Source organism: Sciurus carolinensis, chromosome 15 (genome assembly GCF_902686445.1).
Source record: "Sciurus carolinensis chromosome 15, mSciCar1.2, whole genome shotgun sequence".
In the NCBI taxonomy this organism is placed as follows: domain Eukaryota; kingdom Metazoa; phylum Chordata; class Mammalia; order Rodentia; family Sciuridae; genus Sciurus; species Sciurus carolinensis.
In genome coordinates this window covers 57,115,246-57,691,961 of record NC_062227.1, presented here as the reverse complement: position 1 = coordinate 57,691,961, position 576,716 = coordinate 57,115,246, and the positions used below count along the sequence as shown (strand labels likewise).

The 576,716-nt window shown below is 44.1% G+C and overlaps 7 protein-coding genes and 3 non-coding genes across 28 annotated transcripts in view; 6 read left to right on the top strand and 4 right to left on the bottom strand.

Annotated features, from left to right (window-relative positions):
• Ska1 (spindle and kinetochore associated complex subunit 1) overlaps window positions 1–10,246 on the bottom strand; it is a 15,202-nt gene extending 4,956 nt beyond the window's left edge. For 2 of the 3 annotated variants that reach the window (XM_047526734.1, XM_047526736.1), the window contains exons 1-5: window positions 10,084–10,219; window positions 9,268–9,366; window positions 5,477–5,601; window positions 3,678–3,775; window positions 695–832 (exon numbers count right to left, since the gene is read on the bottom strand). In XM_047526734.1, coding sequence (XP_047382690.1) covers window positions 695–832; window positions 3,678–3,775; window positions 5,477–5,601; window positions 9,268–9,355 — 449 coding nt within the window. In that variant the 5' untranslated portion in view covers window positions 9,356–9,366; window positions 10,084–10,219. Of the gene's footprint in view, window positions 1–694; window positions 833–3,677; window positions 3,776–5,476; window positions 5,602–9,267; window positions 9,367–10,083 lie in introns of all 3 variants that reach the window. The other variant, XM_047526735.1, reaches the window with a different exon arrangement.
• Window positions 10,247–46,928: 36,682 nt separating this feature from the next.
• Window positions 46,929–47,495, top strand: Leutx (leucine twenty homeobox). The gene has a single exon (XM_047526231.1). It carries the CDS (start codon window positions 46,929–46,931, stop codon window positions 47,493–47,495), a length of 567 nt encoding a protein of 188 aa, XP_047382187.1.
• A 22,445-nt stretch (window positions 47,496–69,940) lies between these two features.
• Window positions 69,941–75,394, top strand: Cxxc1 (CXXC finger protein 1). Of its 3 annotated transcripts, none has more exons than XM_047526885.1 (15): window positions 69,946–70,269; window positions 70,982–71,100; window positions 71,195–71,295; window positions 71,589–71,824; window positions 71,902–72,078; window positions 72,466–72,492; window positions 72,570–72,815; window positions 72,981–73,100; window positions 73,253–73,437; window positions 73,709–73,916; window positions 73,996–74,106; window positions 74,247–74,296; window positions 74,462–74,558; window positions 74,752–74,904; window positions 74,990–75,394. In XM_047526885.1, exons 1-15 carry the CDS (start codon window positions 70,267–70,269, stop codon window positions 75,134–75,136), a joined length of 1,980 nt encoding a protein of 659 aa, XP_047382841.1. In that variant the 5' UTR covers window positions 69,946–70,266; the 3' UTR covers window positions 75,137–75,394. The 3 variants fall into 3 exon arrangements, with proteins under 3 accessions (XP_047382843.1, XP_047382841.1, XP_047382842.1); XM_047526886.1 differs by having other exon boundaries at window positions 69,953–70,269; window positions 72,981–73,088; XM_047526887.1 differs by lacking the exon at window positions 72,466–72,492 and having other exon boundaries at window positions 69,941–70,269.
• A 952-nt stretch (window positions 75,395–76,346) lies between these two features.
• Mbd1 (methyl-CpG binding domain protein 1) lies at window positions 76,347–90,554 on the top strand. 11 transcript variants are annotated; one of them, XM_047525990.1, is made up of 16 exons: window positions 76,347–76,531; window positions 77,892–78,026; window positions 81,617–81,731; window positions 81,824–82,026; window positions 82,111–82,193; window positions 82,421–82,461; window positions 82,831–82,977; window positions 83,072–83,200; window positions 83,569–83,694; window positions 83,778–83,846; window positions 84,423–84,587; window positions 84,904–85,203; window positions 85,297–85,434; window positions 85,736–85,870; window positions 85,957–86,018; window positions 88,850–90,554. In XM_047525990.1, exons 2-16 carry the CDS (start codon window positions 77,917–77,919, stop codon window positions 88,989–88,991), a joined length of 1,965 nt encoding a protein of 654 aa, XP_047381946.1. In that variant the 5' UTR covers window positions 76,347–76,531; window positions 77,892–77,916; the 3' UTR covers window positions 88,992–90,554. The 11 variants fall into 11 exon arrangements, with proteins under 11 accessions (XP_047381946.1, XP_047381947.1, XP_047381950.1 ...); XM_047525989.1 differs by having other exon boundaries at window positions 76,348–76,531; window positions 84,420–84,587; XM_047525993.1 differs by having other exon boundaries at window positions 76,348–76,531; window positions 87,171–88,991.
• A 1,328-nt stretch (window positions 90,555–91,882) lies between these two features.
• On the top strand, window positions 91,883–128,371 carry Cfap53 (cilia and flagella associated protein 53). The gene is made up of 8 exons (XM_047526001.1): window positions 91,883–92,004; window positions 96,376–96,605; window positions 96,907–97,080; window positions 105,054–105,357; window positions 105,920–106,138; window positions 111,548–111,764; window positions 120,572–120,674; window positions 128,028–128,371. Exons 1-8 carry the CDS (start codon window positions 91,936–91,938, stop codon window positions 128,254–128,256), a joined length of 1,545 nt encoding a protein of 514 aa, XP_047381957.1. The 5' UTR covers window positions 91,883–91,935; the 3' UTR covers window positions 128,257–128,371.
• A 52,755-nt stretch (window positions 128,372–181,126) lies between these two features.
• Myo5b (myosin VB) lies at window positions 181,127–504,241 on the top strand. Of its 4 annotated transcripts, none has more exons than XM_047526328.1 (40): window positions 181,127–181,553; window positions 301,846–301,956; window positions 313,667–313,838; window positions 316,380–316,524; window positions 352,782–352,938; window positions 359,963–360,106; window positions 361,536–361,617; window positions 367,689–367,796; window positions 371,377–371,486; window positions 376,818–377,083; window positions 388,264–388,345; window positions 388,872–389,012; window positions 396,443–396,565; window positions 397,384–397,467; window positions 410,282–410,437; window positions 411,297–411,394; window positions 417,770–417,856; window positions 430,416–430,527; window positions 434,172–434,383; window positions 436,406–436,562; window positions 437,809–438,048; window positions 444,108–444,341; window positions 457,325–457,409; window positions 458,393–458,541; window positions 459,542–459,661; window positions 461,410–461,547; window positions 465,060–465,125; window positions 470,733–470,972; window positions 471,783–471,883; window positions 477,419–477,496; window positions 481,734–481,932; window positions 483,175–483,268; window positions 485,467–485,610; window positions 489,160–489,311; window positions 490,930–491,019; window positions 493,276–493,426; window positions 494,680–494,965; window positions 495,545–495,719; window positions 497,632–497,712; window positions 500,186–504,241. In XM_047526328.1, exons 1-40 carry the CDS (start codon window positions 181,527–181,529, stop codon window positions 500,336–500,338), a joined length of 5,550 nt encoding a protein of 1,849 aa, XP_047382284.1. In that variant the 5' UTR covers window positions 181,127–181,526; the 3' UTR covers window positions 500,339–504,241. The 4 variants fall into 4 exon arrangements, with proteins under 4 accessions (XP_047382284.1, XP_047382285.1, XP_047382286.1 ...); XM_047526329.1 differs by having other exon boundaries at window positions 181,128–181,553; window positions 458,393–458,526; window positions 500,186–504,240; XM_047526330.1 differs by lacking the exon at window positions 477,419–477,496 and having other exon boundaries at window positions 181,129–181,553; window positions 500,186–504,240.
• LOC124965883 (U6 spliceosomal RNA) lies at window positions 455,786–455,888 on the bottom strand. The gene has a single exon (XR_007105266.1). It is a non-coding gene; the product is annotated as a U6 spliceosomal RNA (small nuclear RNA).
• Window positions 504,242–506,321: 2,080 nt separating the features above from the next.
• Window positions 506,322–506,404, bottom strand: LOC124965915 (small Cajal body-specific RNA 18). Its single transcript, XR_007105294.1, has one exon. It is a non-coding gene; the product is annotated as a small Cajal body-specific RNA 18 (non-coding RNA).
• An 82-nt stretch (window positions 506,405–506,486) lies between these two features.
• LOC124965923 (small Cajal body-specific RNA 17) lies at window positions 506,487–506,630 on the bottom strand. Its single transcript, XR_007105302.1, has one exon. It is a non-coding gene; the product is annotated as a small Cajal body-specific RNA 17 (non-coding RNA).
• Window positions 506,631–506,917: 287 nt separating this feature from the next.
• Acaa2 (acetyl-CoA acyltransferase 2) lies at window positions 506,918–532,121 on the top strand. 2 transcript variants are annotated; one of them, XM_047526937.1, is made up of 10 exons: window positions 506,918–506,993; window positions 513,369–513,535; window positions 517,029–517,157; window positions 518,871–518,987; window positions 520,348–520,495; window positions 522,078–522,253; window positions 522,752–522,881; window positions 527,552–527,622; window positions 529,805–529,959; window positions 531,708–532,121. In XM_047526937.1, the coding sequence occupies exons 1-10, from the start codon at window positions 506,933–506,935 to the stop codon at window positions 531,790–531,792; spliced, it is 1,239 nt and encodes a 412-aa protein (XP_047382893.1). In that variant the 5' UTR covers window positions 506,918–506,932; the 3' UTR covers window positions 531,793–532,121. The 2 variants fall into 2 exon arrangements, with proteins under 2 accessions (XP_047382893.1, XP_047382894.1); XM_047526938.1 differs by lacking the exon at window positions 506,918–506,993 and adding an exon at window positions 507,078–507,231.
• The last annotated feature ends 44,595 nt before the right edge of the window (window positions 532,122–576,716 follow it).

Here is a 576,716-nt window from a genome sequence, read left to right as displayed (position 1 = left end):
TTATCTGAGTGGTAGAATTACAAATGAGTTTTATTTTCTGACAATAAATATTTTATAATAATACACATTATTTGTAATAAAAGGAACAAGAAATGTAACATAATATAAAACTTAGAAGTTACACAAAGCCTGGAATCAGAAGAGTTTCAGAGCATAGATTTCCATAATTATTTCCCCATCACGACCATTTGTAAAAAGCAGAGGAACCCTCCCTCTAGGGGAGGCATCTTGTCTTATTCATTCCTGTATTTTCCTCAGTGACACAGTGCTTAGAACACAGCACAGACTCAACAAGCATGTGATACAAGAGACAAATGGGAACCACAGTCGTACTCTAATTCTCAAATCTACACCTCACACTCAATTTCCTTAAAACTACTACAAAACTGAGGTTATTTCAAAATGTACTTGGGTAAAACTGTATCACAGAATGGTCTTACAGAGGACATAAGCAACAGATTGATCCATCTCTAGATTTCTATGAAAAGAGGTTTTTACAACTAAACAAACTGATTTTGAGCATTTTCAATAAAATATCTCCTGTCTTTTCATAACACAATGCAAAAAAAATTTTAGATAAGATTAGGATTTGAACTCTGCGTATTACAATTAATATAATCAAGCCTTATGATTAAACAATCATGTATGTTGATTACCCAAGAGTTAAACATTAAAATCCATCTTAAATACTTACGCAGGAATACCATTGAACTCATCAATAGTTATAAACAGCATTTCTTTAACACTTCTTTGTTCTTTGGGGGGCTTCTTTGTGGGTACAGATTCCTCAACTTTGACTGGTTCTTCAGGATCCAGATCTGACCCTTTAACCCTAGGAAACAGAAATGTACATATGAACAGGTAATGGTCAGAACTGAGTAGCATCCTGGAAAAATTTCCCAACTGAAAATACAATATTAAACACATGACTCATCCTGTTTTAATAATTTTAGAGTCAACATTTTCCCTATCCTTTCACTAGTAAGATCTAAATAGCGAAGGACATGTTAAAAAATGAAGTCTCCAAATCTTAAAAAATGCAGCTGTATTTACTCACATACCTGAAACGGAGGCTATGTAGGATATTTGCTAGACATCTCTTCCCAACTGCCATGGTTCTGATTTGCCAACTTTACTTATCTTAGACCTCCCCTTATTCTAATTTATCCTGTCACTTGTGTTAGTTGTTGCCTATTATGGACTTTTTTAGTTGCCAGCAATGAGCATGGGTCACTCACTATATTCAGTCTGCCTAATTTTATCCAATAAAAAGCCTGATGTAGCTCAAGAAATAGGCTGTAGCTTCTAGGTTGTTTAACTGCCCGGAAAAGAACAAAACTGTGGCTATAGTGGCTTGACCAATACAAGAAAGAAAACACCAGGACACAGATCCAACACAGAAGCAAGCATAGGGAATCCCCAAGATGACATCTGAGCACCAGACAGAGAGCAACCAGGCCTGAATGGTTGTCATGGGCTATTCAGACAAAGATGCCCAATGTGAAGATGTCATCATCCTAATGTGAACGCTAATGTGAGACTCTACTGAGAAACGGCCTGATTCCTTCCTATACTTGCTTATCTTCACCATATGCTAAGTAAGCACCAGATCTCCTGCACACCCTGCTTTCAACCTACAGAAAGGTTCTGCGTGACCTACCCCTGAGAACTTCAGCTCTCAGTGAGCTCCTATTCCCCTGTTCTATACCTACCAGATGTCTAATGTCTGGTCCACACTTCAACCTTGAAGATATCCTGTTAGGACTCTGTTCCCTAGTATTCAGTCACGACCTTGTCCACCAGTCCTCTCTCCTTACAGGGAAATTCCCAGGCACGCTGACCATGACCAGGGACACTGAAGAGCTTCCACTCCTGAAGACCTTCAACCAACACCAATACTACACTCCTTCCCTACATGGCAAGATTCACTGTTTGCCTTTCAGTGTTTCAAGTTTAAACAATATACCATTTATGGAAACACAACACAAAGGCAGGATCATCAAGGACAGGACAGTGAGTGCCTGTGACAGAGGGAAGGTCTGCATCAGGAATGTTTTAAGCTACTGGTAATGATCTGTTTCTGAAGTTGGTTGGTAGACACGTGGATGTTTGCATCATTATTCTTCAATTTGTAAAAGTAATACTTTAATCATTTTCTGTACATATGACACATTTCAAAAGTTTTTTGTTCTGTTTTTGTTTTTGTTTTTAATTGAGCCATGGAATGCTTTTAGAAGTAAAATTTTGGTGGTATAAAACTGGAGATGAGAAAGAAGAAATAGTGGAAGACAAAACACAGGACCTCACAAATCATAAAGACAAAAGATGATGGAAGATCTTATATAGTCAGGCAGTAAGAACGAGGAACAGGAGAGACAGACAAAATCCCAGAGAGGCAGAATGGACTGTGATGGTTAGGAGACAGTGAGGCAGAGTAAGGATGCCAAGTCCTTGCTAGGTGACAGGAGGACAGGAGCAGCAGGCTGGGTGATGAGTAACAAGAGAACCGGTGAGTACAACCCTAGACTTGCAAAGTTTGAAGAGAAAATACTTCCTTCATCAGATTCCCAGTAGGCCACAAAATCACTAGAACTAAGATGTGCCAAGGCTGGAGCTGAACATTTGTGAGCATTAACAATGGGGTTAGGTAAGCAAGAGTAAATAGCTTCAGTAATTTATGGAAGGGCAAAGGGAAAGCAAGCAGCCAGGAGAGAGATGTGGGATTACAGCTAAGGAAGGCAGTCACAGTGCAGAAGCAGCACCTCTAAAGAGGTAGACAATGCAGGACCTGCAAAGCAGAACCAGGGCTAGAGGGACTTCTGACCTCTATGACCTGCAAGCAATCAGTTTCACGGAATGGTGGTAATGATAGCCAAGAGCTAGGCACTAGGACCTCTGGGAGAAAGGACAGACAGAACAAGATAGAAGTTAGAGAAGGGAAAAGAGCAAAGATGAGTATTTCTTTGGCTATTTTTTTTAGAAGTTTATCGAGTTTATTCTTATACTAAAGCAGAGGTTCTCAAGAATCCAGGGAGAATTTGCCTGCAGAGGACACTTGGCAACATCTGAAGACCTTCACTGTCACAGAATGTGGAGGAGGGCTGCACACCTAGCGTCTGGAGGGTAGAGATCGGGGATGCCACTGAACGCCCTGATCTCACAATAAGGAACTATCTGCCTAGAACAGCAATGGGGCTGAGGCTGAGAACTTGCTCTAAGAGAAAGAACGAGTGAAGAGAGCCTCCGGGGCCTTCCCTCGAGCCTGCCTCACTGTCTCTCAGCCATCACTGTCCACTCTGCCTCTCTGGGGTTGTCTGTCCCTCCTTCCCTTGTTCTCATTGCCTGACTGAGTAGATCTTCCATCAGCTTTTGTCTTTAAGATTTGTGAGGTCCTGTGTTTTGTCTTCCACTATTTCTCCTTTCCCATCTCTCCAGTTCTTGGGCCATCAAAATTTTACTTCTAAAAGCCACTTCAAGTAGGGAAAAACATTCCATGGCCTCGAGATGCAGGGTAAGAAAACTAGTGAAATAGAACAGTCGTTTCTACTGCACATGACAAAAAAACTGGATGACAACCAAAGAAACAGCAAGTACATGATAGAGAAATGGCTCTGAGGTATTTGTTTTCATGGTATTTGTTAAATCCAGACAGCAAGAATAATTATAAATATACTTACGAGTTCTGGGGTACGGTTACTTGAGGCAAATGGGAAGGAATATTTTCTTTGAAATGTACGACATCTTTATGATCTTCTTCAAGAGATTCATAGAGTTCCTAAAATTTTAAAATGCTCATGAATTTCCTCCCTGTGTGTGCTGTAAGACATTATAAAGACAGGAAAAACCACAAACCATAATCACAGTGATTGCGAGGTTTGAGGATGCAGAATGAGGCAAAAAAAAAATCACTGTGTATAGCAATATTAAAAAAAAAAAAAAACTTTAGGTGCTGAGGTTATAGCTCAGTGATGAACCACTGAGCTTGTACAGGTATGAGACCCTGGATTTCATGCCCAACACCAGGGGAAAAAATAAAAAACAAGAGTTTTGGCTTCTACAGCATTTTGGACAGTGATATTATATTTTTCTCTGCTGGACTCTATCAAAGAATAATCACTATGACTACATTACAAGGCAAGATAGAGGTTTAAGTCTTTCCAACACTTTAACCTTGGCAAACAACTAAGAAATAGATGAAAGATTGATCTTTTTTTTCATTCTGGTAAACTGCTTTTGCTGACCTAGTACACATTCCCCAGTGTTACCTATATGACAGCACCAGAGTGACAATGCCCAGATGACAAGCAAGAAGTGCTGCTTGGAATAATTTCCATGCAGTCATGCACACATTCCAGCTTAGCAAAAATCTCTACTAGATCATAACTAGTTTAAAAAAAATCTTTATTTAACTGCCGCTAGAATTTGAGGCAATGAAATTATGCAAACTTTAATGAGGATACTCTGTACCTTTTGGATTCCTATTAACTGGCTCCCAATCACAATGTAAACAGAAATTCCAAATACCCTTCAGTTCTCAGTTGAACATTCTATAGGCAGACCCCAACCCTGGGTGTTCTTGGATAGGATAGAGTTGAAATATCAGTACTGCTTTCAGTTTTGAACTTATGATAGCTTTTCTTTTGAAGAGCTAAATGATGCTCACAAACACTTATTTCATTTTGACTAATATATATATATATATATATATATATATGTATGTACAGTGTGTGTGTGTGTGTATACATATAAATGTAGATATGATTATAACCATTCATATAACTGAAAAATCTTTACAGACCTAAGGATTACATGGTTGACAGGGACCAGAGGCCAGGTTGTTCAGCCCCATCAAACTCTTCAGTGGTCCTAACAACAGCAAGACATAATTACAGTACAGACTGATTATTTTTTCATTAGGAAATATATAGCACTTTTACTAGCTGAAGTTAATTAGAAGTCTTATTTAGAACAAAATGTGCACATACGTGAAGCTCAAGTTTTTCTTTACTGAAGAATCCTTTTATTACATTTTACAAAAATGTAGAAATGCAGAAATAAAAGAGAGACAAGAAATAATCCAGTATTATTTTTCAAATAAGGATACTGAGACCTCAAAAGGTAAAGTGGCTTTCTCAGGGTGGCAGAGGGTGCCAAATGCAGCCACTATGAGAACCCACATCTCCTCACCTGAGGAAGGTGTTCTTCACACATCACTCTCGCAGGGGACCATTTGTTTACATTAAACTTATCAAGAATTATTCCTTTTTAGTAAAGTTCAATTCCACTAACATGAAGAAATAGCTGTGCTCAGAATTCTTTATACTAGGATCATAAAACACAAACTGTACTCTATACCGTTAGTAATTTAGAAAGCTAAGAACATTATAAACTTAAAAAATGCTTACAGATTAGCTGGTAAATACAGAGTTTGTATTTGTTGCCATTTTACTCTGTTTCTTCATTAGGAAAACATTACCTTGAGTGAAGTGTTGATTTGCTCCTGATACTGAATTTCCAATTCAAATTTATTTAGAAGTTCATTTACGACAATGATCTCATCTCCTATTTTATTTAATATTGACTTCAAGGTAGGTTCCTGGCCTGTTATAAACAAAGGTAAAGTAGAAAATAAAGTATATATTTAAAAAATAGCATACAATAACCATGCAAACTCTTGGGGCAGATAACTATGCCTTAGAGGGCATTGGAGGTGGAAAAAGAACTGTTGCTTCAGTCCTGGGACCTGTTTCCTAGATACTGTATAGATCATTTCTAAGTAACATGGAAGAGAAGGAGGGGACAGCAAAGCATCCCCTGAGGCTTTTGTTCCTAGCAAATTCCTTCATTATAATAAAACACCTACAAATACTAGATAAAATATACACCCTTCTACCTGCCTCACTGAGCCTTATTGAGAATAAGGTAAATTCCCAAAGGTTCCAATATGAAGAGGGACCCACAGACCCTCTGCATAGCAGGGGTGAGCTGATGTTACAGCAGCTCTGAGCTAGGGACTGTGGAGGGATGCTGGAGGAGACTGTCAGCATCAGCAACTGGATGCATTTCACTTTAACAGGGTACACGATCCAAGGCTTTGTGGCTTCAAAATATAGGTTGTCAGAAATGAGTATCTCAAATGAGGTCAAGACCCCTCTTCAAAGAATATATCTTCAGTGAAAGTTCAACTCCAAAATTCTAATCACAGGCTCACATTTTGAACTGGTCCTCTGGTATGTGTGTGGAGAGGTGGGGTGAGGTTGATAGGAGTTCTCTATGGGAATTTGTAATATAGGTCTGGGATTCATATTTACACTGTCCAAACAATTCAAAAGTCCTAAAAGAGACAGTAACAGAAAAAGTCATGGGCTAGGGATAACTCCGGGGTGCACGGAAGAAATAAACACAAGAAATGCATAAAGCAGTAAGTTCTCATATTCCCAGTCCCATCTCCTAATGCCTCTCTCTAACTTCATAAATTTGAGAATGGGAAAACCAGAATCCCTTCCTCCTTAGAAATAGAAGTAATTTAAAAAAAAAAAATTAAGGGCGAAACAAAAGCACAAAAGAAAATCTATAGTCATAATTAAACCTCTCTATCTACATTTCCAGCAACCAAGCAATGAAAAACATATAAATAAAAGCATACTTTGGCCATACCTATAGATTATGGAGGCAGTAGAGTGAAAAGGCTAGATGCTCCAAACGAGCAGACACAGTACCTACTGCCTATGGTCACTGCAAATACATGAAATTATATATAAGACAGACCTAGTACTGTGTCTGGAACCTAGTACAACACTCAGTGAATGCTAACTACCATTCATCATCATATTGAGGAGCAATATATTGTTCCATCTAATTGAGCAATGCTAATTGGCTTTAATACTCAGCTCTTAACAAACTAAAACAGTAAGAGTTCTGCAGTATTGAGAGTCCGCCATTCTTGCAATCTGTTTCTAGACTCCCTTTCCTATGCTCAGAAGCCCTTGGTTTCTGTGTTACACAGTGCTAAAAGAAACATAGGGAGAACACTGTGCAACCTCAAAGCCAGGAAATGATACCCCTTTGTTCCAGCAGTTTTTTAAAAAAAAGATGTCATTTTTCTACTTCTCAGTAATTTATCATTGTCAATTGGTAAGTGTCTTTTTAAAGATTCTCTCTTTAGTTCCACAGGTCTGTTTATTCATAACATTATGAAGTGTACACTGATTTCTCTAAATTTATAACACAGAGCAATGTGTGGCATAAAGATCTTCATATATAATGATAGCTACAACATATAACCTACGCACATAGTAATATACAATCTAAAAGTGTCAGTACACAATATGACGTTCGCAAAAATGACAAAAATCACTTTTGAGTGCATTTCTTGGATGTATGCCCATCATTTAATAAGGTTACCTTTGTACACATACATATATATATTACAAGTATAGATATAATTAATCTATGAGTATTACATCTCAAATTTACCAGAACTCTTTCAATTTCATTTGTCTTATTAAAGCACCAGCATTTGACATTACTGACATACTGGGCATTATTAGTTCATTTTAAATATCTTTTAATTTTGTTCTTTTACTTAGAATTTTCTATACTCTCCTTTTTATAAAATTTGCCTGTCCCAAACTATGGAAATTTTGATGATTAGCTAATGAATTTTAGACACTTTACCATAACCAACTTAATTAATAAATCCATTATGCTAAAATGTTTTCTAGTACCCATTTAAAATTCTTTTCTGCTCTTCTCTATAATATTTTTAAATAAATTTTCATCTTTTTTAAGTTTAAAAAGAGTTCTGATGTATCCATTGAGAACAATTTCAGAGAGCTGAATAACTCATTGGATACAATATCTCTTCCCTGTGCACTGGTATCTCAAATAACTTTCAGTCATCTAAATTTTAGGGTCTGTTTTACTGATTGTAGCTATAATCAATTGAGCAAATTCACTCTTTTTGATAGTAGTCAGCTAGTAGGTTTTAGTAGCCAGAATGGCAGACAAACAACCTGGTTTTAATAAATAGTCTATGAAAACAAAGTATTCTCCCTATCTACACAATGACAATTGCCCAGGGCATAGTAATCTTACAAGCCTGACAGCTTCAGCCAGGCCTCTGCTTTGATGGAGTCTGCTGAATCTAGTTTTACAGATCTCAAAATTATATCTGTTAATCTAAAAGTAATCATGCCTACAGAAAAAGAATCAAAACAAGACTACTTATCAAAAATTCGCCCCCAATCTGGCATAGAAGTAGAAAGAATACTACACTGGAAATCAAGATTCAAACTGTCATTCCAACTGAGTACTCATGAGCTGAGGACTGGGCAGGCCACTGAACTTCTGAGAGTCTCTGTTTCCTCAGGTGTGGAGGGGTTGACACACTGAGTACACAGTGCCCCTGGCCTTACTAGAGTATGTGAACCATAAACTAAGAGGAGGAGGGGCCTTTATTAGAAGTTCTCAATAACGACTGAGAATATAAAGTTCTTGGGAGGGTAGGTATAAGTCAAAAGGGCATATTCAACATGATAATTTCATATTTGAAAATAGCTCTAAAGTATCAATTCATAATACAAACTACAGCAAAAGTTCATCACAGTCTTCCCAGTAGATGGAATTCCATCTATCAATAAATCTTTAACTCTTCTAAACAGGGCTGGGGAGCACAACTTTTTCTTTCTTTTCCTTTTCTTTTTAACATTTTACATTTGACAAAAATCATCTGTTTCTTTGAACTTTCATTGTATCCTCCTTTCTCAGTATATGAAGATATTTTCAAAGATGGTTATAACCTCCAATTTATGGATGTTTAAGAACATAATTTCATTTTCATTAGCTGTTTTTCTGATATATAGGAATAAGCTTTCTACAAAGCAGGCAGGGAGAAGGCTCATGGACCAATTTCATTTCTGAATCTTTTCCACTTCAGTTCCACCCCCTCCATCCCTTATCTTTTAGTATATCCACTAAACTCAAGAACCATAGATGCCACATACATTTCAAATCTTACACACACACACACACACACACACACACATACACATCAAAAAATATAAGTAAATGAAGTTAATGAATATTAAGCTCATCAGCCCAAGTATCCCCTGCAATATTCAACAAAGTGATGCAGTAGTGTTTTAAAAACCACTATTCAAAATTTAATTACCTAAGATATATTCACTTAACCAGACATAAGATATCAATTGGAACAATAATCACAATGCATTTTGTATATACTAAGTAAGTCAATCTTTTACTTACCAAGGTTTCTTAATGACAGAGTTTTTTTAATATTGCCAATCTTTTCATTGACATGAGAGCATAACTGTTCCAGCTCTGAGAAAGCCATCCTCTAAGACTCTGAATAAAAAATACATAAACACATTTGTTAAAAAAAGAAAAGCCAGACAATTTTGTTCACTTTCAGAATCTAAGAATGGTAAACATGAATAATCACTGTTCCTTGAAAGTATAAAATTCAAAAGCAATTTCTTTCAATTCTACAAAATTCAGTTTCTAACCAAAGCACAGTACTGACATTTCTTAGAGCCAGCCTTCGGCAGTCAACGAATTCCAAAGCAGGGTACAGGGAATAACCGGGGTCATTTCCTTAAGAATTCAGTAAGAGCCGGGCAAAGTGGCGCATGCCTGTAATCCTAGCGGCTCGGTAGGCTAGGGCAGGATTGTGAGTTCAAAGCCAGCTTCAGCAATTTAGCGAGGACCTAAGCAACTCAACAAGACCCTGTCTCTAAATTAAAAAAAAAAAAAAAAAAAATTCAATAAGATGAAAGCATTATTTCCACATAAGACAACACTGGTACTTTCTTGCAAAATGCATATGCATTTTAAAGAACCAATGTGATTTCAAAACGGGCCCTGAGAAGCACTGGGGTGGGGCGTGGGGGCTTTCGCAGTTTGAGGTTGGCAACGAGGCGGAGAGAGGGTTAAGAACTCAGGTCCTAGTCATTCCCGGGGTAAGTGAGAAGGGGTCGCTCCAAAGCAACCACTCCAACTAAGCCGAGCCCAGGAATAGCCAACTGGATGCTCCGCCCCGCCCGGCGCCGCCCGCGCCCCCACCTGCCTAGCGGTGCTTCCGAGGTCAGAGACCCCAACACCAGACTCCAACCTCGCGCGGTTAGTGGAGCAAAGAGCCCACTGACCGTTGCGTAGCGAGCTGTAGACACTCCAGTCTCGGTGGGAAACCCGGGTTCGCTGGAATCAGGTACAGGAAGGAAATTCAAACAGCCCGCCGGGGCCAGCACCGCGCAGGCGCACATGCGCGCTCTCAGAGAGAGGGTTCGGCGGCTGCGCGCGTTTTGGAGTCTTCGGAGGCCGCGGGTGGGCGGGGCCGCGGGTGGGCGGGGCAGGGGCGGGGCCTAGGCGGCTCGGATGTGGATCCGCGGCGCCACTAACGACTCAGAATATCCAGCCAGCCAGGATACAGCGCTCGGGAGAAAATGGCAAGCTGAAACCGTGGTTCTCGAAATCTGCTGAGCAGAGGGGATTCACCAGGGAGAACTTTCACAAATGTCAGTGCTTAGGGAACGAATCAGTGAAATCAGACACTTGGGAGGTGAGGCCCAGACCTTAGTATGTTTTAAAATACCCCCACATTATTCCAAAAACTGCCAAGATTGCGAGCCAAAAGGCAGAGATTTTTTTGTGGTACTTACGACTTCTGTAAGAAGAAGCACAAATTTTAAAAAAGAAAAGTTCAGTTTTCCCATCTGAAAAAAATGGGAAAGTGTCCCAGGACTGAAGTGGTAGCTTCAGTGATCACATACGCAGGTTCTTTCATCCTTTGTCTCCGCCATCCGCCATCAGTAGCACTATGCCTTCTGGCCTTCCATTGCCTGAGGTCCAAGAGGGTCTTTCCAGTCCCTGCCATCAAGTCTTTGTCCCAGGCAGCAGAAGGAGAAAGAGGTAAGGGTGATAGTCTCACATACCAGCAGAGCCAGCACCTTTAAAGACTTTTCCTGCAAGCTGCACCCAATGACTTCTATCTGCTTTTCACTAGTCACTCACATCTATGAGGAAAACTGGAAGAAAAATTCTTTTTTTTTATTTTTTAAAAATTATTTTTTAATTTTTTACAGACTTCATTTTGATTCGTTGTACACAAATGGGGTACATCATTGCGTTTCTCTGGTCGTACATGATGTAGATTCAGACCATTCGTGTACATGTACACAGGGTAATGATGTCTGTCTCATTCCACCATTTTTCTTTTTTTAAATTTATTTTTATTGTAAACAAATGGGATACATGTTGTTTCTGTTTGTACGTGGAGTAAAAGCATACCATTTGTGTAATCATACATTTACATAGGGTAATGGTGTTTGAGTCATTGTTATTTTTTCCTTCCCCCCACCCTTCCCACCCCTCTTTTCCCTCTGTACAGTCCCTCCTTCCTCCATTCTTGCCCCCCTCCCACCCCCCATTATGTGTCATCATCCGCTTATCAGTGAGATCATTCATCCTTTGGTTTTTGAGATTGGCTTATCTCATATAGCATATTCTCCAATTTCATCTATTTACCTGCAAATGCCATAATTTTACTATTCTTTATAGCTGAGTAATATTCCATGGTATGTATGTGTGTGTATATATATATATATATATATATATATATACATATATATATATACCACAGTTTCTTTATCCATTCATCAATTGAAGGACATCTAGGTTGGTTCCACAATCTGGCTATTGTCATTCCACCATTTTTCATACCCTGTCCCTTTCATTTCCATCTACATAATCTAGAGTTCCTCCATTCTTCTCTCACTCCCCATCCCCACCCCCACTCCAATTATATATCATTCTCCACTTATCAGGGAAAACATTCAGCCTTTGGTTTTTGGGGATTGGCTTATTTCACATAGCATGATATTCTCCAATTCCATCCATTTGTTTGCAAATGCCATATTATTCTTCTTTATGACTGAATAATATTCCATTGTGTATATATACCACAGTTTCTTTATCCATTCATCTGTTGAAAGGCATTTAGGTTGATTCTACAATCTAGCTATTGTGAATTGAGCTGCTATAAACATTGATGTTGCTAAGTTACTGTAGTATGTTGATTTGAAGTCCTTTGGGTATAAACCGAGGAGTAGGATAACTGGGTCAAAAGGTGGGTCCATTCCAAATTTTCTGAGGATTCTCCACACTGCTTTCCAAAGTGGCACTAATTTGCAACACCACCAGCAATGTAAAAGTGTGCCTTTTTCCCCACATCCATGCCAACATCTATTATTGTTTGTGTTCTTGATAATAGCCATTCTAATTGGAGTAAGATGAAATCCTAGAGTTGTTTTAATTTGCATTTCTCTAATTACTAGAGATGTTGAACACTTTTTCATATATTTTTTAATTGCCCGCATGTCTTCTGTAAAGTGTCTGTCCAGTTCCTTGGCCCATTTATTGATTGGGTTCTTTGTATTTTTGGTGTAAAGTTTTGTAAGTTCTTTATAAATTTTGGAGATAAGTGCTCTATCTGAAGTATACATGGAAAAGATTTTCTCCCACTCTATGGGCTCTCTTTTCACATTATTGATTGTATCCTTTGCTGAGAAAAAGATTTTTAGTTTGAGTCCATTCCATTTATTGATTCTTGCTTAGATTTCTTGTGCTTTGAGGGTCTTGTTGAGGAAGTCTGATCCTAAGCCAACATGATGAAGATTAAGGCCTACTTTGTCTTCTATTAGGTTCAGGGTCTTTGGTCTAATTCCTAAGTCCTTGATCCATTTTGAGTTGAGTTTTGTGCAGGCTGAGAACGGGCTATCTTTTCTCCATTGTATGTTTTTAGCTCCTGTGTCTAAAATGAGATGACTGCATTTATGTGGGTTTGTCTCTGTGTCTTCTATTCTGTATCATTTTGGTGCCAATACCATGCCATTTTTGTTAGTATTGCTCTGTAATACAGTTTAAGGTCTGGTATTGTGATATCTCCTGCTTCACTTTTTTTTGCTGAGGATTGCTTTGGCTATTCGAGGTCTCTTGTTCTTCCAGATGAAGTTCATGATTGCTTTCTCTATTTCTATGAGGAATGTCATTGGGATTTTAATTGGAATTGCATTGAATCTGTATAGTGCCTTTGGTAGAATGACCATTTTGACAATGTTAATTCTGCCTATCCAAGAACATGGGAGATCTTTCCATCTTCTAAGATTTTCTTCAATTTCTTTCTTTAGTTTTCTGTAGTTTTCATTGTAGAGGTCTTTCACCTCTTTTATTAGATTGTTTCCCAAGTATTTTATTTTATTTTTTGAGGCTATTGTGAATGGAGTGGTTTTCCTAATTTCTCTTTCAGAGGATTCATCACTTATGAATAGAAATGCATTAGATTTACATGTATTGATTTTATATCCTGCTACTTTGCTAAATTCACTTATTAGTTCTAAATTTCTAATGGAGTTTTTTGGATCCTCTAAATATAGAATCATGTCATCAGCAAATAGTGACAGCTTTAGTTCTTCTTTTCCTATTTGTATCCCTTTAATTTCTTTGGTCTGTCTAATTGCTCTGGCTAGTGTTTCAAGGACGATGTTGAATAGAAGTGGTGAAAGAGGGCATCCCTGTCTTGTTCCAGTTTTTAGAGGGAATGCTTTCAATTTTTCTCCATTAAGAATGATGTTGGAACATGTATCCCATTTGTTTACAATAAAAAAAATTTAAAAAAAGAATGATGTTGACTGTGGGCTTAGCATAGATAGCCTTTACAATGTTGAGGTATGTTCCTACTATTCCTATTTTTTCTAGTGTTTTAAGCATGAAGGGGTGCTGTATTTTATCAAATGCTTTCTCAGCATCTATTGAAATAATCATATGGTTCTTAACTTTAAGTCTATTGATGTGATGAATTACATTTATATTGAACCAACCTTGCATCCCAGGGATAAACCCCACTTGATCATGGTGCACTATCTTTTTAATATATTTTTGTATGCAATTTGCCAGTATTTTGTTAATGATTTTGGCATCTGTGTTCATCAGTGATATTGGTCTAAAGTTTTCTTTCCTTGATGAGTCTTTGTCTGGTTTGGGTATCAGAGCGATACTAGCCTCATAGGATGCATTTGGAAGGGTTCCCTCCTTTTCTATTTCCTGGAATACTTTGAGGACTATTGGTACTAGTTCTTCTTTAAAGGTCTTGTAGAATTCGGCTGAGAATCCATCTGGTCCTGGACTTTTCTTGGTCAGTAAACTTTTGAAGTCTTCTTCTATTTCAGTGCTTGAAATTAATCTGTTTAAATTGTGCACATCTTCCTGATTAATTTTGGACGATCATATGTCTCTAAAAATTTGTCAATGTCTTTGATATTTTCTATTTTGTCATAGTATAGATTTTCAAAGTAGCTTCTAATTATGTATGTATTTCAATGGTGTCTGTCGTGATTTTTCCTTTTTCATCACCAATTCTAATTTGAGTTTTCTCTCTCCTTCTCTTCATAAGTGTGGCTAAGGGTTTATCAATTTTGTTTACTTTTTCAAAGAACCAACTTTTTGTTTTGTCAATTTTTTGAATTTTTTCTCTTATTTCAATTCCATTGATTTCAGCTCTGATTTTAATTATTTCTTGTCTTCTACTATTTTTGGTGTTGATCTGTTCTTCCTTTTCTAGGGCTTTGAGATGTAATGTTAGGTCATTCAGTTATTGACTTTTTTATTTCTTTGATGTATGAGCTCAATGTTATAAACTTTCCTCTTAGTACTGCCTTCAGAGTGTCCCCAAGATTTTGATATGTTGTGTTGCTATTTTCATTTACCTCTAAGAATTTTTTTATTTCTTCCCTGATGTCTTTTGTTATCACTGCATCATTAAGTAGCATATTATGTAGTCTCCAGGTATATGAATAGTTTTTGTTTGTTATTTTATCATTGATTTTTAATTGCATTCCATTATTGTCTGATAGGATACAAGGTAGTATCTCTATTTTTTTGTATTTCCTAGTGGTTTCTTTGTGGCATAGCACATGGTCTATTTTGAAGAAGGATCCTTGAGCTGCTGAGAAGAAAGTATATTCACTTAATGATGGATGAGGTACTCTGTAAATGTCCATTAAGTCTATATCATTGATTGTTTTATTTAGTTCTATAGTTTCTTTGTTTAGTTTTTGTTTGGAAGATCTATCCAGTAGTGAGAGCAGTGTATTAAAGTCCCCCACTTTATTATTGTTATTGTGTTTTGGCCTATTTGATTCTTAAAATTGAGAAGGGTTTGTTTGATGTACATAGATGCTCCATTGTTTGGGGCATAAATATTTTAAATCGTTATGTCTTGTTGTTTTATGCTTCCCTTAAGCAGTATGAAATGTTCTTCTTTATCCCTTCTAACTAACTTTGACTTGAAGTCCATTTCATCTGATATGAGGATAGAGACACCTGCTTTTTACTGAGTCCGTGTGCATGGTATGTTTTTTCCCATCCTTTCACCTTTAGTCTGTGGATGTCTTTTTCTATGAGATGAGTCTCTTGAAGATAGCATATTGTTGGATCTTGTATGTGAGGTGTTTTCATTATAATGTGCCTTGGTGTGGATCTGTTGTAATTTTGTGCACCTGGTGTTCTGTAAGTCTCTTATATTTTATTTTCCATTTCATTTTTCAGGTTTGGGGAATTTCCTGATATTATTTCATTGAACAGGTTGTTCATTCCTTTTGTTTGTATCTTTGTGCCTTCCTCAATCCCAATAATTCTTAAATTTGGTCTCTTCATGATATATCATAATTCTTGGAGGTTCTGTTAATGACTTCTTAATATCTTCTCAGTTTATTCAACTTTATTTTCAAGATTAAATATTTTGTCTTCATTGTCTGAGATTCTGTCTTCCACAAGATCCATTCTGTTGGTGATGCTTTCTGTTACATTTTTGATTTGGTTTATCATTTCTTTCAAGTATTTCTGTTTGGTTTTTTTTCCAGAATATCTATCTCTTTACTGAAGTGTTCTTTTGCTTCCTGCATTTGCTCTTTTAACTGTTTACTGGAATGATCATGCATTGCCTGCATTTGCTCTCTTTTCTCATCTTTTGCTTCACACATCATTTTAATTATGCAGATTCTAAACTCTTTTTCTGTCATTTCTACTGCCATGCTGTCATTGGAATTCTATCAAAAGAGCATCTTGGTTTGTTGGGGACACTTTCTTCCCCTGTTTTTTCATATTGTTTCTGTATATTCCTCTCTAGCAGTGAAGATCTGAGGTACTGAAGTTTCCCCCCGCAGGCTTATTATGACCCTGCAGTTTTCCAGTACCTCTGCTTTGAAGGGGAGATCAATATTAGTAGCACCCAATACAGAGAAAATGCAGCCCTGAACCAGATAGCCCCTATAAAGACTTCAACAATTTTGTAATGAACAGGAGGAGTTTGATTACTATTTACAGTGTTTCTAGTTATGAACAAGAGGATGGGGAAGGGTGTAGTATGTGAGTGAGTAAATAGAGGTACCTGTCAAAGGGCCTCCATTCTCCTGTAGGTGTCTCAGGAAGGGAGCCACCCCTCCAATGATGATGGCCATGCCCTCAGGAATAATTCAGAATGTCTGCACCAGCCTCCAAAGAAGCTGGGGAGCCCCAATGAGGGCTAGCCAAGTCAGCATGGGGGGCAGGAGTGGTATCTGGTGTCCCTCTGTGGGGGGGGCCGGTGGGCTCAGTGAAAGGAATCTGTCTGTGGTGGGGGGGGGGGCGGGCTCCAAAAAATTATTTAAAAAATTAAAACATTTGCCTTCAAAACATTAAAGGACTTACAAGTGAGAACAAGAACACATGTACTGGGTAGATGAAGGACTTCTAAACATCACCCCAAAATAAGCCACTCTGACATATGGATTATTTTGTTAAAGGCACTTAAAACCATTAAATACAAGAAAGGCACACTGACTTTTTTTCTCCTTGAAGGCAGAAAATGAAATTCTCATATGAAAGACAACTTTACTGTACCTAGAGGAAAGAGACATTTTTATCACCAGAGATGGGAAGTTAAGGCTGAGAGAAATTGTGAAACCTACACAAACCTTTTTAAACCTTATCTTCCTGATCACTTCTCCACAACTCACTAGCCCTAGCCCAACCTTTTGACTTGTCACATGTTTACAATTTACTATTCTTTGTCCAATCTAGTATATAAGCATTCAGCTCTAACTACTTCTTTGGGTTTTCATTTTCCTGTGGGGTCTCCTGTGTACTTGTAAAAAATGTATGAAAATGTGTATATTTTTCTTTAGTTAATCTGTGCCAACAAGAGACCCTAGGATGGTGGAAGAAAATACTACCTCCCTTACATAGGCAAATAGGCCATTTATGATTATTGTTTTCAAAAACACTTATTAGGACCCTGGGAAGATGATGGAGTAGAAAACACCGGAATCTGTCTCCCAGCCTAGACTACAGATACATTGTAGAATCTGACTTATGTAACAGTTTTGGAACTCTGGAGCCTACAGAAAGCTTGCAACTTCTAAGGGAAGGCTTAGGTGATAAATTGTGGCTAATTTTTTTTTTTATCAATTAAAGCTATTATCACAGTAGCAGCTACCCATTTTCCACCCTCAGCCCCATGATAGGCAGTTGTTCATGTGTTCCTGGAGAACCCTGCACAAAGCTAGCTGGAACCAGAGTGGACAAAAATGACCCTGCCCTCCAAATATCTAGGATCTGGACTCTAATCACTGATTTCTGCTTTAAACCAGTTTAAAACTACTATATTAAAGATACTCAAAGAATTAAAGGAAAATATGGATAAAGCAAAAAATCATGTATGACTACAGTGGAAACATCAATAAAGAGATAGGGAACCTAAAAAGAAACCAAAGAGAAAATCTGGAACTAAAAAGGACAATAATTTAAATTTTAAAAATTCACTAGCGAGATCAAAGGCAGATTTAATCAGACTGAAGAGAGAATCAGTAGCCTCAAAAGCAGGATAATGGAAAATTGAGTCTGAGAAACAGAAAGGAAAAAAGATGGAAGAAAAGTGAGCAGAGTCTAAGGAGCTTGTGGTGCCTTATCAAGTCAAACAACTTATGCATTGTGGGAGTCCAGAAAGAACAGAGAGAGGAAGGGGCACAGAGAATATTGAAAGAAATAATGGCTACAGACTTCCCCAGATTTATGAAAGGCATAAACACCCAAAAAGCTCAGTGAACTCTAAGTTAGGTAAAGTCAAAGATACCCACACCAAAACACAAAATAATCAAACTTTCAAAAGATAGGGAATCTTGAAAGCAGTAATAGAGAAGAGACTTGTCATATACAAGTAATCCTCAATAAGGCTGACAGCAGATTTCATCAATGCAACAGTGTTGGGAACCGGGGTCTAGCAGAAGGTGTTTGGATCATGTGAGCACAGCCTTTATAAATAGATGAACACCTTTCACAAGATCAAGCTCTGACTCTTGGGAGACTGAATTAGTTAAGGTGAGAGTGGATTGTTACAAAGGAAAGGTACCCCTCCTGCTTTGTCTCTTTCTCATGGACCAGCTTGCCCTTTGGTTTTCTGCTTTCTGCCATTAGTTAACACAGCATGAGTCTATCATGGACACCATACTCTTGGAATTTCCAACCTCCAGAACCATGAGCCAAAACAAACCGCTTTTCTTCATAAATTTTCCAGTCACAGGTATTTTGTTACAGCAACAGGAAACAGACAAAGACATGAAGTATCCATAAAAATCCCTGAGTCACAAGGTTCAGAGACTTCTACATTGCTGAATATATGGAGGTCCTTGGAGGATTGTGAAGAAGCATAAACATTTCATGCCCTTTCCTCCATACTTTGCCTTATGCCTCTTTCATTTGTCTGTGTATCTATATCCCTTGCAATGTACTTTAAAATTAAATGGCAAGTATTTCCCTGAGTTCTGTGAGCCTTACTTCACATCAAATACAAAAATTAAATCAAAATGGATCAAAGACCTACACTTAAGATCTAAAACTATAAAATTCTTTGGAGAAAATGTAGGGCAAAAGTTTCATGACATTGAATTTTGCAATGATTAATTGAATATGACATCAAAGGCACAAGCAACAAAAGAAAAAATAGGCAAATTGGACTTCATGAAAAATATTTAAAGTTGTAAAGATAATATCAGCATAGTAAAAAAGGCAACCCATAGAATGGGAGAAAATGTTTATAAGTTGTCTCTCTGATCAAGTATTAATATCCAGAATACATAGAGAACTCTAAAACTCAACAACAAAAACTCAAACAACCTGATTTAGAAATGGCCAAAAGTGGCCAATAAGGAAGTGAAAAGACTCATGACTTATCATTAGGGAAATCATATCAAACCCACAAAAAGAGCTGGGCTTGGTAGCATGACCCAGCTATTCAGGATGCTGAACTGGTGGATCACTTGAAGCCAGGAGTTCAAGACCAACTTGAGCAATGTTACAAGACCACATCTCACAAACAATCACAATGAGACACCATCTCACACCCATTTGTATGGCTACTATTGAAAAAGAAAAAAAAGAGCAAGTGTTGGCAAGAATGTGGAAAAATTGTAAGTTTTGTGCAACCATTGTGGAAAATAGCATGGTGGTTCTTCAAAAAAAATTAAAAATAGAGTTACCATATGTCCATCAATTCCACTTCTGATTATATACAAAAGAAGAGAAAACAAGGGGCTTTTTAGGTTTTTTTTTTAACCTTATTTTATTTGGTTTTGTATGTGGTGCTGAGGATCAAACCCAGTGCCTCATGCATGCTTGGCAAGTGCTCTACTACTAAGCTACAACTGCAGCCCCAAGATAACAAGGTTTTGAAGAGATATGTATATACTCATAACAGCATTATTCATAGTAAATATGGAAGCAACCCAAGTGTCCATGAACAGATGAATGAATAAACAAAATATATACACACCATAGGAAATTATTCAACTTCTTAAAAGGAAGGTAATTCTGACATGTGCTACAACATGGATGAACCTTGGGTACATTATAAGTGGAGTAAGTTGGTCACACACTCACAAAATACTGTATGATTCTACTCATATGAGGTATTTAGGATAGTCAAAATCATAGAGACAGAATATTGAATGGTGATTGCCAAAGCTGGGGAAAGGGAGGAATGGGAAGTTATTGTTTAGTGGAAATAGAATTTCAGTTTTACAAGATGAAAATAATTATGGAGATGAATGGTGATAATGGATGTACAACATTATGAATGCATTATGAACTGCATACTTAAAATGGTTAAGATAGTAAATTGTATGTGCTTTATATTTAACATGACAAAAAGGTGGAAAAGCCTTATATTATGAAAACTCTCAAACACAACAAAGAAGAAATATAAGCCCCATGCTCAAAACATTACCTAACTTCAACCATTACTAACTTATTGCAAAGTTTGTTTCATTCATATTCCCTCCCCTCCTGCCCCTTATCTACCAGACTATTTTGAAACAAATCTCAAACATTGTATCTTTTTATTCAGAAACATATTCATATTTATATCTAAAGATAAAAACCCTTTTAAAATTACTGTTTGTATTATCATGAATATTTTAAAAATTATTACTGAATTAAAAATATCCAATGTTCAATCTTCTCTTGTGCTATCATAAAAGTAGATTTTTAAAATAATTGCTTTGCATCAGAAACCAACCAAGGTTTACACATGGTTGATACATTTTAAGTCTTTTTAAAATCTATAGGTACCTGCTTATTTTGAACTAAATTCCTCTAGCAGGACAAAGCCTATCTTTGTAGGACAAAATATGAGACTACAAAGGTCACCATTCTAGGAAAAGTAACACAGTAACAGAAACTTACCCTGCCACCTCAAGGACAGACATCAGATTATTTCCCATGAGAAAACAAAGGAGAGCACGTAAGACACTAAATACCAAAGGGAAAAAAATGTGGAAGAGATATGGAAATGAGCAATTGGATCACACAGCCTATGTCGTATTTCTTTCTAGTTCTGGTTTGTCAGGACTCTTTCAATTACAATGACAGAAATTCAATCCAAGTTGATATAAGATTTTCACTGATTTTTAGAACTGTGGTTGTTGAAAGCACCCAGAAACCACTCTGGACACAGGAACTCACACAGAAACTTTATTAGCAGACAAAGTGTCTGCTCTTAAGGGCAAAAGAGAGAGAAAGAGAGAGTGAGAGAGTTGAGTTAGAGTGAGAGTGAAAGCGAGAGAGAATAGAGAGCGGATAGCAGGGAAATTACCCTTAAATAGTGAAAGCCTGCAGGCCAACTGGACCAATGACTAACAAGAAAGTTAACAATCTAAATTAAAAAATGGTGTGTGGGGCGGGGCAGAGTCAGGGGAGAAATGACTGCAACCTTGTTCCTTACAGTTGTGTGTGTGTGTGTGTGTGTGTGTGTGTGTGTGTGTGTACGCTCAGTTATAACTGGTATCAGATACTCAAATATAGTATTAGCCCTCTCCATCTCTCAGTTTTGCATTCCTCCATATTGACTCCATTGTCAGAAAGGTTTCTCCCTCAGGGTGCCCTCTGGTCCCTCCCAACTTGTATTCTTATAGGTTAGCAATTCTCACTTTCCTAAATGATCCATCAAAAGTCCCAGAACTGCATTTCATTGGCCTGATGTGGGTCATTGGCTTACTCCTCAGCCAATCAATCCATCTAGAGGGGTGGGATGATTTCACTGGACAGATGCCCTGGAGCTGGAAGCCAAGTCAGGTATACCAAAAACAAACCTTTTTGGCTGAGGTAGTTTCTCAAATGAAAATTTAGGTGATTTCATGAGGTCACAGGGGCAGAGGAAGGGATAGGTTGGAGATGTATTGGAGGCAGGTAAAAACAAAACAAAAACAAAACCCTGTACCTTTCATTGGTTATGATTGCATGTATACAAAAGTTATGAATGAAAACAAGATGGTAAGAAACTGCTGAACTGTTCCTTGCAGAAATATGAACAAGAGCAAAAGTCATGAAAACTTTAGTATTCAGGGAAAAGAATCAACAATAACATCAGATAACCCTTTCAGGGCTTATTCTACACCAGGCCTTCCAAAACCTTGATTTCAGCCTTCTGGCCTCCACAATGGTGAAGCAATTTCTATTAAGTCACTCAGTTTTTGGAACTTTGTTATGGCATTCCCTGGATTCACTTGTATTACCAATTAGCTCTGCCTGGTAATGGATGGAATTTTTCTATGCATTGAGGAGATAAATGATCATGATTTCTGTGTGGGTGTGGGTGTGGGTATGGGTGTGTGTGTTGCTAGGGATTGAACCCAGGGCCTTGTGCATGTCAGGCACACACTTTACCAACTGAGCTATATGAGCTATATCCTCAATCTGTACGATCATGATCTCTAAAGGAAAGTTTTTTGTGTTCAATACATTCTGTTTAAGAAATGGGGGACACTAAAAAAGAAGGCAGGCCAACAGAGTAAAGGAAAGGAATTGAGGGGGGGGAGGAAGAGAGAGTATGGAGAAGTACTGGGGAACAAATTATGCTATGTCTGCATATAAATACACCAAAATGAATCCAATACACACACACACACACACACACACACACACACACTCATACATACATCATACACCTGTATAAATAATGTACTAATTAAAACAATAATAGTAGATCAGTGGGGTAGAGCAAGTGGATCAGGAAGAAGGAGGAGGGAAGGGAAAGGGAAGATATTGGGGGATGAAACTGATAAAACTATGTGCATAGGCAAATATGGCACAATAAGTGCCACTATTAGATATAATTACAATGCACCAATAAAAAAATAAAAGAATGGATGAGGATGTTCACTTAATCTCTTTGTAGTTCCTTAAGCTGAGTGGAGAAGCTGTGTTCTAGATGATGTCAAAGAATAAGATAATACTTTAAAATTGGATACTTTATCTATATTCAGTATCAGTAAGGCTTCAACCAAATCATAATCTACCTTAAACACTGTAGATTTGCTGACCTCTTCGAACTTGATAAAACAGATTTTTGCTGCTTTGCGATGCTGGCTAGAAGGCTCACTTGCCAGCCACCACGAGATGGCAGGGCAGCATCTTTCTTCTCAATGATGCCGGCAAAACAAAATGCAGGCCGGAACTCTGCCACATGCTCCAAAAGTTTATGAAGCTAAACTTCACTTTCTTCTTTTTCTTCTTCTTCTTCTCCTTCTCCTTCCCTATGATTTTTCTGATATAAAAGTAGCACACATCTTTAATAGAAAGCTTAAACAGCACAGATAAGTATCAGAATAAAATCAAAACTCATAATTCTACCATCAGAAACACCCTGGTCCTGCTCCTGTGGATAAAATGGCATTGTGTGGACCAGTCCCAGGATTCTCTGTCAGCATCAGCTCTCTCATCTCCTCAGTGACCTACCTCTTGCACAAGTTGACACAGAACATTCACCAACAGCAGTTATACTCTGGACCATAAAGCACATCTCACAAATTTAATAGAATAGGAATTATGCGAAGTATGCTGTCAACCTGCAATATAATTAAACTGAAACTCAATAACAGAAAAGCGCAAAATCTTTAAATACTTGGAGATTGAACAACACATTTCTAAATAACATTTGAGTCAAAGAGCAGGTATCAACAGAAAATAAAACATATTTTGAACTAAAGTCATGGATTAAAATGCTCAATTGAGTAAAACAGAGGGGGAAACTATTAGTAATGATTCTCACCTTCCTGGGTGTGGTTGCACATGCCTCCTATCCCAATTTAAGAGGATGAGGCAGGAGATTGCAAGTTGGAGGCCAGTCAGGGAAATTTTATAAAATTTTGTGAGAATCTCAAAATAAAAAATAAAAAGGACTGGGATATAGCTTAGTGGTAGAGTGTCCCTGGGTTCAATCCCCAATACAGCAAATAACAACAACAACAAAAAATCAGCAACAAAAACTCTCATCTCTATATGTAGAGCAAATTTCTTTCTTTCCTTTTTTTTTTTTTTTTTTTTTTTTTTTTTTTTTTTTGCGGTGCTGGGGATTGAACCGAGAGCCTTGTGCTTCCAAGGCAAGCACTCTACCAACTGAGCTATATCCCCAGCCCCCAAATTTCTTTGTAATATACACCAACACGCAATAAGCAGAGAAATAGTGGAATCTAGAGCTTCCACTATTATAGGAAACATATTCAAAGTTAATTTAGTGCGCATGTTTGTCAGTGAAGGGTCATAGACTTTTACAGCTGTAAAGAGGGTTTTCAGTACCATTTCAATGTGAGCATTGCTTATCCAGTGTATACTGTGTGAAAAGGGCCAAATGAACACAAATGAACTGGTGTGAGGGAGGGTAAGAAAGAAGATCATATTTAGAAGAGAGCTGGGGACAAGAAGGGAAGAGATTTGCCCATCTCACAGAAAGTAGCAGCAAAAAAGAGTGTGGGGTGTCTGTGAGGTACCAGAAGTAACCCTGCAAGGAGAGGAGCAAGAAAAGTAAGGTTCATGGAGTTCTCATCAGTCTGGCTGGCATTTTCAAACATAACCTCACTAGGTGTTAGGGGAGAGAGAGCATAAAATAAATAATCAGTAAAGGACTAAAGAAAGGTTTAAAGTGTCTAGCTCACAACACACAGGTGGTTATATTTCACGAACCTATTTAGGATGGTCAGCTTTTGCAAACAGATTTTCTTACTTCCTATACCCCCACTTCCCAGTCTGTTCCTTAAAAAGGTGGGTTTCCCCGGTTCTTCTTGGAGACATGGAACATTATTCCCATTTTCAGACAGAGGAAACACCCAAGGTGAATTACTAATGTGAATTACTATGTGCTTAATGACAAGTGCACATTTAATATTGAGCACATCTAGGGTCATTCTCATGACCATTGGGTAAAGTCCTCCAGGTTTGCTATTCTTATTTGTCTGTATTTATACTAGGCAAAAAAAAAAAAAAAAAAAAAAAAAGAGCTTTCTATGATGTTTCTTTGGTTGCTTCTGGTCTAGAATCTGATAAACAGCAAAACTGTTGACATGTCTGAATGGAGAAGTTGGCAAAATCCTGCCAAGAGGACCTTGCCTTCTTCTAATGGACCAAGTTCCCTCCCTTTTCAGAGATGGAGATCAAAATCAGTTTTCTTATTTATGACAGTATTTTAAGTAGACATAAGTGGTTGCAGGAACAGTTAAAAAAAAAATAACCTCACTTGCCACTCTTTCTAATTTTACAGGAAGAAAAAATATTCAAAGAAAAATGATCACTTTAAACCAGGTATGGTGGTGCATGCCTCTAATTGGTGGGAGGATCACAAATTCAAGACCATCCTAGACAAATAAGTAAGAAGAACTTGTCTTAAAACAAAATAAAAACGGCTAGGGAAATAACCCAAGGGTAAAGCATTTGTCAAACATATGTAAGGTCCTGGGCTCAATCTCCACCAATATGAAAAAAAGAAGAAAAAACACTCTATTTTCATCTGTTTATAATATTGTGGTTACACATATGTATGTATATATGTGGACACATAATTTAAATTATATAATTAACATATTATATAATTATATAAATTTTTCTAAAATGTACATAAGTATATAACTTAAATGATACACAATTTAACATATATGAAACTATATACAATTTTATATCTATACACATGTGTATAGATATGAAATGTAAAAGCTGGAAGAATCACCCATTTTAAAGAGCACAAATAAAGCAAGATGATATGTGGCACCTTACATATAAACTGTTTTGACAGTGGCAATGTCCAAGTAAGGAGACACTTGATACCATGCCAGAAAAGAATTGCCGCGTGGTGATAAAAACGTCTGTGGTGTGACTGGTGGTACCTGGCATAAAATAGGGACAATCAAACAGCAGCCTTGAGTAACAGCTCAGATCCGGTGGACAGGATCTCCCCTCGGTTCCTTGTCCTCGAGGCCCACAGCACAATGCGGACTACAGGAGGTACAGCAGGCAGAAGCTTCCTCAGGCATTCGGGGGCCTCGGGTTGCCTGCGCCAGGGGGCGGTGGGTTTTACCCGGGACCCTGCGGGCTCTGACTGGGCCACGCTGGGTGGGTTTTCTCAGCCTGGTGCTGCGGGTTGTGTCCAAATCTCCAAGGCCGTCCCTGCCTTCGGTGAGGTCACCTCGTTGCCACTCGGGGGCACTCCTGGTCCCGCCTGAGCCCAGGACCCTAGAGCTCCGGGTGTGCGCTGGCCGCGGGGGATGCGGGACGCCCAGGTGGCGCTGGACCTCCGGAGGCGGGTCCAGGGGTTGGCTGCGCTCCACTGGTCCGCCGCCCCCAGGCGGGACCAGACTCCTAGGCCCTAGCAGGAGCCGAGCTCTGGTGGCAGCCGCCCGTGTTAGGTTCCAAGGGGAATCAGGGATGGACCGAGGAAGAGGGGTGCGGCTGCTGCCGGACCTGGGGACCTTGGTGGCCATCGCTCCCAGAAGGGCGCTCGTGCCTGGCCGCCTTTCGAATTTTAAACCCTCACAGGAAAGAGCACAGAAGCAAAAGTTTTCACAACGTCCTATGAAAACCCTGACTGGCTCTCTCGGGGTGAAAGGACCTCTTCTCTTTAGCACCTATTGTAAGATACAAATCGCTGCCCAAGCTGGGGTTGTGCCGGACCTTGAGCGTTCCCTCTCCTCATTAAGCAGCTCTTTGGACATCTCCAGCTGAAACCCCAAGAGAGCCCCAGGATGCGACTCCCGGAGCAAGGGAGTCGAAGGCAAAAGTGGCACTGGGGCTATTTAGACGGGAGAAAAATCACAGATTCACACCCAACTTCTGACCGGTTTTCACACCCCGACAGTCACTCTTCATCTGCAGGAGGTTGCCATGACAACAAAACAGTTGGGTCCCTGAAGGACCAGAAAAGTGTCCATCCAGCCATTTGCCATGGAACAACCAGAGGGGAAAGATCTACTGCCAACGCTGTTTGTCATCGTGAACTCGGCCTTGGGCAAACACATGGCACCCCAGGTTCAGCCTAACCAGATGGACCCACAGTTGGAGCTCTGTATGAGAGAAGGTGACCAGGTGTGACTTGTTATTTAAAAAATAAGGAGCACCTCTTACCATCTATCACAACATCAGGGATCGGTTTTATCTATTGGCTCTTTGTATAGTTGGAGAAACATTATTTAGTTGATTTTGTTACTTCATTATCACCTCAATGATGACAGCTGCTGGGCAAGAAAAATGGGCACTTGTATGGGCTATGGTGGCAGAGGGCCACTGGGATGATTCTCCTGCAGAAGGTCAACATCCAGAGATGTGACATAAATAATTGACCCAGGGACCAGGATTCATTTGTTACTGCAAAGCAGTTTCACCAAGCCAGATTCCTCCATCCACACTTGGGCAATCGCAAAATTACTGACCAAGTGTCCGCTGAGTGCAGGGCTCAGTGAAGACAGAACAACCAGTACAATTTTACCCTGTACTGTACCCAGCAGTTTTACCCTGTACTTCTTGGGAGCCTGATCCCTGTTGTCAAATATATAATCTAAAGTGAAAACAGCTCATTCATGCATTAAATCATGATTGATTAATGCAATAGATAATGAAGTGCTATATTGTCTGTAATGGTAGTTTTGGAAACAGAACAGAAGGACATGGCATTGGTAAAGGATTTCATGCTTCACTTTACATAGGGCACACCTTAATCAACAAAAAAACTGGCTCCCTCTTTTCTACATGCAAGGATGTGGCTCTGAAGCTTGCCAGCCTCGGACAGAGAGGCTCCTACATACTGGAGAACCAAAGATGGTATTTGAACAGATAGGGTTCATGAGAGACAAAGAGAGCTGGTTTGATCATATTCTCTATTCACTCTTATGGATCAGCTTTCAGTTCAGAAACTGGGCTCTAGGACTTGCAGCTGAAATTTTAAAAAAGCAGAAAAATCTCCCAACGAATCAGAGGTGTAGATCAATTCAAAACTTCGGGTCTCTAAGGAAATATGGTCAGAATAGAAAATGGCATATCTGCTCCTCTCCAGAAGTCAGAGTGTGGTAAGAAGTGTGGTAGGAATGCAGGTTTGGGTGAAAAACTTGGGGAGGGGAGGTGGATTTGAAATCAGGAAAAGAACCCAACTAATTAATTCTCATAAATGATTTAAATGAATAATTGATGGGAATTGGCAGTGATTCTAAACATTTCCTCAGTGAGACAGCAATTTAAAATGCCACATCTGAAGTGTAAGGAAACTACTGTTTGATAAGTTCCTTTTCTTGACTCTGTTTATTTAACCCCTACAACAGTCTTGACAGGAGAACACTGATTTAACTCAATTTCACAGTTGAGGAAACTGACATTCAAAAGACCAATTACGTTTTATACTGTCAAAACAGCTAGGATTGGTATATCCTAAAACCAAACCCAAGATATAAAGCCCTTGATCTTTAAGTCACTGAATTGTAAATTGTTAATTCAATATTAGAAACTACTATCTGAGATAATGTAACAATACAAAAGTTTTCAGTGACCTTGAATCTGCAAGGTAGATATTAAATTCTTTATTCTGCTGCCTCTGTTGTGCTTTAGGAAATATGGAGGTTATGCCTGGATGGGCATCACTTTTTGCTTAGGGAACCTGCAAGTAATTCCCTGTTCATCTGAAAACAAAGTCCTGCCTAGACCAGGGGTACCTGCCATACAAAGTGCCCAAGCCTTCAAGGGTATGTATTTGTTCTTAGTCATTGTTGTCCATGCTGTTTGTCATCTCAAGTTGCCCCCAGCACTGGGGCTGCCCAGCCTGTCTCTTCTATCCACATAAGTCACCTTCCCTTGAGCTAGGTAGGGCCTTGGTTCCTGCTCTCTGTCCACTTCTGTACCTGGAAGATGAATTGCTCCTGAGAGTCCCACCTAAAGTTTCTATTCTTATCCAGCTATCTTCTTTGTCTCTGGCTGTGTATTCCTAAAATGAAAAATGATAAGAAGCAGTGTTGTACAGGAACTGGCTCACTGCCGAGAGTTCATTTGTAAATCTTCAGGAATTTTATGCTATTATTACCATTATTTAAAAGTAGGCCCGGGGTTGTAGCTCAGTAGTAGAGCACTAACCTTGCACATGTGAGGCACTGGGTTCAATCCTCAGCACCACATAAAAACAAATAAAGGTATTGTGTCCATCTACAACTAAAAACATTTTTTTTAAAAGTAAGTTATGTGAACATATAATTCAAAAAATTACACATTGAAGCAACACTGATATGCCATGTTCATGTTTTACAATATGACATACAACTGCCATATCATTGTTAGATGGCAATACTACCCAAATTGATCTACATATTCAATAAATCCCTATCAAAGTCCCAGCCTGCTTTTTTGCAGAAATTAACAAACTGATCCTGAAATTCATATGAAATGCAAGAGATCCAGATTAGCCAAAATAGCCTTAATAAAGAAGAACTAAGTTTGAGAACTTAAAATTCCAAGTTCGAAGTTTACTACACAAGTAAGTTAATCAAGACTGTGTGTTACTGGTATAAGCACATACATGGAGCAACAGAATAGAAGTGAAAGTTCTGAAATAAGTTCATTCATATATGATTATTGACAAGTTACTAAGATAATTCAATAGGGAATGACGAGTCTTTCCAATAAGCGTACTGGTACAAAGGAATGAAGCTGGATCGCTACCTCACAAAATACAATAATTAATTCAAAATTATAATTAAAGGGACCATCAACCTAAGCATAAGAAAATTATAAAACTTGTAGAAGAAAATATATGAGTATCCAGGTGTGGTGGCGCTTGCCTGTAATCCCAAAGGCTCTGGAGGCTGAGGCAGGAGGATTGTAAGTGCAAAGCCAACCCCAGCAACTTAGCAAAACCCTAAGCAAGTCAGTGAGACCCTGACTCTAAATAAAATATTAAAAGGGATTTGGGATGTGGCTCAGTGGTTAAGTGCCCCTGGGTTCAATCCCTGGTACCCCCTCTCCTTAAAAGAAGAAAACGTATGAGTAAAATTTATTGACTTGGATCAGGCAATGGTTTCTTAGATATGCTAGCAAATATATATATGACAAAAAGAATAAGTTAAAAAACTGGACTTCATCAAAATTAAAAAGATTTTGTTTCATAGGGGACAACATTAGGAAAGAAAAAAGATAATGCACAATACAGAAGTAAATATCTGCAAACCTTATGTCTTATAAGGAAACTGTATCCAGTACATTAAGAATTCTTAGAACTCAACAGTACAAAGACAAATAAGTCAGTTTTTTAAAGTACAAGGGATTGAATTAAGTAGACATTTCTCTAAAGAAAGCATTAGCATGGTCGGTAAGTACTTGAAAAGTTGCTCAACATCATTAGCCACCAGAGAAGCACATACAAAACCACCATGACACATCACTTCATTTCCACTAGAATGGGTATATTTTAAATTTTATTTTAATTAATTAATTAATTTTTATTAGAACTTTATGATTATACATGGTAGTTGGATTCATCCTGACAAACTCATACTAAGATGAGTATATTTTTAAAAAACTGAGTAACAAGTGTTGGTAAGGGTATAGACAAACTGTGGATCTCTCATCTATTGCTGGTAGATTATAAAATGGTATGCTCACTTTGAAAAATTCCAGTAGTTCCTAAAGAAATAAAACATAGATTTAGCAAATCACCCAGCAATTCCACCCCAAGTGTCTACAGCCAAGAGAAATGAAAACATATATTCACATGAAACTTTTATGTGAACATCCATGGCATTATTCAAATAGCAAAAAAAAAAAGAAAAAAAGAAAAGAAAAGAAAACCCACTCCAATCACTCCACTGTCCATCTGCTAATGTTCTGATAAGTAAAACAGGGTATGTCTATACAACAGAATATTATTTGGCATTATTGCCTTCTTATGAAGTAATGTAGTGACCAATACTGTGTGGTACTGGCATAAGGGTAGATTTATTGATGCATAGAATAGAATTGAGAGAAACAACCATATATGTAAGGCTACATATATGATATTCAACAAGGGTGAGAAGACAACAAAACCGGGAAGACTAGATATGTGCTACAAATTGGGTGAACTATGAAACGACATGCAGGAATCAAGTCACAACAGACCACGTGTTCCATGATGCCATTTCTGTGAAAAGTTCATAAAGGATAAATCACAGCAAAAGTGACCTGTGGCTGCCTCAAGCTGAGGAGAGGGTACTTAGGGAGAAGTGGGGAGCGACTGCTACATTTTACAGTATAGGATTACTTTCTGAGATGATGCCAATATTTAAAAATGAGATGTTGATGATTAACAACTGTGATATGCTGTAACCATTCAAGTTTTTTGTTTTTGTTTTTTTCCAGTACTGGGGTTGGAGTGCAGGACCTGGTGCATGCTAGACAAGTGCTTTGCCACTGAGCTACAACCCAGCTATTTTATTTTGCAAACTTGCAATCCTCCTGCCTCAACCTCCCAAGTAACTGGGGTTATAGGCATACACCACCATGCCAGGCAAATATTGAGTTTTATATTTTAAGTGGGTGAATGTTACAGCATATCAGTTAAATATAGATACTTTTTTAAGCCCAAAGGCAATACACAAAATGCATCCTTCCTTATTATTATACTACATTATACTATTACTCATGATGTTGATTTTATTTCATCTATTGTATCTAGCTAGAACTGAGCAAGATAGCACACACCTGTAATTCCAGCAACTCAGGAGGCTGAGGCAGGATCGAAAGTTTGAGGACAGTCTTAGCAATTTCATGAGGCCCTAAGCAACTTGCTGAGACCTGACTCAAAATAAAGAATAAAAGGGACTGGGGATGTGTCTCAGTGGTAAGATGCCCCTGGGTTCAATTCCCAGAAACCCTTAACCATCCAAAAATTGTATCTACATGGAAATGTCTCATAATCTGTGTTACTGTGCATCTCCTCCCAATTCCACCTTCAATCACATCAGGTTAGGGGCTTTGTATCTATCTGCTATAGTGTGTGTAATTAACTAAGGTTACAAATCAAGTCTTTTTTTTTTTTTTTTTTTTCTTTTCAGAGAGCAAGTTTTAAAATATTTTCCAGTACACCACTGATTAGGATTCTGCAGTTTTTTCAATTCTCATTCACATCATGTAGATCTGCTGTATTCCAGTGTCCACTCCAGGCCTGCCCTACCTACCTGAGCTAGTCTAGGCAGCTGGATACACACCAAGAATGTGGACACCCTCACTACCTCCTGATGTTGATTTGCATAGTATAATGATTTTAATCCTTCATATAACAGATTTAAAAATGCAATCCACTAAGTGGTATCAAATATATAAAAGAACTGGCTGCAAGTAGGGGATATTATCCCTCCAGTTTCATTCTCCGCTACCCTAATTCTTCCCTTCACCCTCAGAAAGTTCCTCATTAGGAAGGAGCCTTCTAGGATTTTCAGGGACAAGCCAGGAAGTGCCTGTTCCTGCAAGTACCCCCTCACCAAGGGCTGTGCCCTCCTCTCCAAGGCCAGTCTGTCCCCTTGGGAATTTCCCCTTAGCCTTTCCCCTCCCCTCACTGAATAATTCCCCAACAGGGGGTCTTTCTTCCCTTCCTGCAGCAATATTCACACTTTGTGATCAATGAATTCAACCAAATGCCACAAACATAATAAAATATATACTGCAAAATATAATACAATTTCTGCACACAGAGGATTCCCCCTGAACATCCTTGAGGGGTGAGCAAGATTTGTCATTCCTGATTTGGGGGATTTCTCCATGGACCTCCTCTAAGCCACTCTTTACAAGCCTCACCTTTGTGTGCCCCTTGCCTTCTTCACATCAATCTTCAGGGGCTCTTAAGCAGCACTGGTGGAACCCAGGTGCAGTAGCACACGCCTGTAATCCCAGCAACTCAGGAGGCTGAGGCAGGAGGATGGCAAGTTCAAAGCCAGCCTCACCAACTGCGAGGCGCTAAGGAACTCAGTGAGACCCTGTCTCTAAATAAAATACAAAGTAGGGCTGGGGATGTGGCTCAGTGGTTGAGTGCCCCTGAGTTCAATTCCTGGTACCAAAAAACAAAACAAAACAAAGCAAAACAAAAACCAAAAAACACTGGTGAAGTAGAACTGGCTGGCAGGGGGAAGGGGACCCAATACCCTCCCATTTTGGAACCCAAGTATCCTGTTTTCTGAAAGGAGATGATAAAAACATTCAGAGCCATCTGAGTTTCTAGGACTTTTGGTCACTCACTGGTTATGTAGCTCAGGGTGTCAGTATGGTAAGGATTGTGACATGTTGACAAGAGTCTGGCCTTTGCAGCCAGTTACCCCTAATGGCTGTGTCCCCCTAGCCAATTCTGATCTCTCCCACCAGGCTCCACCCTACACTCTCACCAAACCCTACCCCCATCTCTATTTATGTATGTATGTATTGATTGATTGATTGATTGTGGGGATCAAACTCAGGGCCTCACACATGCTATGCAAGTGCTTTACCCCTGAGCTATATTCCTAGCCCCTTTTATTATTTTGAGATGACAGGCTTTTGCCAAGTTGCCCAGGCTAGCCTTGAACTTCCAATCCTCCTGCCTCAGTCTCCGGAGGCTGGAATTACAGTTGCATCACCCCATCCACATCTGTTTGATGTAGACACCCTATACACATCACCATATCAAAACATAGAAATTGTGCATTGCAGTACACATACTGAAAACAAAATGAAAGAGAAAGAAAAAGAAGCAGACAGACCTCAATGGATCAGCGATGCTTTATTTAGCACAGTAGGGGCACATTTTCAAAAGAGGAAATGGCAACTGGTTACAATAGGGGTCTGGGTTTTATAGGGTGTAGTGAGACTGAATCATAGCAGGATGTGTTAGTTGGGCAGTCAGGGGAACAGTTCTTGAAGGGTTATGGAAAATAATATTCCTACAAGACAGTTCCCCAAGAAAAATGGAGGGACAATGTGGCTCGGGAGGAGGAAAGGGAAATTGGCCAAACATTAAACCTCTCCCAGTGCACCCTTTCCTGATAAAAATGGGCCCTAACGGAAAGGGGTGGATACTGATCCTGACCTTCTCCCATGGCAAATTAGTCCTAAATGGAAGCACAGCAAATAACAATGGGAAAGATTTGAGTACTCATCACTTGAGGTCTGGTTTTAGCCTGTACAACTAGCCCCTGATGGTCAAAATTGCATGTGCATGGTTTCCAATGATTACATTATCCTCATTGTACCCTATAAAACCAGAATCCCCTCTGTAACTGACGGCCATTTTCGCATCTGGAAAATGTGCCCCAACAGCGCCAAGGCCTGGAATGAATAAAGGCTTCTCTGAATCCATTGAGGTCTGCTTCCCGTCCTTTTGGCTTACAGTTGTAGATAAGGGAAATGTGCAAGTCCAGAGCCGATGTGTTCCTTCTCTCCCTGGAACCCATTGCACTTCTTTTCTCCCAGGGGGTTGTTGTTTTCCATATCCTTCACATATACCCCTCTCCTACTCCCAGTCCCAAGCAACCACTAATTTGCTTTTTATAGCTACAAATCAGTTTTGCTTGTTTTACATACTTTTTGTCTGATTTCTTTCATCTATTTGGTTATATACAACCCAATTTCATTCTTTATTCATTTTTTATCACCAAGTAGTATTCCATAATATGACTATGCCAAAATTTATCCCACAGTTTTTAATGGACATTTGAATTTTGACCAGTTTGGAGATACTATACATAACACTGTTGTCATTATCTACCAATGGGTCTTGGAAGCATGTACTTTTACTTTTTTAAATAATTAGGAGTGGCAATCCTAATTCAGATAGTATTTGTTCAACTGTATAAGAAACTGCCCAACTGTTTTTGCAAAATGGTTGTATTATTTCCAGTAGCAATGTTTAACAGTTCCAGTTGCTTCACATCTTCATAAACACTATCTTTTAATTTAATTCCAGTTTAGTGAGTGTGTCATATTATCTCATTATGGTTTAATTTACATTTCCTTGTTGAATAGTCAAAATATCTTTTCATGCACTTCTTTCCTCTGTATATATACATATTCCTTTATGAAGTATCTATTCATATCTCCTGGCTATTTCTCTTATCAGACTTTTTTTCTCTTTGATGTTGAATTGTGGAAGTATTTATATGTTCTGAATTCAAGTCCTTTTTTAGATATGTGTATTTCACATATTTTCTCTTAGTCTGTGACTTTTAGTTTTATTTTCTTAATAAGGTTATTAAAAAAATCAGATATTTAAATTTTTGAAATGTCAGTTTTTCCCTCTATGTTTATACTTTCCTTTCAAAGAAATTTTTTATTTTTCTTTTAAAATGAATAACTAGCTGTTTTTGTACCATTTATTAAAAAGACTACTCTTTCTCTAATGAATTAATGTTTTTGTTGAAAACTGCTTAACCATATATGTTAGAGCCCTTTTCTCAACTCTCCTGTTCTCTTAATCTGTGTGTCTAGTCTTACACCAATATACCCTTTTTGATTTGCATGACTTTTTAATAAACCTTAAACTCAGATTTTGAAAACTTCTATGTTCTTTTTGAGAATGGGTTTCACTATTCTAGGATGTTTGTGTTCCCATTTAAATATTAGAGTCCATGTATTAATCTCTATCCCAACAAAGAGCCTATAGGGATTTGAATTGGGATTGCTTGCATTTAGATTAATTTGGGGAGAAAAAATACAATTAAAATGCTGAGTTTCCTAAATCTCAGGCACAATCTATTTTAAATAGGTTAGTAAATCTCAGGGGTTTTTTCTATTTCTATTAGCAATGTTTTGTAGTTTTCCGTTTATATGTCTTGAACATATTATATTTATCTTTAAGCATTTCATATTTGATGCTATTTTGACATTACTGGTATTTATTTATTTATTTATTTATTTATTTATTTATGCCAGTGTTATAGTATATAGAAACACAATTGAGTTTGTATACTGACCTTGGTTCTGTCCATTGCTAAATTAGTTATATATTCTAGTAGCAGTTCTGAAGATTCCTTAGGAATTTCTAAAAAGACAGTCATACTGATTTTTTAAAATATTTTTTAGTTGTCGATAGACATTTATTTATTTATTTATTCATTTATTTATATGTGGTGCTGAGTATTTAACTCAGTGCCTCACACATGCTAGGCAAGCACTCTACCACTGAGCCACAACTCCAAGCCCCAGATTGATTTTTAATAAAATAATTTTGGGGGGCTGGGGATATAGCTCAGTAGATAGAGTGCTTGCCTAGCATGCACAAGGTCCTGGGTTCAATCTCCAATCCCATAAAAAAATAAATTAAATAATAATAAATTTTTCTTCTTCCTTTCTAATTTGTATGCTTCATTTTGTTACAGGTTATATTTTATTTTATTTCCATGTTTTTATTGGTGTGTTGTAGTTGTACACAATGGTGGAATTTGTTGTTACATATTCATACATGCACACAATGTAACAATATTATTTGGCAAATTTGTATTCTTTTCATTTTTTTTCCCTTGCCTTAGTGCACTAGCTAAGCTCTCCAGTATAACATTGGCTGGAAATGGTTATAGTGGGCATCCTTAGTGAGTTCTTATTTGCAGGAAGAAGGTGCTCAGACTCTCTCCAACAATATGAGTACAGCTGTGCATTTTCACACATTCTGTTTTCTGTTATTAGGTAGATATACTTTTATGATTGCTATGTCTTCTTGATGAATAAATGTCTTTATCATCATGAACTCTCCTTTATCACTGTTAATACTCTGCCTTAAAGTCTATCTGCTATTGAAATAAACAGTTCAGTCTTCTCAGGTTTTAATGTTTTCATGGTATAGTTTTTTTCATGCGTTTACTTTTAAACTTGATTTCTTATATTTAAAAGTAGTTCTGTAGAGAACACATAGTAGGATCTTGTTTTCCTTGGAGAGTTTCTCCATCATCATTTAATTTAATCATCAATACAGCTAGATTTAGGTCTATAATTTTATTTTTTGTTTGGTGCTTTTCCTATCAGATGCTTTTCCATTCAGCTCCTACCTTCCTAAATGCTATGGGTTAGTTAAATATTTTTTATAATTCCTTTTTAATTTACCTTTTGAATTTTTAGCTATATCTCCTTACGTGATTTTTAGGTTATTCTAGGAACCACCATGTGTATATTTAACTTTCTCATTCTACTTGCAGTTATTATTTCACTTCATACAAATTTTAAGAACCTTGTATCCACATATTCACTTACACCCTCCCTGTTCTTTTATGATACTTGTCACATGTATGACATACGCAACGGGAAAAGGGAGGACTACAGAATGAAATTGAACAAATTGTGCTATGTGCATGCAGGCACATACTACGGTGAATTCCAGCTTCATGCATACCTATAAAATACCAGTTAAAAGTAACAAACAAATCAAGAAGACCAGTGGAACAGAGAGAGGAAATAGGAGGAGGGGAGGGAAAGAGGAAGTACCAGGGAATGAAATGGAGCAAATTATGTTCCATGCATGTATGTTTATGCCAAAATGAACCCCACTATTTTGTATGATGATACTGCACTATAAAAAACATTTTAATATAAAATAAAATGAAGTGGTCATTTTACAGCATGAAATCTGAGGCATTTGTTATGCTGCGACACAGGTGGACCACACATAACCTGCGGTCCTGCTACTCTCTTCCAAAGGAAGTTGCCTCTGGGTGCATTTTGTTCTACTTCAACCTTTCAAATGTTTTCCTCCAATTTTTAATGTCATATTTAGTGTTCTAAGAGTAAGTCCAAGCATCCAAGTTGTGTTATTTCAACTTCATTACATTTGTCTTCTTTTCATCTCAGTCTTCCTTGTGTGGGGAGGAGTCACACTGGGGATTGAACCCAGGGCTTCACGCCTGTCTGAGCTAAACCCCCCAGCATATATATACATTTTTTAAATTGTTCCATTGTAGCTTTTGAGATTCTTTCCTTCTTGTAACTATGACTGGTCATTTTTCCTTTCACGGGGTCTTTCCTTCTCTTCCTTCAATGTCATTTTAAAGTCCGTTTCTACCATCACCTCTTCTTTGCTGTCGTTTGATTTTGTCAGCATTGATTCATGCAGATTACATGCAGCATCATCAAAGCCATCCATCCAAACTCTGCATGCTATTTGGTTTTTGTAAGTGGTTTTGATACAAATAAACAATTATGCCAAACTCATACCTTCCCAGGATTTTCACATGGGTCATTTTTTAAAAAAGAAATGGTAGATTTTTCCAGATGTTTCATATTTGGGTGTTTCCATACCCTTTATTTTTATTGGCTGATGTGAGCAGAAGCATACATTTCAATAGTAGCCTAAATAGGCTTCAAATGAAAACACCCCTCAGAATTATCTTTGTATGAATTATTTTCTTTTTCTACTTACTTCCAGAAAAATTCCCACAAATTTCAGTAGTGAACACCCTGAAACATGCTTGGAATTCCAGGACACACTGTATCTTGTTCTTTTCCTAGTCCTAATTCTAATGTAACTTTCTCAAATCTGAAGTCCATCAAACATACTCAAGTAGCCAGTCACATTTACTCCCTCTGAGCCCTCTCCTACAACATCAATATCATCTTTTATTTTTCCTGTTGCCAAGTTTAGTGCCTCTCTCAGTTTCTGGAATTCCTAAAGCCTTGTGGCAAGGTTTCAAAATAAGAATTAGGGATGAAAGGTCAGGATAAGAAAAACACAGGATTTTAATTGATTTTAAAAGAATTTCATCCATCCCTGCTTTTTCAACTATTAAAAGTTTGTTATTGTACAATGATACTATATTTTTCATCTATATTTGTTCAGGATGGCTAACAAGTACTCATTAGCTCATTTATACTGATTTGGGGAAAGTCTTATTATCAAATTATATGTCTCTGATTTGAGGAAGGCCAATAAGGATCATTGTCAGGTTGTTGGAGAACCTGCTTAAATTAAAGCCTTCTTCAGAATTCTTATCCATTACTCATTTTCAATGGCAAAACTAGCAGGAGGAAATCCAGAATCCAGGAGGAAATCAGAAGTCTTATCTGGACTACTATGTTGTAGAGAGGATGCATGCATCTCTTCTTGTTTGTACTCAGAAATCAATTGGCCAAGGTCTTTTGTTTTCATCAAATGCATGTATATTTTTCTTTTCTTTAGCATAAATCCTATAATCTTCCGGTTTTGCTCATTATCAAACAAGATGGTGTGGGGTCATCTTGTCTCATTGCCGTATTAGCACTTCTTACTGTTGATAGTTTTACTGTTGTTGGTGTCTTTTGATCAAGAAATAGCAGAATGGACAGCAGTGTTGCCTTTGAATTTAACATGAACACATCAAAGCAAAGAAGTTGCTTGTTCTTCTCCTTGTTATATACAGCCATAATCAAAGCTATCCTCTTTGCACTGCCACATGGACCAGGTCACCATTTTCTGTCTACTAAGAGAGTAACAGCATCTGAAGACCATGAGCTCCGCTCACATGCATCACTTTGGGTTTAGGCAGTGTTATGTGTATTAGCTCAATGAGCTCACAGCTGCTGCAGGAAGGAAACCACCAGGCTGGTCAAAAATTTCTTCACAGCAATATTTCCCCTTGACATTTTACTTGAAAATTCTTCAAAAGAATTTATCTGAGCCTCGGTTTCCTCATCTGCAATGTGGGATGAATATCTGTCCTACAAAAAAATGGAAAAGTGGAAGAAATGATAATACATATAACTGTCACCAAGATTTACTAACAAATACTATTGTCCTCAATTAATCTCTATCTAGATATGGCTTTTTACTTGTTTCAATTTTTGGTATTTTAATTTAAATTTTTTCTGAACCATTTGAGGTTGGGATACAGACACCATTACACTTTTAAGTATTTTATTAGAATGCTCCCACTTAATGTGAAGATAAAAGGTCCAGCCTAAACAATGACAATAAACTGAATAATCACTTAAATTCTGACAGTCTGTAATGTAGACTGGATGCAAGAGGCTCAGAGGTGATTGGAAATGAAAGCGCTTTGGTTTCTAACAGAAGTTAGAGAACATTAATCAATGTAGGTGCTTTGCAGTAGGAAATTTCTCATTTTTATCAGAGATTTTGTTATAGTACTTTGAAAGCAAGTGTTAATTCATCCAAAAAAGAAAAAAAAAGGGGGGTACTCTGTCTTAGTCAGGATCCCCACCAAAAATATGTAGAAAACATGTGGGGGAAAAGCAATAAGCAAGGTAAGATCCCTAGAGTTTGCAGCCAGAGGGTCATTACTGCATCTGAGTCTGAAGGGCAAAGTTTGCAAGAACCCAGTGAGAACAGCTGAATGGAGTGTACCACCCAATAGGAGCTGGGGAATTTTCGAGAAGACATGATAACCCACAGAGACTTGGCAGGGAGTGATCTAGGAGGGTAACCACCCTCCCTCCCTCCAAGATTATTTTAATTGTAAAATTTGAGATCTCTACACAAATGGATCTCACTTGGCCCCCAAACCCTCATTTTTTAATTAGCTACATTGTCTTTCCAAGCTACATCTCCTGCTAATCCTCCCCAGGGACTGAACCAGCTTCAAGCCTGGAATTAAAGGCTCCTCATGAGGCGGTCAGCCCCCAGGTACAGTGATTATGGTGGAAGAGGGAACAGTGAATTTGTTAAACCAAACTGGAAGACAAAATTATTGGTGAAAAACATTCACATATACAATTCACATGTACACTTTATGCATAGCATTCCCATTTGGGTAGAATAATCTTTACAATACAGGTATAGTTGTTACGGGAATCATACAAGAAGCCGCAAACAGCACTTGAATAATGGGAGAAACGGAACTTTATTTTACACCAGCAGGCCCAGGAGAGATAAGCATTCCAAAATTCTGAACGCCCCTTATCACTTTTGACAACATTTATAGGCTATCTAGAGTCATAAATTTTCTAGTCTAAAATGGTACAATTGGGCACACGTTTTCCAAAAATGATAAGTGATTGTAAGTGTTTTCGAGTGGGAAGTATGTTTGTAAAAGCAGCGTTGGATAGGGAGACTGGCTCCTCTTACAAGGCCTTCAGTAAATCTCTAGCCTTTGGCTCTGGGAGCCTTCACAGGGGCGTTTACACTTCAAAGGGACCTGGTTAGATCCTAGGGAAAGTCCTTTACATTACAGAAGGAAGGAGTAAAAATAGTGCTAATTAGTTTTCCTGGAAACCCAGCTGGCAGGGACCCGGAGGGGAACTCTCTCCCTGGCATCTATTCTTACAGACAGCATCCTTAGTTTACTTTATATCCAGGCCTGGGTCAGTTACCCACAACATAGTTACAAGTACACACAATACAATTGAGTGCTTTAGATAGATTATATAATACAGTCTTTTCATCCAATGTATTTAAAGCCCTTTTAAAGACATTAGTCAATCTATGATGATATTAATAAAAAGTGAAGAGTAGTCTAATTGTTAAGGATCATCAACATTCTAGCACTGATTCCCTGCAGACACAACTACTAATCAGGTCTTTAACAGGCAACAGGAAAGCTAGACAGGTCAATTTCTATATACCTTTAATACACATTTACCACTTAGCATTGCAGGCACTAACCTCTTGGTGGAAATGTGTTCTCTCCTTTTCCTTCTTTTTTCCTTAAGGAAATTCCAGTTAGTACCAACAGAAAGTCTGAAATCATGTTATAAACTCTTGGAATAGCTAACTCTGTATAATGTGTATTCCCACATACTGTTCAATTATGCACACCGAACCTACATATTAGATAATTGCAGGACAAAGAAATTCTGAATGGCTGGTGTATTTATAACCCTCTTTTTATTGAATGAGCTATGAAATTTATTCTTGTATAAAATTAAACTCATAATATATTTCCAAGATTATTTTAATTGTCAAATTTGAGATCTCTCCACAAATGGATCCCACTTGGCCCCCAAACCCTCATTTTTTTATTAGCTACTATCAAGCCATTTGAATAATATGAACTTCTGTCAAATTATGTAAACATTCTCTCCAACAGCACTGTCAAATTGTTAATAGTAGAAAAAAATTCAAGCCCGGCGGTATTTCCTTCGGGGATGCAGCTGGATTGTTTCTACTTCCTTGTTAATAAAAATAACTTGCGTTGAACCTATTCATGCTTCAACCCGTTGTCGATTGTGGCTCAAGTTTCGTCTCAGGAGCGAAAACACCGGGCGAAAGAGAGCTAGCTGTCTTTGTGTCCGTGTTTTTCCCTCTCTCTTCTCTTTAAAGCCATCAGGCTCCTTCTGCTACCTTCCCCGGGAGGGTGAAGGGCTACGGACTCCGCTGAGAGCCACCCAGGTGCAGGCAGCTCCTGGAGGGACTTCCCACGACAGTGCTGCTTGGGGGACTGCCGGGTCTCCGGTCGTTCAGCCCCGGCCCCTGGAGCTCCGGGAGCGCGCTGGCCGCCCGGGTAGCAAGACTTCCAGGTGGCGCTCGTGGCCCAGAGGCGGGGTAGGGTTGGGTGAGCTCCACACGCGGACCGGCCCACGCGGGACCCGACTCCTGCCTCCTTGGCACCCTGAGCCCGGGTTAGGTTCCAGGGGAGTTCTGAGGGATCCGGGAGGGGTCGTGTGGTGCGGCTGCTGCAGGACCTGGGGACCATGGTGGCCATCGCTCCTCCTGGCCCACTGTCCCTCGACTTTTAAACCCGAAGGGCACAGTAACAAAATTCTTCCCCACGTGCTATGAAAACCCCCACCGTGTAATTTTTTTTTCCTTTCGCGCCGGGGATTGAACGCTATAGCACTTAACCACTGAGCCACATTTCCAGTCCTTTTTTTGTATTTTACTTAGAGTCAGGGTCTTACTGAGTTGCTTAGGGCCTCGCTAAATTGCGAGGCTGGCTTTGAACTCACGAGCCTCCTGCCTCAGCCTCCCGAGGATTACAGGCGTGCGCCACCGCTCCCGGCTGACTGTGTACTTTTAAAGTAGGTGTGACCTACCTAGAGCTGGCTGTACAGTTACCACAGCACAGCAGGTGAGATTGCCATTCGAACTTGGATTTTTCTCTTTGCGGTTAAGGAGGCCCTACTCTGCCTCTCCTGCTAAAGCCGAGGGGATGAACCAGGGCCCAGAAAAGACCTCATCAGCCCAGCTCCTCAGGAGTCACCAGTTCCTGCATCCCTGGATCCTATGGTGAATGGGCACACTCCCAGAATTACAGTACCCCCAACACCTACACCTCCTAGAATACACCAGAGTAACAGAGTCATGTCCCCAGAGGTGGGTCCCTCCGACCTCACAGGTTATTTCCTTTGAAGAAATCCCAATCATAGGTGACACAAAAATGTACAGACAATGCCCAGGCAACTGGTGACAGAGCCACGAAGCACTGCCTATTGTTCATTTGGTAAATGCATACAGGTGGTGTGTGTCCTGGAAACTAGTGACTCTGTCTAATCCCACTATATTCATAGTTGGAACCACCCTTAAGAGAAGGTCATGACCTGGTGGGTTGCACTTAGATTTGAAAGATATCTCCATGCATTGCTATAAAGATTTTTAAGATATATATATATATATATATATATATATATATATATATATATATATTCGTTGTAGATGGACACGATACCTTCATTTTATTTATTTTTATGTGGTGCTGAGGATTGAACCCAGTACCTCAAACGTGCTAGGCAAGAACTCTACCACCAAGCTACAACCCCAGCCCTGCTATACAGATCTTAATTTACAACTATACATGGTCCATATTTAGAGGATCTTGGTTGGGTGTCTTGAAGACATCCCTGACAGAGCATCAATTTTTAAAATGAGAAATAGGTGCTACCAACAGGTGGCAGGGGGTCTGAGTCCTGGGATAGTCATTTCCAGGGATATAATCTCTAACTCTACTTGCTCCATCTGGAGCAACCTTTGGGGAAGGGGTTGGGCTGTTTCTCAAGTCTTTTCTCAGCTTGCTAGAAGTCCTTAACAAATTCAGCTATAAAGATCAGGCACCGTAAGGACTGGGATGGCTGAAGGAGGACCATAGCATGCTGCCTCCTGCAGAAGGTTGACAGGCCCTACACGGAGTCCCTAGATACAGGCAACAGAAACATGGCTCAAGCACTGGATTCCCTTGTTCCTATAACCAGTTCCAGCTGTACCTGGGATAGAGATACTGACTGAACCCCTGCTGGGTGCACAGCAGTGTGGGGGACCCCGCTGTAACTACACTGAGCCCTGTAAGGCTTGCCCTCAGGAGACACAGAATCCCTACCTGCAGGGAGCTTATCATTTGCTGTGCATGAAATCATTACATGTTACAGGGGTTTTTAGAAGAAAGAAAAGAGATACAGGATGATTAAATGAAGTGGGTGGAGGATGCAAAATAGGAGGGAATGGTTTTGTGATGCTCCATTTTGCACATAGCAAACCTCATTCAACATACAGACTGCTCCCTCTTCTCTAGGTCCAAGGACCTTAAAAAACCTGGAGCTAGAAAGCAGTAGACTGGAAGCTTCTGCAGACTGTAGGACTCAAGGTGATACATGCAGACCGGCTTTGTGAGAGACAACCCTGATGTGCCAGGGGCTGGCCAGGGGCTAGATTGGTTGCAGGGCTTGTGTGTGGATCAACCATAGGAGAAAACCTACCAGCAAACTTGAGGAGCAGGCCTACTTCCTACGTGGAGCTTAGAGGAAGCAAGCCCGAAAGGAGGAGAGAGTCAGGGGAGAAAGTTGGTTCATCTGCTGCCAGGAGTCTGAGTGTGATGAGAAGTTTGATGTTAGGGGTGGGGGAGCTGGGGATACACATCAGTTGTACTTTTATATCTTGATAAGAATATGTACATCAGGAATGGGGATGTAGCTCAGTTGGTAGAGTGCTTGCCTCGCAAGCACAAGGCCCTGGGTTCAAATCCCCAGCACCGCAAAAAAAAAAAAAAAAAAAAAAAAAAAAAAAAAAAAATCAGACAATGACATCAGGTGCAAAAAAGAACAAACCAATAGGCCTGAGCCTGCTATCTTTTGAAAGGCCTGCCTGCAAAGTTGACTCTTGGTTGATATCTGGGTACTTGGGTGGTAAACAGGTCCCTACACTGACATAAAACTTCCTCTAAAGGATTAAGGGTGGTTTGTTAGACAAACGATATGGTCTATGCCTTGGGCCTGATTGTCTAGAATCTTGGTACATAAAAGTCTTGGAGACTGAGTCTCTAATGAGGCCATGTTGTCACACATATGTTGGAGGATGCATTTTGTCCTGTGCAACTCCCCTGAGAGAGGACTTTTGGAAATATATGTCTGGTGTCTTTGCCCCATGTTCCTTTTACCATTTCTGGTTTTGTCTTGTATATTTTCATTATAACAACTCTTTGCTATGATATGACTTTATGTTGAGTCTTCTGTGTCCTTCTAGTGAATCACTGAAACACACACAAATGTTAATTTTGTCTGTGCCATACCATTCTGTGTTCAAGTCCAAGGTAGAATGGAAGGACCAAAGTGTGATTTTGTAAATGAATGTTAGATATTAGCTTTGACCTTACTACTGGCATGGAATATCCCAAAAGTCTTTGTTTAGTGTGTGTTCTCTCTTGCTGCTGTGGTACCCACTTGTCCTGAGGTGCCACTCTGAGTTCCTAGCTCTGTTTTACCTGTTCCCAGCCTGAAATACCAAACGCTGGAGCTTGATCAATTGCATATTTAATGTGTCTTGACCCAGGTCCACTGAGACCCTCAACCTTCAGAACCCTATTCTTCATTATGCCCAGCTCAATGCTGTGGCTGCTCCATCAGCTTTTCATCTAACTTCTCCCATCCTGAAGTTCCCTGGGCCTATGCCCTAATTTCAGCCCAAGGATCAGAATTTATAGTAAGAATATTTTTTACTAATATCCAGTATATTACATCTGACTGTGTAGCCTGGCAAACCATTTAGTCTCCTTGAATCTCAATTGTTTTAGCTGCAAATAGATATTACCTTTCTTCTGTCTACCTGATAAAGCACTTGTGCAGATCAAATAAGAATTTATATGTGTAAATTGCATGAGATGACAAATGCCTTAATCCCAGTGACTGAGGAGGCTGAGGTAGGAGGATCACAATTTCAAGGCCAGCCTCAGCAATTTAGCAAGACCTTCAGCAACTTAGTGAGACTCCATCTCAAAATAAATAAATAAACAAATAAATAAGGACTGGGAATACAGTTCTGTGGTAATGCACCCCTGTGTTTAATCTGCAATACCAAAATGATTTATAAACCATGAAACATTACAGAATTGTGCATTTCTGATGTGATTTTTACCATCATCATCAAACTCTATTATAGCCACAAAAATGTGACTTTCCTGCAAAAATTTTCACTACTTCCTTCTACACTGACAATAAGAAAATTTAAATACTGAATTATCATACAAGATCTTAAAGCAGTCATATAATCATTTTCTATAACATATAAATGAATGCTCTTAAAATGAATGGAGAGGCTGGTGTTGTGGCTCAGTGGTAGAGCACTTGCTTGGCACATGTGAGGCACTGGGTTCGATCCTCAGCACCACATAAATAAATAAAAGTATTGTGTCCATCTACAACTAACAAAAAAATCCAAAAAGTTAAAAAAAAAAGGTGTTGTGTCTGTCTCCAACTAAAAAACATGTTTTTAAAAAAATGAATGGAAAATTAGGCTCTGTAGCACACACCTATAATTCTAGTTACTCAGGAGTCTGAGGCAGGAGGATCAATTACAAACTTAAGGCCAGACTTGGAAACTTTGTGAGACACTGTCTCAACATAAGAAGTAAGGGGCTGAGGACATAGTTCAGTGGTAGAGCACACCTGGTTCAATCCCCAGTACTGGAGGAGAAATAAAATAAAATAAAATAAAATAAGTGGGAAAACAGAAACTCTCCACAGAGAAACTGAACTATGGAAAAGGCCCACATGGAAATGTCAGAACTGAAAAATATGAAAACTGAATTAAGACAAAACTAAGCCACTGGATTAAATCAATAGCACAGAAGAGATGACAGAGGAGGGAGCTTAAAGATTTAAAAATAGATAAATAGAAAACATACAGACACACCAGGTCCGGAGGTCCCTAGCGCACACACAAGGCAGCATCGGCTTGTAAATGCTGGATGGCAGCAAGGTTCCCGCAAAATCGCCGGCAACGCACAAACTGCACGCCAGAGCAACTTGTAGTCTTGAGAGACTCATTCCAGAAGAATAGGTCACCAAATTGGGAGACCATACAGGAGCTCGCCTCCGTGCTGAACCTGGAGGATATCATAGTGAAGACGTGGTTTAAAAACCAGCGTGTGAGATGGAAGAAGCAGCAGCAACAGAGGCAGACAAGTCCCTCCCCAGGACCCTCCAACCCCAGCACCCAAGCGGAGGAGGAGGAATTCAGCTTGCCAGTGACCCCAGCCAATGCTGACTCACAGAGGTCTGAAAGCTTATGTAACCAGGACTACAGGCCACTTGAGCCTTCGAGTGATGGGCAGCCTGGAGGGGCTGGTGTCCCTGTGCTGAATTCCTCCAGGGGGTCTCCACCTTGTGACATCGAGCAGGCATTCCTGGGGGCATGGGATCCTCCTTGGGCCAAACTTCCCTATGACATAGACCAAATGATAACACTGTATCATTTACCTGAAGAAGAGGATCCCAGCCTAGAAGAGTACCTCTTCCCAGAGTGGTTTAGTTGAGGGGCTGTGGCCAGCAGGCATCCTCAGGGTGACTGGACACTCACAGTCCCCAGCACAGGTCAGTGATCCAAATGGACAGAGGTGAAAAAGCAACCCCCAGTGGGAAAGGGAGGAAAACAATGGGCTCTGGACTGTCACCATTTCCCAGCAACAGTGGCTCATGGCTTCTTAGCTATTGAAGCTGGGGGACAAAGAGTCAATGTAGGTAGCGAATACTGGGTCCAGTGGAGGACGTGGGGGCTACTGGCACAGAAAATCAAATGCTGCCCTTTCCCCCTTACCTCCCAGGCCCTGCCTCCGGCTCTGCCTCAACCTGTTGCTAAGGTCACCTGCCCCAGAAAGTGTTCCTCTCTGCAGGGAGCTGACAGTGGCTCCTTAAGGCCTCCTAGCAGTTACCTTGCTCCCTGGATCCTTTGGCCCTCACCCTGTGGCCCATCCTGGTCACTGCACCACATGGAGAGATCAGGGGGAAGAGCGCAGGAGATCACAGGACATCCAGAAGTGCAAAGGGGCAGGATGCTCTGCCTCTCTGGGTGCCAGCTCTGGGCCCCTGTCTGGGGAAGAACTCATTCTGGAAAGAACTCACTCTCTGCGCTTCAGTGAACCTGCAAAACTCTGACCTGGACTCTGACCAGGGGCCATTTCCTTTCTGGAAAGTGTGACGCTCCAATGCTTAATAAAGACAATCTCGCCTGAAAAAAAAAAAAAAAAAAAAGAAAACATACAGTCTGAGAAGTGGAGGAAAAAAGATCAAAAAGCAATAAAAAGAGACTTGGAAATCGTTTTGGGTTGTATAAGAAGTCCAACTCTCATGTATTGAGGGTTCAGAAGAAAATGAGATTGGTGCAGACAAAAATATTTGAAGAAAAATGACTAGAACTTCTCAAATTTAGTTAAATATATAAATTTCAAGAAGCTCAATGAACCCCAAACAAGTTTCAGAGATAAACTCAAAGAGAACAATGCCCCAAAACATCATAATTAAATTTTTTAAAAAATACTGAAAGCAGCCACAGTTTTTCATTAGAAACCAGAGATAGCAAGATGCCTCAAAATCGACCAGAAATGAATTGCTGTTCCTGTTTAAAGAAAAGATGAGTAAAAATACAAATAGCCACATCACAGTAGGAAAAAAATTCATTTTTGTTCGTGAAATCACCACCAGTGGAAGAAAGTACAGAGTGGAAGAAAGCAAAATTGGGTGCAGTGAGATTGGAACTACCATAAAGTCTCAGTGAAGTCCACAGCCAGCACACAGGGAGCCCTGCTGTTGGGATAACCTGTCAGAATTGTCTGGAGTTAGGGCAATCAGGAAAGGAAAGCTTTATGCCCCATGTCATTAGTGAGTCACAGGACTTGAGCTGTCCAGGAAAGGTGTGACCTTCCTTGAGTCAACTCCCTTTAGTCTAGGCAACTCAGAGTAAGGCTAACAATGAAAAATTTCTGTAGCAACACCATCTGCAGCTGGAGAAAAACACCCTGCAGTCTTGAGTTAGGACTGGGGTTCACTACAGCATCTACTATCCCTGCACATTCCATTGCCAACTTATGTATCCCCCAGAATGGTCTCTCTGGGTTACCTGGCCCGCCATCTATTGTACTGTCCTGGCTTTATTTAGTCGGTCCTGCTCTCACAGATGTTCACAGATGTGGCCTGACTCACAGATGTTCATGAGAGATTTGGAATAGACAATATCCTCTTATGAACCACCATGTTCATAAGAGGATATTGTCTATTTAAGGAAATAGGGTTAGAACCAGGTAAGATGGCACACATCTGTATCCCAGCTGAGACAAGAGCATTGTAAGTTCGAGGCATGAGACTCTATCAAAATTAAATAGGAGATATGGCCCAGTGGTGAAGCACCCCTGGATCTCAATCCCCAGTGAGAGAGAGAGACAGAGAGATAGAAAGATGGGGTGCGTTGGAGAGGGGAACCAGATCAGACTTGGAATGGAGGTCATGGGGGAGCATGGTGACTGTGACCAGACCCAATGCTTCACTGACAAAAGTACCTCCATGACTCCCTATCATCTTCAAGGAATGCTGAGATTGTCCAAGGAAAGCACCTTTTTCCGGGTCCCCACCTACCTCCCCAGCCCCAGAACAGAGTGCTCTTGCCAGGTGGTTTATCCCACAGGAGTAGCCGTGTCATATTTGTGGCCAGCCAATCCCACACTGCCAGTAACACATGCCTTTTGACACTTCTTTTTTCACCGTGTTTTTCTGTGTAGAATATCCTCCATAAAAGATCCCTTTTATGTTCTGAATTGTTTCAAACAGATCCCAAAATTTAGCTCAATAATTTCCTTTGCAGACAATCTCCCACAATCCTTTTGAACTGGGTCAGGTATTTTTTCTGAAATTTGCATTCCTCTGTCATTGGTAGCGTGAAAGAGTAGAGTCCCCTTATTAAAAGAAAAAGGTAGAGACTCTCTGATATAAAACTAATATATTTAGTTAAGATTGACCAAACCAAAATGGGTGCAAATAAAATTATTGAGCTGTGCTGACTGTGGTAAATACAAGGACAGTACCCGAGATAAAATAATGTGGTTCTGAGTTAAGGACACTGTGACCATTTCTGTGAAGCAACCCATCCCTTCAGAGGCCACAGAAGCTGCCGGTTTCAGATACGGGTTGTCTGGTTACCCACGCCTAGCTCGCCCTGCTAACCTGCCAGGTGCGGCCTGAAATAGATAAGCTGGAGCTGGCTGCTTGCACTCCTTGGGGCCGGGGGAGGAGGGGAAGCAAAAAGACCCCTACTGTAAACCTGCCAGGACTTTTTTTTTTTTTTTTAATGGTTTTCACTTTAAAAACGAACTTGCTGAAGTCACATGTCAGTCTGTTTTCGTTTTGTTTTTCTTTTTCTTTTTCTTTTTTTTTTTTTCTCTTTTCCCAAAATAAACTTTTTTCCTACTTCAGTTTCTGGTAGTCTCACTATGCGTCGATAACCGGACCCCACGACAGTAGTACTTTTTAAAATTACCGGGATTGTTTTATTTCACGAAATCCCTCCAAGAGCATGGTGGGTTTGTCGTGAGAAAGGATGCAGCAGTCACCATAATCGACTTCCCGAAGTCTCCACTTTCCCTGGCTGCACCCGAGAACTAGGAAGCCGAGCACCTCCAGGGCTCGAGCAATGGTGAGGCGAGGACTACGCGCACTCAGCAACTCAGGAAGGAAGTTGCGAAACCTAGCGTCTCCGGTTCCCATGGCGACAGAGCCCGCTTCCGGTCTCTGGCGTACTGGGTTTCCTTTCTTAGTTCCAAGTTCATCTCCGAAAGCTGCAAAGCGCCGTTTGACGTCCTGCAGTGGAAGGTGACAAGCCCCACTCCCAGAGTGGTGGCCATGGTCAACGTGGGAGTCGGACAGGGTGCCAGACCCTGGGGGTTCTCCGGCTTCCCTCTGCCCCAGGCCCCGCCCGGCAAACCCGACCCTGGTCCGCGCTGCCTTTCAGGAGAGGCGAGTGCTCCGGCCTAAGGGTATTTGACAGATGATTAAATGAGTCAAACGCATGGAAGAAATGCCTGTTCACCTACACTGCCTCCAAATGTAGCCTCCAGTTCCCAGCTGTAGTATGTAGATTAGGTCTCTGAAATACCGTTTGTGGTCTGGAAATGTCCATTCTATTTCCTTTCTGTTACATCTAAAGAACATTGACCTGTTGGCTCCGGATCCGCCTCCCCTTCCCGATTTTAGCCAGCAATTCGTCTCTTCTCCTCTTTGTTTACTCTGTAAGTAGCCGTTTCATCAGGAGGTCTTTCTTCTTTTTCAGCAGACATGCTGCTGATTTTGTGACAAATATGTCGGTCATAAGTTAATAAGTCTGACCAAATCTCCTCGAATCATGGGCATTCCTGGAACAGTCCTCTGGAGTTAAGCACTGTGTTCCATTTCACGACTTTATGACTTCTTTAATCGAATCTCTCTAAATACCATTTTGGATTCCCTTCTAGTGGCTTTTCATCTTTTTCTGTCTCTTGCCTTCTTTACACCCAGTTTGAAAGGCCCTTCTGAAACCAGGCAGGGGCGGGCGGAGAACACAAAGGCATCCCAAAATATCCACTTGTCTTCAGAGCCAGGGACTAAGGGCCCTGTGGGGGCTGTTTCCCATAAAGAGGGAAGGTAGCAGGGCCATAGAATTTGTGTCACTCCGACACCTGCCAGCTTAGGTAGGTCGTTCACAGCTCCATGTCAGATCTGACCAGGTTAACTGGGGCCTTTCCTTCATGGTCACTGGCCCCGCCCCCTCTTCAAGCCCCGCCTTCACTTCCAGACTGTCCTCTTCCCAAGCCCCAACTGTCACAAACCTCAGTCAACAATCTGTTGCCAGAATCTATACTTCCCCTTCTCTAGCTCCAGGGAGTCCATGCTGCTCCCCTCTGGATGTATCCTGGAGCTAAAACATTACCAAAAGAGAATGTGAATTCCATTCTCGCACTTCTTCCTAAGGGATGAAAGACCACCTCTCTTAACTCTCCTGAAACTAGGCAACAGTTTAATTTCTTTGTTTTTTCTCAGGCTACATGAACTGTTAATATATTAAAAGGAGTACTTTATATAAATGCAACCAAAAAAAAAAGAGAGAGATTTAAAAATCAAAATATTAAACCGGGCCTGATGGTGCAGTCCTGTAGTCCCAGCTATTTGGAAGTCTGAGGCAGGAGGATCACAAGTTTGAGGCTAGCTTGGGCAACTTAGTGAGACCCCATCTCAAAATAAAAATAAAAAGGACTGGGGATTGGGGAAGTAACTCTGTAGTAGAGTATTTCCCTGGATTCCAGCCCTAGTACCATTAAAAAAAGCAAAATGTAAGAAGAAATGAAACACAGGGTTTGTCGATAAGCAATTTGCATAGTGAAATCAAAATCTAAAAAAAAAAATACACAGAATCCAAAGTAATTGGAATAAAAGGGATTTGGAAACACTAATATGCAGTAAATTTTCTCTTAATAAGACACACCTCAATTGTACTTTTAGCAGGATGCATTAAGCCTTGTTTATACAAGCATCAGTGAATGACTTTGGTATTCATTTTTTCTGTACTTGCTGGCCAATTAGAATCAAAGTGCTAAACTTGATTCTGTAATTTAATTTTAGGTATTTATCTGAGCTTTGTTGTTTGCAGTAAGTACCTGGAAGCTTTCCATCTCCCTCCTCAGAACTCTTTGGTAAAGTGGGTACCTTTCCTATTGCTGTGGTTCCTACCTGTTCTGAGGCTTTGTACATGGTTTCTAATTTTCTTTGTACATGGTTTCCCTGCTTGAGATCCTGATCCTGATCTCTGACCACCTGAACTTCAAATCCATTTCCTTACTTGGATCCACTGTGACCCTCAGCTTTCAGAACCTATTCCATTCCATGACTGCTCCATTAGTCTTTTCTTCTAGCATCTCCTATTCAGGGTTCTGAAGAGTCCATGCATGGATTGCAGTTCACAGTCCAATACTCACAGTAGGAAGACTTTATTGTTAACATTTGGTTCATTATTACTTACTGTGTGCCCTGGCAAGGGACTTGGGCTGCCTGAATCTTACTTGCTTTCACTGTAGAGTAATAATAACAATTCTGCTGCTCCATTTACCTTAGAAGTCACTTAGAATCAAATAAGGTGCTATGTGTGAAATTATCTTGAAAAATGTAAAGAACTAGGCAAATATAAGGTTTAAAAATGATTTATTATCTTTTTTTGTGTGTAAACAAATGGGATACATGTTGTTTCTCTGTTTGTACATGGCGTAAAGGCATACCATTTGTGTAATCATAAATTTACATAGGGTAATGTTGTTTGATTCATTCTGTTATTTTTTCCCTTCCCCCCCACCCCTCCCACCCCTCTTTTCCCTCTATACAGTCCTTCCTTCCTCCATTCTTGCCCCCTCCCTAACCCTAACTCTAACCCTAACACTAACCCCTCCCACCCCCCATTATGTGTCATCATCCACTTAATAGCGATATCATTCGTCCTTTGGTTCTTTGAGATTGGCTTATCTCACTTAGCATGATATTCTCCAGTTTCATCCATTTGCCTGCAAATGCCATAATTTTATCATTCTTTATGGCTGAGTAATATTCCATTGTTTATATATACCACAGTTTCATTATCCATTCATCAATTGAAGGACATCTAGGTTGGTTCCACAATCTGGCTATTGTGAACTGAGCAGCTATGAACATTGATGTGGCTGTATCTCTGTAGTATGCTGATTTTAAGTCCTTTGGGTATAGGCCAAGGAGTGGGATAGCTGGGTCAAATGGTGGTTCCATTCCAAGTTTTCTAAGGAGTCTCCACACTGCTTTCCAGAGTGGCTGCACTAATTTGCAGTCCACCAGCAATGTATGAGTGTACCTTTCTCCCCACATCCTCGCCAACACCTGTTGTTGCTTGTATTCTTGATAATCACCATTCTAATTGGGGTGAGATGGAATCTTAGGGTGGTTTTGATTTGCGTTTCTCTTATTACTAGAGATGTTGAACATTTTTCCATATGTTTGTTGATTGCTTGTAGATCTTCTTCTGTGAAGTGTCTGTTCATTTCCTTAGCCCATTTGTCGATTGGATTATTTGGATTCTTGGTGTAGAGTTTTTTGAGTTCTTTATAGATTCTGGGGATTAGTGCTCTATCTGAAGTATGATTGGCAAAGATTTGCTCCCACACTATAGGCTTTCTCTTCACATTGCTGATAGTTTCCTTTGCTGAGAGAAAACTTTTTAGTTGGAATCTATCCCAGTTATTGATTCTTGCTTTTATTTCTTGTGCTATGGGAGTCCTGTTGAGGAAGTCTGGTCCTAAGCCGACATGTTGAAGCTCTGAACCTACTTTTTCTTCTATAAGATGCACGGTCTCTGGTCTGATTCCGAGGTCCTTAATCCATTTTGAGTTTAGTTTCGTGCATGGTGAGAGATATGGGTTTAGTTTCATTCTGTTGCATATGGATTTCCAATTCTCCCAGCACCATTTGTTGAAGAGGCTATCTTTTCTCCATTGCATATTTTCGGCCCCTTTGTCTAGTATGAGAAAATTGTATTTATTTGGGTTTGTATCCGTGTCCTCTATTCTGTACCATTGATCCACCTTTCTATTTTGGTACCAATACCATGCCGTTTTTGTTACTATTGCTTTGTAGTAGAGTTGACGATCTGGTATTGCGATACCCCCTGCTTCACTCTTTCTGCCAAGGATTGCTTTAGCTACTCTGGGTTTTTTCTTCTTCCAGATGAATTTCATAATTTCTTGCTCTATTTCTGTAAGGTACATCATTGGGATTTTAATTGGAATTGCATTGAATCTGTATAGCACTTTTGGTAGTATGGCCATTTTGACAATATTAATTCTTCCTATCCAAGAACATGGGAGATCTTTCCATCTTCTAAGGTTTTCTTGAATTTCTTTCTTTAGTGTTCTGTAGTTCTCATTGTAGAGGTCTTTCACCTCTTTTGTGAGATTGATTCCCAAGTATTTTATTTTTTTCGAAGCTATTGTGAATGGGGTAGTTTTCCTAATTTCTCTTTCTGAAGATTCATCGCTTATATATAAAAATGCCTTAGATTTATGTGCATTGATCTTATATCCCGCTACTTTACTGAATTCACTAATGAGATCTAAAAGTTTTCTGGTGGAATTTCCTGGTTCCTCTAAGTATACAATCATATCATCAGCAAATAGGGATAGTTTGAGTTCTTCTTTTCCTATTCGTATCCCTTTAATTTCTTTGGTCTGTCTAATTGCTCTGGCTAGAGTTTCAAGGACGATATTGAAAAGAAGTGGTGAAAGAGGGCATCCCTGCCTTGTTCCAGTTTTTAGGGGGAATGCTTTCAGTTTTTCACCATTTAGAATGATATTAGCCATGGGCTTAGCATAGATGGCCTTTACAATGTTAAGGAATGTTCCCACTATCCCTATTTTTTCTAGTGTTTTGAGCATAAAGGGGTGCTGTATTTTATCAAATGCTTTCTCTGCATCTATTGAAATAATCATGTGATTCTTGACTTTAAGTCTATTGATATGGTGAATTACATTGATTGATTTCCTGATGTTGAACTAACCTTGCATCCCTGGGATGAAACCCACTTGATCATGGTGCACTCTTTTTAATATGTTTTTGTATGCGATTTGCTAAAATTTTGTTGAGAATTTTTGTGTCAGTGTTCATTAAGGATATTGGTCTGAAATTTTCTTTCCTCGATGTGTCTCTGTCAGGTTTAGGTATCAGGGTAATATTGGCTTCATAGAATGAGTTTGGGAGGGTTCCCTCCTCTTCTATTTCATGGAATACTTTGAGAGGTATTGGAATGAGCTCTTCTTTAAAGGTTTTGTAGAACTCGGCTGAGAACCCATCTGGTTCTGGACTTTTCTTTGTTGGTAGGCTTTTGATGACTTCTTCTATTTCATTACTTGAAATTGGTCTATTTAAATTGTGTATGTCCTCCTCGTTCAGTTTAGGCAATTCATATGTCTCTAGAAACCTGTTGATGTCTTCGAAATTTTCTATTTTGTTGGAGTATAGATTTTCAAAATAGCTTCTAATTATGTTTTGTATTTCAGTCATGTCTGTTGTGATATTTCCTTGTTCATTCTGAATTTTAGTGATTTGGGTTTTCTCTCATCTTCTCTTTGTTAGTGTGGCTAAAGGTTTATCAATTTTGTTTATTTTTTTGAAGAACCAACTATTTATTTTGTCAATTTTTTGTATTGTTTCTTTTGTTTCAATTTCGTTGATTTCAACTCTGAGTTTAACTATTTCCTGTCTTCTACTACTTTTGGTGTTGGTCTGTTCTTCTTTTTCTAGGGCTTTGAGCTGTAGTGTTAGGTCGTTTATTTGTTGAGTTTTACTTCTTTTATTAAATGCGCTCCATGAAATAAATTTTCCTCTAAGTACTGCTTTCATAGTGTCCCAGAGATTTTGATATGATGTTTCTTTGTTCTCATTTACCTCTAAGAATTTTTTAATTTCCTTCCTAATATCTTCTGTTATCCATTCATCATATAATAGCATATTGTTTAATCTCCAGGTGTTGGAGTAGTTTCTGTTTTTTACTCTTTCATTTATTTCTAACTTTAATCCATTATGATCTGATAGAATACAAGGTAGTGTCTCTATCTTCTTGTATTTGCTAACATTAGCTTTGTGGCATAATATATGGTCTATTTTAGAGAAGGATCCAGGTGCTGCTGAGAAGAAAGTGTATTCGCTCTTGGTTGGATGGTATATTCTATAAATGTCTGTTAAGTCTAAATTATTGATTGTGTTATTGAGATCTATGGTTTGTTTGTTCAATTTTTGTTTGGAAGATCTGTCCAGTGGTGAGAGAGGCGTGTTAAAATCACCTAGTATTATTGTGTTATGGTCTATTTGGTTTCTAAAATTGCGAAGGATGTTTGACATACATGGATGAGCCACTGTTTGGGGCATAGATGTTTATGATTTTTATATCTTGCTGATTTATGGTTCCCTTAAGCAGTATGAAATGTCCTTCTTTATCCCTTCTGACTAACATTGGCTTGAAGTCCACATTATCTGAAATGAGGATGGATACTCCAGCTTTTTTGCTGAGTCCATGTGCATGGTATGTTTTTCCCCATCCTTTTACCTTTAGTCTTTGGGTATCTCTTTCTATGAGGTGAGTCTCTTGCAGGCAACATATTGTTGGATCTTTCTTTTTAATCCAATCTGCCAGTCTATGTCTTTTGATTGATGAATTCAGGCCATTAACATTCAGGGTTATTATTGAGATATGATTTGTATTCCCGGTCATTTGGTTCATTTTTTAAATTTTATTTATTTATTTATTTATTTATTTATTGACACACCTTGGTTCCTCCTTTATTTGACAGTTCCTTTAGGATAATTCCTCCCTTTGCTGATTTCATTCTTTGTTTTTTATCTCTTCCTCATGGAATATTTTGCTGAGAATGTTCTATAATGCTGCCTTTCTTTTTGTAAATTCTTTTAGCTTTTGTTTATCATGGAATGATTTTATTTCATCATCAAATTTGAAGGTAAGTTTTGCTGGGTATAAGATTCTTGGTTGGCATCCATTTTCTTTCAGAGCTTGAAAAATGTTGTTCCAGGCCCTTCTAGCTTTTAGGGTCTGGATTGAAAAATCTGCTGATATCCATATTGGTTTCCCCCGAGTGTAATTTTGTTCTTTTCTCTCACAGCCTTTAAAATTCTATCTTTATTTTGTATGTTAGGTATTTTCATTATAATGTGCCTTGGGTGGGTCTGTTGTAATTTTGTGTATTTGGAGTTCTATGAGCCTCTTGAACTTGATTTTCCATTTCATTCTTCAGATTTGGGAAATTTTCTGATATTATTTCATTGAATAGATTGTTCATTCCTTTGGTTTGTTTCTCTAAGCCTTCCTCAATCCCAATAATTCTCAAATTTGGCCTTTTCATGATATCCCATAGTTCTTGCAGATTCTGTTCATGATTTCTTACCATCTTCTCTGTTTGTTCAACTTTGTTTTCAAGGTTAAATATTTTGTCTTCAATATCTGAAGTTCTGTCTTCCAGGTGTTCTATCCTATTGGTTATGCTTTCTATGGAGTTCTTAATTTGGTTTATTGTTTCCTTCATTTCAAGGATTTCTGTTTGGTTTTTTTTTTCAATATCTCTAACTCTTTATTGAAATGATCTTTTGCTTCCTGTATTTGCTCTGTTAACTGTCGATTGGTGCAATCATTCAATGCCTGCATTTGCTCTTTCATCTCATTGTTTGCTTCTCTGATCATTTTAATTATGTACATTCTGAACTCCCTTTCTGTCATTTCTTCTGCCATGCTGTCGTTGGATTTTATTGATGTAACATCTAGATTTGTTTGGGGCATTTTCTTCCCTTGTTTTCTCATATTGTTCAGGAATCAGTGAGTCATTAAGATATTGCAGATTTCCTTTATTGACTTATAATGTCCCTGAAGATTGCTAGTATATCCCCTCTTATCCTTCAGTAGCCTGAAGTCTTGGAGGAAGTTGATAATGCGGAGCTCCACGAAGAAGCTGCCTCTCTAGGGGTGGTGACCCTCAGGTGGGGTATATTCCCTGCTAGTGGGCAGAGGTGCCTCCACTTGTTGACCAATGGTCATCCAACAGGGAACTAGGCTGTGGGCTGAGGCAAGGCCTGTTTGTGCCTGTGTCTCTGGTTTTACTGTCCCTGTGGGAAAACCTCACCCGGCAGGGAAGACTCACCCGGTGGGGAGGTCTCGCTGGTCAGTTCCCCTCCTAGAGGTTCCCCTCAATCTACAACTACCACCTGGGCTGGGCTGTCTTCCTCTGCAACGTTCCCAGGGGCCCGGACCTACCTCCTGGGCCTGGGAGCCTCACCCTTCGCAGGCGAGTCTCCTTATTGCCTCTCCCAGAGAATCTGCCTGCAGTCCTGGAAACTTCGCTCCGCCCCTAGGTGTGTCTCTGTGCAGCTCTTCCAGCAAGAAACCACCTAGCTCCTGAGACCCTGCTCTGCACCTAATCGCCTGGCTATGCGGGCCCTCCTCTGAGCCACCACCTGGAGCCCCGTACAATAGCTCTGAGACCCAGAGACCCGCCACACACCTCCTCCTCTGGACAGCCGCCTGGTTTCCGACACAGTCACTAGGAGTCCAAGCAACCCACTTCGCGTCTCCTCCTCCCGCCAACCGCCCGTAGCCCCAGGCAGTCACTCTGAGTCCAAGTGACCTGCCCTGTTCCCCCTCCTCCTCCTCGGGGTAGCCCCCCGGGTGTTCAGGAGCGGCGACTCCAAGACCAAGTGACCCACTGCGTTCCTCCTCCAGGCAGGCCACCGGTGTTCAGGAGTGGTTGCCTTGAGTCCAATCAACTCACCACTCGCCTTCTCCTCTGGCAGCCACCTGTGGCTCTGATGCAGTCACTCCTAGACCCAGCAACCGGCCGCACTTCTCCTCTTCCTCCGGGCAACCCCCTCGGGTGTTCAGGAGCGGTCTTTCTGAGTTCAAACAGCTCGCCACGCAGCTCCTCCTCTGGCAACTGCCTGTGACTCTGATGCAGTCACTCCTAGACCAGGCGACCCACCGTGCTCCTCCTCCAGGCAGGCCACCGGTGTTCAGGAGCGGTCTCTCTGAGTCTAAACAGCTCGCCACACAGCTCCTCCTCTGGCAGCCGCCTGTGGCTCTGATGCAGTCACTCCTAGACCAAGCGACCCGCTGTGCTTCTCCTCTTCCTCCGGGCAACCCCCCGGTGTTCAGAAGCGGTCGTTCTGAGTCCAAACAGCTCACCATGCAGCTCCTCCTCAGGCAGCCGCCTGGAGCCCCAGTGGTCGCTCCAAGTCCAAGTGCTGTGCTGAGCCGCCTCCTCTACGATGATCCCAGTTGTCCGTGTTTACCGCCCCAGTGGGGGGTGGGGGGTGTCTCGCCGAGCAACTCTACTTCACAAAGTTCCCTGCGTTCCGGGGCTACTGCCCCATCCGGGACGCCTCCCCAATGGGAGAGACTCACCTGGCGGCTTTGAGTTGTTCCCAAGTCTCTCACTATCTCCTCTTTTGAATCCTGCGTCCTGGAGCAACGTGAAATGCAGCCGCCCTCTAGTCCGCCATCTTGAAAACCTCTGGAAGCTTTCTGCTTAAAGCTCCCTGCTTTCATTCAGGGCAGTGTCTCTCCAGTTTTTTGAACCATTTCTTGGTGTTCAGGATCCAGTCCTTCTCCCTAGGGTTTTTCAGTTCCTGCACAGCAGAGCAACCTGGGGCTCCTGGATAGATTGGAGAAGGGGTAAGGCAAATGATACTTCCAAGATTTAGTCAATGAATGAGGGACAATGGTGCTTACTGCCTTTCTGTATTTTTCTTCGGATTTTCCTCTGCTTTCCTCTTTACTTCCTGTTCCTCCTCCTGATTTATTATCTTAAGTTAGATTTACAGTCACAAAAGTCTATTTTTTGACAAAATATTTACTGTTCTTTGTTTGCTTCCTGATGTCCAGACTACACACAGATGAAAGTGAGCACCAACAATGTAAATCAGGAGCTCCCTAAGCATACTGGCTAAGATGGTACCTGGGATTTAAGGAAATGTCAGAAATAGTTTGTTTAGTTGTTTGTCTGTTTTGGCAGTACTGGAGACCTCTGCCACTGCCTTTTGTATTTTTATTTTCAGACAGAGTCTCACAAAATTGCAAAGATTAGCCTTGAACTTGTGATCCTCCTGCCTTAGCCTCCCAAGTCACTGGGATTACAGGCATAATGCTGTAATAATAATAATATAGGATTAATAATAATGATATAAGCCCCCACACCTGGCTTATATCATTACTATTATATTATTTTTATCTCATCTCCACGGAAAGCATGTGTTAGAGGAAAGCTCTCATTTCATGACAGCTAGGAAGAAGAAAGTGAGAATGAGAGAGAGAGAGAGAGAGAGAGAGAAGGAGGAAGGGGCTAGAGAGAGAGAGAGAGAGAGAGAGAGAGAGAGATAAGGAAGAAGGGGCTTGGGTCCCAATGTCCCTTTCAAGGGCACACTCCCAATTTAAATTACTCCCTTCCCCTAGGCCCCGTCTCCTAAAAGTCAACCACTTCCAACAGGTAACCAAGCCTTTAGCTTATGGGCCTTTTGGGGCATATTTAAGATCTGAACCATAACATCATCCCCTTAAATATTTATTTTTTATATGGTTTCTGATTTTGCAGTATATTAGTATGGTAATAAATATATACTATTTATAAGTGGCTATAGATGCTATCAGTCTTTTGTTGGAAGGGGTGCATGATTTTAAAAGTTTGCACTAATCTAAGAAACTAGTAAGGAACTAATATGAAAACTTCATACGATGCTGTAGAAATATGTTTGTATCGACTATCTTAGGATATCTATCCTTAACTATAAAGTAATTCTACTTTTAGAGTTTTATCTTGTCAATCAATTCAATCCCAGGAACTGTAAAACTAAGAGAAGTATATTTGAGGTCTTAGGAAACACACAGAGATTCCAATGGCTCTCAATCAATATTATGAGGAAGTAGGAAAAGTGGGAGCAAATACGAGCAAGTGTTAATTTGCTACAGAGTGGTAAAAATTCTTTAATCATCTTTTAGAAATAATAGGGATTTTAGAATAAGTTATTCTACATGTATGTCAAAATACACTCCACTGTCGTGTACATATAAAAAGGACGAATAAAAAAAGAAAAAACAGGAACAGGATGAAGAGTAGAAGATAAAGAAAGAATGCATATAGTCATTAAAATGTCCATAAAAGAACAATCTACCTCTTGATATGCATCTTCAATTTCTGGGCAAAATGTAATTGTCCAGTCATTCTGGTAGGTCCAGCCACCTGCAATCAAAGGTTGGAGGTGACCAAAGTTCACATTTGCAGACAACAGTCTGTGACATAAGTCCTGTTTCCTTAATAGCCTAATTTATTTTCCCCTCACACGTGCCAGGCAAGCACTCTACCACTAAGATACACCTACTCTCTCCTTACTTCATTTTGAAAAGGTATTTCAAGGTTACTTTCATTGTAATTTTTCCTTTTATTTTCACATTTCCCTCTTTTGAGGAACACTGACAATCAATCTTTGGATTATGTATAATTCTGGTCACTCAGAGCTGGGAAGGCTTATTGTAGCTAGCAGTCTGCAAACTCTGGGGTCTGGCAAGGGGCGAAGGGGGATTGGAAAATAGAGATTGACAGACACAGATCTTGAAGATTAGGCTGGGATCAGGTGGAGACTGCTCTCTGATGTAGATGCAGGTTTAAAGAATTATGCCAGCAATCTTTATTTATATATGTCTCGTTATCTGGTTAAAGACTATGCAAGCAATATTCTTTGTTTTCAGGAACATTACAGAAACTGGGACATCCATGCAGCTTTTCTGCAGTAGCAATCCGTAGTTGCAAAGTGCAATGTTAGGAACTTTGTGTAGCTCTCAAGAAAGTCCATTGTTCAAAGTTACTGTAGGAACTGGAGAAGTGGAGCTAGTAAAATATTGCAGTTGTCTAGCATAAGAATTTCTTTCTTCCCGGGAGCTGTGTGCCTGAGATCAAGGTTAGCACTGATCCGACTCTTGCTCAGAGCCTCCTCATGCAGGGCATTGCCACAGCAGCTAAGCATCCTGTGCCCCACAGAAACATTCCCAGGAACCAGGCATGCCACAGACATGAGGGCATCAGAGAGCCCTGATGTAAGTAACTGCTCTCCCATCCTACATCACCACTCCCAACGGCTTATTTTCAAGAAGTCATGGATTTCATACTTTATCTGGGGAAGTTCGTAGATACATCAAAGCTTTGAAACACTTCATCAAAATAGGAGTATAGATCTTTATGAAATAAAACCAATGTGACAAGAAATTTCAAATGCACAAAGTTCAAGAAGTTATATCATGATCTTAGTTTCTTACGTCAGTTACCCAAAAGGTAAATAAAAACCTCTTGCAATTTCCTATCAAGAACAAATCAAGGGCTGAGGTTGTGGCTCAGAGGTACAGCACTTGCCTAGTATGTAAGAGGCACTGGGTTCACTCCTCAGCACCACACAAAATAAACAAATAAATAAGTAGAATAAAGTTATTGGGTCCATCTACAACTACAATTTTTTAAAAAGAACATATTAATGCTCCAAGTCTGTATTTGAACACAGGATCAAACTCTAGCTTCATATCTCTGTACTTTTTTATGTTGATACTCAATTTTTAGAAAAATCATAACCTTTAGTCATTGGACAATATTCTCATTAACGTTGGAACAACAATTTTTGGGATAAAATCACTTTCTTTTTCCCCCAACAAAAACATATTTCAAAAGCTTCTTTCCAAAATATGTTTTACTTTCCTTGCATTCAGAGTAATTTTCCTTCTGATTTCTAGTTTTAGTTACCTTATGTTAGAATTGTAACCATTAGCGATTGTAAAAGAACACTACAGATTTAACACCATTTCAAAATTTCTAGAAATGTGCTCCTCATAGGGAAAGACATAATTATTAATGAACGCATTTTTCCACAAAATTTAAGAAGTCAAAAGTAAAAATGCTCAAACCTATGTTTATTAATTAATACACTAATATTTTATGTTACTTGGAAATGATCTAGATATTTAATTAATATCCATTATCTAATTTAACTTATAAATTTAGTTACTAAACAGATTATAGAAATCTTTAAACAGTATAAAATAATTATTTTTGTTATTATGTACATTTGTAAACATTTATCTCTATTTGATTTATATTTTCTTTGGTCAAAATCACATTTTTATGATCTTAAAAACTTAACAGGTATAAAAACTGTATGTCTGACTTGAAGTTAGTGTTAATAGACCAACTGTATTAACTAGGCCAATATTTTTATTTACCAATGACTACCAAGTCATGTGAACTTGAAAAACTTGAGTTAGTTTTCTTATGAGTGCTCAATTTTTAAGACCATTTGGTACATGTAGGTCATATACAAACACAGGTATACGTAAACATGTGTAAATACATAGTACATACACATATATATGCATACATAAAAATACAGACAGAAACAAAGATCTTCTAGTCTTTATTCAAAATTGTAGCCAAGAGACAGGTGAAACTCACTAGTTTGAAATGACAGTTGGAATCATTGTCCCTTTAAATGAAACTAAAGTTTCTGTGTCCAAATGACCTCTATTGAGTATGAGAAGACTCCAACTTTTTACGATTATCTTAAAAATGTCCAGTTGTTTTGCACTAATAAGAGGCACTTTAGGGAGGACTAAAGGAGTTTGAGGAATTTGATTCAACAGATAAGTGTTTCATCTGAAGGCTCATGAGCTGAGTAGCCTTAAATTTGAAAGTGCGCAACTTTAGTGACTTTTTCTTTAGATGTTTTGAGCAAGAGTTTTGGACAAATGCTCCGCTACAGTAGCAAATTCATCAGGCTTTTCCCATCCAGGTCAGGGAAGATCATCCCAAAGACTAGATAAGAAACTAGAATTCAGTAGACTGTTATCATCCACCAGGTGTTTAATACCAGCATTTTGTAACCAGGCATAATAATCGTAAACATATTCATCAGGCCACTGCAAATATTGTTGAATAATCTGTCAGTCAGTGCATTTGAGAAATAGAATAAGAATTTGTTTATAAAGATCTCAGTCTAATTTTTGAGCATTTGCTGGCCATTATCACCAGAAGGGTCATTACAATTAACCATTGTGATCTGCATCCTAGCCATATCTCCTACAAGTATGTGGATTAATTTATATATATATGAAAATCAAGGCTGATAAATTTTAGTTAAAAAATCAAATTGCTTAAAAGAGATTGAGTCTCTCTCTTTTTTTTTTTTTTTTTGTATCAGGGATTTAACCCAGGAGCACTTAATCACTGAACTGTATCCCCAGTCCTTTTTTTTGGTTTTGATTTGTATTTTATTTTGAGAGAAGGTCTCACTAAGTTGCTTAGGGCCTCACCAATTTCCTGAGGCTGGCTTTGAACTTTCCTGTCTCAGCCACCTGAACCGCTGGGTGCCACCACACCCTGTGATTGAGTCTTCTTTAATACTTGGAAGATACCTAATAATAACTGCAATTTAGCCTTTGTCCAAGGGACATATGTAATGACTTTAGTGTCATCCTCATTAGACCTAATTTTTAAAGAGACCATTCATATAGGTGGTGTATTAATCAGAGTTCTCTAGAGGAACAGAATCAACAGGAAATATGATTATAAAAAGGGGGTTTATTAGATTGGCTTACATGACCAGAAACTGGATAGTCCACAATGGCCGTCTGCAGCAAGAGAGCTGGAAGAACCAGTAACTGTGCAGTCCAAGAGGCGGAAGCCCCAGAATAAGAGGGATCAACAGTGCCACCCTAGTCTGAGACCAAGGCTTCTGGAAACTCCCTCTAGAATCACTGGCAGAGTCTGCTTTGGAAGAGTGAAGAAGGGAGAGTTCAATATCCTCAGACGATTGAAGCAGCGATCAAGAACCCGGTCAAGAAGAGCCGAGCTTGCATCTGCCTCTGCTTCCTTGTTCTTCCAACTTTTATTCCATCCTATTGGACAGTGTTGCCCATGTTTAGGGAGGGGCTCCACTTCAGTTCACTATCCCACATTCCAATCATTCCTAGGCTCACCCTCATTGACATGCCCAGAAACCTCTTAATCATTGGCATCTCTTAATCCAATCAAGTTGACAATTCAAATTAACCATTGCAGGTGGGTTCCTGAGTTCAATTCCAAGTGCTGCAAAAAGAAAAGAAATAGATGGATTGTCAGAGCTATGTTTTTGAGGGGCTTAATTTCAGTATTCTAAAAAGGATGCTCAGAGAGAGAAGGATAGCAAGTTGAAAAGCAGGGTGGGGGGCAGTCAAGAAAATGAGAGGTAGCAGAAAGCACAAGAAATTCTTTGAGACAACTTCAAACTTGTCTTCCTCAAAGAAGCAAGAGTGCATTCATTCTTATGTTTAGTGGCCTCAAATACCAATTAAAATACACTTCATTCCCATTTGTTTAGTTTTTAAAATCATTTTCTATTTGAGCTTGTAAATAACTAATTTTGAAACATGAAGAGCCCCAAGTGGACCAACACAAATAATATTTAGCCCATCATGGCATCATGGCAGAAATTTACAAGAAGAAGACTCCTAAGTTTTAATCATATAGGAAGCAGGAGTTCTAGATGGCAGTTGCCACCAGTAATGTCTTTAGAGAAGGAATTCCCAGTAAATGAAAGACAGAAATTTCCTTTGCTGAAAAGTGAGTACTCACCTAAGATAAGGGATGCCCCTCACAGACACCTAGAGGAGGGATTTCCCTCCTACACAGCTGACAACAAAGGACCACCAAAGAAAGATTTGGACTCTTGGCCAAAAATGCAGGAGGTTTGAAGACTCAGAGGACTTATCCACTACCCAATGCTGCCCAGGAAACAAGGGGGTTGTATAGTCTCTAAAAGAAAGGAAGACAGTAAAACACTATGATCTTGAATGCCCCCTTTCTTTTCCTAAAAGCCTAATCAAATTAAAGGACTAATGAGAGGAAGCTTGGGCCATGAAGTCCAGTTACATATCATCTTGAAGGGCACTGACTTTCTCTTATGCACCCTGGGAACTAGGGCAAGCTAAAGTTACCTGTAGGAAGTTGATTTTTGTGCATACACCAGGACAGTTTCTCCTCACGATGCTGATCACACAAGCTTAACGAAGCAAGCTAATGCTGCTGATGTCACTGCTTTTATACCTAACATACAAAGCCCTTCTCTCCATAGTGAATGACACGGAAATGAGGGTACTATGGAAAAGATACATGTTACTTGTCCAGTGGCTGCCATTGAACAAAACACTGTGAGGGAGAGGAGACACTGCTTGGTGAAGCATCTTGAGGGCTGGGGGTGCTGTTTGCCCAGCCTGTTGCCACTGAACTGTTCTTAGAGCGGTCACTGATCTCTTGTAAGCTCTCACCAATAAATCATGTCTTACATGCTGTCTCCAGGCATTTTCTTTGGCCTCTCTGCAACCTACCCTACTGCCCTGGCACAACAGACCTATAACTATGACAAGTTCAAAGGATTCCTGTAGGTGCCCTTACTGATGTCCACAGCAGCACCAGAAGTAGAGATGAAGCCCTTCAAATTCCACCGTGAACATCCTGTAATGTCAACCAATTCAGAAAAGGGAGAACTTTATTTGTAAAACTAAAAGAACTTTATTTGGGGGTCTTAGGAATTGCAATTTGGGAGACAGATTCAGATATATCTGTAGTATTCCGAGGAAGGTTGGGAAAGTGGGGGCTTACATGGTCAAGCAGTGTCGACTTTATTAAAAAGTGAGAAAGAATGACTAGTAAATAATGGACATATATAATAACTGAAAATGTCCATAAAAGAAAAGTCCAACAACCTCTTGATGTGCATGTTGAGTCTGTGTGTAAAATGTAATTATCCAGTCATTCTGGCGGTTCCAGATGCCCACAGTCAAAGGGTAAAACGGCCCTTGGTTGGTAAGCCACAGCTTCCTGCGACATACTTTAACGGTAATTTCCTGGTTCCTAACTATTGTGTAAAGATGTTTTTTCTGAACATTGTATCCTAAGAGTCACCTTAAAGTCTTTCTTATGAATGTCCCAAACCAAGGGAAACTCAGATTCAAAACTGGGAGCTACATGAACCAAAATCAAGAGCAAGCAGCTCTGACCATAAAATCACAATCCAGAACTAAAATAGTAAAACCCAAGAAAGACACACTGTGTTCAATCCAGACCCAAGGTATTAGTGAACCCCTTAATTCCCCCAAGTCCTTAAAAACCCTCTTCACTGGCTGATGGGGATGCAGATTTGAGCGTGCCTCCAGTCTCCTAGTCGGCCAGCCTATAATTGAGTTCTTTCTTTTTGCAAATACTAGTGCTATAGTATTGACTTCTAATTTCATTGGGTAGAGAATCCATGCACAATATCAGAGGAAACCAAAGTTCACATTCCAGGCAGCAGCTTGAGACAGGCCTATGTCATTCTACCTTAAAGGCATCCTGGCTCCATTTTGAAATGTTGCTCTTGTTTCCAAACCAGGCCCCTTCTGCCCACCACAAGGTATGACAATAACCGAAACAACAGGTTTTGCAAAAGACAGTTTATTCATGATACAGTCAATCATGTTATGACAGTGGAGCTAACCTCAAATATACCTCCTGTAGAAAAGAGTTTATGGTTATGAGGAGATAAGTAGGGTGGTATGAGGCCTGGGGAATGGTGATTAGAAGTAAGGAAGAATGAAGCTATCTGATCTGCACATGCGTAATCAAGCTTTATGGTTTTTCATAGGCTGTGCATTAGAAAAAGGCAAGTGCTGGTGTGGTCTGAGAGAAGAATTTTGACCCTCCAAAGCAAAATGTCACCCAAAGGACACTTGTGCAGGCGCAAGTAAAGGGTCAGTGGTTTCAACCAATTTTAGACAAAAGTGGCCTCCATTTTTCTGAAAACAACTTAAGTAACCATTACTACCTGATGAAAATGTCAGAGGGGTTATCTACAGAAATGCTAATGAGAACATTGTTTAACTAAGTCACTTCTAAAATTGATGTTTATCAAGTAATTGTAATTGGTGTTTAGCCAGTAGCTAAAAACAAAGCTAGAGTTTCTTCAGATTTTCCCTTGGTTTTACTATCATGGTAATTTTTCCATTTATTTTCACAGTCTCTAAGGAAATAATCAGTAATGAACGTAAGCATATGTACTGAAGAATGTTCACGTTGCAGGGCACACTGGCACAGGCCTGTTATCCCAGACACTCAAGAGTCTGAGGCAGGAGATTCCTAAATTGTAGGGCTGCCTGGGTAACTTAGCATGACCTTGTCTCAAAATAAAAATAAAAAAATAAAAAGGGCTGGGGATGTTGCAGGAAGCCTCCTGTCAATCCTTGGGGCATTTGCGTGTGTTCTCACTCTCACACTGCGTGTGCACACATACACAAATCTTCACTGCAACTTCATTTACAATAACATTTGGAAATGTTTTCTCAACCTAAAACAAGAGTATGTAAGAAAAGGAGTTTATTTGAGAATGAGGATGGCCACCCAGGAGACAACTATTCTAGTTGCGCAGAAAAGGGGACTCATGAATGGTGATGAGGGATCTGGTTTTATAGATTAAAGAAACAAACAAACAAAACACCCCCCCCCCCCAAAAAAAAAAAAAAAAAAAAAACACGAAGGAGGTTGCAGCAAATTGGTTGTTGTTAATATATGTTAAACTTTCATTGAAAGAAGTGGTGATACGCATGAAAGGTCATTTCCACGTAATACATTACTCAAATGGCGCCAGCGCCTAAGTTGAAACGGTTAAAAGTTAAAGTTAACTAGATCATGAGACTGGAATCCCGGGGGACCTGACTGCTGTCCAACAACCCATGTTCTCCAGGCCTGACAGGAGTTTGCAGAGACCCCTTTCTTTCAGTTATGACTTCAGTTCTAAATGTTCAAAAACGCAGAAATGGATACGCAAGGTGTGCTATACTGTTAGGCTTATACTGTGCCGCTTATACAACTAAAACGAAATTTGAAATTAGTTTGAGAATTATTTGTAAATAAAAGTGGAGCCGTACCAGACAAACCTGGTTAACAGCCAGGAGTGAGAACCGGGTAAAGGCAGGTGAAATTGAAAAGTAGCTGAAGACAACTAGGACACTGGTTTCCTTCGCCCCCGCAAAGCATACAGCTGCCGGGCGTTCCATGACATCAGTGGAAGGGGAAACGAATGTGACTTGATCCAGGTAGGAGTTCGGTAAGGGCAGCTCTATGAATCTGCTCACCTCCCTACAGGAGAATCGTCGATGTACGGAATTGACAGCCAAGATGGCAGCCCCCTCCGGTAAGCCACGATTAGGACGCCGCCATATATCGCCTGAGAACGTACGGCCCCCTTACAGAGTCGGATTCTAAGATGACGGCGTCTGAATGGAAGCCACGAAATAGATGCGGCCATATTGCCTATAACGTCGAGTAATTCCAAGAGTTCGCCGTACGGACTCGACCGACAAGGTGGCGACGCCCTTCAGAAAGCAGCGTTATAGGCGCGGCCATGTTTCCCGCGAATGTACGGACTCGGCTACCGTACGGACTCGAAAGCCAAGATGGCGGCGCTTGAGGGACTTTCGGGGGCTCTGGGAGGGCGACTCACTCGTTTGCTACTGAGCCGTCGCACTGGTCGTGCGCAATAAGAGTACGGTGCCCGGGAGGTGCGACCGTAGCGGAAGTAGCGGTGGGCGCCTTTGCAACCGCCGCGGCTGCCGCCGCCGGTTTTGTACAGGTTCGCTGGTCGCTAGCTGGAGTCACGAGGGGCTGCGCCGGGAGTGGAGACATGGTGAGTACCGGGTCGAGAGAGGGGTTCGGCGGTCCAGGTCGGTGGTGCTGGTAACTGTGGTGCCTGTCGGCAGGCGCATGGGGGTTCTGTGGTGAGCAGTAACCGCGAGACTGTGAGCCGAAAGGTGGGGGTCTGTGGGAAGAATGGTGGGGTGTGGGGTGAATCACCCGGGAGTTCTGTGATGAGCCATGGCGGGGGTCCGTAGTGGAAGTTTAGTGGGGACTCCAGAAGGCAGTTCCGTGGGAAACCGTGAGGCGGGGCTCCTCGGGCAGCGGGGTAGGAGTTTGTGATGAGCCGATTGGACGGTCTGTCTGGGAGGACGCGGAGCACTGGGCGGGGGTGGGGTCTGTGGGACCGCGACGCTCAGTCTGCGACTGAGCCAGGCGCTGTCTGTGGAGAGCTCCGAATGGGGTTCCGCGAAGACCCGGGTGGGGACAATACGTGATGAGCCCTTGTGGAAATGCGGACAGAGTGATAGTGTGTCTGTCAGTCTGTCCGTCAGTGGGGTGACTGGTGGGAGGTCTGAGGCTGAGTGATCGAGATTCATAAGCAGAGCAGTGAGGTGTTGGGTAGAGTGATGGTCTGTAGAAACCATGGGCAGATTTATGGGGAGCCATCGTGGGAAGTCTAGGCAGAGTGGGGACCTGTAGTGAGCCATGATGGAGCCTCTACACCTGGGGTGGTTAGTTGCCATAATGGGGGTGCCCCACAGGAGGGAGATGGTTCAGACCCAGAGCCTCCAGATGCAGGAGAGGACAGCAAGTCGGAGAATGGGGAAAACGCGCCCATCTACTGCATCTGCCGCAAACCGGACATCAACTGCTTCATGATGTGAGCTAGGGAGAGAGGAGGGTGGGGCAGAGGCCTGGCAAAGTCGGGGAGGCCGGTGGGGCATGCCCCTCACATCTCTACCCATCTTCTGTAGCGGGTGTGACAACTGCAATGAGTGGTTCCATGGGGACTGCATCCGGATCACTGAGAAGATGGCCAAGGCCATCCGGGAGTGGTACTGTCGGGAATGCCGAGGTGAGGAGGGTGGGATGGACAGGGAAGGCAGGCAGGGCTTTGAGGCAGGAGGAAGAACCACAACTGAGGGGTCAAGGGTAGTAGGGGTGTATGGCTGTGGGCACAGTGACTCGGACTGTGCTGAGCTGGAATGCTCGCTCCATTGTGAGCAGTAATAGAAGATTCCACAGGAAGGGGTGGCTCTGCCTTCAAGCAGGAGGGCAGAGCAGGTATGTTGGATAGTTGAAGAAAGAGGTTTTGGGACCATTCAAAGCCCATGTTCATCCATCTTGTCCCAACCTTTTGCCCCACAGAGAAGGACCCTAAGCTGGAGATTCGCTATCGGCACAAAAAGTCTCGAGAGCGTGATGGCAATGAGCGTGACGGCAGTGAGCCCCGGGATGAGGGTGGAGGGCGCAAGAGGCCTGTCCCAGATCCAGACCTGCAGCGCCGGGCAGGGTCAGGGACAGGGGTTGGGACCATGCTTGCTCGGGGCTCTGCTTCGCCCCATAAATCTTCTCCACAGCCCTTGGTGGCCACACCCAGCCAGGTGAGTGGCTGCAGTGGTTGGGATGGGTAAAGTGGTCCCATTGTGGGCTGATTTCTATTCTGGGCACTGTCTCCTAGCATCACCAGCAGCAGCAGCAGATCAAAAGGTCAGCGCGAATGTGCGGCGAGTGTGAAGCATGCCGGCGCACTGAGGACTGTGGCCACTGTGACTTCTGCCGAGACATGAAGAAGTTTGGGGGACCCAACAAGATCCGGCAGAAGTGCCGGCTGCGCCAGTGCCAGCTGCGGGCCCGGGTGAGCATGGACAGAGCTGGGCGAGGTGGGTGGGGGTGCATGACTGGAAGGTGCAGGTAGGGCTGCTTGAGGCTAGGAATGGGATGGAGCCTGATTGTATCCAGAAATGTGGGAAAGGGCCTAGCATGTCCACATGAATGCTGCATGAACAGGTATGCTGGGCTGGCAGGAGAACCCCACCAGATCTTGGTGGGCAGGGTGGGGCCAGGTGTTTGCAGGTGGTCAGACATGTCAGGGCACAATAGGCAGGGCTAAGCATGTCCTGGTGGTGAGAGAAATGGGGGCAGATGTGTCTGGGGAGGCAAAGCAAGGCTAGGTGGGAGGGCTAGGGCAGGGCCACCCTCTATCTACCTGGGGCTGACCTGGGCCTTCCTCCTGCCGGCACAGGAATCGTACAAGTACTTCCCTTCCTCGGTGAGTCCAGCCCCCCAGGGCGGGGCAGGGCATGCGGGCAGGGCGGTCAGGGCCAGTCCTGAGATTCTGCCCCGCAGCTCTCGCCGGTGACGCCTTCAGAATCCCTGCCAAGGCCCCGCCGGCCACCACCCACTCAACAGCAGCCACAGCCATCACAGAAGCTGGGGCGCATCCGTGAAGATGAGGGGGCAGTGGCATCATCAGCAGTTAAGGAGCCACCTGAGGCTACAGCCACACCTGAGCCACTCTCTGACGAGGACCTACCACTGGACCCTGACCTGTACCAGGACTTCTGTGCAGGGGCCTTTGATGACCATGGCCTAGTGAGCAGCAGGAGCCTCCCATGGTGGGAGGATGGCAGTTATAGAAACAGAGAATCCCTAAGGGGAGAGTGGAGGTGGAGGGCATTTAAGGTCACCTAGGGGAATAAGCAGGTGGTGGGGCTATTAGGAATGAGGCAAGAGGATCATCGCATGCCCTGCTTGCAGCCCTGGATGAGTGACACAGAAGAGTCCCCATTCCTGGACCCTGCCCTACGGAAAAGAGCGGTGAAAGTGAAGCATGTGAAGCGTCGGGAGAAGAAGTCTGAGAAGAAGGTGATGGATAGGGTAAAATGGGTGTGGGACAGTAGAGTGTATGGTGGGGAGGAGGATACATAGATAAGGGGCCAAGTGGGGTAAGAGCCAGAAAAGGCTGTGATGGAGGGGGAGACAGGACTTGAGGCTGACTTAGATTCCATCCTGATCTATCTTGCCCATAGAAAGAGGAGCGATACAAGCGTCATCGGCAAAAGCAGAAACACAAAGACAAATGGAAACACCCAGAGAGGGCTGATGCTAAGGACCCTGCATCATTACCGCAGTGCCTGGGGCCTGGCTGTGTGCGTGCTGCCCAACCCGGCTCCAAGTATTGCTCAGATGACTGTGGCATGAAGCTGGCTGCCAAGTGAGTCTTTCCTGGCATTGGGGGGGGTGGAAGGAGAGAGGTGAGAAGTACATAATAGGGCATTACTCAAACTTTGTGTATCTACCATCATTTGGTCACTCACACACCTATCCATATACCCACTCACCCATCCATCGAGCATTCAGCCATTTACCTGTTTACTTACCCTTTCACCATTTCATCACCCATCCATTTGCCATCCTTTGACCACCTGCTTATTTTGCTGTTTGCCATCCTCCCTGCCTGCGCCCGACCCACTGCCCTCCTGCAGTCGCATCTATGAGATCCTTCCCCAGCGCATCCAGCAGTGGCAGCAGAGCCCCTGCATTGCTGAGGAACATGGCAAAAAGCTGCTTGAACGTATTCGCCGTGAGCAGCAGAGTGCCCGCACCCGTCTTCAGGAAATGGAGCGCAGATTCCATGAGCTTGAGGCCATCATTCTGCGTGCCAAACAGCAGGCTGTGCGTGAGGATGAGGAGGTGAGGATGCAGGGGTACAGTAGGACATGGCCCGGTACCTAGTCCCACCTTGCTTCATCATTCCTTCCACCTCCTGCAGAGCAATGAGAACGACAGTGATGACACAGACCTGCAGATCTTCTGTGTCTCCTGTGGGCACCCCATCAACCCACGTGTTGCCTTGCGCCACATGGAGCGCTGCTATGCCAAGGTTGGGGTGTCAGCCTGAGGGGATGAATGGTGTGGGAACATGAGTGGGCCCGTGGGGGATGGGTTTGTTGCTTGGGTGGTGACTTGGGAGGGCATGCAGCGCACACCCACAGTTCCTTCCATTTGTGCTCATCCTTCCAGTATGAGAGCCAGACGTCCTTTGGGTCCATGTACCCCACACGCATTGAAGGGTGAGTGAGATGCCATGAACAGTTGGGGCTGGCTTAAGGGTGGGGTCAGAAATAGAACATGTGGAGCCAGGGTAGGAAATGGGCATGGGCAAGGATAGGTGGGCCTCTTTTCCTCTCTCTGTCTCTCTCTCTCTCTCCATTATTCTCTCTATTAAAAACCACCAGGGCCACAAGACTCTTCTGTGATGTCTACAATCCTCAGAGCAAAACATACTGTAAGCGGCTCCAGGTGCTATGTCCTGAGCACTCTCGGGATCCCAAAGTAAGATTTTCCCTCAATTTCACCCATTCTGCCCCTTTCATGGAAGTGTCTCACTTCCATGTTTTCCTCATCAGCTGCCCTTCCTGTGACAACTTCCATTCCCTGTCTTATTACCGTTCATTTCTCCCCTTTTCACTCTCCCTTCTTCCTCCCTCACCACACTTATTCATCCGTACCCCTGGTGTTCCTGCAGGTGCCAGCTGACGAGGTATGCGGGTGCCCCCTTGTACGTGATGTCTTTGAGCTCACAGGTGATTTCTGCCGCCTGCCCAAGCGTCAGTGCAATCGCCATTACTGCTGGGAGAAGCTGCGGCGTGCTGAAGTGGACTTGGAGCGTGTTCGGGTGGTAGGTTTCAACATGGATGTGGCTGGGGTCAAGCGGGCCTTTGGGAGCCCCTTCTCATGGCTCCTTCCACTCTCTTTCTTGGCAGTGGTACAAGCTGGATGAGTTGTTCGAACAGGAGCGCAATGTACGCACAGCCATGACAAACCGGGCAGGGTTACTGGCCCTGATGCTGCACCAAACCATTCAGCATGACCCACTCACTACCGACCTGCGCTCCAGTGCCGACCGCTGAGCCTACAGACTCAGAGCCCTCACCCTGCATTCCATTTGGGGGAGTGGCCCTGAAACCCCCTTTTGTCCATTTCTCCATTTATCTGTTTCTTCCATTGTCCCTGAGTTTTCTCCCTGTGCCTGTCCACCTTTTGACTGCCTAAAGGGTCTCAGAATTTCCCTCTCTCCATTTTCTGTGCCTGGGTGGGACTGTGGAGTCTACTCACCCTTGCTTCCCTCTCCCCTGAGTTTTGTTAATAAAATTTTGAGGAACCAAGAAGATAATTCCTGTTGGTCTCCATGTGTGTTGCAGTTACAACTGCATTCCCAACCTCTCGATAAAATGGGTGGTGGTATGTCTGTACTCAGCCCGGGGCTGCAATACAAGTGTAGGTTGTGGGTATACAGGTGGCACCCAGTCTGTGCTCCCGTGGGCTGTGGGGGTCTTCCCTACTAGGCTTGAGCCCAATGACCTATACACTCAGCCTCTCGTCTTGAGACCGTGGTGTCCAGTCAACAGCCATCCCCCGTGGGCATGTTCAGAGTGTCCTGGGGCGGAAAACGTTCTGCAGACCAAGGTGCATTCAGCAGAGCATACAGGTCATCTCCCCACAAACGCCACTTGGGGAACCTGTTTGCAACAGGAGCCCACTGTCTGTGCTTGTGCCAAGACCCCATTCAGCTCTTTCCCCACTGAGGGGCCCAGTGTGGCCCTTGGGGGGTAGACACGCCCTCACTCCCTCACTCCCTGCCCTCTGTTTACCTGCAGCGCGCCACCGCCCCTATCCCAGGTTCCCGCGGAGGGAGCTGGGGCCTGCGCGGCGACACTGGTTGGCGGGGGCGGAGTAAGCAGAACACTAGAGCCCCGGGGAGATGTTCGCTGGGAGTGGCGAAGAAAGTGCCGGCTAAGAAAGGAAGTGCGCAAACCCAACCCCTGGTTTCACCTCCCAAATCACGCGGTTCACGCCCCCTTAGAGTGGGACTGGAGTGCGCAGGCGCCACCGGGATGGGCAGCAAGGGAGAAGACGCGCCGGCAGGGGAAGCGAGGACCGCAGGCGCCGCAGGCCTCTGACCTGGGCGCGATCCGCAGTTAGAGGCACCACGCAGGCGCAGCCGGTCCCCGACAAGGCGCGCGCCGCTGCGGAACTTCAGTGCGCAGGCGCAGAACCCTCCCCTCTAAGGGCACGCGCCGTCAGGGCAACGCGCAGGTGTCACGTCGTGGGTGGAGCCCGAGGGGCAGGCGGCGGATTTCCGGTTCCGGGAGCAGCGAACGGCCGCGGAGACGACAGCTACCGCTTCAGAGAAGGCTGCTTCGGAGGAGGTAGAGGAGTAGGACCAGGCGGAGCGCGCAGACACGACCCTCACCATGGGTCCGCGGGCCTAGGGCGTCGGAAGCTACCGGCCTGTTGCCAAGCTGGTGAGACAGCTCTGGGAGTGGAAGTGGAGAGCGCTCAGGCGGAGGATAGGAAGGAATTGAGGCTCGGAACCCTGCCGGGGAGGAATGAAAGGCCCTCAGGCCGAGGAGGTGGAGGAATGGCGGCGCCGGAGTATTGAAAGGGAGGTCTGGAGGGATTTAGGTGGAGGACGGGAAGAAATATGGTTCAGACCGCTGACAGGAGTGTCGGGATCCTGGGACGAAGACCGAGAAGAATAAGGAAGATCAGAACGCCCAGGGGGAGATAATCGGGATTCTCAAGAAGCGAGAGATGGGGGTTCAGAACGTTGAAAAGAAGAAATAAGGGACCTTCGGCCTGATGACAAGGAGAAATGAGAGGGTTGGAATACTGAAAGGAAGAAACAGGGGAACTTACATGCAGGATGAAAAAGAATAGGGTGTCAGAGACTGACCAGAGATGTCATGATCCTGGATATGAAGGCGAGGAATGTGTGTGTGTGTTGGGAAAAATCAGAATTTCTCAGACTAAGAGAGGAATGGAGAATGAGAATGTTGAAGGGGAAGAGGGATGACTTGTTGGCTGTAGAGGAGAGAAATAGGTGTTTGGTCTATACTTGGAGAGGAACTATGGGTCAGAACACTGAGAGAAGAAATAAGGCTTCCAGAGCTCTTGTGCCAAAGAAGGGGAGACATGGGAGGCTTCCAGGCTGAGTAACGCAAAGAATGAGGAGCGATTCAGGCCAATGATATGGTTGGGTTAGGGTCTCTCAGAGGGTGTGGCGGAAGTTATAACCCTGAAGTAGTAGGCTAAGAGGACATCACATGTGGGACAGTTAAAACAGAAGAGAAATTGGGAAGTTTTGGATCAAAGATTCGGGGAATGGGAATTTAGAACACTAAAGTAGTGGACTGAAAACAAGAGGAATGGAGCCTTTTGTGCTGAACTTGGCAAGTATGGGGGTGTGTCTTAGGATGATAAGAATAGGAGTAAGGACCATTAGGTCAAAGACAGCTGGTGTCTTCTGCACCAAGGACAGGTAGAAATGGTGGGGGGGAATAAGTTTCTTGGGTTGACAGTGAAAGAAATGATGGGCTTTCAGTTTGAGGATGGGGAGAAGTAGGGAATCAGGACACTGAGGATAGAGAGCAATGGAGGCTAGCAAATCAAGGAACAGGAGGAATGAGGAACTCCTGGTCCCAGGACAGGGAAGAAGAGGGGTGAGAATGGAGGGTTTTCCCATGTGGCTGGCTGGCTGCTTGTGGCAGGTTCTAGGTTTCAGGCATGCATTAAAAAGATATCAGTTATTTGTGTGTCCTGGGGCAGTTTGCCCTTCCTAGAGCCTCAGTTTCTCCTATATTCTCCTCTTCCCCCACCTTACAGGCTGCTGCTACATTTGGAGGCCTCCATGGCTGAGGACTGGCTGGACTGCCCAGCCCTGGGCCCTGGCTGGAAGCGACGTGAGGTCTATCGCAAATCAGGGGTCACCTGTGGACGTTCAGACACCTATTACCAGAGGTAATGGGTGGGTTGTGGGCAGAATTGGGTGGGGTCGATTCTGGTTAGGGGCAGGGTAAAAGAGGGTGTGGTTAACTCTGTGGGTGGAGTTTAAATGATACAAAATAGTCAGTCCTCATTATTCAAAGATTTCATATTTGCAAATTCACCTATTTAATAAAATTTATTTGACCAAAGTCAATACGGTGCTTTCGTGGTTATTCACAAACACTCCCAGAGCAGCAAAAAATTTGAGTCACCCAATGCACACGTTCCCAGCCAAGGTTGAACAAGGCCTTTTTGTTTCAGCTTCCATACTGTAAACAAGCATTCCTTTTCGTGGTCTGTTTAGTGCCACATTTTTCCCATTTTCATGCTATTTTGTTGGTGATTTGACTATTTAAAATAAAGCCTGAATATATAGTGCGAAAATATCTAGTGTTCAGTGCAAGAAGGCTGTGATGTGCTTTGCCCAGAAAATACATGTCAGATAAACTTCGTTCAGGCATGAATTAGCAATGCTGTTATCTGTGATTTCAATATTATGAACCAGAAATATGGTACATCCAGAAAAAGAAGAGAAAACTTGCCAATATGTATGTGAGGACACACTGGGAAGTACAAAAAATAACATCTGTAGTACTTAATAAAGTTGTGGAAAAGATTTAGGAAAGCACTTAAATCTGTGGATCCATGAAATGATGAGCAATAAAGCATAGTGGACAGCATTGTTATGAGAAACACCAGAAAGACACGTTACCCAGTGTTGGGAAAATATAAACCCATCTCAGCTGGTGCTGGTTGGCTTGCATATTTCAAAAGATTATCTACACAGTATGGCATGAAAATTGTTAAAATTGAATGTAGTGCAGGAGCTACAGATGAGGAGTCCTCAGGGAAAAAAGAACTGAAAAGTACTTGCAAAGTGTTGTATGAAAAAAGGGTTATATAGAAGAAGGTTTTCAGTGCCATTGAGACTGATTTATTTTGATGGAACAGTGGCAAACCAGTCTATATGAGGAAAACAGCCTCCAAATCCCCTGCTTTGAGTCATTTAAAAACCTAAGCAATCATTTGTGAGAAAAATAAGGTGTCTTTAAACAGAAACACATTAACAAGGATCATATATTGATCAATGAATGAAAACATGGCCAAAGACTTGCTGGAAACTAACCCTGTATTTCTCCTAAGGAGCAATGTTTCCTTACTAATTCTGGGTTCATGGCAGTTTTATAGAACATAACTACCATGAATAATGAGAATTGACTGTAAATACATAAACAGGCATCATAAACCTTTTACATATCCTTTAGGATATATTAATGATACAGTTAACTAAGTTTTCTACTCTTTCTAGTTTTCTTTTTTGTATTAAAGTTTACATTTCCCTAGAATATAGTAAAACTGCAAACATGATTGCTTTCTTTTTATATTCTGACTTTTTCACATATTTACATACTTGTATAAAACTTTCAAAACTTAAAGTATTATTGTCAAGAATTATAAGGGATCCGAGATTTTACCCTACTTAGGATAAGATAACAAGTGAATGGATGCTGATAGGAAATATACGAGACCCCTGCGTCAGAAATGAAAGAATTTATTACGTCACCTGCAGGATCCAGTGCCAGTTCCCTGAATCCCAATCCCACAATGAGTGAACAGGGCTAAATAGTATATGCCCTGCATGTGAGTTGGTTGTATCAGAAAAGAAACCCTGAGCTTAGGGAATCCAGTCTCTTATAATATTAGGACAGTAATTATGCTTTCCCCTTCCTCTGGAAGGAGACCCTCTCTTATCTTCCAAGGTCTGTCTTAGAAACAGCCTTGATAAGATAGTTTATTACAAAGGACAATCAATGCCTCTTATGAGACATGCAGAAATGGAGACTCGGGGCAATCTCCCAGTATCACAGCATCAAATACTTCCACTTTATATTATAGGTAGTTTTTTGTTGTTGTTGTTTTGTTTTTGTTTTTTGTACTGGGGATTAAACCCAGGGGTGCTTTACTACTGAGCTACATCCCAAGCCTTTTAAGTTTTTCTTTTTTCATTTTGAGACAGGGTCTTACTGGTTTGTTCAGGGCCTTGTTAAGTTGCTGAGGCTGGCCTTGAACTTAGAATCCTCCTTTTTCAGCTGGGATTGCAGGCATGTATCACTGCACCAGGGTTAAGTTAATATTTTTGTGTGCTTTTTAAACATTTCTTTTAGAATTTTCTCTGATTATGCATTTGGTATGTAATACTTACATATTTATCTGTTATGTATTTGTGTTCTTATTTGTGTTAATTTTTACTTATAAAAGTATTTTCAATACCATTAGTGCTATGTGTTATAAATGTGTCTGTTTACATTTTATAGTCGTGTTTAATGATGGTAATACATACTAAGAAATGTATCATTAGGCGATTTTATTGCACAAAACTCATGGAGTACAGTTACACAAACCTAGATGGTATAGCCACTACACACCTAAGCTGAGAAATGTGCCATTAGACAATTTCATCATGTGAACATTATAGAATGTAATTCTACAAACTAGGATGTCTTCCCTCAAACCTCCCTGCTTGGGAGAGGACTGGGGATTGAACCCAGAGGCTCACACTTTGCTAACACAGGTGTTCTACTAGTGAGCTGCATTCCCAACCCTTTATATTTTATTGCCATACAGGGTCTCGCTAAGTAGTCCAAACTGGCCTTAAACTTGAGATCCTCCTGCCTCAGCCTCCTGAGTAGGGCTTATGTAGGCATGCACCACTGTGCCTCACTAGGCAATATAGTCTATGGGATGATATTCATATATGCTGTTTTTTGTTGATCATTAAGCAATGCATAACTATATATGCTGTATCCTGTTGCTCCTAGGGCTATGATGAACAATATGAGATTAAATCAAGCACAAGAGAAAATGATGAAATTGAGAAATGCAGTAAATCTGAGAGAGATGAGGCTGCTGCTGACCTGACATGGTGTACTGTTAAAGCAAACTAAAAAAAGTAGGAGTGCACTATAAAATAATGATAAAATGTACAACAAAGGGGCTGGGGATGTGGCTCAATGGTAGAGTGCTTGACTAGTGAGTGTGAAACCCTGGGTTCAATCCCCACTACCACATACTCAAAAATAGTATAGTAAATACATAAACTGGTAGTAGTCATTTATTATTATTAAGTAGTATGTACTGTATGTAATTGTATGTGCTGTATAACTGGCAGTGCTGTAGGTTTGTTCACATCAGCATCACCACAAACATGAGTAATGTTTTATGCTGTGGCATTACAATGGCCACAATGTCACTCGGCAATAGAGATCTTTTAGTTCCATTATAATCTTTACGGGACCATCATACAATATGTGGTCTGCTGTGAACTGAAACATCCTTATACAACTCATGACTATTATTTGTTAATGTTTGTAAACATGCTGATATTTTTATTCATATATCCTATTCTATTCCTTTTACTCATGGTTGTTTGGGGTGGGATCTGGGTGGGGCTCACAGGCCAAGTCCAGGCTGCCTCCTGAATCCCACTAGCCCTGTAGGAGAATTGTATGGGTGGAACTGCATTGGCTTCATCTCGGTGCCAACTCATCCTGGCCCATCCTCAGCCCCACAGGAGACAGGATCCGAAGCAAAGTTGAGCTGACCCGATACCTGGGCCCTGCGTGTGATCTCTCCCTCTTTGACTTCAAACAAGGCATCTTGTGCTATCCAACCCCCAAGGTACTTCACAATGCGGGGTATCCAGACAAGGGTAACGGCCACCTGACACCCATGCACTGACCCACATTCCTCCTGCTCTCACTCATCTTCAGGTCCAGGCTGTGGCTGTCCCCAGCAAGAAGCGGAAAAAGCCTTCAAGATCGGCCAAAACTCGGAAACGTCAGGTTGCTCCCCAGAGGACTGAGGTCAGGAAGGAGAGGAAAGAGAGGAAGGAGAAGAAAGAGAGGAAAGAGACCCGAGAGGATGAGACCAAGGCTGATACTGACACAGCCCCAGCTTCATTCCCTGCACCTGGGTGAGTATTGGCCTGAAGTGAACCAGGTGGGAGAGGTTTGTGATTGGTACTGTTACGGCCCCATATCTGTCTTTCCTACCCCAGGTGCTGTGAGAACTGTGGAATCAGCTTCTCAGGGGATGGTACTGGAAGGCAGCGGCTCAAGACATTGTGCAAAGACTGCCGAGGTGAGCAGCCCCCCTAGAATGGGACATTGAAAAACAGGAGCCAGGACAGGCCCACTGTCAGGTTAGGCTAGTCTGGGGATTGAAAAGACTACTGGCATGGGTGGAGGTTGGATGTTGGAAGTATGCAGCATGGGCAGAGGTTGAATGATGGAAGTCAGGGCTAAGGCAGTGGGTAAGGCCAGGTGTTGGTTGTTCCCTTCCCATTTCTGTCCCTCTCCCTTCCCCAGCACAGAGAATTGCCTTCAATCGAGAGCAGAGGATGTTTAAGGTAAGCGCGTGTGCTTCTTCCTCATAGCCCTGCAGTGGGAGCAAGATGTGATGGAGCTGGTGGAGGGTCTGATGGATTGGTCATAGATACATAGGGTGCAGGAGTTCTTTTATAGGGAACTTACCATGGATTGGTCACTGATGGGAATTAATTGGGGTATCTGTCAATAGATACAGTGATGAAGTCAACAGGGAGCCAGTAGACATAGTAATGGCCTCAGTGTTGGCAGCTAATCGGTAATTATCAGATAACAGTGATGAGGTTAATGGTGGTGATGGGAGCTGATGTCAGATCAGCAGACATGGGAGAGCAGTGGTCTTGGAGCCACCTTACCTAGACCTGTGATCTCACCCCACCCATTTCTGGCAGCGTGTGGGCTGTGGAGAGTGTGCAGCCTGTCGGGTAACTGAAGACTGTGGGGCCTGTTCCACCTGCCTCCTGCAGCTGCCCCATGATGTGGCCTCAGGGCTGTTCTGCAAGTGTGAGAGGAGACGCTGCCTCCGGATTGTGCAGAGGGTGAGTTGGGCAGGTGGGGTGGGCCCAAGGCTCACCCCAGCCCCTGGCCCTCATAGCCCTGACCCCATGCATCACACCTCCGGCCCCCCCACAGAGCCGAGGGTGCGGAGTGTGCCGGGGCTGTCAGACCCAAGAGGACTGTGGCCATTGCCGAGTCTGCCTTCGCCCTCCCCGCCCTGGTCTCAGGCGCCAGTGGAGGTGTGTGCAGCGGCGCTGCCTTCGGGTGAGTCAGGCTGGAGGGACCAGCACTGGCCTGGCTGGGCCAGAGCTCATTCTGTTATTAAAGTTGCCACTGCTGCTGCTGCTTCCTCCCAACCTGGCCTTGCCTACCTCATGTCTTTCTTTTCCCTCCCACCCCACATTCACCTCCCTGACCTCACCTACCTGTCTTTGTCTGCCAGTACTTGCTCACCGTCACCATCGCCGTCATTGGCGATGTCAATAATGCCCTTCTCTAGCGGTGCTCCCCATGCTGTGAGTGCCCCACAGCACACTCTTTCTACCTGTCCCATGCATGCTTTCCACACTTCAAGGGGTCCTGTGTCTGCCTGGGGCCATGAAACCCCAATCACTCTTTTGGCTCTCCCCCAGGGTAAGCGTGGACGCCACAGGGGAGGCTGTGACTCCAAGATGGCTGCCCGACGGCACTCTCGAGCTCAGCCAGTGCCTATTCTTCCCACACCACAGCCTCCAGAACCCCCAGAGCCCACAGAGCTGGTAAGATCCCAGTGGGCAGGGGAAAGAACAACCTTCACCTTATCCCAGTACCTGCCCTGACCCCACCCCATTTGCCTCTGCAGCACAACAGCTCCCCGGTGCCCTCACCTCCTGCCGAATTCATCTATTACTGTGTAGACGAGGACGAGCTAGTGAGTGGCCCCACCTTACCTGGATAAGTTTAGACTCTCAAGATGCTTGTTTAACTCAAGGAAGGAGATGGGTACTAGGATGGGATAAGTAATAATGGTGGAGAAGAATAACAAAGGATCAGTGGGTGCAGTGAGAGTGCCTAATGTCAGATGAAGCAACACTTGGTGGTTAATGCCGGACCAGCAGACCCTTGATAGGGCTGATAGAGGAGTAGGTAGCACAGTGGCTGCAGTTCATGTAGGATGAACCAACATAGCTGACACAGTGATGGAAGCCAGTGGGGTCAGCAAAATACTGCTAGAGGCGGGGAATCAAAGATAGTGTTGGTAGCTATACTGTGATGGAGCAGCCACAGTCCTAGTGGTATCAAATGCCAGCTGGCATAGTCACAGTGGCTAATGTTAAACTTGCAGACACTGAGGTATGGCATATGGGAAGTCAGCAGGCTGAGGTTAGTGTGCAGCTGGTTTCTCTGATAGAGCTAAAAGAACACCAGGAATAGTACTGGAATGGGGCGTTGAGGATGGCCTCTCCTAGTCCTAGTGACAGCACCACCATTCCCCCCACCCCAGCAGCCCTACACGAACCGCCGGCAGAACCGCAAGTGCGGGGCCTGTGCAGCCTGCCTACGGCGGATGGACTGTGGCCGCTGTGACTTCTGCTGTGACAAGCCCAAATTCGGGGGCAGCAACCAGAAGCGCCAGAAGTGTCGTTGGCGCCAATGCCTGCAGTTTGCCATGGTGGGTGGGGCAGGAAGGGTCAGGTGGATGGGATAGGTTGGGCCAGGCACCCTAGTGCCTGGGAGTGGCGGGCAGACCTGGTAGGTGGTTGGGTGGTACAGTGGCTCTGGCACAGAATTAGCAGACCTTGCGCTGGAGTAAATGAGTGTAGGTGGCACTGGCATTGCTAATGGGAAGTGGTAGGCTCAGTGATAAGGGCTCATGTAAGCAGATTCTGTGCTGGGATTATGGGAGGTTAGTATACACATTGAACAGTGCAGGGTGGGTGGGGTCAGTCAAGGCAGCAGGTGGCCATAGTACCCCTTTTTCCTTACAGAAGCGGCTGCTGCCCAGTGTTGGGTCAGGGTCCGAGGAGGGGGCAGGATCACCCCCACTTCACCCTCGTCGAAAGAGGCCAGTTTCTGCTCGACGGCCCCATCTGGCCCCAACCCTGAAGCCTCCTTTGGCTACTCGCACAGCCCGACCAGGCCGTGCCCAGCCTCTGATGAAGCAGGAAGCAGGTGCTAGCTTTGTACTGCCCCCTCCTGGCACTGACCTTGTGTTTTTACGGGAGGGTGCCAGCAGTCCTGTGCAGGTGCCGGGCCCGGCTACAGCTTCCACAGAAGCCCCATTACAGGTGAGAGTCCCATCTTATCCTGCCCTTTGCTATCTCACTCAGCCTGGTGTCAGAGTGCTGAGACCAAGTCTGCCACCATCCTCCCTCATGCAGGAGGCCCAGTGCTCTGGCCTGAGTTGGGTTGTGGCCTTACCTCAGGTGAAGCAAGAGAAAGCAGATGCCCAGGAAGAGTGGACACCAGATACAACTGTCCTGACTTCTCCCACATTGCAGCCTGGCTGCCCTAGCAAGGTGGGAACAGTGATGGATGTTCCTTTGGTGCCATAGTGGGGTGGTCTGTAAGCAGAGTGGTGTGCCACGATGGTGGCACTGTGAGCAGTGTAGGTGCAACTAGCATTACCCACTTTCTACCCAATTGATAGGAAGATGAAGGCCAGTGAAGAATGGGAAAGGCTTGTAGGCAGAAAGGTGGCATTTCTGTGCTGAACTATGATGGAAGTGGGATCTGTCAGCACAGTGACCATTTGGCTAATAGACTTTCCTTAGGCCAACCCTGTCCTTCTAACTACTGCCCTTCCCCTGATTCTCTCAGGCAGTAGACCTGTGCCTGCCACCTGTGAAGCAAGAGCCACCTGACCCTGAGGAGGGAAAGGAGGAGAACAAGGATGGCTGTGTCTCCGAATCGGCCCCAGAGGAGGAGGAGGCAGGAGGGCCTGGCACACCTGTGGTCAGTGCTGGGGGATGCCCTACCTTGCCCTGACCTTGTCTTAGCTCCTCCAGCCATGTTGACCCATGATGTTAATTCTTCCCTAGATCACGGAGATTTTCAGCCTGGGTGGAACCCGCTTCCGGGACACAGCAGTCTGGTTGCCAAGGTGTGCCCCACACAGTGAGGGGTGGGGACGGGGAGGGTGCTGGCCAGATGTGGACCCTGAGTTTTGAAAGTACAGTCAGCAGTTTGGGTCCAGAAGGAGATGAAAGGCCTATACCCACTACACTATTTACTACTGGTCGGGGGACAGGGTATGTGCAACACTCTAGAGAATTTTCCAGAGTCTCAGCCCAGTAGTATTCTAAGTCAGGGTCTCCTCTGGTGGGAGGGGGAGAAGACCTTGATGCCATGTGATGAGATTTGAAAGAAAAAGAAAGATTAGGAGAGTCTGGTGCCTGCCTTGCTAAGAAAATCCTGTAGGGGTCAGACTCAATACATAAACTTATTCAGAAGCTAAGAGGTCTTGACAGCCTTTGGAGTCTCCCAGAGACCAGTGGGTGGGCTGTCCCCTGAAAATGAAAAGAGCATATATCACAGAGATGGCATTGGGCTGGCCTGGACATGAGGTGGATAGAGGCTCTGGGTCCTGATTGTGGTATGTGAGCTGGGTTCACATGCAGTTGTGTGACCTCTGGCTTGTCCTGTGCCTCCTGGAGTAGCCTCTGTGGAAGGGCTCAGACTGTCCCCTTGAACCTTTCCTATTGAGATTACTATTTCAGCTGCCAAACAAAACTGTCCCTTTAGACCTGGCAATAGGATGAAGGGTAGGTACCTGAAAGGACTGGGATGGCTGAAGGAGGACCAGAGCATGCTGCCTCCTGCAGAAGGTTGACAGGCCCTACACAGAGTCCCTAGATACAGGCAACAGAAACTTGGCTCAAGCACTGAACTCCCTTGTTCCTTTAACCAGTTCCAGCTGTACCTGGGGGAGAGGTACTGACTGAGCCCCTGCTGGGTGCACAGCAGTGTGGGGGACCCCGCTGTAACTACACTGAGCCCTGTAAGGCTTGCCCTTCAGGAGACACAGGATCCCTACCTGCAGGGAGCTTATCATTTGCTGTGCGTGAAATCATTACGTGTTACAGAGTAGGTGCTGGGCTCTCTGTATTGGTGGTTTTTAGAAGAAAGAAAAGAGATACAGGATGATTAAGGGAAGTGGGTGGAGGATGCAAAATAGGAGGGAATGATTTTGTGATGCTCCATTTTGCACATAGCAAACCTCATTCAACATACAGAACTGCTCCCTCTTCTCTAGGTCCAAGGACCTTAAAAAACCTGGAGCTAGAAAGCAGTAGACTGGAGGCTTCTGCAGACTGTAGGACTCAAGGTGATACATGCAGACCGGCTTTGTGAGAGACAACCCTGATGTGCCAGGGGCTGGCCAGGGGCTAGATTGGTTGCAGGGCTTGTGTGTGGATCAACGATAGGTGAAAACCTACCAGCAAACCTGAGGAGCAGGCCTACTTCCTACGTGGAGCTTAGAGGAAGCAAGCCCGAAAGGAGGAGAGAGTCAGGGGAGAAAGTTGGTTCATCTGCTGCCAGGAGTCTGAGTGTGATGAGAAGTTGAATGTTAGGGGTGGGAGAGCTGGGGTGAGGAAGGGAATGTAATTAAAGCTATTACAAAGAACCTAAACAAGTCATCTTCATAAACAATTTTAAGTGGCTTCTGGTGAGACATAGCAGTGTCTCTAAACATTTTCTCAGGGAGACAGCAATTGAAAATGCAATGTGAATAAATGAGAAAAGGAAAGGAACCGCTGTTTGGTGAACTCCTCCTATGGACCCATTTATTTAATCCTCAAAACAGTCTTTTTAAGAAGACATTGATTTTGTGCACTTCTGCCAGTGAGAAAACTGAGATTCAAAAGAGATTAACTTTCTCAATGTCAAACATCCAGGGTTGCTAGAACCTAGAATTATACCCAAGTGGTAAAAACTTTGTTCTTCAAGCCACTAAACTGTTAACTGCAATCCTATGTGCAATAATGTGTAATACTGCAGTAATAGTTTTCAGTGACTTTGAATATATAGCAGATTTCTATTAATACTATAATAAGTCCTTTACACTCCTGCCTTTAGCATGGTTTAGGGAGTTCTAAGGCTTTAACGTGGATGGGGTAACCTTGCCAGAATACCTGTTCATCCAGAAACAGAAAGAGTTCTCCACAAGCCCTGGATACTGCATAGGATTCTTCAAACCCTCAAGGGTGTCCCTTCCCATTGACACCTGTCTATTTTGCTTGTTACCCTGACTGCCCCTCCTCAGTCATAGCAATCTTTGGAACTAAAGCTGCCAGCCCAGCTCATCTTTCCTGACAACATACATCTCCTGCCCTTTGATGACCTTCATGCTTGGTTCCTGTCCTTGGCCCAAATGTCTTCCAGGAGGCTGAATTCCTGCTTTAAATTCTGCCCAAGGGCCAGTCTTGGCTCAGCCTTACTCACTCTAATGCTTCATTCATAATTTGCCAGAAAGAATTGATATATAATTTGTTACTTACCTTTACATGGCCAGGACTTAGTAAATGCCTTCCTTGCCTACTCTAGTTCTAGCCCTGCAGCTTTAGGTAATTCTGGTATGGATTAGTTTTTTCCCATTTCTAACTCACAAGATACAGCTCTCTAACACCATTTTGTTCTTTGCCCTGCTCTATCTAGTTAAGCCCTAGTCAAGACTAGATAATCTAATATTGTTTTGTTCCCCCTAGGGAACCCTAGTAGTCTAATTCTGACAAGCAATATTCTAAGGGAATTTATTTGATTGGCATTCTGACTCATAATGAAGAATGTGATTACTGTGACCACCAAGAAACAGATGATGTGTAATGTGTATTTTAAGGGATTTATTAGAGGGATTTGACTTCATATAATTGTGGAAGCTGGTTAAACAGTTTCTGTAAGAGTTGTCTTTGCATCTAATGCTGGAGCTTGAAGTCTGCAGGGAGGCAGTCGGGAAGGGAAGATGGATGTAAAGTGTGGGAGACGGAGGACACACTGGAACTCACGAGCACAAGCTGGGACCCACAAGGATTTCCTGGAGCCCATGTCAGTCTCTCACCACCTCCTGCTTCAGTGATGTGGGTGTCCTGCAGAAGAAGTTGGTGCCCTTCCTCACAGAGTTAAATGTGCACCTGGCTCAGCATTAGAGAAACTGAAGGAAGCTCTCAGGGAAGGTATAACAGCTGCAGGCCTGGCTGCAGGCCTGGCTGCAGGCCTGGGGGCTGCCCCACACCAGTGAGGTGAGCCTGCAGATAAATGACTGCATGTATGAACTGCAACAGCACCTTGGTGCCCCTGCACCAACCGTCCAACTGTAAACTATGTTGCTGCTTCACTTCTGCCCTCCAGTTATCTGGCAGAATGTCTCTTGTGACCATCCTAACCAGAAGCGTTTGGGGAAGGGAGTTCTGGGAAACAGCCAAGATGACACGTTGCAAAGCCATCCTGCCGAGAGTCAGCTCCCAAGGGTCTCACTACTCAACTGAGGATAACTTGATAAAACTACGTTGCTGAAAACACAAAACTCAAGACAAATTCTGTCAAGCCAGAACAAATTTGCTGATCTTCAGCTATTTTTGTATCATTCATTCAGGTATTAAGAAACTGGCCTACAGCAGGCACTGTACTTAATACTGGAATACAGAAATGAAAAAGATATGGCCCATGCACTTTTATTAAATGCATCAATATGTATTATAAGTGGTGAATGAATTTCCAGATTTATCATGGAACTTAATGCTGAGAATATAAAATTCAAGAAACTAAGGGGAGGCCAGCCTTTGGGTGAAGCTTGTTGGGCACAGTAGGATTGGAAATAATTTGAGTAGTTTCTATCTCTGTTATATTTTTAAGTTACTATTAAGAGATTTTTATTATCCTGTTTACGGATTTATATGCTTAGTGTTTCTGGGAAGTGACTTGATGGTGATAGCAGTGATTGCCTCAGAGAAACTGGGATAGTGGGTGGCAGGATCAAAGTCAGTTCTACCCAAGGACCCCTGAGGTGCATCATTTTCTGGACCTCAGAGCAGGTGGCTGGCGGCTGATGGCTGAGGCTCTTGGTGCTGATACCCACACTGGGCCCAGCCCTCCAATCTCCTCAGGGTGAGGGAGCCTGCCAGTCGCTCATTCCACCCTTGGGGAGTCACCGGCAGCCTTCTGGGCTTCCCATCGACACAAATGCCTTCCCCTGGGCAGGGCCTGGAGGGAAGCAACTACCCCTTCAAAGAAGTGAAAGACAAAATGGAACTGGAGTTAAATAACCAGGCTCGCCCAGGGTGAGGGCACTGCACAATCAACTCAGGGACCAACACGGGGACATCCGAGGGCAGCCGCCTGTCAGCATCAATTGGCTTCCCCGTCGCCTCTGAAAACTCATCGGGACCCTCCGGGCTGCACAAGCTGAGGGCACCCGACGGGCAGCCCCAATCTCAGTGGCTTTTCCCAAACCCCAAAAGGACGGAGGGCGGCATTTTCATTGCCTCACTTCTCCAAGGGTATATGGGCCGGGGGAGGTTCCCCTCAGACCCACCCTTGCAGGCCAGTGCCTGGGACTAAAGATCAAGGATCCGCCCCCAGGACGTCTTCCAGTGAACCCAGTCGACCTCCTAATTTCTTTCTTTTTTGTTTGTTTCAGGCTACGTAAACTCTTAGCAGTAAATGAAAATGAGTATTTTACGGAACTGCAATTGAAAGAAGAAGCATTATAGGAGGAAAAAGTGAATTATTAAAAGATTATTAAAAGAGAAGAAAGACATTATTTTGTGGCTGAAAAGCTGAACCAGCAATTCAGGATATGGAATCCAAATCTAGAAACGTACCACATAGAAAACTGAAGTGGGTGGACTACAAATGATTAAGGAATGCTAATTTACAGTAACTGCGGCCTTAAGAGGGTATACATAGTTGTACTTAGGTTACTAGTATACCTCTGTAACTGGCGTAGTTACTGATTTTTTTCCTTCTGTGCTCTGGTGTTCTGTGCTTGCACCCACTTTAGAATGGGAATGCCAAAGAGTCATTCTTAATTGGCTTTTATGTATTAACTACCATCATGCTCTTGAGGGAAACTACAGCTGTGGTTTCTACCTGTGCTGAGGGCTCTGCCAGATCCAATTCCCTGATCTGTGTTGCCAGTTCTGCCTGGGATCCTGATTCTCAGGAAATGATCACCTGGACTCAATGAATTTGCATCCTGACCCAGGCTAACTGATCCGTTGATTCAGACTCTTGGTCTTTATTTTGCCCAGCCAGGTAATGCCACTGCCCCACCAGCCCATTTGATCTGTCCCCTTCCTAAGAAAACCCTAAGTCTAAACCCTGGTTTCTGCCCAGTGCAGTAGGAAGATTTTATTAACAGATTATTATTACTGGTTGGGTAGTTTGATAAAGCACTTTGGCTCCCTGAGCCTTAATCCACTACGCTCTAAAATGAGGATAATATCTGCTGTTCTATCTACTCTGTAAGATATTTGTCAAGCTCCAAGGTTGTATCTGTGAAAATACCTTGCAAATTGTAAAAAACTACGCAAATATAAGGTGGTCTTGTGATGATTATTATCGCCATTACCAAAAATAATCTATAGATGATTCAAATTTTATCCTTCCCATAGGACGTCCACTAACCTTGCCCAACCTTTCAGGCCTGTTAGTCTATAAACAGCAAAGTCAACTGGAATTGTAATTAGACCTTCGACTTCCCTCAACTTCCCTCTGGTTAGAGAGCTTCCCCCACCCCCTGCCTTTTCCACTGAGCCCTACAGGAAGGGAAAGAGGCCAGTGGGAGGTCTGATCAGGGCGGGGTGACTAGTGCAGAGCCTCCACTGTAAGAGGAAGTCCTGAGTGCCGGCGTCAGTGGCCTCCATGGCGACCGGACTCACTTCCGCCTGACCCACCCACTACCTCCACCCGCAACACACCCCCCCCTCCCCCGTGAGGTGCACCATGGCAACAAGACCTCTGCGTTGCGGAAGCAGGTCTGGAAGGTTACAGTGGTTGCCCGCCGGCCGAGGGGATCCAAAATGTACAGCCAGCGATTCGGCTCCGTCCCGCGGGAAGTTAAGGGCCCCACTCCTAAAGTGGTGATGGTGGTAAGCGCAAGAACTGTGTGCGGGACCCTGAAGTTTTCTCCATCTCCCTGCACGCCAGGCCTAGCCAAACCCAGCAGGGACTTTAGAGGAGTGAATGTCTGATGTGGCAGGTTAATTTTGAAAGCAAGATAGTCACTCACCTATCTTCCTGCCCTCACTCACTTATCCCCCATTATCCTCTTTCTCTCCCTCCCAACTTATAGTTAAAGTAATTCAGTCTGTATTTGGAGAATCACTACTGGGATCTTGAGGTTTTTCGTTTTCCAAGACACCCGAAGGAAGGAGGTCTGCCCCTTGCAATGGGAAATGTGTGTCATGGAAAGGGAACTGCATGAGAAGCAGATCTGAGATTTGTGCTGGCTGTGAAGCATTATGATCATGGGTGATCCTGCACCCCCAAGAAAATCGTCTATGGAAGAGGAATTGGATTATGTGGGATTGTGTGTGGCTATAGAACCTTACCTGTGTCAACTCAAGGAGTAACCAGAACTGGACAAAAGTGGTCTCTGCAGACCTGGAAATATGCCCAGTGGTTACCTCCAAGGCTGGGAGTATGCCAGAGGAAGGCAGTTGTTGCAGGATTTGATGAGTCTTTCTGAGAAGCCCAGACACTAATGGTTAATGCACCTGTATTCATTTGTTCCTACAAACTAGTTTCTACAAATCAGAAAACACCACCATGTGTTATTAGGCAATTAGGATTATCTCCTGAGTCTCTCCTGTGTGCACAGCACTGTAGAAGACATAGGAGTGTGTCCAATAACCTTGGGAGGTTTACTGTTCATTAGAAGCCTGATCTCTGCCTTCAAGGAGCAAGAAACAACTTGCTCATACATAAAAACCACTAAAGGTTAACACAGTGGATAATAATCTACATTCTCTGTGATAGCAGTTGTGAAAGAATTATCAGGGGTAATTTTGCCACACAGTGCACATAGAAAATTTCAGTCACCTGCTCCCTCTTCTCTAGGTCCAAGGACTATAGAATCTGGAGCTGAAAAGCAATAAACAAAGGTTCTATGGGCTGTAGGGCTCAGTGTGATAATCCTAGACAAATTTCTTGAGGGACAGCATCTGATCTATTTTGAGTCAGCACTCAGGGTCTGTGTCATCTGTAATCTGGTGCTATTACAATTTACATTGGAAACTAATAAAGAACAGGAAAAGAATATACCACCAAATCAAAGAGGCAGACCTACTGAATACCTTGTGCTTATAGAATAATTTGGAGAAAAAGAAAGAGGTCAAGGTTGGTTGTGTCTGATCCTCCTCAGGCCTCTGGATGTGCTAAGAAATGACAGAGTTGTATTAGGGAAAGAATTAAAGTCATCAAGAGATGAGATCTGAACACTAAACAATTCCCCAAAAGAAAGCAATAAAAAAATAATGGAATGTGGGTATCTACTGGGAGGGCATTTATTTCACTCCTGTGACTGATGAGAAAACAGACTCAAATATATTAAGCATTTGCTCAACACAGTTAATAATGGGTAGAGGCCAGAATTAAACCTAGGATCAAGGCATCATTCTTTAAGATATTAAAATGTAAACTGTACTCCTCAAAATTATAACTGGAGATGTTACAGTAACAAGCTCTCAGCAACTTTGGGAAAATATAGGCCATTAGTAGATCTTGTTATCCTGCCTTTAGCATGGTTCAGTGCTCTGGTATATGATATGGTAGCCACTAGCCACCCATGTCTTTAGACCACTTGAAATGTACTGAGTCACATGCTGAAATAATATTTGGATATATTGATCTAATAAAATATATTATCAAAATTAACTTCCCCTGCTTCTTTTTACTTCTAAAAATAAAGCTGTTAGAAAATTCAAATTTACATATTTGGTTTGCATTATATTTCTGTTGAACAATATAGATTTTGAGCAGTGCCAAAGACTGCCTAGATTGGCATCACATTGGTGGAGAACCCTAGGTTTTATTTTATTTACCTCGGGACTGGCTTCTTTCAAGACCAGAGTCCTGCACAGGATATTCTCAACCTTAAGAGTCTTCCTGGCCCCTGAACTACTCATGTTTCTCACAGCCCCTCACCCTCATTCCTCACTTCAGATAAAATGTACCCCTAAGCCTGGTTCCTGTCCTGGCCACTGAAGGTAACTGTTTCCAGACAATGATACATGGCTTCTGTTCTTATCCCTTGTGTCCACCAGGAACCTGAGTTCTTGCTGTGTATCTTGCCTGAGGTGCCATGGCTCTGCTCCTGCTCCTGCTCCACTTTATTGTCACAGAATCTGCATTCATGAAATGCCAGAAATATTAGAGAATAATAGTTTCTCTATAGTTGGATCTAAGGCTCCAAGTAATTTCTGATATGGATCAGTTACTTCTCATGATATAACTTTCAATGACATCTGACTCCTCCCTACCTCAGTCCTAACTTCATCTTTTTCAGCTACATCTAAGTGCATATATATATATATTTATCTTTTCATCAAACTATCTTCATATGTTAGTTTTCTTTCCCTAGAGACATTTTTACAAACACCAAACTCTAGAATTCTGGTAACCCTGCCAATGATGTCCTAAATGTAATTTATCAGACTGACTTTCTGCCTTATGAGTTAAAAGTTTTGTTATTGGGAATCAACACCCCAGAGTCTCACAACTCACCTAAGGATGACTAGATAAAATTGTTACTGAAAACACAAAACTCAAGACTATCGATTTCATGGTGGCTCCAGGAGGTGCAGAAATTGCATCAATTTCACACAGAAATGTTGATTGATTGATCAGTTCATTCATTTGTATTGAGAAACTATGGTAGAGATTATTATGCTCAATGCTAGGAATGTGGAAATGAAAAATTTATAGCCTATAAGGCTTCATTTAGTGTATCAATATGTATTCAAGGTGTGCATGCATATCTAAATTTTTAGTGGACATTTGTATAAAAATAACATATTTATAGAAATCAAAGCTACCCCAGAATGTTAGTAGCACAGCCCTTGCATTCTAACCTCTGGAAACCATAGAAATAGAAATAAAATTCTACGTACCACCACCTTTTTTGAATTTTTCTTTTCCTTTCTCTCCTTCCTCCCTTCATTTTTTCCTTAGGGTTTTTCATTGACACAAATATATCTATTATATATTATATATAGTATGTAATATACTATGTGATATTTGCTATATTATATTAATGGTATTATATATTATTGGTATATACTGTATATTATATTTAATGGTATATACTGTATATTATATTAGATATGTACTATATATTTCTTACTACATATTTTCCTGTATACTGTCACAGCATATATTGTATGTATACAATGTATTACATAGTCTATAATATACTATATATTACATATGCTATACAATGTAGCATATATAGTAGTATATACTATATATGTGATGTAGCGCTATATACTGTGTATATATGTATATATCCTACATACCATACATACACACACACATATCCTATATACTTAGATACTAGCTCCTCAAAGTATTTTGATGGTAGTTATTATAGTATTTACCCCTGAGAAACAATATGGGGCAGTGGGTGGCAAGAGCAAGGTCAGGAATTAGACCCTCTAATTCTTACTCTATTCGGGTCTACTCTAACTATTTGTACGTTGGGCACATCACTTAAGCATCTGGGTTTGAATAGATAATCTCTAGGGTCCTATACAAATCTTAACTTTGTATTTCCATCTACTTTTACTCAAATAACACTGTAGACATACAGTGTTCCCCAACTGTTGATGATTTGACTTACAATTCTTTGGTTTTATAATGGTGCAAAAGCAACAGGCATTCAGTAGAAACTGTGCTTTGAATTTTAAATTTGGATCTTTTCCCAGGCTAGCAATATAGAGTATAATACTCTTGAGATACTGAGTAGGGCATTGAGCCACAGGTCCCAGTCAGTCACATTGTCATGACAGTGAATAAAAGATACTCTGCAGTGTATTGTGATGCTAAGCTGTGAAGTTTAGTAGGTTAGGTTAAATGTATTTTTGATTAACAATATTTTGAACTTATGATGGGTTCATTATGATATAACCCCATCATAAGTCAAGGAGCATTTGTATTTGAGACTGATTTGATGACATCTTAAGTATAAACTCAAAGAATCAAGCAAGCTACTCCTTAGGAGTTTAAGCTATTTTCAGTTGTAATAGGATTTTTTTTTTTTTTTCAGTGCTGGGGATTGAACCCAGGGCCTTGTGCTTGCAAGGCAAGCACTGTACCAACTGAACTATATCCCCAGCCTGATGTATTTGTTTTTTACACCCAATTGTATTTAGTATGAGTATTGGTGGAAGTCATGGTTAATTGAAAATATGCTATTTATTTTTTATCTCTTCTAAGTGATAGTTGAGTTTGTTTGTTTTCAGAGAGCCAAACCCTCCAAAGTCCAAGGGGCTGAGAAACATCTGGAAAGAATCCAACGCAGCCACCAGAAGTACCATGCTACTTTGGCCTCCATTAAGGCAAGGGAGCGGGATCGTCTCAAAGTTGAGTGGGACCAGTGCAATGATCGCAAGTTTTTGCACAACCTTGTGCAAGCAAGAATCAAGGATGCCATGCAAGGGTTTATCATCAACACTGAAGAAAGACGAAACAAGTAAGGTTTATACACCTGGCAGCCCAGACTATGAAAACTCCTCCAAACCACAATTTGATATTGACTAGTCAAATTATCAAATATAGTAAAGATCATGGCTGAGTTATTTATGTTCAAATCAATAGTTATTGCTTGTTGATATTTTTACTTGTGATAACCTACATTTAGATGGAAACAAAATAATATTGTAAAATTTATGATTATATATGTCATTCTGAAATTGAATATAAGAAAAATCAGTAAAATGGTACACATTAGATGAGAGTTTCAATTTGTGTGTGTATATATGTGTTTTTTTCAGGCTTCGTGAACTTTTAGCATCAGAAGAAAATGAGTATTTTGCTGAAATGCAACAGAAAAAAGAAACCATCGAGGAGAAAAAAGATAGAATGAGAGAGAAAACCAAATTATTAAAAGAGGAGAAAGAAAAAGAGAGACAGAATTTTGTGGCAGAAAAGTTAGACCAGCAATTCAGGTAATGGAATTGGAAAAACACATAGAATCTGAATTTGGTGTATTAAAAAAGAATTAAGAAGGCTGATTTACAGTAAACTATAGCCTCAGGATGATGTAACATGGTGTTCCTACTTTTAAGTCTTGGCACTGAAAATATAGGTACTGAGTTTGTCTGAAAACTCTGCTCTGGTGTTCTGTGCTTGCTTCCCAGTTAGAATGGTACCAAGTGAGATTTTGTTACTGAATATTAGCTATTAACCTCAGCCTTACTATTGGCAGGAAGTTCCTTTAAAGCCCTGTCCCAGGGAGTCTTTGATAAAGTCAAGCTTTCCTCCTCCTGCTGCAGTCTCCACCTGTACCAAGCATATGCCAGGCTCCCTGCTCTTTACTATTTCCTTGCCTGAGATACTGATCCTGGGAGTCTGATCATCTGCATTTCCAATTCATTTCCTGAATCAGACCCATGGTGGCCTTCTGTTTTCAGATTCTTGGATTTTATTGTACTCAATCTGATTCTGTGTCTGCCTTCATAGGATCCCTTTTCATCTTGGTCTTCCATTTTAGGATACTCTGATTCTATACCTTGGTTTCAACCCAGTGCCATGCACTTACTAATGGAACAGTTTATAGAGAAGTAAGTACCCATCCTCTGCGATGACCTATAGGATCACATAGGCAGATGTCTTAAACTACAGAAACTGAGATTTCTTACCTCTAAAGCATGATACTCTGAAAATTCTCAATGCCCTATATTTTGTCCTAGAACTATAGTTCCTAGAACAAGGACATATTTATAATTTATAAATTATAGTTCCTCAGTTATATTTTCAGTGCCTCTTGTACTTTTTGAAGAGGGTGAACATTAAGAATTGCTATTGTATTTCTCAAGTGGGTTGTTCATTTTACTGTTTTTTTCATTCCTGTCTTTCAGTGCAACAATAATCACATGATATGACCTATAGAATGCTCCAAATCATCTGTCTTTAATTTTAGAGTAGTTGATTAATATTTTTATAGTTTGAATATTATCTGAAAGTTATGATCGCCCACCGCCCGCGGGGACAATCACAACGCGTACGCTCTTCTTGATCACAGGAACCAAAAGCCGTTTATTCCGCAAGTCTCAGACTTATATCGAGAACATCAGCCTATCAGAGAGTAGACTATCAGGAAAGTCAGCATTTCAAGGAACAGTCTCCAGACAGATACCAGGATTGCCTCATGTACAACAGCCAACCAGAGTTACTTCCTAAAACTTGTTTATGAGTGCAGCTATGTCTGGCAAGCTGCCAGGCACCATCTTAGAGATCAGGCCAGGGTATGGCTCTGGGGCCCTCAGAGCCCGCCCCTGACAGAAAGTATTTAAAATATAGCCATTGAAAGTCATTAATTCATTCAGTAAATACTTTTGAGACCTGTATTAGTAGATTTTCATTGCTATGACCAAAATACCCAATAAAAACAATCTAGAGGAGGAAAAGTTTATTTTGGCTCATGGCTTCTGTCGACTTCACTGCTCTGGATGCCAGGTCAGGCACAACATCATGGTTGTGCATGAGCATGGTGGAAGAAAACTATTCAGTTCATGACAGTCAGGAGGCAGAGAGAGCGAGCAAGCAAGGTACTAGGGACAAGATATAAACTCCAAAGGCACATCCCCAGTGACCATTTACCTCCAGCTATATTCTACTACTTGCCTACAGTGACTACCCAGTTAATCCATTCAAGTGGATTAATCCACTGATGGGCTAATCGTTTTACCTCAAAGCATTCTTGCATTGTCTCAGACATGAGCTTTATATCTAAACCATAATGAGCCTCTATTTTGTGTTGAGCTCTGTGGTAGAATAATCAATTCATTGGCTTAAGAAAAATTAATGTCACTTAGGTCATCAGGTCACTAAGTATGAGTGGGAACTGAGTGGATATATGTTAAGCCGAAATCAAGAATGGATGGTCCAAGAATATCATAAACCCTGAGTTAAAATCTGATAGAATACTGAAGGCTATGAGAGTTCATTTTTGACAGCACTCAAAATGTGAGTAGGTCAAAAATCTGAAGGTCAGCAGATATGAGAAAGCAGCAAATCCAGGCATGTGGAGGGAATAAGACATGCTTCAAAGAAAAACTTCTGAAACCTCCTGTCTCTGTTATTAACAGCAACTCCATAAAGTTGCTATTAACAATATATACTATCCTAATCCTTCCTGTTGGATGCTAGCAGAAATAAGCTACTGCAGTGAATAGTGTGTACAGGTGGCAGGAACAGCTGGGAAGAGTAAATTCAGACTGCTGAAACTGGAAGGGATAGAGGTTCCAGGGCTTGGGAAGCTGCTGAAGGAGGACCCTGAAAAAGACCAGGGCCTAGGGTCAGAGGACTTGCACTTGTCTCATGCTGCAGATAGGAAACTAAGTTCCACACATAGGTGTTTTCCTAGGTCTTCAAGCTTGTAAGTGACCAAAACAGGATTAAACTTGGATTTGCAGCATCTGTAAAGTAGATCCTCATACCTTGTCTTTAGTGGGGCTCCTTGGACATCCTTTCTACTTGCTATGAGGGAGAAGATGCTATGGGAGTGAAGGGGACACTTAGTAATATGCCTCTCAATGGCTCATTCATATACTTACTATTCTGTAGTAAACGCTTCTTGGCATATTAAGAAAAATGAGTTGTTCATAAGTGATTTGTGCTCTTAAAATATTTATGAATTCCCCCAAATTTTACAGATTTCACTTGTTAACAGTTGTTACTAGTTAGATGAATTGTTAGAATTTTTAAAGAAACAAATCCATCTTATAGTAATTTAATTGATCTGAAAATCAATTGCTTTCAGTGTTTTTGGTGCAACATGGTCAACTCTTCAATGCAGAGCAGTAAACATACTTTTGAGTAAGGCTACTGTGTTAGGTCTCATTACTGATAATATAATTGAGGCTTTAATACATACATAAAGAAAAATGAAAAATTTCTGCTCTTTTTCTTCTATTTGCTTCTGTATTCCATTGTATGAATACACCACAGTTTATTTATCTGTTCTCCAATTGATAGACATTTTGAGTTATTTCTAGTTGGGAACTTTTATGAGTAAAGCTACAGTGAATATTCTTGTCTCGCCAGACATCCTGCATGGGTGAGGGAAAGGTTTCCTGTTGGAGGGATGGGCTGGCTGTGAAATTTATTTATCAGAAATAATGACAGAAGACAGAATTATCTCTAGAGCAGGGGCGTGACCAGTTGAGCCGTCCAGAATGATCTGGCTCTAACAAAGGAAGGAGCCTGCGCTTCATTTATTTATAGCAGTACAGATCAAAAGGAACTGGTAGGAGCTTCTTGGAGAAAAACAGGATGGGGGAGTGGAGGTAAGCAAGTCATTTGGCTCTAGTGGGTCACTCCCACATCCAGGGCTTGTGTTTGAATTTCAGCGGTAAGCTAACACAGGATAACCACTTGACTCAGGCAGTCTCCATCAGTTATCAATAACTGAGAGTTCCTAAGACCAGATCCTCCTGGTTAATGGCCCAACTACACTTGGTTCTCACACAAGTCATGGGTGGCTTTCTGCATGCTTGTTATTTGGTAGAAACATTATTTATTTATGTATTTATTTCTCTTAGTTTAATTAGTGACATTTCTAAAATATTTGATACTTGGAGTGGAACATTTTCAGTGATCCTAGTCTTCTACACAGCAAAATTATTTTCATTAATAATGAGAAAAAAGGATAGCCAATGATTTATTTTTTAAGGTTTTAACTTTTAACTATTTAGTCACAAAAAATGCAGATGTCCCATGTACCTTTCACTCAATTTTCTCCACTGCTTACATCTTTTGTGCCTGTAGTACAATATGAGAAGAAAAGTGTCAACAGTACAGTGGGTATGTGCACTTCTGTGAGCACTACCACAACTGGGATCCATAACTTGAATCCATGGCACCACAAAGATCTCCCTGGTGTTACCCTTTATGGCCACACTCACCCCTCTCATCCCCATCATACCCAAACCCTGCAACCCACTAATCACTTCTCCATTTCCATAATTTCATCATTTTCAGAATGTTTTATAATTGGAATCACAGAACATGTGATCTTTTGGTCTCAACTTTTCCACTCCTTTGAGGTCCTTTGAGGTCCATCCAAGTTGTTGCATGGGTCACTAGTTTGTCATTTTTATTATTGAGTGATATTCCATTGTATAGCTTGTTTAAACCACTCATTTATTGAAGGATATTTTAGTTGTTTCTAGTTTGGGGCTATTAACCAGTTAATGTGATAGGAATATTGGTGTGAAGGTTTTTATATAAATGTTAAGTTTTCATTTTTTAAGGATAATTGCCTATGCTATTTTTGGCTCATATGTGTTTGTTTAATTTTAAGAAACTGCAAAAATTCCAGAGTCGTTTTATCATTAAAAAAAAAAAAAAAACTCTTAGTTGTAGATGGACACAATACCTTTATTTTGTTTATTTAGCTTTTTCTGTGGTGCTGGGGATTGAACCCAGTGCCTCATATGTGCTAGGCAAGCGCTCTACCACTGAGCCACAACCCCAACATGAAAGAGGCAGTTTTTCCACATTGCTAGCTTTTGGTATTGTCACTATTTTTTATTTTCATTGTTCTAATAGGTCTGTAGTGATATCTTATTGTGTGCTTACTTGTATCTCAGTGGTAAAGTGCCCCTGGGTTAAAGCTTTAGTACCGGGGTTGGTCAAGGGGACACAAAAGTTTGAAGACCAGCTGATCTAAGACACATTTACTTGATGTGGGCACCTTCATGTGCTTATTAATTTAGACTTTTTTGGCAGCAGATGGTCTCAACTGCCTTAGCAATGTTTGTGCTCTCTGGTTATATATTAAGGAATAATATATATTATCTTAAGGAAATCATCAGAGATAAGCAGAAAGTGGCACTAATTATTAAAATGTTGATTGGAATATTTTAGTAAAAGACAAAAGTAACCTGTATATTCATCAAATAGGGACATTTTAAAGTAAACTGTGGTATATTTACAATCTACACCCTTTATTACACAGTTTATTAAAGTACAATAAAGATTTGAAGTAATCAATTATTTTTTAAGACTATTTCATAAGGAATTGTTCCCCATATAATGTTCAGTGAAAAAAGTCAAGATGCTAATATGTATTTACACACAAAAAGACTGGAAGAAAATATACTGGGATTAAGTTTTGTGTTTTAACCAATTAATTAATTAATTATTGGTACCAGAGATTGAACTAAGGAGCACTGAGCTACATTCCCAGTCCTTTTTAAAAAAATTTTTTTGGTGGGGGCAGACAGAGTCTGGTTAAGTTGTTGAGGCTGGCCTTGAACCTGTGATCCTCTTGCCTCACCCTCCCAAATTGCTGGAATTACAGGCATGTGTCGCTTTTCTGTATTTTTCAGTGTTTTGTTTTTGTTTTTGTTTTGTTGTGTTTCATTGTGGTACCAGGGATTGAAACCAGGGCCTCTTGCATGGCTCTCACTGAATTTCATATATAGGACTTTTTATTTTATTTGGGAATAGAGTCTTGCTAAGTTGCCCAGGCTGGCCTCAAACTCATCTTCCTGCTTCAGCCTCCCAAGTAGATAGAATTACAAGTGTATGCTATCCAACATTTTCCAGTGTTTTTTTTTTTTTTAATGAATACCTATTAGTTTTGTAATTAGAAAATAAAAAGAAAAATTGCTGTAAGGCATCCTTTTTGTTATGATTAGGCCTTAGATTTTCATTTATTAAATAACATTTTTAGTCAGAGTCATAGGATTAGGGAGGACCTTAATAAATTACCTTGCTGAATTCTGATAGAATTTCACTGATGAATTTGAGACAGATGAATTCATTTTTCAATATTAAGTGTCCTTTTTGTTTTGTTTTTTAATACCCTAGTAGTTTCAGCTGTATATTCTTCTACAGAATATGAGATAACAGATGATTTCTATTTATGTTGCTAGTGAGTATGATTATATATCAGTTAAACCAATGATTATTCATTGGGCACTGAGTAAATACTGAAGAAGTATTCTCCTGAGTCCCATCCTTAAAAAAGATTCCAGTTCAGTTAGGGAAATGAGACTGATTTTCACTAAATGATGAAAAAATACACAACAATATTTGATTTGTGTGGTATTGCCACCCTTGTAATGACTTTAGACCTGATCCTTTCTTTTAGTCTTAGCAACACAGATATCTTCAAAAAATTCTTTATCGAGGGGCTGGAGTTGTGGTTCAGTGGTAGAGCACTTGTCTAGCATGTGTGAGGCAATGGGTTCAATCCTCAGCACCATATAAAAATAAATAAATAAAGGTATTATGTCCATCTACAACTAAAAAAAATTAAAATTTTTTAATTGAACTTGTTATCCAATTTTTAGCTTCCCGTTGCTACATTTGATTAAGAAACCAGAAGAATCTTATATTTTGTCAGCACTGATTTCATTAAAAGGTTCTTAAACTTGGCCGTATACCAGAACCTCCTGGGGTGCTCTTAAAAATATAGATGCCTAGATCCCACACCTATAAGTCTAATTTTACTCATCTAGTATGGGAGAAGGAGAAGGAAGAAAGGTAGGATTAGAATCTTGAAAATATACATAAGTAATTCTAAAGCACAGACACTATTGAGAATCACAGCCCTTAAATTAAAAATGGGCTTATAGTCTGTTTTGTACTGCTATAACAGAGTGGAGGCTGGGACACTTATAAAGTTAAAGAGGTTTATTTGTCTCACAATTCCAGTGACTGGAAGGTCCAAACAGTACGATGCCAGCATCCTGGCAAGAGCCTCCTGGCTGTGTCACAATATGGTAGCAAAGTGGAAAGAGAACAGGCAGTGTGAAAAAGGGACACATATGCAAGCAAGGAAGCAAGAGACTAGAACCAGAAGACAGTACTAATCCACTCATGAGGATGAGGGTCCTGTGGCCTAATTACTTCCTAAGGCTCCTCCCAACACCACCTCTCAACACCACCATCCTGGGACTAAACTTCCAATACAGGAAGCTTTTGGGAATAAAGTATATCCAAACCCTAGCAGCCTTGATGAAGAATTTTTTAAAACATTTGAATTACTATGGCTAAAGGTAAGGATGGGGTGTGAACAATTACTGAAAGAGCTTCTCCTCCCCCTCCTCTTCCTCCTCTTTTTCTTCCTCATGTACTGGTAATTGAACTCAGGTGCAACATTCCTAATCCCTTTAAATTTTTAATTTTAAGACAGGGCCTCACTAAGTTGCTTAGGGTCTCAGTAAATCACTGAGGTTGGCCTTGAACTTGTGATCCTCTTGTTTCAATCCTCCCACCCCAGTCACTGGGATCGCAAGTGTGTGCCACCACACCTGGCTGAGCATTTATTTCTTCTTGAATAGTAGTACATCAGCCTGGGTGTGAAAAGGCAGTGGGGCACAACAATGGGGCTATTTTCTCTTTTTGGGTGGGAACCTCTTCAGTGGACATGTGCCCTGCCAGGTCCGCAGAAGCAGTGGAGAAGCTTTACTATGACTTGCAGACCCTGCCCTTACAGCTTTACTTGGAAGTGCATGCAGGGTCTCTTCCATCCAGTCCTTAATCCACTTGCAATATCGCAGGAACCCACTGCTCCTTTATTTCCTCTACAAGAATAATTAGAGTTACCATTTCTTGAGCTGGTATTGTCTAGCAGGTATTTACATCCATTATTCATCATCCTTACTAGAAACTTTGAAAGGCAGTTAGATGAGAAAACAGGCTTAAATAAGTTGAGTTGTTGATCCAAGGTCATATAAGAAACTATAAAACTAAAATTCTGAGCCTTCTTTGTCTGACTCCAGCACCTGTGTTGGAACTGTGGCTTCCTGGCTGGCCTCCCTGTTGACCCTCATGTCAACATCCAGGTCTTTTACCTCTCTCACTCCAGTTTTTGATTGTAAAAATATGTGGCTGAATAGAGCAGTGCCTCAAGAAAGGCTGGGTTTTGACTTTTTTGTTTGTTTGTTTTTAATTCCCTTTTCAGGGAAAGCTGTGAAGAGCTTCGTACTAAATTGTTCAACGTCCATCATAAGAAGGTGTGCGAGGAGCGGAAAGCGCAGGTAGAATTTAATGAGGAGCGGAAGAGGCAAAAACTAGTGGAAGAACAGATGTTCTCCAGGCTCTGGGAGGAAGACCGATTGGCCAAGGAGAAGCGAGAAGCCCAAGAGGAGAGGAGACAGAAGGAGCTGGTGGAGAACACGCGCCTGGGGCTGAAAGCACAGGTCACCAGCATCCTGGCCCAAAAGCAGGCCGAACAGTTGCTGAAGGAAGAGGAGGCGCGCCTCCTGGTGAGCGTTCCTGAATGCGCTGACAGGGTGCAGGCTGGCTCCGCAGCTTCCTACTGTCTGCAGGCCGACTCTTCCTGCACTGTTTCCTCGAGGCCTGGGTGGTTGGTTCACAGAGTACATTTCCATTTTGGGACTCTGATTGCTGGTTAATAATGTATCCAAATCTAAATGTGCAGACGTGCTCAGAAGCTGAAGGCAGAAAGGCCAATATATCAAAAAAGTTGAGATTAGTGGTAGGCGATGGGTACTGGAATTAAAGGTGACTTCTCTATACTTATCTGCATTTTTCAAGCTTCATAACTAACTACTTGTTACTTTATAATCACATACACACAGCAATTTTCACAAAGCTTTACAGCTGACTCAGCCATGAAAAGGCTGAGTCTTATAGCCCTTCTAAATTCAGATGTGCTCAGGTGTATATGTGTCCGTGTGCATGCATGCACATGTGCTTATTTCCTAGAAACCTCTTAGTCTCATCTCTTAGAGAAAATGTATTGACTTCTTTGTTTTGTTTGGCTGTACTGATTGATGCATTAACTTTATTATTGTTCTATCTTAGGAAGAGGACAATGCACAGGTTAAACTTGAGAAGGAACAAGATAAACTAAAGAAACAGAAGGCAAAGCAGGAAATTAGGACTGGTCTGCAGAAAACCTTACAAGAGAAGATGGAGCATATTCAGCAGGAGTACAGAGAAGAGCAGGACTTGAACATGAAACTTGTGCAAAGAGCCCTTCAAGACTTACAGGAAGAGGCAGATAAAAAGAAGCAAAAAAGAGTAAGACATTTATTTAGTGCCTACTAAGTGCTGGACAGAATTTCCTGTTGTATTCTCAGGCTTGTGGAAAATGGCCACAAGTATGATGGTGCTTCTCTGAGTGTGGTTCATGAACCACCAACAGCAGCAGCAGTCTCAGGGAGGATATTAGAAAGAGTAAGTCACAGCATCCCTAGTCAGACTCTCCAAATCAAAATCTTGGCAGGGACAAGATTATTCTGATGCCTCCCAAAGTTTGAAAACTGGAATTTGAGGAGGACATCACTGAAAAAGTGGCCTTTGATTTGAACTTTAAATGATATATAAAGTCTTCGTGTCAGGCAAAGAGATTAGGGAAAGACATTCTGTTATTTCACCGCTGTGCCTTTGGAATTTGTATTGAACTTTTGAGGTTTTTGTGCTTTTCCTACAATTGCTCTGTTTTGGGGCTTTTGTTTTGCTTTGTGTTTTGTGTGGTCCTGGGGAATGGATCTAGGACCTTGAGTGTGCTGAAACATGTTCTGCATGTTTCAGAGCTCCGCCCTTAGCCCCTATTTTTGTTTTGTTTTGTTGCAGTACTAGGGACTGAACCCAGGGTCTCAGGCAAGCTAGGCAAGTTTTCTGCTACTGAGCTACTTCCCTGGTCCTTTTAAATTTTTTACTTTGAGACAGTCTCACTAAGTTGCCCAGACTGGCCTCCATCTTGCAATCCTCCTGCCTCAGCCTCCCAAGTAGCTGGGATTAGAGATGTGCAGAAGTATACTCAGCTTAACCCATTTTTGGTTTATTTGTTTCTTTTGTTTTATTTTTGGTGCTGGGGATTGAACCCTGGGGCACTTCACCACTGAGCTGAATCCCCAGTTCTTTTCTTAGGGAGAGGGAGAAAGGAAGAGAAAAGGAAACAAACCAAAAAGAATACAGAGAGATTCATTGTAACATCTACTCAGTTTCTCTCAATGGTAATAAAACTGTAAATACTTACAAAACTATAAGACTAATGTCAAGGTAGGATATTGATATTGATACAACCAAACTGCAGAACATTTCCATCACTGCAGGGTCTCTCCTGTTGCCCTTTTGTAACCACATCTCATCTCTGTTGCCTCACCTCTCCTTAAACATTTGCAGCCAGTAATATGTTCTCTGATTTGATAATTCGATTATTCAAGCATGTTATCCAAAAGAAAGCATATAAATTATACCCTTCTAGGACTGACATTTTTCATTCCATATAATTGTCTGGAGATTTATCCATTTATTGCATCTATCAATAGTTTGTTTCTTTTTATTCTTGAGTAGTATGCATGTAGATTTACCACAGATGTTTAACCATTTACCTGTTGAAGGATATTCAAATTCTTTCCAGTTTATGGCTATTATGAATAAAGCTACTAATAGTAAACATTTGGGTGTAGGTTGTTGTATGGACACAAGTTTTCACTTCTTTGGGATAAATGCCCAGATGGACATTTGCTAGGTTATATACTAGTTGCATATTTCATTTTGTTTTTTAGAAAAAGAAAGGAACAAAATTGTATTTCAGGGTAACTGTACTTCCCACCAACAATGCTTGAGCAGTCCAGTTGCTCCACATTCTCATCAGCATTTAATGTTGTCACTTTTTCACTTTAGCCTGATGGATGTGTGGGACTATCTTTATTTTGATAGATGTGTAGTTATATCTTATTTTGGTTTTGATTTAATTTGCATTTTTCCGAGTGGCTAATTATATTGAACAACTTTTCATTTGCTTATTTGCTATCTGTATGTCCTCTTCAGTGAAATGTCTCTTCATGTCTTTTATCCATTTTCTAATTGACTTGCTTGTTTGAATTTTTTTGTTTTTGTTTTTGCTATTGAGGATTTTTTTCAATTGAATTATTTTATTTTATTTATTTTTAACAGCTTCATTGAGATATAATTCATGTATTATATTTAATTCACCCATTAAAAGTGTATAGTTCAATGGTTTTTAGCATATTTATAGGTATGTGCAACCATTGCCAAAGTATATTTAAAACATTTTCATTATCCTGCTATCCCCTCTTCCTCACCCTCAAGCCTTGGTCCTAAGCAACTACTGATCCACTTTCTATTTCCTTATTTCCCTGTCCTGGACTTTCACATGAATGGAATCATATAGTATATGATTTTTTTTTTTTTTTTTTTTTTTTTTTTTGGTGCTGGGAATCAAACCCAGGGCCTTGTGCATGCTAGGCAAGCACTCTACCAACTGAGCTATATCCCCAGCCCCGTGATCTTTTGACTGACTTCTTTTAGCAAGCATAATGTCTTCAAGGTTTATTCATTTTATATAGCATTTATCACTATATCCCTTTATATGGCTGAATAAGATTCCTCTGTTTGGATACACCACATTTTGTTTATCCATATGTCAGTAAATGGACATTTGGGTTATTTCCACTTTTTGGCAATTATGAATAATGCTACTGTGAAGTCCATGTACAAGTTTTTACATGGATGTATCTTTTCATTTATTTGGGTGTGTATCTAGGAGTAGTAGTATGGAGTTGTAACTCTATGTTTAAGATTTTTAGTAACTGCCAACTACTTTCCAACATGGCTATCCTGTTTTGCATTCCTACCAGTAGTGTATTGAGGGTTCTGATTTCTTTTTTATTTTAATCATCCTTAGTGTATCTGAACTGATATCTTATGGTTTTGGTTTACCTTTTTCTAATGATGAATAACATTGAGTCTCTTTTCCTGTACTTATTGTTCATTTGCGTATCTTCCTTGGAGAAATCTGTTTGAAGTCTGTGGAAACCCTTTGCCCTTTTTTTTTTTAAGCTGGGTTATCTTTTCATTGTGAAAAATTCTTTCTGTATTCTAGGTATAAGTCCTTTACATATATGATTTTACAAAATTTCTTTCTTATTCTGTGAGTTGTCTTTTTATTTTTTTAGTGTTATTTGAATCACAAAAGTTTTGAATTTGATGAAGTCCAATTTATTTCTCTTGTGTTTTGCTGCTTGTGATTTTGGTATTGCATCTTCAACCCTGTTGACTCCTAAGGGTCATGAAGATGTGCTCCTTTGTTTTCTTCTTAGGGTTTTGTAGTCTTAGCTTTTACATTTAGGCCTTTGATCTATTTTGAATCAAATGTTGTAGATTGTGTTAAATAAGGTTCCAATTTAATTATTCTTCATGGGCTCTCCAGTTGTCCTAGCCTAGCACCATTTGTTGAAGAGACAGTTTTTCCCTTGTTGAATTGCCTCAGCATCCTGGGTCAAAAATCAGTTATAGTAGGGTTTTTTCTGGATGAACTCTCAATTCTATTCTGTCATTCTATGTGTCTGTCCTTATGCCAGCTTCACATATCTATATGTCTTGATTACTGTAGCTTTGTAGTAAGTTTGAAATCAGGGAATATGAATTGTGGGACGCTGTCCTTATTTAGCAGAATCAGACTGGGCTGAGGCATGGGATGCAGAAGCCTGGCTTCTAGGAACTGCCGGGAAGCATGTGGCACTGAGTGGGAGTGGTTCCCTGTCTCCTTCTGGAATTTTCCCCCAAGAGAATGGCTTCCCTAACTCCGTCCTATCCTGTCCATCACAGAAGAAGCTCCTCCTGGTCCTTGCCCCCTCTCCCTGTATATTATAAATAAAGGAGACTTCGTTGACTCTGTGTTGTTGTAAGAGGCCAGAGCTGGTATGGCCAGACCCGTCACACCCCATCTCATAAAAAGAGTATTGGCTCTTGTGTGTCTATTGAGTAATAATAGATAGAAAAACTGCCAACATCCTCCCCCAGCAGTTAACCCTTTTCTCCCCCATGTGGGATGTGCCAGAGAGGACCCCCACAATGAATTTTCCAATTCTTTTTCTAATTGTTCTGGCTGTTCTGGTGCTCTTCATTTCTATATGAACTTAGGATCAGCTTGTCAATTTCTGCAAAGAAGTCAATGGGATTTTTTTTTTTTTTTTTTTTTTTTTTAGTTCAAGGGATTGAACCCAGGCCCTTGTGCTTGTGAGGCAAGCACTCTACCCACTGAGCGATATCCCCAGGCCTGCCAGTGGGATTTTGATAAGGTTTGGACTGAATCTTTAGATCAGTTTGAGGAGTGTTAACATTTTAAGAGTATTGTCTTCTGATCTATGAACTTAGGATGTCTTTAACTCTAATTTCTTTCAATAATGTTTCTTAGTTTTAAGAACATACATTTTATACTTCTTTTGTTAAATTTATTCCTAAACATAAGATTCTTGTTCTAAGTGAAATTCTTAATTTCATTTTCAGATTGTTTATTGCTACAAAATAGAAACACATTAGATTTTTTATATATTGATCTTGTATCTTGTAGCATTGCTCAATTTATTAGTTTTAAACATTTTTTAGTGGGTCACTTATGTCATTATTCTATTTTGATGTTCAGATTACCCCTTCATAGGTTAGGAGTTCCTTGAAGTTGGCTGCAATGCTCTTTTGATATTACCAGTATCTGTGATAGTTTTCTTGCTTTATGACACAATAAAATGTCTAGGTTCATGTTATTCAGTTTATGCCCCGTCCTAGAATCAGTCATTTTCCCCAAGAATTATTGGTTAATTTTAGTGAGAAACTGTATTTAATAACAACTACAACCTAGGATTTAGATGAACTCATTGCTATTGGTTATCACTGCTATGTGGCAGTAGCTAACTAAAAATGGCTTCATTGAAAGCAACAGTTTTCAACCTTAAAAGCACATTACAATCCCTGGGGAAGTTAAAGTCAATCCATTAAACAGGAATCTCTAGGGGTGAGACTCATCCCTCAATACTTTATTATTTATTATTATTATTATTATTTCTTTTTGCCAGTGCTAATGATAGAATCTGGGCCTTGGGCATGCTATCCAAGCACTCTACCACTGTGCTACACCCCTCATCCCCTCCTCAATACTCTTTAGTTTCCCCAGGTGATTCTGAAGTGTAGCCAAAATTGAGAATTGCTATTACAAAGTTATGTGATTACAAGTTAGCAGGACAGCATTGTATTATAGTGACTTATTTTATCTGGTTAAGATTTCATCAACCTAAATTGTAATAAATGAAAATAAACCTGTATCATTGAAAATGATGCAGCAACTTCTTTGAGAAACACTTTGAGAAAGTTTTGAATTAATGTATTCAAAATGTACTAAAAAGCATTTCAAACAAATGCAAAGTACAGTACAATGAACCCCCCTTGTGTCTCTCACCCAGCTTCAACAACCGTCAACTAATGGTCATTCTTATTTCGTCTATCCTCACCAGCATTCCTGAGTATTTTGAAGTAAATCCAAGACACAATAGTTCATCTGTGAATGTTTCAGTATGTAGCACTGAAAGGTTGGAATTATAGATTAAAAGATTGCTTTTAAACTTATCATTAATATCTTTGTCACATCTAAAATTCTAATAAATGAATTAATTTTATGTTATATAGGAAGATATGGCAAGAGAACAGAAGATATATCATAAATATTTGGTACAGCGACGTGAGGAAGAAAATGCTCAGGAGAAAGAATTGGACAGGATATTAGAAGAAGAGAAGGAAAAGAAGATGGCTGAGAAGGACAAGGAGCTGAAGCTTGAAAAGGAGGCTAGGAAACAACTCCTGAATGAGGTCATGTGTACAAGAAAACTCCAAGTTCAAGAAAAGCGTAAGGAACTAAATTACAATTATTTTATACTATACCCTTACTTTACTTTAAGTAACAATCAAAATATTTAAGTAGGTATGTGTGAAGCACCATGAGCAATGCAAATTAAAGTAGGTTCCTACTTTGGTAAATCTTACCTAATTCAATACATGAGACATAAACGTGAGGAATTTCATGTCCCAGCAGATTATGAGCAGTCCCAGGGAGATGTTCTCAAGGTTAAAGGAGCAGCATGTTATGTGAATACAGTGTGCCTTCCTAATTGTAAGGAACAGAAGGGTAGGGAACACAAACCCACTCCCCTGCTTCCCTTTTATTTGTCCATACCTCCATATCTCTGTTTAGGTTGTTTTTTCTGCCTATACTGCTCTTGATCTTGAAAATTCCTAGACATACCTCAAGGCCAGCTCAAATATCTTATTCCTTGAGAGGCTGTCTTGATTCAGAGAAACAAATACTCTTCCCAGGACTTTCTCTGTGGCTTGTTTATGTCTCAGATGACCCACTGACCAAGAGGATCTCTGTCCAGATGCTATATTTCTTATCTCTATGTTTGGGGAATCCTTCCTCTTTTTTATACCTGCATTCAGTCCACATCAATAGCTGGACTTTTCTTCCATAAGGGATATTTAAGTTATCCTTTTTTTTTTTCTTTTTTTTATTGTAAACAAATGGGATACATGTTGTTTCTCTGTTTGTACATGGCGTAAAGGCATACCATTTGTGTAATCATAAATTTACATAGGGTAATGTTGTTTGATTCATTCTGTTATTTTTTTCCCTTCCCCCACCTCTCCCACCCCTCTTTTCCCTCTATACAGTCTTTTTTTTTTTTTTTTTTTTTTTTTTTTTGTGGTGCTGGGGATCGAACCCAGGGCCTTGTGCTTGCAAGGCAAGCACTCTACCAACTGAGCTATCTCCCCAGCCCCCTCTATACAGTCTTTCCTCCATTCTTGCCACCCTCCCTAACCCTAACTCTAACCCTAACACTAACCCCTCCCACCCTCCATTATGTGTCATCATCCACTTATCAGCGAAATCATTTGTCCTTTGATTTTTTGAGATTGGCTTATCTCACTTATCACGATATTCTCCAATTTCATCCATTTGCCTGCAAAAGCCATAATTTTATCATTCTTTATGGCTGAGTAATATTCCATTGTTTATATATACCACAGTTTCTTTATCCATTCATCAATTGAAGGGCATCTAGGTTGGTTCCACAGTCTGCCTATTGTGAATTGAGCAGCTATGAACATTGATGTGGCTATATCTCTGTAGTATGCTGATTTTAAGTCCTTTGGGTATAGGCCAAGGAGTGGGATAGCTGGGTCAAATGGTGGTTCCAGTCCAAGTTTTCTGAGGAATCTCCACACTGCTTTCCAGAGTAGCTGCACTAATTTGCAGCCCCACCAGCAATGCATGAGTGTACCTTTCTCCCCACATCCTCGCCAACACCTGTTGTTGCTTGCATTCTTGATAATCACCATTCTAATTGGGGTGAGATGGAATCTTAGGGTGGTTTTGATTTGCGTTTCTCTTATTACTAAAGATGTTGAACATTTTTCCATATGTTTGTTGATTGCTTGTAGATCTTTTTCTGTGAAGTATCTGTTCATTTCCTTAACCCTTTTGTTGATTGGGTTATTTGCATTCTTGGTGTAGAGTTTTTTGAGTTCTTTATAGATTCTGGAGATTAGTGCTCTATCTGAAGTATGATTGGCAAAGATTTTCTCCCACACTGTAGGCTCTTTCTCCGCATTGCTGATAGTTTCCTTTGCTGAGAGAAAACTTTTTAGTTGGAATCTATCCCAGTTATTGATTCTTGCTTTTATTTCTTGTGCTATGGGAGTCCTGTTGAGGAAGTCTGGTCCTAAGCCGACACGTTGAAGCTCTGGACCTACTTTTTCTTCTATAAGATGCACGGTCTCTGGTCTGATTCCGAGGTCCTTAATCCATTTTGAGTTTAGTTTCGTGCACAGTGAGAGATATGGGTTTAGTTTCATTCTGTTGCATATGGATTTCCAATTCTCCCAGCACCATTTATTGAAGACGCTATCTTTTCTCCATTGCATATTTTTGGCCCCTTTGTCTAGTATGAGAAGATTGTATTTATTTGGGTTTGTGTCCGTGTCCTCTATTCTGTAACATTGATCTACCTTTCAATTTTGGTACCAATACCATGCCGTTTTTGTTACTATCGCTTTGTAGTAGAGATGAAGATCTAGTATTGCGAAACCCCCTGCTTCACTCTTTCTACTGATGATTGCTTTAGCTATTCTGGGTTTTTTATTCTTCCAGATGAATTTCATAATTGCTTGCTCTATTTCTGTAAGGTACATCATTGGGATTTTAATTGGAATTGCATTGAATCTGTATAGCACTTTAGGTAGTATGGCCATTTTGACAATATTAATTCTTCCTATCCAAGAACATGGGAAATCTTTCCATCTTCTAAGGTTTTCTTTAATTTCTTTCTTTAGTGTTCTGTAGTTCTCATTGTAGAGGTCTTTCACCTCTTTTGTGAGACTGATTCTCAAGTATTTTATTTTTTTCGATGCTATTGTGAATGGGGTAGTTTTCCTAACTTCTCTTTCTGAAGATTCATCACTTATGTATAAAAATGCATTGGATTTATGAGCATTGATCTTGTAACCTGCTACTTTACTGAATTAACTTATGAGTTCTAAAAGTTTTCTGGTGGAATTTCCTGGTTCCTCTAAGTATATAATCATATCATCAGCAAATAGGGATAGTTTGAGTTCTTCTTTTCCAATTCGTATCCCTTTAATTTCTTTGGTCTGTCTAATTGCTCTGGCTAGAGTCTCAAGGACGATATTGAATAGAAGTGGTGAAAGAGGGCATCCCTGTCTTGTTCCAGTTTTTAGGGGGAATGCTTTCAGTTTTTCACCATTTAGAATGATATTGGCCATGGGCTTAGCATAGATGGCCTTTACGATGTTAAGGAATGTTCCCACTATCCCTATTTTTTCTAGTGTTTTGAGCATGAAGGGGTACTATATTTTATCAAATGCTTTTTCTGCATTTATTGAAATAATCATGTGATTCTTGACTTTAAGTCTATTGATATGGTGAATTACATTGATTGATTTCCAGATGTTGAACCAACTTTGCATCCTTGGGATGAAACCCACTTGATCATGGTGCACTATCTTTTTAATATGTTTTTGTATGCAATTTGCTAAAATTTTGTTGAGAATTTTTGTGTCAGTGTTCATTAAGGATATTGGTCTGAAATTTTCTTTCCTCGATGTGTCTCTGTCTGGTTTAGGTATCAGGGTAATATTGGCTTCATAGAATGAGTTTGGGAGGGTTCCCTCCTCTTCTATTTCATGGAATACTTTGAGAGGTATTGGAATGAGCTCTTCTTTAAAGGTTTTGTAGAACTCAGCTGAGAACCCATCTGGTCCTGGACTTTTCTTTGTTGGTAGGCTTTTGATGACTTCTTCTATTTCATTACTTGAAATTGGTCTATTTAAATTGTGTATGTCCTCCTTGTTCAGTTTAGGCAATTCATATGTCTCTAGAAACCTGTTGATGTCTTCAAAATTTTTTATTTTGTTGGACTATAGATTTTCATAATAGCTTCTAATTATGTTTTGTATTTCAATCTTGTCTGTTGTGATATTTCCTTGTTCATTCTGAATTTTAGTGATTTGGGTTTTCTCTCATCTTCTCTTTGTTAGTGTGGCTAGAGGTTTATCAATTTGTTTATTTTTTCGAAGAACCAACTATTTATTTTGTCAATTTTTTGTATTGTTTCTTTTGTTTCAATTTCGTTGATTTCAGCTCTGAGTTTAACTATTTCCTGTCTTCTACTACTTTTGGTGTTGGTCTGTTCTTCTTTTTCTAGGGCTTTGAGCTGTAGTATTAGGTCATTTATTTGTTGAGTTTTATTTCTTTTATTAAATGCACTCCATGAAATAAATTTTCCTCTAAGTACTGCTTTCATAGTGTCCCAGAGATTTTGATATGATGTTTCTTTGTTCTCATTTACCTCTAAGAATTTTTTAATTTCCTTCCTAATATCTTCTGTTATCCATTCATCATATAATAGCATATTGTTTAATCTCCAGGTGTTGGAGTAGTTTCTGTTTTTTACTCTCATTTATTTCTAATTTCAATCCATTATGATCTGATAGTATACAAGGTAGTGTCTCTATCTTCTTGTATTTGCTAACATTAGCTTTGTGGCATAATATATGGTCTATTTTAGAGAAGGATCCAGGTGCTGCTGAGAAGAAAGTGTATTCGCTCTTGGTTGGATGGTATATTCTATAAATGTCTGTTAAGTCTAAATTATTGATTGTGTTATTGAGATCTATGGTTTGTTTGTTCAATTTTTGTTTTGAAGATCTGTCCAGTGGTGAGAGATGTGTGTTTAAATCACCTAGTATTATTGTGTTATGGTCTATTTGGTTTCTGAAATTGAGAAGAATTTGTTTCACATACATGGATGAGCCACTGTTTGGGGCATAGATGTTTATGATTGTTATGTCTTGCTGATTTATGCTTCCCTTAAGCAGTATGAAATGTCCTTCTTTATCCCTTCTGACTAACTTTGGCTTGAAGTCCACATTATCTGAAATGAGGATGGATTCCCCAGCTTTTTTTTGCTGAGTCCATGTGCATGGTATGTTTTTCCCCATCCTTTTACCTTTAGTCTTTGGGTATCTCTTTCTATGAGGTGAGTCTCTTGCAGGCAACATATTGTTGGATCTTTCTTTTTAATCCAATCTGCCAGTCTATGTCTTTTGATTGATGAGTTCAAGCCATTAACATTCAGGGTTATTATTGAGATATGATTTGTATTCCCGGTCATTTGGTTCATTTTTTAAATTTTATTTATTAATTTTTTTTGACACGACTTGGTTCCTCCTTTATTTAACAATTCCTTTAGGATAATTCCTCCCTTTGCTGATTTGGTTCTTTGTTTTTCATCTCTTCCTCATGGAATATTTTGCTGAGAATATTCTGTAATGCTGGCTTTCTTTTTGTAAATTCTTTTAGCTTTTGTTTATCATGGAAGGATTTTATATCATCGTCAAATTTGAAGGTAAATTTTGCTGGGTATAAGATTCTTGGTTGGCATCCATTTTCTTTCAGGGCTTGAAAAATGTTGTTCCAGGCCCTTCTAGCTTTTAGGGTCTGGATTGAAAAATCTGCTGATATCCGTATTGGTTTCCCCTGAATGTAATTTGGTTCTTTTCTCTCACAGCCTTTAAAATTCTGTCTTTATTTTGTATGTTAGGTATTTGCATTATAATGTACCTTGGTGTGGATCTGTTGTAATTTTGTGTTTTTGGAGTCCTATAAGCCTCTTAAACTTAATTTTCCATTTCATTCTTCAGATTTGGGCAGTTTTCTGATATTATTTCATTGAATAGATTGTTCATTCCTTTGGTTTGTTTCTCTAAGCCTTCCTCGATCCCAATAATTCTTAAATTTGGCCTTTTCATGATATCCCATAGTTCTTGGAGATTCTGTTCATGATTTCTTACCATCTTCTCTGTTTGTTCAACTTTGTTTTCAAGGTTAAATATTTTGTCTTCAATATCTGAGGTTCTGTTTTCCAGGTGTTCTATCCTATTGGTTGTGCTTTCTATGGAGTTCTTAATTTGGTGTATTGTTTCCTCCATTTCAAGGATTTCTGTTTTTTTCTTCAATATCTCTAACTCTTTATTGAAATGATCTTTTGCTTCCTGTATTTGCTCTTTTAACTGTCGATTGGTGCTATCATTCAATGCCTGCATTTGCTCTTTCATCTCATCATTCAATGCCCTCATTTGCTCTTTCATCTCATTGTTTGCTTCCCTGACCATTTTAATTATGTACATTCTGAACTCCCTTTCTGTCATTTCTTCTGCCATGCTGTCATTGGATTTTATTGATGTAACATCTAGATTTATTTGGGGTATTTTCTTCCCTTGTTTTCTCATATTGTTCAGGTATCAGTAGACCACTGAGATATTGCAGATTTCCTTTATTGACTTACAATGTCCCTGAAGATTTCTAATATATCCCCTCTTAGCCTTCAGAAGCCTGAAGTCTTGGAGGAAGTTGATAATGTGGTACTCCACAAGGAAGCTGCCTCTCTAGGGGTGGTGGCCTTTGGTTGGGGTATATTCCTTGCTAGTGGGCAAAGGTGCCTCCACTTGTTGACCAATGGTCATCCAAAGGGGAACTAGGCTACGGACTGAGGCAAGGCCTGTTTGTGCCTGTGTCTCTGGTTTTACTGTCCCTGTGGGAAAACCTCACCTGGCAGGGAAGACTCACCCGGTGGGGAGGTCTCGCTGGTCAGTTCCCCTCCTAGAGGTTTCCCTCAATCCACAACTACCGCCTGGGCTGGGCTGCCTTCCTCTGCAACGTTCCCAGGGGCCTGGACCTACCTCCTGGGCCTGGGAGCCTCACCCTTCGCAGAGGAGTCTCCTTAGGCTGCCTCTCCTGAGAGAATCTGCCCGCAGTCCTGGAAACTTCTCTCCACCCCTCAGCTTGTCTCTGTGCGGCTCTTCCACCAAGAAGCCGCCTAGGTCCTGGGACCCTGCTCTGCACCTAATTGCCTGGCTATGCGGCCCCTCCTCTGAGCAGCCACCTGGAGCCCCGTACAGTCACTCCGAGTCCCAGCAACCCGCCGCACTCCTCTTCCTCCAGGCAGCCACCCGGTGTTCCAATGCGGTCTCTAGGAGTCCAAGCAATTCACTGCGCACCTCCTCCTCCCGACAACCACCTGTAGCCCTGGTACAATCACTCCAAGTCCAAGTGACCCACCGCGCTCCTCCTCCTCCTCCTCCAGGCAGCCCCCCCGCCGGTGTTCAGGAGCGGTCACTCTGAGTCCAAACAGCTCGCCGCACACCTCCTCCTCTGGGCAGCCACCCGCAGCTCTGGTGTGGCCGCTCGGAGTCCAAGTGACCCACTGCGCTCCTCCTCCTCCTTCTGGCAGCACCCCCGGTGTTCAGGAGCGGTCGCTCTGAATCCAAACAACTGACTGCACGCCTCCTCCTCTGGGCAGCCGCCCATAGCCCTGGTGCATCACTTCGAGTCCAAGGGACCCGCCACACTCCTCCTCCTCCTCCAGGCAGCCCCCCAGTGTTCAGGTGCGGTCGCTCTGAGTCCAAACAGCTCGCCGCACAGCTCCTCCTCTGGGCAGCCGCCCATAGCCTTGATGCATCCGCTCCGAGTTCATGCGACCCGCCGTGCTCCTCCTCTTCCTCCAGGCAGCCCCCCGGTGTTCAGGAGCAGTCTCTCTGAGTCCAAACAGCTCGCTGCGCACCTCTTCCTCTTGGCAGCCGCCGGAACCCCGGTGGGTTGCTCAGAGTCCAAGCATTGTGCTGGGTGGCCTCCTCTACAACGCTCCCAGTTGTCCGAGTTCACTGCTCCAGCGCGGGGAGGGGTGTCTCGCTGGGCAACTCTACTTCACAAAGTTCCCTGCGTTCCGGGACTACCGCCCCATCCAGGATGCCTCCCCAATGGGAGAGACTCACCTGATGGCTTTGAGTTGGTCCCAAGTCTCTCAATATCTCCTCTTCTTGAATCCTGAGTCCTGGAGCAACATGAAATGCAGCTGCCCTCTAGTCCACCATCTTGAAACCCCCTTAAGTTATTCTTTAAGGGTAAGCTTTGTCTTAAGGATTGTTTGAAAGTTTTATCTGTGCTTAGTTGATCTTGTCCCTGTACATAGTGTCAAACCCTGTGAGAAACTTAAGTGGCCTATGGCTACTGTTAATCTTAGAGCCAAAATGTGTCTCCTGTAGTATGCTACAACAATACCATTATATTCCCTCAGCTTCAAACAATGCTTGGACACAGGGCAATGTTTGTAGAGAGGGTAAACTGACACCTTCAGATTTCTGCCATTTGCCAAAGAAGCAATATACAGACACATTTATCATTAGGAATCCATTAGATTTCACAAAAGTGGTCTTTGCCAGAGAAAGTTCATCTTAGTTCCATTGATGAATTCTCTACTCCAAGAATTATAATAGCAATCAAAAATTGTTAACCCAATATTAGATGAAATTTTCGGAAAATGAAAAGAAAGGGCTGTGGATATAGCTTAGGGTAGGGCACTTGCCTAGCACGCATGAGGCCCTGGGTTTGATCCCCACACCACCAAAAATAAAAGTAAAGAAAATGATAACAAAGCTTATAAACTGAAAATGTTTTAATATTCATCAGTGATAAACGTTGAAGTTATTAAAAGCACATGGAAAATTTAAATATTTGGGTCCATTTATGAAGAAGGAAACAAAATCTCCCATAATTCCACCACCCAGGAATTCATAGCTGCTCACAACTTTTGAGTATTTCCTTCTAGTATTTTTGCAAAAATAAGAGTTTTTCCTCACAAATTAGGATTGTGTGTCTGATTTTATTTATTCATTTGTAAACTCTTTGTTTCTTTTGTCTTTTTTTTCATTTTGATGTCTAAGTTTATTTAATAATTTATAAAAACTTTATATACTTTTAAAAATATTCATTTTATAATCTCTTATTAGCATAAATGGCATAAAACTATTTGTCCTCAAGAGGAATGAAGTGAGGCTCATTCTAATGTTGGTGATCTGGTGTGAAAAGGCTACTTACAAATTTCCATGAGAAATGGTTAAGAGGAGGTCTGTGTAGATCATAGTACTTAAAGCCTAGGCCTATTTACTCTCTGGAGAGAACTACTTCTCCCTTCTCCATCCAAGATTAAGCCCAAGATTAAGTGCTAAAGGCCCAGAAAGATGCCAGCAGGTTTTGTCTGAAAAAGTCATTTAGCAAATAATGTCTTTTGCCTTTCTCAGTACAACGAAGAGCCAAAGAACAGGAAGAATATGCTATGGAACAGGAACGCATAAATGAAGGTCTTAAACAACTTAACTGTGAAGAAAAGGAGAATTTTGCAAGGTATATTTTGTGTTTTTTATTATTGTTTGTTGCCCCCAAATCCAGATTTTTAACAGAGAGAGAAAATGTGCCATAATCCATGCAATATTGACATTATTATATTTTAGCATTACCTTTTTCCTTCTAGAAGCTCAAAAGAGTTAACAAAATTTTATGTAAAAATAGACACCAACTGTCATTCAATTCAATTGTCATTATTTATGTTCTGATTAAACACATTGGCTATAGAGCTGGATGAATATCTTAAAAAATAAAATAGATTTGAATAATTTTTAAAAATAGGTACTGTGATGCATGTCTATAATCCCAGCTATTTGGGAAGCTAAAGCAGGAGGATCACAAGTTAGAGGCCAGCCTGGGCAACTTAGAGAGATCCTGTCTCAAAACAAAAAAAATAAAAAGGACTTGGGATGTAACTCAGTGAGTGCTCCTGTGTTCAAAATACTTTTTTTTTCTCGTCAGGGAAACAAAGGAGAATGGTAGTTACTTGGGGCAGAGGGGCAGTGGGAAGGGGAGTTGTTATGGAAGATGGAAAAGTTCTGGAGATCTCTTTCACAACAGTGTGAATCTTCTTTTTTTTTTTTTTTTTATTTATTTATTTATTTATTTATTTTTTTTTACGTTTACATAGGGTAATGATGTTTATTATATTTTTCCCCTCCCCCCCACCCCTCCCACCCCTCCCACCCCTCTTTTCCCTCTACACAGTCCTTCTTTCCTTCATTCTTACTGCTCTCCTTAGCCTAACTCTAAACCTAACCCTAAACCTAATGCTAGCCCCTCCCACCCCCCATTATATGTCCTCATCCGCTTATCAGCGAGATCATTCGTCCTTTAGTTTTTTGAGATTGGCTTATCTCACTTAGCATGATATTCTCCAATTTCGACCATTTGCCTACAAATGCCATAATTTTATCATTCTTCATTGCGGAGTAATATTCCATTGTATAAATATGCCACAGTTTCTTTATCCATTCATCAACTGAAGGACATCTAGGTTGGTTCCACAATCTGGCTATGGTGAATTGAGCAGCAATGAACATTGATGTGGCTGTATCTCTGTAGTATGCTGATTTTAAGTCCTTTGGGTATAGGCCAAGGAGTGGGATAGCTGGGTCAAATGGTGTTTCCATTCCAAGCTTTCTGAGGAATCTCCACACTGCTTTCCAGAGTGGTTGCACTAATTTGCAACCCCACCAGCAATGTATGAGTGTTCCTTTTTCACCACATCCTCGCCAACACCTATTGTTGCTTGTATTCTTGATAATCGCCATTCTAATTGGGGTGAGATGAAATCTTAGGGTAGTTTTGATTTGCATTTCCCTTATTACTAGGGATGTTGAACATTTTTTCATATATCTGGTGATTACTTGTACATCTTCTTCTGTGAAGTGTCTGTTCATTTCCTTAGCCCATTTGTTGATTGGATTATTTGTATTCTTCGTGTAGAGTTTTTTGAGTTCTTTATAGATTCTGGAAATTAGCGCTCTATCTGAGGTATGGTTGGCAAAGATATTCTCCCACTCTGTAGGCTCTCTCTTCACATTTCTGATAGTTTCCTTTGCTGAGAGAAAGCTTTTTAGTTTGAATCTATCCCAGTTGTTTATTCTTGCTTTTATTTCTTGTGCTATGGGAGTCCTGTTAAGGAAATCTGATCCTGAGCCAACAAGTTGAAGATTTGGACCTACTTTTTCTTCTATAAGATGCAGGGTCTCTGGTCTGATTCCGAGGTCCTTGATCCATTTTGAGTTGAGTTTTGTGTAGGGTGAGAGATAGGGGTTTAGTTTCATTCTATTGCATATAGTTTTCCAGTTTTCCCAGCAACATTTGTTGAAGAGGCTATCTTTTCTCCATTGCATATTGTTGGAACCTTTGTCTAGTATGAGAAAATTGTATTTATTTGGGTTTGTGTCCATGTCCTCTATTCTGTACCATTGATCTACCTGTCTATTTGGTACCAATACCATGCCGTTTTTGTTACTATTGCTTTGTAGTAGAGTTGAAGATCTGGTATTGCAATACCCCCTGCTTCGCTCTTGCTACTGAGGATTGCTTTAGCTATTCTAGGTTTTTTATTCTTCCAGATGAATTTCATAATTGCTTGCTCTATTTCTGCGAGGTACATCATTGGGATTTTAATTGGAATTGCATTGAATCTGTATAGAACTTTAGGTAGTATAGCCATTTTGACGATATTAATTCTGCCTATCCAGGAACATGGGAGATCTTTCCATCTTCTAAGGTTTTCTTGAATTTCTTTCTTTAGTGTTCTGTAGTTCTCATTGTAGAGGTCTTTCACCTCTTTTGTGAGATTGATTCCCAAGTATTTTATTTTTTTCGATGCTATTGTGAATGGAGTAGTTTTCCTAATTTCTCTTTCTGAAGATTCATCACTTATGTATAAAAATGCATTGGATTTATGAGCATTGATCTTGTAACCTGCTACTTTACTGAATTCACTTATGAGTTCTAAAAGTTTTCTGGTGGAATTTCCAGGTTCCTCTAAATATATAATCATGTCATCAGCGAACAGGGATAGTTTGAGTTCTTCTTTTTCTATTCGTATCCCTTTAATTTCTTTGGTTTGTCTGATTGCTCTGGCTAGAGTCTCAAGGACGATGTTGAATAGAAGCGGTGAAAGAGGGCATCCCTGCCTTGTTCCAGTTTTTAGGGGGAATGCTTTCAGTTTTTCACCATTTAGAATGATATTAGCCATGGGCTTAGCGTAGATGGCCTTTATAATGTTTAGGAATGTTCCCATTACCCCAATTTTTTCTAGTGTTTTGAGCATGAAGGGATGCTGTATTTTATCAAATGCTTTTTCTGCATCTATTGAAATAATCATGTGATTCTTAACTTTAAGTCTGTTGATATGGTGAATGACATTTATTGATTTCCGAATGTTGAACCAACCTTGCATCCCTGGGATAAAACCCACTTGATCGTGGTGCACTATCTTTTTAATATATATTTGTATGCGATTTGCTAAAATTTTGTTGAGAATTTTTGCATCGATGTTCATTAAGGATATTGGTCTGAAATTTTCTTTCCTTGATGTGTCTCTGTCTGGTTTAGGTATTAGGGTGATATTGGCTTCATAGAACGAGTTTGGTAGGGTTCCCTCCTCTTCTATTTCATGGAATAGTTTGAGGAGTATTGGAATGAGCTCTTCTTTGAAGGTTTTATAGAACTCGGCTGAGAACCCATCTGGTCCTGGACTTTTCTTTGTTGGTAGGCTTTTGATGACCTCTTCTATTTCATTGCTTGAAATTGGTTTATTTAAGTTGTGTATGTCCTCCTCGTTCAGTTTAGGTAGTTCATATGTCTCTAGAAATTTGTTGATGTCTTCAAGGTTTTCTGTTTTGTTGGAGTATAGATTTTCGAAATAGCTTCTAATTATGTTTTGTATTTCACTCGTGTCTGTTGTGATGTTTCCTTGTTCATTCCGAATTTTAGTAATTTGAGTTTTCTCCCTTTTTCTCTTTGTTAGTGTGGCTAAGGGTTTATCAATTTTATTTATTTTTTCAAAGAACCAACTATTTATTTTATTAATTTTTCCGATTGTTTCTTTTGTTTCGATTTCGTTGATTTCGGCTCTGATTTTAACTATTTCCTGTCTTCTACTACTTTTGGTATTGGTCTGCTCTTCTTTTTCTAGTGCTTTGAGCTGTAGTGTTAACTCGTTTATTTGTTGATTTCTACTTCTTTTTTGAATGCACCCCATGAAATAAATCTTCCTCTAAGTACTGCTTTCATAGTGTCCCAGAGATTTTGATATGATGTGTCTTTGTTCTCGTTTACTTCTAAGAATTTTTTAATTTCCCTCCTGATGTCTTCTGTTATCCATTCATCATATAATAGTGTATTATTTAGTCTCCAGGTATTGGAGAAGTTTCTGTTTTTTATTCTGTCATTTATTTCTAATTTCAATCCATTATGATCTGATAGAGTACAAGGTAGTATCTCTATCTTCTTGTATTTACTAACAGTAGCTTTGTGGCATAAAATATGGTCTATTTTAGAGAAGGATCCATGTGCTGCTGAGAAGAAAGTGTATTCGTTCTTTGTTGGATGGTATATTCTATATATGTCCGTTAAGTCTAAATTGCTGATTGTGTTGTTGAGATCTATAGTTTCTTTATTCAATTTTTGTTTGGACGATCTATCCAGTGGTGAGAGAGGTGTGTTAAAATCGCCTAGTATTATTGTGTTGTGGTCTATTTGATTTCTGGAATTGAGAAGGATTTGTTTGACGTACGTGGATGAGCCAATGTTCGGGGCATAGATATTTATGATTGTTATGTCTTGCTGATTTATGCTTCCCTTAAGCAGCATGTAGTGTCCTTCTTTATCCCTTCTGACTAGTTTTGGTTTGAAGTCCACATTATCTGAGATGAGGATGGATACTCCAGCTTTTTTGCTGTGTCCGTGTGCATGGTATGTTTTTCCCCATCCTTTCACCTTTAGTCTATGGGTGTCTCTTTCTATGAGATGTGTCTCTTGCAGGCAGCATATTGTTGGATTTTTCTTTTTAATCCAATCTGCCAGTCTGTGTCTTTTGATTGATGAATTCAGGCCATTAACATTCAGGGTTATTATTGTGATATGATTTGTATTCCCAGTCAATTGACTCATATTTGTTTTTGACATGATTCGGTTTCTCCTTTATTTGGCTATTCCTTTAGGCTAGCGCCTCCTGTTGCTGATTTGCATCGTTGTTTTTCATCTCTTCCTCATGGAATATTTTGCTGAGAATGTTCTGTAATGCTGGCTTTCTTTTTGTAAATTCCTTTAGCTTTTGTTTATCATGGAAGGATCTTATTTCATCGTCAAATTTGAAGGTAAGTTTTGCTGGGTATAAGATTCTTGGTTGGCATCCATTTTCTTTCAGGGCTTGGTATATGTTGTTCCAGGCCCTTCTAGCTTTTAGGGTCTGGATTGAAAAATCTGCTGATATTCTTATTGGTTTCCCTCTGAATGTAATTTGATTCTTTTCTCTCGCGGCCTTTAAAATTCTGTCTTTATTTTGTATGTTAGGTATTTTCATAATAATGTGCCTTGGTGTGGGTCTGTTGTAATTTTGTATGTTTGGAGTTCTATAAGCCTCTTGTACTTGGTTTTCCATTTCGTTCTTCAGATTTGGGAAATTTTCTGTTATTATTTCATTGAATAGATTGTTCATTCCTTTGGTTTGTTTCTCTAAGCCTTCCTCAATCCCAATAATTCTCAAATTTGGCCTTTTCATGATATCCCATAGTTCTTGGAGATTCTGTTCATGATTTCTTACCATCTTCTCTGTTTGTTCCACTTTGTTTTCAAGGTTAAATATTTTGTCTTCAATGTCTGAGGTTCTGTCTTCCAGGTGTTCTATCCTATTGGTTATGCTTTCTATGGAGTTTTTAACTTGGTTTATTGTTTCCTTCATTTCAAGGATTTCAGTTTGGTTTTTTTTCAGTATCTCTAACTCTTTATTGAAATGATCTCTTGCTTCCCGTATTTGGTCTTTTAACTGTTGATTGGTGCGATCATTTAATGCCTGCATTTGCTCTTTCATCTCCTCCTTCAATGCCTGCATTTGCTCTTTCATCTCCTCATTAGCTTCCCTGATCGTTTTAATTACGTACATTCTGAACTCCCTTTCTGACATTTCTTCTGCTCTGCTGTCATTGGGTTTTATTGATGTAGTATCTAGGTTTGTTTGGGACATTTTCTTCCCTTGTTTTCTCATAATGGTCAGTTGTCAGTGGGACCCTGAGATATTGCAGTTTTCCACTATTGGCTTATAGTGTCCCAGTAGATTTCCAGTGTATCACCTCCCAGCCTTCAGTAGCCTGATGTCTTGGAGGAATCTGATAAAGCAGCTCATTCGAAGAATACTGCCCCTAGCCCCCTACTGGTTCCACGTTTTGGAACTGGCTCTGTGCGGAAATGCTCTCACTGTGGGCCTGCACCGTGCAGCTGGCCGTGTGGGAAGAGCCCACTGCCGGAGTGTGGAAGACTACCTTGGGAAGACTCAAGCTGCCCTGCCCGGCTCTGCTAAGCCACCTCTATCTGGGCCTGCCACCCGGGCTGAGCTTTACCCAGTGGGCAGACTCACCCGTGGCTCCACTTCAGTTCGAGTCTCTCACTGCCTCCCCTTCTTAACTCCTGGGTTGTGGAGCGACCGGAGGTGCAGTCTCCCTCTAGGCCGCCATCTTGGATCGCCCCGTGAAGAGAGCCCGCAGCCGGAGTGGGCAGAGCCGCCTGAAGAGGTCTCCTGCTGCCCTGCCCTTATCCCTGAGGCTGACTGCAGATCGAGGCTCTCCGCTGGTTCTTTGCAGGAGTACACTGCACTGCAGGGGCTCCGGGACTCGGAGCGTGCTCTGTTCAGACAGGCTCTCACTAGCGGGCCAGTTCCGTTCCGAGAACCTGGAGAAGCTGGCTGTGTGGGCGGGGCCCACCGCCGGAGTGCGCAGGACTGCCTGTGGATGACTCTAGCTGCCCTGCCCGGCTCCGATAAGCCACCTCTATCTGGGCCTGCCACCCGGGCCGAGCTTTACCCAGTGGGCAGACTCACCCGTGGCTCCACTTCAGTCCGAGTCTCTCAATGCCTCCCCTTCTTAACTCCTGGGTTCTGGAGCGACCGGGGGTGCAGTCTCCCTCTAGGCTGCCATCTTGGATCGCCCCCAGTGTGAATCTTCTTAACTTCTGAACATACACTTAAAAATGGTTAGGATGGTAAATTTCATTACAGTTTTTAACACAAGAAAAACACACTATGCATTTTTTAAAATGTGTCCTATATTTTTAAAATGTCTTATACATGCAATAAATGACCTAGTTAATACTAAACAGAATGGTAGAATGAGGCTAACTTATCCACCCAGTCCTCAGCAATGCCAGACCTCTGCAGGCCTCCCACGCATGAATCTGGAGCAAAACAGAAAACAAGCAGACCAGTTTCTAAGAGGACGAGGAAGAGCTCAAGTGGCATACCATTTTCTCGCCCATTTTACTGATAGATAAGTTACTTCTTCCTTAGAGAAGAGTGAAGGATGGGATGGAGCCTAAGGACTCCCTCCACTCAGCAGTAAATTTTTCGGGATGTAAAGAAGCATTCTTTCTCTAAAATTTGTCCTAAGATTATTTTAAGGATTATTACGTAAGAAAGCCATTGTTTCTTATGTCATCTATTTATTTCCCACTCACCCTGATTTTTTTCCACACATTTTATTGTGAAAATTTTCAGATATAAAGGAAATTTTCTTGATGGGAATCATGATTTCGCCTCACAGATCGAGTTTTATTAAAGTGCTCTAAATCCAAATGTTAATTCTTTTATAACTTTGTACTTTGGCATTTCTAATATTTTAGACGCTGTGGCTTAGCCCAGGAGTACAGGAAGCAACTTCAGATGCAAATAGCCTATCAGCAGCAGGCCCGTGAAGCAGAGAAGGAAGAGCAACGCCGAGAGTTTGAAGTAGGGATGGCAGAAAGCAAGATTTTCCTGGACAAGGTCCAGGAGATCCTGACCACCCATCAAGTACTGCCCCGAAACATTCATCCCTTGCGGAGGGCATGCCCCGATAAGCTTCCATCATAATTTTTTAAACATTGGTACATCTTTTCTCAACCTTTTAATGTTATTCTCTAAATTTGTGTAATTTATTATACATAATTTTCTCCCTTAAAATAAACTTGTTCCTTTTTTGGAGTTCATAGACTTACGAATCTGAATGGCCTCCTTCATATCGCAGTTTTTCTCCTGACTTGCCCCCATGCCTCCCTATAAAAAGGGTCCATTTCATACTCGAGTCTGAATCGACTTGCTGCTTGACCACTGATGGTTTATTTAAAAACTGATGTATCTTTCTTCTTTTTCTTCTTTCCCTTCTTCTCTAACTTCGAGGGAATAAGATTAACATTCTTCCTGTAGTAGGCTGAATTATATGTCCTTCAACTCATGGACCACAAAAATGAAGGAGATCAGACCTGGGAATTGGTGCCAACAAGTCTGAGCAATGGTTCTCTCAAGGCCACCATCTGGACGTTAATCATATCTCCTGATAATTATACTCAGAGCCTAGTCCCTGAATTTCCCTTTAAAAAGCTTTCTGTTCCCCCTTCTGAGCAGGACAGCCATCTTTGAGACTTTAGTCTGCTGCTCTTCTCATTTGTTAGCAAATCAATAAAATTTCTTTTCCCTTTTTCTCAGCACCAGGGACAAGGACCAAACGTTTGGTATCTCTCTTCTTTATTTTATCCCTTCCTTATTCACTTATTAATAGCTACATTTTCTGACATCTACCTATCAATATGCCCATTTCTTTTTCTCTCCCTTCTCTTCTTTTTAATGTACATAATTCAGTATCAATGGGGCATTTTTGCTGGCAGAACTAGGCCTAACAACTACTTGCATTAACCCACATATTCAGTCATTCAATGAATATTTACTTAGAGTCTTTTATGTGCCAGGCACTATTCTAGATATTGAGGCTTCAACAGGAACCTAAGTCCCTTGCTCTTATAGAATTTATATCCTATTCTAACAGGAAATTAGAGAGGTTGTGTTTGCTAATAAGCATTGACTCTTCACTTGGGACTACAGATATCCAATGTGTAACTAAAGCAGGATAAATGCTTAATATCTGTCTTCATTTTGTATCTGTTACCTTTATAACCTTAAACATTGGGTCAGATTCCTGCTCAACTCTGCAAATAAGCATTTTAGTCATTTAAGGAGTATTCATCCAGAGTTGGTAATCTGTCACCTTCAGTGTTGAAAATTCCAAGGTAAGAGTAAGATGTCTTCAAGATTTTCAGGGTTCAACTTTCAACTTTTATTATAATGTCCTGTTCCAGAACCCTGTAAGTTCTTCAGTCATTACCCCACACCTTCCAGGAACAGTGGAACCTTGCAAGCAGAACATCCACCCCCAAGCAATTCCTTTGTATCATAGGAACTTAATTGCCCCTGTTTCAGGATCATAAGTCTGATAGGTAAACATTCCATGAAGCAAATGGAGATTGGCTCTTCAAGCAGTAAGAACTTCTCTGGATCTACCTTGTAGATCCAGAACTGAGATAATAATCATCCAGATCAAAGATTGAGTAAGTCTCACCCTCCTGCCCCAATTATTCCTCTATGTAAAAACCTAAAACTTATGTCCGTATCTCCAAAGACAGGACTGAAGTGCTTAATCTCACTCACTTCCCAAATGGCCATATGGATCAAAGTTCCTTTCCTGCTTCTCACTATTACTTTTTCCATTTGGTTTTTGGAGCAAGTGACTGGATTAATTTGTTGGGAACCCCCACCCAGAGTTGGATGTCTGGCCTAGGACTCTAGAAGCACTAGTGGAAGAAAACAGGAAATAAGCGTTGAGTGGTATAAAGCAGGAAATGACAGGTATACTGCTTTATTTTATGTGACAACCAGAAAAGACCCATCTTAGCAGCTGAGTTTTAAAAAGAGATGAATGAACCAGACATGGAAAAACATCTCAGGCAGAGGAAAGAAGAGTCAGTGCCAGATTCCTGAGGTTGAAGCCTGTTTAGTACATTTGAAGCATAGTATTTGTGCTAGAGTAGAGTGAGAAGAGAATGGCAGAAAGTAAATCAGAAAGGTGATGGGGACCAAATGATGTAAGACCTTGGAGCCATTGCGAAGGCTGGCTTTTCCTTGGCTCTAGGATGCTATTAGAGGACTTTCAACAAAGGAATGACATGAAATGATGAAAGGCTGCTGTGTTGAAAACAACATCAGGTAAAAGACACGGTGATGTCAGTTAAGAAGTGATGGCAATTACTAGGTGTATGACTTCTGTATTCATGTCCTACCATCCAAGTAATGACTGGCTAGTGAATGCTTCAGAATATTATAGAATTGACAGGGTGTAACTTTCAAGTCTAGGTCATAAAAGGTGCAGCAGTTTCTGTCTTAGTCTTGTGGTTTATTCCCTCTGAGGGAAGTCAGTCAGCCACTCAGATTGGTAAGCCTAGGATGCTCAAGAAGTCCTCCAGAGAGAACCCCTGGGGAGACACTGGGGCCTTCCACTAGAAGTCTTACAGTCATATGCATGAGTGATATTGGAAAAAGATCCTTTGGGTGTAGTCAGGCAGGCATCCCTGACTGACAACTTGACTGTAATTTCATGAGAGATTCTGAACCCAAACCCCTCAGTCAAGCTGCTCCTCATTTCTCACCCATGGAAACTAGGAGAGACAACACATATTTGTTGTGGTTCTAAGCCACTAAGTTTTGGGGTGTTTTGTTAGGCAGAAATAGATTATTAACTAATACAGGGAGTTATATGGGGTGCTGTGAGAAAAGTCAGGCTCTGGCTATATTGAAGTTGGAGCCAGGTAGATTTGCTGATGAATGTATGTGTTGAAGGTACATGAATGTAGAAGTTGAAAGAAAGTCAAATATGACCACTGGTCTGAGCAAGTAACAAATAAACCATCTCTGTGGGAAAGAGTTTATGTCTTTCGAGCTGTGAATATAGAGATATTCTAGCCAAGTGAATTCAAAGACATTTTAGGAAGTCACTTGGTAATCCTGTTCAGTATTCTATCTGAGATTCTACCCCTACTCTGCAGAGCATTTTTTGTTTGTCAAAGTGTGCTTTGTGATACACCAGGTTTTGTGAAAAACAAATCACATCCCTTTCCTAGAAAGTCATTAGAAACACTGAAAATTGGAAGCCTCTGGGAAGGCCTGACAGAATGTGCATGTTCCTTGACCATAAAAAAAAAAGAGGATGGTAAAAAGCCATGTCCCTGAAATGCCCCCTTTTTATTCCCAAGAATTTAGCCAAGTCAAGGAAACAATGGAAAAGGGCCTAGACTGGAATGTCCAAATGAGTATTATCTTGAAGGCCACTGAATCTATCTCATGAACACTGGAAACTAGAGCAAGTTAGTTATCTATAGGAAGCTGTTTCCTTGCATGTGCACCAAGTTCCTTGGTGCTGGTCATACTATGGGACAAAGCAAGCTAATGATGTCACTGCTTCTGTGGCCTAAGCTAGAAAACCCTTCTCTCCGTGGTAATTGGATATGTACTGCTCGTCAAGCCAGTCATCTTCGGACTTTCTGGCAAAGCAGCATATGAGGGACAGAGGTGCTACTTGTCAAGCCCATTGCCACGAAACCTTCCCGTAAGCAGTTTTGGATAATCCTTATGTCTTGCATGCCATCTCTGGGTGTTTTCTTTGATCTCTCAGCAACCTGTCCCAGTGCTCTAGCACAATTGGACTGTGGACCTAACCGAACAGAACCCAGCTAATTTGGTTTACTCCTCTGCTACCCACACTTACTTGATTACATCCATTAAGATGCAGCACCATTTTGGAAATGCTGAGCTTTCTCTTGCATGTTCACATAATTCATGACATCATTCCCATAGGGAATTCAGAGAAGTTTTCTGCACTGTATTCCTTTCTAAATAAAGCAATACTTTATTTTTAGTAGCACTGGCCAATGTTCTATTTTAAACAAATCTATTAAAAAAATTTTAGACAAATTTATCCTTTTAAACTAAGTCATAAAAGCTATATTGGGGTAGTTTCATACCATAAAATTTACCCATCATAAGTGATTTTTAAGTAATTTTTGATAAATTTAGAGAGCTTTGCAATCATTACCACAATCCATTTTTAGAATACTTTCATCATCCAGGTGCCAGAAATATACAATTTGTAAGTTTCAAATTGTACACTGTTCTGAGTAGCCTGATGAAATGTCATGACAATCCTGCTCCTTCGTGACCAGAACATGAATCATCCCATCTTACAGTGCATCCATACTAATATATGCTACCTCCCTGTGTCACTTAGTAGCTGTCTTGGTTATTATACAACTGTCACAGTATCACAGTGCATGTGTTCAAGTAATCTATATTTTATGTATAATGACCTCAAAATGCAGCAGTAGTGATGCTGGCAATTTGAATATGTCAGAGAGTTATAAAATTAAGTATTCCCAAAGAAATATATTACAATGGAATTATCCCAGCAAGCACCAAATAGATAACTTCTTGAAAGGAGACACGGAGAAGCCTGTGAGATAAGGGCTACGTTGGCCTTTTAGAAAACAAGCCATTACTTCTGACCTTTTGTATCTGACCTATCATTCTCATGACTTACTTAGGTAAACTTTCTGGGTTATACGTTAGACTTGGTTAACCATCCATAGCTTGACAAAGAACAGACCTCTGGCTTGATCAATCTTCTTGCTAAGAATGCAGTAAGATACCTTCTCAGTCCAAAGGTCAGAATCTCCCCACTTCACTTGAACCCACCAATGTAATGCCCTCCAGTCTATTCACTGTGTTGATTTATGATTACCTTTGTTCTCTGCCTATAAAGATCATTACAACTTCTTTTTCTTGGGAAGATTTTTTCAGGGTAACTTATAACTGTGTTTCTGGGCCTTAGTCATTCATATTTGGTTTAGAATAAATTTTCTTAATTCCATTAAAGCAGAGTCATTATTTTACATTGACAAAGTACTTCTTTTGAGTAAGAAAAAGTGAAAGTACAGTAAGACACTTTTTAAGAAATATTATTGTAGTTGTAAATGGACAGAATGCCTTTATTTCTTTATTTTTATGTGGTGCTAAGGATCAAATGCAGTGTCTCATATATGCTAGGTAATGTAAGGAAAAAAATGCAGCTCAGCTTGGGACCCACTGCAATTCTAGCCACCTCTGCGCACTCCTGCTGAACTGCTGCCCGCTCATCCATCTCAGTTGCAGCTCGCCAATAGCTCCCAGAAAAATGCACCACGGACACAGGCCTCATGCAAGAGACTTTATTATATGGATGACTAACACGTCCGCTCCAGGGTGAAAAGAAAGGAAAAAGAGAAGATGGCATGTGCACTTCTCCCAGATATTGGAATCTCCCAGGCTGGAAGGAACCAGTAGCAGAGGAGAATACTTGCAAGCTGACTGGTGAACCAATAGCTAGCTAGCATGTTAGGACATAACGTGGGAAGCAGGAAAATGGCGGCAGCATAAGCCAGAAATTCCTATAATATAAGAGGCGGGCAGAGTGCAGATTGACAAGTGGTTGGGAGGCGGGATATTGGCTTTATATTACAGGTAAGTGCTCTGCCACTGAGCTATAGCCCCAGTCCCCACAATAAGATACTTTGAAAGACCATGTTCACATAATTTGTATTACAGAACATTCTTATAGTTATTATATTTTTGAGTTATTGCTGTTAATTAGTTATTTTGTCCCTAATTTATAAGTTAAAGAACATAGTATACATAGGGTTTGGTACTATCTTTGATTTCAGGCATACACTAGGTATCTTAAGAATGTATCCGCTGCAGATAATAGAAACCACAGGATAGGGTTTAGCAAGTACTAGCCACAATCCTACTGCTTTGTTTGTGTTTACTCATTTAATCCTCATGACATCTTTTGAGGGGAGGACTATTATTATCAAACCCATTTTATAACTGAGGAAACAGGCAGAGTGAAACCAAGGGAAAATATGAAAAAAAAAATCTTATAGACTTAAGTCATTTTGCTTTCTTTTAGTTGGTCATTTTTGTTCAGCTCAAACCAGCTGGAACTACTGACCCTTCACATGGGCCTGCACATGTGTCCAGTGGGTGAATTTTTGATGTTAGAAGGTCAAACATTCCACCCTTAGAGCATGCTAACCCTGCCATTTTCTAAATATGCTTCCTATGAAGAGCCATGAAGTTTGAATATGCATGTACCAGTCACTGATTACTTTGGTTTTCCTTACCTCCAATCCTCTTCCCCCAATACCTTAGACCAAACTTATTTTTTAACCCCCTAAACTTGATCTTTGAAGAGGTGGATTTGAGGCTTGCTCTATGGTCTCCATGTGAAATGGCAAAACCAGCCTGGTTGTAAAAGAAAATTACAAGAATATTATCTTGAGAAACAACTGCCTGGGTAAAACCTCATTTCCCCTCCTCTTTTAAGAGTCTTTCTTTGGGAAACCTAATTAACTATGGTCCTTACTCTAGCCTTTTTGAACGTAAATAACTTTCTCTAAGAGTCTGGACTTCATCCTTTTGGAAATGTAAACATCTCTCTGCAAGGCTTTCAGGCATGGAAGACTAGAAATTTAACAGATGTCTGTGAAAAGAGCCATTTCCTCTTGTCATTTCTGCTTCTGTAAACATGCTTCCTGCTAGAAATCCTGCCATGAGGCCTTCAGTCACTTAGGTCAGAAATTCTTTTAAACCCCCCAGTGACAGGACAGGTCTAAGATGATGCCAAATAGCCTATAATGTTGTAAGAAACTGTGGATCGGGCCTCAGACTTTGGAGCAAAGACTCTTCTGAGCTTGCCATGTAATAAACCTGTTCTCCCACTCTCCAAGTGTTGCTTGGTGCTTCCTAACCAGTCTGCTTCCTGCTCTATTTTGGTTCCTTGACTGGGATGTGACAACCATACTGGCCCTTTGATTCACCAGTATGGCCCGCTACTTGTGCTGGACTGTGTGGTGCCCTTCAGATCCAATGAGCTAGTACCACCTGATAGTTCTGAGATCTCCTTCACCTGGGAGACCAGTGCCTCCACAGCAGCAACCATCACCCAGATTCCCTGCAGAGTCGGACCAACTCCTGCACAGTCATCAGGATAAAGATGAGGTTCTGGGACCCAAGACTTTAGTCAGACCTGTCTGTGGGACAAAAGGGGAGCTTGATCACTTACCATGGCCACCCACAAGGGGACCATCAGTATCAGGGATTCCCATAAGGGGATCATCAATATCAGGGACTCACAAAGGGAAGAGGCAATGTTTTAATCTCCCAAGTGCACGTGAAAATGACTGTGAAACTATTTGTGGCTCCATGACTTTGTGCTACTGAGTCAAAGTGAGTCCTAACTACCATTCCATGATGACTTTGTACAGCATAACAATGATTCATATCCTGTACTAGGACCTGGGACCAGGCCCTGGAATTAAACAGGTACACCTTCAGTCAAGGAGCACCTAAACTCCCTTTGGGACAGTCAGGCAGACACCCTAAGTGGCCCTCCATTGTCTGTCTTGGGATATAGGCATTGGTCACAACATGGTGGGGATCTGGAAGGGCTGGCTAGACTAGGTCCAGATAATTTAAGGATGGTTAGAGGTCTACATTCTGCCTTGGAACCATGCAGATGTTGCCCCAAGCTGCAGGGGTAAACTCTAATTTTCTGCAAATGCCTGATAAGAGAACTTAAGCCAGCTATAGTAGCTTCCACTCCTCCAACCACCCTGTATTGATACTTCACTATCCAAGAAGAAATTAAAGCAATGCCAAAAGGATATTCGGATTTGATTTTCTGGGGAGGAACAAGGAATGATTTGGAGAACAACAATGGCAGTTTGGGAGTAATTGTGGCCATGTCAGTTTTTTCTTCAAATCCTATGTCTTGTTTAAGCTCATGGTTTCTGTGACAAATTCACATTTGGTCCTGTGTGCCTAAATATGTTTTGTTCCAATTAGTATTGTTTTGTCCAACTGGAGTTTTTAGTTTTCTGTTTTTCCTGCACTTTGTTCAAAAGTCAATTATTCAAGGAAAAGGCATAAAATCTTTGTTTTCTGTTTTTTTATGTATATCTGTGTACATCTGTGTATTATGTATTGTGTCTACATATATGTCATGTACCTGGTGTCAAAATTGGCTTATAGATAAATCAGTACTCGTAAATTTAATAAATTCATCTAAATAATTTTTAGTCCTCATGGCTTAAATATTTAAGAAAAAGTTCAACTTAAATTGGTTAAGCAGATAAGAGTAAGATGTATTCAGTCACTTAGATTAGAAACTCTTTTAAACCCCACCCCCCCATCCCACCCAAGTAACAGGATAGGCCTAAGACAACACCAAATAGCCTATATATGTTGTAAGAAACTGTGGATCAGGGCTCAGACTTTGGAGCAGAAACCCCTCTGAGTCCACCAGCATAATAAACCTAAGTTCCTCCATTCTTCCAGTGTCACTTGGTGCTCTGTGACCAATCTGCTTCCCACTACAAATGCCTGGTCATCTCATGAATTAAACTCTTGCTTTTGCAAAACTTATCATCTCAGGGCAAAATGGACCTGGTTGAAAAACAATAGCTCATTCAAAGACTTGCCAAGGCCCTTAGATAGTGTGGTACAATAAGAATTATTAGGAATTTGTCCCCAGTTTCTGGCACAGAGGTTATAAAACCTTTGGAATTGCCTGAGAGATAGGAAAGACTTTTTGTTATTCTGAGCCTGTTCAGATCACACTTGAGTTTATGCCAATGAGGTGATTTAGGGTGGGGCCTCTAGACAACTTCAAGATTGTGCTGTTCAGCATAAAGATCAAGTAAACAGAGGACTGAAACTTTTAGCTTCATCCACCAACTTCCTCACAGGAACAGAATGGAAAGGAGAAGACTGGAGATTGAGCTCTATAAAAATTCTTCAGCAAAACAAGGATTACACCTGTAATTCTAGCTACTTGGGGACTGAGGCAGGATTATTGTAAGTTCAAGTCCAGCCTTCACAACTTAGCAAGACCCTGTCTCAAAATAAAGTAAAAAGGGTTGGGAAGAGTGGTTGCCTAGCATTTGTGGGGCCATGGATTCAATCCCAGTATTAAAAACAAACACACAAAGAAACAAAACTTTTGAATAATAACATTCATAGAACTTCCAGTTTGGTATCTGGAGGAGAAGTGCCCCAAGAAGACATGGAAGCTACGTGTTGCCACTCCCCAACCCCATAACTCACCTATGCATCTCTTCCATTTGTCTATTCCTGAGTTTTATGGCACCTTCATAATAAACAATTTATGTAAGCTAAGCATGTTCCTGAGTATTCTATTAAACTATTGTACCTGAGGAGGAGGTCACAGAATCCTGTTTTAGTCAGCTTTTTCACTGCTGTGACTAAATGATCTGACCATAACGATTACAGAGGAGGAAAACTTTATTTGAGGGCTCATGATTTCAGAGGTCTCAATCCATAGACAGTTGGCTCCATTTCTCAGGGCTCGAGGTGAGACTGAATAGCACGGTAGAAGAGTGTGGCAGAGGGAAGCAGCTCACATCATCAGGCAGCAAACAGAGAGACTCCACTCTCCAGATACAAAATATATATCCCATAGCCATGCCCCAATTCCCACCTCCTCCAGCCACACCCTACCACTTCAATTAATCCCATCAGGGATTAATTCACTGATTGGGTTACGACTCTTACAACCCAATCATTTCTCCTCTGAACCTTCCTATATCGTCTCACATGTGAGTTTTAGGGAACATCTCATATCCAAACCATAACAACCCTCCAATTTGGAGTTGATCAGAAGACTTGAGACTGGCCTCTGAAGGGAGGCAGACCTGTGGGATTGAGCCCTTAGTCAGAGGGGCCTGTACTAACTCTGTGTAGTTAATATCAGAATTGGATTGAATACTTGAACACCCAGTTGGTTTGCAAGGAATAATGGAATTGGCTTTTGATGTTGGAAAATATCTCATTTTGTAATTGGTGGAACTTAGTTTGATCAGAGTCTATGATTTAAGCCACTCTGCTCTATGTCACTCCATGGCAGGTAGTATGGACAAAATCAATCTTTTTGATTGATTAAGATCTTTAGAGCTTAAAACCCCATCATAAATATTTTTTCAGTATTTATTTATTTTCCAAATGAAGTAAAAGAAGGCAAAGAAATATCCATTCTCTTTTTGAACTGAAGTTCTCTGGAGAAGCTGCATGTGTATTAAATCCTAGAGCATTTGATTGTGGAGAGGTGGAAAGTTGCGGGTCAACATCTTAGTCCTTTAAATAGCCATTTACTTTCAGCCTCTGCATCTGACCTAACATTGACTTGTTAGTGTAAATCTCTTGGAATATATCCCTAAGTTAGCAGATTTCCAGTCTCCACTGACCCTGAAGCTAAGATGGGATAAGATGACATCTGAAACTCATAGAAGAAATTTCCAAACCATGCTGTAGCTCACCTACCTGATGCTCCCACCAATGCATTTGGTAAATGTATTGATTTATGACTTTCTTTTGTTTGGTGACTATAAAAGTTTATGTAACCTTTGCTACAGTAAAATAGGTATTTCAGGATAAATTGAATTCATGTTTCAGGCCAGTGTTACTCATATTTGGCTCAAACTAAACTATTTTATTACTTCCTTTAAAGCATAATCATTATTTTATGTCAACATCTTAGTTCATCACTTTTTCCATCACATATCATTGAGCTATCTTGGGTGAGGATGTAGCTAGGTGATAGAATGCCCATGGGTTCAATCCACAGCACTGCAAAACAAAAACAAAATAATATCATTGACATTTCTTACTAAAAGCTTACTAAAATCTGGTATCAAAGTGTTCTCAGTCAACCAATATGACTTTTTTTTTTTTTCAGTACTGAGGATTGAACCCAGGGGGCCCTACCTAATCCCTCACCCTTTCCTAATTTTTAATTATTTGAGACAGGGTCTTGCTAAATTGCCCAGGCTGGCCTTGAATCTGTGATCTTCCTGCTTCTGCTTCCTGAATAGTTGGGATTACAGTCATGTACCAATGTGCCTCTTGAGACTTGCTGTTAAAGCCGTAAGCATGAGGCTATTTCTGTTGCTTTGTAGTCTGTTCATACCGTTGTTTGTTAACATAGTATTTTGGTACAAATCCACCAGGTATACTAATGCATTCACATTCCAAAAATTACACGAGTATGAATAATTTTCTTTTTTTAAACCAGCCTTTTGATACTTTGATTACTGTGTATAAACAGAGCAAACAGCCTCTTAGAATATGGATGCAAGTTTCATTTAATAAAAACTAACTTCCTCTAGAGGGAAGCCCCTGAGATATCTGGGAAAGGGTGTTTTATCACACTTAGTGCAGGGAACAATAAAAAATGCGATTCCATTTATACTGCTTATGAAAGTGTCCCCTTGACACGGGCTCTGAGAGACTAAACTGCCTCCAAATGTGAATTGTTTTCTACAAAGTTCTAATTTATGTCTTTTGAATAGAGGTTCAGGGTTATTAGCTTTATGCTTCCAAGCAATGTGATGTGGGAACTTTATTTGAAATGACTTTGAGGATATAGTTCTGGGAAAACTGATATAACAAGACAGTTTCAGTATGGGTTCTGGCTCCAAGTGACATTGATCAGCTATGTGTGACTTTGGGTTACATTCACTTTTTTTTTTTTTTCAGTGCTGGGAACTGAATCCAGAGCTTTGCCCATGCTAGGCAAGTGCTCTACCACTGAGCCACCACCTCAAGCCTTGGATTCTCTTTTCTCACCTGAAAAATAAGGTGCATCTAGAACTAGAAGGATTCTAAGAGGTTGTCTTGTCTAAACCCTTCACTTTATAGGTGAGAAACCATCTTGGATTTGCTTCTCCCACAAGCAGAGCCTGAGATGAGGTCATGGGTGTAGTGAGGTTATTTGGTAAGTGATCCAAGAAGCAGATGGACAGGGCTCAGGGGAACGACTAATACAAGGGCGTGTTATAGAGTGGTCACCCTGCAAGCAGCTGGGTCTCATTCCACTGTGAAATCTTCTGAGGAATGGTGGAGAAAGGTTCTCAGATTTGTAGTACTTAAGGGTAGAGGCTGGGCATTTATTCCTCCCACTCCCCTTTGTTTGAAGATTGGCCCCAGAGGTATTGACCACTCCCACCAACAGGCAGGGGGGTGAAGGAAGCGGAGGAGAAAGTCCTGAGGCAATGAAGCAGAGTGCACATACTTGAGGTGGACCCTGGAACCCAGTAAGGAACTGGGTATTCCAATAGCACTGGAATCAGGTGGGCCGAGGGGAGAAGTGACATAGTGTAACCACAAAGGCTCCAGTTGTGCTGTTGCTCAAGAGAGTCAATAACCTGAGACAGAACGATGGGAGAAGAAAATGATGTTATTAGCAATAGCTGGCATGATGGAAGATGGGAGGCTAACGCCTGTGACCATCTTGTCTGGGGCCACCGAGAGGTTTATATAGCATTTTTGGTGGGAATGTTATCTCATTCTCAGGCAGGGGGGTCCCTGGGATTTATTAATCTTGATATATTAGTTAGCTTTTGCATCATTGAGATCAAATACCTGACAAGAACAACTCAGAGGAGGAAAAGTTTATTTAGGGCTCACAGTTTCAGAGGTTTAAGCCAATAGTCCATTGCTCTAGGCTCATGGTGAGCAGCACATCACAAGGGAAGGGCACAGTGAAGGGAAGCTGCTCCCCTCATGGCAGCAAGGAATTGTGTTTTGGATGGGGAGGAACCACAGGAAAGATTGACGCCGTCCAGTGGAGTCAATTTGGCATGGGAGACAAACGAATAGCGAGGCTCTTGAATTTGGAACTGTTTATTGCAGATTCAGGAAACCCGGGAACCGGAACCTCAAACCTGGAACCTGGAACCCTGGCGCTCAAGGAGAGCCGGCTTATATCCCCTCCAGGAGGTGAAGGGTAGGGCTGACGCCAATTATGCAAAGATTAGGCGAGGAGCCAGCTGCCCAATCATGGTAAAGGTCAAAACGAGTAGGTACATCAGGAGCACTCAGGAACACATGTGCATGCATTTTTTTTTATTATTGTACACAAATGGGATACATGTTGTTTCTCTATTTGTACATGGAGTCAAGGCATACCATTTGTGTAATCATAAATTTACATAGGGCAATGTTGTTTGATTCATTCTGTTATTTTTTTCCCTTCCCCCCACTCCCTCCGACCCCTCTTTTCCCTCTATACAGTCCTTCCTTCCTCCATTCTTACCACCTTCCTTATCCCTAACCCTAAACCTAAGCCTAACCCTAACGCTAACACCTCCCACCCCCCATTATATGTCATCATCCACTTATCAGCGAGATCATTCATCCTTTAGTTTTTTGAGATTGGCTTATCTCACTTAGCATGATATTCTCCAATTTCATCCATTTGCCTGCAAATGCCATAATTTTATCATTCTTCATGGAGGAGTAATATTCCATTGTATATATATGCCACAGTTTCTTTATCCATTCATCAACTGAAGGACATCTAGGTTGGTTCTACAATCTGGCTATGGTGAATTGAGCAGCACTGAACATTGATGTGGCTGTATCTCTGTAGTATGCTGATTTTAAGTCCTTTGGGTATAGGCCAAGGAGTGGGATAGCTGGGTCAAATGGTGGTTCCATTCCAAGCTTTCTGAGGAATCTCCATACTGCTTTCCAGAGTGGCTGCACTAATTTGCAGCCCCACCAGCAATGTATGAGTGTACCTTTTTCCCCACATCCTCGCCAACACCTATTTTTGCTTGTATTCTTGATAATCGGCATTCTAATTGGGGTGAGATGAAATCTTAGGGTAGTTTTGATTTGCATTTCTCTTATTACTAAAGATGTTGAACATTTTTTCATATATCTGTTGATTGCTTGTAGATCTTCTTCTGTGAAATGTCTGTTCATATCCTTAGCCCATTTGTTGATTGGATTATTTGTATTCTTGGTGTAGAGTTTTTTGAGTTCTTTATAGATTCTTGAAATTAGCGCTCTATCTGAAGTATGAGTGGCAAAGATATTCTCCCACTCTGTAGGTTCTCTCTTCACATTACTAATAGTTTCCTTTGCTGAGAGAAAGCTTTTTAGTTTGAATCTATCCCAGTTGTTGATTCTTGCTTTTATTTCTTGTGCTATGGGAGTCCTGTTAAGGAAGTCTGATCCTAAGCCAACAAGTTGAAGGTTTGGACCTACTTTTTCTTCTATAAGATGCAGGGTCTCTGGTCTGATTCCAAGGTCCTTGATCCATTTTGAGTTGAGTTTTGTGCAGGGTGAAGATAGGGGTTTAATTTCATTCTGTTGCATATGGTTTTCCAGTTTTCCCAGCACCATTTGTTGAAGGGGCTATCTTTTCTCCATTGCATATTTTTGGCCCCTTTGTCTAGTATGAGAAAATTGTATTTATTTGGGTTTGTGTCCATGTCCTCTATTCTGTACCATTGATCTACCTGTCTGTTATGGTACCAATACCATGCCGTTTTTGTTACTATTGCTTTGTAATAGAATTGAAGATCTGGTATTGCAATACCTCCTGCTTCACTCTTTCTACTGAGGATTGCTTTAGCTATTCTGGGTTTTTTATTCTCCCAGATGAACTTCATAATTGCTTGCTGTATTTCTGTAAGGTACATCATTGCGATTTTAATTGGAATTGCACTGAATCTGTATAGAACTTTTGGTAGTATGGCCATTTTGACAATATTAATTCTTCCTATCCAAGAACATGGGAGATCTTTCCATCTTCTAAGGTTTTCTTGAATTTCTTTCTTTAGTGTTCTGTAGTTCTCATTGTAGAGGTCTTTCACCTCTTTTGTAAGATTGATTCCCAAGTATTTTATTTTTTTCGATGCTATTATGAATGGGGTAGTTTTCCTAACTTCTCTTTCTGAAGATTCATCACTTATGTATAAAAAATGCATTGGATTTATGAGCATTGATCTTGTAACCTGCTACTTTACTGAATTCACGTATGAGTTCTAAAAGTTTTCTGGTGGAATTTCCAGGTTCCTCTAAATATATAATCATGTCATCAGTGAACAGGGATAGTTTGAGTTCTTCTTTTCCAATTCGTATCCCTTTAATTTCTTTGGTCTGTCTAATTGCTCTGGCTAGAGTTTCAAGGACGATGTTGAATAGAAGTGGTGAAAGAGGGCATCCCGGTCTTTTTCCAGTTTTTAGGGGGAATGCTTTCAGTTTTTCACCATTTAGAATGATATTGGCCATGGGCTTAGCGTAGATGGCCTTTACAATGTTAAGGAATGTTCCCACTACCCCAATTTTTTCTAGTGTTTTGAGCATGAAGGGATGCTCTATTTTATCAAATGCTTTTTCTGCATTTATTGAAATAATCATGTGATTCTTAACTTTAAGTCTGTTGATATGGTGAATGACATATATTGATTTCTGGGTGTTGAACCAACCTTGCATCCCTGGGAAGAAACCCACTTGATCATGTGCACTATCTTTTTAATATGTTTTTATATGTGATTTGCTAAAATTTTGTTGAGAATTTTTGTGTCAATGTTCATTAAGGATATTGGTCTGAAATTTTCTTTCCTCAATGTGTCTCTGTCTGGTTTAGGTATCAGGGTGATATTGGCTTCATAGAATGAGTTTGGGAGGGTTCCCTCCTCTTCTATTTCATGGAATATTTTGAGGAGTATTAGAATGAGCTCTTCTTTAAAGGTTTTGTAGAATTCAGCTGAGAACCCATCTGGTCCCAGACTTTCCTTTGTTGGTAGGCTTTTGATGACCTCTTCTATTTCATTGCTTGAAATTGATTTATTTAAGTTGTCTATGTCCTCCTCGTTCAGTTTAGGTAATTCATAGGTCTCTAGAAACTTGTTGATGTCTTCGAGGTTTTCTGTTTTGTTGGAGTATAGATTTTCAAAATAGCTTCTAATTATGTTTTGTATTTCACTCGTGTCTATTGTGATGTTTCCTTGTTCATTCCGAATTTTAGTAATTTGAGTTTTCTCCCTCTTTCTCTTTGTTAGTGTAGCTAAGGATTTATCAATTTTGCTTATTTTTTTCAAAGAACCAACTATTCATTTTGTTAATTTTTCCAATTGTTTCTTTTGTTTCAATTTCGTTGATTTCGGCTCTGATTTTAACTATTTCCTGTCTTCTACTACTTTTGGTGTTGGTCTGCTCTTGGTTTTCTAGGGCTTTGAACTGTAGTGTTAAGTCGTTTATTTGTTGATTTCTACTTCTTTTGTTGAATGCACCCCATGAAATAAATCTTCCTCTAAGTACTGCTTTCATAGTGTCCCAGAGATTTTGATATGATGTGTCTTTGTTCTCGTTTACTTCTAAGAATTTTTTTATTTCCCTCCTGATGTCTTCTGTTATCCATTCATCATATAATAGTGTATTATTTAATCTCCAGGTCTTGGAGAAGTTTCTGTTTTTTATTCTGTCATTTATTTCTAATTTCAATCCATTATGATCTGATAGAGTACAAGGTAGTATCTCTATCTTCTTGTATTTGCTAACAGTAGCTTTGTGGCATAAAATATGGTCTATTTTAGAGAAGGATCCATGTGCTGCTGAGAAGAAAGTGTATTCGCTCTTGGTTGGATGGTATATTCTATATATGTCAGTTAAGTCTAAATTGTTGATTGTGTTATTGAGATCTATTGTTTCTTTGTTCAATTTTTGTTTGGAAGATCTACCCAGTGGTGAGAGAGGCATGTTAAAATCACCTAGTATTATTGAGTTGTGGTCTATTTGATTTCTGGAATTGAGAAGGATTTGTTTGACGTACATGGATGAGCCAATGTTCGGGGCATAGATATTTATGATTGTTATGTGTTGCTGATTTATGCTTCCCTTAAGCAGTATGTAATGTCCTTCTTTATCCCTTCTGACTAGTTTTGGCTTGAAGTCCACATTATCTGAAATGAGGATGGATACTCCAGCTTTTTTGCTGTGTCCGTGTGCATGGTATGTTTTTTTCCCATCCTTTCACCTTTAGTCTATGGGTATCTCTTTCTATGAGATGAGTCTCTTGCAGTTAGCATATTGTTGGATTTTTCTTTTTAATCCAATCTGCCAGTCTATGTCTTTTGATTGATGAGTTCAGGCCATTAACTTTCAGGGTTATTATTGTGATATGATTTGTATTCCCAGTCATTTGACTCATTTTTGTTTTTTGACATGATTTGGTTTCTCCTTTATTTGGCTATTCCTTTAGGCTAGTTCCTCCCGTTGCCGATTTGCATCGTTGTTTTTCATCTCTTCCTCGTGGAATATTTTGCTGAGAATGTTCTGTAATGCCGGCTTTCTTTTTGTAAATTCCTTTAGCTTTTGTTTATCATGGAAGGATCTTATTTCGTCATCAAATCTGAAAGTAAGTTTTGCTGGGTATAAGATTCTTGGTTGGCATCCGTTTTCTTTCAGGGCTTGGTAAATGTTGTTCCAGGTCTTTCTAGTTTTTAGGGTCTGGATTGAAAAATCTGCTGATATTCTTTTTGGTTTCCCCCTGAATGTAATATGATTCTTTTCTCTTGCGGCCTTTAAAATTCTGTCTTTATTTTGTATGTTAGGTATTTTCATAATAATGTGCCTTGGTGTGGGTCTGTTGTAATTTTGTATATTTGGAGTCCTATAAGCCTCTTGTACTTGGTTTTCCATTTCGTTCTTCAGATTTGGGAAATTTTCTGATATTATTTCATTGAATAGATTGTTCATTCCTTTGGTTTGTTTCTCTAAGCCTTCCTCAATCCCAATAATTCTTAAATTTGGCCTTTTCATGATATCCCATAATTCTTGTAGATTCTGTTCATGATTTCTTATCATCTTCTCTGTTTGGCCAACTTTGTTTTCAAGATTAAATATTTTGTCTTCAATGTCTGAGGTTCTGTCTTCCAGGTGTTCTATCCTATTGGTTATGCTTTCTATGGAGTTTTTAACTTGGTTTATTGTTTCCTTCATTTCAAGGATTTCAGTTTGTTTTTTTTTTTTTTCAGTATCTCTAACTCTTTATTGAAATGATCTCTTGCTTCACGTATTTGCTCTTTTAACTGTTGATTGGTGCAATCATTTAATGCCTGCTTTTGCTCTTTCATCTCCTCCTTCAATGCCTGCATTTGCTCTTTCATCTCCTCGTTTGCTTTGCTGATTGTTTTAATTATGTACATTCTGAACTCCCTTTCTGACATTTCTTCTTCTGTGCTGTCATTGGGTTTTATTGATAGAGTATCTAGGTTTGTTTGGGACATTTTCTTCCCTTGTTTTCTCATATTGGTCAGATGTCAATGGTACTCTAAGATATTGCAGATTTCCTCTATTGGCTTATAGTGTCCCTGTAGATTTCCAGTATATCACCTCCCAGCCTTCAGTAGCCTGAAGTCTTGGAGGAACTTGATAATGCAGTGCTTCCGAAGAAAGCTGCCCCTAGCCTGCTACTGGTTCCAGGGCTTGGAGCTGGCTCTGTGCGGAAAGGCTCTCACTGGGGGGCCTGCTCTGAGAAGCTGGCCGTGTGGGAGGAGCCCACCGCTGGAGTGAGCAGGGTTACCTGGGGAAGACTCTAACTTCCCTGCCCTGCTCTGATAAGCCGCCCCTATCCGTGCCTGCTGCCCAGGCCGAGCTTCACCCAGTGTGGGAGACTCACCCCGTGGCTCTATTTTAGTCTGAGTCTCTCAATGCCTCCCCTTCTTGAATCCTGGGTTCTGGAGCAACTGGAGATGCAGTCACCCTCTAGTCCACCATCTTGGATCACCCCGTGGAAAGAGCCTGCGGCCGGAGTGGGGCAGGGCTGCCTGAAGTCTCTGGCTGCCCGGCCCTGGTCCCAGAGGCTGCCTGCGGGTCGGAGCTCTCCGCTGGCTCGGGGACTTGTGGCTGGCTCTGTGTAGAAAGACTCTCACTGGGCGGTCTGCTTCAAGAAGCTAGCCTTGAAAGGCACCTCCTGCCAGAGGGGGCCGGGCTGCTTGGGGAAGTCCCTGGCTGCCCTGTCCTGGTCCCTGAAGCTGCCTGCGGCCTGGAGCTTGCTGCACTGGCTCCGGGACTTGGAGCTGGTTCTGTGCAGAAACCATGTGCATGCATTGTATGCGTGGACTTAATTGAATATGGCCAATGACAAATCACCTGAGTGTGGTTATGTTAATTAATGTCCTCACTGCCAATGTGACCAAAACAACTTCTGGCTGGCTGCCAGGCACCATCTTGGCATAGTCCGCATGGCATAGCCCCCAACAATTCCCCCTTCATTATATGAAATGAAAAGGAAGCTGGCAGGGATCATGCCTATCTTAGGTCCCGGGAATCAACATCCTGTCCTTACCCGTCATCAAAGGATACCAAGGCAGGGTTGGCCCTTCTGTCTTAGGTTGGTACCGTGTTTTCCTGTGGTTACCCATCTTTGACTACCGATTCAGCATACTAAGCCATATACTGGGAGATTGTCCTGCTCCAAGGGTGGCCATGGCCTGTTTTATGATCACATTATAAGCCTGTTGACTGGCTTTGAGGTGTTTGTAGATGTAGAGTAGAATTAACACAAGCATACCCAAGCTTATTAGTGTGGGACTTAAGAGTTCCCCAAATTTGGTGCCAAATTGTGCTAGCCCATCTAATGTTCCTGTGATAAGTCCTTCCGGTTTGACTTCCACCTTAGTGGTGTTCGTGGCGAGGATTTGTTGTCAAAGCCTTATTACTAGCTCGTTGAATCTATCTGTCCATTGTTGTGTGATCTGTGAAGATAACTGTCTAGAGAAGTTCTCATTAAAAGTCACAAAAAGGAAAGCTAGGCACACAGGAGTATATGAAAAAACTATCATTTCACTCTCTCTACATATTTCAGTATCAACTCCATTAACCTTTTGATCAGTGCACTTTCCTTTACTTATAGACCCTCCTTTTACAAAAGCCAGGGGGCTTGTATCCGTACATGCCTTAGGTCCGCATAAGGACCAGATGGATAAGGGGTTGAAATTGCCTTTATATTCCAAATTTTCTATAAAATCTTTTGTACTTTAAGATGTGATATATATCTGATTAGGTAAATACCAAGGTCCAAAACCCAGATTACTGGAGACCCTTTTATCAGGTCCTAGGTGCTGACAAGCCCCCCATAACAGGCCAAGTAATAGGCTTTTTGAAGGACTGGCAATGGTCATACCAATGGATATGAAAATCAGTCTTATTATTAATAGCTTTGGGCATGTAACAGTAGGTAACCCTAATGTGAAATTAGTGGTAAGAATAGGAGGCTATAAATTGAAAGAGTTACTAAGGGGCAAAAGGCAAGGCCACACCTTTACTATCCCCCATAGGTAATGCACGGCTCCTCCATTAACATGGTGAGGAATCATCAACAACAGAAGTTGGAGGAACTTCCACATCTTCTTGTTGTTCTTGGTTTTCTATCGAGGAAGCCTTGACTAATCTTTCAGGCACCCAAATTGGTGACTGTGCGTCCTGCAGGAAAACACAAACAGACCCTCGGGTCCAGATTAATACTGGATCTGGGTCTTTCCATTGTCCTGATAGAATGTCCTTCCAGAGCACTTGAGGTAGATGTTTTTTTATTAGGCTCTGAATGACGGTCAGCAGTCGGTTGGCCCTCAGATCAAGATTTAAAAAATTTAAAATGAACAAGACAACAGATAATTTGTCTTTTGGGGATCTGTATGATGTCCCTATTCCCCCTTTTTGTTTATAAAGCATGTTTTTAAGTGTTAAATGGGCACGCTCAACAATGCTCTGTCCAGTAGGATTATAGGGAATTCCTGTGATATGTTGAATACCAAAGGTGGAACAAAATTGTTTAAAGGTCTAGGTCATATATCCAGTACCATTATCTGTTTTAATTTGTTTGGGGACCCCTAGGATGGAGAAAGAATGTAAAGAGTGTGTTATCACATCTTTGATTTTTTCTCCAGAGTGAGCAGAGGCCATAATGAATCCTGAAAAGGCATCTATTGACACATGGATGAATTGTAGTTTTCCAAATTATGAATGATGAGTTATATCCATTTGCCAAATATGATTGGGCTGAAGCCCCTTTGGATTTACTCCTAATGAGGGGTTAGGAATAAGTGTAACACATTTAGCACAAGACTTGACTATGTCCCAAGCTGTTGCCTTAGTAATTTTATAGTGTGTACGTAGAGTAGAAGCATTTACGTGAAACTTTGAATGAAAATGTTTTGCATTTTCAAGTGCATCAAAGATATGTGGGTCTCTGGTGGCCATGTCTGTTAAATCATTGTGTAAACTTAGAGGACCTGGAAGGCCAGTATGAGCCCGAACATGCCCAATGAAAAAAGGATTTTTTTCTGTCCCAAATAAGTTTTTGTAAAGATTGTAAATACTTAGAGATGGTAGAAGTGAGGGAGATCAGAACAGTTAATTCTAAATTTTGAATAGCATTAACAACATATTTGCTATCAGAGAACAAGTTAAAAGGCTCATGATGGGTTTTGAATACTTCTATTACTACTAATAGTTCTGTTTGTTGTGCAGATAAGTATTAAACAGCAATGTTTCTGTAACATTATCTATAGTAATAGCACCCGTACCATTTTTTGATCCATCAGTAAATATAAGGGTAGCTCCTATAATAGGTTCTTTTCAGGTGACTTTAGGGAAAACTATAGGATGTTGACTCCAAAATTGGAGAAGAGGATCAGATGGCAAATGATTGTCAAACACAGCAGAAGTACTAGTAAAGACCATAGCCCATGAATTTGAATTATTAATAAGATATTGTATCTGGTCATTAGTATAAGGAGTAGTTATTGTCAAGGGATGTGACCCAAAGGTGGAAAGGGATACTTTTAACGCCCTAAGGATTAATTCTGCCACAGATTCAGTAAGTAAAGATAAGACCTTGCTAGGGACATAATTCATGTGAACCCATAGAATAGACCCTTTTGCCAAAACACTCCTGTGGGTAACTTATTTGTGGCCAAGACAATGAATGATAAAGGCTTAGCTAGGTCAATACAATCAAGATGAACCTTTTCCATAGCTGTTTCAACAAGCTTGAGAGCTGTTCGAGCCTTAGGGGTAAGCACCCACTTAGAAAGGGGATTAGAATCACCTTTAAGAGTGTCAAACAGGGAGCCCAAACTTGAGGTGGGTAAATGAAGATAAGGTCTAATCCAGTTAATATCACCTAATAGCTTTTGAAAGTCATTCAAAGTCTTAAGTTGGTCTACTCGAATACTAATTTTTGTGGGTTTAACCATAGTTGCATTTATGATAGATCCCAGGAAGTTTTTGGTGTCTGTCATTTGTGCCTTATCAATGGCAATATGTAAGCCCCACCTTTTTAGTGACTCTATTAAGGAACTATAACAATTTTCCAAGACAGTTTTTTCTTTATGAGCTAACAAAACATCGTCCATATAATGATAGATTAAAAGTTGAGGGTTTGCTAGGCATATGGGTTCTATAACCTTGTTTACATATATTTGACACATAGTGGGGCTATTGGCCATGCCTTGTGGGAGAACTATACATTCATATCTTTTATTAGGAGAACTGTTATTAAGTGAGGGCACAGTAAATGTGAACCTTTTGGTGTCTGAGGGATGTAACGGAATGGAAAAGAAGCAATCTTTTATGTCAATTACAATGGAGGGCCAATTAACTGGGATAGTTGATAAAGTAGGTAATCCTAATTGAATAGGTCCCATGGGTTCCATTATAGAATTTACTGCTCTTAGGTCATGCAATAGCCTCCATTTTCCTGATTTCTTTTTTATTATGAATATTGGTGTGTTGAAAGGAGAGGTGGATGGTTTGATGTGTCCGGCCTCTAGTTGTTCTTTAACCAATTGTTGGGCCGCTTCTAATTTGTCTTTTGAGAGGAGCCACTGAGGGACCCAGACAGGTTTATCAGATTTCCATGTTATTTTAATTGCTTCAGTGGCCCCTAATGAAAATCCAATCCCTTTCTATCTTGTTTTGGAGTAACTAAAATGGGTGAAATAGGTCCTTGACTATTTTTCCCAAGACCTTTTCCCCATATGTGTCCTTGGGCTAACATCACTTGATTAGCTTTTGGATTACTGTATGGGATCTCGGATGTGAGATGTAAATCCATCTGTTCCATGATATCTCTCCCCCACAAGTTTACCGGGAGATGTTCGAGGATGTAAGGTTGGACAGTACCACTATGACCTTCTTCATCCTTCCATTTTAATATGGCTGCGCTTTTGTTAGGATTGGAAGCTATATAAAGTCTGATCTGCCTGTTGAAGTGGCCAGGCTTTGGGCCATTCTGTAATTTTGATAATACTTTTGTCAGCCCCAGTATCTAATAAGCCCTCAAAACTTTTGCCTCCTATCACTAACTTTGTCATAGGTCTATCTTTTAAATCCAATGTTAACATGACCATATTTTGGCCAGTAGAACCTAATCCTTTATTTCCCCTAATAATATTCTTTGATGGATATTGATCATGGCAGCTGGGTAAGACCAACAATTGTGCTATGTGATCACCCTGAGCTATTATTGCTACACCTCTTGGTGAAGAAGCAAGGATTTTTATTTCTCCTGTAAAATCAGGGTCTATAACTCCAGGGACAATATTTAATCCTTTTAAAGCAGAAGAACTCCTCCCCAGAATTAGTCCCACTGTTCCTTTAGGTAATGGGCTGACAACCGAAGTTGGTATTGGTTGTATTCCCATCTCTGGAGCTAATACTGCTCTGGCGGAGGCACAGAGGTTCAATCCTGCTCTTGCTCTTGTTTGTCTAGTTGGGGAGTCAAGGGGTAATAGGTCCGAGGTATGGACTGGATAGCCCTGTATATTTGTGGGTCCCGAGCCCGGGGGCCCTGATTCCCATTTTTTGGAGGTAAAGGGTTACCATCTTTGTCTCTAGTTGATTTACAGTCACTTGCCCAGTAGTTTCCCTTTTTTACATCGGGGACATAATTTTGGCACAGGACCCTGGGGGCAGTCCTTTTTTATGTGTCCATATTGTTTACACCGATAACACTGTTGGCCTGGGTGGGAGTTGCCATTGCCTCTAAGACCCTGTGCAAGCACTGCAGCCATCACCTGACCTTGAATAAAAGCCTCATTAATATCCCTACAAGCCTTTAAGTAGGCTCCAAGGTCTTTGTTTTTCCAGGGTCTTATTGCTTCTTTACACTACTTATTTGCTTGTGCATATGCAAGCTGCTTGATTAAAGGCATAGCCTGGTCTAGTCTCCAAATACGTGTCCTGCTGTTTGAATCAATCTGTCTACAAAATCGGCATAGGGTTCATTGTTGCCTTGAATAACCTTAGATAACTGTCCTTGAAGATCGCCAGCACCTGAAAGCGTTTTCCAAGCTCTGGTGGCAGCAGCACTAATTTGTTGATACACACCGGGGTGGAAATTAATCTGATTACCTTGCCCTTCATATGGTCCTTGGCCTGTCAGCATGTCTAGATTCCATTGAGGATTGCCCGCAACTGCATTACATCGGGCAATATCAGAACATAACTCCTGGTTAGCCACCTTCCACATAAGATATTGTCCCCCAGATAAACATGCTTTTGCTAAATTACCCCAATCAGTCGGAGTAAGATTTTGACTTGCAACATTCTCTAATAAAGAAATGGTAAATGCAGCTTGTACTCCATAGGACATAACTGCCTCTTTTAATTGTTTTACTAATTTTATATCTAATATTTGATGATATCTCTGATTGTTTTGATCTTCAAATACTGGGAATATTGGGAACACTGATTGAGATTCTACATCAGCCCACTGTCTGGGGGCCACCCCTGTGCAGCAAGTACATGCGCCCCTACAACTTGGAAAAGAGTGGTGACCTGGATTATATGCCGGAGGGTATGGCGTGGTAGGGGCTAAATGCTACTGAGAAAATTTCTTTTCTAGCTCCGTCCCAGATAGTTTCTGTTCCTCAGAGTCACTTCCCTGTTCTGAGTCTGAACACCTACTTTGTCTTTCAGAAGCTCGACTTGATCGTTCCTCTTTTATAGATTCTAGTATCTCTTCCCCTTCTCTTAGCTGTTCTTAAATTTTAGGTTCTTGAGATGTCAGACAGGATCGTACTAATGCCCAAAGAGGCAAAATCCCAAGAGGGAGAGGTGTTTTTTCATTTTCTCTACGTAGGTCCTCTCCTAAATGCTCCCACTGGGGAACATTAAGGAATCCCTCAACTAGGAACCAGGGACAGTGTTTTTCTATGGTTTTAAGGAACATCCATGCAGTTTTAGTCTTTAACAGAGCTCCATTTTCTTTTAATAATGCCTTAAGCGGACCCTCCATGCGGAGCTGAGAAATTTCCGATCCCATGATTAAAAATCTGAAAAGCTTCTCTAACTGCTACTAAAATAACAAACAATAACCAAGCAAATAAAAGCAATAGAACTAACACTTTAAACACATTCATTTACTATAGGACGTCCTTTGTTGTCTCTTGGGACAACCTTCTGTTAAGTTCCCTCACTAGGGGAACCTTCCATTAAACCTTAAGGCCACCGTTTCCTCAAATAGGGAAACCTTCTCGTTAATTATGCTAGCGAAACTGTCTTTTACTTACCTTATCCTTTGGTGCTAATAGCTGTATAAAATGTTACGGGTCCCCCGTACAAATGCAGAATTCTCCGTAGTTCCCCATATGAATGCAGAGTTCCCTGTACGGGCCACCATTTGACGCCATCCAGTGGAGTCAATTTGGCGTGGGAGACAAACGAATAGCAAGGCTCTTGAATTCGAAACTGTTTATTGCAGATTCAGGGAACCCGGAACCTGGAACCTGGAACCTGGAACCTGGAACCTGGAACCCGGAACCCGGAACCCGGAACCCGGAACCCGGAACCTGGAACCCGGAACCCGGAACCTGGAACCTGGAACCTGGAACCTGGAACCTGGAACCTGGAACCTGGAACCTGGAACCTGGAACCTGGAACCTGGAACCTGGAACCCTGGCGCTCGAAGAGAGCCGGCTTATATCCCCTCCAGGAGGTGAAGGGTAGGGCTGACGCCAATTATGCGAAGATCAGGTGAGGAGCCAGCTGCCCAATCATGGTAAAGGTCAAAATGAGCAGGCACGATCAGGAGCACTCGAGAACACATGTGCATGCATTGTACGTGTGGACTTAATTGAATACGGCCATTGACAAATCACCTGAGTGTGCTTATGTTAATTAACCTCCTCACTGCCGATGTGACCAAAACAACTTCTGGCTGGCTGCCAGGCACCATCTTGGCATAGTCCGCATGGCATAGCCCCCAACAAAAGATGCATCCAGGGCACACCCCAGTGATCCACTTTCTCCAGCCACTCCCCACTTGCCTATAGTTACCAACGAGTCAGTCCATTCAAACTAGGATGGACAGATTAGGTTACAGCTTTCATAATCTAATCACTTTACATCTGAATATTCCTGCATTAACAGGAGCTTTTGGGGGCACCTCATATTCAAACCATAACATTAAAGATATGTCCAGTTCTGGAACATGGATTGTGGGCATCTTATCTCAGTTGAGCAGCCTGGACCTGTGAATCTAAGGAAACATGATTAATCAGTTTGTTGTTTGGAGGTCCGTGCATCTGGTTTCCATCGCAGCCAGCCTCTGCTTTTTATTTTCCTGACAATGACTTTTTTTTTTTTAATGGTGCTGGGAATTGAACCCAGGGGCTTGGGCATGCGAGGCAAGCACTCTATCACCTGAGCTATATCCCCAGCCTGACAATGACTTTTTAATTGCGACCTTTCCTATAACCTGGAAATGGGGAGTACACAGGGAAAGAACCAGTGCACTTTTACCAATTTTATGTTCGTCATTAAGATGTGGAGCAGGGTGTGGGAAGAAACAAAGCAGCATGGGGTAAAGTGAAAAGAAGAAAGGGAAGGAGAAAAAACCCTAAAATTTTTTAAACTACATTAATTTTATTAACTTTTTTTTGACAGTGATAAATATTTTTTAAAAAATTATTTTCATACATGTATATAGGGTAATAATATCTGTCTCAATCTACTGTCCTTCCCATTCCCACCTGCCCCACCTCTCTCCTCCCCTCACTCCCCTCTGTACAATACAAAGTTCCTTCATTCTTCCCTACCCACTCCCCACTATGGATAAGCATCCGCTTATCAGGGAAGACATTTGGCCTTTGGTTTTTTGGGATTGGCTTATTTCACTTAATATGATATTCTCCAGTTCCATCCATTTACCTGCAAATGCCATAATTTCATTCTTATTTAAAGCTGAGTAATATTCCATTGTATATATGTACCACATTTTCTTTATCCATTCATCTGTTGAAGGGCATCTAGGTTGGTTCCATAGTTTTGCTATTGTGAATTGAACTGCTATTGATGTGGCTGTGTCAGTGTAGTATGCTGATTTTAAGTTCTTTGGGTATAAACTAAGGAGTGGGATAGCTGGGTCAAATGGTGGTTCCATTACAATTTTCTGAGGAATCTCCATGCTGCTTTCCAAAGTGGTTGCACTAATCTATAGTCCCACCAATAATGCTTGAGTATGCCTTTTTCCCCACATCCTCGTCAACACTTATTCTTGCTTGTATTCTTGATAATTGCCATTCTGACTGGAGTGAGACAAAATCTTAGAGCAGTTTTGTTTGCATTTCTCTAATTGCAAGAGATGATGGACATTTTTTCATGTTTGATTGATTGTATTTCTTCTGTGAAGTGTCTATTCAGCTCCTTAACCCATTTATCGACTGGGTTATTTGTATTTTTGGTGTCAAGTTTTTTGAGTTTTTATATATCTTGGAGATTAGTGCTCTATCCAAGGAGCATGTGGTAAAGATTTTTTTCCCATTCTGTAGGCTCTCTCTTCAAATTATTAATTGTTCCCTTTGCTGAGAAGAAGGTTTTTAGTTTGAATCCATCCCATTTATTGATTCTTAATTTTACTTCTTGCACGTTAAGAGTCTTGTTAAGGAAGTCAGGTCATAGGCCAACGTGATGAAGATTTGGGCCTACTTTTTCTTTTGTTACGTGCAGGGTCTGTATTTTAGTGCCTAAGTTTTTGATCCACTTTGAGTTGATTTTTGTGCAGGATGAGAGACAGAGGTTTAATTTCATTTCATTACATATGGCTTTCCATTTTTCCTAGCACCATTTGTTGAATAGGCTATCTTTTCTCCAATGTATATATTTGGCACCATTATCTAGTAAAACTATATTTATTTTGTCTCCATGTCTTCTATTTTGTACCATTAAACCCTAAACTTTTAATTTAGGGCTTTATTATTATAACTTCAATAGGACATAGCAAAGCTATAGAAGCTGCTAGGACTTATGATTTGACCTACAGCACAAAGCTAAAGCTAGTCTGAGTGGTTTTGTTGTTTTTGCATGTTCTTTGTGCTTTCCTTTCCTACTAGACATTGAGCTCCTGAAAGCAGGAATCAAATCTTTGACAGTTTTGGGAATGCCCCGCTTTCAGCACAAGACTTTGTCCAGAATAAGTCCTTGGAAAATTTTCCTACTTTGTTCTAAGGAATAAAAGGGAGGGGTCAGTGACCAGAGTGGAAGGGTGACCATTGAACCTTTATTCTGATTCTTCATCACGGAGGTGCAAGAGACCTAAGCAAAGCTGAACCGGAAAGGCCTGGCTTGAGAGGAGGCCCCTGAGAATGTCTGTGAGGGGACTGCGTAAGCCCTGATCTAGAGGTGAGTTATCACGGGTGGAAAGACTTGGAAGTTTCTGCAGCTCCCAGGTCAGTTAGTTTCTGGTAGACACTAATATTGGATAGAGGGGGTGAAAGGCTCCTGAAGGCCCTGTGAAGACTTTACATTTTTTTCCCTACAGGGGTAGGAGGAATTTTAAAGATATTCATCTTTACTGTTCACCCAAGCCTGGTGGCTACGTTGGCTTTCATTTTACCTCTAGATGCTGAAACCAATTCTAGGGCTTTCAGGCGAAAGCAAGCAAGCAGGCAAGCCAGGTTGATGTGAAGAGCATGGGCTGAAAGGTAAGAGAGTTTGCCCCTTGGCATCTCTGGTCATTGAGTAAAAAGATCCCCCCTTTGCCTCTGCAGGAGTTGAGGGACTTGGGGGGCTGATCAAGGAGAACATGACCACAAGGTGGCAGTAGCACACACCAGTTTAATTGGGCTTCCTTGGGGCAGGTGGGCATAGCAGAAACTGACCCAGAGGCTTATGGAGGTAAGCAGCCATTAGCAGAAAGGAAGCTGAACAGGGAACTCCTGGGGACATGGGGATTAGAGAGGGGTATTAAATGCCTAGGTGATGTCGCTCAGCATTGCGGTGGGGAGTCTCTGGATTAGAAGGGCCCACAGCAGCTTGGGGCTTTATAACTGCAAAACCCTAGCTTATCTGCAGGTAAAAGTAACCTGTGAGGGCCCATAGGTATGCAAAGCGGGCGGTCTCTAATGGCTCAAAATTTGCTTGTTTGGATTGTTTTAAAAATAATTGAATGTGTAAACATTTGAGTTTGGTGGTACAGGTTTGTGAGTTAATGAGCTTCAACCAGCAGTGAAAAAATAACATCAGGGCCAACTTTAGCTCATTTATATGAAACTCTCTGAGCATGATAAGCAGCTGAGATGACAGTGACTGGTCACTAGACAGGTCCCTCACCCCTGCGCTCATTTCCCCATGGCTATGTTTTTATTCAGTGTTACTCAAGCACACTCTGCCTGTTTGGGGAAAACCCGATGTATGAGAGCCAGCCACCGTAGGTAGAAGGTGCCATGAGACCAAAGAAAGAGGGGTCTAAATCTGGAACTGCCCAAGGTGCAATTTATTAGGGACTTACAGACAGAAGTGTGTGTTGGGCAGCAGCAAGACCAGAGGATCCCTGTATCCTAAGGCAGGAGAAAGAGGCTTATGTGCTAAGCTAGACAAAGTGGTCTTTAGGTAAACAGACTGTACTTAGACTTTCTCAAAAGCTACCAACATATCAAGTCTCAGTTTAGAGACAGACTGGGTGTCAGTAGCAAGCACGGAAGGCTGGGCTGATTATCCAAACAGCATTGTTTATCCTATTAGGTCTGGAATGTATGCCAGGGTCACCTGGGGGCAGGGCAAGATGAAGGTTACAACCAAAATGGCTACGGTCACATCAAGCTGGATCCCTACAGTGCTCCTCCCTCCCACGACCCCTATGGAGTTCTAGCCTTTCCTTTGCCAGGAGCTGAATTCAAGTGTCATGGACTCATAGGCTTCTCAGACATCCTGAACGCCCCCGCCCCGCCCTGCTCGCACATAGCTCTGTGCCTGTTCTATTTGGTCAGCTATGGTCAGCCCAGGTCCACTGCTAGAAAATGAGCTGTTTGATGGAAAGAGCCAGCTGTGGACCAAGTTATCTTGCTGAAATCCACATGTCAGCGAAGCTCTAATTCCCAATGTGGCTGTGCTTGGAGATGGGGCCTTTAGGGAGGTAATTAAGGTTTAATGAGGCCAGTAGGGCTGGCATCCTTGTAAGAAGAGGAAGTGACACCAGAGCTTGCTTGCTGTCTCCACGCATGAAGAGGTCATGTGAAGACAGCAAGAAGGCAGAAGAGCCAAGAAGAGAGGTCTCCCCAGAAACCAACCTTGCTGTCACCTTAATTGTGGACTTCTGGCCTCCAGAACTGTGATAAAATCAATATCTGTTAAGTCACCTCGCTGTGGTGTTCTGTTAGGGCAGCCCATGCTGACTCATGTAGAGACCTATCTTGCTCTTCTTTAAATCTGCCATGGTGCCTAGAACAGCACCCAGCATCAGGAACACCATGATGAATGTGTACTGCATTGACTGTGTTTCTCAAATGAATGAAAGATGAGTGATCCCGTGGGGCCCTGGACTTGGAATCTCTGGCAAACCCAGAGGCCATTCCTATTCCATGTTCAGCATTAAAGATAGTCACAGGTCCAGCAGGCCTCGCTACTAACTGCCAAATCCAAAAAACTCTGAAACCAGAAAGTTCAATACCAAACCTCATTTAGCAGTAAAGCTTGACCTGAAAGGAGTAAAACTACTTAAAATTATCTCGCTAGATTTTACAATAGAACTGTTAAATTTTTTTTTTTATTATTTGGCACTGCCTCACCTCTGACTGGGATCTGTTATAAGATCGGTAGCTTGGGTCAACTTTCAAAAATCCAGAAAATTCAGAATTCTAAAACTTAAGGGATTTGGATAAAGAATTGTGTACCTGTGCTATTTTGTGAGGCTAATCCCAACCACACACGTGTCAACTTGAGGAAGACCATGGGAAACACTAATTAGCCAGTTTGTAAATAAACTGCAATTGCTATTTGAACAGAATAAGAAATAAATTAATCTTAAACTGGGGAGGTGGTGATTGGCAATAAAACATGTTTATTGATATGCATGCTGCAGATGCCAGCATTATTTTTGAGCAGTTTATTTCATTAGCTGACAAAATGTGCTGAGTACCATTTTTTAAGATGTAATGAAAAAGTACAATATTACCTTGGGAAAATAACTGTGCTACAGTTTGAAGCCCAATTGACTTTTTATAAATCACACTTAACAGCTGGAGAAATCAATAACAAATGCAATTATAAGAAGAATACTAACAATTATTCATTATGGTTATCAGTCTTACTACTGCAAATAATATGAATAAAATTAATTTGCTAAATTTATAAAGCATAGTATTTTTTAGTAGGTCATTTCTAAAGTTGTTAGTAAGTAGTGCTATCTTGGTTGTGCTGAGCACTCTGCTAGACCCCATGGGGCATATAAAATGAAAATGACAAGATTTCTGACAGTGAGGAATTTACAGACTCACTGAAGATTCAAACCTAAGGACAAGAAATAATTGAGAGCAATACAAAGCAACCTATGATTAAATGCTCTGATGACTGTAATTGAATGCATGGAACGTACTTACTGCTAGGCTAAAAGGCTCCAGGATTTCAGGTAGCCTGGGTTTAAGGGAGCTGGAGGACAGGTTGGGGAGTTGCCCTGAAGCTGCACTTGAGCATCATTTTGTTTGGATTTTACATTCATTTGGATTGATTTGGAGGAGGACCTTTGATGACTTGGAGGAGAGTAGTACTATCCAAGTGACACTTTGGTGCAGAGACATGTTTAAGTAGCCCTAAGATGGTGGCTGGTGTTGAGCCAAGAGGTGGTGCATAATTAGTGTTAATACGGCTCAATCTCTTATGACCTTTTGCCTAATTAGTTAATGTCTCCTTTGTGCTAGTGGTCAACAGATATTCCTCATTCTTTCTTGATTGGTACCGTGGCGCATGCTCCAATCATGCTACTTAATCCTAAGCTGATTGGCTGCCTTAGGATATATAAGACATTCTCTTCGCCTGAGAGGAGATCGCAGAACGGAGGACTAAGAACACACCTCTGGATCGCAGAATGCGGGACTAAAGCCACACCTCTAGGTCGCAGATTGCAGGCCGCAGGCTGCATGCAGCACCCACACCCCGCACCTCCAAGAAGTGACCCACCTTTAAGAAGCAGTAGACCTTTGATAAGCGTAGCCTCTCTGAAAGAGTAGTACCTCTAAAATTAAGCAAAGTCTCTCTTCCTCTAAGCAAAGCCTCTCTTCCTCTCAAAGCCTCTCTTCCTCTAAGCAAAGCCTCTCTTCCTCTATAAACTAGCGAACAAGCAAGCAAGCAAGGAAGTAGCCCAGATAAAGATAATAGAAGTAGTTCATTCCCAGTCCACCTCCGATAAATTCCCACGGGATTGTTGCTGCGGGCGGCAACACTTTGGAGCCACACTGATGCTGCTTGAGTGATTTGGAAAAGGGAGGGGTTTATAATGATTGTGTCCTCAAGGAAATCTCTAGGAAAAGGTGCAACTTGAGCTAGATTTATTGGTTGTGGGGACTGTCGATGGTCTAGAGAAGAAAAAGGATATCTGGCATTGTCTGTTGCAGGCAGGTCATGGTGAGAAGTGGACTTTTTAGAAAATCTGTCTTGGGAGCAAGAGGTTAGAAACCTGAGGTCAGAAAGACCCATTTTACAAATGAGAAAAATGAAAATCTCCTAAGACCTGCCAGATTATAAGAAAAACTAATAACCTGTAAAATTTCAGTAGCTGCATGCCCCATCTTAGGCACGGTTCATGACCAGACTATCTTTATCTCCCTTCTCACTGAGGACACAGTCTTGCTTGTATCATGTACACTAACAGACTAACCACATGGCCAACAAACTCCAGGAAAAAGATGGTGCATAGGCAACAGAGAGCCACAGAACCATAGCAGCTAGGAGGGTTGGAACCTGGGTGTTCCAGTGACTTCCAAGGTCAGTTCAAGGTCAGTAGAAAGATCAGAGACCCGGGGTCCTCAGGGAGAAACCACCTTGACTATTAGGAAATTCAGTTAGATGATAAAATAATAGGGTCAGCACTCAACAAATGCTAAGTATTATAACAACATCAGAAATATTACAGACCAAAATACATGTCATATTTTTCCAGGGAAATTGTGTAACTTCCTAGAGGTGCTCAGTTTCTAGTTAAGTTAGTTCTGGTCTAAAAGAAAGAACAATATGACTTTCTTGCTTGAACATCCAATATCTTTCTAGTGCCATTATTATTACTTAGTAAAAATTCACCTGTGTTTGTGTTTTACAAGCCTGTCTATTCTTACTTGGTCCTTCTCATAGCAGTGGGTACTTGAAAGGGATGCATTTATTTTTTTTTAAATTAAGGTATTACAGACACAGAGTGAAATGTATAACAGATATGGCTCAGTGAATTTTCTTGTATGTCTACTCCAGATCAGGATGTAGAACATTCCCAGCATTCCAGAAGTTTCTCTATTGTCCTCCCAGTCATTGCCTCCTCAGTAATAACTGCTATCCAGTGGTGTCTAATGCCATGCTCTAGTTCACCAGCTCTTGAACATCTTATAAATAGAATCATACAGAGTACAGTCTTCTGTGTCCAATTTCATTGTGTCTGTGTGATTCATCCTCATTGCTGCATATGTCTGTAGTTCTTTGTTAGTACTGGATAGTACTTCATGATATGAATATACTGAAACTTATTCATTCTCTTGCAGGCAGGAATTTTTAAACAAAATTTACAAAGGAAGAAATCCAGGGCCAGAGTGACTAAGTCCCTGACCTCAGGTAACAAGGAAGGTCAGGATTTGAACTTAGGTCCTTTGGTTCCAATTTGAAGCTTTTTCTAGAATGTCATTTTGAGGCAATGCTTTTAGAAACTTTATTTTTTAGGCTGTAGAATTTTTTTTTTTTTTTTTTTTTTTTTTTTTTTTTTTTGGTACTGGGAATTGAACCCAGGAGCGCTCAACCACTGAGCCACATCCTCAGCCCTTTTTTATATATTATGTTGAGGCAGGGTCTCACTGAGTTGCTCAGGGCCTTGTTAAGTTGCTGAGACTGGCTTTGAACTTGCTTTCCTCCTGCCTCAGCCTCCTGAGCTGCTGGGATTACAGGTATATGCCACTATGCCTGGCTTATAGAATTTTGAACTACATGATTTATCTTAAATTGCTTGAAAATAATAAAGAGCTTAATCAACAAGCAAAAGGGAAATTTTAAAAAATCCCATTTTATTAGGAATCCTCAAGTTAAAGTGTAGCTAGGTTTTCAAAAAAAACTCCGTGTCCATGGTAGATTTTCAATAAATGCTTAATGGTTCTGATCCACATGGAAGACAGGAGGTAGAGAGAGGGAGGAAGGAAAGTCCTGGGGTAATGAGTTCAATTCTTCAACTTTATGTATATAGCTAGTGTCCAAGCAAGACAGAAGCACCGCTGTTTACTTGTATGGTCTGTCTGTGGTTGACTGGCTGCGAGTGTGCATGTGTGTGCATGTGTGTGAACAGGCATGACACTGATCATGCCCTGATGTGGATGCAGACATACACCTTTCCCTGCATTGGAAGTGGAGTCCATTTGCTCCCCACTGCAGGACCCTGGTTTCCAAGGCATCTCTCTCAGGAAGCCACTGTGGCCATAGGCCTCTTTTCTCTAAGGGTGAATTGCAGAGTCTTGCTGCTGCCCATGAAAACAGCCAGGGTCCGACACCTGACAAAAGTATGAGAGGTAGCTCAGAGTGATTTGCAGAAAACAAAACCTGGGAGGTAAAATAGAGCTAGACAAGGATTAATGGCAATTATATAAGACAACAAATTATTTCACAGTAAAAGCTGCAAATCAAATTTCAAGTCTGAGGCCAAGAACTGGAGAAACTTATGTGCAGCAAAAAGGCAAGGAAGGAAGTTTCTTAGATTGAACATGCTTTCCCAACAACGTGTGCTAGCTTCAGGCATCTGTGTGTCTCGGAGAGGGAAGGTTCTTCCTTTACTTTACAGAGAAATGAGCTCCTCTGCAAGAGTGGCCCTCCAAGCTACCCATGTTACAATGAAGAGAGGATCAAGTTTTGTTTTTGTCATTTTCTATGTCCACCTTCAGAATCCATCCCACCTTCATGACATTGATCTCCCCAGTCTGATACCCTAAAGCTGTTCCCAGCTGCCAGTAGGCAGTGTCCCCTCTTCCAACCCATCCCCCTAGATACATAGCTCTCATGCCCTTTTTTTCCCCCAGAAGAATACATAGCTGGCTTTCTCCTCCACAAAGCCAGTTCTCCCTCTCTTCTCCAACCCCAAACTAACCTGTCTTGGTCATGTGTACAATGATACTCCCCAACAGAAAATGTTCTGTCAAATTAATCGCTGATGGTTTGGGCCAATACCTCCATGAACAAATGTTCTGGGGCTTCATCCCACCAGGAAATTCCCATTGATGGACATACAGGGGTTGTCCACATTTTTGTTATTTCAAATTGTGCTGCTGGAAATAAGTTCACCATTTGTCTGTATACACTTATGAGTATATCAGGAAAGTAATTTCCTAAAGTAGAATTTCTGGGTAAAAGAATATGCATTTTCAATTTCTGACAGTTATTTCCAAGCTTCCAGCAATAGTCCAGTCCACATTGCTAATTAACTTCAGAAGAGTAGGAGTTGATTGATGGCTATAGGGATTGGTTACGGGAGGACAAACTTGACATCATGTTTCTTCAATTTTTTCATGTAGGTTTCAATATCCATGTAGGTTTTAAATATCCGAATATTTGTTTGACACATCTGAGGGAATTAAAAGACACAGAATGTCTGCAGATGTGTCAGTGATGATTACCGCTTAACCATTACTATGAAATCACAATGCCTCAAGGTGTCTTTGAAGTTTCTGAGATAGTTGGGCACAGTGATGTACACAGTGATCCCAGCTACTTGGGAGTACGAGGCAAGAGGATCACAAGTTTGAGGCTAGTCTGGACAACTTAGTGTGACCTTGTCTGAAAATAAAAAATAAGACAAGGACTGGGGGTGTCCTCAGTGGTAGAGTGCCCTGGGTTCAACCCACAGTACTGAAAAAATAATAATAATAAAGTTCCTGGTCTAGCACACTCTTTGACTTGATTGCCAGGATATGTGGGAGTGCTTGATTGCCCCATCCATTCTCCCAGCTGGAATGTTCCAGAAAACACATCACATCATTTCTTATATCCCAGTCAAGGCAAGCAGCATCCTGTTCATAAAAATTTATATCTAGGGCTGGGTGTGCAGCTCAGTGGTAGAGCACTTGCCTAGCATGCACAAGGCCCTATATATTATTTCCAGTATGGCAGGGAAATAACCCCAAAAGTGTGTATCTTCAGTGGTAACAAAATAAGTTTTACATTTAAATTACATTTTTGTGGTGCAATAGGGACAGTTCACGGTGCTGCCTTAGTGTGTCACTGGACACTGATAAAGAACCCTGATCCAAAGCCAAGCAGATGCCCCAGGGGAGAGTGGGAAGTGCAGGAAGTTTCCAGCAGTGGTCCCCAGTCCTCCTAAAAGGTGCGCAAATCAGGAATCTGGAAGCAAGAAACAAGGAGTTTCAGGCATCAAGGAGAAGTTACTGCAACTCCTGAGATGAAGTCATGCATTTCGGGCTTACAGATGGGCTCACTGGCCAAGGGCAGAGGGTGATGAGAAGGCCAAGTCTGGTTCCAGAAAAGCTGGACAGGCTGTAGAGAACTGGGTAGAGATGAAGGCACTGGGAGTCAGAGAAGGATTTGTTACTGTGACCAGACTGACACAGGCCGGGCTGTAAGGAACAAAGCAGGATTCCAATGACTAGGGAGAAGGTCAAGGGAAGATGAGCAGCAAGGCTGAGCTGAACCACGTGTTGACTTTGGTCTTAAAACTCATGACTGTTCCTGGGGCTGTGCTTGTCTGTAGGTGGCTCCTAAGGTTTGGGAATAGGGAGCCAGGACCTGGATACTGACTTCTCTGACCACTTGTGGAGTCAATTTTAAGACCAGCTTGAATCAGGCACAGTGGTGCATGCCTGTAATCCTGTGGCTCAAGGTCAAGGCAGGGATAATGCAAGTTTGAGGCCACCTGGGCAACCTAGAGAGACCCTGTCTCGAAATTTAAAAATTAAAAAAAAAAAAAATAGGTAAAGGTAAACCAAACTAAAACAATAACAACAACAAAAAAAAAACAAGACCAATGTGAGCAGGAATGGCCAATACTTGACTCCAAAGACAGCTTATGTATGTGAGAATTTTACAGCCTAATTTATGGAGTAGCACATGTTGAAATATAAGTAGGCCATAAACTTTTAGCTAGAGCATAAAAATGGAATCCTAAATGATATGCCTCCCCACACTCCAAGGCTGTTAAGGCTGGGAACACAAACATTATTGGAGACAGCAGCAGGTGGTTGCTGATAGGTGGTTCTGGAGGGAAGGAACAACCCCTCACTGTGCTGGCTCTTGCACTGGAATGTTGGGGATCTGTCACTTTTTTGTATCAGGTTGAGCAAATGCCTTCCTCTATAAAAATCTGCTGAATAACTAAGTGAAGGAAGAAATACTTTGTCTTATGGAGGATATGTGTTAGCTTTTTGTCACTGTGACAAAATACTTGAGAAGAACAAGTGAAAAGAGGAAAGCTTCCTTTTGGTTCACAGTTTCAGAGGTTTCAGTCCATGTTGGTGGGTTTCATTGCTGTGAGCCTGTGGTGAGGCACAGCATCATGGTGGAGAGGACATAGTGGAGCAGAGATGCTCACCTTAGGGCAACCAGAGGCAGAGAGTGAGTCAGAAAGGAGCTGGGGACAAGATACAGTCCCCAAGGGCATACTCCCATGACCTATTCCCTTCAACTGGGTCCTACCCCCTATGTTTTTATCACTTCCCCAAAATGCTATCCCATTATGAATCTGTCAATGGATTGATCCACTGATGAGGTTAGAATCCTCATGATTCAATTGTTACCCAAAAGCCACACCTCTGAACATTGCTGCACTGGGGACTAAAGCTTCAATACTTGAGCCTTTCAGAGACATTCCAGATCCAAACCATAGCAGGATAGCAGCTTCACCCCCATGTTTTGGTTTTGGCTCAACAGAACTACCACTGGACAAAAGCACACTCAGCTGTTACCATTATGGGTTGAACTGTGTTATCCCCAAAAAGACAAGTTGAAGTCCTAACCCCCATGACCTCAGAATATGACCTAATTTGGTCATATTCTTTCCTAATTTGGAAAGAGGATCATTGCAGATATAAATAGGTAGATAAGCCTATACTGGGTAGGGACACAGATCACAGTGTCTGGATCCAATATGAGAGGTGTCCTTATAAAAAGAAAAGAGGTGAGACACAGGTCATGTGATGACAGGCAGACACTGAAGTGCTGCAAACCAAGGACTCCCAGGAATTGCCAGCAGAACATCAGAAGTTGCCAGAGGCAAGAAAGAATGCCTTCTGATGTTCCCAAGGGAGCATGGCCCTGACACTGACTCCTTCATGTTGGGCCTTCTTGCCTCTAGAACTGCAAGAACAAATCTCTGTGGTTTAAAGCAACCTGGTTTGGAGTTTTCATTATGGTAGCCCTTGCAAACCAACACATCACCCAAACCACCCCTCATCCTGGGAAGAACCAGTCTTGGGTTGGGGAAGTCTCTAAAAATTTGAGAATAAAACCGGAAAAAGAGGGAAAAAAACAACCAAATGTATAATATGATAGATGGTCATAACAGCATAAGGAAAATGAATTTTAAGTGAAATAAGTAGTGAGGGCCTTACTCCCTCAGGGACCTCGAGGAGTGAGGGACATCTCACCATTGAGACAACAAGGGGACCAGGGTGCCAGAGCAGAGAAAGAGGCAGTGGAGGAGCTAGGACCATATTGTAAGGGCTATTCTGGTTTGAGGCTCTCAGAGCATTTGTAAATGCTAAGGAATAGGATGGAGACATGCTGATTGTATTAGTCTGTTTTGTGTCACTATAACGGAATACATATTGCTAGATATTTTATAAAAAAAGAAGTTTCTTTATAAAGAAGAAATGGGGGGACTGAAAGTCCAAAATTGGGCAGCTCCATCTTCGTGGCCTCTGGTGAGAGCCTCTTCGGCTGTTACAACATGGCAGATAAGCAGGAAGGGACCTGGCCAACGTAAGAAGAGACCCAGCACATGGAGTGGCCTTGCTGGATAACTCACTTTGAGAGAATAAATTCACTTCCAGAGATAAGCATCAATCCCTTCCAAGGGTGGTACCCCTATAAGCTAGGCCTTCTACCAGCACCCACCACTTAACATCACTTCGACGTCAAAATGATGGGGACCAGGTTTCCAGCACATGAACCTTTGGGGCAACACACTCAAACCATACCCAAACCATAGCACTGGACAACAAAATGTTTGGAGTTATGAAGTGTTCAGGGGCAGGGGCACAAGACTACGGGACAATGGCAGGGATCACATCTGATGAACACTGTCTAGAGAGAAGGAAGACTTATAATCAGGCAAGCACAAGAAAGAGATGCTATGCTCAGAAGCACAGGCATTGAAATGAAAATGGCAGTGTTTAATATAGTGTCTGATAATTTCTTTTTTTTTTAAATATTTTTTTAGTTGTAAATGGATGCAATACCTTTATTTACATGGGGAGTCGAGGATCGAACTCAGTGCCTAACACAGGTTAGGCAAGTACTCTACCACTGAACTGCAACCCCAGCCCATTGTCTGATAACTTCTTAGTGCATTTTCCTTTTAGGGGTATTCATATGTTAATAACGGACACCTGGAAATACAAATCACCACTGAAAAAGAAGGACAGATGAGAGCCACAGGCCAAGGTATCTCTTCATAAGCTCCAAGCAGTGGTAAATGGTGTTTCTGCAAAGCGGGAACACTTAAATGCTAATTTGAATTGTGCAAAATTTGAATGTGCAATTTGAATGTATTTTCTATATTTTGACACAAGTGCAACCTAACAGCATCCTGTAAACAGCTCTCGTTAAATTGGCAGAACTGAAAAGAGGAGGAGTCTTCCTTCGGCTTTACTCTTTTCTCTAGATTTGTGTCTTTCAGACCCCCAAAGAGGGCAGTTTGGTCATAACCAAATGGGGAGAAACCTGTCCTGTGGGACAGTTCTTCATGTGTATGACCACAGAGGAGTTTCCAACTCCAGGCAGAGGGTCCATGCAACTAACATTTTTGGAGCATTGACCTTAAGAAAGACACTTTCCCACCGTCTGGGAGTTCAGTAGTGAATAGAAACCACCCCTATGTTCACAGAGCTTATATTTTAATTGGGTAGAAGGGGTAGACAGGAACTAAGATGGTATAAACAAGGTCATTTCAGAATGTGAAGGGATATAATGAAAAAGAAATGGAGAAGATACAGTAACAGATATGGTTTTTGGAGCAGGTCTTTCCGAAAAGGGGCTATTCAGTTAGGCTAGAAACATGAGAGGCAATAACCTTGGTGGTCACGGGGCCAGGATAGGATAAGGTAAGTGGGGCACCAGCCCCAGTGCAAAATTTAAGGGGCACCAAAAAACTGCCATGAAGATTTGTAATATTTTAATAAATCAAAATTAATGCAAAGAGGCTGGGGTTGTGGCTCAGTGGTAGAGCGCTTGCCTAGCACACGTAAGGCCTGGGTTCGATCCTCAACACCACATAAAAATAAAATAAAGATATTGTGTCCACCTACAATAAATATATATATATATATTAAAAAATTAATGCAAAAAATTCATGAGGAATGAAATATAGTAGTCCCCTACCTTAACTGCATTTTTACTCCTGAGGATTCAGTCATCTATAGTCAATTGTGGTCCAAAAACATTAAGTGGAAAATTCCAGAAATAAATAATTCATAAATTTTAGATTGCACAGTGTTCTGATTAGCATGGTGAATTCTCATGCAGTCCTATTCTGTCCAGTGTATCCACTATGTTTATGCTACCCATGTTAGAACCTGAGGCTAAAGGAATACTGTGTCCCTGTAGACATCGCTGAATGTATTTGTTTAGTGGTAAACTTTTTCCAGAAGTAGGCTTTGAAAAAAATTTTTTCCCCAGCACTGCTGGGGAACCCGGGGCCTTTTGAAAACGTTATTGATGAGCTTACTTCATTAGAGCCAGTAAAATTATGTGACATTAGTTTTTGGTGTTTAGGGGAAGGGTTAACTCAGTTGGCTTGAGCCTTTAAAGGACTTTAAAGGAGTTGAAAATTTTTAAAGTCTATTATTAAAACACATTATTTTAAGTGTAAATATTTTATTTATATTTATAGGCAGAGTCCTCAAGACAACCTTCAGATTTGAGGATTTGCTAGAACCCTGCACATTCCAAAAAAAGGACTGACCCTGGAGGCCCCTGGGAGCTGACCTATGAACCCCTGAACCCTGCCTGATGAGAGTGTCTTGGAATTCCTAGGGCCTCAGGCTAGCCCAGATAGTTTGGTGATTTTTGTTTTTGTTCACCTGGGGTTCATACAAGGAAAAACCCTAGGGGCCAGGTGAGCTTCCCTGCTTGACAATACATCATACATGTTGTCACGTATCATAGATGGGGAAAGTAAGTGTCCTCCCTGTGGCTTCATTGTGAGGGACAATGGAAGCTTGTGCCTGTTTTTGCCTGGACCCTGCCCTGTGCTCTGGTTTCCTTTGCTGATTGTAATCCATATCCTTTCATTGTAATAAACAAGAACTAGGAATAGAACAGCTTTTCTGATTTCTGTGAGTCCTTGCAGCAAATCCTCGAACCTGAAGGTAGTCTTGAGGACTCCTCCTACAAATATGAATAAAATATTTACACTTAATGTGTTTTAATAATAGACTTTAAAATTTTTCAACTCCTTTAAAGTCCTGGGGAAATTTAACCTTTGAAAAAGACAGGGTCATCCCCAGAGAATCCTCAAAGGCCAGGAAGGTCACCACCTTGGGGAGGCAGCCATTCTTCTCACTGGTAGGGAACTTCTGTGTGGGGCACTGGATATGCTGTTCTGTATCTGGGGAAAGAGCAAAGGTTCTGTGTTTCCACAATTTCATTTTTGCTTTGTTTAAGAAAATGGCTATTTTTGCAACATCATTGTGAGTACAGACGGTCTCATATGTAATTCTGAGATACACCAGAGTAAATTCCTACATTCTTGACCCTGGGAGAATGCTTTCCACTGTAGATAAGATCCAGTCCACTCAAATGGCATCTTTAGAATAGGAGGGAGGGAAGGTCAGCTCATGCTGTGACCCAGTGATGTGAGAAAGGAAGTAGATTCTCCCACTCTTATTTCTGCCTTCCACAGTCTTCCTTGTGTTGAAACTTGTATGGCCCTGCTCATAATTTTGACCAGAGTAATCAGATTTAAAGCATTCCTTATTCATACTCAGATGGAGAAATAAAATGTTTCGCCTCTGGGGACATATTAGTTTTATCACTACCACGATGTCTGCTGGGTTCTTTTTTGTATAAAACTTTCTATATTTGAGAAAAATAACTAATTTTATTGTACACTTCCATTTTCTGTGATATCTTGTCATTTTTTGTATAAATCTTGTGATGTACAAAACTGCTCTCCCCGCCCTTTTCGTTGCAGATATTTCCCGCCTCCCAACTACTGTCAGTCTGTGAACATCCTAGCTAGCTATTGGTTCATCAGTCAGCTTGCAAGTATCCTTCTCCGTTATTGGTCCACTGTTAGCCCTGCAGAATTCAACTGCTTCACAGTAGCTACCCCGCCATCTTTTCTCCTGCTTTTCTCTCCTACACACTTGCTTTCTTTCTCCTCCTCGCTTTCCACTCTCTCTAGTGCGTGCCCTTTCTCCTTCCCTTTCTTTTCCTCTCATTTTCTCTCTTACCCTGAGGGGAGACACTCTGTTAGCTTAATAAACTCCCTTATTTGATTTCCGGATCTGGCATGGCTTTCGTGGGATTCCTTACAAATCTTGAAACCAGTGATTGAATGAAAAACAATAGGACTTTAAATGGGAAAAAAAAGACAAATAAAAGCATGTATATAGGGGCACACATTTTTGTGTGCATATAAATATATGTATATTTATAATATATACATTAATCTGATATATACCAATCTGATGTAAATCAATCAATGATATATTTATGTATGTATATGTGTATGTATATATATGTGTAATTGTGTGAAATGTGATATATCACTTGAGAGTTAAAGGTATTAGTAATTAAAATTGAATGGAAGCTGTGCATGGTGGTGTGGACCTGTAATCCCAGTGGCTGGGGAGGCTGAGGCAGGAAGATTTCAAGTTCAAAGCTAGCCTCAGCAATTTAGTGAGACCCTATCTCAAAATAAAAAAAAAAGGGGTGCTGGGGATGTGGCTTAGTGGTAAGTAAGTGTCCCTGTATTCAATCCCCTGAAATAAATTAATTAATAAGTTAATTTAAAATTGAATGAATAAAAGAACTTATGATTGTCCTGCTTATGACTACAAAGTGAATCATGAATACTCAATGAATTAAAACTGGTGAAATTGATCTAGCTTGTGAAGCTACTGTTATTAAATGAATTCTGACATTCTGGAAAGATACAAAGGTATCTGGTTTATGTGAATGACAAAGCTCATTCACAATACCTTCCTTGAACATGCTGAACTTTTTCTCACCTCAAGGATTTTGAACTTGCTGGCCCCCTCCTTGAATGTTTTTCCCCTGACTTTGCCAGGATGAGCCATTTACCTCAGGTCCAAAATTTAAAGGCCACCAAAAAAAAAAAAAAAAAAAAAATTTAAATAAAGATAGGGTTTAAGAGTGCTGTGCTGAGCCATATAGAAGACAAAGGAAAAAGTAAAAATGTGTGACCTTAAAGACAGTGTCCTTGGGGTTTAAAGAGGCACAGTTGAAAGCAAAGGCAGAGGGTTGATTCAGATGCAAAAGAATCACTTGGGTAGTCAGATAGTTAGGAACTTAGCTGCAGAACTTTAAGGTGTGGAGTTGTTCAGGGTATAGAACTGTTCAAGTGGAGGGTTCAGATGGCAGGTAGTTTTGAAGTGGGCCACATCAAACAGGGAGATGGAGCTGAGGGGAAGCCCCAGGAACATCATCATGATAAGGGGTCTGATGAGATGAGGGGGGGGGGGAAAGTAGGGGAAAGGGATAGGGAGAGGGGGTGGAGAAAGGGAAGGTAAGGGGGAATGAAATAGACCAAATTAGACCACGTGGAGTTACGGCTATAACACTATGGAGCCTACTGTTCGGTATAATTATAATTCACACACACAAAAAGATGATGGGCAGGTGTGCACCCCGTGCATGTCTTAGGTGCCCTTCCTTTTGTGTTTTAGGTGAGGGGATTGCATCATTCATTGGTCTGGTGTGTTTGATCAGCTCATGGGCCTGGTTTCTCTGATACGGGTTTAACATGCCCTTGCATCCATATGCCTCTGATTCAATTCAGTAAGTTCACAGGTGGTAATTTTTTGTTAGCATGATTAATTTATTTATCAATTTATGCATGCATTGTGATTGTGCTGTGCAGCTGGTTTAATGGTTCCATTTTGATTTATTATTTGGTCATATGGAGTGAAGGGTAAACTTTATGGTTAAGGTAGGTAGGGAGAGATTGTGAGTGAAAGTCTGTGCTACTTGAACAGGCCTCTTAAGCCCCTATTATCTGCCTAATTCTTTTCAGAAATGCCCAGACCAAGAGCTGTAACACCACTAACCAGCCATAGGGGTTTGGGCAAATCCCATCTTTTCTCTGAGCCTCAGTTTTCTCATCTGTAAAATGAGTTGGTCCTTCCAGCTGACTTTCAAAGATCAGAGAATTATGGAAGATTGAAAATGAGAAGCCAGGCATGGTGGCATATGCCTGTGACTCCAGCAACTTGAGAGGCTGAGGCAGAAGAACTGCAAGTTCAACGCCAGCAAGATCAAGTCTCAATCAATCCATTGATTTAAAAAATGAAAGAGAGAAAAAGCAAAATAAAACTTGCTGTTGAGAAAAGTGTCCAGCAGAGGGCGCAAGATACTAGGGATAAAATACAACGTAGTCTTTATGGTCCTCTGGAAAGGAGTCCTGCAACCTCTTACATGACAGCAAGTGACAGGGAGAGGACTTCCATGGGAATGTGTAGACTGTGGGCACTCGGGCTGTGACATTTACATTTCCCTCTGATCCAAGTCACCTCAGTTTTCTCCTCCCTTCCATTTTTACATTTTTGGGGGACATTACAAATTATTTATACTATTGCTCTTGGACCCTGTGAACAGTCTCTACAAATGGAGATTCTGAAGATTCTGGGAAATTGTAAAGTATATACGTTTCACTTTTACTTACCCCAAGAAAAGAATCCAAACTCATCCTTTGCAGCAGAGCAAGGATGCCTGGTGGGAGGAAAGTTGCTCATTCCTTTGGGATTAGAAGCAAGCTTTATATGACCCCACCCCCACCCCAGGGGAACACAGGGCTTAGAGTCTCCCTGAGCTGTGAGGGACTGATATAAGACCTATCCAGGGAGCAATGTAGAGGTGGGAGTTTTCTTCCCTTGAGCTTATCAATCCAGCATTTGTGACAATAGTTTTAAACTTTCTTTGGTGTCTTAAGCCACTAGGCCACAACCACTGATGCCCAGCAGTGGCCCAGTCGGCTCTTCCACCCAGCAGCAGGACTACAGCATCCTTACTGGGGCTAATCCAGCCTCTGCTTGAATTCCTCCTGGGACGGCAAGCTCACTTCTTCATGAGCGTCTGCTTCTCTCAAGTAGTGTTCTTATTCACACGTTGTACCCATTCCTCAGGGTCATCCACTATTTGTTACCCTGCAACTTCCTTCCTGTGGTCTGGGCCTGGTCTCTATTAAATAGAGCCAGCTTGATCACTTTTACATGGCAGATTTTTCCAGTATTTGAAAACAGTTATGATGCCCATCCCCCTTGTCGGGAACCCCAGCTCTCACCACTCTTCAGTCTAGAGTCTTGTCTTTCCCACACCAGACAACCCCAGTCACCTCCAACCATTTTCACAGGTCGGGGCTACCCACCTTCACCTGTGCACAAGTCCAGGTGGGGCACTGGGTCAGAGTGTCTGTCAGACAAACAGTAACAGAGGTGGGGGTTAAACCCTCACAAGCTGAGAGTGGATTTAGAATAGGTGAAAGAGATGTCTACGTGGCCCCAAGACAGCCTTGGAGATAACCACGGAATAAACTGGCAAACTCGAAGTGTTCCCTAGCATCAAGGTTGTGAATATCATATTAAATCCTGAATTCCTAATAAGGTCCTGGTCTGGGGGCCGTGCAGGTGACTGTCCTCTGTCTTGTGGGCTTCATGCTTTCTTGCTTTCATACTTCCAAAAGGAATTTTGAAAAACTACACGTCGTCACACATTTTTAAGTTAATAACTAGATTTTTTAAAAAAATGAGTTACAATATTTGGAAAAGATGTAATTTCTGGCATTAGGCCCTTAAAATAGCACTGTTTTAAATGAACTCGAGGTACTCCAAATGCCATAGCAATTGCATACCCTCCAATGCTTATTAAAAATACACAACCAATTTCTTTAAATCATTTTTTCTCCTTGAGCTTAAAATTCCATTCCACTTGCCCCCTGAATTTTATCTTACACTTTTGTAGTAGAAACTCATTTAGTAACCACCTATAAAGCTTATCTATAACAAAAATATGTATCTAAATATATTATTAAAATTTCCAGTTGTCTAATAAATTATTCTGAATTAAATTAGTATCACAAATGTTATTGCACAACTTCAAAAATCTCTTCCTATTTTAGTCACGGACATAAGTGCTGAGAAATCATGTTTACATAAATAAATAGATGGGAAGGGAAATTTTGTTAGAACAGTGTCCTTTAATTCTTTGAATTCTTTCTGAGTTGCCAAAAATCACATAGTGATCCATCAAAAGATTATTTTTAATACCCTGTCAGCTGACCACTGGATTAGGTCCTCCTTCAATTTTGCTGATAGCACAGAATTGGAAACCACCTGACTTGCAAAAGAATGCATGGCCCCTTCCTTAGAATCACTAGCTTTCTCAGCATCACATTGCTAACTGTTCTTTTGTTTGGGGTTCTGGAAGCTTTGACTCCCCAGGTCAAGCACTGCCCTCGGGTTCAGGGGCTTGGAGAGCCTGCCCCTCTGCAAACCGAAGGAAGGAAAAGTGGGAATGAAGACTTGAGAAGGAGCCTCCCTGCCTGCAGGCCTGTGCTGCTGCTTGCAAACCAGTGTTTAGGAAGAATGCTGCAGATGGAGATTCAGAATCCGGAAATCGATTCCCTTACCAGGGCACCACAGACCTCCATTTGAAGGTGGCCGATTTAGCAAGTAGGAGCATTTGCAAGCCAAACTGCCATGCTGAGGAGGAAAGATATGGCTCAAATGAAGTTCTTATCAGTGAGCTGATCATCTCATCACAGAACACTTTCTGTACGTGATTGTGTTGGTTTTTTTTTTTTTTTTTTTTTTTTTTTGTGGTGCTGGGGATTGAACCCAGGGCCTTGTGCTTACAAAGCAAGCACTCTACCAACTGAGCTATATCCCCAGCCCACGTGATTGTGTTAGTCATGTATTGCTGCATAATAAATTACCCTCCATCTTAGTGGTTTAAACAAGCACATATTTATTATTGTCATTTCTGTGGGTCAAAGAACTTAATATCTCATAGTTTTTAAAATTTAGACACAGCTTGCCGGGTTCTCTGCTTCAGGGTGTATCACATGGTTGCAATCCAAGTGTCGGCCGGGGCTGTGGTCTCTTCCAAACTGTCATCTAGGGTCAAATCGGCTTCCAAGCTCAATCACATAGGTGGTGGGAAAATTTAGCTCCTCAGGGGCTGCTGCACTGAGGTCGCCTGTACTTCCTTGTCATGTCCACTGCACGTGACTCTTCATCAGAGCAAGAATATAAAAGGAGTCAGAGTTACAGCCAGACAAAAGTCAGTCCGTTATAGTCTAATCATGAAAATGGCAATTCATCACTTTGCTGTATTTTATTGTTGGAAGCCAATCATCAGGTTTGCTCCACATAAACAAAAGGAAGAGATCACACTAGGGTAGAAACTAGGAGATAAGGATTATTTGAAGCCAATTTAGAAGCAGTCTGCTAGAGTAATTTTAATGACCACCTGTAGAGGAAACAATTTCAACTCTTATTTTAATTTCTTGTGATATAATTTCAACCATATTTTCATTGCTTGGTTACAAACCATAAGACTCGACTCAACACTCAAAATCTGTAGGAGAGAGATGGCCTAGGGTTAAAGTGACATCAGAAGTTCCATGACAGTTCCAGCTGCCTCGCAGGATAGTGAGGTCTCCAATCCAGGGATGTCCAATCAGAGACTAGGTTGTCATACATTTGAGAGGTGGAGTGGTTTTTTGTTTGTTTTGTTTGCAGTGCAGAGGCTCAAAGTCAGGGCCTCCAACATAGAGGCAAGAGCTCCACCACTGAGCTACATCCTCAGCCCAGGCTGAGCATTCTTGTATTGAACTAAATGACTTATACTCAAAACTGTGATCCTTGCTCTGTGAATCCATGCCCAGGTTTCAGTCTAGGGACAAATCTACTTCCTTTCTGTCCTTCCATGCTGGTGAAATTGTCCCCTCCTCACTTTTAGAGAGTTTAAATTTCAACTTCATGGCTCTTCACCCAGATCCAGAATTCATTCATTTACTGTGGTTAAGGGAAGTTAGAACTCAGGAGAAATCTGGACATAAACCAAGACAAGTTTTATGGAGGAGACAGAATTTGGAGTATGAGAGAAATGTCTAACGGATTATATTATTGTTCAAAATATTTGCTATCTTATTCTGAGTTGCTCCTCTGATCGATCAGTGCTCTCTACTCTGTACAGCATTATATATCCTTACCCCAATGGATTCATTAATAAGCCCTGTGACTTGTTTTGGAAATTGAGATCTGAATTGGATCCACAATCAGAAACTTTAAGAGTTAATGTTTGCTTTATCCCTCTTCCACATGCCACAACACTGGTGACCTTCAAGATAGGTGCCCAGAGAAAAGATGAGGTAGAGCAGAGCTATCTCCAACTCATGACAGTTGTGTAATGTGAGCAAGAAATACAGCTTTTGTTGAAGGAACTGAGACTTTGGTTTAGTTTGTTACTGCAGCATAACCTAGCTGATCCTGATTGATAAAAATCCCTACTTAAAAATGCCTGAGAATCTGGTCTCATTGGCAGGACACAGAATGATATGAGCAGGGAACCAAGGTGTGTGTGGGGGGAGGACAAGAAGTCTCAGCATCTTGTAGAGGAACAAGTGGGGAGGGAGAAGCAGTCCAGTGCTCAGGAGCAGAGACCTGGAAACTGTGTCCCTCTCAACACTCCTCCTGCTATCTCTACTTGCTTGACCCTGAACTAGGACAGTGACAGTGGGTCCTAGCTCTGCTTTGGTAGTTTTCTGTGAATGTGTGTGCAGTTTAAATAGAGGAGGAAAGGGAGAAGATATGCTTGGTAGGGGAGAGAATATAAGAAAACGATTTTAATTGTCACTGAATACTGATTTGCAGTTTAGAAAACGTATTATGCAAATACAAGACACTAAGAAGGGTTCTTCTTGGCTCAGTTCCTCCCTTCCTCTTTCTTGGCTTATACTATTTTTTTCTGTTTGGCAACCTCTTTGTTTCCCTTCTCTTTTCTACCAATCAATGAATAGTACTTCCTGTAGATCTGGCTCAAGACCTTTCTCAATTCACCCACTATTTATTGATATGTACTCTGTGCAAGGCATTGTTCTAAGAATGACACAAACAGGTCTGATGTGGTCTCTGCCTTCAAGACCCTCTGAGCCTAATGGTGAAGAGGAGAAAGGGACGTTAATACATATACAATATAGGGCACGGTAAAGGAAACACTTGGAGAGGTGCAAATAAAAACTTTGAAAGTTTAAGGTTCTTCCTTATTTACATATGAAGGAAACCCTTGACTGCCAGGAAAGAGACAAAAGCATTATCCACAGATGTCTTCTCTTTACTTTAAGAAGTTATGGAACTAGAGTAACATTTCTACACCCAGGTGGTCCTACCCAACTGAGATGCTTATTAAACATGCAGACTCATTGACCGCACACCTGAACAACTGAATTAGCACCCGCTAATATTTCCTTAATCCTGATGGGCACTATAAAGTTCAAGACCATTAGTGTAAAGGTAGTGCCCAGACTCTAGAGACGACCAGAACACTAGTTCTCTAAACTAGATTGTTGCTCATCCCTTCCTCTTTGAGCCTTACTTTGCTCATCTGTGAAACAGGATGTTCCTAACCTCCTTTATAAGATTGGTTTGAGGCTCCAACAAGATCACAGGAGTAAAGTGCTTGGCATGTTTCCTGGAACAAAGTAACATTAAAAATACCATTATTATTATTCAAAGGCGGGAAAGACCATGTCTGATTATAGGATTAGAAATTCACAAAACTCTGGCCAAGGCTTGTATTCCCCTCAGGGAGATGATTCAGTTCAGTCAACATGAACTGTGCTTTTAATTTGTGCCAGGTGTGACGGAAGTCAGACAGTTGGAATGAGGCTGGAGAGAGCTGGACTTTGGGTTGGGCTGAGATCATTGCTAGCATTCATTGCTTATATTGCAGGTAGAGTGGTGGGTCTAGAGTAAGGTTAGAATTTTTTCTTTTGTGGTGCTGGGGATTGAACTCAGCGCCTTGTGCACATGAGGCAAGCACTCTATCAACCGTGCTATCTCCCCAGCCCTAGAATTCAATTTGAGAGTCAGCATCACACTGAGAATGAACTGGGGAGCTTGGATGAGAAAAAAGAAAGTTCTGGGAAATGGAGCAAAGTTTTATTTAAGAAGCAGGATGTGCAAGCAGGACTGGAAAAGGACATTGAGAAAGGGTGAGGAGAGAGGCTGAGAAAACAACAGAGAAAGGAGGAAAATGATAGATGCCATGAGGGGAGGGAGTCAATTATCACCCCAGACCTCAGGGAGAGAAGGCGGTTCCAATAGGATGGGGCTAAGTGGGAGCCAGAGAGGATTAAAGCAGCAACTTTTAACCTTGATGCCCATTAGAATCACCTGGGAGTTCTTCAGAATCTGTTTACCCAGGGCAGCACCCCAGACAAGTTAAATCAGAATTTCTGGGAGTGGAAGCCACACATCTACTTTGCAAGTGACTGTGAACAGAAGAAAATGTTGAGAAGCCGTGAATGATGGAGGGACTTGGAGAGTGAGTGGAGCAGCTGCGCACGTGAAACTGTCACTTCTAGCTTACCAGGAAAGTAGAGAAATCCAGGAGAGATGGGACTACTGGTGGAGCAAAGGGCTGAGTAAGAGGCGGGGTTAAGGAGGCTTTCTCATTCAGAGGGGAGAATGAACTGGAAAGTCAGTGAGAACATGGAGTATTGGCCCCACTGCCAGAGTTTCTGATTTAGTGGGTCTGCAGTTTAGCTCAGGGCCTCCTGCAAGCTAGTCAAGTGCTCTCCCACTGAGCTACACCCCTAGCCCTAATTTGTATTTCCAACAAGATCCCAGGTTATGCTGATGGCTGGTGTGGGTGTGGTGCACACTTTAATAACCACTGAAATCCAGGTAAGGGAACTTATGCAGAAAGATTTTTGAAAGAAAAACGTTTGAACCATGTCCTTTGTGCTCTTGCCAGTGGAGCACTGGATGGTTCCATTCTAGATCCAATGAGAGTCCCCTGAATTTTGGTCACTATTTGTTGACCCTGGAAATACCATCCTTTAGAATTTTTCAGAGGAATTGAGATATCCAGGTCCCATCCTTCACCCATAAATCAGAACTCCTGGGCAGAGGACCTAGCCAAAGCCTCCCTCGTGATTCTCATTATGAAGGCATCTATGCTAAGCACCACACAGGTCAATTACAATAGGGATCTTGCATTCCAGTAGGAAGGTCTTAAGTGTGATACGTGCAGACTCACCTTCTAGGGCTGGTGCTCCAGAATGGCCTCAGCTGGTGTAGATGCACCCTCTAGCTGAGAACCAGGCTCAAGGGCAAATGCTACTTTCAGAAGTCAAAGGCTGTGTCTCTGACAGCACTTTCTGCCCCCTCTGGACTCCTGACAATTCTCATTTTCTGAGTGAAATTGCTACTTTTTGCTGGATGTTGGAGAGGACCCTAAGTTGTTGTAGGCTTCCAAGTGCCACAGACAGGGGAGACAGAGGGTGCGGCAGGAAGGCAGGGTAAATGTAGGAGAAAATGAGACTTTCCGGTAAAGCAAAAATGCTCTGAGGGGAGCGGCTTGGAGTTTAGTGGGAAGCTGCGGATGAAACTGGCAAATACTGGTACTGGCGAATTCCACCTTTCTGATCAGGATTTCAGTGCAGGGAGTTCAGTTTGGCAGAGACGATTTTCAGTGTGGATCAGAATCGCCTTAGCAAACTACAACACAATTGAAATTTACTAATGAAAACGTTGACTACAGCCGCGTAAGAGAAAAACGCGCGGAGCCTTCCACGGCTTTCCTGTTTCAGCTCTCCAGTATTTCGGTGCCTTTTCCCCGGTGGTTCCACTGCATTCTAGCCCAGTCTCACGGGGCACAGCCCGGGTGGAAGATGAACGCCGAGCGGCAGGTACCCACAGCCGGTGCACACCTGTGCCAGCTTACGCCGGGCGTCCAGCAGGGGGCGGCGCGTGCCGGTTCCCCGTGCGCCGCTCCGTGTCGGCCCCGCCCCCGGCCCGGAGGACCCCGTGGCGGCGGGGGCGCGGTAGGGCTCAAAGGCGGCGGCGGCGCACGGGCCGCCCGCTGTGACGCGCCGGTCCTCCGCCTCCCTGGCCGGCTGGCTCTCCCTCCTGCACCTCCTCCCCATACCTGTGCGGGGAGCGGCGCCGCGCGGCCTCCTCCCCCGCTTGTTCCCAACTCCTGCCCGGCTGCAGCTACGCCGCCGCTGCCACGGGAGTAAAGGTCGCGACGGAGAGAGTGAGTCGGCCGCGGCGCCTCCAGGAAGCCGGCTGGGCAGGTTGGGAGAAAAGAGGAAAGGGCGAGAAACTCTCGTCTAGTCCAGGAAGATGGCGCCAGGCCGGCCGGCTGTGGACTGAGAGCTGCTGGGGCAGCGAGGAGCCGGGACCCGCTGCCCACCTGGGCACGAGCTAGGGCTGCAGGCGAGGTGGGGCGTCCCGGGCTCCGGCCCAACCCGTGGGGTCATGTCGGTCAGCGAGCTTTACAGCCAGGTGAGTGCGGCCATGCGCCGCAGCCCCGGCGGGCACAGGTGAAAAGCTCCCCGTGGCGGGGGCGGCGCGCCTCCGGGCCGCCTTCTCCCACCGTCCCGGGAGGCGGCAGGCCATTCCTAGCTTCCTTCTCACCTCCGTTCTCTGCACCTCGAACTTCGGTGATGGACAAAGTTTGGCTGTTCCGAGAGCGCCCCTCGTTGACCGACCGCCCGGCCGCGCCTGCTTAGTAGCTCCACGGCTCTGTCCCCTACCCGGGATGTCGCCCCCTTCCACGCCGTCCGCCCCTGATTTTTGTCGCCGCTTTAGCTCTAGAATGAGTTTCCGGAACCTTGGGGGCGTCTCCGCCAGCTGGGGGCGGGGGTCAGTCCCCGTAGTGGCACCCGGCGCGCCGCCCCCTCTGGCTTGCGGACCTCGTCCCGGGTGTTCTGCAGCGCTGTGCGGCTCTCGTGCTTGCTTTGCTTCCCTTCCTTGTAGCGCTGGGGGGATTTTTGCGGTGGAGAGGGGAGAGGAACCAGCCGGGTGTGAGGGGCGCGGCGGCTGGAGGAGGGGTGTAAGCTGTCAGTAGAGGGGTGCTCCAGGGATCCCTGTAGATCGCAGGGAATGGGAGCCGTTTCTTAATTGGCTGGGGATGGGCATTTTGAGGCGGCCTCTCGGGGTGGGTACCAAGCGGACTTCGGTTATTGCCGGGAGGCGGTCAGTAATTCTGAACTAGGGGTGAGGTGTGGAGTTGTAGGGTTTAAGATTAGAATGGGCGTGCGGGCCTGTTTGCCCATAATGGGGAACAGGTGCGGCCCGGGCGGAGACACCTGGGTTCCGCCGCAGGTGCTGTGGTTCAAGTTAGGAATTAGCCGCCGCATCCCTCAGTGCCTGTGGCCGTGCAGCAGTCGCCTGGGCTCTTGGAGTTTCAGCTTGGTGCCAGGGGTGAGGTGAGCAAGGAAGGGTTTTAGGCGCCCCATACCCGCTTAAAAAACAAGTTTTGAGTCTCCAGATACTTGGGTTTCCTGTTCGTCTTCTCTGGTGGCCGGGACAGGTTTGACAGTGCCTTGTGCGTAAGCCTCCATGCACAGTGGTGTGTGACGCGCGTCGTGTGGGTGAGTATGTGATTCCTGAGACGCCGGCCCGGGCCAACAGGTCTGGGCGGGGTAGGAAGAGCTACTTCCGCATCCTTACCTGGAGATTGCTAGTTGCTGTCCAGCGCTTGGGGGAGCCCTTTAGTTCGCAGGGCTTGCCGCCCCTTATTGGATGAGTTATAAAAGCTCCCCTTCCTGCTGAGAAGGAACACAGCCGGCTTAGGTTGATTCTCACGAGGTGATAACAGGGTGTCACCTGCCTCAGCTGCTGTGGATACTGCCTTTGGGGACTTCTGGAGCACCCGAGAGACTAAGCAGGGATCACGGATGACAGTAGTCTCTGGGAGAGTGGAGAAAGTGGGAGTCCGGACGTGAACGCTGGCAACTTTGGCTTTGGAAAAGCACCCCAAGCCTTTTTTACCAGTGGGGTTTGGGGAGGATCCCTCAAAGCTCCAGTTTTCAGCTTTCCCTGAAGTCGATTAACAGGGACCGAGTGTGAAGGCTGGAAATGGGGGAGGGAGAAATTGAGTTCACAGCTGAAGCTGTTTCCTGAAAGTGCTACAAATAAAACCTGTGTTCCTAGGTTAAAGGAGTGATGTAACTAAAGTAACTACACATTGCAGTGTATCATAAAATCCTTTAACTGTGTTTAATTGCTGCATTGTACAAAGCTAATGGGCTATTGAGTACATCAGGTTTTGGAACCTTAGTTTTGAAAAAAACATTGGATTGGTTTTAGGAAACTTTTTGTTAATACTCAATATGACTTTGTTAGAAATGAGTATTGCATGCAAGTTACATAGGAGTGACTTAGAGGGGTTTCAGAATACTTTGAGTTGGATACAAAGACGAAAATGGTGTTTTCAGTAAAGTGACTTGGATATTCTTAAAAATTAGCTTTATTGGTGTGAAGGTTTTGTACTTAAACCAAAACCTAGGGGTTCCTCCCTAGGGCTAGTGAACTGCACCTTACCCTTTTACTGGGGTTCTGATTCTTGATCATTTTTCAGTTTTTGAATCTGAAGTCAAGGAGATTTTTTTGTGGCCGAGCAGTAACTGCCAGGTTTGAGTTTGGAGAAGTTGCTGCTCTTTCAGGCAGTTGAACACTTGGATGCCTTACTGTGAGAAGCAGCAGTAGTGTTTCCTTATGGTGATAACCCCGGTTGCCAGGCTGGATTCTCATTGTGCGTGTGAATCGTAAATCATATGGAGAAACTGTGCCTGCTGCTCAGATTCCCTTTGTTTCTTGGAGAGATGATCTGTTCATTTTAGCGTATTGATGAAATAACCCAGGTTCCCTTTTATTTCTAACCTGTTAGTGGTCTTTCCTAATGTGATGAACATTGGACCCAGACAAGCACAGTAGTATATTATGCATGATGGACATACCCATCATGCCAACAGCATTTATAATTGTTGGGAGGTGGAAATTTTAAAGCCTTCTATTGATCATTCTTGTTGCTTTAGTGACACAGTTGGAAGGTGTTTTTGGAATGTTGAGTATTAAATCATTCCAGGTAAGAAATTAGTATATTAACGCATTCCTGAGACTTTTTTTCCCACACTCCTGTTCACACTTGGTTTTTATCTGTTTTCAACTGCAGGATCATATGCTATGCCTCCTGGGGGGGTATTTTTTTCCCCCCACTGGCAAAAGATGATTCCCATTAATGAAACTCCCGTTGTGGAAGACCCATCACCTCATCAGAGAAATTGCTTTCTTTGTGGTGAGGATGGAGAAAGCACTTTATTGTCAGTTCCAGTCACTTTCGGGGTGATGTCAAGGTGAGTCAGCCTCATGCTTTCAGAAAAGTGGAACTGACAGGGCTCTCTCACAAGTAGCATGTATGTAGCAAGCATTAGTGCTTGGCTTCTACATTGCCCAAAGTGACAGTGGGCTTGATTTGCACAAGCCCCAAAAGAAGCCCAAGCATATGCTGGCATGGTGAATATGATTTGATCATGACTTCAGAAAACCTGATTTTTTTTATTTTTTATTTTTTATTTTTTTATTTTTATTTTTATTTTTTTTTTTTGGTGCTGGGGATCGAACCTAGGGCCTTGAGCTTGCAAGGCAAGCACTCTACCAACTGAGCTATCTCCCCAGCCCCAGAAAACCTGATATTAAAATATGAACTACATAACCCCCTACCTCAGGCTGGATGGTATGACTATGACTGTTCTTTATAGGGGGTTATTCTGGATGAAAAACTTAGATATTTTCAATAGGCTACTTTGCTAGTTAGCAGAGTGACTAGGAAGGCATTATACTGAAATTGATGCCTTCAAATATTTTTCCTACTTTTTAATTGCCAGGTAGTGTTTGAACAGTTGGGGTTGTGTGTGTGTTGGTTGGGATCAAACCTAGGGCTTTGATTATGACACTCCACTGCTGAGGAATGTCCCCAGACCCAAGCAGGCTGGTTTATTTCGTATTGGGGATTGAATCTACCAGCACTATACCTTTGAGCGACTTGCCCAGTCTTTATTTATTTATTTTTTGGAGATATGGGGTTCTTGTGGCTGGCCTTGAACTTGGAATCCTCCTACCTCACCATCTACTTGGCTTTCAGAATCACTGGGATTACAGGTATATACCACCACACCCAGCCAAGCAATGAGTGAGTGCTGCTAGGTGGTTACTTTTTTGGTGGACACACCCTGGGTATGGTAGCTTAGACCCTAGGAGCAGTAAGGGCATTGATTTGGGCACCAGTTCTTTGGAAAAACAACCCCCGTGCATTTGAGCAACTTTCCCTCACCTCTGCATCAGGTAAGTAGGTTTCCCCCAAGTTATCGGTCTCAAAGGTAGCAATAGACGCTTGTTTGCTCTGTATTCCTCACTGTTGGAGGCACTGACAGTCTTTACTATTGGTTCCTGAAAGATTCTCTGCTTTCTGAAAAGTGTTGAAGACAAGAGGACTCAGTCGGTGGTAGTGGATGCTATTAGTGTTGCCCTCATCTTCCCTTTATTCTGTTCCCTACAGGCAATCTTGGTGGTTGATCACTCTTGATAACCAACTGCTGTGTCACTGTCAGTGCTTCCTGAAGCTATCCTTGCATATATGCACAGAAGGCCTGAGAATTTCCAGCCTCTGCGAATGGGAACAGTCACTAAACAAAAGTAGTATAACAAAATTTCTCTTTGGTACCAGGGATTGAACCCAGGGACACTTAACCTCAGCGTCACATCCCTTTGAGACAGTCTTGCCAAGTTGCTGAAGTTGGCTTTAAACTTGTGGTCCTCCTGCCTCAGCCTCCAGATCCACTGAGATGACAGGTGTTTGCCACCTTGCCTGGTTTGAGGTCTTCCACAGGGTGGGACTGGAGTAACTGCTTGGGACCTTTCTCAATTACACCCTTCCTGCTTTCCCTGTCCCAAAGCTCCACTCGCCTTTTATCCTTTCCTGGGGAAACCGTCTGACTCTTGTGCAGGAATCATCTCGATCTGATTCTGGGAACCCATATTAACCCATAACTGACAGGCCTGGCAAAGCGGGTGTTGAGAGGATCAGAGGCTTTGGCCTCTAGGCCTCGGGTGTGGTATGGAGGTCTGGTATTCCCCACTCCCACTTTCCCTCCCAGCCTGTCTGCCTGGTGTTGCCTTCTCCTTCCCAGCCATGGCTTCCCTTCGTTCCCTTTGCTCCCCTTTCTCATTTGGCCTGTAAAGCCCAGTGGACCCTTTTGGGCCCTGCTGACAATGGTCAGAATTGCAATGTTTTTGTGAAGTTGAAGTTCTCATGACGTATCTGACTGCCAGTACTCACGGAGCAGGCTGTTGCCCTGCCTTTCTTTGGTGGTCCTTGGGCTGCTTGTAGGGCAGAGGCCATCACATTTTGGGGACCCTCCAGTGTTCCGTGATAAAATCTAAATACAAAGTAACCAATATAGTCCCTGGGTTGAGAGGAGTGCAGATGCTGGAGTTCCAGGTACTCTTGGGGAGGAGGTGGTCTGGTGGGCTGTTGTGCAGGAAGGGCTTCTGTTAGGCCAGGGGGCATGACTGCCTTGAGGAACGAATAGAATTTGAAGACTGGGAAGGGTGCCATCAGAAGGGGGTGATGGAGTGCATTTAGATGTGTGGATGGGAATGATCTAGGCATATTTACGGGTAGTAGTAGTGGTTTGTTTTTTTTGTACCGGGGATTGCTCTACTACTGAACTATATACCCAGTCCTGTTTTAATGTGAGACAGTGTCTTGAGTTGCTCAGGCTGGTCTTCAGCTTGTGATCCTTTTGCCTCAGCTTCCTGGATAGCTGGGATTACAGGTCTGTACCACTGCACCTGGTCAGCATTAGTTTTTACTCTTTATTTTGAAGAAATTTTTAGAATTACAGAAATGTCATAAAAATAGCACAGTTCTTGTGCATATTTTCCAAGATTTCCCTAGTGTTGACACTTCATATAACCAGCATGCAATTATCGAAACTAGGAAATCAATGATTGCATAATACTGCTGGTCTACAGATGTTACTGCAGTGTCGCTAGGTTTTTCGTCAGTGTCCTATTTCTGGGCTAGGGCCCCATTTAGGATCCCCCGTGACCATCAGGACATAACTTCCTAGTCTCTAGTTGGCAGAAGTTGATCAGTTTCCTTCACCTTGGCACTTTATGGGTATCGGTCACTCACTCTGTAGAATGACTCTTCACCTGACCTTGTTTGACGTTTTTCATGCATACATGGAGGTTGTGAATTTTGGGCAAGAAAACATCAAATACAGTGCCTTTCCCTCTGCATAGTAATACATCTCATTACTGATGGGATCACTTTGATCCCTGGTCTGAGGGGATGTCCATTTCCTTTTATTAAAGAAGGGAACTTATAAACTAAGATCTGGGTACAAGTTGTGCTTGTTCCTAATTTTTATACTTGGGGATTACTGAGACTGGCACTTAAGTTTTAGATTATGAGAGACAAGGGAAGGCGATGAGTCAATTTGACCTTGAGGTTTTCTGACTTGAGTATAGACAGAAATTAGATGTCAGACTGGGGGCAAGGATAATTTTTGATCTCTATTTTGGATTCGGGATGACAATGGTTTGTGTTAGAAACAGATACTAGAGCTTGGAGAAATGTTGAATCTAGAGACCTAGATTTTATGTGATCCTAGGATCACATAAGATGCTTGGGATTCACTTTGGAGGAAATGGCAGTTGTCCTAGAGCCTATCAATAAGGGTGAGAGATGTTCTTGGTGTGGGTAGTCCTGGCCTTGTGGCTATGATCTTAATTTGGGCTGCCCTGGATGTTGTTGCCAAAGGCTCTTAGCTGACACCTTGCAGCAGATACTTGGCACTCAAATTTTTCCATAAGGTTACCTGCATCATGGGATAGTTATGAAGGATTATGTGATCTATGCCTTAAAGTATCTCTGATCCATGTTCTGTCTCGCTTCTTCCTCCAGTCCCAGTTCTGGGTGGTCAGCATTATGAAGTTGAGCCCTTTTCTCCTAACTCTCCCCTGCCATCCTGCTTGGGTATCCATCACAAGGGGGCTTGGTAAATGAGGAAGTGAAGGATTGCTGCAAATAACTACTAGAGCAGTAGATAACTTGGGGAAGGAGTAAGAACAGTTTGAAGTTTTAAATTTAAGCTGTGCTTTCTGGTCCTAGGTCTTTAAAGGAAAATTAAAAAGCATTTTTCACAATGTTCCTTTTTTCCTTCTGAATATGAATGATTATTGAAGTGATTCATATAATGCAGGAAAGACAAAGGCTTTGTACCATTTGCAGAAAGAACTACCATTATGTACACTCACAGAACCTGTTGTCCAGTATGGTAACTACACATGGCCATTGAGTGCCTGAAATGAGGCTGATCCAAATTTGGATGAGCCTTAAGTATTTAACACCAGCTTTCCAAGACTAAAAAAGTAAAAATCTAATTTACGCTTTTAAAACGGTTATATAATATTTTGCTTCTATTGGGCTAAAGTGTTCTTACTCAGTTTATCTAATTTTTAAGGTGAGCTTTGGGAAATAGTCTTTTCCTATGTGGTTCACACTTGTGGTTTGCATTTTATTGGGCAAACCCACTTTAGATTTCAGCACAGTATGCTTAAAATGCATGACATGGTTCTTTTTTTTTTTCTTTTCCTCTAAATCTGTTTTTTTTGTAGCATACAAAGGCAATTTTACCATCTTTAATAGAATAATATGGCTTTGTACACATGTATCATAATGGTTTTTAACATTTAATTTTTATGAACATTTAGGTTGGTTCCAATTTTTTTGATGCTGAAAATGTTGCTGAACATCCTTATCTCACTTTATTTTTACTTATTTTTTTTTTAGAATTCACTTCTAAAGGTGGAACTGCTGGCATGATATGGCCTGTAGCTTCCAGAAGAGAACCTGTTTACTCACCTTCCAAGCCTGACCGTTGTTCCTCTGCCTAAACCTTATTTGTACCAAGTTTCAGGTTTTTGTTGACTGTCTCTGGAAGGTTGAGCGTCTTTTCATGTTTGTAGTTTTCCTATCTGTATGTAACTGGCATTATTTGTAGCTGTTTTTAATCTTTAAATGAATTTAGTGATAGGAAAGATAGTGAAAGAATATTCAGGATACAAATTTCAAGTGAGGAAGCTTGGCATGTAGTTTCCTTTGTTCTGAGCTTACATACCTTTGAGCTCTGCTGTTGAAAAACTTGTGAGCTGCTATAGAGAGCTTTTGTGCCAGATCATTTCTTCTCATTTTTAACACTGTCTTACAATGGAGGCACTTCTGTTACCCCATTTATAATGAGGGACCCCAAGCATACACTGAGCTACCTGGCTTTTACTCTCCATGAGGTATGTTATCTTGATGGTGCATGAAAGAAGCCCAAGTGTGGAGGGTCCTTTCTCCTTAGCACTGTTCCTCTGTCCCCATCAGAGAAAACCCATTAAGATTAGAGGAAAGGATGTGCAGAAAGGGAAGATGGTCTTCAAATTGTCCAGGCAGGTGTTTGATGGGAAATGAGCACACCCTTGTCATTGATGTTGCCAGCTTTGGCTAGCTGACAGGGCCCTTTCTTGGCATCGGAGAGCCTGGTATACAGAAGTATACCAGGACTCAAAGCATTCCCCTTTATAGTCTCAGGAGCTCATCGGGGAGCTTATCAAAGCAGTTCAGAGTCTGGTGTGGCAGAGCACTTGCCTAGCATGTGTGAGGCACTAGGTTCGATCCTCCGCACCACATAAAAATATATTGTCTGTCTACAACTAAAATAACCAGTTTAGAAATGTCCTCCAATCATGCATTTAAATTGGACACGAGGGAAGTCCTCATGTTATCTGGATCCTGGTACGGATGAGCCCTGCTGTTATCTTGCTAATGTACCTGTGAGAACGATCAAACTTGACCTGAGTTCCAGGCTAACAGCTCTTCCTTAAAATTGACTCACTGGCTCAAAACTTTGCCCCGCCCTACGTATGTTGTGTATGGACTCCTGGGCTGAAGTGGTCTTCCAGCCTCAGCCTCTCTAGTGGCCAAGTGTGGAGGTACTCGCCTCCGTGCCTGGCTCCGACCCCCCTTTAATGATTCTAATCACGGCTGAGGCCATGCAGCTCTCCTCGCCTTTGTTTATGGAGGAACGAAGAGGCCCGTTCTGACAAGCTAATGATGATGAAGAGTTTTGCCAGTGTAAAGCTCAAATGTGCTGTGACAAGAACCTCTGCGGGACACAAGAGCATCCTTCTACATGAAATTCGAAGACTTAAAAAGTTTTCCTCAAAAAGTTGGGGCTTCTCAGTTTGGCGAATGGCTTCCATGAGAGGAAAGGAGGATGCCAGGCAATAGAATGCGGTTTCCATTTGTATCGTGAGCTAGAGGCTGGTCCTCTGGGGAACGAGGGGGGACACGGGGCCAGTGGACTGCGTTGTTGAACTATCCTGGTGCCTCGGCCATTCACTCCAGGCTGATGGAGCTGCTTTTCCCAAGTGTCTACCCAGACCTAGCACAGCCCCACCAGCCATGGTACATTTGTAGAGCGTGTTTCCCGTGATGCCCGGCTTAGGTATCCTTGTCGAAGGCGCCTTGGAAAAGGCGTACAGAGTAATACTGTCATGAAATTGTGAAGCAAAATGAACAGCATTGATGTGCATATGGTAAAACTGAGGGGGAAAAATCGGAATGAGGCAAAAGAAACGAATTTAGGTGGGGGTGGTAGGGGAACAGGATTGGGGCAGTACTAATTTAATTTGGACTGTGCGTTCACTAGTATTCATCTCAAATCAGTTACTTGAATGCAAAGTTTGTTTAAAATGGTATTACAAAACCAAATGGAAAGCTGAGGCTAGATGTGGCAGGAGGATTACAAGTTTGAGACCAGCCTGGGAGACCTTGTGAGACCTTTGTCTCAATAACGTAAAAGGGCTAGGGGTGTAGTTCAGTGGTAGTGGTTTGCCTAGCATGTGTGAGGCCCTGGTTTCAATCCCTAATACCATCAAAAGAATGAAAATCCTTTGAAATCACAGGTAATTCTAGATTTTCAATCTTTCTGTGCATGTAATTGATGGTTGAGTGTACATGGTCCATATTTGCCAAATTGCCTTCATTGAAGGTGGTTGAATCTTAGGCTTGTTCTTCAGTTCCCAAGGTGGGGGTTGTGGGCACACAACAGATGTCATTGCTTTAAATTCCACCTGCATCCCCACTTCCAGGCCATTACCCTTCCTACAGCAGGGATTCTGCTGGACTACAGCATCTTCCATGATTTTGGCGAGGCTCTGGGCTTGGATACCCAGTGGAAAGCCCGTTCGTTTCCTCTGGAACTTGCCTAAGTGTGGAATGGGGTGGCCCTGTTGGGAGGTAATTTTATTCTGCTCAAAGGTTTAGTCCAATGTGTGAATGTGGATGCAGAAGCTGACAAAGCAGCCTTGGTTTTGAACATTCTCGTGTCGCGTATAATTTTGATCTTCCATGTATTTCTGTCCTTAGTTTCTTACTAAGGTTATTTGTTGAAAGCACAATTCCCTTTGATTTCCCCCTGTTAACTCAAGGTTTTATTTCATTCTAATATGCTTTTTTGAAAGTACTCACTTTCTGCTGTGTCAGGCATGATGTTAGGTACTAAATATAAGGGAGGTAAGAAAGGGTGCAGAGAAGCATTATGCATGATGGAACAAAAATGGAAGCTACCCAAGCGTCCATCAGGAGGAACAGATAAACAAAATGTGATACAGCTGTACAGAATATATTCGGCCTTGAAATGAGATTCTGACATTGGCTGTGACACAAATCAATCTTGAAGGCATTTTGCTAAGTGAAATGAGCCTTTTAGGAAAATACTGTGATTTCATGCATTGAGGTATCTGGTCAGATTCATGGAGACAAGAATGAGGGTTGCTGGGAAGGGAGTGGGGAGTTTAGTGGGGTCACAATTTCAGTTGTACAAGATGAAAGCAAGGTTTTGGATGTGGATATTGGCAATGATTGCACAAAAATGTGAATGTCATATGCAAAACGGTTATACTGAATTTTGTGTATTTCACCACAATTAACCTTGAACTCGGGTGGGATAGATAGTGGGAAGGGAGGGTAGTAAAAGATGGTAGTCTAGGAATATAGCCTTTAGGTGGGCCAAGCTAGAGTTTGGAGGACTGGTTTCCCAGCTGTGTACCCTTAGGGTTAACTTCAAGGTTTCAAGTAGCTATAAAACTGGAGTAAGACTAAAAACCTGACTTGCTGATGAGATAACAGGTAAACTGAACTGCTGATCGGATCTCCAGGAGAAGGTCTTGGGGGAAGCCACAGGGCCGGTGTGGGCTGAGAGCCCAGGGCTGGGATGGGAGTTCTGGGTGCTGATTCACTGTGAGCTGGTCACTGTTAGCCAACCCTGGACTGAGTTCTCTGAAACAAAGCTCCAGCATCCATGGAGAAACTGGGATTCCAATATGCTTTTCCTCTCTGGGTGTGGAGAAAGAACAAAGGGGTTGGAAAGTCCTGGCTTTGAGGCCCGTGTGTCATCTCAGATCTTCAGTCTTGGAGCTCCAGACCTAACTGTTGCACAGCTCAGTTACGGGCCTCTGAGAAGAGTAGGCCGCATCCACCCTATTAATGGATGCCTAGATCTGTCTGTCCTTCCTGGTACTTGGTGTACTTGCCCTTATGCACGCCCAAAGCAGTCACTTCAAGACACAGCCTGTGTTCTAAGGATGCTTTGGGCATTGAGCGGTGTGGCCTTCTCAGGCCAGGCTGCACCTGAACCACCTGGTCCACAGGCTACCCGTATTCGAGGACTAGAGATGCTTGAGACCTCTGTAGCTCTGAGGACCAGGTTATCTTGTCAGCAGGGGTGTGTTTTCACACATACTTAGTGCCATCAAAAAGCTAGGATCCTCTTGTCCTTGGCTCTTAGCCTTCTCGGCTCTCACGGATTGAATCTTAATCTCTGGTTCCACTTTAGATTGACTTCATGATCACTGCTTGTCCCTGTCACAAATGACCAAACTCTAAAGCTTTTATAGACGGCGGCTTCTTGATTGCTGGGCAGAGTCCTACCCTTGGTCCAGGTGGCTTTGACTCCTGCCTAAGAAGCCTTGCTAGATGGCCCAGTCACTGAGAACCATGTGTGAGCACCATAAGCCATGGTTTTCTTTCCCGGGGTGATCAGGATTACCCAGAGAGCTAATGAAACTATGGTTGCTGCCTTTTACCTTGGAGAACAAGATGGGAGACTGTCCTGGGCCCGGTTACATTTCTCACAAGGCCGTGGTTATTTACGGAACTTGCATCCTTTGCCTTTCTGATCTGGTTTCTGAATATCATCTGCTCTGGTGCTAATTTCTATGTCTGGAAGAGTTTGCTATAGCCCCATAATAAACGATACTGGGAAATGGGTCCTAACATTTGCCAGAACAAAGAATTGAATTTTTTCCCTGTCTCTTCCAAAAAACCTTGTAGGTCCTCTGCTTTCTCTAGTTGCATCCTCTACCTTCCTCTTGCTTCCCTCACCTCCTTCACTGTCTGTAATCCAGCCTTAATAAAGGCTCTAGGGATTGCCTACTTGATTAATGTCCCTGAGATCTGACTGGAAGTGTGTAACCAAACCCCACTGTGCAGGCTGCTGTGCTACATGATGCCAAGTCATGTGTGGAGCTCTTAGCAGGACAGGTGCTAAGGGCATCGGTCTGCATTGTGCTCAGGTTGCAGTGTGAACTGTCTCAGAAATCAAACTACCCAACTGCTGGCCAAAGAATAATGTGTCTGGGACTGTAAATAACACCCAAAGCCCTGGAACAGAAGCTTGCATATAAAGGGATCTAAGTTCTGACTAAATTGAGGCTGGTTTTTTTTTTTTTTTTTTTACCTTAACTCATATAATAAGTAAACTCTTGGTTTAGACTGAGAATTTAAAATCTCACCTTGGGCTTTGTGCACCTCTCCAGTGGTAGTATTTCCCTATCGAAATATAGTATTTACGAATCTCAACTGGAAGGTGGATGCCCTAAGCAATGGACTTTTCACATAATTATTCACTATGGGAAATGGTGAGTAGTAGCTGAATTAGCTCATGGCACAGAGCCAGGGAAGTTTGATAGTTTCCAGTAGTGTGCTTTGATCTGACAGGGCCTTATACAGGTGAAGGCCATTGAATCTACCTGGTGCCACTTCATGCTGTGAACTTGGTGATGCCTGTGGTGAGTTTGAAACTGTGTAGAGATGTGTGCTTCCAGCTCATCGTGAATGCCAGAACCTCCCTCCCCAAGGCCAAGATGTCTTCCACACTTGGCCTTGGTGGGTTGGGCGTGTAGGACAAACACACTTGAGAATCCTCTTGGTATCATGCACAGCACTGGGTGTAACAAGTGATGAGGATGTGGCCCTTATTGCTGATGGTGACAGTGTAGTGAGTGCTGTCCAGGGGGTAGTAGGGAGGAGGCACCTCACCAGCATCCTTACCGTTTGGAGGTGACAGGTGGGGAGTGGTGTCCCTGTCCCTCTGGCAGGAGTTGCTGAGGTTTCTTGGCTGTCAGGGCAGCACTGACAGTGGTCTGGGAGGCTCACCTCTTGCTGTTCTCCTTTGTGCCATGGCGTACCCGCCTTGCCCATCCGTCCCTTGGTAGGCCCTACTCTTCTGCCTTTGGGCATTAAGATCCCTGGAGCTCCTCTTTAGAACGAGGGTTTAGTGGGAAGTGATGAACATCGCCAGGGGTTTCTCTGCCTTCAGAACAGTTGATCCAAAACAAAACTAAACTCACTGGATTGGAAGTCAACTATGTTGGCCTGGAAAACTGTACCCCAGAGGCTCAAGGTCATCCATAGGAGAGCTGGGCTTTAGGGAGACAGCCTGACCGGATGGGGCAGGATAGAACCGAAGATAGAAGTAGCCCTTCAAGACTGAGAGCATTAGGTGTAGTGACATTGAAGAGTGATCATCATAAATTTTCAGCTGTTTTAGGGGTGAAAGCAAAGATGGACATATCTAAAAACCAAAAGGTAAAGTGCTCATGAACTGGAGCATCATGAGCTCATTGACTGTACTTGAAGTTAGCTCCTCTGGAGCAGAAACACAGTAACATCCAAAGTCCAGAAGCATCTGTTTGCACGGGTCTCTACAGACTGCCATGACGCTGAGCTGTGACTTGGGTCCTACTGGGAAGTCCTTGACTAGCTTAATCTTGAACAAAGCTGACTTAGCACCAGCTTTTTTAAATAAGGTGGCCTTGTTTCAGTGAAACTAGATGATTGATTTATATAGTTTGACCTACTGTTCCGACATTGTTTTGAGCAGAAGTGACGCAAAGTTCTTTCCAAGCTTGTTCGTTATTCCTTTGTAACACAGCGCTTATCATCCTTGACACCTGTTAGTCGGGGTTCTTTAGGGGGACAGAACCAAAGCTAAAGTGTTAATCATGGTCTTGGTGCTAACATGACTTAGATGACTTCAAACAAAACCATATGCCTAAACTTGTGCCAATGACTTTTTTCACCCAGGATGATAAATGACGCTCCAGAGTGCATGCTTGTCTTATGGGGGAAAAAGTAGTTGCTTAAATTCTTTCAGAAAAGAATCGAGCTATTGATCTTACGTGCTTCAGTGAGGTTGCTATTACATTAACCTCTTTTTGACTTATATTTTATCAAGATGAAGATACGATGATAAAAGTGGGACTGACTTGTGGATGCATTTATATCTAAAAAATGCAGCTCTGTGTGTGAGGTGAACATGAACAAAAACCCCAAGACTCAAACCAACCAAAGCAACTTGAATAGTGAGTGATCAACCTACTTAATGAGGATGTGTCCTAGGGGTGAGAGTGCCATGGAAGGGGAGGGGATTGTTTCTTTAAGCAGTTCAGAGCCTCTTGAAGTGGTGGCATTTCACTATAATGCTCACTGTAGGGGATTTTCAAGGGCGATTGTAGTGCTGAATGGCTTTAGCTTCATTATACTCCTTAGAATTGAGCTCACCCTTCACAGTGAGATGTGATTTCACTTATTTGACCTCAATGAAATATTGTAAGGGGACTAACTATTGAGATGGAGATCATCCAGAGATACACAAGGTGCCTGGAGATCATACTAGATAAGGAACTGCTGGGAGACCCTATGCTGAGCCTTCAGGGAAAAGGAAATGCCCTCTTGAATCCCGCAGTGCTGTTTTGTGGACTTACCTCCAAGTCCTGAAGAGCAGAGGATGAGCACTGGGTTAGGGTTGAGGCGATTGTGGGGAGATAGACTTAGCTTGGTGTAGGAGTACATATTTACTAGGACTCTGCTCCAGGTATGGACTGTGCTGTTTTAGGCAGAAATGAAGACATCTCTGCAGGTTTCTGAGCTGACTGTGCTGTCTCCAGCAAGGATGCCTCAGAAGTGCCTTTGAATAGGAACTTGACCCCTGTGACCTTGAAATGACTTGTCCACCCCAAAAGTGGCTAGATATGACTGCTTATTGGGAAAGTAAAGCACTTCAAGTGGTAAAAGGAGTCAAACATTTTGATTCTACTTGCCCATCAATATCTAAAGAAATTTCTTAGAAATAGGTTTCCAACTTGAGCAATTTTTTTTTTTTTTTTTTTAAGAATGGGAATTATAAAGCTTGTTTAATGTTTAGTGCCAGGGTATAGAAAGGCACCAGGAAAGTACCAGCTGTTACGGCTTTTAGGATGAAGCCACATGTAGGTTACAAGTTGGGAAGAGATGGGAAAGGGATGGAGCGAAGGAGGGGGATTAGGGAGGGAGGTGTGTGGGTGCCGCACCTGGCACTCCCGGACTCCAGTACAGAGCAACCCTGTGGGAGCTACTGAAGGGAAGTAACTCGGGTTCCTCCAGAGGCCAGCCAGGAAGTGCTTCGCCTTTTTAGATGTTACCCTTGTCATGCTGTGTGCGGATGATTGCTGTCTAGTTTAAGCATCTAATTAGTGCCAGATCCAAGACACGTTGATGTCCCGGCATGACTGGCTGCCCTTGGACTCTTGTCACCACTCTGTATGTGACTTCAAGCCCTGGCATAGGGCGTGTCCTCCTAGGAACAGGGCCTGATGTTTGGGATCGAACACTTGGTAAAGTTGTGTGTCTACATCAGGCAAATGGGCAGAATGCAAGGGGTTTGTGTAATCAAATGAAAGGAGGAGGCATTTTCCACTTGGTACATGTGTCGGCATCTGTGTACCTTCCCAGTGGGTTCCCCTAACCCTGGCCACTTGCCTTCAAGGCAGGTGACCTTGAAGGAACTCTGGCTGCTGCATTTCCCCTTCAGAAAACACCAGCAATTTGTTTTAAATAACATCTACATACACGTTGTTTCCAAGTTTTCCTGTTCGTCATTTTTCTTCACAAGAGTCCCTGGAGGTAGGGATGATAAAGGAATTGAGGCCCTGCTGCTAGGTATTTTGGGATGTAGGCTTTGAAGCCTAAAGTTGGGGTTCAGCAGGTGATATTCTGCGGGTGGGGGAGAAGCTGTTAGGAACTATGGGCTGTTGGGACTCTTGCATACTATTTCCTGGAGGCTTAGTAGCTTGTTTTTGCCCTCAGAGTTGTTGGCGGTCACTGGTTACTTTACTGTGGTTTAAATATATTGCCTCCATAACCATGTGAGCTGTCTGATCTCTATCTATGTACACAATGTAAGTGTATAAATCACATATAAACTTTCTATCTTCAGTTATCTGGGGCACCCTAAGTTTTTGGTACTGAGAGAGGTCACTGATTATATTCCCCTAAGTCTGGGGGCATTAGAAGATGGAAGCTGCAGCTCTTGAGTCTGCCCTTCTACCTGTTTGTTCCATTTGGGCCCTTGGTGATTTGGCCAATGCCTACCCAAATTAGGGTTTTGTTAATTCAGTCCACTGTGCAATGCTAATCTCTTCGGGAAGCGGCCTCAGACACACCCAGAAATGACGGCCCAGCTTTCTGGTCCTCTGAGTCTGGTTGACAATGTAACATTGGCCATCACGCTGATATCTTACAGAAGATATTAGTTCAGACTTGAAAGTAAAGTTTCAAAGTTTCCACCTCTTGGGAGTGATTCTACAGACTTTGTAACTATTCCTGTCTCCTCACCCTTGAGTATCAGGATGCAGACGTTCAGCTCCAGATCTAGGCTGCAGCCTTGGTTGTTCCCTAAACATTTTTATCAGCAGGTTGACATGATCTGCTAATGTAACGTGAATCTTCACTTTTCTTCCCTGTTTTTTTTTTTTTTTTTTTTTTTTTTCTTGGTGCATTATTACGTATAGTAGTGGTATTACATGTTTGCACATGCACATGATTTACAAATCTGTGTTCCACACCCATGGTCTCTTGCATGAATAATGGCAACTAAGAGGACCTGCCTTTTCCTTCTTCCAGTTTGTTACCCATAGTAGCCAGGTATCTTATGAAGTGGCATTTGGACTGTCACTCCTGTTTGAAACCATCTGGCTACTTAAAAAAAAAAAAAAAAAAAAATCCAAATTCCTTACTGGGCCTATAAGGCCCTCTGTAACCTGGCCCCTGCCCATCCTGCCTGGTGAGTGTCACCTGCACCCTGCTTCCATCCAGGGTAGCCACCTCCTTGGTTTTCTGCATGCTGCAGGCCTCTTGCCTTTGCCCCTGTTCTTCTGCATAGATATTCTCTCCAGGTCTTTGTACTGGTGGTTTTTCATTCAGCCTCTGATAAGATGCCCGCTTTGTCCATCACCCTTCTATTTTCCTTCTCCACTCAGTTGGTGTCCCTTCAGTGTCTCCTAAATTCTGAGGTTGAGTAGCATTGTCACCAGTGCCTAGAACATGGATAGCACATAGGAGATGCCTAAAATAGTTTCAGAATAAAACTCGTACAGACTCACTTCAGAGTAGTAATGGAATTACTACTTCAGTAAGTCGTTTGACTGGTAATTCGGTACTAGTCGGGAGGTCCTTCGAATCAGTGTTGGCTGACCAAATCTGTACATCTTCCTGTGACGGGTGTTGCTGTGTGGGGAGCACGTGGGGGATTCCACTGCTCTAGATCTGTTGGTGTATTTTCTCTTCTGGGCCATCTGTTGGCACTTGCTTCCTCGGTTTTGGGGATGATTTTGCTTTTAATGAATACAGGCCTCCAGCAGTAGAATGAAAGTTTTTGTAGATTCTACAGACTGAGCAGCCATTCTGGTCTGATTCTGAAGGACCCACGTTGATGTTATGAGCAGCACAGGGAGGAAGCTCTATTGCTGCAGTTTTCCTGGTTTTGGATTTGGCTCTTACCAGGGAGCTCTTCTGGTTTTCCTCCTGAAATCTTCCAGCCTACCTTTTAAGATTGAAAATATGTGGGATGGGGGCTGGGGTTGTGTGCTCGCCAAATGTGTGAGGCACTGGGTTTGATTCTCAGCACAACATAAAAATAAATGAATAAAATAAACGTCTGTCGGCATCTTAAATATGGCACATCAAAACCACCTTTCCAGACAGCTCCCTAACACGTGAGCATGAAGGGATGGTCCATTACCACATACCCAGCAAGATCTTTACCTGGGGAAAGGTATTTGGTATCTTGGAGTCAAAGATGAATATGGATTAAAGATGATTCCATTAGTCACATCACACTGGGGCAAGTATTCCTGAGGTTTGCCCAAATAGTTGAAAAATAAAAACAATCAGAAATAATTGAAGAGTGGTTCCAATTTATCTTGTACCACCTCACCAGTCTTCAGCCTATAACTGATGCATGGTGAAAATATTTCTAGAGGTGTATGTACATATATACATTTATTCCCTTGAATAAGACTTTTAAAGGAAAAACTATGGCACAGTGCTTGATGTTGAGCCATCTGTGATGGTTGGCCTGTGTAGGCCCACCTATGCCCCCTTCTCAACTTCCTGATGAGAGAATGATCTTAACAAAACCCCTCTGTGCACCCACTGTACCTTGGGCTCAAACAACTTGCACAATAACCCCCAGAGTGCTGGATTTCCTAATAGGATATAGATATGTCTCTCTCAGCCAGTGGGAAGCCTCCTTGAAGCCAGAGCATAGTAACTGTCAGGTGATCGTCACTTCGTAGGACCCTCTCTTTCCCACAGGTGGAGGCAGCCATGTTGGCATCTCCTGAATAAACCTTGAATTTTCTGTGCCTATGCTGTGTCTTCCTGGAATGTTTCCCTCTTAAGTTTGTTCTTGCTCTCAAGACCAAGGTCAAATTGTGTCTGTAAGCCCTTCCTGACCCTGACCTTCAGTCCAGGGGAGTGCCCAGTGCTCTCTGCACTGAAGCAGTCACAGTAATAGCGTCCGTTACATATCTTGGCTATTTGCTCACATCTTCCTCTTGCTTCTCTGCTCTTAGACCTGTGCAGCTGCTTCTCTTGGGCGATTACTTCACTCCCACATAATCATCTTGCCTCCTTAAGGACTCCAGGAGGGCAGGGACCATGCCAAGTGCCTAGCACTGGCTTATGTAGCAGGCACTTGGTACTTGTGCATGTGAAGATGAGCCCTGCGTGGGACTGATGGCCAAGCACTGGAGATTCCAGGACTTCTGTGACGCTCTGAGGGCCTGGTAGGTCCCAGTTGGGGTTGTGCCATTGACTGTAAGGAGAGCCTCAGGGAGGCAGATGTGAGCTCACCACGAGGTGTTTCACAACTCTTCCCTTCTGGAACAAGGTGGAGGAGTGCAGGCTTCCTGTATGGTCAATCTCATAAGATTGAGTAAACCATGTGTACTTCTTTCCACTTACTCTTACCTCACCTCTTGTCCTAGCTACTTATAATCTTCCTAAGAGGGCAAAGGAAAGAAATGTTAAAAATGGACGGTGTTGTCAGGGGTACACTGTGCAGTTTAGGAACAGGAAGCCTGGATTGGGAGTCCTGACTCGTAGGTCTTGCTCCGCTTAAGTTCTTTTCTTGCCGTGAGACCTTGGGCAAGTGCCTTGAGCTCTCAATTTTTTTCTCTTGTGTTAAATGTTTCCATTTACAGTGCTGTTGGAGAGTGGGAACGAAATTACGGTGAGAAAACTTCAGAGACCGAGGCATACTGGCTGAACAGGAAGTATTGTTACTATAAATCGTGATCAGAGAAATGAAACAGAATGGTAGCTAAGAAATGAAGTTAAATTATAAGTGAAATCTGTTTACAGCAGTCCCTAGTTCCTCTGCAGATATCTCAGAAGGTACCTGAACTCCAGCCTGCCGCCGCCTGGAGGCAGGGCTGGAAAGCTGAGCACTGAGAGACTGACCCGGCCGGATTGGGGCAGGTGCTGCGGTGCTGGCAGATTCTCAAGGACCCGCTCTTGGTCTGAGCCGGGTCTTAATGCCCCATGCTGGGCAAAAATACACTCATATCTTTGCCCTCCTGTCTCTGGGACAAGTTGAGACTTTTCTGTTAAATTTTTTGTTGATACTAAGTGCTAGCTCAGGATTGGAAAAAGATTTCGGCTGGAAAGGGGGCCCAGCTGTGAGGGGCTGCTGGGGTACTTTTGTTCTAAGGGCTGGTTACTCGAACATGACTTTCTGATCACTCAACTGTTCACTTAAAGCGATGCAAAATACACAAATCCTATTTTTTTCTTTAAAAAAAAAAAAAACAAAACAAAAAAACTTCTGGTCTGAGTATTGGATCTTGGAAGACCAGAGCAAGACAGGGAAGTGGTGGGCCAAGAGCTGGGTGGGAGGCTGTGGCCCCAGAGTCACACGAGGCCACAGGAGTGGTGGGGTCCAGAACAGAGGCTCAGACCAGCTTCTCTGCAGCTGTCTCACACCTTCTCTTCTGGTACTGATGTTCCTGAGGAGTAGAGTGGGGAAGGGCCCCCTGATGCGCTGTTGCTCCCTGCAGCATGAGAATCCAGACTACTTCAGGAGGAGCTGGCCTGCTTCCTGAGATGCCAGGTGTCAGCCTTGCCCTTCCTGTCTGGATTCTTCTGGAATGGCAAGCCTCTGGAAGGACCTCGGCAAATAACCTGTCATGAGATTTCCTGTTTTACTTCCTAAGTCATTGAGCAAGTGTGACTTTGCAAGCTAAAGGCCTTGGTGAGCTGGAGCCGGGAGGAGGAGGGAATGAAGAGGCTTGAGTCCGATGCTTTTAGAGGGAGTAATGAAGCCAAGAGGACAGTTCTTAGCTGGGCGGCCTGTGCCTTAGGGTTGGTATTTTAATTAGCAGTCTATCAATGCAGTGCTGAATAATTTAGAACTAACAAAAGCCAACCAAGGCCCCATGTGGTACTTCATATAAGTGCAATATAAATACAGTACAGCGTTAGCTCTGTGAAATTTACAACTTTCTCTAATGGTATATTTTATTTTGGGTTGTTGGTTTAACCTAGGCTGTAAGCCCCCAGGGCAGCAGTGGCCTTTGTGCTGAATACATAGGTTTCTACAAATGATAGTCGAGTGGATTTTGCCTCACCCATGGGACCAGATGGCAGATGGGCTTGGCTCAATTTATTTGAAGGCTTGAACGTTCAAGTTATATTGCTTCAAAAAATTGTGGCAAGCCCTAGGCATAGGAGATAATCTCCTGCCTATGGATCATTGCCTGTCTCAGCTGGGGTAGCTGAGGTAGTGGGGGAAAGGAGATGGCTTAGATAGCCAATAGGACTTGGGTTAGAGGACAGTAAGGAGAGGAAGCACTTCCATGACCTTTCACAGTAATCCAGTTCTGATTTTTTTTTTTTTTTTTTTTTTTTTTTTTTTTTTTTTTTTAAAAAGCTATTTGCCTTATTTTTCATTTGCTATAAATTGAGTCTCTAGAGGTTGGGACAGTTGATCATCCCTCTGTAGGTTGAACAGAAGGATTGAGTGGTGTGGAGCAGGATGTGGAACTGAGGGAGATGAAATGGAAACGTGCCAGAGGTTCTTTGTAGCCATCATTTACGTGACTTGGGCTGTTCTCTTTCCAGCTGGTGATAGTCTCAAGCCTGAAAAAGACCTCAGCACCTGCAGAGGTGTCTGTGTGAAAGAACTCTGCAGTTGCCTCATACACAGGGTGCTCAGTGCTGTTGGACTTTCCAAATCATCACACAAGGAGACGGAGGGAGTCTTCTGTAATGTAAGGCAAGGAACTATGGAAACATGGGAAATTCTTTACTTAAGGCATTGTGCTGGGGCCTTTATCCAGTTGTCGGGGTGGCAGTCACTGAAATAATGCTTAGGGGATTCTGTTAACTATTGGTCTTCAGCCTTATCTAGGGAGTGCTTTCCTTAAGCTTTCTTGGCATCTTTCATACTCAAAATTGAAACCATCGATTCAGTGTGTGCCTTCAAGATGAGCAGTTCTTTCCAAATGCCATAAAAGTTGATACCCAAGATTATGATCTTCAGAAAATCTTTCCTACTTGGACTTGGTTATACTAAAGATAGCTAGGAATTCTCCCTTCTCCTAAAAGGTGAAATATCCTGTTTATGTTAATAGAGCTTTTATAATATCTTTGACTCAACTGATTTCTTGATGAATTTTATGAAAACTATTCAGTACTTGGTAAGTAGGAATAAGGAAGGGAAACTTATTTTGTGTACATGTAGTTTAAACTCATAATGAGCTCAATTTTAAAAACTCCAGATAAACAGGAGAAGACTCTTAAGGGCACGATAATAGTCTGGAATTGAGATACAGCCCTGTGTGTGTGTGAAACCTGATAAAATGGGAAAGTTTATTAACTCATATCTTTTGAGGCTTAACTTAAAGAACAACAAAATCAGACAGGTGGAAGGCCCTAGGTTCTCCAGCACCACAAAAATGATCCAAACGTTAATCATGGCTGTTTAAGATAATCAGGCTGCTGTTGCCAATATTCAGGGCACCACGTGCTTCAGGTTTCAGGTAGACTGAGGACAAAGGCCGGAGTGCCACCGTTGACGGTCAATGACCTTGCACAGGAAGATGCTCCATAAAACATGCGCCTCCAGTCCTGGGGCCAGGGCCTGTTCTTGGGAAGCTGTGAAGGGTACGGTGACGAATACAAAATCCAGCCTCTATGAGACACTGACTCACCTGGCATAGGTGTGACTCCTCTGGTAACATAAAAAGAGGAGGGCAGTCTTTATATGACTTGACTGACATTGGGGGAGTGTGCACGATTGTCCATGAACTGTGCAATCTTTGTGATGAAAGGAACCTAACGTTTTTGATGAAGCAGTGGGTGAACAGGACTCCTGGGGTGGAAAATCTGACCAGCTGAACTTTATTTTTGCAGTGCTGAGGATGGAACCCGGGGCCGTGGACTTGTGAGGCAAGCACTTTACCGCTGAGGTACATCCCCAGTCAGGTTGTTAGTCAGTGACATTCTAGTAGATGTGCATCTAGGTTTTGCACGGGTTAACCTTCCAAGTCTGTAGATTGCAACCTGACCCTTGCTAGATAGGACCATGCCCAGCACACCGTGGGCACTCCCAAATGCTGTCAGGTACCTGATAAATTGTAAACTTCCCCCTGAAAGAAGTGGATTTTGCGGGACTGCTGTCGGGGGGCAGAATTTATATATGGTGATAAAAATCAATGCTGACCTGACTCCCCCAAAACTTAATACTTGGACTAGAAATCTGAGCTGGGCACAGTGGTGCCTACCTGTAATCTTTGCAGTTTGTGAGGCTGAGGCAGAGAATGGCAAGTTTGAGACCAGCCTGGGTAATTTGGTGAGATACTATCTCAAAGGATGGGTGTATAACCTGGTGGTAGAACACTTGGACAGCATGTACTGAGCCCCGAGTTTCAATCCCCTTCACTGCCAAAACAAAAACCAAATTTCCCATTTCTGCCTACCTGGCTCAAATAGGAAGTTTATGGAATATAGACATGAGTGGTTGAGGTTCTCAGCTGGGATTTCAGAGCAGTTTAGAGACCCTGTCAGCCATGCTGCTGCCTCATTACCAAAGTGAACAGCCTAGGCTGGTCTGGAGTACAGGCTGACAGTGGGAGGGCCACCACTGTGGACCACCTGTTCACTTGCAGCTTGAACAATCCTGGCCTGTGAGGGGCACTTGGCCTATGCAGAATAAAGATGTTTCTGCCCAGCTTGCCTTCAGAAAGACAATCTGATGGGTCCAATTACTCTGCCTTTGTTGGGAAAGGGGCTCAGTGTTGTCAGAAGGGCATGCAGAGAAGTTCCCAGGCCTGATGGGGACTGACCATAAGGAAGTGAGATAGGTGGAGAAATAGGGCTTGTGTGCCCCAGGAAAGCTATGCTGACTTCCTGCCAGAGCTGTTGCCAGGAGTTTCCCTTTACTAATGTGGCAGGGAGATAAAGGCCTTGCATATGAAGTCTGCAGGGCTGGGCCAACATTGGGGTGGAAGGAAAACATGCAACACGAATGGCTTCCCTGTTTGCCCAGCTCTTGGGGTGGAGGGCACTTGGGATGTCACCCTGAAATGAGTGAGCCATGCTCTGTCCACTAGGAGTTCTGGGTCAGGGTGGATGAATTGCTACAGGGAGGAATGAGGAAGCATGGGAAGAAAAGTAAATATTAGACTGGGTGGGCTTTTCCTTCACTGGGGGTTTGTTTATATGACATCTTTGGAATCATCTTTGTCTTGGAAAGCTGACAATATTGACTGCAGTTCATTTCAGATGTGATTGCTCTGAGCTCTATGAAATCATTTTTGTTTAGTTACAGTTGCACAAACACCATGCAAAAAGATCATGGACCCATGAAATGTAGTTGCCTCCCTGTTTGTAAAAGGAGCTCTCCACCAAGGGCACTTGGCTTTGGGAGGTGTTGATTTTTGGTACCTTGGAGAGTAGGAGGGTAGGTAAAGCCTGCCCTGAGAAGACGACGAAGATGGGTGTGGTTCTGTGCAACTACAGCTTCCTGTCTCTTTGGGGATGCTGTGCTGACCTCTGGGTTGGAGGTGGTGATCCCTCAAAGGTCGGCCCAGTGTGGCACTGAGTCTGAACATCCATGAATTGTAGATGATTGTGTCTGACGCCCTTGAGAACCATGAAGGGGATGTGGTTGAGGCTCAGTGGTCAAAAGTTCGCTTTTAGAATGGACCAAATATGGACAGATGCTCTGTTGTGCTTCTCCCTTCCCCTCAATTACATGAGACTGTGGCTGAGCAGCCTTGCCAGTCTTTAAGTAAAACAAGTTCTTCCAGGTGAAGGTTGTCATTGTTAGCACAGCCCTTCCAGATCATCAAACATTAGTCATTCTACTTACCTGAATTTGCAGTGTCAAAAACTGAGCACAGGGATTCCCATGATGGGTGGCAGAGGTATTTCGACAGCCTGCATGCACTTGGCAGGAACTTGGGTTGGGTGGGGAAGGAGGGACCCTCAACATTCTGAGGTTGTTTTCCTCACACCTTTGCTGCTGGAGGACCATTGGATGGAGAAACAAATTTTGGAACCTGATCTGGAAAACTTGAGCTGAGGACTGTTTCAGAAACGGCCATTTTCCTGTAAGACCGAAGCTTAAAGGAATTTGGGAGTACAGTGGTATCCTTGCAAGAGGGGTCCTTTCTCTGCCCTTTACTGGAAAATACTGCCAAAGGAGTGATCATTGGTCATCTGCATTGCAAGCAGGTGACTGCCTACATAGCCCCTTCTATAAACTTAAAGTGATGCAAAAACCTGGTTGCCCTGCCCTAGACTGACCTCCTCGGCCTTCCTGGATTTCTGAATGAAATATCTTTAACTCTTCATTGTTTCTCTAGAAAGTTCTTTAGGTTTGACTGTCACCATTCCTGACTGAGTGCCAGCAAGAAGGCTCCTGCCTTGAGCTGTCTTGATGTTCTGGCCCTTGGAACACTTGGCTGTGCTTCCTAGTTGCCCATAGTGGGCTCTCTGCCTAGAACTGGTCTCTGAGGATGCTTTCCAGGGTCACTGATTTCCCTACAGGAAACTGAGGGAAATGAAGGCAGCAGGGGTGTAACCATTAGGGTTAAAGGGTTAGGTCTGCATGTGTAGTTTTTTTTTTTTTTTTAAGATGTAGAATGGAGTAAGAGCAGCCGTGGTGCCCTGGAACACCTAACCTTCCTTTCCTCTGTATCCCTTCAGTGTCTGACCATACAACTTTCTTCTCTGCAGGAAGAAGGGGTTCCTTTCACTGTTAACTGAGTTAATCTTAGATAGTGAGCCCCACAGGTAGCAAGCACGGCTTTTAGAGCTTTGTGCTCAACCCATGGGGTGGTTGGTGGTCAGGATGGACTTTAGGCATGAGTGCTGTCTCCATATAATTATGAACTTTATTTGGAATGGAGAGTAGGGTGGGGAGGGATACGGAGAGGTAAGTTCATTGAGACTTCACTTGGTGCTGGGTCCTCAAGATTTGTTCACTTGCAGACAAGTAGGATTAGTGAAAGTTTCAGGGGGAAATTCCAGCTCAGTTCAAGGATTCAACTTTGAGATGACCCCAAGTGGTCGCTTAAGCTATGCCCTGAGCTCCCACTACTAGAGGGACTCTGGGTGGAGGGGAGGGGCTGCCCTGTCTTTTCATGGGGTGATCTTTTCCTGTGGCTGGTTCACGGGACCGTGTTAAACTAAAGAGCTGCCTTTTTTCCAAGGAGTTGTTACTTGGGGAGGATTAAAATGCATTCCTTTGGAGAACATTGGTGATAGTCTCTGAAATTAAGCATTAAGTAGTCCATAGAATCTGGAGGTCAGGGAAGCTATTTCCCACCATTTCAGAGAACAGGGCTATACCTAAAGACCTACCTATGTGCCCCTTTTCAATGCCAAGTCCTGTGACCATTTCTTCTGTACAGATAAGTAGTGGGGACCTCCTGCTCAGCCTTGGCCTCAGCAGATGGACAGTTAAGCATAAAAGGGGAACAGGGAGCACTCGCCTAAGCAGGATTGTCAGGGAGCCGCCATTCTGGGGTAATCTAAGTTGGACATGCAAATGCACCCCACACAGGCCCAGTGTATCTACCTTATACTCATTGGCTATTTGCTTCATGTTTCATAACTAAGTATTGACTTGGCACATTGTACAGGTTAGCATGTGGTCCCATCAGTTGGGGAAGCTGCCTCTTGCCCATGTCATTTATGGCTGTGTAAATACTGCTGACATTGAGTCCTTAGAATCCAGCCTGTTCACATTTGTGCCCAACATCTATGTGGGTGTAGTTTTGTGTGTGAATGAGGGTCAAGCAGAAGACTTCCTGTCTTTGAAGCTCAGTCTTGAATGGGGGGCAGCAGCACAAATGATGCCAGATAGAACAGGAAGTATAACATAAGTGGCCAGGGTTGGTGGTGGATACAGAGGGTGTAGGAGATTGTATCATTGTGATGTGGAGGAGTCCAGTGGGCCTTGGGAGACTGAAAAATGGACAGAGGTCATTTCAGGAGGTGTGAGGCAACATAAGACCTGGAGTAGCAGATACTTGTTGGAACAGTTGGGAGATAAGTCTGTATTGGACAGGAAGAGGATTTGGGAATTGATGTGATGTGGGTGGATGGGGAGGCATCTGTGAGTTGAGAAACAAGATGGTACCTGAAAGAGCATCTGGGAACCTAAAGCCTTACTCTTCTGCACTCTAATGGTAGATTGGAATGTCAACATTTGTAAGCTTCAGTGTCTGGGGGTTTTAAATTGGGGTCAACTGTAAAGTTGGTTATGAGGATCAAAGAAAGGTGAAAACTCCTTAATGTTACGGAGTAGGAGATCCAAGATGGCGAACTAGAGGGAGGCTGTGTTCCTTGGCTCTCTGTAACTCGGGTCCAAGCAGAGGAAAATCTTTGCTTCTCATTGATCCGCTCTGTTTACCTCATTTATCCACCTTGATCACCCACACTCTGCCAGCATATTAACTACTTTTTGAGTGCAGATCACTCACTGCCACCTATCATCCACCATTTGCCTGTTTGCCTGCCTCTTGCCTGCCCATCACTTGTCTTTCACCTACCCTTCACCCAAGGTTCACCTGCTGATTGTCCTCCGGTAGCCTGCAGACAACCAGTGAATTACCAGCTGCCTGCTGTTGCCTGGAAGTCCACTGTCGCAGTACCCACAGGCTTTGTTACATGTGACTGCTGCCATTTTGAGACAACAGGCAGGACCTGCAGGACCCACCGGTCTGACTGACCATGCCTTGTTCCAGGACCCCTTGCCCAATTGACAGAACCCCCGCCATGGACTGTACTGCAGCTCCCCATTTGCAAACACATTTGGAAGCCAGTGTAGCTATTTTGGATTATCCTGAAAGTGGAAGCTGCTGTTTCTAGGTGGGACCAATCCCATCCTGAGATGCCTGCTGGAGACTGGAAGCTCATTTTTGGGTACCTCTCATGCATCAGGGTACCTCTCACACATCAGGCTACTGAGGACTGGGAAGTTTGAGTAGATTATTTTCCTTTTTGAAAATTTTTAAGTTTTTCTTGCTCTGTTTTCCTTCTATTTACCTGTTTCCTCAGTCTTTCTCCCATTTCTCATGCTAACAACCAACTTTTGATTCTGCTTTCATTCTTCCTATGATCTAGTACTGCTATCTTTTATCCCATTAAGTTATATCCTACATACCTCCCCATTCTCTATCCACCATTAGAAATTGTAGACCTCATTGCAAATGAATTTGATATACTATAGATGATAATTTGACTCATCCTGTTTATTCTGACAATATTAACATCTTCATAGGGGTTATTGAGTTTAGGGCTGCATATTGTCTGTAGTGGGTGCCACTAATATTGATCTCCCCCTTAAAGAAGATTTGGAAACCTGCAGGGTCACTAAGCTTTAGGGGGAAAACTGCAACACCCAAGATCTGCACTGCTAGAGGGGAAGATACATGAACAATGTGAAAAAAGAGGGAAGAAAATGTTCCAGACAAAGGTTCTATATTAATAGAATCAAATTATGGCATGACAGAAGAAGTGAGAAAAGGAACTTGGAATATACTTAATTAAAATGATTAATGAAGCAAAGGATAAGAGCAAATGCAGGCAATGAATGATCACTCCAATAAAGAGTTAAAAGAGCAACTACAGGAAGCAAAAGATCATTTCAACAAAGATTGAAATTCTGAAAAACCAAACAAATCCTTAAAGGAAACAACATACCAAATAAACCCAATGGAAAGCATCACCAACAGACTAGATCACTTGGAAGACAACCTCAGACAATGAAGACAAAAATCTTGAAAACAAAGTTGACCAAACAGAAGATGGTAAGAAATCATGAATGGAACTTCCAAAGACTATGGGATATCATGAAAAGACCAAATTTAAGTGTTATCGGTTGAGGAAGGCAGAGTAAGCCAAAGGAATCTATTCAAAGAAACATCAGAAAATTTCCCAAATCTGAAGAACGAAATGTAAAATGAACTGAGAGGCTTTCAAAACACCAAATGCACAAAATCACAAGAGATAACACCAAGGCATATTATAATGTGTACCATCCAAAATGGATAGGATTTTGAAGGCTGCTAGAGAGAAGCATCAGATTACATATAGGAGGAAATCAATATGGACATCAGATTTCTCAGCCCAGACCCTAAAAGCTAGAAGGGCCTGGAACCAACTTATTTCAAGCTCAGAAAGAACATGGTTGCCAACCAAGAATCCTATACCCACCAAAACTAAACATCAGATTTGAAGACAATAAAATCCTTCCATGATAAACCACAGTTAAAAGAATTTACAAAAAGAAAGCCTGCCCTACAGAACATTCTCAGCAAAATACTCCATGAGGAGGAAAGGAAATACAACAATGTAGGTCAGCAAAGGGAGGAACTACCCTAAAGGAGAAACAAGTCATATTTAAAAAACAAAAATATTCCAAAATGACTAGGAATACAAATCATCTCAACCCTGAATGTTAATGGCCTAAAATCAATCAAAAGACGGACTGGCAGATTGGATTAAGAAAGACCCAACATTATGCTGTCTTCAAGAGATTCATCTCATAGATAAGACATACACAGATTAAAGGAGAAAGAATGGGGAAAAAGCATACCATGCACTAGGACTGTTTAGGGAAAAAAAAAGGGGGGGGGCGGGGGGGAAAGATGGGGTTTTCCATCCTTAAAGTGAACTTCCAGCCAAAGTTAGAAGGGATAAAGGACATTTCATACTGCTTAAGGGAACCATAAATCGGGAATACCTAACAATGGTCAATATTTATGCCCCAAACAAGGGCACATCCATGTATGTCAAAAAAGAAACCTCAATTCCAGGAATCATAATAGACCATAACACAAATTCTGGGTGGTGATAACACAAAAATTCTGACATTCTGGTCAGAATGCATGAGAAAATGCTTTCCCCTTCAGAGTCACATCAAACGTTAGCTAACTTTGGATTTTTGCCAATGGGGGGAGAGAACAGTCTTTCATCTGCAGTTGTAATTTTCATCTTTTTTAATGAGTGAAGTTAACTATACTAATAGGAAGTTTTATTTCCCTTTTCTGTTTTGAAAGGGTTGATTTTTTTTTTTTGTCAACTTACATGTTAGGAAGGATAACTTTGTGATAAACATCTGTAAATATCTCCCTTAGTTCGTGTGTGTGTGTGTGTGTGTGTGCGCGCTAAGTTCATGATGCTTCTTTCCACTATTAAAAAAAAAAACTGATTATGTAACAAAGTACCAGTGAAATAATTCATGACTCAGATTTTGAGTCAAAGGTTAGATAGTTCTTGCTAACTCCAGATTTGCAAAGAAAAAATTTACAAGTTTTCTTATTTAATGGTTGTGTTATGTTAAATAAAAAATCTTTGGCTCATATGGAATTTATCATGGTATGAGGTAAGGCAGGGATGTTACTTTACTTATCCCTATAACATTGATTACTTTTCCCAGTGATTTGAGATGATCTCTTTATACACTGAATTTCTATGAGTTACTTCTGGGCATTCTGTTTTGCTAATAGACCAGTATGATACTCTTAAATTTAGGCTTTTGAAAATGTTTTAATGTGTTTTAATGCTGATCCCACTTACATGTTTTTTTCCCACTAAATTTTAGCATCAGGTGATATAGCTTAAAACTGTTTCCACTTATTTTTGGTTAAACTCACAAATTTGCACAATAATATGGTCCTATTTGTGGAAAGGCTATTTTTTGCCTTCAATGGCATTTTAATTTTGATTTTTAATACATTTTTCACAAACATATTAATGTATTTCATTACTGCTATATATGAAATCTTCCATTAAACATTCCAAAAGATTGAATATATGTAAACTGACTTTTGTATGTTAATTTTGTACTTGGTAATCTAATTCAGCTGTGTTACCATTTGTAGTAACTGTTAATGAAACATCTTGAATCTCCAAAAATGTTGGGTTGGTGCGTATGAGATTTACTGCAGGGATTGCAGTCTTGAAAGATCAGTCAGTGGAGAAAGGATCTTTTCCTTGACAGCATAAGGATGGGGGAGCTGGAAGGAACATGAACAAAAGTACAGCTCTTTTGTATGATCTCTTCATAGGAGATCCTTACAGAGTTGACTGGGTTCAGTGAACCTGCCTTTGAGACTGAGGGTGCACCTTCTCCACCAGGGTCTTGCCCACCTGCCAACCCCAAGAAGTGATTGACAGCTCCAGACAAACCTGTTTAACCTATGGAGACTCCCCAAGAAGTCAGTGAATTGAGACCTTTGTCTCATGGTCATGCATGAGAGGAGCTATAGAATTCAGTGCTTTGTGCACCCAACCCTCAGTTGGAAATGTCCATTAATAGCCATAACGGCACAGTGATGTTGGGTGTTTAACCTGGGAAACGTCATGGAATTCATACACTGTCACTCTTGGCCAGTCATATGCTCACCTGGCTTTCACCTGTTAGGCGGTTGATGGCTAAAGCTTCTGCCTCAGAACATGGGCTTTGTTTGGAAGGGAGACAATGGACAGTTTTTAGATGGAAAGTCAGGTAACTGGCATTCTTAGTGTTGGCCATGGACCCTGACTTGGCAAAAAAGAATCATGTCAACTCCTTGGACTTTCTGCTTGCCTTTGGGAGATTTTGGACCAGGTGATTTTTTTTTTTTTTTTGAGGGATCTTCCCCCAGGTACTTTCAGTGGTGCTCCATGTAGTAAGGTGTAATATGAGGAAACTGTAAATACGTGAACAGACCAGATGGAACAATTCATGCAAAGGAAGATGTAATAGTGGGTCCTACTTGACAGAAATGGCTCTGCCAAGAAGGTAGAAAGGTATATGGAATGTTGATACCTGTATATAAGGAGTAGAGGTCTACCTGCCCAGTCAAGGGAGGTACTAGTGTGTGAAAGTCCATCTTTGAAGGGGTTCCAACGTCCTCAGCAATGCCCACATGTGGGCTTAGGGGATCCAGGTATCTGTTCCAGCCCTTTCTTTGTCATATAAACGTTGGCATGTCTTGTACACCAGACATGCACTTAGCATTTGCCATGTGGCTCCACAAAGACCTTATGAAAATGCCATGCAGATGACACTGAACCCATTGCTTCCCTGGACCCTTCCCTCCTGGTCCCTGTTACCAAGCTACATTCTTAAGGAATGCCTTCATAGGCCCACTTCCACTTGACGTGTGCTCCTGCCCTGCTCTGCTTCTGTGAAGATGCCTATGCTGTGTGAACTTGTTACATGTAGTAAAAATTTCTGCTTGAACCTGCAGAGTTCTGGTGACTTATTTTTTGTAGAATTTCACTCTTCGCCCCAGGCACTGGGTAAATGCATGGTTCTACTGTGGTTGTGGTCTGCTGGGAACCATGAACACTGAATTTCCATGTAGATGTGAGATGTTTGGGCACTGTAGTGGAAAAAGAACAGGATGGCATAAGAACCAGGACACTATTTTAGATCTGAGGTTGAGGATGACTTTTGAGGAAGCAAAAAGGAAAAGGGTTTGATTGGATTTGGGGAGAAATATGGCTCAAGCAGAGAGAAGCCAGTACATAAGGGCCAGGGGCAGAAAGGCTTGCCATGTTTTAGGTTAAGATACTTCCCTAGTTGGGCCTATCTTTACACTTAGAGGTAGGGAGGTAGAGCTCAAGAACCACTTGAGATGTGGATGTTAGCATCTTGAAATGGCAAACTTTGGTCAGTAGGCAACAATCCACGTCATGTTAAACTGCAGATACATGATGTCCCGTAGAAGTTGATAAACATGAACATGTTTTAAATCCATGTTTTAGAACTCCAGTGGCTTTATTCTGCTTAGTTGGGGTCAAGGTTTTAGAGTTGGAACCCTGAATCTGGGTAAGCTGAGGTCCCAGAATAAAGCATGGCCTCTTGGTGCAGTGTCATTGTGCAGGACCATAGCAGGTGCTGTTTACTTTCAGCACCTGAACCAGGAGGTAGCCATGCATCCAGAAATTCTTAACTGGTCAGAGGGAATTGCCCTTCTGGTAGGTAAAGGCGTAATTACCGAGTCTAAGTGAATACACTTAACTTTTTCCTTCTCATGCATCTGCTCTAGTAAGAGAAATGAAATGAAACAACTCATTGTGCTCATGTGGAGGACCAGGCAAAGCCATTTAATGACTCTTCTCCAATTAATTTGGGAGCAGTCAGGTCTTTCATTAGCCTGTAGATAAACTGCCAGAAGGTGGTTAGAAGTGGTGGCGGGTATAAAAACCTTAGGAAAAACTTAAACTCAAAATAGACAAAAGAAATCTATTACTCAGATTGCCAAGATAAGTCTCTGAATAAAACCATTTAGTTTTAAAAACCTTGTTCTGATTTGGGTCACACTTTAAAAGAAAATAGTTGGATAAATTCTCACCAAGTGCTACACTTTAATTCAAGGTGCAGTGTAATGAAAGTATTCCAGCAACCTTTCGGGACTCTTGACTCTGTACACACGTGTGATGTGGCTTAGTGTTAGGTGACTGTCTTGGGCCTGGAGTGATGGCAGCTACCATTTGGAAGGTCTCCCAGTGCCAGAAACTTCACATGTTAATACACAGAAATCGAAAAAGTTTGTATGTTTTTTTTTTTTTTTTTTTTAACCTCCAGATCACTGAGTTAAACCACTAGGAGAAAACTGCCAAGTTGTAGGATCCTCTGCTATGAAGTAGACCTTTCTAGTCTTTAATTTTCCTACTGTTGTAAGCAGAGTACCTGGAAGGCAAATGGGCTTTGGGGCGCTAGCTTTGTGAACTTGTCTATTATATAAGGCCACTGTCAGGACTCCTGTGGGACTATCTTGGATGCCTGAGATAAAGTGATTTTTTTTGAGGATTTTCCAAGAAGGGAACTTGAACGCTGTCCTCCGGCCATTCATTCCAGGGCTTTAAACAGCCCTTGCTGCTGGGAAAGTCTTCCTTATCATTAATTCTGGTCCCTCCCGCCTCAGTGTTGGCCTGTCCCAATTAGAACTGTTTGTTGAACAAGCTAATGGATTATTAATCTGCATTTTTGCTTGTTAAGCATATTGTGTTAAATGCCCTCATGGTGCTTCCAGATAACACAGAGCAAATGTGAATTCAGTCAGATGTTTCTGTGGATTAAAGCGGTGCAGTAAGATTGAGAACTGTTGGCTCAAGCCCTTTGAATTCCACCTCGTTGTGGCCACCACCCCTTCCCAGTGTGCTGGCAGGCTGAGAATAACCTTTACCAATTAAGGCATAGTGTGAAGCACTTACTCTTTAAATTTAAAAAGTCCAAGGAACCAAATCTAGTGTGCAAAGAGACTTTGTACCTTCATGTTGTGAGGTCATGGATTGTTCAGTGTTGCTTGTTTTGACAAGCTTTAATTTTAAATTCACACGACTGATAGGATAATCTTGAGTTCAAACATAGGAATCTCCAGAATAAGAAAAAATCCACATCCCTCTACCCATTTTTCTAACCCCTCTCCCTGAGAAGTAGCCTCTTTAGGCACTTGCTGTCTACCTACACAAGTGTGCAGGTGTGAGCTGCTATGAAGATAGAGGAGGCTCTGAGGTGAACTGTGGAGCCCGGGAGTCTGGCTGCCCTGGGGGTGTTCAGAGCCCTGGCCTCATTGGCATCCTGCTGTACCAACTGATCATACGCAGAGATGTGCTCAGAGCCTCTGGGGACAGGGAGCCAGGACATTGCAGTTTTGGACACGGGCTTTACCCAAGTCTCCACTCACATGCTGACCTGGTTTTATCTTTACAAATAAGATGGAATATTTGTCATGCGTCTGATGTTCCTTGTTAATAAATTATCAGAATATATTCCATCTATTATCCTGCATTGCTGCTAGGATGACACCTCATTGCACACGAGATCCCTCCTAGCTTGACAGAACTGTGAAGTTAACAGTTAAAGCACTACATTCATAAACTTTATGGAGGAGCATACACGTCCATAACTCACTGCAGTTAGAATGTACAATACAAATGTGCCACATCTTACTAGGTAAATTAGAATTCACGCGGGTCCTGACTAAATCACAGGATATTGGTATTCTTGCGAGAGACCTAATAGGAGGTCAAATTACCTGCTCTGTATAGCTAGGACAATGAGATAACAGCTTCTACAGGAATGGGCTTGAATATGCCACGAGCAGTAACTTCAGTTCTGTTGCCTGTGATTTTCAAAAGGAAAATTGATTCTAGCTGCCGCTTCCCTAAGGGTGGAATACAGAATTCACCAACGTATAAGCCAGGGGCTTGAGTGTCTTTTCAGTGCATTAAGTTTCAATTGCTTTCCATTCCTAATTTTACTGAGTACCTGCAGTTTCTCTGAACAAATAGTAATATGCAATGGGAGCTTCTTAATTTTTGTCATCAGAACTTAGGAAATTACTACTTTGGCATTCCTTAGTTTTAAAACCAAATAGTCAATAACAATGAAACACTTGAGGCAGATTTGTTTAGGTCACATGGCCCTGTCTGGATCTGGCGGTGTGTGCTATCATGACCTGGGTTGTCAGACTTGGATGTGCCTGGGCATAAAAGAACATGCTTTTAAGACTCCGGTTCCAAATGCTTAGAGGTTTCAATAAACTTTGAAATAGGCAAAATTAGAGGAATTCTGAAAGTACTGACACCTCACTGTGTGTCGTCTTCATTTAATGTAGCAGGGATGCCCTTAATTTCTTGACGAGCAGTAATCTGATTGCTCTAGGACCACCCTATGGGTCAAGTCCTTAAATGCCCAAGAAAGCAGTTGCTGCTTCAAGAGGCAGATGGCTGTAGTTGCTTGTTCCTTTCATGAGGCACACATGGGGGGATTTGTCTAGGATGTGGATTGGAAGGCTGTGCTGGTCACAGAAGCCAGTAAATGGAAGTGCCCTACAATGTGTTGGTCTTTGAGGAATTAGGTTCAGAGAGGACATCATCTTTATGATGACTTGGCACTCTGATTTACATATTCCTTTATTCCAGTTGCTGTGCTCACTGCCCCCAGCTGTCTGAGTGGAGGAGGCACTGAACTTGTGGGGGTTCCCTTGGGATGCAGGCTCTGAGTTGCTGGTTTTACACATCACTGGAGCCTGGAACCTGGGAGCTGGTGTGACTCAGACTGGACCCTGTCCCAAAGAAATGAGACATGCTACCTTGGTTCTAGGTGACCAGGTCAGTTAACCTTTGAAAAGCAAAGTATGTGCTCCAGGGTTTGCAGAAAGAGTTGTACAATCCCACTTCTGTTCAAGCTTAAATAAAAAACGGGTGTTTGAGAAGGAAAATGAGCATCCTATATTACACTTCTAGTGGAATGAAACAATTTGTGTAGTCTATTTTTTTGCATAACAATATGCTGGAGTTCATCCCAACTTTACAAGTGATGATACAGCCGTACAGTTAATGTTAGAGTCTATATTTAAATCTAGGTCTATGTGACATCAAAGCCCACAAAGGTTAAAGACTTGAAAGAGGATTGAAGGTCATATCATGTGAATTATGATCTTTGGAATTGAGACCCTTGAGGGTGCTGAGACCTAGAGTGACTGAGTGGTTGTCCTAGGTTGACTACCCTTTCCTTGTGGGTCAGCCGGGGAAGGAACTGAGTGCCCAGTGTCGGCAGGAAGTTCGTGGTGGGTGGAAATGTGATTGTAATTTTTCATCCTTGGAATATCAGGCTGGCATACCAGCCGTGAACTGCAAGACCTTGGCATGTTAAGGTTTTGGCACTGTTTCTGCTGTGAGGAGGAGTGGGTGGGAGGCGAGGGAACTAGAAACAAAGCAGAAGCAAAGCAAGCCTGGGGTTTGAAGGAAGCTGGGGTCTCTTCACACACCAGGGAGTGACCTGAGGCTTGTCCTAGGAGATGGCATCCAAGGCTGGCATCTGGGACAGTGTCCTGAGGATTGGCCTTTAACAATGAATGTAAAACCTGCAGAGCCACACCTTCTGTGTTGAGTGCAGGAAGGTGAGGCACGTGGGGGACAGTGGGGTGTTGAGCTGGGGCACAGCTTTGTTAGGTGCTGTGGCTTCCATTGCCCTGTTTTTTGTATATTCGTCAATGCTGGTAACCATTTCTGCCTCTCTACCACCTGGGATCCTAGGAGTTGGCAATATAGTTACTTTCCTCCTGAGGAAGCAGATCCACTAATCAGTGTTATGGACTTGAGACAGTGGTGGGCATAGGGATGAAGGACAGGAGGAACTTCTGGTCCAGTCTCGGGTGTTAAGTCCACAGAGGCAGGGCTGTGTGCAAAGTGCTATGACAGGGACTTGTGTTAAAGGTATCTCAGTTGTCAGGGACGACTTCCTGGAGGAGGTGACCCTTAGACTTTCAGGGACAAAGTAATGAGAAAAAGGGGAAAGGATGTTCTGGGAAGTGGGAAATGAGGTCTGGAAGCATGAGAAAGAGTATTCAGGAAACTGGTGGTGGTTCAAAATGTCTGGAGTCTGGGAAAAGTGGGTCTGTAACCCCTGAGGTGGGTGGGTTCTGGGTCTTGGGATCAGGAAAGGCCTTAGGGTCTGTTTTTCCCTGTAAGCAGTGGGAAGCCATGAGTAGATTTTATTTTATCACTAGAAGGAAAGGTTCAGGAGCCTGGGACAATGTCTGCTTTGCTGATGACTGTCTCTTCAGTCCTAGGACTGTGTCTAGCACAAAGCAGGTGCTCAGTGAAGATGGAGTGATGAATGAACTTCAGCTTTGTTTTTAGTAAATCTGATAGGAATCTGGAGTACTAGAAGCAGGGGCACTACTGAGGGGTCATTGTAGCAATCTGGGTGACTCTGGAGGGGGAGTAGCAGGGACGGGAGCAGAAGCCCACTTTGAGAGGTTCTAGGAAGACCACAGCTTTGCTGGGTGTGGCAATGAAGGGAAAGCACTGAGGATGGACCCCCAGGATCCAGGGATTCTGACTTGGCAGCTGGAAGGAGGAGCCCAGGGTGGGGAAGAGGTAGAATGGTGAGCTCTCCGTGGAGCTGGGACGTTGCTGATGGAGAGCAGTTGTGGAGTTGAAGGCGTCTGGACCGGAGACGGGGATGAGGGAATTGTTAGGAATCAGATCTGGGGAGACAAGGTGCTGCCACTAGCCAAGCCCTGTGAAGTGGTGACCCTTAAAGGACAAGAAGTCATGCAAGGTAGTGAAAAACAGTCCTGGGTGGGGTGGGGGTGCAGAGCAAACAGCACACATGAAGGCTGCCTCCCCTCCCCCAGCCCACCCCAGAATTAGCTGCAGAAACATTCTGTCCTATATCCCTCCAGCTGTTTTCTGTGCCTAAACAACCCTAAATACGTAAGCCTTTTATTTTTACCCAGATGGATTTGACTTTTATAACATCCCCTTCAGTTCTAAAAGTCTATGATTCATATAGGAAAAACATTTAAAGAGATCTTGGGAAAATATGGGTTGAGTGTTAGGACTGAGTTAATTCAGATTTAAGTTCTTGATGAAAGGGCAGAATTAAAAATGTTTGTCTGAAGCAGCCAGGGCTTGTCTCTGGTATTTGTGCCACTTTGCTGGGGATAATGGGACATGGGTGGACATGGTGGTGCAGAACTGAGCACAGCCCCTTGCTCCTCTGGCTCCTTCCTCCCTGTGCATCAGGCGTGGTTCCCAGGCAAGCCCCATACCCTGGCTGCCCTGAACTGAGGCTGGCTAATGTGCAAAGGCACCAGCAGGGTTGTTGGAGGGCAGGCTCCTGGTTTGCTTTTCTTCTAACGACCAGGATTTCCTGTAAGAGGGCTTTCTCGGTCATCTCGACTGGATAAGAATCTGCCATTCACCAACTGTGTGACCTTGCATAGGTGACTGCTCAGGCCTTCAATTTCCCCATTTCCAAAATGAGGGGCTTGACTTAGACCTCCAAGATTGTCTGGTCCAAGTATCTCATACACTCGGCCCATCTGCCTGCAGGGGCTGGGCCAAGCAAGGGTGGACTGAACGCCTATTGAAAAACACTCCTTGCTATCTGACTTGCTCTCAATAAATCATAATTAAATAGCTGCTATCTTCAGCTACCTTCTCCACCTTCTAGGGAAGTGGTATGCTAATTGGTACATTGAGAAGGGATGCTCCTTTAATTTACAAAACGGTGCGCAAAAAAAAGAAAAGCCCTGAAGTGTATTGGTTTTGGTTAATGGTTTCTTCCATCAATGTCACAGGCCCCAGTGAAGACCAATGGAGTAACAAGTTTGCAAATTTAATTGGAATAACTTCTGAATTTCTAAAACACACATAAATGGGAAGCCATTTTTTGCCCCTGATGTTTCTATATCCTTCAAAGGACATTTCCCCGCTACTTGTTTGCCAAAATCTTTTTAGGGATAGCTAGTGGTAGTTTCAGTTTCCACCCTTTTGACTTTGGGTTGAAGCTGGTTGAAAAGCTTTGTTGACTTTTTTTTTTTTTTTTTTTTTTTTAACAAGAAAATACTTTTCATGATGAAGGAAATTCGTTTTTAAAGCTTTTCCGATCAACATTTTTGAGATAACTCACTTTTTGGGATAATCCTCAGAGGATTGCTAGTTTTCTAAAGACAGTTGAGTAGGTCACTTGGTAGTTTTTTGCATTCCAGAGGAAGTAGCCTCAACTTCCCTCTGTTAAAATCTGTGGAAATGCCAGGCAGAAGCTTTGCTGAAAGATAGCAATTGATGCTTCTGCTGGAAGCTCCCCTTCTCTGGATAGTGGGTGACCAACCATGAGCCTTGATGTGCCCCCAATACTGAGGGAGGACAAAGGTGTGAGCACGAGTCCTGCCAAAACTTGTTCCTACCTGGGTTTTGGACTTGACCACCTGTGCACGTGACATGATCTGGGGAGTTGACTGGTCATCCTCGGCCGTGTGTTCAGATGAACGCTGTGCATCTGTTAGGTGCTATGATGAGGGCCCTTGGAGATACATAATCATGTGCTTCATTCTGTGGACTCTACCTGCATCTGACCTGATGTTTCACTCAGTTGGAATACCAAGTTTTCCTTGAGCATGAGCAGCATTTTTTATTGCTGAAGAATAAGTTTTTCTTAGATCTCTTCATGGTCATTCCAGATTCGATACTATTCTAGTGTACAGAGCTCACGGAGAGCCTCTCCAAGCTGTTCTTAAACTTTCCACTGAGTTCTGCTTCTGGACGAGTGAAAAGCAGGTGTTGAGAGGCCTGACACTGGGAAAACTCCCTCCCAGGACAAAGAACCCTGTAAAAGTGGTGGGTAAGCTCAGACGGAAGCTGCAGACAGGTGGCTTCAGGTTGGTGTGTAGTCCAGGACTTATCCTAGGGGAACTTGCAGCTGAGGTAATCCTGAGGGGCTGCAAGACCATACAGAGCTCTGCACCAGTAGTGCTTGCTGGTCTGGTACCTCATGCAGCACCTTGAGAAGGTGCAGGGGCGGTGGGGGTGGTCGCTGTGGGGTATCGAGCCATCTGGTTGGTTTTGTGATCTACTTTCTACTTAAAGGGATTTCTTTGGTTCCCCGAACATTCCTCAGAGGGAGGGATGTTCCAGGTAGTAGCAGTTGTCTTAATCATCGGGTGGCCACTGAGTCCTGTACTTCATCACGTCCCCAGAATTCAACCAATCAGTTGTCTTCACAGTGGTGCCTCCCACCAGCTTCCACACAGTGGGCTGAAGCCATTGCATAAGGTGACAGTCGGGATACTGGATGGAGGGCCTCCAGAAAATGTTCAAGTGCCCGTGTGGTCACAGTAGGCATGCTACACACAGGCATGTGGGAGTGATGGAAAGGGCAGACCGACCCATGCAAATGCCAGGAGGATTATGGCAGGTGTGTGAGAAGCAGTGGGACAGGTCTGCACCTGTGTTTGCCCAGTTCTGATTGTCGGTTGTATCCGTCCTTTCTATGGTTCACCAGAGAGCTGCTTCCTTGTGCTGATATTTGGTCCCTGATATTTCTTCCTCCATAAAGGCCTGCTTTCCTCTCCTTACTGCAGATGTTTAGGGATTTTCTGGATCTGGTTCTCCTGTTAACAGAACTTGTTCATTCTTCTGGCCCTCGGATATCAGTGATAGATACCGACGTAATTAGTCACCTAGGATTCTTAGGCCTGCACACAGTAACCCCTCCAGTACTGCTCTCACTGTCCAGGTGCTGCCTGACAGCTCCCCATGGTAGAAGGCTGTGGTTGCCGAGCCCATGGGTACTCCCATTGCTAGGTGACTCTGCTCTTGTTCACATCAGGCTGCTTCTAGTCCCACCTACTGACTGCATCTGCCTCTCAGGGAGAACGCTTATTGTATTCTACAGGGTAACTCTTCAGATGCTTTCAGACATGCAAACTTCCCAAGCTTCTTTAGGTGAAATGTGTCCATATTTCATTCATTTACTCTTTTAACAGACCTTCACCACCTCCCTCCTGTGATTATTTACTAGTTTGCAGGTGACTTTCTTCATAGGTGGTGCTGAGGGCTAGTTACCTTGATTTGAACAGGCAAGATAAAACTTAATGTTAAATGCTTCATTTAGACTTAAAAAAATCAATGCACATACTAAACTTCCTTTGTCTTGAAAGCAGTCTTTGAAGCTTTGAAGAAACAATGGGGTTTTACCTTGGCTAACACTTAACTGAGTGGGTAATATATCACTTTGAGATCCACCTTTTTTCATTCTTGAAAAGGGATATTTTCCCACTATTGCTTCTGGCACCTGTTTTCTCTGTTATTTCTTAAAAACTAGAATGGTACTGCTGTGACTTCACATGGTGTAGTCCCAGTGCACTTGGATATGCAGATTAAGGGGAACTTGAGTGTACTTTGTTGATGCTTGTGGGACTGAGATTGCCCTTGAGGTGCAAGGTCCAGCTCAGGCCATCCTCCTGTCTTGGTACAATGATCTTGTGGAGGTGGGGTGAGGCTAGTAACCTCCTATGATGGGGACTTTGGCTCTCTGGCACCTACACTGTAAAAGTACCAGAGCCATGAAAGACACTTACTTTTAAACTCTTCCTTGTTACACTTGAACTTGATTTGAAACATTTCCTACTCCTTGTTTTTAAAACGAACAGCACAAACCACCCCATTCCCAGTCAGGCACCTTCGTCCCTGTCAGGGGTGTGGATGAGGGCATCCTACTTCAGTGGAGGAATAAATGTTCTAGTCTTGTGGTTGCTTATGGATACTTGGTTCTCTTCCTCCTCCTGACCACAGCAGGGGATTGTACCTTCTCACCTTGGGCATGACAATGAGATTTGACCTGGTCTAGAAGATGTGAATGAAAGCTTTTTTTTTCTCTTGCACCAAGCTCTTCCAGCTGTCAGGTAGGGGCTACTCCATCAGCCTGAATTCTACAATGAGGCCGACACAGAGCAGAACCTCCAGTCAACGCACAGTGTACATGAAGCAGAAGTGACAAGCAAATGTTTGGTGGCTTATGATAGCAGAAGCAAGCTTTCTGGATGGATGCCTTCAACTGACAGGCTTGGTTAGCTTCCAAATGGGCAGCTGGTTGAAACTGAGCAGACTACATCCCATTGGTCCTGGAAGAAACACCAGAATTCCCATGTAGGAACACCTTTGTAAGAAGTTGTATGTGGACTTTTCTCTTGAGTTGGTCTTGCTATGTTTCCCAGGTTCACCTTGAGTTCTGATCCTCCTGAGTAGCTGGGATCGTAGGTGTGCACCACTGTACCCAGAGGCTTTCCTCAATTAAGCTTTCAAACTCACTGTTGGAATCTTTCCACTTAAGAGGTGGTTGGGGTAGGGAGGAACAGGTTGGGCATCAGCTCCAGTTGACTGACCTTATTTCTTGGCTGTTGACAGATGACTGACTTTCTGCTAGTAGAGCCATTTGTTCCCTGTATATTAAGGATTTAACCTCACCCCCAGAGGTCTGGCATTTGTCTTGGGCTAAAGATGAGTTACCATAGGGGCTGGGAGTGTCATAAAGACCAATGCTGTAGCTGGGTGTAATCCTAGTGCCCTGGGGGCTGAGGCAGGAGGAATACAAGTTTGAAGTTGGCCTCAGCAATTTAGAGAGACCTTGTCTCAAAAAACAGTGGGGGGCACTGGGAAATGTGAAATGTGACTCCGTGATTGTGCCCCTGGGTTCAATCCTCCAAAACAACCAAACAAAACCCTCCAAAGATGTGATTTAAGGTGGGATATGACCATTCCAGGAAGATCAACTGTTGGATTTTAGGGTGGGGACTTGATCATGCTTAAAGGAGGGGATTGGGGCGGTGGTCAGTCATGTGGACTATCAATCAAACCTGTACATAGTGGAGCCCCAGTTAGACACTCGGTGAGGCCCAACTGAGCTTCCCTGGTTGGCAGTGTTCTATGCATACTGTTGCACGTCTGTGCCAGGAAGGTAACACATTGAATACTTTCCTTGGGCCCTGCCCTATGTCTCTTCCTTTGATCTTAATCTTTGTCCTATTCCTGAAATAAACCCCGCTAGAAGTCCAACAGGTTTCAGTGAGTTTCTAGTGAATGGTTGAACCTGAGGACCCCTGAACTTGAAGTGTCAAAGTGAAGGCACTGTGTAGACTGTATCCTCTAACTGGACAGTTGACCCTAATGGTTTGCCTCGCCTTCTGCTTCAAGACTGTCCTAGAATTCATTAGAATCTCATGCTGCATTTCTGCTGGCTTCCTCTCCTTTGGAGGCTGCCATCTTTGATTATAAATACAAGAAAGCATTACCTTTCTATCAACTTGGAGGATTTTCTTAAAATAGATGTGAGAATAAACATATCTTAGGGCTCTTTGAACTTCAGAGCCACCAGCCCCGTATGGAATAGTTTTTCCTCTACTGGGTACTAGTCTCTCTAAACCAGACTGACTTTGAACAAAAGTTACTGTGGGACTGGGGTTGGAGCTCAGTGGTAGAGTGCTTGCCTAGCACATGTGAAACACTGGATTCAATTCTCAGTGTCACATAAAAATACATAAAACAAAGGTATTGTGTCCATTTACAACTAAAGAAAAATTTTAAAAAGTTACTGTGCACTAGGGCACTGCTTCAATTTTTCTCCCTGTTCACCCACTTAGCCTCATTTTTGGGAAGAGTTGCTGCCTTTAGTTCAAAAAACAGCATAGCATATGTTGCTTTCCCTTGATCCTTTTGCAAATAACGGGCGAGACAGTCACTCATTTTCTCAAAATGGTAACTAATAGCCTAGAGCCAGCAGCATAAAATCACATATCTAGAACCACACATGAAATTTAAGTCTTCCAATTAGTGATTTTTACAAAATGATCTCTGCTAAAGAGCAAATAAAAATTTATATATCTGGTAATCTGTTAGATGTTAAAAGTTCTTTAAAAGCTATCTTGGGTGATTTGTAACTTAAAAAAATGTTTTTCTGATGAGATGGAGAATTTACTACCATGAGTTATGGTATTTAATAGATTCAGAAATTACATTTCTGAATTGGCTGGCTTCATACACACCTGTGGGTTTATTGATGTAGCTAGTGTAAGGGGTGGTGAAGAGGACAGGAAGGTGGGCCTGAGTGCCTGCTGCCTTACCTTGGAGCTGCTGGGCAGCCTCTCAAGAAGTGAGTGAGGAACAGGGAGAGACAGGTAGAGCTTGGATCCCCACTTACATCCCAGGTCTTTGTTCCTATGGCTTTGCAAGGATTTTTCAGGGTCTAATGAGGTGGGCTGGGCCTTAAATAAAACCCAAGAGCCATTTGACATTCTGTTCTTAGGCCTTTCTTCACATGTTGCTTTCTCCTGAACTACTATACTTACTGTGTTGTATGTTCTTCTTGAAGCAGATTCTGCTTACAGCCGGGGCACCAGGGTGGTCCTCCTCCACATGCTCCCGGTCTCCTACAAACCCTTTCCAGAAATAACTTCCTTGCATGGGGAAATAAGGGAATGCTGAATACTGAAGTCTTTGTTGTGGGGATTTAAGTGACAGTTGTTCAACTTCAATATGGAAAATATTCCTTTTAATGCTTACATATTACTAAATGCTACTTAGAAATATTTTTAAACCATGTCTTTAAGTGTAAGTAAGAATATAGGGATCTGCGATAGATGTTGACATCTGTCTAGTATTCTCATTTCCACTGAGAAAACCCAGCTCAGCTACTGATTGGCAGAACGGGATCTCATGTGAATTCCTCCAGATTGTGTAAAGTTTTAGTATGTTATTCTATGACATGACTGCTCTGGAGGTGGGTTCCATGTCTGGGTCATCTTTGGGTCTTCTGGGGTCTTGCACAGTGCTGGCATACAGCAGGCCATGAATTAATGGTTTTTAGAAGTGTCAGTGGAGTATGGACTTACCCTGTGGGTAGATAGAACTATGAATCCTGGAGTGCATCAATGGTATGAATACCTGTTCTTCAATTAATTTTAAATTCTTATTTGTTCCAATTGTACATGAGAGTAGAATGCATTTATACATTTTGATAGATCATAAAGTGTAGTCTCTCATTTTTCTGATTATACATATTGCAGGATCACACTAGTTATGCAGTCCCTGCACAGCCATTTGAGGAATAAACTGCCCTGTTGGCCACTGTTTGTAATTGCTTGAAACTTGTTTCCCTTGAATTAGTTCATTGTGAAGTACAGAGACCCTGATTAAATGGCATCTTGTAAGATTCCAAGGGATGTAAATGTAAGTATTGGCTTCTCTACTAGACTTGAGTGTTTTTATCTATTTTGGTAGATAAACAATTGAACAGGACCAATAAAGTTTTAGCAATCAAAGATGCCAAAACATGACAGATCATGGAGTTGGGTGGTTGGGGAATGCTTTGTGGAGCTGGTGGTAACTTAATACCTATGTACCAGGCAGTGTGTTGGGGGCATGCCCCTGTGATCTCCTTGCTATAATTGTGCAAGGTAGGCAGTTGTATCCTTGATTACATTTGAGAGAAGTGAAATGAGACTCTTTTCCCAAAGAGCCACTTAGTGGCATGGTTGGGTTTTGAACCCAGGCATGTTGGGCTCTAAGGCCACAGTTACTTTGACTGTGCCCTACAGGAACACTGAGAACTGTACTGCAAATACAGATGCACAGGCTGGTCTTCTGGAAGTTGGTTGTTTTTTTTTTTTTTTTTTTTGGTGGTGGTGCTGGGGATTGAACCCAGGGCCTTATGCTTGCAAGGCAAGCACTCTACCAACTGAGCTATATCCCCAGCCCTGGAAGTCAGTTTTGAGTTGAGTCTTGGAGTATAATTTAGATTTGGGTAGAGAATAGGCAAGGGCCTTCCACATAGGGGGATGTCTGTATAAAGCCTTGCCATTGCCAACTAATGCTCAATTGTCATTACCTGGTAAAAGACACAATTTCCTTGGATAATCCATATAGATGGAAAACAAAAATAATCGGTTGACGTAGTCCTTGCAGTGTGTGAAGGTGGTTACTAATACTGGTGTACTAGGCTTCCCTAGTCCCAGTAGGACTACTCCAGCTGAGACTAGTTAAATGGCAGAATCCAGGAAGGCTTTCTCCACGGACATGCTGCATGGTGTTGGGAGCATCCGGAGTTGTGGGTTCATCTTTGTGAAGCTCCAGAGCTCTTCTGATGAGGGGCATGTGATGCTGTGGAAAAGGGCTGTGGCCTGGGCTTTAGGGCTGAGTGAGTGATGGTAGACGACTATTGATTCCTCACCTGTCAAACGGGATAATAAGCGTTTGTCCCATGGGGGTTGGGCACGGATGAAAGGGATGAAATTGAACACTTCATAAATTTCAACATGCTGTAGACTGATGGACCCTGTACACACCACCAGGGCCTGTTGTGTCCTGGGCACCAGACACAGTGCAGTGTTCTTCCCAGGTCCATGGATGAGCTATCCAGGGCTCCTCATTGCAGTTTCCAGTGGTCTAACAGCTACTTTTAACAACCCAAACCCCCACATCTGTTTGAGAAATAGAATAGAAAATGATTAGCAATTTAAATACATCATTTCCAGATAGTAAATACGTAGCAAATCAATTTTTTTTTAAACGTCAGCCCTGGGAGGTGGCTTTGGGGCTTTCTTAGAATCTTCGCTCTTTTAGTGGGTTCCACTCTGTCAGCAAAAGGACTGTGTGTACACAGGTGAGCCATATGAGTTGTCAGGTGGGTGTTTGCTTCTGGCAAAGACGCACATGATCACCTGTTGGTATGGTTGCCTTGAAAAACCTCCAAGCAGACTTTGGAGGGAGGAGAGAGTGCCATGGGAAGGATTGGTGGTGGCTTTTTCTTTTGGAGGGAATGCAGGGCATGAAGTTGGGAGGTGGTTTCTGGAATATAAGGTGGAATACAAACACGTGAATGCAGAACTGAGACGTTGGGTCAGGAGCAGAAAGGACTGCTGTGGGTTAAGTGGATTTGAAGGGGAAGAGCAAAAGTGGGTGTTGCCCTAGTGCAGATGGACAGTAATCCAAAGCTTTGGAAACAGTTGCAAGGAACTTAATTGGAAAGCCCAGGGTTTTCTAACTGAGTTGTCTCCTGCAAAGACATCTAAGTTGCTGGAGGTATGGCATCAATGGAGGCAACATCGTGATTGAGGCATAGTCTCTTCAAAGAGTTGGCAATGAACATGGAAGACAAAATTCAGGAAGAGGACACTTGGTGTCTCCTGAGCTGTCCCCAGGGCACTCTTCCCCCTAACAGATGGACTCCTTCCACCTAGAGACCCAGCAGCCGCCAAGGAACCAGGGGAGGAACTCGATCAGATCACAGGGTGCCATGTGTGGGAAGTTGCCCCAAACCCTGGAATACCAACCCACTAGGCTGCTACTTTCATTCGTCCCCGAGTTAGTTTGTCCTGGATTTTGACCACCTACCTCTTTAAAATTTATACAAAACAAAAATTTATTGGATAACATAGTTCAAAACTCAAGAAATGAAAAGTGATTTGCTGCATGGGTGTTTGTTTTGTTTTGCTTTGGTGGAACCAACCAGTGTTACCTGTTTCTTTTGGATCTTCTTTAGAGATACTCTAATTTCTTATATTTCCCTTCTGTCTTTCAGAAAAACATTACTTCTGTTGCCCTGCCTTTTTATACCTATGACAGCACACCAATGAGCACATCGTTGTAAACTTTCTTCACTCCTGAACAGTGCATCTTGAAGATGGCTCCCTTTCTGTTTAAACTTTTTTTTTTTTTTTTTTTTAACACAGCTATGTGGCAGTGGTTCTCTAACTTTGACATATTGTGTACAGAATCACCTGGAAACCTCGTAAAGGCAGCCAGCACTCCAAGCTGTTTATAGTGGGAAAGGGACTGGGCCCTTTGTCCTGACCACATTACCCAGGAGAGACCGGACTGGGAGAAGCACTGCCATGGTACACAGCTCTGCCTTCCCACCCCCACTGAAGAGCAGTCATGGGAGTGTCCACACCAGGCAGTCGTGGGGCAGGAGGAAGTGATCTTCACATTGGTCATGTGACCTCCCAGTTCTGAGCAGCTGTGACTCATCTATCATGGGCAATCTCTGCAGTTTGCACCTGCCGTTGCCTTCTGGCCACACTTGTGATGTCCACGGCCTGTGAGCCTTAGTGGGAGGCTCTTCTGCCACTTGCTGTCTTACTTTTTCAGTCCACCTTTCTGAAGGATGCTGCTCTCCTTCCCCTGCTGCCAAATCGAACACTCCCCAAATCTTTATTCCCAGAGAGCATTTGGAGGAATTGTTGTAATCCCCCAAAGTGGATTCTTTTGCATGGCTGTGGGAAGTAGAAAATAGAGGAAGAAATGGTTAGGTTGAAGTAAAGCTTGGGAATGTGCTTATGTACACTGTATTGGGAGTTAACTAAAGCTAACGTCTACCTCATCTTTGAGTAACCGTCCTGGGTTTACAGCCCAGGTGTGGTTACAGCAGGTTGGTGATCCTTGTACTTCCCTGCCCACCTCCAAGAGACTTTTGGCCTTTGGAAGGTCACTGGGTGCAGGAATGTGGGGCAGGGTTAGTGCAGGGTGCACAGAAAGGACTGTTGAGTTATGGATTTTGAGACTTGAACAGGATCTTGGAAGCCATCTATCTTTAAAGTTACATTTTTCTTTGAAATGTACTAAAGGAATCGCCCCTAGCATTCAATAGGCAGGTACTTAAAGTTCTAAAATAATGAATCATGAAAATCTCATACTATGGCCAGGGGCTTGCTGTCCCCTCAGGGTTCCACAGTGGGCTGCTCTATGAGTTTCTGGCACTTCGTTCTCCATGGGTCCTTGAGGATACCTGAGAATAAGAACTGTTTCCGGCAGAGGCTCTCCCGGTACCTTGGGAAAGAAGTAAGATTCAAATATTGGATCCGTTTAAGGCAGTAAGCATCTTTGGGATCTACCGATCTCAGGCTGTGGTTTTTTTTGTTGTTGTTTGTTTTTGTGCCGCTTTCATCTTTTATGATTTGAGGTGCGCTCCAGAGACGAGAAGGCAGCTCAGTATAGCTTGCTGAAGCTTGTTTTGCCTGGGATAATGGTCCAAGTTGAAGGGCTCTTAAGGGGCTTGAGGAAGAAAAGATGAGCAACTCGTTCCTTCTGTCTGCTACTCTTAATTTATAGGAAGGAAACAATCGGATCCTGAAGGAATTCTGCCTTCAGCATAGGCCAACTTGGGAGAATTAAAACTATATATTTGGGTCCCTATATATCAATAGAAATACCCCTCCCCCCCCATTGATGCAAGTTAAGGCTTCCAGTATATCTTTGTGCTTCAAGCTCTTTGTTATGTAACCAGGGTGCTGTGATAGGTGGAGAAAAGCAAAGGGAAATGATTATAAGGGATTAAGAGGTGTTTACCTATAGAATTTTCCTGCCTTTCAGGTTTCAGCTGAGGTGCTTAGTGTTATTTCATGCTTCCATTTAATAGTAAACATAGGAGCTCCAACCATGGCCCATTTGCTCTTGATTTGTCAAGGACAACCACTATACTAGGACTTCTAGTCAAACTGAATAGGCAACCCTGATCCCAAGACCAAGAGTAGAGAAGGTGGGAGTATGGCAGAGATAGTCCCTTACTGAATGCGTTGAAATGAGAGTGCTGTCTTATATCACAGTACCTGACATATATTAATTTAATACTCAGTTCTTACAATGATGGAAGGATGGAAGTTTCTCTTAAACCCGCCCCATAATTGGAAACTGGAACTCTGAAAAGTTTAGTAACTTGGTTACTAAAGGAAGCGCCTAAACCAGAATTTGCATCCCTGACACGTTAAACACTCAGCTCTGTTTCCCCAAACATGTTTTGATGTTCTTTAATTTCTAGAGAATCCTCAAAGGACCACAGTGGCCACCATTTCAAGGCAAAGAATGATTATGATTCGGGGAAAAATGGTTACCTCCTGTCCTTGATTTCCCCGCCCCCCCACCTCCTTAGAGTAGGGAGTGAGTTGGGGCACACTTGGGAAGGGGAAGAAAATGTGTTTTGCCACTGTGGAAGCAGGAGCCTTTGTCAACTACTCTTGGGGGAAATAGTGTTGTTGGGGAGAACTACAGGTACAGAAACCAGAAATGTTGTCTTCACAAAAAGTTGAGTACCGGTCTGATGGTGGACAGTGGTTGGGTGTGTTCAACCTGCTGAAAAATTAGTGATAGTTCTAGCAGAGTGCTTGTAAGTTAAGCTTGGCTACAAATACAGAGAGGTGGTTTTCCCCTGCTGTTGTGAAACCTGTGAAATGTCAAGTTATCACCTGTCATGGTGACAAATAGGCTTTTGCACTGATCTTAGTATCAGGCTAAATCCTTTCAAACCGCCTGTGGTCCTATTGGTTTTCCAAGCTATGAATGCTTTTAAAACACCATTCAGCCTACCTTGCTATCAAATAATAACTATGATGATAATTGAGCTCAAGGGAACACAATGCATTATACCAAGTGTCATGCCTTTATTTAAGTACTTGAGGCTGAAGTCAGAAAGGGGACTTGGTGCATTTATAGGAGGTATTGGGTGGGATGCGGCTTGGCAGCTATCACTTTCCTGCTGATTGGAGTTTTGATGTGGTTTGCTGAGACCTTATGGGGACTTGGCTCCCTGTCCTAGAGGCCTAGTGGTAGGTAAAAAGACTCCTTACATGTTGTCCTTGAATTGAGCGAAATGTTTCTCTGTAGCTAAAATCTGGAAACAAAGCTGGGAGTGGGAGGGTCGAGCCTGCAGCCTGAGTTGTATCAAATGGTTTTGGGAGGCCCTTTCAGGGCTGTTTCGATGTATTCCATTCTGTTTCCATGCAGTTAATGATTACTATGAGCCAGTATAGGGCCTTAATGTCTTTCAAAGTGCCATGACATAGGCCGTTTCATCTGACTGTGGCAAAAAGGCAAGGTGACCTGAGCTCAACATGATTCTTGTAAGAACTGAGGTTTGGAGGAAGGAGCCTGCCCTGCACTCTGCAGCTGCATCTCCACAGGCCAGGGCCTGAGTTGTCCTGCCTCTGTTCAGCCTGGTTCAGGACTCCTGGAGTAGCAAGGCAGCAGTAAGTGGGAGTCTGTGGGGTCACCAGAGCTAGTGGGCTCTAGCAGGGGAGCTTGAAGAGGATTTGGGAGACCAAAGGGAAACTGCCTCCAGCCCTCACTGCAGTGATTCACTCGGAGTTCTGTAAGTGTTCTGTTGAAAAAGCACATCCCAGTGATTTGGGAAGCTAGGCGTGTGTAAACTTGAGCAGATGGAAAATGGCCAGAGAAGGGTTGGTGGCATCCTATGTGGGAGATCATGTTGGTTCGTGTGCACATCTTCTGACTGGCTTAGCATGTTCTCACCCATGTTCTTGGACTTCAGGTCTAGGGTGGAATGGGTGGAAAGGGTCCCCAAGGTGTTTGCAACTAAATGGCAAATCCACATGTGTCAGCGCCCTCCCTCCCCCTGTCAGGGCAGACACTGCTGCTTACTTCAGCCTTTTGAGGGAGCTTCGCCAATGCCCAGGAAGACCCTTTGTAGAGCCAAGAAAATGGAACTATATTCGTGCACTGTCCAGAAGTTCTAAGGAAGGCAGTTGTGGGGCATAAGCTTTGTCTGTTGATTGCCATCCATCAAGTCCATGGGGCAGTGGGGTAGTGTCTCCCTCACCCAGGAAAATTTATATTACAAATCCAAGTGCCTTCTGGCTACTTCCTAACAAGCAGAGCATTTTGCTTTGTTGGACAAGTTCTTGAAAGAGCATGGAAGGCTTTGTTTTAAAGATGGGGCTGATGTATTTTTAATTGTGCTCCTAGTATTAACCAACATTTCTTAATCGGATCACTAGGTAGCTGACAGCTGGTTCCAACAGAGCCTCTTGGCAGCCTGCCCCGGTGCTCAGCCTTGCTGTGGTTGCATCACGGTTAGTTTTTAAGGAGCCAGCTCAGTGTGGGCCACACTGGATGTGCCAAGCGTTCAGAGGGGTGGAGAACTGTCTCCTGGGGGGTCCCTAAGTGGGTTTGAAGGAAGATAGAAGGTCAGTGAAAAAACGTATTTCTCTGCCATTTCTCTGCCTAAAAAAGCACATTTTTCTTTCTAGAAAGCTTGGAAAAGTCAGGAGGCAAAATAAAGCCATTCTTCAGGCCTTTGCCTTTGGGCAGAGGCTCCTGTACTATTGCCATTTGCTCGAGAGGTGGAAGGTATTGGCTCTTCCTATAGGGCCCAGCTTTTGGAGCCAGTCTCTTGGCTGGCTTGATAACTCCAGTTCTAGTACTTGTTAGGAGCCTTAGGTAAGTTCTAGTACTCGTTAGGAGCCTTAGGTAAGTTCTAGTACTCACTAGGAGCCTTAGTAAGTGACGACACTTCATGGGCCATGAGACTTGAAGGACGTAATGTAGGAAAGACTCTAGGAAATGGGGCCTGGCACTTGGGAAGGTCTAAGTCCAGCTGTTCTCACCACACCTCTGACGTTAACCTCCTGGACTGTCTGCTCCTTGAAGCAGACATAGGACAAGAGTTCTATTTACTTGAGTTCTGTTTCATTGGACCTTATTGGCTTTTCTGTTCAGACCTCGAGCATTTCTGGAGCCTTTTGCTGTGGTTGTATGACGGTTAATACAGGGAAGGGTCTTGTCTATTAGCGCCCCCTTGGGAAAGGAAGACCCTGGTTTGCACAGCATTGGCCGTGGTCTACGGGATTGTCACTGGGATTTCAACCCTCAGTTCCAGGAGTTGCTGTAGTGGGAACTCCTTGCCTTCTCCAGAGTCATACTATGCCTCAGCCTCCTGTCATTGGTTCCCATTCATCATCCCTGCCTCCACCTCCATGGGACAAGGCTTGGGCATTTCCTCTCACCTCACCCAGGCCACCTCATTGTGCCTGAACCCGCTGTTGAAGGTAAAAGTGTTCAGTGACAGCTGAGAGTGAGCAGACCATTGCCTGTGCCTCTAATGAGGCTCTGGAATGTTTTATGGAGGAGACTCTCTGCAGGTCGAGTCCATAAAAACCCTGCTTTTCCGTGGATGGCAGGTGATTGGGTGCTTGGAGGCGCACCCCAGGGCGGTTTCTGCTGGTGCCACAGTCTCACTGGGCTGCTTCCTCCTCCAGTGTTGTCACACTCGCCCTCGTAACCCTTCTGTGAGGCGAACAGTGTGGTACTCCAGTTCTTGGAGGGGGAGTTGAGCCCAGGGAGTAAAGTAACAGACTGGGGAAGTTCGACCTCTCACATTCTTGGGTGCCTGCAGGTGGCCTTCCCCCTGGGGTCTCTGGCCTCTGTATGGGGCAGAGTGTGGAGCTGCTCCCCGAGCTGAGCTGATCACTGAGTGGAGGGAGTGGGGGTCCCTTCTCAAAGGCGAGAGGTCTCCTTTCACTGAGCCCTGCCCTGTCGTCTCATCCCCACATCTTGCCTCCTTCCTGGACAGATGAGTGGCCTCCCAGGCTCCAGACTGTTTCCCTCATGCGTAGAGAATTATTTTGCCTGAACTGTCTTTCTGTGATTCACAAGATCAGGGGCATCCATCGTGATAGCCAGCCTAGGTGGTCACAGAATCCATCAGCTTTTTCTGCCTTACAGTCCTCATTCCTATTTGTGTCCTCTGCCCTTCATAAACCATCCTACTTGTGGGCTCCAGTGACTGTGCCTCTTTTCATGAAGTTTATAGATTTCTGTGAACTTGCCTTTGCTGTCTGCCAAGCCCACATGTGATATCTATGTAGACCCATGCTCCTCAACCAAGATGAGATCACTTCCTAATAAACCCACATCATAAGCTAGTCCTCCCAACCCACCAAATACCATAACTCGGCCTCGCCTACGTTGAATATGCTCAGGACGCTTAAATTAGCCTGAGGTTGGGCAGAGTCCTTTAATGAAACCTATTTTATAATCATGGATATAATTATGGATAGCTCGTGTAACCGAATACTGAAAGTGGGGGGAAAAAATGGATGTATGGTTACATTGACGCCATCAAAAAATCAAGTCAGGCCATCTTGGGAACCATCTGTATAGATGGGTATTGTTTTTTCCCCTGTGCTGCACTCTACCAACTGAGCTACATCCCCAGCCCCCGCCCGCCCCACATCTGTATAGATGTATGTATAGAAAATGTGGAGCTAGCTGGGTGGGGTGGTACCTGACTAAGTCCAGCAGCTCTGGAGGCTAAGGCAGGAGGATTGAGAGTTCAGAGCCAGCCTCGGCAAAGACAAGGCGCTAAGCAACTCAGACCCTGTCTCTAAATAAAAACACAAAATAGGGCTGGGGATGTGACTCAGTGGTTGAGTGCCCCCAAGTTCAATCCCTGGTATCAAAAAAACAAAGTTGACGTTGACTTGCATACTTATGGAGGCTGACAGGTACCAAGACCTATAGTCGGCAAGCTGAAGAGCTGACAGTCGGGTCCAAGTTTGAAGATCTGAGAACCAGGAGAATAGATAGGTAAATTCCAAAAGAAGCCCACCTGAGTCCTGGGAGGAGGCAGATAAGTGTACCAATTCAGAAACAAATCTCCAGAAACACCCAGAATGTGAGGCTCATTATCTGTGTACCCCATGGCCATCCTCCATGACCAGTCAAGTTGACATATAAAACTGACTGACCAACACAGGAAGCAGTCTTTAAAATTCCACTTGGTCCACAAAGTTTTCCTTTGCATCAACCCTCTCGATTCCACTTAGCTGAATTCCTCTTGTTGGCTCCACCAGAGCTCAGCATTTAGTGGTACCTGCCTTCCATTGCTCTTGTCTCTTCCACCAGATTCGAAGGTCGGGTACCATGGGTTTGACCACTTTTGTCTTGTCTGTGGTGGTAAACCACAGGTGAAAAGTACTATAGTTAGCAAGTAAAACCTGTGCTCTTGGCTAGTTTCCCAATGGATGAAGTGGTGGCTGCTGGGATTACAGACCAGGGTGATGGGTTATATTATTTTCTGCAGTACTGGGGATTGAACCCAGGGCCTTTGCATGCTACCGTGTTGAGTTTGAAGAACGTTGAATCTTCCTTCCAGGCACCTGGAAAAATTTATGTTCAAATGTCGAGATTCTGGAAATTTTCATCAGATGCTTTTGGGTGATTGTAGGTACTCTGTGGTGGAGAGGGCAGGAAACTCCAAGGAACCATATAACCTCAAGCGACTTGATTTCTTTGCCTCATTTCCTTTTCATAGATGGAGAGTGGTGGCCCTTCCCCACCTACCTCTTGGGTCTTTTGTTGAATACTGTAAGGTAATGGTAACGGCTAACTTGATTATATATGGCAAGGACCATTCTAAAAAATATTCACTTGTCAGTTCACTCAGTCCATAACCCTCTGAAGTATGTATTTTCTCACTTTGTAGATGAGGAACTGTGGTCTATAGAGATGGAATAGGGGCTGGGGAGATAGCTCAGTCGGTAGAGTGCTTGCCTTGTAAGCACAAGGCCCTGGGTTCGATCCCCAGCACCCAAAAAAAAAAAAAAAAAAAAAAAAAAAAGAGAGATGGAATAACTAACGTGCTCCAGAGTATAAAGCCAGAGGAACAGGGCTGGGATTTAAACCCAGGACACTGGGCTGTTGTACAGTGCACACTCTGCTACCGTGGTGTGCTGTGAGGTGGTGTCAGTATGTTGGAGGTTTGGAGAGCCGTGTGTGCTCTGTGCACATTTGAACAGGTCCAGGAGACGATTCACGCTTGACTGCTGTCCGCAGGGAGTTTGTTGAACCTGGGCCACATGTGGATTGAGGGCAGGAATGTGTGAGAGCTCTTGATTTGTCATGGCCTTTGCTCACCAGAGTGACAGTTGGATTTGCTATAGAAGCTCGGGCTGCTGCTTCCTGGCAACTTTGCCCTGACAGTCGACCCTTCAGCTCTTGCGATGTGCCCTCTGGACTCTCCTCCCCACTGCTGTTGCCTGTGCCTCTGTAGCAACTAAACAGTGGTTGATGTGGGTCTCCAGCAGAGTGTAGGCCCTGCTGGGGAGGGGCGAGGGTGGCCTTGTATTCCTGGTACCCTGACCACCCAGGTCTGTCCAAAGGGCCCACATCTGGAAGAAGGTCCTTACCATAATGCTGTCTCAGGGCAGTTGTCAATGTGGTAAAACAAAACTTTTGCAATTAAAACTCATTTTGAACTTTTTAAATACAATAAAATCTACCATCCCAGCCACAGTTCCAAGTGTGCAGTTCAGTGGCATAAGTACACCTGCATTGTGATCATCCCCAGAGTGTTTCCATCCCATGAAACACGAGCACCCCATCCTGCCCTCGGCCCCTGGCAGTTGCCATTCTGTTTTCTGCATCCCTTAAAATCCAGAGTTTGCAGCTGAGCACTTGGGAAGGTGTACGGCATGGTTCCCTTTGAGAGGGGGAAGCCACAAAGGTGCTTTTATTCTTTGACCCCCTTCCCCAAAGGGCTACAGGGACCAGTGCAGTAAGTCCACTGCCTATGGCAGGCCCCTCTGTCCTCAGATTGGCAGACACCTGGGAGTGACTGGGCGTGTGGGAGGGAGTCCAGTGTGCTTGGTTTCTGTGGACTCCGGCTGCTGGCCTTCAGCCCTGGCTTCTGGCTGGAGACGTCTGACTTTTTCTACCAGTGCTGCAGTCTCGCCTGCAGCTTGGCCTCCGGTTCTGCCAGGCTGGGTCTATTAGAGGGTTTCTTAGTTCTTTCCTAAACTTTCTTACTGGAAGACTGAGTTTTTAAATTTTTGACATATAATGACACATTTAAGGGATGCATCATTTAAATGTGATGTTTTTGACATGTTTTAGGATTAGGGTCTGTATCATTTGTCATCTCATTTGTTAAAAATTTTAGATTGCATTTTGATTCATGGTACACAAATGAGGTACGTCATTTCGTTTCTATTTTACATGATGTAGATTCATACCATTCATGTAATCATACATGTACATAGGGTAATGATGTCTCATTTCATTTTTCAAACCCCCCTCATTTCCTTCTACATAATCTTAAGTTCCTCTATTCTTTTTCCTCCCCACAACCCCCACTCCCATTATATATCATTCTCCACTTATCAGGTAAAACATTCAGCCTTGGGGTTTTTTTTGGGGGGGATTGACTTATTTCACTTAGCATGATAGTCTCCAATTCATCCATTTATTTGCAAATGCCATAATCTTTATGGCTGTATAATATTCCATTGTGTATATAGAACATAGTTTCTTTATCCATTCATCTGTTAAAAGGCATCTAGGTAGGTTCCACAATCTAGCTATTGTGAATTGAGCTGCTATAAACATCGATGTGGTTGTGTTACTGTAGTGTGCCGATTTTAAGTCCTTGGGGTATAAACCAAGGAGTGGGATAACTGGGTCAAAAGGTGTGTCCATTCCAAGTTTTCTGAAGATTCTCCACACTGCTTTCCAGAGTGGCTGTACCAATTCGCAATTGCACCAACAATGTAAAAGTGTGCCATTTTCCCCACATCCATGCCAACATTTATTACTGTTTGTGTTCTTGCTAATAGTCAAATTGGAGTAATATGAAATCTTAGTTGTTTTAATTTGCATTTCTCTAATTACTAGAGATGTTGAACACTTTTTCATATATTTATTAATTGCCCACATGTCTTCTTCTGTAAAGTGTCCAGTTCCTTGGCCCTTTTATTGATTGGGTTCTTTGTATTTCTGGTGTGAAGTTTTGTAAGTTCTTTATAAATTCTGGAGATAAGTGCTCTATCTGAAGTGCGTGTGGAAAAGATTTTCTCCCACTCTGTAGGCTTTTTTCACATTCTTGATTATATGCTTTGCTGAGAAAAAACTTCTTAGTTTGAGTTCATTCCATTTATTGATCCTTTGATTGCTTGTGCTTTGGGAGTCTTTGAAGAAGACTAATCCTAAGCCAACATGAAGATTCAGACCTACTTTGTCGTCTATTAGGTGCAGGGTCTCTGGTCTAATTTCTAAGTCCTTGATCCATTTCAAGTCGAGTTTTCTGCAGGGTGAGAGAGGTTTAATTTCATTTTATTGTATATGGATTTCCAGTTTTGCCAGCACCATTTGTTGAACAGGCTCTTTTCTCCATTGTATGTTTTTGGCTGTAGGATGAAGTGACTGTATTTGTGGTTTTGTCTCTGTCTTCTGTTCTGTACCATTGGTCTGCCTGTCTATTGTGGTGCCAGTACCAGGCCATTTTTGTTACTGCTCTGTAGTATAGTTTAATGTCTGGTATTGTGATACCTCCTGCTTCACTTTTTCCACTCAGTATTGTTTTGGCTATTTGAGGTCTCTTGTTCTTCCAGATGAAGTTCATGATTGCTTTCTCTATTTCTATGAGGAACATCATTGGGATTTTAATTGGAATTGCATTGAATCTGTATAGTGCCTTTGGTAGGATGGCCATTTTGACAATGTTAATTCTGCCTATCCAAGAACATGGGAGATCTTCCCATCTTCTAAGATTTTCTTTAGTGTTCTGTAGTTTCCATTGTAGAGGTCTTTCACCTCTTTTGTTGGATTGATTGCCAAGTTATTTTTTTTTTTTTTTTTTTTTTTTTTTTTTTTTTTTTTTTTTTTAGGCTATGATGAATGGAGTGGTTTTCCTAATTTCTCTTTCAGAGGATTCATCACTTATGAATAGAAATGCATTAGATTTATGTGTATTGATTTTATATCCTGCTACTTTACTGCATTCATTCTAGAAGTTTTCTAGTGGAGTTCTTTGGGTTTTTTTTTTTTTTTTTAATCTTCTAAACATAGGATCATGTCATCAGCACATAGTGACATTTTGAGTTCTTCTTTTCCTACTTTGTATCCCTTTGATTTCTTTGGTCTGTCTAATTGCTCTGGCAAGTGTTTTGAGGACACTGTTGAATACAAGTGGTGAAAGAGGGCATCCCTGTCTTGTTCCAGTTTTTAAAGGGAAAACAGTTTTTCTCTGTTAAGAATGATGTTGACCGTGGACTTGGCATAGATAGCCTTTACGATGTTGAGGTATGTTCCTACTATTCCTATCTTTTCTAGTGTTTTAAGCATGAAGGGGTGCTGTATTTTATCAAACGCTTTCTCAGCATCTATTGAAATAATGTGATTCTTAACTTTTTTAAGTCTAATTGATGTGATGAATGACATTTATTGATTTCTGGATGTTGAACCAACCTTGCATCCCTGGGATAAACTCCACTGATCATGGTGCACTACCTTCTTAATATATTTTTGTATGTGATTTGCCAGTGTTTTGTTAAGAATTTTTGTATCTGTGTTCATCAGGGATATTGGTCTAAAGTTTTCTTTCCTTGAGTCTTTGTCTGGTTTTGGTATTAGAGTTATACTAGCCTCATAGAAAGAATTTGGAAGGGTTCCCTCCTTCTCTATTTCCTGGAATACTTTGAGGACTATTGGTATTGGTTCTTTAAAGGTCTTGTAGCACCTTTAAATTCTGCTGAGAATCCATCTGGTACTGGGCTTTTCTTGGTTGGTAGACTTTTGATGGCTGCTTGTATTTTGGTGCTTGAAATTAATCTGTTTAGATTGTGTACGTCTTCCTGATTCAGTTTGAGGGAGCTGTGTCTCTAAAAATTCGTCAGTGTCTTCGATAAATTGTTAAGTATTTCAGTCATGTCTGTTATTTTTTTCATCACAAATTCTAGTAATTTTCTCTTTAGTGTGGCTAGGGGTTTATCAATTGTTTACTTTTTCAAAGAACCAGCTTTTTGTCAATTTTTTGAATTGTTTCTCTTGTTTCAATTTCCTCAATCATTTCTTGGTAGTGAGAACTTTCAAAATCCTTGCTGTAGCTATTTTGAAATGTACTATATCCATAGCACCCTGTGCAGTGGTGTATCAGAGCTTGCTTTTTTACGTTTCTTTGTATATGGTCACAATGCCTTTATTTTTAATGTGGTGCTGTGGATCAAACACAGTGCCTCACACGTGCTAGGCAAGCGCTCTGCCCCTGAGCCATGACCACAGTGGGAGCTTGCTTGCTTCTTTCGAACTTTATACAAATGGTTAGTCTCTCCCTGTACCTGTTGTCAGCTGTCAGTAACCATTACTCTTCACTTGCATGACTTTTGAAAGGTTTCACCTTTTACGTCTTTCTGTGCCTGACTTATTTCATTGAACATGTCCTTCAGTTCCATCCATGATGCTGCAAATTGCAGGGTGTCTTCCAAATACTATTCCCTTGTGTGTATGTCACATTTTGTTACACTCATCCATTGATGGACACTGGGTGATATGTTGGCTAGTGTGAATAGTGCCGCAATAAACATGGAGAGTTTAAGACATTCTGAAATACTTTGTTAGTTTACCTTAATAAACGGCATGTACATTTCAAATGATTGAGCAGCAGGAGAGATGTGCCAGAAGCAAACAGTATGTGGAGGTAATGATGGAAGGATATGTGGGTAAAGTTGACACGCTCACCTCATAGTATTATGCATATTCAAGACTAAGAATTTGCACAGGGATCTCCAGCAATTGATACATCTTCCCTTGTGGCTGCAAAACATTTTCTGGTCCCATGGTACTTAATTCTTGGTAAGGATTCTTTTCTGTCTTCAGTGTTGCTTAAAAAGAGCATTAAGGTAGAAAAGGACTCACACTTTGCCTAAGTGTTAATAAAACGGAAGGAGCAGTGATGACTTGGGTAACGGAAATGCAAGAGCCCTTGGCTGGAGGGAGGCTGAAGGTCCATGGGAAGATAGACCAGTCTCCCCTTTGGGAATGAGTGTCGATTCAACTAAAGAAGGCACATGTGGATGAAAACATTTCAGCACTGTGTAGAAAAATGCTAGAAGAATCTTACTGTTTTACAGTGATGTCTGTGAAGCTTTGAATAAAATGTTGAACTTCTACAACTAGAAACTCGAGTGCAAGGCTGTGTCTTCAAGGGGGTGTGGTATTGCACACAGGATGTTTCATGCTAATCATAGGTTATAGTTTGGCTTTGAATTTTTAAAAAGGAATTCAATCAACTTAAGGGAAAAAAACAAAACAAAACAACAACGAAACCCACAACCAAAAACAACCAAATGTGGTATGGTAGAAATGATCTTACTTACACAGACATGATTCATGGGCCTTTTAGCAGTTACTGAAATAACAGCTCTGGGTGGGAGAGGACTAAGTGAGTCTGTGTTTTATCAACACACAAAAACCCATCAGGGACTGCACTAACAACTCTGCAAATCCACTAGGCCCCGAGATGTATGGGGGCAGGGACCCGTGGAGCGTGTGGTGCCTTCCTCACTGCTGGTTTCCAGTGGGTATTTGAGGAATGACAGAACCATCGGTGACACTCTTGAAACTTCCCTTTTAGAAAGGAATATCACCTTGTAGGCCTGTCAACCTCAAGGTTGAGTTCACACTGTACAACTGTATACTTTGAAGTGTACGGTTTGGCTGCGATCAGCATATTATGATGCAATTATTGCTTTGGTCAAGTTCTAAAGTGTTTTCACCTGTAAAGGAGAGCCTGTGGCCCCTTTCTCGCTAACCTGTAGCGTTGACTCATCGGCTTTCTCACTCTGGATTTTAGTCTGGACATTCACAAGTGGGGTTCATACATCTTGTGTGAAGCAGATTTCACCTTTTTTTTTTTTTTTTTTTTTTTTTTTTTTTTTTGAGGCTCCTCTGTATTGTGATATAAGAACTGTTGTGGCTAATACTCTGTTGAATGGATGTACCATTCGATTGGATAGACCGCATTCTTAGCAATTCCTGAGCTTACAGTTGTTACATGTTTCCACCCTTGTAGCCATTGTGAATTAGTGTTGCTGTGAATATTCATGGAAAAGCACATGAGTAGCTGTTTTTACATCTTTGGGATATGTACTTAGGAGTGGAATTGCTAGATCACTTGGTAATTCTGCATTCAGCTTTCTCAATGTTGCACTTTTTCATGATCCACTTTCCTCAGTTTTGGACTTTCTCATGTTCCACTTCAGTAACCAGTTTGAGGGTTTTTCCCTATATCCTTGCTCGCTGACGTTTGTTGTCTTTTTTTTTTTTTCCTTAATTGTCGCAGCTCTGGTAGATGCAAAATGGTATCTCCTTGTGGTTATGATTTGCAATTGATCCGTCTCTAAGCAACATTAAAGCAGAACTGTGTTTTTCCTTGGAGCAGACTTTGTGGAACGACTGACTTTTAAGGTGAATTGTCTCATGGGAAGGAAGGTAATTTGGTGATGAAAATTGGTGAATGCTTCCTGAGTGCCCAGGATTCTAGTGCTTTCTGCATCTGATGTTCAGCTGTCACACCACTGTGCTTTTAATATGAGGAAGGAGAGCTAGAGAAAATAAACTATGCACTTAATGTTGCAGGGCTGCTAAGTAGCTGCTTTGGGATTGAGTTCAGGGCTATCTTTTGACAGCAAGACTCAACTTTCCATGGGGAGTTTTAACTGCAAAATACTGCAAGTAGGATTTAAAAACAAAACAAAACAAAAAAAAGGTGATGTCCCATTTCAAAAATTTTATTCAAAGTGATGACTTTGCAGTTTTGAAAAAGGCAAACCTCTGATTACATGGGTCCTGGGTGTCTGCTGATACATCCAAGAACCCCAGGACTCTGGGAGGGTATCTCCGTGCTAGTGGTCAGTGTTAGTGAAGAGAGCTCCTACTTGGATTTTGGGGGCTTGGTCTTTTTCTTGTGACCTTGCAGTGTGGCTGCATTGTAAAGACACTGGATGACAAGGCTGAGGAAGCACAGAAGGCAGGACCCAGCTGCAGTGAGATTCAAAGATACCCCTGGGTGTTCTGAGTTAAATGTTGGCCGAACTGACTTGAACGGAAGTTGCTGAAAAACTAAGTATAAAACAGAACTATTCTCAATGGTGAATCCTGTTGTAACAGCCCTTTGTGTCTTTCAGATCTGATTTTTATATTCTAGAGTGAGGTGCACATGTATTAGGATTTTTACTTAAAGGAAATTGATTTACAAAATTTATCTTATGGTATAGAGATTAGTTCATATATTCTAACATTTTATTAAGCCATTTTGGGAGTTGGATGCTGGGGATGAAGAAATGAGAGACCTGGAGAAGCTTGTAATGTAGCAGGGGGCAGATACACCAACTTGGGACTCTCTAGGTGCACACTGGGGGCCCATGGGTGATGGGGGGCCACTAGTGCCAGTGGGGAGCTCGGAGCCTTCAAGAAAGAATTTAGGAAGAATTAGAACAGGAATGTCTTGGCAGGGATTCGGATTAGGCCTAGAGAAATTTGAAAAGCAGAGAAGGGAAAGTATTTCAGGTATGGGGAGTGGTGTTTGAAAAGACCCAGAAGAGAGAACTTGTAACTAGGTTGGCAGCAAGTAGGGGAACTTGCTGACCAATGGGCAGAAGGTGGACAGAAGAGATGATCAGCACCTTGCCCAAGGAGCCTGGTGGAAAAGCTCCTGGAACGTGTAAAGGTGTTCAAGCAGAGGTGGGTCAGTTCTCGTCCACCAGCTGCCAGGCTGTAGTAGTGCTCATGACTGCTCTTCTGAGGGTGGAGCACCCTCCAGTGTACACAAGGGGCTGCACTCACTACCCCAGAGCAGGGGCAGCCCCTCGCCCTGGCATAAGTGGTTTCCAGTCGTGGATAAGCAGGGACTGCCATCTTATGTATGGGGAAACAGACTCGGATGTGAAGTGACGGGTGTAGGTCAGGTGGCTGACCAGGAATGCTGGGCTCGCCCTGCCCGGTCTGCCTGGGTGCAGAGGGCTGAAGGATAGAAATAACGCTCCTGACAGCTGTCCTAGCTCCATTTCCCAAGTGTTTATTTGGAACTGACCTATTGGGACTTCATGGCAACACAGGTCAGTGTTACCCCAGGACTTGAGGTGTCCTCTTGTCAACACTGGGTTCCATTTCTCACCTTCCGTGAGTCAGGAAAGGGTGGCTTGCCTATGGCTCTGGAGCAGTCTTCACCAGGCCCGGCCTCCACCTTGAGTTCTATCGCTAGACTTGGTGAGAGAGCCTCCTCGAGGAGGATGCCCCTGGTGAAGGTCTTGGGGCTGAACGGTGTCTCATGGTCTGTTTTTTGGCTTCAAAAGACCAGAGGAGCATACTGCTTGAGCTTCTTTTCTACATTATAAATGTTGATAGAGGCTCACTTAAATATTTCAGATATTTCACAAATACCTAACATTCTGCTCGTGGAGTTTACGGTGGTACTTGCTAATACCTCTTAGGACCCAGGTGCTGGGAACTAGATACACCAAAGAATTAAGTTCTTGCTGACCCTAGTGTTCAACATTGGAGCTACAAGAAAGCTGCCCTGCTCCCTGTCCCCTGGTTATAGGCCCTCGTGGGGGTAGGGGCTTATTAACTAGCCGATTTTAAATATTTGTAGTGGTAGGGCATCCCAAACATTATTTTTCCTTCATTGGCAAGAACCCCTCCAATTAATCCTATTTTCTTTTAAACTCTCCAAAGCTCTGGGAGAAAAGCACTTGAAAAGGAATGAGTGTAGTTGGGGACAGGTTGCAAGCAGCTGGGGTTGACTGACAGTGGTTGACTTGACCTCTAGCATCCCTTCCCTTGGAGGGAAAAGGAGCCTTGTAAATATCTGGGCCAGAGATCCAGAGAATGCATTTTTTGGTGCTTCCTGGCTCTGGGACTTCAGGCAAGTCATGAAACCTGACTCACCTTCAGGGGTTGTTCTTTGTACTCGGATTTCTCTATGACCCTGTCATATGAACTAGAGGGACCATTGAACAGAAAACTTCCACAGGCCACAAGATTACCCTGTCTGCAATGACAGCAGTCTAAAAATCCACAGAAAAAAGTTCAGGGAGTTGGAATGCAGCTCTTGGTGTAACAAGGATGGAGAGGAAATCGATAAGAGGATAAGAGAAATTGAACTGAAAGATGTAAAGCCCGTAGTGTCCTTGGTACTCAGCTTTGTTTAAAATTGTTAAAAATACTGCCCAAGGGGCCACTGCTCAATGAAGAAACTCGTGTGCTATAGGACAGTGCTTCTGTGGGCAGGAGCGAGGCAGCAGAATCGACATCACCCTGGTGAGAAGTCCAGATTGCTGGACCCCCCACAGGCCCACACACTGTGATAAGTGAAGCCCAAGAGTCGATCTAACATGCCTTCCAGGAGATACCTATATGTGCTGAAATTAGATAAACCATCCTAGATGTCCAGAGTTGGAGACCTTGGGCATCATTTGCAGTTCATAGGCGAAGAGACGATCCAAAGACTGAGCAATTTCCCAGCAGGGTCGATAGTTGATGCACACTTTTTGCTGGGTAATAAATGAGATGACCTGTATTCTGGGCTAGTACTATTTCTCCTGTGGTCCATGATGAGGAACAAATAGTGCCTAGGAGTTACAAATGCAGGTTCATGGGTCCTGCCCAGACCTGTGAGGATGAGGAGCTCTGAGATGGGAGTTCAGTAGTGTCAGCAAGCCCTCAAGGAAGTTCATGAACCTTGGTATGTATGTACTTGAACCTAGTCAAGGCTCCTCCCTTTCAGTAAACTGTTCTTTATCAGAAAGATGCTTGCTTTTAACTACTAAAACCTATGGCAACCCATTCTGGAAACTTTTCATTGGAGGTTCAGATTGGAAACACATCCTAGGGCAGATTTGTTTTCATGTAGCAGCCACGGGCTCTGCTAGTCCTAGCATCGCCAACTGTCAGTTGGCCGGGCCCTGTATCTTTCTCTTTCAGGGCTGAACCCAGGAATGTTTAGTGCCTTGCAGGAAGCTAGATATTTTAAAGAATTAAGTTCTTTGAAGAAACAAAATAAACGCTGTATCCTACTGAGATTCAATCATTTGACAAACATTTTTTTGATAGCATTGAGTGGAGGAGGCTGAGGCAATAATAAAAAGACTGTTTCATTAGGCCCTGGTAATGGATGGCTGTCATGCACTAGAACATTCTTGTTCATTTCCGTGTGAAGCCTGGCAGTGCAGGAGCAGTTTGGGGAGGAGATAGGGTGGCCCAGTCCTCAATGTTGCTCCTTTAGTGCAGTAAATGCTTCCTCACTGTGCTGGATGGAGAGACCCTTGGACAAGGTGTGAGATGGCATCAGTGGGGATATTAAGCTGGAGAGACCCTGCATATGAGCCTTAGGACTGAGGCGGGACAGGAGGATCATAAGAGCTGTTTTTAGTAACACGAATCATTTCCATTAGGAGCTAGAGCTGGGGAGCCAGTGCAGCTTTGGCTTTTGTCTGCTGCTCTGCTGGGCGGTGCAGTGCCAGTCAACAGAAGAATGCCCTGGAAATGTGTGCACTCTCGCCAGGCCTTTCAGAGCATTGAAGGAGTGAGTAGGTATCGCTAATCCTCCGGTTTTATAGATTACAGGTTCTGGTTCTAGAGAGAAAGAAAACCAGACTCCCAGGGAGAAAGGGGGCGGTGGTATGGTGTACAGAACTGTTCAACCTGAGTTTAAAATTTCCACAAAGTGATACCTGGTGGAGCTGCTTCTCGTGGTGTGCTTAGAGATTGGGGACAGGCCCCATTAATAGGCTGCACGTGTCATCCCAGGCTTTAGAAGACTGTCTTTGCAAGGGTGTGGGATGTTGGATTTTGATGGAAGTAAGTCCAGTACGTCCAGAAAGCTTGGGGTTCATGGGCACATCATTTTTGATTTTTTGAAGTTGCCTTTCAAGAGTAAACTTGGGGAAACTTCTTTCCTCTGCTCCTTATAGGGCCACACACTTAAGCTGCTCTTATTCAACACCCCAAATTGAGACCAGAGAACATGATGTTTTAACAGTTAACAGTGGGCATTTTTGAAATGAGCTACCAAGCGCACAAATATTCAGAATTAGTGTAGGACTAATGTTTAACAATGTCAGCTGCTGGAAAGTACTTGATGGTACTTAATAATACAGTGACGATGTTACTGTAATAAAAATTGATTTTGTGATTATGGAACGTGTTCATAGCTAAAGGATATCGCAGATGCTGATTCTCCATGCTGTTGGCTTTGTCCTATTCTTTTGGTTCCTCAGTGGTTCTCAGATGTCAGTGCACATCAGAATTAGCTAGAGGCTTGTTAGATGCCCTAGTCCCACCAGGACCTGGATTCAGTGGATCTGGAGTGGGGTCTTAACTTCTAGTTGCTGTTGGTTTGGGGACCATACGTTAAGAACCACTGTCCTAACTACAGTAAGGTGAAGCTTCTTGAGGTCAGGGCCTGAACTCTCCCTTTTCTCTCCCACCATGTTAATAGAGAACTTGAGACACTGGAGAACTCGAATAGCAGGTTGTTGTTAAAGTTAAATCTGATGCTCTGTTACACAAGTAAACAATTCCATTTTGGGTCAGTGAAATCAAGCCTGTGTCCTTTCTTGGCAAAACTGCTTCTCGGCTCCTTTCTGAACTTGTTTCTGTGGGATTTGGGAAACAAACATCCTGGCCCCCCCCCCCCACACACACTCACTTGGTAATGGTGGAGTTCTGAAGACTGTTCAGGACAGTGCTTAGGTGCTGGCTGTTGAGAAAGTGATAAAGGCCACTCTGCACTTCAATTGCTCCATCCCTATAGCAGAAAGAAGGTGGGTATGGGGATAGATCTCCCCTGAGGTGCTTGGGAAGGTGGGCTGAGTGTGAGGGGTTGGGAAAGCTCCCAAAAACATGGTAGCTATGTTTTCCATGGAGTGAGACCCCTAACTCCTGGCTACGGCTGAGAACTGGATCTGAGGATCACAAAGGGGGGTGGCATGATTATCAGGATTCTGCCCCAGACTGTACTTTTAAATTTGGCAATCCGGCTGGGCATGGAGGTATGCACCTGTACTCCCATCAACGTGGGAGGCTGAGGCAAGTTCAAGGCCAGCCTCAGCAACTTAGTAAGACACTGTCTCAAAAAGGGCTAGGAATATGACTCCAGTAAAGAGCCCCTGGCTTAAATCCTGAATACCAAAAAAATTCGTTTTGGCAGTCCGTTTTATAACTGTCTTCGAAGAAATACTGGTCCACATATTACAAAAGGCAACACATTTTGAGTGTCTTAAGCCCTGGAGGGGGGTGGAAGATGTAGGGGTGGGGCAGGCTGATGGCATGGTAGTTGCTTTCCTCTTGCATCTGTGACTAGCAGTAGCTCAAAATGTTAATGTTTTTTCCAATGTGGAAGGAGAAACCCCCAAACTTGACACAAAGCCCAACTACCAATCCTCAACAGAAAAACAATCACTGCCCTTAAACATTCCCCAAGATGTTATGAGAGCCATCTTTGGTAATGGGATTTAAGCGTAGGAGCCAGCTATAAAGTCCTTCTAGAATCTTGTTCTGTAAGTTTGAAGCCATGCTGAAGGATTTATTGAGATTCGTGGGAGGAAGAGACTAGGCTAAGAGGACAGGGACTTTTCTGCCACCGTCTTCGGAGATGAGGATGAGCCAGGACCTAGGATTGGGCTCACTTGAGGATCACGTCTGTGGCACCTGTGGGAAAGCACAATGGAGGACAAGGGCACAGGTGTAAGTGGTGGGTAAGTGCACACCAAGGTGCCAGTCCTGAGAGGGCCAGCAGGTCACAGAACCAGTGGGATCCTGATAGCAATTGCAGCTTTGTTTCTGCACAAATTAAACTGAAGTGCAGAGCAGGAGAGGAACTTGTCCTAGATCAAACAACCTGGTAGAGTTAGAGCCTGGGTTAGAACTCGGGTCCTCTGGCTTTCTGCTTGCTGCTTCTGTGGGTTTCCACATGTTCTCGGGAGTATCTGGGAGCCTCCTGGGTGTGAAAGAAAGTCTTTGTGCAGATAAGTACCTGCGTGTGCTTTCTCACTTGGCTGTGGTTGGAGGAGAGTTCTGTGGCTCAACACGTTCTTGGCCAGTACAGCATCCTGTCACTGGGCTGGCCCCAGGCTCCACCTGTGGAGGTGACACCAGCTTTGCTAGTCTCCCCCTCCACTCTTCTGTCATAATTGTTTTCTCCATCATAATTGCTTTCTGTCCCCTGAAGGACAAGCTCTTATTCCTGCTCCAGTCCTCTAGTCCTTTGCCGAGTTCCTTCTAGGCCAGTGAGTTGCAGCTTCTGTGGGAGTCAGCTAGCACTTGAACTTGCCTGCCCAGCTCAGATGAATGTCTGAATCAGGACGGTTTATGTAACTTATTATATAAACCTAATTCTCCCCAAGGCCCACGTTATCCCTTAATTAAAGCCAGCTGCCTTTGGAGGCCCAACTGCCCCTCTGGGCTCTGTAGGGTGCCTTTCCCATGATGAGTCTTTCTAAGGGATATCCTGGGCACCAGTAGGAGCCAGGGCACCTTTGGAAGGTGCCTGGGATGTTTCTGTCACATCCAGCAGGTGATTTCTATTTTTTACAAAAAAAGTCTGAAGGATTGAAAACTTAGTAAATGGTCTTCCACCAGGCAGTTTGAGAAGACCCTAAGTCATCCAGAGTGCCCTGCTCAGTATTTAGTAGTAACAGTCCTAAACACGTAAACCACGTACTGTCAGGTTTTATGCTGGTTGCTTTAAATCATCATTGTGACGACGCTGAGAGGGCAGTGCTGTTAAACAGACAAGGACATGGGCCACAGGGAAGGCCCACAGCTCACCAGGAGTTGATAAGAACTAACAGCAGGGCAGGGGCTGGAAGGGCTCACTGCCCTAAGGACATGCTGAGGGCCCAGCTGGCTCTGGGAGGCGACCATGGGCTCGGCCCTCACTGAGCTGCCTCCCTGCCTTCCTCCACTGCCTCTTCCTCCCCTCGGCTGCCTGGTCTGTGCCCGTGGCATGTGTGCTGCAGTAAGAGGACTATTTGTTGGTCTAAATAATAGCAGTTGCCATTCATTTCTCCCAAACACAATTTGGCATTGTTCACAAAGTAATGCCTCTGCCAAACATCTAGGTTTTGTGGAAAATCGTACCCCCTGGAAAGGGATTCTGTAGTTGCCCACTTATAAGAAGTGGCATTTAGCACTGGACGCGTCCTGTCCACTCCTGCTGCCTGCACTGCTTCCTCCCTCTGTTGGTGTGTGGGACAGCAGGTCTGCCCTCGTAGGGAATTACTGGAGAACGATGAAGCCCTGGCATGAGGCCCAGAGCTGAAGGGAGCCTGGTGCCACAGTTGGAGACGTGGGTTTCCTAACTTCAAGGCAGCTGTGACTTGGCTTGCTGTGCATTCTTCAAACTTTAAACGGCATACATTCAGTATCACAACAACGGAACGATCTTTCAAAAAAGAACCAGGTTCTATTGTTTAATAAACCTTGACAGGCTTGTGCCTCAGTGTACTCACTATGCCATCTGTTGATTGCTACTGCTTATGATTTCACATGGCCCCCATCAAGCCAGATGAAATAGCAACCAGAGGCTGGGGCTTTAAAGAGAAGAGGACGAGGACCGTGAAACCAAGCTCAGGTGGCAGATAGATTTTTAATGCTATAAATGTAGCTGAGATTGGAAGCTTAATCTTTGAAGTCTGATCTCATTTGTTCAGTCTCAAGACTGAACTTGGGAAATCGATAAAATGAGTTAATTGTGTGCTCTCTTTTCCAATTGGTGTAGTGGCTCTTTGGGCTTCGAACAAAAGCTGAACTTCCATGCTCTTTAAGCTAAAAGAGCATTTGAGATGCCTGGGAGATAAGAGCAGCAGCTTGAATTGCTTCCACTGAAGGTAGCAATCAAAGCTGGAGAGGGGAGTGGGTCAGGAGGACTGGCAGGAGGCTCTCCCTGATGTGCCAGCACACGAGACCCCTGTACTAACTTCAGTCTAAAAGGGACCGGCTGTACTGTCTCAGGGTAGTTGATGCTTTTCTGAATGTTCTTGAAGGTACAAGGTGAATTGCAGGTCTCTGTCTAAGCCTGATAATTACAAGGCCATGCGAGATATTATCACCAAATTGACGAGGTTCTCCAATGTTCATTGTCCTTCAACCTGGACACAAAAGTAAAACGTAGTTTTCAACCTCCAACTCATGGCGATGACTAGAGTCCGGTTGGGAGAACTTAGCACAGCAACATCACGTGGACGTAGCTGAGAGTCCTGGGAGGCAGGCTGGGGCTTTGGTTTTGTGTCACAGTAGCCCGTAAGATTGTTTTAGAAGCTGGGCACAGTGGCACATGCCTGTAGTCCCAGTGGCTCAGGAGGCTGAGGCATGAGGATCACAAGTTCAAAGCCAGTCTCGGCAACTTGAGTGTGACTGTCCTTAAAAAGGGCTGGGGATGTGACTCAATGCTTGAGTGCCCCTGGGTTTAATCCCTGGTAAACTGCATCCCCCCCTAAAAAAAAAAAAACAAAAACAAAAACAAAAAAACCTTCAGAATATTAAGCTTTCTGACGGCAGTCTGTCATTTTTGTTCACTGTTCTATCACTGTTATTCAGAATAATGCTGAACAGCAAGGTGCTCTTCAGAGAGAATGGATGGTAAGCATGTTCAGCATGCACTGGTGATGAGGTTGGGGCAGGTAGCAAGAGGCATAGTTGAAACTCATCTCAGGAAGTGGCTCGTAATCCCTGATGATGAGAAAGCACTGTAATGGTGCATTATTCATAGCGATCACTCAGCATCTGTGTAACCTTCATTGAAGAAACAATTTTAAACTTTAATTTGTGTGTCAGTTCGCGATTGGAGAAACCATGTTAATGCCTTATTGAAATTAATGGCCAGGTTTTAACATTGTAGTGGAAGCAGAAAGTTATGGTGTTAGGTGTTACGCTGCTGAAAATGGGTTCATTTTTGTAAATGGGTTGACACCAGGAATATTACTGGTATTGGTCATCGTTATCATAAAGGTTACTGAGCCCCTGCAGTGTGCTAGTACAGAACCTTCTGTTGGTCAGGGTGAATTGCTATTGGAGAAAGTGTGCGTGTCGGGGAGCCTGTTCCAGAAGGGCCGGAACTGGCTTGTGGCAGACAGAAAAGGGTTTTTTATAGGGTGTAGCCAGCATTGAGTGCCACGCCCATGGAATGATCAAAGGAAGATGGTGCCAGTAGTGCTTGGCTGTGCCATGGGGCTTAAGCATGGGCCCGCTGCCACGTCTCTCCCTTGGGGAACCCAGTTGGAGGGCTAGACAGAGGGATGGCTCACCAGGGCCCTTGGGTTTAGCTCTTGAGGGGGATGCCTCAGTGTCAATGGCCTGCTTACTCTGACGGGTTGTATTACCGTGGCAGTGTACAGAGGACTCTGTGTTTATTCTTACACATTGTTTCTCAGAACGAGGCTTTCAGAACACCTGTAATACAGTCGTTTTGGTGGCTTAGCCCAGATACCCTACAATGGGGCTTCAACTCTCAAACTTTGCCTCCTAAATATTTATGGGGCTTGCTTTTTCTTTTCCCACCTTCCTCTTCTGTGTTGTCATTTCCTGTAGAGGCCTTCCTTGACCCTCCATCTGAATAGCCTCTTGTTCTCCTCTGCAGTTGTTTCCAAGCCCCTTACCATGCTTTACTCGTTGATGGCAGGTATCTGGTTTCATCTCTGCCTCACCAGGATGTGAGTGCTTCAAACGTAGTGATGTGGTCTTATTTGCCTCTGTATGTCAATGCCTGATACAGAGCATATGGCTCTTACATATGTCCAAGTTGTGTTTTGGGAAGAGGGGGATGAGTTGGTAAGAGTTGATCCTTCATTAGTTTAGAACAATGATAAAAAAAAAAAAAAAAAAAAAGCTTCTGCAGACCAGTTCTGGCACTCAGTGGGTAAACTTCGGTTTACTTTAATGAGATTCCTTTACCAGTGCTAACTGCAAAAAAAAAAAAAAAAAAGTAAGAACCATAACTTTTGGTGATAATCACAAAGTGTTCTGCAAACATGCAGCAGCGACAGAGGTAACAATGGCCTTTATGGATCTTGGTTCTGAATGATCTCGACAAGAGGATTTTAATAGGTGCTTGGTTCTTCGGAGTTGCTGCCTTATCTAAATTAATCCAAAGAACATGTATTTGAGTGAAAGATGCAATCTGAAGAGTTTGCTCCACAGCTTGCAGAGAGCATAAGACCCAGAAAGCAGTTTTTCTGCCTAATTTAAAACTGTAATCTTGAAGTTGGGTGCATATGTTTCAATCTGTGACAATCTAACAGAACAATTTATTGTTCAGTGCCCCTTGCAGAGTGAAGACTTTGTAGTTTCAATACAACTACCTCCTGTAAGATAATCACGATTTAACTTTGTTTGACTTCTCTAGCAGGCAATGTTCCTGACGATAAATGATGGTACTGAATTTGCCTTCAGTATTGGCCTCTCTGCCTGCCATTGAACTGATCATGGTTAAATCGAGGTCTGAACATGACTGGAAATGGAAGGCACAGTGGCAATTTCTACTGTAAATTTTAGAGAAAAATTTCAGTATCTCCCCACCTTTTTTTTTTTTTTTTTTTTAAACCATGTTATACTTAGTTTTCTTTCTTGAGTGGAAATCATATTAAGATTTTCCCAGAGGGAATTTTATGACCTAGTCCTGAAATGTTTTGTAAATCTCATTGTGACCACTTTAGTTTTCCTATCTGCTGCTATTTGAGAACTGTGATTGCAGAAGCCTGATGTATACTGATTTAGTAAGACATTCTCTAGTCTGAATCTGTAGATGTTTAGCTTTATCTCTATCCTTTTATATTGTGCTTCTAAAAAATATGCTATATCGTCAGTCACCTCAATAGTCCTAATATACTCCTCATTCTTACCAATTCATGCTACAAACACCTTTGGAAACTGTATACTAATGCAGTAAAAATTTCATTCCTTCCATCCTTAGTGGGCCCTATGCTCTTGAGTTTTTGGAGTGAGTGGTTGATTTCAGTGACCTGTGGTTAGGGATTAAACACACATTTGCGGTTTATTCCCTCCTTGAGCAGCAGGATATTTTGAGCATACTGTGAAGATGTACCAGTCTAGCATCAAAGCCCAGCTTCGGTACTCCTCAAAAATGGAGACTGGGCAAGGTCTTCATTTTGCCAACTAAGTACCCCACTTTCTTCAGTGATGTGAAAGTAAATACACTGTCTTATTCAAATACTTAAATGCCTTCCACTGCTAACGATTCCTAGGGGGAGTAGGGGGCATGGCTCCCGGCCGCAGGGAGCTCATGTCATAGTGAGTAGACAGGATAAAGCATTCAGTGTGTAAATACTGTTCAGTGCCAGGAAGAGAAAGCAGAGAAGGGAGATGAGACCCGGGGTGCGATGGCCTCTGGAGCTGCCCTCAGTTCATGTTCGGGCACAGTCGTGAAGCAGGCGAGGGAACAGGCAGCATGCGTATCTGGGAGAATATTCCAGCAGGGAATGGTAGATCCCGGGCCTGAGGTGGTGGGCCTGGCCCTTGTGAGGGACCTTGAAGCCTGGACTGGGGTTGAGTGGAGGAAGGCAGGATATGAGACTGAGTGGAGATGCGGGTGGGTCCTTGGAGACCACCAGGGTTTGGTTTTCATTAAGATGGGAATCGGTGGAGAACGGTCACGTACTTGCGGTTATTCCAAGGATTTCTACTGGAGAAGGAAGGGCAGCAGGCAACCCGCAGTGCAGTTACAGTGCTGTTGCTGTTGGTAGGATGAAGATGTCCTTGCCAACGCCCCCCAGTACTGACACCTCTGGAAGAGCTCATGACTGGATCAGTTGTGGGCAAGGTGGCAAGCTGAGAAAGCTTTATAGGGGTCTCAACACTGCAGGGGTTTTCTCAAGTTTTATGGCTGTTAAACTCCCTTCTTGGCTAACTTTCATGGTTTTCCCCTTAAATACTGTTTAAAAAAAAATCATAGAAAGGGGTGTGGTCATTAGTGACTGAGTCATCTTAGGGTATTGTGCCTCTTAGGGTATTGACATAAATTTGCTCACCATGGTTCTTCAGTATAGCGGAAGCTGTGAGGGGTGGTGTGCAGGGTTTCCAGGCCTTAGAAGTGACTTGGGGGCCAATTACTCCTCATCTACCTAGCTAGTCTTGTCACCCAAGGTGACCTTATTCTTCATGGAGCTTTGGCTGAAGAAGTGTTAGCACATACGTTCATTCAAAACCAGATAAACTTGTCACGGGGAAGGACAGGGTGCCTCCCAGGGTGGTACAGTGCAAGTGACAGGTACATCTCCTCTTGGGTAATTCGCAGCTGGCCTGGAGGAGAGTGATCAGCCTATTAGATTGGAGTGACTCAGCTGGTTAGGGAGAAGGTAATTTTTATCCATGTACTTGAAATCCTCAGTGGTGGTTACTACCCATTTTTAGTGATTCAGATTATTTTTGTTACTAGAAACCAGGGGCACTTAACCTGTTAACTGAGCCACATCCCCAGCTCTATTATAGTTTATTTTGAGACAGGGCTTCGCTAAGTTGCTGAAGCTGATGTTGAACTTCTGATCCTCCTGCCTCTGCCTCCTGAGCCACTGGGATTATAGGCATGTGTCACCACACTTAGCCTGATTCAGATTTATCAACTAATAGCAAGACTGTATTTTTAGGATCTGAGAAGGGAGGTGCTGTGGATTGTCGAGGGTGCATGTTTGTAGGAGGTCCATCTGCATGATTTCCTATTCCAAGCCTTTTGTGGAACATTAAGCTAGTCTGCAGAGGGAGGTTGTTGTAAGTTCTAAGACATTTTTATGACAATCATGTTGATCATGTGGACTTAGCTGATAGGTTAAAGATGGGAGAGAAATACCCATCAATATTTAAAACAGACAAGTCACCATGGTGTATCCATATAATGGAATAGCACATAATAGCTAAAATGAACAGATTAGGTAACACAGTATCATGAATGAATCTCACTTAAGAAGAGATGAAAGCCACAAAACAATACAGAGCTGAGCTGCCACCCAGAGATTGTTACAGAAGTGGTCAACTTAGAAAAAGCAAGGGAATTATTTAGAAAGGGAATTAGGCAGAGGGGCATGCCTTTAATACCAACAACTTGGAGGTCCAAGGCAGGAGGATTGCAAATTTGAGGCCAGCCTTAGCAACTTGGGCCCAGAGCAACTCAATGAGACCCTGTATGAAAAAATAAAAAGGACTGGGGATGTAGCTCAGTGGTAAAGCACCTCTGTATTCAGTCCTCAGTCCTCCATCCCAAAGGTAGGGAATGAAGGTTTGCCTCCAGAGAGCAGGGCAGGCCTGGGAGGTGGACTTCCAGGGTACAGTCTTCTTGGCTTGCTCACACAGGTGCTCGCTGTGTAACAATTACCCTCTGCATCTCTGCGTGCTGATGGAATAAGAATGTGTGTAACAATGGGATTTTCCCTCTTTCTAGCCCTTTGACTCCTCTGGGTTTGTTTTGTATCTATAAATCAAGGGGGGTGGTAGTGGAATTTGGGGTTTTGTCAAACCCAGGCATCTGAACACTGCCTCAAACAATTTGGCATAGCACCAGGCATGAAACCCAGGGCCTTGCACATGCTGGGTAAGTGTTCTACCACTGAACTTCACACCCATACCCAAACAGTCTTAAGCTCAGGATGTAAGACAAAAGATAGGATTGTTCTGGCTGTGAAAAAGTGGGCTGTCTTGTGTTTCTCTAGTGGTGGGAGGGTCTTGGAGCCCTTGGAGATACCCTGGAGTGTTAGAAAGCTCCCAATTAGGTAATTGCCGAGGCTTCTCCAGCCGTGAAAACTCCGCAATATGAGTTCCCGTAACTACTATTGGCTGTTTAGAGAAAAGGTTCTCTGCTGCCTCATCGAAGGCAGCTAAGTGAGTCTTCATCAGTGTGGTCTCTACAGGGCTTGCTCTAAGAGGTGAACAGAGAATGACGAAAAGTGGAGGGGACCAGCTTACCTGACAGCAGGCATCGGCTCCCATCATACGTGAGCACTGGGATCATGGAACCTGAATCAAGTGCTTGGTCTTCACAGACCCGGGTTTAGTCAGGGTCACAGGGAGCTGTGTAACAACATGGGCTTAGGGCTGTGGGGGTGAAGGGACACAAGATCGGCACATGGCTCTGAAATGGGGGCAGGGGAGCACTTGCTAGAGGAAGTGACATCCAGGCTAAGACACCTGGAAGTAAGACGAACTAGACAAGAGAAGGGCCAGAGTATGGGAGATCATTCGAGGCAGAGGGACGGGTAGTGTGCAGGCCCAGAGACGAGAGCAGGGCACATGCAGGGAAACCAACTGGTGCATTTCCATGGGCCAGTGGTAAGAGGAGACTCTACACAGTTCTGGGCAGGACCAGACAGTGGAGGACCACGTTGGTAAGACAGTCTTTGGGAGTAGCAGGGAGACCATTTAAAGAGCTCTCCAAGTAAGGGAAGGAAATCGGGATTCTTGAAACGTCACTTTGACAGTGCTAAGGGGAATGTATTCATTTGGAGCCCAAACTAAGGGTCAGGGGTTCATTGCATTAATTCTAGCAAGAAAAGGGAGGGGCCTGAAGGAGAGAGAAGTGGTAGGGATTGAGAAAACACAAACATGTAAGAGAATTGGGAGCTCTGTTTGCTGAGTTGAGACAGAAGTGAGCACCATGTCCAGGCCTCCTGTTTGAGCCTGAGAACAGCACCGGTGAAGAGGTGGCATGGGGGTGCAGGTATGGAGATGAGCTCAGTCTTGAATAGAGAGCACTTTGGAAGTTGTGTAAGTAGCTGGAGAGGATGCATGGGGTGGGCAGGGTGCATAAAAAATGAGGCCAGTGAGTCTGAGATTCAAACTGCAACTCTGTTGTTCTGTAAGAATCACCAGAAGGCCTTGAGCCACGGAGCTGGAGTTGGGGCTGAGGAAGTAATTCCGTGACTTTACCTTTAGCTCATGTGCTCAACAATGCTGTTCTCAGAGTGGCCTCTGAGTGTGTTATAATTATTATAAAGCTAGTGCTTGACTTAACCTTTGAAATAAGGTAAAACCATTGAGCAGAAAAGCATATGCTGAAAATAGTAATTTAAAAAAAATTATTGAACTAGAAAATGACTAATTTGTTCACCATTGTAGTGTTGCTTCATGAATATCATGGAAATGGAATCGTGAAGAAACTACGGGGTTTTCATAGGTGTCTGTTGACACCAGTTTCTCGGGTCTGTAAAGCTGACTCGGGTTAGAGATACACTGTACCTCAGCTGCTCTTGTGGTGGGAGGACAGGAATGGTTTGAGACTTTTTTGCAGTCACAACCCAGGGCCTTCTGCTTGCAAGGCGACTCTACAGACTGAGCTTTCTCCCCAGCCCTGGTTTGAGATTTCTGGCATAACATTCCTCTGATTTTGATAACTGAGGACTACCCCCCATCTAGCAAGGATGACAGCAGAAACGTGCTCACACTTTAGCATGAGATGTCTTGCTTATGCCCAATTGCTAGTGACCAGTTTGTTCTTCCAGCCTCATCCTAGTGTGGATTCTTTCCTCAGTTCCCCTTTTGTGTGTCCCCATCCCTAAGTCTCTAAGGAAGCATTCCTTCTAAACCTCAGAAGTCATCTTTGTTACCAAATGTCCCCACGTACCCACTCTTCTTGAGTCTTCCTGGTGGTCCCGAGAGCACTCCATTGTAGTTGCTCCACCTGAGCCCCAGCCAGCCCACAGCTGTTGTGACGGCTCGCTGCAGCTGATTGCCAGTGTTCACCATGCACTCCAGTGCTGGGACACCTCTGGCTCATCTGCTTCCAGTCTGAAGGTAAATGAGAAGAGATGATACTTGTGGAGTCCACATGTGTGCATTTGGTAAATTTTGTCCTATAGGGCTCCTTGGAAACGTGGTACGCTGATAAGTTGGCACCCTACTGCGACAATGGTATGATTCTCCCACCCCACTGTACTAACTAGCTTCATCTCCATATTAGTTGTAGGATTAAAACTGTGCCATCTGGGTGACCCTATTCCCTTTTTCAAGAATGCCATCTTTTGAAAGGTGAGATACCTCCTTCATTCTGTTGGTTTTTTTTTTTTTTTTTTTTGCATATACTGGGTGCTAAGGTGCCTGGCTTGGCTTGGCTTAGGTGAATGCTAAGGCGTGGGTCACCATCAAGGACAACTTAGAATGGATTTCACAGATCACACAGCCTTTGAAGTTCTGGTAACTGACTCCAGAATAAAACCTAGGATGGCAAGAAACCCTCCCATTGGGTTGCTATGCTCCTCTGCATCCTCGGAGTAGGCTGAGGACAGAGCTCGAGTCTCTTAAGTTTAAAGTTATCTTGTATCCTTATATAAGTTCAGGGTGGGACGTTTTGCAAGATTAATGAGTGTGCAAAAGCACATCAAGCTGTCTAGATGGAAGAGAACTAATCTGTCACCCCATTTCCCCCAAACCCCAGACTGACTGGTGGCTCACGGTGGTTCCACACAGTTTGTGGTTTATTAACTCAAGGGTGTCAATGTGTTCTCACAAATCTGCACCCACCTGATGAATTCCTGGAATAGGTGTGTGAAGTGGGTGGGAGAATAGGGATCTTGAGTATGATGAAAATAAACTCACTGTTAAAGGGTGTGAATTACTCATTTTTAAACTTAGGGAAAGGCTGAGATTTGTATTGACTCAACTGTAGCTTAGAGTGAGGTCCAAAAGTCATTACTATGAATGATATTATCCACTATGAGTGAGGAATGAGTTTCATTGTTGTAGGAAACTCGAGATGTCTTTGCTGATGCCTACACTATGGAGTACTGCTCTTCACGAATAAAGAAGAGAACTATCACAAAGATGAACAATTTCATTATATAGCCCTGCTAGCTGCCTCTTTTGATCTGAATACTGGTCTTCTACAATAATCTCCTCTTGCTAGGTGTGGTGGTACATGCCTGTAATCCCAGTGGCTTGAGAGTCTGCAGCAGGAGAATCACAAATTCAAAGTTGGTCTCAGCAATTAAGGCCCTAAGCAATTGAGCCCTATCTGATAAAATTGAAAAGGGATGGGGATGCTGCCCAGTGGTTAAGCACCCCTGACTTCAATCCCTGGTACCAATAAAATGAGCTTCTCTCCATTGAATACATTAATGTTCATAAAGATCTTACCAGACATATTTCATGGGTAGATACTTAAGCTAAATCAAAAATTTTTTTTTAAAGTGGCACTTGTAAGAAGGTTGTCAACATAATTTGTAAGTCGTGTTCCATATGATGCTGCATGGTTGCTCTTACTTCGTTCTCTAAGCATCTGTCAACCTTCAAAGATTGGTTTAAGGTTAGGAAGAGTTGCCAGAACTTTGAATGAAATCTTAATATAGAAAAAGGATTGAGATTTAATGAACCCATTCTAAGGAGTTTGAAAAAGCCTGAGACTACAACACTGATACTTCCTGGGGGTGGGGGTTTCAGGCTAGAGTCTCTGCCCTTCCCCAACCTCGAGTTTGGGTTGATAGCAAACAGAAATGGGGTATTAAGGAAGCAGCTTAATGAAGGTCTAGGCAGTATCTAGTTAACCTCAAACTTCGTCAGCTGCTGATACCTTGATCTTGGCACTACGGCTGAATCACAAAGAAGGCTGCATGGTTTGTTGACCACAAGTGTCTGTCAAGCCAAGGTGAGCCCACCATCTCTCTGAGGACAGGTAGAACTGGGCATGGGTGTGGAAGAGTGGGAAGGAGGCAGAGGCTGCCAAGAGTGTTGTAATCCCATTTGCTGATAAGAGCTCATCCACTTTAATTAGCCACCCATCCATCTCCCGTGCAGGAGGAATGAGATCCCAGTGGAGAAAGACTGTGTTGTCACTGGAGAAGGCAGAAGCTCTTAGACTGAGGCTACAACTTGAGAGAGGAAGGAAAGGACTTTGAGAAACTCTGGGCTGGGACAAAATTGCCTAATTCTTTGGCTTTGGGGGTATTGGAACTAGCTCAAACTTTAATGTGCATACGGAATATATGAAGATTTTAAAAGTGGAAATGCTTATTCCTTGAATCTGGGGTTGGAGATGGTTTCTAACAAGCTCACAGGTGATGTGCTCTTCCTAGTCTGGGGGCCATGCTTGGAGCAGCTGGGATCTGATTCCCTTTTCTAGGCCATGTGGGACCAGGTTGGAGCCTCCTTCACCCTAAGTGCATAAACTCTGCCAGGCACTGCTATTCCTGATGCTGTCCTTGCACCTGGCTTCTCTAGATCTGTGCAGCACCAGATCATTGATGTGGTTCCTTACCTGACTGTTCACCCTTCACCTGAACTGAGTTCCTGCTGGGAACTCCCCAAGGCCCCCCCACCCCTGAAGAGTTAAGCCAATTAGTAAACGAACTCCCTGTACATTTGGGTTGACCTTAAGCCTGTTACCTTTCGAAGTAGAGTTCCAGGTTGGAATACCAGTGTTGGGTGGTGGCATTGGCTTCCCCTCTCCACTGAGCCACCTCAATGAGTCTTACCATGCTCTGCAAAGACAAGTCACTTGCAAAGCAAAGACAGGAAGGGGATGGTAGGAGAAGGGCCCAGGACTGAGGAACCTTTATCTCTGGTTCAGTTTGCTGATTCAGACTTGGAAGAAGTGAAGAGGGGAGAAGCTCCACGTGGTATTTGTGACCCCAACAACAACTAGTAGCAGTTAATGTCCTGGAATCTGGTCAATTAATTTTGACTGCTTTGGGGACAAAGCAAGGAACTGGGTGGCTAGGGTGGTGGGCAGAGGGCAAAGTGTACCTTCATGCCATGTAGGTGATTGCCTGCTTCAGTATACTTGAAGCATGTTATGAATGGATCAGCCGAGGTTTCCTTGTCAAGGGTCCTATTGACATGGGATAGTGGAGACTTCACAGGTGACCTGGGAAGCTGGGATTCCAGTGTCTCTGAAAATGCAGTTTCTTAAGCCCTCGTGGCACAACTAGCACTATATCCCTTGTCTTCAGTGTGACAATTCAAGAGGAAACAAGATCCTGATTCAGCAGCAGCAGATGTCACATAAAATAGTTGGCTTTCATCCTGACAAAGTGAAACTGAATTAGTCATTTAGGAATTTACTCTAGTGGATATACAAACAGCTGTGTTCATGTAGAAAAAATGTCCTTCCTGTCATGAGGACACACTTGGATATGACTACATACTGTCCCTACAGTTTCCAGCCAGGGCTTTGCTAAAACACTGGCTATGTATCTTGGCTCTGAGCTTGGAAGGTGCACCGTAAGTTGTGGGTGGTAAGTGCCTGAGGGTTGCCTTAGGACGCTGAGGATCTGTGTGAACCATGGAGCCTTGTTTTAAGTTTAGTGTCCTAAACTGGCCCAGTGAGCCCTTGGCAGGCATGGAGGACAATTAAATATTTAGTTAACCTTTTTGATGGAAGGTAAGAACTACACACATAATGGTAGATGGATCAGTAAAGCCAATTGGCTTTTTCTTTTAAAGTATACAGAACACTTGAACCTTTTTAACTTTTTATTCTAATTAGTTATACATGACAGTAGAATGCATTTATATATTTCGATAAATCATACATAAATGGAGTACAGTTTCATTTTTCTGAATGTACATACATAGGATCATATCGCTCATGCAGTCATACATGTACATGAGGTCAATAATGTGTTTCACTCCACTATCCTTTCTACGTCCATACTCCTTCCCCTCCTTTCACTCCCCTCTACCTAGAGTATTCTTGCCTGGTGTCCTTGCTTTGACTCTTCAAGGGGGAAAATAACTGTAAGGTATTGTGTTCTATTCAACTGAACATTTTGCAAGTGCCTGTAAAGAAAATTACTAAAGGATCATGGAAGCCCAACCCCTTAAAATTGACTTGAAACTCAATAGTGGTCTTCAGACCTTGCCATGTGTCTCCTGGGTTCCTGCATTCTCCTGTTGAGAACTTCTCAGTTACAACATTGTGTTCTTGGGTGAGAACTGTGCAAATTGACTACATTTTGCTTACCACACAAGGCCAGGTGGCTTTGCATGTGAGACGGGCCTTTGGAAGTAGAAGTTACCATAAGCCTCTGTTAAACTTCTGTCCTCCTGTCTTCCTAAACCTCTGCTGTGTCTCTGGACTATCCTCAAGCAGTTTGTGCATGTCACTAACCTGCTCTGGAACCTCTCATGCTTTGTGTGCTGAGAAACCTATGATCTGTTGGACTCCGTCCAAATCCATTTCCCTCTGTTGCTTCATGGGCATTTTCTGTTTCAGAAAATGCTTGTTTCAATAGCTTTGAATCCTGAGCAGTGGGCACAAAGAAAGGAAAAGGATATGGGTATATTTTAGGTTGGAAATGGACATCTTCAGACTTCACTGAGGAACTCCAGTTGAAGACACACTGGAATGTGAATCAAGTTCCTAGTCAGAAGATAGATTAAATGGAAACCAAAGGGGCCACATGTGCTTGAAGTCCAGCAGTGGTTGGGAAGGGCATTCACTCCTAGAGTTGTGTTTGGATCATTCACATAAAGGTGGCTATTGTCACTTTTAAGATTTTTTTTAGGGGGCGCAGAAAAGTACATGGTTTTGACAGTGGCCAGGGTGCTGAGGGTATACCTTGGAAGCAGATGGCTTGGCCCGTTGGGGATTTTCAGAACTTGGAGAAATCAGACTGTGCAGATCAGATGTTCCATCATCTGAGGCACTCTGTCTGAAGGTTGTTTTCCCATAGTACTCAGTCAGCCTCTGTTGGTCTTGACTTATATGTGCTCCAAAAGCATGTGCTTGGGAGGCATCACGTAGATGACACAGAAGAACTTACTGTATTGTCTGATTATTGTCATCTGCATTGTTTCCTTTGTTTCTAAGCAGTATTCCCTCTGTTGAAATCGTGTCACGTCTGGAACTTTTTCCAGTACTTCCAGTCCCTATGCTGATGTGTTTCTGATCTCTTCTATACTGTGAAATTATAAATTACTCTCAGAGCTAAGTAACAGCCTGCAAATAACTTGAACTAATGATGCTTGCTTTCCTTGCTGTGTTCTTGGCACAAGTAGCCTGGTGCTAGATAGGATATTTTAGTATTGATTTTGAGACTCTGGGACACAATACAAAATATTTAATTGGACTCCACAGAACATGACAACTAGATTTGGTGCCTGTGGTTGGGGGTGGGGTGAACCTGAACCAATATACTTATGAGATAAGTATATCAAGTGACTTTGAGCAATGTAGTGTTTTCATGAATGTGTTGGTATTAATCATTCTGAAAGTATAAGCCCACCTACACATAACTTTACCTACCTGATGGAGAATGTTCAATATAGGCAAATTACACTGAGGAAATGTTAATGCAGATGTTTGTGTGGGGAGAGATTGATTTTTGAGAGACGGTCTCTTGATTGGACCTGGCCTGCAGTCAAGGCTGTGAGAAGCTGGTCAGTATTGTCCTTTCCTGATTTAAATTGCTAGCCTCTTCGGCAAACAATGCTATATCTTGCCCTTTGTTTCAGATGGAGCATTGACTTTCCAGTCTCCAGTTGCGCTGATCCTGGTTTCCTCTGTTCCTTCTCTAATGCCCCTTGGCTTGCCAGGCCTGTGATAAACTGCCCTGGTTTCCTTGTTGGCACTGGGTCCTTAGGCACCTTGACTTTGTGATCTGTGGAGGTTTAGTCTGGAGACCTTGAGACTTGGGACTTGATGAATTCACTCTTTCCCTGACCGCTGTTGGCAATTGATAACTACTTACTTAAAACCCAAAACTTTTGGCTGCCCTTACTGAAGGGATGATTTTTTAACAGTTGAGAATTCATATCTCTAAGTTTTGTTGAGCAAAGTTACTCTCAGATGATTCCAGTAACATGGCTCAAGAAATGTGTCGTGATTGAGATCAAAGGTGTTTTATAGTTACACATGGACCAAACAAGTTCACTTACTACAGTTATGCAGGACTTTACTGAGGATTTCTCATGGGCTAAAGAGGGTACGGACTGGGAATTGAGAGTGGCAAGGTGGTATCTGCCTTCATGAAGGCTGCAGATTGGCTGAGATGATCACATAAGCAACACAGGGACAAGCCAGGATGGTCTGGTATGTGACCAGAGAAGAGGAGACTGATGGACTCCAGGGGTTTGGAAGTCGGGGTGATGGCATCTGGGAGGGAGGAAGGTCGGAACTTGTGGGCCATGAAGGATGGGGCAGACTCGAGATGGTCAGAGGGGAAGGAGGCTGAGGCACTGTGTTGGTGATGGTATTTTGAAAACCCGGGAACTTGCCCAGAAGATAGAATCCCTCCACCTGGCTGAGAGGATGTGCAGGGCAGGGGTGGTTCTCCCTTGCACAGGTGGAGCTGTGCCCAGCACAACTGGGAGCAGGCCTTACCAGGGACAGGGTCTGTTGTGGTCACGGGGGACTGGTGGGAAGTTAGACCGAGGGGGTCAGGAGTGTAAGGTAGGTGAGGGAGCTTTGATACTTCACTGTTGCTTGAGTGGACACTGTGGTTCAGGTCAGTGGCTCAGAGTGTGCATGGAATAGGCCTGCCTGCTGCTGGGGCAAGTTGGACTGGAGGAGGAAAGGACACAGGTACAAGCAGTGTGACCTTAAGAGAAGGCTCTGGAGCCACAGATCCTTCTTGAGCTTTGAGTGATATGGCCAGACCTGAGCGTTGGGAAGGTAGGTCCATTAGCTGTTGGTGGGATGGGGTGTGGAGCAGAGGCTGAAGGCAGGGAGACCATGGCACTGACAGCCTTGCTGGAAAAGCAGCAGCTGTCTGAAGGAAGGTACCTGAAATGGCAAGCGGGTCAGCTGGGAGGCACATGGGAAAGGGTGTGGGGATGGCTTAGGTGCTGGGTGACCCCACCACACGTCCTTGTTTGCCCCACACAAGTAGTCTGTGCCTATTGTCCCAGCTTAGGCAAATCCCAGGAGGAGCCTTTCTGCAGGTCAGTAACGGTCAGGTCATGTGGTTCAACCTAAAGTCGAAAGTGCTTCCATTGCCTCCCGAAAGTGTCCAGGCTTGGATGGCAAATGATTTGATGATCGCAGATTGTGAGTTGAAGCAAAAGTCTTTCCTGAGTTTCTGAACTTGGTGACCAGAAGCATGACTGGGTACGAGAAAGAAATAGGATTGGGAGGTGGGGGGCACTGACCTACCTGTTGACCAGAATTGAAACTGATTCCCCTGATTTTGACAATCCCATTCCTTCTCTAAAGACAGCCTCTGTTTGGAAGTGTAAAACCTCTGGAGGTGGTCCAGATAGGCATACTCAGGATTACTCTGAGGCTGGACTCACGTTGGGGTATCTGAGTTCTGGTGGTGGTCACATGGGCATTCCTCATACAGGTGGTGGAGCTAGTGGCCAGTCAGCATGAGCCATGGGTTTCCTGCACTTAACTGTGTCCATTAAATGATTTTAGATGATTACCCTGAAGCCCTCCAGCCCCAAGACTGCTGGTGCTTATTCACAGTGGAGTTTGGTTATATCTGAGTTCAGCGCTAACCTGCCATCTGTGTGCACCCCACAGAATCGCCCTGTGGGATTCATTCCTCTCTAGGACTGGAGTACACACATTGCTTTGTCATACCTAGGTGTCTCATGGAGAAGCAGAAATGTCATCATGGTTAAGTTGCTGTTAGAATTTTTACTCAAGATCTCTGGCTCCTGATGTCACAGGGTCACTGGAGACCTGGGTGTGCTGACAATATAGGACCTTACTCTTCTGTTTCATAGGTGAAATTGGATGTCATGCAAACACATCGGTCTCATAGATAGCTTTTGTCAGGCTGACCATGACAGTAGGTGTTTTTGCAGAAGCACGTTCTTCTGAAATGGGTGCACTCAAGAGGGGCTGCCTGTGGAGCACTGTGCAGGGAAGGGTTAAGAACACAGGATTCTGTTGCTGGCCAGGTCCGTAGCCAGTGGCCTTGGCCCCAGTTTGCAGTGGACTAGTAGTCAGTACTGCTCCAAGAATCTTGTTTTCCATGCCATGTTTATTGAGGAAGCATTCTAAGAATGCCAGAATGTGCTGTCTTTGATGAAAGTAGCACTGATCTGCATAGTCTCCTCCTGCCCCCTTTCTGGTAAATGTTCTTATGGGGTAATGGGGGAAGGTGGCATGAGCAGCATCTCTGCAGGTCTCTCCTTAATGTTTTTCTTCCCTTTGGGATGAACTAGTGCTTTCTGTCTTTCATCATAGTCTTTAGATTTCAAGTTCTGACTATGAAAGAACCAATGAGTATTACAGGAAATTGGGGGAACATAGAAAATACTACAGCAGAGTATCTTCCATGATCTTAGCATTAACACCTTCCCTCCACCCTTCAGAGCCCACCTGCTCAGAATGAGCTGTTTCCCTGTAAACCTTGCTAGGCTACTCACTTGCTTACACTGCCTGTGTATTCATAGATTGAAGACCTTGTAGCAAAACAAGGATCATACTGCCTGTAACATTTTACAACTTGTGTTTTCTGTTAACATACCTTGATTTTCTTCACGAATCAGTACATGTTAGCCTGGTATGTATTAGTGACAAAAGTTGCATGGTTGACTGCAGTGATTTACCATCCCTCTGCTGATGGTCATTGAGGCCAGTGCTAAATTTTTGCAGTATAAACCATGCTACAGTTAAAATTCATGTTGACTTACTCCTTCACCCTCAAGCAAGTGATTTTTGCAGGAGGTTCCTAAATTGGTATGACAAAGCCATGCTGCTCTCCACATGTAGTTTTGCAGTTAGATCAACAGTAGGAACATGCCTGTTTCCCTCCTTGCTGCTACTGATATTTTAAAATTGTTTTGCAAAGCTCATAGATTAAAAATTACATCTTGTCACTTAATGGTCATTTTTTGAGTAAAGGAGTTTGAGCATCTTTTTCATACTCTGCATTCTTTGCATTTGTCTATTATAGATGGTTCGTATTTTGTGATTTACAGGAATTATGAGAATAATATTAAACCCGTCTGTGATCATGAATGTTGGTTCTGCTAGTTTCTAAATTTGTTTATATGGAGAGCTTTTTAAAAGAGAATGCTGTCAAATCTGTCAGTATTTTTCCTTCATGGATTCTGAATTTTGTCACGCTTAGGACTTCAAATTCTTGAAAATAAAACATTTTTAGAACCCAACGGGCTATACATGTATTCAGTAAGTTAAGTAATACTAGAGTATGTGTTTGATGTGCTCTGTTCTACTTAAAATAAGCACTGCATCTCCCCGCTGCCCCGTCATTCTGCTTAAAGCTCTAGAATGTCGGGCATAGTCATTCATGATGGTGACTTTTTAGGAAATGGAGTATTGCCCTGTTGGGAACCCTGAAAGTTAGCGTTCTGCCAAATGACTGGCTAATGGCTTCCAGAAACCCATGATCTCTGGTACGACTGTTTTAGTCAGGTCCTTTGCTGGTCTGACCAGAAGACCTGAAAAGAAAAATGTTAGAGGAGAAAGTTTGTTGCTCAGTTTTAGTCTCTCTGTAGATGGCTGACTCCATTCCTCTAGGCCTGAGGTATGGCAGAGGAAAAAGGCTCAGGGTTTGGCACCAGGAAGCAAAGAGACTGGTCTCACCACGGACAAAACATACAACCCAAAGACAAACCTCCAGTGACCCACCTCCTCCAGCCACACCCTATCTGCCTATAGTCACCACCCAGTTAAGCCCTATGGGGGATTAATGCATTGATGAGGTTAAGACTCTCATAACCCAAATACTTCACCTCTAAGCTTTCCTGCACTGTTGCTCACACAAGCTTTTGGGGGACACCTCATAGCTGAGCCATAACATTTTGTAATCCTTTCATAGTTTTATGAACTGAGTGGGTCCCTTTTCATTCAACTGATGCTTAACCAAGGTCGTGGGCTTAAAGCAGCAATTTTAGTGAGGTGTGTTAGAACCCAGAAACAGGAGCTCCATTTTTCCTCTGCATTATGCAGCATGACCTTGGGCTTTCCCCTTAACCTTTCTCATCTCGTCTCTTCACATTTCAAGTATTAAAACCCAGTCATGCTTTCTTATGCCTCTCCCATCACTGTTCTTGGTTTCATGATTCTTATGAATTTGAGCTTAGGGCTATGTCTGCTTCTATGGTTTCTTTTTTTCTTTTTTGCCTCCTATCATTTTCTTTTCTGTCCATCTTTGAGCCTCTTATTTGAAATCCCTTCAAGGCAGGCAGTTTTTCATTTGGGTTCTTCTCTTTGTTTCTGCAGGCCTTTAGATGTGTCTGCCTCATTTCCTGGACTGTCTTTGCAGCTGAAATTAGAAACCTGCAGAAGCATAGCAGATGCTAGAATCTCATGAAGTAGCAGCTCCAAAATAGCCCAAGTCCACTGGCATTGGGTTGGGCTATAGTTCTAGTGGCAGCTCACCATAAGGCTGCTCTGAGTGACTGCACTGGTCCCCTGCTCCTCAGATTTTTGAAGATGGTCTCACTGCACTGTCATTCTTGGCTAAATGCTTGCCTTTTCTGATACCATTTTCCCCCTTTTTTCCCCTCCTTCCCCCCCACATTAATATGTTAGTTTTAGAAGTCTTGAGGAAATTTTTAGTGCAAGCCTCTATGCAAATAGGAATTTAAATCTGCAGAAGCTTGAACAGAAATCAGAGGTGCTGAACTGCCTTCATGTGGGGTTAAGCCGGGTGACTCATTTGAAAAACAAATGTTGTCTGTGTACGCCCGAGAGCCTCCTGCACAATGGCAAAAACTTCAAGTGATGGCAAGAGTGGCCAGGTTCAGGTGGAAGTTGGGAGGCTGTGAGTTGGTTTTTGTTGGGCACATCCCTTCACTTTCTTGAGATGCCAATCTCATGACATTGTTTTTGGATTACAGAATGGGATTCATGGATTTTTTGAACAATGTGAAATGCCATCTATAAATGGTAACAGTGTGTTTAGTACTGGTGATTGTGGTGACTGAATTTTGAAGAGTAAACGATAGATGTACAAAAAGGCTGAATGTGAGCAAAACTTGTCAATGTGCCAAGAGACTTTGCAGATAAAATGCAAAAGAACTTAGCTTTTATAAATGTGGGAATAGATAATATTTATGTTGCTAAAGAGTCATTAATTAAGGCTTTTGGGGCCTGAGGTGACAAGTGGCTGTAGTGCATCTGTGTGCACGGATAGGGCTGTTGTCCTTCTTGTCTTCAGGTGGGGCCCCACTAACTGGGGAAGATCTCTTACTCTAGTGACACAAGGATGTTGATGCACATAGCTGCTAAGTGACTTGAGGTGCACTTGCTTCCTCATAGAAGCATGTTTACCATATTTTAAGCTTACAGACTGTGTGGGCTATCCTGAGAACCTAGTACTTCTAGCATGGTTTCCATGGAGAAAGTAAATCCTGAGTTCCAGACTTGGAACTTGGAACACAGCTTGTTTGAATATTGATAAAGGAAGTGCTCACTTGATACTATTGAACGATGTGGGCCCTAGCTCTAGCAGAAGTGTTAATGCAATGAGGCTCTTTCTGGATGGATCCAAGAGGTACTAGCTCCCCTGTGCAGCATTGTAACATACTGGAGGTCAGTTGTAGGAACACTGCAGTACGTGAACAGCTAGGGAAATACTGATTTTAAAATTTAGACTGTGGAATCTGTTTTTAAATCCCCAATGCTGGGCACAGTAGTGCACACCTGTAATCTCAGCAACTTGGGGGACTAAGACGAGAGGATCACAAGTTGGAGAACAGCTTTGGCAATGTAGCAAAACCCTCGAAAACTTAGCAAGAACCTGTCTCAAAAATGAAAAAGCCTAGGGGTTCATGAGTAGGGCCCCTTGATCCAATTTCCGGTATCCTGCCAAAAATCCCCCAAAAGATAGAATAAAGTGGGTGAGCAGTAACAGTGGGAAACAGCAGAAAACCCATCTGTGGTGGGATGGTGGTGGCAGAGCATATGCATGCTGGTTGAAACCCAGGTAGATGTGCAGTCAAACCCCATGAGGGATGTTGGTTACCACCCTGTCATATCTGGGAATCCTTGGCAATGAGCGATGATTTTCATCTTCATGCACAGACCCCAGGGTGCCTTCAAGAGCATTTTTGTTAATTTTTCTCAGGGGAAACCGGTGTCTCTGGTCCTTGAAAAAGTGTTCCTATAACTTGAGGTTCAGACTCACTTAAAAAGGATAGTGGTTACCAGATTCCAGAGAAGGTGTATGTATATGGGGGGATGGAAAAAGGGTGATGGACAGGTACAGGGGTGAAGTTGGATTGTAGGAGTAGCTTGTAATGTTAGCATGGTAGAAGTATGGCTGACAATTAATGGGATATTTAAAAATGACTAGGAGAGGTTTTGATTCCCCCCACCCCCAAAATAATGTCTGAGGTGATAGGTATGCCGGTTACTCACTTGATCACTTCACCTTGTTTAAGGATTGAAGTGTTACACTGTACTACATAAACATGTATAATTATGAAGTGTTGATTAAAAATGATACATAACCTTTTGGAAGGCAAGCAATTTTCCTTATTTTGGCAAGGTGACCAGGAAAAAAATGAGCATTTTAGAGGTTTTTTTCCTCTAAATGATATTACTGCAGCTTGAGAGCAAAGGTCTGTCAGGCACTAGCATATGCCTTCTGTTGGGCCAATGATTTTGGGAAAACCAAAGAAGTATAATACAGAAGCCTTTCTCAAGGATGTATATTAAATAGAAGGGTAGATAGGCAAAACAGTGACTGGAAAAAGCAATATGAAATGAACTGCACCATAAATCGTTTGTTTGAAGATGGAGGACAAATTATACATGTGTGAATGCATGCATTTTAAGTGGTAACATGCCGAAATGTGTAATCCAGAACGTTAACAGAAATGGGTAATTTCCGAAAGTACAGGGTCAAGCTGATCCTTTGAGGGTGAAACTATAGGTTGTGCAGGAGCTGTTAGAGTAGATCCAGAAGAATTGCCACTGCTTGCTTCATTCTTTGTGCACTGACCTGCAGTTAGAAGGGCGCAGGTTATTTTAAAGATTATGAAGCCAACTGAACATAGTCCCTGCGTATGTTTTTGCCAGAGTTGCCACCCAGGTACAGAAGCTGTGTCAGGGCTGGCGACAACTGGACTCCACATCTCTTGTCCTTGACCGTGCAAGCTGTTCTCCTAGATGTTGTCCCCCCACATTGCCTGGGTCTCAGGTCCCATCTTCTTTGGTTCAGAAACTCTGCAATGGCTTCCTAGAGTTTCCAGAAAGAAACTTTCTCAGCCAAATCCTCTGGTCCACCTATAATTTTGCCATTCCAGCTTTCTTGACTTCTGGGTGACTGGATGCCAAACCCACAGTCTGCAGCCTGCTCCCCTAGCCCTGGCAGCTGTTGGGTGTTACACATGCTGGCCTATTCACTACCCGGTGCATCCCTGCAGTGTCTTGCATGTCCTTCAAAGCTTGGCTTAGATGTCACTTCCATGCAGCATATCATACCTCCAGTAAGGTGTCCAAGTCTCTGGGGCACCCATCCCTGCTGGTCTTTGCCTCTACCATGATACTGGTTCACATGCAGCCTTTCTACTCCCCACTGGGGTGGGGGGCAGCTCCCAGGTCCTCTTGGTCTCCCTGTACCTGGCATCATTGCTGCCTGCATACAGGTGGCCTTTTATCTCTGAGATGTGCCTCTTAATCAGAATTGGCATTCACAGTGGATTGTCCTGGGCTTCATGACTTGCTCCTTCAGCTCTGCTTAAAACACATGGTGTTTTGCTGATGTCTGCATAGATGACGGCCCATGCAGGTAGGCATATTGTGCTTTTCGTAGTACTCTTTTTTGTCATAGTCCCCGGGATGTTTCATTCCAAGGGGGAGTCCCTGGAGCGGGTGGGGGAGTACACAGGATATCACTGAAGATGCTTTCTAAACTTGCAAATTCTTCTGGCTGTAGCTTGAGAGGCCCTCAGTGCTGGGAGATAGCTGGAGTAGCAGGATGTGTCCCTGGCCATGTGATGTGATGTTGAGAAAAGATGTTGATGGCATGGTTTGATGTTGTCCCAGCCCTCAGGCGTAGACATTCTAGGTGGGCTCCTGTTGTCTTTCCACAATTTGCCGTGGAGGACTGCTAGTCCAACTTGTAATTTGATTTGGGGATATTGGTAAGTCACCTTTCAGATTATCTGTGGCTGTACAAGCCACTCCAACATGTGGCACAAAAGCAATTTTGGTCTCATGTTTCTGTGAATGGATGAGTCATATGCATTCCCTTCACCAGCTGGCCTACTCCTGGGGCTTCAACCTCCACCTGTCCACAAAACTCTAGATTGCTCCCTTCTCGGGCTCGCCACATGAGGCCTTGACTGACCCCTGGCATAGCCAGTGGGCTTTCCCTGTCCTTGGCATTTCTACGAGGAAGCTTGTTATCTTGGGTCCCAAATCCAACCCTGTATCCTTTGTCTCCAGTGCCTGCATACTATGTTGCATGCAGTATGACATCTAACATTTGAGGAATTTGTGAATGAACAATGATTAAGGCCCACCACAAGAGGGGTGGGTGAGGAAATGTCACTGTCTAGACCTATATGATGGAGTAATGAACTGAGTACACCAGATCTGCATTGTTAGCAAGGATGAAAATAAGTGTAAAAGATGATACAACATCCAGTTCATGCTGCCATTTATCTGAAGCATGCAGCCACATGATTAGATTTTCTTGGATATATGCTGATGTAGACATGGTATACAAACCTGGATGTGAGGGAGTCGGCCCACTGTCGAGATGATGGCTATCGTTCGGAGTGGAGAAAGGGCAATGGATGGGGAGGGAACTCTTAATGGTAGAACTTAAATTTATTTAAATTCTACAGGGAGTGGGAATAAACTGCAAAATGTTAACTGAGCTGGGGATATGGATGTTTGTTGTGCTCTGTATGTAATAAAATTGCCACAGGCCGTTGTAATTAAAATATTTTAAAAATAGTGATAGACCCGAAGGCAGAAGAAAGTGTGTTCAGTGTGCCTGTATAAGAAGCTAAGAAGGAACTCGGAGGGCCACCTCTCCATGATGGAGATCAGAACTCATCACATGGCTCCCTGCCCACTGATTTTTCTCATGTCCTCTATCATTGCTTTGTGCTGAGACCTCAAGTATTCTGTGAAACTATCTTTTTTTTATTTATTTATTTTTTTTAATTTATTTTTTTGGCTGCACTGACAGTAATTGCCTATTATGTTAGTCAAGCTCTGACCTGGGCGCAGGGTAGCCAGTTGATACTTAGGGCCTAGCTTCAAGAAGCAAGTGTTCCAGCATCTCTTTAAGGAGAATCTTTATTGTCATCCCTATAATACCACTGACCTCTCAATCTTTTAATAGATACCCACAATATGGCACTACACAGTGTCAGAACTGAGCAGTCCAAGCAGTGCGAAGGATTTGGCTCAACTAGGAACCAATGTCTTAATTGTCCATGTGTCTTGGCACCTGCCACACTGGTGCTTAAATATTTGAATTAATGCAGTCAAGAATGTTCTATTAATGTGGCATTGTTAATTAGGATGGGGACTGAGACCTTCTACCCATATGCTGAGAACAAAATACAGTTTATTAATTTTAAAGTAACAACAACTGGAAAGAACACTTCCACCTGCAAAGTTTTTCTGGGAGAAGCTGTGGCAGCTCTTTAATGGGAGACCTTGAAGTTCTGATGATACCCTTGTGCTGGTGACTGCCAGCTGGTGGTCTTGGCTTTACAAGGGTGGGTGGCCACGATTCCTTCCCTGATACCATTCCTCACAAGACTCATCCTCTTACCCACCCCCACTGTAATGATACATACTTCACTGTTGGTGCCAAAGCAGCAGCATCCCAGTAACTTCCAGTGTACATAACTACAGAATGGTAGCTGTAGAGCTGTTTTTTCGTTCATTTTTTTTTTTTGACATTTGTTAGTGGGTAGAGGAGGGATGTGTAAAATGATTGTCCTCTCACGCCCCATGACTGCTGTCAACTATTTCTGGGGTCATAGGGACAGCAGCTGCAATAAGAATGATAGCTCCTGATACAGGAAAAACAACAGGACAGGTTTGTGCCTTATGTGTGGTTTAACCTTTCCTGTGGGTGAGAGCTCTGTTCTAAATGGCTCTCACATGTTCGCTGATCTCCGTGCACCTTTATAGCCGATTACATCACCATATAACTTGATTTCAACTAGTTTAATTATCCCAGTTGTATATTGTGTGTAATTTCAAGGCAGTGATAGGTGAATGACTGTTGTCCTTGGGAAACTTAACAGGATAAATTATTCTTTGTTTAGCCTAGAAGTGGGGATGGGCTGATTCTTAGATATTACTGCAGATATTAAACAGATTTTAGTTTCATAAAGTTCTAAAGAATACTGTGTGAATGCTTTTCTAATTATGCTTGGGATTTGCTAACTAAGATAATGAAAGCTGTTAGTACTTTGGAAAAATGGCTACCAATCACCTAACAACTCATAATGAGTTACCTGGGCAGAAAAGCAGGAAAGAGTAGGACTGTTGTTGGTATTCAGTGCACTCTGGGACTGATTGGAAATGTCATGTTTCAATTGGAATGTGGGTGAAAATAGAAATCCTGGCTTGGAATTGGAAGACTGAAGCTCCAGACTGCAGTCTCCTGGAAGAGAGAGCATATGCCACTTAAACTTGCTAAGTCCCGACCCCTTGGCCTCTTTCTCTAGAGATGGAGTAGTAACTCGTACTGTTTCTGGGAAACATTGTGAGACTCAAAGTAGGTATGTTTTAAGTTCTCCAAATGATAAACCTAGTTCTGTTGTCATTACCATTGAAGCAAGCATGAAGATTTTTGGTCATATAGATTTGGTCCAGAAGTTTCCAGAAGTCAGGAACATAATAAACTTGGGAAACTTGGAGCAAATGAAGCAATTGCTGTGTGAGCGCTGAGTTTGCCTGTGCCGAGGGTATTTGATCCCAAACTGTCGTTGTCTCTGTGCCAGAGATAAAGAAATTTTGAAGGTGAGTACTCCTGATTCAGGTCTTCTCTCTCTGATTATGATTCAGGTCTTCTCTCTGATTATGTGGTTTAAACTTAATGTGAACACATCCTTCTCTCTACCAATCCATTGCGAGGGATCAAAAACCAAGGGTCTAGAAAGCAATATAAAGAGTTAGAGCAGAGTTAAAAGAACAAAAAAGTATAATCCAGCAGGAGAAAGAGAGGCACACACTGTACTGTGTCAGAACTGAAAATAGATTGATCCTGGATGAGGGGCTAAAAGGAATACAGAGATGGGCCTGTTCCTCTTATTTTACAGATGGAAAATTGAAGCTCATAATTGATGCCATGTCCTGTGTTAGGCAACAGGCTCCAGGTATTGGTCTAAAAAGTAAGAATTTTCCCCACCTTTTAGAGAAGGCCTTGTGGTAAACTGAGACCAGGGGTGTTTCCTAACTTCTCAGTAGCATAGTTGCTGTAGGCCGGGAAGTTGGGCTTGGGAGTCTGTGGCTGTGACACTATGGCAGCCGTTGAGGGAGATGGTTAAGTCACATTCTATAACTGGTTTGTAACTGCACATCTCCCTCGAGGTAGCTGGGACTGTCTGTGTATGAGTGAGTTTGGGATCCCTGATGATCCTGGCTACTAGGGTGGTGACTCCCACTGTGGGCTGTCTTCCCTACCCCCAACTGTGTGTGGTCTTGGAAGCTCAGTTACAAGTTGGTCCCTAAGTTTGCAGAATGAAGGATTAGGTTCAGGGGAAACTCTTGGAACCTGTGAATTGAAATGAAAGTCTCTGAAAGAGGATTTAATTCTCATTTTTGCGTGCTCAGTGCTCTGATGCCCATATGTCCCATAGAGCATGCATGCTTACGATAAACACACATTTGGTCTCCATCCCCAATTTGATGGCTCTCAAAACCCTGGGAATTCCTGGAGTGGTAGAAATCTTTTGTGTACTGCCAAGGTGACTGGGGGCTTGTAAACAGCTTCAGGATAGGTGCTGGATGCCAGGAAGATCAAGGCGTGATTAAAGGGTAGGAACTTTCACTCACACCCCGACCTCTGGGGAGGGGAGCTAAAGTTAATTAACAATGACCAGCGATTTAATTAATCATGCTTATGTCATGAAACTGCCATAAATATCTAAACGGTAGAGCTTGGAGAGCGTCCAGGTTGGTGAACACATGAAGGTGCTGGTGGGTGGTGCTCTCGGGGTGTGGAGATTGGTACACCTTCCCTTGGACTTTGTCTTGTGTACCTCTTTGACTGTTACTGAGTTGTATCCTTCATGAGAAACTGGCATTAATAAGTAAAGTGTTTAAGTTCTGTGAGCTGTGTTAGCAAATTTTTGAGCATGAAGAGAGGCTTCATAGGAACCCCTGGTTTAAAAAAAAAAAAAAAAAAAAAAAAAGCTCTTGTGGAAACCTGGAATTTACAACTGGCATCTCAGCTGGAGACCAGTCTGTGGGTCTGTAAATACCAGGTGGGTAGTATCAGAATGCATTTGAATAGTAGGACCCCCAGCTGTTGCGTGGAGAATTGGTTAAATGAGGCAAAAATCCACACAATTAGGTGTCAGGTATTTTGAATTAAGAGTTCATTGCCTAAAATGACTGATTTCTTCCTCAGTTGCAAATCTTTCCATTGTATTGGTAACTTTGATCTAAGCTCTTAAAATGGAGAGAAGGTAGGAATAATGGTATCTGTAAGTGAAATTTAGCTTAATCATAAAGTTTAATATTAGGCCTCACATTGCCTTGAAGTAGAAAGGATTGGGACTTCCAGCACATTGTGTGATATTAGCATGTTTCAATCTACCAGGTTGCAGTTCTTGCTTTTAGGAGAGGAAACATGAGGTTCTGGATTTGAGGTGAGGTTTTAAACACTTTTTGACCTATAGGTAACCTCTGTCATGGGTGGAATGTTATAAAACATTCTCTTGAAAGGCAGTGAAAGTTCTAATGTCCTTTTCCCCCATGGGGATGAGTTCTTTGCAGGTAGCTGCATTTTTAGGTCAACCAGTTTGGACCATTGTACCCTTGAATTTACACTCATACTGTGAGGTGTGGGTCCTAGAATCCCCTGGCCATGGCTTAGGGACAGTGATGTCTTACATTTTGCCTGCCTCTGGTTCTGTTTGACCCTCTTTTCAAAACTTCTTCAGCTCTTGGTGCCAGGATCTCCATCAGGTGAAACTTCCGGTTGCTTTAACCTGTGATGAAGGAGGTCTCTGAGCTGCCAGTCTACCAGTTTATCCTGAACTGACTTGTATATATCCTACATTCCTTTACTTGCCCTTTTAGAAAAGAATAGTTAAACTAAGTGAATCACTTCTTAAACATGAAGTTTCAAGTTATACAAGTGTTGGGGGAATGTGAAATAGGAATTGCAGCCCAGAGTTGGGCTCACCTCAACTTCTCTCCTTCCACTGTTCATCTTTCTGCACACCTGTGAATTGGTTCATTTTCTAATAAAGCTCAAAAAGGGGCAGGATAGAGAAGGTCAGACATGCAAATCAGGATATTAAATTTTACCTGCCCTGAATTATCTACCCTGGAAATATGACTTTGTTCCTGTATAAGCCTTTCTGTACCAGGGCACCTGATTTGTGTACTGTGATCAAAGCCAAATACAAAACCATCCAACCAGCCCAGGAGATGGTAGCTACTTTGGGTGAGTGTTTACGTTCATTATGGTGCAGGCAGTACACCTTCACAATGAGGACATCTTTTTTCCCCCAAGGTTTTCCCCTCCATTCCCACCACCTTTCTTTGGTGGGGATGAATCTCTTTTGTAGAGTGTGGATCAGCTGAAAGGATGGACCCTGAGCCATCAGCTAGCATTAGTTGGCTGTTTAAAAATCCCACAGGTTGGGGATCTTACCGTTGGCACAGTGATTGCAGATCCTCCTAGGTTCTGGGAATGGGTCAGCCAGGCCCCAGGTGACTTGAGGATAGGAAGAATTGATCCTGAGGACCCCCTGGAGGGTGCAGTCTGAGCCCTGGGAGGGAGCTGAAGAGGTTGACCTCCACCCGGGCCTTGGCCCCTTTAAAAAAAAAAAAAAAAAAAAAAAGGTGGAGGAGAAAGTGAAAGCTGGTCAAGTCCAATGAGAACATGTTCTTGGAAGGCATCCTGGAGTTCCATGTGACTCCTAACTTTCTTCCAAGTTAGCTTGCTGTAGTGGTATGTAAATGTTTTCCTTAGCATCTGCCTCCTAGTCATGTTTCTGTCAATGAACCAAGTTCAGTATAAGAAAGGCCCTACATAAATGTGGACCTATGGACAGAGTGGGGTGGGCAGGCAAGTGACTCCAATGATCAGCGGTGCCTCATCCTTCTGTCTTCCTGTTGCTGGGGCCCCTCGGTACTCCTGCATGTGGAGCTTCATCCCTGAGCCCCTTCCGAAGTTCTCCGACCTTGGGAATCCAGTTCATCCCAGTACGTTGAACCTTGTTTTGTGCACAGCAAATGTGCCATGATGTGTTCTGGGGAGCACTGCTGCAGGGAGGGTTTGTCTCCATAGCCCTTCTCAGTGTCTCCTTCCCCTTGTCCCTGTAGTCTACACCTAACACATGAGGAGGCACCTGTTGACTTTGGATGGTCCAAAAGCTCTGTGGACAGCTTCTGGCCTCTTATCAGCCATGACTTTTGGGTGGCCATGGAGCCAGTCACCATCGGCCTCTCCATGTACTTGATAAATGGGTCCTTAGAGTAACATGCGTCAAGAACAGGAAAGGACAGGTGGGGTGATGGGTCCAGAGGTGAGGCAGGGCTCCCGAGGCTTGCCTTCAGGAGGATGGGTGCCTGGAGGTAGGGGAACCATCACCAACTTTGTCCATCACAGCGTCATCTTCCAGCCTAGATGCAGAGCTGTTTAGAAGGGCGTTGCGTGCTTTGACCTTGTCACCACTGCCAAACCACTGTGGCACCAGGCTGCTCCTGCAGCTTGCTGAGAAGCCCCTGTGGTTCCTTCTCCCCTGTGCCTCGTAAAAGTGGTACTAATTCGTGGGTGGTTGTTTTGTACATAAAGAATTTGGGGTAATGAAAATTCTGGAGATTTCATGCTGGTGATGGTTGCACAATAGTATGAATGTACTTAATATCAGTGGGTAGGATATTCAAAAATGTTTAAAATGTTAAATTTTATGTGTATTTGAACCACAAGTAAACACAAACAATGGTACTGGTAACAGGACCAGCCGTTCCCTGCACCTTAATCTGGAAAGCTTCTGGGCTGTGACAGAACCATGCCATTGTGCCCTGGTGGTAAGGAGACCCTGTTTCCCTGGGGTAGACACACTGGCAGAATCCAGGGCAGACATTCCTTTGGAGACTCCCCAGCTGAATGCTTGCCAAGGGGTGATATAACAGATGCTGTGCCCCGAGCTTGCACAGTCTGATTTCATTGGTACAGCGGCTCATGTCCATCCCCCGTCCTCTTGCTGCCAGCTCCCATGAGGCCCGGCTCCCCCGGGAAGCTGGGAGAGCAGCAAGTGACTGTGCAGCAGAGACATCAGCCATTCATGCAGTCATCCATTCACAGACTGCAGTGCCAGCGAGACCAACAGGCGTTTAAAAGTGAACTTAGAAAAGTACATTTCAAAATGAGATTTCGGCCTTAGGGCTAGACAGGGGCTGTGCCTCCAGGGAAAGAAATCAAGAGGGCTTCCTTCACCAGTGCCTCTTCGAAGTGACTGGGGAAGTGAGGCAGCAATGGGCCCAAGGGTGACTTGTTAACGGCTTCTCAACCTGGCAGGCAGGTGAGAGCATTCAGTGGCAGTAGAAGTCACCAGTTGTGTGGTACGCTTTCCTGAAACAATTTTAGTGAAAGATACTTTTAGGCGGGGGGCGGGGGGGGGCAAGATAAAGTTGTAAGGTGGTAGAACAGAATGGGAAATTCACTAATTTTTTTAAATAAACTTGAAGTAAAACATTACAGAAGAAACCATACGTTGTAAGTGTACCACTTGAAGTATTGTCACACTGAAGCACCCCTCCTTGCCAGCACCTGATCAAGGGCAACCTGCCTGCACCCTGGAAGTGTTCTTATGGTGCCCCTGGGGTTGCTACTCTCCCCAAGAGTAAAATGGCATCTGGCTGCTACACCATTGTTGACCTTTGCCTACTTTTGAAGTTTACATAAATGGAAGAGTTTAAAATGTGTTCTTCGGTTAACAATGTAGTTGGGATTGATCCTTGCTCCATGGATTGGTAGTTTATTCACTCTAATTGCTGTATTGTGCACTACATTGTGAATATGCTGAAATTTGTCCATTTTGTTCATGGACATTGGGTTACTTCCAGTTTTCTTGAAATTCACCGGAAAAAGTTGCTTGAAATAGTCCCATACCTGTCTTTTTGTTAAACTTGTACAAATGTGCAAATCGGAGTCGAATCACTATAAAAAAATATGGTGTATACCTGTATTAGATACTCCTAAGAAATTTTCCAGCATAGTTTTGCCTTTTTGTTTGTGAGTAGTACATACAAACTCAGATGGCTCCACATATCGACCAGTACTTTGTCGCTTTCTGCCTCCTGGTTGCTTTCCCTGTCCTGTGTGTGATGGTATCTCATTGTTCTTAGGTTGTTTCCCTGGTGACCGCAGTTCAACACATTTACAAATGCATGCTCACTATAAAGGTCAAATATCAATTTGAATTCTGGTGGGTGAGCATTGTATCTACCCTCTTATGGCATTAGAAGGCTTAGGTAGAAAAGTTTGCCTTAAAGACAACCAAAATGTGCTCTCGTACCTCTGTTGGTCATGGCATCTGATGAGGTAAGCCTCCTGCGATGGAAAGACTGCCAGAGCTGTGTCTATTCCCAAGATGCTCAGGGATCTGAGATTGATTTGTGGGAAGGTATCAAGTGCTGATCCAGTCCTTTCAACCTGTGGAACCTCCTCTGGATTTAGTTGAATAGAAACAGCCTCCTGACTTGGGAAACCCTGATAAAGGCTTTGACCTTGAGGTTGATAGTCTTGGGGTAAAAGGAGTATTTGACATTGCCTAAAAATCAGTTATTGGCCTTTCTCCTGTTTGGACTGATTCCGTGTTTTCTCTTGCCCACAGAGAAACATAGGAGTCCAGACCAGGATGCCTTGTGTGCTAATATATGTATTTCCCTTCAATTCAGGTGTGTGGTTGTCATGGGTAAGTCTTGTTCAGGGAGCGTGTTGACTTGGCCACAGATGTTTGTAGGGACCAGCAAAGCAGCTGTAGGAGGGTGCTCGGGCGGGGAGCCGTGAGCTGGTACCATGTGCCGGCGAGAGGCAGAGGCACCCGACTGTAGCTCAGTTGCTCTTCCCTCGTCTGCGGTTTCCCAAAGTGGCTTCCATGGCACACAAGGCTTCAAAACTGTTCAGTTAAATTAGAGCTGCCTTGCAAGGTGTACTTAGGTTGTAATGGAACAGATTCAAAAAATATTGTCAGTCTTCACTATGAAGAACACTTTGTAGGTGAGTGGCTCATACCTGACTTTTGAAATGGACTAACCACTGAACCCATTGACTTAATTTTCTGAGCCTAATCACCCATTAGTGATAGGCACAAGGTAATGGCTGGATCCAGGGCTGTTTTGAGTTAATGAGCTTATTTCTCTTAGAAACGGATTTCTTTGTTCTAGTCTGAAGTGCAGTGAAGCAGCAGGCATCGCTGGCCACGGCAAAGCAAGGGTGTGTAACACAATCCTGAAGGTGTGCACTGTGGTTCCCAGGGTTCGGGTTTTCATGAAGTAGGGAAGAAAACGGAAAAGGAACTTCACCCTCTGGTATAGAGTTGTCGGCTTTTGATTTTCATAACTTTACCAAGATGAATTAACCAAGAATGGAAAGTGCCCCAACTGCCATTTACTATCCCCCATTGTTTTTGAAGGAACTGTACCAAGGACAGTCACGGCATAGAATAGTCCTTCACTTGTAAAGGAGCTTATCCTTACAGATGTAAACAGGAAATAAAAATATTTTTGAAAAATTACCAGAATTTTGTGTTCTGGTATTTTTTGAAGTTCAAGTTAATTCAGTCTTCATCTTATACAAAGTGTGAATACCCCTGATGGGTTTTACCAGTCATTGACAAGCCACCCACTTAGTTACTTCTCTTGATTGGGAATAGTCTGAAATACTAAGAACCCAATGAGTAGATTCCACCTGCTTATCTGGTCCTTCCCGAAGGGCAGGGAGGCAGCAGGGGTGATGGATCAGGTGTTTGGCTGAGTAGGATGGCACGTCAAGTTGCAAGTCACACCTGCTGAAGGCATTCATAGGAGGACGCCGCCGCCTAGTTCAGAGTCGTTTCTGAGCCAGTGCTTGGAATGGTCTTAAAGTAACTGATAGTTTTCCCTATCTCTCACCCTGCACAAAAATCAACTCAAAATGGATTAAGGACCTCGGAATCAGACCAGAGACCCTGCATTTTATAGAAGAAAAAGTAGGTCCAGATCTTCAACATGTCGGCTTAGGACCAGACTTCCTCAACAGGACTCCAATAGCACAAGAAATAAAAGCAAGAATCAATAACTGGGATAGATTCAAACTAAAAAGCTTTCTCTCAGCAAAGGAAACTATCAGCAATGCAAAGAGAGAGCCTACAGAGTGGGAGGAAATCTTTGCCACTCATACTTCAGATAGAGCACTAATTTCCAGAATATATAAAGAACTCAAAAAACTCTACACGAAGAATGCAAATAATCCAGTCAACAAATGGGCTAAGGAAATGAATAGACATTTCACAGAAGAAGATGTACAACTAATCAACAAACATATGGAAAAATGTTCAACATCTCTAGTAATAAGAGAAATACAAATCAAAATTACCCTAAGATTCCACCTCACCCCAATTAGAATGGCGATTATCAAGAATACAAGCAACAATAGGTGTTGGCGAGGATGTGGGGAAAAAGGTACACTCATACATTGCTGGTGGGGCTGCAAATCAGTGCAGCTACTCTGGAAAGCAGTGTGGACATTCCTTAGAAAACTTGGAACCACCATTTGACCCAACTATCCCACTCCTTGGCCTCTACCCAAAGGACTTAAAGTCAGCATACTACAGAGATACAGCCACATCAATGTTCATAGCTGCTCAATTCACAATAGGCAGACTGGAACCAACCTAGATGTCCTTCAATTGCTGAATGGATAAAGAAACTGGTATATATATATACAATGGAATATTACTCAGCCATAAAGAGTAATAAAATTATGGCATTTGCAGGCAATTGGATGAAATTGGAGAACATCATGGTGAGATAAGCCAATCTCAAACCAAAGAACGAATGATCTCACCGACAGGCGGATGGTGACACATAATGGGGGTTGGGAGGGGGGCAAGAATGGAGGAAGGAGGGACCGTATAGAGGGAAAAGAGGGGTGAGGGGGGAGGAAAAAACATAATCAAAAACTATTACCCGAGGTAAATGTATGATTGTAGAAATGGTATGCCTCTACTTCATGTACAAACAGAAACAAGATGTATCTCATTTGTTTACAATAAAAATAAATAAAAAAAAATAACTGATGGGGCTCCTTTGGCTCAGTTCTGGGTATACATCAAGCTTGTGTCTGTTGTACCAGTACCAGGAAGGGGCAGGAATGGATGCTCTGAGTTCTGAACTTGGGAGACATCACTGGCTGTGCACTGTGATGTGTGGACGGCACTTAGGCCTCTGGGGTGGTGACAGGGCTGACCACATGGATGCCTGTTGGATATGCTTGGTGGGTTGACACAGGGTGGTACTTCTGCCTTCATTTCCTTAGTGAAGTTTGCTAACTATTCTAGTTAACAGACCACTGAACTAGCTCTTAGCAGTGTTGATGCATAGTTATCAATTCTGAATGGAAAGATACAGGTGACCTTTAGCTAGTACACTTTGACTTGAAATTAATACTTTTCACTTTTTTTTAATTATTCCTTTTCCTTTTTTGCCTTTATTCTACCTTTGCAAGTATGACTTCTCCAACTCCTGCTGCCCTGCCGCTTCCTCTTAGGGTGTTTGGGTGTGGAGGGAATACAGTATGCCTGTTGGTTGCCACTTCAAGGGCACTGCTTATAATTAAGCTCACTTTCTCATCAGTTTCCATGACCATGGTAAGGAATTCAACTTTCCCCCAAAGCGTCTTTCCTTAGTAATGAACTAGTTCTGCCTGTGGCTAAGGACTGTTCTTGAGCACATCTTTTGCAAGTAAAGGAGAATAAATAAAATATATTGTCAAACCTTGTCCTTTCTGCCTTCAGAGGTGGCTGCGTTTGAGTTCTTCAGAGCAGGAGATCATCCGGGAGATGGCAGCACAGGGTTCACAGGGGTCATCCTTGAGGCCTTTTTGGATTCAGATTGCAATTTGCAGTCATGTTTGCTGAATCAAAGTCCAGCCCTTCTGATGATCCCCAGCTTGACGTGCCCCGGCTTCTGAGGGGCTTTTACTGGTGGAGCTTCACATTACTACTGATATTTATCTTTGGAAGCAGGGCAGTGGTGGCAGGAAGGAGTGCCAAGAGCTGGGAGTTGCTGGCCCGGCGTTCTGGCTCTAGACTCCCGGTAGAGAGCAAAGCTTCTCGCTCTTAGACCCATATTGAGTGCCACAGCTCGACTGTAAGGGACTTGGGCTTCCTATGCTTGGTGCATTTCTTTCTGGCACCTACTTAAGGCTCTAGGCTTTTAGACTCATGTTTTCCTGGGGAACACAGTGTAGTGTGAACGGAAAGGAAGGACCTCACATGTACCAGGATCCAGCCTTGGGCTGAGAAAGGTGAGCTAGGGGGTGCAGGCTCCATTGTTAGAAATGAGGAAACCAATGCTTACTAGAGGGATTTGTAAGGATTGAATGAAAATGGCTACAATGTAGTTGGTGTGGTGGCTGACGCATAGTGATGCTCTTGAAAGTTGGGTCTTGAAACTGTTGCCAAGAAGGGAAATGACCAGTTCACCCCATGGAGTTAGAGATGGCACTCCTGTGTATGAACCATCCCCAGTCCCTTCACTACCAGTAGATGTTTAAAACCTGGAGTCCTTGGTATGCATTTGAGGTTTCTGCCTTCATCCCCTATTTTCATTGTCCCCAGGTCCTTGGGATTAAGAGATCTCTCTCTCTCTCTGCCTCTTCAAATCTTACTACAAGAGCAAGAACAATTGGGATGTTTCCTTTCTTAAGAAATGAAGCACCTGTAATGCAGACTTCTCTAGTTCAAATAGTGTCCCCTACAAGAGTTCCTTCCATGTACTAGGTGATTTTCTTGGCACTGGAGATAGGAAAATGAACAAAAAAAGATCTTTTACCTCCTGGAACTTATTTATAGGTAAGTAAACAAGACAGGTCAGAGATAAACCCAATCAATCCAGGTCAGTGCCAAAGTGTGGCAGGGGCATGGTAGAAAAATAACTATTTTGAGATGGCAGGAAAGACGGTCTGGAAAGTGACATCTGACATCTTTTGTGTAAAAAGGAAGAACCTCCTGAGAATCCCTAGGCTAGAGGATGGGAAGGAAAGTTTGAAGTCCAAGTTCCCAAGGAAAGAAAGAGAGGTGGGTGTTTCTACTGTGGAGCCTGCTAGGTAGAAAGACAAGGGTGAGGAGGATATGCAGGGTTCAGATTTTATTAATGCTATAGAAGATTTGAAGCAAGAAATGAACAGTGTGCTTTGGTAAACCCTTTCAAAGACACTGGCTGCTGCTGAGAAAATCATCTTTGGAACTGGAGGTGAAGAAAAACACGCCAGGTAAGAGGATCCAGGCCAGAATGCACAGGGTGAATGGAGAGGTGATGGATCCAGGATATAGTCTGGAGCTTATGCACATGGCAGATGAATTCTAACCACTCGCTGCCTGGGCCGTGACAACAGCGTCCTTCCTCCACAGCATCAGTTAATGCAGGGTGGACACCACTGCTTTCTTGGAACTCATGGAGAACTTAGAAGAGGGAGTCCATGAGAGGTTGATAGGACTTGGGGTCGGGCACATCCATGACATTTAGCTCCTGTTTGCCCTTAGACTAAGCCTTGGGGGTTGCTTGTCTTTAGAGATGGAAGATGAGTGGCCTCTGACAGAGCATTCTGTAGGTCTGTAGGTCTAGTGGTTGGTTGGTCCCTTGGTAACAGAAATGGGCAGGAAGCTAAGATTTACTGGAATGTCTTCGAGATATTCCCCTGTGGCTGTTCACTGGTGCTGAGTATCCTGATTTTGACAATCTTCCATTTGGTTTAAGAGAAGTACAAAATGCTATGTGTGTTAAATACACCCGTTGCTCAGACCTGAGTCTGCAGGACCCAGAAATTCCCAGAGCCGGGAGTTCTGACTGATATGACCTACAAGTTACAGGAGGAACTCTATGGCTGTGCTAACTCTGCAAAGGGAAGTGCAGCGTCGTCAGACTCTGCTGAGGTTTGGCAACTAAGCTGCTCATTCGTGCCCAGATGTTCTTGAGCTGGTGACAGCCCTGTGCTGATGGGTTATTTAGATACTGCTATATTTAGTGCTTCTGGTTGAAGAGAGGCTGTAGTTTGTTGCTACGAGAAGCAAGAATCTATAGTGCTGGAGTGTATGTCCATGCATTCATCCATTCAGTCAGTGTGCCCTGAAGAACTTTCTGGGCCCTACCCCACAATATGGAAAACAGATGAGTAATGTTCCATTGCTACCCTCTAGGACAGAAACCATCTATACAAGTGAGTAGTGCGTTTCAACGCTACTGCAGTGAAAACAGAAGCGGGACCACGGGGGCCCAGCATGAAGAGAAAGGCCTGACAGGAAGTAGTTCAGCAGGACCTCAGGTGCATAGGGAGGGAGGAATCTGAGACGGAGGAAAAATGGGAGGAAAGGAGCACACAAGAAAAGTGCCCAGGTAGTTGAAAATAGCCCAGTGCGTCTGGAGTATAGGAATGGGGTGGGCACAGGCTTGAGGAGCGATGTGATCAGAAGAGTAATTTGCACCAGATTGTGAATAATTGGGTGTGAATTTTACCTTGTCAGTGGGACATGTTTAAGTAAAGGAATGCACTGAAGGAGAGGTGTCTGGTGGTTTTTGTTCTGGATAACTCTAGAGTTTCTCTGGTTGGATAGTTTGCTGTGGGGATTGCCCTGTGCATTGTAGGGTGTTGAGCAGCCTCCCTGAGCCTACTAGATGACAGTAGCACCCCACCCACCCAGTGCTGGAATGTGGGAGGGAAAAGTTTGCTGGCGTGTTGGTGATGGATGTCGCGGCTGTGAGTGGTTACCACCACAGTATCATGCTGTTCTTTGTCCTTGAAAACAGTGAAAAGACTCCAGAGCAGAGTATTAAAATAAAAGGTACTGTGTTAAACACCACCAGATGGTGGGGACAGCAGGACAAGGAATGGCCAATAAATGACCTACTGTAAACATTCAATGGTTATTTTTAATCAGAAAATATTGTTTTCTTCATTTCCTACTGGTTCTCGGGCCTCGTTCTGGACTCTGGGGAGCAGCCTGCTCTTATGTTAGGCCCTGGTTCTCCAGGGACCCTCACTTGATAGACAATGATGGAAGCATATTTCCCTGTAAACAAAACGTGGAACTGATGGACTCCTGTGGTCACCGTGAGTGGAGGGAGACCTTTCTGTTGAACCACAAACCTTTACTTTGCCATGGATGTTTTAGAGGTAGATAATAGAAGACTGTGCCATGAGCTACCAGCTCTTACTGGGGAACAGGAAGGTGATTGGGTGAGTGAGAGATGTGCCTACAGTGTTCTGTTCAACTTACTGATCGGGACCACCAATGCTAAGAGAAAGTGAAAGATGTGTTCAAGAAAGTTCTGTTTGGATGCTGAGGAGCACAGGATACCTTTGTAACCTGTCAGACCCATACTTCCTCCATACCAAAACACAATTTGACATTTTCAAGTCCACATTGTGGTAAGAATAAAAGTGGTTTATCCCTGTGTCTAGAACCAGGGTGGTTCTGCTTTATTTTTTCCTTTTGTACATTTTCCATTTATTTAAGGTGGGGACTATGGACCACCTACCTTTTGTTTAGGTCAGTTCTGTGTGGTATTTGCCCAGGCTGTGATCTGTGGTGGTCTGAAACTCCAGGAAGGCCCTGGAACCAGGGGAACACAAGGGCTACTGGGCAAGGCCAGAGCCAGATATCTGGGTATTGTGACACTTAAGGGGAATGGAGAGGATACTGCGTTACTGAGACTGTGTTCAGAACCAGAAAAGTTAAACAGGTGTGTGTGCAACTGTTTGAAGATCTGGGATGTGGGCGTTGAAATAGGGATGCACACCTATTGCAATGGCCTCTATTAAACAACTAATGAATTCACCACAAGTTGACTAGTGTCTAGTGTGTGAGGCATTTATGTAGAAGGGAGAGTTTTGGTTGGGCTCATTCATGTAGCCCCAGAGTTTGGCCTCCTGGATTTAAAATGTTTGAAGCCTAAAAGTATTTACACATAACATACCTAGGACATTTTTGTGGTATATGTTTGGTAAGAAGAGCACCAGTAAGACCAGAGTGCTGCTTTGGTGCGTGTCCCCATGGTCTGTTCTACTAGTGGCCGTGTAACTTGTACCCTGACCAATAGCCTCTTACTACCCAGTTGATGGGTATTGGTGCTCAGGTGAGCTGAAGGAAGGCAGCAGGCATGGACCTGTGCTTTGGAAACTGTAAATAGGTTCAGTAGTAGCTTATTGTGTACACACACAACTGGAAAATCCATTGGTCTCTTCATTTACTTTTTCATTGTTTTTTTTTTTTCCCCCTGGTGACTTTTTTTAATTTGGCAGAGTTTTAAATTAAGATGAGTCACTCTTGGAGTAACTCCTCTCATTGAGTCCTAGCTTTCTCCCCCATTCCTTGAGAATAAGTGGGATTCATTGCATAACGACCTCGACTGTCCTCATTCTTGCTCTAAACTGAGGATTTTCATTAGAATCATGAAGGATCTTTCAAGCTGCAGACCCACTTTTCAGCTGGATGGAAGGGAACATTTGTGAAACTACATCTGACTGTCCGTAAAGCCCATGCACTTGACACAGAGGAGTTTGAGGTAGCCATGGTCATCCGAGAGTCTAGCTACCCAGCAACTCTATTTGTACTAGCACTGGATAGAACTCTCTGGAGAATGAGTCAGTCCTAGGAGGCAGGTTGCAATATTGATAATGCTTGTTTAGTCATTCCTTTCAAGAATCAGTATGGAAATCAGGGGCACCTTTTTAATGTCTTTGGGCAATAGTGAATTAAACCGAAAATGCCCACTTAAATTCCTAACTCCAAAGTCAAAACCATTTTCATGGTTGCAACTCAATGTACATGTGTGTTGGTTCTGGAGAATTTTTACCTTCCCCAGAGGCCCCAGGATTTCAGATGGAGTTTCTGTGCCTGCTCACCAGTGTGTACAGGGTGAAGGTTTCCTACTCATTCTTGGTGGTAAATTTTTGATTTTCACTGAGCTCTGCATTGCAAAATATGATGGAAAACAGTTTGGAGACCTAGTTGAGGATGAAATAAGACAAATGATTAAAGATTACAGGTGTCTTTCTAAAGTGTGGTGGGAATGGAAATTCAGCATTCTGGAGTGATAAAGTACCAATCGGGAAAAAGCATTTTTGAAGACAGTTTGAGAGTCGGGTGAGAGAAATGATGTCCTTGGTTTTTCTTTTTGTTCTAGTACATAGGAATACTATACATTGGGAGTATGTCCTATATTCTCATACTGAGACTTTTTATCATATAATTTATAAATACCTAGTTTTTAATTATGCAGTTGGACCAGGTTCAAAAATCTAGTGTTCCCTCCCAAGAACCTACTGAATCTGGCACCTGCATCTGTGTGACTTTTTTTTTTTTTTTAAATCCTTTTCTGCTCCTGTACTGTGTACCCCCAACACTGTTCATCTTTCAGTTCCTTGGTGAACTCTTCTTCTTCCAGCCCCAGGCTTGTCACACAGGTCTCCTCTCAGCCTGAAAGCCCCCTTCTTCCCTGCCTTGCCCAACCAGCTCCTTATCCATCTAGGATTCAGCTTGAACCTCACTTCTTGAGGAAGGTCTTTCTTGATGACCCAGATAAGGCTAGACATCGTTACTGTTCAGTTAATACCATTGCAGATGAGTTGTGTAATGTGGTTGAGGCCCTTGAAGATAGGGAAATGTCTGCTTCACTGTACTCCTAGCAGTCCATACCATATTTATCCCACGGAGGTCCTCAGTGAGTGACTAGGAGGTTTGAATGAACTGGAACCTATATTACAGTCTGTAGCCTTTGGGGCTTAAATGCAGGAGCAATGTTAGTTGAACAGCTTGACAGATGAAGTGTTTGAGTAACTGGGGGTGATGAGGGAGGCTGACAAATTTTATTCTAGGGAAGGAAGATGAAGAACTGGCTTAAGACCCAAACTCAAGTCCATGAGGTGTTTAAACCCCAAGACTGGCTTGGTTTTGTTCAAGAGTTCTCCTCTGCTCATGTGTCCAGAGGCAGGGTGCCATTCCTCAGAGTGAGTGCTCAGAAAAGAGTGCCACTGCCGTGCCTTCTGACACTTGTTCTTCACCAGTGAAGTTCTGTTTGTGGAAGGGAGGTCAGCCCAAAATAGCTTCAGTCGGTGCTGCCTTTGGTTGTTCAGGAATCATGTAATGGAAACGGGTTTTTTTTTTTTTTTTCTTCTTTCAAAAGAAAACTCAGTAAATGTATAGAACTATGTATGGCTGCCTAGTGTTACAGTGATTATAATTTTTTTTGAGGGAAAGCCTTTAATTGCAGAATATAAACTTATAGGACAAAGGAAACCAGCCATTAAGTGAGAGCATCATATAGATCTAAAAAGTTAGATTGTCTTAACCTTGAAAATGAAGATGGTATGCCCTGGAATACTGTCCTGAGCAAATTAAGATTTCAAAAATGATGATTGATTCACATACTAAACTGGTCTGCAGAGAGTTCAGACTCCAGAAACTACAGCCGTGTTGCTGTAAGTAGGATTTCCACAAGCTTGCAGCTTCTTGCTTTGATGCAGAGAGAGAATTAGTTGCATGATTTGCAGAAGCCTCGAGTCCATCTCTTGAGCTTCTTGGTGAGCAGATGAAGTGAATGTGACATTGCAGCCTTACAAAGTCGACTTGACATCGACACACATTCTTTCAGATTGGGGACTTGGAATGATCCTTCCATGAAAGCCATTCAGTCCCAAAGAACGTCTCTAAATTAGACTGAAGGATTTACATTATCAGGTCACTGGAAGTGGGTATGAAGGAGGTACTTATCTAAGACATCTGTTACCAAGTAAAACAGGAAGATTGAAGTGAGGACATCAGCTTCAACACATGGCACGGTGGCCCTCGGGCATCACCAGAGCACCCATTGTCAAGAAGTAGACGTCTGGTGTAAACTTGCTGGATAAAAAAACTTGGCATTTCTCCCTGCATACTGAGTGCTTCCTGTCTTGTCCTTGTCCTGTCCACTTGTCACTTGAGGACATATGCTTAGTCTGTTAAGTACGTCTGCAGAAGAGTGAATTTTGCTTTCAGTCATGGAGACTCGGTTCTTTGTTGGATTCAAATACAGATACAGGATGTGAATTAAGATGGAAGTGTGACAGTATCGGATATCACAGTGGGTTTTGTCTCAAGACATGGTTTGAGAATTACTTTAATGAGCATGTGAGAGCAGATAGCAAAAGTAGGCCTGGTAGTTCTGGCTACATGTAGATGGGTTTTCCTTTTGGTGTCCAGAGAGGAAGTATTGAGTTGTACTACTTTGCTGTTTAACTACGTAGTTCACACGTTATGGGGCAAAACTTTTTTAGCGCATCCAGGCATGCTGAGCCTGGTTCACTTTCATTTAAGAAAGAACCAGAGCACAATCAGGAGTGATTCATCTTGGGTCTCAGGGGATCCCCCCACCCCCACCGCCACCATTGGCTCAGGAATCATGCCTGAGTTTCCTGTTACTTGGTTAGCTATGGATAAACAGCATAGAATTCCTTCTGACTCTAAATTACAGGGAGCTTCCCAGTGAAGAATATCCTGGGAAAAGGAAAGGTAATACTAAGTTTTGGAAGCTTTTAATGGGAATGAATAAACATGGGAAACTAGGAAGCTTGGCTTGCTACTGGAGGACGAGTTAAGTAACTCGGGGAATGCATTGGAAGCAAAGGGCGTGGATGTTCCCATGACACTTTGCACGTGGATCTGTTGGGATTACTTGGTAGTACCCGCCCTCGCCTAGAGGGCGTTGTCAGCATATTCTGAGGTTCAAGGTCCCACCAGCTGATAATAACTACTGACCACTCCTTATGCCACACACTGTGCTAAAGTGCTTTATTTACATTATTTGCTCCAAACAACTTTGGTGCAGAGGATACTTCCCCTATTTCCCAGTTGAGGAAGTTGAGCTTCAAGTGTATGAACCTCATCTGCTAATGGGAGTTGGGATGAACACCTTACATCTGGCTCTTAATCTTACCTGTCTCCTATAGTGGAAGCCCAGCAAGTGGGAAATAGATGACTAGTTACCCAGCTGTGGGAATTTCTTGACTGGTCTTCAAAATTTCAGGGACCAATCATCACTGGATTCTAGATATAGTTGAATACCATCTTGACATTAGTAAATGTAGAGACATTTGGGAGAGATTCTGCTCATATGGGGTAGAAGACCTGGCTTTTCTTGTGCAGAGTAAGAATTCGGAAGGCAGTGGGATTGGCTCACTTCCCACAGCATGTCAGGCAAGGTGTTTTCCTACTTGGTACATCATGGTCACACCCTTTGAGGCACCAAGCCACTGGAGGACACTCCCTTTGTTTTGGTGCTGGAATTAAACTGTGTTGGCTTAGTTTGGATGTCTTTCTCTCTCCTCTCTCCATAGTACTGTTGCTTTAACAGGAAAAGATTCAGAACGGATATCTTCACACCAAATGGAAGACTGATGACATTTGAAAGGTGTGCTTCAGTGTATTGATGTAACTTTCCTAAGAACTGAGCTTGACCCTGAATTTTTAAGGGAGAGTGAGATCATTTGACCTACAGGATTTTGAAGTGCTTCAGCACTGAGTTCAGTGCTCCCTCTTAACACTTTGTACAGTACCTCGGGCTCCAGGTAAGGTTGGAAATGCATGCAACTTGCTGTTGTCCTGCTGGGTGTGATGCTTCCTGCCTCAGGTGGCTTCTGAGCTCTAGGTCCCACCTTCCTCCTAACAATTACTATGCATTCTGTACAGTTGCTCATTTCTGTGGTGACTTTTATTACCAGAACATCATGGTCAGACTTGGGAGATCTCGTATGGATAGGTTGAGGGGCTTTGTGCTCCTTGAGGGAGGGGAGATGATTAACTCAAACTTGGATTCTCCCCAGTGAGTTCTACCAGAATTTCATGTCCCAAGCAGATGCTTGTTGACTCTATTTTCAGTCTTAGCTAAAGGACTCTAACCATCCATGCCTCCCCAGAGTCCTGATTTCAATTACATAACAGATTGGAGTGCCCCCTAAATTGTGACATTGTTGTAGTGCTGGAGATAGAACAGTGAACAAATTCAAATCAATGTTTCTGTTGTTGGTTCCCTAAATACAGGTAGGAATGGACAGGCAGATGATCTGGTTAGCCACCAAGGTAGGTCCTGGGGTTTTGTCCCTTCCTGGGGAACTCTGTCCAGACTGCCTTGCTTCAGGTCTAGGCTTCATTGCAACTAACACTCAGTATGACTCATGCTTAGTACTGAACCCACCTGATGGCTTACCTCAGTGCACCATTGTTAATGAGCATTGGCACTTTTTCATGTGTAATTACATGACACTTTGCCTATATAAAATACATACTGAGCAGGACCTTTGCTGCACTAAGAATATCAATATTTCTCTGGAGGGGTAGACAGTGGGAGACTTAGACTGGAATTTTTTCTGTGGTTTTGGCTCGGACTTTGTTCTTGGCAACCTGGGCAGATTGGTTAGAACTTTTAACCCTCAGGTTTCTTCTCTATAAAGCAGTATTGATAACCCAATTCACCTTAACCTGGTTTTAAAGCTAAGTTGAATAAAGTATTTGACATGACTTATGTTAGTGGAAGGTTATGACGGCAGTGTTCATTCCAGAAAGTGCATGTTTCGGATACCCTTATTTCCCCCCAAGTTTGACCTTGGCTCTAAGGCTCAACCAGAAATGGTGGTTTTCATTGTGACAGTGCATTGATTGCTTGGAAGGATTTTTTCTTTTTTCTTTTTCTTTTTTTTTTTTCTTATATACAGTACTGTGGTTCTTCTCCCAGAGATTGAATCTTAATTGTTGAAATGTGGGACCTGGGTGTTGGTACTTCAGTATTTTAAAGATCTGCAGATAATTCTTAAATGCCAGCCAGCACTGAGAATCACTTTGATTTTTGTAGTGAGGAAGGGTAAATCCAGCTGTTGAACTTAAAGACATAGGCATAGCTACCTAAGTACTATTTCCTGCAGGATATCAAAAGAATTCCAGTACCATGGGACCACCTGAGGCTCATTTTCTCCTCCTAATCCTATCTAAGTCCCATCAGTCTCCTGCTTTCTGGACAGTACAACACATAGCATCATTATTGCTTAATGCACATATTCTCTGGCCTGTGAACTTGATTCTGAGAACACATCACCGGTATAATTTTTATTGTTCAACTGAGGGAACTGAGGCTGAGACTGTGTCAACTTAAGCTAATAAGTGGTGATTGGGATTCTTAAAGTAGTTCTGACTGGAACTCGCATGCAAAACCACAGTGCTGCGCTGCATGAAAACTTGTGTAAATGGGTAAGTAGGGTGCTCTTCTGGACACTTTACGTTTTAATGGACTTTTAGAAGTGAGTGCTTCAGCTCCTAAAAAGAATCCACAAGCTGGTGGGTGCTTGATGGGCTATGGTGCCCTTTGAAATCAGTCACTCCACATGCACTAGTTATGAACTTGCTTACACGTGAGACTGATCTGGGAAGCTTCAAAAACACTGCCTGGTTCCTGCCCTCAGTGCCTGATGGCATGGAGTGTTGCCTGGCATGGGAATTAATGAAAGCTCCCCAGGTGATTCTAGCTGTTGTCACAGGAAACCACTTGCTCCAGCTAGCTCTGCAGAGAGAAGAAATGAACAGGGGGCTGGAGAACAGCTCAGTTCTAATTACAACTGATAGAAGCATCTGCCTTCTATAGCCAAAATACTGGAATATTGCCAAAATCACAACTGCCTCTTTGGTGATGAGGTCAGACTTGGTATTTTATTGACTTTGATAGGATAGAATCAAGTAGTGTTAAAATAGTGACAAATTGTATGGCAGTGTAATTAGGTTATGTGGGGAGCTTGTCTTTCCTGCAGTGCTGATGTAAAGCTGGTCAAGGGGAGAATCGTGGACGGGATTCCTTGAAGGTGAAAAGGAATCAAGGGGCAACCAGGAATTGGTTCTAGAATTTCCATGCGGTACAATAGGCCAAGACATTGCAACTGCAACTGTGGAAGGCATGTTTGGGGAAATTGGCAGAATGTAAAGCTATCTTAAAATGAACAATTCAGTGGTGCTTTGTTCGTTCAGTGTTGCACAAAAACATCTGTGGTCCTGGGCATTTCGTCACCCCAAAGGAAACCCTCCCCTTCTAAATCCTTTCCATCTCAGAAGCTCAGAACTCATCTCTTTGCTTCCTTTTGAAGCCTTGCCCAGCTACATACTGTCCTCTTGCCTCTGTTTTCTTGGCCATTTATTGTGAACTGACCCGTCCATGCCTACCCAGAGCTCATACTACTTCGTACTGGATTTGCTAAGACCATCTTCCTCAAGGTGGGACATTCTAGGGGTGGTCAAGTGGTAAGACATTATGTGCAAAGTCAGCATGCGAAATTTGATTGATAAACCACCCTTAGCTGTTCTGTAAGTCCCTCCTCACGTATGGTAAGCATCACTGTGGATAAACAACCCTGCTCAGTAATCCACAGGAGCCTGAGACTGACTGTACGAAGGAGGGTAAAAGGAGTTGGGAAGCAGTGGGGAAGCCAGTTATCCTGTACCCTAAATATGGAGGGTTTACATCATTCTGGTTTAATAGTGAAAAACTGGTTGCAGTACATGTCCACATGTGTCACCGTGGAGGTTGAAATGTGTATGACAGCATTACACACTTGGAAGTGCCAAGTGGGTACTGGCTTTGACTCTAAAGCCTGCTTGAACAGCTCTGTACACAACATCCTTCTTAAAAGTTAGAGGGGAACTGGGCAGCCAAGTTCTTAAGTTGGCCTTACCAACTTACTGCTTACCCACCCTTCCTCCCTCCACTTGGTAGCAACTACTCTCTTCTGGAATTGACCTCATCACGCTGTAAGAGTATAGTTTTTATGGGAATTATTTACCCAACTAGATACGTTCTGAAATTCAGGAGATAAATTTCCACATTGGTACTTCATGTGGTGCTTACCACAGTGTATTTATGTATAAACTAAGTGCCCCATAGAGGCATGTTTTGTTGATACCGATCCTGTGCTTATTGAATGTTTAGTGAGCATCAGCTGTGTGCCAAGAATATGATAGATCCCAAGGATGTTCGGTTGCTCGTTGTGCCTGAACAATGTCACCATAATGAGGTGACACTGAGAGAAATGACTGCAAAAGCAGAGAAGGACCTACTGTGGCAGCTGACCGTTGGGGAGCTGGCTGTGGGGATATGGTCTTCAGTGAGAAGATGGTGCTGGTGCTGGGACTCTGCCCATGTGGACAAGGGAGGAAAGGAAAAAAGAAACAGCAAGCACCAAGGGCGGAAGTCAGCAGACCTTTCTGTGAAGAGCCGGGTAGTGAGTATATTAGGCTTTGGGCCATGGAGTTACTGTTAAAAAAATTATCATCGAATTCCGAAAGTTGCCATAGATAATGAATAAACGAATGATAATGACTCTGTTCCAATAAAACTGTAGATGCCAAAATTTGACTTTCTATATTTTTTCACATTTTATGAACATCAGTCTTGTAATCTTTTTCAAACATATAAAAGTTGTACAGTTTTGAATTCATGGGCTGTACAAAAATAGGCATGGTGCCATATTGGGCCTGCAGCTACAGTTTGACCCCCTTACAGGGGGGAGGAAGAGAGACCATGCTGCAGGAGCAGACGTGAGTGCTGGCATGCGGGTTCTGATGGTCAGCACACCTTGCTGTGAAGGGCTCCGTGGTGGATCTAGGTGGAAGCTGAGGTCCTGCACTTGGAATATGCTCCCAGGTGGCAGTGAGGCCGAGGTCCTTGCATGAAAGAGCAGTGAGCTGAAGTGGCATAGGGTGCCACTGTGCCCTTGGTGTTGTGACAGGTTCTGTGGCATGGGGAAACACAAGTCAATTGTCCACTTACCTGTTGCTTGTGATGTAATGCAATCAGTGGCGCACAAGTCCCCAGCTGAGATTGGATGGGTTTCCCTGGCTTCCGTATATCCACTTAGTTCCTGCTGGAATTTCTTCGATTCTTCTTAGTTATCTGTCCTCTCCCTATCTTGAGCCATTGTGGATGCCATTTACACTGAGAATATTCTGTGTAAAGTTTCTTGGCTGGGCTTGACTGGAGGGGAAGTTCACAGGAGTGTACCTCAGCATAGTGACCAAGAGAATTGTCCTGAGGCTGAGGAAAGGACCACTCATGTGAAGCTTAGGTACAGGCTTTTACAGGTCATTGCAACTGTGGGTGGATGGTGGACTTGGACAGTCAAGAGGAATATTAACAGGTAAGGTTGGAAAATGCTGTTTTCTTTGAAGATTGTTTAACTGAGAAACTCTGATACTAGAACTATAAAGCTCTTTGTTGCAGAATGCTATGTCCCTCTATAAGGAAAGAGGAATGTTGTTCTAAGGCAGGCTCAGGAGGCAGGGAGAAGGTTAACATCCTGTGAATCTTTGTAATGCCAGAAAAAATTGATTTTCACACCTTACCTGAGCTTGAATGTCAAGGATGAACACTGGTGCCTGTTTGCTTTCTTATGGATAAGTTTCATTCTATAACTTTAGTAGTTTGCTCAATAATGAATTGGAGAAAAATTTAACAGGAGTCAGTCTCATTCCTAAAGCCCAGTGAAGACCTGGAGAAAGATAATCCCATGGGGAGTTGGGGGAAGGCAGGAGCCAAACGAAGCCAGCTGGTTGCTTATGCACAGGCAGCTCGCTGGCCACAGGGCCTGTGCTTGGAGCTGTTGCTCCACGAGGGGGGGGTGTGGATTATGCTGACCCAAGCACACATTCTGGCTGACCTTCTAGTCAAAAGAGCCATTTGTTTCAGGTTTGCTAAGAACATTCTGTGGCATGAGAACTGTGTATGTCTGCAGGCACACAGCTTCGGAAGTAAACAGGCCCCATGGAAACTGCTTACCTGTGAGATGAAAACTTGGAAATTAGTCTGGCAGCTATGTAGAGGGTGAGGCCAGGGGGTCATGATGCTACCATTTAGTGCAACACGTGTTCCTCTGAGGAGCCTTTGCCACCCCAGATCCTGGCTGAGTTGGTCTGAGGTGGAACCCAGAACTGATAATTTCCAAGCCGGGTGACTTCTTTTTGTTTCTAATAGGTCTGTTTAGTTATACATGATAGCAGACTGCATTTTGATTCATGGTACACAAATGGGGTACAACCTTTTCATTTCTCTGGTTGTACACGATGTAGTCACGCCATTCGTGCAGTCATACATGAACATAGGGTAATGGTTCTCTCATTCCACCTCTTCTTCCCCCTCGACCTTCCGTCCCCTCATTTCCCTCTACACAATCCAAAATTCCTCTATTCTTCACTCACACCACCCCTTTATGTATCAGCATCTGCTTATCAGAGAAAACATTTGACCTTTGGTTTTTTGGGATTGACTTACTTTATTTTGATATTCAGTTCCATCTATTTACCTACAAATGCCATAATCTCATTCTCCCTTAAGGCTGAGTAATACTCCATTGTGTATATGTACAACATTATCTTTATCCATTCATCTGTTGAAGGGCATCTAGGTTGGTTCCTCAATCTAGCTCTTGTGAATTGAACTGCTAATAAACATTGATGTGGCTGCATCACTGTACTATGCTGACTTTAAGTCCTTTGAGTATAAACCAAGGAATGGGATCGCTGGGTCAAAAGGTGATTGCATTCCAAGTTCCTTGAGGAACCTCTATATAGCTTTCAAAAGCAGTAGCACCAGTCTGCAGTCTCAACAGTAACACATGAGTGTACCTTTCCCCCACATCCTTGTCTAATGGGTAGCCAGGACAGAAAATTCCAAGCTGAGAGTGCACTGGGCAAATGACTGGAGTTTGCTCCAGGTGTCACCACTTGCCTGGAAGGGCTGTGTTGTCTCCTGCCAGGAGTTGGCCAGGCCAAATGATAAGGTTAGGATAGTGATGGGGTAGGTCAGATGAGGATTTGGGGCATGTTTGTGGCTTTCACAATGCAAAAATTGAGGTGACTGGCAACTTGGGATGTTTTAAGCAAGTTTTTATCGGTTGACTTTTTTTTTTCACTTATGCAGGAAAATGGCTTTGTCCCTGAATGCAGAATATCGGCTGAGTTTCCCAGACTGTGAAGATTCACTGTACTCTGGTGTTTACATGTGTTTTGTGGCTTGTAGTACACAAGTTTCTTCTTGCAACATTGCTATTTGGTACTACCCTTCAAGAGGAGAGTGCAGAATGCTAGTGGATATAACCAGATGTATGCTTGGCAGCATCTCTGGCACAATTGTAATTTCACGGATCTGTGATGTTCTTGTAAGATCTAGAAAGTGTGCTGTGTTGTCAGTCCTGTGAGTTATCTGCCATCATGATATTGGTACCTTGTGTCTTGAAATGAGAAGGGGGAAGATGTATGCAGATGACTTTGGAGGTTCCCGTGGCCCCTTCTAGATAGTGACCCATGTTGAGGACCCTGAATACTTCATCTTGTATCTAAGCTTTTTCTGTTCTCATCTTGCAGTACACAAGGGTCTGGATCCCTGACCCGAATGAAGTGTGGCGCTCAGCTGAATTAACCAAGGACTACAAGGAGGGGGAGAAGAGCCTCCAGCTCAGACTGGAAGATGACACTGTAAGTGCTGGTCCTGGGCGTGGGAAGCCGAGGTGGGCGCTGAGAAGGACTCGGTGGTACCTTGTGGGCTTGGCTTTTCTCCTGGCCACTGGAGTTTCTGAGCCCCTGGATTGTTTTCTGTTGCCATTGTTGGTAATGTATGTGCAAGTCCTAACCTTGCGGCTGCTCTGTGCATGTCGCGTAAGTGCCCATTGGGTTAGTAGCTGAGACATCACTGGATGAGGTAAGCATCTTCTCGGTGGAGTGAAGGCAATGGAGGCCCCTCTGGGGGAGGCGAGGGAGCTGTCACAAGGGACAGTGCAGGTAAGGTGGTGGGAGCATGGGCTGTGGAGCAGCCTGCTTGGGTGGATTCCAGGCTAGCCCTCACTGGCTTTCTGACCATGGGCATGTTGGCTGCCTTTGTGTGCCTGTGGCTTTCCCTGGAGAACGGGACGCCAGTTTGTCTAGAGCAGTTCAGAGAATATCATGGGTTAAGATGTGACAGGTACTTAAAGGTAGTGCCTGGCAGGCAGGTTCTCCTTGCTGTTGGATGCTGTGGTGAGTGTTGTTTTGGACTGATCGACTTTCAGGTTGTCACCCTCAAAAGGAGAAAGGAGGCAGTAGCTCTGAAATTCTCCTGAAAGCTCCCATTCAGTTTCCCTTTCCAGGATCCTTTGCCCACCCTCAGTGATTTCTGCGTTCCACACACACTTCAGTGCTTGCTCTGTGCACTCGGCTGGGTCAGGGGTGGGTGAGTGGACAGTTGTAGCCCCACGTTTTTGGGATCTTGGTGCTGGAGGGGACAGTGAACATGAAGTAGAAGTGAGGCAGAGATGCAGAAGGTGTGGGAGAGAAGGTGAGCCTCCTGAGGCAAAGGGGCTTTGAGAGGTCAGACTACTGGAGGGGTGTGGAAGTGGCCCCTGGAGAGTTGGGGTGTGTGGGCTCGGAGGAGAGTCCCACAGCAGCTGTGTGGGCCAAATTGGTGAGAACTCGGTCCACTTTGGGTGTGTGCAAGGGAAGGAAAAGAGGCCAGTGGGGAAGTGGACGGGAAGCCTCAGGCTGACGTTAAGAGGTGGCAGTTCATGCAGGGTGTACAGTGGTGGAGATCAAGAGAAATAGATGGTGGTCAAAACTGCAGGGAATCAGGATTGGCTTTGGGGTGGATTCCTTGGGCTGCAGCATGGGCATTGCTTGTAGGGAAGGTTTGGGTTCTGTGATTAAAGCCTCCCCCTGAACTCCAGCAGCACTAAAACAAGTCTGTACCACATCCTGGAGCCTTGGGTTATTTACTGTCGCTGTCACTCTTCCACACATTTTGGTCTTGGCTCCCTTTCTAAAGGGTCGGCAAAGAACCTGTTGATTGAACATTCTCCTACCACTAATTGGGCATGTTACTTGATAAAACCAGGGCAGAACGGTGAGTTTATCAGCTCCGAGGTCCTTCTCACCTTCCTCTTGCTGGCAGGCAGGCCTTGCTAGCCCCCTCCAAGTTCTTCAGGTGAGAATCAAAACTCCCAACAGATGGAGTCCTGTTTACCGTCTTGGAAAAAATTCCCACCTGTGCCTGAAACAAAATTAAATGAGTCCACCCACGTGAATGGCGTCTTCTACTCCAACAGATTTCACTTCGGTGGATGTTTTCAGGTGGGTGGGTGTTTTCAAAAGTCGTCTGGAGGTAGTGAGGAATGATCTGCCGTGTTGCTAAAACAGCAGATGCTTGCCTCCCTGCCGCACCCTCATGAATAACCTGGGCAGCTTTCCAGGGCCCATCTCTTCCCTCTCCAGCTATGAGGCCGGTCAGTGTGGAATTGACAGGAAGCCTGGGGCTGGAGGTCAGTAGTGCCTTAACAATAATGGGCTCTGAGTGTCTCAATCTGTCCAGGTTGCTCGTGGGCTGCCCTAAATGGCTCTAGGTGTCAATGGGAGTGACCCAGCTGCTGCGCATCAGTGGCTGGAGCCCAGAATTCCATGACGGGATGAGCACTTGAAACATGCCCCCTTCTCAAGGTGGAACCATACTCTATACACCAACCTGGTAGAACAGCCACCTCAGAAGTCTTTTCCTCCAACCCCCAAAGGCCACTGTCAGTTTTACCACAGCAAAAGGTTAAAGTCAGATTCTTGGCAAGAAAGTGTTCCTAACTCTGGCCTTAGGGCAGGACCTTACTGCTGATCTGTCCCCTCTATTGCCAAGGTATGCTGACTGCTCACTGTTCCCAGATGATTGAACCTGCTTTTGATCATTCATTATTACAGGAAACGCATACTTACTATAAAACAACATGTTAACCATTGAGTGTACAGTTGAGTGACATGTGCAGTGTCGCACAGCTGTCACCACAATCCTTCTCCAGACCTCTTTTCATCTGGCAAAACTGAAACTGTCCTCATTCATTGCTGACTTCCCAATTCCCTTGCCCCTGCCTGCAGTCCCTGGAAGCCACCATTCTGCCCTCTTTGTCTGTCTAGGTGCTTTGTACATAGCACCCTCAACGCTGGCTTATTCCACCTAGCAAATAATGCAGGATGTTGTATATATTACAGCCAGTGAGAATATGGTAACTTCTTGGGATAAGGATGGGCCTCTACTTTTTCCTCCTTGGGCTGTGATGGGTGTGAGCTAGCCCTCAATCTGGCATGTCAGTGGATGCTGACCTTAGAGAAGTGTGGCATCCTCATACCTTGCTGGTAGTACAGCCCTGTGCAGGTCAGGCCAGCTCTCCTGGCCCCGCCTCCCTCCAAGCTGCTCCACCCCTGCCCTCTAGTGGTGGGAAAAAGTCTCCCCCATCTCCATGGTTGGCCTTTTAAATTGTCAACTGAGTTTTTGAAACTACTTAGATACACATGATGGTAGAGTATATTTTGACACATACATACATGGAGTATAACTTACCCTAGTTGGGATCTCATTCTAGAATTCTTGAAATACACATGAGCATGTTGACATGCTACACATACATGGAGTATGACTTCCCATTCTTGTGGTTGCACATGTGGAAATCGTGTATTCCTATATGAACATAGGAAAATAATGTCCAATTTGTTCTACTGTCTGTCCTAGTCCCATCCTACCTCCGTTTATTCCCTTTTGTGGAATTCAGTGAATTTCTCTCCCCGCCCCCGCCTTATGTGTTAGCATCCACATGACACAATATTTGGCCTTCGTTTTTTTGGGATTGGCTTATTTCATTAGCTTGAAGATCTTTAGTTTCACGCATTTACCGGAAAATGCTGCAATTTCACTCATTATGGTTGAGTGTATTTCATTGTGTATATATACTGTGTTTTCTTTATCCATTCATCTATTGAAGGGCACCTAGGTTGGTTCCATAGCTTGGTTATTGTGAATTGAGCTGCTAAACAAATGTTGGCCAGAAAGTGGGGAAAATGTACATTCATACATTGCCGATGGAACCACAAATTGGTGTAACCACTGTGGAAAGCAATATGGAGATTCCTCAAAACACTAGGAATGGAACCACCATCTGATCCAGTGATCCCCCTCCTCAGTATATATTCAAAGGAATTAAAATTGGCACCCTACAGTGATGTAGCCACCTGAGTTTGACCTTCATGGTGAGCACTCCAAGTGCAAAGCCCTGACTGCTCAGGAGTTGAGAGGAAGTGAAGAACAGATGAGCTGCACAGAGTAATGTTCTCCACCTGTGCCGCAGTGTAGCCAAGCCTGCCTTGATTGACATTTGTAGGGTTGGGCAAGAATGTAAGTCTTCATCGATCAAAATGTCTATTTGTGAAAAATTTAAAAACACAGGTATTTGTAGCTGTATTCAGTCTCCACCCAAGTGCAAGGGTCGTCACCTCAACTTGGGGCATGTTGCCCTGTGCTTGCATAAAACAAAGTAGAAAGTGATAGGACTCTGCAGTGTTGCACAGAGTTGCTCATCTCTTCTGTTACAGTGGTCACAGATTCTCAGCACCTCTGGAGCCAAATGAGCTGTGAAGATTGGACAAGAGTGACTGTTAGATTCAGATCCCTAAGCCTCTCTTCCCTCTGACGTACGCACGCCCTGAGATCTGTGGCTGGGAGTGCTGAGCTGGCAGCTCCTCCCTCTTCTGCTGCTCTGTGCATTTTTGCTTCTTATCAATTTTACTGTAACCAATATCACTAGCTTATTGGTGAATTTATTTTCCAAAAATTGCTTGTGCTTTTGCCTCCCTGCTTGCAGGGAGTCTCCTGAGAGGAGAGTCATCCTGGAAAAAGATAGAATGTTGGTGCTTCTGCCTGAGGGTGTAAAGGGGTGAACTGAGGCAGAGTCCTCTAGGCTGGAAAGTGAAGCATGGGGTGGGGAGAGGCTTGGAGTTCCACATATGACTGTTGCTGTGCAGCTTGAGGCAGCGGGGTACGGAGAGGGGCAAAGCATCCCTCTGGATGCCTTTAGAAAGGCTCAGGAGGGTGGTCAAATCCCAGCGACACTGACCAAGCAAATAAAGGAAGTGACTGTCAGAGTTGATCTTAAATGCTCCAAGGCTCGTGAGTCGAAGGCTTGATCACCAGCTGTGGTACTGATGGGAAGAACCTTGATGTGGGGTCCTAGTGTAGAAGGAAGTTCGGTCTTGGGGTGTACCCTTGAAGAAAGTCCTGGGAACCTTCCTGCTCCTCTCGACTTTCTGGCTGCTTGTGAGGTGAGTGGCTTGCTCAACTAGTATCTTCTGCCATGATGTCCTACCTACCCAGATCCAAAAGCAGCACAGTCGGGCAACCTTGGACTGAAACAGTGACCGAAATGAGCCGTTCTTCCTCACAAGTTGATTATCTCGTAACGGAAGCTGACTAGCATAGCTAGCAACTCTAGTTTAATGAAGTAAAAATCAACCCTGAAAGCACCATTTCCCCTTGTTCCCACCTCCTGGATTTTTTTTTTTTTTATCTTTGATAGGTTATTAGTTTCCTTGATGAGAAAGTTTAAATGAAACTTCTCACAGGAAAGAGGAAAAAAAAAAAAAAACCTCAATTAACATTAAAGGGGAAAGAGCAACAGGACATTGTAGAGAGAATGAAATTGGATAACTAATGATATTTTGTGGGCACATCATTCTAACCAGACATTCATAGGTTTGAATAAGTGGGATTCCTTTGCATCCTTCAATCTGTACACTTTACTTCACTCAGCAGAACACTGTGGGTAGCTACCTGACCAATGGGTTCTGTCAAGTTTCACCTTCATTCTTTGTTTTTCTTGGAAAAAATTTTATTACTTTGCTAGCAAAGGAGAAGCCCAGGGGACTCCTGTCCCAGAACCTGCCCATAAAGAGAAGCAGGAGGCTTTTTTTTATCTTTATTTTTACAGACTGTGTTTTTATTCATTGTACACAAATGGAGTACAACTTTTCATTTCTATGGTTGTACACAATGTAGATTCACACCATTCACACCATTCATGTAGTCATAAATATACATACGGTGATACTGTTTCATTCTATTTCTCCCCCAGCCCCTCCCACCCCATTTTCTACTACACCATCCAAAGTTCCTTCATTCTTCTCTTCCCCTCCCCCGCTATCATATATCGTCCTCCACTTATCAGAGAAATTTGACCTTCGGTTTCTTGAGGTTGGCCTATTTCACGTAGCATGGTATTTTCCAATTTCACCCATTCACCAGCAAATGCTATAATTTTATTCTTCATGGCTCAGTAATATTCCATTGTGTATATATACCATAGTTTCTTTATCCATTCATCATTTGAGGGGCATTTAGGTTGGTTCCACAATTTAGCTCTTGTGAATTGAGCTGCTATAAATGTTCATGTGGCTGCGTCACTGTAATATGCTGATTTTAAGTCCTTTGGTATAAACTGAGGAGTGGGATAGCTGGGTCAAAAGGTGGTTCCATTCCAAGTTTTCTGAGGACTCTCCATATTACTTTACATAATGGCTGCACCAATTTGCAACTCCACCAGCAATGTGTGAGTGTGCCTCTTTCCCCACATTCACACCAACACTTATTATTGTGTTTTTGATAATAGCCATTCTAATTGGAGTTACATGAAATCTTAGGGTGGTCTTGGATTTCTGTAATTACTAGGGGTGATGAGCACTTTTTCATATATTTGTTGATCACCTGTATATCTTCTGTGAAGTGTCTGCCCAGTTTGTTAGTCCATTTGTTGATTGGGTTCTCTGTATTTCTGGTGTAAAGTTTTGTTAGTTCTTCATAAACTTTGGAGATTAGTGCTCTGTCTGAACTGTGTGTGGAAGATTTCCCCCCACTCTGTAGGTTCTCTTTTCACATTGTTTCTTTTGCTGAGAAAAATCTTTTTAGTTTGAATCTATCACTTTTTTTGATTCTTGATTTCATTACTTGTGCTATGGGGGTCTTGTTAAGGAAGTCTGGTCCTAAGGTAATGTGATGGAGATTTGGGCCTATTTTTTATATTTCATGCAGGATCTCTGGTCTAATTCCTAGGTTCTTGAACCATTTTGAGTTTTGTACAGGATGAGAGAGAGGGATTTAATTTTATTTTACTGCATATGGATTTCCAGTTTTCCCAGCACCATTTGAAGAGGCTATCTCTTCACCATTGTATGTTTTTGGCACCTTTGTTTAGTATGAGATAACTGTAGTTATGTTGGTCTGTCTCTGTCTTCTATCTTGTACCATTGGTCTATTTGGTGCCAATACCATGTTGTTTTTTTTACTATTGCTCTATAGTAGAATTTAAGGTCTGATATTGTGATACCTCCTGCATCACTCTTCCTGCCCAGGATTGCTTTGGCAATTCTGGGTCTTTCATTCTTCCAGATGAATTTCATGACTGCTTTCTGTATTTCTATGAGAAACATCATTGGGATTTTAATAGGAATTGTGTTAAATCTGTAGAGTACATTTGGGACTATGGCCATTTTGAAAATACTCTGCCTATCCAGGATCTTGTGAGATCTTTTCATCTTCTAATGTCTTCTTCAGTTTCTTTCTTTAATGTTCCATAGTTTTCGTTATAGAAATCTTGCACCTCTTCGATTAGATTACCAAGTTGTGTGTGTGTTTTTTTTAAATGAATAAAAATGCTTTAGATTTATGCTTGTTGATTTTATATCCTGCTATTTTGCTGAATTCATTTATGAGGTCTAGAAGTTTTCTGGTGGAGTTTTTTGGATCCTCTAAATAGAGAATTATGTCATCAGCAAATAATAACAGTTTGAGTTCTTTTCCCATTCATATCTATCTGATATCTTTGGTCTAATTGCTCTGGCTAATATTTCAAGGATGTTGAATAGAAGTGGTGAATGAGGGCATCCCTGTATTGTTCCAGTTTTTAAAGGGAATGCTTTGATTTTCTCCATTTAAAAAGGATTTTGACTGTGGGCTTAGCATTAATAACCTTTACAATGTTGAGGTATGTTCCTACTATCCCTATTTCTTCTAGTGTTTTGAGCATGAAGGGGTGTTGTAGTTTGTCGAATGCTTTTTCTGCATCAATTGAAATAATCATAATTCTCAACTTTGTCTATTGATGTGATGAATTACATTAATTGATTTCCAGATATTGAACCAACCTTGCATCCCAGGGATGAACCCCACTTGATTGTGATGCACTATCTTAATATGTTTTTGTATGTGATTTGCCAGGATTTTAAGGATTTTTGCATCTATATTCATCAGAGATATAGTTCTAAAATTTTCTTTCCTTGATGTCTTTGATTTTAGTATGAAGGTGATACTAGCTTCATAGAATGAGTTTGGAAGGGTTCCCTCCTTTATGATTTCTTGGAATACTTTGAGAAGTATTGGAATGAGTTCTTTGAAGGTCTTGTAGAACTTGCCTGAGAATCCGTCTGGTCCTGGGCTTTTCTTGGTTGGTAGTCTTTTGATGTCTTCTATTTCATTGCTTGAAATTGATCTGTTTAAATTGTGTATGTCCTCCTGGTTGAGTTTGGGAGGATCATGTGTCTCTAGAAATTTGTCAATGTCTTCTGTATTTTCTATTTTGTTGGAGTATAGATTTTCAAAGTTGCTTCTCATTGTTAGGTATTTCAGTGGTGTCTGTCATGATATTATCTTCATCACAAATTTTAGTAATGAGTTTTCTCTCGGTGTGGCTAAGGGTTTGTCTATTTGCTTTTCGAAAGAACCAACTTTTTGTCAATTATTTGAATTGTTTCCTTTGTTTCAATTTCATTGATTTCAGCTCTGATTTTAATTATTTTCTGTCTTCTACTTGTGGTGGTGTGCTGTTCTTTTTCTAGGACTTTGAGATGTAATGTTAGGTACGTTAGCTGTTGACTTATTCTTTTATTGAATGCACTCCATGCAGTGAATATTGGTTTCACTGCATATGTAGTCTGATGCTTTTTTCTTGCGGCCTTCAAAATCCTATATTTTGTATGTTAGGCATTTTCATTGTAATATGCCTTGGTGTGGATCTGTTGTGATTTTGTGCATTTGGTGTTCTGTAAGCCTCTTGTATTTGATTTTCCATTTCATTCTCGAGGTTTGGGAAATTTTCTGCTATTTCATTGAATAGGTTGTTCATTCCTTTGGTTGTGTCTCTGTGCCTTCCTCAGTCCCAATAATTCTTAAATTTGGTCTTTTCATGATGTCCCATAGTTCTTGGAGGTTCTGTTTGATTTCTTATCTTCTCTGTTTGGGCAACTTTGTTTTCAAGATTAATTATTTTGTCTTCATTGTCTGAGTTTCTGTCTTGAAAGTGATCTAGTCTGTTGGTGATGCTTTCCATTGTCACTTGGTTTATTGTTTGCTTAATTTAAGGGATTTCTGTTTTTTTCTTTTTTTTAGTATTTTGTTGAAATGATTCTTTGCTTCCTGCAGTTGATTTTTGAACTGCTTATTGAAGTGATCATTCACTGCCTGCAGTTGCTCTTATCTTATCCTTTTGTTTCACGAATCATTTTCATTATGTTCTGAACTCCTTTTCTGACATTTCTTCTACCATGCTGTCATTGGATTCTATTAATATAGTCTTGGTTTGGAACATTTTCCTCCCTTGTTTTTTCATGTTGTTCACATGTCTTCCCCTCTACTAGTGCAGATCTGGGGTATTGTAGTTTCCCCCCATAGGCTTATAGTGACTCTGCAGGTTTCCAAAACCTCTTCTTGGAGGAGGAGATCAATACTAGCAGTGCCCAGTACAGATGATATCCAGCCCTAAACCAGCTGGGGGTGTGGGCCTGGTCAGCCAGGGTTCCTGGAGGTGGGGTGTGGTTTGGGCAGGGCTCCTGGAGGTGGGGTGTGGCCAGTTGGACTGAGGGATCCTGGAAATGGGGCTCAGTCAGTCTGGCTAGGGGTCCTACACGTCCTGGCTGTTGTATCAAAATGTTGGCAACCACGTGTAACCAAACTTGTAGGTTCTGTGACAGTGGACTTCCAGGCAACAGTAGGCAGTTGGTGGTCTGCTGTTGGTCCTCTGGCTACTGGATGATTGGCAGGTGGACCTTGGGTGGTGGGTGTTGGTAGGTGAAAGGCAGATGATGGGCAGGCAAGAAGAAGGCAAATGGCAGATGATAGGTACCAGTCAGCAATCTGCACTCAAAAAATAGTCGATATGCTAGCAGACTGCAGGTGATCATAGTGGACAAATGGGTAAACAGCAGGGGATCGATAAGCAGCAAAGACTGCCTCACTGAGAAACAGATATCCTCTGTTTGAAACTCGAGTTACAGAGCAACAAGGAATGCAGCCTCCCTCTAGTCCGCCATCTTGGATCTCCCTCATCTTCATTCTTTACAGCCCTAGTATAAAGCTCACTCGGAAGATTGATTAGGACAAGAGTCTGAGTGCCTACTCCCTGCTGCAGTCCAGATAGGTGGGAGAAGTCTGTATCCACATGCCGTGTTCCTGCTTGCCACACTTACCTCTTGTTCATTTTTATGTTTTTGATTATCTGATAATAGTAATGCTGAAGTATTATATTTGCATCTCTCTGGTTAGTGGGCATGGTGAATAATTTCTCACATTTTGTGATTTGTATTCTGTGCCCAACTGTTTGTGAAGTTAATTTACTTTATAAAAACTGGGTAGTATAAATTCTGCCATGTAATACAGAGCTCATTCCCTTCTCCAGTTGGGCTTTGCAGATGGTGTGTTACGTATTAGTCTTATGTTACAATTGAATTTATGAATATTTTCCTACACGTTTGACTTTCGCATCATCCTTTGAAAGTCCTTCTTGCTAAAACTTAAATACTTGGTCATTTTTCTTTAGGTTTTGTTTCATTTTTATTTTATTGTAAGCAAGAGTAGAACACTTTTTTTAAAGGGCTAGCTAGTTTCCCAGTGATTAAAAAAAAAAAAAAAAAAGTCCTTTTACCCAATCATTGGCAATGTTAACATGTTCATAATTTCCCTATATGCTCAGTTATTTCTAGATTTGTTATATTTCATTCATCTGTTTATTTTAGCACCCATCGCCATAGGGCTTGAGTTGGTGACTTCATAACATACCTTAAGATTTGGTAGCATGAGGACCTCTAAAAGTGGGGGCATGAGGAGCATTGATACTTATATTTTCTTTACTGGCTGTTATCCTAGTAAAGTCTGTGTCCATGGAATTTACTAAAAACATCTGTATAGAGGAATGATTCTTAAAATAGCCACAGGCTATCTATATCAAAAGTGTTGGGGGATGCTTTTTAAATTGGAGATTTCTGGGTCATATTCCAGAGCTTAAAAAACGTTCAGATCAGCTCAGGAAATGGTTTTTAAAAACTTCCCAAATGATTAAGAATACCATGAGAAATTTAAAACTCGGATAAAATATGGTGAACCAGTGTGCAGGTCTTCATGTTTAATGGTTTAAAAACACCATCACTTTTATAAGTTACATGTTTATATCTGTATATAAAATTAAAGATGTTTTGTCAAACATTTATTGAGTATATAGTTCCAGTGCTGTACCAAACAATATAAGGCTAACTTCTTACACTTCAGATCTGATGTACGATACATGATCCCACGCCATGGTTGCACATATATCTCTCAAGGTGCTTCTGTACTTACGGTTGCAGCAAAATTGTTAACCTAGAGAAGCCCAAAGTTAGATTGTGGAGCAAACTATGTGCACATGGTAAAACTTGAGGCCCTTGACAGAGGGCAGTTCTTCCCTTGCAAGATACTTGAAATGCAAAGGGAATGTGTGCTTGAGGGAAAATTGAGTTAAGAGATGGTCACAATAAATGTGGTTGATCAAGGAAGGTCTTCTAGATGGGAGTATGATTACCCCTATGGCAAACAGAATTAAAGACACAGGAAGTGTTGGATTCGTTAAGATGGAATAGAATGCTCTTAAATCTGGTTGTACTTTCTAAATTTTTTGTGCCAGTCTTCTGTGTTACAAAAACAGGCTAAATACTTCAAAACTTAAGATACCCTGAGATTATATCATTAATAAATTCTCTACTGGGACTGATCTCTCATTGGATTACAGGTATTTTGTCTTTTGTCGTCTTTTGTTTCTTGTTGTAGTGGTGATTGAAAACAGTGGTTAAGGCAGGCTAGGCAAGCACTGTACCACTGAACCTCTTAAGTATTTGAGATGGGGTCTAACTAAGTTGCCTAGGTTGGTCTCAAACTTGAGGTCCTCCCATTTCAGCCTCCTGAGTAGCTGGGATTTCAGGCACAGTAAGCTTACCTTTCTTTAAAATGCTTATTATCTGCACTTGTCTGTAGGTTAGTGATCCAAGTCAAGACAGGACATGGAATACAGGTTAAATGCTTCATAACTGACTTTTTGTGCCTGCTGCTGTGTTTTAGATTCGGGAATATCCAGTTGATGTCCAGAACAACCAGCTGCCGCCCTTACGGAATCCAGATATCTTGGTGGGAGAAAACGACCTCACTGCCCTTAGCTATCTCCACGAGCCTGCAGTTTTGCATAATCTGAAGGTCCGGTTCTTGGAGTCCAACCACATCTACACTTACTGTGGTAAGTGGAGCATCTGTTGGCTGCGTGTTTTGGGAGCACCTACCATCATTGCATATGATCTGCTTAAGCTCACGTGGTTGAGAATCCAGATTTTGACCCTCATGTGTGAGTACCTTTCATCTGAGCCCTTAGAAAGGTTATTAATCAGTGCATGTGGCTTCATTTGGCTGCACTATTCTCTGTGGGATGATTGGTGTCAGTCACGGCTCGGCTAAGGAGGAAACGAGCCACAGATGGTGGTATGGCTGGTTTATTTTGGTACTGGGAATTGAACCTGGGGCTCTCAACCACTGAGCCACATCCCCAGCCCTTTCTTACACTTTATTTAAACACAGGGTCTTGCTGAGTTGCTTAGGGTCTCACTGAGTTGCTGAGGCCGACTTTGAACTTGTGATCTTCCTGCCTTAGCCTCCCGAGCCGCTGGGATAACAGGCGAGTGACTCCACACCCAGTGGGGTGGCCGGTTTTGAGGACATGTGTCCTCCCTGGTGTCCTGGCTTGTGCACAAGCCTTCACTCAGCACAGGCCTGGAGGTGGGTGCCTGTGTTGTAACTTCCACTCAGAAGTGCTGCCTCTGTGACGTTCTCTCGGCTATGGATGATGCTTGATGAATATTGAGGGAGGAAAATGCATAAACCCCAGAGCCTGAAATTTTCATGTTTTTCTTGAAATTCTCCTTTGCCCATATTGCAACATTTAATTTTTCCTTTGCTCCGAATGTTGTTAGGTTATATGGAAAAATGAGATGCTTAATTGGTCGAGAAGCAGATAAATTGGGGGTCAGGCCAGGGAGTGAGCCAGGTGCTTCTGTGGGAGTTGGCCTGCTTGTGCAGCAGAGTCCTGGTCATCTTCGGGATCACAGTGATGTCTCGGTACCCGGGGGCTTTTCTGCTTTCGTGTTCCACTTGGGTTTGGAAGTGGTGGGTCAGTGAGGAGGTCGGGGGAGCTGTTCTGCCAGAGTAGTGCCTTAGAGGTGTAGTTTCCCACAAGCTGCTTGACACCACCTGTGAGTGGGAGTTTGGAAGACAAGATCAGTTACCTGAACCTTCAGTAAGCCCCCAGCCTGCCCTCAGTGAGGTAATCTAGGAAGCTCTCCCCTTCTAGGAAATAAAGGTAAATTACAATCGGTTTCCAATTTAAGAAATTCATCCAAGTCACTCTGGGGTCCATGTTTACCAAACACTGTTCTCTTTCGGGTGCCTGATGTGCCCCAGATTCCCAAGTCATCAGGATGCACTTATGTATGCTCAGAGGGGCCTGGAGCATTTTAGAATTACAGGTGACCTCAGAATATTTGATCAAAATTTTGAAGGCTACGTGAGAGTTTAATAGAATCATGTAATAACTGGAAAAACTTGTGCAGTTATTTTAAGAGGGTTCCCCATGAATGAGCTTTATTAGTTGAATTTTTCAGGATTCTGGGCCTTATTTTTTTTTGCTTCACATTGTCTTTTTTAGGCCAACTCCAGTAGAAAGAGGCCTTAGGTGTCTCTTGCCTCTGACCTTGCCTCCTCCTCTTAGTGTAATCTACTTTAATATGCTTTAGATTCCCTGTGTGTCTCTTCAGAACCAAAAGGGAACACAATATAGGAGACTTAACAGTGGGCCCAGGGACCTTACTGTTCCTGCCTCATTTGCCCCAAATGACTAAACAAGCTTCTGTTTTAGTATGTTGATCCGTGGGTCTTCTGGCATCCAGAATATGGTCTAAAGGGGAAGAAAAAAGGATGTAGCTATCTTAAAGATTGAATTTGCATTTTCTTTGCATATTCCTAAATACCAACTTGCTGCCCCTATCCAGCAAGTTGCTGTAAGACACCTGAGCCTTACAGGATTTCCCAATGGCTCAGTCACATGTTTGAGTGCATCATTGCTGTGTACCCTTTTGAGGACCAGAGGTAAAAAAAAAAACTAAGATGTAATGTGAGAGTAAAAAGCAAACATGTAGTGCTTACTGTGTAAGACACTGGTCTGAATGCTCCCTCTCTCCATTAATCATGTTATCTTGAGGACATCCCAGTTAAGTGCAGTTAAATATTCCCATTTCATAGTTGAAGCAACTGAGGCATTGAAAGGTTAAACAACTGTTGAAATCACACAGTAATTGAGCCAGCATTAGACCTTAAGATACGTAAATCATACTTTCTATCCATAAGTTTTTAAGTTAAGATAACCCATACACAATTGAAAAATTAATCCCTTGTCCAGCTTTTAATTCTTACATGGGTTTTTAAACCTCTGTAATACTATTGGCAGATTTAAACATCCTTTTCCCTCTAATCCTGCAACATTTCACATGTCTATTTTGTGAACTCATTTTGTGGAGTATTTGTTAATGCAAGAGTATTTCCATGCCCTGAGGCTGCAGGATATCTGGAACCTTGACCTATCTGCATTGTTTTCTTCACCAGGGCCTAGCACATGCATGTCTTGGAGTGGTTGCAGCTGATTCTATTGTGCCCTTATGCTTCAGTTGCCATTGATGCAAAAAGGTGCTTTAGACCAATGTCCCATGGCATCTGACTCCTGGTCTCTTTGCAGGCATTGTGCTTGTTGCCATAAATCCTTATGAACAGTTGCCAATCTATGGACAAGATGTCATCTATGCCTACAGTGGTCAAAACATGGGCGACATGGATCCCCACATCTTTGCTGTTGCGGAAGAAGCCTACAAGCAGATGGCCAGGTGAGGATAACTCTCCTTGGCAGTCGGCACAGGAAGGGGGGTTGCTGTTTTTCTTGGCTGCTGATGCTCACATTGGAGTGGTGAGACTGTGATTGAAGAAACATCTTGGGAAAAGAGCCTACATTCTACTTCCCACCTCGTCTCCTCACCTCCTCACCTCATTACCTCATTATCTTATTCTTATGAACTTACACTTACAGCAGTGGCTCCTTAGGCTTACTTTATTTTATTTTTTGAGAAAAGTAATAAAGTCCTTACACTTCATCTCTCCTTTTTGGTGCTCTTTCCTTGCCTGATGTAGTAATTTTAGAGCACCTCTGTGCATTTTCCCTAGCCTGCTCTACATCTTGTTGAAATCTCCCTTTTGAAGAAAACTTTGAGGTGGCAAGCCAGTAAAGGGTGAATGTAGAAATTTCTAGTCAGCAGCCTGGAAACAGAATTCTGTTGGAGGCCCTTGAGTAGGTCTTCTCATGTGTGTCTAGCTGTGAAAGACAGATGCAAGTCTGTTTCATTAGAAAATGGACTTGGTGATGGTCTCAGGCTGTTCATGCATAAAGTAGGGAAAGAGTTTTAAAATGTTGGATCCTTTGACAGGTCTTACCACCTCTAGAGAGTGTCTTAATGGAGTTTGCAACCTACATACCAAAGTCCTTTTGGTAGTTGGACCATGTAGATTGAGAATGAGTGATTATTTTTGTGGGAGAATTCCATTTAAGATGGTATGGTTTTCATTACAATTTTAAGTCCAGTAAAATTCCATGAAGACTTTTGTAGACTTCCTTACGGATTTAAGATGATTTACTGCAAGTATTCAGATGAGCATATGAAAGGTTTACTTCATTAAAGGCATAGTAACTATATTCAAAATAAGCAATGATTGGAGGCCTGGAAAATAGAACAATGTGTTGCTGAGCTGATTGCTGCCTTTGACCCTCCTAATATCACATGTTGTACTACTGACGTGAGGACTTGACTGAGTGTCTCAGTGGACCCAGCTTATTGATGCATATCTCTGGAGTATGACCCTTGATCAGATCAGTTACTGTGTTACTCAGTGCACAGCCCTGCTTGGGTGTCGCTGTTAATGGCCATGTGCATGGCAAATAGAGGGAGGCCTGGGGACTCCAGGAAGAATAACTTAAGTTGTGTCCACATTTGCCTCATGTGAAGATAATGCTTCATCTCTTTTCAATGGATGCTTTTGTTACGGTTCTAAAACAAGGTGGGTATGGATTAAGATTTTATACTGTACTTCCATTTTGGATAGTTAGCTGTGGATACTGTTGACACTGCGTTGTTGTTCATCCTGTTCTTTTTTCAGCCAGTTATATACGGCAGAAGTTGCTGCCCTTCATCCAAAGGCTGCCATAGGCTTGCAAGTCCTGGCCTCCAGTTGCATCCATGCCAAGGGTTTGCTTGACTCTCTGCCTCTGTTCTTCCCTCCCATGCCTGAAGCTGGACCTGTGGTTATTGTACACTTGGGTTATTTGACTTGTTGGACACCTTGCTCACACCCACTGGAGAGAAGGATGTGGGGGAGTTAAGTGTGGTCATGGCAATACTGTCTTGCAGTGGGTAATGAACTGGGTAAGGGGTTTGGATGGTAAAGCCAGACCAGGCTTTGCTTTAAGGCTTATACTCTAAGTAGAAGGTCTAGGAAGTTAAAGTAATGGCTGCCAATCTTGGGGGGATTTGAACTCGGTGACTTTTTTTCTTTGTTCACTGGGGACTGGTTTTCTCCTTGATGTTTAACACATGAATTCAACTCTAGATACTTGGAGAGGGAGACTGTCAGAGCATGAGGGGTTTACTACAAATCTATAACTCATGAGAGTTCCAGAAGAATATAGGATATGCTGGATAAAAGGAAGAGCAGACTCCATTAAGAAAGGATTGGTTCCTTGTCCCCATCATACTTGCAGATTCACAGTTAAGAAAAAATTGACAATAGTATGAAATAAGATATTCATGATTGATGTCCTTTGCACAGAACCTACATTTCCCTGGGGAAGGGGAATTGAACTCCACTATTAGCATTTACTCGATGCGCTTCTTTTCTGATCCAAGGCCCTGAATACCCTCTACCTCCATTTTTTACTTGACTCAAGTCCAGGCTTACCTCTATGTTAAAGTGTGTCAGCAATCACTTATGAAGCATCAATTTTTTGATAGGCTTCATACTGGACCGTAAGAAAATATCTACTCACTTGAGGAGCTCAGTGGTTAGAGAAAATTTAAGTAGGTCCAAAAGACCTTATGTGCCAGAGATAGAAATTGAAACAGTGCCATAGAGTGCAATGCAAAATTGTGACATGATTTTGGAAATGGTGTTAGAGATGGTCCAAGGAAACTAGGACTTTAGGTCCTAGAGAATTGTAGATTCTTAGAGTGAGAAGGCAGCTAGGTGGTGGAATAGTGAGGCCATAACTGAGAGAAGGGAGCATTGAAAAGCCATGGTCAGAAAATTGCAGCGGGATGCTGCTCTCTGTTCTCCATAATCAGAAAGACATAACAAGAGTTAGTGAGGAAGTGGAGAAACAGTCTTCATGGATTGCTAGTGGAAATGTAAGTTTGTACAGCCACTTTGGAAGAATCTGGGAGTATTTCAAAAGGTTAAGTAGAGTTCCCAGTGATTCTAGTCTTACATAGCTACCCAAAGAAATGGAAACACACATTCTTATGCAAAATTACAAACATTCACAGTACATGATTCACAATAGCCAGAAGATGAAAACCTAAATGTCTATCTCCTGATGAGTGAACAAACAAAATGGTGATTATCCACACAGTAGTACACCACCATCTGGATGAACTTTGAAAACATGGTAACTGAAATCGGCCACATACAGAAGATCACATACCGTAGGACTCAGTTGACACAAAATGTTGGGAATATGTAAATCTTAGAAACATAGTTATCAGTAGTCTCCTGGTGTTACAGATTTGAGGGGAAATGGTGGTTTCTGAGTGGTTGTATGTGAGGGGCAAGTTGGATGAGATGAAAATGTGCTGATACTGGTTACAGTGACACACAACTCAGCAAATGTATTAAATTGAATTACTCACTTTACATCAGTAAAGCTATCAAAAACAAAGAGGTATGATGATGATCCCCAGGCAAGTTTAACCTACACAGTGGGTGCATCAGTAAGGAGTTGGGAGCAAGGTTAAAGACAAGGTAAGGCCAGATTACAGGCTTTTGGTAGCTGAGATGAACTTTGTGAGTGAAATGTATTTTATTAACAGGTACAAAGGTAGCCAGATGACTTTGGAAAACACTGGGTTAATTAAGTTGCACGTGTTGAAGCAGAACTTTACAGAGTGTTGTATATTGACATGCCTTCTGAGTCTCTAAGATGGGAACGCATTATGCTGGGTTTGCAAATCATAGTTAGGCACAAAACTATTTGCAAAGATTATCTCAAGGGGCTAATGTTCTGTGTAACACTGCTAGGGAAATACTAGTGAAGAGCAATGGAGAAATAACAAGTTGGATGGATAAGGACATAATGATACAAGGGATGTTCCAAGAATTTTTCTGGTGGGTCCTATTTAATAATGATTCTCTTCATTTCCAAGAATGAGTTCCTTCTCATGAGAAGCTTAGTTGGTTGTGGAAATGACTTGTCTGTTATAAACGACTTGTATAGAATGAATGAGAAACAAAATTTTTAAAATGGACTAGTTGGCAGTGTATTCTGTTCCTTGTCACATCTACACTGTACTCCAGGGCACATGACGGGGCCTAAGGAAGAGAAAAGTAATAATTGGAACATTAATTTATTTAGTTCTGACATTTGCCACATGAAATTAGTTATCTCATGATATTGATAGATGCTTTGACAATGAGCAATTCCACAAGGTTATGAAGTAAGTAAATGTGTCAGGGTGGAATCCAGACCCAATCTGTTTGACCAAAGCTCCCTCCATTAGCCAGCAAGTCATGCTACCTCCTTAAATGATTGTCCCCAGACAGTTTGGTCAGATCAGAGTGATTCTGGTCCCCATGATACCCCTGGGGACTATGGGTGGACCTTTTACCCTTATTAGTCCACATGTATCCTATTCTGCAAGGAGGCAGAGTCTTCGTTCATGAATGAGACTCATTGGTGGGAGTGGGACATTTTATTGACTGGCTCTGGTCTGATTTTTTGAGCTGTGGGGGTTTTACCTGTTGCTTTTCTGAAGGAGAATGGGAACACTGCAAAGCAAATCTTTTTGCTCAGGTGGCCAAGGTAATTGAGCACCCATATTCCCCATCTGTGTCTGCTGTGTTGCCAAGGTGTGACGAATAATGAAAGATGGGATTGCTGGTGCCTGGGACCCTGGGAGGTTGGGAACTGAAGCTAGATACACCTGTGGCATGAGGCTGGCATGGTGCCTGCGACAGATGCTTGCCTAAGTGGGAGCCATTGTGCAGGTGGGGTTTGAAGCCCATGAGAGCGAAAACCTGTGCTCGGTGGGAGTAGGGGTTGCAGTTGAAAACGCTGGTTGGGCTTTTGGGAGAGTTTGCTTGTCAATTTAAGTCCTTACAAGTGCAAAGAGTGGAGAATTTGAAGACTCCAGGGGAGTAGTACAGAAATGTGTGTCCAGGGTGAAAAGGTACCAGCCATTCAGCAAGCAGGCAGTAAAGGTTTTCAAGATGGTGGTATGAATAGAAATGAGATTGTTCTCTTGCTAGTGACGACCCAAGTGAGTACACTGGCTCCTCTCTGGGCAATAGAGGAATTCATAATTGTGGATATGTGTTGCACAAGTAAGATGGAGTGAGGAAGCTATCCATTCTTCATCTTTTGAATTAAAAAAAAAAAAAAAAAACCAAATTGTTCCTAGTCATTGAAGCAGAATGCTCTGGTGTGCATGAGCATAGGCTTGGGACTTCTAAGTGTCTTGCAGACTGCAGATTCTGACTTGTGTCTTTGCAGGGAGGAAGAATTACACATAGGTGAGCCAGATCCACAGTCACTTTGCAATAATGCTTTAAGAGAATATTGAATATTTTCTTAATTCTGATGTAAGGTGACTTGTTCTGGGCTCTTGGCAGTTGAGGGAAGTGGGAAGTGAAACCCTTCCTGAGCCTCGTGTTGTTAGTGTGAGAACATCAAACTGATGAGAGCAGAGCCAAGTTTAGTTTTCTTGGAAGTTTGCTGTGCCAGGCGCTTAAAGGTTCTGTCCTGGTAATCTTGCCTCTCCTGACCTGGTGTATGTGGGCATTTCCCTGACCTCTGTGGCTGTCACAATCTTCACTCTTGAATAAGGACATTGGCCTTTGGAAGGATGAGATGAAGTGAGAAATCGTGAGGAGCCTTTGAAAGCTGTTGGGTGCTGTCAATCTTTGGGATGCGGATGTTAAAACTGGCAGATGGCATCACTGTTGGCTACAACCAATGAAGGAATCCCTGGGGGAGTCTAAGTAGGGAGAAATGACTTGCTGAATTTTTATAGTAACATCTGAAACCATGACTCAGTCAACGCTGTGTTTTGGCTGAAGTTGTTTCCCTTCCTATTTAGATTCCAAGTGAAGATTAGTCTTAAGTTGCATCAGGACATGGGATAGGAGATGATCCAGATGTCTACCTAGGAGCAGCTCTTAATTTCCTTTCTGGCATTGCTTTATCCCCGAGTGTTGGAGTTTGTGCAGACTCCTCCCTAGGATTCTCTATGCCGTTGGGCCTGAGCCCCCTGTTCTCCTGGGTCTCCTTGTTGGTGGCCTCCTGCCCAGCCATGCCAGTGCATACTGATCTCCCTCCTCTAGGGATGCTACAAATTAAGGTCTGTAGTGTCATTGTGATCCTGTCCAATCTTAGATGCTGCTGTTGGTGTCTGCATATCGATATGTAACTGGTGTCTTAGACTGTGGGCTTATATTTCTATTTAAGTTTGAGTGCAGAGGAAGTTGTGTGCAGTGAATGTGGCTAATGATGACATCCCTATTTTTAAAAAAAGGGGTTAGTAATTGGACATTGCCATCTTAAAATTGTGCATTTAGAAAAGGAGCAGGCGGTTTGTTAAACTTGTGACCCTGTAGAGGTCATACATGTTCCTAAGAATTACATATCTGCAGGTTACCCAGCATTCTTTGCAAGGTTAAATCTCAAAACTATGAAACCAAAACACACTTAGGTTCACTATGGTTAACTCTTCATTTCACCTGGGGAATCATAGCACATTAGAAAGGAGCCTGATGTCTTCTGGTAGAAACAGAATGCACACGTAAGAATGCTAGACCATATCCCAGCAAGTGGTACCTGGGTGCCACCTGGCCTTACCTAGCACAGGTGACTGTTTGATGATGTTAGCAGCTTTTGTTGGGGATATATCCATTGTATAGTACTCCGGCCCATAAGTTGATGTTCACCTGTGGTCTTGAGCTTTGTCCTGTGCAATTGTCCAAGACAGTGGGTGCTTTCTCCCATATTGCAGCCCCTGCTGTTCTTCTCTACCTCCCACGCCAGGCCAAAACTCCTGACTCCCACAGCCTGTCCTTAGGAGCATGACTGCAGAGACATGCTCCCATTCTGGTCACCAGTGGGCACCATCTGGTACCGGTAGTCACTGGAGGGGCATGCTAAATGGGGTGAAGTTCTTTCTTAAAATGTTTTTTAGTTGTAGATGGACACAATATCCTTATGTGGTGCTGAGGATCACCACATAAAGTGGTGCATGAGATACAGCCCTGGCCTGAAGTTACTGTTCTCACGCAGGATTTCTGGGAGAGGGGACCTCACATGTGTGAACTTGGGCATCTTGTTAATTTTCAGTAGGTTGGCAAGCCTCTAAACTTCCACCCCTTTGACCCACATACATGCTGGAGAACTGCATCACAACTTTGAGATTTAATTGATTAGTAATAAACTACACATAGTGCAGTTAAACATTGCATATCTAATTTGACACATTGTGATATATGTATGCACCTGTGAAACATCACCCCTATCAAGGTAATGTTTCCTTTACTTCCCTGAAGTTTCATTGCATTTCTTAGAAGTCAGCCCCACTATTCCAGCCCTGCTCATCTTGTCACTGTAAATTGTAACTATTTCTGAAATGTTACTCCTGTTTTGCACTTACGGGTTTGATTTTTAAATGTGCTGAGCCAGATTCTCCAGTTTTCTGTAGTTTATTCCACTTTTATACCTGTGGTCCATGATTCCATGAGTGTGTTTCTGCATTCTGATATTGTCTGATAGATTAGGGGTCTCCAGCATGACACATGTAAATTTAACAACTCATTCATGCCAGTTCTTGCCCATTAAGAAATGTTAATCTGAATGGATTCTTGTGACATGCAGAACAGTTTTTTCTCCAGGTACCACTAGTTTACTGTGACAGAACAAATCATGAGGTCAGCAACTTACATATTTTTGAAGTCTGGTTAGAACCTGTACACTCTGAATTAGCCACACATGGCTGGGTCTTAGAGTACTCTCGGTTGTGTCTCAACAGGTGGCCTAGCACACCCGCTTAACCAACTTCACGTGATTAAGCCCCTGCACTTACGGTGTCCTGATTCTTGAATGCAGCAAGAGCATGCATGAGTGCCGTTGCCTTGCCAGGTTCCTGTAAGGCATGAAGGGACCCAAGTGTGTTGAGTGTTAAGCTTGGTCTGTGCTGGGCTGTACCCCATGGATATGGGCTCTCGGTGTTACTCCACACTGTTAGACAGCCTTCTTCTGATGGCAAAGGCAAAATTGTCACCCCATGTGGGTTTTTTGGAAACACTTAGTGGTGGGTGACAAGATAAATTTTTTCAAGACATCTGAAATGATTTTCAGTGGAAAAAACTAATGAAACATGAAGTCAGCAGGAGGGAATGGCATTTCTACTTAAATCATGATGGTGTCTCCTGTGCCATAGTGCCCACTCACTACTTTTCAACTGAATGTTCTTGGATTTGTATCCCAGAAGACAACAACTGCAAATTTGTGTATGATGTGCCTGGAGTGTCAGTAACAAAGGAAGATGCCATGACATAAGGCAACCCAGAGTTCAAGGTCTGAGGATAGGAACAGTGTCTGAGCTCCCAAAACAAGGGGAGCTGTGATCCTGTGCAGGCTCCTCAGGCTCACCTCCATGCATAGGTGCCATGTTTGCCCCTTTCAGCAGAGGGGCAGGGGAAATGCACGTGTAATTCTAAATCACACAACTGTAATTAACTGTTAAAGTGCTTCATACGACCTGGCTTAGAGTAAGTGGTCACTGAATGTCAGATGTGGCAGTGATACTGATGATAGTAATGCTGTATGTGTTACCATCATGTCCATGTCCAAAAGGATATGCTGGAAAATTGTTGAGTTGAGAGGAATTCTCTCTATAGGTCAACCTCTGAACAGGCCACATGAAAGAGTGGTCTGAGGATGGCCAGTTGGATGTGCCGAGTGAAATTCTTTGGGGTTTTCTTAAAGGCTTGTTTTGGCAATTACCTGTAATTTCTACAACTCCAATTTTAATCTTCCTAAAGGAAAGAAGCATCAACTGGCCTATGTTTAAACATACCTGCTTTGTACATAAAAAACCTGTGCTCAGTTCTGCCCTAAGAGTAAAGTTGAACTGTTGATAGCTGAGCACCCCAATAGCTGTGTTAAAATGTGGACAGCACCGTCATTGGGTGATGTCATCTGTAAGCGTAAGCAAAGGGAAAATGACACATGACACCGAAGGAACCAGATGATCATCCAGTTCTGTCCCCAGTTGTGTGACAGTGAGATTGCACTCTCTAAGGATAAGGCTGAGGCCAGAAAGCAGTTTTTCACAAGTGGTTGGAAGTGGTCACTTCTGGTGCCCGTGGAATCGCATCAGTTGAGAGCAGCAGTGTTCAGAGGGGACACACCAGATTTTGGAAGATGCATTGGAGTATGCAAAGAAAATATGGTAAAACTTGCTTTTTTCCTGCATCTATTTAAGATTTAAAATACTTGTGTGTTTTATAAAGGCAAAAATCAGAGTGGACTGAGTTATGGTTTCAGATGTTCCTACAAAAGTTCAGTCATTGCTCCCTACTTAAAAACCTCCCCAGGGACTCCTTCATTGGATGTATCCAACAACAGCCAGTGATGCCATCTGTAACACAGAAAATGGCTTAAGTTATATTGGGGGGAGGCATGCTTACGGTTTTCATTGGCAGAAGAGTGCTTAAAAGTAACAGATGGCTAGTTTAGTGATGAAAACCACACATGAGGTAATCTTGGTGGACTAGTTCATGTTGCACATTGGAAAAACGTGCTTTGCACCACCTGCTGTGGTGCCGGTCAGTGCTCCCTTTTCAGTGGGAAGAGGTTGAGAAAAAGTGGCCATGTAACCTACCCTTAACAAAGTAGGGGGTCATAATTAAGAGCATGTGGTCCTGGTTATTCTATTGGTGTCCTCTTTCCTGGTTGCATTAGAGAGTCCTCTTTTTAGTACTTTCACAATTAGGAGTTAAGTATACAAATATGGACAGTGTTTGGACTTCCAGACCTCCAAAGCTTTTTCTTTATTGTGGAGATGGTTAGCATCAAGTCCCAGTGCATGACTGGGTCTGACTTGCCCTTGGTAGAGTAAGAGGAGGTTCCCAGCTCTGCAGAGGAGCCCAAGGATCCCTGAGGAGGCCTGTTCCCAGCATTGAATTAGAATCTTGAGGTTGGAACCAAAGTCTCTATTTTTAATGCTTCACAGGTGATTAAGAAAGGAGTGAATCTTTGGACTACTGTTTGGGAAACTTGGAATAGACAAGTACCTGTGACTCCAAGGACCTGGAACTGGTGCTGATAGAAAAGAACCTTTGTCTCAGGGTTTGATGATCTAATCTTCAAGTTCTGCTTGATCACTGCTGACATCTGGGTGCATTAAGGATCTGAACATAAGTTTTGATCTAGGAAAGAAGTTAGAAAGGGTTGGAAAAAGCTTGGTTAGAAGGTGGAGGACGCTCCACTTTGAGGAGATGCTTTACCTCCTCGGTCATTCTCAGCCCCAGCTGCACATGAGAATCACCTGGTAAGAATTTAAACTCCCCATACCCAACCTCACCCCAAAGATTGTGATCAGGTGATTGTTTGTTAAAGGCTCCCAGCTGCTGGCTGTGAGGCAGCTTGAGAGGAGTGCTGAAACTGCACAGCCCAGTGAAAAGATGGGGGAAGTGAGAACTCGTGTGTGGCTGAGCAGTGGGGCAGAGAGGCCTGCCGGCAATGTGGCATGGCCAGGAGAGAACCCACGTTTGTGTCCTCTGGAACCTCAGTGGACAGGCTTAAAAGTAAATGCCTTTTATTCCTGCCTGGTTCCTGCCCCTGTTATAGATCAATGATGCTGGAAGCGAGAGGAGGGGTACCTACAGCCAAAAGATGATGGAAATTAATTTGGTCGTTTGAATTCCCAGAACTAGAGAATAAAATGCTTCATGATCAGTGATTTGCTTTAAAAGACGTCCTTCTGGTTGAAAAGGGGAAAATTAACCTTCAGAAGAGTAAGTACCAAGAATACGTAGAATTATGGGATGTCTTTGTAGAAAACACCTTGAACCTAGTAGCAGAGGGAGTGGGAGAATCTCAGGCACCCAGTGGGTTTTCCAATGAGTCGCCCTTTGTAGGTGAGAATAGTTGCACCCAGTCTTGTGACCCTGAGACATTGTTGAGGGATGCTGATTCGGGTGTGTGAACTCGTGTCAATCTGCATTCAGTTGAAATGTATAGTGTAAATCTTCAGTTAGAATATTGCGGATCAATATGTGCTCACTCTGTTCTGCTTCCCCACTGGGTCCTCGGGCTCCTAGAGTTTTCATCCATTCGTCATTGCACATATTGATCCCTGAGTTACCCGACATGCAAACTCTAGCTCAGCAATCCAAAGCAGAGATTTTTCTTGCCATTTGTGGGGGGTTGTCATTTCTACAGTTTGATTCATTTTACTTTCTTGTATTTATAGAGCCTCTTCAATTTTGCAGAGTATGTATTGATGGAATGTCATAGAATAAGACGGCTCTTCCTGGAGTTAGGTTTTTGAGATAAAATCCCGTAGGACAGGAGTTCTTTCAGCATGTTCAGCACTTGGTATCTAGTCATAGAAACTTCTATGTCACTCAAAAAGCAGCTATTTGTATGGAAGTTCTCTGATGGACAGGTATCCGACTCTTGGTTTATTAGTCACATTGAGGGCCTGTTTCATGGAGCAGGCACTGAACAGACTGCTCTGAGAAAGATCAGTGTTCAAGTTAAACCCTTCCTGGTCTGACTAGCTTTATGTGACTGTTGACCATTCTGATTTCATGGAAATGTTTTCTAAATTTCCTATAAAATACGGCACCCACACTCGAGCTGGGATTCCAGTGCTAGTTTGCACAAAGATGATCGTGGCCCTCTTTGATTCTCTTGGGATGTAGATGCTTTTGAGCTTCATTCCTAGAGGTTTACTAATAGTTTCTTGCTACAATTGTTATATAAGCCCACCAAAATACTCTAGTGCCTCTCCTCTGAGCTGTGATCACACATTGGTTTGGTAGAGAGTACCATTGTGAGGTGTGTTGTTGGGCCACCCAAGTTGTAGAACCTGTACAGATGACCTAGCTAAGTGACTGTGTCCATTCTAGAATCCAGGTGTTCCTATTGTCTCCAGCTCTTTGATATACATCTGAGTTGACTACTGATGCAGTGTTTCTAGAACTACTAGAAGATGTCTTTAGTGTCATAGTAGTAAATACCAAAATGACTTTCAGAGGACCTTGCAGAGTTTAATTAGGAGAACTATAAAAATAGAATACATGGTTTACTTTTGAAAGAAGAAACCTAGAAGACCGGCTTTAACTTGGGCATGGAAGCTAGTTCCACTCCTCTCCCCACTATCCTATGTGTCCATCAATTGCTTCCTCTGATGACCCTGGCCTGCTGTCAGTCATAAACCCCAGGATGCCCCAGCTGAGCTTGGGCTTCCCTCCTGAGGCTTGGCTTCACCTTAGTCTGGTGCAGGGGTTTCCTCTAAGCCTGTTCTAAACACAGGACGTAGGGGAAGGACAAACAGGGAAGTGATGGCACTGTGGGCCTCCTCTAGTGCCTTTGTGGACTTGCCACCAGGCTGCCTCACCTGCCTTCCTTAGTGCATCATGTCATATCCTGAATTCTTGGACCCCAGTGTATATGGAAACTGATAGTTTACGACCCCCAGACCTGGCTTGTGGCATTGAGTGGGTGTTAATTGATTTTCAGATGTTCTCTTGACGGTCGGGATTTTAACCTGCTTATGCTAGGAACCAAAAATTTTGTTTGGAATTGGATGAACTTGATGGCACGTCTCCTTTGTCTTTGCCTTCCTATTAGAATAATCCTAATCCTCTTGAGACAGTTGAATGCCTTGAGCTGAGGAAGGAGAGTGCCACGGGAATGTGGGAGAAGCATACGAATGTATTTCATAAAGATTTCCCTGCTTCATTGCTAGGCTTTGTTCTCCTTGCCTTCATGAGAAGAGGGAATATTTCCTGGTGTGCTAATTAACACAAGAGCATTATTTGCTACTGGAATACTATCTCAATTTTGTAGGTTTGGCAGTGGAACCAGGGAAGTGGGGCATGTTGCATAGGGCATTTGGTGGGCAGTTGAAAATGACAGTGTGAACCTAGGCACCCAAACTCAAAACCCTGGGCTGGTAAATCACTTGGGTGTGCTTCTGGGTTTCTGACTTGAGAAACTGGCCGAATAGAAGTTGTTTTCTGAGACTAAGAAGATGGTAAGGAAAGAGGAGAGACTCTTGGGGTTGGAAAACAGTTTATTTGGTACATCTTAAATCTGAGATGCCCTATCCTAACCCTGTAATCCAAGCAGAGCTGTCTAGTAGCTGAATGTATGAAGTTGAGAGGTCTTGACCTGTGGGTGGTACTTAAAGCCTTGGAGGTAGAGGATTCGGCCGTGGAGAGTGTTGGGAAGGTGGCACTCATATCCAAGGAACTTGGTTGCTTGAAGCTCTGGTAGAAGAGGAGGAACCTGTGAGAAATCTGGACTAGTGAGTCTCAACCGAGTTAATGTTCCCTCTGTAGTGGTGATTAGAAAAATGGTTTTCTTGGACATGCGAGTTGGGGTATGGTACTCCTGCATGGACTGGGGCTTGGTTAGGGGTACAGAATGACCTGCAGTGTGAGGGACAGGCCTGTGCCCCTCAGCCTTGCCTTCCATCAGGTGTTGTGCTACATTCAACATGATCTGTAGCATTTTTCATAATTCATGTTGATACTGCCCTTTGGTTTTCTGACCTTTCCCCCTCTCCTCCACCTTGTGGCCCCTCTCCATAACTCCAGGAGTGTGGAAAGGCAGCCTGTTGAGAGCTGAGGCCCTGAGAGCGTAGAAGGCTGGGCCAAGGTCACCAAATCATGAGTTGCAGTGCAGGTGCTGGAGTTCAACTGCCTGCTGCTGCAAGGCTCTTGCTGTCCTCTGAGCTTTTCTCTGTGGAATGACTCTGGGCTTGTAGCTGTCTTCCCCCATGGGGTACCAAACTTGTGCAAATTAATATGCTCTGTGTAGTGGGAAGTTTTTGTGGCTGAAGTGTGGTAATAACTGCTGAGACAGAACCAGTGTGTCTACCTGTTGGCCACCTGTGACTTCTGGTGGATATCACAGTGCACGTGACCCTTCATCGTCAGCATCTGTACATGTTGCTCTGGGTGTACTGGGAGCAAAGCAGTGGTAGATTCTAGACAGGTATGATTTTTGCTTCACCCTGTGCCAACCTTCTGTCTGCGTGCTCTGCGCCCCATGAAGGCGGCTGCTGGGTGGTCATCAAATTTGAGCTACTTGTGTGCCCTGGGTATCAGCATGTCTGCCTTGGAGATGGAGCAGTCCTTGAAATTCTGAGTAGACTGGTAACTGTTACATTACTTAGAGGACTTGCAAAGATTGTCCTGTCTAAAGATAACCATTTTCCTGCCCTTTGACTTTGTTTAAAGTGTTACCTTTCTTGTCAATTAAGTCAAAAACTGTTAAAATGTATGTATTCTAAGCATGTCATCTGTTACACCTCAAAAATGTGACTTGGGTATTGTTCTGGTTTTGGAATGTCCCTCAGAAGCTCCTGTGTTTCAGTAGGACTATTGAGGGGGTGGAAAGATAGACTTGTGAGAGTTGTAACCTGATAGGCCCATCCGAGTTGGGAGGGACCAGGTGGAAACTGTAGGTGGGGTGTGACTGAAGGAGGTGGGTCACTGGGGTCGTGACTGGAAAGGTACATCTTCCCTGTAGCCCCTTGCCTCTCTACTTCTTTGTTACTGTGAGGGAAGAACTTTCTCTACCATGCCCTTCCCCTTGATGTTCTACTTGACTGGGGCCCAGAGCAATGGAATTGGCCATCCGTGAACTGAGACTTATGAAACTGAGCCACAGATGAACTTCTCCAAGTTCTTGGGTATTTTGGTCAGTGTTGAAAAGCTACCTAAAACAGGCTTGCTACCTCTCACTTTGCCCTGCTTGATTGAGTTGAGGGCCCTATGCATTAAGGCCATGCTGCAGCCTCTCAGCTGACCTTGGCTTTGACTCTGAGGCTTGTAGACCTCAGATCCTTCCTCACTACCAGGGATGAGGCAGTGTGTTTCTGTCCTATGGTAAATTGTCAGTCTGTGAAAACCCTGGTGGGAGGGAGCTAGGGGTAGAGACGGTTGAGGCTGTGGAGTATGGAGGGCAGAGATGACATCACAGCCTGGGAGGTGGATCCAGAGCTCAGAGGATGCAAGTCCTCTCCACTGGGAGGCAGGGTTCTCATGCCTGATGGAAGGGAAGGGGGAAACGAGATGCCACTGTGGGGAGGTGGTGGGTGTGGTGGCAGGAAGTTGAGGGTATGTTCCAGGGCTTCTCCCTCACTTGCTTGAGATGCCTGACAATTTCAGTACATGGTAGACAGAGATGTTGGATGGATAAAATTGGGGAATATTGTCCAAAATGTCTGAAAATCCCTTGAGTGGAACAAGAAGTTAGAGATTCTGGGAGAAGAAAGTCTGAAGTGAGACCTGTGCATGCTATGCATTGATGCAGTCTTCATGCAGAGAGCTGAAGGTGGCTGGGTGAAGTGACCATGGCCCTTGCTGGAACAGTAACTAAGAAGTGGGGGGGGGGGGCTGCAGGGTTTTCAGGTGGATAAAAAGTGTAGTGTTAAAGACTTAGGATACCACACTAAGTCACCCCTGTCCTGGTCTCCGGTGGCAATGAATGTGCTCTCACCTGGGCTACCTGAAACTTGTCACAGTTGGGATGGAGGAAACATAGGAAAAAGAGGGACAGAATCAGACTTTGGCGTCTGGAAGGATCCTTAGAGATATTATACCCTCTTTATTTTAAAGAGGAGGAGAATCAGGGATGAGAACGTGCTGAGGAACCAGATACAAGGTTCCTTTTAAACTTCACTAGAGGGCAGGATCCCAGCCAGAGTCAGATCCCAGTTCTGTTCAGTATTGCGTAGCCACACGAACCGAAGGAGCCCTCAAGCTCAAACCACTTTCTCCTTCGCCAAAATGAACATCACATCGTGTGATCAGGGCAAAGTAGTTTGTGAGACCATTTTTCAGTGAGGTGACAAGCTAAATACCAGGCTCCAAGAGAGTGGACCAGAAAAGTGACTTTTGATGAATGGGATAGATCCAGAGCAGGGTTGTGTCTTAAGGAACAACACAGTGGCCGGCAGGAGAAGGGCAGATGTGCACACCGTCTGTAATGATCCGGGAAGAAAGTGGGAGGGCTGGGGGCTGAGCAGTTTGCGCCCTCTCGTTTGGAGTTTAATAACCCATCTTATAGAAATCATAAAACATTCAGAGCAGTGACTTTACATGTTTATATAATAGCCTAGAATGCCTCCAGTGCTTGCTAGTAGTATGGTTTAGAAATCATGTTTATGAACTTAATTCTTTTAAACATAAATAAGGTTTTTCTTTTGGAGTCTCATACGACTGTTTGATTTACTGTCTCGTCTCCCAAGTGGAGAATAAATGGCTCTGGAGTGTGACATGGTCTCACGTTATTCCTTCAGACAAGCAAGCACAGTAGTGCGAGCTGGGTGATTTTATAGACTGGAGCATAGATCTTCATCTGAGCCAGTCAGAGACGAGCATTAGCTCTTCAGTTTGACAGCTCTCTTCCCTCCCTCCCTTCTTGCGATTCTTAAACTGCTTAAGAACTTCAATTAACTTGAGAGTGGTCATTGAAAGGACAGCCCACTAAACCATGTGCTGCGATGTTCTGTTGCCAGGACAGCCTCCTTCCCATCCATAAGCAGCAGTGGAGACGTGATGTGAGCAGGGGTACAGGGGCTAGGCTGCCCCTTAGCCAGCTGTGTAACCTGAGGCAAGTCTCATCAGCTCTCTGTCCTCATGGGAATGGCAATAGGACCTTCAGGATTAATCTACCTAGAAAATGCCTGACATACAGAACCTTGAAGGAACTACATGAGTGTCAGCTATTAACATTTTCATAAAACATTTCTTATCATATTCAGTTTAAACTTCATATTGAAATCCTCAAGATTTTAAGGGACAGGACTTGCTGTGTTGGCCAGGCTGGTCTCCGACTTCTGAACTCCAGCAGTCTCTCATGCCTCAGCCTCCCAAGTAGCTGGCACTACAGGCCTGCACCTTTATGCTTGGCCAGCATGTCTTCTAAAAGGTGGAGAATATGCACAAAATACCTTCAAGGATAACATTCTTCACAGCATAAGAAAGGAAAAGTATACAGATCATATCATCTAGCGGAAGTGTATAAGTGAACGAAAAAACCCTTAAAACTGACCCATTCTGAGGTTATGTGCAAGAAACAAAATTGCCTAAAAGAGTCATTTTGAAATTGCCAAAGTGGTTACTATATTAAGGGACATTTCAATTATTTTCTATGTATAGGTAGTTAAAATTTAATGCTAACTGGTTTTCCTAGGAGTCAAGCATGCTAAACCAGTTGCACAGGAAGAAGTATTAGTTTTAAAAGAGGTTTTATTTGATAAACATTTGAACTGAAAGTACTGTCAGGTGAGTTACCTTGAGGTTAGGAATTTCTGTTCCATCTCAGCTGTTTTTTGTTTGTTTGTTTTAAACTACCAAACAGCTTTCTTGTGAAATATGGGCATGGGGATTGTTCCTGAATAGTATGTGCTGTTGCATCTTTTGATTTAAGTTAGATTTTGATTTGCTTAAAGTAAAAGGGATTTTCATTGTCTGTTGAAGAAAACTCAAAATACTACTCCTACCCATAAGACATTTAACTCAAGAAAAATGAGAACACACGTCTATACAATATTCTGTGAGTAATCATAGCAATATTTATAGTGGCCTAAAGTGGAAATAACCCAAATATCCATCATCCATCCATACCGTGGAATATTGCATTGTTCACCTATTTAAAGGAATGAAGTCGGGCTGGGGTTGTGACTCAGTGATAAGAGTGTGTGCTAGCATGCATGAGGCACTGGGTTGGATTCTCAGCACCCCATACAAATAAATAAAAAGTCCATCAACTAAAAAATATTTTTAAAAAATTATGAAGCACTGATACATTCTATAACATGGATGAACCTTAAATATTACACTGAAAGAAATAAGCCAGGCACAAAATGGCACATCCCATACTCCTTTTACCTGAGGTGTCTTGAATGAGCAACTACATAGATATGTAAAAATCAGGGTAAGATATGGGGGTGGTGGGCAGTGGGAAGCAATTGCTGGTGGGTAATTCTTTTCACTGCTAGAATGCTGTAAAATTGAGATGGTTACACAACTCTGGGAATACACTAAAACTGTTGATTCCTACTCAATTTGCAGATTAAAAAGTGAGGGGAATTGTATGGCATATGGATTACCTCATTGAAGCTGTAAGGTAGAGTGGCAGATTTGGATGGCATTTCTGAGGAGGTGGAGAGGGAGGGTCTTAACTATTGAGCTAAGACCTGGTAAAGTGAGGCAAACACAGGTGGGATATGGGCAGAGGGGCAGGCGTGACTGATTGTACATCAGTCCTGTGCTAGGTTTTTGTAGGTAACATACTACCTCAAGATGAATTCTGTAGCACACATGCTAATCAGCACACAGAAAAATCTGCCTCATTTTAAAAGGATTTCCCCCTCCAATTAGAAGTCAGCCTTTTAAAAATCCAAGCTTCATGAGGTTAAGAAAAAAATTTTTTAAAGAGACCATTTGGGAGTTGACTGTGCTGTGTTCCTTGTAGTACTTTCAGGTAGCTAGGACGGGGGACAGCCCTGGTACCAGCAAGAATCTTGACATGTTCCGGATGGGTACAAATGGAATATAGGATGGACCACAATCCAACTCTTACCCCAGACAGCCCCCTGAAGGCAAAACTCGAGACCCAGAATTGGAGCAGTTTATGGAGTAGTTGGGACCAGCGTAGCATCTGAGGCTGTCCGCTCATGCCGGTGGCACAGGAAGAAGTCGTAGCCAGCCCCAGCAACTGGGGCTTTTAAAAAAAAAAAAAAAAAAAAAAAAGGCAGTGGGGACAAGGGATGTGGCTCAGTGACTAAGTACCTTTTAGTTCAATCTCTGGGACCAAAATCAGAAAAAATCTGGCAAGCAGGTTTCCCTCACCCTGCTACTCCAACAATATTTCTTCAAATTTGAAATGCCTATGGATTGTGATAAATGACACTAAAAATACTGGACCATTTGGAGTTTTGAAAATGAGGGAATTCTCATAACTATCACTAAAAATCAATTGGAATTAAAAGAAAGCCCAGAATGGATTGTTTAAAAAAATCTTTATAGATTAAAAAGTAAAAAACCCTGGGCCTGCCAATACTTGAAGATTGTTTTAATTACATTGCTCAGTCCCTACAGCTATTCAAATAGGAGGAAGCTCAAAACTCCTTTTGAAAGGATGATCATTTATTCACATTAAAATGGTCACCCTGCTGATGGAAAGCCATTGTCTAATTTCTGATAGAAAATAAGTTGACCTTTTGAGGTGGTCACTCTCTGCCCCCAGCACAAGGTTGTTGCATACTTGAACCCCAAAATTCCCTTCCTAGGGAAGAGCTGAAACTCTTTTGTGTTTCAGCCCCCGACCCCTGTTTGAATTGATTGCACAGCAAATTGCTGGCTCTGAAGTTCCCATCCATCTGTGCAGTCTTCTCTTGGTCAAGATCAGCCTTAGGGCTGTCAGCGTTTTGACATCTAATAATCCCTGATTCTGGAAGCTCTGCCACATCGGCGTAGTCTGTCGTCTTGGACAGCCTCTTTCTCGGAACCCTCAGACTATTGGCGATCTCTGCATTTCAACTGAAATGTTCTTGGGTGTCAGATGTGCTAAACACGAGTCCCTTGGGGTGTCAGCACCTCAAGGAGCAATTTTCCTATACTTAAAAGCTCAAAATTTTACCCAGTGAAGTGCATAGTAAAGAGTAGCCAGGTGGTCGGAGCATCTGACCCCTATCCCCACCCCTTCCCTTAATGTGAGAGGTTTGTGGGCACTGGGAAGAAACACTTCCATTTTCACAGGGCCTGGGAACATTCCACATAAAACAGTGACCCTGCTCCTTGACTCCCCACCCAACCAGGATGGTAGAGACAAGACACCAGACCTCCTCCCCCTACTTGTGATCTCAGACGCTCACTAAGTTCCGAGGTATGGTTAGCTAAGCATGTCCTCTCAGGGTTCAGAAATGCCAGCAGTCATGAAAACCTGTCTTCTACAGCCCTGGTGATGTGAGAGGGGTGAGTGCTGGTTTTCCTCTGGGGCAGTTGCTTATGCCCTGTGTGTCCTGGGAAAGACAGGGAAGGCCAGAGTGCAGTAGCCCAGTAAAGGTTGCGTCCTATTAGGTGGGAGTTGGGTAAGGAACAGGGCAGGATAGACCCATCACTGCTGAAAGGAAGTAGCAATGGTTCTTTAAGGGAAGTCTGGCTCCGTTTATGGCAGGTGGTAAGTACGTGCCATGTTATGCCGAGGGAACATGAACAGCTCATGGCCAGTCCCTGCTTGATGGCATGTTGCACCCCTTACTACAGCCCCGAGTGAAGGAGTTGGGGCACCCTTAAGGCTTTCCTTCACGTTGAGGAAATTGAGGCTCGAAGAAGTATCTTGCCCCCCCAGGTGGATATGTCCCTTGGGTCCTCTTGAAGGAAGACCACTGCGTTTTTGTTAGTATCATTAACACATGACTCTGGCCTCTTTTGTGGGCCCTCCATCTTTCAAGTTCTGCCTCCGTCATCAGTGAGCTGTTCAAGCTCCTAGCTCCTCTTGTTTAGGCTGACATCATATGTGATGCACCTGGCCTGGTTTTACTTTTCTCTTTGAAAAACAATTGGAGGAGAAACTGGAAGAATTAACTCTAATTGAGAGAGTCAAAGATTTCTGATGAGCAGGTAGAACTCTTTCTTGCATCCTTGTCCCTGTTCACTCTCCAGCCATGCCCCCAAGGCACCTGGGGCCACAGCCTGTGGAAAATGTCTTTGTCACCCCTTTTTCTGGGCTTGGCAGCAGAGGTAGAAGAAGCAACACTGGGTTCTGCAGTTGGAAACCTGTTTTTTAAATAAATCACTACAGCTTTGTATTGGATCTTGTCCCTGTAAATGGAGTGAAAGAGTATTAGCCAGTTGGCCTCCATTGTTAACAGAAGGGTAAACAGATTTTTGATGTGGTCATGCATGAGGCAGTTATTATGAATTTTGGTTGTCTGTGCTACCCAGGTCTAGTATTCTGTTGCTGACTCTTGATCACCTAATGCATGCTCTGAGGAAGCATGTGTGAGAGAGGGGGGAGGCAGGCCGTCCATGGGACTGAATTAGAAACACAGTTGGAATTAATTGCCCACTCAGCCCAAGTTGATGGCTCCTATGATTCTCTTGAGAAGCCGGTCTTTTTTTGGCCTGAGGCTGCTGCTGAAGTCCAGGGATTGATCTAAGTATAATCTCATCTCTGGAAGTGACTTCATTTTCCACCTTAAAATCTCAGGTAGCTGTGGGTGGGAGAAGTGCCATGAGCATGTCACATTTAGATCTGTAGCGTAGTATTTTACAGGCACCATCCTAAGCCTGTGTGGCTGGAGGGAGAGGTACTCTTTGGTTTGTTTTGTTAGAGACCTATTTTGAATCGGCAGGTTTTCCTGCCAGCCTAATGAATGAATGATTTTTTTTTTTCCTTTCCATTATTGGGTCTTTTCCAGCACATTAAAGTGAGTCTGTCTTTTGAGGTCTCAGCTGTGTTTAGAGACTTTCTGGATATTACTCATTTGAGTCCCAGGATCCACAAACCAGGGACATTGTACCAGAGAGACTCATGAATAAAAGAGTGTTAGTGATAAATAGAGCTGACATCCCTGTGCGCTTGCTCTGTTCTGAATGCTATGGTTACATGAATTATTGTCTTAGCCATGAGACAGGTTGTCTTTGCTTCAACACCTTCAGTCTGAAACAGATGTCACCTAGCAGCCTTTCCTGGGTAGGATGTGAGATGTTGGAGGAAAAGATGCTGGACTTCTGATGTCAGGCTGTGCAACTTAGTGTGGCTCTCAAGTCATCCAGCTCTGAATCAGCTTTCTCCATTGGTAAAGAAAGCAGCCACTTAACTGAGATCCAGGTGTGCAGCAGTTGCATCCAGAGGGGAAGCACCTACTTCTAGGTGAATCTTCAGGGTGGGTGTCCTAAAATGGCCTTGGAATTGGGTCTGGGAGATTAGATAGGATTTGTATGTGAAATGGGTATAGGAGATTAAGATTTCTAACAGAAGTATGTAGACAAATAAGACTAAATCATTATCTCTTACCTGTGCAAAAGTTGATTGAAAAGGTAGGTCTACAGTCCAACATGTAGGCACAGGCAATGACTTGCTCAGTAGGACTCAAGAGTTCAGGAAATAATGCCAAGAGTTAAATGGGATGGCATAAAATTTAAAAGCTTTTGTGCAGCACAGGAAATGAACATAAAGAGAACCTAAAGAATGAGAGAAAACACTTGCTACTTTTCTGATGGATTAATAATCGGAATATATAAAAGTCTAACACCAAAACCAAATAACCCAATTAATACATGGGCAAGTGAATTCAACAGACACTTCTCAAAAGAAATCCAAATGACCAACAAATACGAAGGAATGTTGAACATCTTTAGCAATTAATGTAAATCAAAACTACATTGAGATTACATTACATTAGAATGACAGCCATCAAGGAATTCAAACTATAATAAACACTGGAGAGGTTGTGGAGGAAAAGGAACACTTACACACTGTTGATAGAACCATAAAGCACAACTGCTATGGAAATTGGTATGGTTCTTCCTCAAAAGATGAGACTTGGAGCCACCATATGAACCCAGCTATGCCACTCCTTGGTATAATATTGTAAGGAATTAGTCGTCATTGGTGGTTTATGCCTATAATCCCAGTGGCTCAGGAGGCTGAGGCAGGTGGTTTGAGAGTTCAAAGCAAGCTTTAGCAACTTGGGCTGTAAGCAACTTAGATCTGTCCCAAAATAGAAGGGCCTGGGAATGTGACTCAGTAGTTAAGTGCCCCTGGGTTCAATCCCCAGTACCATGCCCCCCCCCCCAAAAAAAAAGTCATACTACAGAGATAAATACATACCCTTGATTATAGCAGCCCAATTCACAGTAGTCAAACTTTGGAACCAGCTTAGGTGTCAGTCAATGGATGAATGGATAAAATGTGGTATCTATACACACAATGGAGTTTTATTCTACTGTCAAGAATGAAACTGACATTTGAGGGACTGGTGGTGTGGCTCAGTGGCAAAGTACTTGCCTAATATGTGTGAAACGCTGGGTTCCCTTTTCAGCCTGCATATAAGTAAGAAGATAAAGGTCCAACAACTAAAAATAATCTTAAAAATGAAATTGGTATTTGAAGGAAAATGAATGGACTTTGAGAGCACTACGTTAGGTGAAATAAGCCAAATTCAAAGTCAAGGGTTATGTTTTCTCTTTCAATTGGAAATGAGAAATAGAAAAAGGGGCAGGGTGTGCCCCTAGAAAGGAGATAGAGGACAGGGGAAAATAGTAGGGAATGATGGACCAAATTACATTATGTTGTGTGCATATACAAATAAGTAATGATGAATTCTTCTGTAGGGAATTGTAATACATCAATAAAAAATGGAAAATTCAAATTTATCACATGAAGAAAGATGTAAGAGGAAAACATGAGTCCATGAGGGGCAGCAAGAGTAGTCTGGAGCCAGTAGACTGTGTTACTTGGAACTTACAGCAGGTCTTTTTGATTTGCCATTGGTGGTACTACTGCTTGGGTGGGGGTGAAGCTTGCTGGGTCAGGCAGATCTCTCTCATGTGTCTTCATGTTCTCCCACATGCTGCCCTAATCTCTCAAGTCTTAACAGTCTCACGTTGCATTCTGTGATTTGTAATTGTCCTGTTCATTTTGCTGTGGATAGTCCTACAGGAGTCTGCCAGTAGGACCCACTGGGCCTGGGGTTCCTCGAGAGGCTCCATAATGCAGGTTGCAGTGGAATTCTAACCCAGACCCAATTCAGGAGCTCCCTGGGCCACCAGAATGGAACTAGCCAAGAAATTACTTCGATGTGGTCAGATGAGATCATTCCCCGAGAGTCTCTCTCAGTTTCTGTGCATGTGATTTGTCTTTGGGGGATGCTGGTAAAATGACCAAAACCTGGACCTGGGAAAGGAAGGAGGTGTGTTGAAGCTCAGGATGAACATGGTAAGGAGGAAGGGATGGAAAACTGAAGAACCGCCTCTTGTGGAATCTGTATTTCATTATGCACACAGTAACTGAAGTGTTCTTTTCTCTGGGTCTTGGCTCATTGGCAAAAGAAAGCTGTGTAGGAAAGAAAACGTTCTTTATTTTAGTTCTGTGTTCTCAGAGTCCTGGGGGCACTCCTGGTCTCTAGAGACCTGACTGGAGGGAGAGAAGATGCTTTGCCACCCTGTGTCTGTTAGGTGTGTCTCCAGACCTCTTCCTACTAGCCTTGGAGTTGTGCTGCTGGTCTCCCAGCTGACATTCCCACCGAAAAAAGTGTGAATCCTTGATCCTGTGTCAGGTCCTTACCTGTGTCTCGTGGAGCATTTGTTCCTGTCTCCTCATCCTGGGAAAGCCTCTGGTGCAGGAGTCTTTGCTGCTTTTTTGGAAGCAGTGAGAAAGGAAGTTGCAGACATCACTATGGCCTGAGACTTGTTTCCCATCTCGGGGTTTCTGAGAAGCTTTACAACTGTTTGGCTGAAGCCTCCTCTTGTATCTTCCTGTAGAACATTTCAGTTTTTGGGCTAGGCCATGGGATCGGAAGTGAGATTGCTAAGGCACTTGGATTCCAGTATTGTAGCCGTGTGGATCTGTGCCTAGAGGGAATAATCTAATTTTTAAAGCTACATAGGCAAAACACTGAAAATTGAGTGTTTACTTTTGCAATTGAAGAATGCTTACAGCAGAATTAGTGTAATGTTTAATGATATTCATAATCATTGTGCTGTCTGGTAATTTAAGCTTAAATATTAAATAGTTGATGTTGAATGGTTGCAATTAGTACATTTTCATAGCTAAACTATATTTTGAGTTTTTTCCCCCAACCCCATTATCTATGTACTGATTAAAGAGTTAAGTGCCTACCATGTACCATGTTCTGGTATTTCTTGCTGTGCCTTGGATTTTATGCCATTTAGCCACTATCATGTCTCCTAAAGTGAGTGTATTAGTCAGCATTTTTGTTACTGTGACCAAAAGACCCGATAAGAATAACTAGAAGAGGAAATGATTATTTGGCTTGTGGTTTTGGAGGTCTCAGTACAAAAATGGTCAACTCCACTTCTCTGGGCCTGAGGTGAGGCAAAGCATCATGGCAGAAGGGTGTAGAGGAGACAGCAGCTTAGGACATGCAATCAGGAAGCAGAACTCTGCTCACCACGGGCAGAATAAAAACACCAAGGGCACACCCCCAGAGACTTGCCTCCTCCAGCCACACCCTGTCTGCCTAAAGTTACCACCCAGTTAATCCCTACTGGGATTCACTGATGAGGTTAAGGCTCTCATAACCCATTTTACCTCTGAAAGTTCTTGGATTGTCTAACACTTGAGTTTTGGAGGGGAACTCCTCATATCTAAACCATAACAGTGGACTTTGTAGTTCCTGATCAACTTAGTGCTGAGCCCTACCCCCAGATTCTCAATTCTCAATTATTTCAGTGGTTGAAAGAGCCATTTCTGGGTCTTGGAATTGAGGCTGTATGGTCTTAGGAAAGCTTGACCTAAGTGTCTTTGAGAGCCTTGTGGCAGTGAATGAGGGGTGCCAATAAACGACATTCCTTAAACTAGTCCCTTGCCCTCTACATGTTCCAAAATAATGGAAGCAGATTCTGTTTCAGGCCTAAGGAAGAAGTCTCAAAGGGGTGGGGGCATCATCTAGTACAGTGGTTCTCAGGGTGCCCATGAGCAGGAGAAGCATCCCTGAGAAACTTGTTAGAAATGCAGATTCAAGGGTTCTATTCCTGCCCTGCTTAACTAGAAGCTAGGCCTGGACTCCAACAGTGTGATTGAACAAGTTCACCAGGAAAAATTGATGCCCTTTAAAGTTTGGGCAGCAAATATCTAGTCCCGTCCTTTCACTACACTTGGAGGCCCATAGGAGTGAAGTGACTGAACTTTAAGTACCATATCCATGGCAGACACCTATGGCAGAATGTTTCCCAGCGTACTGATAATGTGCAAAGTGCACTAAGCGGAGGAGTCTTCCATTTTACAATAAATGAAACTTTTGAAAGGCTGTCATCTGGGATATTTAATAACAATCTTGTTCAGGTCTGTGCTAGGCTGTATGTTATGGTGTCATGCCTTATTAACCAGTGGGTCCCCAGTGTGGCAGTGTTTCTCCTTACAAGGAAAGGCTTGGCAGAAAGTCCTAAATCAGGTGTTGAGCCACATTGTAACTAGGCTTTGTGGATCAAAAAGCAAAATCAAGAATTTTACAAAGGAAACGTCTCTGAAAGTTACCAAAATGTTGTAGAAATTTGATGTAAATATAAGGGGTTTATTATGCATATGGCAGATCTAGTAGCCATCATTTTGAGGTAGTGATGAGTACACATATTGATACCTGCAGCAGCTATAATATGGTAGTTAGAAAGCTTGGATTCTGCTAATACTGCTGTGCTTTCCTGGTGTTTCTTGAAGTTAAATTTTAGTATGAATAAAGATGTTTCTTATTCCATCAGGTTATTCTGGATTCTATGCTAGGACCTGCTGGGAATCTGTGCATCCCAGGTTAAGAACTCCCAAGGGAGGGTTTAATGTGATATTGCTTGTTTCTTCCAACTGCAGACAGTAGCCAGCAATAGGATGCTTTTCTTGATGCATGGGCACCTCTGCCTCTAACATCTGAAGCTGACCACCGCTGTTTCCAACTGTGTGAAATTCAGTGTAAATCCAATTAATAAGGAAACTCTACTTTGATTTCTAGGAGACTTGTCATAAACCATTTACTGAACTTGGAAGTAAATGTAAAGCCTCCTATTGCCTGCAGGTGGAAAAGGAGTTAACACATTTGCAAATAAGACTGTTTAGTTTAAGCTAATCTTTGTTTTAAATTGTTGCAGATGTGTTGTACTGACCATGAATAAGTTACAAGGTATTTGAATTGCTGTGCCTGAGCATATTTATATAGTGGACCTTAACAAAGCTGCTGAATGTTTCGCAGTGGTTCTTGACTCCAGCAAAAGTAATTAGAATCAATTATGGAATTTTAAAACAATTATCCAGGCTTCCCCTCTTTCCATTGCCCAGAGATTATGATCTAGCTGGTTTTTTGTGGGGTCCAGCAGGGAAGGCTTCATAATTTCCATTGGCGTCCTAGGCATACAATCAGGGTAGAGGTATCTTCTACAGTGAGGAAACGGTGATGCTTTGTGGTTATATTGTCACCAGAGACCGTGACGTACCTGGCAGGATCTGAGCTCTATAAACTTAGTCTGCCCTGACCACTGCCTGTGTTTTCCCTCCCTGTACATAGCCTGACAGCTCTGCCTAGACTTGTCCCTGGGAATGGTCCTGGAAGGCCTGGAGTGCTGAAAACTTCCTGTACCCTGCATACTACAGTCTGGTCCAAGGATGTTGAGCAGGGTCTAGAATGTTAAGATGAGGGTTGAAATATTTTGGCAGCCACAGTGAGGAGGAATGGATGGAGTAGGGCATAAAATCAGAAATGTTACGTTGTGGTAGGATCCAGGAGAAAGGAGTTGAACAGGGATTGGAGATGAATAAAATGTTATTTGTGTGTTTGTATATCTATTTGTATATATTTATACTTTAAAAAGTACATTAAACCAGTCAACCTGGCCTAGTTCAGGAAGGGAGAGAAGGGGGTTGAGGGCAGTTACCAAGGTTCCCTCTTTTTTGAAAAAGACTGAAACTAAAGTTGCCTGTAAAATTGAAGAGTTTCCTCAGGCTGAGGGTAGAGATGGCAGGGCTGTGCCCTGGCCCATGGTGCCAAGCTGGCTGGGCATGGAGGTGGTCCCTGCCTGGCCTGGGGAGTGCGGGCTGGCTAAATTTGCCAGTGCACATTTCCCACCTTCCGTCTCGCATGGCCTGCTGCCTTTCCTAAAAGCGTTGCCCTCAACTTCAGAAGATGGAAGTTTTGAAACAATAAGTTTATTTTATTTTCTCTCAAAACTGGCTGTGAATAAAGCCTATTTCCCTGCCAATTCGACTCCTAATACTTGAGGAGCAGCAAGTGGTGTGACCCAGCCGCCTCCACCACCTACTGCCTGGTAACGTTCTGTGTGGGTCCTTGTGACATTGGGGAGGCAGGGTGAAAGCAGGTGCAGGGAACTGAAGAGCTCTGTTCTGTACGTAGGGGCTCCAGGGCACCTGGGCAGCCTCCACCTGCAGTTGTGCATGGGTTTGCCTTGGGAAGGGGGGGATGCTTCTGGGTGTGGACAACTTGTGGATGGCATTTGAACTCAAGGAGGAAGATGAGCTCTCCTGAAGGCCCCCTGGAGAAGTGAGACTGGTACGGAAATTGGTCTTTAAGGAGACACTAAATTTATAAGATACAGTGGCTGAAGGAGCATCTGTTGAATAAAAGATGCTGTCTTAATGGCAGTAGGTCAGACAGTAGGGCATAAAGAGGCTGCATTTTGGTGAGTTCTTCAGTGCATGAGGCTCCAGGTTCTGGCTGGACTACTGGCCATGGAAAAATCCTTTTACTGAACTCTCTCACTGCAGAATAGTTCCCAGGCCAAATAAAATTGGTAAAAAATGTTTATTTGGCACTACAGGTTATAGATACTACACAGATACATCATAGTTCACCCCTAGTCAGTGATATTGACCAACATAAGTCCCTGAAGTATAAGATCCTAGAAAACATTTACCTGTGTTGCTCACACATGCGTAAACGCACGTTTCTGGGTTCCAAAGTTGTTGCCGCCTGCGGCAACAATTGCGCAGGTATTTATCGGAAGGGCCTGGAAATAAACTATTTTTCCTATATTCACTAATTTATAGAGGACGAGAGACTTTGAGAGAAAGTTAGGCTTTGTTTAGAGGAAGAGAAACTTTGCTTATCAGGAAGACAGACTTTGCTTAGAGAGAAAGTTTTAGAGAAAGAGAGGCTTCTACGCTTATCAGAGATCTATTTCTTCTTAGTTCTGCTGCTACTTAAAGGTGCGTCTATCTGAGGTGCTTCTTAGTGATGTGTCCCGCGTACTGCGATCTACCTATTTGTGATCTAGAGGTGTTCTCAATTCTCTGCTCTGTGATTTGCCTTCCCCCACTGCCTGCTGCTTCTGTCTGTGAGTTGCTTGCTGCCTTTTCTTCTTCCTTTGTGCTAGTGGCTTCTACTCCACTTCTTTGTGCTAGCTGCTGCTCCTTACTGTCACGCCCCCGCCCACTACCCGCTTATATTCGCTCCAGGAGGCGGAGGGTGGGGCCACGCCAGTTGCAATCAGGCGAGGAGCCAGCTGCCCTATCACGGCAAGGGTTAAAACGAGCAGGCCCGAGCAGGCGCACTGGAGAACACTGTGCACGTGTTGTGCGTGTGCACTTAACTGAATATGGCCAGTGATAAATCACCTGAGTGTGCTTATGTTAATCAACCTCCTCACTGCCGATGAGAGCATGGCACTGCCCCCAACACAAAGTGTTTTGGAGACTGGCAGAAAACTGCACTCCGGGTGGAATGTATCACAGTTCAGCTATAGCCTGTGTCTGGAACCATGATATGAGCGCACCAGCAGATGTTAGGGGTCATCTCCCAGCCCCTTACATCAAGAGCAAAGAAACTAGTGCTTTCCCATTTACGCTAAAGAACCGCCTATGCAGAACTGGGTCTCGCTCTACCCCTGCTTATCTGCCTGGAAGGGGTGGGCGAGTGCAGCTGCCTGGTGTTCTTTACAGGATGCCATCGTGTCTGAGATGGAGGCAGCCCCTTCAGGGAATAACAAGAGAATGGAAGAGAGATCGATTGTGCTGCTGCCAGTATCATGCTACACCTAGGAGGTTGATAAATGGAGCTTAGTACTCTAAGGGTCACTGTGAAACTCAAATACAAAAATGATATTTGGGTATTAAGTGCATTAAGTACTTACCTCTTACATTGTCAAAGATTCATTTTCATCTTACCAAGTAGACACTTAAAGCTCTACTAAATAAAAACTAAGTGGTTTTCACCAAATATTTATGGCAGCCCCTCCTGATGGCTTGTGTTGAGTTCTGGGTGCCCGAGTGCAACCCTCCTTTGGGAGTGTGGCAGTGCAGAATGTGAGTGCCTAATGGTCGAGGGGCTCTGGGGTGCCCATCTGCCACCCTCACACCTGGGACCCTGCAGGAGTGCTGCTTCCTGGTGCCCAGGGTGTAACCCCTTCCTACCTCCAAGCTTGGCTGCCTTGTTAGAAGGCTTCTTGGAATCTCCCCTACAGCCTTGAGATCCAGCCCTGTCTCATAGCAGATGTCTTTATGGTGCTTCTGACCTTGGGAGGAAGTCCCTCAATGTTAAAATAATTGGAAGTATGTGACTGTTTCAAGTCTCAATCTGCCTTATTTTAATTTTTTGTATCCCCAACTTAGCTAACTTTACCTTCAATCTCGCCTACCACTGTACCCCATATGTACTGTGCCCTCCCCACTAACCTGATTTCTTATCCATGTTTTCCTATCTGATGCTTCCCCCATCTCTTAGGTTGCTATAATAGGTTTTTGATTCATATAATTTTGTTTGTAGCTGTTTCATTTGCTGTAGTTGTTTTCCAGGTCTTTCCTACTAACACTGTCCATGGTACTGACATAGATGACTTTGTTGAACAGAAATGCTTAATTAAAATTCCTACTAGTTCTCTAGCATAGTCTGTATTTTTCCTTTTTACCGTAATAGATGATCTGTGTTTAAGTGGTGGTGTTGAGAGTGTAATTAGGGAGTAGACAGGCAAGAACAATAGATGATCCCTTAGTGAACAGAATATATTTTACGGACACCCAAATTTTCAGATCTGTCACTGCAGGAGGAAACAGGACTACGTGATGTTAGGAGATGGGTTGTCCTTGCTGCACCTTGGCAGGTCAGGTTTCCCTCCTTCCTGTTGGCAATAGTATTGTGTCAGGGCCCTAAACAGGTGGTATTTTAGCTCTTTATTCCCTCTTGCAAAAAATTTACAATTCAGGGAAAGAGTTGTGCCTTTGAGACTCAGTGGGCCCCCTCCCTGTAAGCGGACCATGAGAAGATGGAACATAGGGCAGGAACCACCAAGTTTGGCTTTTCAGGCAGATACTTGTACAGTGCTCTGGGGGACTGCAGACATTGTGCCACTATATGTGATAGCCCTTGTGTTGTGTGAAAACAGTTCAGGAGCTGGCCTGCCTATCCAAGTCTTTGTACCTGAGGTTGAATATCATGAGACTTACATTCAGTGGGGGAGACCAGAGTTGTGAGGTGGGCAAGAGGTAGGTGAGTAAAACATTCGGCTCTGGAGGTGGGATGGGCACAGAAGGACTTCTGGAGAAGTCATGCTTGAGCTGAGAGGGTGATGTAGAACCAACCTGTGCTGAGGACCCTGATTTATATTTAATCTTGTCCTAGAGTTAAATTTGTTCTGGGGCATTTGTAAGTGATTGCTCTATTATAGAAGAAAGGGTGTAATGGTAACATAATAGTTGGGGAAAATTGTACAAAGAACTAGAAACCTATGTCCAAGTTTGGGCTCAAGTTCTCACCAGTGGGGGAGTTCTGGGTACATGAGTTGGCCTTGCCAAACTTCTCTTTACATCAAAGCAGGAAGACTGACACCTAAGGATTTTATAAATCATAAGAGCACATGGCTAAGACTTTGGTAGACAGTTTGAGCATGATGTAAATAGGTGGTTAATTAAGTACATTAAAGAGCAGTTACCCTTGAGCTGCCATAAAGCAGAATATGATTGAATACCAGGCATTAAGAGCCATGAGATCAAAGAAGGGAAAAAATCGGTTTGAGCTAGAAGAGCTTTAGGCCTCCACAAAGTGGGAGAGAATAAAGAAAGAATCCCTGTGTCTCAGATATAATCAATCAAGAGTGGCAGGCAGCGAAGTTGGCAGGAGATACTGGGCCCCCTTATCCTTGGACACGATAGAGTGTGGCTCTTATTCAGAGAGATGTTATTGAAAGCTTAAAGCAAGGGGAGGTAGTTCCAATATTCATTTTCAGAAAGTCATGTGAGATATTAAGAGAGGCTGGAAAGCTTTTGTGTAATACATGTCAGATGATGATGGCTTGGACCAAAAGTAGAGAATAGCACAGATTATATCCTGGAGATGAATTCGAGGCAAAGGAAGGAATCCCCGCTGACCCCAGGGTTCTGGCTAGAACAGGAGTAGAGAGTGGGATGATTACTTGGAGAGGGCCTTGGGCCAGGAAGGAAGGGCTGGATAGGTTTTGGTGTCGGGAGCCTTGTCCTCGGGGAGCTCTTGGCTTAATGACTAGCTTGTGAACTGATTGCAGCCGTCAGAACACATGGTGGGAAGTCGGTCTACAGAAGGGATTGCCTGTCCTTGCCAGTCACAGCCTAAGTAGTTGTTGGGAAGTTGGACCTTTGGGGCATAACCAGGGCTACTTGTCCAGTTCAGAGGTGACTTGAACGAAGGTTCCCTTTGGGGTCTAAATATTGCTGATTGGAGACCACAGGTGACAAACGAATCTGCAGAGAAAGCCCAAGACAGGCAACACTTAAGCAGTGGTTCTTAAAACAGTGGTCCAGAGTGGCTTCCTGGTGATCAGCCCACACTTTGGGTGGGGGGGACCTCAGTTGCTTTGACCACCACATGCACCACTCTTTGCCTGGGGGCCCCACCAGTAGTGGGGAGGGGAGGCTCATCTTACTCATGAGCTTGAAGTGCTGCAGTAGTTTGGTGGGAAGCTTACAGGAAGAAGGTGGCTTTGAAGCAGTTAAATCTCACTTCTGAGATGTTGAGGGGTTCAGATGTGAGTTGGGAGTGGTGGTTTTGTGTGTGTGTATGCATGTGATGTTTTGCCTGGAAGGTGTAGAACAGCTGAGCCCCTTGAGAATCCTAAGCTCTGGTCTAAACCACAGACTTTCAAGAGCATAATTCTGTTTGGGTGTTTCCTGAAGATGGCTGGAATGTGAATAATAGCAGGGCAGTAAATTCCTTGACCATGATTTACTTTGTTTAGAGAAAGGAAATTTCAATGAACTCAAGAAAGGTTTATTGAAAAGTAGATTGGCCCAAGTTGCCAACTGAGTTGTCTCTATAATTGGGTTGAATGGATGGAGCCACACTTTGGATATATGAAGGATACGGTGTAGGATTCCATACTTATAAATATGATGCCTATAACCAGCCCTAGATACCTGAAATTTGGAACAAGGAGCTTCTCAATACCTTTGTTTCCTGTTAAGATTTTATTTGTCTCCCCTGGGGAATCCAAGTCATGACCGTCTACTTGAGAGATGAAAAGACAAAGGACCAGAGAAAGGAAGCAACCCAAAGTCATATCATAAGTCAAGCCACCACAGAGACTTAACAGTGTGGGGTGAAATGTGGCAGTGTCTTAAAAGTGGCACAGAACTTGTGACATAAGACTTGAAGAGGTAGAGAAATAATTACCTCCTGGGATGACAAGGCAGAAAGTTGGGACCGACTTCCTGACACTGTTCATGGGTAGAATCTCAGTGGAAGACTGTGTTGAAGGTGGCCTTAGGTTGAGGGAACACCATGAACAGCAATGCTGGGAACGTGTGCCATCTTCAGGGACTTTAGTAGCCCTACGTGGCTGAACCATAAAACCATCTTATAAGAGATGTGGAGACCATCTCATACAGCCTTGTGCAAATATGAGATGTGCAGTTTGCCCTATAATGCGGTTAAGTGGCTTACAGTCTGTCAATGGCAGAATGAGGACTTGAGGCAGTTCCAGTGTTCTTTGTTTGCCCCATGCTTGATAAGGGCTTCAGTGTTACGCATTATAGAAGGGTTCAAATGCCCAGCTAAGGAGTTGAGACTGGATTTGATAAGCAATGAATTGCCATTTTCCTTCCTTGAAAGGGGAAAATTTAATTAGAGCTGTGCTTTAGAAATCTAATCTGGCAGAAGTACTAGAATGAATTAGAGATAGCCATACCAAATGAAGGCAACCGCTTAAGAGAGTTTGGGCTTTCAGGATTAAAGTCCCAGGAGATTGCACTGAGATTATCTGAAGGTTAAATAAGTTGCATTCTCCAAAGTCAGATGACTAATCAGTGGTGCAACTGAAATTCAAATTCAAGTCTGTTATTAATGCCTGTATTCTGGATTCTAGTTGCCTGATAATGAGTGGGAAGGAAACATAATGCGTTGAACAGGGTTGAGAGTGCTGGTGAATGTTGTCACTGAGGGTTGTGATGCAGTAGTGTACATGTACCAAGTGTGCACCTGGCCCTGCTATAGGCTGGGGATGTGAGTACTGTATGCACAGGTGATTAGAGCTAAATTAAAGTCATCAATTTCCCCACATATTTTACAGCAGTCTCAATTAGGGAAGTTTTGAAAGGCACTTGCTGGTTTAAGAGATGAATTTACCTGACATCAGCCTACCTGTTAGTACCAACTCAAATATCTGTTAAATTGGGCAGGAGCTAGCCCTCATGGTCATTTCCTATACTTGTTCCTCCAAAGAGCCTTAAATGTAGAGGTTTTTAAGTTGGGCACATGTATAACACCTGATACCATCTCAGCCATGTACCCACGGGCTCATCCTGCTATTCTTGTCATTTTACTGCTTCAATTCCTTCTTTCGATCTCTACACTTGTATTGTAAACTGGCCCCTTTTTCCTTTTTTGAGTTCCTGGCTACTTACCCTTAAAGTGGCCTGCCTATTCCTGAAACTTTCCTACCTCTTGTGTGAATCATTCTCTTTCCTGAGCAGTGCATGGCTTTTCAGTCATTCCCACGGATGTGCAGGGCCATAAGTGAAAAGTGGCAAGGGCGTTGGTTTGCACCTTGCCTGGACCAAGTGTGTTATTTTTCCTGGGTCTCCTTGCGGTCCAGTTTCCCACATGTGGTGGTGCTGCCGGCAGCCTGGCAGCAGTTACCTTCTCCCGCCGGCTGATCTGCTTCACTCTCCCCTGCCATCTGTGTGTTGCTTCCCAGGGGTTCTTGCTGAGCACTCGGGACAGTATGTACGTCCATTCTGAGTCTACACTGAGGACTGAGGCTCAGTCCCAGCCTGCACTTATCCACTTACATGAAGTTGAACACAGACTGGCTGCTACAGTCCAGTTCTCCTTGATGCGGGTGCACGGGAAGCTTTCATGGTGGCATTACACCTTTCATTGTAAAGTTGTCACTGGGCACAGAGACAGACGCTCTGAGGACAATAGTATCCTGGAACTAGGAGAGGATCCAAGAAAGGCACTGTAACTATCTCCCACAACTCGGTAGGAGTCTACATAGTAGTTTTCAAGTCATTGGATAGTGAATTTGTAAGATGTGTGTTTTCAGCTTTGTCTTAAGGGTCTGCTGGCCACCTACAGCACCTGGGTCTCTCCCCTTGGCTCATCACTTGTGTGAGCCGAGGCTGCACAGCTGCTCCTTGACCTCGAGTGGCTCATATGTGGTTTCTTCAGCCTGACCCTCACACATGACTCCCCTGGTGCTCCCCCATCTTTTTTAAAGTTGTACATATGTGGGTTCTTTTCTGTCCATCTAGTATATCTCAAATTAGATTCCCTTCTGTCGTCATATCACTTTTCCAGTTTCTTAGCTGTTGGCTCAGTTCAGGAGAGATGCCAGTGTTCATTTACACAGGCTGGTAAGCTACAGCCTTCCTGTGTTGATAGCTAGCAAGAAGGGGCAGGCCACCTGTGGTGATGACTTGGTTCTTCTTTGGCCCACTCTGCCTAGGAAGCACCAGGAATCCTGAGTTCTAAACCTCTCTCCATTTTATTAAAAAAAAAAAAAAAATTGGTTGTGGTTTACATCGGTGAAGCCCTAAGTTGCTTGCAGTTCATGTTGAGGGTTTGTGCCACTGTTGTTAGTGCTGGGCATTGGACACAGAGTGCTTATCCTCTTGGGTTTGGGAACTGGAGGAGTGGTTGAGACCAGCCCTTACAGCCACTCATTTTCCCAAATCTATGGCACAAATGTTTGTCCTTGCTGTGTGCTTTAGAATCATGTTCCTTAGAGATCCGATGGACTGCTTTCCATGACTTGTCTGTCTTCCTACTGTTTTAAGTGGATATAGATGTGTTTATATCTTAGGGTATCTTCTTTCAGCCTTCAATTTAGTCTGCCTCAAATCCCTCACTTTGCAATTGATAGCTCTTTTATTCAGTTTCTGGGAAACTTGAGGCAAGATGAGGCTGGTGGCTACTATCATGCACTTGGTGATGCAGCGCTGTATGAGCCGAAACATTCGAATCCGTGGCTAGCAGCATGCTAGGCTCAGTGCAAGAGAAGAGAGATCCTTGTTCTCAAAGACACTATAACTTGCACAGTGGGCCAGGGTGGGCATGCTGGAGAAAGCAAGATGAGATAATATAACTGAAAGTGTATCTGTCAATCTTCAGGCTGTATGTAAGGACTGAGGTCGGGGGTGCAGCACCCAGGACTCTGTAGAGTGTCCTGCTGGCCGCCCCTGCCTTCCTATGCATGGTAAAGGCAGGCATATGCATTTGTAAACCCTGTTCAGAATGGCGGGCTTCTTCGCACTTTCATCTTTCACCGCAGGCCTGTGGATGGAGGGCAGATTGTTATTACAATGTCATTTCACATTCATCCCTGAAAGTGGGAGAGAAGCCTCAATCAGGTTCAGCCCCTTGGCGGATATAGTCCCTGAAAGGCAGTGGAGCCTTTCCTTGGCCATGACTGACCAGACCTGCTTCCCTTCCAGAGATGAGAAGAACCAGTCCATCATAGTCAGTGGGGAGTCGGGAGCTGGGAAGACGGTGTCAGCCAAGTACGCCATGCGCTACTTTGCCACGGTCGGTGGCTCAGCCAGTGAAACCAACATCGAGGAGAAGGTCCTGGCATCCAGTCCCATCATGGAGGTAACGCCTTCCTGGTTGGAGTTCCTATGCTGGCAGGACTGGGGGGGCTTGATTGGGTGTGATAACCGTAAGAATCCTTGAAGGGGCTCACGTGGGCAGCATCCTTGCTGCCTCCTGAGAGCCCAGATCCAGTGCTGAGGAAGAAACCGTGGAGGTGCCTGTGAAACCTCCGCTTTGAGAATATTCTCACCTGGTGGTGTCCCGCAGGTCCCCTGCACCGGGTGGTGTCTTTTCCACATCCCTGGACTCTACTGCATATTGTGATAATGGGCTTTTTGCCGTCTATTGCCATCTCTGCTGCTGGCCCCTTGTCTGGTGACATCATGTGTCAAAAAACACCAAAACTACCAGATGTTCTGAAGGGCCTGCTGACTCGGGGGCCTTTCTTGTGGGGGGCGGGGAAGTCTAGGTAGAATATTTTTTTCCCCCACAGTATTTGGACATTTTATCTTTGGGAGTGGAGTGAGGGAGGGAATTACTAATGACATAGCATCTGTTGAAGATCCTCAGAAAACAGTTGCCTGTGACAATAGGAACTGGCCGGGATGGGTCCTGTCTGAGCCAGCCGGGACTTCGCGAGAACCACCTGGGCTAGGAGGGCTCAGAGCAGCTATAAAAGGGCAGGGCCAGGGACATTTCCTAAAGGGTTGCTCTTGCTGTAAATAATCATGTGTTAGGGTCCGAAAAACATGTCTTTTTCTCCCCCTGCCCCCACCATAAAGCTTAATTCTGATAGAGTACAATTCTGATAGAGAAACGACTTCGCAGTCTCTGGGCCAGTTTGGATGCCAAACTGGTTGCCCCACCACTGAAGCCAATACTCTTCATTATCATCTGGACTGTAGTCTGGTTAGTAGTGGACCTTCTCCTGGTCCTGGGCAGCACCTTCTCTTTTACTGAGAAGAAACCCATTTGAGAACGAAAGCTGCCAAAACAGCATCAGGTTTCCCTGAGAAGCCTTGAGCCCCATGGACAAGGATAGTTGCTTTCAGATTAGAGAAAGATCTTGCCTAGACCTTCCCTGGTCCCCTGTCTGCCTCTTTACCAAGTGAATGAGAATATTCTGAACCTTAATCCATAAGTATTGAGTGGTTTTCCAGGCACAATCTCCTGCCTTCACAGTTGTATTGTCAGAGCACCTTTCTTTAGTGATAGTACACCACTTATTTAAGAATCCAACAAAAGCAAGTTGCAGTATTCTTACATGAATTGGAAGATGATCAATATAGTTGTAGGATTTTTAACCAAACTAAAATAGAAACTGTTGATTACAATTATTAAACTAGAGGATGCATAAGAATTGCTGGGATATTTATTAAAGCTCAGGTTGCTGAATCCCACACGTGGAGTTTGATTCTGGGAAGGGGACCAATTTGCATTTCTAACAAGTTCCTAGGTGATACTTGTGCTACTGGCCTGGGTGTACCACATTATAGAACCAGTGACCTACTACAAATATGTTGAAGGGGGATCCCTGGAAAATGTGAAAGAATGAAAGGAAGAATCCCCTGTAATACTCTAGCCAGCTAGGAATCATCCAGTGTTTTGGCATGTATCTTTCCAGCCTTTTCACTTAAAGTTACAGTGTAAGCCTTGTCCTGTATCGGTAGACTTTTTATGAACTGTCTTATTGGCTGTCAACATGGATTAACTAATAGCTTTTCCATAATTTAACTTGCTATTGTCTGATATTCAGCCTGTTCACTCAGAGTACTTACTCTAAGCCCCAAGGTCAGGACCTGGCCATGACCCCAATTCTGAAGGCATTTGTGATCTATGGGCTTGGCCTCCCTGAGACCAGATCTGTGTCAGCCAAGATGGCACTCTACAGTTAGTATCATGTGGAGACTCAAATGAGAGAAAGTGGGTTTTTTGTTGTTGTTGTTGGGTTTATTTTTTTCTTTTTTTTCTTTTTGCACTGGAGTTTTAAGATTTTTTATCTTTTAGGCAGTAAGATTTCAGAGACGACTACTTTTAAAGATGGAATAAGTAGTTACTCTGGGAAAGACAAAGGAAGAAATCTTTGCCTAGTGACTGAACAAAATAATTGTTAGTCATGCTGGGAAATCAGTAAAGACAATACTGTATTGCTAAATAAAACACAAATGTTCAAAAAATTTTATGGTGGTAAAATAACAAATTTCCAGTCTTTCTCCAGTTCCTAATATCCTGTCTCCAACTTTGTCATTGTAACTTTGATTCGAAGGAGGCGACTTGTGTACATGAACCAGCCTAATCTTAATCATGGGACAGTGGTTGATTAATTTTTCACCATGTCCAAATTGGTATTTGGGAAATTACATGAGTAAATTCAGAGGGCTCTTTACACCAAATGTAGAATTTTGCCATCACAGGGACTGTCCCTTGAGCTGTTACTAAGTGTCATCTTGGAGAGAAAGCTTCAATGTGGACATGAAGAGGAAGGTACGTAGCTGGTAGGAACCCTGGGTGGAATTAAAAGTGCGACCAGGCAGAGAATTGAGTTTGGCACTGCCAGAGTTTGAAAATAACTTTGCAGAAGGTTCGTGTCTAGCCTGGGCCTTGGATCAGGAAGCCCCATCAGCTTGTGGCTCCTCAGAGGGTTGTCACCAACGCAGGCCTGTCTTAATCAGGGCAGCTGATAACTGATTACTCTGCTCCTGTTCCAGGGAAGGGTGGCACCTCCCCATAAAGTAATCAGTTAGTCATGTCATTGTCGTCTTGATTCCACAGCAGCCCAGCAACTGCAGAGGTGAACTGGGGAGAGGAGAGCTGAGAGCAGAATTCCCAGTGGCCTGCACTAAGTGGCGGCTGTTGGAATTAAGGTTGCTGGAGGATGGATTGGGATTGGCTGGGGCAGACTGGGATGATTTATTGTCAGCACTGGTGTGCTCTGACCCCTTAGTTTAAGGGCTAGTCAGCCTCCCAGGAGTGATTCATTCACAAGTCCTCACTGATTGAAAGAATATTGCTAATCAAGGAGCAGGGACAGAACCCCATCCAGGCTAGAGGGTCACATGACTTTTTAGGGTGACAAGTGTACAGGCATGAAAGTCCAACAGCCACAAAGACTGTCCTTGCTGGTGAAAGGGGCCGAGAGAATAGTGAACAAAAATGATAAAAACTAAGACCAGATAAATTTTCAAGTATTTTTTTTTTTTATAAGAAAGCTGCAGCTATTAACCCATTCATGTAAGAGCCTGGCCCCTGCATACCTCAGCCATCTCATGTCCTCTAATGTTTTCCCTGAATCTGCAAACTCGAGCCCCTCCACCCCTGTCGAGTCTCACACCTCTGTCCCTTTGTCCATGCTCTTTGGATAAAAAGAATTCCTTCTCTTCCCTGCTGATAGAATTCTCCAAGATTGACTTCAGTTCTCCATTTTTAAGGCCTTTGCCATTCCTGTGGGCATGACTAATTGCTCCCTATTTCCTTAATATTTGATGTGTGCCTCTTTGTTGTACAATTGCTATATTGAAATTACTTCAGTCTTTTTCCTATGTATTTCTGTACACATAAGCAACAATGTTTTTTGTTATGCTATATAAATGCTATCATATTTCAGTAACCTTTTTTGCAACTTGTGTTTCAACTTTTAATCCATGAACTGCTCTAGTGTAACAGCTGCATAGTATCTCTTTGTATGACTCTGCCATGTTAGTTGCACGTGGTGGACATTTAGGTTGCATTTTTTTAAAATTAAGTAGCATAACACTCTTGTGCATATCCATTTGAGAACTTGTCTAGGAGCTAGGCTATCTAAACATAGAATTGCTGGACTGTTGTGTGCTTCCACGTGGGCTTTTACTAGATGTACCTAATGATCTTGCAGAATGGTTGTTCTACTGGTCTCAGACCCACCAAATCACTTGGCGAATCAGTCGAGTGAGGTAAGAAGGCAGACTCCAGACAAGGTTTTCCTAAGTTGTTGCAAGGAATGATCTAAGATATGGTGAAGGGTCTTACTGCCATGTAACGAATGAAGACATTTGAATCTTTTGAAATTAAACGTTTGAAGTTGGAGTTTGCTGAAACCAGATTGTCCTTCAGAGTTACCCATGAATGGGTCTTTGTTGATTGCATCCTCATAATTGTTCCACGTGTTCCTTTGTTACCCTGTAAAAGGTACTAAAATGTAAAGGCTTGTTTAGATCCTTTGCCCACCCCCTTTGTTCCCCCCCCCCCTTTTTTTTTTCTCACAACAGTCCTGTTGGCTCCCCTCAGGACTTTCATCAGCAGTTGCTGGTTATGTTTCGATCTATTAATCCATCAATGATTACAAGATGGTGATATTCTTACTGTTATTCCTTCTGCATTTATTAGCTGGAATAAACCTTGAAGGGAGCTTCCCCTCACCAACCATTTAGTAACCCTGAGACACAGGTTACAGAGGACAGTTAAGACAGATGTTTTAGTCCTTGTTGACTTATTTCAGAATAATCTATTTCCCAGCATCTACCCCTTAAAAAACAAAAGCAAGGATCAGTATTTGTCTTTACTTTTGATGCAACCTTACCATTTGAGCTTAGAGACATTGCCCAGTGCATGGCAGCTTCCTGTATAGTGTGAGTGGACAGCTGGGTGACTGTACAGAGGACCGTGACTTCATATAGAAGGAACATGGACTTCAGACATGGGCACGTCTGAGCAAATGTCTTGGCATAGCCATTTCTCAGCCATGCAAACCTCGTCATGTTCCTTGACTTTACTGAGCTTTTTCCTACAAGTACAGTGGAAGGTTATAATGCTATCTCATAAGGTTCTTGTCAGGATTAAATAAGGGTCCAGCCCAGAGACTAGCTCATGTTGGAAGCCTGGGAAATGCTCATACCAACATTTTAGGGAATGTAGCTTGCCTTTCCATCATCCAGACGAAACTGGCTTACTTCAGTGTGAGTTTGCCATTGTGCTGTGGGTCCTGAAGTGTCTGACCTCTGGAGGGGAAGTGGGTATGCTGAGGTCTCTGTCGAGGTGGTGAGGTTGATGGGTGCTAAGGGCAGAGTCCCTGTCTCCTTTGGTTGGCTTAAAGATTATAGACGTGCAGGTTATTACATAAACTCTGAAGTGTCTTTTGGGGTCTTATGTCTGCCTAGCCAGGCTCTAGCCTGCCCCTGACCTTGGGCAAGTAATAAGATGCCTCTGAGAGTAACTCAGCCCACAGGTTATACTTACCCCGCTTCCCTGCAGGAGAAGTGTATTTGTGGAGGGTAGACTGCTTTACATACTTTAAACCCTAACAGAAAAGGTAGAGGTTGCAACCCAAACTGGAAGTTGTATTCTCAAATGGCAGGTGACCTTTAAGGACAAAGTGTCCAAAATTCTCATTTCAAAGAAGAAAAACCCACATTCACTTACATTTTCATTCATTCAAATATGTTTGAATGCCTACCACGTGCAGGTGCTGGAACCCTGCTAAAGCAGAGAGGGGAGGGCATGTGGGATGAGGGAGGGAACGGGGACATGCAGGACGTGGGAGAGCACGTGGCAGGAGGCACTCCTTAGCCTGTGGGTCAGAAAGTCCTGCCTGCCTCAAGACTTGAGGGAAGAGGACCATGTAGGTGCAGAGAGCTATGGGAAGAAGCTCCCAGCAGAGGGACCTGTGCTTGTGAAACTTGGGTGAGGACAGAGAGCACACGGCTACTGGGAAAGCAGGTGCTCAGGATGGTCAGAAGCTGAGGACTCGAGGCAAGACTGGGCTGGATCCCACCAGGCGCATGAGCTTTGCTGAGGAGCTCGGGGCAGAGGGCCGTTGAAGCATTTCACAAAGGGAACACAAGCGGGTTCACGTTGCAGAAGGATGGCCCTGGCAGTCAAGTGGAGAACTGGCAGCAGGATACAAGAGCAGGAGCAGGGAGACATGTTGAGAGAACACTGAAGGTGTCCAGGAGAGAGACGAAGGTGACATGGGCAGGTCTTGGCAGTAGGACAGAGGGAAGCAGGAAGATGCTCCACCATTTGTGACAGCGTGTTGGATGTAATTAAAGGTGTGTATCAGGGTAGGTAGAGCAGGCCAGGATTGGGCTGAGCTGCTCCCTAGGGAGAGTCATGTGACTCAGGCCTCATTGTGCTCACCTAGAGGTAGGAAAGGCAACAGTTTTCCTCATGGAGGCTTGGTGGGGTCAACCTCTTGACCTCGGAAGCAGTAGTTCTCAGCTGTTTGCTAGCCTTGTTAATGAGTGCCAGCTGAGCACTAGGGGTTGGAGACGTCAGGAGGTGATGGTAGTTAGGTTGCTTTGACTTAGCCAGGCCCTAGTGGAGGGTGGGTTGGGATTTGAGTTTCTCTTTCAATGTGTTTATGCCTCAGTTTTCCTAGAATGCTAAAAACTTACAGTGGGTATTGATGAAGTGTTAGAACCACATAGGGCTGTAAGCATGTAAAAGTGATTAAAAAAGATTTTTTAACTAATACATTAGTAGTAGGATGTTATGCAGAAAGGTGATACTTGCAATGAGGTCAGTCATGTAGGCACTCATTTTTTAAAAATTGTCCAGTGTCTTGAACTGACCCTGCTGCTGCATAAGAGATGACATTAAGATGATTTCCTGATTTGTCTTAGTAATGAGGTGTGTAGGGGGCGGTGTCAGTTGGTCTACTCCTAGGAAGTACCATTCATCAGTTGGGAATAACATTAACTACCTAGTCAAGGAGACATGATCAAAGTGGATAAAACCTGGGAAGTTTGGTTTCTGTCGCAGAAAGTTCAGAGCTAATGGGCACTACCTTTGGTTTAGTGGCTGAAGGATGTCAGAGCTGAGGTCTCTCTAGGCCTTTCCTTCGTGGTCCCAGGATGAATGCTACAGCCATTGCATGTGTATTCAAGGCTGGAAGGGGAGGAAAAGAGAGGGGATAGTGGGGTGCAACTCCCTGCTGCACTTAGGAGTTCAGGAGGCTGGAAATGAAATTGAGAAAGTCAGAATTTTTAACTCGGTTCGTTGTCATTGCAATGATTGAGGAGGGAGAGAAGGGAGATGGACTCTGCTACAAATATTCAGCCTAAAATGAAGACAAATTTCATTTTTTGCGCACCCCGTTTGTTCATTCCAGGCCATCGGGAATGCCAAAACCACTCGGAACGACAATAGCAGCCGCTTTGGAAAGTACATTCAGATCGGCTTTGATAAAAGGTACCACATCATTGGGGCCAACATGAGGACCTACCTGTTGGAGAAGTCCCGTGTGGTCTTTCAGGTGAGTGGAAGACTGGGCCCGTTGTATTTTTGTCCGTGGATGGTGCCTCATGGTGTGTGCTGCCTGCCCCTCTCTGTGCCCATAGGGCAGCTGCTCTTTGCAGCCTGGAGCTGGATGCATTGGTCTGTTGCTTTCCTGTCATTGATGGTATTCATTTCAAGTGAAGGAGGAATTAGGCCTCAAAAGTCCTTTACACACATTGCTTTTGATATAATCAACAAAAGTATTGAGGGCCTCTTATGTGTGAACGCTGTGCTAGATCCCAAAGATACAGCTGAGGATAAAGTCTGTTTCCTTGTGGATTTTTACAGTCTAATGAGCAGAGACTGCTGTGTACAGAGTCTGTGATTTTGGCTTTCACGTGTACCTTTTTAGTGTGTAGAAGGTATATCCATTTCACACTTGGCTACTTGGTTTCCTTTTCAGTGAGTGAGTGGAGTTCTCACTTCCTCCCTGGCTTGATTGCTCTCAGATTACCTTGTACTTCCTCCAACTGGGCTGTGCCTTTTGATGACCACCCTTGCCTGGCAGGGCACAGTGCAACTCACAATGCCAAACACAGCCCTCTTGCAGCTCCCTCTTGCCCTCCTCGCTGAACGGAGGTGACAGTGCATGTCTAGGTTTGAGTCTGGCACACTGTTCCCCTGGGCAAAGTGATTTCCTGGTCTTCACGTTTTGGCTGCCTTCAGTGGAGGAATCGGAAGGCTTCAGAAACCCTTCAGCTGTTTGTCTTAGATGGCTCTGTGCTGATGTGTAGTAAACACTAATGAATTCAAACAAGCTCTCCCTTCCCCTTCATGCCCAGCTATCCTTGATAACTCCTGGTTGGTTCCACAGCCCCACATCCTCACTTCTGCAATAGAGGGACTAGCCTCTGCTGGTGCAGTCCACTGTGCTTGTGCAGCCTTTCCCTGGCACCCTTTCCTCAGTTTCCCTCTTCCTTGCCTCACCTCCTGAGTCTTTATCACCACCACTGTCACTTGACCAATTTAAGCCCTTCTGACTGCAAGTATCCACTAGAAGCCCGTTCTCAGCTGTGGACCTTCCGTGATTGCTTAATCTGACAGGGTAGACCAGCACAGCTTTCACTTAGCTCCAAGCATCCCAGAGGAGAAAGTACTTACAGCAGGGAAATCAGTCCATGGAGCATTAATCAAGCGGCACAGAGGGATGCATATTTTCTAATTGACCCTCCATTTGTGGAATAACGATGATGTCTTATACAGAAGGAAAAAGAAAGTGCATGCTTTCGCCTAAATCAAGAGACAAAACTCAGTTTAGGAGACCTCATAGCAAATGGAAAATCTGACAATGGGAATTGGAGGTGGTGGGCTCAGTGCCTACCACCTGCAGCATCTGGGCTCAGAGTAGATAAGGGGATGATGGTGGAGTCACTGCCCTAAAACTGCTTGCCCTTTTCCTCCTCCAGGCAGATGATGAGAGGAATTACCACATCTTCTACCAGCTCTGTGCTGCTGCCAGTCTCCCAGAATTTAAAGAGCTTGCTCTAAGTAAGTCAGCAGGTGCATGCCATCTTCAGGGTGGGTGGCAACCACTGGAACAGCTGGAGGCTTTGCAGGGGACTGGGTGCTGTGCTAAGTCCTCTGACATGGGTTCCTGTCTGTTGTCCCTAATGTGGCCACATCCCTTAGACATCACTGAACCTCACTGCCAAAAATCATTACAACAATTAACCTTATCTAGTGTATCTGCAACAGAAAGCATGTGAAGGAATAAGAGGGAGGGGTGTAAGCACGTTTTGCATGTCGTGAAGACTTTCCCTGTCATTATTTTGAAACGTGTTACTATTTTCAGCATCGTGAGAAATGTGTACCTTCCATGAAGATCTAAAGATTTGGATAATGCATATTGTTTGCTGAGGATCAACATGTTTTAGGATTGAGACAAAAAGAAAGGGTGAGGGTAAAAGCAGGGATGGATATAAGCCAGGTACGGTAGGCACACCTGTGATCCCAGCTACTGGAACGCTAAGGCATGAGCATCCCAAGTCTAATGCTAACCTGGGCACTGTCTCAAATAAAAAGGGCTGGGGTTACAGCTCAGGGGTAGCTTGCCTAGCACACTTGAGGCCTTGAGTTTGATCCCCAGTACTTCAGGGGAAGGGGAAGAAAAAGAGGGAATGGCTCTACTCATAAGGCGGAGGCATGGGCATTGCCACAGAGTGGAAGAGAGGGTGGGCTTAGATGACTGAGAGTCCCACCAGGCTGTCTGATCCCATTTAAGCAGGCATGGAATCTTGTGTCACACCCACATTGAAGCATGGGAGGGAAACGGAGCCACAACCAAAAGTACCTCTCAACCGGGGCCAATGAATGAGTCCCCAGATGTCACCAATAGATGGGTGGACTCATCCTTGGCCTCTGCTGATGAACGTATTAGCAAGTTTCATTTGATTTGCAGCAGCTGACATGGAGCTAATGGAGTGGTGGTTTAATCAGATTTTCCCCCACTGTGACTAAAAAGGCATGACCAGCACAATTGTAGAGGAGGAAGTTTCTTTGGGGGCTCATGGTTTTGGAGGTCTCAGTTCAGAGATAGCAGGTTCCATTCTTTTAGAGCTCAAGGTGAGGCTGAATATTGTGGTGGAAAGTGTGTGGCAGAGGGAAGCAGCTCACATGATGATCAAAAGCAGAGACTACACTTGCCAGATACAAAATACATACTCCAAAGTCATGCCCCCAATGCCCATCTCCTGCAGCCACACCTTAGCACTTCTGTTACCATTCAGTTAATCCCTATCAGGGGATTAATTCACTGATGGGGTGAAGGTACTCATAACCCAATCATTTCTCCTCTAAACCTTTTTGCATTGTCTCGTGTGAGCTTTGGTGGGACAGCTCACATCCAAACCATAATAGGTGGGAAGGCTTGAATTCTTGATTTTGTACCACATAGCTGTTTCCTTGGACCTGGAGCCTCTACCCCCTCCTCCATGTGGGGCTGTGTATTATGGGGTATTGACTTGTTCCTGCAGCTGAGTCCCTGGAGCCAATGTGTGGGGTGAGGGTGAGCCTGGGGTTCAGCAGCATCGTGTCATTGGCCTGTCTGTGTTTTGAGAGCTTGTGGGGAAAGTGAGCACTATCAGATGTGAAGAGCTGGGTGTCTAGGAAGAGGTTGGTTGCTCTTTCACAGCTATGAGAAAAATACTTAGGCAATTTTGTGTTCTCTGATCCTAATTCAAACCATCCTAAGGATCTAGCAGCAGACCCAGCTGTGGTCCCAAAAGCTAAAATCTATCTAATGTCTCCAATATCGATCTTTTTACTCTGCTTCCATTCTTAAAAACTCATGTAGCATTTGATGCATGTACCATGCAATTTAGCATTCATTTCACTCATTCATGAAACTCAGGTCATATTAGACACTGTGATGTAGTACTAAAGACAGTTGTGGAATCAGAAAAATGAGAGATGACATTCCATTTACGTATGATCTATCAAAATGTGTAAATACATTCTACTGTGATGTACAACAAATTAGAATAAAATTAAAATAGTTGTGGGTCCTACCTTCACTTGGCTTGTCAACTACACTACAGGGTGTTAAGGGCTGTGCTGCAGAAAGCATAGTTAGGCAGGCCAGGCTTCCCTGTGAAGTCATGTTTCAGTTGGGACCCAGGGAGGAAGTTGTGGGTGACATCCACTGAATTGGTTTGTCTTCTCCTGTTCGTCACAAGTTTCATCCTCCCGGGGGTATCATAACCTCTGAGGAAAGCAGTGCATATTGCCCGCCAAGCAGGGTAGTGCTGAGTAGTCCTTGTTTGAGCACTGCCCTGACCTGGCACCTTTTGGCTCTGATGTTGGCTTGGTAACAAGTGGCCGGGTAGGCACTCACACTGTGGCCGCCAGCATTGTCTTCTCTTTCTGAAAATGGGGCAAAAGCCTGGAAGAGCTTTTCAAGGTCAGCCTGCAGGAGATGAGATTGCCCCTGCTCTGGTCAGTTTTATAGAGAATGAACAAATACTGGCAAGATCCACTTGACTGTATTTGGACCACTCAATCTGAAATAAAACTTGAATAGGAAAGAAATCCTAATTTTTTTTTATCTCTGACATGAGTTGTAGTGAGCTTAAAATGACTTTTCCTTGTGCAACCTGCAGATTCTTTGGGCTCCCAACTGGGACGTTTGAAAACTGCCAAATCTCTTGCATCATGGAGTGAAATGAAGTGTCTTTGATAAGTTCTTGCGCTCTGGTGTGAGGCAGTCTTTGGTCTTAGGCAAGAATTGGCTGTGAGCCCTGAAGCTTGGCATTTGGTTTTGCTGATAATCCTGGTCAATAGCTGGAAAAGTCAAATAAATGAAGGACTACCAGAGACTCCCTAGACTGCCTCACAGCCTTCTCCTTTTTCTTCACCTAAAACATGATGTACAGAAGCATCTGCAAGAGCCAGTGGCCTAGCATGAATTTTGTGCGTTTGTCTGAAAATGGAGGACAGAGATTTATCTCCTGTCATCCACCTTCTTCCTCTAGCCCATTGTTGCTGTATTACATTTAAAATGATCTCAGATTTTTTGGAAGTCCAATGATAATGAATAATTAGTGAATAAATGATAATTTCATACAGCTGTAAAGGACCCATTTTCCCTTGTAGACATCCTTCAGATGACTCGGGAATAATGTCTTCTGTGAGTGTGTGATGCAGTTTCAGTAACAGTTCTCTCTGCCTCGCACAGGTCAAAGTCTTGGCTCCCATTTACAGGCCAAGCTGGTGACTTTGGCCTTGAAAGGCTGGTGCTCAAATCCTTGATTCATGCCTACTTTGTGGTCTGCTTGCCACTTGGTCCAAGGTCTTCCTATTGAGCCAGTTGATAGATGTGTATGTTTCTTCTTGGTGATTCTTAGACTAGAGAATGGGGGAAGGTGCTGTGGGATGGGATGGTCTCCTTTCAGGGTTCTAAAGGAGAGCTGAAAGCCAGGTAGGCTGGGAAGACTGCTCTCGTTAGGATGGTTCTGGATCATGCTCTTATTTTGAGGTGGAGGGGAATACCAGGGCTTAAAATCAGGGGCACTCACCCGCTGAGCCACATCCCAGCCCTAGTTTGTATTTCATAATGAAAGTCTCTAGGCCTTCTCTGGAGTCAGATAGCCGTTAAGCTGATACTTGATAATGACCTCTTTAATTAGCGGTTTTGTTGCTGTGACCAAAAGACTTGATGAGGGATGAGAGGATGATAAGTTTATTGTGGCTCGGTTTTTAGCAATTCAGTCCATGGTCGGTCAACTCCATAACTGTGGGCCCAAGATGAGGCAGAACACCATGGCTGAAGGGCATTGTGGAGGAAAGCAACTAAGGATGTGGCCACCAGGAAGCAGAGAGCTCTACTGACTGATGACAAAAATATAAACCCCTAAAATATACTCCCAGTGACCCACCGTCAGCTGCACCCTACCTGCCTACGGTTACTTCCCAGTTAATAGATCAGTAGATGAACCCACTGATTAGGTTGCGCCTCTTGTAGTCAAATCATTTCAGCTCTGAACATTCTCGTGTTTCCACATGAGCTCTTGAAGGTTACCTCATATCTAAGCCATAACAATGAGTTGTGTTGTGTTCATGGCACATTCATGGAATGCCAAAAATAAGTGATCCTTTCTACAATAGGGTGATCAAGTCATGGGCTCCCAGGCCTGAACAATCCCTGGAGAATCTGTGCAGCCCCTCAAAAGCCCTATGTTCTTTTGTTTGCTTATCTGCAAAATGGGAGTAAAAATGATCTTCAGGTAGGCCCTGTAGTAATGATCAGATGAAATATCTTGAGTAAATAAAAGGGAAGAAAGAATTGCTTTAAAAAGCCTGGGAAACTGTGCAGTGCCAGAGCTTCCAGACTAGTTAGCTATGAAAGAGAACTACGCTGTCTTCAGCAAAGATGCTTTATAAAAATTCATTTCTTCTGAAGCCGTGAGTAGGGAGCTGTAATCCTTCCTCTACTGGTTCACACACCTTGGCCTCAGTCATTGGTGTGTTCAGTTACTCTTCCAGGAACCTGTCTCTTGTGGCATACCAGTGTTATTCTGTTCATCCCTGTAGGTAGTGTAGCCTGATGGTTACAGCTGAGGTTGCATAGTCAAACTGGGGTTGAGGGCCAAGTTCTCTAGCTGGGCTTGGCATTGTCTACTTCATGGTCCAGAGGAGTATGTAAAGTTCATTATGGCTTAAAACATAGGGTGCTCTATAGGAACATGAAATAGGGTAAAACAAGAAAGGTAGGGACCACTGACAGCATAGACAGGGAAGAGTTGATAAGGAACAGGAAACCAGAGTCAAGAGTTGGGAACAGTAGGCTGAAATCATGTCCTAGAAGATCTAGAGAAGATTCTAGGCTGATAACCTTTGCCAATGACCTCTTAAGGGACTTCAAGCAGGAAAGCAGTGTGACTGAAATTACCAGCATTTTGGAGGTGAATTTGGAAGGACATGAGCTGAAGCAAGGAGTTGGGTTTAGTCTTCTGCAACAGTCCCCAGACAACAGATGCTGAAGGTCAGACCCAGGGCAATGGCAGTTTGCAGGGAGAAAGGAAAATTGTACAGAAGTTCTTGGGAGATAACTCGGAAGGACAAGGTGTCGGAGGACTGGGAGCTGCCATGAAGCTGCAGCGAAGCACGTTCAGCTGATGTGCATTGGACCGTGCATGCTTGGGTCGAGGGAAAAGAATTTAACTGGGGTTTGCAGGGAGGAGGAAAACCAGCCCATGTACAGATTGGGCATCCTGTCAAAATCAAACATTACGTATTCAGAACACAAAGTACAGGGCAGGGTTGTACCACACAGGGTGCTTGGTGAAAGACAAAAGTGATTTTTGAGGGTAAACTTGATAACGGGCCATCATTGCTCTAAATGGTGACTTCATAGGCCAGGTCCCACGTTCAAGCTGCTTTCACCATCCTACCTGTAGTGCAGGTCTGACCCCAGGCTCCTTGCCTCTTTGCCCCCTGCTAAGCTTGTCTGAGGCTTGTAACAACACAAGCCCCTCTCCACCAGCTGTGCCAAGAGTTTCTCAGAGGTCTGACACTTAAGTTGGGAAATGAGGAGAAACACCTGAGAATCTCAGTCTGCATTTGCTCAAGTTCATGCACAGTTCGGGGTGCTCTGACCTTGCCAAGCGAACAAAAAACCAGTCACCTGAGGCACGTCACAGCCCCCGCCCCTCATGTCAAATGAGGTGTTCATGCAAAGATTGTCTAAGGTCATGGAAGTCTGTGATCTGGGAGGTGATTCTGCACATTTTGTTTTAGGTTTGTCTTAATAAACCTGGACTGGAGCCTATTAAGTTGAACTTTCCATAATCTATCTTTGGTATTAACATGTTTTTCCCACACCAGTTTTATATAAGTACAGTAGTGCATTCTGTCAGAGTAATATAATTTTTGTTTATTACTCAATTTTCTGATTTGGCATTATAGATAAAGAATATTTTAAAGGGTTTCACAACTGACTGGGACTAAAATTTGGTCTGGAATTGCATACTTAGGGAATAGAACTCTTGTGGGTCATGAGCTGTGGGTGACATGGGGTGACGATCTCTGCAGTGTTTGTCACTTGACTTTCTTGCCCCCCACAGCATGTGCAGAGGACTTTTTCTATACATCCCAGGGAGGAGATACAGCCATTGAGGGTGTCGATGATGCAGAGGACTTTGAGAAGACTCGGCAAGCCTTCACACTGCTTGGTAAGGAGTTTCCAATGTGAGAAATGGACCTGGAGGGCTGATGGCATGGAAGGGTGTCACCATGGTGTCAAATGGCTTGCCAGCCTTCACGAACTAACATGGAGAAAGCTCTCATGCCCTTGGTGAATGGCATCTCACCCTTCTCCATTCCAACCCTTGGGCTCTGAGGCTTAAAACTTGGAGCTTTGTTGACTTACCTTTAAAACAACAAAAACAAAAAAAATTTTGAGTTGGGCACAGTGGTGTGTGCCTGCAGTACCTGGGGAGCCTGAGGTGGAAGGATTACAAGTTGGAGGCCAGCCTGAGCAGCTTGATGGGGCCCTGAGCAACTTAACAAGACCCTATCTCAAAAATAAAAAAAACCAGGGTTATACTCGGTGCTAAGGCACCCCTGGGTTTAATCCCCAGTACTAAAGGAAGAAAAGGTTTTGAGCCAAGTGCAGTGGTGCATATCCATAATTCCAGCTAGTTGGTAGGATTACAAGTTCAAGGTTAACCTAGGCAACATACAGATACCCTGTCTCGAAAAATAAAATGGGGTAGAGTATAGCTCAGTAGTAGATTGCTCCTGTGTCAGCCCCCCTGCCTCCCAGAAGGAGGGGGGGGAAAAAAGGGATAAAGAGTCTCCTGTAGGCACTATGAAATATCCCACATCACTCACTGAGCCATTGATACCAACAGAGAAGCTCAATGTAGCCTTGTCTTTCTGTGCAGTGTCTGGGTTCAGAGGCCATGTGTTCTAGCAGGATGAACCCTCCACTGGGACCAGGTTATCTCTGTAGCAGTCAGAGAATGTGAGCCTGAAGTAGACCATAAACACCTGGAAGAGCTCTGTCCCACCTGTGGTGTCAGTTTTGTTTCCGTGAAGAGCTTAGCTATGGAATTCTCAAGGCAAGAAGTTCTGTCCTTCAGGGGCAGAAGGGGACAGTAGAGCTAGAAGAGATTGCAACTCTTTATTGCCAGTCTTTGAAGAGAAAAGTCCCCAAGTAGCAAGGTAGAAGGTAAGCCTTTCTTAATTGGGAAATTGACACACTCAATTCCTAAGGCCTGCATCTACAAAAAGGAAAGCCTGAGATTTCAACCCGAAACCAACAAGTGACTCGGCATGGCCCTGTATCTTGCCCAGAGCCTTCCTTGACAGTGCTTTCTGCTTCTGAGCCCTGTGACTAACTCAGTGCAGCCTATGTTGTGTTATGTGGTGGTTGTCAGGGAAGTTTTATTCAGTGGCCAAACAGGACATGCCCTCATCCCTATGTAGGTAGGAAACCAGAGCCTTGAGTGCTGAAATTCCAATGCTGAACACGTTTGAGTGTAACTTGGCCCATAGATAGGGCTTGTCTTTTGTACCCATAAACTGTCAGGAGATAGAAACCTCACTGCTTATTCCAACAGAGAAATTAACATGGACAGTTGTTAAATAGACCAGCAGTGGGTGACTGACTATGAACAGATAAGAGGACTTTTAAGGGTCCAGAAGTAGGTGCAGAGGAACTGCTGGTTGTGGCTAGGGCAAGGAGAAGCATCCAGTGTGGGAATTGAGCAGAGGAGTCCCCGACCCTTGGTTGAGCTTTAGATGACATCTAAGATTTTGTTGACGAAGCTTGCCAGAGGGTGGAGGCCAGCACGGATCTCCACGAGCAAGGAGCACTTGCCCTGGAGTGTGGTGGGCCTTGCACTACTGAGCACTGCTGACACACAGGTGAGGCTTGTGTGGGGCACAGTGGGCACTCAGCAGGGAGGTTGCCGGGCACCCAGGTGACAGTCATAACTAGGGAGGACCAGACAGGAGGGGGATGGCTCCCTGCTGCCTTGCCTCGTGCATCACTGCAGTGCCCTCTGTGGAGCAGGACTGGCACTACCAGCAGGCACAGGAGGGCGGCCCCAGTGTTGCAGAGCAAGGCAAGCCGGGGAGGGTGTGAAGCTGAGAGAGTACGCGGGTGGGTGCCTCCTACTTATTCTCCAGGGTTGGGGAGTTTGGAGGACACTTGATCACTTGATGTTAAACACGATATATTTTCTGTGTGTACGCTGGCAATGGAACTTAGAACTCAGGGCCTTGCATGTGCCAAGAAAGTGCTGTACCACTGAGTTATACTTCCAGTCCAAGTAGGATGTATTCTTCCAGTTTGGCAGAAGGAAGCTTCTGGCAGTTGGTCCTCTGTAGTGCTGGTGCAAGCAGTGGACAAGAGCTGGTAGGAAAGGGTGAGTCACTCCAGGCTATGAGATGGAAACTTTAATCTCAAAACAGATAGTGCTTGTAAAGTTATTTTAATATTAATATTCTAAAAAAAAGTGTTCCCTACCCCCAACATCTTCAATTCCAGAGGTTGGCACACTTTTTTTTTAAAAAAGACAATATAGTAAATATTTTGGGCTTTGTGGGCCAGCTGGTTTTTGTTAGACCTCCTTGTCTTTGCTGAGGTAACATGGAAACTACCACAGATAAAATGAGTGGGCATGGCTGTGTTCTAATAAAACTTTATAGAAAACAGACCATGAGCCACAGGATGCTGACTCCCTTCTTATTCCATAGGTTTTTTTCATTTTCGACTTGTTTCCTACAGTGAGATTCTGCTTATTCAGAGAACCCCATACTAAGAAGAGACTTTGTCTGTTTACTTAGCTTAGTTCATGTTTGGGTTGTCCACTTTGCATATTATCCAGGGAAATAATTTAATTGTAGCATGACATGTCTGTGTCTCCTGTTTATATAGGTATTACTGGCTTCTCTTTTTAGCTTAAGTATTGCCTAAAGATAAGTAGCTGCATCTGGGGAGGCTTGTGGGGAAACGACTGTATTACTTCCTAAACCCAGTGGTAGGTTTACACATATTCATTATATTCTGTAGCCTTATAAGCATGAAACATTTTGTAATTTAAGAAGATAAACTAATAGCTTCAAGCTAAGTATACATTTTAAGAGATTATCTATGCCTTCGATAATTCACTTGGGTAAATAACAAATTTGACAGTCATCTTTGCTGCCCCAGTAGTTCTGGGCTAGGCGCGTATGTGTGTCACTGTAAAAGCACATGTAGCATGGAGAACAGCCACCCCCATCTGGGACTGGCCATGAGCCAGCTGGCCAGGCAGCACCTGGAACAGCCACCTCAGGGACTGTTGCTCCTCTTCTTTCCCTGTTGGCACTGTGGATGTGTCACAGATGTTTGCAGGATATTATGTTGAGGAAGAAATGACTGCAGATAAATGACCACCCTTATTAAACTCATAAAAATCATCCATAAGGTGCTTGGTTGAAATGAAGTCCAAAATGAGTCTGTGTGATTGCTGCCTCTCCTGTGCTCTTGGAGAAGTAAAGATGGTGGCGTGACCCATCTGGTCTGCTTGGAACAATCAAAGTTGAGAATATTTTCCTTGTAGTCCAACAGCCCCTTTGCCCTCTGTGCTGTTACTGTGAGTGGTAATTACTTGGTGCACAGCCTGGATCATTTTAGGAGTCATTGGCCCAGGAAGGAAAAATCAAACCTTACTTTTTTTAAAGTCCTTAAAAAGGGTAAAATGTCCTTTGTATCATAGCATGGATATTGAGTGTCATTCATTCACTTTTTTTTTCTTGCAGGAGTGAGAGAGTCCCATCAGATAAGCATTTTTAAGATAATTGCTTCTATCCTGCACCTTGGAAGTGTGGAGATTCAGGCTGAGCGTGATGGTGATTCCTGTAGCATATCAGTAAGTCGCACCCCAGCACCAGAGATAAAATGGACACAATTTATTCTTACAGTTCGATATGACTGAAATGTGTTTCTGCACTTAGAGGGCAACCCTAGGTTATTTATTCTTAAAAGGAATGAGTTCTGTTTACTCGCTGATAATTTTTTTTTTTTTAAAGAACAAATCCATTTCAAATCAGTTGCCATCAAATGTCTGTCAGCGAGGGCAAGGAATTTAGTGGCTCTCCAATAAATTCTTTTTGATGGGTTGATTTGCCACCTCTGAGGTACATGGGATTCCACAGCTTGTTATCAATTTATGGAGTACTTTTGGGGCTCCAGACTGAGGTTGCTACAGCAAGGAGATGAGAGTATTGGGCCCCGTAGTTGGTGACTGCCTCAAAAGAACTTAGTCTAACTGGGAAGACAGTACAGGGGACCGCACTTGCCAAGGTTATGCCAGTATGAAGCCAACTATTGAGACATCTGTGTGGAAGTCCTGTGATCTGTGACATTCCACGAAGGCTCACAATAAGGTTCTTGCCCTGGTGCCCAATGTAGTGACTGACAACTGGTAGAAGAGTTGTCTGCACGGGTGGTGGAACAGCTCCCACTCTTGGTGCAGTGGTACTGGCACCAACTGTCCCGTCTGGAATTCAGTGATGAGGGCCTAGGTGAAAACTGGTCTTCTGACCTCGAGTAAGTGAATCTACACCTATTTCTACCTATTCTGTGCCCATTTATAATTAGGTCCTACAGAGGTACTGAATGTGGTTCTTGTTTCCATGAATGTGGAATTTAAATAACCAGATGCTGGGAAAAGATAAAAGGCAGCACTGCAGGACCCAAATGTGGACCAGTTGCTACCATTCTCCAGCTGCTGCTTTTTCCACCGAGTGCACACTCACTAAGCTCTTCCTGTAGGTGTGGGGCTTAGTGTTATCAGAAGATCAGTCTGGCCCTGCCTATAGGGAGGAGGTGACCTGAGTTCAGTCTGGGATCAGGCTGAACTCATTACCTGTTTTCTTCCATCCCACACTTGGCCTAAACGAGAAAGAGGTTGGGTTTGAGAGGGTCCCTGGGCCCTTTGCCATCTTCACGACAGACTCTGAAGCTCCCACTGGGCCTGTGGAAAAGGAAGGGATGTTGGAGCTGGCAGTATTAGGTGAGCTGGAGCAGTTTCTGAGCCCTGGCATTTATGTGCGTGGGGGTGCACCAGGGCTGACACAGTGATGGTGGGAGAGAGATTGAGGAGTACCAAGGATCTTTGGCCTGGCTGGGTGTACATCTAGTACAGGTCAAACCCTCCCTAAACTGAGTCCATAGTGTCATTGAATTACTACCCCTGAAGTCTTTCTCCTAACGAGAAAGGCATAGAGGGTCTCCCCTACACACACCTCTCCTCAGCAGATGTGCCACAAATCGTTAAGGCAGCCATGCTCTCTGCAGTATTAGGGACAGGTAAGATTAGGAACCTTTGCATTGACAAACTCCTGGTTTGAGCAGGGAAGATGCAAGAAAGGTGACAAAGATTCCCTTAGTCTTCAGCCCACTGAATGACTTGACAGACTCATCCCCCGTAATAGACTCTCTTGGTGGGAGGAGCAGTTCTAGGGATCAAATGCAGAGTCTTAAGCATGCTGAGCATGTGCTTTATCATTGAGCTATTCCTCAGCCACCTGTCTGGGTTTCTCGGCACCATGTTACCTCCCTGGCACTTAGCATAGCTATTTTGCATTTATTATGTGAGTCTTTGATTTGCTGCCCCACCCCTTCCCTAACCTCTGCAGGCAGAGACTGTTCTTGTTCAATATCTATTACAAGCACAGTGTCCGGTACTCAGTAGGCATTCAAGAGCTAGACAACTGGATGGACGATTGTGTTCTTTAGGACTCAGGGGTGATAGAAATGGAGGAACTATGCATGAGGTGGGCTGAGGCAGGAGAACCAGGCCAGGAGTTCCTGAGCACCTGCAGCAGGGTGTGGGGCCTGGGTAGTGCCATCTTAGAAAGGCCAGCCTTAAATGTCTCTGATCTTACAGCTGGTCCTTCACACCTGGCCTCCAAGGACCTTCAGGGGATAAGGAAAGTATGTCTTAGTGATTGATCAAGGCCTGTTCCCCCACTAAACTCTATGACCACATCTGTTATGGTCTCTACTGTACCTCATACATTGGCATATGGAGTGTTCGTGGGAGGCCTGTGCCAACGCAGGAACATCAGGGCACACCTGGGGAAGAGTGGATGGAGGATGCAGGTGGTGAAGTGGGAGGTGAGCGAAGTGTGGAGCCTAGAATGGATAGCAACCCTTCTCTTAGAAGGTAGAGGGAGTAGGGGAGGACTCGGGGAAGCTGCCTCACCTCTCTGCATCTGGTGGTTTGTGTGCAGTGTAGACGATTCCGCCTACCCCAGTGTGAGCAGGAGGTGTGGAAGGGCTCGGCTCCCAGATGTAGGTGGGGTCATGACTGTCACCATTCTTGATGTTAGACCCAGAGTGGATCTCTGAAGCATCCCTCTGGCCATATGGGAAAGGGAAATGTAAGACGCAGAGACAAAACCTTTGTGGAAGGCCAGGATCAGTTAATGGCACAGCTGGGACAGGGTCCCACCCTCTTCTTCCCCCTTTGCCAGTCTTATCCTTTGAGCTGGGATCACCCTGGGCTTGTCAGTGTCCCCTCTTGGTACTGAGTGAAGTGGGGTTCTGAGTATAAGCTTAAGAAACTCACGTTAAGTGTTTGTAGCCCCTCACCCAGATCATGGCTTATTCCTAGGGTCTATGGGGTGGGCTTCCTGTTGGAAAGGGTAACTACCCATAAGCAGTGTGCCTTCTGCTTGGTAGTTTTTTTTTTTTTTTTTAATTAAAACATGACAATGTGTTCCATGATCACTAGAGTTACCTTGGAGATGCAACAACATCCAATTACTTGGACACCAGAGGCAATTTGTTCTTTGAATTTGGCACTATGGGCCCATAAAACTAATCTGTTACCTATAATACTGACTGTTTTTAATGGATTTAGCATCACTTAATTATGTCTAAATGTAATTGCATGATGTTAGACCAGTTTCAGTTAGCACCTTTAATCAGCAGTCAGAATCGAGTGAGAGGGGGCAGCCCACTGCAGTGCTAGACACCTGTCCCTGGCTGGACATCAGAGTTCCTAAACTGTGGCTCTCCTCTACTGCTGCACTTAGAGCTTGCAGCATCAGGAGAGGGGAGGGTACCTGGGAGCAGGCCTTGGGTCCTTGAGTTTGTTGCTGGCAGGCCATTTAAATGTCAGGGAATCCATCTGTGGTGCTGTGCCTAGCAATTAAGAATTTCTTGGAAATAGGTCAGATGAACAAATTGGACATTTGCCACTGCTGAACTTGTTGCCTGCCAAGCAGTCCCCAGGCACTAAACTCTCCTCCATTTGGCTTTATATTGGCAGAGTAAAAGGCTGCTGCCCAGGGAAGTGACAGGGCACCCCCCTGCAGAGTGCATGTAAGACTGTCCACACCAGCCAGCCCACACCAAGCTGGTGCTGTGGCCAGGTGTCAGGGAATTCCACTGAGCCTCGATTTCCTTTCCTGAGCAAGAAGGTTGGATCAGGATGGCAGTTTGAAAGGTTCCTGAGAACATAAGGGTTCTTTGGTAAATAAGCTCTGGAAATGCTCCTTGAAATAACCCTTGGTGCTTACAGGGTACATTAGGGTACATTAGTAAACTAGTTCAACTGTCTTCAACCTGATACGGTAAAGCCATCTAATGCTCCTTGCAATTGTTTCAGAGACCACACTTGGGATAAACATGGGTCATAATGATTTGGAGAGGTCCTTTCTACTGACATTGTATTTTATATTTGTTTTGAGTAAATGGGCTATAGATATCTGTAGAGGAAAAAATGGCCTGAGGAAGTGTGTTAAGGGGAAAATGATAGTTATCCATGTTAATTTTCATTGAACAAGCCCTCATTTAAATTTTATAGGGCAGCTGCATCAGAAAATGAGTCCCATGAGCAATTTAGGGCCATTCAGGAGGGCATGTGGCATTCTAAAGAATTCCCTTCCAGTCTGAGAGTTAATGAACTCTCCAGCAGGCTCGAGGCTGGGTTTGTAGCTTTTCCAAGCAGAGAGGAACTTGTCAAGAGGACAGGCTTTCTGTGGGGCTCTCTGGGCAGTGGGGATTATCCAAGAGAATTGCATATTTTTGTGAGGTAAGATAGGACCCTGTGGGGACTTGAGTTATCCAGTGGCCTAGAGGCCACAGGATATGATTGGTGACTGCTGGAGGATACTCCACGGAGGCTGTTGGAGGCAGCTGGATACCTAGTAGGTGTCCTGGGTGGGAGGAGCTCTGGGCCACAGGATCCTTTCTAGGGATCAGCTTCTTATCTGTAAGGGAAAGAGTCTTAAAATGGAAGAATTACTACTTTCTTTCTGGCTCCAAACTCTTGTGATTTTTATCAGTAAAAGTGTTTCAAGTGATATTAGATCCACATCTTCCACGTTTTTACCATGTGATCTAACTTCTCACATTAACTTTGCCCTGCAGTAAACGGTTTGAGAGCGTAAGCAGAGTCGAGTAGCGTGTAAATTAGTATTACTGAGGTGAAGGCTCCAGGGGTGGTGGGGTGTAAATACCAGGAGGGACGTTGTCCACTGGGATTCAGCCAGTTTTTTGGCTCCAGCGTGACAGAACACGCTCACAGGCATCTCATGTGATGAGGACAGAGGTGTAAACTTGCCAGATGGTTCTCTGTATTCCACTCACCCAGAAGGTGGTCGCTGTTCTGCCATCCTCACCACTTTACAGAGGCACCTGAACCCCAAGGGGGGCAGATGGCCAACGGGCTTCAAAAGTCCCTCCAGCCTTCGGAGTCCAAGGTTCATTTTGAACATGCAACTGGTTTGTGGCACTGTTAAGTGGAGGATTCTGAAGAAGAAAGCTGCTTCCCTTCCAGGCTGTGGGTTGCACTGCACATAAACCCCCCTGCAGATGTAAACTGCTCAGTGTGTACCTGCTGGCTCCCGACTCTGGCTGGATTATCCGTTCCTGCACTGTGAATGCCCATCCTGCGCCTTTCACTCGGGCAGTTCCCTCTTCCTGGTTACTCAGCAGCACTTTGGCAGTGGAGGAGGGGACAGGAGAGAGTTTAAGTCATGGTAATTTGATTTTGAGCAGGTGTGATGATTAGTTTGAGCAACGCTGCTCTGGCTCTGCTTAGTGGGTGTGCAGTGTCTGGGGAGGAGATGGGGCTCCAGAGTACTGGGAGGGCTGGGATCTGACTGGTTTCCCTTCTGGGCAGGAGAGAGAATGTGGCTAAGGGGGCTGGTCTTTCACCTCCCTCTTCCTCCTGTCTTCCCCCCAGCCCCAGGATGAACACCTGAGCAACTTCTGCCGCCTGCTAGGGGTGGAGCACAATCAGATGGAGCACTGGCTGTGCCATCGCAAGCTGGTCACCACCTCAGAGACCTACGTCAAGACCATGTCCCTGCAGCAGGTCATCAATGCACGCAATGCCCTGGCCAAGCACATCTATGCCCAGCTGTTCGGCTGGATTGTGGAGCACATCAACAAGGCCCTGCACACCTCCATCAAGCAGCACTCCTTCATCGGGGTCCTGGACATCTATGGGTAGGCCTGCCACCTGTCCCCCCAGCTTGTGCTCCACCTTCTGGTCACCAGGATCTTCCTGCTGTTATTTAAGGCCAGCAAGGGACTTAAGAACTTTCTGGTAGTTCTCAACCAGGGGAGTTTAAAATGTATGAGGACATTTTTGGTTGTCATGATGACTAAAGTCACTACTGCTCTGAGGCTGAGGATGATAAGTATTCTACAATATAGAAGGCAGTCCCAAGGAAGAGTGGGCCTTGTCAGAACACTAGTGGCAGGTGGGCACAGTGGCACACTCCTGTAATCCCATTGGCTTGGAGGTCGAGGCAGAAGCATTGTGAGTTCAAAGCCAGCCTCAGCAACTTGGCAAGGCCCTAAGCAACTCAGACCCCTGTCTAAATATGAAATTGGGCAGGGGATGTGGCTCAGTGGTTAAGTGCTCCTGGGTTCAATCCCCAGTACAAACCAAACACTAGCAGCTCCCCTGTTGAGGAATGTTGTAGGCATTCATTTTTATGAAAAAAATAAAGTTGCTGGTCAACTTCTGTAAGTTGTCAGGTTTTGTATCTTGATTATGTTTGATTTCAATCTGCCAGTTAGCCTCGCTGACTTGATCACCAAAGGATGATTTTAACGGTGTGAGTTTTGCCCAGCGCTGTTGTGAGATCATCCTTGCGGACTACCTGGCTGATTGAAAGGACTGTCAGTGTGTTCTTGCAGGGCAAGGCAGCATGGCATGGTGGAAGGTGTGTTTGAGTGGCCATCAGGGACTGGCTTTCTGTGTCGGTGTTGTCATCAAGTAACTGAATGACACCATGTAGATCACCTGGTCTTTAGTTTCTATAGCTTCAAATGAAGTTCTGAGGTAGAATCTCTCAGGTTCTTTCCAGACCCATCTAGAATTCTTTGAAGTTGTATGAAGGGGTTGCGATTTCTTACACTTCTCTTCTGACCAGTGTCCTGCTCTCTTTAAGCTAATAATAGATGAAATCCTCCTGGATCTGCAAATCCTAGAAGTCATGGCTTCTGTCTTAAAATAGAAGTCCAGCCTCATAGAAGTGCAGCGTCGTCAGAACAGCGCTGCTCTAGTGAAGCGCTGCTTAGTGGGCCGAAACTCAGCTGGGATGTGCCTGTGGTGAGGTTGGAGTCGAGGAGAATCCCTGCTTGAAGCAGCCTTTTTACCCATGCAAAGACAGGCTCTCCTAATTATGTGTGCCGTTGCTCTTCATCATTGGGATTCTCATTTTGAGCCATGTCACTTGTAAGGTGAAGGAAGAATGAACTGGTTTCTGGTGTTGCAGAGTCCTCGGGAACAGGCTGAAGAGTTGTGTGCACTGGTTTAGGGATGCAGGAGGCATCAGGAGGGATTGTAGAATGTTCCATTTGAAGATATGGACTCTTGTAAGTTTGAAGGCCAGTGAGGGCACCCTTGTTTCCCCAGTCAGGAAAAGCTTTATGCAGAACATGAGATTTGAACTGAATCCTTAAAGGAAGGAGTCTGCTAGAAGGTGGGATGTGGGGGGAGGCACCTTTGGGAATGGTAGGAAGAAGCAAGGTGTGAAGAGGAACCTCGAGGCTGATGAGGAGCAAACACTGAAGAGTGACCCTCGGGAGGGAGGTGGGGGTGTGCATCCTCTCACAGACCCTCCAGGGTTTCAGCAGAGTGGCGGGCAGGTCCCTTACCCTTCTGGCCAGTGGAGCACCTACTTTTTCCTCAGCCCTTCTAGTTGCACTTGTGAGAGTACAAAACGGTCTGCACTGTCAGAGAACTTACTATCTGGCTGTGAGTGATGGTTTTATTCTCCTACCTCAAGTGTTTTCAGGTCATTGGATTTCCCAAGTTACTGACCTTTAGTTTACCTTCCCAAGGAAGCCCTGGAGAAACCCAGGCCACAGAAGCTAAGCCAATGCCCATCATCTACCTGTGCGAGAATCTTATTTTTATTGAAGCTTTGGTTCAGAAAGATCAGCCTGCAAATTCATTGTTAATAGCCTGTAAAAATATTATGACTTTGATTCTAGTGATAGGTAAAATGTCTTGCCTCAGTTCTGTTGTATTATGTATTTCCTTACCAGTGCCTTGAATTTAAATAGACTTTTGCTTCCTTACCAGAAATCCCCAGTGACAGTTTGCCCATTGTTAAGAAGCCTCTGGAAGTTAAGCACCTTGGCCTGCTGAGTATGTGGCTGTCAGCTGGGCTTAGGCAAGCTAGGATTTTGTGCTTATATTTGTTAAATTTTTACAATTGAATTTATTTTCTCTAAGTTCCTATGACTGCCCAAAGAAGAGATGTAGAGACAGATTTCAGAGAAGGTTTGTCTGTGGTTTGAAAGGGACAGTTGGCAGTAGATGGGGTTATGATCCAGAGGGCCCAGTCTCCTAATTGTAGTGCCATCTTCTGGCCTGTGTGACTCCCTCATACCAGAGCAGCCCCTGGGTTCCTTTGAGAGCATCCAGCAGTTTCTTGGTAAAAGCAGGTCCTAACGTGGGTCACATGCATGCAGCCACTGATGAGCACAACAGGGAACTCCTCTACCCTATTATTTCCTTCCTGGCATACTCTGCTGTCTTCCCTTTTTAAAGTCCTTGTCCCCTCTCGGGAGCTTTTCTAAAAACTGTTGTGATGTGATTCATTCGCCTCCTGAAGAGAAGTAATAGCCATGCATGGTTCTCCATGTTTCAGTGATGAACTCAAACCCTACAGGAAAAGAAAAAAAGTTTGGTGTGAGCTGGAGTTAGGGTTAAGCCAGCTGTCTCCCTGGGCCCCTGGGAAAACCCAAACTTTCCCTGAGTGCACATGTACCCACTTTTGAGTAGCTTGGTCTGCCAGGAAGTTACTGCACCCATGTGAACGGCTCCAGGCTTGATCTCCTGGTTGGAGGGTATGTGATGAATACCCAGGAAATTAAAACCAGCTGGCCACAGGAACACAGGTGGATTGAGTCTAGACACTGTTGATGGTGTTTCAGGTCAGTGGCATCATTTCTAAATCTGGGAACAAAAGAACATTTGGTGGAAACTTGGGAAAAAGCCTGTGAACTATCCACTGTCTTTTCCCTTTCCTACTCACTGTGTATCAATATGTGTTTCTTTGGACTTTCAGACACCTTCCAGAAATCCACTGAATCTTTTTTAATGTGGCCATGACTACCAGTTACTGGGAAGTGAGCAGCACGCTTGGTACCCCACCTCTTGCCCCAAGTAACCACCTCCCTCCCGTTTCAAACTAATTCCAGCCACTGGGCTTTCCCAACACCTACGGGAAGTGATGCTGTCTAAGGAGCATCTAGTCCTCTGTGGTGTCGGGAGAATCCAGCATTGTTTTTATTTACTTAGCAGTACTGGGGATTGAGCCCAGGAGTGCTCTGCCTCTGAGCTACACCTCTAGCTCTTTTTATTTTGAGGCAGGCTTGCTAAGTTGCTGAGGTTAGCCTCAAACTTGTAATCCTTCTGCCTCAATCTCCCAAATTTCTGGGATTACAAATATGCACTGTCACCCTCAGCTGCCAGCATTGGTATTAAGTTTTAATTTCTCTATACATACTCCTGACCACCTGCTAAAGAGGGAGAACACCTATCCATAGTCTAGATAGAGCTGCATATGGGGATACCTCAGGTACATAGAGGATGCCCTTGAGCTGACCTAATGTCTTTTTCTTACTCCTCATCACTTGTAGTCAAAAGAATGGCGAGAGTAGAATCCAGGGAGAAGAGGACAGTGATGGGATGTGTTCTTGAGTAGAGCAAACCCCACTTGTTAAGAGGGAAGGAATAAGGAGCTGTCTGCAAGCTTAGGTTAAGACTGCCCAAAGCTGGGAGATGAGAGTTGAATTGTTCTTTCTCCCCTTACCCAGCACTGGCCCTGATGTCTTTCCCTGAGATGATTGTCCCCACATGACCTGCAGCACCTGTCTAGGGTATTGTTGACCCACCAGTCAAGCTCATTCTAGAGAAAAAACCGAAAAGAGTTCTGTACTGTGAATGAGGCACCCCACACTTTTCTATAAATTTTAAACAGAATCAGTGTTCAAAGTGCATAAAGACAGATGCACACATGTGAGCAAGCACTGCACAGCCAGCATCCTACCACATGTCTCTGCTCATCGAGTTCTGCCTATTAGGTAGCTTGTAAAGTGTAGAAGGCTGTGACCTCTAAACAGATTACCATGGGCCACGGCTGCCTCTGCAGGATGATGGTGAACCCACTGCTCACAGACCCTCCTGGGCCACTCACAGAACACCAGTGTCCTGGTTTAAGGACAGCTTGCTTTCCTCTTGCTCCTCTGTCCCAGCTCCAAAAAAGTGCAAAGCAAGCCATACCCAAAGCACTTCAGCAAACCCGAATCAAACTGTTCCCCTTAACTAAGGGTCTGTGCAGCCGCCTTGGGGTATTTCTTCCCAGGCAGGGATTGGAGATTAATAGAGAGCCTGGACAGCTTTTGGCTGGGGTTCAGTTTTCATGTTGCATAAACCAGTGTTTGCCTCTATGGGCCTGATTGGTTGCAATCTTAATCCTTTATTTTTCCTGCATCCTTGAGGCAATGAGAAATACATGGCTTTAGTTTGGGGAGACACAGTTGTATTTGCAGCCTTCAAAATGCCAAAGTGGTGGGGACTTTGGCTATGGCCAGCTGGTCTTGCTGAGGACAATTGCCTGGTAGAGTACTGGAGCAATGCAGGGTGTGATAGATTCATGTGTTGTGCTGAGAAATAGTGGGGAGATATTGGAAGCACGTAGGGATGTTTAGTAGTTTAGACTCTAGAAAGCAGGAAATGGGGTGAGCTGTGACTATATGTATGTTACTTTCTTGTGTACTTCCTAATGCAAAATTAACATCAACTCTGTGTGTACATACTGGGTATTGAACCCAGGGTTGACTAACCACTAAGCTGTATTCCAAGCCCTTATTTTTAAAAACATTTTTTAGTTGTAGATGAACACAATACCTTTATTTTTATTCGGTACTGAGGATCAAACCCAGTGCCTCACACGTGCTAGGCAAGCACTCTACCACTGAGCTACAACTCCAGCCCTTCCCAAACGCCCCCCCCCCTTTTTTTTTTAAGTTTGAAACACTCTAAGTACTTAGGACCTCACTAAGTTGCTGAGGCTGGCTTTGAACTCTCGTTCCTCCTGCCTCAGCTTCCTGAGTCGCTGGGATTACAGGTATGCACCACCATGCCCACCCAGCTTATTCAGTGCTTTTTAATGATTTTAAAATGATTTTAAAAGTATAATTGTAAACAAAATTTAATATCTTAACCATTGTTAATTATATAGTTCAGCACTATTAAGTCTATTCACATTACAGAATTTGTTTTGCTTGACTTAACCTTGGTGCCCACTAAGCAACCATTCATTTCTCCCTTTCCTAGTCCTCCTCATTCTCCTGTTTGTGTTTGACTATTTTGGCTATCACATGCAAGTGGAATTGCATTGTATTTTTTAGCAATTGGTCATTTAGCATAATGTCCTCCAGGTTCATAGGTTCATCCATGTTGTAGCATGTGATAGGCTTTATTTTTAAAGGCTAAAGAATTTCCCATTGTTTGTAACAGTTTGTGTATCCATTCTTTCATCGATGGACATTTGGGTTGTTCACACCTCTAGGCTTTTGTAAACAGGGCTGTAGTGAACATGGGTGTACAAAAGTCTCAAGGCCCTGATCTAACTCTTCAGGATATATATCTAGAAGTTGGATTATCAAGAAGTTGCAACTTCCATAGCAATTTGACTCTTAATGTCTTGAGCCATTTCCATATTGTTCACCACAGTGACTGCACCATTTAACATTCCCAACTATACAGAAGGAAGGGTTCCAGTTTCTCCATGTCCTTGCCAGCACCAGTTATTTTCTGGGTTTTTTCCTAGTAGTCGCTCTAAAGGGTGTGAGGTGGTGTACAACTATGGTTTGATTTGCCTGTCTCTAGTGAGTAGTGATGTTGGTTTTCTTGTACCTCTTGGCTATTCATATATCTAAAAGGAAGAACTATCTAAGTTCTTTTGCCCAATTTTAAAATCAGGTTGTTCTTGGGTATTAAGAGTTTTCTGTATATTCTGGATATTAACCTTTTAATAAAAAAAAAAAAAAAAAAACCTTGCAAATATTTTCCTGTTTCACAGATTGACATTGACAACTGATAGAAATTTTAATTCCACTGTTTGTCTTCATCCTTTTGATAGAAGAAACTATTCTTTGGTATGCAACGTTTTCTTGGTTTTACTTTCCACAACAAACCTATAGACAACTTTATAGTCCCAATATATTTATTCAGAGAGGACCATCTAGCTTCTCCCTGGCCAGTGTGAAAAAGCATCATGGAAAGTAGAGGTGGGGGAGAAGGTCAGTGACAGCCTTTGCCCCCTAGTCTATGAACAGTAGCCCAGAAGCTCTCTGGGCTTCTCTTTTCGGGGTGGACATGCATGGCTATTCCCAGTGTTCTCAACCTAGCAGATCATATGAAACTACTGGATTTGCCCTGGGCTCTCTCAGTCTTAGAGGAGAGCCTTAAAACTCATGCTCCAAAACTAAGTTCAACCTTGGAGAGTTTCTCTGAGGCAGTCAACCGTTTGGAATGTGGCCCTCCTTCATGCTTCTAAGGCTTGGATAAATTTTCATTCTCTTGTCCATGCCAGGATTCCCTCCCATAACCTCAATTTCCTTTACTTGCCTAAAGCAAGTGAAGTTGAGATTCCATCAAGAGGTTCTCACACGCCAGCTTCCTGTCATCATCCCAGTAGCTCTTTCTGGCAGGGACCACGACTTGCTGCTCTTTGCAGCTCTCGCTGTTCTTGGAACAGTTGGCTGGGAGAGGATGACCAGAGAGAATGGACGTTCTCCTCTCCCAGGCATGAAGAGGGGCCAGGAATTGAGGCACGTGGGAAATGGGGCAGATTGAGGTCTTAGAGAAGAATAACTATTCTTGGCCTAGAGTGTGAGCAGTGCCTTCAACTATGTTCTCTCTGAGGGAGAGAGTCTTGTGGGTAGGGGACATCTAGGCACAGATAGAAGTACATGAGCAGAATTCAAGTCCTGCCATTTGAAGGTACAACCAACAAGATTGTTGGGGAAAGATCTCTAACAGATGGCTAGGGGTATCCTGTGAGAATTCGTGAACTTTGGGTTGGAAAGGAACCTTGAAGGAATGTTTGGAACTCTTCTGTGGTCCCAGTGCGCTGTGGTTCTGTTTTTAAAGGCTTGTCTACAATGAATTTCCCTGTCTTTCTTTCCTATGTGACTTTTAGCCTTAGCTGGAAGTCTTCCTCTGAAACCTGTATTCCATGTCTTTACATTCTACCAAAGGCAAAATGCTAGGGAGTGATCTTCGGAACCTGGAAAGGTTGGGCTTTGATACTGTGGTACTTTTGACCCACACTCAGTGGGCAGCTCTCCTGCCTCACCTTGAAACTGTCCCGCTGCTGTCTGTTCAGGTCATGGAGCAGGAGACTCATGGAAGGGAATAACAAACTTGAGGTGGCTGGTCCAGGTCCTTACAGAACTTTGTAACAGTTGTCATTTTTGGAGGTATCTGTGGCCTTGGCTACACCCTAAACTTGCAGTAGTAGGAGAAGGAAATTGTAGACTTTTCAACTGATACTGTAAAGATAGAAGGAAATTGAAGCAGGATGGTCCTTGTCCCGTCAGCAATGTAGATGCCACATCTTGGCCTTATTTTATGCTTTGACTTTCCCCCACCCGCAGATTCTGGTCTAAATAGTCTCCACATTGATTTTACATGGGAAATTCAATTCCTCTACTATGTAAATTTCCTTGGAACATTTTAATGCTATGAAGTTTAAATTGGTCCATTGTGTTTATTTTTTAAAAAAAAATCATCTCTGAATGGGAAGAATTAGTACAAAAATAATTTCATTGCAGAGAGGAAGTTGCCCTGACTCCCCGACTGGGGCTTTCTGAGCTCAGTCCTCTTAGTCATTTTCTAAGCTCCCTGAGCCCCTCATTCATCTCTGGCCCTCCGGCATTACAGCAATTACGCTGGATGGCAGAGAAATTGTTAACAGATAATATCTTAGAAATAGGGATATTATGAGCTAATTTCAGCCATCTCAAATTAATGAGGATGTTCTTCATGGAGTACTACCAATGTAAACCTTCTTTAAAAAAAATGACAAATGGGAGATATTTAAATCCTGTATCTGTGGAGCTCAGTAGGAGCTGTGCCAGCATGTCTGGTGGCCATTATCAGGCCAATTGCTGGGGTGACTATCTTCTTTCTAGGTTGTATTAGTTAAATTTCCTCTTGCCTTGGCTATCATTAGTAATCTTGCTCAGGTAGGGGAGAGGAGGGAGTGAAGTTCTAAGTGATATAATTCAGTATGTAGGACTATCACCTGGGCTGGGAGGGCCACACTGCAGGATGACTGACCGACAGACAGGGCCCTTCTCTGCCTGCTCTGGATCACACAGGGGTCGCCTCCTTCATCCTAGCATGGACTTGTGTCTTTGATCTTGTTTTATTAACCTAGAATTATTTCTCCCACATGGGCATGGCCAAAGGCTGTACTTTAATGTGGTTGTCTCCAAACAGTTGACATCTTTGATCTTGAGATGATTCCCTGCTTATCCATGTTTTATACCTTAGCGGGGAGCTGGTTGTGGGAAGCCTAATGCTTTGTGGGCACTGACCCATGTGTGTTGGGTGATGCATCTAGTTTTGATGGTCCCTTTGCACAGGGTCCCATCTCCCCACCACCATCACCAACCTCATCTGGGGTAGCATTAACATTTCTGTTGGAAAGTAGTACTTGGGGAAAACCCTGTGTGGAAGGGCTTACATAACATACAACATTGAGAAGATTTGATACTGAGGAATGGGAAGGGGTGGAGACATGAGGAGGTAGGCTGCATGAAGCCTGTGCCCCAACCCCAGGCCCCCATTGGTGCTATCACTGTCTCTCCCCGTCTCCATCTTACTCTGTCTCAGATACCTCCTCTTTTGGGTACTCTTCCTTGTCCTCAGCCCTTCTGAGTTATCTCCTCTGCCTTTTTTAATGACATTTTCACTCTTCTAAATTTAAGACTTAGGAATCAGACTCCTGGTTCTATTGCTATCCTCTGCCCACTGACCCCCAGCCTGGGGGCAGGCAGGTCATTCTCCCCATGCCTTCATTGCCTTGTTGTAGGATGGGATTAGTAATACAGCTGCCTTCTTGGTTGCTGTGGGCATTAAACGTAGGACTCATGAAGCACTTAGGCCTTAGTTCACCGTAGGCACCCTGGAACAGGGCCACTTCTGGCTCTTCTGACCTGTGGTGAGACTAAGCAGATGCCTCTTGGTGATTTCTGCACCATCTTAACCCCTCAGCTTGATGTCATTGTTCACTGTAAAAATTGGGCCCCACTCATTTGCTGCTGAAGCTTATGATTTTGCTAGCTTGCTGAGCAGTACTACATCCATCCAGTGGTGTAGGTCTTACCTGCGTGACCTGTTGGTCACTGGAAGTCCTCTCATTTCCCACTTCCTTCTTGAGAACCTTATTTGGCCACCACCAGTTAAGGTGGGCCCTGATTGGATCTTGCCTGGCTCCTTACTCCAGTAGACTTCCTCACTCCGCTTTCTGCCTACAGACACGCTTTGCCCCAAATCAGTTTTTCTCCTGCCGGTCACTGAGGTCATGTTAAAATTTAAAATCCTCTGGAATCTCCCCACTGTCTCTGGCGAAATGTGAGCCCTGTAGGGTAGCTTGCAAGCCCTGTGGGCAGGACCCCTGCCTCCTTTTGCTACTGAGATTTCGCTCCCGCTCTGCTCCCCCAGGCTGGTTCCACCACCCCCAGGGATGAAGCCAAAGTGCAAACATCTGAGTTGAGAATGAATGAAAATGTTGATATTCTAAAGTAGGACGAGCTCAAATAAGTCTATTCTTAATACCAAAACCCAATAAAATTTATCAAGGATTACAGGTAATTCGCAAAGTACAGATGACTAGTGCAGATAGAGAATTCTTGAACTGTTCAATGATCTTTGTATACCAAATAACCAAAGATTTTAAAGGTTAATATGCTCTGTTGATCAAGGAGCAGTGATACGTTAATATTCCTGGTGATGTCGGGGGAAGGGTGGACAGACTACCACACAAGGGAAATTTTCTGAGTAATGAAAACATCTGCAAAATGTTCTTAATCTGCATTACATGCTATATGCCTTTTGCCAAAACATTGAAATATTTACAAATTGATGTATCCTATTGGGTGTAAATTCTAACTCGGTAAAAATGACTAAAATAAAATCCTATGACCAGTGTTAGGGAAATAAAATGCTTCTGTACCTGGGCAGGTGGAGGTGGGGTAATTACTTAAATCGGTTCTTCCTTTCTGTAGGTTAATTTCTGCCTTATAGAAAGCAAATTCTTTGGCCTGGAAATTCTTCTAGGACAGCATCCTTAGGAAAGAATCATGAATTCAAAGATGTATATACAATTGTCACAAAAAAGATAGCAGCTGACAGTGGAATAAGAACCAATATGCCCTTTAGTGGGGGTTCAGCTGAATCGTGATTCTTCTGTGTGGGACCACTGCCAACTCGGGAGGTGCCTTTGTGTGAAGTGGGGTAAGATGTCGCAGGCCTGCGGGGAGCAGCTGAATTTCCCCACCACCAGATCTTTCACTTGGGTATTTCTGCAAGTTCTGTCCCTGACCACAGCCCTGATCCTCGTAGGGATTAATGAGGCAGATGTTAAAACTGATGCCTTTGAAAAATAGTATGGGGAGGTGTTAGCTTTGAAAAGTTAAATTATAAGAACAGGAGATAATGTTTTACATGTAATCATGATTTTTTTTCCCCCCACAAAAGTGTGAAGTGTTTGAGAAGACTCCAGGGGTGTAACTGGTACTTGAAATGAGAAGAATCATGACTGACCTTTCCTGTTTCATTTCTGCTTTCCCTAAATTTTCCCCGTTAGTGTTTGTTTGTTTGTTTGTTTGTTTTTTAAAGAAAATGGCTGTTCATTCTTGTTTCCTTAATCTGAGATTCTGTGTAGTGCTGATATCTGCAACAGTGGCCTCTGAGCCTTGGAGCAGAAAATGGGAAATCATTGCTGGTCTTAAGGATAGAACTGGCCTGGCATAGATGGTGAGGGTAATATTATTGAAGTCCTGGTGACCTTCCTCCCCCCTCCCCCCCGCGCCCCGGTAAATGGAGGTGTCTTTTACCTTTGTCTTCACCACTTTTTCTTCTGCAGGTTTGAAACTTTTGAGGTTAACAGTTTCGAGCAGTTTTGTATCAACTATGCCAACGAGAAGCTCCAGCAGCAGTTCAACTCGGTAGGTGGAGTTCAATAGCGGGTGGATGGGGCTGGGGATGGCAGAGGCCTGACTGTCCTCCTGGAGTGAAGCCCAAATCACCCCGCTTCCATCTGCTGTCAGTGGCTTCCAGCCATGCCCTGATCTTCTGTTGGTGTCCTGGAGAAGCCCCCAGCTTTCAGAAGTGGCTCTCTACTACTGTGGGGTAGAGGTGACTTGGGCAGCTGTTGACAGTTAATGATCCTCTCCTTAACTTTGATTCCCACTCCTGACCCTGGGCTTCTAAGGTGTTTAAGAAAGTGCAGACCAGGTATAAGGGACTTCCTGTGATTGGTTGGGGTATAGCAACTATTCTACAGAAGGCATCACATCCCTGTATGAGAAATCATCTGAACTTCTCTGTTTTGCAATCATGACTATAACTTGGTGTCCAATCCTTTTCTGACAGTTCCTCCAGGAACCAGAACCCACCTGAGAGCTTGGGGAGATGCATGTCAAGGTGTTGGTCCACATTTCACTCACCTTGACCTTGTACTTCTTGTCCTAGCATGTGTTCAAACTAGAGCAAGAAGAATACATGAAGGAGCAGATCCCTTGGACCTTGATTGACTTTTATGATAATCAACCTTGTATTGATCTCATAGAAGCTAAACTGGGTATCCTGGACCTGTTGGATGAAGAATGTAAGGTAAAACTGATGTGCTTTATCGAATTGGTTCAATTCTATACTTGAGGCATGGGGCAGAAGACGGTTGTGTGGTACAAGCATGCATGTGAGATCTTCTAACTGTAATGTGTAATTGTCTGGTCTTAGTGTTATAGAAGAAGCATTGGTATCCATTCTGCATGCTAGAAGGTAACACGGAGTATGACAGGTGGGTGTCACCATGATGGTGAACAGGCAGAGAGCCCCTGGCAGAGGCTGGCATGATGTGGTGGTGTGAATTTTGTGCCTCAGGTTTCCCAAATGCCAAGAAGAAAATCCAAGATCTACACAGGTGTACCCAGAGAGTGAGGACATAGAAGCCAAGATTATCTTTAGGGCGTCACATGGTTCCTGAGTGGTAGCACTGCATGGCAGGGTATCAGGTGAGATCCAAGGTTATCCCCATGTGGATTATGTTAACTCTGTCCAGTGTGAAGGGGAGAGTTGTCACCAGCGGGTAGAGCACCTGGCAGCCTTGGGAACAGAGTAAAGTGATCTGACCTACCACTTCCTTGATTTCTGGAACTTCCAGTTTCCTGCTCTGAATTGACAGGGGTTGGATTTGATGATCTTGAGTTTCTCCCAGTTTGCTTGGTTGATAAGGAGATAAATATATACAAACTCCTCCTTCTGGTGATGAAAACTAATGAAAAGATGTAGAAGCCACGTGGAGCTTGGAATGGAATGGGAAGGACCCCACTTCATGGGCTTTCTGATCCCCCACATCCTTCTCATGAAGGAAGGACTGTGGCTCAGTGGTTGCAGGGGGAGCTGCCCTGCCAGAGGAGCTCTCCTCCTCTTTTTGTCTTTGAAATGGAAAGAGAACCAGATGATAGAAGACAGGGTACAAATACAGTGACCCCTACAACTGGTACATTCTTATTCCCTGAGGTTTTTTGACATCTCTATGGAGATGTGGGCTTTATTGTCATAGTGTCAAAGCAGGGATCTTTTCTCAGTATGTCAGGTGTTTGGGTTCACTCAACTTGAGAAGTTGCAATTAAAGTAAAACAATTGTTCCTGGATTGAGTGGCACTGGCTAAATGACCAGAGTCACAGCTCAGGTCCTCCTGTCTCCCTCCTGCTATTGCTGCTCACTGGCTTTACTGGTTCAGTGTCCCCTGCCAACAGCCCTCTTCCCAAGCTCAGCCAGGAGCACACACCCTTCCTCAGTCTTTTTGGAGAGTCCTGTCAGTGACCATCTCCTCCAGCTCCGCACCTCCAACCCAAAGGCATCACTGGGTACTGTGTCTAGCCCAGGCCTCGGGGTACTGGGCTGAGGTAACTCCCCAGCCTTGCTCTAGGCAGATTCCAGCTCTTTACTGTGCTCCCTTATGATGAAGGTAAAAGTCATGCACAACTGAGGGCACATGGCTACACAGTTTCTCCTACACAGGTCTACCTGGTTCTGAGATGAAGACTAATGAAGTAGGACCCTGGAGGCATGGGTTCGCCTTTCCGTTTACTCGCAGCCTTTTGCCAAAATCCCTCAGTGTTTCAGGATGACCTGTTCTACTGAGCAGCTGCCAAAAGATTTGCCCTGCCCTTACCACAAGCTAGTGGGTTTGTTCAGGCTTGCTCTTTGAAGATCTGACAGGAGCGTTAAACCAGGGCAGTGGGAACACTGCAGTGCACAGGTGTGGTGTCAGATCTCAGACTGCTGTCCGAAGGGGGAACAGCAAGCCCCTAGAAATGCCAGAGCATTGCAGGGCTGGAAACGGCAGCTCCTGGGAGTGGTGTGAGATGCAGCAGGAGCAGTTGGTGGAAGCAGCAGTGGTTCAGGCAGGGCCTCCCACAGTACAGGCTATGTTCAGCAGCCAGGGAGACGGCCTTCCAGACCACTGCACAGCAGCAGGGGATGTGTCCAGAAGCCACCGAGATCCTCCTGTCTTGTCTCCCTTCTCTATATGTGCCACGTGGGGCACCGTGTTGGGAAAGGAAAATAAGCCCGTATTTCAAATTCTTGCCACTGCTCTCCATCAAACACCAAAATAATGCTTTGCCCAATTATTGGATGTCTCCTCCAGAGGGAAAATCTCTCGGGAGAGGAGGAAGGGATCTCAGCGAGGAGTGATGGGCTGATGTTGAGCAGGGATAGGGAACTGGGAAGTCAGCATGCAGGGCTGGCATTTGGAGTTAGGGTCCTGCAGTGGGCTGAGAGGGGCCTGGGCCATAGTCCAAGGGCAGCAGAGTCACAGCTGAATAGCATCAGGGGCCGGGGGTGGGGTGTCCAGCCCAGAAAGATACTGAGCTCTGAGCCACCACTGCGATCTACCTGAGCCTCCTTGGAAGGGTTGCAGAAAACTTGGATTTCCTGCTCATGGAGCTGGTGGGAGCTTAGAGTGTCAGGATGCTGGATCAAGTACTGTGAATGGACACATTTAACCTTGCTCGTGACCATGGTCACAGGTGTAGCATGAGAGACAAAATGAAGACCAAATTAATGAAGGAGACAAAAGCTCATGATGTGGCAACTTTTCATACCATATTTAATTGCTCTGGGAATTCTGGGTGATGGAGTATAATCCTATGCAACATCTAGTAATAGGTGGGTTTAAAACCAGGAGATATTACTGTAGTTGTCAAAATGCATGCAACTGAAGCCTTTAAAAGCATGCATTTTACTGTGTGGGAACTGTACTATAGTAAGTCACTTAAGTGGGGGGGGGGATTGCCCGAGCCTTTTGGAAGTGCCATGACTGTGAGCCTAAGCGGGTGAGGATTTCCCACAGAATTGGTCACAACTGGGCAACTTGGCTTCCCTTGGGACTGATCCTGTTGGACTGAGAGCCACCTCAGATGTGTCCCTTCTTGAATCCCAGATCCTCTGCAGAATAATGAGGTCACACTGTAAAGAATTGAGTTCTGTGACCCCTGTGTGACAGCACTAAACCAAGTGAGGGTTGGACTCATGGTGTGAAGCAGCCCATGTAAAAACCACTCTGGAGGAGATGAGCAGGGACCAGCCCTACACTGTCACTTCAGTTGTGAGTGGATACAGGTTGACTGCAGACTTAAAGGGACAGCACACAGGGTGATTCTAGCCAGGCCTGTGACTGGTGCCAGGAGCTGCAGGGAGGCGTAGGGACCAGAACATTATAGCACTTTGTTTCCTTCAACTGGAAAAGACCCAGCATTTATAATAAGGCCCTGAGCAGTTCACAAACTACAGTTGTCCCAAGAGGGCAGGAAGGTTGGTTTCCAGGCTGCTGTGAGCCCAACTCGCCTTTCTCTGATGTGCTGTAAGCCTGCCTCAGGGTAACATGGTCAGCCCCCACCTTCTCCTAAGCATATTCAGACTGGGCATTTCCTGCTCTCCACTGTCCTGTCCATCAGTCCCCACCCTCGAGGGGCAACAATCTAGTGTGGGCTGTTAGGAGAGTTCAGAGCTTGTTTCCTCACGGGTGACATGTTTGCATTTTAGCAGGAGTTTTCTGGGAATGCCTTAAGCCCTGGAAGCACTGGTGAGGAGTAAAAATACAGATTGCTGCCCAGGCTGGAGAGATGGTGCTGGGGCTCCTCAAGCAGGTCTAATGGAGGGAGGCGAGCACTGCCCTGTGTGACCAGGATTCTTCCTTTCATGGAGCCCAGCATGAAGAAGTGAATAGGACAGAACTTTGTGGCTAATTTATCATTTTTGTGACTCCACAGGGACATGAGGCTGAAGGCAGTGGGGCCACTGACCATGTGTTTGCTCACCCAGGACCAGCCTGCTGACAAGGGAGTTTACTCTGTTCGTGGTTCCTTAAATGGCCCCAAAGCTCCCCAAAGTGGAGCTGGAGAGGGAACCTGGAGTGCAGGCAGAAGACGTGAGCTACCTGGGAGGAGAGGGTTTAGAGGAGGTCAGCAGTAAGAAAGCCACCTCCAGGGTCTTGGGTGGACAAATTTCATGGGATTTGTCAGGACAGAAGCCAGACTTCAGTAATTGAAGGTGATGGTGTGAAGATGGATACTTCGACCTCCTTCCTAGAGGCTTGGCTGTGAGGAGCTGGAAGTAGAGGTAGTGGGTGCTGGCCCGAAGGGCAGGCAGATGGGGAGGCTGTGGATGCAGATGTGTTTGTGGTTGTTCGAGCAGGAGATGGTGATTTCCTGCTTGACAGCCTCTATTTTCCCGTGAAGAAGGGAATGAGAAATGCGCCTAGAGGCGGTAGGTCGGAAGCAGTGGAGGATGGAGCAAAGGAGCAGGAAGACAATACCTGAGTGCACGGGTGTGTTTGCTGAGGTCAAGGACTGTAATGGAGATTGAGGAGTCATCAAGGGTCATCTCCCTGCCTAGACTGGGAGCAGTGGCTTCATCCCCAGAAGTGACTCTGAGGGAAGCTTGGTCCTGGCTTTTGTCAGCAGGGTTTGGTGAGAGAAGGTGAGTTGATATGTGGCCTGCTCCAGCACCTGGGTGAGGAGAGGGAGATGAGGGGCACTTGAGCTGTGTGCATTTGGTGTTCTGCTGAGCATGGGGTGGCGTGAGGCACTGGGAGGCTGCCACCTGAGAGAGGGCTCTTGGGACTGCAGAGTCCTGGACCCAGCTGGGCTTCTGTGACGGCAAGGAGAGAGCAGAGGGTGCACCTCAGACTGAGGGTCCAGAGGTGCTTTGATGCAGTGGTGATGTGAGAGGTCAGCAGGAGGAGGAGGTGCCAGGAAATCAAGGTACAGGAGACAATGAGGTAGTGACAGGGGAAGCAGTCATTAGTGGCAGTGCCCAGGAGGACTGGGATAAGAAACAGAAGAATAATTGGCCATGAGGTCCTCATCAGTCATCTGTCTGTTGGGGGAGGTGGTGACCACAGGTGATACAATAGAATAATTTCTGTTCAAGGTTCCAAAGGGGACACTGGGGGAAAAAATTGTCCTTGGCCATGGGATGTGATCTATATGCTACTAGTGGAAGAATTCAGTGAACCCAAGAGCTTTTGTTTTCCTATTTTGATAGTGAAGAGTAAGCTCAGGTTTAATGTTGAACACCTTTGTTGAGATATAACTTACATCATGCCACACAATTCGTCTGTCTAAAGTGTACAGTCCAATGATTTTTGGAGCATTCAGGGCTGTGCAACCATTACCTGCACAGTCAACATCAGAGATCTTCATTGCCCCACAAAGAAACCCATTAGCAGCCACTGCCCATGCTCCCCCACTGTCTCTGGATTTGCCTATTCTGGGTATTTCATATAGAATAGGACCTTCACTTTTTGATGTGGCCAGCACCATACAGTCAGGGTTTAGACCTCCGAGGACAGGTGGGCCAGGGTTCTCTCCATATTGCTTTGAGAAGAGTGTCAAGAAGCTGATATGAGGTCATGTGTGGATTCCTCTCTAAATGACTTGATGCAGCTGCAAATTCCAGAGCTTCTGATAGCCATAATCCACATTTTGTCAAAATGCAAGATTTTCTTTTTCCTATGACTGATTAAAATCTACTTTTACAGAAAGAATTGTGGAGATCAATGCCTTCCACTCAAGCCTGCCTTTGTGACTGTTTGGGGCTCTGTGATCAGACTGGAAAGCATAATAGTGAGAAAAACATGCCCCAGAGCCAGCCCATCCTGGCTTGAACCTCACCTTCTGCATCTCAGCTATTGTGACTTTGGGCTAGTTAACCTCTCAGCCTCAGTTGATCCCTGAAGTGTGCATATACAGTGCCTTCCTCATAGGATGATGGAAGGATTCAGTGCACTGATGAATCCAAAATGTGTAGCAAACTTGATGACAAATAAGTGCTGTGGTTCTTAGCTATTAATATTATCTAAAAATCTTGTTTTGAATTTCTGTTCTTTAAGTTGAAGGTGGATATGAAGTAAAAGAATATATGTATTCACATGACCTTGAGTGTTGGTCTTCTCTGCCTATCAATTCATGCCACTTCATGCCTATCAATTCATGATAGGCAATTCTGCCTATCAATTATGCAGAATCATAGAGTCCTCATGGAAGTCCAGTTTTGTTTTCAAGACAAGGTGATTTTGTTACTAGCAAATTTCAGTGCTGGCTCACGTGCAGCTCCTGCTCATGGTTCGGTTTTTCCCACTTGGGTTGGTCCCTCTGGCTCACATCCTCTGCCTGTGTATCCTGACAGTCCCACCAGGCTGACCCCTCCTTTCCCCACACCTGGTGGTTCTAAACACAGAACACTTGGAGACAAATATAAAGTAGTGTATATATAGAAAATGCTGAATTAAATGTATTTTATTGTTGACCCAACACAATTAATAGCCTCCTTCAAGAAAGCATTTTCTTCCCTGAATTCCCAATGGCACGTAGCACTGGTTTTCAACACTAGTTGTACCATATTGAATCTTGAGAAAAACATTTGCTTACAAAAAGGATTAAAGACGTTTGTTCCTAAGTATGTAAGCATTTTCCTTATGGCAAAAATTTTATAAGCAAGGTCCTTTTTAAATGGCTGCTATAAGGGTCACCTTCAATGGTGTCTGATCCAAATGTGAAATCAAAACTAACAAAGGGCAAATCAATAAGCAACCCACAACTGAGGACTGAAGCAGTTCTGGCCATGGGTATGCTGCAGGTGTCGAAGGTGACAGGAGGGAGCCCCTTTCCATTGGATGAATCACTGTCATCCTTGACAGTTTAAATGGTGGTTACAGTGGTGTTTTTATGTTTTCAGTGAAGCAAGATGCTTGTTTACTTGAGAAACCAGTCAGATTTTCAGGGGGCCGCCCTTCAGAATTCTTAATGTAGAGAAACCTCTAAGTCTGCATTGACATTTGTGGGGAAGCAGAGATCGTCTCGAGCAGATCGACCACTAGGTAACTTGGCAACGATTTTGTGGCTAGAGCAACATTCTAGGTTGTTTGAGAAGGAAAAGAAGCAGTAAGGAATAGAACCCTATAGGGGTTCTATTATGTTTAGTGACAATATCCCCAAAACAATTAGATAGTGTGTTAGAGCTCAATTTTGAGGAATTCCAAAAAAGGAGAGAGATGTAAGGTCAAGTGTGGTTAGCAGGATGGCAGAGGCAGAGGGTGATGGGCTGACTATTGGAAGATGGTACTTGGACAGGCTGGGGAGTAGGGTCCCCAAGAGTGAGCAGGAGTGTGGAACTGGAGGAGAGGGGCATGTTCTTGACGTTGCAGGGAAGAGGAATCTTCTGGCAACTTCCCAGGGTGACTCTGCCTGTGGTCCCAACCTCCATCCTCAGCCTCTTCGTACTTCCTGCTTCAGCCTTACAGCAGATTCTTTGAGGCTCAACATGCTCCCAAGGGGGCCAGCACCCACATGCTGAGCTTAGGGTCTCCTAAACGCCCATGGTTGAGTTGTTCTTTCCACGGTCCAGTTAAGGTTCGGGTTTGAGAGCTGAATTCACTTCACTGAGCCGACGTGCTGACAGACTGTCGCTCTGCGGTGACTCCTTGCTTCCCTTTTCACAAAGATCTCTGCCCTGTGTTGTGGTTCTGCAGGTCCCCAAAGGAACTGACCAGAACTGGGCCCAGAAGCTCTATGACCGGCACTCCAGCAGCCAGCACTTCCAGAAACCCCGCATGTCCAACACGGCCTTCATTGTCGTCCACTTTGCAGATAAGGTGGCTGTCCTCTTTTCTGGCGTGGGCATTCCCTTCTCCCCAGTTTAGGCGGAGGGTGTTTTTAGGCTAAGAGCCGTCCTTGGTGAATTCAAGTGGCCTGAGGTCTCAGGTAGGTCCCCTTGCACGCTTCCTTCTCCACCCTGCCCCATCTCTGTGGTTGGTATGCCAGACTGCTGAGACACGGCACAAGCTCACAGACTGTGGCAGTTGCCTGTCAGTCGCATCATTGGTGTTATTGAGAGCCCTTCTGGGAAGAGCACAGCATGTAGAGCAGTTAGGAGCCCTCCCTTCCAGAGTGCCAGAGGAAAAGGAGGCTTGAAAATGGCAGGTAGCATGTGGTTTGTTTTCTTACGTGGAATAGGGGTTGCTCTTCCTTAGTAGCTCTCTACTGGTGATGGGTGTAGACACAGAACTTTTCCAAATGGCAACACCATTTGCCATTTGGTAATGGCAAATGGCAGTTTGCTTAATTCTCCAGATTGTAGATCACCTAATGTCTTGTTAAAATGCACATCCTGACTCGGTGAGTCTGGTGCCTGGCTGAGAGGCTGCCTTCACAGAGACCTGGAGAAGCCTCTGTTATCAGAACTCCCTTCTAAGACAATATTTTCTTGCACAAAATGAGTACTGGCTTCACTCTGTGTAAATCCTGATGGCTTATGGGATTTGCATTTTAAACAGGAACTTCTGTGGATTTCCCAGCTACTCACAGCTGCTCTTAGAAAATGCTACGTGGATGAGATGAAAGTACTCAAACTGTGGTGGTAGGGGTGGTCAGACTGAAGCCTGACACCGTTTCTCCTTGCCTTGTGGTCCAGGTGGAGTACCTCTCGGATGGTTTTCTGGAGAAAAACAGGGACACGGTGTATGAAGAGCAGATCAACATCCTGAAGGCCAGCAAGGTAAAGAGCGCTGGGAATGGGGCTGAGGGTAGATCACTTGGATAGCATGCACCAGGCGCTGGGTTGATCCCCATCACTGAAGGGAAGAAAATGGGAAACAGGGCACCAATGTCCATGGCCAGACCTGGAATGGGATAGCTGGTGTCAGCCCCCTGTGGGTTATGGGAAGGCAGCGATGTTGGGCCAGGTGAAGGGGCTCGCTGGTTATTCAGTTAGAAGACATTCGGCTATGGCCTAGTGGAGGGAAGAAAGCAGGGAGTAGGCCTGGGGCAGAGCCAAGAGGAAGACGCTGCTGAGGGAAGCACATGGGGAGGTCAAGGTGAGTGTAATGGCGAAAGTGTTGCCGGTGTCTTAAGTCACCTGGCCTCCATCTCCTACCTGCAGATGTGAGATTATCACACCCCTTCATATCTCTGTATTGGTGTATTCTGTCTGCAGAACCTCTCTATAGGCAAAAGCTTAATGGAATACAAGGTGAGACTTGAGATTTAAATCTACTTCAGACTTCATTGTCTCCAGAATTTTAGGTGTTTGCCTCTTATTACAAGGCAAGAAAAGAGCAGATACTGTGTCCATTCTGTGGGTAGAGGAAATAAGGTACTTGTTTACTTAAACACTGCTCACCACACACATCTGCCCATGAGACGCTGCCCTAAACCCACCTGCTCATTCAAAGACAAGCACAGCAGATTCTGCCTTCCAGTTGCTACATTCCTATGGACCATGATCGGGCAGATAGATACACACAGGTGATTTGAAGGGAGTGGGGACATGGGGAGGGGCTGCCTCCAGGAGAGGCCTGTAAACCTGAATTCTAAAGGCCAGCACAGGTACAGATGCTGCTCCTGGCTTCAGCCTTTCAGAAGAAACCAAGGGAAGGACTTGGCAGGACTTAAGAGGCTTCCTCCCAGACCATGTGGCACCGAACTCACTGCAGGGGCCTGATAACACTGCAGAAATGACAGATTCATTTTTCTTTGATAAGCTTTAGATGAATGTAATAGGATGAGATGATCGAATGGGGAAAATACACGGAGCAGAATGGACCCAAGGATGTAAGCCAAATAAACCCTGTTATGTCACGTGGCCCCTGGGGTGGGGGGAGGGAGGGTTTGCGTCAGCAGCAGCATGTGGAGTGCCCCTGCCGAGCATCACTTCAGGATAGCTCCAACCTTAGGGGACAGCCTCCGAGCCTCCTGGCTTTGGGTTGATGTGAATATTATTTTGGAGTTCAACTCTACAAGTTTCCAAATTTCCAGTCCATAGTAGTTTGTAGTTTTCCATCTTTCCCAAGGGTGTGGGACAGGGTAAGAGAGGAGCCTCGGGCCACAGAGAGAGGAGAAGCAAATGGTGTGAGCCCTGGAGAATCTTCCCATCTCATGTGGCCTAGAATGCCAAGAGACCTGTGACTTCCTGTAAGTCTGACAGTGGCCCTAAGTCCTGGGACCCCTACTGTCCTGGTGTGAGTTTCTCCTTTCAAGGAGGAGCAGGAATGAGGGGTGGGGGAAAGAGCTTTGATGCTTGGTTTGTTTCTAATACCACCACTGTTACTGGTTTTGAGTGGTTCTCAGCAATTCCAGAACCTAAAAATAAGCAGTGCTGGTAACTCTCCCCAGCAAGCTCACCTTTTATTAGTAACTGAGCTCTATCCCTTTTATTTGACTGCCTGATGACTATTTGTGATATTTTGTGGTAACCAAGTGTAGTCAGCCTCATGGATCTTAGTCTAGTGAAAAGACACAGTTACCACCTACAGAAGTCTAAAAGATACTGTCGTGATATGATCACCTCGGAAGGCCAAAAAGGAAGTGCTGTGGGAAAGGGGTCTGCTGGACCCCCACCTCAGGTTTAGTAGTTGGCCACTAGGACTCAGAGAACCTGGCATGCGATTGTACTTGATGGAATGTGAGCCGTGACAGTAAAAGGACAACTGCATGGAGTGAGACCAGGCCCAGAGTCCCAAGAGTCGTCTGGTTGGAGTCACGCAAGACGTGCCGAATTCCCCAGAGAAGCAAGTGTGCCAACACTTGTGAAACCTTACCAGGAATGTTGCTCAAGTCTAGGTGTCCGGGATTTTCATTTGAGATCAATCATGTGGGCACCCAAAATTCTAGATCGCCAGGAGGAAAACAAGTATTCAGCATAAACCAAAATGTTAGTGCAACCAGTACAGGTGAAGTGAGCCAGTGTTACCAGGAATGTGAAGTCCAAGTTCCCAAATACCTGCAGGCTTGACCTTATAGAGGGCTTTGTAAGGAGAGCACGGACTGCAATATTGGCTCTTTGCTGTACAGAGGCATCATTTTAGATTGGGGACACTGGATGTTGATTAGAAATGAAATACTCATAAAAATTCAAACAGTATGTGAATAGATAGAAGCTCCCCTTCCCACTCCTTGACACATCTGATGAATTCCTATTCTGCATGTGTGAGCATGTTGGTATATCTTTAAGACAAATAATAACTATAAATTTTCTTATTTTTTCACTTACTGTTATATCTTGGCCATCTTTCCACGTGAGTGCACATCTACTTTTCCTGTTTGTAAACAATTACTGGTCATCTGCTATTTCAAAAACTATGGTAGCGAATGCCCTTTATGTGTATCTTTGCTTACTTGCACAATTATGTCTATTGGATAAAACTTTAGAAGTGGAACTCACAGTTCAAAGAGCGTACACACCAAAAGTCTATAGATATGGCTTTGCTGTGGAGGGCACAGTAGGTCTGTGAATTCTTCTTGGAGTTACCCTCTTCCCAACCCACTTGCCACAGCTCTAACTTTCCCCTCACCAGCTTATACTGCTAAAGATCCAGTGCCCTTTTGCCTCCCTGCAGCCCCCTGAGATCCAGTGATGGTGACCCACAGCATTCAGTCAGCCAGGCAGGGCTCTGGGCTGCCAGAACCCTTCCAACCCATGTCTGATGTCCCCAAGGACAGAAGGCAAAGTCTAACACTAGGTCACCATAAACCAGCCCACAGGTGGGCTGCAAACCAGAGAGGGATTCTACATGTGCTTTCAGTTGTTTGGACAGATGGGCAAGTCTGGCAGCCTCTGTCATTTTAGTCTTTTTACAAATCCTGGTTTACTGAGACTCTGCATTTTCTTTGAAGTTTCACACTAATGTTCACAGCAGTCCTCCAAGACACATTTCTAATTGCACGTTAGAGAAGAATAAAGACCTAGAAAGATGCCCTATGTCACTGATTTCAAATGTAACACCCAGCCAGGCACAGTGGTGCACTCCTACAATTTCAGCGGCTCAGGAGGCTGAGGCAGGAGGATGGCAAGTTCAAAGCCAGCCTCAGCAAAAGCGAGATGCTAAGCAACTCCTTGAGACCCTGTCTCTAAATAAAATACAAACTAAGTTTGGGAATGTGGCTCAGTGATAGAGTACCCCCGAGTTCAACCCCTTATGCCCCTCCCCCACAAGAAAAAGAACATTCAGGTTATTTCTGGTTTTGTGTTTATTGGTTTTCTTCTCCGTAAGCACAGCTAAGTCTCAAGTCCTGTGCACATTCATAGTTGTACTTAAAGTGCTTTTTTTTTTTTTTAATTTTATAGGAGGCTCCTGGCCTTTTCCCTTTGTGTTGCATCCCTGGTAGGAAATCACCAACTTGTCGTGAATAATTAAGCAGTGTGAGATAGAAGACTCCCACCTGCTTGGGAGCCCCAGGGATGTTTCAGGAACTTCCACCAAGAGCAGAGAAATAAACTGGTGTTAATGAGAGTGTAATTAGGAAAGCCACTTACACTGCCGAAGAGGTTATAATGTAGCTAATAGCTTTCTCAGCTATCAGAGCTATAAATAGTCTTAAGTAAAGAAATGTCTCTTTAAAACTTGATTTCAAGTTATTAACAGATGCATTTGTTTTAAATACTATAAAGGATGGCAGTGTCTCCCCCCATTTTTGCTTATTATAAAAAGGAATATTTCATTAACCTGTGTGGGAGGGGGAGAGAAAGCCTCAAAAGGGAAGTACTTTTTCTTTGAAGACAATGTGCAGTGGGTCAGGTGTTTGTGCCAGTGTGAGCTGAGCAGGCAGTTCTGACATCACTTCTCTGCTCCATGCTTGGAGGGGTCTCAAGACCTGTATAGTCTAGAGACATTCTTGGCGCAAAGTGACCTACCCTGAGCCATGACAATCCCTGAGGTCCAGGAACCAGGTGGAGTAGCTCAGGCCAGCCCCAAGTGTCCCTTCCCCACCTCCTTTCTGCCCCATATGGCTTGACCTCAGTGCTCAAGGGGAGGCATGTGCACGTCTGTTGCTTTCCACACTAACATGTTCTTGGAGGTTATGTCCGTACCACTTGGAGCAATGTTTGCCTTTTTAACTGTGTTTTTGTTTTTAATTTAAAAAATCATATCGGCTTGAGATAGTCAACTTATCAAATGCTTATTCTTAAAGGTACTTGGAGTGCTGCTTGTATATGTGCTTCTATTTGAAAAGCTAGCAATAGGCAGAATGATGAGGCCACTATGTAAGAGAACTTCCAGGTGATGAAACAGTGTTGCCATCCTCTTTCCCTGGAGGGAGAGCACATGTTATTTCTTCCAAAAAGTGAAGTGCCCAGTCTTTCCCTCAAAGCCACTTTAGGAACTGAGGATGTGGTTCAGCATTAGAATGTTTGCCTAGCATGCATTAGGCCCTGGGTTCCATTCCTAGAACAGATAAACCAAAATCCAGGTTAAAACCCATTTAAACATAGTGTTCCTTATCTAAATGTTAATGCTCCAGGAAGGATTGCATTTAACCATGTAAAAGAATGGACTGAAAACCTATTTTTTTTTAAGTCTACAGCCATAGTTTTTAAATATAAGATTCTAGGGAAGATACTACCATCAAACCTTTTTTCTAGTCTTATTTTAGCTTCATGTGTTTGTTACAAAGGAAATCTCATAAACGCAAGTGAATTGGTGTGATTTCCAAGGTAATAGTTACACATAGCACCGTAATTGATGCTTTCTTAAACTGTCAAATGGTCTTTAGTAAGTGCTTTGTGCTTCTCTTAACCCTTCTCAGATTTGCTCAGGTTTTTAAAATCTCTGTATAGATTTCAGTGTTAGAGAATTCCAAAGCCAGTACCTGTGGACGTGTTTCACATACGTGACAAACACAACTAGAGAAGTGGTTGTCTATCGTTGTGACTGTTTTCCAGTTAGAGGGGAATGGCTTCAGAAAGGCCAGGTGCACCCATTACTCGATGAATTGAAGGACTTCAGCTCCTGGTCAGCTGGCTTCCACACAGGTTTTTTAGTAACCCTTGACAGCCTAACTGGAGTCAGTTGGAGAAATTTTCTCCTCATCCAGCAGTGTGGGTTTTTGTTTTGTGTTTCATACGAATCTTTTGTCAAGCAGCTACTTTGAATGTTGAGCTCAGGTTTGTTTATAGTTGGGACACGCCTGGAGGAAGAAATCCCTCTGCCCCAGCCCTCTTTGTGGATGGGTGAGTGGGGTAGGTAATCAGGCTTTTGTCCTGAGTCTCTGGCTATCACCTGCAGCCCAGGATTGTGCAAGGTACCTAGTCTTTCAGTCCCCTGGTCAACCTAGACGCCCCCTTTGGTCACTGAGTCTACATAACAAATCCTGAATAGAATACGTAGCCTACACCTCCTCTCTAGAGTTAATGTTTCCAGACTTGCTTTCTTCTTCCAAATGCAGTTTCAATAGCAGAACCAACAATTTAAAAAATATTTAAAATAGAACTCAAAATTTCCAGACTCAGATTGGTCGTGTTGATACCCAGTTATAGCACAGCACCAGCTTAGGTTACAATCTGCCTTAGACAGCTGTCAAATTCCGTTCTTCAGTTATACATCCCTTGTTTAATGTGTAAATTAAAAAAGCAAAGATGTTTCTCGGAAGCAAAAGAATCTGAAATTTTAAGATACTTTTATTGGCAAGTCTGATTTCAAAGTTCCTCATGCAGTTTTGGTACATGTTCCTGACCTTAAGACTTCAGAGTTTTTTGGTACAATAAGCTACTGGTAATGACTTGTGTAAGTTAGACTCTTTACACATTTTAATTATGCAGATTGATAATTTCAACTCCTGCTACAAACATCTTGGAAATCATTTCAGAGTGTGGATTAGATAAATTAGCCAGTGTTTGCTGTTTGCATGACAAAGTGAACCACAGGATGTCTTTAAAGTGTGATGTGAACATGCCACTAGCCCCCAGTCATTTCCCTGTGGAAGTTGTGCTCCCCCACTCCACCCTTCCTCACATGTGCTTGGGTTCTCTGGTACCAGTCCTGGGAGACCCCTGGCTGATGTCTTGTCCTCCTCTCCAGTCCCTTCTGTTCTCATATTCTGAGTTAACCCATGCTGTGGTGGCTTTCTGCCATAGATGGTAAAGACAAGTTGTAAAGCGGGGGCTTCTGGTTAAGGTTTGCATTCAGAGCAAACTCTGGCTGCTGGGAGAATGTCTGGAGGTGGGTGTGACTCCTGGCCCCCGGGGAAAGCTCAGTGGTGCTAAGCTAGGGCAGGCGGCTCTGACCCGTGCAGGGAGGACTGCTGACACTCAGGGCCTGGTACTTAGTTGAGACGGGAGGGGGTGGGGGTTAACAGCAGATCCCCAACTTAAATTCCAGAAGGCAGCCTGTGAGGGTAGTTTGTGCCATGTTGAATTTGAGTTTCCACTGGAACACACAGAAGAAGGAACTGAGCAGAGTTGGAAAGATAGATCATGATAATGGTAAGATCCAGATTGGGACCTGGTATGGTGGCCCAGCTGTAGTCCCAGTGGTTCAGGACACTGAGGCAGGAGACTTGCAAGTTCAGAGCCGGCCTCAGTTACTTAGGCCTTGAGCAATTTAGGAAGAGACTATCTCAGAAATAAATGTTCCCCGGTGGCAAGCACCCCTGGATTCAATCCCTTGTAACAAAAAAGCAAACCAGACTGGAGGGGCAGGATTTAGAGTGTAATGGAAGCCACTGGCTTGAAGGCGCTGGTCCAGGGAATGTGTGTTTGAGAGAAATGAGTGGTAGGGATGCTGATCTGGTAAACAGCGGTGCAGTGGAGGGAAGTGCAGGAAGTTGGGTCAGTGGAAGTTGCTGGAAATGGAGGAAGTGGGGCTGGGCTGCTCAGAAAGGAGGTGTGGGCCATTGGGTCTTCAGAGAGGACTGGTCACCTGAGGAATGAGAGTCCAGCACTTTACCTGCTGGACTTGGCAAGCAAGATCCATTTCAGATGTGAAGAGGAGACAGAGAACATCTGCTGAGGCAGGTCTGAGGAGGGGTGACGTGGAGGCAGTGTCTCTGTGGACGCCTCATCCGGGGTGATCAGTGGCACAGCCAAAGGGAGATGAACAGGGAGGGGTCACAGCAGGAAAGAGACTTGGAACAAAACTGTGTTTAGAGGAAGAGACAATAGCAGGGAGAAAATAAAGTGTGAGGAAACTGAAAGTCCAGGTCGGAAATGATCTAGAATGATCAGGCTCAGTTTCCTCATTTTTACACAGGCCGTTCGAAGAGGTGAAGTTAGGCAAAGGGGCTTACCACAGTTACACAGCTAATTACACTGGTCTCCTGACGCTAGGCCAGTGCCCCTTCTGTGTTGCACTACTGAGATGCCCACTGGTTCGTGCCCTGCCTGACTCTCTAGACTTCCCTGGGCACTGGGGGCAGCGCTTACTGGGCAGCAGACTTCTGCCTCTTTGCTATGCTGCACCAGTGATCTTTCTCACAAGATCCTGGCCGCTTCTGCTCACGTTGGTGTGTTGTTACTTGGGCCCTAGAGCTGGGCCATCTGGGTTTAAATTCTGGCTTTTCCTCTCATTTTTTAATCTTAGGCCCTAAGACTGTTTTCTTATCTGTAAAATGTATGCAGTGGCACACCACATGGTTGGAAGATGGAAGGAGTTCATACAGACCTGGCACATTTTGAACACCACATACATACTAGCACCTGTTACTAAGAAACGAGTAAATATAATGGCTCTATATTACTCCTAAGATTAAAAATGGAAATCTTATGTACATGTATGATTACACAAATGGTGGGACTCCACGTGGTGTACAACCAGAGAAACAATAGTTGTACCCCATTTGTGTACAATGAATCAAAATTTTTTAAAAAATGAAAATCTTTACCCAGGGTCTGTGAGCTGGTCCCTCCTCCTTCACTCTCACTGTGTGCCTTATCGCTGTGCTAGCTTCATGTTAGTCCCCTAAATGTGCTGTACCCCATGCATGCAGACTTTCCTACCCCTCACATATCCCACTAGCTCAAACATCCCTTCCTAAGACAATCCTGATTTCCTCCACACCACTGTGATTGGTTTATCTTTGTTAGGTGTTCGTTTTCTTTAGGACATCTTGTCATTTTGTGGAGATGATTAATGTCTTGGAGGAATCATCAGGTTCAGTTCCTTCATTCTTACACATGAGCGGATCAAAACCAACTCAGGTGAACGGGTTTGTCACGGGTCACAGCTGTGTAAGCCATACCCTCCACGGTGTGTCAGAGGCTATTTTATTCATTTTGGGGAGTTGCCAGCCCTCACAACTTTTGTTGTGTTGATGTAAGTATTGATGAAGAGGTGGCAGAACTGAATAGTCGATCTGACTTCTTGATGCAGTGACCTAATACTCACTTTCTTTTCTGTAATAGCATGTAGAGTTGAGTACTTAAAGTTCCATTATTATGATGTTGGCATATGAATTTTAGTCAGATATTTAAAAAATCATTGGTATGACTTGTATGATTTTCTGACAGCCTACCAGTTTCCTTTGTCTTATTATTCAGGCTTTCTTTTTCCCCCCTTCTGGTGCTGGGGATCAAATGCATACGAGACCTAATGTATACTAGGCAAGCGTTCTGCTGAGCCACATCCCCAGTTCCTTCCCTTCCCCTCCCCTCTAAACACAGAATATTTATGACTTTGAAACACATGCATGAAGAATAGAGCAGGGAGACGATGCATTGCAAAGATGCTGTCAATAGGAACAGAATTATCACCTTTTAGCAGGTAAAACTTGCAGATATCTATAATGTCATTGGAGTGGCCAAGGCACCTACCTGACAATATCTTCAGTATCCCTGTCAGGGCCTGGAGTCTATTGCCTTCCATAGAAACCTTTTGGTTCTGCACGTTGTGAATAGGATTTTTCTTTCCAGCCCTGTGCAGGGACTTGGGGTGCACTTTGCTCAGTAAGACAGTCGCATTTTCTACTTTCAATCATGTTATCACCAACCTATTGCAACCACAGAATAACCAGCAGTGTGAATGGACTGGAACTGTTCACCAGAGGTGGCTCTTGGCCTTAGGGTCATTGGTTGGTGCCTCTCTGTATGCATGGATTAATTGTGGTGCTGGGGATTGAACCCATATCCTTGTGCATGCTTACCACTGAGTCATATCCCAGCCCTAATTGGTTGATGCTTTTTTAAATGAACTTAAAACTCGGGACAGGGGAACTACAGAACCACAACCTTGATTTTTTGCAAACCTTTGTGCTTTACCCAAAAAAAAAAAAAAAAAAAGACGGAAGTCTGCTTGTGGTGGTGTTACTATGAGAAACGAACAGTGCAAAGGAAAAGCCAACACACACAGATTCCAGCCCATTTGCCCACGCAGGTGCACGATACACACATCTGATGGCTTCATGACCCACCTGCTGAAGTATTAGGCTGTGTAAAACAGAATACTGACTTGTGTGTAATTATTCTTGATTCTAAAAATTGAACTCCTGAAAAGTAAACTTGTAATACATAAAAGCAAGGTAGGAAGAACTAGTTTTCTTGTACCTTTCATTTTAAATTACTCGATGTAGGTAACAACCCTTTTACCAGAACCAGTACTGGGTGCTCTTTCTGAGCATTAACCTCATAATCTTGTACATGTGGGTGGTACATGATGCTAACCCTCTGATTGCTGAGCATTTCTGCACAGGACTGAACTTACTGCTTAGTAAAAATTAACTGACCTATGGGACACATACAAGTTACTTTATTATGCAAAGAATGCCAGTGGGCATCATGCTGATGGGTGCTTGAGGAACCAGTGTCTATGTGTGCACCTCCCAGCTTCTCAGTAGATGTGTCTCAAGTCATTGCCACTGGTCCTGTGCCTGGCCTAAGTTCGAACTGCAGGAAACCCTAAAGGGATGGAATGGTCATCACCTGTTTTATACCCCAGGTCATAGGGTCTTGTTGTCCAAGTGTAACTACCTAATGAGGTTACAGAGCCTCCCTGTAGGTGAGCAAAGTCACCTCTTCTCACATCCAGGTTTTGAGAATATCTGTAGCATCACCACCATTTGCTGTTGGACGCTGGACGCTGTAACATGCTCATGTTGAGGTATCAAAGGCCCATGTGACATGACTGTACTGTCAGGTATGTCTGACTATGGTTGGGTGAGGGATGAGCCAGGACCTACCATAAATTGTAATGTGAAAACCCTTACAGGTCACCTAATTCCGGTAGTCTTCTAGGACTCCGAATACACATGAAATTCAGATGTGAAGTATTGCAGTGTGTGCCACCATTCTGTGAGTTTTTGAGCTATACTTAGATAATGGTTTGGCTTCCCAAATAATTGTCATGATGCCTTATTTACAAATGTCCTGTAGGTGTCTTGGGATTACTCAGTTGAACTGGGAGTGAGTTGTTAAAGGTGTAGAAAATTAAGGCAGAACATGATGAGAGCGTAAGCCACCATCTCTACTGGTTAGGACCTGAAACCTACATGAAGATGGTGTTGCACCCTGGGTACCAGTTTCCTTTAGCCTGAGTCTCCTACTGTGAATTTTAGGGGATCTTATCAACTGGAGGATTATTTCATGGAGTGCCCTCTTATGTATTTGATTATAATACAAGTACTTCAAAGACCCAGAGTGGGTCTTAGACTTTTATATTTCTGTTCCCTTGATATTGCTGGCATAAATGATAATGCAGGTACAAGGGTACCTGTGTGTATCGAAGCAAGTTCTGATGTAGGTCCCTAGGCAGCAGGGTTCCAGCCTGGGCTCGGCTATTGACTAGCAGCATTTGGGGAGCCAATGCTGGTCACTGTGGTTTTTGCTGGAGGGTGCAGAGGTCACAGCAGGGTTCTGGCAGGTTTCTTCTCCCCAAATTCCTATTTCCTCACTTGGCACATGCAGGTGAAAGTTGATTTTTATGGTTGTTTCAGATCTGAAATTCTATGCTGCTGTTTCCTTTTCAGATAAAAAAATTTATCTTCAAGCATCTGTATTTTATAGTTTAGACAGATTTTTCATATATATAATCTAATAAAAATGAAACTAGACAACATTTGAGTGCTTATATGGGGACCATTCCTATGTTTACATGGATTGCCTCATTCAGCACTCTCTGCCCTAGTCCCACTCAGAGGGAAAGGAGAGGAGGTCATGGGCTCTGCAAGCTCAGGGCTTGGGATCCAGCAGTGACCTCAGGTGGCCCTGGGTAGTACACACTGAGCCTGTGGGGGTACAGACAGGGATGGAGTGCTCTTGGAAAAGGTCACGGGATACAGAGTTGACCCTGGAGAGATAGGCCTCAGGATAAGCAGAGAGGAGGAAGGGGTGGGGTGTTTCAGGTGAGAACACTGTGAGCAAACATGGACAGGCAGGAATAAGGAGCTCAGGGTTTTATGGGCCAGCAAGGAGACCAGCTTGATGTCTTCACAAAGTACCTTCTGAGCAGGGATGAATGGGATCAGATTGTGGAGCCTTTGGATGCTAGATAAAGGGCATAAGACACGGTAGGAAATAGGGAGCCATGCGTTTAAGTGGGGTTGAAAGAGGGTTCAGAGTGGGTTAGAAGGAGCTGACTCTGAGGCTCTAGGCTTTATCCTCTTTGGTTGAGGTCAGAAGTGGCAAGGTTGGCAAAGGAAATCATCTTGGTGCCCTTCCCTCTGCATTGGTAGGCGTACGTTGGAGGCTTCGCAGTACGTTGTTCTAGCTCAGCATCTTCCCCAGGGGCTGATGGCAAAACTGTTTCATCAGCCTGTGTCCTGGTGGCCATGGCTCTGCCTCCAGCTCCTTGTCCAAGGCCTCCATCTGCATCTTGCTCTACAGAGGCATTAACATGGAACGAGGTCACATAACTGAGCCTTCATAACCTCATAGAACAGCCATAGTCTTGATCCCCTTTAACTGATGATGATTAAAAAAAAAAAAAAAAAACAAACTCGGGGAAGCAAAAAAACAAGATCAGGTAAGAAGTGTGGAAAAATGGCTTTTAAATGTAGTCCTGAAGAGTATAGCTGCACCTCCTACACCAGCAGGAGATGAAGTTCTGCCTGTGCTTGTAGGTGAAGGTTTTTACCAAACTTTCAAGAATTTGAGATGCTCAGAAACCACAAAACTCGCCTTTTAAAGTATACGATTCAGTGGTTTTTATGTTTCTGAACATAGGCAACCTCAACGTAGGCACTTTAAATACAAGATCGTTTTTGTTACTCCAAAGTGAAACCCTATACCCATCAGCACTCACCCTTTTCCCATTCCCTGGATGTTCCCCCTAAATGGAATCATACTGTCCTTTTGTGTCTGGTTTTAACTTGGCATAATGTTCTCAAACCTCGCCTGCCTTGTAGCTTGTGAGAGGTCGGTCCTTTGTATTGTTGAACCATATTCCGCTGTATGATACTACATTTTCTCCACGTATCTGGCGGTGGCCCTTCAAGGCATTTCCAGTTGGTAGATCATATGCTTAATGCTGCTGTGAACATTGGTGTAGAAGGTTTTATGTGGACATGTTTTCATTTCACACAACCGTATATTAGCTATTTCAGTATATTATACTGAAGTAACATAAAGTACAAGAGATCTAGGTTTGTTTTTCTTGTGATTTTTCTAGTTCCCACTAGTGGCTGACTTGTTTCATGATGACAAGGACCCCATTCATGCCACCGCCGCATCGGGGAAGGGATCATCATCGAAGATCAACATTCGCTCTGCCAGACCCCCCATGAAGGCCTCCAACAAGGAACACAAGAAATCCGTGGGCCACCAGGTCAGCCCCAGGCCTGTGACCAGAAGTTGAGCTCCATGGCTCCTGTGCCAGGGCTGGCCTCTCTGTAGATGAAGGGCAGCTACAAGCTCAGGGAGGCCACAGTGGTCTCAGCATTAGCAGCCCTGGTCACCCAGCTTGAACTGTGTCCTTTGAAGAGGAAACTCCAGAACCTGTACTAGAGAGGACTAGCAGAAGAGCCAGGGATGGGGACTATGACGGCCCCAATCAATGCAGAGGCCAGAGGTCAGGCCACACTGAATGGCTGCAGGTAGCTTGTGGAGAAGTGAGAAAGTCTGACTCTGCATGATGGAGAGGAGGGTTAAATAAGGCCGGGGATCAGAGGCAAGAACAGCTGCTCCTGCTCCAGTGTCTCTTTGGGTATCATGACTGCTGTGTCTCCAGAGAAAAGGCCCTGGCAACTGCCATTGGCTTTTGTTCCTGTGGGTTGTCAATTCCAAACATCTTGTGCAAACACAGTGATTTCCAGACTGCTCTGCAGCCTGAGTCTGCAGTGTCCTGGGTTCAAGAAAAGCAAGCCTCCAGTACCCATCGCTGAGACTCATTTCCCTTAATGTTCACCTGCCTTCCATCTCACTTGATCCCTGACACTGGGGGTTGGGTGCGCTAGAGGGTGTTCTCTTCCAATTTCATTTGTGGGACCTATTATGGGAAGGACTCCATTTTGGTCACTGCAGGATAGGAGTGTCACTGTAATCCCCCAGGTCTCCAAATTTCCTCCCCATTCTCTGGGGTTAATGATAGTAACAATGACCACCACCACCTATATGAGTTCTTCTTTATCATTCATCCAACAAAATGTTGAAAATACACAACTAAGCACTGGCTCTTGCCTCTGCAGTTCCGCACCTCCTTGCATCTGCTCATGGAGACCCTGAATGCTACCACCCCGCATTATGTTCGCTGCATCAAGCCCAACGACGAGAAGCTCCCCTTCCAGTAAGTGCCTGCTAGGCTTGGCCAGCCTCCCTCACCGCACCTTGGAGGCTCAGGTGAACAGGGTGGGCTCAGCCTGGCAGGGCTCCATGGCCTTCAGCACGGTGAATCGTCAGACAAGACACTTCCTGGGTGGGTTCTGTGCGGAACACAGGCTGGGAGACGTTGACAGGGTTCCACCTGTGTGCACTCCTGAATTCGGGAGGGTGAGCTGATGCAGTTCCTCATCCCCAGGAGCGTGCCTTGGTGCTGAGGGATGCACACAACTGAGTCAAGTCAAGACCCTTGTAGCAGTTTATCAGCAAACATGGAAGCCTTCTCTTCCCTGGCAAGTTAAATTTCGGAGGGGAGAAGGAGGGCAGGAAAGGCTTTTCTGGCATTGGGGAAACCAGCCATCGGATGGCAGGTGGAGTGATGGACATGCAGGTGGTCCTGCTTCTCACCTCCCTCCGCTGCTACGCTTCCAAGTTACCCACCCTTGCTGGCATTCCCCTCACTCCACGGCCTTTGCCTCCACCTCGAGACTGTCTTGTAGTGTGGTCCACACTCTCATGACTGACCTCACCCAGGTTCATGGAACAGTGGTTCTTTGTCCATCTTTTGTTGCTGCCAAAGGCCTTGTTAATACTTCTGCATTGCTTACTAGAGCTTCATGGTCCAGCTCACTTTCGGCATGTCTGGGACCAGGCTCTTCATCCTTTGCTTCCTGTGGTCTCTTCTAGTAAATGGCATATCTGCCTTACTCACCCACCACACCCAATCTCCCACACTAGAAGCTGTGACCCTTTGTTTAGGTGCTGTCCGGTAAAACCTTCCATGAGGATGGACATGTTCTGCAATCCACAACTCGTGTGGCAGCCACTAGTCATATGTAGCTATAGGTGCTTGAAACATGGCCAGTGTGGTTGAAGAACTGAATTCATTTTGATTTTAATTCATTTTGCATACCCACTAGTGGCTACCATGTTGGACAGTGTAACCCTTGATTCTTTCTCCTTTACCCACAGTGTCTGGTCATTGTCAAGATCCCCTGGGGTATACAAGAAAACATAACACATTTGTCTCTTCTTCCCTTTACCTTGTTCGAGATCCTCTTCATTTAAAAAATTTTTTTCACATGTATCAATTGTACATATTAATGGGTTTGGCGTGATATTTCAATATATGTATACAGCACATGCTGATCAAATCCATTCACCCTTTATCCACCCCATCCCCTGCTTCCTGGCCAGAAAGACAAGTATCTCATGTTTTCTCTCATGTGGAAGCTGAGAAGTGAACCTTAGTTTAGGACTGTGAGCCTCAGAGCCCCGTGCCTCTAGCCTGGAGTGCTGCCCCAGGCTCTTGAAATGGCCTCTCCTCTCCTCAGCATCTCTTCTTCCCATACTCTGGGCCCCATATGTGCCACTCCTTCTGGCCAGGGAAGGTATACTTTTAAACTTTTTAAATACATATTGTTGTCTGTTCCATGATTTCATTTTTGTTCCTAATTTCTTTTGGTAACTCACAGACCAAATATACAGACTGCCTTCTCTTCCCAGCACTTAAAGCTGGACTTTCACTCTATGGATTTAGTAGTGGAAGAGAATCAGAGTCCATATCAGTTAACCTTTTTTTGAAGTGTCTGCTCAGTCTTCTCTCTGGCTCCAAAGTTCTGAGATGTGCTTAGGAATCCCCCTGCACGGCTGTCTCCAGAAGAGGTTGATGGAAGAACCATGTGTGTGGAAAACTCGCATAATGTGTGAATTGCAGAGCAGCCCGAAGTCCCAGGGGAGGAGAGTCAGGCTCAGTACCTGTCCTACCCCAGCCAGCTGTGAACTTGGGCAGTTCTTTCCCCAGAGCCTGGAACTGGGCAGGAACTCTGCAGTTCCCAAGTGAGAGAAGGACCCAAGGACTTTGAAAGCACTTTCTAGTCCTAATACACCATATTTCACCTTTGCTTTCAGGACCAGAATCTCCCAGTAGAAAGGGAAGAACAGTAAGTCAACTCAGAAATCCTGACTTCTAGCCCAGGCCCACCAGTGGTTATTTGACTAATCACAAATTAGTCTCATTCTGTCTTGTTGCTTTATCTGTTAATTGTGATTTTAAGATACCCTGATGAAATCATCCAAGAAGATGATTGGGGATCATTTGAGAAATGTATAGATATTTATGTGATTAAATGCATTGTTGACATAATTCTAGAAGGAAATGAGTTTCTCAGCTTCAGTGTTGACATTTGGGTCAGGTGATTTTTGGTGGGGAGGGGCCTATCCTACACATTGTCAGATGTTTAGAAGCCTCACGGTCCTCTGCACCAGATGCCAGAAGCATCCCCACTCTTGTGACAATTAAAATTTTTTTAAAAAATTGCCAAGTGTTCTCTTGGGTGGACAGAATATCCCCCATCAAGAACCACTGTCCCACACTAAATGCTTTGATAACAGTTCCTATAACAGTATTTTTACCCATGCTTTTACTCACATTGTACCTCCTAGTCACTAGGGGCTAGGCTCGGCCAGACAGAATGACATGGGTGTATCCCCCATGCTTAAGGAATTGCCCACCCCAATCACTGGCATTGTCACTGAAGTGGTTGTCAGCAGCTCTGAGAGCACGACAGGGACAGTGAGGCAAGAGAGCAGTGCAGTGTCCAGGGAAGAGGTAGCCAAGGACAAGTGTCAGTCTGGGGCCACTTGCTGGAAGAGCTGCCTGGCTTTCCTGCAGGTCTGCCTGCTGCTCTCGGGGTCTCAGGGCAGGGCTGTGAGCTGAGCGAGAGAGTGGGGAGGTGCAGAATCGATTGAATGGCCTGTGACGGCAGAGACACAGCTAGTTCTGACACCGTGGGAGTCTCATTTTGTATCCAGCAGCTGGTGCTCCTCTGTTCCCACACTCCACGGGGAGTGTAAACCTGGATCTCAGCAGCTTGACCAGGTGACTCGTCAGTCCGGAGTTGGGTGTTGATTGTCCTCCCCAGGGTCCTCCGCACCTTCATGGTAGAAGGGCTGGTTTTCCATTCCTGCTCACCTCGCACTGACTGCAGGGAGGCAGATGGACTTGACAGGGTGTTTTCTTTACTCTTGGAGAGGTCAGGTTGGAGTTAGAAGAAGGCTGGCTGGTTTCTCACCTTCCCTCAGGAGCGTGAACAGGGAAAGGGGATGGCAACGTTGTCTTGGTGTCATCTTTTTCCTTTTCTCTTAAAAGTCCCTCTTTTTTACATCACTTGATTGTAACATCAAGCCATGAATTACAGATGTCCTCAGTGCCTGCGAATGAGGAAAATCAGTTACGAAGGGACCAGGCCTCATGCAATGACACCAGCCCTTAGTGGTAGAACCGAGGTCAGGCCGCGTTCTCTTGTAGCTGCGCTCTTTCCCCAGAGCAGGGTAAGGGACAGGGTTGCCATTCAGAAGGAAGAGCAGGAATAAGGGGTGAGTGACTTTGCTGAATGCCTCCTGGGGTGCAGCTTTAGGTGTGCTGTGTGGGACTTGAAGAGAAGACTGACCCCCCCACCCATTCTCACCTTCCTTCATGCTGCTTAGGATGGGGTTTACACTCAGCAAGTTACTGCCTGGTAGTTAGTCCAGAACTGGGATACCCAGTTGTCACAAGGCATGCTGCAGGAGTGTAGCAGAGCAGGAGGGGCTGTGTGGCTGGGAAGAGGAATAGTGGTTAAGGAAGGCGTGAGTTTCCAGAAAGCAACTGCTTATTTTCTGCTGAGGGAATGGCAGTAGACCCTGAAGAGAGTAGGGACCTCAGCTGAACCCATAGAGCACCTGGGTCACAGATGTCCCTGGGCATGCTGTGTCTACCATGTGCAGTGAGCTCTTCAGCCCTGTTCGTGACAGGTGGAGGGAAGATGGTGGTCAGGAAGACATGGTTGCTATGTTTGGGTGTAGAACCCTGGAGAGGGTTCCCTGCAGGCCACAGAGCATCTTTCCAAAGCTCAGGCATCACCACCTTATAACCCAGGACCCAACTGCTCACCTTAAAGGTGAGAGGGGCAGAGCCTGTGGACAGCAGAGCCCAAAGATCACAGGTGATCACTTGAGGTCCCCAGCAGTCTTTGTATCCTGAGGAGCTCCTTACAAGACATCCCAAAACTGCTGCATCCCGTGGAGGACTCAGAAAAAACCACACAGTGTGGCATTGGGAAAGGGTAGGCACATGATGAGATGCTCAGTGCGTGTGTTTCCTCTGGTCCTATGAGACCCTTGGGGCTTTGGTTCCAGTTTAAAAAATGAAGTTAAATCATCTGAAGAGATTATACAGCTCAGGACTATAAAACTGAGCACTCAGGTGTGCCTTACATGAAGTGTCAGAGCAACCTGGAGCTTAGCATCATTTGGGACTGGAGAGATCAGGAAGACAGGATGGAGCTGGGTATTTGGGGGAGGCAGGTCAGGGGAAAGAGTGAGGAAGCAGAAGTAGGTGCAGATGCTTCTGGACCTGAGACCCAGGGCCGTCACAAACTGCAGTGCACCTTTGGGTCCTGTGGCATCTTGCAGTCATGAGTCACTTGGAAACCTACTGAGCCCAGGCAAGCTCGGGGCACCATCTGTCACACTGTGTTGATGGACTTCTGTGTGCCAGGCCCATGTGGCACTTGGCATAAGAGAGGCATGGGCTAGGGATTGAGCAGCTAGAGTGATAAGAGGACATACATGGAATCTTGTGAAGGGGTGGACTCTGAGGGCAGCAGCTCTGTCTGTGGAGTTTTGGAATCTGGATGCAGCTGATTGAAAAGGAATACCTAGGTTGTCAGGAGGAGTGGCAGGTGATGACGTGGCAGAGGATTGCCCACTGAGCCATTGTAAGTCCCAGGGCTGACAAGCAGGCTGCCTGGTGGCCTGGCCAAGGATTCTGCCAAAGCCACTGTTACCTCCCAGGACCATGACTGTGAGCCTGATGGGTCCTTGCTCCTGCCCTTCCACTTTGAGAGGAGGGCAAAAACCTGATCCTCAACTTCACTTGAGCTACAAGTGGCCAGAAGGAAAGGAAGCTTTGGTTCCTCATTGCTTCTCATGGAGCAGAACCATACACTTAGCAAATTATAAGTAGTAGCTGAAGCTAGACCAGCTTAATTCTTAGAAACTGCCTGATCACTCACCCAATCTGATGTCTTTCCCTCAGGTTTCTTACAGCACTTTCACCAGTTCTCCAACAGATTGCCCTTAGGGCTCTCCTTCTCTACAACGGCGTGTGCCCTCAGAAAGCCCAGCAAGGTCTGATAGTATCTGTTCCCACACATACGCTTAGCATGTGTGTGAGAGAGAGAGAGAGTAGATGCTGGGTTTTCTAGGCTTAGCATCCTAGAGCTTGGGAGTGGTTGAAGACAGTGCCCATGTCTCTAGAGTCAGGAAAACTATATGATTCTTTGTTTTTGAGGGGTTGGTAGGGCAGGTACTGGGCTTTGAACTCAGGAGCACTTGACTGCTGAGCCACATCCCCAGCCCTTTGTATTTTATTTAGAGATAGGGTCTCAATGAGTCACTTAGTGCCTCGCTATTGCTGGCTTTGAACTCATGATCCTTCTGCCTCAGCCTCCTGCGCTGCTGGGATTACAGACATGCGCCACTGTGCCCCGCTATCTATATGATTCTTAACTGAGCAGCTGCCATGACCCATCCTAGCCAACAATATGTGCCCTTATCTCGTGCCAGGCGTGCTCTATTTGCTTTCATGGGCTATTACATTGAGTCCTCATACTAACCCTGGAAAGTGGGTACTATTGTTATCTATTTTGTAGAGGGTGCTGAGGCCCAAAGAGATGCTTACTTGCCCAGATTACACCTGCAGCTGGGAAGTGGCCATATCATGAGTGAAACGCAGGTCCATCCAGCTTGAAATTCATTTTTTTAAACCCCGTGGATCAAGTAAGGATTAGTGCCAAGTGTACATGGTGCAGACATTGATGTAAGATACTTGACCGTGTGGCTGGAAATAGAGCAAACTCGGAAGAGGGAGTGGGCAGAATTGAGGTAGGCAAGGAGGCAGAATCGCCCTGGTGTGAATAAGAGTGTGTGCAAAAGTCTCATGCACGGAACTGAAGGTGCCAAGATGGTTCATCCACCTGCCAATTGGTGCCTTTCAGCCTGTGCTTTACGTCGACCATGTGCACGGCCATCTGTAACTCAGTAAAGCAGGTTCCTCACGTGTTATGGAAGAGGGTGCACTTTGCCTCTGTTGTTGATTCCGGGGGGTTGAACTCGGGGACACTGGACCACTGAGCCATATCCCCAGCCCTATTTAGTATTTTGTTTAGAGACAGGGTTTCCCTGAGTTGCTTAGCGCCTTTTGCTGAGGCTGGCTTTCAACTTGTGATCCTCCTGCCTCAACCTCCCTGTTCTGTTATTTGCCAGCCTGAACACTCATTGCTTACCTTGTTCTTGGCAGCTTTGACCCAAAGAGAGCCGTGCAGCAGCTCAGAGCCTGTGGCGTGCTGGAGACCATTCGCATCAGTGCAGCTGGCTACCCATCCAGGTAATGTGCCCACTAGCCATGTGCCGATGGGGATGCTGTAGAGAAGCCAGAGAGTGCTGCCCTGTGGGGTCTCATGTGCTATTATCTGGAAACAGGTGGTAAAAAAGTGGAGGGCCCAAGCTGGGATGCTGACAGCAATTAAGAATTTCATTTGGGCCTGAAAAGCACAGGAATCACCAGTAAGATATTTGGGCGCAACTTTTCAAATTTCAAATTGACATTGGTCTGAGTGATGAGCTAGATGGAATTTGAAAAGGAATCCCTCCTTTCCTTGATGCCTACTATAGCCCCTGTATCTTTTTCATTTTATTTGGTAAAATACATTTATCATCTTGACCGTTTTTAAGTTGACGTTTAATGACATGGGCACATTTGCATTGTTGTACAGACATCACCATCTCTAGAACTCTCATCTTGCAAAATTGAAACTATGCACTCAGTTACTCCTTGTTTTAGTACTTTTTTGTTGTTGTTGTTACCATAACAAAATACCTGAGGCAGGCTACATTCATAAGGAAAAGGTTTGTTTAGCTCAGTTTCAGAGGTTAAAAGGCCAAGATTGGGAGAGAACATCACCAAATAGGAAGCCAGAGAGCAACTGAGTTCTCCTGGTCCCTTTTGAAAATAGCACCAACTGACCTCAGGACTTTCTAGTAGGTCCCACCTCCTAAAGGTTCCACTGCCTCCCAAAACCACCACTCCAGGAATCACACTTGTGGTACCTGAGCTCTTGGGAGACGACCCATGTCAAACATAGCACCCCTCATTCCCTCCCTTCAGCCCTAGCAACCACTTTTCTCCTTTGTCTCTTAATTTGACAATTCTGGGTGCCTCAGGTAGAGGGGGTTTTAAGGTATTTGTCCTCTTTGTGACAGTCGTATTTCACAGGGCCTAATGTCCTCAAGGTTTGCGCATGTTGTATGGGACCAAATGTCTTTCTTTTTAAGGCTGAATAATCTCTTGTATGCATATGTCACATTTAGCTTGTCTGTCCACCACTGTCAAGCCCTTTAACTTTTAAAAGGGAATCAAATCTATGGTAGAAAATAGAATTTCTTCAAGTTAAAAAAAAAAAAAACCTCTTAGGGTTGACCTGCACTGTGGATAAGCCACTGAGCCACTCCAGAGTCTCAGGAAGCCATAACAAAATTGTCGATTTCCCCTGGACACCTGTCTGAAGTGTCTGTGGACGGGTGGGTGGCAACCCCTCTTGATCTCATGAGATAGACTGTGCCAGTGTCCTCTAAGCCAAACATGTACCACTAATTGGGACTGAGCAGTCCAGTGACCCAGCCTGCGGAGCTACCCACAAGGACCCTCTGTCCTAGGAAGTCCCTTCTGTGAGGAAGCAGAAGTCAGAAATGGGCACGAGGGATGTGGTAAAGGTGCCTGCTTCTGTCTGCTTTTGAAAACCCTGCGCGGTGGTCCTCTGGAGCAAGATTGAAGGCTGTTGTTTGTTTATTTTAGCTACATCTTTCACTGCTTAGGAAAAGCCGGGGACACTCTGGGGCCCCTCTTACTTTTTGACCCTCAGGTCTGAACCCAAGTAGCCAACCCCCTATTGCTAAGGAAGGGGGAGGCTGGGGCTTCCTGGATGGAGGCTTGGCATTCCTGTCAGAGGGAACTATGGAAACCCAGTTGCTCTCTGGCTTCCTTTCCCACTCTGCCCTGCAGTATCTGGCATCGACCTTTGAATTGAGTGACTGGAGCCCAGGGCCGTGGTTCAGGTCTGAGTTCAGGCCACTGAAGACCCCAGTTGCACTGCCTTCTGGTACCTATTGTGAGCACAGGGTTCAGGTCCAACCTATCCTTCAGCTGAACTAGGAGAGGATCTTGGGTGACTGCCAAACCCTGTTTCAAACCGTGCCCGTGGGCAGCTGGCACTGCTCTTGCTCCCGGATCTTTTATCTGCTGGTTTCTGAGACAGGTCTTGCCTACCAAAAAGGTCTCTTCAGTTCACTGTCTTGAGCCCAGTGTTTCTCATAATCATGTGTTGCAAACCCTTACTGGGTCAGGAAATCATTTTAATGGATTATGACCAATATACTGTTTTTAATGAAATAACTTGGGTTGAAAAGTGGTTTGTGGCAGAAAGGACATTGTGGCATGTGTCTGTGTCGTAAGTGAGGTGCATCATGATCTAAAGTGTGTTCTCACAGTGGGGCCCAGAGAAGGAGCCCCTCCGTGCCATGCTGTGTTGTCATTGCTGAGTATCTCACTGCTCAAGTCAATGAAGTGTTGCCCTCCAAAAAGGCTCGTGGGAGGAGGAAGGGGTGGGTTGGGGTCCTGAGAGACCCTCCCCCTGAGCCTGTTCCAGACCTGAGGCCTGGCTTGGGTCTGGATTCCTGTTCTCTCCGGCTTGTGTGAGGGGTCCAGAGTGTGGAACTGCAGCATGGGCAAGAGCTGAAACGGCCTGGAGCTGAACCCTGTGCTTTGGAGCCAGGCTGGGGTCCAGGTGTTGGCTCCAGGCTTCTTGTCTGGGTGACTTTGGGCAAGTTAATTTCTCTGAGCCTGGTTTCTTTGTCTTCGAGTATCTTTACCTCATAGGTTGTGGGGAATGAGATAATATATCAAAGTCCTCAGCATGGTAACAGGCACTTTAATGTTTAATAAAGTACTTATCATATCATCCAAGATATGAGCAAGAATCTTCCTGCCTTTGAGCATAGGTATCTGGGTAGAACATGTATTTACCAGAAATTTCTACTTTTTTTTTTTTTTTTAAATCCCAATGTGTGTAGCCACCTCAAAAACAGCATGCTGAAATTTCCAGGACTTTCCAACTAGGAAGATAAGTTTAAAAGTTATATAAAGAGACTGAGGGTTTAGCTCAGTGGTTGGAGCATGTGCTTAGCATGTGCAAAGCCCTGGGTTCAGTCACCAGCACCAAAATCTTTGAATAACTAGAGCTAAGGTATCCTGTGCTAATCTGTGTAGGGTCATAGTACAAGAAACAGCCATACCTGTGCTTTGAGTGTGGAGGCCTGAAGGCGAGCAGAGAACCCCAAGAAGTTTGTCCTTGTGTATAACTACCACTGGTTTAATGGGGCTTATAAAGTGGGAGGCAGGCACATCGGGGTTTTGCAGAGCCATGGAGAAAACACAAGGGAAGCCTGTGACAATGAGGTAGTCTAAGGCAGGTGGAACCTGGGGGAACCTCCTCAGTATAAAAGGAGCCACCTGTTTCACCAAGAATTCTAACAGATGGTTTGATAGTTGGACAAGTGACTCTAGGGAGCTCCTTGGACATCAGGGAGAAGTTAGGCTTCACTCAGGCAGAGGTCTGTGCACATCTGTGCCAACTCTGATTCATCGGCTGAGCTTCCTCACAGCCTCATTGTGTGAAATCAGAGTGACAGCAGGTGCCATCTGCACTCTTGCTGGGTTTGCTGTCACCGTGTGAACCGGTCTGTAGAGATAGGAGAGTGGAAGGGGCTTTCCTTCTGGGGTCTGGGTTGAGCTTTATGTAGAATCTTTCTCCTGCCTGCCTCCAGCCCTGCGTTGGCCCCTGCCCACCAGGAGCAACAGCTAGAAGTGACACAGGCTTGAAGCAGAGAACATCACAATCGGGCATCAGGTGTGGGAGGAGCTGTGGCTGGAGCTGGGCCTGGAAGAGCAGGAAGGGTGGGGATCAGTGGGAAGGCAGCGGGAGCATCCGGGGACGGACAGCAAGTTTAAGAGGACTTCCCTGCCCGTGCGGTGCCTCTCTGCAACTGCTCAGTCCCATTTGCAGCATGGTGCACGTGCTCTTCGCCTCATCCAGGCGCCTCTCTTCGGCAGCTAAGAACGTCCCCTCCGAGTCCTTGGACCCACGTGAAAGGTGACTTCTACTGTTTGTTCCACCTGGTTGCATTCAGATTTGCCAGCAGGGATGGGATGCCCATAACTCACTGGCCTCTTATAGGGTGGCAGTAGGACATCTTCTCCAGCTGTCCTAATTATTTCAGACTTCTTCCCGCAGGTAATTACAAGTGCATCTATACCTTTGTTTCTGTAATTACAGGTATTATGGGAAGTGCAAGGAAGTAAAAGTGTATTTCTGGTATCACAGAAGATGTTACCTGATGCTGTGATGTGAGTGGATGGGCTCAGATCTAGGATACGCCCTTACGTGTTCCACCTTAGCATATTTTGCTCAAGGGTACAGGAGAGGGTTTCCTCCCTGAACTGCCATCAGAAATGTTCAGTTTTGGAAAGTGGCACCGTGCTTTTATGGCCCTTTGGTTAGTCCTGAGGTGGAATTGAATGTTGCATACTTATCTAATCTAGATCCTCCTTTCATCCTCTTGATCACTACCAGGCCACAGCACCTAGAATGGCATTTATTTGGAAGATGAGAGGTGGTGGGGATTGGAGCTTGAGGGATCAAGCTCCCATGCTGGGAATGTTGACTCGGCCCCTTTGCTTGATCTTCCGTGCTTGCTAGCCATGGTTACCATTTGAGGGTGACCTCACTGATGATGAAGAAAAAAAAAAGTGAATAGTACTGCTTCATTGAGGAGGCTGGGGTGTCTGCTGTAAATTTGGGGGATAAAGCAAGCAAGGTTTTATCAATGCCTCATGCCCAGCAAGGTCTCAGTTGTGGAAGGAAATAAACCAATGTAATTGGGCATCTTAATTTGGAAGATCTTCATGGGACCTGAAGAATGTGAGTGGAACCTGGGCTGATGGGGAGTTGGAGTTGTCTACAAAAAGGATCCACCTCCCCACTCCTGAAAACTCAGCACAGCAAAGTGACTTCACTTGGGTTAGCTTGTCAAGTAACTCGCGATTTTGCAGAGCTGCTTCCCAGAGATGCTTCAGTGGGTTTCTTTGATTAGGGGAATTAGTGTTGATGCCATCTTCCTACATTGCTCTTGTGCATGTAGCCAAAGGGAGGAAAATGGCAAAGGGGAAGTGAGTGAGTAGTCTGGGGTGACAGAGATGGGGTGAGCCTTCCACAGGGCTGTTGCCAGTGTCCAAAGCTTTTCAGGCATAGTGGCTACATCCCACCTACTGATCCTTGGGAGGAGAATGCTTACCTCTGCTCCAAAATTAAATCCAAAGTGACTAAGGTCCACCAAGCCAGAGGGAATGGCCATAGCATTGCCAGCTGGCAGCAGCTGTCTGTGGCAGCCTGTTCCCCTCTGACTTAAGGCCACCTGTCTATTTTTATCCTCCCTAAGAATTATGGCTCTCTGGGTGTCTGGCTTAAAATGAAAACGTGTCATTCATTTTGAAATGCTGTGCAGTGACTAAGAATGATGTCCACTGTAATGTGCAAAAAGCTCAGCGACAACTGCCCCGTCCTGGAGAGAAGCTCGCCTTCCGGGCTCCTGCGCAACCCTGGCTCTCCAGCCTGGACAGAGGCCTGTCTCCCTTTTCCACAGCTCACACAGCTTTGTGACTGGAGCAACTGTGAGACAAAGACTGCTGAACCAAAATAAGTGTGGGGGATTCCTGGTATAAAAAACAAAGAGCCAAAACCAAGCTGTGTGTCAACTTCAGTTCATTTTCCCATCTTCATGAAAACAGTGGCGCTTCCTGAAGATTGCCAACTTGCCAGCTTGTGTTTCCCTCTATGCAGCAAAGCTTAGTGAGCTTCAGAGCTGGGTCTGTGCTCTTGGAGGACATTGGGGTGGAGGGAGAGGCAGATGCCAGGTATTTATGGTGGTGTGAGCTGAAGAGAGAGTATCCTGCAACCTTGCACTTGGAACCCTTTGTGATGGTGAGTGCTGAAGTAATGATGAAAGATCTTATGATTATGTGTTCCTTGATAAAAGTCACTCACCTTATCTTTTTCATTCCATTGACTTTCTGTCGAGGTATAATTCATACATGATAAAATTCGTCCCTTAAAGTCAGTGATTCAGTGATTTTCATTATCGTCAGCTTTGTACGACCATCACCACTATCTCATATTTTCATTACCCTGTTAGCCGTTGCTGCTCACCTCCCCCTCCTCCCAGACCCTGGCAAGCACCAGCCTTTTTTGGATATTTCCTGTGAATGCAGTCATATGATTAGTGCCTGGGGTCTAGCTCCTTTCACTTGGGACTTTCCAAGGTTTGTCTGGGTTGTAGTGTGCATCAGCACTGGATTCTTTGGTTTTGCTGAGTACCATTTCATTATATGGAAAGATCACATTTTATCCTTTCATTAGTTCATGGACATTGAGGTTGTTTCCACTTTTTGAACTGTATGAACAATACTGCTAAGAACTTTGGGTATGTGTCTGTGGACATGTATTTCTATTTTTCTTGGGTATATACCTGTAAGTGGAAGTGCTGGGTTGTACAGTATCTCTGCTCATACTTTTAAGGAGCTGTCATGTTTTCCACATCAGGTGTGCCATTTTACATTCTTAACAGCAGTGAGTAGGGGTTCTCATTTCTACACATTTTTACCAACACTTGCTAGCTATCCTTTGACTGTAGGTAGACATCCTAACAGATGTGAAATAAGTTAAGGATACATATTTTATCACATGCTTACTGGTCATTCGTATACTGTCTTTGGAGAAATGTATTGCAAATCCTTTGTCCATTTTTGCTTATTGTTGAATTGTAGGAGTTCTTTCTGCATTTTGGATATGAATTCCATATCAGACATAGGACTTCCAAATTTCTTTTCCCATTCTGTGAGCTATCTCTTCTACTTTTTTTGTTTTGTGTTTTGGGATATTGGTAATTGAACCCAGAGGTGCTTAACCACTGAGCCACATCCTCAGCCCTTTTGTATATTTCATTTAGAGACAGGGTCTCACAGAGTTACTGAGGCTGGCTTTGAACTTGATCTTCCTGCTTCCAGCCTCCTCAACCTCTGGGATTACAGGCATGCACTGCCATGCTCAGCCTCTTTTGCTTCCTTGATAGTGTTCTTTGAAGCAAAAACTTAAATTTGAATAAGTCCTTTTGATTTTTTTCCTTTGGTTGTGTTTTAGGTTAAAGTTAAATGATTGCCTATTTCAAGGTAACAAGCTTACATCTGTTTCTTCTAAGGATTTTGCAGTTGTAGGTGATCCATTTTGAGTTAATCTATGTATATGATGTGAGGTAGGGATTCAATCTCAACATTCTGAATATGGAGATGTAGTTGTCCCAGAACCATTTGCTGAAAAGATCAGACTGACTGTTAAGGGAGGCAAGATAGGTGGTATTGCTTCCACTTTATGGGTAAGGAAAGTTAAGTGATTGGATCAAATTCTCCCAGGTGGAAAGAAGAGTGTCACCATCCCACAGTTGAGGATGTATGTTCTTAAGTCTTCAAGAAGGTGCCCTTCTCTTCTGCAACTCTGGCTTCTCGTGTCCCTTTTAAACTTTTGATCATCTCTGGTATATTTTCAAAGTAAAACTTTTACATGTATATTTATTTCTCTGCTGGTTTGTTCCTTTATAGGGGAGAATAGAAGTGCAGTTTTCTTGGTGGTTTTGATGAATATCCACAACTCTATCCAGAGCGGGATGATCAGTTCTGGTTGGTGGGCCTCACAGCATGTCTGAATGCCTTTCCCCTGAAACTGCTCTTGGTATCCTCTGAGTTGTTGCAGGGAACAAGGCCCCTACTGGAGCCCATGGGCTTCTGCAAAGTATAGAAGGAAAGAAACACCCTACATCAGTGTGATCAGGACTCTTTGACCTACAATGAATGACATCATTTGCATGATGGCGTATCCAGGATACAGGTTGACGCACCTAATCCCCACCTGGGAGCCCTGGTGGAGCTCTTCACTGTTTTTAAGGGGCCCTTAGGATCGCCCACCATGGCATCTTTAGGGATTCTTGTTTGGGCCCTGATGTTACAAGGTTTTGTGACTTCGAGCCTTACACCAAGTAGTGGCTTTTGGGGCTTATTTACTCCAGCCACTACCCTCCAGAGGAAAGCTGCCCAAAAGAGAAGTACAAAGTTCCATGACTATGGCTGTTCCACACTGTCTGTTCACCCTGGTCCTCTGGAGCCTTCTGAGGCAGGCATATTCCTCTGCAGAATGTTCCCACAGGTTGATCCAGTGTGGGGCTCCAGACAAGCTCAGCCAACCAAAACAGCACCCCAAATTGCTGTTCCCTTTGGCAGGCAAAGCAGCTTTGCCTTCGCTCACTGTCGGGAGCCCGAGGAGCTCATTGCAGGAGCCATCCTTCCAGAGCGGGGCTCTGACCAACACTTGCCTAACCTGGAGGCTGTCGCTGGCCCAGAGTTTTCCCATACACACCCGTCTGTGACTGTGTGAATAGGTCAGGAGAGCACAACAGGTGAAGGAAGCCTTTGTTCATAGAGGACGCAGGATACTGAAGTTGAGGATGCTCAACCTGGTCACCCAGAAGAAGAGCTAGAATCCAGGGTGGAAAGGGCTGAGGGAGAATTCCATCCCTGGTGTTGCTGAGACTCACTGGGCACAGCTGGGACCCTGTCATAGACTTGGGAGGGGGCTCTTCTCCTACCACTCTGGAAAGGAATGTAAGAATAGCCAGGCACAGGAGTGGATTAAGGATACCTCCCAGACATTGAGTGATAGAGCTATTAGGGAGAGAGGACACCTCCCCCTGACGAGGACAAGGACAGCAAGAAGGATCCCCACTGTGGTGGCAGACGGCAGTCAGGGCTGGTTGTTCTCTAGAAGTCTTCCAGGACTAGAGCTACACTCCATAGCAAACATTTCACAAATGTTTGGGAGATTTTTTTTAACATCTCACGAACGGGTGTACTAATGATTGTCCAAAGACACTGTATGTCTTGTGCCATGTGGAACCGTCCCCCATACTGAATACTTGCCACCCCAAAGTCAACAGTGTCCTCCTCAGTCAACTGGTAGAAAAGGTTCAACTTTGGGAAGCTAACCATTTTAATGGCCAGTTTTTTAAAAAAAAAGGCAAGTAGATATGAAGATATCATGCCAGTGGGTGCTGCAAGGTTTGAGACCCTGGCCTAGGGAGACTGAAGGCTAGAGACTAGCAAAGAAGCCTCCCCTGTGTGAACTGGTCTGTGACAGAAGGCAAAAAGCCCTGGGACCCACAGTAGCTCAGGAAAAGTTAATGTGCTGTGAGAGGAAGAGATTTCATCATGGAAAAGTCCTGTGCAGGCCTACACTCTGAGTGGTGTCTCCCCACTTTCCCACCATCACAGCGAAACTAAATCCAGGGGTCCCCACCTAATCAGAAAGTCCAGTGAGTTCCACTTTTGAAATGAGAATCACAATCCTTTTTAGCTTTGCTTTGAGGGTTTTCCTGTGAGGTGAGGAGGCCTTTCCTGTGGAGGTATTCTCTCTGGCAGCACGAAGATCCACAGAATGGGAACCCACATTTGATTGTGGATCCTGTGGAGACTTACTCTCTTACAGGCCTTAGGCCCAGACACAGTAGAGGCGTGCCCCTTCAGGTACCTCCCAAGGGAGTGCCCACCCAAAATGGTACTCTTTTCAGTGGACAGTTTGCCCCCTCTCCCATCAGTTCTGCCCACACACCCTCTCCTTGGAGGGTTTTTCAAAAACATGTTTGCAAGAAGAAAGATAAGGCAGGAAGAACGAGCAGTTGGCGTCTTTGGAAGCTTTGTAGCTTTCCATACCCTCCACATGATGAACTCACTGGCTGCTAGTGAGATACTTTGTGAGACGGGCACCTTCGTTTTACAGGTAAGGGAAGGAAAGCATCCAGGCTGTGGCTCGACAGCGGTCGTGCTGTGGCCAAGGTCAGAGTCAGACTTCTGTACTCTAAGCTTATTCCAAACAGCCCTGACGTCTTTCAAGTCACATCTCCCCACTTATGATTTCCTTGAATTATGGATCTGTCAGCACTAAGAGATTTTCAAATTAGAAGCATTTAAGGTTTTAGCCTAGCTAAATGCTGCTTTAATTATTTCCCAGCAAAACTGCAAACTCATAGGGAGAAGTGAGTACACAAATAACCCTGATGCAGAATGTGGGAAGTGCTCTCTGAAAGTCATGAGAAAGGGTCCAGCAGCTGTAAAGGGACAGCCCGTGCAGTGGCACATGCCTGTAATCCCAGCAACTCTGGAGGCTGAGGCAGGAGGATCACAAGATCAAAGCCAGCCTCAGCAACTTGGGCCCTGAGCAATTAAATGAGACTTGTCTCAAAAAGGGATAGGGATGTGGCTCAGTGGTTAAGTACACCTGAGTTCAATCCCTGATACCAAAAAAAAAAAAAAAAAAATAGGTTTGCACCAGTAAAGATTATACAAGAGTCAGATGTTGACAGGTAGCAAAGAGACTTAGATTTGTGAAGCTCCTCATGTGCATCATTATTTTGATTCTCGCCCAAATCCATCTTTCCCTATGTGGAAGTACCAGAGAATGGTCTATTTTTAAAACTGGGGGTGAGGGTGACTGGGGCAGGCAGAGCCTAAGAAAAATTCAATAGCATTTTCATGGTTAAAAAACAAAATATACATCTGGTTCACAGCTTGTCAACCCTGGATCTCTGATTCACAGGTCCCTGGAGTGAATCATTGAAGAATCAGGACTTGTGAGTTTTCATGACACTTAACACATGATCGAAATACTTGAAGCAGCATTTATCTAGTCAATAATCTTAAATGTTTCCATTAATAAACGTGTGTGTTAGAGTTGGCCACAGTGACTTGGTGGGTTTGGCTCACAATCACTCCACGAGTTAAAAGTGAGCAAATTTCTGCTCAGTGAGTGACGTTTAAAGGGCAAGAGGAACATTTTCTTGGCCACAAGACAGGCCCTGGGAGCTCTAAGTGCTCTCTACCCCGCTTTCTGAAGGGAGTCTACACAGACAGCGAGCCCACCTTTGAAAGACCTAGGAGCTCTGAGCCCAATGCTTCACTCAATCCCAATGCCTGATATTTGTGACAGAAGCAGTTGAAAGCTAAGGGGCGTAGAGACAAAGTAGATGAGTGGTTGCCAGGGTTGTCCCAGGGCTATGGGATTTGCTTTGGGGTTGTGAAAATGTTCTGGAATTCAATAGTGAGGATGGTTGCACTATGCTGCAAGTATACTAAAATGTACTGTATTGTATACTTTAAAAAGGCTAAATTTCATGGTGAGCACTAGCTCATAAAAAATTTATTGAAAGTAAAGAGCAATCTTCAACCAACCGTACTACACAGAGGGGAAAAAAGATACAGGAAAATGTCATTTTATTTTCTCTTACTCTTCACGGAGACCCGTGGCTATGTTAGCAATCTTCCACCAAACCAAGAATAGTAGTCATGAAGGAATAGGAGCAAGGCAAAGGGGGAAGAGCAAGGAGCTTGGGCTTCATTTTCCTTTGCATCCCAGGCAGCCTGAGGCCCAGACTGTCTTGAGATCCTGGCATTGAAGGAGAAGAGTTCCCAGGGAGCCCCCTGCCATGGGTCCTGATACTCAGCAGCATGTGTTTCTCTAGAGGGTCTCCAAAGGTCCCTCCAAGAGCCCCAGGTGAGGGGGAAAGTCCACTCACATCTTGGTGTGAGTGTGCTGACCTGAGCCGGGCTGATCCCTCAGCAAGGCCACCAGTGGTGGAACAGCACAGCACCTGATAGCTCCCAAAGGAGGTGCATGTTAGGTTAGTTTTCTGGATGCCTCTGAAGAGGAGCACCAGGGCTGGTGTGCACCTGCGTAGGCCAAGGATGCAGGAAGGTGGGGGTGCACTGTGGTGACCTTGGAGGGATGTAGACTGAAACTCTGTCCTTTGAGGCAGGATCGTGCTGATTCAGTGTGCAGTGGCAAGGTGTGAGCATCTCTGAAGACAGTTTGGAATTGAGCGTAGGGACCTGCATGTGATCCCTGGCTGCTCTTGTGAGCAAGTCAGCCCTGCTTGGGAAATAGCGAGGTCTGCATTTGTTTACACAGAAATCTCATCAATTCAAAGAATGAATTTAAGGTCCCCTTAAAGACTGCCAGAACACCCAACAGCACTTCCTTGCGTGAATAGTGGGTTATAGGTCTCTCCGCTTGTGTGTCATGCTGGGTGCTGTCTTTATAAGGGCCTGTGATGCTCTGATAAGGAGATAAAAAGGAATTGGAGCCAAAATCTACTTTGGGGAGAAAAATGGTTCCTCTAAACTTGATCAAATTTGAACAACTTTACCCCTAGGGATTAGGATATGGGTGCTTATTTGCTGACGTATACTTCTCCCCATTAAAAAGTGTTTATAATCAGTGTCCATCCTATAACAAGAAAGCCAACCTTTAAAAGTAAAGCTGTGGGCTGGGGAGATAGTTCAGTTGGTAGAGTGCTCACCTTGCAAGCACAAGACCCTGAGTTCAATCCCCAGCACCACGGGGAGCTGTGTCCATGTACCTTCAGTGGCAGGTGTAAGTGAGGGAGCTCTGCATGCTTCAGTGGAGACCCTGCTAAGTCCTCCAGTATAGTGCTTCCCAGACCCCCTCCCCTTTAATGTATTAGTGCATTTATAGTTACATATAACCAAACTCACTGTTTAACCCCCTAGTGATCCAGCCCCAACTCCAAAAGTCACACAGCACACTGAAATCCTCAAATCCCTGAGAATAATTTGGTGCATAGCATTGATCTCATGGGATGCCATGTGAGATCACCCACAGTCCATGTGTGGCCCAGAGGCAAGGACGTGTCACCTGATAAACCTTTGCTCCATCCAGGTGGACCTACCACGACTTCTTCAACCGGTACCGAGTGCTGGTGAAGAAGCGGGAACTTGCCAACACAGACAAGAAGGCCATCTGCAAGTCTGTCCTAGAGAGCCTCATCAAGGTGAGCCTGGCTCCAGAGGGGGTGTGACCAGGAGGCCCTGAGAATGGAGGGTGGGGGCTACCTGCGGCTTTCACCTTCATCCTTACTGAAACTGTTTGAGATGTTTACCGCATTTTCCTGCATCCGTACTGGGAAAAAACAGCCCCTTCACGACCCTAGAGGATCTGCTGACATTTCATATCTCAGCACTCAGGAAAATGGAGTTGTTCGTACAGCTCATTGAGGGGTGCAAGGAGACTCTCCCTGGCCCAGGATCTCTGGCTCCTCCAACTGGCCTCTTGTCCACCTGGTGGGGTCTCAGATCTGGAGCCTAGGCACAACCCTGGTCAGCAGAGGGAAAAAGAGCTGAGCTGCTTTTTAGTCATTGGAAAGCCAGTCCCAGGTTGTACTCGGATACTTGTTAACGAATAAGGTAATGGATTTTGTTTCATTGGAAACAACTGGAAATCCCACCTGACAGTTGAGACTGGAGAACTATGAAATAGTTAAGAGGGGAAAATTCTTAAACATTTCAATAGATCAAGAGAATTCAGGGATTATAGAAGAGTACAAGAATGTCTTGTTACCGTGTTAAATCATATCAATCTTCAAACTGGTGATAAAAATAGTTACCTCAAAATTTAAAAAAATTTCAAGTATTTTGGTAGGAAAATCTCACACAGGATAGTTCATGGCCATATGATCAGGCATTAAGGCCATGTTTTATTTCATAAATTAACTCATCTTAACATTTTAGCTACTCAAGTTTATAGCTTTGAACAGACAGTGTAGAATACTATACTAAAGAAATAAGGGTTTAAGGCAGAATTTTAAAAAGGATAGAGCCCATGTACTCTCCACCTTTGCTACCCCATCCTTTATTTTTTGCCTGGATAATTGAGGGTTGTGGGTGATTGGTCAGATTATGGTTAGCTGCAGTTTCTGCTGTTGCTCATTTGCAGTGTTCACGTTTGAACATCTCTCTTTTCATGGGTGAGAACAATCTGTGTTCCAGGTCAGCTGATCTGAGTTAACTTGGAGTGGCGGGAGTCTTATTGGTACCAGAGCTGGCCTCTTGGTGTGCACCAAGACTCCCTCTTCCATGTGGCTGCCTTCTCTTTTGTCCAGATGATAGTTCTACTCCGTCCCTCTCTTTCCTGGATTTCTTCAAGATTACGAGCAGAAGATGAGAGTCCCACGCAAAGGGACACACCCATGCTCCCCTCCTGCTAGTGGGACCAAGTGCCACTGCCTGGGGCCTGCCCCCTCAGTGCACTTAGACCACTGGGCCTTGCTGGGCACAGTTGTCTCTTCATGGATGAGGAGTAGCCCACCCACTTCTCTTGCTCGGCTTCATGGCTGACCCTGCTTTCCCAGACCCAGCACTTGTCTGCAGCACTTGATGTCACTCTTGGGGCCCATGGCCTCCTGTCCCATGTTTCAGGTGCATGCATCCTTCCCTTCAGGGGACTGTCTTTGCACTGACATTTACCGCCTATGTCATTGGGTCTGACACAGAAACCCACCAAACATTTGTGGAATGAACATACAAACAAGGGATTTGCCTAAAGAAAAGTTACTGAATACATGCTGTTTTCTCTGCCTGAAATGCTTTTTCCTTCTGTTATCTGCCTGCCCAAGTCTTCTTCCAAACTGAGTTCCAAGATACTTCCTGGTCTGAGAATCCCATTCCTGACCCCAGGGGGAGTTAGCTACTCCATCGTCTATGAGCCAGTAGTGCTCGATGCCTGTCTTGCTTTATGCCTTTATCCCCTCATGTTGCAATTGAAGGTTTGTCGTTTCACAAAACCACGTGAAAATGGCAAGGCTCTTACTGTAGCCATTTCTACCAGGGTTCCTGGTTGTCACAGGAGTTGTCACTATGAGTTGAGGCTGGTGGCTGTGCAGGGACTAGCTAGATGAGCCCATCATGATGAGAAACCTGCAGTAATGGCTCACCTTGTGAGGAAGGTGCAGCTTTGTCATCTATGAAGCAACAGGAGGGCTTGGGACAGGTTGCTAAGGTTGCTTTCAGCTCCCTCAGTCTGAGTCTTAAAAGTTCTGACAAGATAATTGGTCAAATAATATGCAAACGAATAGTAAGTTCTGGGGGTTAGAGACACTGGATCTGGGCTGGGTGTGTTAGAGACAAATGGGGAAAGAAGATCATGTAGATCGGGCTTCTGGGTGACTGGATGGAGCAGGTGGGATCCTTTAGATGTCCTATTGGTAAAGGTCAAATCATCCCTTTTTATTTCTAGAATAACAAATGAAGCATACATGCTCTGTTTTCTGGAGTTCAATGACATCCCATGCTCTTACTCTGTAGAAACCAAGTAGATAGGCTTGTCCCTGATCCTGACCCCCTTTGCTAAGCAGGCCCCTCCCCAAATGGGGCAGCAATCAAAGCACAGCCTCTGCTGCCTGGAAGCTTCCTGGCCCATCCCATCCAGCCCTGGGCCTCAGCATGAGCTGCGGGCCCACTGCAGGTGTGACCTGAAGCAGACATAGGTATGAGAACCAGTCCAGACCCCCAGCCCTGCACCCAGCTTCCCTGCAGCCAGGCCCATGGAGAAGACACACCAGTGACACCTCTACCAGAACTAGGGCCCCATCTCGGGCACAGTCTAAGGAATGCAGCCTTCCCAGTGTGGAACCCATTCGCATAGGGCTTAGCCCATGAAGAACAAGGGCTCAGGATTCCTTCAGAGCCATTTGCATGAAGCGCATTCTCGTGTGTTCTCCTCAGACTTCGACTCATTCCTTCACATTACCATGGGCTTCGTGCCAGCGAGCACGTGGATGGCAGTTGATTTGCAGAGCTCCAGGTCTCCATGGGTTAACTCTCCTGGTGTTGTATCGCAGGCTTGGTCATCTCTCCTTATCCACTGGGATGAATGCAGCCAAGGGCAACTAATTTTAACCTAATAGACATAATTATGATAGTCATTATACATTAAAAACAGTTTTATTTGGTGATTATTTACACTGTAATTCTGTGTACAGTTACAGCCATTTAGAGATCATTTTAAAAGGTTGCCCAGATCAGGCCAGTGTCTTGCTAGAATCCCCAGCACATGGCTCCCATCCCAATTTTGTACCACATGTAACAGGCCTTTTGTGACTGGTTCCTCCCACTGGCCCACCTTCAGTTGCCCACACTTGGCTGTCCGAGCTCTCATTCCTCAAATATGCATGACTTGTTGCCGGCACAGAGTGTTAGTCTTTACTCCACTCTTCTGGAGAGCTCTGTCCCCCTACTTCCCTATGGCTGCCCCCTTGAGTCCATTCAGGTCTTTGCTCAAATAGCACCTCCAGAGGGGCCTACCTTTGGCATCCTTTCTATAAACACCTCCAGTTGAACTTACTCCCTAATCCTCATCGATGCCTGGAAGCAGAGTGTGGCTTGTTGCCCTCTGTCTTCCCTCGTCACGGTGTCTGTTCCTCCAGGTCAGGCATCTGTACGGCCCATCTTGGATGACTTACCCAGTGCCTGTCCTGTACTGCGACCCTGTGTGTGTTGAATGAGTGCTGAGTGTGTGTACCCACAGCAGAGAGCCACTTGAGAACTAGTAGGGTTTCTGCCTGGGAAGAACTGGGTGGTGTGGAGCAGGCTGCCACGCTGCTCCCTGGTGACCAACAGCTCTCCTCCTGTCCCCATGAAGGATCCTGACAAGTTCCAGTTTGGCCGCACTAAGATCTTCTTCCGGGCAGGCCAAGTGGCCTACCTGGAGAAACTGCGGGCTGACAAGTTCCGAGCAGCCACCATCATGATCCAGAAAACCGTCCGTGGCTGGCTGCAGAAGGTGAAGTACCGCCGGCTGAAGAGGGCCACCTTAACCCTGCAGCGGTACTGCCGAGGACACCTGGCCCGCAGGTGAGCAAGCCCAGGCATTTCTGGGGCAGCAGAGGGTAGCAGGGAAGAAGGCAACTGCCTCTCAGCAAGTTGACCTCTTTTTGCCCTTAATTGAAGCGGGTCCCATTGAGCCCTGTCTATTCCTTGGCTCTCTCCCAGTGGGAGAGCATCCCTCTCGTGACCTTCTCACCCCAAGAAGTTGGTCTCGTTCCCAGGTCAGATGCTCCCCAACTGCCCCCTCCCACCAACACTAATCTAGAATCTAGTTTTGGTACAAATCAATCATTTTCTCTTTGCCTAAACCCCACAGTAAAGAAAGAAAGAAAAAAGAAAATCCTAAATCTAGAATGTAGTCTTTGTAGCCTTTCTGTCACAATTCACTGCACATAACCTCATTATGTGTACCGGGAATCTTGGAGTCCCTTGGAGTTGGGTAGTTAGTCTGGGAAGGTGCTGGAGGCCCTTTTATGAGCCACTGCACTGAGCCAGTACAGACAGGGTTTGGCTTGTCCAACCACAACCGCCTCTCGGTAGAGCTAAGGTGCCAGTCGGGCTCTTCTGCCCAAAATCTGTGCCAGCCCGATACCACACAGTGGAAACTGCTTTCGCCACTCCCTTCTGCTGTCCCTGGGCTGATGAAGCATTGGAGCAGAGGAGCCATCTCCGCTCTGGCAGGCATGGGGGCCATGGCTTCCTGTGAGATGCGTCCTAGGAGCAGGGGCCACAGCCTCTATCTAGTGGGATACCCCAGGCCTTCACACAGGAGGATCCACTCCTGGTTCACAGCCAGCACTTTCTCCAAATAGGAATTTTCTTGGAGAAGTGACAGTAATCGCCATGAAGTCTTGGGTTTGAGAGTCAGAGTTTCAAACGGCTGCTCCGCCACCTCTGCTGGAGATGAGGGAGCACGTGTGCAGGAGTGCCTACCTGGGTTCTAAGCCCAGAGCAGGCCTCTGTGCTACGAAGATGGATTCTCCTCCTTGCTTGTGTGCTTCAGCCTTCATGTGCCACCATAAGCTGCTTTTTCCAAGCACGACCAGGGATAGCAAATGCCAGTAATCCTCTCCAAACTGTTGTGAGGAGCCTCCAGAGCAAAAGCTGTAGAGATAGGAGGATAGTAGATCAATGCTAAGTAATTGTCCACCATCTGCACCAGCTAGTCAAAGCACCCAGTGCCTGTGTACGCTGGACTCTGTCCTAGGCTCCCTGATGGTGAGGACATAACAGCTGACCTGAATTCTCCCTGCAGAGAGCTTGTAATCCGAGGACCCATGTATGAGCAAAGTACGCACAGGGAACTGGACTAGGGAATTGTGGCTATCAGCACGTAGGTGGCACCTGGTCTGGATGGGTCACTCCTCTTCTGGGGTTGTGCTCAATGATTTCTAAGGTCCTCTCCAGCTTTTGGCATCCTGGATCTCTAGCTGAGTACTTGCTGTGAGCCTGAAACAGAATAAGACTCTTAAGGGTGGGAAGCATCAACCTGGCTGTTTGATTTGGGAAGTGAGATGGGAAAGGCAGGCATGAAAGGAAGGAGAGATGCTCACAGGGCGTCCAGGGCAGAGGGTCTAGGGAGATGAGAAAATGGGGAGGGCAGGTGGGGCCTGAGGAGAGTCAGCCATTCAGCAGATTTTTGCTTACTGCTTGCTCTTTGGGGCCCTGAGCTAGATCCAGGGGTACAGAATGATTGAGACACAGCCCGGGCTTCTCTGAGCCTGGAGAGGCCCAGGCAGCAGTGTAAAGCCATGAAGGATGGGGAGCACCAAAGATGTGTGCGGAGGACTGCCCAGGTGCAGGGAGCAGTCAGGTAAGGATTGCAGAGTGGGTCCGACTCAGACCAAGGCCGATGCTGGTGGGAATTCTTGTGGGGGCCCCAAGAAGAGAGGGAACTCCACAGTTCTGAGCCTGTGGATCCAGCGCCCAAGGCATGGCTTTGCTTGGGAAAGACGATGAGAGCCATCCCAGGAGGCCCGTGGTGGAACCTCAGGGGCCTCTGTGCTAGCTGGCCGGGGCTCCCTCCCTCACACCCCTTCCTGTCCGCAGGCTGGCTGCGCACCTGCGAAGGACGCGGGCAGCTGTGGTGCTGCAGAAGCAGTTCCGCATGCGGAGGGCCCGTCTGGCCTACCAGAGGGTGCGCAGGGCTGCCGTCGTCATTCAGGCCTTCGCGAGGGCCATGTCCGTGCGCAGAATCTACCGCCAGGTAAGTGGCTGCCCTGAGGGACTTGTCGGCTCAGGAGTCTCAACTCCAGCAGCGGCAAGTAAATTGTCGCCTACGTGAACATTTGTTAGCTACTCACGACTTTTTTCCAAATCACCTTTCTGCTCTTACCAGATCCTCCCCAAAGTCTCACAAAGAAGGGTGTGTTTTGTTGTTCCCCTTTGACACCTCAGCTACCCATGGAAGCTCAGTCACATGCCTGAGGGCACCTGTGAGCCAGCAGTAGGGCTTGGTGGTCACCTCGGGCTGAGGTGCTACTAGGCTCCTGCAGGTCTTGCCTTCCTAGATTAGGAGCCTGAACCCTGGGGAGGTGAGGCCAGGGGAGGGCCATTGCCTCCTCCCTGCAGGGCTGAAATCCTTGGTTAGGTAGCTCTCAGTCAGCACATGCTCCTTCAGCTAGGAAACCGTGCAGCTGAAGCACTATGCTAATGTGAAAGAGGAGTTGGAAGGAGGTACCTGAGATGTGTGCAGAGGTGTGGTTTCTCTAAACGATAAACCTAAAACTGAATCAGTGACGGAACAAGCACGGTCAGGCATGATCATGTGATGGTTGGCTAATAGTCCCAGGCCAACGGGAAACGGTTCCATGAACTTGAATGATTGGTGTTACGTGATGCCACTGATAGGGGCAGGTGACATTTTGGAGGCAACCAGCAGAGGGCAGCATGTGCAAAGAGCAAATATTGGGTGTCTTACAGCTGTGGCGTTGGGCATGTTACTCTCAACGTGTTGGCTTATGTACTCATTCCACATTTATTTTAGAGTATTTTAGGGTATTGATGCTTTCTTTTTCTGAGTGGCTTGTAACTTAATAGAAAAACTAAGGGAATTATAGGCCACTAATCCATTGAGAGCACTCATTGGACTGTCAGTTCATCTTCCAGCTCCTGTGCACCAGGATGGGATCTGCATCTGTCAAATGGGGAGAGATCAATAAGGCTAATCATTAAGCCCCCACAACTGTGAGGTGTTTAGACCGTGGTTCCCTAGCCAGGGAGACAAAAAGCACAATAAAGCTAAAACAAGAGTCTGACAGCTGATTCCCTGCGGGTACATGGGCTGCAGAACCTTGCTAAACCTCATTCATAAAGCAGTCATCACTACCTTCGACATCAGGGGCCTGTCCCCTCGGCCTCATCTTGCCTCCAGGTGGTTCAATGAGCTTCCCTTGCTCCCGTCCTGGGGTGCAAACCCACAGCATGTGTGTGTTCCTGCCAACCCCCTCCAGGTCCTCATGGAGCACAAGGCTACCATCATCCAGAAGCACGCCCGGGGATGGATGGCACGCAGGCATTTCCAGCAACTGAGGGCTGCAGCCATTGTCATCCAGTGTGCCTTCCGGAGGTTCAAGGCCAAGCAGGAACTGAAGGCCCTCAAGATTGAGGCCCGCTCAGCAGAGCACCTGAAACGCCTCAACGTGGGCATGGAGAACAAGGTGGTCCAGCTGCAGCGGAAGATTGATGACCAGGTCAGTGTGAGGAGCTCCCTACCCAGGTGCTAGGACTGGTGGGACACCAAGGGCATATTTGAGAGAGACCCATGGCTTCCTCAGAAACAGACCTGAAGGAGCACTGAGGTATGTCCCCACCCAGTTACACGGCAGGCAGAGCAACAGCCTCCCAAAGATGCACACGCCCGAATCCCTGGGATCTGTGAATGTTACCTCATGGGCAGAAGGGGCTTCTGGCATGTGCATGACTTCAGGATCTTGAGAGATGGAAATGATCAGGTGGCCTGCTGGGAACACAAGGGTCCTCACAGAGGGAGGCTGGATGGTGAGATCCAGGGGAGGAAGTGTGTGGTGGAGCAACGGAGGACCCTGAGCAAGGAAGGCAGGAGCCTCTAGAAACTGCAAAGGCCACAAGCCAGATTCTCCCCTGGAGTCCTCCCAGCTCAGGAAATGGTCACTGCTATCAGGAGGCTTCAGTGTCATCCTCTGTTTAAGGGAAGCTTAAGCCACTTTCCCACATCTACCAGACAGTTATTAGTAAGCCTGTGGGGCAGGTTGCTGGGTGTGGTACTAAGAGGAATTCAAGGCAAACACAGGACACATCTCTTGTGGGGGCAGACACACCTGGGTGGAATCCAGGTTGGAACGCTGAGGCTTGCACGTGTGTGTGCACACCCCTACATCCACTCTTGGGTGGCCCAAGTGGCTGATCCTCCTTCCTCTCAGGCACCTGATTGTGTCAGGTGGACGGGAGACTGCTTTGCACAGGTGGAATGCTGCATTAGGGAAGGAATCTCCTCGTGTTGGGGCCAACAGCTTGGATCCCCATTGTGACGTCCTGGGCACCACCGTGTGCCAAGCCGTGCCTTTGCTCCATGTTCCCTCACTGGATCCTCACTTCACTTGAGGTCATTTCATAGGTGAGGAAATTGTGGACCAGGCCACAGAACTGGGAGGTATTAGAGCCTGGATGCCACTCACAGCCATAATGAGGGTGGTGCTAGTTTTTTTTTTTTTTTACCCCAGACATTGCCATCGGTTCTTGCCTGCGATAGTCATTGCTGAGCGTGGGAAAGAGGCTCACCGTCACCTGGGTCCTGCAGGGTGTCAAGGTGACCACAGGCCCAGGCTCCTGTAGCACTCTGGAGGGTTTCAGGTGCTGCTGAGAGGGAGAGAGAGGACAATGTGGTAGGGCATCAAGGAAGAGAAACTGAGTTGGAGCCACCAGGTGTGGCCTTGGAGGTAACTTGGTTTTATTGTTCCTGTCCTACATTGGACATTTCTAAAAGTACTTGTGACTCCAATAAGACAGGAATATAAGAAAGCCATTTTATTCCTAAACCAGCTGCCCCAAAGCAGCACCCACATGGCAGTGGTGTGTCCCAGGTTTGAGAAGAGATGTCGCCCCAGGGCTGTGCCTGCTGTGAGTTCTCGAGGGTGCCTATTCCACTTGGCTACTTAGTAAGGAATCAAGGCAGAAGGCGTAAGTACAGGATGGGCCATGCTTGGTCCCTGACCCTGGTCAGCTTTTAGCCCTGGACCAGGTCATGCCTGATCAGAGGAGAAGGTCTGGTCTCTGGCACTGGCCACGTGGAAAACACAAGTGCAAAGAGCACCAGGTGGCTGTTTATGTTTGATAACGAAAGGGTTGTTTACAACTGGCCAGAGAAGGCATGGCATAGTCTGTTTCCAGCTGACTTCCAGGCAAAGCACAGACAGAGGGACATGGAGGCTTTGATGCTGCCTCTGCCAGGAACCCTGTGTGCCTGCTGGCCACTCTGACCCTCAGGTTCCAGATAGGGCTCTATTGCTGACCTTGCTGATTGATGAAGTCAACTCCAAAGGATAAAAATAAATCTAAATTTTATAATCCATGTGCTTGAACATCAAAGAGAAGAAAATTTTAAAAGGGCTTTTTTCTTTTTTAAATAGCTTTTTGGCTTAAGTTTTTCTGCTGGCAAACATCTGTGAGTAGTGGCAGGTGTTAGCCACCCTGGGCAGGGTGCTCCGCGTGCTGCAGGTGATCAGAAGGGGTGATGAGATCTTGCTTTCTCATGTCTCTCCCTATGTAGCCTGTGTGCCAGGCATTCTCACATACTAACTGAATCCTTGCCACAATTCTAGAAGAGTGATGTTGATATACCCATTTCAAAGATGAGAACATTGAGGCACAGGGAAGATAAGTAACCAGCCCAAGATCACACAGCTAGTAACTAGCCTGGGTGGGATTGACACTGGGAGGCTGCTTGCAGGGTACACTCAGCCACCTCTGACCAAATGGTTAGACCTCTCCCATTGTGAGACTCTTAGGAGATGAGAATGCCACAGTCCAAAGGAGACCTAACCTTGGTTTGGGTTCATGCTCATATGATAACATTGTCCTTAAAACTGGCAGGAATTTGCAGGGTGGGGGCATGACCCAGTCCAAGGTGCCTGCCCCCCACTGTGAGAGGGGACAGCAGCATCCTCATCACTGCCAGCTCTAGAGTTGCTGGTTTTATTAGCGGATAGGGCCGACCTTTTGGGAATTAGTGAGTTGTTTTTCTTCCTGTAATTATTGGAAACAATTCAGGCAGTTACTCTCTTGACACACAGGCAAGGTTTTTAAGCCAGAAGGAGAGGACATGCACGTGTCAGGGAGGACAGAGGCATAGGTGTCCCAAGGTCCTTGTCAGAGTAGTATGGGAAGAGGACAAAGGCCCAGCTCAACAGGGGCAGTCCCACAACAGGGACCCCAACCCCTGCCAAGAATCCACAAGGGAGGAACTGGAAAGAGAGAACCAGGCCAAGGCAGCATCCCAAATGCGTGTCCTAAGACTGCGACCCACCTGGAGAGGGAGATGGATATAACACCAAGTTCCCAAACAAGAAACAGAGGGTCTCTTGAGGGACTCTGAAAGATGGTTTAGGGGGTCAGAGCTGTCCATGGTTCTGAGACACTTTCCTGTGGTCTTCATAGATAGCCTTCAGCAATAAATAGTGACATTCCCTGGGACCGTTTCTTAGCGTCCCTGGTGACACTATTCAGCCAAAATGATGGAGACTATGAACTCTGTTCTCTGACAGCCTGAATTTACACCGGCACACATGCAGAGGAACTTGATCAGTTAAACTTAGGATTTTTTTTAATGAGAGTCAAGTTTCTTATACCCTTATGAATATAAGGTGATACTTAAATGCATTTTACATGAAAAAATGCAAATCTACAGATTGTCAGTAGCCTTTGAACCAACCTGAGTCAGTGTACTTAATAGGCACTGAGTTACTACATTAGTTAATATTGTGTGGTTCTTAAGAGGATCAATATACCCTTGGAAAAATATGTCATAAATTACAGCTTTATGGCTTTTCTGTGCCTGTTTTCTCAACTGTGAAGTAGGGAGGTGATATTAGTAATCCATACCAAGTAGGACTTTGTGAAGCTTGAACGAGTTGTACATTTGAGCACAGTACAGTGCCGAGCCTGAAGTAAGCGTCCACCAGTGGTAGCTGTTGTATGTGGGACATGCTGCTTTCCACTGTGCAGACTGTCCTGCAGTAATTTTCCCGCCTCCCCACCACCAACCTGAGTCAATGAGCATTAATTGGGAACTACTCTGTATAATTCTGTAGGTCGTACGCTGAACAAGCATGCCTGGTGTCAAGTGGGGCTGACATTCAGTTGCCGGCTGTTTACCTGACCATGAGCTGCCTGTAACTGTGCCATCTGGAGGAAATTGGCCTCCTGTGTTCCAGGCTGTGCATCCCTGGGGCTACACCCACCCACAGGGGAAGCCGTTCCATCCCCTTGGAGGTGGTGCTTTCTTCAGTTACACAGTCTGCTCAGGCAGGAGAGATCTGCCATCACTGGTTGGAGGCACAAGCAGATGACTTGCCCTTCACACTGGGGAGACGTTTCAAGATCTTGCCTGATTTTGCCTGTTGTGCTTCAGGGGTGGAAGCAGAGCGAGCATCCTCTTGGGATGTCTCAGGAGTCCGAGGAGGACTGGGGTCTGCCCCCTGATGTGAGCACAGGCCTTCCCGGGTGCAGGACAGGGCTGGGTCTCCATGTGACACTGACGAGAGCAGCTCTGGCCAACTTAGCCTGCCATCTCAAGGAGGGCTTTGGGGGGCCCATGAGTGGGGGGCATTCCCCATGCCACATTCTGTGCTGGGCTGGGTGCACAACCACGACCCCTGCAGGCTTGAGGATGAACAGGAAGCCAAGCCCTCCTGGGGCTCCCTTCAGAAACCAGACATCCATAACACAAGGCACACAGCCTGGAGACCCTCGGGGACTGTGTTCAGATGCAGTGAGTGAGATGAGCTTCCCGGGCTCTGCTGTGGGGACTCCCCCACGCTCACCAGGGAGCCTTCCAAGCGACTCTCGAGGGGCTCCCTGTAGAACCCGTCCATTGATGATGCTGGCGTGTGTCGATGTTAGCCCGGCGCCGGGGTACGCACTTTATCCCTGTCTTAGCGACAGCCCTCCACAGTGGGTTCGCATCCATTTACATGTGAAGAAGCTGGGGCGCACACGCACCGTGGAGCAAGGACTGCTGGGCTCTAGATGCGGTCTGTCCAGCCTCGGCTTGTTACCACCCGACATCTCTGGGCCTGGTGTCGAGCAGTGTTGGGATTGGGAGACCTGGGCCTCCCAGAGGCTGTCCGTGTGGCATCCGGGTGCCGAGGTCCACGGCAATAGAGAACGTGCCTGTGCCCCCCTGCCACCTCCACATACACGCCTCTGTCCATGCCCAGCCAGCTTCACCAAGGGATCCTAACCCAGTCCTCCCCACCACCCTTGGTGATCTGACCCGGGCCATGCCACCTGGAGGAGATAGTGGGGCGAGCCTCATTTCCAGCCCAGAGCAGAGAGGTCAGGCGGGGCTAGTCCAGCATGCCTTCCCTCCTGTGCAGAGACTCTCAGCCTTCATTGAACCCCCAGGAGGGCAGTGTAGACAGGGACAGTCTTCCTAAATAGACACCACCTTGCCCCTCAGTATGAGGCTGACAGGCCAGTCATAGGGAGCAGGCTACACCAGGGCATTCCCAGAGTGGGGGAACCCCATCCTGCTGCATCCACAGGGGGTGCTGCTGCTTGTGCCCTCTGACACCCCAGCCCTGCAGTGCCATGGTGTGTGTGGTGGTGTACAGGTTCCAATGGCCTGCCTTCTGCTTCTCCTCACTGCTTTTTGTGAGGTTTAATTTCTGATGTAAATTAATCATTGATTCCCAGCATCCTTGCCTATTGATATTTTAGCCAGTGTCTCTGTTCTGTTTGATGCTCCTGCAGAGCACAGCAATGAAGAATGATCAATGACTATTTGCTGCTGCCTGCTTAGAGAGCCCACCTTCCTCACTGTTGCTCTTTCATATTATGTTTGACTGATACTCTGTATTCTGAGAGCCCCGGTTCTGCTCCTCGTTTACACTCAGATTTGACCCTAGCCTAGGTTCTCAGGGTCCCAGGCACACAGGGAAATATGAGTGGGTTGGTGATTGGGTACCCAGGATCGCATCAGGTGCAAGCTCTTCCAGGCATCAGTCTCCCGACTCAGGTAAGCTAGCCTGACAGGTGGCAAGAGGGATCTCAAGGCCCTGTGTAGGGCCCCTTAGAAGAGGGGATGCTGAGGGGGGCCTTTGTCTCAGAGCTGGTGATTAGGTTGCAGCTCTTGGTGCCAGGAAGTCCAAGGGCAGGAGGACCTAGTGTGAAAGGGCAGGGAAACCTCGAAGCCAAGACTGCAGGTCCAAAAAGCAAGCTTCATTGTTCTCGCATTTTCCAAATCGGGTGGAGGATCTGTGCACCCAAAGGAGAGATCAAACTGCCGTCAGCCAGCTCCCAGCTCTGTGAGTGCTCATGAAAGCTCCTTGGTCTATTTAATCCTGGTGCTGCTATTTTGTGCTTCCCTCTGTTTCTCCTGGGCTCACAGTAGAGTTTTGTTAGGGAGGTGGCAGGTGAGCACTCAAGCATGTAATGAGCGTGAAGTTAATTCCACCTCGGAAGTCCTTTTTCATTGCCTTCATTCTGCCTTTCCTGGCCCAGTAACACTCTCTCCTCCTTGTCCCCTCTCCCCTTTTGCTGATATTCTCCACAGAACAAAGAGTTCAAGACCCTGTCGGAGCAACTGTCTGCAGTCACCTCCACACACACCATGGAGGTGGAGAAGCTAAAGAGGGAGCTGGCACGTTACCAGCAGAACCAGGGGGCTGATGCCAGCCTGCAGCTGCAGGAGGAGGTGCAGAGCCTGCGCACAGAGCTGCAGAGAGCCCACTCGGAGCGCAGGGTCCTGGAGGATGCCCACAGCAGGGAGAAGGACGAGCTGAGAAAGGTATGCCTGAGCCAGAGGGCAGGGCTGGCCAGTGCAGCCCCCCTCAGAGACTGTTTCTTCAAGTCAGGAAGTTGCCCTGGCTTTACTGGGGCTCCTATCTGCAGACCAGCCATCTTTTTGTGCTTAGACGGAAAGTAGACAGCTTTCTGGGTACGCCACACAGTCTGTGCCCATTCACTGAACAAGTGTGGATTGAATTACTGCCATTGGCTGGACACTTGAAGAGGGTACACAGCCTCTGCCTTTGTGCATCTTTCTTACAGCCTAGACTCACTCTCTGGATCTGCTCCGAGGCCTGAGTACTGTTGGCAAGAGAGTTGTTACACAGGTCATGATTGCTCTAGGGCTTAGTGCAGCTTCCAGATGTCATTCCCCATCAGTAATAAGTCACTGTGCTTTAAGGACTTTGCCCAAGTTTGTGTAGCCAGGTCCAGCCTTACCTGCTGTTTGGTATGCTTCTTCAGCTTACCCACAAAGTAGACTTCCTAGAACCCCTCTACATCCCCAAATATGAGAAGACAAATAATCCCTTCTTTAGTCCCAAGGTACCTGTTCCATCCAGGAAAGTCCTGTAGTGCCACTGGAGAGCACTTTGTGGGCTCAGGACATAGCTGCTATCTATCTCTGTAGGGACTCACAGGCCACGTGGAAGTAGCGCATAACCCACATGCCTAGCACTCATCACTGCAGAGTCACATTAGGTTGGGACTCTAAGGAGTGGGAGATTCGGTGTTCCTACATAAGACTTCAAAACTAGGACAGACTGAATGCTGTCACAAAGAGGCCCTGGAGTAGGCCTCAGAATACTGACCCTCATCCCAGCTTCCTCATGGTCAAACACAGGCAGGAAAACTCACTGTCCTTGGTTACCTTGTGTGTATGAAAGTTCATCCAGATAATCTTTAGGGTTCCCTCTGGACTTGTACTGGCCAACACCATGAGGTTGTGTTTGGCTTCTGGAAGGAATAGAGAACCTCAACCTTGTTTTGAAGTCCTTTGTCCTACTACTCCCTCTCTGGCCACAGCCCTCACAGCTGAGCTCTACAGATTCCCCCTTGAGACAAAACCTGCAGAGCCAACTCCTGCTGGATTTGCCTACACCATTTTCCCACCCCAGCCATGACTCCTGCACCATCAGCCTCTGCCTTCCCCCAGATCCCAGGGATTTTCCAGGGTCGAAGCAGGATCCAGGTGGGGATTAGGCCCAGAAGAACATCAGACATTGAACTTTGCAGTGCATGCAGCTTGCCCTCCTAGTGGGTTGCTTTGAAGCACCATAAAATCCTCTGCCCAGCTAAACCACCTGCCAGCTTCTGCACCACAAGGTCTGAAATGGGCTTTCTTCTTTGGGGCGAAGGATGCGGTAGCAGGCTACAAGCCAGTAACCTACGAATCATGGAATTCTGCACTTGTGCTCTGCTGATGGTTGGAGCAGATGGGTGGATGGTGGCCCTTCTGCGTGAATAAAAAACAGGAAGGTGGAATCCAACAGCAAAAAGAAGAGGTCAAGATTAGAACTGGGAACTTGAGATTTGTGACCCTGGGAGGAAAGACGGCTCCCTCCATGTGCATCTTGGTCAGATTAGACAGCTGGGAGGTCTGTTCCCGGGTAGGTCCAAAACACCAAGGTCTCTGTCTCTGCTTCCCCTATTCCCACTTGACCCTTCACCCTCCATTCCCTCTTTCCTGCTAAACATTGCAGTATAGGAACTCAAAGCACTTTTCAAACACCCAGGTCTCCATCCCAAGGAACATAATAGTGTATCATGAAAATCTTGCTTGGCAGAGCAAAATATAAAAAGATTGCTTCTGCTTTTCTTTAAAAAATGCTATTTCCTGGGACTGTGTTGGCCTAGGTCTTAAATAAAAGTAGAGCTTGGAACTGATAAGGAAAAAAAAAAAAAAAAAAAAAAAGCCAGAATTCTGTAAGAATAGGCAAAGAGCAGAGACCTGTTCTATGACTCCAAACAAAAATAAAACCTAAGTTACCAACACTCAAAGGACACTAGCGTGACCCATTATGTGGGATGTCCACTCTTCCTCTTTTTTGGTGGGTGGGGTACTGAGAATTGAACTTGGGCACTCAACCACTGAGCTGCATCCCCAGCCCTATTTTGTATTTTATTTAGAGGCAGGGTCTCACTGAGTTGCTTAGCACCTTGCTTTTGCAGAGGCTGACTTTAAACTCAGGATCCTCCTGCCTCAGCCTCCTGAGCCACTGGGATACAGGTGTGCACTACCACGCCCGGCTAGGGATATCCACTCTTTCCAGGGGAGTGAGTGTTGGGGGCAACAGAAGTAAGCATTCTTCCTTCAGGGTCTACTAGGAATTTTTATTCTGGGGGCTGGTGGAAGGTAGAGGGGCTGGTTTACTTTTGTTTTTTGTTTGTCTTTGTGCCTAGTTAGGGTTTAATTTTTGTTTTTTGGACAGCATGCCTTTATTTTTATGTAGTGATAAGAATCAAACCTAGTGCCTCACCTGTGCTAGGCAAGCTCTCTGCCACTGAGCTGTAGCCCTGGGTTTAATATTCTTTTAAAGGCACTGTGTTCAATCTTAACAAATGCTGAGTAATCAGACAGTTGGCTTCCTGCTGGATGTGTCCAGGGGTCTGCTCTGCACTGAGCAAGATTGATGAGACCAGCAAAGCACAGTGAGGGAGTCAATGACTGCTGGTAGATGTTTAATTAATGAGTTTGATGTTTCTGTTGGCAGAAGAAGCAATTGTTGTATTGGAACTGACATCCTGGAACACTTCAGCCCCACCCTAATGACTTTAACTGGGAAGACACACGGCTGCACTACCTTCGCCTGTGGGGACAGAGAATTTATATCTGTGTCCTCGCCCAGGGCACCCTCTTGTCATACTCCCGCCTCATTGTTTTCTACTTAAATGGATTCATTCCTTGGGCCCCTCCACAGAGTGGTCCATATCTAGGCCCTTAACTTCCTTCCTGTTCTTTTTTGAAGCCTCCACCATCCCTATGCTGCCTGCTTTTGTACAGCTGTGCTGTTGTGTATGTCTGAGCCATTTGGTGTCCCTGATGAAAAGGAGGTGGTTCCCAGGGCCGCCCTTGGCACAGAGGCAATAGCTCATTATCCAGAATGTACTCTGAAGCTTGTTTGGTCAAAGTGAGACTTGGCGGGCTGCAAGTTTGCAGTGGGTGAGCAGGAGTGACCAGCAGTCAGCTGCCTGACTCAGGGGTCATTGGCACTTGTAGATCCCAGGCCCTGAACATTCAGACCAGCGGGGTTGGGCTGTACATTGTATCAGGTCATTAATCACAGAGCCATCAAGCGTTCTTTGATTACCTTGGGTGGTTCCAGTATAAGACCCATGTTTGAGATTTTTCTTCAGATGGAAACAGAAGGATCTGGCCAGGGTGATCCTTTACACCCCAAAGGTACAGAGCAGGACATTGGTGGCAGCTGAGACTCAGTTGTGCGCTCAGTGGCACAGGGTTCATGGTTGATGAGGAGGCCGGGGGTTATTACAAAAGGCCTCTAAAGCATCTCTCTGGTCGCGTCTCACTGCAAAAACCTTTTAACAGGTTTACTGAGTGCCTGTATGTGTTATGTGCTGTTCTACACGCTGGGGCAAAATCAATCAAAAAAGGTCCTTCTCATTCTTGGGGAGCTTAAATATTTGGGGATAAGAGGAGATGGTGGAAATCGGAGTCAAACCCAGTTTATCCAACATGTGCTATAAAGAAAAATAGTGACCTGTGTGGGGAGGGATGTGATTCCTTTATAATGGCCAAAGACGTCCCCTCTGAAATGGCACCTGAGTGAAGATGGTGAGTTGTGAGGAACAGGTGACAAGTGTATTAGGTGCAGAACAGCAAGGAGGAGAGGTCACAGGTGTGGTGGGTCAGACCAGGAAGGGCAGTGTGAGCCCGTGAAACCTCCAGAGAGGTACAGCTGTCTTCGGCACTGGAGGTTCTATGACATCTCCTGGGTCACCGTGGAGATTTGTGTTTTAGTCCTTGTTTCAAAGTTGCCTCAATGTTCAAAGGATGTTGGGTTTCAATTCTTAGTTGGTCTTTTTAAATTAATGCTGTGCTTACTTGGAAGAAAAATTTACTCTTGGGGAATGAGCAAGTAACTCGTCAGGATTCCGTGGAATTAAAGACTTGTCTCTGCCAAGGGCTGTGCTTGTCCATCTCTTCTAAGGGTAGGTGCATCGTGTGGACAGGCAGGAAGTGGAATGCTCACAACAGGGGCTCCACTCCCTTTGCTGCACAGACAGGAAACAGGGTTCATTCTGTAACCTCGTGGGCCCAGGAAGGAGGAGGGCTTTTTCTAACAAAAAGGAGCCAGACTTCACTGAAACCAGTCTGTCTCTCTTTGGTCCATGTTCCTGAGTTGCTGCTCCTGCATGTGTTTTTGTTCACATTGTGTAAGCCCTTAGCTCCTGAGGGCTTCTTTTTCTGACAGTCTCATCTTTGTGATTTTTTTCCTTTTAGCTGCTTCTTTCTGTCTTCCTCCAAGCCTGGAGTTTCCTCCCCTGTCCTTAGGATTCAAAGTCCTACTTTCCTCCTTGGGATCCAATAGGTCCTCCCTGGATTCTCACCAGGTCCTTCTAGTGCTCACCTGTTCCCTCCTTCCTGTACCTCTTGGTGTGGAAACCAATCATGTGAGGCTGACTCCAGATCATTCATTGCAATTCTTTGCCTCTTGAACTGTCAGAAGACAGATTGGCATAGCGTTTCAGAACGTGGGGCTGCTCCAGACTGCTCAGGAAAAAGCCCATATATACTCCCTTCCTGGCTATGTGACCTTTGGTGAGTTCTCTAATTTACTGGGCCTTAGTTTTCTTAAAAGCAAATAATGGGACTGGGAGTGTAGCTCAATGGTCGAGCACTTGCCTAGCATGTGTGAGGCCCTGGGTTGAGTCCCCACACTGGGGGCAGGGGAGACCACAAAAACCCAAAAGTGTTTTTGAAATTAATGCCTAGGATATAGACGTAGAAGAGCTCAATAAATGTTGGCTTATTTTCTCAACCTGTTGCTTGAAGTCAGTCCATCCTTGTACCTGTGATTCTGAGCCAGAGTCTGAAACCAGCTGTGCCTCTCTGGCCATGGACTTGACTTCCCTAGAGCAACAAGAGCCCACCCTTGACTTCCTTCTGTGACTTGTGTAGGTGTCTAATAGCCGTGTATCCCAGGTCAGCTCACATTTTGTTCTATACTTTCTGCCCACTTCTCTCTTCCTGCTTCTATTCTAGGCTTGGTTCCATTTCCATTGACAAGGTAACTTAACATTCCATTCATTAGATATTGATGCTTGTTTACATTATGCTCAAAGAACGGGCAAGTAACTCTTCACAGGACTTTGTAGGATTAGAAGTGTGACTACCAAGAGCCAGGCCTGTAACTTTCTACTACCTGGGAAAAGATGAACCTTTCCTGATAGGCATTGTCCAACTAGTTTGTCAATGGTTTTCCACTAGAAACTTTGCTGTTGACTTTTTACAGCACAAATATTCAACTTGAAAAGGCAAAACAAAAGCCAGTAGCTACCTTTGTACCTGAAGATGCAGTAGCAGCACGCAGTTCCTCAGCAGATGGCTGGGTCATTTGATTCATTTAACTTGATAGGGACTCCATTAGTCTGTTACAGGACCCCATCCTCCCAGTGTTGGTTCTGATGAGCTGTTCCAAATAACCTTAAATAAGCAGGATTCCTAATAATACTGCTTGCCAGAGTAAAGACTACTCCTTTTCTCCCCTGCCATCCCAAAAAAAGAGTTACTGCAGAGTTTAATGAGTCCTGAAGCCTAGTAAAGGTGTCATCCATCATGCTCAGGGTTCTGTGTGGCTAAAGTTTCTCTCATTCCACCCTGCATCCCTGACAGACCCCAAAAAGAGAGCCCCTACTGCACCTGCCAACAAATTCTCCATATGCTGGCTGACTGGGAAGACAGCCTGGCCCAGATGGCTGGGGAAGCTTTCTCTGACCCGCCTGGGGTATGGACCTAAATGTGAATTGTCTCTGCATAAGGCTCATGAATGATCAGCAACATGGGCCAGTCTCCCGAATTCCTTTAGGCAAGCAAGAAAATCCCTTGGTGTTGCCAAACAATTTGACATGTACCTTAGACATATGCCTTAGAGTAACAAAATAATGTTCACCTAGAGGCCTGCATTCCTGAATCAAAACCTTAGAGGGAAGAAATGAGGCTCAAAAGCAATGGACAACACCATGGCCCTCACATCCTGTGTTCCTGGCTTCGATCACAGATCACATGTTGCCATGAAGTTCCATGGTATTTGGTAGCATCCATAGGAATGGAGATACCTGGTTCTACCTAGTGGAAATGACCTGTATTTGGTCTTTGCCAATGATATGCTCCATTGCAGAGGAACCTTGACTATGTATAGGATGCCCAGAGGAAGTGACCAACCACTTTGTGAGCAGTCAGGATATTTGGAAGTTGGTTAATGGAAAGCACAGTCTTGTTCCCTGGGAAGGTCTGCTTGCTTCACAGCAGCTGGGAAACCCCAGACCTTGGCTAATGCAGAGGGTTCAGCCTTGTTCCTCGTGGGGCAGGGCTGGGATCTGGCCTTCCTGCCATGGCACAGGACTGGTAGGATGGGCATTAATCTGCTACAGGTCTGTCTTTGTAGAGGCACATACTACGAGATTTATTCTGTAGGGTTTTCAGTTTGACTTTACTCACCTAGGAATGTGAAGGCTGTTTTAACTTTGCTAATTTAAAGGTGCTCATAAAGTCATTGGTGAACTGCCTGATTGATAGCAAATTAGATGAATTCGAAGAGCATTGTTTCCCCTCATTGTATATTTCCTAAATCATTTGATGAAACAAGTTATTGTAAATGTTTCAGCACAAACACACTTCAATAAGAAAAGGGAGGCCTTATCTTTGAGGAAAGTACAGGCTCTTAATTCCATCTGCAGGGCTCTCGTGCTCATTCAGCAAGCATTCAGTGCTGGCAATGGGCTGGGTTCCGAGGATCTGCAGCCTGGTAGTATGGGTGCTTGCAGGTCGGCTTCCTCCGTCCAGGCTGAGCAGGTGGGCCAGGAGTCGGTGCAGTCTGGTGGGGGCTCCAGAGGGATTCATGGATTCCATGAGAGCAGGCCACTGAGCATGGCAGCTCCCCCAATCCTCGAGATGGGAAGAGGCGTCCCAGAAGAGGATGCACGGAACTAACAAATGAGAAAAATTTAACCAATAAAGCATGAGTTCTCTCTGGAGCCTGCCAGACGGAACAGGGGAGATCCCAGGCAGGAGGAACATGTGGAGACACTGGGCTTGCTCAGGCGGGGATAGGAGTAGGAGTTTAGAATTTGTCCTTGGACAAAGGGAGAGAAGCATTTCACAATCTGATTCATGGTCCTTCTGTCCACCCAGCCATGACTTTCCCCACTTCCTGTGCCCCAACACAACCTCTGCAACAGGGAGTCCTGTCCATCCCCTCCAAGCCTTTGTCCTGGGGCATCCCACTTGAGCCTGACAAGCAGAGGGCCTCCTGCTGTGAAGCCTGCATGAGGTGCTCCTTGTCAGCTCTTTCCCTGGACTTGCTTTACAGGTATGATTTTCAGCCAGAGGTAGTTTTGCCCTCAGGACACAATGTCTGAACACTATCTGGCTGTCACAGATGGTGGGTGGTATTGTGATATCCAATGAGCAGAAGCCAGGGTTGCTGCCAAATGTCCAGTAATGCACAGGGCAGCCGCCTCCCCGACAAAATTAATAGTGTGAGGTAGAAACCCTGCTTTATGGAGATCTGCTGCAGCCCTCGTCAGTTGTATTACATTTATGCACCTGTCCAACCCGCAGCTGGGCACTGAGGGCCATAATTACGAATCTTACCTGGCATCTCTAGCCTCCATTGATGGTCCTGGCACAGGGAGGCAGGTCAGGAAATGCCCATGACTGAGTGGCAGCCTTGACCTGTATCATCCTTGGGCCAGAACTAGGCTGGTGAACTGAGTGACACAACTCCTCCACTTGCACATTCTCAGTCTCAGCCACTTCTATACCTGCCCTCCCACCAAGTCAGCTGAGAGACTGAAGTCTACAGGTACAAAACATGAGTCATGTCAATTATCACAGACAATAGATTATCAAAGAAAAGTGACACTGGCTGTTATTAGGTGCGTGTGTCCTTTCTCATTTGATCTCCTATAGGGAGAAAACGTCCCATTTGCCTGACTCCATGAAGGAGCTTCCCAGTTTATAGCTGACTCGAGAGGAAGAGGAGGACTGATGAATATGAGCAGTGACTTGTAACCTAGGGTAGTGTCAGGATTACCTGGATGACTTTGGATGTGCTCTGACATACCTGTAAGAGCCTCACTCCTGTGACTTGGGGCAGAACCTGCAGAGACACCCTTCTGAGACAGCAGAATCTAAGTTGAGAGAACAGCAGCATCTTACCTGGTCCTATAGATGAAAGGGACTTAAAGCTTAGAAGGTAGGTTTTGTGGGAGGGGGGTTGTTTCTTTTGTTTTAAATAATCATAGTGTTTTTTGTTTCTATTATGTGGTGCTGAGGATGGAACCCATTGCCTCACACATGTTGGGCAAGCACTCTACTGCTAAGCTACAACTGCAGCCCTGGAAGGTAGTTTTGAGCCACATTTTGAATGAGATTGAAAACTCTTAAGAAATTTGAAGATTTTGATACTGTTAACCAAGCGGTTGGAGCTCCTTTGCAAACCCTTGGTAGTGCTTTGTATCTTTCTCTGTATTGGGCTTTACAGAGCAAACCTACTAGAAGGCCACCTGCAGGCCCATCAGCTTCTCTGAAAAAGCTGTCTTCTGAGCTGGTGTGGCAGGCAGAGCCAGTGACCTTGCCCCTGGGCTCCAACCTTATTAACAGCTTCTGCCCCTTCCTGGGAAGGGCTGAGGATGCAGTAGTCTTTCTTGTCACTCACCTCTTGGTGCTTTGAGTTGATCTTTAAAGGCTGAAGAGGAAGGGAAGAGCTGAGAGGTGTTTCCCTGATGGAGTGGGTGGGTCATCAGGGGTCTGTGTGGTCATCTCTGCTCCAAGGCTACAGTCCCAGGAGATCACCAGCTCTCCCTCTGGGCACATTGCTAGTGATTAAGCATTGTTGTCCTGAGGATGTCATCTTTGGCGCTCTTTCTACATAGGTGAGGAAGACTTCTCTGGAAGGTGGCTGGAAATGATCTGTACCAGAGAGCTGACGCTCTGGCTGTGTCCCTCAGCAGAGCGTACTGTGTTTAATAGGTTGGTTTGTGAAATGGTTCTTTTGACAGCTTTAAGGTGTATAATTCATTGGTTTTAAATATATTCACAGTTTTTTAATGATAGCTGTAGTGATTTTTTTCAGTCATTTCTATAGTTATTTTAGAATATTTTCATCACCACAAAGAGGAACTCTGTAGCCACTAGCAAGCAACACCCCACCCCCATCCTAGGCAACCATTAATCTCCTTTGCGTGGATTTGCCTCTTCTGGACATTTCATATAAGCAGAATGATGCAGTATGTGGTCTTTTTGTGACTGGCATCTTTTACTTAGCATGGATCCAATACTTCATTCTTTTCTATTGCTAGGTAATTTCGTTGTATGGATAGACCATATTCATTAGTTGATGACCATTTGGGTTATTTCCACTCTATCATGAATAATGCTACTCTAAACATCTTCATGCAAGTTTCTGGAGTAAGTTTTCATTTCTCTTGGAGATATACTTAGGAGTGGAATATCTGGGTCATATGGTAACTGTTTAACCTTGAGTAAGTGCCAGACTATTTTTCCAAAACTGTTAAATTCCCACCAGCAGCATGAGGCTCTGGTTTCTTCACATCCTTGCCAATTCTTGTGACTGTGTGTCTTTATTATAGTCATCCTGGTATGTGAAGTGGCATCACCTCGTAGGTTTGGCGTGCATTTCCCTAATGACGTTGAGATCTTTTCAGGTGCATGTTAGCCGTTTGCAGATCTTTGGAAAAGTCTTGCCAATTTTCAGCTTTTTGGCTAAAATCAGATATAGAGAAGTGCCTGTTCCAGACCTTTGCCCGGTTTTTAAACTGGTTTCTTTTTATCGTGTTTTTCATATATTCATGGCATGAGTCTTACATTGGATATACGATTTGCAAATGTTCTCTCCCTTTCTGTGGATTACCTTTTCACTTTCTTGATGTTTTGGAGCATAAAAATTATAAATGTTGACATAGTCCAATTCTTTGTCTTTCATAATTTTGGTGTTGTCTAAGAAAACATTGCCTAATCCAAGAACACGGTGATTTGCCCCTATGTATTAGAGTTTGAGTTTTATCTCATGTTCGTCTTTGAGGCATTTTGAGGTAATTTCTGTATGTGGGGAGAGAGTGATCCAGTGTCATTTCCAAGTAGATATTCATTTTTCCTTGTTTCACTTAATAAACAGACTATTCATTCCCTAATTGAATTGTTTTGGCACCCTTCTCAAAAATCAATTGACTGTCAATGTCACCATGACAGTTCTGTTTCATTGATCTGCATGTCTTATGCCAGTACCACACTCCTGAGTACTGTATTTTGTAGTAAGTTTTAAAATTTAAAAGTGGGAGATTCCTCTAGCTTTGTCCTTCTTTTTCAAGATTAGTTTGGCTATTCTATAAATTTTCCATGTGAATTTTAGGATCAGCTTGTTAATTTCTACAAAGAAGCCAGCTGGGATCTTGATTATGTTGCATTTATAGATGAATTTGAGGAGTTACCATCTTAACAATGTCTTTTGATCCATTACCTCAAGATGTTTTTCAGTTTATTTAGATCTGTAATTTTTTGAACAGTATTTTGCGGTTTTCTTAACACTTGAACTTTTTCATAAATGCTTTTGATGCAATTGTAAATAAGATTATTTTCTAATTCATTTTTCAGATTGTTCATTGCAGATGTATGGAAATATAATTGAGTTGTGTATATTGATATTGTACCTTCAACTGGAACTCGCATATTAGTTCTAATAGTTCTTAACTGGATTTCTTAGGATTTTCTACATACAAGATAGTGACCTCTACGGACATAGTTCACTCATTCCTCTCCATTGTGGGTGCCTTTGTTTTTCTTGATTAATTGCCTTCGCTGGAATCTCCAGCACAACAATGAACAGAGGTAGCCAAAGTGGCCAGTGTCTTCTTCCTGATCTTAGGGAAAAAGTGTTCAGTCTTTGACCATCAGGTACAGTATTAGCCGTGGGTTCTTGATGTCTGTTATCAAGTTGCAGAAGTTCATTTCTGTTCCTGGTTTGTTTACTGAGTGTTTTTATTTTTTTATTTTATTTATTTTTTTATTGTAAACAAATGGGATACATGTTGTTTCTCTGTACACGGAGTAAAGGCATACCATTTGTGTAATCATAAATTTACATAGGGTAATGTTGTTTGATTCATTCTGTTATTGTTTCCCTTCCCCCCACCCCTCCCACCCCTTTTCCCTCTATACAGTCCTTCCTTCCTCCATTCTTGAAAAATATGGAACGCTTCCCGAATTTGCGTGTCATCCTTGCGCAGGGGCCATCCTAATCTACTCTGTATCGTTCCAATTTTAGTATATGTGCTGCTGAAGCAAGCATTGCTGCATGTTTTTATTATGAACATTTCCTAGCACAGTTGAGCATTTTGAGACTGTATTCCCAAGAGTATCTGGTTTATAGTTCTCCTGTGCTATCTTTGTCTACTTTCAGTATCAGATTAAAACTGGTCCCCTAGAATGAATTGCCTTTTCTGTTTTTGGAAAAATTTGTAAAGGCTAATACTAATTCTTAAATTTTTGGTAAATAATGGGATGTTTTTTAAAGGTATTTCCATTTAGTGCCTGGTAAAGATAATGTTATAAAACCATGCACATTGATCGATGAACTTTTTATATGCACTATCTGCTACTTGGAATTTCACACAGCATCTCATTTAATGTTGAGCCAGCCCTGTGGGGTAGATGTCAGTTTTACAGAGGGGGAAGCCAAGGTCTCTGGACCTCAGGATCTCTGAGGCTGTGAAGCCCATGGTCTTTGTCTGCAGTGCACTTACGATGTGACAAGAGTGTTGTGTGGTACTGTGTGATTGGTTGACCAGCCCTCAGGAAAGCACAAACTCAAGGCTGGATGACTGACTGAGGGACTCTAGACCTGTTCCTCATTTTCTCCCAACTGCCTCTTTGATGTCACAAAGGAGGGGGATGTGATTTTAGTGGTGAAAATTTCTCGATGGTCTCCTGCAGAATGACTCTCCAGCAGTTCAGAATGCAAACGTGGATCAAGTGCACTTTAGCTCCCATGTCATAAAAGGTGTCATACCTCTCCCCTCCTCCTTTACACAAAATAATGATTTCAAAGTCTGTGAGAGTACACGTCTGAATGACCTTAAAGTCCATATGCATATTTACTCCAATAATCATAAAAAGAAAAAAATGAATTTTTTGGAAACTAACACTGCTTTAATCCTCCTTTGTTTTGTCTTTAAATAGGCCAGGATTTTCCTTTAATTAGTATTTCTTCCCTTTTTCTAGTTTGCCTTTTTTTTTTTTTTTCCTCATGGTCTCTTTTGTGACATCAGAAACCAATTCAATTGGGATTAGATATTTGAATGTCAACAATAAATACACTTTCCTTTCCCAGAACCTGGATTGTGCTGGTCCAAACAGGGAGGAACAGGTGGAATGAAGACCAGAGATAATTTATCATGAACTTCTGACTTTTCTAAGAATGAGATTCAAGAACTCAAAATTTAGCAAGACAGGCAAACGTACAAGAACGTGAAAGCCTGTTGTCTTTGTGAGTTCCTCAATAAGGAAAGTGAACCTGGTATGGATATTTTGTGGGCACTGAATGACCATAAGCAGTTTGAGCTGATCTGTCTTGTTTCAATGGAATTTTTCTTTCAAAATCAGGGATTGATTTGCTTTTCTGAAGTAAAAGCTTTACATCTGACCTGTTGAAATTCAGACCCCAGAAGGGGAGCCTCTCCTTTGCCCAGCATATGGGGGACCATTTTTCCCTGTTCTTTCAGCGAGTTGCAGACCTGGAGCAAGAAAATGCTCTCCTGAAAGATGAGAAAGAACAGCTTAACAACCGAATCCTGTGCCAGTCTAAAGGTAAGGTCCAAAGCCCTCCAGTTTTGTTGGGGTTTTAACCTCTTCCTCACTGGTTTTCCCTGAAGAGACTTAGATGCTGCAGTGGGGGAAGAACTTGAGGGGGTGGAGGGATCTCTCAGCACCTGCTGCAACATTTGGTTTGGAGAGTTTGGTGAGTGAGGCACACATGCTAGGCGCGTGCCTGTGCTGTGTGCCCGCGTGGCCTTGGGTGCCTCCTGTGTTTCTTCCTATGCAAAGGGGACACAGCTTGCTCGGCAGGCTCACGGTGAAGTGCCGAGGCTGCAGCTCAGTGAGCACCCCTGCGCTGTTGATATTACCAGCTCCTGGACTGCCATCCACTAACTGTGGAGGGGAGAGGGGGCCTGTAGACCTCACTTCTGTCCCCAGCTTGGTGTGACCCTACCTCCCTCGACCCCCTTTGTTTCCTCACCTGCATCACCAGACAGTTGAACCACATAACCTCACAGTGCCATCCAGCATAAAATATTGTTAAGCTGTTTCTCAATATCCCTTTAAAAAGCTTCCCTGGCTGTGAGTATGAAGCTTGGCCAGGGGAGATGCCCATCCGTATTGCTTTGCCTTTCCTCCTTCCTCACCTCACCTTGGGCTTCATCTCCTCCAACCTCCTACACTCCAGAACCTACAAAATCCGGAATAGGGAAGCAGCTGGGGAAAGCCTTGGCTGAGCCAGGAATGCTGCCTGCAGTTGCTGGCATTCGTCGGTAAAGAGGCAGGTGGATTAACCAGGGGTCCTCCCGCTGCTGGGCTCCTCCCGCCCACCTCCAGGAGCAGAGCTGTTTCTTCTCCCTTCTCTGAAGACTGAGGCCAGAGTAATGAGCTTCCCCTGCTCTGCAGTAGGTGAGGAGCCCAGCAGGCCCGTCAGGTCCTCCGTGATGAGCTGCTCGTAGGCCACCTCTTAATAATAGAAAATACGCGACAGTGCCTGTGAGGGGTCTGCTCAGCTTGGCGTGCCTGCGTTTCAGATGAATTTGCCCAAAATTCCATGAAGGAGAACCTCCTGATGAAGAAAGAGCTGGAGGAGGAGCGTTCCCGGTACCAGAACCTGGTGAAGGAATATTCCCGGTTGGAGCAGAGATACGACAATCTTCGGGATGAGGTGACCATCCTAAAGGCAAGGAGGGCAGTTCTGCAGTGCTGGCCCCTCAGGAGTTAGACACTTATCCCCAAGTGGGTGTTATGGCTCTGTTTCCTGTCCTAGGAAGACTCCTGTGTTGACACAGTAATGGGCGGGGGCTTTAACTCAGATGCACTGGAGCATGTGGTATTGTGTGTAGCAGAGAGGCCCATGGGGCCTGCTCATGGCTCCTATCTCTCATGAAACCTAGGGTATGTGAAGCGTTTTCATGATATTTCTGGCTTCATTTTTCTTTACCCCATATAAACATTTTCTCAAGACATGCATTTCAAATAAGACTGAAAAAGTTAATTGCAAAGAAGCCAGGCAGAGAGGCTGAATAGGGGCTTACATAGGAATCTACAGTCTATCTCCAAGCTCACTTCTCACTATGAAAGCCAAAGCAGGTGCCAAAAAATAAACCCAAAGGTATTTTTAAATGAATGGTATAAATGGTAAATTCTCTGATACATTTGTTTTCATAAACAAGATTGGTGGAGTGCCAGAGAAGGGAGGGATTGTTTGGAGTGGCCCACCCCCAGCCCTTTTTATTTTGAGGCAGAGTCTCACTAAGTTGACCAGGCCAACCTTGAACTTGTGATCCTCCTACCTCAGTCTCCTTAGTGTTCTTTTTAAGAGGGAAGTGGCGTGAGTGTGGTACCCTTTACACACTTCAAGGACAAGGCTGGGAATGAAAAGTCATTTCCCAAGGAGTGTTCAGAGAAACCGGCCTCAGCATTGTGGGTTTGCCTGCCATTAAGAGACCAAGGAACACAGTCCTTCCCGCAGAGCCGAGCTATCTTCTGTCACATCGCCGGCTGGCTAGGTGGGTGACGAAGAACTGTAGGTGAAGTGTTTGGTGGGAACAGCCATCATTTCAAGAAAAGGTGATACCTATTCTTGTGGATAAATGAGGCAGGAGCCAAGCCAAGGCCTTGAGAAGTTCTGACTAATAAAGGAGTTTGTTATGACTTGTCATGTTTTTCTTCTTTAACAGCAAACCCCAGGTCACAGGCGGAACCCATCAAACCAAAGTAGCTTAGAATCAGACTCGAATTACCCCTCCATCTCCACATCTGAGATTGGAGACACCGAGGATGCCCTCCAACAGGTGGAGGTAGGTGAGAGGACTCTTGATGTCTGTCCTGCCCCAGAGCAAGTGTTGATTACCTGTGTGGCAGAGCATCTGTTGGTGGTGACCAGAGTGCACAGGGGCTAATCCTGGAGAGCAGGATCGCGGGGACTGCAGGGGACTTACAGATCACACTCTGGAGCTAGCACTTCCAGTGCTGAGTAGTAACTGTTCCTTAATTCACTACCCAGAAGGGAGGGAGGAACGTAGATCCTTGGTTCCTGTAACAAAACTGGGGCAGAGGAGTGAAATGACTCATGTAAGAAAGCTAAGTGATTAAAATAGGTACAATTTACTAACTCCCGCCCCCATTTAGTATTACAGAGCATGTGGTAATATCAGTAAGTATAGTACAAAATTCTCCCCTCCAACTTAGAAGCTGGGTAATTCCAGAACAGTGTTTGAAACAAAGGTGTGCGGGGTGACACTATCTTTGTGCTGATAGTAGCTTCTTGCCCTCTTGAAATGGTGTACCACACAATGTTGTATGTTTCATTTTGTCAAAGATGTATAGACAGTGATTAGTAAGAAGATCATATCTTATAAAGCAGGTGGAAGTAGACTCGGAAGAGAGATGGTTACCACCAAGTGTGTTTCCAGCATGTCTTTGGGTCAGGCACTGCGAATAGGTATAAAAAACAGTAGTGACAAGTCAGAGGGGGACCCTGTGCTCATGGAGCTTATCTGGTATGAAAGATAGATAATAAGCAGTTAACAGAAAAAAATGTGATATAATTTCAGCTGTTACAAAGAAAAGTGAAAGATGGTAGAAACAGAAAACAATAAAACTGAGGGTTGGGGGAGGGAGGAGATCCTCAGGAGGAAAACTTTCTGGCTGATGTACAGTTCTGCTGAGCTTGCTGCTTTCTGTATGCGCTTAGTAAGCCTTTAATAAGTGCTGGCTTAAGGCCTTTGACTTTGCTCTTGGGGTCTCCTAGGTCTAGGTCCCTGGGGGCTTCATTTGGACGGAGCCGCTGGTGTGCTCCCTGGTTTGTGTATGCCTGTTTCCACACTACCATCCCCAGGTCTGTGTTCGCCAAGGAAGCCAAGACCTACCCAGTGCCAGCTAAGCATGGAGCACTTGTTAAATGCTGGTGGAACCGGATTGTATTGTCATGCATGCACATATGTGTACTTAAAAACAGTCTGTAGTGTTCATACACATTACCCACTCACGTGTCTATACACACAAACCTACACTTTATAGAACCCAGGAGGGCAGATCCAAGCATGAATCTGACAGGAAAAAAATCTAGAAAATAGATGCTTTAAGATCTGCTGGATAAATGAGTTCCATGGCAGGTCTAGTATCCATTCCATTTCAAGATGAAATCCACGGGTAGCTGACAGCACATTTACAGTGATTAGTAAAGACATCGATTCTTCATCAGGAAGCATGAGTTTTACAGTTCACTTTTCTGGAAGTGAACTCTTTCAGCTTCCACAGAAAGTGGTGTGTCTCTATCCATTTATTCTTAAAATATGTGATTGGTAATTTTAAGTGGCCAACACAGGAGAAATGTTAATTCTGAGTCTCAGATGTTAACTAGACAGAAAAGGAGCTTGGAGCACCAACTGTAACATGAGCATTGCTAGTTGGTTGACGTCAACTTTGTATTTCAAGCACCATTGATATTTGGGAGGAGCAAGGAGACAGATGGCTGATGGTGCTGTGTGCTCCTGCAGGGGCTTGGGCCCTGAAAGCTCTTCCCTGCTCCCTTCTTCCTTTGTAGGACATTGGCGTGGAGAAGGCAGCCATGGACATGACAGTGTTCCTGAAGCTGCAGAAGAGAGTGCGGGAGCTTGAGCAGGAGAGGAAGAAGCTGCAGATGCAGCTGGAGAAGAGAGAGCAGGACAGCAAGAAAGTCCAGGTGTGTGGCAGGCCTAGAGCGACCCACCTCACACCTCCCAGGCTCAGGAGGCAGATGTGACCCTGTGGGATCATGCTGGGGCTGGATTTCAGAGTATATTCCCTCTGTGCTGCAGTCGAGCTGAGTCTCTCTGCCAGTGCCCATGCCACCCAGCTGGGCAGGAATGCACTCCCTTGTGCTGCCAGGGCAAAGGCTTTCCACTGGGAAGCTGCCTGGAATCTGGCATTGTCTGCCACTTGCAAAGAAGGGATGCCTCTTCCTGCCAGGAGGACTGGGTGTGCTGTGAAATTATAACTAGAAGTCAAATTCTATCTGAGAAAGCCAGGCACCTTTTCATACCTGGAATCCAGCTCAGGCTTGAGCTCGGCCCACTGAGTCTGGGCAGCCCAGAGGCACAGTCACTTACCATTCCTACCCAAGGCTGTACCTTTGCCACAATCCGATCATCATCAGCCTCTTCAGTCTTGAGAGGATATTTGAAATTTGGGGGTCAAGAAGTAATTCTACCTTGAGGACCTATTGGGTGCCTGGGCTACATGCAGAAGTGTGCCAGTGCCTGGCTTGTGTGGTGGGTGCCCACAGTGTGCATTAAGGAGGAGGTGAAAGGGTCAAGTCCTCGGTCATGGGGGAAATTCAAAATCTAGTTTGGGAGTAGCAGACATACACAGGTGAAAAGTGAGTAGTAATCTCAGTGCTCACACGAAGCAAAGTGAGAACAAGCAGTTGGTGCTGTGGCAACAGAGAGCTCGCTCAACAGAGCAGCGAGGAGGTAAGGGTTGTATGTCTTGCAGTTTTGCAGACCACTTCTTGTGAGATTAGAAGTCCAAATCATTAGCTGACCTCATGTTTTTCCCTGTCTTTTCAAATGTGGTGCTGACTTTAATCTGTATTGTTATCAAATTCTTGGGTGTTTTGTTTTTTTGAGCAGTAAGTGGAGAGATAAATCTCACTGATGGATTTAAATCTCTCAGAATGGGGAAAGGATTAGGTTTATAAATGGCTCATTCAATCATAAGGGAAGACACCTGGACAGGTAGGTGTAAATCAGATATTGTGCAGATGCCCCTGGACTTAGAATGGGTTACTGAGTTACTTCCCAATAAACTGATTGTAAGTTAAAAATGTCTTAAGTCGAAAATGCGTTGAATACAGCTAATCTTCCGAATACCCTAACTTAGCAACAAGGTACACTGTAGAGCCTTATTTCCCCCCAAGATCATGGGTCTGACTAGGAACTGCTGCATGCTGCCCAGCCCAGCATCGCCAGAGGATATCTGCTGATCACTTGCTTAGGAGGTGATACAGATTCAAAATTTGAAGTACACTTTCCACTGAACACATATTGCTTTCATACCATCATAAACTTGAAAGATATGTCAGCTGTCATAAGTCAGGGACCATCTGCATGTGAAAAGCTATGCAGATGATATTGGACAATACCTGACAAGTTTCTGGCCTCTTCAAGTGCAGCTAAAGGTTCATCCTTCAAGTTCCCCATTGCAGAAATGCTAAATAAGTTTAGCATCTTGGCTTCCAAATTTCTGTGTGTTTTGATACCAAGTAAAAGGATATTGCTTTCCTTGAAACATCTTAGTAAGCAGTGGAATGGTAAGCTCACACCCTTGCTCTGTCATGTGTCTTGACGTGGTTTTTAAAGGAGAATATCCTTATAAGGAGGACAGGCATGGGGCAGGGAAGAATATGGAATCCCTCTACAGCCCCTGAGATGGACTTTCCAGAGCTCAGAGTCCTGAATCTGCCCTTGGTCCCCAGAGGAATCTTGAGCTACCAGGCTGTTTGTTTTTGTGTGTGTGTGTGTTTTTTTTTTGTTTTTTTTTTTTCTGGAGAGATGACCCCAGGTCCCAGCCTTAGAGGTCATTCCTGAGTAAGGAATGGCAGGGTAGTCTGTGGTGTACCACTAGTGTGGGAGCTACTGAGCTGCTACAAGGGTGGGTCCTCTGACAACAAGCCGGATGCTAGTTTGTCCTCCCATCCACCCACCTTCCTTTCCCCAGGCCTAGAAAAGTTTTTCCCTTGGGCTGCTAGAGGAATTCCAGAATGCTGAGCACTTGGAAACATGGTTGCCAGCCCATCTTAGTACTCAGCCCCTCTGAGTTTGAAGAGGTGATCCCCATTTTCTGAGAACCTCACGTACTCAAAAAAATCTGTGTGGTCTTGAGGCTAATGTGTGCTATAGAGAATAAAGTGCAGGCTTACTCACTGGGATAGCAGGTGGAGTACCAACCCTGGCCAGTCGCATCCCTTGTACCACAGGTGATCAGGACAGACAGGCAGAGGTGGAGTTTCCCCCAGGTTGTAGTGCTAGAAGCAATGCAATGAATATAGGTGCCCTCCATCTGGCAGGGACTGCAGGAGGTGCTCAGGTCCTTTGTCCATCACCCAAGCCCAGGTCACACCTGATCTATCCACTAGCCTACTGATGGCCTTACCTGGATGTCAGGTTGTTAGCACCTTAGGTAATCCATAAGTACTTGTCTGGAAGTTTTTAACTCTGTAGACTCATCTTCAGGGATAACACCCATTACTCAAACTTAACCCAAGCAGATAAGCACTTATGAAGCTGTTTCTACCCTTTCTCCATGTGCAAATCAAGTCCAGTGATTGCCACATAACCCATTATTCCAGCCATTACCATCCACAACCAAGAGCTTTGGAATCCTGAAGGCAGATTGCATATACTGAGCATCCCTGTGGGCTGGCTGTCCTGCTACCTGTTTGAGAGGAGGTGGCTGTCAGCAAGGCGCTTTGAATTTAGGCAAACAGAATACACATGAGCACACCCACAAAACTGAAGTATAGTTCATTAACCTCATGAATAGATACTGAAGTTTGACCATGAATATTAGCATCCAAGGGCTTCTAAAACCAACCACCACTAACTGAATAGCTCACAACAATAGAAGTTTCTCATAGTTCAAGATCGGAAATCAAAATTCGTCTGTGCTGTGAAGGCTTTAAAGGAAAATCTGCCCCATCCTTATGTGTGGTTTCTGGTGTTGCTGGCATTCCCTGGTCCTCGTTAACTTACAGCCATGTGACTCTAGTCCCTGCTTCTGTCTTTCCATGGCTGCCTCTCCTAGGTGTCCTTTCTTAAGAGGGTACCAGTCCTATGGGAATAGGGCTCCCCCTAATGACCTCACTTAGCTTGATTTTTATCTGCAAAGATTCTATTTCCAAATAAGGTCATATTCACAGGCTTTGAGGGGCACACACATAACATGGCATCATACATACTCAACATGTAAGTGCCTGTGAGTGTGGTGTGTGTGAAGTAGAGGTGGGAGGGAGTTGTTAATGGAGTGCCTGTGATAGCCTGAGTGTGGAGCTGTGTTTTGTAGGTGGGAGGGAAATGCACTCGTGGAGGGCAGGGGTGCCAGGTATTCTTGCAAAAGCAAAATAAATTTTGTAAGTTTTGACTTTGACCAGAAATACTCATGTGGACATTGTGCCCTGCAGTCCATGCTTACCTTTCTGTGTCTTTGCCTATACAGATGGAACAACCAAGGAATGATACAGATTTGGACCAGGATGCAGATCTGGCCTACAATAGTCTGAAGGTAAGGCTGGCTGTCCTCTGTCAAGGACAGATGACAGGTTGGACACCAGAAAACCAGGTTCTAAGATCATCTGCTCAAAAGTAGAACCAAACTCTAAGCAAATAACTTCCTTCCACAGTTTAATGTCTTCAAGACAAGAAAGTTTATTTTGTTATTTTTATTCCAATGCAAGAAAGTTTATATTTACCCCAAGGAATAATAATCCATGCCTGGCCCACCTGACAGTTTCAGTTGAAGTGTGGCCACTGGAATAAAATTGCTTTTAAAGTTCGGACTTGCACAGGCAGCTCTAAGGCAGAGGGATGACCCTGCGTGTCTGATGCTGGCCTGGTGGGAGACAGCAAGGTGCAGTGGTGGAGGCCTCAGATCAAGGACTAGTGGGCCCATGGTACGGAAGAGTGAATGAAAGGAGGCTTGGGGCGAGCCCCACACTCTTCCTGTTCCTCAAGATTTGGAAATATGGCGGTTTATCCAGTCTGCCATTCGGTAACTCTGCTGGCAGCCGCAGCACCCAAGACAGTATCCCTAAATCATTCCCATGACTTTCATTTCTCCCAAAATTTTTACCATAGTAAAATGAACATAATGTAAAATTTACCATCTCAACTATTTTTAAGCATCTGGTTCAGTGATACTAAATACATTCACATGTTATACAAGCACCATCTCTGTGACTCTTCCTCTTGAAAAACTGAGTCCACTTCATTAAATAACTCCCTTTTCCTCCCTCTCCCCATCCCCTGACAACCACCATTCCACTTTCTGTCTCTGTGAATTGGACTATGCTAGGTCTGTCATGTAAGTGGAATCATAGAATATTTGTCTTTTTATGAGCAGTTTATTTAACTTTGCATAATATCAAGGTTCTCCCCTGTTGTAGCATGTCAGAATTTTTAAGGAACAGTAATTCTGTGTATGTACTACATTTAGTTCATCCATATTTGTGTTGGGGGATTGTTATCCACTTGGACCTGAGAAACCTCACAGGCTCATGTATGAGATGAGGATACACTTGGAAGACCCTTCAAAGAGGAGTTAGTTTTTTGTTGAAACCCTAGATGCTCACTGCCAGAATGTTAGGCCTTTCCCCAGATCCTTCTATAACCCAATGTATCCCCAGCTCTGGACAGAGGCAAGTTGTTCAGTATCATGCATAAGGTTTTGGGGTAAGGTTGGGTTGAAGGTCCTCAGGGCTGGTCACATCTGGCAGAGCATTATCTAAGGAGGCCTGAAGGGGTGTGACTGGGCTGGAAGATGGGACAAGGCAGAGGAGAATGAGCAGTGGGTGTGGTCAGAGTTGGTGAGGCCAGCAGAGGGCCAGGGTTAGGGAAGCTCACTATCCCCTGAAGCCAGGTACCAGCTGAGGGACAGGCCAGGTGCCAAAAGGAACCAGGACTGCCTCTGACTGGGAGTGTGCTGGGCAGAAGGTAGACCTTCTCAAGGATGCCAACAGCTTTGGGTTTTCCTGCTATGGGCCACACCTGGTTTGAGATCAGTAGCTGGTGACCACTGACTCAGCTTGCAGAAGAGTAAAAACGTGGCATCTAAGAGCCCAGGTTGGCATCTAAATCCTTCCCATTTTAACCTACCACCCAAACTTTGGCTTGTCCATTGGTGAGCATGAATCAGAAAAGGCTCAATTAAGAAAGTCCTGACATCAAAAAATAATTTAAAAAGTTAAATAAAATTTTAAAAGTCCTGACAGGGATGGGATTTTTTTACTTTCTTAATGTACTGTTTTTTTTTTTTTAACAGAAGCTTTTCATTTTATTTGTAGATTTATGAAAATAATTTTGCTCATCACTCATCAAAGAAATTTTAAATACAGGAAAACTTAATTAAAAACAAATCTATATCCCTGTCTCTTTGAGGCATCCTCTAAAATTATATAAATATTTCTTTCCAAAGCTGCTTCTATGTATTATTTATGTGATATATATGTAATTTTATATTGTACTTTTCACTTAATATGACAGATTTTTCTTAATTTCTTTATAAACATTTTCATGGTTGAAATTTTATAACAATTTTCTTAACATGTTCAACAATTAGAGAAATTAATTGTTCCCAAGTTTTATAAGTAATACCATAATGAAAGTAGGCTTTTTTTTTTTTTTAAATGAACAGGATCATCCACGATTATTCCACTAGAATTTTCCAGAATTTTAAGAAAGCAACTGCTCTGACATGGAGCTGGTTGTACAACTTGAGCTTATTTTTTGGGACGAGGGTCCATTTTACTAGTGTGAAGTATTGCAGAGTTGCAGGGTTATGGGGTGGCTTTCATCCCATATAGAAGCACATTTATCCCTTAACTAAATTCATGTAACCTTCAGTGCTGACACTCTTCCCACATGAACTGTGGCCTGCTTTGTAGTGGACATCTTTTGAGATGCTCTCCGGGGATATAATAAAATGAAGGGAAAAAAAAAATAGGTGCCTAAACACTCTATGGTAAGGTTTATCTGCCCCATCCAGTGTCCATCTAATCCAGCTACTTGATGAGAGAGACCAGGGGCAGGCTAGAGGTGCCCCAGACGGAGTGTTGGGCATGCAGCACCCTAGTCCTGACCTCTCTATTCTTTTTTTGGGTAGTTTCAACCCCCATCCCATACCCTCTCTAATTTCAATCATCACCAACATACATATCAATCGCTAGCTCACCCTTTTGTCTAGAATCCTGCCCTATCATTCTGACTTGTCCTGACCATGGGGACCACAGCTGAACCATCTGGACTCTAAAACTGCTTTTGAGTTTGCCAGTCTCAATAGATGGCAAGAATGTGGCCCAAACATTCAGGTTCTTTCTCTTACCTCCAACATCCTGAGTCCCGAGACTTCTACCTCGGGCCCATGCTACCTCTTTCCTCCCTGCTGCCACCTTGCTCTTGCCTCTGCCCAGATGTCTAGTCTGCCCATAGCAGCTGGAGAGTCCTCCCTGAGGTGCTGAAAAATCCGCTCCAAGCCCCGCCTGAATCCAGCTCCTTCCTGGGTTTGCACAGCTCACCCCATTCTGCCCTGCCCTCTTCAGCACAGCACTTGCTCAGCAAGCCCTGCTTCTCCTTTTTTGGGGGCCTTTGGACCTGGACCTGGACCTGAACCTGAACCGGAAATCTTCCCACCTGGCTAACTACTCCTGGTCCTTTATCTGTTAGGTTAGGCATCACCTGTCCTCCAGGAAGCCTGCTCTTACCCCTAAGACTCAAAGTGATTCTGTCCCCCGGTTCATTTGTATCATAGAATGTTCCAAACAATGTAATGATTTGTACTTTAGTGTAATTATTAGGTTCTAAATGGGTTCTATGTCCACAGCACCAAGCATGGTGCCTGATGTAAAGTAGGCAGAGAAGAATTGGGGATGGGAAAGGAAGGATAAAGGAACAGAACCCCACTGTTCTCCAACTGGGACAGCAGGGCCTTGAGCACATCAGAAAAGTACATTCTTCACACACGTACTTTCTGATGACACGCAAATGAGGTAGCTTGAGGAATCACACTCAAAGTAGAATGATGGTTGCCAGGGACTCGGAAGGGGGACTGGAAATTGTTGTTTTGAGATGGAATTTGTTGTCCAGAGAGGCCTTGAACTGGGAGTTCTCCTGACTCGGCCTCCTGAGTAGCTGGGATTATAGGCATGTACAACTGCACCCAGCCTAGGAGTTGATTTTTTAATGGGGACAATGTCAATTGGGAAGGTGAAAAAATTGTAGAGATGGAAGCTGGTGAAGTTTGCAGAACAGTGTGATCATGCTGATGCTCCAGAAACACGCCTAAGGTTTGCCGTCTCAAGTGTTCTTGCGCTACGTATTTCCTACCGCAGTAAGCACACACCTCCTTTTTTGGCACTGTTAGACCAGAAAGAATGGTGTGGGAGTGGCAGTCAGCCAAGAGAGCTGAGGTGCTGGAGGGACCTGGGAAATAGTGAAGGTGGAGAGCATCCAGGGACGGCTGGAGATGGCCAGCAGAGACACTTCACAGCCGCGCCCTGGTAGAAATCTTTGTGGGAAAGCAGCTGCACTTCCCCCACCTGGCCCTCTTTGTCCTAGAGCTCCTGTTGAGTGGGGATAGCCACGGGATGGCTGCACACAGTCAGCCTACAGTCAATGTCACTGAACCTGTTCTGGCTGATAAAAGCTGAAGGACACTCCAGTCACCATCTGCTGTCACTCCTTTAAGCTACACCTGAGGAGGCTAAGGCCCAGGGCTGGGCAGGGCATACCTTGAGCCAGGAAGAGAACCGAGGGATCCTGCTCCAAGCCTGGTGTTCCTCTGCCAAGTGATGCTGACTGTCCTGAGTATCACACTCAGCCGCCTGTGAGAAAGTCACTCGGGCATTGAGTGCATTCTTAACTCCTGGACTTAATAGAGACTCACATCGGGCCGATGAACTCGCCAGTAATCATGAAGTCTTGGTCACCTGACCCCCAGGGCCCCATTCACATTTGCAGAATCACACTACACATGGCTCATCTCCCCTGAAATCTGAACCTGGGTCAGAGTGGTGGGGACAAGGTGGGGACTAGTGGACCCTGGACAAGGAGTCCGAAGCCCCAGCCCCTCGTCCTGCTCAGCGTCTAAACTCGCGTGATCCTTCCCCTCTCTGGGCTCGCCTTCCTCATGTGGAAAATAGAGCTGCTTCCCGGTGGTGTCCTGGTTCCGTCATCCTGAGGCTCTGTAACACACACGCAGGCAGTGCCTACTTACCACGTGGTTTAGTTTTCTCTGAGAAATTTTGAATTCTGTGTCCACCAGAGCTGTACCAGCAATTTGTGATCAGAGTACTTTAAATTTAGACCTCATCTCAAAGTTGAATATACTACTTAAAAAATGTAAAACATGTTTCAGAGTTGTTCCAACACTGATTTTGACTGTATACTAGGAGTTTTCCCTGCACTGGCATTGACAGTTACTGGCTTTCTATGTGACCAAAAAGGCAACATAATTTTTCTTGTAGATTCTGCAGTGTATTAGTCCATACGATGTACTTTGAAAAATGGGAGTGGGGGACACTTGGGACAATTAAGTTTAGGCAGCCCTATATATTCTATACTCCCTCTTGGAAAGTCACAAAGCATGTAAGCATACTAAGGCTCCAGAAAGTCCTGTGCTAACAGCATATTTAAAATTATCAGCTGGGGGTGTAGCTCAGTTGTAGAGCACTTGTTTAGCATGTATGAGGCACTGGATTTGATTCCCAATATTGCAAAAGAAAAAAAAATTTTCAACAAAGAAGGGTTTCATAGCCAAATGTGCTTGGAAACGCATATTGGATGACTTTGGGGACTGCTATAGAGGCACTGTGTGAGATGCCTTACCCTGATAACTTGGGGTCGTGAGTTCAAATCAAGGTCCCAGTACTGCTTGCTCATGCCAGTCAGAACTTGGGTTACACATTTATTTTGAATTTCTTATTTTGATTCATTGTACCCCATTTGTATACAATGAATCATATTTTTAAAAAATTTAAATTTTTAAAGGGGGAAATTGCTCTTTACTGCCCCAGTAGACAGGGCAAGTTGGTGAAGGCTAGCAGGGAGGAGGCCCTCCTCAGGAGAGTGCCCTGGATCTGGGCAGTAATGGGGTGCTGTCACTTGGGCTGTCTTCCAGAGGCAGGAGCTGGAGTCGGAGAACAAGAAGCTGAAGAATGACCTGAATGAGCTGAGGAAAGCCGTAGCCGACCAAGCCACCCAGAACACCTCCTCTCACAGCGCCCCTGACAGTTACAGCCTCCTGCTAAACCAGCTCAAGCTGGCCAATGAGGAGCTAGAGGTTCGAAAGGAGGAGGTGCTCATCCTCAGGACCCAGATTGTGAGCGCTGACCAGCGCCGACTTGCTGGCAAGAGCATGGTAATAAGATGGCAGCCGTGGTTGGGCTTGGTGTGGGTGGTGCTAGGTAATAGACATGGGTTTTTTTAGGTGTCTACCCACCAAGGTCTTGAATCTGAAAGAGCAGAGTCTCTGAATCCGTGGTGTCTAAAGGCATCACAAGGGGCTCAGTGCCCTTTAAGCATGAGCTTTCCTCACCCAGATCTAATGTTTCTAGAATCTTCTCAATAAGATGCTCACAGAAATGGGAGACAGAATAGATAGGTAATCAGGGGTGGGCGTGTTTTTCATCTCATGCCCCTTGCTGTTTATTTCATCTCTGAAGCGGAGAGAACCGTTCTCTCTTAGGGTGGCCACATCCTACTTAGTGTTCCTAACGTCCACACCACTTGGGACAGAAAGTAGAGTGGAAGGGAGGGGACAGAGGTCTTCTGAGTCACTCAGAGCTCTGTGGCCTATGCTGGGTGACTTCTGGGCCTGAACCCTGGGGTGGTTTGGAGGCTGGAGTGAGGAGACAGTAATGAGTGTGGTGAGTTCAACACTGAGCCACCCTTTCATCATGGCTTCTGGACATGAGTGTTGCTTCCTTCCAGTGACACTCTCATGTCATCTTCCCCACTGCTAGCTCTCCGTGTCTCACTGCTGCACCTTGCCGTTCTGTATCCCTTCCGAGATGCATGGTGACGTGCTTGAGTCTAACTGTAGCCACCTGGGTTCTTCCAGGTCTATATCTTGTCCTAGAGGCACGTTTTTAGACCTCTCTATATATAAAGCCGTTTCGTGGTGGTTTTATAATCCGAGGTGTTTGTTTCCTTATCTGGGGCCTTCCAGGAGCCGAACATCAATGCCAGAGCAAGTTGGCCTAACAGTGAAAAGCACGTGGACCAGGAAGATGCCATCGAGGCCTACCATGGGGTCTGCCAGACCAACAGGTAAGGCCCCCCTCTCGGTAAGCTATACCTGAAGAAAGCCATGGGGACTGGGGGGTCCTCCCTAACCTGATCAGTTAGAGCCCTGTTCCTCAGGCACTGGCCTTGTGCTCAGCATTGCGGGGGTAGGGGTGTTAGTTGGAGGAGATAAAAGGGTTGAACTTCCTTAGTCCCAGGTCCTTGGGAAGCCTGCCATTAACTTCTGCAGGACTGAAGGAGGTAGAACCCAGGATCCCTGAAAAGTGTTAGGAACAGGGAGCTTCCCTGAAGGAAGAATAGAACAGGAACTGGGAAAGACTAGCCAAGAATGGCTTTTCTTATGGAGAAGGAGCCCAAATAATAGTGGGGGGCCTGCTCCAGCTGTCTGCCTTCCTCATCCACGTGGTAGGGGCCCCTCCTCTGTCATTTAGAAGAAATGGCACACAGGTGAGGCACTACCAAGGTGGAATTGGAATGTTCTCCCTCTGCCTTGAGATTTCCCCAGATTCTAGCTGATGAACGACCTCTGGTTCGTCCTGAAAGATGAAGTAACCAAGGCTTACTGCAGAAGAGGATGTGTGCCTATGGGAGGCCACGGAGCTGAGGCTGGCGGTGCAGCAGAGAGAGGCCCTGCCAGGAGTGGCGGAGTGCTCCAGAATGGGGGTTCTAGAATCCACTTGCTCACTTGCTATCTGGTGACTGTTGTGTGACCACTTGGTGCCTTGTCTGTGAAGTGGGCCCAGTCAGCAGTGTGCCTTCAGTAGGTATTGAAAAGAACTTGTGAGTCTGTGCAAAACACTTTAGAATTTGGGTGGCCCTGGAATAAATTTTATCACCATTATTATGTGTGCTTTCTTGCCACCCTTGTGGGCACCTGTAAAATGAGCCAACTTTTTCCTGGATTTCTTTCTCTCACCTCAACTAGTTATCTGTTGAGCTATCGATCTCTAAACATTTGTTCAAAATTACTGTGGACATGACTTAGTTCTTTGCAAGAATGTAACAGAATTCCAAGACTTAGTGCTTTGACTTCCAGGTCTTTTAATGCAGCCCCTCTTTCTGCAGATGAGGAAACCGAGGCCCAGAGGTTTTGAGCAGTTCAGGCACACAGGTGCTGGGTAACTGAACCCAGGTAGAAACCAGGAGGTCTAGCTCCTAGCCTGGGACTGCCCAGTCCCCTGGCTAGGTGATGAGAAGGCAAAGGTGTACCAGGCACTGGGAGGAAAGGAAATGTATTTCAAGAGAGAGGTCATTCTTTTCTGTGCTAAAACTGGAGTCAAGATGCAGTCATTTTAAATTATCTTGGTGGAAGGTAAGAAATAAGATGAATGAGAAGCAAGAGCACAGTGGATACTAACAAGAGGGCAGTAGCCACATGCTGAGCATCTCTCTCTGGTCTTTGGAACCGACACTGTTATCAGCTCCCTTTTTACCCATCTCCGCATTTGTCAGGATCAAGTCCCCAGCCTCTACCTGGAGGATTAGTACTCTGGACTCATCTTCTTTATGGATATAATAATGATGGCAATAAAATATAGTTTTCATTATATCTTAAAATAAGTCCCTTCCCAGCAAGTCTAGCATTCATCAGGCAACTTGTAGCCTGTGAACCTGAGTTACAAACAGAAAAAAAGGGCTGCTTTGGGGAGGGGAGGCCTGAGACCAGGTTCCCAGTGCCTGTCACAGCAGGTGCCATGGAAGTAGCTGTGGTGGGTTCCTCTCTTCCAATTTGGCTTCCACCTCAGCTTTGTGAAGGTTTTACCATTGCACCAAGTCCCAGCATTGAGCTGGAAGAACTGCCCAGCAGGCTGCCGGGTAGGAGGGTCCCAGCAGGGAAGGGCATCCCATTATGACAGGCTGCCCAGGGGCAGGGTGCTTGAGGATTGAGATTTGTTCTGCCTTTCCTATAGCTGTCCTCTAACGGAGGGTCTTACAGTGTGCATATAAACTGTGTCTGTGTGCAGGTGTGGGAGGAGGGGTAGGTCAGGGCCCTTTAGAATTTTGATCTCTCCTGTCCCTAGAAAATCTTTACATTCATAGACTGAGTTTTGCTTTGATTTCTGGGGAAAGTCCAGACACATCTCTACCCCAGTCAGTCTTTTCAAGTTCAGAACCTTTCCACTTCTTGACTTTCACATTCTGTAGAGTCCTGTTTGTCTTTACAACTGCATCTTTTGCCTGGCAGAGGCAGGCAAGGAACAGGTCCAGGCAGAGAAGCAGTACCAAGGCCTGCTGCATGAATACGGGCAGCTTTTCTGCTTCCAGAAGCCATCTCACTCTTCCATCTTGAGAACTGAGAGGAACCACCCTTGTTATCACCATTTTATATATGGGAAAGCCATAGGGAAAGAGGAGGCTGTGAAAACCAAGCTAAGGTGTGGGAAGTGTCATCTTCTCCAGGCAGTCCCTGGGAGGGGGGACAGGAGGTGGGCTGAGGGAGAGGTTGCTGCTCCTCTCAGACCAACCACACCACTAAGCAGGTACTCAAGGTCACAAAGCTAGGCGGGAGCCTCAGCTCAGGTCTGGCTCCAAGAATAGTGCTCATTTGACCCCTGACCCCTTCTAACCAAGCCCTGCCACAGCTGCAGAATTCATTAGTGGACTTTTCCCTGGCTCTCAGGAACCTGCCTTGCAGCCCCTGTCAACTGGCATGTTCTAGAAAACAGCAGGAGGCATTTAGCATGACCTTTGTTGCTACCACCTAAGCTGGGGCACATACACCTGGGTTATTCTCCTATGCACACTCCACCCTGAGTCTGGTCTGTCTAGGACAGTAGAGAATATATTTGACAAGGCAGGGGTGTGCGTAGTCTCCCGAGGATTTGCCTGAAGTCATAGGGCTCATTGGCCTTGAGCTCAGCAGCTGTACATCTGGCTTAGAGCCGCAGATGAGGTGGAAAGACCATGGTTCTGGCAGCCCCTTCCTGGCCAGGAACTCTGGGCTCCTAGGGACATCATCCCCTTCCCTTTCTCACAATCTAGTTGGTCCTGAGCCAGCAACACAATCGCTGTCTCCTGTAACCCAGTGCATAACCGTAGCTTTTGCAGACCGCTCACCTTGTGTGACCAGGCCTGCAGCCCTGGAACTCTGGATGTTTCTCTGTTCTGGTGGGTGGGCTGCTACCTCCCACTCCTCAGAGATCCCAGTAAATATCCTGAGCTGCTTAAAGAAAGCACAGTGTGAACTGAAGAAATAAAAGTATCTGTGGAGTCCACGGGGTTTTTCATAGAAACTGAAACCATCTCCAAGCTACCCAAAACCATGTCTGTTTCCTTCTAGAGGAGGTAGGTCCTTCACTATGGCAGAGCCGTGGTCCATTTTCTTAAGATGTCCACAGAGGGAAAATACTTTCCTAGGCCTTTTCTGATGCATGATAGAGATCTAAAAAAATCCCTTTGAGATCATCCAGTGAACCACTGTCCCCTGACACATGAAGAAATAGGCCCAGGGAGTGCAGGCAAGGAGCCCAGGGGCACTTGTTTCTCCAACCAGTATCCTAAACACTAATCCTTGCTACCTCCTGCAGTCAGAAACTGCTTGCTGCTTCTCTCTCTCGACCCCTCTCTCAACCTCCTTGGGAACAGGGCTCAGCACAATAGCCTATGCATAGGAGGTTCTCCTCAAATATTGACATCAAGCACTTTTTTTAAATTCCTGAGCCGAATTGTTAGGGTTCTTCCTTCTCACACCAGCAGGTGGCGCTCCTTCTCTGGCTGCTGGCCCTGTGGGCATAGGTGAGGAGTAGGGAGAGTCTGGGGATTTGGTTCTCTTTCACATAGAGCAAAGGGCTCTACCCAGTTGGTTTGCTGATTTGTGAATTTTCTTTGTGCCTGGTGTCCTGAACACTGGGATGCCTGGGCTGCAGGGTTCTCCTCGTCTTCATCCATGATGTCTGGCATGTTACAGAATTCAGAACTCTGCACGTCCCTGTGAGGCTGGTGACGGGATTATTGCTAACTTCCTCGAGGTATATCTCCGCAGCACACATGTACTATAGACAACAAGTGTCGTCACGGGAGCTATAGAAGTGGAAGGACTGAGAGACCCAGTAGCTGGCTGCAGGCCAGGCAACTTGAGGGGAGAAGGTTCAGAGGAAGTCAGGAGGCCCCTGAGACCCTAGCCAGGGGTCAGTGTCTCTCCACATGCTGAAAAGGAGATGAATGGTATAGAGGACCCCTGTGCTGATGTGTCCCCCTTGGGACCCCCCAGGATGCCTGACCCAAAGTGCCGACACAGGCCCTCCTTTGGATGATAAAAGCCCTATTCCCAAGGACGCTTACTAAGTTCAGGTGTTAATTCCTAAGAAGGAAAGGGCTAAAGATCAGCCCCTACTTATTCAGGGTACTGGAGGCAGTATTTGTGAGGCAGAAGTCCTGTATAGAAGGGGTCCCCAAGGTAACTTTGTTGGTGTAGTTCTCACTATGCAGCTGTGAGGAGTTGATGTGGGAGTGGAAGGCGTGGAGAGGCCCCAGCAGCGTCCTCAACGCTGTTTTCCCCTCTCCTCACACCATCGGGGAAGGCCTGGTGCAGATATAACCAGCTCTGCAAGAAGCATATACGTCACACACAACCTGGCAGGACAGTGGCTGACCTGAGCCAGAAACACTCTTGAGGATGAATGGTTTGCCACCTGGGAGTTAGGAAGGGATTCTGGTCTCTGTCAGGCAGTATTGGTGCAGCTTCTGCTCCAGGACTCGGGTGGAGTCCTGGTGGGGGGCACAGGGCCCTGCCCATCCACTGCCACCCAGTCCCACTGGCCTTTGAGGATCTCCATGTGCCCAGGGCTGTGTGTAGTGGGGAGGAGCATCTGATGTGCCTACCCTCCAGGAACCGCCCTTGATGCCATTGGGCAGACCACAGCCACAGCTTGCAGGTGGTTTGCCGAGGTCCTGCTTCTTGAGATAACAGGAGGACATACCCCCTGCCAAAGCCAAGGGGTGAGGTCCTTCAGTTCTCATCCTATAAATTTGGTTTAGCTGTTTCTTTACACAGCTCTGCAAGGAGGGCTGGAGTTGAGGCTATTTCATGCCCTCGTGCCCTTAAGGGGTGACAGAAAGGAGCTTTGAAAAGCAGGTGGGTTGTGCAGTCTCCTGTCCTGGTGGAGGCCGGTGTCTCCTGGTGCTTCACCTGCTACCCGTGCATGCACAGAGTCCTCTCCACCTGGCCCTATTTGCGTGTCTCCCGGTCCCTTTAGCTGATTCTGCGGGAAGGCAGTGCGGTGCTGCACAAGGTGGAAATGCTACTGTGTCGCTGCTGTTGACAGTTGTTGGAACAAGCTCAGCCTGTGCACTTGGCAACATGTGTTCCTTTCTGTGATTATCCGTGGACCCCATAGGAAAACTCAAGAACTCCCTTTCCAGCAACGAAACCTGGGGCACTCGGATGCCGTCTGCAGGCCCCTGAAGTGCAGGAGCTGGAGAGGAGGAAGGGGAGAAACTCACCTCTTTGCCTTCTTGTTTTCAAATCTTGGCTAGCATCACCTCTGGTTCCCGGGCTCTCCACCTGCCTGCCTGTCTCTCCTCCACTGGACACCCTCTTTTTCTGTCCTTTATTTCTAGCCAGACTGAGGATTGGGGATACTTGAATGAAGATGGAGAACTCGGCTTGGCCTACCAAGGCCTAAAACAAGTTGCCAGGTCAAATGTGCTCCCGTCTTCCTGTGTCTGCTTCGTCTGTCTGCCGGCGCGTGTCTGTGCTCGTGTTTCAGCCCGCTGCGTGCAAGGGCTCAGGGCACAGTTCACCTGGGCTGTTGCTGGCTGATGGTCCCTGGGGTTGCCCGTCTGTCCCTGTGTGTCCAGGCTGTTTGAGTGAGGCCAGGGGAGGCTGCTTGTGAGAGCCCTGTGGGACCCGTCTGAGCCTTAGCAGCCACGTAGTCCAGCCCCCTCATTCTGCAGGTGGTAGACCTAGGAGGAGCTTACAGGGCAGCAGCTGAGAACAAAGCGGGGGACCAAGGCTCAGTGGTAGAGTGCCTGCCTAATGTGTGTGAGGCCCTGGGTTGGATCCTCAGCACCACATAAGAATAAATAGGTATTGTGTCCGTCGACAACTAAAAGATACATTAAGAACAAAGAGGAGAGCTGGGCCTGGTGCCTCAGGACTGTAATCCCACCTCCTAAGGAGACCGAGGCAGGAGGATCACAAGTTCAAAGTCAGCCTGGGCAACTTAGCAAGATCCCGTCTTGGTATATAGCTCTTTGGTAGAGCATTTGTCTGGCATGCATGAGATCCTGGGTTCCATTCCCAATAGTAGAAAAAAAAAGTGACTAAGAAATTTCTCTGGGGACTCCCAGCCCCGTGCGTTTTTTGCCCTACATATCAACCCTCCTCACTACAGTATCAGCCAAAAACGTTGGCCTAATCTGTGAGCCAACTGTGCTAACGCAAGGCTCCTCAGGACCTAGCCGTCAGCATGTGGCGGGTCCAGGTCCCTGGGTCTCCTGGAGCTGATGAAAGCCAAGTGCTATGCACGTACCTTGGGGTCAGTCTCACCCCTGACCCTTGTGGAAGGTGGGGGGCACAACATTGAAGCTTGAAGGATTACATAGAAAATGTGCTGGTTTTGTGGAAAATTCGGTCTGAACTAATGTTCATCAGCCCTCAGCAGTAGGTGAATAATTTAGCCAATGAGGTTTGGCACTTAGAGAAGGGGCACAATGTGACAGGTGGTCTGTCACATGCTTGGTGCCAGTGTGGCTTTTAGGGACTGTGGCATTGCTTTGTTCATTTGCACCTCCCAACAAGAGATGGGGCAATAATCATCGGACTTCTTTCCCATAAGAGGAAATGGATGCTCAGGGGTGGCGTAAGTGCCATGTGGCTCCCTCAGCAGCCTGGTGGCAGAACCCAAGCAGGAGCCCCACGCCCTCAGCTTCTGCTAGCCTCTCGTGGTCCTCTCCCAGCTTCCGCTGATAACGTGGTGGAGCTGTAGTCATGGCTGAAAGTCTCCTGACTCTGCAGCCTTTTGCTGGGGTCAGACGTGGCCCCATGACCCGTAAGCAAGGTGACAGGTCAGGTTGCTCACAGGTGGATCAGAGCATGACCTGCCATGCGCAGTCCTAAAGAAAATGACTGCAGGTGAAGCTCTTTGCCTGTGCTGGTGTGGAGCAGAGTGAACAGTAGCTGCTAGTTCTGTTGTTTCTACGGTTATTATGCAATATTATGAGATCCTGTCCCTCAGAAGTATGTTTTATTGGAAGAGGGACCCATGTGCGAAGCTCAGTCATTCCTCGTGTGTCTCACTGGTAGGTCAGATGTGGTGTGACGGGTAAGCAGATGAATGTGTTGAACTAGCACACAGGCCTGTGCCTCAGGAGTCCTGGCTTGTAGAACGAGTCCTGCCCTGGCTGTGTCCTTAAATCTGTCTCGGCCTTTGTTTTCTTTTGGCCAACACACCAAGGAAGCCAGCCCAATGCTTGGGCAGGAATCCTGTAGCACCCTGGGCTGAGTCCACCTCGGTCCACTTGGAGTGTAGGGCAGGCTCAAACAGTGGGCGCATAGCACAGGTCAGGAAGCGCTTCCCTGGGGAAGCATTCTAAAAAGGAGAAAAAAGAAAATCTACTTTATAACAGTCATATACTAACGAAGCCTCCCAGTGTTCAGTGGCCTGATGCATGAGAGGTACCTGACATTGAGCTTCAAGTCTCCAGCAGGCATCTCAGGATGGGTTTTGTCCCACCCAAAGATCGGAGCTACGGCTTCCAGGATTATCCAAGATGGCCACTCTGGCTTCGAAGTGTGTTGGCAAATGGGGAGCTGCAGCTCAGGGTGTGGATGTGGTTAGCTGGAGGTCCTGGAGACGGGATGCGGTTGGTCCAGCAGGGGTCCTGGAGGTCCAGTGTGTTTGGTGTGGTTGTGGGATCCTGGAGGCTGGGTGCAATCAGTCAGTCTGGGGTCACCGTGATAGGGAGCAGTCAGTTGGTCTGGGGGGTCCTGGCGGCAGGGAGCAGTCAGTCGATGTGAGGGCCCCAGAGGCAGGGAGTGATCGGTCGGGCTGAGGAATCCTGGAGACGGGGCTCAGTCAGTCCGGCCAGGGGTCCTACGGGGCCTGGCTGTTGTCTCAAAATGGCGGCAGCCACGTGTAATCAAACCTGCAGGTACTGTGACAGTGAACTTCCAGGCAACAGCAGGCAGCTGGTGCTCCACTGGCGGTCGGTGATCAGTTTGCTGACTGTTGTCGGACGATCGGGAGGTGAACCTCGAGTGTTGGGTGATGGATAGGAGTAAGACAGGCGAGAGGCAGGCAAATGGCGGATGATAGGCGCCTGACAGTGAGCAATCTGCACTCAAAAAAGGCGTCGATATGCTGGCAGACTGCAGGTGATCACAGCAGGCAAATGGGTAAATAGCAGGGGATCGATAAGTAGCAAAAACTGCCTCACCGAGAAACAGATATCCTCTGCTTGAAACCGGAGTTAAGGAGCGACAAGGAACGCAGCCTCCCTCTAGTCCACCATCTTGGATCTCCCCTGGGGAAGCATTTTAGAACCCAGGCATTTTTATCCTCATTAAATCTACAGTTTATTAATGATTAAGTGCAGTTGAGCTAACGTTGGATGTTATCTAACTATTGTACGTCACCTGAAGTGCTGACCTGATGACCAGGCTGTCCTCCACGAGCTTCACGTTGCCGCTGCTTTCTTTTGGCCGGAAGCCTGTGGTGCGTTCCTCAGCCGTTGCCAGCACTGGGTGCAGGAGCCGTGGGAGCCAGGCATCGTGCCTGGTGCTGCTGCCACGTCATCTACCTGTCGACAGTGCAGTCTTTTCCCTCCCTCTCTATGCAGTTACCGCCTCTCAGACCAGCAGGACTGCAGAGACACATGCTACCCGCTCCCTGCCTCTTGGTCAGCCAGGGCTCCCACATCTGTCCCCTGGGCACTTCCTAATTCCTAACTCATTGCCTAGCTCTGGTCATTCCAGGGAGAGACTGGGGCCAGTGTTCCCCCACGTAGACCATCTCAGGAGGCTTCTCAAGCCCTTTTCATCCAGCACCCCCTACTTTTCTTTCATACGAAATCAGCTGCACCGAGTCAGAAGTCCGGTTCAGGCAGCCCTGGAATTATTATATTATTTACTTACTTATAAAGCCCTGGAAGTCAAGCATCCTTGCTGTGTTGGCATCCAGCTCCCGAGAACGAGGCTGCCACTGCACCTTCAGAATCCCTTGCTTTCTGTTTTGCTGGGGCAGGTGCTGTCCCAGATGTGCATGGTGACTGGCCCTGGCTGGGCCTTTTAGACTCCGTCTCTGAGCCTTCCCCAACCCTTTCTAGATCTCTGTCTCTGCTTGTTAGACACCAGTTAATCTCAAACCTTCCTCCAGAGCATGTGCAGATAGTCTTAGTTTTGTTTTGGGGGATGAAGGGGAAATTTGTTATAAAAATGTACATGTGATATAGAGTGGGGATAGTAATGGTGAAGACGAATAGGCGAAAGACTCGCCCCTTTCTAAAATTTGTGGGTAGTCTATCTACTTTGGGGAAAGTAAGTAAATAACATAATTAGGGTCTTATCTCAACAAGGACATTCTTGTGAACCTTAGGGCAGACATAGATGCTGTATTTAAAAAAAAAGCATAAGAAATTTGTGCTGATGACATTTTAATATGGAGGCAGTGTCTCTATCCCCAACTGTGCTCAGAGTGAAATAGAGTGCTTTTGACCTTGGTTTTCTGTCCTCTGAGAGGACAGGTCGGCCTGCTTGCCTGACGGCCACCATGGTGTCTGTCTCCCCACTCTGTGCATCCCCCTGGGGATGTGCAACCGCTGTTGCTGCTTCTGCGTGCTTGGCTGTTCCCCTTTTGTGTTTCTGCCTGTGGCCTCTCAGTTGGGGACACTGCCCCAAGCCACTTGGTCACCTGTCATCCCCTCCTTGGTGCAGGTTGCTGGAGGCACAACTGCAGGCCCAGAGCCTGGAGCACGAGGAGCAGGTGGAGAACCTTAAGGCCCAGGTGGAAGCCCTGAAGGAGGAGATGGACAAACAGCAGCAGACCTTCTGCCAGACTCTGCTGCTGTCCCCAGAGGCCCAGGTGGAATTTGGGGTCCAGCAGGAAATATCCCGGCTAACCAATGAGAATCTGGTGAGTAGCCATGCCTCATAGATCAAAGCTCTGAAGTCACATTCTAGAAGAAAATAGGACCATGGTGGCTTTTAGCCAGATGGACAAGGTTCGTGTCCTTAGTCCTGCAATGGGAACAAATATTCTAGAAATCCCCAGTCTGCTGACAGTTAACTGAAATATCTGTCCTTTTTTGTATTACTTAGTGGTTTAAAACAGCAGCCACTGTTGTGTCGATCAGGAATTCTGACAGCTCAGTGGAGACAGCTTGCCTGTGTTCCGCATGATGTCAGCTGGGGCTGGAAGACCCAAGACGGCCTCGGTTCTCCTTGTGGTCTCTCCCTCTCTCCATGTGCATACACATTCATTGGTCTAGCCTGATCTGAAAGCAACTGGCTTCCAAGAAACCACAAGAAGTAACTGTGGGGCCTCTTAAGGCCTTGTCCCAAAACTAGCAGAGCTTCACTACTGTCACCTGCTATGGATCAAGACAAATGATGAGGCTAGGCCAGGCATAGAGGGGGATGGACCCCACCCCTGACAGGAGGGGCAATTGATGGCTGTCCTTGCAGGTAGTCACCAAGGGAGTCCTGGCAGATGCCAGAGCAATGGAAGAGTCCCTGTCCTGTGAGAACCTATAGATCAGTAGAACTAAGGTACTTATAAAAGAGAAGGAAGATAGGTGTTTCTAGTCTGGGCTCTAATGCTGATAGAGCTAGGACCTTCCTGCCTTCCCAACTGAATCAGGATGAGATTAGCCCAGCCAAATCCTTCCCACGACAACTTGCTGCTCTTGGTCCCAAAGGGCTGACTAGATTCCAGTGGCAACAGTTGCTAGGGGTTGGGCCTATAGCTGCTGCCTTGTGTGGCTTCTAGGCCCAGGTAGTCTCACTGACCTTCCAGCCAAGAATCCCAGCACCCCATTCCTACACCTCCACCTGTCCACTCCTCCCCAGGCTGCTGGCTTGGCAACCTGAGAAGGTGTGACTTGGAGATCCCTGGGATTACACAAGGCATCGGAGAGCCAGAACCAGGAGGAATTTGCCCTATTATTGAGAATGGAGTCTGGCCCATGACTGGCTTCCTGAGCTCCAGCGCAGGGAGCTGCAGCCTACATGGGGCAACCTTTCTGGCCAGGACACGGAGTCCGGGCTCCTCAGACAGCAACCCACAGGCTCCCCAGGGCACTCTGCTCCCAGCAAGAGTAAACCTCTCGTCCAGGGCCACACTCAAGTTCTTCACCCTATTTCCTTCTTTTCTCAGGACCTTAAAGAACTGGTAGAAAAGCTGGAAAAGAATGAGAGGAAGCTCAAAAAGCAACTGAAGATTTACATGAAGAAAGTCCAGGACCTAGAAGGTACAGTATGTGTGAGCATGGGTCGTGAAGCAGAGGTGTGCCTGGCAGTGCCGTGCCGTGAGCTGCCTGCCCTGTGGCACGCCGTTCACTTCACCAATTTCCTGGTGACTGTCCTCACTCCAGCCATGCCACAGAAGAATTCAGATCCTGGTTGGGCATGGTGGCGCATGACTGTAATCCCAGTGCCTTGGGAGGTTGAAGCAGGAGGACTGCAAGTTTGAAAGTGGCTTGGGTAACTTAGCAACACCCTGCCTCAGAAAATAAGAAAGACTGGGGACATAACTTGGTGGTAGCACTCCAGGGTTCAGTCCCCAGTACCACCAAAAAATATATATATATATATATATATACACACACACACACACTCTGTATGTTCACACATTCTCAATTGGCAGGTCTAGACAAAAGACATGAATGGAGCAGGTGTTATCTAGTCCTTCTGCAGGACTAGAAGAATGAGACACTGAGAACGTGACTCTGGGGTCCCTACCTTGAAAGAGCTTAGACTTGGAGGCAAGACATTGTGGTGTGAAAGAATGTTGTATAACACAAAGACCCCAGCCCCTGGGGCCTTATTGTGTGCCATGGAGTGTCCAGTTCAAATTACTAGTTGAGTGTGCCCAGAGAGCAGGCAGTGATGTCAATCATGTTCCCAAAGCACTGGGAACGGTATGTCCTCTCCTCTGACCCTGGTCAAATCTGCTCTTTAAGCACATGATACCTGCTTGGAACTTTCCATGGTCCCTCATTGCCTATATACCCCTCCTTATCCTTCCACCCTCCCCTCCAAGAGCCACCAGCCCATTATCGTATGCTGTCCTAACGCAGCCCTGATCACAGGTGGTGGTTCATTTGTTTAGTCACCTGTTAACGTTTACCTCCTGCTCGACTCCTGGGCTCCAGGAGGCTGAAACATCTGGGACCCCCCAGGCACATGCAGGCAGGAGTGCTCTCTCCCTAGCCGGTGGTCTCTCTCCACCCTGCCAATATGCCCCCTTCATCTTGGGATTTCTCATTTTCTGTTCCTCAAGTTCTCATTGTCCTAATGCTTCTTGGCTTCTAGCCTCTCCCTTTTGCTAGTCCTAAAGACCTGTCGCACTCTTCTAGTGCTTCTGTGTCTGCCCTGCCCATTTCTCTGTGACCAATCCTCGTCCCTATTCCCAGATAACTTAGCTTCCCAGGCCCTTCCTCTGCTCACGGTGTTCTGCCCTAATCCCTTCCCTATGACCTGCAGAGGGAAACTCCAGTTCTTGTCTCGCACACCTCTCCCCCAACCCTGCGCCCACCCAGAGCCCCATGCCAGTGCAGAGAGCCACACCCACTCTGGGCCTTTGCCCTACTTCTCTCCCATTCTTCTAGGGACCTCAGTGAGGTGGGGTTGGTGGGTTGATAGACCAGCCCTTGCACCTGTGGTGCACACTTCTGGTCTGGCACCTGGCAAGGTGTGTTGGGGGTCTGTTTTAGTGAACATCCAAATATCTCTTTAGCTAGACTGGCTGGGGACAAGGTTGGAGACCCCATCACATCTAGTCCTATGCTTAGAACTGTACCCTGCATGCAGTAGGGCATCCAGGTGTGCTCAGGGGTAAATCTGTGGATGTCTGCTGCGCTCTCAAGGGGTCAGACAGAGGGAAGGCCTGAATGAGGTTGACTACCCTTTATACCCCCAACCACACCTCCAGGACTCCTCCTGATTGTTCCTTATGTCACTGCATGGACTGCATGTTGCAGGCTCCCAGACTGGACTCTGCATTGGGGTACTGGACAGGGTGCTGTGCACCCTGGCACATCTGCACTTGCACTGTGGCTGCATCATGATGGCCACTCTGGTCACACACAGGGAATTTGGCACAGTAGACCTGGCCATGGTCATGACACCTTCCCAGAAAGGTGGTATCCCCTTATAACTAAGTGAAAAGCTGCAGCTGCCAGCAAGAGGGTAGAACAGCCTGCTGCCTGCTCCACTGGTCCAAAGCCTGCCCAGTGCCCTTTCAGGGGTTTCCCCTTCTCTCTTCCCTTGTCCCACAGCTAGTGTGTGGCAGAGGCCACAGGAACAGACCACACAGAGTGCAGGAGCTTGGGAACCCAGAGCACCCTGTCCAGACCCAGGTCCAAGCCCCCATCCTCAGGCACAGCTCACTGCTGGCCTTCAGCTTCAGGTCCCCACTCATGCTTCCTGTTGTCTCTTTCCCACTCAGCTGCCCAGGCATTGGCACAGAGTGACAGGCGGCACCATGAGCTCACCAGGCAGGTCACGGTCCAGAGGAAGGAGAAGGACTTCCAGGGCATGCTGGAGTACCACAAGGAAGACGAGGCCCTCCTCATCCGGAACCTGGTAACAGGTCAGGACCACCAGGGGGCCCCACATGCCAGCCCTCCTCCCTGACTCCCACTTCCAAACATAACCCACCTGTCCGTATCCCCGTCCCAGCACTGCCACTCTCCTCCTCCCCCTCCGCTGTCTCCAGCTGCTTCTAACCATAGCCCGTTGGTTTTCCAAATAAAAATCTGACCCCCATAAACTGCAGCCTATACTCTCAGGAAAGGGCACCTTTGTTCTGCCTGTGTTGGGTAGAGTTGGGGGAGCTGCCAGCCCACCCCCTGCTTATTCCAGATGCAGCCACAAACCCCACTTCCTGGTGAAGCTCTGTGGGGGTGACCGTGCTTTGGCAGTACCATAATTCAGACTTGCAGGCATGTCCTGCTGCCAGGGGCTGCCCAGCCCATTAGCTTCCTTGCCTTGCTTGATCTTCACAGCCTCTCTTTAGGTGCTGTGCTGTTCTTTGTTAACTCTGAACGAAACCAAGATCATTCTAGTAACTTTCCCAGGTAATACAAAGAGTAAGTGGTGGGTCAGGGATTCAAATTCCTGCTGTTTGTGAAAAGCTTTGCAGTTTGTAAGTGCTGTGTAATACAGCACTTGGGAATATGGTCTCTGGAGCCACCAGGCCTGTGCACAAACTTTGCCCTTCTTAACCACGTGACTGAGGACGTGTTCTCAGGTGTCACATGGGGAAGAGGATTGTACCAATAGCACAGAATTGGGAGGATGGAAGTTACCAATTCGTTGCTCACAGGTGCCTGAATCGGCAGCATCCCCTGGGGAGGGGGTTTTGTTAGAAATACAGAATCCCAGGGTCCACTGCAGACCTCCCAAAGTAGAACACACATAGCAAGAAGCCAGGTGGTCCAAATGCACACTGAAGTCTGAGGAACACTGAGTTCATGCATGCAAAGGACCTAGGATCACTCTGGTCCTTTGTGGAAGTTCACTGGGGTTGGTCTGTACTGTCCTGCATTCCCTGCAGTTTGTCGTTCAGGCATGTGGCAGGGTCAGGGTTGGCCTGCCTGGCCTGATGTGTTCTTCAGGGTTATCAGGCAGCTTGTTCTCGGGTCTAAAAGACCTGCCAGCCCAGCAGCAGAGAGGGCAGGGTTTTCCCTGTTAAGTCAGAAAGGACACTTCTTCTCAGGGTCTCTCTTCTTGGATGCTTAGAGAGGGGGTTCTGTATCTTCAGGTTGCACAGGTTTGTGCCTCGATAATTCCAGGTGGCTGGGTGGGGAGCTGCCTTCTGGGCTGGCACACAGGGCTCTTGAAAGCTGCTCTCCTCACCTGCCCAGCCAATGAGCACAGCTCCCTCCCCTCTAGTCTCGAGCCCCAACCTAGAGCCTCCTTCAGAGCCAGGAGGAGTCTTAGAAGAGAGTCCTGCATGAGGAAAGGAGGCGCCTTTGGTGGTCTGATCCTCCAGGTCCTGAGCTATTAGTTCCCTTCTTTGTGGTGCCTTGGTGTCACCATCTGTAACATGGAGATGGGGTTCCCCTTCGCTTTCCCCTCACACGAAGTGTATAGCAAGGCCAAAAGTGCTCGTGAAAATTGCAAAGGCTTCTCAGTGAGGGGTCAGAGGTGGCAGCTTTCTCAGGGTAGTTAAGTTTAAGTCAGAGGTAACCTTTATTCTGGAGGAGTTGATCAGGGCTGTGACACTTCCGCTCCACTGAGCACCTTGCCTGGGGCTGAGGATAGTAGAAGGGAGTGTGACTTCTTCCTAGAACAGCCTTTGGTGGTTTGGTTTGGGTTTTTTTAGTAACCAGCTGATGACTGGGCATTTTGTTCTTTTCTGGAGGTTAATTTGTCCTAAAATTGTGACAAAGGTGACACAAATTCATGATAAACTTCCTTAAGCAGGCTGCATCTATTAGGAACAAACCTTTACTCTTCATTGGACAATCTCAAACGTATACAGGGTTAGAGTTAACTAAATAAGTTAATAAGCTAAAAAAAAAAAAAAAAAGTGCCAGACAGGTGGCTTGTTCCTGCTGTCATTGCTCAGATGGCTCCAGGAAAGGTCACTTCCCTGCTAAGCTGCTTAGGAAAAGTACCTGATCATCAGCCCTCCACAAGACCCCATCCAAATGAATGAATGCCTCAGGAAGGCACCAGCTAGTTTCTCTGAGGAGAGAAGAGTCAACCCACCACCTCAGGATGCTCACATCCAGTTGGGAAGCCCAAGCAAGCTGTTTCGTAACAACAGAACAAGCCAAGGCAGGTCAAGCTGATTGCAGTCTGCCCATGAGTCAGGCTTAAAAAAGTTATGGGTTGAAAGTCTGGGTCTACAAAATATTTTTTTTCTGGGTGTTATTGTCATTCTAAGTAGAGCCAAGGGCCAATCTACAACCATCTGCCAAACCTACAAAATGCGTAAATGTTAGCCATGTACCCAGAGTTTTATGACCTATTGTTAGAATTAACTAGAAAGGTGAATTTGAAACCCAGGAAGCAACTAGAGATGCCAGCAGCACAGCCCATCCCACCCACCCACCCCAGGCCAACCCTGGCTGAAAACCTGAGCTCGTTGCCTGCCTGCATGCGGAGGGTTCATGGGCTTGGCTTGGATGGGGCAAGAGTGAAAGCCCAGATACAGGGAGGACCTGCAGCAAGACTCTTGGGGCCCTAGTCTCACCTGTTGTCACCAGATCTTTTTTTACACTTCTCTAGGCTCTTAAGCCTTGTTTTTTATCTGATAGCATGCTCTGGAACAGAAAGCAGTCTGAAAGCTTCTCTCTGCCTCTAGCCAGGGGGTTTTGGCAGGAAGAGGGCAAAGGAGAGTGTGAGTGTATAGGTAGGTGGGGAGAGACATGAGGCCCAAGGCCCGAGCAGTCCTGCCAGAGCAGACCTGTCTTGGGGTGAAGATGGGTGGGGGATGCAGAAGAGAGCAGCTGGAGGGAGTGGGCTGAGAGGGGCAGAGTGGCAGTGGCCTGCTGGGTTGGTTTGGCTAGGAGGTAGCAGGGCAAATGCTGCCAGGTAATTCATTCCCAAACTGATGGTCCCGTGGGCTAGAGGTTGCTCCAGCCTTCCTAGTCCTTGGCAGACTGGCTGTGTCTTTGGAAACGTACAATTTGCCAAATTTTCCCAGGGCCAGCTTTACGTGCTCTCAGAGAACCTTTGTGCTCATAGTAGCAAGTGGGGGTGAAGAGGGGTTGGAGTTCTCGCCAGCAAGGAAACCAGGTCCTGTCTGCAGCCTGCACACGGCCACAGACCCCTTCTTGGCCGAGGTCTGTGACATCTGTGTAACACGTGGTCTGTCTTCCTCCGTGTTGTAAGAGTGGGGCATTAGGAGCCTGTTACGTTGCTGTAATCCAAACAAGGAGGAACATGGTCTTTTTTTTTTTTTTTTTTTTTTAACTAGTATTGAAAATCTGGTCTGTCAGGGTCGAAAGGATTTACATAACCTTGGGCAGTTTCTCTCCGCCCCTCTCCCAACCTCCCTCCCATGGGAGGCCTTCTAGCTGAGCTACATCTGAGCTTCGGGGAAATCTTACAAACATTTCTCTTTGAGGCCAGGATTCTCACGGACAGTGTGCCACCCAGTTCTAACGCTTGCTGTCGTTGCTGTTAGACCTGAAGCCCCAGATGCTGTCGGGCACAGTGCCCTGCCTCCCCGCGTACATCCTCTACATGTGCGTCAGATATGCAGACAACACCAACGACGACCTCAAGGTGCACTCCTTGCTCACCTCCACCATCAACGGCATTAAGAAAGTCCTGAAGGTACATGACCTGAACGGAGGGCCGTGGGCCACAGTGAACTGAGCAAAGCCACCACCTCCCCGTCGCTTCTCTGCCTGGGTTCTGTGGAAGTCAGTTCTCCCAGGTCTCCAACTGTAGTAGCTGGGATGCCCAGCATTCCCCAGAGAAGAGTGCTAGGCTCAGAAATGGCAGGAAGCCCAGAACTCTAGTGAGGGCCTCCAGGGACACCCAGTGCTTACAGATGGCTTGCTGCTGCAGCCAAGGGCAAGCGGGCCTTATCCCAGAGTGAGTTCAGAGGCACATCTGAAACCCAGGCCCCCTTCACCTTCCCTAGGGGCCAGGTGGTTGCCGCCCAGGCCAATGACTTGGGCAAAGCTTCTGGCATTCGGCAGTTGACAAGGTGACCCAGGCTGGGCCAGGACAGGGCTACTCACCATGTTTTGAAGCAGTTTAAGAATGTCATCTGAGTGCTTGCTCGGCAGGCAAACCTAACCCCAAGCGGTAGCAAGGGAAACTTTTGAGGAAATTGGTTCTTAGCAAGAGTGATTTCTATTTCAAGCTGGCCTGAGTGAGCCTCAAGTGTGTGTACCCATAAAGACTATCTTCCGTTTTCCCCGCACTGCCACTTCCAGGACGTAAGTTGTCCTCAAGCATACTAAGGCCTTACCAGTTCTGGATCCACTGAACCTATGGTCCCTGCTGAGATTACCAGCCACCCATTAGCTCTGGCTCCATGCCCATCATGGCTGCATAGTCTTCCCTACCTGGGCTCCATACTGTAGGTAGTTTTATCCACTCACACCTCTAAACATGTATTACTTACAGGCTGATGAGGCTCAAATTTGTCTCTGGCCTTGACCTCTTACAGGCTCTGGCTGGAGTCTCTTAGGCAAATCTAGGTCTACCTAGGACTGACTGCAAATGTCCCTCTCTTAGGAAAGGCTTTCCTAATCATGAACTAAGTTAGCCTGCCCCAGCTCCACAGTCACTACATTCAACCTTTATTTATTGTCATAGCTTATGCCTCTCTTCTCTCTGAACTTAAGTAATGTCAATGCTTGTGCCACAGAGCAAGCTCCCGAAGGCCCTGGCCTTGGTGCAGGAACTGGGCTGTAGCTGTTCAAGTTGCTATGCAGCCTTTGTCACATGGTTATGAGTTCATTGCCATTTTCTAGAGATGAAACCATTAGGTGTCTGATCTGTTGATAACTGGGACACCAGAGCCCTTCACTAGCATGCTCCCTAGCATCCTTTGTGTTAGGTAGCTGGTAGTTCAGAATCAGGGCCAGCCCACCCCTGGGGGTTAGACCAGAGCCAGAGGCTGCTGTGGTCTGGTCTCATCTGTGCCACGTGGCTTCACATTCTTCAGCTGTAGGTGGCAGCCTGTTTATTGAATGTGTTCCTGAATGTGCAAGATGATCAGGGGACTAGGAAGGGGTTTTGTGTACCATCCTTGTTAATGGAGGAGCAGTAAGGCAATCTCTCAGCAAGAGGTCCTCTGTGACTGGCAGGTGCCCTGTCTATTGTCAGGGCTGCTAGGGAATGCTGGGCAAGAGTGGGAAAGATGGAAAGAGGTACAAAGTAAGCATTTCACCTGATGGGAACTGCTTACTCATAGCTGGGTATGTCCTTCTTACAGAAGCACAACGACGACTTTGAGATGACATCATTCTGGTTATCCAACACCTGTCGCCTCCTTCATTGTTTGAAGCAGTACAGTGGGGATGAGGTGAGTGCTAAGGTGTCCAGAAGGCGTTCCTGCTTTATCCACTTGCAGTTCTGAGTTGCTCTGGGTCTCCTAGACAACGCGCGTACGGTCTGGCGCACTCTGCTGGCAGCATGCTTGCCGTCCCTGGTAACTGGAAGCAGGAGCAGGGGTGCCACAGGAGGTCTGCCTCCAGGAGGCTTCAGTGAGTCCAAGGGCCCATGAAAGGCACCCCTTCTTCCAGTGAGTAGAACTGGTAGGGAAACTAGTTTACTTAACTTGCCCACTAGTCAGCCCTTGGGATTCTCCAAGGAACCTCGTGTGACCTGTCATTTTTAAAGCCATCCTAGAAGAGCCATGTCAGGGAAAGCTGAGAAAAAGCTTAATTGTCTAGTGTCTGTCTAGAGTGTCACTGAAGCCAACTGATAAGTTTGTCCATTTCAGGGTAAAGATGCCCCTAAGAAATGAGGCACCCAGTCATCAGAACCTCATTTGCACAAACTGACCTTGAGACCCAGCTTCATGCTCCCAACCAAGTTGGATGCCTTGGCCTGAGATCCAGTTGTCACTATCATTTTATGTTCTGCCCTTGACCTCTGGGGCCCAGCTTTATTTAGAACTCACCATCCCAACTCTAGTCCCTGAAAGAATGCTACTGTTTTTCCCAAGCTCCACATTCAGCCCTTGTAACATCAGACATGCTCTCCTGGGAGTTTCTCCAGTGAGTCTCTCCAGTCCCAGCCCTGTCCACTCACAGATCTCTGGGGCTCTCTTCCACTTTTCTTTCTCCCATTTCTTTCACATCTCACCATCCACCCTTCCCAAGATCAAGATATACCCTGATGAAAATAATGCAATGCAGTTTTTTTTGTTTTTTTAAATATTGGACCCTGTGGCACTTTTCCAAAGAGCTATATCTTTTTTTTTTTTTTTTTTTTTGAGACAAGGTCTTGCTAAGTTGCTGATCCTCCTGTCTCAGCTTCCCAAGTCACTGAGATTGTAGGCACCTGGCCCAGTGCAACACTTTTTAAAGCTTTGTTCCATCTTTTGTGCCAGATCAAATTCTGGCACGCTTCTTTCTCCCTGGGGTAATAAAATAAAAGGCTATGCCATTGCAGGCAGTCTAGCCTTTGGAATGTGGCTGGGCTGCACTTCCCTCCTAAGCATCACAACTTCAGTTTGGTCACTGCTTTATTATGAAGGGAGCTGAGTTAAAGGTGGGAAAAGTGGCCTTCATTTCAAACCAGATGCCTTCTGTTACGTAACCATATCTATAAGCTTGCTCTTTGAGCAGGAAATGACAATGTTATTTCAACAAGGATGATCACTTCAACCAACCTTCCATGTATTCTGAATGGGACATTGTGTAAGACTTGGGCAGCTGGGGACTCTGTTATGGTGGCCGTTGTATGTGCTTCATATTCGCAGGGACAAGACTGGAACCACAGCATAACCAGGTCTTTGCGGTCTAAGTAATGAGGAAGAGGGAAAGACTCTTGGCCATCACATCACTCCCTCTTCCACCTGCTTTCTCCTTCCCCCCACCCCCACATCTCTCTCTCTCTCTCTCTCTATATATATATATATATATATATATACACACATACACATATATAAAAAATTGCTGTGTAAGTTGGCATAGCACAAGCAGCTTTGCTGGGGATCATTGCCCTCTTGAAAACACATGTCTTTTTAGCTGCTGTTGGTTTCCCTTGGTCTGAATAAAAAGAATATTGGTCCCATGAGTGCTTTTTATTTTAGCAATTCTTTGAGCTTCCATGTTCCATGTTGTTTCTTCCTGTTAATACAGAAAGCTAAGGGGCCACGGTGTTGTAGAGGTGGAATAATTTCAGTTTATCGGTTAAGTCTGATGCCTGCTGATGGAGTTGATATAAAATGTATCATACAAACATATAATTGTCCCGTGGACACTCCTTTAGGGCTCTGTACTCTGTTTTAGAGTAGGCTGAATGAGGATAGCACTAGACAAAGCAGGAATCCCTCTTTCTCTGAGCTGGTGCCAATCAGGCTGATACCTTGGGGCACTTCAGGGATTTAGACTAAATAACTTAAGCCTTTTTAATTGCAGTCTGGCTTCTCTGTCATTTTGAGTATTTTCCCAACCTTCAAGTTCAAGGGACACCAGTGAAGTCTCACGAACTGACAGGAAAGTCCTGGGTCGTCCCCCACAAATGAATTGCTAGAGAGACTAGAGGCCCAGAAGTTGTGCTGAGGCCAAATGACCAGAGAATCTCAGTAATATCTGCCTCTCCTCTGCAGGGCTTCATGACCCAGAACACTGCAAAGCAGAATGAGCATTGTCTTAAGAACTTTGACCTCACTGAATACCGTCAGGTGCTGAGCGACCTTTCCATTCAGATCTACCAGCAGCTCATTAAAATCGCCGAGGGCTTGTTGCAGCCAATGATAGGTAAGCTGGCACAGGAGGGCTCCAGCACTCATTCTGGGCCCTGGAAGTCACCCCACCTGCAAGGAGTCAGATGTATTAGCCAGGCACTTCCCAGGAAAGGCATGAGCTGAGCACATTGGGCCTGAGACCTGTGAAATTTTCAATGCTATCCCATAAAAATATGCAAGCATAATGAGAGGATTTTTTGTCTTTTCTGTAGTATACTATTATTATTTTCCTCCAAGAAATTTTAATAGGTAATAAATATGAACTCAAAGGCATAAATGCATATACAGTGAAAAAGTATCCTCTTGTCCATTTTTTACTAGATTTCTGGGAAAAAAAATAGTCTTACGTGTGTTCATGTGCGAAAACATGGTAGTAAGCATTCAGGCAATAATATTTGCTGAACACTCACTTTGTTCAAAGCAGTAAGTGTACTTGGCATTGAACATGAAATCAGAATTGAAAAATAAGAGCAGCTGTATTTTAGGTTAGAAGAGAACACATGTACAGCACTCGCTGTGCTGCGTGAAGGCTGGGGAGGAACCTGAACCTGTCACACTTTCTCCAGGTTCTTACGACACAAGTAGGTTATGAGTGAATTCCAAGTAGGACCAATCTAGAGGTATGTCCCTTGTGATAAAATTCATTCCGGAGCTTCCTATCATCTTCTAAGGCACAGAAGGAGAACTGACATATCAAGTTGGAGATGCTACAGAATGCAGAATGACATAAGGGTTGGTCGCACTGTTGTGCAGTTAGTCAGATTTGGGTTCAAATCCTGGTCCTGAACTTCCTAGCCATGTGACCAAAAGCCAATTATTTAAACTCTGTATGCCTCAGTTTTCTCATTAGCAAAATGGGTACCTCATAGAGTTATTGGATGATTTAAAGAGGTACTGAACATAAAGCAACTGGTGCACAGTTAAGTGCTTCTCAGTAACTAACCTAACATTGACACAGTGGTTGGGTCAGGACTACACCCACATTGTTCAGTTCTCAAATTTTGTACTGGGCACAGGCAATACAGAATCAAGCTAGCACATGTGCATTATCTTTTTTCCACTGCTAATTGTAACAAAAATTTGGTCCTTAGATATTTTATTCCATATGGACCAACACATTAGAAATGCTTTGCCAAAAGTTGTAAGTTCCTGGGCACATCAGCATTGTACGCTCCTAGATGGGATCACTGCTAAAGCAGAGTGTGCTGTCGAGTGATCAGTACCAGAGCTTGTTTGTTAGCTTCTCTCACCATGTTGTTCTTTCAGTTTCTGCCATGTTAGAAAATGAGAGCATTCAGGGTCTGTCTGGTGTGAAGCCAATGGGCTACCGGAAGCGCTCCTCCAGCATGGCGGACGGGGATAACTCCTACTGCCTGGAAGCCATCATCCGCCAGATGAATTGCTTTCACACAGTCATGTGCGACCAAGGCCTGGACCCTGAGATCATCCTGCAGGTGTTCAAGCAGCTCTTCTACATGATCACTGCGGTGACTCTTAACAACCTGCTCCTGCGGAAGGACGTCTGCTCGTGGAGCACAGGCATGCAACTCAGGTGAGACAGGCTCCTGCCCAACATGGGGAGAGAACGGACTCCCACCACTAGCTGGACCCAGAGCACAATGTGCTTGTCTCTAAAGGTGAAGTCCAAATCCAATAGCGCTTGTCACAGCATATGATTCAAACTCACATTCTTTTTATTGGATGATGAAATTCATTGAACACTATGATGACACGTGGTAAACATTAGTTCAAAGCTGCAGGACTTTTACATACAACACTAAATACAATGTGACCAGGTAAGAGAAATCAGTGAGTTAGGAGGCATGAAGACTTAAAAAGACTGCAAATATGTTTGTAAATGTTAAATATACATTGTTTCAGTTCAATACATTTAATATTTTCTCCTCCACTGCTTTATAAAGACACATGGGCATTTCATCTGTAGTTGTGTTTAAGTCCCATTCATTCATTTATTCGTTCTTCATTCAACAAATAGCTACCTTTCCAGCTTGTAACCTGTGAGGTAGTTGAGGTGGAGACGATGACACTGGTTGCAGCTAGCCTCAAAACACAGCAGTGCCTTCAACCAATGGATTGGGGCTTAACCGCTCACTTTTTACCTGTGGCTAAGGTACAATATAAGTCAACTGGAAGAGTGGCTTCGGGGAAGGAACCTTCACCAGAGTGGAGCAGCCCAGACCATGGAACCTCTGATCCAGGCAGCCCAGCTCCTGCAGTTAAAGAAGAAAACCCGTGAGGATGCCGAAGCCATCTGTTCTCTGTGTACCTCCCTCAGCACCCAGCAGGTATGGTTGTTCTAGCCCTCTATTAAGGCGCTCCGGGCAAGTCCTGCTTCTCAATCTGTTCTTGCCAGTGTATGTGTGTGTGTGTGTGTGTGTGTGTGTGTGTGTGTGTGTGTGTGTGTGTGTGTTCATTCTGTGTTGCACTCCTCGCCTTTATGTAGCCCTCCTGATATAGTGCTGAACTTGCAGCTGACAGAGTAGGTGTGGCTGATGAACCAGAGACCACTTTGGACTGTCAAACAAGATGCCACAGCTGCTGTTGCTGGTAGCAGCCGCTGACCTGTCTTGCTCACTTAGAATGTAAGGCAGTGTCTGGGCACATGGTGCACATCTATAATCCCCGTGATTTGGGAGGTTGACACAGAAAGATCACAAGTCTGAGGACAGCTTGAACAGTTTAGCAAGACCCTGTCTCAGAAACTAAAAAATCCTGGTGATGTAACCCAGTGGTAAAGTGCCTCTGTGTTCAATCCCCAATAAAAAAAAAAAAAAAAAAAGGAAAAAAGGTCTCTCCGTGCTGCAACTCCTCCTATACTAGGAATTGACCCCATGACCTTGCACATGCTACACAAGCACTCTGCCACTGAGCTGTACCCCAACACTGTAATTTTGAGAAAGGGTCTGGCTAAGTTGCCCCAGTTGAACTTGAACTTGGAATCCTCCCTCATCTGTCTGGAGTAGCTAGGATTACAGGTGTGTGCCACTGCACCCAGCTACTACTTACTTTAGTGAATTCTGAATTGTTTCTTACCTAGAAATTTAAAATTTTTCTGAACTTATGAACCTCAGGCATCTGCTTTCTTTCCAATTATTTCAATATGGTTACATTTTCAGTTAAGACTCCATTTACATTGTTTTAAATGAATGTCATAAGAACCAAGAGGTATTTAAATGTCACTTTCCTTTTTCACCTTCCAAAATTGTATTTATATTGCAACTCAGTTGCAGACATATTACAGGTCTAAAAAAGGCAGATCCACAGGCAGCTGGACCCCATCCTCCATCCTGGGTATGCTTATTTGGAAATGGGCCACAGAGACTGGCACAAGGAAATGAGTCTTTCTCAATTCAATGCATTTTCTTCCTGACCAACACCTAAAACAGCAAGTTCCAAACTTTGTGTAAAAAAGTAAACATACCTCTACTTAACTCCTCCACTAACTAATAATAAATGAACTATTGAACTCTTGTTAAAAAAAAAAAAAAAAAATTTTTTTTTTTTTAGTTATAGATGGACACAATACCTTTATTTTTTATTTTTATGTGTGCTGAGGATCAAACCCAGTGGCACACATGTGCTAGGCAGGTGCTCTACTACTGAGCTACAACCCCAACCCTGAACTATTGAACTCTTAAGAACACTGTTTCCTTCTGCAAATGTACTGAAAGCTTTCCAACTTTACCCCCTTTTAATTGGCATTTTAGTTGGGTGGGCTACTTTCACCAATCAGTCAGCAGACTAAAGATGTCCCTTTCAAATAAGCAGAAAATCTCATTTACAAATTTTTACATTTCATTTTTCATGGGGTAGGGAGGAAGAAGGGAATTTGGGTGTTAAGACCTTTCTCATCTAAGGTAAGACCCCCAGTATTCTTTGAAAGAAACCTTTTCTTTACTGGTAGATAAGAGGCTGAGGATTTCAGGCAACACTTTTCTAAATTCCTCATTGTCTGTAAACCACCAAGGACAGGGAAGGGGCTGGTGGGAATGGAGGGGATGTGGATAAGGGAAAAAGCTCAGATCTGCCAGGCGCAGCCATGAGTGTGAATTCCTAATGTAACTGTCAGTCCGACAGCTCCTTCAATGTTGTAAGTCCTGTCTAAAGATTGCACTCTTATACTGGTGTCATATGGTCTTTAAGATTGTCTTGTGTTCTTTTAGCTCTGTGCTAATATACTTGTTTTCATTCCAACAGATTGTCAAAATTTTAAACCTTTATACACCCCTGAATGAATTTGAAGAGCGGGTAACAGTGTCCTTTATACGAACAATCCAAGTAAGTTTTAAAATACTAATGAGTTTTATAAAGTCCTCATCTAAAACTAGGGAAGTGAACTTTTAGGGTTTTTTTTTTTTTTTTCCCAATATCCTTAGTTGTAGATGGACACAATACCTTTTAAATGTGGTGCTGAGGATTGAATCCAGTGCCTCACATGTGCTAGGCAAGCACTCTACCACTGAGTTACAACCCCAGTCCTCTAGGTTTTACCCTTACTTTTCCTTATTAATAAACTACTAGAAGACCTTTCATTCCTAGGCTTTCCATTTAAATAAACATGAACCCTAACACCTGTGAATAACTTATTAACTATATACACAAGACTGAACAGTTATTGTCTCTGCTGCTCATGTCTTAGATTAAGTATTTCATTTCCTAGTAGCATATTACTAAACTAAGGCACCAAATGGAATTAACAGAAGCAGAGAATCAACTCTACCCACAAATGGAACTAAGAAATATTCTTAAAGACACCATTTAAACTCATAAGTCTTGTCTCTAAGACTCATATTTGCCCTTAAAGAATATGCATGGAAGAAAACATTTTAGGCAAATTATTTTTGAAATCTTCCTTAAGATGAGTATTTTCTACTTAAAGATGACCCTCCTTGTGCTGAGCCCTTGGCGATCTTGACTGAGCGCCTGGCTTGTGTGTGTGGCGGTGACTGACAGTATGGGGATAACTCAGAGCAACAGGGCACATTTGTCCTGTGGTTGCACATGGGGGGGGGACCCTGGGGAGATCCATTAGCCAGTGAAGTGATGCCAACATGAAATGAGGATTTAAAAAAAGACAGCGGTGGGAAAAGCAATTGCAGGAGGAGGAAGCAGGGAGGAAGTTGAAGAACCTTGAGAAAGCAAGGCTTTTGTAGAAGAAGCTTTCCTCTGAAACACTCAAGATTCTATTCAGAGCCTATACTGTGTTTCATTGTAGAGATCCAGAGATTTAGAAAGATCACGGTGGGTCTGAAAAGTGCTGTGGCAAAGAATACATGCATTTCAGCCTGGTGTCCAGAGAATAGAGGCCAAAGGTCAAGGAAGCAATGCCAAGTCACACTGAAGGTTGGCTGTTATCTTATGAGCGATGGAGAAATGACAGAATTATTAAAGATGCAGCCAGTAAAGGAAAACAGGCCCTCACACCAACGCAGGCCATCCAAGGGCAGGGGAGGTACCAATGGAAAGGATGCCGTTAGGATAGCAAATAGCCAGCTGCCAAAAGGGGAGCCAGAGTTAGATGACAGAAGAGAAGCCTGAGACCCTGCCCCAGACCCCACTGCTGATTTTTATGAAGGGGTGATAAATGACCCAGCAAAGGTACAAGTTTGTAAGCCTTCCTTAACTTCTGAAATAATCCAGAGGAAGTATAACTGATTATAAATTGGCAATAGCACTATTTACAAGAAGGGAATTCAGGCCAAAGGTCAAAGAACATATGCTAAATCAAACCGCAGGTTTAATGAATTAAGGACAAGAAAACCTGTCATGGAGGTCGAGTGTCAGATAGTAACCTTTTAGTTTGTAAATATAACTCTAAGTACACTTAGTCAGGTCCTGCATCTTACTCAGTAATCAATTTCAATATCGGGAAATCCTGTCATTTTTTTGGCCAGTATAGTATAGGCTTTTGTGCAGTATGTGCTGACCTTTAAAAACATTAGAGTATACGAATGTATTGAAACATGTGGTACCCCATAAACATGCACAACTTCTACATGTCAGTTAAAGTAATTTAAATTTTTTTTAATTTAAATTTGAGAGGGATGTTAAACTCACCAAAAAATTTACACGAGAATTTTGTGAACTGATTTGCCTTGATAATTTTTAACTAAATGTATACATATTCTTTGCCATTAAATTGTAATAATATAGAAAATATTTAACTGTTCCTTTTGTCTTTCTTATACTCTAAATCCTTTACAATTTTTTCAAGTCCTCTAAATAATAAAGCCTATTGATATGTCTAATACAGAGAAATAACAATCACTCCTTCCAACTTGCATAGGTACCCAAGAGAAGGGACCAAACCCTAGACTTCATCCTCTGCTAATTTATGTCCTGTTACTCTTCCCTGTTCCAGTCTGTGGGTGAGGAAACTGGTAGAGAAAAGGTTCAGGAATTTGCCCAGGGTGATGCTCAAACTATCCGTTTCTAGAACCTGTGTCCACACCACTCTACTACAGTGCCTCTACATGATTTGTACCTGAGATCTATTTTTACCTGCTCCCTTGGATGGAAATTTTTTAAATTATGCTAGAAGGGAGAATGCTTAATTATCTGATCTCCAGCAGGCTTAAATCAGGGCTTCTCTCCCCACTAAATATCTCACGGATAGGGAGACAACATTATCCTGATTCTGACAGTCTCCCTAATGATCTCAGAAATATTCCCATGCTAGTCACTTTTATGAATCCACTTAAATTGACTATTTGAAATGTAAGTTTTTATGTGGCCTCATTCTTCCCCATAGGCACAACTCCAAGATCGGAATGACCCTCAGCAACTGTTGCTAGACTCCAAACACATGTTTCCTGTTCTGTTTCCATTTAATCCATCTTCCCTGACCATGGACTCAATCCACATTCCTGCGTGTCTCAGCCTGGAGTTCCTCAATGAAGTCTGAAGATGTGTGTTTCCCCAATCAGCTTGATACCCAGTGAGAGCAAGAAGAAAGCATGTGCAGTAAAATGACCTTGAGGATCTATGAATCTGGTAAAAATGGATCAAATTGGAGATGAAGAGCCTGTGGAGAGTGTTGAACTAAACAGAATAAGACACATCTCATTATTTTTGGTACCTACTGCTCAGAATAAAAACACTTGAAATATGGAAGATATTTTTAAAGGTTTGATTTCAGTTTTTTAAAAAAATCATCCTCTACAGCTACCAAGCCATCCCTTTGGCGATCTAAAAGGTGCCAGTTCTATAAAGTGGAAGCTGCCCAGTTCTGACCTTTGCTCATAACTGGAGAATGTCCAAATTGAGATAACATTAAAAATATGTAACAAATTGCCTGCAGAGGACTTAACCTTATTTGTAATCATGAAAATGGAATTGACTGACATTTCCTCAGGTTGACAAACCATAGGTGTGGGTGAGCTTTGTGGTGAAATGTTTTAAAAATAAAAATAATGAACCTGGTCCTCTGAGAAGCTGTGAATCAGACAATGGTGTAATTGACCTGCAGACCAAGCATTTTGCATATTAGTTTCTGAAGCAAAACTGAGACACCCAGTCTCTGATATGCTTAGGGCTTTTGGGTAGTCCTGGGTTTTTGAAGAGTTAGGGTAAAAATGCTGCTGTCCCAGATGTCAAATGTGAGAAAGATAGAAAAATACTGTTTGAGACGCTAGTCTGCACTAAGTCCAACAAAACTTCCACAAAAAAAATGTATATAAGCTATTAGAATAACAAATCTTGCTTTATTAACAAATGTAAAAACTCAGTGTGAAAAATTTTAATCCCATAATGCCATTAAACCTCCAATAAGAGCATCACATAAAATACTACTTATCCCAGACACCCAAGAGAGGAAGGAAAACAGACTTCAGTTTGAGAATCTAATTGAGAAAACTAAAAAAAAAAAAAACACATGATCATTAAGTTATTATCCAAAGCCTTGTGGGTTTTTTGGGTTTTTTTGTGGGGGGGGGATATTTGGGTTGTTTTGGTTTTTGAGAGAGAACATGGCTTAGGCCAACTTCTCCTTTTAAAGCTTATTTTCAATGTTTTTCATATTTGCCACATAAAAAAATCATTGTAAATATCTCTGCCATGAAATAAATATTTAGCAAGAGTACTCAGTAATATCATATAATAGATTTAATGTCTGCTGTTAGATTTTTTTTTTTTTTTGACAGTTTTGTGTTCTGGACTCTTCAAAAGCATTTAATAGAAAATCCTACATATTCTCTCTACCCATATTTTTACTATCTTTTCCATATTTATTATTAATAGTTCACTGTTCCTACATCAGGAGCAGATGGTTTGCAAATCATACAAGAACTGTTTCCATATTACATTATTTCTCTACATGTTGGAAGTAGAATACTCTCCACCCCATCTTGTACTCGGCCACCCAACTTAAAAGACTCTTGGGAGCACAGCACATCCCAAGCCAAAAAGTCCTCTGTCCTATGCCCATAGAGCTCAGTGTCCTGTCTTCCTCCTCACCTGCTGGGGCCAGAACAAGGCATAGCACCTGGTGAAAGCTGCTGACAGTCGTGTCCAAAGGCACTGTCATCAGTATCTTTGCCTCTGTCCAAATTAAACATCCTGGTGGCTCTTGGGTATCTGCAGGGTATTGTCTTCCCTCCTCCGTTACAGTTTCACAGTCGCTGACATCCCTGACACCTTTCAATCCACACACTGACTTTGGAAAATCAGTCTAAAGCAACTGGGTTTGTGGCTACCTCTGCTTTAAAGTCTTTTGTGAAATATAATTTGCTTTCCAGTGCACTTTAGTTTGAAACTAAGTCTCACATAGACTGTCCCTAACCTTCAAGATAACCGAAAATGCCTTGATATTATCAAGATGCCAACTTTAACAAGCAGCGACTTCACAAATATAATGGCTTACTGTCCTTATAATATAAAAGATCATCCCCTCCATCTCTCTGGGTTGCTACTGTGCTGTCACTGATTCATCACTAGAGGCCAAGGGCTTGCTGAATAAAAGTGTGGCACTTAGAATAAATGGGGAAAAGGGAAGCTTATGAATTGCCCTCTTCTTAGCCTTTTCCAAAAGACAAGGGCATTCCATTGGAACTCTAATTTACAGATGACTAACACAGTAATTGGTTGCATAATGTTTACATCTGCCCAATTTAACCTCATACTTGGAGGCTGAAATAGGCAACGTTTAACCTTTTGTTGACTTTTTATCCTCTGCAATTTTTAAAGTCAGTACACCTCACTTCCCAATTTCATGAAATCAGTAATGATTTAAGTAATTCAACATGAAGGTTTGAATTCACTAAAAATCTTTGCTTTCCAATGTTTAAAATTTGACAACTTTTTTCTGTGCCTTTACTGAGACAACTGATTTACCAATTGTTTCTCTGAAATAAGTGTTGTGGAATTTCAAAGTTCAGTGTAACATCATAGTGGACTTTTGTCTTTTGAAACAAGCATTTTAAAGGTTACTGAAGAATCAAATATTTATAGCAAGCAACTTTTAAGTATTACATGGGACCTGTTTACCTATAATAATGGGTGTATTTACACCTGAACTGTTGCTGAAGCTGACAAGCACATTTCTATGTGCATTCCCCTTGTGCCAATTAGCTGTGTTCGGACTGATGGTCCTTTAGGCTCACCTGGGAAGCAGATTAGACCCAAAGGTAGATTTTCCCCTGCCCGCTTTCCATGGAGCATGCCATAGGAGTTTCTTCCCTTTATTTTTTTCCTAGTACTAAATTTTAAGGATTTTGTTAAAAAGCCAGGAACTTGGAAAATTTAGAACAAAATTCTACCATCAAGTCATCAATTATTAGACCCTTAATGAAGGCACTAAGATTGTAGTAGCAAAAAACATTAGAACCCATTTACTTGTTGTTTTTAGACCCTTTCCCCAGTCCTAAGGCAGGGACAGTATATCCTATATTGAAGCATTAGTATAATGCCTATGTGACTGGTTCCTGAAATGTGACTACATGGGGCAGGACCCTGCCATTTCTCCTCACAGAATATTTGCAGTCAGTTTCTAAAATTAATTTGCTGCATGAGTCAACTCTAATTTTTGTACACATTGGTGCCATAATTAGAACATTAGGGAGTGTAGAAAATTAGAGGTGAATGCCACTAACTAATACAGGACTGGGTTTTTCTTATAAAGGTAATTAGATATTGTTTTTCCCTGAAAAAATTTCTAATTCTATTAAAGGAATCATAAAATTAAGCTACTTTTTAAAGTGACACTAACAGAATAATCCAGACTTGGATTTAACATTTTGCCATCAACTGTTAGATGAAAGACTTCCTCTCTGAAGGAGTCCACACCATATCCAGGGGTAAATCTAACGTTACAGAAATGCTACTGATAAAAATATTTTTCCATTTTGGACAAATCTGTAAATTACACCTTTGTTTATAGAAAAAAATGCTTGTAATAGTCACTGTTAATATTCAGCTGTGCATAAAAATTTGTGGAAATACTTTTGAATAAAAGTGCCAAATCTAAACAAAATTTAAAACTTCAGCTACACGTTGGCTAAAAGTTTGTTTTTAATGTTAAACTTCATTCTGGGGCTTATCCTCAAATGTATCAGGATTGTTTAAACCAGGGGTTGGCACACTGTAGTCCAAAGGTCTGGGGTGTTGGAGAATTCCTTTTAAGATAAGGTTTACTGAGAAATAACCTTGAAACTATAGAATTTAAGGCAGTTGGGTGTGGGAAGACTCAGCAGATCAATGAAACAGAGCCTGGAGATAAAACCAATTGTATATGTAACACAGCATATGGTAGAGATGGCATTAAAAATCAATGGGAAAATGTTTACAGAACCTGTATGGAAGAATTTGAGTGAAAAATAACAAAATGGAGAAATAAATCATCTGCACAGATAAAGACTCCATATCACCATATCAATTGTCCCCTCAATCTCAATGCCTAGCTCAGTGGTTGTATGCTTAGCTCCTCAAAGCCCTGGGTTTTATCATGGGTATGGGGAAGTAACGTTCACAATGTACTGTTTAGTGACGTTGCCTCTGAGCCCAATTTCCAACCCAAGGATGGATTCCCTTTTCTGATGTCTGATCAGATACCTTCCCTTCAGGAAAGCCTTCACCTCAGACTCAGGTCTAGGACTGTCTTTAACACCTCATCAGGAAAACTGAAGAGAGAAATTTCACATCCAGGAACTGGTTGCTGGAGCTAGGCCACATTCTTCTGCACATGAATAATTTTATAAAGTACCAATATCAGTTGTGACTATGACCACGTGAGACAAGACCAGAATTCTAAGCACAAAAACAAGATTGCTGTGTATAAACCATGCAACACCAAAATACCAAACATCCTCTCTACCAGCTACTCTGAGGAACTGCAACTTCTTCACCAGGTGTGGTTTCAGCCTAACTCCAACCCCTCCTCTAACCCAGTGCTAGGAATCAAATCCAGGACCTTGAATAGAGGTAGAAAGTGGAATAGAATACAGAGCTTCCAACCCCAAGACATCCAAAAATCTGTTTTCTAGTTGATTTTGTAGTATAGCGGATCCTCTAAGATTACAGTCACATAAGAATGGACTGCATGTAAAACAGTGGTCCCACAAGATTATATCACCCAGTCATAGCCATCTTAGTTTGTATAAATACATTTCTGTGATATTCACACACAATGAAGATACAGGCCATGCCCCCACCATTAAGTGAAACATGACTATATGTTAAGATGCCCAATCAAAGACTTGTCCCTACTCCCTGACAGCACCCAATCCAGAGAGAACTCATGCTTCCTTGGACCCTCCCCAAATCATCTAGCCAAAGGTCAAATCCTAACGCCCTGTTACTGATCATAATTATCATAATCAGGAAAATTAAAGTCAGTACTACTCTCTCATCAATGACATATTTGTTTTCCTAATTCTCTTCATTCCATCCTTTTTTTTTTTTTTTTTTTTTCGGTCCTGGGGGATTTGAACCCAGAGCCTCATACATGCCAGGCAAGCACTTTACCTCTGACCCACATCCCAGCACTTCTTTAGAGCTTTTAAATCCAGATTCCAGTTAATGATCCCACATTATTGTCTCCTTTAATCCACATTTCTAGTCTCCTTAAATGGAATACCATTCCCAGCCTTTTCTGCTTTTCACCACATTGACATTTTTGAAGAATTCAGGTCAGTCAATTGTTTTGCAGAATGTCCCTCAATTTGGATTTGTCTTATGATTAGATTCAGGCTATGAGGGGAAGGAATCCTACATGAGGGAGGTAAGTCCTCTATTCAGCAAGAGGATGAGTGTCAGTTTGTCCCGTTTTTGGTGAGGTCAAACTTATCATTTGGTTAAGGCAATAACCACAAAATTTCTCCATTGTGACAGCTCCTCTTCCGAAACTGAGACTTTGTAAATATCTTACGTATTTTCATATGTTAACTTTTCACTTAATGGTTTTAGGATCTACTCATTAGTAACATTTCTAATCAGAGAAAACAGTACAATTTGGAAGTACCTGCTGATGGTGATTTGCAGAATAAATGGGAAATTGTGATACTTAGCCTTTCTTAAATAGGTGGAAGGCAAACTGAATAGAGTGTACAAGGGTGTATCTTTTGAAAATACAAAACTTGTGATTTGGAAGTTTGGATGCATGGAAATTTTTAAAAGAACTGTATAAATATCCAACTCTGAAGTGTATGTAAGTGTATTTTTTAAAAAATAAGCTAGTTTGATGGCCTTTTCACTTTTCTGTTAGAAAGTTTCATCATTAAAAAAAAAAAAAAAGGATTAAAAAAAACAGAAGAGCCATCATTACAACAGGGCCACCAAAACGTTTGAAAAGTACAATTCTAGGGCAGGCAGTCGTGACCTGTTGCCACTCACTCGACCCAAGCCCTGGCTCTAAGAAGCTCTCAGCCTGTCCTCTGCCCAGGCTCCTGATCGCCCGGCCTCAGTCTGTTCTCAGAACACACTCCATCACCTGGTTCCCAGAACTCAGATTGCGCAGTGGTCATGTCATCATCGGCCAGGGCTCACAGTACAGCGGCAGAGGATCCCTAAGCCCCCCTCCAGCCTAGCCTCCCCGCAGCCCCTCATCCCCCTTTTCCCCGCGCCGGGTCCCCTGGCCCCACTTCGCCTGCCACGTTTTCATAATCCTCTCAGGCTCCAGGTAAGCTGCGCCGCCCACGATGGGGCCTGATCATATAAGGAAAATACTGAGGGCTCAGCCCAGGGCCGCATCGGGGACCCAGGAGCGCCCCGCCCCACTACACTCGCCGAACCCACTTTCCCAGGCCAGGTGCCGCTGCCGCTCGCCCAGGCCCGCTCCGTGCTGGGCTGGGCGACCTAGGCCTCAGCCCCAGGGTCTGCGCAGCCGCAGGCCCAGCCAATCCCGCTGCGCCGCCGGAAGCCACCTCCCCCCACACCGAATTTCCGGCCTGTCCCCTGGCCAGCTGTCACGTGCTTGCCTCCCGAAGTCTCCGCGGGGGCGGGGACCTAGGGACCAGGGGTTGTAGGCCAAGGACAGATGAATGGGATGTCAAGAGAAGGGCCCTCGATGAGGAAACACAGTAGGAAAGCCTGTAAAACAAGAACGCGAGGAAAATGTTCGCACCCAGGCACGCGCCTTCCGGCCCGGGGAGACGGTGGCACCTTTGGTTCCCACGGGAGGGCCGCCGGGCGCTGGCGACTAGATAGGCGTAGCGGGCGAGGGCGAGCCTGGGGGCGCGGAGCCGGCGGGAAGTAGGCGAAAGGTCGGGGGCGGGGCCTGGCGGGCAGGGCGCTCCATCCATGGGCTCGCCGCCACTAGAACCTTCCGCCGCCGGGACCGACGTGCAGCCATGGCCCTGCTCCGAGGTGAGCGCGGACCCTCCTGTCCTCGCCCCTTGGGATCTGCCGCCCACCAGGCGGGCCTCGCTTCCGGGCCCGGTGGACAGTCAGGGGTCGTCGGGTGCAGTTCCTCCAGTCTTCTGCTGTGTGGGGACTTGAGATTGCTAAACGAGAAAACGCGTGTAAGGCACCGGCGACAACGGTTTCGGTGCAGTTTCCACTGGACTGAGTGGAGGCCAAGGTTGACTTGTTCCAGATTTTGGAGGTCACTTCTCGGGGAGTGACTTGCAGGTTGGAGCTCAACTCTTGGGAAGAACGAGGCGGTGGCCTAAGCCCCAGGCGGTCTGGAGTAGAGCAGGTGCCATAGGCGCCCTGCTGCCCGGTTCTGGTCGCGCGTGGACGGGGAATCGATGTTCCTTAGGAGTTGCCAGGGAATTTCCACTCCAGTGGCCTGATAACCCTAAGTGCTTGTTGGTCGTCTGTGTGAAGACCTGCCTTAGTCCCTTTTCCATTCCTTTTAGTTTGAGTGACTACAGGCAAGTGCAGGCATCCAGTCCATAACCTTTTTTTAAAAAATCATGTAAAATCCTTTTTTGTAACAAGCGATCACAGTCTGTGGAATTTTAAAGGTGTGTCAGTTGAAGAACATTCAGGTAGAAGACGGATGGAGAACAGGAAAAGCCTTGACAGGATCTAAGAACCAGGCATTTTGTTGGTCCAGGGACCTGTGAGATCTGTGAAGAAAGGTGTGGTTTTGTAAATCCAGTGGGAGGCAATACAGTATTTGAAGCAAGAAGTCATAGCGTCTGATTTCTACTCTGCCCCCAGTTTCCCCACAACTGTAAGGCTGCTTCTGTTACAATAAGGGGGTCACTTAAGGATCTGTTGCAGAGGTCCAGGCACCAAGTAGTGATGACTTTGTAGTGGGCCATGGAATTGGGGAAAGGTAAAAGGGATTTTTTGGTAGAAAGTGGTGATAGTCTGGCTCTGGCCAGTAAATGAGAAGGCAGTGTCAAGAATGACTAAAGGTATCTGCTTGAGGAACTTGATTATGATGATACCACTTGTGGAGTTAGGAAAATGGGGGAAATAGATTTTGGAAAGGAAATTGTGATTCAGTTTTAGGCAAAGAAGTTTTTGATGCCTGTGAAACTCCTGAGTGGAAATGCCAGTGCCCCTTTCAACTCAGAACTTACTACATTTACTTAATAAAGCTACAGGTCGTTTTAGACTTATTCAGAAAACCCAATTCATTTAAAAGCTGCCTTGTAATAAATGTGCTTTCCTTTTAAAAAGGAAGTAATATTTTTATTGGTTTCTCATTTTACTATTTTATCAGTTTTTATTACCCTTTTCTTATAGTACAGACCCCTTTGAAAATTTGATGAAAACAGTGAACCAGATTAAAAAAAAAAAATTGTACTTCAAAACCTGTATTGGGAAAATATAAAGTTTATAAAATTTGTGATAGTTTTCTATATAGTGTTAGACCTATTGGTCATATTTTTTCCCACTTTTTAAATTTTATGGACAAGGACACTAATGTCCCAAAGGGCAAATTGACTTATCTGCAATAACACAGGTAGTTATTGGCTGTAATTAGAACACACCTTGAACTTCCCAGTAGTGACTGTTACAGGATAGAACACGTCAAAGACAAGGCTTTTAAGTTCCATACCAAATACTTGCAGGACTAGTGGTAAGAAGAGCACATGCCTGATTTGTAAGAAAAAGGATACGTTTGAATGGGAGCATCATTAACGTTGGTAAAGACTATCCATTAACTGATTTGATTTTAGTGAACAAGAAGAACCAACCCCTCTTCCCCCCAATTTTTGTTAGCACCCATCCAGCATTTGACGGAAGGTTTTCACCCAACAAATACTAGTCCAACTGCTCATAAGCTTTGTTGGGTAGTTCATGTCGGCCCTCAAGGCAAGCAGGCAGGGCTATGAAATTACTATACTCCTGAAACAGAAATGGATGCCACAGCAGTTTTCCTTAATTTGCCCTAGTTGTTGTCTGTGAAATGAGTAATAAAGTGAGTTCAATGAAATGAATATTTACTTATGATGTTCATGGAAAGCTTGGCAGAGTTCTTGCTCTGCTCCTGGTGCTTTTCCTGTGCTATCAAATCAGCACACCTTGCAGGCCCTTTATTGGAGTTTTTGACTCACTACTCTAATGTCTCTTCACTGTCTTTAAGTTTAGAAATCTTTAGTATCTGAATTTTCAGAGCTTTTGAAAGCAAACAAAAAATAAGCAAGATTTTAGTTTGGCATTAAAGATTGTGATGTTTAAACCTTTTAATGTCCGCATAGTCTCTGGTTGCTCTAATGGAATGAGTAAATATTTTCTTACAGTGTCCATGGAAAGATGGCAGAGGTTTTGCTCCTGGTGCTTTTCTGGTGCTGTCAGATCAGCAGCACACCTTGACAGGCCCTTTCTTAGAGTTGTTGACCCACTGCTCTCTAATGTCTCTTCACTGTCTTTAAGTTTTTAAAATCTTTAGTATCTGAATTTTCAGAGCCTTTAAAAGGAAACATCAACAAAAGTTTAGTTTGTTATTAAAGATTGTTACGTTTAAATCTTTTGATAACCATATAAATTTGGCATCAGGTCAAATAAATATTGACGTAGTTTTAAAATGCCTTATGAAATAAGAAGAAAGAAAATTTTTAAATTGTCTTTGTATCTGAACATCTAAAATTATCTTTGAAATTTTTATTTAAAGGTTTATAATAAATATATTTAAAAGGTTTAAAGGTTTATAATAAATATATTTAAAGATTTAAAAGGAAATGAAATTTTTATTGATTTTCCCCTTTCAAAATAATTGTATTCAGTTAAGGCCTCACTTGAGCTAACCTTATAGCCTGGGAGCATCAAGTAAGGAGCAATGATATGGTAAAAATAAAGTTCTTGTTATATTTTCTGCCCACACTTTTTCTTTTGTAGTATTGCCTCTTTTGCTGCTAGCACTGCTCATCACAAATACTTTCTTGGATTATGAAGTATGAGAGAGAATCCTGTGAAAGGAACTTTGCAGAGAAACATGAATTAACCTCTATTGTTTCTGAGAAGTTATCTCTGGTCATTCAGATCATTTTTCCTATATGCAAATGTCTTTTTCTGAATGCTTTTAAGAGTTTTGTTATCCTTGAATTTTAGAAGTATAACAATAACGTGCCAGAGTGGGATGGGAGGTGATGTGTGTGGCATATTTATTCTGTTTGGGGCTTACTAAGCTTACATCTACATATTCATGTCTTTTATCACATTTTCATTTATTATTCCTTCACATATTTTTGTACCTATTCACTCTTCCTCCTATGACACCATAACTTCTGTCAGTTCTTAAATATCTACCCATGTTTTTTTCTGATTTTTTGAAATTAACAAACTTTCTAAAGCAATTTTAAGTTTATAGAAAACCTGAGCAAAAAGTACAGAGTATTTCCTTGTGTCCCTCACACCATCATAGATTCTTCCCCATTAATAGCATTTGTCATTAATGTGGTACAATTGTTACAATTGCTGAACTAATATGACACATCTTTACTAATAAAAGTTTACAGTTTATATTAAGGTTTCCTCTTTGTGTTATACATTTTTATGTATTTTTGACAGATATATAAATGATATGTATCAACTTTACAGCATCATGCAAAGTAATTTCACAGCCTTAAAAATCCTATGTGGTTTACCTATTCATCCCTGCCTCTGAACCCCTGCAAACACATCTTTTTATTGTCTCCATAACTTTTGTCTTTTCCAGATATTATATAGTAAGAATCATATACTCTGTGGCCTTTCCAGATTGGCATCCATCTCTTAGCAATATGCATTTAAGATTCCTTCTTTTTTTGTGGTTTGATTCCTCATTTCTTTTTATCACTGCATAATATTCCATCATGTGTACCACAGTTTATTCATCTACTGAAGGACATCTTAGTTACTTCCAAGTTTTGGCAATTATTAACAAGCATTTGTGTGTAGGTTTTCTGGGTAAATACAAAGAAATACAATTGCTGAATCATATGGTTAAGAGTATGTTTAATTTTGTAAAAAAGTACCAAAGTGTCTTCCAAAGTGGCTGTACTCTTTTGCGTTTCCACCAGGAGTGAATGAATTTCTGTTGCCCCACAGTCTCTCCAGTATTTGATGATGACAGTATTTTGGATTTTAGCCATCCTAATAGTTGTACATTGTATCTTCATGTTTTAATTGGGCAATTCCCTAATAAAATGATGTTGAGCATGTTTTCATATGGCTGTTTACCATCTGCAGTCTTCTTTGATGAGATAACCTGTTCAGATCCTTTGCCCATTTTTAAATTGAGTTTGGTTTGTTACTGTTGAACTTTAGGAGCTCTTTATAGATTGTGGATACTAGTCCTTTGCCAGATAAGTTTTCGTAAATATTTTCACCTAGTCTGTGACTTGTATTTTTATTTTCTTAACAGTATCTTTTTAAAAGCAGACATTTTTAATTTTAATTAAGTCCAACTTAACAAAATTCCTTTCATGGATTGTGCTTTGGGTATTATATCTAAAAAGTTATTAAATCCAAAGTCACATAGATTTTTTACACTATATTATCTTCTAGGAGTTATAGTATTGCATTTTGTATTTAAGTCTGTGATTCATTTTTAATTTTTGTGAAAGAACATAAAGTCTGTGTCTGGATTCATATTTTAAAATGTAGGTGTCCAGTTTTCCAGCACCATTTTTTAGAAAGACTATTCTTTCTCCACTGAATTACCTTTACTTCTTTGTCAGTGTGGTTCTTCTATGCGTTCTTTTGTTTTATTTTCCAATTGTTCCTTTTTTTTCCTGCTCTTCAGATTAGATCATTTCTATTTATCAATCTTCAAAGTCATTGAATCTTGCTTTTTTCATTTCTGTTCCATTAAACTCATTCAGTGAATTTTAAATTTTAGGTGTTTCAAGTTTTAGAATTTTTTTCCATAATTTCTTTATCTTTGCTGAAATGTCCTGTATTTCATTATGAGTTACATTTTTCTTTACATACTTAAGTGTAGTTATAATTTTTGTTTTAAAATCCTTGTCTGCTAATTCCACCATCTGCGTCTTCTGTGAGTTGGTCTCTGTTGATTGTCCTTTTTTATTGAAAGCCACATTTCCTTCACATATGGATTCACTTTTAATTGTATTACAAATGAAGCAGGTAAAACATTATGGAGATTGGATTTTTGTTCCTTTGAAAAATATTCACTTACTGATTGGTTGGCTATTTATTTTTTTGCAGGCAGCTCTTTAGCAGGCAGCAACTCAGTGTTTTTAACCGGCATGTGCATAGTTAAGGTCTCATCTGGATACTGGGGCAACATTTATATAAAATTAGAACTCCTTCTCTGTGGTGCTTCTCTCCCAGATTCTCTGTCATTTTCCAGCAGCTGTGGTTGCCATGAACTTTGTTCTCCATTTTTTCAAGTCAGTGTGACTGTGAGTTCCTGAGCTCTAGTTATTCCATGCAGCCTGGACTACTAGCCTTCCAGTTATTTCTATAAATAAAATTGGACTTTCATGCTATACTTTTTCCTGTCCACTTTTCTCCTTATCTGCCTAGTTGTATTCATTTCTGAGAATTTCAGGTAATTGTTCTTTTATATTGCCTGGAGGCTTTCATTGTTATCTGTGGGAGAGTTGGTCAAATGGGAGCATATTAGATCACAACCAGAAACAGAACTATTGAAATTAGGAAGAAAGCATGCAAAGGGTAACACAAAATGAAGAAAATACCAATGTAAAAATAGGCCGACTATGGAGGAAGGAGGATTAGAAGACATCTGCAAAGATTCAGGAAGCCATAGTGGCACAGAATAACCAACTGCCAGAACAAAACACTTTCTAATGCACCAAACTAATACTTATGACCTTGAAAGTGCCCACAGTTACTACCCAGTAAATCCATTCAAACTAGGATAGCCTGATTGGGTTACAGCTCTTACAGTCCAATCACTTCACCTCTGAACATTGCTGCATTAACACAGGAGCTTTAGGGGGACATCTCAAATCCAAATCATTATGATTACTTAATTGAATATTGTTCTATAGCATAAGTATTCACAGTAAGATTATTTAACACATGTTAAGGACACTATTCTGTGGTTGTTTACAAATCTCTTCTCATTGCATTAGGTGTGTTTATCGTTGCTGCTAAGCGAACACCCTTTGGAGCTTATGGAGGTCTTCTGAAAGATTTCACTGCTACAGACTTGACTGAGTTTGCTGCCAAGGCTGCCCTGTCTGCTGGCAAAGTCCCACCTGAAACTGTTGACAGTGTCATTGTAGGCAATGTCATGCAGGTTAGTAGGGCAGGAGAAGTATTCACTTCATTTGCTTTCTTTGATCATGTCCTAAAATAATTTCAGTATGACATCATGATGAACTCATTCTCTCCACCCTGCCATTGTGTATCTTCACATCCCAAAAAAACAGTGACATTTTATCTTTTTCAGTTATTTTTCTTGATCCTAAAATATTTTCATGAAGAATACTTGATATTAGTGCTTTTTTCCACTGTTTTTTGTTTTGTTGTTTTGTTTTTTGGAAATTTTACTTCGGATCTAAGAAGGCATTCAAACAGATCAAATAGAAATAGAATACTTTTGGTTTTTGTTTTTCCTAGAATTTATTTCAAAAGAAATATATTCTTTCTAAAATCCTTCTGTTTTCCTCCACACTTTCTTTCAAACTTTACAACAAAGTCATTATAAGTAGTATCAGTTTCATCATATTCATGCCTCTGTTCCTAAAGGCAGACTTTTTTGCACTAAATTTCCTGACAGGCTGAGATAGTTTCCTGGTAAGGGTGTTAAGTGTTTAATGGACAAGTATTTGGGGGTAGGCTTTTGTGGATAGAAGAGAGAGGAATAGGTATCAAATAACATTTGACAAGTACCACAAGCTATTTTTCTAATAGAATTGAATATTACTACTAGATGTCATTTAGAATAAATGAGTTTTGCTTTTTTCTTAGGAAGCAGTGAAATGCAATCTGAATTCTTTTTTATTACCTAATTGTCCTTGTTAGAATCTCCAGGATTGAATATAAATGACAGAAAGTGACTTATATTTGTCTTATTCCTGATCTCAGGGAATAGCATACAGTATGTTGTCAGAGTAAATATCATAATAGCTGTGGGGTTTTTATATATGACCTTTCTCAAATTAAGAAAATTCCCCCAAAAAAACACTCAAAAAAAGAAAATTCCCTTCTGATCCTAGTTTGGTGAAGATATTGGATTTTGTCAAATTTTTTTTTCTTCATATTGACTGAGCTGATCATACAAGTTACATTTTTTTGTTCTGTTAATATGATTGATACATTAATTATTTTCAGATGTTGAGCCAATCTGTGTTCCTGAAATACGCCCAAATTGGTCATGGTGTATAGTTTTTTTAATTCATTGCTGAATTCAGTTTACTAGTATTTTGTTAAGGATTTTTATTTCCATATTCATAAAAAACACTGATCAGTAGTTTTCTTGTGATACCTTTCTCTAGTTTTGGTATCAGGATAATTGACCTCATACAATGAATTGGAGAGATATCCAGTGTTCTATTTCTACGAAGATTTGTCAATAATTGGTATTAATTCTTCTTTAAATGTTTGATAGAATTCTTTGGTGAAGCCATTCTGGAATATCTTTGGGATAGTTTATTGATTACTAATTTAAACTCTTCATTTGTTTACTCAGATTGCCTGTTTCTTCTTGAGTCAATTTCTGTAGTTTATGTCTCTAGGAATCTGTCCCTTTCGTTTAAGTTATCTAATTTGTTGCCATGTGGCTGTGCAACATGGCACAGTTGATTTTTTGTTATTCACAATAGTTATGTTATACAGACACCATTAACACTGAATTAGCAAATGCTGTCCAAAAAACAAAATTACAACAGATTTAAAGATCTAATTTACTTCTGTTTTCAACTCAAGGATTGCACAACACCTTATTCTTTAAAATGAACAAGTGTTTCAATGAGCTAAGCATAAGAGTTTGGCTTTATAAGCAGAAAAGGACTGAAGAAAACAAAAGCAAAACAAAAAGATATTATTTCAATGTTACTTTCCTTCTAGGGTTAAAATAGAGGGGATATCCTTATTACATTGACTCAGGTCGACTAGAATCTCCTGTTTTGGAAAAACTGGCCTATTCAAAAGTTCAGCACAAGTGACCCCATTCTGGTTTGGTCTGATCTGCTGGGGCCTAGATCAGGAGCTTAGTTCTACTAAATCTTTGCTCCCAGAGGAAATACAGGTCATGTTCCTGTATGCCTCTGGTCACATTTTCATTAACCACTCAATACATGACTTTGTTTTATGTATGTTTCTGTTTCAAGACATCTCATTTAATTTATATTATTTATTGATTAACATTAAACTCATAACCAACAGCACAACTCATGCCTTAGTGTAGTTTTTATAATATATATATATGTTTTCCATGAGGCACTTCACTGCCTTCTTGAGCTTCAGAAATACTAGACAGCACTTCAGCATTGTGCTTGACGGCCATTTTAAACACGAATTCACCAACAAAAATCACAAAAATGCAAACAACATGGCATTAAGTAGACTACAGGAAGAACATGTGTTTAGAGTATGAAAGCTAAAACAAGAAGGCAGAGAATATCACTGGGTTCAACCTCAACTGGAAAGGTGTGTATCTAAACTCAAAATTTTTTACCACTCTGCACATGTTTAACTGCAAAAATGCTGCAAGCACTCATTTGGGGTTATGTTATAAATTTTAACGATTTGGTGAATTTTCAAATATGGAATCTTTAAATAGTGAGGATCTACTATATTTTGAACTTGCCTATTTATGTCCATACTATTTTGAGAGGTGTTTAAAGTTCTTGATGATAAAGAACCTAATCTAACCATTCGCACATGATTCTGCACAAATGTGGAATTTGAGTGTTAGATAAACCACAGTTCACACTGCCAAGGAATGGTAGAGTCTGGATTCCAGTCTGTTTCTCCTAACTCCTAGCCTGATATTCTTTTTATTATCTCAAATTAGGGCTTGTATTTTCTAAAGCACCTATTTTTACCAATCTGGACACTACCAATCTGGTATTATAAGAGATATAATTACAAAACAGACAAACCTTGGCAAAAGAATATCACCTCTAGCCTTTCTGATTTAGTTGGTTTGGTCAGAGGCTTCAGCACAAGTATGTTAGTAAAGCTCCTGGGGTTATTACAGCCAGTAGCAAGGTTGAGAACCTTATTCTGGATACTTCCTCTATTGTTTCAGAAAGCCTATTCCATTTTTCTTTTTTTCGTTTTGCTTTTATGGTTCTGGGGACCAAACCCAGGGCTTTGTGCATGCTAGGCAAGCACTTCACCACAGAACTGTACAACCCTGGGCCTCTATTCCATTTTTTTAAGCAGCTCTCACTGTCAAAATTTTCCTCTTATATTGAGGACTTAATACGAGAATTTCTTTAAGTAGCAAACATCCTCAGCATGTTTAAAAACCAGTTGACAGTGATAGCATAGCATTCCAAATATTTTTAATACCACTGAACTGCTTGCTTAAAAATGGTGAAGATGGCCAATTTTACATATATTTTACCACTATAAAAATGGAAAAAAACAATTGACCAAATTATAGTATTTATTCAAATCATACAAATATTATATGAAATATGCTATACCTCTATGCCTTATGCCCTATCCTATAGTTCATCATTTTGGTAGTTTGCCAACATTTCCAAGTCTGTTGTGCTTGTTTTTAAGGCCTGGATTTATAGAGGAAATTCTTTTTCTTGTCCCTCTTTCTGGTCTAGAGTTCTTCAGATGCTGCATACCTGGCGAGACATGTTGGTCTTCGAGTGGGAGTCCCAAAAGAGGTCCCAGCTCTTACTATCAATAGACTCTGTGGCTCTGGCTTCCAGTCCATTGTGAATGGATGTCAGGTATGGCAATATTTTATTTAATTTCCTGAACATATGCTGATAGTTATTAGAAGAAATGCTCCACTTCAGTAGAATACTTTAGCTTTTTTATCTTATAGAGCCTATTAAGAGAGGTCAATATTTGACATTTCCTGGGAAAATATTCACAAGAAGAAAATAGTTTGTCAAACACATTAATTTTTAAGAATGATCAAAGTAGAACCCTCAAGTAGAATAAATCAGTCACAGAATCACAAAGCCTATATGATTCCACTTACATGAGGCACCTAGGGTAGTCAGATTCATAAAGACAAAAGGTAGAATGATGGTTCCCAGGGGCTGAAGGCCCCAAGAGGGAGAGGTTAATGTTTAATGGGTATGGAGTTTCAGTTTCCTGAGATGAAAACAGTTCTGGAAATATGGTAGTAATGGTTGCAATGCAGTATAAATGTATTTAACATCACTGAACTGCACACTCAGATGGTTAAAATGGTAAATTTTATGTATACTTTGCCACAATTTTTTCTTAAAAAAGCTAATTATGACTATAATTTTTATTGTGTGGTTGCTGTGTGCCAGGCACTCAGTGAAATTTACATTCACTTTCTCATTTAATCTTTATGACCATCCTTGAAGCAAGAACTGTTATTATTCCCATTTTATCATGCAAGGAAACTGATTATTATAAGCATTAAGGTTACTAAGTCATAGGGGCAGAATTTGAACTCAAGTTCGAAAGAGTTACCTATGAGGCATTTTGAAATACTGAATAAAGACTATAAGGCAAGAGGGAGAGTTAAAGAATTTAAAATACCCCAGAAAATGTATTTTATTACAAAGGAACTGAATAATACCATTGGTGGAAAGTCTTTTAGTTACAGAATAAGAGACACAAAGATATTGTAATGAATAAATTATTTTCACGTTAGTTTCTATAGTAACATAACTTAAATAGCACTCCCAGTTTTCTTAATTTTAAATATCACATTCTTAGAGGCTTATTGTTTCCTGAGAAATGCAAACAATGGAAAGAGTTGGAAGAATGAAATGAATTCCTTTTTATGGATTCCCTAGATTGACCCAATTCTTGTAACTCCGATCTTTCAGATGCATCCATTAGTAGAGTAAATTTTTCTTTTGCCTTTTTAATGGGTTTGTCCTTTATCATACATTTATGCCAGATATTAACATCTCTGCAGATTTTCAAGATTTTTATCAGGAATTACTCTTCCTAGCCAAAATGCAGGTGGGATGTGTTACTCAGGCAAAACTATTGAAGTCCATTAGTTTTTCTTCCTTTATCTTGGGAATAGATACTTTAACATTTGCTTTACGATTATTTCAAAGTATTTGCTTTTGAGACACTATAAGCTAGGACACAACTATTGATTAGAATTACAATTAATTTATAAAATCTTTTTTATTTTTTATTTTTTATTTTTGCAGTGCTGGGGATTGAACCCAGGGCCTTGTGCTTGCAAGGCAAGCACTCTAGCTATATCCCCAGCCCTAAAATCTTTTTAAATAATTTTTTTTTTAGTTGTAGATGGACACAACACCTTTATTTATTTATTTTTATGTGGTGCTGAGGATGGAACCCAATGCCTCACACATGCTAGGCAAGTGCTCCACTACTGAGCCACAACCCCAGCCCTATAAAATCTTTATACTTCTGAATACATACTTTGAGTACAATAAAAGAACTTTTTATTCTTGTTCTCTGCTCTTAAACAGGAAATCTGTGTTAAAGATGCGGAAGTTGTCTTGTGTGGAGGAACTGAAAGCATGAGCCAGTCTCCCTACTGTGTCAGAAACATTCGGTTTGGAACCAAGTTTGGAACAGATATCAAGGTTGGAACCATTAAAATTATTTAAAGTAAATAATTTGAGTAAATATGTGTTTATTTTAAAATTTAATTTTTAAAATTATATGAGTAATTTTAACAACTTTTAGGGAAAATACTATTTAGAAATTCATTTTTTTTAATCAAGTATTGGCCAGATGTGTTCATTTTTTTTTCAGGGGGTAAGGTATTGGCAAGATATGAATGACTCAAAATTTGCAAACTATTTCACAACCCTAGTTTGGTTGTTAGTTTGACCTTTGAATCCACATAGAATTAGACTTAACGTGTAGCCCTAGGCATGGGAGAGGTGGAAGAAGTGTATTAAAAAGATAGGCAAATGGTAAATTCATCTGTACTAAGTGATTAGTAATCAGAGTAATTAAATCTGTACTTATGGAAGTTATGTTTCTGGAACAATCAAATAAATTTCTTCTTCATCACATTGTCTTTGCATACAAATTACACTATCCCAAGTCGGCCAAACAAAAATTGATCCTTCTATCATTGAGAACTATAACATAAAAATGATCATATTGAAAAAGAATGATCACTATTGTTCCTACATGAAAGAGCCAAGTACATATTTTTAGCATTTTCTAGTAGTAATGATTGACTTACACTGTTCGCCTGGTTTCTCACCTGACCCTTTTAGAAGCTTAAAGGAATAACACTTAGAAATATGTGTGTTTTAGCAGAACTTAAGATAACAAACTTGAGAAATCCTTTGTAAAGATACATCAGCAACTCAAAGGTGGCAAGGCAGCAAGTGGGACAACTTACCAGATAATACTACTTGGATAATAATTAAAAATCCTTTCTGATACTCAAGGCCTCCTCTCCCAAGCTCTTTTCAGACTAGCAGTTACTGATAGACACTTGTACCTGTCACTGAATGCATGGCCTGAAACAGGAGCACAGGCATTCCTTTAGTGCTCATGACGTGTACAGAGGTGGCTACAGTCCAATATTAAATAAGGACTCAGTGTCAAGTTTCTTACAGATTTTAACCATGAGAACTTAATTTTCAATTGTAGGGCAACATCCTGTTCCTTACCTTGCACACTTAGTACCGTGGGCTCTTTTTCGAGCTCCACACTTAGAAACCGAATGAATATCTGTGAGGGAGAATGAATGTGTGCATTATATTGTGAGATGTTGCATTTTTTGGCATTATTTTTTAAATATTGGATTAAAAATATTACAGACACAAATATGAATGGTAATAGCAAATATTTATTGGAAAGTCCAATTTTACTTTTTTATTAAAGTTTATTAAAGTTGTTGATTATTTAAGTTTAAAGATTTTAACATTATTTTCAAAAGATAATGCTTTAACAAATCATTTTATCAATGTCTTTTTATAGATGGAAGATTCTCTGTGGGCAGGATTAACAGATCAACATGTTCAACTCCCTATGGGAATTACTGCAGAGAATCTTGCTGCAAAACATAAAATAAGCAGAGAAGAATGTGACAAATATGCCCTTCAGTCACAGCAGAGGTGGAAAGCTGGTCAGAAAAACTGAGTAACATCAGTATCTATAGAAAAGATTTTCATTCCTTAAGATAAAACAACCATTTTAGCTTAAAATTCATACCTTTGAAAACTCATATTTTTTCATTATTCCTTTGATTTTAGATGATCAGATATTCTATTGCAAAATTAACTAGGAAATTTCTCTTTTGAAATACATTCATACTACTTAAAAGGTGGTACTATTCCTCGGCCCTATCTGGACATGTGAATTTTGTCCTAACGGGTCCTATTTGTCCATGCTGAGGCATATTGTACCCATCTTCAGAGGCAATTGCTCACTGTGGCAGCTAGGACTGAGAGAATGTTCTTTCCCGTGAGTCATATCACAATCACAAGAGGAAGGGGTGATATAAAGAACCACTGGATAACATTTTATGCTCCTCCATTCCTAATTGGGAATCATTGCACCTGACTCAGAGACTTGATGAACCCAAGACTGTAGCTATAGTGCCCTTTTGAAACACACTGCTGTTGATCCAGTCCAAAATGAACACAACTGCAGCTGACTTATCAATATGGCAGTTTGAAGGAATCTGTTACTCTTCTGAAAAAGATCTTTTTTTTTTTTTTTTTTTTTGTGGTCCTGGAGATCAAACCCAGGGCCTTGTGCTTGCAAGGCAAGCACTCTACCAACTGAGCTATATCCCCACACAGAAGCAGACACTCTTCTTTAGGAGTGGTTAATAGTTGAAGTAGTGAGGGTAAGGTTCATCTTAGCATTTCAGAAGGATAAGCGAAATAGAGCTTAGGCCAGCAAGCTCATGTGGGTTTTTTAGTTATACATTTCTAGTAGAGGAGTATTTGTCTAGAGGTCAGGCACTATCAGTTATATTTCTCGTTCTGCCAAGTTAGTCTAGTTCTAGACAAGTTATCTCATGTCCGTCAAGTCATTTATTCATTTCACATCTGTAAAACAGATAATTATATGTACCTTTCCTATATATCTCATAGAGTTATTGTGAAACCAAGTAAGGGCAGATAAGGGAAGTATTTTGCCAACTATAAAATGATATCAAAATTAAAGTGGTAGTATTCCTGATTGACCCTATTTCTGCAACTATTGATTACTGTAGTCAGTGGAGGTTCAAAGTAGGTAAGATGTCTTATATATAATTGTACATGTGATAGCTCCTATGATTTCTTCAGCTTGTCTCACTGTTAAATTTCAGTCATAGGTTACTTGGTGGCATAGAGAACTTAGCAACTTTTCAGTTACTTCTTATCTCACCCAAAGAAGTTAAATCCATTTAGTGCTATTAACACCCATAGATAACTGACAAATGCTGCTGACAGTTTAGCAATACCTCGTTAAAAAAGAAAGGCAATTTAAAAAAATGAAAATAATAATTGTAAGAAGGTGCAAAATGCATCAGCATAGATGCAGGACAGTATGTTGAATCCTCCCACAGGGAAAGCAAGTTGTGTAAGTAGTAAAGGATTGTATTAAAGTGTATTATGAGCAAAGGGTAGGCCAGAAATTAAATTGAAGATGTTTGATTTCTTGTTTCTCCTCTTGTTTTGGTTTTCATTCTTATGATAGTCTTTCTGCTCTTTCAGCTAATGATGCTGGCTACTTTAATGAGGAAATGGCACCAATTGAGGTGAAGACAAGGAAAGGAAAACAGACGATGCAAGTGGATGAGCATGCCCGACCCCAAACGACCCTGGAGCAGTTACATAAACTTCCTCCAGTGTTCAAGAAAGAAGGCACCGTCACTGCAGGGAATGCATCGGTTGGTGTCACCACACACCCATAAGCTTGAACACTTTTGATATGTCCCTTGCAAAATGGTCGTGAAGTGTCTTTTAGAAACTTTCATGCTAGCCTTAAACTGATAGTCTTGGGGCTGGGGAGATAGCTCAGTCGGTAGAGTGCTTGCCTTGCAAGCACAAGGCCCTGGGTTTGATCCCCAGCACCCCCCCCCCAAAAAAAAAAAAAAAAACTGATAGTGTTCAAAATCTGTTAATTTGTGTTTTCTTGGTTCAACACAAAATATAACTTTTCCTTGATATTCTTTCCTATTGTCACTTAGTGTTATATTCTGTGCCTAAAACAATTGCCATAATACACCAGAGTACCACCATGGTACTTGTTGTGCCCCAAGTTATGCCACTGCTTGCTATGTACAACCCCATTCCTAATTCTAATCCATTGATAATTCTGCACCATTAGTTTAAACCTTGATTAACTTGATTCTTTTACCAGTTAATCTACTGCTTTTGTTTTCAAGGGGGTATCTGATGGTGCTGGAGCTGTTATCATAGCTAGTGAAGATGCTGTTAAAAAACATAACTTCACACCACTGGCAAGAATTGTGGGCTACTTTGTATCTGGATGTGATCCCTCTATCATGGGTATTGGTAAGTCAGTAATGAACAAACTGGTTCTTTTATATTTCTGGAGCTAGGTCTTCTTTGCCACACAAGAGTCCTGAAAGTACCTTTTGCCCTGCATCCTCACCAATATTTGCTTGTATTCTTAATAATTTTCATGCTGATTGGAGTGAGATAAAATCTTAGAGTAGTTTTGATTTGCATTTCTCTAATTGCTAGAGATGTTGAACATTTTTTCATATGTTTATCAGTTGTATATCTTCTGTGAAATGTCTGTTCAGTTCCTTAGCCCATTTATAGATTGGATTATTTGTTTTTTTGGTGTTAAGGTTTTTGAGTTCTTCAAGAATACAAGCAACAATAAATGTTGCCAAGGATGTGGGGGAAAAGGTACACTCATAACATTGCTGGTGGGAATGCAAATTGGTGAAACCATTATGGAAAGCAGTATGCAGAGTCCTCAGAAAACTTGGAATGGAACCACCATTTGACCCAGTTAGCCCACTCCTAGGTTTATACCCAAAGGACTTAAAATCAGCATACTACAGTGACACAGCCATATCAATGTTTATAGCAGCTCAGTTCACAATAACTAAACTATGGAACCAACCTAGATGCCCTTCAACAATGAATGGATAAAGAAAATATATATATACACACAATGGAATATTACTCAGCTTTAAAGAAGGATGAAATTCTGACATTTGCTGGTAAATGGATGGAGTTAAAGAATATCATGCTAAGTGAAATAGTCCAAACCCAAAAAACCAAAGGCAGAATGTTTTTTTCTGATATGCAGAAACTATTCACAATAAGGAGATGGATAGGGAAGAATAGAGTTACTTTATATTAGGTAGAGGAGAGTGAAGGGAGGGGAAGGGGATGGGGGATGGAAGAATAGTAGAGTGAAATAGACATTATTACCTCATGTACATGTATGACTGCATGACCAATGTGATCCTGCAGTATGTACAATCAGAAAAATGAGAGATTGCACTCTATTTATGTATGATCTGTCAAAATGTATAAAAGCATTCTACTGTCATATACAACTTATTAGAACAAATAAAATTTAAATTTTTTTTTTTTTTTTAAAAAGAGTCCTGAAAAGGTAGCCATGCCTAGGCCCCTCGTGGCGACTGGGTGATTGGTGATTAGTTTTTAAACAAATCATCTTTATGAAGAACTGTCCTGGACACAGTAGGAAAACCAAGACAGTGCAGACTCCCTGTGGGCAGCAATTGTAACTTATTATCTATTTGAGATAACTAAAATTGACACACACCAAGTAACAGAGGAGAATTGTATGGTCCTGATAGGATAAAATAAATATGAGATGGGAAAAAATCATGGAGTGGACTAGAGAAGGCCGCTCACAGGAGATGTCACCACACCTGGGTGTTCTACACAGTCACTAAGGACTCTCAGTCTTCCCAACTCCCAACTCCAAACAATGAGACTTTGTGAATAAGAAAATTGAGGCTTAGGGAGGTTGTAAGGTTCCAAATCAGTAAGTGATGAGACCAGGATGTGAATCTAGGTCTCTCTAATTAAAGTGCTCTTTTCATTGTGAATTAAACACATCATCTCAAGAAGTCAAAGAAATTCTCCCCTGACTTATCAGCAAAGTGAAGACTAATAAGTAGTTATCTAGATTGACAGTGTACTAGCTAAAGGAAATTTGGAACTCACTACAAACATATATAATCTTGACTTGAAAATTTTGCATTAGAAGTAAAAGAGCTTTTTATTGCATGCCTAGGTACTGCAGATGCTGTGAATTTTAATCATTTCTGTCATCTTTCTTTGGAGAAACAAAGTCATTTAGGTGGCTCACTTTCAAAAATGGAATTGGTGCTCTGAGGTTTTGATTTATCCCACCTATAATCTCACACCCCAAGGAAAGGCCTACCCTAGGGTATGGATTTCAGATTCTCTATAGGACCAAAGATTTTCCTACATATTTGGACTTTTTGGACTTGCTTGGTTTTTGAGGTGGGTCCCAAGATGAAAGGAGTATAAGATATTGCTGACCTTCCATCTCAGAGGCCTTCAATATAGACCTACAGTTCCTGCTGAGATAATACCACCTATGCCAATTTGAGATTAAGTCAATACCCAACTATATTTACCACCATGCCTTTCAGAAAAGACTGAAAGGCATTCATTCTCTAGGAATTCCTAGAAAAGAAAACTGGCATGTTCATAGCTTGCCATTTTTCACCACTTGCCTCTCAAATTTATGTCAGCAAGCATGACAAGATATTTAGACATCAGCTAAAAGTCAGATTTTTTTCTGTTATAGTCTTAAAAGTTTATTAGTATTCAGCTACTCATTATCAGTAAAACACAGCTTTTTCTTAGAAATAGAAGGTAGCTTGAAAAATGAAACGTCTGTGTATTGGTATGGTGCTTAGCATTTCAGGATCTAGAGCAACATTTCCCACCCTGGGTGATCATCGAAGTCCACCAACAACCCCATCCCCAAAGATTTTGTTCAGTAGGTCTGGAGTGGAGCTCAGGAGCACAGAGGTTTTTTTGGTTTTTTGTTTGTTTTTCTGAGTACCTACATGAACTGATGGTCCTCCAAATTTATTTTATTTAGACTAGTAGTTATTTTACAGTTTTTCAGTCTAACCTCGTTTCATGGATTCTTATAGATAAGCTTTAGCAAAGAAAGATGAGCAAAGAAAATGTTTTTCTTCCTTCTATTCTTAGGCCAGGATGTTTGCTCTAAAGTACAGTGAATGCGAAAGGATTTTCTTTTTTCCTCAGAGCTTGAGCAGAGGAATACATGCCATGTCTTACAATGTCAGATGCCTTCTTCACCTAGAAGCTCATCTGTCACTTGTAGTGTGGTATTAACAAGGCAACTAGATGAAGCACCCCAGCTGAATCAGCAGATTTCTAAGCATCTAGTCAGGGCTAATTCGATAATCCAGTTCCTCAGCTGGGCAGGTACCTAACGGGGTAATCCTTAGCCCTGCAAAACAGCTGCAGACCCAGGAAAAGGGGATTTGAAGAGAACAGTAATGGCTCTGAGGAAGTGCACAGTTATAGACACTAATCCCTGGAACTCTTTGGAGGGGCAGTGATAGAGGTCAATGGGTAGAACTTTGAAGCTCTTTGGGCTGAAACAGCCCAAAAATTTTTAGCTTTATCTGTATTGGGCTTCATTTGTAGAAAGAATTTCAGTGCTTTAAAAGACAAAGGTTAACAACCCATGCAAAAAGCATATTTTAATTAAAGCTTGCAGCCCACAGTCACACAACCGTGAGTGACTGGAGGCAGGATTAGAAATAAGGTTTACTTTGTAAGAAAACCAGATCTTCCTGAGTCCCAGTGAATAAACAGAGTGGTCTAGGAAGAATATTTTTCCCAGAGTGGTGTGGGAAAGGTCAGACTCTGGCCACCTACTAATGATTCTGAGTTAGCAGGGGCATATTGAGTGAGACTTCCTGATGTCTTTAAAGACATGGAAATGCAGACAACGTCTTAGCAATGTCAACTTTCATTCTCTGTATCTTTTGCCACTGAAGGGTACTTCATCCCTTTTCTCTTTATTTGTTAATGATCTCAGGTTTTTTGTTATAGTAATGTAGAACTGACTAACAGTCCCCTGACCATGCTGGATAACTGATGCTTTACTATTTACTACCCATTCATTTTCATGCATTGGACATACAAAGAGAATCTGAAATTAGATTCCATATTAAATCAGTAGCCACTTAGAACTGCTGCTTTAAATTGAAAACATTAGCTAGATGGTCCTACTTAATAAACTGACTTGTCCAAAGAGTGTTTAAACTGGACAACAAAGTAAGTTAGCATTATATTTAGATTGCACTGTTTTCTTTTAAAGATTCATTTTCCATTTTACCTTACATATGTTTGCAAAACTCATTACAAAATGTTTGACCACATGAATTCAATGAAGCATACTATATATTTTTCTTGTTAGACATATATGACAGTTTTACACTCCAAGGATAAAGTCTCTAGTCAGACTTTTTAACTTTAAAAAAAAAATAATGATTTACCTAAAAATTATGACTGATATTAAACTGTCATTGGTGAGCCACAGAAATCTGGGAGCTAAATTGTATTTCAGAAATCAGGGAGGATTTCTATTTCTTGAGTCAGGGGTCATTTCCTTAAATTGTCTGCCTTCTTTTAGAGTTATAAACATTTCTTTACTTCATATATCTCTCCCTGAAGTGCCTGGAGATCCCTGTCTGCTGTAACCCTGTGGAAATCCTGCTGCTATTTCTTGCCTTTTACCCATGTGGGCCTGAAAATTCAGAATGTAGCCATGCTCACTTCCTTACCACGAATACACATGGTTTATGATCCCAGGAGAACATTCGTTTTGCCTGCCCATTTGAGATCAAGCATCGTCTATAACTGACTGTAAATCCCACATATGACTTCCTTGGCTGTTTGGAATACTAAAATCGTTTATGGTAGAATTTTTCATGTATGTCTGTCATCTGCAACTTGACTGCATAGTCAAACACCTTTCCACCTTGGTTCCAACTTCTGCTTCTTTACTGTCACATCAGTTAATGTGTGCTGGCAGGGTAGCAAGATTTGTAGCTGCTAAAAACTGTCACATTATTTCTTCCTTGTTTTATAAAGGAGAAGTTTGAGAAATAAATAAGATGACATTTAATTCTATATAACTTATTCCTGTATAGGCCCTGTCCCTGCTATTAATGGAGCACTGAAGAAAACAGGACTGGATCTTAAGGACATGGATTTGATAGAGGTAAGCATTCTGTTTTTAGAATAAGCCACCTACTTTTATAGTATAATTGGCTTTAGTTTTATAGCTCTTTTGTTTTGGTCCTAGTAATCTTTTCAGATGGGTTACTTCTAAGCAAGCATTGCCTTCATTACGTGCCTTGGCTGGTACTTTGCCCTCCTGATTAAAATGCTTTGCTTATATTTGAATGATTTGAGCAGCTTGATATCTTCTTCAAAGTATAAATTCCTGGAAACTTCTTAGGACTTTATAGAACCCTGTCATCTTTTAGACTTTCAGTATGCCCAGTGATTGAAAATTGCAGAAGATGGGAGAGAATGTAACCTTTACCCTATTTTAAATAATAAAGCCAAAATATACAGGCAAAAGAATTGGCCTAATAGAAAAGTACCATTTAGTACTCAATCTAGAAGTTTCTTGCTCTTCCCCCCAAATTGAGGTTCTTCTCAGACTTTTATACCATAGTCGTGGTTTGATCTGAGATGTGCCTATCAATTTTTTGTCAATAGCAATTTTAATTTATTAGTAGAATGATTTTTTGTGTGTGGGATGCTGGGGATGGACACATGCTAAGCACATGCTCTGCCACTGAGCTGCACCATTCCCAGCCCCAAGCATGACTTTTTTAATGGTAATTTTAGAACAAAGATGTCCTAAGCTTTTAGCATAAGTAAAAGAAGAGACAGAGAAGAAAAGTACTTAATGATGGATTATATACATTCCACATTTGGGGAGTATTTGAAAATATCAGATAATTTAGCTCATTTTGCTTGGCATTGGGAAATAACTAGTATAACAAATATTGAAAAGGGATAGGCACATGTGTGATTTCCTCTGTAGCAATATCTCACCCAGGAAACTGTGGTTTTAGAAAAATAAATGGTTTACCCTTAAACTCTGCTTCTGTTCTTAATAGATTACAGTTCAGAGTCTTAAGGGCTGCTTAATTATCATATTTGTATCAGCAAATAAGTACTACTACATTTCTAACTTTAGACTTCATGCTTTTAAAACCATCAAAATATAGCAACTCTACAAAGCTCTTCATAATCATTTATAGATATATAGACACTCAAGGACGTAACTCTTGACATAGTTTTCCCTGGCTTCAGAAGCCCACTTTCACAATGAATTCTAGATCTTTTGGTATCTCCTTCAGGATGAATACATAATATACATATGTGTTTTATATATATATACATACACATATACACATATATTAAAATGCTGGTTCTAAGGACAAACAAGGCACCATTGTGGAGAACACAGAAGTAGGAAAGAGAAAAAGACTAAAATTTGATTGCAGCTCTATAAAAGTTATCTTTCTCAGAATCAGTTTTCTTTCTAAAATTCCTGCTCTAAAGTCATAAAAATATAATACTGTGAATGAAACAAGGCAGTTCTCATAGCCAGCCTCGGTGAGTATGGAACCATGGGATTCCTTTCAGTTCTGCCACGTTTCAACATAGAAACCATTCCCTCTGTGACTCAGACTGTGAAAGTGTATTCTTGGTTCTCTGTCACTTTCTTTTTAGAAGGATTGTCTCTTAGTACTGGAGAATAATAGCAGAGCCACCCACTGAGTACTTTCTATGTGTCAGGTAATCCACTAACTACCTACTATATTCTTAATTTCGTTTAACCTTGACCATGACTCTTGGCATAATACTATAGTTGAATTTTGCTGTTGAGAAATTGTGAGTTTAAAGAACATGTAAAGAACATGTACAAGGTCATACACTAATAAATGATGTAGCCAAGACTTGAACCATCAATCTAGCTATAAAACATATGAGCTTTCTACAGCATCTCACTGCCTCTAGTGTATGTCCCCTTCTAGGATCACTGAGAATTACTTTCCTCTAAGGGATGCATGGAATTTAAAGTATTGTTTAGTAAATATACCCATTTTTGAGCCTTACATCTTTAAGCCTTACATCTTATAAAAGAAGATACTTCTGGATAACCTTGAACATGGTCATTTCGACTGACGTTAATGAATACTGTCTTCTCTTATCTCTCTAAAAACCCAATCTCTTTACACAGAATGGGGATAAATTCACATTAACATTGTGGGATAATTTAAAGAGGAAGAAATAACAGAGTTAGCTTCAATATGACTGGACTTTTGCTAAAAAATCAGTTTGTGAATAAGGATTTTTATCAGTGTTAATTTTTTTCTAAGGTGAATGAAGCTTTTGCTCCCCAGTACTTGGCTGTTGAGAAGAGTTTGAATCTTGACCCAAGTAAGACTAATGTGAACGGAGGAGCCATTGCTTTGGGTCACCCATTGGGAGGATCTGGATCAAGAATTACTTCACACCTGGTGCATGAATTAAGGTACTTGCTAGAAATTGCTGCTTTTTGGATATACTGTTTTTAGTTGAAATGCATGAATTTAGGTTTCCTCATAACAATCCAACATTTTTCTTTCTTCTTTCTCATATCCCCTGCACTGACTTTGAGCAGGAATAAGCTATTGGGGCAATACCCAACACCTGACCTTCCAGAGGGGTCAGTTGACTGTTGGTGCTCTGCATTTGGGAATCTGAACTCTCCTCATGTTTGTTTTGTGCACCGTGCAGCCACTCAGCATGTTCACTGAGGGTGCAGTGCACATCTGGTCCTTCCCTGGTGCTGGTGAGCAGATGTTAAGGCTCTGGTCCTTATAGCATTTTACTGCCTGTTGGAGTAGTAAAACAAAAATCCTTTTTTTTTTAATTATTTTTTATTTTTACAGACTGCATTTTGATTCATTGTACACAAATGGGGTACATCATTTCATTTCTATGACTGTACACGATGTAGATTGATACCATTCATGTAATCATACATGTGCACAGGGTAATGCTGTCTATCTCATTCTGTCATCTTTCATACCCCTGCCCCCTCCCCTCTCATTTCCGTCTCTACATAATCTAAAGTTCCTCCATTCTTCTCTCCCCCCATCCCCCTACCCTCATTATGTATCATTATCCACTTACTTTAAAAAATAAACAATTATTGAGTTAAGTACTGAGCTAGATAAGGAACCCCTAAGCAAACTGACATTTAGGGTCTGATCTAAGTTTTCCCCTTTACCCATGTCCAGGCCTCCAGGGGAAACTATTTGTGGATTCAATACTCTCCAGTTTTGATACAAAAACTCCTCCTTTTGGCCCTGTGCATTTGGGGGCCATTTTGCACTATTAATAGGAAAATTGCAAGTGAAACTGAACATGTGAATCTGAAAAAGCACTCCAACTCCCTATTAGGTTAGAGTAAATGGTACTCATTTCACTTAATAATTCACTGAGTTGAATGATTTACATGTAAAAAATAATTCTTGAATAATTTTCTCAAGATCACCATATCAGAACTGAGGAATAAGAACAGATGGCATTTAAAAGTCTAGTTTTAATGAAAGGGACTTGAACTCTTTCTAAATTATCTGCTCTTTCAAGCGGACAAACTTCATTAATTACGTTTATTTTGAAGTACATAAGAATCTCAAACCACCTAAGTTAAAGGGACTGAATAGTCCTTACTTCTTCCTCAACTTCCTCCATTTATCTAAATTACCTCCTGTTTTCACTCCTTTCCTATGGCACGTCTAAGCTTGTTATGTCTGTTATTGGTCCTCTAGCCCTAAATCCATCCTCCTCCTAGATTGTCTCCCTCTTCTGTGTTACTTTTTTGTGTTTATTTTTTTATTTTTTTAGTTTTTAATTTTTAGTACCAGAAATTGGCTCTAATGGTGCTTTACCACTGAACTACATCCCCAGTCCTTTCTATTTCTTGTTTTTGAGATAGGGCCTCACTAGCTTGCTGAGGTTGTTCTTGCACTTATAATCCTCCTGCTTTAGCCTCCTGAGTTGCTGGGGTTATAAGCATGTGCCACCATGCCCAGCTTGTTTATTTTTGAATAAAAATATTCAGTTTTCCAAATTCTCTCCTCTATTGTAACTATTAGTTGAATTTGAAGATTGAGAAAAAGACTGGGAAGATGAACTGATTAGTAATGAAAATGTGACTAATATCCATTCCATTTAATTAATTGGTTGAATTAATTCCTGAGAGTAGATTTCAGCCAGTGCTTGCTTTCTCAGGCGTCGAGGTGGAAAGTACGCCGTTGGATCAGCCTGCATTGGAGGCGGCCAAGGCATTGCACTCATCATTCAGAGCACAGCCTAAGGAGAGCAAGGAGCCCACCTCTGCTCCACCGTGCGTTACTTGGCTGGGCCACAGTAAAACAAGTATCCTCCAGCGCTGGCCAAGCCATACCCCAGAAACAGTGATTGAGTTTGATCGTGACTTGGTGAGGTAAAAATACATTCATCATGAATAATAACCATGCCATTAGCAAGTTCTCACAAATTTACACCAGTCTGATATGATGTATTCCTGAACTAAAGTCCGATTAAGAAAGGCCTTAAGAAAAATGGTGTCCTTGCCAAATATGCATCACTTATGCCTTAGATAATATGATTACAAAGAAATTTAATAAAGTTGCCTTAAGCTAATTTTTTCTGTCATGTTGTATTTTTTAAATTTTTAATGTAAAATGCACATTACATAAAATTTATTGTAGCCATATTCAAGTGTACAATTCAGTTACATTTAAGTATATTCATATTGTGGTGCAAATTTTACTGCACATCTCCAAAACTCATTTATCTCCTAGAACTGAAAACTCTATACCATTAAATAACTCCCATTCCCCAACTTACCAACCCATAAAACCCTCCATTCTGCTGTCTGTCTCCCTCTGTATTTCACTTTCTAAGTACCTCATATAAGTGAAATCAAACAATATTTGTCCTTTTCTGACTAGCTTATTTTACTTAGCTATGTCCTTGTGGTTCATCCATGTTGTAGCATGTCATAATTTTCTTTTTTAAGGCTGAATAATATTCCTTTCTATGGGCAAGCCTAATTTTGTTTATTCATTCATCCATTGATGGATATTTGGGTTGCTTCTACCTTTTGACTTGAGCTTAGTGTCCAAGGACCAAAATCACTGAACTTGATATTAATAGATTATGCCATATTAGATTATTTTCCCTTGAATTAGTACAGTTCTAATTATGTATCTCAACTCTTTAGGTACACTTGAGTGGGAACCTAGTCTCCCTAGGGAAGAGTTGTGCTCATTTTAGGGCATATTTTTAAATAGAAAATTGGGGACCAATGGAAAGCAAAATATTTATGTCTCAGGAGAAGGAACGGGACACCCCTTCTCTCCCACCACAAATACTTCCTAGCGGTCAGGAAGGAATGTCACTACTAATGTCTGCCCATCCTGGCCAAATGAAAGGGAGGGACCTGTGGAAGGAGCTATTGCAGATCACTAGCTTTCACTAAAACTAGGGGTTGATTGGATGCCACTGGGGTCACAAACTAAAGAATCTGAAGTTTTACCTGGATTTCATCCCCCCTCTTCAACTTTCCTATTTATTCAAATTACATCCGTGTTAGTCAGATTTTTGTTGCTGTGACCAAAATACTTGACAAGAACAACTTGGAGGAAAAGTTTATTTTGTGCTTGTGATTTCAGAGATTCACAGTCTGTGGTCAGCTGGTTCTGTTGCTCTGGGCCTGAGGTGAAGCAGAACATCATGGCCGAGGGACAGCAGCAGAGAAAAGCTGCTCGCCTCCTGTCAGCTGGGAAGCAGAGAGAGATGTGGGGAGGGGCCACAGAGAAGCTGCACCCCTCTAGGCCACGTCTCCACTGACCCACCTCCTCCAGCCATACCCGCCTGCTAATTACCACCCAGTACAGTCCTTTCAAAGTATTAATCCACTGAATGGATTAATCCACCGATGGGTGACAGCCCCCATAATCTAATCATTTCCGCTGACCATTCCTGCGTTTACACAGGGGCTTCTGTGGGACACCTCATATCCAAACTAGAACAACATCCTATCACATTGCTAATGCTCTCTAACGCAGGGCTCTCATCGGGGTAATTTTATTCCCAAGGGATATTTGACAATATCTGGGTAAGTGTCTTAACATGACCTGGGAGGGGTTGCTACTGACGTGCCGTGAATTAAGACCAGGGAATTCTGGATGCTGCTAAGCATCCACAATGCACAGGGCAGTCCCCACGACAAAGTGACCTGGCCCAGGATGTCAAGGGTGCTGCTGTTGAGAACACCTCCTCTGACTCTAAAAGCACTCATCTCTTCGCGGCACCTCCCCTGCTGTTTGTTTATATACATACACATTTTTAATATAAACTATTTAGTTCTCTAAATTTCTTTCTCCAGCTATGACTATAAACCAATATTTTGAGCATGGGGGAAAGAGATTGGAAAGGTGAAGTAAAATGGGAACAAATAATAGAAACGTGGCACTCTTCATTCTTTGAGTATCAGCTTCTCTTCATTCTCTTCAGCCATATATATATAAATTAGGAGCTTCCCTAAATTACTGAGGCTGGCTTTGAACTCTCCATCCTCCTACCTCAGACTCCCAAGGCACAGGGATTACAGATCTGCACCACTGTGCCCAGGAAGTATCAGCTTCTCTTCGATGCAGGAGCACCCCACGTGGAAGCCTTTCTCCCGCTTGCCCTGCCTGTCTCAGGTCCAGTGGCAGCTGTGGCCTTGCTGCCTCAGCACCGCTAGCAGATCGGCCCTCCTCTCTCTTGCAGAATTCCGTGCTATTTCGAGGTTTATGCTAATCAGTTACACCAGCCTGCACACCCTTATTCTGTCTACTGGCCTGCTTGTGTCCTTTCCTCCTGTGACTGTGTCACACCTCTGTCATCTCTTTTTAATGGTTAGAACTGACTTAATTCTCAGAAACTCCAGCATCCTATAGGTCAAGGAGCTCTCAGTTCCATCACCGAAGCAGCAGGCAGTTTTTCTTTACTTCCTGTCAAACACCCACTTCCTTTGGCCACCTCTTCCACTTAGCTATCTCATGAAGACCTCCAGCCATTAACCACTGGCTTCTGCTCACAAACCACCCTTCCTTTCTTCCCAGCTCAGAGTCCATGTTTCCTTCTTTATTTTCTCCCTTGAGACCATCTCCAATATTTCCATGGATCTATTCATCTGTCCTAGACTTGATATCTGGTAGGGCATTAAACTATTCTAGTTAACTTCATGAAAGATCCATTACAAAGTTTAATTGAGTTTAAATTGAATTTACAGATTACAGATTTATTAGGGGGAAGTGACATCTCCATGATACTGAATCTTTTAATCTATAAATGCAGTTTATCTTATAGTTTAGTTAGGTTCTTTTATCCCTTTACTTTAGGAATTTCTTGATAGGAAATCAGGGAGACTCCATTTTCCTTGACAAGCCCTAATTCATGAACTGGTTCCTTTATAAAGGCAGTAAACAGGATTCAGAACTTTTGGAGATGGATATAAGTAAAAGGGTTTTCAGCAAGTTCTAGTTTTTTCTCCACTAGAAAAATTTTAAATAATGCTCAGTATCTGAGTCAGTACCTGCCCTGGTTGCTCAACACTTAGCTCATGTAGTTTCTTTAAATTAAGAACATGGCATAGCCAGAAGTGGTGACATGCACCTCTAGTCCCCACTACTTTGGAGGAGAATCGCTTGAGCCTCGGAGTTTGAGTCCACGGGAAGCATACCTAGACCCTGTCTCAAAACAAGGGGAGGCAGATGGTATAGCAGAGAAAGTCCCCCGCCCCGTCATGGAGGAGGCTGATGGCAAGAGGTCACCCACATCAGGTCACCTAGAAGTAGTGAGTGGGTCTCACCCTCTTGTTATCACGGGGTTGGGGGACTGGATCTAACACACAACTGTAGCATTTCTTTTCTGGGATCCTTATTGAGAGACAGGCTTCTTCCAGTCTCATAAAATATTTAAAATAATGAGGCTTACATAATTTCTCATAACAGAGCAATCGTTTGCAGAACACTTTGTACTTTACATTTCCTTCTTTTACAGTAACCCGTAACAAACTATCTCTGGGTCAGAATGACCAAGGCCACTTGTTACCATTCTCTAGAAACACTGTGGTGATTGGTGAAGCCCGTGTCTTCCCAGATGAAGGAGGGGTTGTCACCAGGCAGTGGCTGAAGGGGCCCCTCCTGACACAGGCCTTCATGAAGGTTTACCATTCTTCCCGGAAGATCTTCTGTCACTTGATAATTTGAATGAGATCTTTCTTCTATTTTCTTCTCTATTTGGTTATTGTTAATGAGTAGTTTTTAGATACTATGTTTGTCACCAGCCTGCTGAATCCTTGTATTAGTTCTAATTGTGCAGACAGCTCTCCTTTATTTTTATTGCCTGTTTCCATTGGGCTGGGACTTCCAGTGCCAAGTTGGGGAAAACGGAACGCGGGAGAGCTGTGGGCTCACCAGTAAGCGCCAGTCCTACCAGTCTTCACAGGCGCGCTGCAGTAAAGTAAGGACGTTTCCTTCCATTCCTAAGAACGTTTGCAAGTTATTTCATTCATTCTTCAAACCACTCTAATCCAGGTCACTGATGAGGTTTGCTGCCACCATTTCATCCAGGTCACTAGTCACCTTCATCTTGCCAAATCTGGTGAAGGCGCTCTGAGTTCACGTGCAGCTACCCACTCCCACTCCTGGGAGCCACTTCTCTAGGCTGCCCTCTGGCTCCCTGCCTCTCTGGCCACTCCTGTTAGTCTTCTTTGGCAGCTGTCCCCTACTGGACTTCTCATGAGAGTCTCCCAGGACTGGTGCTCAGGTTCATGATCTTCCCTGTTCCCACAACCTAAATCCCAGCTCCAGACTCCTACATCTGTCTGCCCTCTGGCTTTCTTCCCCAGCATCTCCATCTTAAGCGTCTCCAAGCAGTAACTAGATCAGACCCCACCAAGCCAACTCAAGGCTCTTTACTTCTCGGTTTCAGCCACTCAAGTCAGAAGTCTGGGCATTTCCCTTGATTTCACCCGCTGCCTCACCCATCAGCAAGGTTTATCGAATCTTCTTCCAGGATGTATCTCAACTCTATCTTCTTTCCTCTCCCCCACTATAGTCCAGGCCTCCAGAACCTCTTGCCTTGTAAAGGCCCCTGCCTCCATTCTTGCCCTCTTTCAGTCATTCTCCAAGAAGCCACCAAACTAGCAGGTGAAAACACCTGCCAGTTCACCACCCCCACCCCCACCTCCTGCCAGCTGAGAACTCTGAAACAGGTTTCTGCCCCACTCAGAATAAAATCCAGACTCCTGCCAACAGTGGCTGGTGTGTGGCTGCCCTCAGTCCCCGAGGTGGTCTGGCACCGCTTCCCTCTAACCTGAGGTCAGAACTCCTCCACTCTCTGTGCGGCAGACACACTCCTGGGCTTTGGCAGGTTTTCTTTGCTCTGCCTGGAATGTTCCTTCCTCTGCCCTGCCAGGCCAAGGTCCTGCCATCCTTCAAGTCTCAGACATTCTCAGGTTCTCTGTTCACCCTAATCCTCTCCCCATTGCTCCCCACTCTAGCACCCTGACCTTTGTGGAGTTTCTGTTCATTTCATTTTTTTAGTTTGTATTCACTTCGTAACCTGTTCATCACCTAAACCATCTGCTCCTGTGAGGACCAGAGCTCCATGTGCCTACCAGAGTGGTAACCGCATGCTAACCACACAGTGACATCCAGGGAATGAGTGCATAGAGGGTGGGCAGGTGGGTGATGTTTGAAGATATTATAAAGAAAATTGCTCAGAGTCATATAGAAGTTGAGCACAGAGCTGCTGTCACACAACGGACCCTCTTATCTCCACAGATTGTCACAGAAGCACATGTTCATGTGGTTCGAGAAAGAAGGGCATGGAACAGGGAGATTCTGCAGGGAGGTCACCGATGCACTTGGGCCTGAGTGCATACGTAGACAAGAGCTGGGGAGCCGAGTACATCAGAGGGTGCGGCTAGGATGACCATAAGGTCTGTCGTTTGAACAGATCACCTGAGGAATGAAAGGGACAGTGTTAATTCCTCTGGGCAACAGGTGTAAATGGCCAATCCAGGCAAACCAGAAGCAAAGGAACCTACTTTTAGTTAGCTGAAGTACATCACAGTGACTACCTCAAGCTCTAGAGGGCTGAGCAAGTGTCCTGTGTGTGGACTGCTGGGCATGAGCGGGTGGCCAGGGAGGACCTCACGGAGTACTGGAAGGAGGGGAGAGGCGGCCGCACCGGCATCTGGGAGAAGAGCAGAAGAGCGACCAGCACAGGGCTATGGCAGGAGTGTGCAGTGTGCCCAGGAACAGCGAGCAGGCCAGTGCTGCTGGAGCAGAGTGGACAGAGGCAGGCAGGCGCCCGAGTGCGTGTCGTGCAGAGCCTTGGAAGCCATTGGAAGACGTTGGCTTTATTCTGAGCACAATGGGGAGCCACTGCAGGCCTTTGAAGAGAGGAGAGAGACCCTCTCACATCTGAGGGACACTTTATTGAAATACACTGTGCAGAGTCACAGTTGGAAGCAGGAGTCCAGTTAGGATGCTCTTCTAGGAATTCAGGCCAGCAGTCACGGGCGCCTCGGCTCTGGGGGTCTGCACTGGGCCGAGTGAGCAGTTGTCAGATTCTGGACGGATTCTGACATAGACCCTGGGGATTTCCTGATGACTGATGGACTGGGAATCGGCAGAGACAGGAGTCAAGCTGACTCCTGGGCTTCTTCTCTTGGCCTGTGAGATAGAGAAAGCTGCAGGTGGAGCAGGTTTGGGAGATCAGAGGTCCAGCTCAGATGTCCAGGCGAGATGCTGAGCAGGCACTTGGGTGAAGGAGGCTGGGGCTTGAGGAGAGTTCAGGGTGGAGATTTAGGTGCCAGAGTCATTAGGATATAGTGGGACTTGGTCAGGAATGAGTGGCCTCCAACCTAGATGGACCCAAAGAAGTGAAGATGAGTTTTTTCCTTCTGTTAACTCTCCTAAGTTCTCATTTTTATGATTTAAGGGAAAATGTAAGTGACAACACGAATAGTGTGTAAAGCCAGGTGTCTGCAGAGCCCTTTAGAGGGTTTGTTTTGCTCATGTTACACAAACGCCATTCCCTTCACCTCCGTGGGGAAGAAACTACTTACCGAGTGGCATGCCAGGAATGCCTTTGTAAAGGAGAAATCACTTATATAAGGTGAACAATGACACCTTTCCCTTTCTTTCCTTCGTATTTTTTACATTTTAACACAAGGCGGGCTTTTCATCGACGAGGTGACTTGAAGGTCCACTTGGACCAGCCCTGAGCCCAGGCACAACTCGTCCCCTAGGTGGCACCCCGGGCTTGTGCTGCCAGGGTCCCTTTCTCAACAGCAGATCATGCGGCAGCTCTCAGGAACGGTCCTTCTCCTGTCTGAACTGAGGGAGGGCGGAATCAGCAGTAAAAAAAACCAGGAGAGCAGGTGGGAACGAAGGTCCCCACTCCTGCCGGTGCCCCAATGGCCTCTAGCCCATCCCTTCTCAGTGAGAGTGCAACAGAGGCGAAGCCAGGAAGCCAAGGAGTCCAGGCTGACTGAGCCTCAGAGAGAGCAGACCCCCGATCCCCTCAGAGGGCTGAGCATAGGAGCAGCGAGGACGGCGCCACCTCTGCTTCACCAGGGGAGCCCAGGAGAGGACTGAGGACACAGCCTGCAGAGCAGGGCAGATGGGGCTGCAATCACGGCACCCCACACGTGCGCCCCGGGGACCCTGGGGCTCCTCCCCTTCACGTTGGCCCTTGGATTTACTGGGGGGGCCCGCAGCTGCCCAGCCTTCCTCCTGCCAGCAGTCAGGGTACAGGGCTGCTCCTCTCCGGCCTCACTTGCCTAGACAGCAGCGGGCGGGGAAGCAGCGAGGGCACACAGATGGAGCAGCAAGTGCTCCTTCCCCAAGAACCACCAGGCTGCGGGGCGGGACCCTGCCACCGACTCCATTCCCACACCCTCGTGCCTCCTGTCTGACAGCCTCCATGAAGGCACAGCATGTGATGGCTGAGACTTTCCAGGAATATGGCCAGTGCGGAGGATGAGTCCCCACCTGTCTGCTCTGCAGCATCTCCTCTCCCATAATCCCACCGCATTCCTTCAGTTCAAAGAAGTCATGAGACAGGTTCCTCTGAAGCCAGTTTGGCCTGGACTCAGCACAGCCAACGTGCAGACACATTCCAGAAGCCCAGACTGGTTTAGAAACAAGAGGCACTGGCAAGAGTAAAATCTAAACTTGAGATTTGAACATGCAGTTCCCTGGGAGCCTTTGAGTAATGCAAGAGAAGATAGCATCGGTGAGGGAACATGCCGACACCAACAGCAAGCCTGCTGGCTATGCGCTCTCTCTCTCTCTCTCTCTCTCTCTCTCTCTCTCTCTGTCTCTCTCTCTCTGTCTCTCTCTCTCTCTCTCTCTCTCTCTCTCTCTCTCTCTCTCTCTCTCTCTCTCTCTCTCTCTCTCTCTCTCTCTCTGTCTCTCCCTCTCTCTCTCTCTCTCTCTCTCTCTCTCTCACACACACACACACACACACACACACACACACACAGAGTCATTCCTAAGACTGCGTTTGCAGATTACATAGACAAACCATTCCCCAGGAGATGAGACCCACAGTGCAAATAACATGGAACTCAATCCCGGACCAGCCTGGTGTTTGTACCTGGCCTACCACATGCCAGGTGCTGGGTCCCCAGTCAGACTCAGGGGTCTAGACTTTCATCTTCTGGAGAGAACTGACAGCACTCCCAGCCTTGCCATCCCCTGACCACCTGCATCAGGTCACTGCCCAGTGGGTTTTTTTGCTCCCCACAAGCATCTTAAAGCCCTGAGCCCATGGAGATCTGCACAGCCCTGAGAGGAAGTGGTCTGTCAGGTCATGTTCTTCTGCTAGTCCAGCATGAACGTGAGTCCAGGAGGGCCTGGCCCACCGGCTGCTCGTCTCACTGGCTGAGGGAAGCGCACAGAACAGGTCTCCCTCGGAGGAGACGATGGCTGAGACAAGACCATGTGAGGAAGAACCCCGTGGAACATTCCTGAGTCACCTTTACAACACACAGGAGGGAGCTGTCTTTATGTGGGTACAAAGCAACGTGTTTACCAAATGATAGTAGAGGGTGCGAACAAATCTTGAGACCAGGAATGTTTACAATTTTCTCAGTAAACAGGAAAAACAGGGCTTTAAGCTGTAGCACATGACTTTATGTTTAAAACCACACAGACAGCTAATGATATTGTGTAAACCTTTTGTTAAGAGGATACATCTCATGTTAAGTGTTCTTACTGCGTTAAAGTGGAGCTTGAGGAAATTTGGGGGCTGATGGATATATTTAGATGAATGGATTTATCACCTTGATTATAGTGATTTCAGGAGTGTTTGCGAATGTCCAGTCTCACAAATCGTACCCATAAATGCATGCAATAGTTTGTACATCAATTATCCCTCAATAAAACTGTTAAGGAAATTTAATTTTAAGCAGTCCCCAGGGGCCCTGCAGGAGACTGTGACCCTCTTTGGAAGACTGTGACTTCAATAAGTGAGGCGCATCCCAACCTCGGAGACATTAAAGAAGCAGCACTGGAGAATGGTGAGGAGGGTGGCTCCGAGTCTATACCGCGTCAGCAATGAAAGCTGGGCAGTGTGACCCTCGCTACTCCCGAGGCTGAGGCCACAGGCTGTAAAGGCGGTGGCCCAGGTTGCCCGCAGGCTCCCAGCAGGACAGGCAGCTCCACGTGCAGAGTGGATACCCCAGACCAGGAGAAACCCCCGTGACTTGTCCCCTACCCCCAGCTGGCTGAGTACCTGCCCTAAAAAGAACCAGGGATAGAGAAGACATGACCTAAACTCGCGTTGGAAGGCCTAGGCCCCACGCAGGCGCCCAGGCCTCACAAGGAGCTAGCCCTACTCAGGCCAGGGCGCTTCCTCCACCGTGAATCTGACACCTCGAGTCTGAGTGTCCCGTCAGGCCTCATCCCCACATACTCGGTGAGGAGAGGGACCCCGTGGCATTCCTGTGTGTTTAGCAAGTTCTGAAGGAGGAGGGTAGAGACCCCATTGCTGTCGCGTGGAACCTCACCATTCGAGGCCGTAAGGCCTCACCCCGCCTTACAGCTGATGCCCGATGGGGAAATGGCTTGCCCAAGGTCACTGCAGCTCCCATCAACAGCTGAGCAGAAGGCAGGTGCCTGCCGAGCAGGTGGGAGCAGGTGGCATCCCCCACCCACTGGTGCTACGCCAGAGCTTGGGCCCCAGGGTGGTGCTTTCTCTCTTGTTGTACACGTGCTCCAAGCTCATTGCTGACCCCCAGAATGCCGTCTACAGCCGAGCAAGTTAAATGGAAATTGAGCCCAGAGATTCCTAAAAGGGTAGAGTCCTACCGAGCCCCTCCCCCATCACAGCCGCCTGACTCAGCTCCGGGGCTTCAGCACCTCGTGGCCCCCGTTCTTGCTCTCTTCCACACTCATGGGAGCCTTTGTGCTTCCCAAAGGTCAACCTGACTTCTGCCAGCCTCAGGGAAACCAGGGCTGCGTGGCTTTCTGTCTTCCCTGTGGTCACTAACTCAGGACATGTCACAATCTCCACCAGGGGTTCCTGAACAATGGTGAAGAGCCTCCCCCAGCTGCTCCCCAGGGCCCAGAGCAGAAGGGGGCATTTGTCACTGTCGCAAGGCCTCTTGAGGGCAGAGGGCAGGGAAGGAAGGCTTGTGGAACATCTGTCCCAGGTGAGGACAAGGAAGGGGAATATTGGGCCGTATTCCTTGCTGGTAATGGAAGAGGAAAGACATGAGAACGTGGGGAAGGGACTTGAAGCAGGGCTCAGAGAGCAGAGGGGCGGAGGAAGGGAAGGGCCGGTGCGCAGAGCGGGCAGGGGAGAGGGCTCCCAGGAAGCAGCCCCAGCCTGCGGCATCCTGTGGAGTCCCATGGGGGCGGGGAGAGCGCAGGGGTATCCCGTCCCTCTCCTGGCCTGCCCTCTGCCGTCCTGGGAGCAGCAGAAACCTGGGCTCAGAGCCCCCTGAGGACAGCAGCAGGGTCTACAGGACACAGACACCTGACCAAGTCCACGGCCTCTCATCTGTTCTGCATGAGGTGAGGTTGATGGCCAATGGCAACGGTCCCCCCAGGCCTTCTGCCTTTCTCCTGTTATTCACGTTCTGGGGTCATCTGACCAGGACCTTCAGTGGGGGTGGGTAAGGAGCAGGCCCCGGAGGAGGCGTGGGTGGGAGCCCTGTGGAGATTGGCTGCTGGGCTCAGGCCACTGCTCACCCGGGAAACCTGAGCCCGCCATCCGCCCAGGGAGGGCCCAGCAGGCACTGTGCTGGGTGGCTGCCAGGGCCCTGAGCCTCTATCTCACGGCCTGAGCCACAGTGACTGGGCCTTCAGGCACTTGGCCTTCGCCTCCAGCAAGTCCCCGTGGGGCCTCTTCTCACCCACCCCAGTCCCTGCAGAGTTCCTTGGTATTTTACTAACCAGGTGGCTTTCAGCAATAAAGAACCAGAAACCACCTTGAGGCCCTGGGTGGTGGACATTAGTACATATCTGATCTGTGGCCTCAGTTTACCCAGAAGGGGTTCCCGCCCCCCCCCGCAGGGTTAAGCTTGAGTAATACCTGCACTGCTGGAACTCGGCTGCTGCCTCCTGACCCCAAACCCAAGAGATGGGTGGGGCAGGAGGACCTTGTGCCACCAGGGCCTTCCACCTGCTCTGTCCTCTGGGCCATCCACATTGCTGCCTCTCACGTGCCTGTTACTGGGGGGCACAGCACTGCCAGGGGTGGGCACGGGGCCAGCCCAAACGCTTGCCACTCTCCAAATATTCAGAGTCAAGTAGTTGGGAAAGTGGGTTTTATTCAAAGCTAGCTTTGAAGGGAGGTGGAAGAAACTTACTGCTTCACAAGTTCCACCTTTGAAATCCCAGAATGCCAGCAAAGCTTTTTAAAAGAGAAGAGGCAGCAGAGTGAGCCGAAGGTGGACACCCCGGTGCTGGCTGAGTTAGCCTGTGCTAGAAGGCCACGTGGCGGCCGCCTCCTCTCTCAGCTTCCTTGGGCCCCTCGGGGTCGGGGTTGTGGTCCTTCAGCTTCCACTCTCAGCATGCGGACGTTGTTCTTAATTTTAGAGGGCCCCCCAAATTCAGCCTGTTTCAGACCGTCCATCAGCACCTACCACCCAGCATCCTGCTGGTTCAGGCCCCAAAGCTGGAGGGATACTGTGCTGCGCCTGGACCGACCCTGGGCACAGAGGTTCAGGCTGGAGGCCCAGCAGCCTTGACCTGAAGATTCTTTAAAAGTAGAGTTCTGGGCACTTGAGAAAACATTCCAGGGAGCAGGGCCCTCAGAGGGCTGCCCTGGCTCCAGGTTCTGCAGGAGGAGCCATCTCACCTCTCTCCTCGGTGGACCACGGACCACAGGACAGTGAAGTGCTGAGAGAGAGAGAGAGAGAGAGAGAGAGAGAGAAGTATAGCCAGGCTGTCTGGCCATTTGCTCTCTGCACAGGCCTGCAGTGGCGGGGCCACACAGGTAACCTGAACCAGACCATCCTGGGGTCCAAGAGGACAGCTGGGAATGGTGGGTAAGCCCAGCCCGCACTCCTTTCCTGGCCGCACCTTGCGCTCATTTCTAGAGGGAAAGTTGCTTCAGCACCCTGAGGGACGACTCCAACATCCCAGCGTGGCACCTGATGGAGAAGCAGCCTTGAGAGAGGGAGAGAGACAGAGAGAGAGGGAGAGATGAAGATGGCATAAAAACAATAGCTGGTAGCTGCTGGCTACTGAACGCTCGCTCTGGCAGGCCTTCTGCAAAGCTCCCCACAAACACAGACTCTTATCAGTCCCCTTTGCAGACAAGGAACACAGGGAGTGGAAGGGACTTGCCCAGTTGCGGAGCCTGTGGTGGTGAAGCAGGTGGGATCTGAACAGCAGCCAGGCTGACTCAAAGTTTCTGCTGCCCCCAGACGGCACCCCTGGCACCTTGCCCCAGGGTCCCACCTCACCTGCAGCACCTGCCTGCATCCCGGGCAGAGCACCTCCTGGGAGTCTCCAGCCCTCCCTCAGTCCTTCGGGACACTTCCTGTAGCCAGAGACAGCCCCACAGCTGATGGCTCCCTCCGCGGCCCTGGCCCTGAGTCTCTGCAGTGGTCAGTCTGCGTGGTCAGACTGCAAGTCCCACGCCCTCTGAGACCTGAAGCCTGAACTTCCCAGCCCTGGCAAGGCGGACGGAGCACGCGGGGCAGTGGCAATCAGGAGTGACCCACACCTCCCCAACTGGCACTAGCTGCTCCCAGTGGCCCCCCCAGATGAAATAAGGGCTGAGATTCCACAATGAAGTAAGTTGAGGAAACACTAAGTTGAAGCTGTATGGGTTCCTTAACTATGGGGTTTCTCGGAGCTTTCAAAAGGCTCAGTGCTCCCTGGTCACCTGTGAGAAGATGAGCTGGTGTGTGGAAGTGGCAGCTTCCCAAAAGTGATGACCTGGCGCTTTAGTCAGCTTTCCTTCTCTGTGACCCAAAATTCCTAACAAGAACAATTTAGAGGAGGAACAGTTTATTTTGGCTCAGATTCAGAGATTCAGTCCTTGGCCACCACTTCATGCCCCTGGGCCCAAGGTGAGCAGAACATCATGGCGGAAGGCTGTGGTGGAGGAGTGCTGCTCCATTCATGGTGGCCCGGAAGCAGAGCAAGAGAAAGAGGGTGAAGGGAGCCACAGGGGAGATGCGCCTTTCCAGGACTCGCCCCGTGACACTCCTCCTGAGCCACACCCGCTGCCTACAGTGCCACCCAGTCCATTCAAACTAGGAAGGACTGCTTAGGTTACAGTTTTCATAATGAATCAGCTGACCTCCGAATATTCCTGTATTAACATTTAGGGGACATCTATACCCAAACTGTAACAGATGGGAACTGACCCTTTATCACTGACTATCTCAAGGGAACCCACTTTAAGAAACACTGCTCAGAGCAACCTGTACCAACATAATCTGTCCTGGTCCAACACAGAGTCTCCGTAAGGCATCAGCTACGTATAGTGCAGGAAGGAAGCGCCACAAGGAGCGCTGAGACCTGAGCCTTCGTTGAATTACGTCCTCAGGTTGGGGGCTCATCCAACTTAATCCTGCCTACATTCTCCCTGGAGTGAACCAACTCGAACTTGTTTACATCTTGTGGTCAGTTCACATTCTGGGAAACCATCCCAGATCAACCTTTAGAAGAAAGGAACAATCGGCCTTCTAGATAATCAAGAAGTTACATCATCACTTGGGAAATTCTGAATTGATTTTAAGGGAGCTGGGTGGGAACTATGAAAACTTTTAGTGACTTAATGCCACTTGGCACCTGAGTAATGACAGAACATCAGACGTTGTCAATTGCAGGCTTCTACATAGCCACTTTATTTAATGCTCACAATAGCTCTGTATGGTGATTAAGATGAACACAGCTCTCATTTGCTTGTTCTAGAAACTGAGGCCCAGAGAAGGTAAGTCTCTCCAAAGTCACACAGCTATTGGTGGGTCTAGCTGAAAGTGTGAGAATTGAAAATACATACCGTTTTATTAGGAAAAAATCTATAACAGTAAACCTTCAGATGCATTCTGGCTAAACCATTAAACTTAAAAAAAAATATTTCTTTTTAGCATTCGAGCCAAAAACAAATGCACAACTCAGAAGAAAAGTAAGGTAGGTTTCAGATGTCTTTCCAGCAGCAATCAGAGCCAGAACAAAGGAGAAATGTCTAGAAGGAAAAAGTTTGATCCAAATGGACTCTACCCAGCCAAAGTAGGGTATAAGCAGAAAGACAAGAGCCTACATTCCCAGGCATGAAAGAACTCAGAAACACAACATTCATGAGCTGTTTGAAAGATCTGATCAAGGCAAAATCTTGTTAACTAAAGGATTAATCTGATTTTGAAAAATCCTGTTACTCTCGGGCCATCAACATACATGGTGGCCTGATGGGGAGCTTGGAATCTACTCGGGTACAGGAATGCTATTGAACACCCAAGATAACTGTGGCTTCAGAATGCACAATAAAATGTAATCAACTCTGAGAAACTCAGAATAATACAGGCATCAAAGTTGAGAGGAACCAGGATGGAGAATGTATCTAAATGTTAATCCCTTGTCTTTCCTAAAGTCAATCAATCTTGTTTACATGGAAATGTGCATTTATTCAAAATGAATCCAACGCCTTAAATTCCCTTAAATTCAATGGTATCTTCTGGGAATCTGTTTCCCTTGAAGGAAGAAACAATTATCCCAAGTATGGTTTGACCTAAGCTTTTGTTCATGTAAAATTCATTTAAAATTAAACATAGTACTATTTTTTAAATATGTTACATATGAGATTGTTTCCATATAGTTGTCATCTGTTTCAGTACCTCATGCCTTCTCTCTGCTTCTGGTTTCTTCTAGATCCTTCTTTCCTCCCATGAACAGAGACAACTGGCTTGATGCCAACCAAATGTTATTGTCGATTATTTTTAGACAGTAGCATCTTGGTAATTGGTTGCTTTCTTCTTCACTTTTTTGGTACTGCATAATTTTTTTTATAACAAGCATTTGTAGTTTATAGTAAAATAACAGCATACTTAAGAAAATAAAGAGATGGACAAAGATACACCCAAACAGATCCACCCCTAAGAGAGAGCAAGTAAAGGTAGATATACCAACACTAGAAAAAGTGGAATTCAAAGTCAAAGTGTTAGAGTAGTGAGAGATGTTACAGTATGGTAAACAACACACTTTGAAAAAAACAGAGCAACTATACATTTTGATATCCCAAACAACATAGTTACAAGATCCACAAAACTAAAGCTAAAAACATAAGGACCAAAGGTGTGCATGCACACCACAAACAATACAGCGAAATATTGTAATATACCTATTTCTGCATTTAAAAGTTTCAACAAAAGCAAATGACATGAAGAATCTGAATATTGAAATCAACAGGTTTAATTTAGTATATACATGGAATCCAATATCTTATCAATGAAAAATAAACATTATTTTATATCAGCCTTGGAATCTTTACAAAAATTGATCCTATGTTTGACTTCAAAGAAAATCTCCATAAAACATAAAAAGTGGAAATGCCCAAGTCGAATTTCCTGAGCATGAGCCAAGATGACTAAAAATACAACATAAAAGCAGGTCTTGAAAAATCTGAAGCACTCAGAATTAAGAAGCACTCAGAGGAATTCAAAACTGCCTAGGGAATTATGAAGAATGCGTGAATAATCGAGAGAAAGGAGGGAGAGAGGCAAGAAGAACTAACATAACTGTTTTTCGGTTACTTGAAAGAGCCAGTGATTGAGGCTGGGGTTGTAGCTGAGTGACAGAGGGCTTGCTGGGCATATGTGAGATGCTGGGTTCTATTCTTAGCACAGTGTAAATAAAATAAGGTAAAATAAAGGCATGCCGTCCATCTACAACTACTAAGAGTCAGGTCCAGGCTAGGACCAGCATATGGCGTCATCAGGTCAGTTTGGTTTCTAGGGTTCCTCCTGCTCTAGTTCATTTGGTTTGAAATATTTCAATCAGTTGCCCATTTTTATATATTAGGAGATTTGACATCAAAATCCCATTTCTGCCTTTTTTAAAACCAGAAGATGAGGCAACACTTTGGGTCTGCCTGGGCCAAGGTCATCCCTTTAGAAGGTCACCAGAGTCCCCATCCACCAGCTTCACTTAAGTCTGCCTGGATTATGGAGTTTCTAGCCCCTGAGCAGGATAAAGGGTCTTGGGGAATCAGTTGCCACCCCTCCAGAGAAAACTCAAGATCAACTTTTTTAAGTCTTCCTCTTAAAGTGAATATTGGATCCAGGGAGAACAAAACTTAAATCTGATTTTCTAAAGTAAATTTTCATTTTTATTCCTCACAAAAATTTCCATCCAGACAGAGTTTAAATAAGTCCAACTGTTCCCGAGAACATAGAAGGAAAAGCGGAGGAAACCTCCACACCAGAGCCACTCACGCGCTTGCTGGGCGCAGGCCACCACCTGGGAGAGAACTTTCCTGGTTTGTCTGATTTGCTTGTGTAAACCTTGCATTCTCAGGAAGAATGAGAGAACCTCCTGTCCCGCTGCCAATGGACCCAGAGAACCCAGCTCAGCCCCATTCCTGGAAATGGGAGGGAAGGACCATGGCTATTGTGGAGGAGCTGAGTCAGGATGGGTGGGGACAGTCTGATCTCTCAACTGGACTGGTGAAAAAAGACACCCTCAAATGCTACTCTCCAGGGAGAACCAGGGTGGCCATCTTGGCCATCTTCCTCAGCACATATGCGCAATTTTAGATGGATAGAAAAGTGCTATTCCAGCTGTTTTTCTGCTCAGTCATCTAAGGTAGATCCATCTCCTTACAAAGAACTAAGATCCACAGAAATGGCTGTTCCAAGCCCAGGCCCAATTGGAATCCTTGCTTCCTCTTTAGTTGTATATTTAGAACTCTAACAGGAGGGTGTGAGACTGCCCATCTTTTCCAGACCTTGCCTACATCAGGATTTACCATTCCTTTTTACCTTTGCCAATCTAAAAGTGTTGAATGAATTTTAAAATACTAAAATTAACGGGGCACAGTGGCCCACACCTGTAATCCCAGCAGCTCGGGAGGCTGAGGCAGGATGAATGGAGAGTTCAAAGCCAACCTCAGCAATAGTGAAGCGCTAAGCAACTCAGTGAGACCCTGTCTCTAAATAAAATACAGACTAGGGCTGGGGATGTGACTCAGTGGTTGAGTGCCCCTGAGTTCAATACCCAGTACCAAATAAATAAATAAATAAATAAATAAATAAAAAATTTTAAAAGAGATTTGCCTTCCTCTAACTAGCATAAGTTGGAATACCTTTGTATTTTCACAGTTATTGAGAAGATGGTGGCTCACTGTCTTTCTTCTCTCACAACCTAACAGCCCTGTCCTCTACCGACTCTCTCAGGCACCCCCGGAATTCTCAGTGAAAAGTGAGTGCTCATTTCACAATAGGAGTATTAACACTTTGTCGTTTTGTTTCTTTTTGCAAAATTTGTCTCAGTTTGTGATTGGTCTTTCCATGGGGCTTTTGGTGACTGAATTATTTGTTTGACTTTTAAAAAAATGTTGTAGTTTTAATTTCTGCGTGGGCAAATCTTCAATCTGTCTCTATAACAAGGACGATGGACGCACGTCCGCAGATGGAGGGGAGCTGGGGGCATCCAGGACCAGAGCCTAAGGGCGCCAAGCTCACCTAGGCATTCTAACAGGCCAGCCAGGTGCCAGCCCAGTAACTGCTCAGGGGAGGCAGGTTCCAGGAGTAATCAACAACAGGGAAACCAGTAAGTGGCAGAGATGCATTAGCTAAAGACGAGAATGAGAAATGAGCAAGAAGACCAGGGAATCGGCATCTTTACTCTGAAGGAATAAGTGGTTCCTCAGAATAATGTCCAAGCCTCCAGTGAGGACAATTTCTCTCCAAGTAGATGGGACATGGAGTGAAGTCTCCCTAGGAGGCACCTTGGTGTTTCTAAAGACTCAAAGCTCACCAATGTGCCGAAACTCAAGGCAGAACAGCTTGTGTGTGGAGCTGTTCCATTTGTTCAGGGTTTTACGTGTACAAGGGTTTGCTAGGTGAGGGCATCTTTGAGGGAGAGGGTGCTGGGAGACAGGTGGGTCTTGATGCCACCAGCCCAGACCCCACACAACAGCTTGGAGCCCCTCATTGGAGCTGGGCCTTGCCCAGGTGTGAGTCTGCTGCTGTCAGTAGTTAGCACGCCGTAGTGTTCAAAACAGCTGCGCAGTGACCATCTTATGGTTACCACGGATCAGAAATCTGGGGACAGCTTAGCTCTCCTGCCCGGAGCTCACAGGGCACAGAACTTTTGGTGGGACCTGCTGCAGGCTCCCTTGAGTCCCATCCTCTTCCCAGCTCTTAGATTTTTGGCAGAGTCCAGCAGCTGTGGTTGGAGGACGGAGGCCCTTGGCTCCTAGGAGCTTCTTGTAGTCCCTTGCCCTTTGGCCCTGTCTGTGGGCAGTTCACGGCATGGTGGCCTGCGGCTCCAGCAGGAGACCCTCTAGCCCATGCCACATCTGAGACGGAGCCACCTGTGTGTGTGCACTGTGTGATCTGCATTATCTAGCTTCCACCTACCTACCTATCATCTATTTATTAACAAAATCATGGGGTGGCCCCATCACCTTCGCCACGTTCTGCTGGTTAGAAGCAAGCGACAGGTCCTGCCTGCCCTAAAGGAAAGAGGTTAGCAGAGCAGGAACCTGGAGCCCACATGGCACCTGTCCATCGCACCAGCAGATCCCCTAGCCCAAAGTTTCCCAGTGGGAGTACCTGGAACACTAGTAAACATTATTTTCTGAAAAAGGTCGTCTGTCATACAAGTTTGGAAATGCTGCCTGAGCCCGTCCTCCCTTGGAGATTCCAAAGACACGCCGGCATATTAAAGGCACTGAAAAACCCTGGGCGTCAGATGTGATCGCATTCGGCTGCAAAAAATATAAAACTCAATTTAGAGCCTTCAAAGTCAGATTTGAGGAACGGGGTACTGGGCATTGAACTCGAGGGCACTTCACCCCGAGCCACATCCACAGCCCAGTTTTGTACTTTATTTAGAGACAGGGTCTCACTGAGTGCTTAGCGCCTCACTGTTGCGGAGGCTGGCTTTGCTGAGGCTCTCCTGCCCAGCCTCCCCAGCCGCTGGGATTACAGCCGTGCACCACCATGCCCAGCCCAAAGTCAGTGTTTTAAAAGACAAGAAGCCGGAGAAGAGGAGGCCTTGGCTCTGAGGCAGCATGCCAAGGCAGATGTCATGGCAATTTCCTGGGCCCTCCTGCACTGTCACATGATAGCTGCTGCAGCTCCAGCCCCCGCGCTTGTATTCACAGCACACGAGGGGAAATCCAGAGTTGGTCCTCTCCATTTCGTTTCTCATCAAACTTCCACCTTCCATCCTCCCCAGGCTTCTGCTTCTATCTCCTGGGGGTTCATATGGCCACACCTAGCCATGAGGAAGACAGTGGAGGTGCATAGTCAAGTGAATAGTCCATGATTCCCACACCGGAAGTGAGAAATGGCAGTGGACAGGAGGTTGGGAGAGCCTCTGGAGGGAGCCAATCGCCAGCGTCGGCCAGGTGCAGTCCTAAAGAGGTGGCCTTCACCTCCACCTGGAGTCCTAACATGTGACCTGGAACACATCTCCCAGGGTGCCTTGGGGTCTCAGACCCACAAAGACTAAACTCCTAATACCGAGGGCTTCTCTGTCCTCCCATTCTTGAGGACAGTTCCTGGTGCCCACATGGGGTGAAGGGCGTGCCCCTGCATGCTGCACTCGGGCCCACTGCCACCTCTAAAAGCCTTCCTTCCCGGGGCAGCTTTCTTGTCCACAAGGTCAGATGGAGTGAGGAGTGCGCAGCCTAAGAGGGACCCTTCTGCCCTCCTGGCTTCGAAACGCAAAGACCCCAAAATGACAAGCTCAGCATTCTTTTCTCTTGTGCCCAGAACTGTGTCCTGGAACTGGAGTGGCACACAGCGACCGAGCGGAAACAGGCCCGAGAGGTCAACCGGCCAGCCTCTAATAATAGCTTCTTCTCAGACTCCCCTTCCCTTAATCTGCATTTCCCAGTTTCTGTCTCGTTTCTTCTCACCCACCAGTCTCTTGGGGTTTTACATCTCCGGTGAGACTGACTTCCCTTTACCCCCTCTAGTTGTGTCCTGGCATGTTGGGTTGGTGACAGTCCCAGTTTTGAGGAGTTAACTTGGCTTATTATAAATGTCTGCGCCCTCCAGGTATTGTCAGTGGTGGGTGGGGTGACAGGGTCTTGCAGAAGAGAACTGGGTGTCCAGCTCCATCCTACAGGGCCAGGACCCTGGGGAGCCAACCCAAAGAGCCTTGGCATTAAGAGGGGCTCAGGGACACCTGGTCCTCTGCCCTGTGCAGCATCCTGACTAGAAGTCACTGGACTAAGGAGCTTCTCCAGAGGCAGTGGAAGCTACTTGGAGAAGCTGGGAACCTTCTGGAACCGACCTGTCAGCGCAGGAACGTTCCTGCATTTTTCACTCGTTCCACTTACATCTACTGGAAGCCCCCTGTAAGCTCCCAGCCGGATGCTGCCCGAGGCATCAGGACAGAAAGATGCAAAGGCCGTCTCTGTTCCAAGGGACTCACTCGAGGAGACATCCCGAGGCTGATAACAACACCATCCAGGAACAGCTATGATGTCGGAGTGGCAGGTGGCTTAGGAGTGGTTTGGCCAGTTGACCAGGGGTTGTCCACTTGAACAGGTCCTTCCAGAAAGGCCTCACCTGTATCTCAGGGCACAGATGGTGTTATTCTAACAGAGCCCTGGAGAGGTGAGCGTTTAGGGTTGGCTGCTATTGCCTGGCGGCAGCGAGGGGGACTGTCCTGGTCGGGAGGCCCGGGGCCTGGCCCTGCCGAGCCTACATTTTCTCAGTTCCACACTTTCCCAACTTTAGGTCTCACGCCCCACCTGCCACCAGAGTGTGTGCAAGGGTCTGTGAGAACAGGGGAGGAACACGTGGGTCTCCCAGGACTGATCCGTGCCCCACCAAGTCCCCTTCCTGGGGGACGCGTGTTTTCCTCCTACGTCCCCACAACCCTCAGATGCACTCTGTCCAGAAGCAGTGGCATTCTCAGTGAGGGTGAGAAGTCACCACGATGGCACCAAAGGGGGCCTTCCTGGAAGAGGGAGCACTGTGGCAGAGATCTCCAGGGTCGGGCTGGCGTGCTCCGGCAACACCAGGAGCTAGTCTGGCTCAGGGGTGCAGGAGGAGGAGCCAGACAGCTCGGCCAGAGCCTTGCAAAATGTCTCTAAAATCCACCGATTTGGTCCTTTCTCAGTTTCCACAACCTCACAAAACACATGTTGTGCTTTCTGTTTCTCCATATAGAAATCTTCAAGTGTCTAAACACAAGTATCAAAAGCCCCTAAATATACATTTTTAAATACCTGTCTCTTCCACCTAAAAGCAGTATGACCCATGTGGACAAATACCCCTTAGGCCAGCCCGCAAGGAACTGGCCCAAGCCTCTCCACAGGGACCATTATTTGTAGGAAAGAACTAGCACATAGGCATGAGCTGTCACCACTCCGGAAGATCTGAACTCCCACCTCGCTCTTCTTTTGCCCCTCAGAAACCTGTGTTCCAGTATCCCTTCGCACGGACCCCGGCCTCCCCAGACTGAATTCCTCCTTCCGAGCTATGTTTCTGGGCCTTGCGTGGACTTGCACTTGTGCACATACCTCTGTGTGCTGTGGTTCATTTAATAACATGTTCTGGATCTGTAAATTCCTTGAAAGCAGACACTGTGTCCTAATCATCTTTGTTTCTTTCTCACAGGCACAGGGCACAATGCAGGACTTGGAATACGGTAATATTTCTGTTTAACGAGTAAATGTTCTTTTCATGGAGCTGAACTTTGGGATCTTCAGAGGAAGACATCGCAGGAGACACATCTGCATGTGTATGATGATCAACAGAACCATAGCCAAGGAATGAAGGTAAAAATAACAGGGGCTTGGCCAGGTGGGCATCCCAGGGTACACTGCAAATGAGCGGAAATCCAGCTCAGACTTGTTATGTGAAAGAGATCTAGCCACTCAGGAGGCTGAGGCAGGAAGATCACATGTTTGAGGCCAGCCTCAGCAATTTGGTGAGGCCCTAAGCAACTTAGCAAGACCCTGTCTCAAAATAAAAAATAAAAAGGGTTTGGGGTGTGGTCAGTGGTTAAACACCCCTGGGTTCAATCCCCAGTACCAAAAATAAATAAATAAACAATTTTAAAATAAAACAAAGAGAGACTCTCTAGCTGTCTTATGACTAAAAAGTCTCAGGAGGCCAAGCTCTATTCAGAAGCTCAAGCAATATTAACAGAATTGAGTGTCTCTCTCTATCGCCAGTTTTTTCCCTCTGGGCTTCTCCATTCTCAGTCTCCACACGGGGTAAGGGTTCCTTGGTGTTTCTAGGCCCAAACTGTCCATGCTTGTGCATGGCTAGGGAGAACTTTCCCAGCAAATGGTACCAATTATCACCAGCTCTGCCAAAATACTTCCCACCCTGAAGCAATCAGTGAGGCCAGGAGAATGAGATGTTCTGATATCACAGCTGTAAGATGAAGATACCAGCCAGCCTGCAGCGACCTTTCTCATGGTAAATGGTGTAAAGGACACTCTGGCATCAATTGGCCTGTGTGAGATGGAGCAGGGCTTCGTGGTTGAAAAGTAACGAGCCAGGCGCCCCAGCTCAGCTCTGCAGGGATTAGTGTGTGAACTGGCCACGTCACTCCAACAACATCCCAGACTTCAGCTTCCTGGACTTGTGGATCTCAGTGGGCCCCAGCACCAACCCTCCCGCCTCAGAACTCCATGTCAGTGACAGCATCCAGTGACAGCACCCTAGCATCCTGTCTGTGCTGATGCCTCCCCAGGCACAGTCCTTATAGCACCCCAGGCAGCCCCACTCCCCCCACAAGGGGGTCACCATGCACCTGAGGCCTGGGGTGCTTGGCTTGGGGATGGGTGTCTGTCCCTCTGGTTGCCAGGAGCTGCTGCCTATCCCGAAGGCCTGGACACTGAGAAGCAGACCTCGTGCTGGAGAACCTGCTGACTGCGGAGGTGGCACTCCACAGCTCCTGCACTGAGCCACGGGCAACTGCCCGAGACTGACCCAGGAGCTGGCCGAGGGAACGGGGCAAGTTTGAGAATTTTAGGGCTGATCAGGAGACAAGGTTGTGGGGGGCAGTGACGCACAATGAGCTTTACCAGGTGGCACTTGGACAACGTGGAATGAAAGGGAAGGAAGAGATCTTTTAGAGACAGCAGGCAAGACCACCCCCAGGAGAGGAGGAGGGCAGGGGCTCCTGGAAGTCGAGGAGTTGCTTGTGTGTCTAGGCGATGCCGCTCTGCAGCAGGCAGGGAGCCTGGTCAGAGCGCTCTGGAGGGCAGCAGCTGTGTGGGGTCCTTCACAGCCACAGGGTTGGCCGTGTCTGTGGCTAGCGGGTGCTGGGTACTCCACCAAGTGTATAAAGTAGGTAGACTCTAAAGAACTAGAAATATGTGTTTTGAACTATACAGTTGCTCTTCAACTTACAGTGAAATGAACATCCCGTAAACCCACTGTGAGGTGAAAATATCTTAAGTCGTAAATGCATTTTCTGCACCTGACCTGCTGAAGGTCATAGCTCCACCTGGCCTACCTCAACCGTGCTCAGAGCACTTACAACAGCTACAGTGGGCAGGGTCCTCTCACACAAAGTTATTTGATAATCAAGGGGTGAACATCTAAGAGGATTTATCAAATCGGCACACTGTAGAATGTGGTACTGGCTGTTGAGCCCATACCCTGACAGTGTGGTTGGTTGGTAGCTGAACTGGCTGACTCAGCCTAGCACCTAAAAGGAGTGTTCTATTACACATCCCCAGCCAGGCAAAGGCCCAAATGCAAAATCCAAAGTACGGTTTCTACTGAAGGTGTTCCACTTTCATATCATTGTTGAGTCAAAAAATTATAAGTCAAACCATCATAAGTTGGGGACTATCTGTACGTAAGGCAATTGGATGTGTAAGAATGTGTGGTATTAGCAGGCTCAGGGCTAACCATGCTGCCTGCTGCAAATACGTAAGCAACATGGTGACATTTTAGGCCAATATGCAGTGGCCACATTTGGCCCATTCACAAAACAGTGTGACCCAGTGGAACATATCTCTTGATCAAGTGCTTACCAGCTTGCTAAGCCAGGCGTAAAAGTTCCACTGGATCATGTTGCAATTATCCTCAGAAAATTGCCCTGCATGGCCCAAGAATGTCCCCACTGTGATTTTCTTTCAAGCAATTAAGTAAATAATAATCCTTTAAGTATGAGTGGAACCTTATCCTTTTCAAAGCTCTTTCATATTTGATTCTTACAACACCTTCTGAAAGAATGAGAGTAGGAACGGACACACACACACACACACACACACACACACACAAGCACAGGTGAGGGGAGGGGCTCTGATGTGTGGGAAGAACACAGGGAGCAGAGACAATGGCAGCCAGGACTGAGACGGGGACTCCTAATTTCGTCAACTTTTGTCAACTGCTAGGGAAGCTGATGGAAGTTGTGCTCACTGAGGCCTGGCGAGGCAGTTCCAGAATGTTCTCTGCCTGGGATTGCTCCCTTGCTCAGACCAACAAAGTACTCTTCCTATGATCTGGGACCATTTGTTCCTTAAAAGTTCCAATGGAATGGGGCAGTTCTTGGAGAGCTTAAAGTAGAATCAATATCTTTGTTTTGTCTCACCTACTACCTCAGCTCCGTCTGTTCCTAAGAGTCCTTTAGGCATCTTACAGGAATCCAGGCCCAGGAGAGGAAGCCTGGCCCAAGGCTTCTCAGCTCAGGGCCCTACTGCGCCTTATCCACAGGGTGCATTTCAGCCTTTTAGCCCTAGGGGGCGCCAGCTAGCCTTGCCTTTCCCAGACTAATGCCCAGAACAAAACCTCCAGGGGGATGTCACCCTCTGAGAGTTCAAGGGGAGCTGTTATCCCAGCTCTCTGTACCCCCTGAATCCTGGGCCCCTTCAACATCCGAATGCAGCTGTCTAGGGACCTTAAGGTCTGACTTGTCTGCTCCCGCCCCAAGAGTTTAAAGATCACAAGCTACTTTCCCCAGAATATCTTCCTTACTCTCCAGGACGGGCCCCAGCCCTGCCTCTGGGCATGCCTTAAATTCTCCTCCAGGAAATGAGACCTTGATCTGTGGAGGCCCAAACAGCCCCGAACAGCCACAGGCTGAACGGAGGGTCCCTGAAACCTATGCAATTTATCAGGAGGGGATGTTCTTTAGGAAAAATAATACAAAATTACACATACTAAACGGCCCCGAGGGCTTGGGGACGAGGGGAAAAGGAAGGGAGGAAGAGAAGAGAAGAGCAGCTGGACGTGACCCATGCACGATATACGCATGTATGAAAATATCAGTGAACCCATTAATTTGGATCATTAATGTGGTTAATAATTATAATGAAGAGTTTTCACATTAAACTGAATAAAATAATAAAAGCCAAAAAAATGGCCCCTAGTTGCTGGGGGGACCCTGCCAATGGGAAACCTACACCCCTAGTGCCAGCAGACTTCCCTGCAGCTGCCTCATTCTTGAGGGGTTGACTGGGTCACCCAGAGGAGCGGGCAGAGTGGTTCAGCGCTCTCGCGAGGGGCCAGAGTCCTTGGTCTCCTCCCCAGATCATGGCTGAGATCCATTTTTTCATGGTTAAGTCCTCAGGTTCAAGCCTTCCTCAACAGGGTGAGGAGAACTCTGCTTCACTCTCAGTCGGAAAGAGAAGACGGGCTGGGCAGAGTCCCAGCCAGCCTCACTCTGGGCACTCCGTGAGTGCCAACAGGTCAGGGCCACCCTCCAAGTGCTCAGATCTCCCCAAGGACATTTGCCCTGGCCCAGGATCGCTGCCATCTTGCATGGCCAACTATCTTCAAAACGGTCCCAGTTTGAGCATTAAAAGTTGCAAGTACCAGGAAACCCCTTAGTCACAGACACACAAGGACATTGGTCACTCTAATGCCGTCTCGTCCCTTAAAGTAGGTTGGCTTGGGCCAAGTCTCCGCACGGTTCTCAGAGCTCCAGCTTGAGTTTTGATTGTAAGTCTGAACGATGGGCCAAGGAAGAGGGGCCACCTGCCGATCAGTGAGAGCCCACAAGGGCCTACCCTTTGCCCAGTTCCTCCTGCCCAGCCAAGGAAACAAGGCTTGCTTATTACTTCCACAAACAAGGAGGAACTTTGTGAGTGAAATGGGGTGGTACCAGTGCCAGAGTAAATAGGAGCAGTAGCCTCATTAGGTCCTTAAGAAGGGCCATGCCCAACACTGGGGGAGCTACATAAAGATTGCTTTTAATGATCATTACAAACCATAAAGTAGGTGTTTCCCATGCTGATTCTCCAGGTGAAGTCAGGGTAGTTCAGTGATGTTAACCAGCTTGCTCGAGGTTCCTCGTGAGCATGGCTCTTTCAACCATGTTACGCCAGAAGTAGATCATCTGGTTTCTTGTCCCTGTTTTTTGCTTTAACAAATTGCACGACTTCAGCAAATCTCTTAGAACCCTGGAGGCTCAGCATTCCTTCTCTCTCTCTCTCTCTCTCTCTCTCTCTGGTACTGGGGATTAAACCCAGGGGCATTTAACCACTGAGCAACATCCAGAGCTCTTTTTTAATATTTTATTTAGAGACAGGGTCTTGCTGAGTTGCTTAGGACCTGGCTAAGTTGCTGAGGTTGGCTTTGAACTTGGGATCCTCTGGTCTCAGCCTCCAGAGCTGCTGGGATTACAGGCCTGTGCCACCACACCTGGTCAGGGTGCTCTCTTTAATGCCTTTGGGTGTGTAGCTTATGATAGAACATGGTCTTTGGCTTGGACAGGGCTGTGAATGGCAACTCTGCCACTTACCATCCATACGACCTTGAACAAGATACTTACCCAGACTTCACCTATAAAATCAGGATTCTGCCTCGGATCATCTGTGACTAGGACTAGAGGAAACAAGATGTGTAAGTTCAACACACATCCTATGCACAGGCGGGTGCATAGGAAGACTGATTTGCTCTAGTGCTGACATTTTTAGACATTGTGAAGTCCCCCTCTCATCCCCTTTGCACTAAGCTCTGGGAAATCTATATTGCCCCAAATGCTCTTTGTGCAGAATTATTTAAGATAATGTTTTTGCTCTTTTTCTCAGATAATGTTTCCAGAAGATGGGAAAGATGTGTCCATGGTACACAGAGGGAGGTGTCCACTAGAGATGGAGGGGAAGGAAGAGCTGACTGGGGACTGGCCCAGAGAACAGGAGCCTGTGGTAACCAAGGCCAGCCCCTTCTAGACAGTGGCCACAGGAGAACCCGTACATGCCACCTTCTAGAATTTCACAGAATTCCCTGTACAGTTCTCACACAGGACTCTGCCCTTCTGGGGGCTGCTTTGGGAGCCTCCTGCCAGACACGTCTCAAGATCCAAACCAGAATTGAGCCACTGCTGTGGAAAGTGTGATTTTCCTGCAGGATTAAGACGCTCCCCAGGTTTTCAATCACATCAGAACTGCCATCCCTGCGACCAACTCGTCAGATAATTGAAACCAGGTGCAACTCTCGTGGCCTGTTCTGTATGGCTCAGAGGCTCACATAGATTTTGTTGGCGAGGCTGTGGACTGTCTCTCTGGTCTTTCTAAATTAGTTGGGACTCTCTTCCAAACTTTGCAGACAGTTTCAGGAAGCCACGCGCCCTGCCAGGGCTGGGGGCGGAGCGGGGGAGCTTGGAGGCCGGGGGTTAGCAGCTCCAGCATCGCCCCAGCCAAGCAGTGGCTGCCGGCTCCTTCCAATGGCAGCCAGACCGGTTTTCCTCCCACTGCACGATCAGGAGATTCTCCCAGCCAATGCGAGGCCGGACCCCAGTGACTCACCCCACAGCGTGTGGTTTCTCAACAGATGTTCCAGGACCACATGAAAGCCACGGAGTATCACTATCCGGTTTAATGTTCCTTCTTTTGTTAAGATTCCTAATATAAATAGGTGGCGGTTGCGGATTGAAGGTAGCATCATCTCACAGCCTGGTCCCCTCCACAGCAGTTCAGGATGGTGGCAGAAGACAGATGCGTTGTCCAGGAACAAGCCCAGAGCCTCTTCCCTCCTCTCTTCTCTCTTCTCCCATCCAAAAAGTTAGTTTTACAGGAATTCATTTCAATGCAGCATATGGGATCAAAGGGTGCAGAGGAGGAGAATAACCAGGTGGCTTACTTACAGCCCTCCAGGGCCCGGGAAGCCTCTGGGGGCACAGGGACATGTTCCAAGTCACAAACTGCCAACTCCCAAGATGGAGCCCAAACCGGGAAGGGTGGTTAAGTCCAAATGTAAAATGGCCTTTTTCCTTCACCTCAAGGTAAAGTTTTTAAATCAAAAAATTTTTAAATTTCTTACTAAAATTTAAAACATTAAAATTAAAACAAAAAAAGATGAGCATACAAAGTCTCCACATACACCCAGCTTCCATGGCTACCCACATTAAGAGGCACGTTTAGCACACTTGGTATTGGGATACATTTCAGAGTCAGAGGGTATCCTTAATGCCATGCTGCTCTCTCTCCTCTGGTTCCCAAAACTATTATTATGCCAATGAGATGCCCGATAACTGGTTATGGATGAAAAAGTTTACACAAAAGAACAAGGAAGAAAACTCAACCAGGAAACAGCTGTGCCCTGGAGCAGACATTCCTGTTTATACCACCCACAGAACCTCTTGCTATTTTCTTCCCATGGGACCTGAGTGTTTGAAGTTTTTATCTTTCAAACTCCATTTAATTAATGTTTCCCCCATTTAAAAAATAATGAAAAACACGTACAACCTGTATACCATTGTTCATAGCAGCGCTATTGGCAGTAGCCGAAAGGTAGAAGCAACCCAAGGGTACTGAGGGGTGAATTGGGAGACTAAATGCGTTTTGTCCACTCAGGGCCTTATTATTCAGCTTTAAAAAGGAACAATAAATTTTGACACATGCCGTAATAGGGATGACACTCAAAGACCTTATACTGAATGAAGTAAGCCAGACATCCTGGGATTCCAATCCTGTGAAGCACCGAGAGCAGTCAGATTCGTAGACGGTAGACTAGCAGTTACCCAGTGCTGGGTCGGGGAGGACAGGAAGCCAGTACTTAATGGCTACAGCATTTCTGTTTGGGACGATGAAAAAATTTCTGGAGAGGGTTGATAGCCAAGGCTACATGACATTGGGAACATACTTCATGCTACTGGGCTGTACCCATCAAACTGGTTTAAAATTTTATGCAAAGTTGATAATAGTCCCTCCTTATTCACTGCTTTACTTCCTTCAGTTTCAGTAACCCATGGTCAACTGTGGTCCAGAAATATTAAAAGGAAAATTCCAGAAATAGACAATTCATAAGTTTTAAAAAAAAACTTTTAGTTATAGTACATTGTTATAATTGTCCAAGTGTATTATTCATTGATGTTATTAATCTCTTATTGTGCCTAATCTATAATTTAAATTTTATCATAGGTTTGTATATATAGGGGGGAAAATGCTGTGTTATATTCAGGGTTCGGTACTGTCTGCAGTTTCAGGTACCCAAGGAGTCTTGGAACGTATTTCCATGGATACTGGGAAGGGCTGGGACCACTGTTCCATAATATGAAAATTTTAAACACGAGATAAAGTAATTCAGGATTTCTAGATGGTCCTGCAGAGCGCTGTACAAGCATGACCTTTTCTAGTTGTGGAGCCCTGGGCAGCTGCACAGGTCACAGGTCTGTGAAGCCACCACCACTGTCCCTGGAACTGGGGACAGCAGCAAATCAGCAGTAGGCTGACTTGGCAAGGAGTTGTGGACAATCCCAGACGCCAAGACCCTCCCCTGACAAGTGCCCTGGCAAGAAGGGCTCCTGACTCGGGTCAGGCCTGGATGTCTCCTGCTCTGGGCCTTGTTTGTCCCCCAGTCTGAGTCATAACTTCACCTGTCTCACCCTCCTCACCTGTTAGTGAAAATCCACTGAGAAAGTGCCATGTCACGCTTCCTAGAAAAGCATCGGGTGGTGCAAACAGGAGCCGTTGAGATTAGAGTGCAGACGACCCAGGAAGGTGACCCTGTGAGCCACCACCCTTCACAGGACGACAACTACTCTGGACTGAGAATGTTGGAGACAGGTGAGTCGGAGGCGGAAGCAACACTCAACGGCCAGCGGAGCCCACACCACTGATAACCCTCTCCCTCAGGAGGCAGGTTCCTTTGTGTGCAGGGGACTGAAGGCCGGGCCTCACACAGGCCAGGCAAGCGCTCTACCATTGAGCTACTTCCTGGCCCCCGCCTCACGCTCTGGGAAGAGTGCAGGCTTCTCCTTTGCAGATAACTAAGGGAAAGAAGGACAGAAATGCTGGCACAGACAGGCTGCCATGGTCTTGCCATCCTGTCAGCGACCCAAGGAGCGACTGGCCCTCAAAGTACCTTGTGTGAACCACAGGCAGGACAATTACCAGAATCTCTCTGAGCCAGGGCTGTGAGAAAGTCAGTCACAGTGCAGTGGGTCTTTCCCCCTTTCATTTCACCCTCACTTCTTTTCATCTTTGAGTGCTTTCCTTAAATCCTTCAGGAGGACGGCAGTGTAGAATAAGAAACAAGGGTCAAGAGCAAGACAAGGATGTCTTAAATAACTAAATGCGGAAATGCACGAATCTCTTATATAACAGCCACTGTGTGTCAGAGTAGAAATACTGATCCGAGAGCTACTTCAAATTACTTAAATCAAATCACATGGCCTTTGAGCCCTGGTTTCTTCTTATGTCAGTCGGGGATAATACGGCTTCCCAGAGGTGTTGTGGAAACCAAAGGAAATTTGCTTTAGAAAGTCCCTAAACCCTACAGATGAAGCCCATGGGAACCAGCCCCAACATATGGGCACAGAGATCATTGCTCATTCTCACCAAGAGCTGAAGGCCAGCTGGGCTCTGTGTGGAGCCAGGGAGGCTGTTTTGGCAAAGCTACAATCTACTCTAGACTATGTCTATGCCTGTTTTCCTTCCAGATCTTCCAGAAAAATAAGTTTATTCTGTGGTTTTGAGGTCTTGGCCCCCTGGTTTGAGAAGTGCTGGCTTAGAGGGAGGGCAGTATGTTCACACTGCCTGTGTTGAAATTGACTTTAAAATACTGTGGTAGAAACAGTAGAACCAAGTGCGGGAAAACTCATTTATGTTTTCGTATTCTCAGAATAGGTAATCCATTCACAGAGTTAAAAAAGCAAGACAATAAAATGTGTTACCGTGAAGTCTTGCTTCCTTTCCACACCTTTTGGCCCTATTTCCAACCCCCTTTCTCACCTTGTTCCTGAGGTGACTTTTTATTTTCTCATGTATCCTTCTAGAGTCTCTTCAGGCCATTATAAGCAAACACAAACCCTACCCCGCAACACCTTGTGTGCATACAATGTGGCAAATCACTCAGTCACATGTCTACGTCTTCCTCTTTTCACTGAGCCCTTGGGGGTCTTTCCCCACCAGTTCCCAGAGAGCAGGAATTGAACTCAGGGGCACTCAGCCACCAAGCCGCACCCTCAGCCCTATTTTGTATTTTATTTAGAAACAGAGTCTCACTGAGTTACTTAATGCCTCACCATTGCTGAGGCTGGCTTTAACACTTGATCCTCCTGCCTCAGCCTCCTGAGCCACAGAGAGCTACTTTGTTTATTTCAGCCGCACGGCCCTCCATCATATGATTATGCCATATTTTATTTAACCAGTCCCATGTGGGTGTTTTGGAGCTTCCAGTTGTAAATCGACTTTAATTCCCATCCCAGAAGTGGATAGGTAGCATGTGAAGCACTAACAACTTGATTCCAAAATCTAAGTCAGAGGGTCCAATAAGATGCACAATGGTAGAAATGATTTTGAATTTGTCATGGATGACATGAATGTTAGTCACTGTGGTTAACTAGAAAATGTGACAGTACCCACCGTCCCTGAGACAAGGTCCAAGGATCCATCCAGCCCAGCTGGTCGGCCCTTCTGGAGCTGGAGCTCCCTTTGGCTCCGGGCCCCACTCAGGGAGGGCGCTGTCACTGAGTGTGCAGGGACAATTCCCACATCAGCATATCAACACACTGAAAAACAAGGCTTGATGTATGCCTGTGAGTGGGGACATGGGGTTTTCTAAGGTAATTTTTATTAGTTTTATTTTCTACTTTCACTCTGACTTTAGGACAAGATGTGACTGCATGATTTGTGACTGACCTAAGCCAAGTTTAGAAAAATAGAGAAAAATAGGTCCTGTGGTTTGTTTTTTTTTTTTTTTTTTTTTTTGGTACCAGGGATTGAACCAGGGTGTGCTAACCACTGAGCAACACCCCCAGCTCTGTTTTGTATTGTGACTGTTGTGATGCAGCCTTGCTCAAGGCAGAATTTGGTCTAAGACTGTGTAGAGGATTAAAAAAAAAATGTATCTTTTCTCACCCATTACTAGTTTCATGACAAAAGACAGATTAGCGAGAAAAAAGTCCAAATTTATTTTATTTCAGAAATGAAGACCCAGGGAGGTACCAGGAAATGAAACTGAACGAATTACGTTGTATGCATATATGAATACATAATAAGGAATCCCACTAATATGTATAATTATAACACACCAATAAAACGGCATCTTCATTTTTGTTTTAAGGAAAAGAAATGAAGACCCCCCCAAAGAAACAGGGATACTGTTTATTGCTAGGCTTAGGATGGCTGAGGCGTGGACTCAGGTGCAGAAGGACGCCTGGACAGGGGCGTATGCTACGGTCATAAACTGGGGGAACTTAGCAAGACCTGTTGGTTCACATTCTTCTGTGTCCTGTGGTGGTGGCTCCTGTCCTCTGGATGTAGAGGAAGCACCTTTGAAATGAGAGTTTTATGACCTGCTTCAGAGGAAAGGGGCAGGTGGAGGTAAACATGACTTCCTGCTCCAACTGTCTTCTCAAAGGCCAGGGTGCCTGACCCCACCGGTTGCTTTTTATTGTAACTTGCCACCTTGTGGGGAAATTGGGGGAGGAGACAAACTGTCTTTGTCCCACTTTCCGTTGCCGAGAGCGGCGTGATGCTGGAACGCCAATCAAACTGGTTTAGCTAATCCCCTAATCGTGCAGCCACATCTTGTCCTAAAGTCAGAGTGAAAGTAAAACTCATGAAAATTACCTTTGAAGATACTTGAAATTTTCCAAAAACCACACCACCCATGGTATGGTGTCCTCAGCTCTCCATCACTTCCTGTCATAGAAGTCAGTCAAGACTTCTCTAGGATTCCTATTTTATTCTTTCATTTCTTCTTCAAGGACTTTGGCAAGACTCCCACCACCTGGCTGGCCATTTGCAGATGAGCTGTGCAGATTCTGCCATGGGTCAGGAATCATTTGAAATGTCCTGAACATTCCACAGGTCTCACCAGCACTGGTCCAGGCCTGCCCCCTCCCCCCACCCCCCGCCCTTGCAACATCCACAGGCTGGATCTGAATTCCCATAAATTAAACATGCTTGGGAAGCAACTTCTGCTCCTTCCCATGGGGTAACTTCGAGGGAGGAGCCTGGAGAGGCAGAGGACTCTGGATCCTGGATCCCAGCTAAGCTTGGGGGGCAGGATTCTGGGCTGAGCACGGGGAGAGAAACCAACACATATTTAAAAGAATAGTTCTTCCACAAATAGAAATTAAAAACAAAACAAGCAAATTTAAAACAAATTTCATTCACTGTAGAATATTGATGCTACAAACACTAAAATGATTTTGGAGATCATAGTGTCCCAAGGAAAAAAGTCTTATGACAATATATTAAAGGGAAAAACAAAACGGAAAACAGAGCACACAGTCCTCCATATTCCCTCAGACCTGGGCTGGCAGAGACACCAGCCTAGGGGAGGACACACCAGGTGGTTGTCGCCAGGACAGGACCGTGCGTTTCCAGTTTCCTGTATGTGATATGGTTATCCTGTTTCTGACAATTTTTTGAAAGGTGCACAAAGAAGTTAGACACGGGTTTTTAAGAAAATAGCAATAGTTTATTCTGAATAACTTAAAGCCACCACTGAACTTTCTTAAAAGGTTTTGATGAATTTTTGTTCTAAATGGAAAGCAAGCATATGCACACGCAAGAGGTGGGGGGAGGGAGAGAGAGAGCTAGCTTTGCATTAAAGCAAACCCACCAAGTGAGAAGGGTCCAAGGCTGCTATGTGGCAGGCCAGGCCTTGAGGGTCGCTCTTGGCAAGAGAAGGCACAGAAAAATGGTGGGGGCTCGGGCAGGCTCCAGCAGGATTCCATAAATGGCTGTCTTCAGGACTTGCGTCCCCTCCACGCCTGCACAGAGAGGGAGCCTGCACCTCAGCTGCTCCCCAGCTCCTCGGCAGTCCCTTAGTCCTCTTGCATCTCTAGTCTGTTTCTGGCCCTGGCAGCTGCAAGCCCATGTTTCCCCAGGGTCAGGAAGGCCCCAGGAGACGCAGACTGGCTGTGACCCAGGGGAGCTTGGCAGGGTGCAGCTTGGGATCCGGCTCGAGTTTCTGGGAAAGTGCCTAGAACTATAGGTCATTGGCTTTTCTCAGTATAAACCCCACACTTCCCCCTCCCGACTCCAGGAAGAAGCAGAGCTCACTGTGAGGGCAGCCTCCTTACCATCCACCAGCAGGATGGTCCTGTGTCCCCTCCCTGGGGTTACAGGGGCTTCTTCCCAGTCTCTCATCCTCCAAAGAGACCCAGGGTTGAAACAAGTGGAGCCTGACCCCTCATCAGAAACCAAGGCACGCGGAGAGAGGAGTTCACAACGGAGCACCGAAGGCTGCAACCTGGACACCACTTCAATGAACTAAGAGTCCTCCAGGTGCTGGGGGAGGCCAAGGAGGGCGTACAGAACTGCCCAGGGGAGACAAGAACGACTTCACAAAAGAGGTGGCGCCTCAGCAGGGTCTTGAGGGGCAGATGAACAACTTGGCAGAAGGAAGAGACGACAGTCCACACAGAAGAAATGGCAGAGCAGAGACCCTTCACATTACCCTTAGTCCTACTGAGCCTCTTTTATTGTATTGCAATTATAGTGAGATTTTGAATAAGTCATGCTCTGGGGTCACATTCCCCAACTAGAAATCCCCCCGTACGGTGACTTGCTCCTTTCAGCAACTTTAAAGGGGGGTTTGTTCAGGTTTAAACTAATGAACACAGCACCCCTCACTCCAGAGACTGAATTAGGCTTTAAAAACAGTGATACAGGAAAGGGTCCAGTGAGAGATGCCCAGCTCTGCTTTGAGCAAAATATGTAAAACAATGCGTATCCAGAGCGAGTTGTGCGCTGAAATGGTGTGAGCATGTTAGTCTCACAGGTAGCAAATATCAGCCAAGAAGGCCCAGTGCTCACTTTTTTGGGGGAGGGAGTATCGGGGATTGAACTCAGGGGCACTCGACCACTGAGCCACTTCCCCAGCCCTATTTTGTCTTTATTTAGAGACAGGGTCTCACTAGGTAGCTTAGCGCCTCACTTTTGCTGAGGCTGGCTTTGAACTCCTGATCCCCCTGCCTCAGCCTCCTGAGCTGCTGGGATTACAGGCATGCGCCACCAATGCTCACTTTGAATTCACCTGCATCTTACATCTGTCCCCTCCCTGGATCAGAGACCCTGTTACCAGAGCTGACAGAGATAGGGATGGGTTGGCATGCAGGAAAAACTACGGAGCTCATTCTGCAAATGGAAGCTCAAAAACGTGAAGACACCTACCCACCTGCCCTTAGAAAGTCTCTAAACTGTGGAGACATTTCCAGGTCAAGCAGATTCCAAACCCAGCCAAAAGTGTGTCTTCACCACCATTTGGAAGGAAGCAGTTTCCCCACCTGCTTATGCCTTTCACTCAGGCAGGGGTTGCCTCTCAGCAGAGGGAGGTGACCTGCCCTCCTGAGTTGCCTTCCTGGCCCATCTAGAAGGAAAATAGGAGCGAATTGCTTAGAAGCCTCCAACTTCTTTCTGTTAACAGCTACTGGACATGACTTTCCTTCTCCCAACCTCTTCCCTACACCCTCACACCTCTGACCCCTACACCTCCCATGTGGCCACCAACAGAGCCCCAGAGGCTGCTGCCTACGCAGAAGGATCTTAGTCTCAGAGATAAACGTGGCAGCTGTCGAAGTCACCCCATCCAGAACCGCTCCATACCGTAGAAGAAAACATGTTTGTTGAAAATTGGAAACATCTAAAGAGATAAGATACATATGTGAAGGGTTTCTAGGCATTCTGCAACATTTTTCTCTATCTGTGTTGCTGAAATCTCCCAAAAAGCCACAGAATTTTCACAGATCTGCATGAAATATGTTCACCTTCACCAATTGTTAGGAAAATGCAGATCAAAGATACAATGAGATACCTTCTCATGCCCATCAAGATAGTTGTTATTTTCAAAAAACACAGGAAAAGCAAGTGTTGGCAAGGACATAGAGAAACTGGGATCCTTTGTATTCTTGGAAAGATAAACATAGATTACTACATGATCCAGCAGCCCTATTTCTGGATATATACTCCAAAGAATTCAAAACTGAAACTCAAACACATATTTGTACACCCATGTTAACAGCAGCATTATTCACACTAGCCAAAAGGTGGAGCCAAACCAAGGGTCCAACAGTAGACAAATGGATAAACAAAATGTGAGATCTAAACAGGGAATATTATGCAGCCTTTAAAAGGGAGGAAATGTTGACGCGTGATATAGCACACAGATAAACCTTGAAAGCATCATGCTACATAAAATAAACCAGACACAGGGAAAACAGAGTATGATTCCACTTTTTTCCTGTTCAGAATAGGTTTTATTTTAATTTTTTCCATATTTTTATTGGTACATTATAGTTGAACATAATGGTGGGATTTGTTGTTACATATTTGTATGTGCACACAATTCTTGTATGTTGCACAATGCTGTGCAACAGTATGATTCGGCCTCTATTATTCCCCTTTTCCTCCCCTCCTCCTTCCCCATAGTCCCTGTCCTGGACTCTGATTCCACTTCTATGTGGTACCTGGAATAGACCAATTCAAATCCCTAGGTACTGAAAGTAGAGAGGTGGTTGTCCAGGGCTGTGGGCAGAGGAGATGAGGAGTCTCATTTCCATGGCAATAGAGTTTCCAACTGAAGATGAGAAAGTTCTAGAGCTGGAAAGTGGTGACTGATTCCACAGCTGTGTGACTGCACTTAATGCCGATGAACTGTACCCTTGCCAAGATTAAGATGGGAGCTTTTATGTCATACGTATTTTATCACCATAAAAATTCAGAAAATAAATAATAAAAGAAAAACAAATCTCTTAGAAATATAATTAATTAGAAAACATCCAAATGAGATGGAGAACGCCAAAGCCCTTCCCCTCCCTCCATGGCCTTGACGTCGCATGGATTGCAGTTTGAGGCGTATCCCAGAGGAAGGTCTGATGCGTTTCCAGTACTGCGCATGTGCATCTGGAATGGGTTTACCCCGTTTTTACAAAACTGTTTACAGATTGAGCGTGTGCCCAATCAAATTAGACTTGGTTCTGTTCCTCTCACCACGCTGATTTCTGGCTTTAGATTTTCTTATCATTTCTGCCTCTGCTCCTAGTTCTTCCGACTTACCTTCAGTGCCCTTTTCTCCCTGCCTGATGAAGTGGGGCCAGAGGACCTCTGTCCTCCTTAGCTCCTAACGTTTTGGACCTCTGCAAGTGATTGGTGTGGCCCTCCGTAGCCCTGTGCTGTGGGGCCAGCACCTGTCTCGTCCCTGATCGGATGGTGCCTGCCCATCGTGAGCTTCCTGTGCGTTTCCCAGCATCAAACCCAATGCTCAGCACATAACACGTACTGGGAAATAATTTTTTAAAGGAAAACAATCAACTAAAAAGTTGTTGCTTGATGAGTACTTTTCTGGTAAGTTCAGGACCTGCCAGGCAAGGAGAGGCTCCTGGCAGAGAATGAAGTCAGTCAGTGTCCACCTTGCTGCCCTTGATACCTGGCTGCACAAGGATTTTTCTTTTTCTTTTTCGTTTTTTAGTTCACTGAAATGTCTGGAGAGTCTATGAGCCAGCACCCACCCGATCCCTTGCCTGGGTTAATGGCTCCCGATGGATCCACAGGATGCTCATGGTCAGTGAGCCCCGCACGGGAGCAAGCCCTCCCGAGAGGGCGATAAGGCAACCTGACCATTAAACGAAAATGAAACCTGGGTGTGTCAGTGCTGTGTTGAAAGGCTCAGGGAGCGCAAACAGCCTTGTGGAGCAAGGTAGCAAGTCAGACATCGGGACACTTGCTTTGCAACCACTTAAAAATAGAAAACTGAGTTCTCACGTTATTTACCAGCAGAAGGGGAAAGAATTCTTTCCCAGGTACCTTTCTAGAAACTCTCGAACTTCTCACCACCTGGATCATTGAGGACCAGTGTGTCAAGATTTGTGCTCAACATGGAACACAGGTCTCTGGAGACAACAAGGTCACAGGACCAGCTTTGGTGAGAATTTGGCAAGGATTTCCATGCTTTGAAAGTTAATTCTCCAAAGTAAAACAATCTGGTGACCTTTCTTTTTTCTTTTACGACTTCATTGAGGTATAATTAACATATGATAAATAGTAGACATTTGAAGTGTAAAAGCTGGTACATTACGAGGTATCCAGACACCTATAAAACCAACATCTTAGTCAAGGTGTGGCACGTTTCACGTACCTGTGAAGTTTCCTAATGTTCTTTGGTAATCCTTCCCCCTCAATACCCAGTCGACCCCTGGTCTGCTTATCACCATAGATTGGTTTATATTTTCTGAAGTTGTGTGTACGTGGAATTTTGCAGTGTGTGATGAAGTATATAAAGCACAGCATACACTTTTTCCAGCCTGGCTCTTTTCACTTGCGCACCATGACCTTGAGGTTCACCGGGGTTGCTGCATCTGTCAGTGGTCCATTCATTCCTTTATACAAAGTGATAGTGATGTGGGTTGCTTCCAGGGTGGGACTGTCACCAAAAAGTCTACAGTGAACATTTGCCCGTGAGTGTCTGTGTGGACGCGCTCTCGTTTCTCTGGGGTAACACCTAGGAGCGGAATGGCGGGGTCATGTTCATGGGTCTTCAAGCCCACAGGAGTACTGAGGTTTCTTCCAGACTGAGGAAGGCGTATGGGCATGGTACTCCAATTCTCATCTCAAACACAGCAACTGGCACTTTTTTTTTTTTTGAAGAAAGGTTTCCAGGGTCAAGAAAAAATATGAAAATCCAACTCTGCTCTAACTTCCCTCTCCCACAGTCATTTTGTAGATAAGCAAACCAAGGTCACCGCAAGCTCAGAGCCAAGGTTAGAGGCCTCGATGCTGAGCCCGCACTTTCCTAGCTTGGGCTTCTAGGCCACGGCCGTGGCCTCTTCAAGTTCATCATCTCCACCTTCTGGGGCGAGGAAGCTGCAGGTATTATCAGGCTGACATCAGACAGAATCATATCCCAAATATGAGGACATTTCCTTTAGAAGTCTGTAAAGCCGGACACAGCAGACAATTGAGGCCAGGGGGTCAGTAGGGTGTTGCTCAGGGGGTTTCCATGGGTGCAAAGTGGTCCCCCAGGGAATCGTACTGGAGGCTGTCACCATGCATTGGTTTGAGGCAAATAATTTCAGAGGAGAAGGGCTGGCCACACCTGTGACTTTTTCAGGGCCATCCTCCCTGTGCCCCCTGCAAGGAAAATGGAGGATTTTCCCCCAGGCATCTCCAGCCTGGCAGGTCCCATAGGCACCAAATTCTGATGATGGGGCTGGGCTAGTTCGTCTCTGCTGGTGCAGCTGCTGGTCCTCTGAATGCCCTTACCGGGGCCCACCTCCATCTCTCCCCTTCACGCCTGCCTCCTCTCCCCAATACCGTTGAGCACCTCTTTGTTGGAACCCCATCCGCCCTGTAGGGGCTCCTTTCTTAAGCTTAACACAGCTCTCCCCCACAGCATCCTGTCTTCTGGCCTTCAGAGCCTCTCTCTCTACTAAATTGAGCTAAATGTTAAATCTACACATTCCCCACCCTGCCTCCAACAACTGGCCCAACATGAACCTCTGAGGCTGGGTTCCCAAAGTTTGCCTTGTTAACAAGATCCCCAGGTAATTCCAGCCACAGTGTGGAGGCCATAGCTGGTTACCTCTGTCATCTACCACCACTGGCCTTTTAATGAAGGTCAAGAAAGTCATAAAGGCTAGACCACCCACAACTCCCTCAGGGGAAAATTTAAGTCAGTTTTATTGATTTTAATGGAGGTGTGGTAGCAAGGACAGGAAACCCAGCAGGTGCTGCCAGGCTCACCCGTCCTGGGAGACCAGCCTGGACTGGGTCGCACTGGGTCCAGGCAGCAGGCTGGTATGGTAAAAACAGCCATGTCCTTCCTGGGAACCTGTTTCCACATCCTAGGGTCAACTCCACTTTTAATTTTTCCATAGGTCCAGTGACAAGGACTTCCAGATTTTGCTACGGCATCTTAAGCTTTCTTAGTAGCTGTACCTCATTTTCTCTCCTGAAAACTAAGTCTTATATCTTCATTAAACAGATGTGGAAACTGGATACAGAGAGGCAAATGGCTCAGGGTCAGACAAGAAGAGGAGGCGGTGGTGATGTGTGAGGATGTGAGTCAAGGGCGAAGTAGCCTGAACACCAGAGTTTTGGCTCTGGGCTACCAGGAAATGGTGGCCTCTGCCTTCTCCTCAGAGCTTTAGTTCCAGGGATTCTTCTTCCCAAGAAATATGAAACAATGTGGGGGCTTTTCACTCACTTTCTTATAAGATGGTCTGGCACAAAGACTGGTAGGAACTTTTGTTGTTGTTATTCCAAAAAGAATGGAAAGCCACCAGCAGCCAGTCCTTTGCTGAGGGATTGCTGGTTGTAGAACTCAAGATTGAGAAGACCATCTGAATAGTTTGTCAATAATTATAACTCAAAAAAAAAAAGTTTCCCCCTGAATCACGATTTAAAAAATGGAGCAAGGAAGGTGGAACATCAGTCCAATTTATTTTTGCAGAAGAGGAAACAAGCATATCCTTGGCTAGTGGAAATTCATTACTCCACGAGAATTTCATTTCATTTCATTTTGACATGAGTTTATCGAGTACTTACTCTGTGTCAGGCAAGGGCTATAAAGACTCTAAGGAATAAAACTTTGCTGCCCTGGTCTCTGCTCCAGGGACTTACAAATGAGGCGGGAGGCCAGATCATGCGAAGCCTGGAGCTTGGCAGGTTCAACTTGACCCTGGGAGTAAGAGGAGGCCCAGGAAGGGTTCACACAGGAAATGGCCTGCTTTTATTTCAACATTGTTGAGCACAACCTGGGAGTCGGGGAGAATGACGACAATCCAGCTGCCTCTAGAGAAACACAGCCAAAAAGTTTAGGTGGGGGAGAGAGAGGCCCGAGAAGCTAGGGGAAAGAAGGAAGGCGTGGAGGCTGGAGTGGAAGGCCAGCCTTGGGAACAGGGCGTCCCACAGAGAGGCCCACAGCAGAGCGAGAAGCAGGGCAACTGAGAATTGGTGGCTTCTTTGGGGGAGAGGAGGGCTTCACGGTGAAGCTCATTCACCTGGTGCCTGGCCAGCGTCCCAGGTGAATGGGTACCTTCCTGACCTGTGGGGGTTCCAGATATTGCTGCTCACCCCTTCCCACACCCATGCCTTTCCTTGGAACGGAGCCCTACTGGCCACTAAGCTGCACGCTCTCCCCCTCCCCTTCCCTTTTATTCCAGAAAACCAGGCTGCAGAGTGAAAGACGTGGCGATAGTGAGTGACTATTGAAGAATAAATGAATGAATGAATGAGCGGATGAATACAGAACCGAAGTCTTCCAGCGGGAGCCACAGGAGGACTGTGTGTGTAAAGGCAAGGAGGTGCTCACTCACCCTTTGCCTGGAATGGGCCCCGGTGCTTCTGAGGAAGGGAGCCGGGAGGACTTGGCCTGAGGGGAAACGTCAGGGCCATCCCAGCAGCTCCACCTCCATCGCACTTTCCCTCTACCCAGTCCCCCAGCCCCAGTCCCCAGCCCCAGCCCGGCCCCCACACACAGGGCGAGACCTGGATTCCCCCACATTGGGAAAAACTCCATCACTGCCCTGGGACTGAGCCCACATTCCAAGCCTCTGAGGACTCTGCCTTACTGGTGTGGGCAGCACGGGTCCCACAGAGGGCTTTCCAGGCCTCTCCAGCCATTAGTGACCCACTTCCTGAAGAGGCCTTCCTGGAACCTGCCGGCTAAAGCCTCAGCACACCCGAGACTCGCCAGACCCTTCCCCGCTCCCTGCACTCCCTGGTCACTCCCCAGCTCAGTCCTTAAACGTTCACCTGAGTACAGGCTGAGGACAGAGGCAGGGCCACCTCCTCCCCCAGGTTCCTCCTAATCTCACGTCACTCTTCATAATCCCCAGGCAGCCCCGCAGCTCCTGTGCAATCAGCGGGAGAGCCTCGCCCCTTTCCTCATCCACTGGGCGCCTCGTCTATAACAGGGAATAGAAATCACCTACCTCACAGGACTAAGAGCACTCATGCCAACATGCCATGAGAAGCACCTAGCAATTCAATCCACAAGCCACTGAGCAAAAGTACCTGGCAATGGTTTCCTTTTTCTTTTCCTTTAAGTTAACTCAACTTATTTCCATTTTTGCTCCAAATGCTAAAAAGTAGAAAGAGTATTGCTCTCACCTTTACATCAGAAAAAGAAAAAAAAGGCTGGAAACCTCTCCTTTACCACTTTTGTTGAGCTCATCAGGAAGCTGAGGTGGTAGGCAATCAATGGACCTGAAATCTAAGAAGCAGGTGCTTGCAGGGAGGGACAGGCCATGCACACTGACTTACAGGGCAGACACGGCTGCGTAGCAGGGAGAATTTAGCTGGAGTACTGATGACCTGATGGGAGTGGGGTGTGGGCTCACAGAAAGTGTAAAGTCCACCCTCTCCAAATCTTTTCTCCATATACCCCAAGGTTGAGGAGAATACTGAGAAGTCACCTCTCATGATACAGGCCTGAGGGCAACAGGCCACAGCTACCACAGGGGGGACATGAAGTCCCACTCAGAGGTCTCCCCATCGTCCACAAACGCTTTAGTCTATAGGGGAAAGAAGAGCAACTACAACAACAACAACAACAAAATCCATGTGGAGCTGGAGTAAGGAAAGAGATAATCTCTCTACTCCTGTGGGGAGGGGAGGAATGTTCCAAGACCAGAACTCCATGTTAGTTCCAGACCACAGCAACCAACAAAAAGGAATTGACAGAATCAGGTTTAACACAGATATTGGAACTGTCTGACAGGGCACTTTAAACAACTATGATTAATATGTCAGGAGCTCTAATGGAAAAGGTGGACAATACACAGGATCAGCAACACCATAGAAACTATCAGAAAGAATCTATTGGAAACGTTAGGGTTGAAAACATAGTAACAGAAATAAACAATTTCAACAGGTTCATTAGTAGGCTTGACATAGCCAAGGAAAGAATTGGTGAACTTCAAGATAGGTCTATAGAAATTCCCCAAATGAAATCTCAAGAACAGAGCATCCAGGAGCTGTGGCAGAATAGCAAACATTCTAACACCACACACTGAAGCCCAAGAAATAAACAAAAATGAGAATAGGGTAGAAGAAATATTTGAAAAAATAATGACTGAGGAATTTTCTAAAATTAATTGACAGACACCAAACCCCAGATCTATCAAGCTCAGAGAATACCAAGATAAATACCAATACTAAAAATTACACACTCAGGCATATCATATTAAAACTGTTGAAAACAAACACAAGGGCAACATTTTATGGCAACTGTAGTAGGGGAAAACACAGTATGTGCAAAAGAACAAAAATATCACAACCAGACGGTGGTACACACCTATGACCCCGCTGCTCAGGAGGCTGAGATGGGAGGATCCCAAGTTTGAGTCCAACCTGGACTGCTTAACAAGGCCTAGCCTCAAAATAAAAAATAATAATAATAAGGGCTGGGGATGTGGCTGAGTGGTAGAGCACCCCTAGGTTCAATGCCCAGTACTGGGGGAAAAAAAAGATAAGAATTACAGCAGAACTCTCACACATCAGAAGATAATGAAGCAATGGCTTTAAACATACTGAAAGGGGAAAAAACCCTTATCAACCCTGAGATCTATGCCAAATGAAGATGTATTTCAAAAATCAAGAAATAAAGGCTTCCCCAGAGGAACAAAAACTGAGAGAATACATTGACAGCAGACCTCCAGTACAAGACATTTTAAAATAAGTTCCTTAGGAATAGGAATAGGATACCCAACTGGAACTTGGTTTTACATAACGAAAAGTAGAATAATAGAAATGAAGCAGATAGTGGTAAAACCAAATTCTTTTTAAAAAAACTTCTCAATGGCACTAAAAGATAAATGTCCAAAGTGAAAACCTTTTAGGAACATATTTGTATAAGTAAAATGCACAACAACCATTGCAAGGAGGACAAGAGGAGCAATTGGCAGCGCACCTTGGGAGGCCCTGCCCTCAGGGAGGGGCTGTGACATTATCTGAAGGTGTACTTTGGTTAACGAAAGTATGGATCGTAAACAATAGGGCAGTCACTAAAAATATTCTAAAGGTAAGAATAATAAGTCAATATTGGAGATAAACTGGATGCTAACATTTTCTTGATTTATAAGAGAAGGCAGGTAGAGGAAAACAGAAAGAACAAGCAGAGCAAAGAGAAAACATCAATAAGGTGGTAGATTTTAC

Coding starts and splice junctions, on each gene's coding strand:
- Leutx (XM_047526231.1), top strand. CDS start 46,929: ATGGCAGCAAGGTTCCCGCAAAATCGCCGGCAACGCACAAACTGCACG.
- Cxxc1 (XM_047526885.1), top strand. Junction 71,296..71,588: donor GTACTGTCGGGAATGCCGAG/GTGAGGAGGGTG, acceptor TTTGCCCCACAG/AGAAGGACCCTAAGCTGGAG. Junction 72,816..72,980: donor CCTTTGATGACCATGGCCTA/GTGAGCAGCAGG, acceptor CCCTGCTTGCAG/CCCTGGATGAGTGACACAGA.
- Mbd1 (XM_047525989.1), top strand. CDS start 77,917: ATGGCTGAGGACTGGCTGGACTGCCCAGCCCTGGGCCCTGGCTGGAAG. Junction 81,732..81,823: donor TGTGCTATCCAACCCCCAAG/GTACTTCACAAT, acceptor ACTCATCTTCAG/GTCCAGGCTGTGGCTGTCCC. Junction 83,695..83,777: donor CCCCAGAGCCCACAGAGCTG/GTAAGATCCCAG, acceptor TTGCCTCTGCAG/CACAACAGCTCCCCGGTGCC.
- Cfap53 (XM_047526001.1), top strand. CDS start 91,936: ATGTACAGCCAGCGATTCGGCTCCGTCCCGCGGGAAGTTAAGGGCCCC. Junction 92,005..96,375: donor CTCCTAAAGTGGTGATGGTG/GTAAGCGCAAGA, acceptor GTTTGTTTTCAG/AGAGCCAAACCCTCCAAAGT. Junction 105,358..105,919: donor AAGAGGAGGCGCGCCTCCTG/GTGAGCGTTCCT, acceptor GTTCTATCTTAG/GAAGAGGACAATGCACAGGT.
- Myo5b (XM_047526328.1), top strand. CDS start 181,527: ATGTCGGTCAGCGAGCTTTACAGCCAG. Junction 459,662..461,409: donor ATGCCCTCCAACAGGTGGAG/GTAGGTGAGAGG, acceptor CTTCCTTTGTAG/GACATTGGCGTGGAGAAGGC. Junction 471,884..477,418: donor GGGGTCTGCCAGACCAACAG/GTAAGGCCCCCC, acceptor CTTTATTTCTAG/CCAGACTGAGGATTGGGGAT.
- Acaa2 (XM_047526937.1), top strand. CDS start 506,933: ATGAGGAAACACAGTAGGAAAGCCTGTAAAACAAGAACGCGAGGAAAA. Junction 517,158..518,870: donor CCATTGTGAATGGATGTCAG/GTATGGCAATAT, acceptor GCTCTTAAACAG/GAAATCTGTGTTAAAGATGC. Junction 522,882..527,551: donor TCCCTCTATCATGGGTATTG/GTAAGTCAGTAA, acceptor ATTCCTGTATAG/GCCCTGTCCCTGCTATTAAT.